A 540513-nucleotide genomic window follows, 5' to 3' on the forward strand; every position below is an offset into this window, starting at 1 on the left:
AATGGGCAGGAGCCAAGGCCAGAGAGGCCGGGAGGTCTTGTAGGTTCCCCATCAAGCTCCAGCTCGGAGGGCAGAAAGGCTGGAAAGGGGTGGGGCAGGGCAGGGACTTACATGCCATCCAGAGGCTGGAGAGGCCATTGGTCAGTCTAGGCCTTTCTCTTTCTGACTTACTTCAACTCTCTAGGTACTTAGAGTCTGGCTATCACCCTGGACCATTCCACAGCCAAGGCCCCTCTCTTCTGGAAGCTTTGGTTCTCTCTTTTCACCCATCCTTGCCTTGTGGGGCTGGCCCTCTTTACCACTCAATCCGGAGCTTACAGAATTCCCCAACACAAACAGTCATGGACGGTCCAGTGCCAGCCCACAAATAGCCACCAGAGCTTCAAGCATTGCCAAATGCTGTGTTTATTGGTCTGTTACATTGAAGAGTATAGTTTCTGAGCCAAAAAACATACACACTCTGCTCCTCAAAAAACCACTGAGTCACTAAGGCAGGCACACAACGGCCACTGTGCTTGGTGGAGGCCAAGGACTCACCTGGTGGGTGGGCAATGGGGCAGGCTGCCCTCCAAACTGGTGGTGCAGTGCCCGGGGCAGGGCTGGGCTGGGGAGACTGTGCTGGATGCAGAGGGGTGGCTGGGCCCTTTCTCATGTTTCTCAAATGCAGGAAGTCTCCAGACCTTAGTGATAGCTGGGCAGGCCCAACCCCAGGGCAGAATGGCCTCCTGGCCCCAGAACAAGGCCTATCCTGCACATATTGATGAGATGGGAAGTGGGGATGACAGAGCAAGCAGTGTGACTAGGCCTGGGGTCAGGAGCTGGGCCCTTCCTAGCACCTCCGTGAGTGAGGCTCCTCTAAGGGGGTTTGTGGGTCCCTAGCGTCCTCGGCATCCTGAGGAGCATGTGGAAGGAAGAGCTAGCCTTGCTTCTCACCAAGGACAAGCTGGGGAGGTCCAAGCACCCTCTCCTCCACCTCAGGGACTCAGCAGATGCCTGGGATAGGCAGTGGGCTGCCCCAAGCTCTGGAGCCCGTCCCTGAGAGGAGGCCTCCCTAAAGAATCAGCCTGGAGAGCAAGTGCTTCTGCCACATTCCAGGTCATTCTGCTGGCAGAAGCATCATTGATGCACAGTTTTCGGGGATGCATCTAATGCATAAAGCAAGAGCAGGGTGGTTAAGAGTGAGACTGTACAGATACACATGGGTGCACTGTATAGGCCGGGGGGGGGGGGAGGTGCATGGGGTCACCTCAGGTGGCCAAAGGCAGTGGCAGTGCTGCTGAGGTGGGTTGCTCCCACCCAGGGCCCATGTTGTTGGGCTGTCCCGCAGTCTCAGGGGAGGGCCTGGAATGCAGCCCAGGTCTCCTGCACCCAGGGCACACACCCAAACTGGCAGTCGTTCTGGCTGCTCTAACTGGGGCTGGTGTGTGCACATGCACGGGGCCTGCAGAGGGACGCTCAGAAGAGATACAGCACAGAGTCCCCTTGACCCACCCAGGTAGGGTCCAGGCAACTACAGCCCTCCTAACTCTCCAGGGCCCCAGGAGAGGCCATGGGGAAGCTGTCCAGGCTGGGGCTGCCAGTGGCAGTGGGCTTATCCCCAGGTGTTTGAGAGGGGAGCAGGGTAAGTGTCCCCCAAGGCAGCCATTCCCTGAGGCTGACCCCTCCCTTCCCGGTCCTGACCTGAGGGCATCTTGGCCCCTGACTCGCCCGGAAGGGCCAGCACTGCCCGGAGTCCGATCCCAGGCTCACAAGTGCTTTGTTAGGAATACAGTTGGGCGGGTGGGTCAGCTGGGGGCTGGGGCCGTCTTGGCTGTGCCGCCCCTGCACCTCCCTCTGTGGGACCAAAGGGGCCCGGAGCCCAGGCTCTGGCGGGCTGCTGCCCCCCAGCCACAGCCCTCACTTGTTCTCTATGAGCATCTGCACCTTGTGGACGAGGTCCCGGGCAATCCGCAGGATCTCCTGGGCGTCGTGATGCTCAGCCCGCTCTGGGGGAAACATGGATAACTGAGCGGGGGCAGCAGTCTGGGAGGAGCCCTGGGACTGCCCACCCTGCTCCGTTTCCACCTGGACTCCTGACATGTGCTTACGGGGCAGGGGCCAGTATTCCCGAGGGCCCCCCAGACCCTGTGCAGGCCAGGAGTGGAGGCCCCCACGCCCCTGCTGAGGCAGCCGGAATGGCCGAGTGGCTCCTACCGTTGAAGAACTTGATGATGTCAGTGAAGTCCATGTTGTTGTCACGGATGATCTCTCGGTAGGCCTCCACCAGGGCCAGGGCGATGAACAGGACGAAGTGCTCCGAGGAGATGTGCCGGGCTGCCCAGATCACCTCCCACACAGCAAACACATCCTCATACGGCAGCTCTGGGGGCAGTGAGGGGTAGAGGCTGGGCCTGGCTGTCCACAGGCCTCCCGACAGAGCCTCGTGCCGAGACAGAGCTCCAGGGGCCAGAGTCCTGGGACTCTCTCCACCAGGGGAGCCGCTCCAGGACAGCAGTTCTGTGCCCCAGGCCAGGGCCCCACCCTTCTCCCTTGTAGTTCCTGTACACTGGCCTCCTGCAGAGGCCACATCGCACTAGAGCATTCATTCATTCATTCATTCATTCATTCATTTATTTAGTGGTACGCGGGCCTCTCACTGTTGTGGCCTCTCCCATTGCGGAGCGCAGGCTCCGGACGCACAGGCTCAGCGGCCATGGCTCACGGGCCCAGCCGCTCCGCGGCACGTGGGATCTTCCCGGACCGGGGCACGAACCCGTGTCCCCTGCATCAGCAGGCGGATTCTCAACCACTGCACCACCAGGGAAGCCCTAGAGCAACCTTTTATAGGCCTTGGCGCTCGGAAGATTTGGTTCGAAAACAGTTCTGAAAACAGTTCTGAAAACCATCGCCTTTGGGTGATTTTCAACCCTAGCTGCACTGTGGACTCACCTAATGGCTTTTAAAATCACCACACTTAGGAAGTTTGGAGCTGGGTGGGGCCCAGGGCTCCTCAGGGGGTTCTAAAATACAGTGTGGGCTGAGAACCACTGACTTCGGGGAAGAGGGCTCTCCCGCCACCCCTGACCCCAGGCCCACTCTCCAGCCCGCCTCTTACCTCTCTTAAAGTCCAGCAGGAACCAGCGGTAACAGAAGTAGAAGTGGGTATAGTCTCCATTCTGATGCATCAGTTCAAACAGCTCTGAGTCCAGGATCTGGTTTGAGTGGAGAAGGGGAGCCAGACTGAACCGGTGCTGCCTCTCCCCAGCGCCCTGCCCCCCAGGCCCCTCTGCGGTGCCTCCCTGGCCGCCTGGCAGCTGCTCCTGCCCCTCCCGCCCAGGCTGCACTCTGCAGCCCCACCTGTCTCTCTGGGATGTACTCTTTGGAATGATGCCATATCCTGGATGATTTCATCATCAACCGCACTACTCGCCAGAACTGTTACGAGCAGAAGCGTTCGCACACTGACACTCCTCCTCAACTTGGAAGGTTGAAACTGGTGGGGCTTTTTCTTAATGAACTAAGCTCATACGTAAAAAAAACATTTGGGGAGCGTTCCCCGGCCTCCCCGTGGATGATGAACAAGCCCGGCGCTGCCCGGTCACTTGCCCCCGGGCTGCTGCCGGCCTCACCTGGATGAGGGAACGCATGTTGGCAAAGTGGGCGTCCATGGCCCCCCCGTTGGGGAAGTTCTGGCTCATCCTCTTCATGAGGTGGCTGAAACAGCTGTAGGCCAGCTGGTCTGTGGGGAGGTGGGAGTGAGGCCGGCCAGGCAGGAGACCCCAAAGCCTCAGTCCGCAGGGGGACAGGGCTGGCTCACGTGCCCACCCATGAAGACCATGCCGTCCCCCTTTCCTTTCTCCAGCCTGGGTCAGCCCAGGCCCAATCCCGACAGCCCCGCCTCACCATCGTCGAGGACAACCAGGAGAGGCGCCAGCAGGTCGCACATGCCCTGCACGTAGCCCACGTCCAAGTGCTCCCACACGTAGCTGAAATGCCAGGGAGAGTCACTGTGGGTGTGCGCCATCCTCCCCTCCCCTCAGGAACTCCTGGGGAGACGGCCCCTAGAGCCGCCTGCTCCCCAGAGGTCAGACTTGCGGCGACCCTAAAGCGCTGGAGCACGACGGCCAACAACCCACGGCCACCGTCCTCAAGGGCCCCAGGGGCTCAGGGAGAGAGGCTGGACAGGCCATCGCCACCTGACATGCTGGGTGGGGGTCCTCTAAGGCTTCCTGGAGAAGCATGGCCAAAGCTGAGATCTGAAAGACCTCGAGAATGACGAGGGGTTGGGGTGGCGGGCACAGCAGACGGAGGCGGGCGAGCGTGAGTCGGGGACAGGGCAGGGGGGCAGGGCGCTGCCGGGTCTAACCTCTCACAGAGCAGGGTCCCTGCCTCCCTCGGGGCCCAGCCCCACAGTGGCACCTGCACATGATGTCTCTGAGCCGCTCGAGGTTGGGGGGTGTGAAGTACCAGTAGTTGCGGTCACATCGCTGCACATCCTTGTCTATGCGGTGCAAATTTAAGGCCACGGTGTCCAGTAATTCTATCTGGAGGAGCGGAGGGCCCTCAGGGGTGAGCTGGGGGCTGGTGGTGATGCCCGAATAAAGGGAGGCAGCAAAGGCAGGGAACCAAGGGACTCAGAGAACGGAGTCCTGTGGGGTTGCTGAGAGATGGGCTCAGTGCCTCCCTCCAGGACAGTCAAGGCCACCCCAGCCTCCGCCCCGCCAGCCCCTATCCCCAGCCTCTGGGGCCGCTGAGAGCAGTGCCTGGGGAACGACCACATACAGTGTAGGCAGCAGCACACACGGCGGCGAGCTCCTCCCCGGCCTCCAGCTCGCCGGCCCGCGAGGCCTTCTCCTGGCTGGGGTCCTGAGGCTTGGAGACCTGGGCTGCAGGGACCAGCCCGTCACAGCCGTCCTCCTCCTCAAAGCCCATGCTCTGGCCCTCATCTATGCTTGACTGGATGCCCGAAGCCACGGAGTAATTGCGGGAGGAAGGCAGTCCTGAGTCTGGAGAGTCGAACTCCACCGACTGTTGCTCCACCATGGTGGTGCCAGTGGGCGCGGCCCCCGCCCCCTGCTCAGGCTCTGGTCTGGGATCTTCGGGGCCCAGGGGCCTTGGAGGCTCCAGGTCATCCACAGAAACAAACACCTGGTGGGGGCAAAGATGGCGGGGCTCACACCTGCACTCCGGCACCGTCCCTCAGCTCGGCATCTCCTTCCTGGGTCAGAACTGAGAAGGATGGAGACGTCTCCTCACACCCCCACTCCCACCCCACGGCCTCTAGCACTGCCTCCCCCGGGTGCCAAGTGCCCCCTTTGACCCAGCTGACCAGGCTCCAGGAAAACATGAAAACACCATCTCCAGGCCCATCTGGTCTCACACTGGTGAGAAAAAGTGTGAAGCGCTTCCTGCGGCTGCTGCAGGGAAGAAGGGGAACCGGAGGCCTGGACACTCGATGGCCAGCGTAAGTGTCACTCTACAAACAGAAGTCATGAGGCTGCCTCGGGTCAGGACAGCTTCCATGGTGTCTTCGGTGTGGCCTCTGGGGCAGCCTATGGATGCGGCAGACTGGAGGTGTTAGGAAAAATAAGTTCTTCCTTATTTTCAGTACTGAATGTTCTGTACAAGGCAGGAAACCTCTCTAGCAAGTACCTAATTGGTTATATTAGCTGCAGACAAACTGAGGAGAGGTAAGAAGTGAAAAAAAACATATTCTACTGATTGAAACAGTCCACACTCCCACAGATAAGTCACAGGGAAAAGAAGAGACATACATACAGTTTTGTTTCGTTCTGTTGTTCTGTTTGGACTATGTAGGGAAGGGAATGCTTAAAAAAGACTTTTCACTTTGGGCAAGAAGCATGAAGCACTGTTAGGTTAGTGTCAGGTACGGCCATGATTCTGAGGCAATTCAGAGCCTCAGAATAGTGCCAGTGAGAAAGGATACTTGAGTCCATAAGCTAAGCAGCTGGGGCATTGGTACAGACTCAGGATTTTACAAAACCCAAAGCAGAAAGAGTGTATGTTCACAAATAGGGGATTAAGAACAAAGCCCATGGAAAGGAGAGTGTACCTTGGTAGTTATATTTCTTTAAGTTTTGCTCCAATTTGAGTTCTCTGTTAGTATTAGTAAGGAGTTAAGTAACAAGAATATACACTATCTAAAGAGGCAATTTTAAAGAAAAAATGTGAGTTAATGAAACCATGTCCTGAAAACTGAAACTTATCAGTTCTGATTGGGCCCAGCAGCCATAGTTTGGGACTTGATGTTCACCTAAAAGTCAGGGATGAGGCCAGAAGAACCATGTGAACTGGCTTTGCATAGTCAACTCTATAAGGTGGGACTGCTGTTAAGTGCTCCCCTGGTCTCCGGCCAACAGCTCTTGAGGGAGCTTCTGCAATCAGAGGAGAGTAGAGCTGAGAGGGGGCACTGAGGCCCAGAGATGGGAAGAGAGGTCACTCATCTTGTCACTAGTGGACCTAGGACTAGAACCTAGGGAGGCCCATTCCTAGCCTTCAGGTCTCTCTACAAAGAGGGAGAGCCTCCCTAATTCCCCATAAATTTATCCTCCTCTGCTAGTCCATTAGAACAGAACACAGCACGTCATGTCATTTTATTCCTGCAACACCCAGAGAGGTGGGCAGCAGGGGACCGTCATCCCATTTTTCAGTGGAAGAAAATGCGACACAGACACACTAAGCCGTTCTCCAGGGCTCCACTGCCAGCGAACACTAGAGGTCAGGCCTACAGCGCTGGCGGCCCCGCCCCCGGCCCCCAGGTGCCCTCGGGCTCACGTCATTGCTGATGGTGGAGTCTCGGTGGATGAGGCGCTGCACGTGGCTGTCGATGCTGCTGCCTGAGGAGAACTTGGTGAGCGTAGCTGGGTGAGCCTCCCGCTCCCGCTGCCTCACCACCACCTCGCAGGCCTTCCACTCCGCCAACACCCGCTGGTACCTCGCTGCCACCACTGTGTCCACCTGTACTCAGACCACAGCGTGACCATGGCGGGAGGGGTGCACCAGGCCCTCCTCTGCAGCTGTCCTCCTGGGACGGCTGGAGACTAGGGTCAGGCCTTGGGGTGAAGACAGTGGGGCCACCACCCTTCTAACATCTTCCTCTGCCCTGTTTCTTTCTGGCTGGGAAGAGGCTGAGGTTTCTGAGGCCCCCCCCTCCCTGGTTCCCATGGCCTGGCTCCCCAGCTCCCTATCCCCACGGGGAACAGGCTCCCCTCACCTGCTCCATCTCCTTCGTGTTCATGCCAAACTTGTAGTGGCCAAGCAGAAACGGCCAGACGTCCTTGCGGATCTCGTGCTCCACGCCGCCATAGTAAACCTGCCGCAGCAGCTCCAGCTCCTTGTAGTTCTGAGGGGCCCAGGGAGGAAAGACTATGCAGCCCCTGCAGTCTCTGCAGCCCAGCTCGGCGACCCCACGCCCTGAGAGCTGGGGCTGGGGACAGTGATTCGTTTGGTCACTCTGCTGAAACCCAGGCAAACCCCGGCTTTGGGACCATCACATCCTCCCTGCCCCCAGACTAGAGCTGGATGCAGATCTGCTTCAACCCTGCTTCCTTCCAGGGCAGAAAAGGAGCCCAGAGGGACGAGGAGATGTCCTCAGAGTCGTGGAGTAATGCAGAAGCAGAACGGACTTCCTGTCCAGTCCCCTTCCTGTGGAAACCCACAGGTCTAGTTGTGAGACTCTACCTTGACCCAGGCACTCCAAGGCCATCAGTCCTGGCCTGTCACCTCTGACCCTGGACCACCTTTTACCTGAACACCCATGTGGTCTGTGAAAGCCACTCACAGAGCAGGCTGGTCTGCTCTCCCTGCTGGCCCCCATCCCCTCGAGCCGGCCTCGGCCCCTGGCACCCCAGAGCGTGCACCTTTTCGTCCTTTTGATACTTGCTCCACACGTCCTTGGTGAGGCCCCCCGAGGCCCCCGGTGGCCGGGCGGGTGGGATGATGTTGTGATGCACCAGCGCCGACAGGTGGGTCCGCACCGTGGACAGGTGGCGGCAGTATGCCAGCCCTGTGTGTGGCGGGGGAAGCCGGGAGGCCGTGACCCTCTGTCCCGGTGCCCCCCCCCGCCCCCGCTCCCACCCCCTGCGGCCCCACCTCACCCCACACTCACAGCCGTAGAAGGCCCGGGACACGATCTGTCTCTTCATGCTCTCACACAGCAGCCTCAGGGGCAACCTGCGGAATCAACCTGACTCAGGGCTGCTCCTCTGGAGGGAGGAGTGAGAAGGAAGGACCTTCTGGCTCAGAGGGCAGGTGGTGCAGGGAGCAGTATCTACAACCCAGAAGCACGTCAAGGGCTCCCTGGCCCTGCCAGCTACCTTGGGTAGAGCTGCTGGGGGCCCAGCCTGGCCCCCAACCACCCAGGGGATCTCGGGCAACTAACTTCATGTTAGTGAATCTTGGTTTCCTCATGTGAAGATGGAGAGGGCCATCGGAGGTCAACAGGTACAACAGGTAGAAAAATGAAGTTACTGGTGAAAAAGCCGTTGGCAAGCATCAAGCGCGGGCACATGACCCTCACACAAATGCCATTCACACACTGTTCCTGGCACGTGGCAGATGCCCAGATACCTGCTGAGGGTCCTGTCCTGACGGCAGCCTGACGGCAGGATCCAGGTCCGCCTTGGAAAGGGGAGCTCCGGGTACTGAGCACTTGCTCTGTGCCAGGCACAGCTCTGGGCACTCATGTGGGTTATGTACCTCATTCAGTCCTCACAAGTACCTTAGGGAGAAGGGGGTATTATCCCCATCTTACAGATGAGGAAACTGAGGCTCAGGAATGGAGAAGCTCAGAGAGATTCAGCAACTTGTCAAAGTCACATGGGGAGCAGAAGTGAAATTCAAGCCCAGGTGTGTCCAACTAGAGATCACTCTTCAGGCAAGTGACACAGCCCCGAAGGACAGACTGACACATACACACGGATGGACACACCCACTCACCGGTCGGGGACACAGCTGCAGTGGCTGGGGGGTACGTGTGGAGAGCTGCCGGTGGAGTAGGAGAGGCAGGGGGTGCCCTGGCTGCACGGGGGCTCCAGGTGCCAGGCTGGCAGGCTGGGTCCAAAGCCCTGCATCTCGATCATGTCGCTGGCATCTGAGGGCAGGAGGGGGTCCGCGGTCAGGGCCTGGCAGGTCTCCTCCCCCAAGTACCCTGCAGCATGCCCACCTCTGTGCCCAGAGCTGCAGCATGAAGTCACCCTTTGGTGGAAAACCACGCGGGTGGTGCCTGCCTGGCCCAGGGTCCAGAGCCCAGAGCTGGAAGCGGTGGAGAGAGAGGGCGCCTGACACTTCCTGGCCTCCACCTAGTCTTTCCGAACGTGGTAAGATACTTTCACTGAGTCACGGACGATTGTGTCTATTCTCTCCATCTTGCTATAAGCAATGGAATAGACACTTGTTTTTCTAGAGGGAGGAGAAAAAAGAAGGAACAAGAAAAGCCTGAGCTCTCTGAAATGCTGCCAGCTGGCTTGGCCTTCCAGAATTCAGGCTGGTCCTCTTGGGCAAACTCTGGGATGCACAGGAAGGTGCCTGGAACGTTGCAAACTTTGAACCTTCCCATGCGAGGAGCGCCCACTGATCAAAGCCCCTGAAGGACCCCTCAGCCACCAGTCCTGGTCCACAGACCTCATCCCCCTGAGGTTCTAGACCTGGCGGCCAGTGGCTGGGGAGGAGCAGTGCTCCCTGCCCAGGCCAGGTGCCCCCAAGTTCACCGCAGTGGGTGAGCTCTCCATCCTTGCCTAGCCTGACTGCACTGCATGATGGCCTCCTGCAAACACGCAGGTGAACTGGCAGGAAGGGCAAAGTTTCCGGGGCTGCCAGGCCACTGTGGGGATGACGGTGGCAGCTGGGCACGCATGTTCCACCATCCAGAAGAATGTGCCCGGTGCAGCCTCAGAAGACAGCTCCTTGGACAATTTTACACCACAGCAGACCAAGCCTCCTCAGCCGGCCCAGCTAGCCTGAATCAGAACTCAAGACCCTTGAGACATTCGAAGGCCCACGTGGGGCAGGCACTGCTTGTGGGGGACTCTGGCAGGTCCAAGTGAGCCACAAAGATGAAGCAAAGTGAGGGCAGAAAGTGAAAGGACCAGGAGATGACGCCAGGAAGGAGGGAGACAAAGAGAAGAGTGAAGAAGACAAGGAAAGATAGAGAGGGCGAGCTGTATGAATGATAGACTTCTTTCAAGCAGTAATTCTTTTCTGCGAATTATGGCCTGGGCCCTGGCCTGCTATGAGTCTGGAGCAGACGTAGGCCTGGTTTTTGTGGGAGCCAGACTCCAGCTCTGGGTGTGCCTTGGTGGGGAGGGCCGAGCTGACCCCCTCCAGTCCCCTCAGGGGCTGCCCTGTCTTGGCCCCAGGGCTCTCTTCCCAGACCCACAACTGGGATTTTTATAGATATCTGGCCCTTCAGCTCCACCAGGAGGCAAATTAAGGGAACACACTTGGTGTGGAGGGGCTGCGGCTCTGGGAGTGAGGGGTTGCAAGCCATGCCTGAGACTCTGGGAAGAAGAAGGAGGCGCAAATGCAGGTGGGATGGGGCAGGAGCCCAGCTCAGGCCCCTGCAGCAGGCAGGAGAGAGGCCAGTGGTGGGAGGAGCCGGGCTGGGGGTGGTGGCGGGCGGTGTGGGTGGCAGGAGCAGGCCCAGCCAGGTAGGCAGCAGGCAGCAGGCGGGCAGGCAGGGGGTTGCCAGGTGCAGGGGGTGGGCGCACAGGGAAATGAGCTCATGCCCAGAAAGCAGGGCCCAACCAAGGCAGACTCCTGGGTCAATGCTCTTCACCTTAATTCTCCAGGAAGGAGCTGAACCAGCCAGCATTGAACAACTGCATCTCTGAATGAACCCAGTGCAGACAGCTGGAGCTCTGGAGTGACTGGGCGAGGGGCAGCAGGCTGGACGGGGGTGTGCTGGGCCAGCTTTGACTCTGACTCTCTCCTCTGAGCGTGAGGAAAGTTTGAAGCGAGACAATGAGGGTGATTGAACCCCACAGCCCCTAAGACTCCGAGTGAAAGGTGCCTGGCCTGGAGCCGAATTAGAGTGAACAGCATCTCTGCTCTGTGGGGAGGCAGCGGGGAAAGGAGGGGTGGGGGGGGAGAGTCTGGACACCCGCCACTTGATTCACATGCACAAGTCAAGCATGTTGCGGGCCTGGGAAGCAACGGCTATAGCAGAACGGACTCAACAGTGTTGTCATTATGGGCTGGAGTGGAGACGGCGGCCCCCACACCATCTCCCCAGCCACCTGCTGATTCTGCTTCCACACCTCCTCCCCTCCCTCAAGTGCTGGGGTCCCAGGGGCTACACACTGGGTCGGTCTGACCCCTGAGTTCCCCCAAAAGGATGCCCAAACAAGCCCCAAGGCCTCTGGACTCTGTAAGTTTCTCTGACCCCGGAGGCCTCAGCTCTTAAGAGCAGCCAGGGATGGCCTCCTGTCTCCAGGTCCACTAATTAGGGGTTCTGCTGGGACTCCCACCCCCCACAGCCTCCAGCCTGACTCTAATTTGTGGGGTGAGAAGGGGCTCCCTGGCTCCCCTGACTTAGCTTCCCCACACGGCTCCAAGTCAGCTAACCCGGACATAAGCATCAGCCTCAAGTCCAGGTTTGCGGGGAACCAGGTGGCAGGCAAAAAAAACATGACAAGGGAGGAGTCTCCCCCGAGTTCCCACCAGCTGGCCTGCAGGTCCCACTGGAAGGGCTGGGAGGGAGGGCAGGCACAAGGACAGGAGTGTGATGGGTAAGGGGGCAGCTGGCAGTTGTGCTGAGGGTGTGCTAGGGGTGTTCTAGGCCGTGGACTTGGTCGCCCATTACAGGCTTGGTGGCTGAGCTAAGGAACTGGGTTCTTCGGCAGAATTCTGTGGAAGCATTAAGGAGAGTGTCACGTATTCCTAGACGCCCCCTGTAGGGGCAGGGAAAAGGGAGAAGGAATTAATCTGTGGCCAGGGGTAGAGGGGAGAGATAAGTTAGGAGTTTGGGATTAACATATATATATTACTATGTATAAAATAAACAAGGACCTACTGTATAGCACAGGGGACTATATGCAATATCGTGTCATAACCTATAATGGAAAAGAATCTGAAAAGAATCTATATCTGAACCACTTTGCTGTGTGCCTGGAACTCACACGACATTGTAAATTAGGGAACTCCCTGGTGGTGCAGTGGTTAGGGTCCTTCCTCTCACTGCCAAGGGCCTGGGTTCAATCTCTGGTTGGGGAACTAAAATCCCACAAGCCAAGTGGCCTCAAAAAAAAAAAAAAAATTGTAAATTAACTACACTTCAATTTAAAAAATGGTTTAAAAAATTAAAAATAAAAATAAATTAATTAGTTAGAAGAACGGCAGGGAATTATTCAAATGGATTCAGGGAGGCATAAACAAATTGGAAGATATTACTGTAATAATCTGCCTCACAAATTCAATGTTCCAATATTTAAAAGAAGCTGAAATTAGGGGTGGTGTGTGTGTGTGTGTGTATTTAATAGAACTCTATTGACTTCCGAGCGTTGGCTATAATGCCTGCAGTTGGATGTGGCTATGGATAGCAGTCGTGCCCCCTGCACCAAGGTGCTTTGGTAGGGCAACTGGATCAAAGGGTTCCATGTTTGCATTAAGGTCTGATGAAATAGAGATGGGTTGACACTTCATTCTGGACAATGGTGTCTTAACTTTCTTCTCCTACTTGTTGTATAAACCCTACCCTCATCTCCTAAGAGGTTGGGGATTATATATTTAATTGGTCATTCTTAGAGTACAGAAAAGAGAGATGAAGCTTTTCCCACTAGCTCCTATATGGACAATAAATATTTTTACTGAAAAAAAAAGAAATTAACCTGTGGTGTGGGAATGCTGGGGATGGGGAGCTTCCCCTGAGCTCGAAGACACGTGGCCTCAGCCCTTCCGAAGCAATCTTCCCTGAGCACCTGGGCCTGGCCCTCACCGGTCCCCTGACCAGTCCCTCTCTACAAGTCCAGCTCTGCGCGGAGTGGTGGACAGAGGAGCTGTGGGCACTGTCCTGTCATTTCCAATGAGGGGGCCTTGGTAACCCTGGAGTCAGGTCCACGAGGGCGGGAACACATCTGTCTTATATCCTTGGCACAGATATTTCTAGATTTCATGCTCAAGTGCCAGCTGGGTAAACTGAGCCCTGGGTCTCCTTCCATGGTGACCCTGACCCCTCACCTGACCACAGGTGACTCCTGTCCCCATGAGCTGTCCAGCCCCTACCCCTGCTAAAGAGGGGCCTGGTACTTCTGTCCTGTTTCCATTAAGTCAGGAGTCAGAGGCACAGGGCCCGTCTTCCCAGCCAGCAGGAGAGAAAGAAAGAGACGCTGTCCTCGGTTTGCCAGCATGACCCCTCCAGAGTGGGAACAGGGCTCTCAGAGAGCCATTCATTTCCAACAGGGAACCAGATAATCAGACCTTCCCACCAGTCAATCTCCTCCCTCTCGGGTGCAAAGCCCTCTCCTCACGTTCAACGGGGAGCCCAGAGTCAACTGCATTTTGTGCTGTCCCCTCCTGCCAGCACCTCCTTCCACCCTCCCTCATCTGCCTCCTGGGTGCAAGTCCCATAATGCCAACACTGCCATGTGAGCCCCTGCGGTGGGTGGCAGGTGGGCCCAGGGGGGTGGGGCGGGAGGATGGGGTGGGTCAGGGAGAGGGGGAGGGATAAAAACCTTTCATCGGATTGGGAGCTGTGAGGTTCCGCGAGCAGATCATTGACAGCATCGCGTGCAGTTTATCCTCCTCTTCCTCATCATCGTCCACCGAGGCCGCGCGGCTGGCCGCTAGGTGGTGGTAGTTAATAGTGACTGCTCAAAAAGAACAGCAGAGATGCAGAGGCGTGAGGACCCTAGTCCCAGGGCAGGAGGGTCCGCACTCCCTCCTTAGGGACAGCAGGATGGAGTCTGGGTCAACTTGAGCCTGCAGGGCAAGGAAGAGGGGAAGGGGGGACCCGAGAGTCTTTTGATGAGTTACTGGGGAAAGTATGCAAGAAGGTGAGGACATGGCGGCAGCTACAGAGCTCCACTCTTGGAGGATGCCCTCTCTAGGAAGAACAAAGAGAACTGATGGGGGCGCCAGGGTAGTGAAAGACAGGGACTCCCCAGCCCTGGCTGAGGCTGGGCATCACTGCTGACAGATGGATCCCAATCGCTCTTCGGCTCGTGGCATGGCCAAGCTGAACCACCTCTGAGGGTTACCCCAAATCCCCTGCTTCAGACTATAAACCCAACCTTCTAAGGGCTTCCCAGAGCTGCTCTCCAGGAGCCTGAGTCACCCCGCTGGGCTTCAGCTCCTTGAAGTGACCGGAGCTGGGAAGTACCAAGGCTTGAAGAGGGCAAGTGGAAGCTGCAAAATCTGAGCCAAGCAAGAGCCTGAGATTAAATGCCAGGTCTGCAAACACGTTCTGGCCAAAGCTGAGTCTCCTTCTCTTCATCAGGCACACCTGGGAGGGAAGGGGGCCCCAGGTCTCCTGCCCTCCAAGCCTGTTAACAGAACTCGCGCTGTGGCTGTGTGTTTGCAGTCTGGGCAATCTGTCCACTAATACGGAGACAACTTGTCGACAGCCTATTGGCACGAGTTAGCACATTTTGGGAGCAGGTGGTCTGGCTGGCAATAAGTGCTCTGGGCTGGCAAATTCCCTGACTTTATCCCCGAGATCAGCCATTCTGGCCTGGAGAAACCTATGGGCAACAGCAGTGCTCTGACCAGAGAGGGAGCTCGTGTGTTGGTAGATGCCTATGCACAAGACCCCTGGGGCCCAGAGGGGTTAGGTTATGTCCAGGCGGGGCAGGACCCACGAGGGCCAAGTCACCTTTCAACTCCTGGCCCCGTAGATTCCCCCTGCAGCTCCAAATCTCACCCCAGATGCCCCCCTACTCCTGCTAATGCTCCCCTCATCAGTAGCTGGTTGGGGGAGGGTTCTGGCTCTAGCAGAGTCAGTGAACAATTTGCACCATCTATAAAGATGCGCTGACCCTGCACCCAGGCCGCCTTGTGGGGGTCGGGTGGCAGGCTGAAAAGAAACCAAGAGTTCTCCACCTTCTGTGTAGTCTCACCACATTTCTTCCCTGGGGCAGGGCATGAAAGGATGACCAAGAGAATATTGCACAGTGACACCTGGATCGGCTGAGCCAAGAGCCTGGGGTCACGAGGTGGGGAGAAGACAGCTAGGTAGACAAGAGGCCACTTCTCCGAGGGATGATTTGCGGGCGCGGGGAAGGTCCGGTGGGAGACTGAGTAAAGACCTGCCTGGGTGAACCGGGCCTGGGCAGTGGACCCTGCCTGCGGCCCCCTGGGTGACACTACACCCCCACCTCTCTCTTCCTCCACGAATGACCTTTGGGACACTTACTGTGCTCGTGCCTGTGGCCAGGGTAAATGATCCGGAACACGTAGTCGGTGGCCCGCCCCGAGCCCACGTCCTCCACGTCCACGGACCGCATGCTGCTGCGCTTCCGTAGCCGGGGGAACACCTTCCCCTGCGGGGAGAGGGGCGGGTGGTCAGCCTGCCCAGGGCGGGGTCCAGTCCACGGCCCCCCCGACCCCCCACCCAGCTAGGCTGCTCCTAAGAGCTCCGTGTGGAGAAAGGACGCGAGGCCAGCAGGTGGGCGGAGAACCCACCCCACACATCCCCTCACCCAGAGCCTCCCAAGCCCTGAGGTACCTTCCCCTGCTGGGTCCAGAGTGGGGGCTCCAGCTGTCCTCGAGGCAGAAGCCCGTTCTCCAGGCAGGACAGGAAGGACAGCAGGTGGCCCCCCTGCGGGAAGTGCAGTGGTGGCCTCTGGATGCCATCCTGGCTCACCAGCACAAGCGTGCCGCCGTTCTCTGGGGGGGTGAATGCGGGCCAGTGAGGCTGGGAAGGAGGACAGCGGGGTGGGAGCGTGGGGACGGAAGGAGGGGGACAGGAAGTCCATGTACGGCGCAGGCTCTCTCCCCTCACCCCTGCGCCCAGGACAGGGGAGGCTCACTTTGCTGGTGGCAGTGGATGCAGACAATCTGACTGAAGGGCACAACAAGGGCGTAGTCCCAGTAAACGCTGTAAAGGAACCAGTCTGGTGTCGCCGTGTCCCAAGACCTGCCATCCCGCCTTCTTCATCTCCCGGCCCTGACACCCGTGAGACGGCCCTGAATAGTAGCATTCAGGGCACTACTCTTTGGTACCCTGACCGTAGCCGAGAATGTGACCTCGGCCAGCCGCCTGGCCCCTCTGGGCCCCACGCTGTCCTCATGGCACAGAGCCTGGCAGTCTCAGCTGCCCCGAGCTTGGCTCAGGCAGACCTCTCCGTGCCCAGGCCCGGCTCAGTCCTAGACAGCTTGGGAACTTGTCCAGGCGGCCTCTCCCTGCAATTCTTGGCATCGGATAAGGAGTGAGGCCTGCCCCCCCGGGGCAGACTGGGTCTCCCCAGCCCCCGCCCGGGAGCAAGCCCCCACTCCCTTCCCTGGCTCCTTGGAGCAAGTCCCAAAGCCCCCACCTCTTCTCCAGCTCGGAATCCCCCAGAGTGCCGTTCATGAGCTGGTTGGGGGTCCACTTCAGAGTCAGGCTCTCTGCAGACTGGTGCAGGGAGAGGTAGCCAGGGACAGCCTCCATGTCCTCCTTCTGCAGGGAGCAGACGCACCAGAAGACAGAGAAGGTGAGGGCCCGAGAGGCTCCTGGGGTGGCCTACGGAAAAGGAGCTCCAGGTGCGTGCAGGGAGGCCAGGCCAGGCCAATCACAGGATCCTGGACTGGGGGCCGGGAGGAAGTCGGGGGCATCACGTGCCACACGCAGATGTGGGTGCCTCCTTTCCCTGGCTGGCCTGGGGCCACTGGCTCTGTCCTGTCAGCCTCCTGGATGCCAGGCGTGTCCGGGCCGGCCATACCCAAGCCGGGCGTCCACCCTGCCTGCTGGCTGACACTCCTACTCCCGGATGGCCTGGTTCTCAGCTGGCCGCAGCAGATGCCATTCCTGGCTCCTGCCAGCTCAAGGCTGGGCATGAGGCTATGAAACGGTGAAGCAGGGGGTGGGGCCCTTCTCCCCCTTCTCTCTAGTCAAGCCCCTGGGAAAAGGGATGAATGCAGCTGCAGGTCTTGGTGCCTTTGGAAAAGGGAGAGGAGGGCCGGGCTTTAGGCTCTCCTACCGGCTGCACCAGCACGTTGTTTTTGCCGTAGAGCAGCCGTGTCCTCGAGTTCTGGTGCAGGGACTCCACGTACTCACGGGCGCAGGCGGCCAGCCTGTCCTCCGACCCGCTGCCACTTGAGTGCCGCTTCCGGATCTGCGCACAAAGTCACGGCTCTGCCCCCAGCCCCAGGAAGTCAGCCGTGGGGGTCAGCCCTAGGCGTCCATGCAGACCCTCTCTGGCCGACCCCAAGGGTCCTCCCTGTCCCCCAGTTTGCTCTCAGCCAGGGACCAGCTCTGTGCTCCTGGCATTTATGTGAGCGCCAGGGTGGGGAAAAGGCTCTCCTGGGGTGGCCACTACCCCGGGCATCTCCAAAGCCCAGCCTATACCTGCCATTAGCACACAGCCCAGCTGTTCCTCCCCAAAGGCCCAGGAGCATATCCCGGGTGAGCACAGGGTGGGGAGAGTGACACCTACTCCTAAGGCTGGGCGCTTCGCAGGGGAGTCCTGGCGATTTGGGGGACCCCGGATACGGTGCCTCTGGACCAGCTCATCAGCCGAGGGGTCGGTCCAGTAGTGATCAGCTGTCTTGAGCTTGGTGTACTCCAAGGCACAGGGTCCCACTGTGGAGACAGGGACAGCCAGCTCGGGGGTGCCCCCTCAGCACTTGCCCTGGAGCCCCCACTGGCCCAGCGCAGGCCTGTCTGCTACTAGGCTTACCTAGAAGAGAGGCCAAGATGGGGCCAAACACAGGGTCTGCCAGTAACGCCTCCTTCTCGTAGTACTTGCTGCCAGGGGAGAGACAGACAGGATGACCACTGGGGCTCCAGGACTCATTCCAGGGCCATCAAGCTCACCAAGGAGATACATCCCCACAAGGATCAAAGTCATGTCAGTTACCAAGAAGAAATGAGTCCACAAGGACTGAGCTTTGTGGGGTGTCTGGTGTGGTCTCTGCTTTCGGGATGCTACGGGGGGATGGCACGTGCCTACAGACTGTGGTGGGCACTCAAGCACAGGGACGGGTGGGCTCAGGGAGGGGCATCACCTGCAGTTCTCCACCAGGTACTGCAAGACCCTGTCCAGAACTTTCTCGATGAGCGCTGTGCGTACCCATATGTGTTTCAAGGCCTGCAGGCTGAGGGCTGGGGCCTTCCCACTGGCAGAGCCCTGTCTCTGCTGGGTCTCCTGGTTGCCCGCCAAGGGTTTCCTGCAAAGAGGGGGCGGGCTTCAGGAGTGTGGGGGCTCGGGGGTAAGCCTCATCGCAGACTGGTGGCACTGGGAATGGAGTTTGCAGCTGCAAGACAAGAACCCAGAGGACTGACTGGGATGGGGGGTTGGAGGTGGTGGACAGGACCTTGTGCCTGAAAGGGCCACCCCCCCCACCCACCCTTAGGCTGGTCCGTCATCCAAGAGGTGAGGCCCTGCAAGAAACAGCAAATGGAAAGCGCAGAAGGGAGGCATGGGAGGGGCTGGTTCAGGGCTTACCTGCCCTCTACTTGCTGCTGCAGCTCCTGCACCTTGTGGCAAACCTCCCCAGCCACTGGGCACGTCTTCCCCACCTTGGTGAACAGGGCTGCCATCTTGTCACTGCGCAGGAAGCCGGCGGCACGGCGCCTCAGCTGATGCAGGAGGCAAGCCTCCACCGCACCTGGGCCACAAAGGGAGCAGCGGCTGAGCCTGGGCGAGAGCGGGAGAGAGAGAAACACTCCCCTCTCCCACACCTATGGAGAGCAGAGAGGCGAGGGCAGGCCCTGGCTCTGCTAAGACTAGGGGGTGAGGTTCGGGCTTAAGACAGCCCACGGAGACATACCCTGACCTCTCTCCAAAATGCTCCCGCGGGCCCCTCCCGGCTCCTGCCCAGGGTGGACCTGCGGGGGCTTTGCTGTGCCACACCGTCCCTGTCCCTCTCTCTCATCTGGTATGTATGTGCCTCCTATATGCAGCATCGCCCTGAGGCTCTGAGGACAAAGCTGCCAGTGCCAGTTGGCATGGGTGGCTCCACCCCCTGCCCACGAGGGCAAGCACGGACAGCACCTACAGGACAGGGGATGTAGGGAGCACACAGCCTGGCAGCCCTCCTGTAGAGCAGAGATGATGCGGTTGCTAAGGAACGAGGCTCTGGAGAAGGAGCTGAAATATTGATGAAGCCACTGCAGAGATCGGACCTGACAGCAGCCCTGAATTATTGATGAGCCCTGAAGCCGACAGTGAGGGATTTCTACTTCCCATGCAGGGAGGGCTTCCCTTCGTTCATTCATGTTTTTAGGGGCTAGGCCTACTCTCTCTGTCTGGATTCTGCTTTCAGCAGACAGACCCCATAGGAAGGAAAGAAGGTCTTGGCGGGGAGCTGCCCTGGGCACATACAGATTCTAAAAAAATTAGTATGTAGGTGTGGGGGAAGGAGGAGCTTGGCCATTATTGAGGACAAACTGATTGCTTTACAGCCGGGGAAGGAAAGGCCCAGAAAGGGGAAGAGAGCTGATTCGAAGTCACATAGTGGCAGAGCTGGGCGTAGACACGGGGCCCCAAACACTGGCCCAGTGAAAGGGGCCCAGCCCCTTTCACCTCCTCCAGGTGTGTTGGGGGGTGGGGGCCCACAGGTGGGAGGTGGTCTCTCCTCACTTCGCAGGTACTCTCTTTACAGGGATTGTGCTGGAGGTGGAGAGTCAGAACAGGGTCTGAAGCATGGTGCCGCGCGCTACTTCTGGAAAACACAGGTAAGTGATTTAATGCTCTGAGCCTCAGTTTTATCATCTGTGAAATGGGGGAGACTTCTTAGGACTGAATTGTTACACGAGATGAAGTACGTAAACCCCTCATGCCGGAGGCCCTCGATGCAAGTCGGTTCCTGACTCCTAACCTCTTTTTGTCGAGATCCTGTCCTATGGCTAACCTGTAAGGGCTGGGTTTTTGCAAGTCCTCTCCCTGGCAGAGAGGCGAGGACACACTAGAGAGAATCACAGGCTGCCCCAGAGGTGGGTGGAGGTGTCATCCTCTTAGGAACAGGGGAACTGAGGCCCTATCAAGCTTACTGTGACTAGTGTTGTTAGAATATGAAACCTGGGGACTTCCCTGATGGTCCAGTGGTTAAGATTCTGTGCTTCCACTGCCGGGGGCATGGGTTCGATCGTTGATCGGGGAACTAAGATCCCACATGCCACACAGTGCAGCACCCCCCCCAAAAAAAGAATATGAAACCTGGACTTAGGAAATAATCACTGAAAGCAGAGGCTCTCGCCTGTTTTCTGCCTTCATTGTTACTGACAGACAGTCACTGATGTCCTATAAGAGAGTTTTGTTTGGCTCTCTCTTGTACTGAGGTCAAGAAGTTAGAGAGAGTCCCTGGGGCCAATGTGGAAGTTGGCTAGTTCATTGAGAGCATCCCAGGGAAGGGGAAACAAGACAGGACCCTCTCCCTGTCCTGGGAGCTCAGGCCTCGGAGGACTTTATTTCACAAGTTGCAGCCTTTCCTTCATGGCATGTTCATATATCGATGAGCACATGCATACACAAACAGATGTATCCACAGGTATCGTGTGTATGGGACATGTGGGGGGAATCTTTGCTTAAGTGTCCACATATTCCCCTCCATGGCTGTCCCCTTGGTTCCTGGAGGTCCTGTGTGGCCCTGGGGTACATAGGTGAGTGACCTTTTTGTCATAGTCTCTTGGTCCTGGGGCCGCTGCAGCTACAAGTCCGCAGCTGGAAGAAGGGGGTGACTGTTTCCTGGGGTGGCGCTCCCCGATCGGAGTGGGAGAAAAGCAGCACTGAACAAGGCCGGAGCGGCAGCAGGTGGCACCAGTCCTGCGGGGAATCATGTGCCTTGGTGACGTGACTAATTGCCGGGATAATGAGTCATTAGCTTTCCTACCTTCCCCAGGCAACTGCCCGCGTGTAGCCAGGCAGAGCGTGAGCACAGGCCTCAGGGTTCGCCGGGGTGGGCGGAGGCATTCCTCGGCAACTACTACAAGCAGGGAATACTGAGAGAAGCCCAAACACCACACCCAGTGCCCCCACTCACCCCATGGCCCCTAAGTTCCTTCTGTGAAACCCGGGCAAGGGGCCAGGCAACGTCTGCAGAGGGAAAAATCTCTCTCAACTCTCTATGTTCCGAGCAAAGTAAACGAACGACCCTCTATGCCAGGTATTCCTAAGCTGGTTCTACGGGCTCCTCGGCCGGTAGTTGTTCAAGCTATACTAGTCCTTCCCCACTCCCACAGGGCTGTCCCCCACAGGGAAGGAGCACGTTACTGTGTGCAGTGTGCAGGCAAAATAATAATATAACACTGATAATACAAAATTGAGAATTACTCTCCTAAGAGGGTTTGTTGATAGGCTTCTGGATCTTCGAGACCCCCTAAAACTGCACACAGAATCACTGGTCTGCTTCTGCACGCTTAGGTGAGTGTTTTTATTCTGGATAAAGGATCCTTGGCTTTTAGTTTCTGAAAGGGGTATCTGACCCCAGAAGGTTTTAAAACCCTGCTCTAAGACTTTTGGGTTGAGCGGAAGCACAGACACTTCCACCGACGGACACTTACAGACATGCAAGTACAAAGATGCCCCTGGCCTCTCCCCACATACAGAGAACACCACACTCAGAACTGCAGCTGTAGGGCGATCAGCAATAATGCCCAACTCTCCAGCTGTCTGTGCTCCCCAGGAGGCCCTCTCACAGACCAACAAGCACCCTTCTCCAGAGAGAAGGTCACACCGGGGCCCCTGGAGGAGACGCCCATCACAGCCAAAGCACCAAGGCGGCCGAAATCATCCCCCTTCTAACTGAGCTGTCTGGGTGGGCCCTGGTCCCCAGCCGTGACGGGAAGGTTTCGGGAGCCCCCCCAGAAGAGGGGAGAGACAGTCCTGACATCATTCAGATCACTTCACATAAGAAAAACATGTACTAATTGATAAAAACCAACACTGTTTTTGGTCACTGGTTGGGATGGGAAGGTTTGGGTGAATGAATTGAAACAGAGAAACAGACATGACTCAACAAGCATGATCCTCTCACTCCCCACTTTTCCAGTGGCCTTTGGAGCTGTGGTACCGGATGAGCCCAGGGTACCCCTTCTACTCTGTCATCCTATCCACCTGACAGCAAGGCTCAGGGAACTGCAACTCGGAGTCGGCAGGAGTGGAAATAGCTTTAACTTTAGCACCTTGCTGTGGACGTCCCACCCTGACAAGGTCTGGCACCATCTTCCCAAGGAAAAGCAGTGAACTACAGCCCAGACAAGCCCTGGGACTCTCCCTCACCAGTCTATGACATGCCCCTAAAGTCTATTAAGATATGGGGCTCAACAAATGCTACATGGATTGGAGACCACGAGTGCTAATGGAATCTTACAGGGCCCCTCCCACAAACTCCTTACTTACTGATTTAACCGTTCCAAGGAGTCCAATTTAGAACAGAGGAGACATCAGTAGATAGAGAGGGAAGGGACTTGGGAAGTTACTGAATGTTCTCAGACCTTGCTGGAGGGTGGGCTGATTGGTAAGACCCCCTACGGTGGCAATGTGGCACTATCTATTAACATTGCAAATAACCTCTGACCTAGTAACCCCTCTTGTGAGAATCTAGCTTACAGATAGAATCAAGTTTACTTAGTTATAACAGCAGAAGACTGGAAATTATCCCCTTGTCCATCAATAGAGGACAGATTAAGTAAATACAGCACATTCATACAGTATAATATTATGCCACTCTGAAAAAAGAATGAGAATGATCTCCAGGAACTAATAACAGAAAGGTCTCCAAAAGCAAGATGCAGAGCAGTTTGACTGCGTGATACCTTTTGATTACAAAAAGGGTGGGGGGTAAACAAAGAATAGAATTTTTTTAAAAATCAGGACAAAAAACTCTGGAAGGATGCATAAGAAGGAAGAGTGGTAGTATTCTGGTGTGGAAACTGGTAGGTGGAGGGGAAGTGGGTGAATGGGGGCAGGGAAAGGAGTGAGACTTTTTTTTTTTTTTTTAGGAGTGAGACTTTTCACTGTGTACCTTCTGTATAGTTTTGATATTGGAGCCAGGTTACCGATTCAAAATGATAACAATAATTCCATCACGAAAGGATGCTAGAGATTCTCTCCAACCTGGAGGTGAATTGAAAGTCATGCAACTCAGAAAGGCTGGGTCTGTCCATGGGCACCCACCCCATCCCCAGCTCCCTCAGCAAACAGGGTCTGTAGATGAGCTTGGTTCCCCCTCCCACGGGATGATCTGGGCTCTGCTTAGGGTAGCCACTGGTGATCTGAGCTGCGTAGGGACCTGAGAAACAATTCAGTGGGCTGGGACAAGCTTAGGTGTCTCAGGAGCCCATGAGAATGGACTAAAGCCATGGCTGCCAGGAAATGCGGCAGTGGTTGAGACGGGTCCTCAGTCAGCCCAGGGGGCCTCAGAAACCACCCCCGGCTCTCACACGCATATCCACATTTAAACTGTGTGCAGCAGCCGAGGGCCTGGACAAGCCCAGCCTGGTAACAGGGGGACCCACCGAATGGCCTTCAGAGAACTAGGTCAGTTGGCTGAGGTAGCGGGGACACAGCATCCGGAGTTAGCACAGCCTGACATGAAGGCTGGGCCCAAGGCTCTGAGCCAGGAGGGGTTGATAATGGGAGGAGCACGTATGTCCGGTGTCCCCTGCTCCCCACCTCTGCCAGCTGCCATCTTGTGCAACAGGTGAGTTCAGTTTCCAGGTGAGGAAAGTGCTGGGTGGAGCAGCTAGCCACAGGTGGCTTGTTTTGGTCCTGGAGTTTGGGGGGACATTACTCAGAGCAGAATTTTTAAAAGCCTTGGATGGTGAGACCAAGATTTCCAGGAGAGGAGCAGCCTCCCTGGAGATAAAGGAATGGGTAGGATGGGAGGCCTTTTTTTAAGTAGGAACTTCCTCAACTGCCCATGGAGGGAGTCAACATTTCACTTGTAGCGGATGAAGTGAGGGGAGCAAAGAGGCGAGGCCAGGCGTCCTACCTCTCTCCCCTCCCCACTTCCCCGGCCAGCTCTTTCCACCAGGGATTTATGACGGCTGCCTCCATGCCGAAGAAGCATTTCTATGGTAACAAGGGTACATTTTTCCTTCTGCCTGCACTGGTGATGCTGGCAGTTTGCTTCAGCTTTGAGGGGGGTGGCACTCAGCCTTGTGCAAAGCCCTAAAACAAGAAAGCAACTCTCCCACCCAGACTTTCACTGGGAGGAGAAAGCACTGCCCTGATATTCTGGAACCAAGCAAGTGAGAGAAATGAAGTTCATACCATACATACCCATCTTCCTTGCCCTGCTGGGGATGCAGGGCAGAGTCTGCACGTGCAGTGCTCACACTGACTTGCCAGGGAACCAGGCCAGTGCCAGCCTCACCCAGCTTGACAAGAGACCCGCTGTCTCCCAGAGTATCTCTGGACATCATGAGTCCACCGTTTGGTGACCCAAGCTATGCCTCCAACTCCTCCTCAGTGTCCTACACCTCCAGGTTCCACTCCTGGGTAGGCCTCACACGGGGACCCATCCCTGGGCAACACAGGCTCTAGAGTCAGACAGATGTGGGTTCAAACCCTGGTTCCTTTCCTTACTAGCTTTTTGACTTTGTGCAGACCTCTAAGTCTCTCTGAGCTTCAACTGCAGGGAGGGAAAGGAACAGGTCCCACCTCGAAGGGTGCTGAGAGACTGAAGGCAACAGCCCGTGCAGAGGTGCACAAGGCTATTCGTAGCGCCCAGAACACGGAAGGTGATGGGTGAGCATCAGTGCCTTTCCTTCCTGTGCTGTGCCCGCCCCCTGCCCTCCCTCTGGTACCTACAGATGCTCTGGCTATGCTCCCCTCGAAGGCCACGCCTCCCACCTGTGCACTGGATTTCAGCCCCTTTCACCTCTCAAGGATATCACTCCAGCCAATGTCCCTTCTCTCTCCTGTACCTTTAATTTTTTCCTATTAGATACTTTCCATTTGTACATAACTGTTCTGTAATTTCTCCAGTGGAAAAAAAAACACACACCACCACCTCCCTTGGCCCTACATCCCCGTTTAGGCGTTAAACCACTTAGCTGCTTCCCTGCACATAAACTTTCTCAAGAAAGTTGTGTATGTGCCACGCAGCGAGGTGTGGTAACTGTTGTGACAGGTCAGCTGGAGCTGCCTCCCTGAAGAAGGGCTAGGTCTTGATCTCAAGGGAAAGACTCTTGGTGTCCTTCCTCGGGCCTGTCTCCATAGAGGGCCCCCTTGGCAGCCCGAGAAGGCAGGACAGGGAGGGGAGGGAGGACGTGTGCTGTGGTCACCAGAGCTCTCCCCACCCCCCTCTAGACAGGCACGGCTGTGGCTCCATCAAGGTCAAGGATTTCCCATGGGCAGTGACTTATCGGGAGAGGGATCACATAGAGCTTTTCTGTTGGGAGAGGAGAGCTGCAAATGTGCTTTCTTCTTACAAAACCAGCCTTCACAGCTCGCCTCAGAGGTTATGGTCAGCACTGAGGACTCCGGACTTTGGCCTTCCTTGTAGAAGCTCCCTCATGGTGGGGGCCCAGTGTCCTGGGTTTCTACTCTTCCTCCTCTTTTTGGATTTCACCATGACTGGCCATCCTACCGTCTGGCAGCCAGGTGATGACTGGTCTGGTGTGGGCCGGTGAAGGGGCGGGTTTGCATCCATCTCTTCTGTGTTCGCTCCCTAGAACTACCCAGGTCCCCCACCCGGACCCTGTCGTTGGTTTAAAAGACCAAGGATGGGAAGGGAAGGCAGCAGCCTCAGCAACAGCAGGTCCTCCCTGACTTCAGCTGGGGGTCCAGGATCAGGGAGGACCCTTCGGCAACATCTGCTCCCCTTCCCTGTTCTCCCCACTGCCCCTGGGCACAGGTTCTAGGCTGTGATGCCTCCACCACTAACAGATGGCTGTACATGGACTTGGGGACAGAGGCTGGGCCAGCCCGGGGATGGGACTATCTCTATGTGTTGGCTTAAACACAACAGTCTACAAGACAAATTAAATTATGAAAATTCAGTGCCTAGCATTTAATGCTGATCTACTCCTATAAAGTATCCTAGGACTTCCCTGGCGTGGCGGTCCAGTGGTTAAGACTCCACGCTTCCACTGCAGGGGGCATGGGTTCGACCCCTAGTGGGGGAATAAGATCCCGCATGCCGCGTGGCACGGCCTTAAAAAAAAAAAAAAAAAAAAAAAAATTCTATATTTACGTGACTTCAGACCCCACCCTCCAGTATCCAACATCCAGTTCTAACACCCAGAAGGTGGGGCAGATTTCCATACTTATTTGTCTGTTCTGCAGGCTTACGTGTCCAGAATCCTGATTAAGGTTTAAGGATGCATTCAATACATACTTTTTGAAATAAAAATATATCCTATAAAAAAAGCTGCATATACTTGCTATCTCTATCTCTTCCTCCACCCATCCTCTCCTCCTCCTCTTCCTCCTTTTTAAAACAAACATTTCACTATGGAAAATTCCAATCATATACAAAAGTAAAGAGAATGATATAATGAACCCCCGAGTGCCCAGCATACAACATAAGCAATGATCAAGGACCAATCTTGTTTTAGTTATACCACCTCCAACCACTTTCCCCCTTATCCCTAGATTATTTTGAAGCAAATTTCATATATCATATATTTTTATCCATAAATATTTTAGTGTGTATATCTAAAATATATCAAATATTTTTGTCCATAAATATTTTAGTGTGTATATCTAAAAGATGACTCTTTTAAAAACATGTACCTAATACCTGTACTGCACATAAAAAAATCAATAGTACTTTCTTAATATTTTCAAATCCCTTGATTGTGTTCCCAGAGTTCAATTTTTTCTGATTGTCCAGATGCTCGAAACTCCCAGAAACATGGATTCCTAAATGGAATCCTGGAGAAGGTTCTAGGAGGCTTTGTGGGGAAGGTTAAAAGATCACTTTCTTTTTTTTTGGGGGGGGGGGGGGCGGGTACGCGGGCCTCTCACTGTTGCGGCCTCTCCCATTGCGGAGCACAGGCTCGGGACGCGCAGGCTCAGCGGCCACGGCTCACGGGCCCAGCCGCTCCGCGGCACGTGGGATCTTCCCGGACCGGGGCACGAACCCGTGTCCCCTGCATCGGCAGGCAGACTCTCAACCACTGCACCACCAGGGAAACCCAAAAGATCACTTTCAAGAACAAAGCAGAATGTCACTGGTGGTAGTAATGACGACATTTACTGAGCACCTACTGTATACCTGGCTCCATGCTGTGTGCTTTCCCCGCATCATTCTTTTAATCCTCACATCAACCTTATTCCATAGGTTCAGAGTTGCTGAATAAGTGGCCATGGTCACACTCTCGGTGACATGGTCAGTCTGTGAACCCAGGTCAGGTCCGCTGGACTCCAAAGTCTCAGCTACAGACCGTCACCACGTGCCCTCAGCCATGCCCCAAGACAGGGCGAGGGGAGCCAGTCTCCCAGAGGGCCTTTCTTCCTACTGGATCATTACCACATGGAAAGTGGAAGCCAGATATGCTGAGAATGAGCTGTTCATTCAGTGTGGGCAGGAAGAAGAGAGAAGGAATCCCTTTCACTGAAGAGAGACAGAGTAAAAACTGCCTGGTGCCTGAATCTCAGGATGTGCTGAAATACCTCCGGCTGCAGTATCCCCAGGTGGGACGCACCCTCCCGTCACACCTGCTTCCCTCCCAGCTCATTAGCATCTCCTTGCCATTCCCCGGAGGAGCTGGCTGCGGCTGAACTCCCCGGCTAATGAAAGCTGCTTAGCAACAGGGAGCGGGTTAATAAAGCCCTGGTGTTGTTCCCAGCGCCACAGACTCCACCCCCGTCTCCCATTACAGCTCATCCTCAGCCTGGAGCAACCCTCAGGTGGACGGATCAGCTCGGGGAGGGTGGGGTACCTAAGAACTCAGGGGCAGGGCTGGTTTGGGTCCTGCCCCCAGTGCCTGTGGCCAGAGGAAGGAGATGTTTACAAGTATCAGAACCTGTTCTGCCAGCCCAGGAACCTCTCTGTGGGCCTCCTAAAGCCCTTCTACCCACCTGTGGTTAAAATCCAACCTCAACGCTGGCGCAATTGGAATGGAGCAAACAGAGACACTGTGGAGGCAGATGCTCCCCGGGGAGGGCAGGGCAGTGCCCTTCGGTTAAGGCCTAAACTACCCCAGGCTCCTTGATGGGAAGAGTAACTGGGCACTCTATGAGCAGTCCTATTGCTATTACAAATGCAGAATTCAAAGGTGAAACTTAGTCCTATCTGCTGTTTAACCCTGACCTTGAGTTGCCCACAAGCAGAAGTTAAAAGCACCTTGCCCTCTGTGGGCTGGGGTGGCAGGAGATAATCAGCCTACTGGTGGCGGGGCGGGGGCATGTTTCAGGAAGCCACAGAAAAACAGGAAGCATTAATTTCATTCAGCAGCACAAAGTTTCAGAGACCATATTAAGGAGCAAAATGCAAACTTGACATGACTTTTTAAGATGAAGACGAGATATCCAAGAACCTTCTCCCAGCAGTGGGGTTTGGGCCTATTCTCCAGTGCACCGGTACAGTCACACAGGTCCTGGGGGCTGGCAGGGGGTGCCTCAGAGCAGCAATGCAGCCTTGCTCTGTGGTAGGAGAACAGCACACATAGAACCCCTCCCTGCCAACTGGGTTTGCCAGCAAGGCCTCCTCACAAGGTTCCTACCTGCTGGGGCCTGACAGGCTTTCTAGACAGACAGGTTTAGGAACAAGCACAGCAAACACAACAAACGCACGTTTCTCATCCGTCCTGGGAGTCTCACTCCTCCCCTTGAGGAACAGGAACTTTCCTGGCTTTGCCCAGGGCCAGGTCTCGACCCAGGGATTGTTCAGTTCCATTTCTAAGGCTCTCCAGGAAGGTTCTGTTTCCGGTTCAAATGTCTGTATTCTAAGGAAGCTCAGGGAAGCTCATCTTGCTCAGGCCCTGCCCTCTTCAGTTACCCCCTAGCCATCCTCTGCGATGCCCCCCCAAGGCAGGGCAGAGGGGCCCGGGAGCCCAGCCCTCCACAAAGCTCTCACGGTTAATCCGGCCGCCACAGCTTTCACTCTGCTCCCTTTCTCTCAGCACTTTCTCTGCACTCCCACTTCCCCGAGAGCAAAGCTGAATTCTGGATGTGGCTGGGACAACTGCAAGACCCACGGTAAGACCGGACCCACTTCAGACTAAAAATGCACTTCTGAACATTTTTCCAGGGGGTGAAGGAGCCTGGCATTTCAGAATCTCCCCAAAGCCAGAAGAGTGGAGTTTTCCATCAGAACGTGTCTATTCTCTCTGCCTCCCCCTAGGAATCCCTGATTATGATTCCACTGTGTGAGGCAGGCAGGAAAAACGGTTGATAATCACTGCTTTTTTTAAATTTATTTTTTCTTCTTTTTTTGGCCACACTGGGTGGCACGCGCGATCTTAGTTACCGTACCAGAGATCAAACCTGTGCCCCTCCCAGTGGAAGTGCGGAGCCCTAACCACTGGACTGCCAGGGAAGTCCCGATAATCACTGCTTTAAACCAACCTTATTTGGAGCCCAAACTGAGATCCCCCTCATCACCGAACACCATTTTCAACAAAGTATAAAGATTCCTTTTCCCGTGGGTCTCGGATGCCCCGGCTTAACGTCGCTTTATACTATTGGGAGCCCCTCCTGCTAGCATTCCCTTCCGTGACTGTGCACTAAGCCCAAGGCAGAGGCAGCAAACTGGCAGAGGCTTGCAGATGCCTTTTGTTTAGCCCACACAATTTTTTTTTAATGGAAATTAGTTATCAGCATTTAAAAATCGGGACATTTCATGTAAAAACCCAGACTTCTGTCTTCTCTTAAAATAAAACAAGGGCCATAGCAAGCCAGGGCCAGCATTCCTTCAGAAGCTGAGTGGTGGCTAACCCCTTCAAACACGGCAAGTGCTACCCAGTTCACCCCAGTCCCCACCACTGCCTGCCGTCCCACACCCGGACTTTTCTCGTTCGACCCTGTGGGCATTTAAGTTTGCACTCTGACCTAAGGCACCTCCCGAAATCCAGCAGAACAGGGCTCCTCTTGCTTTGGGGCTGATCTGAGAACGCCTGGAGACCTGGGTCTATTTCATAGACCCTTGTTCTACTTCCATGACTGAAACTGGCTGAAAGTAGAAGGATCATTCCTTTTGAAGGGGATACCCCTGCCTGCTGGAAAGAGCCATGGGCTTCAAGGCAAGAGGCAAAAATGAAAGCCCTACTGCTTCCTGGGGGCCCCTGGACTCATCAGAGGAGAGCTGACGGTTTCTTCTCACCCTAATGGACCTGACGGTGGGACGCCAACAGCTTTTTCCCCTGCCTCTCTTCCCCCATTTACCTACGGCCGCCCACATGTGGCGCCCACACACAAGCTGTTTGTGCTATTTTATTCTGTTTTCTGTGTTTGCTGTGCGTGCTCTGGACGAAGCCTAGCACCATGCCATGACTAATTGGGCCACCAGTAGAGCCCTTCTGGTGACAATGACAGACAGCGGCTGACGTCAGGGAAACGGCACAGGTGGAAGGGAGTAGGGTTCTAATACGCGTCAAAGTCACCTATTGCAAGACTAGCGTGCTTTTTCCCCAGCAGGGCTTCTGCCCGAGAAAACGTAGGATCAGATTGCTCCTGCAAACCTGAGAATCGTTATATCATCTCAAAGAACCAGGGAAACTTACCCGAAAGGGACATAGTAGGACCTCAAATCCTGCAAACCTAGTTTCAGGCTTAACATCCAAAAGAGGAGGAAACCCAGACATTTTTCTCATCTCTTACAATGCTAGGAACCTTCACATGTATCATCTCACTACCCACAAAAATTCCTTGAGTTGGGAATCACTACCTTGTTTTTAGCAAAGCAAACTGTGGGTGACAGAAGTTAAGAAACTTGTCCAGTACAACTTGAGAAGTAAGCAGAGCACCAGGATTTGTCTGAACCCTCAGTCTGTCACTCGGGCTCTGCTCACAGGCTGCCTCTCCCCAGTCGCCCTCCCACATTTCTCTGCTTTATTTTTTTTTTTCGTAGCCGTTGCCACACTTGTTACTGCTGGACATATTCACGTGTACGTTTGTTTTCTGTCTCTCCGCCCACAGAATGTAATCCTCTGGGGCAGAGACGCTGTCCATCTTGCCACTGCTGTTTCCTTACCTGGAGAAGAGTATCTGGAATCTGGAGGACCTTCAGTGTTTGCTGCTGGACGGATGGGAGGGGCAGCTCTATCGGCCTCACCATGCTACTGTCAAAAGTGTTCCTTCCCGTATCTCCTCCTTTCATTCCTTCACCTCAGAAATGCACAACGTCCCTTCAATGAACACCAATCTCAGAGGCCAAGGAAAACAACATAAAGGTGGCAAATGGGGGGCTTCCCTGGTGGTCCAGTGGTAAAGAATCCGCCTTCCAAAGCAGGGGGTGTGGGTTCGATCCCTGGTCGGGGAACTGAGATCCCGAATGCCGCGGAGCAACTAAGCCCGCGTGCCACAACTACTGAGCTCATGCGCCTCAACTAGAGCCTGCGTGCCACCACTACAGAGCCCACGCGTCCTGGAGCCTGCGCACCACACCTAGAGAAGAGAAAACCCGCACGCCACAAGTAGAGAGAAGCCCGCGCGCTGCAACGAAAGATACTGCATGCCGCAACTAAGACCTGGCACAGCCAAAAATAAATTAAAAAAAAAAAAGATGGCAAACGGAAGGTCAAATTCCTGGAAATCCAAGAAGATTCAGTTGTGTGTAGGGACAGGTTTGCTCCTACAAAAGCAAAAGTGTTCACGCTGAGGCAGAAGCGTTGGTTTATTACAGACTTTCTCCTTTTTAAGGTGGGAAGGCTTGGCTATCCCTCCTTTATACTCATGTTGTTTTGCATTCAGTCGAGTGCTTGGATAGGTGGGATGCTGGAGCAATGCAGGTGGGATTAATTAGAAAATAGATGTGGCACAGAAAGCATCCAAAAGCACAGACCCTTCCCCAAAGTTAATGTAAAGATAACCAGAGCAGCGGTTCCCAAACCCAACTCCCTAGGACAATGGCCCTTAAAGTGTGGTCTCTGCACCAGCAGTATCAGCAGCATCTGTGAACTTGTCAGAAATGCAAATTCCTGGGACGGCCCCTGACAGACTAGAATCAGAAACTCCAGGGTTGGGACCCAGGAATCTGTTTTAACAAGTCCTACAGGTGACTCTGATGCATGCTAAAATTTGAGCACTGCTGTCCTTGGGAACTAGACATATATAGTCGATTCTTGGGCCCTGGAGATCCTGATTCAGTAGGTCTGGGATGGGACCCAAGGAGATTTCATAAGCTTCTGAGTTGATTCTGACTTGCAGCCAGATTTGAGAACTACTAAACCTGAGGGCCCATCTCTCCCCGGCCCCGAGGTAGTGTCCTCAGTTTTTAAACCCCTCTCCCATTATCCCCCAGTCACTCACTCACCACATAGAGTAAGGATGTGGCTGCTATCTTCATGCACAAACTTCCGGGTGACAGCCTCCTCCATGATTTGCTTCACCTGTGAATAAATGGGCAGCATCGTTACTGATTGATTAATTGATTGACCAAAGGCTTGTGAGCAAGTAAATGGCTTGGCTCTGCCCCCCTGGTCTGGGTTCAGACACCTGCAGAGTAGAAGATAAGAAAGGGAGGGGTGGGGAAGTAAAGCTTCTTCAGTACAGATAGCACCAACATCTTGGAAAGGCAACCAGGAAAAAAGATGCTATAAACCCACCAATCAATCAGTGCAGATATTCCAACGCAGGAGGAAGTGCCCTGCTGATAGAGAACAGGGGTGGGATGCTATTTACTCATCTGTACTTAGCTGCAGAAGGGCCTGTGGGCAGACACACTGTCCTTTAGGGACAAACTGTTTCAGTACAGGCTCCAGATAAACAACCTGACCCTCCTTTCCTCCCTTCTCTGAGGGTAGGGGTACGTCCATCTAGGCCTCAGGGACCCTCCCCACATGCTCACAAGCCCAGTCTTCTTTCTGTCTAGGTAAAGCCCTATGTTTGGGTTCCTACCTGGATATAAAAGCTTCTGAATGGTAAGGTAAGCGGTCACAGCCTTCTTTAAAAGCACTTAAAAAAAAAAAAACCTTTAAAATTATGTACAAATAGAAAAGGGTATACATCATAATTACACAGCTTGGGGCTTCCCTGGTGGCGCAGTGGTTAAGAGTCCGCCTGCTGATGCAGGGGACACGGGTTCGTGCCCCGGTCCGGGAAGATCCCACGTGCCGCGGAGCGGCTGGGCCCGTGAGCCATGGCCGCTGAGCCTGCGCATCCGGAGCCTGTGCTCCGCAATGGGAGAGGCCACAACAGTGAGAGGCCCGCGTACCGCAAAAAAATATATATATAAATAATAATAATAATAATTACACAGCTTGAATTTTCACAAATTGAATGCACCTATGAAACCAGCATCAGATCAAGAAACAAAACGTGGGCTTCCCTGGTGGCGCAGTGGTTGAGAATCCGCCTGCCGATGCAGGGGACACGGGTTCGTGCCCTGGTCCGGGAAGATCCCACACGCCGCGGAGCAACTAAGCCCGTGAGCCATGGCCGCTGAGCCTGCGCGTCCGGAGCCTGTGCTCCGCAACGGGAGAGGCCACAACAGTGAGAGGCCCGCGTACCGCAAAAAAAAAAAAAAAAAAAAAAAAGAAACAAAACGTGACCAGCACCCTAAAGTACCCGCAGACTCTACCACGTTTCCTTCTAGTCACTATTTCCCTCAAAGATACCCACTATCCTGACTTCTAACATCATAGAGCGCTTTTGTGGGGTTTTGTACTTTTTATAGATGGAATGGCTCACTGTGTAGTTTTTGTGACTGGGTTTCTTTTGCTCCTTGGTGTGACGGTGAGATGTGTTCATGTTGTATATGGATGGATGTGCATTGTTCATTCTCCATTGTGTGAACAACTCACAATTGACTGGCATTCAGGTAGCTTCCAGTTTGGGGCTATTATGGGTAGGGCTGCTGTGAACATTCTAGACATGCCTTTGTGTGAACACAAAATGCCCAGGCTCATTTCTTTGGATTTATATTTTTAGGCAAGGAATTTCTGATGAGTATATTCTATATTATTAGATTTTGCCAAGTTGCTCTCCAAAGTGGTTGTACCAATTTACACTCCTGGCAGGAGTATATGAGGTTCTGGTTGCTCCCAACACTTAAACCATGCACTTTTGATGCCTTGGGGGAACCTGCCAGGAGACAAATACTAACACTGAAGATTAGAGGGATGGATTACCTCAATCCCAACATTAAATCTTACAGCTAAAGTAAGCTCTGGGAGAGCTAGTCTTTGCCATTCTTTGGACAGTGTCCTGTGTCCAGATGCTGCCCTTGCTCCCCAGGCCCTCACTTTGGTTTGGAGGGTGGCAGAGCTTCTAAAGTCTGGAGAGGAGGGAGGAAGGACCCGGAGTCTCCTCCCTGCAAAGTGCTCATGGTTAGCGCTTAGGTAAAGGCGGATCAGATCGATCCAGCACTCTATTTTTTTTTTTTTTTTTGGTACGCGGGCCTCTCACTGTTGTGGCCTCTCCCATTGCGGAGCACAGGCTCCGGACGCGCAGGCTCAGCGGCCATGGCTCACGGGCCCAGCCGCTCCGCGGCATGTGGGATCTTCCCGGACCGGGGCACGAACCCGTGTCTCCTGCATCGGCAGGCAGACTCCCAACCACTGCGCCACCAGGGAAGCCCCTGCACTCTTTTTTTTAACATCTTTATTGGAGTATAATTGCTTTACAGTGGTGTTAGTTTTTGCTTTATACCAAAGTGAATCAGCTATACATATAAATATATCCCCACATGTCCTCCCTCTTGCGTCTCCCTCCCACCCCTCTAGGTGGTCATAAAGCACCAAGCTGATCTCTTTGTGCTATGCAGCTGCTTCCCACCAGCTATCTATTTTACATTTGGTCGTGTATATATGTCCATGCCACTCTCTCACTTCGTCCCAGCTTGCCCTTCCCCCTCCCCGTGTCCTCAAGTCCATTCTCTACGTGTCCATCTTTATTCCTGTCCTGCCCCTAGGTTCTTCAGAACCATTTTTTTTTTAAGATTCCATATATATGTGTTAGCATACAGTATTTGTTTTTCTCTTTCTGACTTACTTCACTCTGTATGACAGACTCTAGATCCATCCATCTCACTACAAATAACTCAATTTCGTTTCTTTTTATGGCTGAGTAATATTCCATTGTATGTATGTGCCACATCTTCTTTATCCATTCATCTGTCAGTGGACACTTAGGTTGCTTCCATGTCCTGGCTATTGTATATAGAGTCTGCACTCTAAACTATTAAAAGCTTCCTAGATTACTTCCCAAGGTGTTTGCATTAAACAGAGCATAATGTCACAGCTCAAAGACCTGCAGGCATCTGAGACAGGCTGTTGGGGCAGATTTTTGGATTAGGAGGACCTATAGATACCCTGGGAATTCCCTGGTGGTCCAATGGTTAGGACTCGGCGCTTTCACTGCTGGGGCCCAGGTTCCATCCCTGACCGGGGAACTAAGATCCCACAAGCTGTGCAGCACAGCGCCCCCCCCCCCCAAAAAAAGAATTATACTACAAGTCCTTAATGAAAGGCCAGACTTGCCTACAATTACCCCCACTGTCCCTACTTGTAGGACAAGAAAGGATTATATTTCTCTTGAAATCAAGCGCTAAAGGGGGAAGGGAACTAAGAGTTCAGAGCGGGTCAACCTCTGGCAGGTAGTACACATAGCTGTGGCATATTCTGGACATTCCTCACATTTGTTTAAGAATCATTCTGGGAGTAGTACAGACAGCCTTCTAAATACTGCCTTCCCCCAAATCTTTCCCATCATCCCTGACTAACCCCAAATTTGGAACACACCAACAATCCTAGCACATCTGCTCATAGTTTGGGTATGGCTACATTTTTGTTCTTGTTTATACTGTTCATGTAAGTCTCTGTCACTAGACTATTTGTTTCCTGAGAATAATTACTGAGATTTGAGATTTCTTTTTTCCTTGGGGAGACCAGAGTTGGGGCTTAAATGCTAATTTGATGTACTCCTGGCCTAAAAAAACTCTCACTTGGCCACTTCACAGCAAAGGCACAACAGAGCTTCTCACACACAGTTGGAAAGGTGATGGCTTCAACTACTTCTTTGCCAACAGAAGGGAAGGAAACAAAAGTTAGGGCACAATAGCCAGGCCATAATTAATGCGGGAGAAGATCTAGAGGCTTCCAGAATTTTATAAGAACCCAGTCTTCTCCAGTCCTGAAACTCTAGAGAAGGATAAAGGAACCAATATGGTAAACTTTTATATATGAGGTGACTATCACTATCCTTATTTTAGAGATGAAGAAATTGAGACTCAGAGAGGTTAATTAACTTATTCAAGGTCACAAAGAGGGCTTCCCTGGTGGCGCAGTGGCTGACCTGCCGAGGCAGGGGACACGGGTTCGAGCCCTGGTCTGGGAAGATCCCACATGCCGCGGAGCAACTGGGCCCGTGAGCCACAACTGCTGAGCCTGCGTGTCTGGAGCCTGTGCTCCGCAACAAGAGAGGCCACAACAGTGAGAGGCCCATGCACCACGATGAAGAGTGGCGCCCACTTGCCACAACTGGAGAAAGCCCTCGCACAGAAATGAAGACCCAACACAGCCAAAAATAAATAAATAAATAATAATTAAAAAAAGAATATCTGCTCAAAAAAAAAATGAATATCTGCTTTTTTAAAAAAAAAAAAAACCTTTTAAAAAAAAAGGTCACAAAGAGCTGGTCCAGACTATCCCAAAGTTTATGCATTCCCATCAGACTTTGCAGTCACCAAGATCAGCAGATTTATTTACCAAATAGTCACTGAGCGCCTACGCGGATACAGAGTTCTGGACAAAACGGATGGGTGTCCTGCCCTCACTGAGTTTACACATCTGGCAGACACAAAGGTAGGTGGGAGGAGTTCGTGGCTCCATCCAGAGGCCTTATCCATTCTAATCCACTCTGTGGATTTGAACTCTCCAGCTCTTGATTGCTGGTGAGTCATATGGACACCCCCCCCACACCACCATGAAATTGAAATGGCTTTTAGGGCAGGGTCAAAGTAAAGGACATTAGTACAGAGAAGGACTTTTTCTCTTTCTGACGTGGGCGGGGGGACTCCTCAAAAGAGGAAAATAATCTTGAGTCTTAAAAACCCTTCTCAAAACACCCCCTGGCCTCTGGGTAGGGAGGTGGGCGTGGAGTGAGAAGCAGTGAGGTGTGCGGCGAACCCTCCTGCAGCCGAGACTCGGTTCCCAGAAAGATAACTGAATGGGGTGTAGGGCAAACCTGAGCTAAGCCCCCAAGTCACCCGTTTAGCGCTCTAGGAGGCCCGCGAGGGGCCCCGCCCCCTCCTCAGGCGGCGCGGGCAATGAATGGGCAGCTCGGGTTCTCCAGAAATTGCCGCCACCCCTCCCCCGACCTCGGTCTCCCAGAGCTGCCGCCTTCACAGGGCGGGGAGCTGGGGATCGCAGAGCAAACTAACCCTGAAGCGCCGGCCTAGCCCCTGGGGCCGAGGAGAGCTGCCCCCTGATCCGGGAGTGGGGCGGGAACCGCAAACCAGTCCAGGACCCCGCCCCCGCCCAAGGCCAGCAAGCGCCCGCGCCCCGGAATGGGCGCAGATCTTTCTGCCCCTTGGGCCTTGCAGACAGGGACGCGAGCGCCCGGGGGTCCGTACCCCGACTTTACCTCCTTTTTCACGTTCCACAGCAGTTTCTCTTTGACTGCGTCCTCCGCGCTGCCCATCGTGCGGCGGCTGACGGGGAGGTGGTGCCCAGCGGCCGCCTAAGCCCCCCACGCGCCTCGCTGCCTCCGCGCCTCTCGGCTCAGCGCCCCAAGCGCCAGGAGGAGCCCCCGCCCGCCGCGCTCCCCGCCCGCCGCCGCCGCCGCCGCCGCAGCCACTGCCCGGTGCTGGGCTCTGCAGCCATCTTCCGAGCCCCGCACCGACGTCAGGAGGCTGGCCCGGCCCCTTCCCACAGCCGGGGGCGGGGGCGGAGGTGCGCTCAGCCACGGGGTGGGGGGAGGTCGGGAAGGGGGAAGGCTGCGCGCGCCTGGGGGCACCAAGCCCGGGCGCGCGCCTCGGTGGCCGTTGTCATGGCAACGCGCCCTCTCCAGCCCCGAGGGCGCGAACCTGCATTGTGAGAGCTAGCAGCCCGCCGCGCCCGGTGCCGGGCGGGGAGGCGAGGCGCGCCCGGCACCCCGTGGCTGAGGGGTGAGTCTCTCGGGCCGAAGCTGGCCCCCATCCAGCTAGACGTCCCCTGATTCCTACCCGCTCGTCTTCCCGACGGAAAGGGCCGGGGCCCCCACGTCTCGAGTCTGGCCACGAGGAAGCCAGTGTTAGTCCCCCGACTGGGAGAAAGGCCGCGGAGCGCCATCGTTTCTCGAAACACCCCTGCCAGCCGGGCGCCCTCAGTTGCAAAGCTTTTGGGAAGAGGAGTGGGAGCGCAGCAGCCCCTGTCTGCAGAGGCTCGGCTATCCCTAAGGTCGCGAGAGTCACGGTCAGCCGTCCCTCCCCCGAGGGGTCGCCACGTCCCGTCTGGCCCTTCACGCACACACGTGGGAGGTGGGGGCGCAGACTGAAGTGACTGGGACCAGCAGGAGCTTGTACGGAACCTGTGGAAGTGAGACAAGCGCCTTCTGCACGATTTGCCTTGTAGACTTAAGCAGCCCCACCTGGGCACTGAGAGCGAGAAAAGGTTGCTCAAAGTGACAAAGAACACCTGCTGCTGCAAACTGAGGAGCGGCGTGCACAAAGCTAGGTGACAGGAGGGTCTTAGCCCTCTATCGCACAAATGGAGACTCTTCGTAAGTGATGCAACCTGATAGCGCAACAAATAAAAATACAAGGGAGCAAAACAGCTCTCCGAGACTGAAAGCCCAAACCTCGAGTCTACATCCGGCGTTTGAAAGCCCGCAACAGCGGACCACCGCCTGGGAAAAGTTTACGAGCAGGTTTTGTAGAGACGCGGGCACCGTGCTCTCAGAAGCTGGTGGAAATTACCCTCGCGGGAGGACAGAGAAGCCTTACTCCGCCGGGCGAGGACACGCCCCCAAGGCGGGGACCGGAAGCGCTTGGTTCGGCCCGGAAGTAGTGCCGAATCGGTGCACGTGAGCGGCAGCATGGCGGCTCATCGCTCTGGCCCGCTTAAGCAGCAGAATAAAGCTCATAAAGGCGGGCGGCATCGGGGTCGGGGATCCGCGCAGCGGGACGGCAAGGGTAAGAAGGTGGGGTTGGAGGAAGAAGGGATGTTTAATCGATATTAACTGCTTTTCTTCACGCCCAGAATGAGCTCCTACCTACTCCGGCCTGGACCCCGCGCAAAGGCTCTGAGGAGGGCAGAGAGGGATCTCCTTTCTTGACCTGCTAGTGCCTTGCGCAAGAGCCCTTTCTGGTCTCCCTCCAGGCCGTCTAGCACTGAAAACCCTGAGCAAGAAGGTGAGAAAAGATCTCAGCAAAGTGGACCAGAGGCATCGCGCCAGTCAGCTCCGAAAACAGAAGAAGGAGGCGGTGAGAGGACCGGGGATTGGGGAATGGTGTGGCTTCACAACCGTTCTAGGCGGTTAATGCCTCGAACTAGAAAATGTGATCCTGGGAAGGGGCCAGGGATACAGAGTAACCCTAGAGCACATGTCAGGCGTGCTGGCCCAGACTCACGCTAGAGCATTCTTTGTTCCTAGCTCCTGCCCGCTTCCTTGGCATACATGACACGTTTTACAAGAGAGATGCTGGTTGGAGGGTGGGGGTGGGCATCTGTACTGGTGGAAATGCAGTACCGAAACAAAGTACTGAAACACTGAGATGTTCTCTGATCCTTTCTTTCCTCAGGTTTTGGCAGAAAAGAGACAGCTCGGCAGCAAGGATGGCCCTCCTCATCAGGTACTGGTGGTTCCCCTGCACAACAGGATTTCCCTGCCAGAGGCCTTTCGACTGCTTCAGGATAGGGACACTGGAACAGTACACTTGAATGAATGGGGAAGCACCCATAGCTTTACGCTGTTATGCCCCCGCTTGAAACATCGGTGGTTTTTTACATCTGCAAGGCCAGGTTAGAGCATACAACAATATTTTCTATCACTGTGTTTTGCGTATTAGTGGTAATATTTTTTTAGTATAATGTACTAATGTCAACCACCTCTTCCTACTGACTTTGTCTTCTGTTTCCAGGGGATCTGCATGCTGTGTTAGACATGGCTAAAGTGGCTGATACCATCCTTTTCCTCCTTGATCCACTAGAAGGCTGGGATAGCACTGGGGATTACTGCCTTTCCTGCCTCTTTGCTCAGGGCCTTCCCACCTATAGTAAGTGAGTTGGGAGTATTGGAGGCCAAGGAAGGAAGTGAATTAGCATGTATGGTGCACTTACAATTTGCCAGACACTATGTCTGATGCTTGATACTACTGGAGGGTTGTACCTGTATGGCCTTAACTTGGTCCATTGTTTACAAGTTACCTATCAAGATGTCTTTTTATTTCTGGACTGCCCATTGCCCAGAGAAAGAAGAAGAATATGAAGTTTGGTTTTATTGTGAAATTTCTTTATGGTAGCGGAGTGTTGGGTTTCCCAGTGATCTCTGGGCTCACAACTGAACTGTTAGCTTGATTGTGGGCCACAGGGGGGATTTTCATATAGTGAGGCAACAAGTCATGATACCCTTTCTCTTTTGTTCACAGCATTAGCTGTCCAGGGGGTTTTGGGCCTCCCACTGAAGAAACAAACAGATGTCAGGAAGAAGCTAAGTAAAGCAGTGGAGAAGCGCTTTCCTGATAACAAACTCCTGCTGTTAGACACTCAACAGGAGGCAGGGATGCTGCTCAGGCAGTTGGCTAACCAAAAGCAACGGCATCTTGCCTTTCGAGATCGGCACGCCTACCTGTTTGCTCATGCTGCTGACTTTGTGCCTAGTGAAGAGAATAACTTGGTGGGCACCTTGAAGATCTCAGGCTATGTTCGTGGGCAGCCTCTGAACGTAAATAGCTTGCTGCATATCATTGGACATGGTGATTTCCAGATGAAACAGATAGATGCCCCTAGGGACCCTTTCCCTTTAAATCCTAGAGTGATCAAATCCCCAGAGGACCCAGGCATGGCAATGGAGGTAAGATTGGTGTTCTTAAAAAGTATGTATTGTAGATTCATGTGTAAGCTGGCAGAGGATGGCAACTACAGAGAGGGTAGTCTGTTTGCACACTTGGACAACTATCCTAGTCCCTGGAGGTAACGCCCAGTTCGAAATAAGGCCGTAGTCAACTACAAATAAGTTGCTATATCATATACTTATCCAGTACTTTGTAGATGCCTTGCATAGCAATTGGCTCTGAATTTATAGAAGGCACACAGGTTGGAGTCTCTTTCCTTAGGCAACTTAATTAGGTCAGAAAAAAAAGGCAAAGACCTGTGAAATAAAGATCGAGAAAGCGTGGTTGAGGTGCACACCTGCAGTGGAAGTTGAGAAAGAAGACTGGCAAGCTTCACAGAAGAGATCAGACTTGAGCTAGGTGTTGAGAAGGATGGACGTGATTTATGAGTTGAAAAGAGATGGAAGAATATCCTAGCAAATAAAGACAACATGAACCTAGGCAAAGTGATGGATCAAAGGGTTTCTTTGAACTCTGAAGATAACAAATTGATGGGAGTAAGGTAGTAATAAGAAGGTAGGCATGAGACCAGATTATGAAAGGTCTCAAGAGCCAAGCAGAGGTATAGACCTAGAATGGTAGGAAATAGAACCATTTGAAAAATTCTGGCAAGTTTTCACTTTCTATTCTTCTATTTGAGGACTATGTTATTTCTAGATCTTTCTGGTTATGATGTTCGACTTAGTAGATTTTTTGCTAATATTTAATTGACCATCAACTGTTTGGGTTTTCAGATTTGTGCTACAGATGCTGTAGCTGATATGGAGGAAGATCTGAAGGTCCTAATGAAGGCAGACCCTGACAGACAAGAATCTTTGCAAACAGAGGTTATCCCAGATCCAATGGAGGGGGAACAGACCTGGCCCACGGAGGAGGAGCTGAGTGCAGCAAATGGTTGGTATTGGCAAACTTGCAATTCTGGCCTAGAATTGTGGGTTTTGTCTAGCTGCTCACAGTGAGGACCTTGTAAGGTAGAGTAGGATGAGGAAGTATTTGGAAGTCTTCTCTCGCCTCCAAAGGCTGTATGTTTTCACTAAGCAAACACTGGACACAGCTTTACTTCGTTTCTCAAAGTTACTTACGTTATTGTTTCCTAATGAACAGATAAACAACTTCTGATTTATTATAGGACGTATTTAGCTGTGTAAGTATTGCTAGTTCTGAGGCAGCTGAATTAAATTGGAAAGTAGTCTGTTCTATTTTTAGTGCCTGCCAGAGTTCCTGGTATTGGTAGCGATATGTAATATCTTGCCCATGTGAGAATGCCCAAAGTAATAGGGGAGGGGAGGAGGTATATAATTTACTTAACTCATTTGGGCTTTTACAGACTTACTGAAGGAAACTTCCAAGGTAGTAAAGAAGGTTCCCAAAGGAACATCCAGTTATCAAGCCGAATGGATTTTGGATGAGGATGGCGAAAGTGGCGGGGAAGGAGATGAGTATGATGATATAGAACGTGAGGATTTTATGGAAGAGGAATCTCAGGTAAGGAAATGGGCCCTTGGGCAACTTCTGTGTACAGCCCCAAATGCAAGGCAAGGTGCGTTCCTGACCTTAAGGGGTATGTGTGGTCAGTTTCTTAGGAATGACTTTGTTGCCGGGAATGAGACTTTGTTTTATAACTTAGTCTCTATTAGAATTGATATTGGTTTGGACTAGGTATCTAGTAGAATTATTTTAGCTCGGTGGCCTTTAGGGTAGAGATGTGGGTTTCCTCTGTAATTGTAATCCTTCGTTCTACAGGATGAGGGTAGTGAAAAGGAAGAAGAGGAGGAATGTGAAACTGTGACTATAGGAGAGTCCGTGCCTGATGATCTGTATGATGAGAAGGTGGATGAAGAGGCTGAGGAAAAAATGCTGGAGAAATATAAACAAGAAAGACTGGAAGAGATGTTTCCAGATGAAGTAGATACCCCCCGTGACGTGGCTGCTAGAATTCGGTTAGTCAACAAGTCTAAGATCAATCAGTATGTTTTTATTTAAAACTTAACGTGGCTCAGAACTATGTCATTGTGATGTAAAAGAAGAAAAATACATTGTTCTTGCTCCTGAAGGGCTAATACTATATGGGAAGGTAAGACAGACATACGGGAAACAATGTTCATATTCTAGACTGTGTAGTACAGACTAATAACGTTACAGTACATTACTGAAGGAAATGCTGTGATTAATTAGCAAATGCTTCCTTTGGAGCTAAGACTCAAAGTATATCACATTTGGAGATTTGGGGAAGTTTGGGTAGAACAGTGAGAATAAAAGAATGAAGATGTAGATAATCCTGTTTGCTCTAAAGGTGAGTCCAGAGAGTTTATGCTGGATATTAGAGAGATAAGGCTTTTATTGAGGACGTTGCTAGTCAGGTTAAAGAGCCACTCCCTGATATGCACCAGGGAGCCACTGTAAATACTTTTAAGAAGCTGGGGTTTGGTGCTGAAATACTTGCTTCAGACTGTTTGGGAGTGTGGTTCTGATTTAAGCTGTTAGGTTATTTTGAGAGATAGTGAGTTCTTTTAAGCTAAAGCCTTAGACATTTTGTTTATTTACTTTATTTATTTTTCAAAAATTAAAAAAAAATTGTTTTTGTTTTTTTGGTTTATTTTTCTTCTTTTTAAGCCTTAGCCATTTTAGAAGTGAGTTGAGTGAAACGGTTAAGTAGCACCATATAAATTTCACTATTGATTTATTTAAAATATCCACTGTATTCTAGATTTCAGAAATACAGAGGCCTCAAGAGCTTCCGGACATCTCCATGGGATCCTAAGGAAAACCTCCCTCGAGATTATGCTCGGATCTTTCAGTTTCAGAACTTTATTAATACTAGGAGACGCATCTTTAAAGAGATTGAAGAAAAAGAGGCTGAAGGAGCTGAGGTATCTGCCTTTTTTTGTGCATCCCTATAATTTGTTTTCGTTTGCCAAGGTGCCCCCTCCACTCCTTCTGTTGGCGTGAGTACCTTAATTAGTTTTGTGCTGCCTACAGCTGAATTAGAGGAGCTACTGAGTCACCGGTAAGAGTGATATTGGGAACAAAGAGGTATCAGAGATGTTAACTGAAAAAGCTTAATCTAGGTAGTTGAGGCATCTGTGAAAGGCAGTCTTGAAGGGTGAGGATTGGCTTGATGGTAGTCTGAGAGACTTTTTAACATATTTGGAGAAATGCTTCATCATTAGTGAGACCTTAAGGGTAATTGCATGATTGTTTTCTGCTTTCTTCTGGCAGGTTGGCTGGTATGTCACACTTCATGTCTCTGAAGTCCCTGTCTCAGTGGTTGAGCACTTCAAGCGAGGTGCACCCTTGATTGCATTTTCTTTACTACCTCATGAACAGAAGGTGAGTTAGTGTCTTGTGGAAAATGGGAGTTCTGACACTTTCCAACCAGTTTTGTCTGGCAGTCTGAAGTTTTATGTGACTGACATTTTGCTCATTGGGATGCAAAATTCTGCCTTTATGACTAGAAGTCAGAGAGGATGACAGAGAAGTCGATGATGGTTTTACCCAACATGTCTGAACCTGTCTGATACATCTCAGTGACGTGATCTCTGTGTGGTTCTGAGACTTCTCTGAGATAAGTACGTTTGTCAGGTCACACTTTAACAAGGGGTTGGCATCCATGAAAATAAACAGGGTTAGTGCCAGGGTATAGATCTTTTTTCTCTTGATGGCCAGCAGTCATGTAGGTTGGGGTGTATGTGAGAGCTCTGGCCTTTTGGTCACTGTGAGTAAGGGCTGAGGCAAGAAGGGTCTTGAATGAGTGTGGTTTAGAGGTGTGTGATGAGTGAGTGACTTGTAGGCACTGATTTTGTGGCAGATGTTGAGCTTTTGCATGTTAGACATGGGAAGGTCACCTAGTGTAGCAGGGACATGAAAGCTCTGAAAACCAGCATATTTTCGATTTGAATGCCCGTTGTTGGTGAAGGTAAAAGGTGAATTTGTGTCTCTTCATCTACACTCCACCATAAATTAGTATTGTCAGTTCTTAGAGTGAATCTAATCTGCTGGTTTGGTTTGCCTTCTTGCAGGTTAGGCTATTCTATTCCTGATAGGAAGTTATGTTTTCCTATTTGGTCCCCAGATGTCAGTACTTAATATGGTGGTGAGCCGGCACCCTGGCAACACTGAACCTGTGAAAGCTAAAGAGGAGCTGATCTTCCACTGTGGATTCAGGCGCTTCCGAGCCTCACCTTTATTCTCTCAGCACACTGCAGGTAAGCAGCAGGGAAGCTTCTGGGTTCTTGTCCGTCTTACTGTCTTTTAGGGGACTGAGATTTGGGGAGAGGTGCAGAATATACCATTCCAAACTCTCAGTCTCTTAGAGGTATTTTCAGTACTCCGGTTTAGGAGCCAATGATGTTTCCATTCAAAGTGTCTGAACCTGTCTGAAGCATCCCAGTGATGCAACCTCTGTGTGGTGCTGAGGCTTCTCTGCCATGAGTATTTGCTGCAGAGGAGATTTTGGATAGGAGTTGGCTGCTTTCTAGAGATGATGTGTCATGGAACCCTTGGCATCCGTTGTGCCAGTGGCCGTGTGGGTGAAGGCTAGGGGTGGCCCTCATTTGGATAAAGCAGAGTGTGTGGCTTCTGAGATGTTGAGACTGCATGAGACTTTAAAGAGTGGTGACCCGGAATACTTCTATGACAAAAAATGATCGTGCTCTTACGTATTAGGAATGGGAAGATGTTTGCATTAGCTTGGGGGCTTCTGAACATTACCTGCACTCTCAACTCTCAGCAATGGCTGGAGGAAGGTGTTAAAGGCAGCATTAATGGATGCTCTGGATAATTTCTTTTCTCACCAGCCATGCTGTCTAAATGAAGAATTAATTTCTCTTTCCCTTAAAATATTTTGTTTCCCTATAACATTCAGTATTAAAAAGGGTTAATACTGTATTAAAAAAGGGTTTCGTTGAAAGTAAAGACAAGATCTAGATGGTCCCCAAGAAGAGATTAGTAAAGTTTGGCCCTTGGCCAAACCTGTCCCACTGCTTGTTTTGTTAAGTAAAGTTTTGTTGGAATACAGTTGTGCGTTCTTGTTTAATTTTTTAAAAATGTCTGTGGCTGTTTTTGTGCTACGGTGAGAGCTGAGTAGTTGGAACAGAGACTATATGGCCACAAAGCCTAAAATATTTACTATCTGCCCATTTACAGAAAATGTTTGCCAATCCTTGCTCAAGACTAAGAGCTGTTGAATTAGTGAAGTGTTTTTTTGTAAAGCACTGATTCTCAAATGAGGTAGGGGTGATGTGTATCAGAATCACCTGGAGAACTTTTTCCAACCCCAAAATATAGTTTAAGCTCCAAGATTCTGCCTCCAGTTGAAAAATCACTGATAGGATTGGGTTGTATCTTTCAGTTGTATTGAGGCCAGAAAATGTTTGGAGAATTAGTGGGATAAAGAAACACTAGTTGCCTTAGGTTTAAGAGTTGCAGTGATACCGGTTTTCACAGGCCTCTGGATTACCTATTGTTTCTCAAAATATTTTTTTGTTTTTATTTTTTTTAACCTTTATGGCAGCGGACAAACATAAATTTCAGAGATTCCTGACTGCTGACTTGGCTCTGGTGGTGACAGTATATGCCCCTATCACTTTTCCTCCTGCATCTGTGCTGCTTTTCAAACAGAACAGCAATGGTAGGTTGAGTTCACAGAGGTGAATAGGCTGATAGGCCTGTGGGTCCTCAATAAGATTAACTGCTTTCTGTATTTAAATTTGGGGGCCATATGGCACAAAAAAGGTAATGATGATTTTCAAAATATTCCAATCTCAGCCTCATATTGGGTCTGAGGCAAGGATGACAAATGGGGTTTTATCTTGCTTGCAAACCGTAGCTAAATTGGTAGAGGCTGTTCAGAGTGCTATATTTAGGGTGGGTTCTGAGGATAGGCTCAGCAGGAATATCACTTAGTGATCTTTGCCATGAACCCAAGAAGGGCAGCATAGTACACCCCTATTTTGTTTCCCTAAGATCTCACATAGGTCTTTAAATGGACTGGACAGTAAATGAAGGCTTTGACCTATGGACTCCTGCTGCTCTGCTTTTGCCCCTTAGGAATGCACAGCCTCATTGCCACAGGCCATCTATTGTCAGTGGATCCGGACAGAATGGTCATCAAGAGAGCTGTTCTGAGTGGTCATCCTTTCAAAGTTTTTACTAAGACGGCAGTGGTGCGTTACATGTTTTTCAACAGAGGTAGGCGTGACGGATGGGGTCCAATTGCCTTTGTGGGATGAAGGTTGGGTTTATATACTATGGATAAATGTTTCCTCTTGGTCTTCTGTGTGTTTGATTCTAAGAGGATGTGCTGTGGTTTAAACCGGTGGAACTGAGAACAAAGTGGGGCCGTAGGGGACACATCAAGGAGCCTTTAGGTAAGAGAACGTGGGATTTAGGATCTTGTCTGTAGATTTCCCCAGTGCTACTAAATGACTATTGGGTTAGACCACTGCTTTAAAATTTCCTATTAAGTTTGACCAACTCGTGCTGTTTTCTTTGTAGGTACTCACGGCCACATGAAGTGCAGTTTTGATGGGAAGCTAAAATCTCAGGACACAGTACTGATGAACCTCTATAAAAGGGTTTTCCCCAAATGGACTTATGATCCATATGTACCAGAACCAGTACGTTGGGTGAAAAGTGAGATTTCTTCAACAGTGCCTGAAATGGACGTGGAATAATGGATTCAGTGGGATTCTGTCTCATTGCTACTGGTTAGCACTCTAGGGTTGGGAGCCTGTAGGTTGTGATTGGGCAGTTTATGTTTTCTACTTAAGCCTAGTTAAGGTCTCCAAGGTCTCCTGCTCCTTTTAGCAGAAGACTTTTCTTGGCCTTGACAAGGTATCTCAGTTACGTATGGATGTTTTTCTGTTGCAACTTAGTCCAAAAAACTATTAAAACTTACTGAAATATACATTCTCCATTAGGATTTTGAAAGCTCTTTTAAGAGGGGAAGATAGGAAGTTGACAATGACCGGGAGACAAAATTTCCAAGTGTCTGGACAACTGAATCCCTTTTCTTCCTTTTGCACATATTAAACAGAAACAGATTGCTGAAGAGCTGGCTTTTCAGCCTGCTTCACCCAAGTTAGGGAAGTTAAGTCTACATTTCCACCACTGAGCACAATACAGATGTTCTTCACTTCTGCGGAAACCGTTTGAAAATGCTGAGACAGCACAGCGGCCACTCCAACACCAGCTGTAGGTTCAATAAGCAATTTCATCTTCTCCCACACCAGCTGGGTTGCATACTGTTGGTATAGAAGGGAGTAAGCATTAGTGAAATGGGAAAAGGGGAAAGAGCCTAGTTGGTTGGCCTTTATAATTAAAGGCCAGATGGGGATATAACATGCCCCGTCTGAATTTTCCTATTGCTATATGTTTGTGCTTGCCAATGAAGGGCAGGGCTTTTTTCATTCTAACTCTGCTTCTACGGTCTTAATACATCTAGGGCACCCTCCTACGTGTCATGAAATCACCTAGTTGAGTCCATAGTGGGTGAGTTGCTACTTACAACAGGAGGGTTTTTTGCCTAAGAAGTTGCTCCATTGTTCTGTTATTTCCTTTCCTCTTGGGGCCTCACCTTAATTTCATCCTCTGTGACAGTGAAGACGTCATCCACGAGGTCCCTTATAATAGGCCAGGTGTTTAAGCCAATGCTGGATCTGACACCATCTGCTATGGTTTCTGGAGGATAGGGATTGGGGGTCAGTTCCCCTTTCAGTTTGGACTGGTAGCAGTCATTTGCATTCAAGGGTTCAGCAGCATATACCTTGACACTAGGTCTCAGAGCCTAGGAAGAGGAATATTAGATAGCTTACAACTAGCCACAGCATTTTGCCTGCATGCTTGCAGTAAAATGATTAGTACAGTTAACATATTTCTGCCCAAGAGGCTTTCTTTTAATCGATGTAATAGCAATAAGGCCTTTAAGCACTTGAAATTGTTTTCCACTCTGGCCTCGGTCACCTAGATCACAGCTGGTTCTGCTGGTAACTTGGGAAAAGAGTAGCCAGCCACTGACTTGGATAGTAGATTGGTGAGACGGAACTCAGAGGACTGTGAGGGTGACACTCATTGTAATGGCTTTTGTGCTGTAAAGTTTTCATTAAGAAAAGGGTAGTGAGGGGCTTCCCTGGCGGTCCAGTGCTTAAGACTCCACGTTGCCACTGCAGGGGGCGCGGGTTCAGTCACTGGGAACTAGGATTCCGCATGCTGCGCGGCCAAAAAAATAAAAGGGTAGTGATGAAGAGAAGGGCCTTCTATCTCAAGTGCCAAGGGATGATGAGAAGGAATGGCAATCTGGGGGAATGTTGAGCAAGTATTCACAATGTACCATGATGTAAAATAAACTCTTCTGTGCCTGAAGTGGGGAGTCCTCCAGAAGCTGTTTTCTTACCTTAACTGTAATTGCTATTCCAGCAACCATTCCTCCTCCTCCAACAGGTACCACCAGTGCATCTACCAAGGGAACCTTTAATGAAAAGAATATAAAGTATAAATAGGTCTGTTAATGGCCAGTTTTATACGTACATATAAAATAATTGGTTCTACGGCCAAACAGCATTACCAGTAAGTAGCTAAACAAGAACTAACTAAGCTTTTACCTGGTTTAGGACTTCCATGGCGATTGTCCCTTGCCCAGCTATCACTGCAGGCTCCTGGTTGGGATGTACCATGATGCCTTCTGTTTCTTCCACAATTCTTTTTGTAACATTTTCTCTGGACTGAAAGAGTACCTTAATTTAGTTTACTTTATTTGTATTTAATAGAGTTCCCAACAAGTTAGATTCAATCATTTAACACTTTATTTGCCATCTACTTTTTTCAGAATTTGTTTTGGCACTGGGGATATAACTGAACAAAACAGTCTGCACTCAGTGGAGTTATGTTCTAATATGGTGAGGAGGGGTGGGATATAAGTAAATACATGGTATGTCTAAATGCTTTGGAGAAAAATGAATTTATTTTATATAGGGTGCTCGGGAAGGGCCACTGGTAAAGTGACATTTTAATAGATTTGAACAAGTCCTGTGTATCTCCAGAACATTCCAGGGAAAGAGTAACAGCAAGTACAAAGACGACAGAGAGGAGTGCTTGGCTTTCTGAGAAACTAAGTGTGGTTGGTGTGGAGTGTTTGGAGGAGAGTAATAGTGGGAGATGAAGTCAGAAAAACAGAAATGGGCCGGTTCATCTGGGCCATAGATGATTGCAAGAACTTTGGTTTCCACTGTGTATGAGATGGGGAACCACTGGAGGATTTGGGGCCGACAGACAAATTCTGACTTACTATATGGATAGCTCTGGTTGCTCTTTTGGAAACAAGACTCGTGGGGCAAGGGTGGAAGCAGAGACCAATTAGGAGGCTACTGAATCTAGGTGAGGACTGACATTGGTTTGAATCAGGGTGGTGAAGGTAGAGGCTGTTAGAAGTAGTTGGATTGGGCTTTTCTGGTGCAGTGGTTAAGAATCCACCTGCCAATGCAGGGGACACGGGTTCGAGCCCTGGTCTGGGAAGATCCCACATGCTGCAGAGCAACTAAGCCAGTGCACCACAACTACTGAGCCTGCTCTCTGGAGCCTGTGAGCCACAACTACTGAAGCCCACGCGCCTAGAGCCCGTGCTCCACAACAAGAGAAGCCACTGCAATGAGAAGCCTGCACACCTCAACAAAGAGTAGCCCCCACTCGCCGCAACTAGAGAAAGCCCGCGCACAGCAACAAAGACCCAACTCGGCCAAAAATAAATTAATTAATTTTAAAAAAGCTGGATTACGGAAATGTTTTGAAAGTAGGACGAAGATTTGGATGTGGGGTATCAGAGTTATCAAAGATGACTCCATGTTTTGAGGATAATGAAGGATAAAAGTTGCCATTTACTGAGATGGGGAAGACTGGAGGTGGAACAGTATTAAGATGAGGAGTTTGGTTTTAGACAGTAAGGCTGAGATGCCTTTCTTTTTTTTTTTTTTTTTTTTTTTTTTTTTTTGTGGTACGCGGGCCTCTCACTGCTGTGGCCTCTCCCGTTGCGGAGCACAGGCTCCGGACGCGCAGGCTCAGCGGCCATGGCTCATGGGCCCAGCCGCTTCGCGGCACGTGGGATCTTCCCGGACCGGGGCACGAACCCGCGTCCCCTGCATCGGCAGGCGGACTCTCAACCACTGCGCCACCAGGGAAGCCCTGAGATGCCTTTTAAGGCACCCAAGTGGGAATGTACAAGTCCTGGTTAAGAGCAAAGTTCAGGGCTGGAGTTAGAGTGTACGTGATATTTTAAACTATGAGACTAATGAGATCATCTGAGTGAGTAGGTAGAGAAAAGGTCGTGCGTGCCAACACTAAGAGAAACAACAAAGGAGACAAGCTGCAGCCAGTAAGGTAGGAAGAGAAGTTTCATTTTACTATGAAAGCTGTTAAGATGGTACTGAACATTGCTCTCTTCCTTACCTCGTCGCTTTGTTCACTGTATACTATAGAGGCTCCATAGCCTTGTATCGCCAATTTTTTACAGGTGGGAGCTGTTTCGGGCACTACAATATAAGCAGGAATCCCTGGGAGGGAGAAGCATGTTTAGTTAGTACAAATCAGAATTTAGGATAGAAATTTATGTTCAGTTTGCTTGTAATCAGGGACTTGGAAATTTATTCCCACAGCTATCACCAACCTCACTGAAAGTTAAGGCTACTTTTCCAGTCCTCTCTGATGAGCCTACCCAGTACCCTGTGAAATTAATCAAGTACCTTGCAATTTGGCAGCATAGGAGAGAGCCTGACCATGGTTTCCACTGCTGTGAGTAACAACAGCTTTGGGCTTCTCTTCTGAAGTGGCAGAAATCAAGCCTCTGATCGCGTTAAGGGCACCACGAATCTGGAAAAGAGGAACGGTGAATTCGGTTTTTTACATTTTTCTCTTCCAATACTGCACATCCACTCCATGACTAAGTCTTATTGAGTCTATCTCCTAAATCTCTCATGTTCATCTTGGCCACTACCTTGGTGAGGCCTCATTTCTCAACTTGGTATCACCAAATCTCAGCTCATCCTGCCTCAAGGATTATTCTCATCTAATAGTTCCACTAGATTAGGAAAGTTGAGCTTTTAAAAAACAAACGTTACCTTTTTCATTGATTGCCTATTTTTGTAAGAAAAGTACAAATCCCTTACAAGCTGCAGCCTTTCTAAACATATCTACCTCTACCGTTGTAGCCATCCTAAATTGCCTCTAGTTTCCATCCTACCAGGTTAGCTCACAGCTCTTGTACCTCTTGGCACGCTGATGCGTCTACCTGTAGTTCTTTTCCCCCACTCCCTGATCTGGCTAAAAGTACTCATCCTATAAAACTTGGATCAAACAACACCTGGTGCAACCTCCTTGTTCTCCCAGGCAAAATTAGGTACTTCATTCGTTTCCATTGCCCTTGTTTGTATCTCTTTTAAGACACTTGTCATCAACCTATTTTGTCTTCCCCTTCAAGTATGGATACAGGGCGAGGCCTAGTGTACATACGCCTAGTATGGTTAGTGAAAATAAGTGCTTGATGTGTGATGAATGAAAAATGAGCCGTGGCAGAAGCAAAGGGCAAAAGAGAATGGAGAAGTTTTTGTTTAAAATAAAAGTTCTCAGTTAATGGGTATGGAAAAAGGTAAATTCCTGAAATCCTAAAGCTACCACTCAGTGGGTACTAACAATACCTGTTAGGCACAGTGCAAAATGCAGCTTTTCAGATTTTTACCTGAATGGATCTTAAAGTTCAACTAACGGTCAGAAAATTCTGGTAACAAGTCAGCACAGAAATCTATATGCATAGGAGAGGCACTGACGTATTTTGTAGAAATCCTGTTATATGAGGGTTGAGCTAGGGTTAGATCGTTTACATTCCTAATAAGGTATAAACAAACAGTAAGTTGACTAAGTGAATGCCTAAGCTTGGCTACATACAGGGTGACCACACATGTCCAGGTTGATGTCCGTGGTCTCGGTTTAATCGTTAGAAGTTCCCCCTTTTCATTCTCGAACGTGCCCTAGTTTGGATAGTAAATTATACGTGATCACCTTAATTATACGGAATTTTGAGATTGTGTAAAAGTGGCTCCTGTCAATGCCATGCTACTAACTAGCCAGGACTTGAGCAAAGGAAAATTTCTACAACCCTCTCTTTAGCTGTAAAAAGATATTAACTGTACCTACCTCACTGGGTGGTCAAGAGAATCAAAGTGGCTTGAAAAGAAACATGATACACTATCAAAAGGGATTGTTACCTTAAAAGATCCAGTTTTCTGGAAGAGTTCACATTTGAAGAAAAGATTGCGCCCTGTTACTTGATTCAAAATGGAGCTTGTTAGCACTGGTGTGAGGTGGATAAAATCTCGAATGTTGACATGTGCTTTTTCAACATCAGCAAAGGAGATGCAGTACTGATCACACATGGTTCTGAAACCCAGGAATAAGAGAGGGGTCAAAGCAAACCTAGACAATGTGTTTAAAGAAGATTTTGAAAATGCATAACACAGACCCATGGAATGTACACCACCAAGAATGAACCATAATGTAAACTATGGACTTTGGTGCTAATGGCATGTCAATGTAGGTTCAGTTGTAACAAATATACCACTCTGGTGGGGTATGCTGATAATGGGGGAAGCTATACATGTGTGGGGGCCGGGAGTATATGGCAAATTTCTGTTCCCATCAATTTTGCTGTGAACCTTAAACTAAAACAAACAAACAAAAAACCCAAAAAACAACCAAACAAAAATCTTTAGGAAAAAAAAAAGAAACATGCATAACATAGGAAAATAGACTCAGGGCCTGTGGTGTTAATGTGGGGACTGTCTCCATTACTGGGGTCCAGAATCTCTGCATAAGGGAACTTCTCTTTTTTTTTTTTTTTTTTTGGTACGCGGGCCTCTCACTGTCGTGGCCTCTCCCGTTGCAGAGCACAGGCTCCGGACGCGCAGGCTCAGCGGCCATGGCTCACGGGCCCGGCCGCTCCGCGGCATGTGGGATCTTCCCGGACCCGGGCACGAACCCGTGTTCTCTGCATCGGCAGGCGGATTCTCAACCACTGCGCCACCAGGGAAGCCCGGGAACTTCTCTTGAAGCTAAGTTTCTTGGTGTATAAGTTTGCTCTGATGAAACCTCATAGGAGATAACTAGTGATGATTATTGAAGGCTTAAAGCTCAGCCCTCACCCCTACCATCCATCTCTTGGCACTGCCACTGGTCTCTACATTTTCATGATTGTGAAGCTTGAATAAACTGGGTTCAAAATCTGCTACAACTTTTTATTTTAAAAAAATATTTCACAATTTACCAAGGGGAAAAATTCCCTACAATCCTACCATCTTAATAAATTATGTTCACTATGTTTCCTTCTGTTTTTTTCAATATACATATATGACAGTTAAAATCAAACCATAAATAACATTTTTACTCCTTTTCCATTTGGCTCATTCTTCAAAGTTTTCATAATTATAATTTTCAGTAACTGTATTATGCTTACACTTTTTACTATTTTTACTGTAGTGTTTAAACATGAGTTTTCTCTTTATTTTTCCTTATTAACAAAGGTAATGTATGTTCAATAGAAAAACAATTTAATCTGCTTTCCTCTCCAAAGACAATTGCTACTGAACCTGTGTTGTCTCTCTTTCCAGGCCCACATACATATGCAGACAAAACTTTTTTGACAGGTTTGTTAACTTGCTTTTTTCAGACAATATATCTATGAATCTTTGCTTATCAATAGATATATTTATGTGACTTTTAATTTTTATTTTATTTGATGTGGAACATTTTTTAAAGTCTTTATTGAATTTGTTTATAATATTGCTTCTGTTTTTTATGTTTTGTTTTTTTTGGCCGCGAGGTATGTGGTATCTTAGCTCCCCAACCAGGGATTGAACCCGCATCCCCTGCATTGGAAGGCAAAGTCTTAACCATTGGACTGCCAGGGAAATCACTGTGATTTCTAGTGAAATGACTTACTAGTACTTCTTTTTACAAAAATACCATAGTTTTAGATAACTCTGTTGTTGAACATTTAGATTTCCTTTTTTTTTTTTGGCTATGATAAATAATGATGTAATGAACAGCCTTGTTGCAAGATCTCTGTTTATCTCTATACATGCTTTGAGTAGATTCCACCAGTGGTATTTTACATTAAAAGGCATACACACTTCTAAGGCTTTTGATACCACTGCCAAACTGATCTCCAGAAGAGTTATAGATTATATCAATTTATACTCCAACAGCACATTCTAAGGAATGACTATTTTCCTTCACCCTTACTGTATCATTTTTATCTGTCAATTTAATGAAGTATGTCTAGTAGTTTACATTTCTTTAACTACTAGTGACTGAACTTTTTGTTTTATTGAAGGTTGATTTACAATGTTAATTTCTGCTGTATAGCAAAGCGATTCAGCTATACATATACATACATTCTTTTTCATATTCTTTTCCATTATGGTTTATCACAGGATATTTAGCATACATAGTTCTCTGTGCTGTAGGACCTTGTTTATCCATTCTTATATATATATATATATAAATTTATTTATTTATGGCTGCGTTGGATCTTCGTTGCTGCACTTGGGCTTTCTCTCATTGCGGTGGCTTCTCTTGTTGCGGAGCACGGGCTCTAGGCATGTGGGCTTCAGTAGTTGTGGCTCATGGGTTTTGGAGCACAGGCTCAGTAGTTGCAACACATGGGCTTAGTTGCTCCGCGGCATGTGGGATCTTCCCGGACCAGGGATCAAACCCGCGTCCCCTGCATTGGCAGGCGGATTCTTAATCACTGCGCCACCAGGAAAGTCCCTGAACATTTTTTCTGTATACTTACTGGCCACTAATTTTTTTTTAAAAAAGCTAGATCCTTACTCTCTACAATTTCCCCTCTTCTTTGCCTTTAATATTTATTTATTTATTTATTTATTTATTTATTTTTGGCTGTGTTGGGTCTTCGTTTCTGTGCGAGGGCTTTTTTAGTTGCAGCAAGCGGGGGCCACCCTTCATCGCGGTGCGTGGGCCTCTCACCATCGCGGCCTCTCTCGTTGCGGACCACAGGCTCGAGACGCGCAGGCTCAGTAGTTGTGGCTCACGGGCCCAGTTGCTCCGTGGCATGTGGGATCCTCCCAGACCAGGCCTCGAACCTGTGTCCCCTGTGTTAGCAGGCAGATTCTCAACCACTGCGCCACCAGGGAGGCCCCTGGCCACCAATTCTTTTGTGAATCTTCAACATACCATTTACTGACTGAATCCTTTCCTTTGAAAAACATTTATAAAAAATTAAATATCTATTAATGCTTGGGGCTTTTGTGGATTTAGTATTTTGTTCCATTGATCAGACTGCCAATTCCTTTCCCATTTGTTCATTGTATTAATACGTTCTTCCCTGATTTCTCTTTCTAAAATTTATTGGCTTTTCTCACACACCAATTCTTCCAAATGAATTTCAGAAAGCCTTTACCAAGGTTGCCAGAAATTCCACTGTACAATCTACAAATGAATTGGGGGCATGACTGACATTTAAAAATATTGAGTCTCCCCATCCATTAACATGGGTGTCTTTTAATTTAGTAAAGTCTTTTCTTAAAAATGGATTCTTTTTTTAACAAATTTTTGTTTATTTATTTATTTTTGGCTGCATTGGGTTTTCGTTGCTGCACGTGGCTTTTCTCTAGTTGTGGCGAGCGGGGGCTACTCTTCGTTGCGGTGCATGGGCTTCTCATCGCAGTGGCTTCTGTTGTTGTGGAGCATGGGCTCTAGGCACACGGGCTTCAGTAGCTGTGGCGCGTGGGCTCAGTAGTTGTGGCTCGAGGGCTCTAGAGCGCAGGCTTAGTAGTTGTGGCACACAGGCTTAGTTGCTCCGCAGCATGTGGGATCTTCCCAGACCAGGGCTTGAACCCGTGTCCCCTGCATTGGCAGGCGGATTCTTAACCACTGTGCCACCAGGGAAGCCCTAGTAAAGTCTTTTTGTTTTAGGTTTCTCAGTAAAGTTATCATAATTTAGTTATGCCCTGTATAGATCTGATTAAATTTATGTATATTTTTGTTGCTTTTGAGATAAGGCATTTTTAAACTGCTTACTGATGATGTATATGAAAGCTAATAATTTTTGTATATTTATCATGTAATAGGATACTTTACCAGATTATCTTGTTAGATCTAATAGTTTTACAGTTTATTCTCTAAACAATCATGCTATCTGCAAATGAAGATAATTTGCCTTTACCTTAAAAATGTACCTCTCATAACTTTTTCAATGACTTCATAGTTACTGGTTTATATGGATTTGCCATCTCTTCCTGAATTAATTTCAGTAATTTTTTTTGTAAAATCACTTAATTTAAAATGTATTAGTATAAAGCTGTACATATTAATATTTCTAAGTATTTTTTCATATCTGTGGTAGTCATTCATTCAACAAATTTGAGCACCATCTGAGCACCTTCTGTGTCAAGATACTGTTTGATCTGAGGATATAGTATTAGAAAAGTAGACTTGTTCCTCCTCTCATAAAGATTACAATGTATTGGAGAGGTGTCTAACAAATAATCCAATTAAATATGTATTTACAAACACTGATGTGTTAACTTAGGGAAGTGTATTATGATAGGATACTATAGTGGGAGGCCTTATTTAGATCAGTGAAGGAGGTCAATGAAGACCCTTTATGTAGAAGTGAATTTTTATTATTTTGTGAATAGTTTTTTTTTTCTTGAGAAGTAAAATTAAATTATGACCTAAAAGATGAATGGACAGAGTAGTGGGGAAAGTGTTTCAGGTAGAGGGAATATTATGTGAAGGCTTTAAGGAGGGAAAGAGATTGGCATTTTCCAGGAATTAAAAGGTCAATGTATCTGAAAATGTGATCAATGGGAAATGTGATAAAAGATAAGGAGACTGAAGTTGGCAGAGTCTAGATCATAAGGGACCATGACTCATGGAAATTTTTTTTGGCCACACCTCATGGCATGGAGAACTTCCCAGACCAGGGATTGAACCCACACCCCTGGCAGTGGAAGTGTGGAATCTTAACCAATGGACCACCAGGGAAGTCCATGGATTTTTTTTTTAAAGAGCAATAATATGCCATTGGACTTGTGGTTACCAGGGGAGGGGGCAGGGAGGGATAAATCGGGAGATTGGGACTGACATATAACTAATAAGGACCTACTGTATAGTAAAGAATGCTACTCAATACTCTGTAATGACCTATATGGGAAAGAATCTAAAAAAGGATTCACTTTGCTGTACAGTGGAAACTAACACAACATTGTAAATCAACTATACTCCAATAAATTTTTTTTTTAAATGCCATTGGAGAATTCTGAGCAGGTAAGTGACATGTTAGAATCCATATTTACAGAAAATCACTTGCTACATTGCAATGAATGAAAAGGAAAGAGATAAGAGTGGAATCAGGGTATCCAGTTATGAAGTACAGTTGTCCACACGAAAAACAACAGGGGGGCTTGGATGGTGAACGTGGAGGTAGAAAAAAATAATCATTCAAGATACATTTTGGAAAAACAAACCCATTGAAAAATGGGTGAAGGACTTAAACAGATATTTCTCCAAAAAAGATATACAAAGGGCCAACAAGCACACAAAAAGATGCTCAACATCACTAATCATTAGAGAAATGCAAATCAAAACCACGAGATACCACCTTATGCCTATTAGGATGGCTACTATTAAAAAAAACCCCAAAATGGGAAAATAACAGGTGTTGGCAGGATGTAGAAAAACCGGAGTCCTTGTGCACTGTTGGTTAGAAATGTAAAATGGTGCAGTTGCTGTGGAAAACAGTGTGGTAGTTCCTCAAAAAATTAAACAGTATTACCATATGATCCAGCAATTCCACTTCTGGTTATATACCCAAAAGAATTCAATGAGGGTCTCAAAGACATATTTGTACACCTATGTTCACAGCAGCATTATTTGCAATAGCCAAAAGGTGGAAGCAACCCACGTATCCAGTGACAGATAAATGGATAAACAAAATGTGATATATACATACAATGAAATATTATTTAGCCTTAAAAAAGGAAATTCTGACATGTGCTATAACATGGATGAATCCTGGGGATATTATGCCAATTGAAAAAGCTAGTCACCAAAAGACAAATACCATATGGTTACACTTATGTGAGGTACCTAGAGTAGTCAAATCCATAGAAAGTAGAACAGTGACTGTAAGAGGCTGTGGGGATGAGGGGGCAATGGGAAGTTGCTGTTCAATGGGTATAGTTTCAGTTTTGCAAGATGAAAAGAGTTCTGGAGATTGGTTGTACAACAATGTGAATGTACTTAACACTACTCAACTGTACACTTAAAAATGGTCATGATGGTATATTTCACATTACATGTATTTTACCACAATTAAAAAACACACACGCACATACATTTTGGAGATTATAATTAGTTAGACCTCTTGGTTACGAGTGATAGAACCCCAATTTGAACTGGCTTAGTCACAAGAGGGAGGTGATGAGAATTTACTGGCTCACGGAATCCAAGGAAGAGTTGAACCATGGGAAGGGCAGGAACATGGCACATCAGGAACAACTGGAACTAGGGACTTTGAGATTTTCCAGGACTTTCTCATTGTTTCTCACCTCTGCTGCTTTCTGCATGTCGGCTTCATTCTTTTCACTGCAGACCAGCTGGTTCCGCATGGCAGGACACATGGCTGCTGACAGCTCCTGTGTTTTACATTTTACGGCTTCCAAACTGGAGAGGGATTTTCTTTTTTTTCTTAGTTTCAGTTAACAAAATTCTGGGTAGGGACTCTGATTGGCCCATCTAGGCCCAGGACCAGTGGCCAAGGGTGTGAGGTCATTTAAGACAATACTATGCAATAGAAGTATTTACAGAAACATGAAACAGAAACAATGATTTCTATAACACAATATCAAATATGTACATTTAAAACACATACATATACAAAACAATACTATATATTATTCAAAGATACATGTATATCCAAGGACATGTATCAAACACATTAGAGTGGCTACTGAAGGAAGAGGGAAGTAACATGACTGGGAATTGGAATGAAGGAAAAAAAGATAAAATGATAAAGGCCTTGTTGATGATAATGTGAACTGAACAGCAGGACTGCCTCAAATCTCTGCACCTGAGGGAAAAATAGGAGCAAATGAAGGGAGTAAAACAGGAAAGGAAAAAAGGAAATAGAAAAAGGAAAAGAGAAAGTACTTCTGAGTGAGTGTAAGGGACAGTTTTCAAGAGAAAAGGAAGGTGAAAATGTTGAGGTGATGAACTCCATACGTCACCACTACAGATATAGAAGAGACATATCCTGATATTGGATTGAATGTGGAGACTGAGGGAGAGGGAGGTGTCAAGGATAACTCTTGGGTTTCGACTTAGATGGTGGTATAATTTACTGAGATATAAGGCTGGCAAAGAAAAATATTTTAGGGGAAAATCAGAGATTTGATGAGCTAAGTTTGCATTACCTATGAAGCATTTGGTAGGATGTCTTTTGAATTTTCAAAATTTTTTGCCAGAAATGTGTCTATTTTAATGTCTATTTCTGAAGAATGAGTGCTTCAATTTATCAAGTGCTGTTCTTTTTCCTTTATTATTTCTGATTTTACCCTTATTTCTTCTTTCTATTTTTATTTTCTTTTTCTACCCTTATTGAATATGTAGCTTATTAATTTTCATTCTTTTTACTTATTTATTTATTTATTTGGGCACGCTGTGCAGCTTGTGGGATCTTAGTTCCCAACCAGGGATCGAACCCAGGCCCTTGGCAGTGAGAGCTTGGAGTCCTAACCACTGGACTGCCAGGGAATTCCCAGGATAACCATTAAAAAAAGTTTAGTATGGGGCTTCCCTGGTGGCGCAGTGGTTGCGAGTCCGCCTGCCGATACAGGGGACACGAGTTCGTGCCCCGGTCCGGGAGGATCCCACATGCCCCGGAGTGGCTGGGCTTGTGAGCCGTGCCCGCTGGGCTTGTGAGCCGTGCCCGCTGGGCTTGTGAGCCGTGCCCGCTGGGCCTGCGCTTCTGGAGCCTCCGTGTCTGGAGCCTGTGCTCCGCAACGGGAGAGGCCCGCGTACCGCAAAACAACGTTTGCTATGTATTCTTCTACATCTTTTTTGATGTATTTATATAGAAATTTACATATGCAATAAATGGTTTTGTTGCACTCAGAACCATACTCATATCTTGTTCTGCAATTGGCTTAAAAAATTAACAATGTATCTTTTTTAAACAATGTATCTTGAATAAATCAGCACATTAATTCTTTAAACTCAGCTTTCATTGTGATACAGGTCTAAATATGATTGTCTTTTCACTTATTTCTACATGGTATTTCATGAACCCTTTAAATCTGAGGGTTGAATTTAAGTCTTAAATCCAAATTTTCCATCAACTTAGTAAATTTTCTTCTATTATATATTTGATTATTGCTCCTCCTCAGTCAGTTCTGTTATCACCTTCTGGACTCATATTTGAATATTAGTTTTCTGGGTCCATTCTCCATATCTCATACCTTTACCTCTCAATAGTTTCTATCTATTATATTTTCCCTCTGAGTTCTCATAAAATTTTTTGAGCTGGTTTAACTTTTGGCATATCTCATCTGCAGCTCACTGATACTGCTGTATTAATTTGGCAATGGTGTTTTTCCTAAGAAAGTTTTCTTCAGATTATTTTTCCATTAAAAAAAACTGTTGCAACGTCCTCGTCAATTTCACTATGAAAACAAATTAATTTTAAACATTTTTTTCCTATTTCTTTCATATCTGTTTTAAAGATTGCCATTTGCTCTGACCACTCCAATCACTCCCCTTCTTTTGCTATCTACTGACTTTCTCCATCTGTTGAGAACTTCTTGGAGGCGAAGCGTCTGCCACCTAATAGGAATTGAATGAGTTGTCAGAGATTGTTTAAATCTTTTAAGCCCAGTCTAAGGAATAAATCGGTAACTATTCTTTGATGGTGTAGAGGTCTAACAGGTTGAGTGGGACTGGGAAGGAGCAAGATGTGGAGGGAAGCAGCCTTGCAAGAGGAGGGAGTTCCGCCACAGTTCTGAACACGGGGTTCATGAACAAACACGTAAAGTACCAGTCTTCAGATCCAGTTACATTTTAAAGATGAAAAAAAAAAAAAAAAAAATCAACCTGAGATCCAGGAAAGTCAAGTAATTTTTCCCAGAATCCACAGTGATACAGAAATTCCCCAATCGACTCATAACACCTCCTGACTTATTTCCACACAACCCCTTCCCTCAGCAAGAGCCATCTATACTGTATTAAAAAAAAAAAAAAGTCACGAAGTTTGGGATGTAGATTGCTATAAAGGAAAAGACTTTTGAGTCTGGTAATTATCGATTGTGTCATCCTGGGCAATTGGCTACGGTTCTCTGGGATTCAGTTTCCTCATCTTAAAAAAAAAAAGAAAGAAAGGAAGAAAGAAAAGAAAAGGGCATAATACTAACTACCCTACAAGATCTTGAAGGTCGCAAAGTAAAAGCCTGGGGCAGTAGTCCGGGCCTGTGGCGGGAGACCCTGGCCTAAGATGACTGGAAAGGGCCAGACGGTGGAGGCCCCCGTCAACCCGAGCCCCAGGCTGGTACCGGTGTCCTCGAAGGTCACCACGGCAGCAAGAGCAGCCACCGCAGCGAACGCCCGCCTTGCCTGGCCTGGCTCGGCCGGACCAGACCTCACCTCACCTCCCATGGGCCGCGCCTCCGACTCCAGCCTCAGCGCACCTTCCCGGCCACACCTCTGCGCACGCGCGGCGCCCGCCTGCCCCGCCCAGGCTTGCGGCCCGCCTCTTCCCGACCGAACGTGCGTTCGGCGTTTTTCCTCCCAGTGCGGCCACCGTCGTTTGGGGAGGGGAGCGGGAGGGGGCGGGGAAAAGGGTGGGAGGTGGGTGAGCGCGCGCGCCGCCTGTCCGTCGTGGTTTCCTGGCTGCGCGCGGCGCTGGCGGAGTAGCTGCAGCTGTAGCAGCAGCCGCGAAGATGGCGGAGGGGTTGGAGCGTGTCCGAATCTCCGCGTCGGAGCTGCGAGGGATCCTGGCCACTCTGGCTCCGCAGGCCGGGAGCAGAGGTGAGTCGCGCCGCCCAGCTCCTGGGCCGGGCCTGCCCGCCCCGCCTCCCTCTCCTCCTCTGCCTCCTCCCCGCTCAGTTCGCGGCGCTCCAGAGCCTCCGCCCCTTCCCCCAACAGTGGGGGCGGGGGCCGAGGGCGGTCCCTCCCCGCTCTACCAGCCAGAGAGCCGGTGTGGGGTCGGGCTCTGCCAGCTCCGGCCCCTCCGCGAGAGCGCAGCCAGGGTTCCTGCCTCCGCCCCCTTCCTCACAGCGAAGGTGACTGTTCCCCATTGCCCCAGCCCTCTCACAGGATTCCCAGCCGTCAGGGGACGCGGAAAGGAGTGGGCTCCGGGGTCTGGTGGAGGCCCCCCGTGTGCATGGTTCCCCGAGGAATCATCCGCAGGCCTGCCTCGTCGTTTCTTTAGCGTTGGAAGGAGCTGGGAACATCGAGGAGAAGGGTTCAACAGCTTGGGACTTCTTGCTGAACTTTTTCCCCCCAAGGCAGGCTTCTGAAGGCTGCGCCACTGGAGGGATCCACGACCTCAGAGAGCTGACTCTACTCTGGTTTGGTTTTGGCACGTGTGGGAGCAGTTTTTATCAGGGAGAATGTTCAACTTGCAAATTAAAGTTTCCAGCCACACCAGGAAAGCACCAAGGAAGATTCTAGTGTCTCACCTCTCTTTGGTTAGGCAGTGGAGTTGTGTAGAATGGTAGTTATACTCCTCCAGGCTTGTGGCAGAAGTCTGTGAAATTGGTTTTCATGGGTCATGTGCATTGGATTATTCAGGTTGTTTTCTCCCTCCTCTCTGGAAAGTGGTAGTGGCTCTTCCCACCCCACCCTCCAACTTACACAGGCTGCTGAGGGTGAGCTGTTCTGGAGTTAATTGCTTTACCTTTGTTCGTAGTGGATGAAGCAGTCTTTTAGACTTCAGAAAATACTGAAGCAGTATCTTAAACTTCAGGGTTTTGTGGTTTTGGTTTTTTTCCAATTTCGTTAGACCCATGGAGGTAAATGCTGGAGCGTGTGATCCCTGTTATGAGCTTGTTTGCTTTTGTGTTTATAGAACAGTAGTAGGATTTTCTTTAACATTCCATTTTGAGTGTACTCTGTAATCTCACTAATTCTTGTTTCTTCCCCACTGAACAGTTTAGTGGCTATTTACAGTAGACTCTCCCCTTAACAGATAAACGTAACAGGTAAAAAAAATTGATGCTGGCTTATCTGTCTTTCTGTAAGTTCCTGGAGCCTGGAGAGTGGTTTCTAAAGTCCTGTTCTCTTATTCTTGAGTGCCCCAGTCGTTGGTATTTTGAGAGCATGTCACAATACTTCCATCATCCTCCAGGGAAAGCTCCTTTATGGAACTTTTTCCTTCTCATGTAACATCATCATAGTAGCAGTTAGTCTTAGTATTCTAATGACGACAGTCTGAGCAGTATTTCCTTGGAAGGACCCTGCTGGCTGCTGTTAAGAGAGTTGGTGAGCATGAGTGGAGTTGAAGAATGTGAAAGGAACTGCTTCCTGTTTGCTTCAACAGGAGGTATGTGATTGGGTGGTTGAAATCCTAAAGAAGAGGATTGTCCTGGCCAATTTCAGTGACTGGAGTTGCAAATTTTTTTCTCCAGAGATGTCCAGAACTGTGGATTGTTATGCATACCCCTCTTTTTCTCTGCCCCCACTCCACCGACCCCTTAGTCTGTTAAAAGGACCTCAGCCACTCTGGAAAAATGTTAGAGGCAGAAGAAGAGACCAAGATGGAGCTGAGGGCTCTATAGCAGAGAATAGTCCAATGCAGAACTGGTTAGAGATCTTTTATTCTATCATTGATTAGGTAGTTTGGGGTCTTGTGGATCCAAATATGATTTGGGTAACAAGAGAATGTAGGTTTTTGTTTGTTTGTTTGTTTGTTTTTGCGGTACACGGGCCTCTCACTGTTGTGGCCTCTCCCGTTGCGGAGCACAGGTTCTGGACGCGCAGGCTCAGCGACCATAGCTCACGGGCCCAGCCGCTCCGCGGCATGTGGGATCTTCCTGGACTGGGGCACAAACCCGTGTACCCTGCATAGGCAGGCGGACTCTCAACTACTACGCCACCAGGGAAGCCCCGAGAATGTAGGTTTTATTCCTTGTTCCCCCAACTGAGGTGTAGGTAGCTCCAACACAGTTAAGTTCTTAGTTTTGCCAGTTGCTGAACAAATATTGTAAACCTAGTAGAATTTCTGTTTCTGCAGAAATTTCCTTCCTTGTCCACTAGTATTAACATACCAATGTGTAATTCTTGCTTGACTTTTTTTTTTTTAATGTTTATTTTTTGGCTGCATCGGGTCTTAGTTGTGGCATGTGGGGTCTTTTGTTGCAGTGCGTGCGGGCTTCTCTCTAGTTGTGGCATGCAGGCTCTTTAGTTGTGGCGCATGGGCCTAGTTGCCCCACGGCACGTGGAATCTTAGTTCCCTGACCAGGGAACGAACCCATGTCCCCTGCACTGGCAGGTGGATACCTAACCACAGAACTACCAGGGAAGTCCCTCTTGCTTGACTTTTAATGACAATTCCTTTTCCTTTCCTTCCCCTTTATTCTTCTACCTCTTCCTCCCCAACACTCTCTCCAACATGACAGAAAACATGAAGGAGCCCAGGCAGCGCAAAGATAACAGGCGCCCAGATCTGGAAATCTATAAGCCTGGTCTTTCCCGACTAAGGAACAGACCTAAAATCAAGGAACCCTCTGGGAGTCAAGAATTTAAGGATGAAATTGTTAATGACAGAGATTCTTCTGCTGTTGGAAGTGGTACACAGCTCATTAAAGATGTCTGCAAAGACAGCCCACAGCAAAATGGTCCTGTAGACCCAGAAAATACTCGGGCACAGGAGTCTTTAAATAGGACTGTTGGACAAGAGGATCGAAGTCTAAGAATTATCAAGAGAACAAAGAAACCTGACATGCTGATCTATCAGCCTGGAAGGCGTTTGCAGACTGTTACCAAAGAATCGACCAGCAGGGTGGATGAGGAAGAAATCCTCAACCAGGTAGAACAACTGAGAGTAGAGGAAGATGCATGTAGGGGAAATGTGAAAGAGGAGGTTGTGAACAAGCCAGACAAAGAGGAGGCAGAAAAGAGCCTAAGTGGTGACAGAATAAGGGCTGCAAAGGGGGAAAAAGGAAAGAGGGTTGAAAAAGGGGAGGGCGTGAAGAAGGTGAATGATGACCCAGCTCAGGGGAAGCCAGGTTCTGCGAAGCGCTACTCCCGCTCAGACAAACGAAGGAACCGCTACCGCACTTGCAGTACCAGCTCAGCGGGTAGCAACAACAGTGCCGAGGGGACTGGCCTGACTGATAACGGAAGTCGCCGCCGTCGCCAAGATCGGACCAAGGAGAGGCCACGACTGAAGAAACAAGTATCTATGTCTTCAACTGACTCCTTGGATGAGGACAGAATTGATGAGTCTGATGGGCCACGGAGGAGTTCAGAAAGGAAGAAACATTTAGAAAGAAGCTGGTCTGGCTGTGGGGAGGGAGAGCAGAAAAGCAATGGTAAAGAAAATCGAGGCACTCTTCGCGTTACTTTCGACGCAGAAACCATGAACAAAGATTCTCCCACGGTGAGGTCAGCCAGGGAGGATTCGGATAGGTTAAAGTCAGACAACGGCTCGAGCAGTGGGGGCAAAGCCTCTGAGAAGCAGGAGTCCAAAAACCTGAGACAAGAACTTCGGGGTCGTGGCCGTGGCATTCTGATTCTGCCTGCCCATACCACCCTGTCTGTTAATTCAGCTGGTTCTCCAGAGTCTACGCCTTTGGGACCTCGGCTTTTATTTGGATCTGGTAGTAAGGGATCTCGGAGTTGGGGCCGAGGAGGCACCACTCGACGATTGTGGGACCCAAACAATCCTGATCAGAAACCTGCTCTAAAGAGCCAGACACCGCAGCTACATTTCTTGGACACTGATGATGAAGTCAGCCCTACCTCTTGGGGTGACTCACGCCAGGCCCAAGCATCTTACTATAAGTTTCAAAACTCAGACAACCCTTATTATTACCCCCGGACACCAGGCCCCGCCTCCCAGTATCCTTACACAGGCTATAGCCCTCTGCAGTACCCGGTAGGCCCTACAAACGGCGTGTACCCAGCGCCTTACTACCCAGGCTACCCAACTCCATCAGGACAGTATGTCTGTAGCCCCGTCCCTGCCAGCACCATGAGTCCTGAGGAGATGGAGCAACACGTGAGGAACATGCAGCAACAGGAACTACATCGGCTTCTCCGGGTGGCTGACAACCAAGAACTGCAGCTCAGCAACCTGCTGTCCAGGGACCGCATCAGTCCTGAGGGCCTGGAGAAGATGGCTCAGCTCAGGTATGGTGGGTTCCATCCTGGCTAGAGGGGAATGGGGATAAGCTGGAGGTGTGCAGGCCCCCATGGCTGAGGAAGGAAGAAACCTTTTAGGTAAGCTGCCGGGTGTTACCTCCCTTTCATGTTGATTTTTGTAAGGGAAGGGGAGCTGGAAAAAGAACAGAACAGAAAGTTTTGTTTCTAGTCCTAGAAATGATTATGTTTCCCATTTTTTCTTTAAGAAGAAAAAAATCTTTCAGAGAACATGAAATCTGGATATGGAAAAGGAAAGACTTTCTAAAGTGCCAAGAAATGAACAACATGTAACTTGTGGTGAAGGTTTTACTTTGGCTGTTAAATTTAGGTAGAGGCATATGGGGAAGAACTACTTTCCTAGACATTACTGTCTTTAGAATGACATTCTGCTGTGCAGAAGGGAAACTAGAGTGAGTACTATACCTGGTGGCATTTTGGATTTCCTGCCAAGGAAGGTGTTTGATTTGTAGGAACCTCAGATCTTGGGTCTAGCCTTCCCTGTGGTGTATTTGGAGCTAGAAGTTGCATGTATTTTATTCCAGAGCTGAACTGCTGCAGCTATATGAGCGCTGTATTCTATTAGATATTGAGTTCTCTGATAATCAGAATGTGGATCAGATCCTGTGGAAGAATGCTTTCTATCAGGTGATTGAGAAGTTCAGGCAGCTTCTCAAGGATCCGAATGTTGAGAACCCAGAACAGATTCGGAACAGACTTTTGGAGCTCTTGGATGAGGTAAACCATCATCTTTATGTCCTCAGGATAAAGACTTCAACATCCTTTAGTTGTGATGGGTTTTTACCACCCAAAATACTATATTTTATAACAGAACATTGACAACAAACTGTATGCTCTTTTCTTGGGTTTAGGCCTACCCTACGTGTGTTACTTCCTTGACACCATAACTTACAATTGGAATTAGTTTTGAGTTTGGAAGCTTTCTGAATGTCTTAGCTGGAGTGTGTGTGTGTGTGTGTGTGTGTGTGTGTGTGTGTTTTCATATCTTTAAAACCACGGAAAAGCTTATGCTATCAATTTGTCTTGCGCTTAGTTGGTGGCCACTAAATACTGTATATGCCTCCTTTTACATCAGATAGCTGAGCATTAGGAAAACTGTGAAAGGGTCACTTGCCCCAGTTTCTGGGTAGATTGGATCGGAACAGGCTGATTCGGCTGATTCTTATTTTTTCTCTTTATAGGGTAGTGACTTCTTTGATAGTTTGCTTCAGAAGCTGCAGGTTACTTACAAGTTCAAACTGGAGGACTACATGGACGGTCTTGCCATCCGCAGCAAGCCGTTACGAAAGACGGTAAGCCAGCTTCCTTCTCTTAAATTTATTCACTCACTTAGTAAGCATTCATCTGGTGTTAGTTATGTGCTAGGCACTGTGCTAGGTGTTGAGTGTACAAGAATGAAGGATACAGCCCTGTGAGGGAACAGACCAATTAAACCAACAACTATAACGTAATGTCATGAATACTATGGCAGTGGCATATATAGAGTGTTGAAGGGGCATGGAAGGAATTGAATCTGCTTTAGACTGGTGGGGGTCAAGGAAGGTTTCTTAGAGACTGTCAAGTTGAATTTTGAAACATGACTAGGAGTGGAAGGGGCAGTTTTGATACAGGTCACAGTGAGAGACCTCATACCTTGTTGGGAAAGTATAAGAAGTCAGCATGCTGTTGTCTGTCATGTGGATTGGGCTGTTGGAGGAGGTAAAGCTAATGAAGTAGGAAGGGATGGATCATAATCTCTTACGTGCCACGCTGAAGAGTTTGGATTTTTTCCTGAAAGCAGTGAGGTGCTCTTGATCGATTTTCAACAAATGGTTAGCATAGATTTGTTCTTGGAACGAGTCACTCTGGCAAATGGATGAGTTTGGGCAAGAGTGGAAGTAGGAGGGTCAGGTGTGGGCCTGAACTGAGGTCGAGGCGGTGGAGGTGGAGAAGAGGAGACAGATTGGAAAGATACAAGGGAGTAGAATTGAATTGCTGGCTGGTTAGGTGTGAATGATGAGATTGGAGGCATGAGGAGACCAGATCATCTCCCGTTTTGTGCCCTAGGAGAGAGGCTCGGAAGGAAGAGATTAGTTTAGTTTTGCATCAGCTTAGGTGGAGGAGCTTGAAAATGAACAAATGAATGTTATGGTCTGTCTGGAGCTCAGGAGAAAGAGCTGGGCTGGTGATAGAGATTCAGAAGTCATCAATGTGTAGGTGATAGTTGAAGCAGAAGTTGGGAAACTAGGAAAGCTAGCCAGAGAGCAGGGTGTCAGATTTTAAAGATGGTGGTGGGTAAAGTTGTCAAGTGCTGTAAAATCCTCAAATGTTAAGATTACTAAAAACTGTCCATTGGATTGGATGACCTTATCACGAGTTATATTAGTTGGAGAGGATGGAAACCAGATTGTAGTGAGTGAGAAGTGGGGCAGCAGATATAATGAGAGCATAACTTAGACTGTTCTTTTAAGAAGGCTGTGAAGGCAAGAAGGGAAGATAGTAGTCAAAAGACATAGTGTCAAAAGAAGTTTGTTTCTAAGCTTAGAGAGACTTTAGCGTAATTATATGTTGAGAGGAAAGGGCCAGGGGAGAGGAAGAGGTTGATTCATTAGAGAAAGGAGTGTGATTTATGGAGCAGAGGCTTCCTCTTGCCTTTCTGCTCTTTCTGATAAATTGCCATGCACAGGTTCTATTACCAGTCAGCAAGTATCTGTTGAGTCCCTCCTCCATGCCAGGTGCCATTCTAGGCACACCTAATTCAGTGTGGAACGAGAAAGCCGTGTTCCCAGCTCTCAGAGTTTAGAGTTTGATTAGGAATGAGTACAGGTGTTGCATTGGTAATTGCAGATGCATTGACTTCTGCGATGTTGTGGGGTGTGGTGTGAAGGGGCTTGGAGGATCATAGAGGCCTGAGGAAGTCACAGTTAAGCTGAGGCTGAAGACCAGAGACCTTGGCCAGGTGAAAGGCGTATTCTCGGCAATAGGAACGGTACATGTGAAGGTTCTGCAGTGGGAAAAGCACCATATGATAGGGGAACTGAGAAAGGCCTAGTCTGAGGCACAGAGAGTGAGAGGGGAAGGTGGTGCTGGAGACGTGAGCAGAGGCTGGACCATCTAGTACTTTATTCTGAGGATAGTGGTGAGCCTTTGGCCGAATTTGTTTTTTTTACTTCCCCCATTGAGGCAGCAAGGTGGCTGTAGAGTGGAAACATAGCAGTTTCCTTGGTGCTTTACCGGTTAAATATCAAGGATTCTTGGTGTTCATTCATAGGGAGAAATTGTGGAGTAGTCAGAACTCTGAAGGTATATGACATGTAGTGATGTATAACTTTGCTGAGGCATACTTTTGAGTTACGTGTGAGGAGGCTGATGTGCAGTAGCTACTCACTTAGCTAGTAAATGAGCCTTACTGTGGGGTCAGTATATACTTCTTTATTCAGTGACATGGTAATTTTTTGTCTGCGGGTGGAGTGGTATTATATCTTATGAAGTGATGTTCCTTAGGAAGGTTTTTTTGGTTGGTTACATGTCTTGGGATTGTTAAGGGTTTACTCTTTTGTTTTCTCATTGAGTGAAAGATGCCAAGCCCATCAGTGAGGAAACATACATAGTATTACTCAGTCCTGGCACATTGTAGGAGTTTGCTAAAGGGTAACTTATTGTTTTAGGGAATTATTATTGTCTTGCAAAGGGGATGCAATGCAGTAACACAATACAGTGGTATTAACAGTTTGAGGAGAGAAAGATGATGGCAGGAAAAGAACAAGTAAACAATTATTTTAATATTTGTATATCACTTTTTTTTTGGCCGCACTGCGTGGCTTGTGGGATCTTAGTTCCCCAACCAGGGATCAAACCCAGGCCCACAGCAGTGAAAGCATCGAGTTCTAACCACTGGACCTCTAGGGAATTCCTTGTATGTCACTTTATACTTTGTATTTTTACACTTATTCCCTACAGTTTCCCTATGAAGTAGGTATTTTTATATTCCGATGAAGAAACCGAGTCCCAAAGACTTAGTTGAGATTACACAGCTACTACAAAGAGAGTCAGAATGTTTTCTTCCATTTGACTGGGACTCGAAATAAGTATAACCTCCTCTCCCTTTTGCACTCTTTCTCAGTAAATTTTGCATCACATTGTTGGCTTTTTTTTCTAGTCAAGATTAGGCTGAAAACTTTTTGCTTTGTTGAGGACTACTGGTGCCTTATTATTAATGCAGCTCTGTTATTTTGACCCCATCCCTGTCCTTTGGGGTTGAAGTTAGAGTTTCTTGGGTATATGCTACTAACTGATAGTTTTTCCTGAAGGTAAAATATGCCTTGATCAGTGCCCAGCGATGTATGATTTGCCAAGGAGATATTGCCAGGTATCGGGAGCAAGCCAATGACACGGCAAACTACGGGAAAGCGCGCAGGTACTGTTGCATCTTGTTCATTTCTCCTCTTCCCTGTGTGGCTTTAATCCAAGCCCTATTAAGAGCAATGGGCCACCTGAGCTGCCTCCTATATATATATATATATATATATATATATATATATATATATATATATATATATATATGTCCTACAGGTGACCCTATTTGCCTCATGCTTTACCACTCCAAGGTTACAGCTTAAGTAGTAAGGGCTATCAGGTGATGAATTGGGAAAGTGTTGATAGAGAACTTTTTTTTTTTTTTTTTTTTTTTTTTTTTTTACTGTTTTTCTATTACAGCTGGTACCTGAAAGCCCAGCACATTGCTCCCAAGAATGGGCGCCCCTATAACCAGTTGGCTCTGCTGGCAGTGTATACGGTAAGAAATCTTGGATGGGGAAGTATTTTGCAGGCAGTATGTTAGAAATATGGATTTTGATAGCATCAGCTCCTGGAGCTAGATTTCATCTGAACACTATAACCCGAAGCATAGCCCCTTCTTCCTCCCATCCTCAAACTCCTTTTGTTACTGTTACTTTCAGAGGTAAGTTGTCAGGGATCCCTCACTTCAGTTAAATCCACTTTTACTGCACTTAAGTTCCTAGGGGAATGCTTATTCTCCAGCCAAACATCGCTTTTTGTTTTTGACCAGGGTTTCTGCTCTGAATCTTGTATTGTTTCCCTTCCCTAGACTGAACTAGGTTACTCATTTCTAGAAGGAAAATAAGGCTCCCTTTATCTCTCCCCTTTAAAGTCCTCAACTAGCCCAAAGTACATCCTTCCTTCCTTTTCTCAGACCATCCCCTTATTCATCTTAGCTTTTCACCTAAGGAGTCTCCTTAGCAGAAGCATAGTAAGTGCCAAATTGTACCTCTTTAGATCTTACCAAACTCCTCTAAATGTGCCTCTAAAGGTGAGCCTTGGGAGCTGACAGAGCCCCTACTGAGGAAGCTGACTTCAAGGGGGAGGGGGAGGGGCCGCTGGTAAGTACCAAAGGTTTAAGAAGCAGCTGACGTGCTCATTAGCAGGGAGAGTTTTCTTAATGCTGTAAAATTCATTGCCCAAATAAACAGTGTTTGAATTGATATTTTTATTCTACAAAGATTCAAAAGTATTCCTAATACTTAATTATGGATTGAAATTATTGATTAAGTAATGTGGTTTACAGATACACTTCCTGCAGAATCTGTTAAATCTTTCTGTCTCTCTGCTTTTTATCTCTGTCCTATTCTCTTTGTGATATGCGTTGAGATTTTTTTTTCACCCCTCTTTGTGGCTTTATTTTTATCTCCCCTTTACTCTTATCCATCTTCTGTTTTCTCTTCTCTCTCATTTCTTGTCTCCTTTCCCAATTTTTCTTCTTTGTAATCATCTAATGAATTGTTTTTTGTTCTTGTTAACTAGAAAATATAATTAAAAAAAATTTTCCCCTCAATGGCTTTTAATAAAAATTGTGGCAAAATTCATGTAACAAAATTAACCATTAATTATGGTCTGTACCTAGGAATGGAATTGCTGGGTCATACGGTGATTCTATGTTTAACTTTTTGAGAAGCTGCCAAACTGTTTTTCATAGTGGCTGCACCATTTTACATTTCCACCAGCAGTGTAGGAGAGTTCTAGTTTCTTCATGTTCATGCTAACATTTGTTACTTTTCATTTTTTTTTTTATTATGACCAACCTAGTGGGTATGAAGTGATACCTCATTGTGGGTTTTTTCTTCTTTAATATTTTTTTTCTTTTTTTGGTCAGTTTTAGGTTTACAGAAAATCGAGCAGAAAGTGCAGAGAGTTCCCATATACTTCCTCAGCTCTCAGTTTTCCCTACTATGAACATCTTGCATTAGTGTAGTACATTTGTTACAGTTGATGAGCCAGTATAGATACATTATTATATTACTAAAGTCCATAGCTTACACTAAGGTTCACTTTTACTGTTGCACACTCTGAGTTTGAACAAATGTATAACATGTATCCAGCATTATATTATTATGCAGAATATTTTCACTGCTCTAAAAATATCCTGTGCTCTACCCTCCACCTCTTTATCCTTTTTCCCTCCCCCAAACCTTTGGCAATCACTGATGTTTTTACTGTCTCTGTAGTGTTGTCTTTTCCAGAATGTCATATGGTTGGAACCATACAGTATGTAGTCTTTTCATATTGGCTTCTTTCACTTAGCATTTAGGGTTATTTTTGTGACTTGATAGCTCTTTTCTTTTTATTGTTGAGTAATGTTCCATTGTGTGGATGTACCACAGTTTATCTATTCCCCTATTGAAGGCCATCTTGGTTGTTTCCAAGTTTTGACTGTTATTAATAAAAGTGCTATAAACGTTTGTGTGCATGTTTTTGTGTGGACGTAAGCTTTCATCTCATTTGGGTGCATGCTTAGGAGTGTGATTGCTGGGTTGTGTGGTTAGAGTATGTATAGTTTTGGAAGAAACTGTCAAACTGTCTTCCCTAGTGTCTGTACCATTTTGCATTCCTACCAGCAGTGGTTGAGAGTTCCTATTGCTGTGCATCCTCATCAGCATTTGGTGTTGTCAGTGTGCTGGGTTTTCCTCATTCTAATAGGTGTGCAAAATCCTATTTTGGGTTAAACTTGCAATTCCCTAATGACATACAATGTAGAGCGTCTTTTCATATGCTAATTTCCCATCTGTGTATTTTTGGTGATGTGTCTGTTTTTTTTTTTGCGGTACACGGGCGTCTCACTGTTGTGGCCTCTCCTGTTGCGGAGCACAGGCTCCGGACGCGCAGGCTCAGCAGCCATGGCTCACGGGCCTAGCCGCTCTGCGTCATGTGGGATCTTCCTGGACCGGGGCACGAACCCATATGCCCTGCATCAGCAGGCGGACTCGCAACCACTGCTCCACCAGGGAAGCCCTTGCCCATTTTTAAATTGGGTTGTTTGTTTTCTTATTGATTCTTAAGAGTTCATTTTATGTTTTGGATACCAGTCCTTTATCAGACATATGTTTTACAAATATTTTCTCTCAGTCTGTGGCTTTCTTTTCATTTTCTTCGTGTTTTTCACAGAGCAGAAGTTTTTAAGGTTAATGAAATCTAACTTAGCCAACTTTTTCTTTCATGGATTGTGCTTTTGGTGTCGAATTTAAGAAGGCATGACTAAACCCATGTTACCTAGATTTTCTCCTATGTTATCTTCTAAGAGTTGTAGAGTTTTGCATTTTACGTTTAAGTCTGCGGTACATTTTGAGTTAATTTTTGTGACAGGTGTAAGGTCTGTGTATAGATTCTTTGTTTTGCATGTGGATGTCCAGTTGTTTTCAACATCATTTGTTGAAAAGACAATCCTTTCTCCATTGAATTGTCTTTGCTCCTTTGTCAAAGATCGACTGACTATATTTGTGAGCGTCTATTTCTGGGCTCTCTATTCTGTTCCATTGATCTATTTGTCTGTTCTTTGGCCAGCACCACACTATCTTGATTACGGTAGCTTTATAGCAAATCTTGAAGTCAGGTAGTGTCAGTCTTCCAACTTTTTTCTTTTCCTTCAATATTGTGTAGGCTATCCTGGATGTTTTGCCTTTCCATATAAACTTTAGAATCAATTTGTTGACATCTACAGATCTAGTGTGAAGTGGTATGTCATTGTGGTTTTGATTTGCATTTCCCTAATGACTAATGATATTGAACATCTTTTCATATGCTTATTTGGATGTTTGGAAAAATGTCTATTCAAGTCCTTTACCCATTTTTTTAAAAATTAAAAAAATTTTCTTAATTGTAAAATACACATAAAACCAAATTTGCCATCTTACCCATATTTTAAAATTTAATTAAATAAAATAATTGATTGATTGATTGATTGATTGATTTTTGGCTGTGTTGGATCTTCGATGCTGCATGCAGGCTTTCTCTAGTTGTGGAGAGCGGGACTACTCTTCATTGCGGTGTGTAGGCTTCTCATTGTAGTGGCTTCTCTTGTTGCAGAGCATGGGCTCTAGGCATGTGGGCTTCAGTAGTTGTGGCACTTGGGCTCAGTAGTTGTGGCTTGCAGGCTCTAGAGCGCAAGCCCAGTAGTTGTGGCGCACGGGCTTAGTTGCTCCACAGCATGTGGGATCTTCCCAGACCAGGGCTCAAACCCGTGTCCCCTGCATTGGCAGGCGGATTCTCAACCACTGCACCACCAGGGAATTCCCATCTTACCCATTTTTAAGTGTACTGTTCAGTAGTGTTGAGTACATTCACATTGTTGTGCAATCAGTCTCCAGAACTCTATTCATCTTGCAAAACTGAAACTCTCTACCCATTAAAACAACAACTCCCAATTTTTCCCTCCCTCTAGCCATTGGCAACCACCCTTCTTCACCTTTCCACCTCTGTGAATTTGTCTGCTCTAGTTACCTAATATAAATGGAATCTAAAAGTATTTGTCTTTTTGTGACTGGCTTATTTCACTTAGTATTATATCCTTAAGGTTCATCCATGTTACAGCTCATGTCAATTTCCTCCTTATGGCTGAATTATCTGTTCATCTCTTGATGGACACGTCCACCTTTTGGCCATTGTGAATAATACTACTATGAATATGAGTGTGCAGATACCTCTTCATGACTCTTCTTTCAATTCTTTTGAATATATATTCAGAAGTGGAATTGCTGGGTCATATGGTAACTGTATTTTCAGTTTTTGGAAGAACCGCCATATTGGCAGCTGCACCATTTTACATTCCCACCAGTAGTGCACAAGGGTTCAGTTTCTCCACATCTTTCCTAACACACACTATTTTCTGTTGGTGTGTGTGTGTGTGTGTGTGTGTGTGTGTGTGTGTGTGTGTGTGTGTTTAAATAGTAGCCAGCCTAACTGCTTCAAAGTTGTATGGCATTGTGGTTTTGACTTGCATATCCCTACTGAGTACTGATTTTTTTATGTTCTTGTTGGCCATCTGCATATCTTCTTCGGAGAAACGTCTATTCAGATCCTTTCAATATTTTTAAATTGGGTTGTCTTTTTTGTTGTTGAGATGTAGGAGTTCTTTATATATTCTGACGTTTATCAGATATGTGATTTACAAATATTTTCACCCATTTTATGGGTTGTCTTTTCACTCTCTTGATAGTGCCCTTTGATGCACAAAGTTTTTTTTTTTTTTAAGATTTATGTATTTATTTGGTTGTGCTGGGTCTTAGTTGTGGCAGGTGGGCTCCTTAGTTGTGGCATGCAAACTCTTAGTTGCAGCATGTGGCATCTAGTTCTCTGACCAGGGATCAAACTGAGGTCCCCTGCATTAGGAGCTTGGGGTCTTAATCACTGCGCCACCAGGGAGGTCCCCGCAAAAGTTTTTAATTTTGATGAAGTCCAGTTCATCTGTTTTTTCTTTTGTTGCTTGTGCTTTGATGTCATAGCTAAGAAACTCTTAACCAAATTAAAAATTAAGATTTATTATTTACTTATTTAGAAGAAAATACACGGATACATTTTTTTTTATAGGTTTAGTTCTTATATCCATTTTTGGTTAATTTTTGTATATGGTGTGAAGTAAGGGTCAAATTCATTCTTTTTTTTTTTTTTTTTTTTTTTTTTTTTGCGGTATGCGGGCCTCTCACTGCCGTGGCCTCTCCCGTTGGAGAGCACAGGCTCCGGACACGCAGGCCCAGCGGCCACGGCCCACGGGCCCAGCCACTCTGCGGTATGTGGGATCTTCCTGGACTGGGGCACGAACTCGTGTCCCCTGCATCGGCAGGTGAACTCCCAACCACTGCGCCACCAGGGAAGCCCTTTTTTTTTTTTCTTTTCCAATTCATTCTTTTGCATGTGGACATCCAATTCTCCTAGCACCATTTGTTGAAGACACTGTTCTTTCCCCATTAAATAGTCTTGGCACCCTTGTCGAAAGTCAGTTAATGTATGATAGGTTTATTTCTGGACTCTCGATTCTCTCCCATTGATCCATATGTCCACCTTTGTGCCAGTACTACGTTGTTTTAATTACTGTAGCTTTGTGGTAAGTTTTGAGATTGGGTATGTGAGTCTTCCGACTTTGTTTTTCTTTTTTAAGATTGTTTTGGCTATCTGGGGTTCCTTGGAGTTCCATATGGATTTTAGGATCGGCTTTTTCATTTCTGCCAAAACAGTCATTGTGATTTTGATAAGGATTGCACTGAATCTGTGGATTGCTTTGGGGAGTATTTACATCTTTACAGTATTGTCTTCTGCACAAACACAGGATGTTTTCCATTTATTTAGGTCTTCTCTAATTTCTTTCAGAAATGTATGGTCGTTTTCAGTGTATAGGTTTTGCATTTCCTAGGTTAAATTTATTCCTAAGATATAAATATTCCTAACATATAAAGGTATGTTATTATTTTTGATGCTATTATGAATGGAATTATTTTCCTAATTTTTCAGATTGTTCACTGCTAATGTATAGAAATACAACTGATTTTTGAGTGTTAATCCTTTTTTTAAAAAAATATGTATTTATTTGGCTGTGCTGGGTCTTAGTTGCAGCATGTGGGATCTTAGTTGCAGCATGTGGGATCTAGTTCCCTGACCAGGGATCGAACCAGGCCCCCTGCATTGGGAGTGCGAGTCTTAACTGCTGGACCACCAGGGAAGTCCCTTGAGTGTTAATCTTGTGTCTTCCCTCAGTGTTCTGTTGCCACACTAATTAAATTGGTATCTGTTTCTTTCATGGACCTCTTACCTAAGTTAGTACTCTTTTCAAGTTCTTTTCCTCTGTCCCTCTTTTTCTGTCTCTGGGTTAATCCAGTTGTCTGTTTTTTTGGCCATGTCAAGCAGCATGTGGGATCTTAGTTCCCTGACCAGGGATTGAACCTGTGCCCCTTGCATTGGAAGCGCAGAGTCTTAGCCACTGGACCACCAGAAAAGTAACCCCAGTTGTCTTTTAAGATCACTTTCTCAGCTTTTCTGTAACCTTTCATTCAGTGGATCTCAAGTATTTACTGAGAACATGCTGTGCACAGTGCTTTGAGTGGTAAATATTTGATATTGTTTCTGTCCTGAAAGAAAACATTGTTGAGAAGACAAGTGAGGTGTATAGACAATGATACAAATTAGACTTGATGTAATTGATTGTTAGATACATCATTTCCTATACCACTAAGAAAGAAGAATGTGAATTAAAATAAGACATGATGGTAGATAGTGATTGAGTTAGTTGTATCTTGATTTCAGAGATGTTAAAATATGAAAAAAATCATTGTAGAACTGATAAAATACTGTAAAATCAAATGAGTGGCGTAATTGGAATAACATTAAAGATAGCTCCCACTTAACTGACTGAAACTGGGTACCAGATGTTCTGTTAAACTGTATATATTATATGAATTTTAATCTTTTCAGGAGCCATATATGTTGGTTAATATCTTCATTTTATAAATAAGGAAACCTTTCTAAGTTGACTTTCTTAGGGTTATACCTAATAAATGGCAGGACCAAATTTAGACTCAGTCAGTTGAGCTTAGAATGTACACCTTTAACCATGCTAGATGAATGCAACATGGGACTTTTAAAGAGTGAGTAGGTGCTGGGGAGAGAGGGAAGTAGTAGTCTAGGTGCATTTTGAGACAGAAAAGGTAACGATGTATATGATAGAAAGATAGAAAGGCTTTTTGATATTCTTTCCCCCTTTATTTCAGTGTTTTTCCTTCTTTCTGACCCTCTCCCTTTCTTTTACTTATTAATTGGTTTTAAAATGGACTTGAAGTATTTATTTGCTGCATGCATTGGATAATAGTTTGTTTCCTTTTCTTCGTGGGATCAGTATGTTGTAGTGAAAACATAAACTTAGGAGCCAGGCAGACCTAGGTTCAAATACTAGCTTATCTGGGATTTGACTTTGAGACCTTGTTGGGCAAGTTATGTAATAATCTTCCTGAGCCCCTATCTCTTCATCATTAAAACAGGAGTAGTAATCCCTGTGGGGCAGTTGCCTTAGGTTTGGAAATAATATCATAATATCTATGAAGTGCTGATCATTTACCTCACACTTAACTCTGCTTAATCAGTGATATTGCCATTATTATTTATAATGTTTAAAAAATAATAATTAGTACATGCTGAACATTTTCTTTCTCTAAAAAGAAAACATAATTGGTTTCATATTTTGTGAGGCTCTTTATTCGTTTCTCCTGCTTCTGAGCATGTGGCTTTAAGAGTACCTCTACGTGTAAGACAGTACTGGGCAAGAAGAGAGTTCTGATGTACTCGCCATGGCTTCTCCCGTGGATAGTTGTCTCATTTTCATGTTGGAACTCCTCACAGCTTGGAGCACAGATTGGGAGGGATGGTAGGGTTTCCTGGGTCTGCTGACTCAGGCTGGAGTCCAGAAGAGAACTGGTTGACTCAGTGTCTCTGACCTCTTTCTGCAGAGGAGGAAGCTTGATGCCGTCTATTACTATATGCGCAGTCTAGCTGCCAGCAACCCTATCCTGACTGCCAAAGAGAGTCTCATGAGCTTGTTTGAAGAGACCAAACGGAAGGTGAGTGGGGATGCAGGTAGAATCATTCCTTCCTAGAAGAATGTGTTTTTCTTAGTGTCTCTGTGTCCGTAAGGAAACGACTGATAATGTCCTGAAGGGGTCCCCTCGGGCTGTGCTGATGGGAGTCAGTCAGTCTCTATGCAGAACCAAACTCATCTTTAAGAGAGCTCTCCAGGGCCCACAGCATCTGGTTTACAGAATTAATAACTTTTATGAGACAAAACAGATGATACTCTGCTACTGTGGAACTATGGCTAAGTCTTTACTTTTTACAGTTCTTGGGCAACAAACTCAGGTGAGATGAGCACTTCTCTTGATTGGCTGAATCCCAGGACAGTCTGAGCTTATATGTTTGTATGTCGTACAGGCAGAACAGATGGAAAAGAAGCAACACGAGGAATTGGAACTGAGCCCTGACCAATGGCGGAAAGGAAAGAAATCCACTTTCCGGCATGTTGGAGATGACACCACTCGCCTGGAGATCTGGATTCATCCGTCCCATCCCCGGTCCCCCCAGGGCACTGAGTCTGGGAAGGATTCTGAGCAGGAGAATGGGCTGGGCAGCCTGAGCCCCAGTGATGTAAGTTCCTGAGGGTGATGTTATGAGCAAGACTAGCTGAGTAAGCGTGAGTGCTCTGGTACATGCAACCGTGGAGCACTGCACAGACATTTCCCATTCATCTCAGGGAAGGCAGATCACTTCAGGCTCCTTGATGTTCTCATCTTTGTCCTCCACCTATACTTCCTTTACCTTTGCTGTTTGCTTCCCTCTCTCACCACTATGTGGCACTGTAGAATTTAGTAAAAGTAATTTTTCTAAATGAAGATTAATTTAGGATTTGTATAGGATGACAGTTTTTTGCTGCTTTGGGTTTGTAGTCATCAGTATGATGCTCTAGGATTCTGTGTGGGATTTTTGAAGCTAGGGAGAGAACACAGTAGTTGGAAAACTGCAAATGGTGGGTTCATTGTGCCTTGAGAGTAAAATTTGTAGAGGAGTGGGTGGTGGGGTAATCTGGGACCAGGCCTTGAAGGGTCATGTAATAAGTAATTTGACCTTTATCCTGAAGGTAGTAGGGAGCTATTGAGTGCTTTATTTATTTATTTATTTTTTAACATCTTTATTGGAGTATAACTGCTTTATAATCGGGTGTTAGTTTCTGCTTTATAACACAGTGAATCAGTTATACATATACGTATGTTCCCATATCTCTTCCCTCTTGTGTCTCCCTCCCTCCCATCCTCCCTATCCCACCCCTTGAGTGCTTTAAATAGGGAAATGTCAGATGTGCACTTTAGAAATATGACTCTGGCTGGTTTGTGGAAAATTTGGAGAAGGGTAAGACAGAAAAACGAAGAGTAAGAGCGTGCTACAGTAATCCAAGTGAGATGTGAGAAGGACCTGAACCAGGAAATGGCTTTACAGATGGGGAGAAGTGAACAGAAGTATATTAATGAGGTAAAATCCAAAGGACTTGATTGGACATGGGGAGCTGAGGGAGAAGAGGGAATCAAAAGTATCACTTAGGTTTCTCACTTGGAAACTGGGTGAATAATGGTTTTAGGAGAAAGATGATGAGTTTAGTTTTGGACATGTTGGAATTTCTATAGGACATTGACGTGGAGATATTTAGAGGCTAGCAGATATCTGAAGCTGAGGAGAGAGATCTAGGCCAGAGATGAAGATACCTGAAGGCATCCTGTTATAGATGGTACTGAAGTCATGAGAGAGTTGCTTCAGCTACTCAAGGAAGGAACATAATGATAAATAGGTTCAAGGTCTACGAAAGAAAGGAGATAGATGGCAGGGAGAAGTCCTTGCAGTTGATGAGAAAGAAGTAGGATCCAGAGCACAAACGAGGGGATTAGCCTGAAAGAAGGTAAGAGAACCCCTCTTTCTTGTGCTTGAGGGCAGGGAGGAACAGATAATTGGGGATGCAGGTAAGTTTGTATTATAGGAGGAAGATGAGGGAGGGCCTTTTGATTATTTCTGTTTCCTTTTTGAAGTTGGAGGCATGGTTGTCTAAGAATGAGTCAGAGGTGGTGGGATAGGAGGACTTGTCCTTTGGGGTTTAATTTAAAATTTCCATTTATCTTCCTATATCTTTAGTCTTTAGCTGTTTTCTGGATGACTTGGAAAGCAGTCATTGCTTATAAATGAAACTACCAACTTCCTATATGTCATGGTGTGCATGGGGCCCCAGTACATCAAGGTGCTTCAGAGGGGTTGCTGCTGTGGTAGAATCCCTCACTACTGCCTCTTCTAGTTTGAATATTACCACCCCAAACTGGAAGCCTATTTGAATAAGAGATAAATTGTTCTATTGATTAGCTCCACTGTGTGTCTTTAAAATGAAAGCAACAATGACAATTTGAGAAAGCATTTTATGGCTTTCTTTGGCCTTGGCCCCAAGCTTAGGGAGTATCTCTCATAAAAGTTATAATTAATCTTTTATAGCTTTCTCTCTTCCATTAGGTGTTTTATTTATTTTTTTAAGCAATGTGTTTGTAAGTTTGTATTTTCTTTTTCATTAAAAAAATTTATTGAAGTATAGTTGATATACAATGTTATGTTAGTTTCTGGTATACAGCAAAGTGATTCATTTATACATGTATATACATATTCTTTTTCATATTCTTTTCCATTATGATTTCTTACACGATATTGAACATAGTTCCCTCTGCTATACAGTAGGACCTTGTTGTTTATCCATTCTATATCCATTCGCATCTTCTAATCCCAAACTCCCAATCCATCCCTCCCTCACCCCTCCTTCTCCCTTGGCAGCTGCAAGTCTGTTCTCTACGTCTGTGAGTCTGTTTCTGTTTCGTAGATAAGTTCATTTGTGTCATATTTTAGATTCCACATATGAGTGATATTATATGGTATTTGTCTTTCTCTTTTGGACTTGCTTCACTTAGTGTGATAATCTCTAGGTCTATCCATGTTGCTGCAAATGGCATTATTTCGTTCTTTTTTATGGCTGAGTACTATTCCATTTTATATATATATATATATATATATATATATATATATATATGTATGTATCCCATCTTTTTTTTTTGGAAAAGGAAGGTGATTTTTTAAAATAGGTCTTTACTGGAGTATAATTGCTTCACAGTAATGTGGTAGTTTCTGTTGTACACCAAAGTGAATCAGCCATATGCATACACATGTCCCCACATCCCCTCCCTCCACCCTCCCTATCCCACCCCCCTAGGTCATCGCAAAGCACCGAGCCAATCTCCCTGTACTATGCCGCTGCTTCTCACTTGCTAACTGTTTTACATTTGATAGTGTATATATGTTGATGCTACTCTCACCTCACTCCAGCTTCCCCCTCCCACCCCGTGTCCTCAAGTCCATTCTCTATGTCTGCATCTTTATTCCTGCCCTGCAACTAGGTTCTTCAGAACCATTTTTTTTTTTAGATTCCATATGTATGCCTTAGAATATGGTATTTGTTTTTCCCTTTCTGACTTACTTCACTCTGTATGGCAGACTCTAGGTCCATCCACTTCACTACAAATAACTCAATTTTGTTTCTTTTTATGGCTGAGTAATATTCCATGATATATATGTGCCACATCTTCTTTATCCATTCATCTGTCGATGGACATTTAAGTTGGTTCCATGTCCTTCCTGGCTGTTGTAAATAGTGCTGCAGTGAACATTGTGGTACATGTCTCTTTTTGAATTATGGTTTTCTCAGGGTATATGCCCAGGAGTGGGATTGCTGGGTCATATGGTAGTTCTATTTTTAATTTTTTTAAGGAACCTCCATACTGTTTTCCATAGTGGTTGTATCAATTTACATTCCCACCAGCAGTGCAGGAGGGTTCCCTTTTCACCACACCCTTTCCACATCTTCTTTATGCATTCATCTGTCGATGGACTTTTAGGTTGCTACAATGTCTTGGCTATTGTAAATAGTGCTGCTGTGAACATTGGGGTGCGTGTATCTTTTCAAATTAGAGTTTTGTCTGGATATATGCCCAGGAGTTGGATTGCTGGATCATATGGCATGTGTTTTTGTTTTTGTTTTGCGGTACACGGGCCTCTCACTGTTGTGGCCTCTCCCGTTGTGGAGCACAGGTTCTGGACCCTCAGGCTTAGCGGCCATGGCTCACGGGCCTAGCCGCTCCGCGGCATGTGGGATTTTGCCAGACTGGGGCACGAACCCATGTCCCCTGCATCGGCAGGCGGACTCTCAATCACTGCGCCACCAGGGAAGCCCGATTTATTTGTTTTTTAAAGGGAGTTTTTTAAATTGCAGAAGTAACACCAATTCACTGTATCTAAATCAAACAAAAATTTACATAAAGTTTAAAATGAGAGTCACTTGTGTTCTTTCCTTCAGAGACACCACTATTAACTGTTTGATGTAGGTTCTTCCAGACCGTTTTCTGAACATTTATAGGTGTGTATGTATACACACATACCTGCAGACACATGAAATATATTTTTTTAACAAAAATGAAATTATACTATATATACTGATACACAGTTTGCTTTTTTAAAAAAATTATTTATTTATTTGGTTGCACTGGGTCCTGGTTGCGGCAGGCAGGCTCCTTTAGTTGCGGCTTGTGGACTCCTTAGTTGCAGAACTCGGGCTCCTTAGTTGGGGCATGTGAAGTCTTAGTTGCGGCATGCATGTGGGATCTAGTTCCCTGACCAGGGATCGAACCCGGCCGCCCAGCATTGGGAGTGTGGAGTCTTAACTGCTGTGCCACCAGGGAAGTCCCACAGTTTGCTTTTTTGGATTATCCATTGGACACGAAGTCACTTCTCCTATAAGGTAACACATGCATTCCTAAAAATCACTGTGCTGTGCACAATTGCACAGTAATACAGAGTTTATGGGGAAAATGGGGTTAGGAGCACAACACTCAAAAACTTCCCCAGTGACATATTTTTTTTAAAAAAGATACAAACCTAATAAAGCAGTTGTACAGTTTTATACATGTTCATTGGTTAAGAAGTATGTAGATACTATCTTGAAAAAGACATGAGGTTTGCTTGTAGAAGTGGGCTTTGGAAGGATTGCTGCTTGTGAGTTATTGTGAAGTGATGGAAGGAGGGTTATTTGAAATTGGACCGGCAGGTATAACACCAGATGGGGATAGGCATGGCTCAGAATGTAAGTTCACATGGTGAACTGCAGTAGCTGTGGTGTGTGTGTGTGTGTGTGTGTGTGTTTTGTGTGTTCCTGTGCAGCTCGGTTCAGCTGGGTGGAGTTTTCTGTGTTTACCTGTTGTTTTTCCTGAACAAAAGAAAAATTGGTGTTAGGTTCAAATTGTTCCCTGATATGCTGATCATGATGGAACAGATAACACATTTTCAAAACAAGCTTGTAGCAGAACTGACTGTGTTTCCACTCGTCTCTGTCTTTTCTTAGTATGTTCTTAGTGTGGCTGCGTGATGTTTCATTATAAAGGTGTGTGCCATTTATTTATCTGTGTAATTAAATGTGTGTTGTGCTTTACTTGCGTGTTCATTTCAGTTGTCCTTTTTGAGTGATTAGCCTTGATAGGAGTTGCTCCTTTGACAACTCCTGGAGAGTTTCTAGCACAAACTGCTAAAATTCAGATCCATGAATAAGAAACAGAAAATTTAGCTTCAGGTGGTTGTTAGTAATGATAGTAATCTCCAAACTGGTTTGTCCTGCCTCTGCCAAGCGTGAGCTTTTGCTCTCTCTCTGAGTGGCTGCAGGAGGTTAGCTTGTGGGTTGCTGGTTTTCAGCCTTGAGATGTGGTTTGGGTTGAACATGCAACCTGGGGAGGGACTGCCAGCCTCAGCTGTAAGTGGCATCCTCTGAAACTATTGAGCCTCGCATTTAAACTCTCTCTCTGTCAGCTAGGCAACTCAAATTCAGTGTCGCCAGGGTTCCAAGCATTCTTTATTTAGTGGATGTGCCTTCCACTATGTCTCTGCTCCCTTTGGAAATCAGAAAAGGGTACTGCTTAGCAAATGAGTTGTTGCTGAGAGTGAGTTAATCCAAGGATATTAAATTAATGGCTTCAGAAATAATGTTCATACTGAAAGGTGAGAGTGTCTGATGGAACTGCTGAGGATTTTCTCAGACCTGATTGCTCTGTTATCAACATCTTGAGTGCAGTGTAACATGTGTCTGTCTGCTGGGGAAGAATGAGCTGTTGATAGATGTTTGTCTCTCAGACTTTAGTGAGTTCTATCGTGGCATGGTTTGGTTTACTATTCCCGGCATTTTCCTCAACCCATTGTGATTGTTATATGTACAACATGCGTGGTGCTATGTGTGGAGAATATGTCTTTAGACAAATGAAACGTCATTGTATATTTGGCCAAGCTCTTGCGAAACCTTCCTTCTCTTTGACTCTTCTGAATATGTTTTGGGGTTCAGACTAGACTGGACCTTAGTAGCTACTAATACCTGTTATTGGGTCTTTCCTTATTTGAATCTCTCATATTATTTCACCCACTAAATGATATTGTTTGCCTTGATCTTTTTCCTTTTGCTCCTCATCCTTCTGTCACATTCCATTATTTATTTTATTTCTTTGCATAGTATCTTTTTTTCAAGACTTAATCAGATCTGGAGTTTAATGCAGTTACCCCGGACTTCTTAGCGCAGGAGGCTGTATTCTGGGTCCAGTGCTTAATCAGACTGAAGTTTGGTTTACCTGTCCTAACGTGCCAGCTTTGTGCTAAGATTATAAAGATGAGTGCAACATTGTTGATTCCTCGAAGAGCTTAGAGTTGGGACTTCCCTGGTGGCACAGTGGTTAAGAATCCGCCTGCCAATGCAGGGGACATGGGTTCGAGCCCTGGTCCGGAAAGACCCCACGTGCCGCAGAGCAACTGAGCCTGTGTGCCACAACTACTGAGTCTGAGCTCTAGACCCCGTGAGCCACAACTACTGAGCCCACATTCCTAGAGCCCGTGCTCTGCAACAAGAGAAGCCACCACAATGAGAAGCCCGCACACCGCAATGAAGGGTAGCCCCTGCTCACCACAACTAGAGAAAAGCCCGCGCACAGCAACGAAGACCCAATGCAGCCAAGAATAAATAAAATAAATAAATTTTTAAAAAGGGGAAAAAAGAGTTTAGAGTCTCGTGCATGGGTCAGCAGCCTTTTTTTGTGAAAGGCCAAATAGTAAGTATTTTAGACTTTGCAAGCCCTATGGTCTCTGTTATTACTCACCTTTGCTGTTGTGGTGCTGAAGTAGCCAGAGACAAAATGTAAATGAGTGAGCATGGCCGTGTTCCAGTAAAACTTTGTTTACAAAGACAGGTGGCAGGCTCGCTTTGGCCTGTGGGCCTAGTTTACCAACCTCCAGGTGAATGGAAGGAATGGCTACATCAAGAGAATTTTTCAGTATACAGTTTATTGTTGTTTGCAGTATTTATGTTCTGTAAAGTCACCATAGACACTGAACTAGTAGGTTCTGAACCATTGCTCCTAAGGGAAATAGAAGGTTAGGTTCCTGTGAGTGCCTGGTTACAAGATTTTCATCAGCTGATCAGTACATAACCTTATTTTATGTATGCTTCTATTTAAAGACACCTTATTTAATATATTGTTGATTCATTAACATTGAACTCATGGCCAGCAGCACTATAACTCATGCCCAAGCAACTTATCTAACACACACATATTTTCTCCTTAAGGCACATCACAGCCTTCTCGTGTTTAGGAACACTAGATAGCATTTTAGCACCGCACTCGGGGACCATTTTAATCAGTGCACAAAAATGTGGAAAATGTGGCACTAAGTAGGCCACAAAAGGACACTAGTTTAAAGTATGAGAGAAATCACCTTGTTTGATCTCAGCTAGGAATGTGCTTATGTGGAGACTCAGATTTTTTGCCGCTCTGTACATGTTCACAAATGACTGTGAAAGCACCGTGAGTATTGATTTTGGGGTTGCTAATAAGTTTTAGTGAGTAGGTGAATTCATAAATACGAAATCCACAGATAATGAGGACCAACTGTATCGTGTAAGTGTCATGAGGGAGGTATGTCTGGGGTGCCTTGGAAGCACAGAGAAGGGCACCTTAGTCCAATCCTGGTGGAGGCGTGGGTTGTGGTGGCGAAAGGGAGGGCGAATTCAGAAGGCTTCCTGGAAACACTAATTAGGGAGAGTGAGAAGAGAGTGTTCCAAGTAGGAGGAACAGCCTGAGCAAAGACAGAGGTGGTTTGACACAGCAGAGGCTTTGCAGGGTATCTAAATCTGTGATAAGTTTGGAGGATAATGTGAGAAAGTTGGAGTGGTGGAAAGACTGAAGCTTCTGCAGGAACCACTTTCTTGTTTGGTGCTGTGGACGCGTGGGTGTGTGATGGTCCATAGGCTGGTCCTGTATAATATCCTTTTAGATTCTGGAAATAACATTTTGTTTCTGGAATTTCTCATTGTTTACTTGTCACATCTGCATTGTTAATACAACAAAAGCAATACTCTCCCATTCATTAAATTTGGTAGGGTGAAAGTGAACTGAATTTTTTGCCCCACAGTTTGCTGATTAAAATTTGAGGACTGCTCTCTTAGATGGTGCTTTAGGCATTCTGAGCTCGAACCTGGAGAAGGTACTAGTGTCTCTTTGTGTCTTGGTGGTTGGAGGAAATTGCTAATGGCTTCAATCAAGAAGGGCAAAGCTCTTTTCATTTTCATATTTTTATCGCTTTTAAAAATGCACAAAGCCAACACATGCTTATTGTAAAAAGCTTGAAGATGCAGATAAATATGTTTTATCACCTAGAGATAGCCACCTTTTATTTTTTTTTTTGAGATAGCCACTTTTAACATTTTAGGGGACTTCCCTGGTGGTGCAGTGGTGAAGACTGCACGCTCCCAATGCAGGGGGCCTGGGTTCGATCCCTGGTTGGGGAACTAAGATCCCAGTGAGATGCCACAACTAAGTCCATCCACCACAGCTATTGAGCCCGCGTGCTCTAGATCCCGTGCGCTTCAGCTAGAGAGCCCACATGCTGCAATGAAGACCCAGTGCAGCCAAAATAAATAAATAAATAAATAAATAAAACATTTTAGGGTATGCTCTTCCTGCATATTTTTATAGGGTACAGCGTTTAGATTGGAAATGTCGACTGCCCATTATCCTGGGATATCAGAAGAGAAAAATCCATGCCTAATTTTTTTTTTTTTTTTTTTTTTTTGCGGTACGCAGGCCTCTCACTGTTGTGGCCTTTCTCGTTGCGGAGCACAGGCTCTGGACGCGCAGGCTCAGCGGCCATGGCTCACGGGCCCAGCCGCTCCGCGGCATGTGGGATCTTCCCGGACCAGGGCACGAACCTGCGTCCTCTGCATCGGCAGGCAGATTGGATTCTCAACCACTGCGCCACCAGGGGAGCCCCATGCCTAACTTTTAACCTAGAATCTGGTTGGGAAAGTGATTTTCTAATATCTACGGTCAACACAGTTATCTGTATCTTGGTCTTTATCAAAATGGCACAGTTAGAGTAACCATAATGTCCTGTCTCTTGTGCATAAAGAGAAACTTCTTAAGCCACAACAATAAGGAAGAGTGAGTTCAAGAAAGGTTAGACATCTAACAGGACTGATTATTGTTGTTTTGTTTGTTTTGTTTTTTATAAATTTATTTTATTTTTGGCTGCGTTGGGTCTTCATTGCTGCGTTGGGCTTGCCCTAGTTGCAGCGAGCAGGGGCTACTCTTTGTGGCAGTGTGCGGGCTTCTCAGTGCAATGGCTTCTCTTGTTGTGGAGTTCGGGCTGTAGGCATGCAGGCTTCAGTAGTTGTGGCTCATGGGCTCCAGAGCGCAGGCTCAGTAGTTGTGGCACACGGGCTTAGTTGCTCCGTGGCATGTGAGATCTTCCCAGACCAGGGCTTGAACCCATGTCCCCTGCATTGGCAGACAGATTCTTAACCACTGCGCCACCAGGGAAGCCCTCTGATTATTTTTTTTTGAAAGATTGAGTCTGAAAGGATCCATTTCATGAGGCAGCATCTTGAGCTAGTAATAAATTGGGGGCATGAGGGGTTAATGTGAGGCCCCCTGGACATAGGAAGTTTGTGACCTTGTTTGGAAAGCTGGATTCTTGTTGGAGAAATTTCTAGGCAGTTATGTTAGGGTTGGTTCCTAGGAGGGTGGGAATAGAGATTGACAGATCTAGTAGAGGAATGATTGCCTTTTAAAATATTTTATTTAAAGAAAAGTATTTTTAAATGTTTTATTTATTTAATTTAATTTATTTATTGTTGGCTGCGTTGGGTCTCCGTTACCGCACGTGGGCCCGCTCTAGTTGCCACGAGCAGGGGCTACTCCTCGTTGCGGTGCACGAGCTTCTCACCATGATGGCTTCTTTGCTGCAGAGCACAGGCTCTAGGTGCATGGGCTTCAGTAGTTATGGCACACGGACTCAGTAGTTGTGGCTCACGGGCTTCAGAGCACAGGCTCAGCAATTGTGGTGCGTGGGCCTAGTTACTCTGTGGCATGCGGGGTCTTCCTGGACCAGGGCTTGAACCTGTGTCCCCTGCCTTGGCAGGCTCCCAACCACTGAGCCACCAGGGAAGCCCAAGAAATATTTTTGAATGGGGTGATATAGTATGTGTGTGTTTGTATGTAATATAAATTGTATATATAAGATAGATATATGATTGTCTGTTAGTGGCATATCATACACACTGTTTATTCACCTTTGCTTTTTTTAAAATTTTACTATTGGACTTGGGAGTTGGGAGACCCTTCCATGAGTGATTACCTGCAAGTCCATTATATCTCTTTAGGGTTTGGAAGCTTGTTAGCTTTTATTAATTTTGTCCAGCATTCTGTATGTCAGAGGCAGGATAGTGCAGGAGTTAACAGCTTGGGTTTTGGGAAGTCCTAAGTTCAAGTCCTGGTTTTATCAGTTATTAGCTGTGAGACTTTGGGCATGTTCCTTAATTTGCCTGCGCTTTGGTTTCCTCATTTGTAAGGTGGTGATAACGATAGACTAAATGAGATAATGCATGTAAAGAGCAATGAGTGGCATATCGTAACTTTTCATACAGTGGTGGTAGTTGTTACTGACATACTTATATTTTTGTTACGGTGTTCTTTTAAGCTATTAGGTTTGATTTTGCATTTTTCGCTTTCTAACTAAAGTGAACAATGAGGCTTGATGATTCACAAACTGACAGCCCACTGTCTAAATGCAGACTGTTAATTTGATTTGAAGAGTTTTATTTAATTATGAAAAATTTTAAACACACACAAGAAAATAGTGTAATGAACCCCCATACCTGTCACCCACATTTTCCACATTTGTTTCAGCTTCTCCCCCTCACCCCCTGCTGAAGTATTTTAAAGCAAACCCTAGATCACTGCATCCCTACATATTTCACTTCTCTACATGCCTTTTATTTTCTAATTTAAAAAATATATTTTTATATATGTATATTTATTTATTTATTTGGCTGCACTGGGTCTTAGTTGCGGTATGCAGGATCTGCGTTGCTGAGTGTGGGATCTTTTAGTTGCTGCATGCGGGATCCTTAGTTGCAGCATGCGGGATCTTTAGTTGCAGCACACAGGCTCTTAGTTGCGGCATACGGGATCTAGTTCCCTGACCAGGGATTGAACTTGGGCCCCCTGCTTTGGGAGCGTGGAGTCTTAACCACTGGACCACCAGGGAAGTCCCCGCTACATGCCTTTAAAAAAATAATGAACGTTTTCTTATGTACCATGGGGCCATTGCCATGCCTCTTTCCTTGGCATCATTCAGTATCTGATCTATAACTTCATTCCCCAGATTATCTAGCAAATATCTTCTTAGAGTTGGTTTGTTCAAATCAAGATCTATATATTATTGTTTGATTGTTTTTTCCTAAGTCTCTTTTAATCAAGACCGGTTCTGTCTTCCCTTTTAAAAATTTCTTCATGTCACTAGCTTGTTAAAGAAGCAGGTCAGGGCTTCCCTGGTGGCGCAGTGGTTGAGAATCCGCCTGCCGATGCAGGAGACACGGGTTCGTGCCCTGGTCCGGGAAGATCCCACATGCCGCGGAGCAACTAAGCCCGTGAGCCATGGCCGCTAGGCCTGCGTGTCCGGAGCCTGTGCTCTGCAACGGGAGAGGCCACAACAGTGAGAGGCCCGCGTACCGCAAAAAAAAAAAAAAAAAAAAAAAAAAAAAAAAAGAAGAAGAAGAAGAAGCAGGTCAATTGTCCTATGGAATTTCCGCATTCTGGATTTGCGTCTCTTTCCTTGTGGTATCATTTAACCTGTTCCTCTCTCCCCATATAACTGTAAATGAGAGTTAAACACATGGTTAGATACTTTCAGCATTTTTGGTAAGAGTACTTCATTGGTGGGGCTGTGTGCCTCATTTTTTATTGCGTTAGGAGGTGTCAGATTAGCTCACTAACCAGGGTTCAAGTGGTACAAATAGTGGATTTTTGTTTATTTTAAAATTACAGTCAGTTGCCAGCTAATTCTCAAAAGAAATCAAGATCTGGCAACAATTTGCCAGAGCTGAGTAGTACCTATCCCCTTTTAGTTTGCCGCTAGCCCCTTTACCTCTCCTATGCTTGCTTATATGTTGCTTACTTATATCACGCACCTTGCCTCTGTAGGCATTTGATTTTGTGATCCATGCTTTAAAAGTGCCACCAAAGTAAGTTACTACAATCCAGGTTTTTAAGAGGCATTTAAGTTGTTTCTCAGAGATTCAGTTTAAAATTGACAAGAGCACCCAAACGGGCCTGACTTTGGGAACGGGGAAACGTCTTAATCATTGGGCCATAGCTGTTTTGCTGGGATTCACATGACGTTGTCATTGGTGTTGACCCAGAAATCAGTTAGCAGTATGTCCTGCTACCTGGCTGGGTTACTCTGTCTGCTGTCCAATAGTGAGCCTAAGGAATCTGAAGGTATCACTTCTATATCTTAATGAAATTTGTACCTGTGGGAATTGAGGCCTACCTTCAGAGCTCTGGGACAGAGCTCTTTCCTCAGCATCCTGTTGCAGCCAAGCTTGGTGAAAAGTGAGAAGTTATACTGCCTAAGCGTGTGAACTGAAAAGCTTCAGGCTGTGTTTTAGTAAAGTCTGAATGCCACCCACCAAACCAGTTGGTTAGAATAAGCTTTTCTGGTCTCATGTAGTTTTCCTTGTCCCCAGGCTTTTTAATAGTTATGTGAAATCTCTGGCAGAGTGAGAACCTTATTTGCCACAGTTTGGGAATCATCTGCCTGGATTCTGTGTGCTGTCCCTGCCTGAATCTCTTGTGTCCATGTTTCTATGGTGGTTTTTCCTTCGAGGATGGTGATTTTCTTTCTGACTCTGATACATGGCTCTACAAGGCGGATAGTAAATGAGTACATTTTTTTCTTGCCGTTAACAAGAGTCCAGCAAGTAAACGTGGGCCAAAAAAGGAGCACAGCTTCACTGTGGGAAATCTAGGTCAGGTGGCCTGTAGCACAGAGCTTTCACATGCTCAACTTATCATATTTGCTTGAAGGCTTTTTTTAAAAGTGTGTGGTATGCAGGTGGCATTTTCTTCAGACCCATCCTTTGTCTTGCTTTTCAGTGCCCCTTGCATAGTTTGTGCACTCCAGCTGCTGCTACCACTGCTGCCACCACCATGCAGAAGAAAGCTGTGATGTGTGGGTGATACACATCTAATGCCTCCACCTTCCCCTCACCCCCCTGCCCCCACCCATGAACATAACTATAGATGAGAGCATGGTTTTAGAAGGCCTGCTTCCTTAGGCAGGATGCCTTGCCTTGTATTCGAGTGAGTTCCAATCCTAGAGTTGTATCATGATCCTTCAGGTTGGCACTTCCAGAGCTAGTGTCACTATGAAGCTCAAAATAGCTTTTGACCTGATTTCCTCTGGGTAGCCTAAGCATTGACTTAATTTACAATGATCGAGAAGAATTGAGTCTCTCTGCTAATAGGTAAATGTTTTGTCCATGATAACTCAGTTATTGCATTGCCCCATAATTATATCATCACAGCAGAGAAAGTTAGCTTAATTTTTTGGCCTCATGAATACAGAGATTTTATATCTGTAAGGTGGGTACCATGTATTTTTTCGGGGTTGCTGTGGGCATTTTATTAACTTCATGTCACTGATGTGGCCCTTTACTTTTGTAAAGTAGCTTACAATATGTACCCCGTGTCATTCCCCTCCACCCTGGCAACTCTTTGAAAGTATTCTTCTGTCAACTGAGATCTGGCAGCATGTGACGACAGGAGTTCCTGAGAGCCTCTTTCTACAGGAAGAGCCTACTGATTGGCTCTCTTTTTCCCAGGCCATAAGAAACAGCTTGGTGAAATTACTTTCAAAGAAAGTCAGAACTGGGACTGGGTTTTTTCTGATATTGATCCTATGAGTTTGCTGTGGGGAACAGCCTCTAACAGACAAGGTCTGGGGCCACCTGCCTGGATCACTGCTGGACTCTCGGGCTCATGTCTGTCTTTGTCTCTTTGTGGTTAGCAGTGAGTGGAAGTTTCTCAAAGTGCATTGGCCCTAACTACACACCCTTAACGCCCCATATGACCTCGGTCACCAAACCACTTGAGGGCTTTATTTTTATCCTAGCAGTTTTGTTTCAAGATGTGAGGTTGGTTTCTTTCCTCTAGCAGAGCAGAGTTCTCTGGGGGGAAGAAACAGAGTGCCAGGGTGCAGTTGAGGCTGGTTAGACACCAAAACCACACTCTTAGTCTTTCTGGGCTTGAGACGTGATACAAGCCATGCTGCAAACACCAGCTTCCACACGGTGGAGAAACCTCGTCAGATGCTCGCTTCATTTATTTTTTGTGTTTGTTTTATATATGTCTTTAGACAACAAATGTGGAGGAAGAGGAGGTGTACCTTCCCATTCTGCTTCAGCCAGAAATCTAATTCTGAGAATGAATGCTTTCTGAAAATCCAGTATTTCCCAGCTTAAGGTTTTTCATCTTCCCCAAGAGTGTTGATGAGAACTCTCACAGCTCACCAGGTCTCAGGAAACCGATCACCAACATATCCTGTTCGCGTGCATGTGTGTATTCTGTGCTACCCACAGGCCACTTTCCACCCCACGTGACCTTTAGTTACCATCCGGAAAGTCAGGACCCAGATACCAGTCAGATTTTCCAGGCTTTGGTTTGGTTTAGACATTTTAGAAAATGTTAAGAGTAGTAATTCTAAAGAGACTTTTTGAGTGGCACGCGTAGTGAATAGGAAGTTATATACCCTCAAGGGAGGGGGAAAGGCTGCCCCTGTGCTCTTTTCAGTAACATGTTTGAAAACGAACATTCACAAGAAAACTTGCTACTGAAATGCACAGGGGAGGAGAGGAGAGCACTGTTTAATTGATTAGAAGTCAAATACATGCCTCAGTTCTTAGGTTTTAAGACTAAATTCTGAAGCTCTTGTTGCATTCTTTAAAATTGTAGTGTTCATTGTTGGAGTTGTTTATAACGCGCGGCATCGAATTTTATTTTAGTCAGCATCTCAATATAAGTGGACTGTCGTGAGTCAGGGAGTGCTCTGAACAGGGGTGGATACGAGACAGCCAGTGGCCTGCAAGCTAAGAAGCGTTTATTACCTTCTCATGTAAGGAGTTGTTTAAAAAGAAGAAGAAGAACATGTGACAGAGAGACGTATGTGGTCTGTAAGGCCTAAACTATTTACTGCCGGACCCTTTACAGAAAAAGTTGACCCACCACTGCTCCAGAAGCTGGGTGGGTGAAGGCAGTTAACCCAGAGGTCCTTTAGGACCTTGATTGTTAATGAGGGTGTTATTGCCTTTGGGGGGCACAGTTCATTTTTCTGGCCTGTCACCATAGGATGTTTAGCATTCCTGGCCCCGTCCACTAGATGCCAGTAGTTGGGCCCCACGATTTTCCAAGGACTCCCTGGGAGGGGTGGAACTGTTTTGGTTGAGAACCAGTGATTTAGAGCCTACTGAGATTTAAAAAAACACCTTGTTAAGGTTTCTTCCTTCATTTCCTCTCAGTCAGAGAAACAGACCTAGAATTTGGCCCTTCATGGCATAGGGATCAACCACAGTGAGAGAGAATTCCGGTCACTGGGGGAATAGGGAGAATTTTCAGTGTAGAATAAAAAGGTTGTAAGGAGGCCATTTAATGAGTGTATCTGTTGCTTGTTCACCCTTCAAGACTTGTTCAGGTTGATGTATGATTTATGAAAGGTTTGTTTTGATGTTGGCCATGCTTTGGAAAGCATGTTCCTCTCTATGTGAGAGGAAGAGTGGCCATCTTTGGCCTTAATGTCCAGATGATTTTGAGATCTGTGGGAATCCGTATGGTGTACTTGAGAGACTTGTTCAAAGCCAATGTAAAGACGTAGTTTTGGCATCTCCTGAATAACCTGATATCCAGACTTAAGCCAGAACTCTGGGGTTAGAGAATTTTCCAGCCTGGGAGAGTCGACTGAGAAAAGTCCTCCTTTGGCTCCTTACCAAGTTAGACAAGGGAGCAATCAGCTGCTGAGTTCCAGCCAACTGGAATGTATGTGCGGGTGTACAATAAATCGTCCCTTAGGATCCAGCTCCTAGTCTGTGAAGAGCCTTCCAAATAAGAATGAGACCCTTACATGGGATCCATGTTCAATCTGCAGCAGCTATAGGAAGGGACAGAGTAGTGAGGGATGTTACTAGTAGTGAGTGGGGGCAGCTCACTTTATATATAACACTGTCTGTTGTGTGGGGTAAGAGTCTGTACTGTGACCTTTTTGTTTTTCCCATGTTACCTTTCTCACCAATTTCCTATGTTTTTTTAAGTTTCTGACCATACTCGTGGGGAGACGTATCTGTAGTTCTGTTATTTGCAATCCCTGTCTACTCTTCAAGGTCCCGGGATTTCATCTGTCTACTCTGTTTTCACTGTCTTGGGTGTGATGTTTGGGCTAAGGTAGAGAATATGAAATAGTTGTCTTCTTGGCTTGTGATCTTACCCCAGTCGGTAGACCCTTTGTTTGACTCCAGGGGGAAACTCAGGTTAACTCAGGTTAAAACTTAGGCTTCCTCCTGGAAGCCTTTCGCTTTACTCATAAATATTTAATATTGAAGTTACTGCTCAGTTTTTTTTTCTTTCTTTTTTTTTTTCTTTTTTTTTTTTTTTTTGGGGGTGCGCGGGCCTCTCACTGCTGCGGCCTCTCCCGTTGTGGAGCACAGGCTCCGGACGCGCAGGCTCAGCGGCCATGGGTCACAGGCCTAGCCGCTCCGCGGCATGTGGGATCTTCCCGGACCGGGGCACGAACCCGTGTCCCCTGCATCGGCAGGCGGACTCCCAACCACTGCGCCACCAGGGAAGCCCTACTGCTCAGTTTTATTTTCCCAAGTATTAGTATATAGACTCCCTAGACCAGAAGGAACTTAAAATACTATCGAGATGCTTTCTGATGCTCAATTCCCTGTAAAATGTATTTATCACACATTTTTATTATTAAGAGCTCCAGTGATTTTTCCAGTTGTCTATCTTCTGTCTACTGATTCAAAATTTATTGAGTGTGCTCTGGGAATCACTAGGCATCTCTCCTCCTTTTGCTCTTTCCATGTCATTCATTCCTAGAACATGTACCTAGGTGACATGTTGGTCCATGGTAGTATTGCTTTGACTGAATTGTACTTCAGTGTAAGGTCATCAGCTTATATTAAGACGAATAATAAAAGAGGCCTAGGGAATCATTGCTATTTGCATTACTTGGTATCTTCTTTGTGGAAACCCATGGGAGAAATTTTTGCTTTTAGTATCAGAGATAGCTGTACCGCGTGAGGTTTTTTGTTTTTTTTTTTTTTTAACCTCATGCACATTTACGAATTTGTTATTCAGAATAATTCTCTATTTTAATTGTTCCAGAGGTTAGAGCTGAACTTGTAACTGGCTTTAATAAGTGTCAGGGATTTCTGGCATGCATTTTGTGTCGTGTCCTTACTGCTCCTGACCTCTAATCTTTTTCTTGTTGGCTCCTCTTTCTTTTTTGTATTCTGTCTTGCAATACAGTATATACCTTTATATGTGGCCTTAAATAATTGGCTTCACAGTTTTATATGGACATTTTTCTCTTACTTATCCAGTTGTGAAACCTCTTTCTCAGGTCAGCTAGTCATCTCTGAGGGGATCAGGGTTTTTCCTGTCCCCATTCAGGTCATTTCCATAAATATTTAGTGAATAGCTTTGTATGCTGGTCATTATTCTAGGCACTGCACCTAGAAAGGTAAATGATATTGGTCCTTCCTTCAAAGATACAGTGTAGTAAGAAAAATGGATACGTAAGTAAATACTTGTAATGAAATGTTACATGTTATAATAGAAATATGTATACTGTATAGGGGTAATGTAGAGGAGAAGGAAATTAACTCATGATGAACAGGGAAAGCTACCTAGAAAGGTGATCTGTCCTTAATTTTGAAGGATGAAAGAAGTTCTTTAGGGAGATGTGGGTAGCAGACTTTTCTGGCAGAAGGAACAGAATGGATTAAAAACATGGTGTGGTTAGAAACTGAGTGGTTGCTTCTGAGATTCCTAGCCAGGAGTCTGTCATTAGAACATCTTAGGCCACGGTACAGATGTCCACACCAATGCTGTCTAATGAGTCAGCTGGAACTGAAGATTCATCACAAAGTGGATACTTCTGGGCTTTTGATTTGGCCCAAGCTTAGAAGTGAATCCTTCAAATAGTTCTTCTTTGCTTTATTTTATGCATTAGCAAAGGTTGAGTCATCCTACAGTCATGCCTTCCATCATTCTGGGAAGCTTTCTGAGCCAAGCCTAGCTTGGCTTGGGAATAAGTTATGCACTGTGTTGTAACTGTTGGCAATAAGTCCTGTTCTTGCTCTTCACACGCACAGTAGGACTGCAACTACTGAAGCATATGGAAAAGAGGAGTTGGAATAATACCTTTGTGGATTTGCATTTTCTGGAGTGTTTCTTGGTAAAGATATGAAAGTCTTATTCTGTCTAATGAGATTTTGAGCTGACTTGTGCCACAAATCTCTGAGATGCTAGGCCCTAATTTGTAAAGCAAACTATTTGTAAGCCAGTTGACATTCTCTTTGAGGAATTTCTTTGGCATATTTTCTTTTAGACTTCCGGACAGATCTGTAAAACAGTATGGCTTTTAAAATACTTTGAAGTGATACATATCAAAAGGTTGGATAAGACACTAGTAGATGCCCTTGGTGCCCCCTGAGAAGCTGTCCCTTGTGGCTGATGCAGACTTGGAGTCAGATCTTCTGGGTCATATTCCTAAATTTCTTTTTATTTCTGCCAACACATTTCTCAGTCTCTTTCCTTGTTTCTACATCTGTAAAATAGGATCTAATTTACACCATCAGTAGATCTGGTATTTAACACCAGCATAGCTTTCTGCACCTAGATGGAGCCACAGCCTTTTAGCACAAGTCACCTTCATTTTTTACCACCTCAGAGTTAGAATCTTGACAGGGGTTAGGACATATAGGACAGAGGATACTGGCATGAAATAAAGGCTTTTTGTGGAACAGCAGCAAAGGTTGTGGTAATTTGAAGAAAACTTTATTACAGTATAATATACATACAGGAAAGTGCATGTATCAAAGCCATACAGGTTGATCCATTGTCACAAACTAAGCAAACTGTGTAACCCAGTGTAATTGGTTTTTATTTATTTGTTTGTTTGCTTGTTTGTTTGTTTTTGGCTGCATTGGGTCTTCATTGCCTCACGCGGGCTTTCTCTAGTTGTGGCGAGCGGGGGCTACTCTTCGTTGCGGTGCATGGACTTCTCATCGCAGTGGCTTCTCTGGCTGCGGAGCACGGGCTCAAGGTGCGCGGGCTTCAGTAGTTGTGGCACATGGGCTCAGTAGTTGTGGCTTGGGGGCTCTAGAGCACAGGCTCAGTAGTTGTGGTTCACGGGCTTAGTTGCTCCACAGCATGTGGGATCTTCCCGGGCCAGGGATCAAACCTGTGTCCCCTGCATTGGCAGGTGGATTCTTAACCAGTGCGTCACCAGGGAAGTCCCGGCGTAATTGGTGTTTGACTCGTCATTTTTGTGCTTCTCTTTCAACTCTAAACTCACATTTTCCCTATACATTTCATAGTAACAGTGAGAGGGATAAAGCACTGTAAATAAGTTAGGAAGAAGTTAATGTTCATGATTTACCTGCTTTCTGGTGTGCCTAAGATTGATTTTCATTGTTGAGAGAGGATAAAGAAAATGAAGAGGAGAATTGGATCAAAGACAAGGAATTTGAAGGTGTTTGCTGTGCCTTTTGAACTAGATATTTTGAGTCTGGGAACCAGCACAAAAAGGATGTGACTGACAGAAAACTAGATGGAAGCGGGCCTTCCTCCAGTCACAGTGAAACTGAGTCTCTCACCAAAAGTGCTGTGGTTTTTGGCCTTAATGTTGAACTCTGGCTGTTGGGGGAAAAGTGACATCATGGCCAGCCTGCTTCTTGGCGATGCTTGGGTCCAGCTGGGATGTGGGATCCTACAAGTTCTGTGTTGTATGTTTATAGCCTTGTCTTAGGTGTCCAGGTAAATGCCAGGCTGCATCAGCTCATGTTGTCGTCTATGTGTAACCCATTTTTATTCCAACCATTTTCTTCCCTTTCTACTGCTAGCCGCCAGTGAGGTAGAGGTGCCTCTGTTGATAAAGAACAGATACAGAAGTTCACATCCAAACCTGAATAACCATTTTTAACTTGAAACACTTTTCCTAGGAGTTGATGCTCCAGAATCCTTCCCTTATTTGGTGCCTTGCTTAAATCTGAAGCTCACATGAGGCTGTCAAGAGCGCCCTGTAATGCTGGTTATTTGCTTTTTGGTGCCCACAGCAGAGTGGTTTGTGAAGCCTTCTTTGTGACCACATCTTTCTTAAACTGAAGCTTCGTTCTTCTCTGGGTTCTTAGATTAGTTCTTACTCCTCCCTTTTCTGAGATATTCAGGGGTTTTCCTGTATTGTGGTAGGTGGGTAGTCAGGAGGGTATGTTTTCTGGTATTTTTTCTGGACCATGCACAGTCCCTTGATGATAGTGTGTAAATACACATATATTCTTTGATTCTTGAAGAACTACTTCCTTATTAAACAGGTGGATTGTAGATTTATCTAGAAAAATATTAGGGTTTTTGTTTTACTAGTTTTATTACTGCTGTTTTACTGATATGGAGAACAAGCTTTTATTCACTTTTCCCACTTTTCTTTCTTCTCTCTTCTGGCTGGCATTATCCTAGGGTGCAGTTGTTAAGTGCTTCCACCAACTTTCATGGTATGATCCGGACTGGAAGTATCTACTTCCCTTAATCTGCAAGAGTTCTCGGTTGGTTTGGCCTAGTGGTCTTTCAGTGAATGATAACTGGAGCCATTGGTGGGTTTTTGCTTGGGGTTGCTTTAGCTTTTGGCCTTTATAAACATCCTCAGTGTGATTCTTGGTTCTGCCAAAAAAAGTTGCCCCTTTTAAAGGTGGAAGATTAAGAGCTCAGACTCTGGAACCAGACTTGGGCTGGTCACTTCACCTCTCTGTGTTCAGTTTTCTCATCTGTAACATAGAAATAATAGTAGCACTTACCTCACAGGATTGTTGTGAGGTTAAATGGGCTAATAGTCATAAAGTGCTTAGAAATGTGCCTTATACAGAGAAGGTGCTGGATAAGTTTTGACTGTTACCAAGGTGGTTGAATATGACACACTTGTTTTGCTCAGCTGGGAAACCTTGAGCTCTCGGTGTCTGAGGTGCGTTTTAGTAGGTTGGGGTACTTTTAACTCCTAAAGCACAGAGCCTGCTCTGTAAATTCAGCCTGTCCTTCTTAGTTGGGAGCTGCCCCCAAGCTTCTGAAAGGTGCAGTCCAATAGTTAAAATCAGGTGTGAGGCCATATTCACACTATGTGGATTATATATCTGGGCAGAAGAGTAGAATAGGTTCTTCCAATCCTTTGCTCCCATTGGCTGAGTCTTATTTGTGCTTCAGGATGTGTCTTTTGCTCCAATCATATGGCAAAGCCAGAAATTGTAAAAGTATGGGTATTATAATTTTGGAGCAAACTCATATGCATCCATCTCGTCAATCAGCTGTCCCTCACTATTGATAATTCCTGTGTCCTGGTATATAGAAACGAATCATTCACTAAAGGACATCAGCCTAGAGCTGTGCTGACCGGTGTGGTAGCCACTAGCTATATGGGGCTATTTAATTAAAATGAAATAAAATTAAAAGTTCAGTTCCTCAGTCACCGTAGCCACCTTTCAAACACTCATTACTCACCTGTGGCCAATGGCTACTGTATTGGTCAGTGAAGATAAGGAACATTTCCATCATCTTGGAAAAATTTTATGGACAGAGCTCATATAAAGACAGACGTGTGTATATAATGAAGATGTACCATGATACCCAGTATCACAGAGACATGTGAAATAGTCTCTGAGTCTGGAGGTAAGAGGGTTGGGAAGAGGGTCTTAAGCAAGGAAAAGAAGGACTTTATTAGATATAAAAAGGAGTGCATGAGAAGGCATTAGACGGAGATTGGCCATAGCAGCAGGAAGAACATGGTGAATTTAGGGCATCACAAATAATTGTTTGTTGCTGAAGGGTAGGCTGTATCAGCAAGAGTGCAGGCAGGAGGAGCAGCCAAAGACCAGACTAGAAAGGCTATTTGTTCGTCAAGTATTTATAGGTTACCCTCTATGAGTCTGCTGGCTGTGGTGAATGAAATCCACAAAGTCCTTGCTGTCATGGTGTGTGTGTGTAAAAATTGGTGATAAGTGCTATAAAAACAGTGTAAATTAGAGCAGTCGTTCTCAAACTTTGGTATAGTACTATCATCTGGGAAGCTTTTAAAAATCATTATGCCCAGGTTTCACCTCCACGCCAATTAAATCAGAATACCTGGAGATAGAAGTCAGGCGTCCGTATTTTTAAAAGATGCATAGGCAATTCCGACGAATCGTAAAGGTTGGGAACCACTGGGCTAGAGAGAAAATATCGCCCCCCACGCCCCCTGAGTGGGAATGTGCTTAGCATATTCAAGTATCAGGAAGCCGCAGGAGTGGAGAATGATTATTACACAGGACTCTTGTAGGGCATTGTAAGGACTTCGTCTTGTATTCTGATGTTAGCTGTGGTCTCTTCTTGTCCAGTCTCTTGAGCTGGAATGTAGCAGATGGAGCTGCTATTACTCAGGATCAAAATCCTTAAATCCCGATAGTACTCTGTTTTCTCTTCTTTTTTAAAAATGTTATTTATTTATTTTTGTCTGCTTCGGGTCTTCATTGCTGTGCGTGGGCTTTCTCTAGTTGCGGTGAGCGGGGGCTACTCTTCGTTGCTGTGCGCAGGCTTCTCATTGCAGTGGGTTCTCTTGTTGCGGAGCACAGGCTGTAGGCACACGGGCTTCAGTAGTTGCAGCACGTGGGTGGGCTCAGTAGTTGTGGCTCATGGAGCACAGGCTCAGTAGTTGTGGTGCAGGGCATGTGGGATCTTCCTGGACCAGGGCTTGAACCTGTGTCCTCTTCATTGGCAGGCAGATTCTTAACCACTGCGCCACCAGGGAAGCCCAGTACTCTCTTTTCCTTTGAATACTTTTGGGTTTTGCCAAATTATCCTCCAGAAAGAGAAATATTTAAATTCTCATAAATAGTGGTGAGTGTGCTGTTTCCCTTCAGCTTTAGTATTAGTACTGTACTGTTTTTCTTGTGAGTTTTTTCTGTGTATTACCTGGATAATCTATCTTACTACTATCAAATCTATATATTTAATTTATTTTTTAAAATATATTTTTGGCTACATTGGGTCTTTGTTGCTGCACGCGGGCTTTCTCTAGTTGCAGCGAGCGGAGGCTACTCTTTTTTGCAGTGCATGGGCTTCTCACTGCAGTGGCTTCTCTTGTTGCAGAGCACAGGCTCTAGGAGTGCGGGCTTCAGTAGTTGTGGCTCGTGGGCCCTAGAATGCAGGCCCAGTAGTTGTGGCACACGGGCTTAGTTGCTCCACAGCATGTAGGATCTAACCGGACCAGGGCTGGAACCTGTGCCCCCTGCATTGGCAGGCGGATTCTTAACCACTGTGCCACCAGGGAAGCCCCTCAAGTCTATATATTTTAATAGATTCTTCAACAGTCACTTACTGAATATGTATTAAGTACCAGACACTATGCTAGGCTGTTTAAAAATATTATTGAAAGGAAATAAGATAAGAATATCCAAATTATTTCTAAAAATGAAATCAGTATTTCATTCATAGTTTGAGTAAGACTTCTGTGTGATTCTAAAGACTTCTGCTTGGTTCTGGGCCACTGCTGGTCTCTGTAAATTGAGTTACTTAGAACTAGAACTATTGGGAGTTAGGGACAAGGGATCATGATTGATTGAGCGTGGAATGATGGTTTTCTTTGTCTTCCCTCTTTTCTCTGTCTCTGTTGCCAATGGATGATTGCAGCAGCTTCTTAACTGGTCTCCTGACCTGTAAACATTTTACTCTGCACTCCCCCACCCAAACAAAAAAACAAAAAACCCTAAAATTTCTAAACAGTTGTCAGAATGTCCTTTTAAAAATGGAGGTTTGCTCATGTCACTTCCCTGCTCAAAACCCTTCAGTGGCTTTGATTAAGATCAGACTCTAACAATGACGTCTACAACTTGGCCCAGCCTATTTCTTTAGCCTCCCTCTTGCAGAATCACTCACCTGGCCATGCCAGTCTACAACGTGCTCCTCTTGGGACCACCACACATGCTGTCCCCTATGCTTTTGAAACATAGGCATGACTCTTTACCTCTGAGATCTCTGATGCTCCTGCTGTGGAAATACACAGCATCCCATCCTTCGCCAATCTTGGTACTTTATAATTGTGTCAACCACAGAGGAGGCATTATCTCTGCCTTGTTCATAGTTCATGCACAGTGTCATGTCCCTAGAAGATGGCAAGTAAGTTTTTGTTGAATGAATACACGAATGGGTGGACACAGTTTGAAAAGGACCTCGCCATCATCAGCACTTTTGATCCATTCATTCAGAAGGCGGTTTGAGCTTGTGTATGTACCTTTGGAAAACTATTTTCTGGTGCCCAACTCTTCACCAAGTGGGAGCTTCAGCCCTGTCCTCTTCTCTCCCACTTTGTGCAGTTGCAAAGGTGTCCCAGCTCCTCCATTTTTGGGGGTGGATGGGCATGAGAGTTCCCAGACTCTGAGAGAGATGAGTCAGAAAGAAGAGTCATTCAGAAAGTAACGCAGTCAGAGCAACAGTGTCGCCCTTTGGCTGAACTTTCTCTCTTTCCCTGTATACCTTGAGATGCTAAGCTGGTGGCACTTCTGAGCTGTAGATTGTCAGACCACACAGCACAGGGATTCATAAGCCTTAGTCTGGCACTTTCCCTTGATTAGGGATGTTTTGGGAAAAGTCCTGGGGCCCTCTAGCCTATAAGTGAAATATTGATTGGGCTTGGGTGTGTTGTGTTTCCACCCCATGGTGGCTTCCAAGGTGGAAACCTTGAGAGCCCCATTTATATTTCTCTGTAGCCTTTGGGGCGTTTGAGTTCAAAAGCTTTGAGAGCAGCAGTCTTTTGGCATTTGGTGTATTTTGCGCTAACATAGAATAGGATGGTGTTTGCCCAGAAGCTGGTAAGAAAGATTAGATTTAGGGCTTCCCTGGTGGCACAGTGGTTGAGAGTCCACCTGCCGATGCAGGGGACACGGGTTCGTGCCCCGGTCCGGGAAGATCCCACGTGCTGCGGAGCGGCTGGGCCCGTGAGCCATGGCCGCGGAGCCTGTGCGTCCGGAACGGGAGAGGCCACAACAGTGAGAGGCCCGCGTACCGCCAAAAAAAAAAAAGATTAGATTTAGTTAGAACTGTTCATTTGTGGGCTTTTAGAATTGGAAGGAACACTGTGGATTGGTGATTCCCCTGAGGTGATAGGTGGGAGGGTAGGTGTCAGAACATCCAGAGAGGTGGGGCTTGCTATTAAACAGCCTATGAGAATCATTGCTGTTTCCAGTATGTGTGTGGTAGCCCTGAAGTGTTGCGCAGGTACAAACATTTTTTTGAGACCCCAGTGTTATAGATGAGATTAGGGATCAGCAAACTTTTTCTTTAAAGGACCAGATAGTATTTTAGGCTTTTGGGCACACTCTCAGCTACAGCTGCTCAGCTCTGCCTTTGTAGAGGGAAAGCAGCCACAGACAATATGAAACAAACAAGTGTGGCTGTGTTTCAATAGAACTCTATTTGTGGACCCTGACATTTAAATTTCATATAGTTTTCATGCATCATGAAAATTTTTTTCGATTTTTTTCAACTGTTAAAAAATATAAGAGCCATTCTTAGATCATGGGCCATACTAAAAAACTCTTTGGCCATGATTTGCTGACGCGTGATCTAGCCCGGGGATTCCCAAATCTAGCTGTCTTTTAGAATTACCTGGAGACCTTTTAAAGATGCTGATTCTCAGTCCCCTTCTCCTCTCCCTGAGGATTCTGATTCTGAAGGACTGGGTAATCTATATTTTTTATAGATGCTCTTCTTGTGATGCGTACACACTCAGGGTTATAGAATCACTGATACTGATCTCACCCTGCCTTCTTGTTTTATAGTTGAAGAAACAGCCTTAGAAAGTTGACATGATTTGTCGATAGTTATATAGCAAATAAATGGCATAACGAAAATTTGAACCCAGGTCTTGAACCCAGATCAGTGGTCTTTGTTCATACTATTCCGTACTACTCCCCCCCCACAGTAAACAAATGAGTGATAAATACAGAATAGTCACAAATTCGTGGTTCTTTCTTTTCTTTAGACCTAGTGCCAGTTTTCCTGCTGAGAGCCAGCCCGGTACTCTAAGCTCAGCTGTCCCTCTGCTTGCTTGGCTGGGTTTTCCGGAGCTCACTGCTGATATGACATTTAGCCCCATTTCCCTCCAGTTTGCTGGCTTTAGGTAGGAGAGATAATGAAGTAATAGCAAGTGAATTGCTTTAATGTAAGACTTTGTTGAGGCAGCACGAAGCTGCAGTGTGAGGGTGAGAGCTGTTGTCTCAAGGGGCGCGTTGGTTTTAAGAGGCGCGTTTTACATGTGAATTCACACGGCTCAGATCCAGCCATCTAAGTAGGACAGCTCTACATGGAACTTGGGCTTAATTAGAGGTAATTGAGCTGTCATCCTGCCCAGAACAGTTCAGGGGTGAAGAAGCTGAAGGTGAAGAGTAATCACCATACCTGCTCTACCTCAGCCTCAGTGTGGCTCTTTGGGATTCGAAGATGGATTTTTGTGATTTGCTTTGTCTCCCTACAAGGCATTTGAGTCTTGCTACTTGACTTGCCTATACATTTTTATTTATCTATATCCTGGAAAGAGGAATACTGAAAGTTCTAATGAGCGGTTTTTATTCCTGCTATGTGATTATTATACTGTTGACTTACTGGTAGGCTTCCACGTTTTTTGTGTGCCGTGCCCTCCTTCCTCACTTTCTCTATCATCTCCTTAGATCTCCCTGCCACAGACTTTTCCTGGCTGATGGGTAGTGACAGTAAGGGAAGCACAGTGCCTCCTGGCACCTTCATAGTCAGAAGGCCTTGTCTTAGGTTTTGGAACATAAACGGGGAGTTGGCAAGCTGGTTTGTTATTTATCTTTTATTCTTGGGCTACAAGTTCTTTGGCTTTGGGGACCCTGTCTTGTTGGTCTGCTCTTGATTGTGCCTGTCAGGGGAGCACAGGGGTGAAGGTGGGCAGCTTCACCTCTGTGCTCACATTCTTTTCCACCTGTGACCTCAGTGCTTTAGGGAGATGATAACTGGGCTTTGATGGCAGGCTCTGAAAGTCCTGGACATTTTCTAACAGGTACCGTTGAAATTTGGTCTTCACCTATGTTGTCTCATATCTAAGGGGATAGAGCCCCCCTTTTAAAACACAACAAAGTTTTTTTTTTTTAAGTACTTGGTATATAAAAGTAGAGACATCCCAGATGAAGAAATCAGAGAATGATAGTTTATGTTCCCCCAAACGCTTTAAAGACGCATTCTGGAATTCCTCTTAATAGTGAGGAATTCCTCTTAATTCCTCCTACTGTCCTTAAAATGATTCACTTTTCAGAAATTCAGTTTTCCACACAACTTTTTAGAAGCAGGAACAACTATTAAGAATTAAAATTAGGCATATTTCAGAATCCTCTCCTCTGGTGATGTGTTGCTGCCTCTGAGGAGCTTCTTTCTCCTTCCTTGCTACACAGTTCATAAAGCACTTAGGCAGTTCTGAGTAGTAATAACCGGGGCTTGCATAAGACATTTATTCCTCAAAATGCTTTAATTTGTATTACTTCGTTTTATCCTTTCGGCTCTGAGTTAGGTACTGTCAGTGGTAGAAATTCCATTTTACAGTTGAGGAACAACCCAAACCATTTTACTCATAACCCCGTAGTTAATGGAAGGACAGACTTTGTTGTGAGTGTCCAGAGACCTACCCATCCAGCTATTGCCATTAGTGTCTCTTTGGGTCCTTGCTTTTAGATGGTACAAAAGGCTCAAGAGTCCATTGTGAGTTGGTTATGGACTTAAACCAGAGAGCCAGGAGCCCTTTAATAATTCTAACACTGTCTCTCAGGGCTACATCCAAGAAGCATTTTTAGTTTCTGGTGAACAGTATGTAATTGCACGAGGAAGATCTGGAGACAGATAGTCTCACTATACGCGGAAAAACAGTTCTTTCTCTACCTGAGTGAGACCATCTGAGTGTATTGTTAAGAATCAAAAAGCTCCAAACATGAAGCCAATCCATGGTGATGTGTTGGAGAGGGAGGAAGCTCAGACTAAGACCTTCCTTTTGTGGACTTGGTATCAGTTATGTTTTCCAAAAGCTCTGCCTCAGCACTTGCTGACTTCATGTTATTAATTTACGATGGTGCTCAGTCCCATTTTGATCAGCGTGTAACAAATCTACTTCCTCAGTATAACATGCTTTTACCTCTCTAGAATGTATGTACATTTTAGCTCCTTTCCTATTCAAAATGTTGGTGACAGATAAAGAGAAACTATATTTAGAGTAACAGGTACTTTCAGACTAAAAATAAAGCAGTGGTTCTCATTAAGCAAAGTCAGAGAGAATGTGTGTTTAGTTTGACAAAGTTTGCCAAGATTCCCTTCACTATCACTAGTTGAAAAACAATGCATTGAAATCCACTTTCTACTAGATATAGTTAAAATATGATATAATGGCAGGTGTGAAGTCAGGTAATTAAGTAGGCTTCATCTACTACCCTAAGAGAAGGATCTTTGGGAAGTATAGCTAGAACTCCAGCGTTAAAAAACCTCATGGTGCACTCATTTTGTTCCAGGAGGCATTGTGGGTTACACACTATGTTTCCTACCTAATGGGTAAGGAAAACTTAAAGGTAAAACTGAACTGCTCTTTTTAGTTGCTCTTATTCCCTCATTGGCCCTTCATGAATAAGCGTACCTGTTCTCTTCCTGAGGTAGATGGCAGTTTCAGGGGAGGAGAACTGTTTTGGAATCGGAAGACCTGGGTTCAAGTTCTGTCATTCACTGGTTTAAGTTGCTTGAATTTCTGAGCTATCTTGCGGCTTGGGGGATACTAATTGGCTTGAACGAGATGGGTTAATATCGTTCTGTTTCTACCAAAGTATCCTGTATGTATAAATATAACTAGTTATGGATGAGTTAACCAGTTTATGATTGGCAGCTAGAAAAAGGGACAATTGAGTTAAAACAAGAATAGAGAGATAATATATATTTTTACCTTTTTATTTTGAAATAATTTTATACCCATAGAAAAGTTGCAAGAATAATACAGAGAACTCCTGTATATCCTTCACCTGGATTCTCCAGTTGTTAACATTTTACCACTCACTCTACCATTCATTGGGAGAGAATGTTCAGCTGACACTTGAGTGTTTACAAATGCCAAGCATGTGCTTTTAGTTGCTTTATCTCATGCACCGGTCCTGGTCCCTTAATGTATAGGTACTGTTATCTCCACTGCATAGAAAGAAAAACTTTGGGAGGTTAGATCAGTTGCCTGAGACCCCACAGCAGGTAAGTGGCAGAGGTTTGAGGGGTGAGTTTTTCACCACCTTCCTTTGCATTCTAGCCCAGGCCTTGCCACTAACAGTGGCAGAGCCCTCGGCCATTTATTTTGTGGCAGGTCCTCATCTTTCCCTTCTGTTCATGGAACCCAGTGTCCCCTGCCCTGACTCACCTCACTGTAGAGACAGGTTACGTTCCATGAAGTATCCTTTTTAACTACAGAAATCAGAGTTTGGTCTGGTGTTGCTGATTAAATGTAATTTGTTTAAGCAAATATAAAGACTGAAGATTGTTTGCAGTTTGTGGTTGAAGTCATTGGGGAGGCGAGAATGCCCTCCTTTCCTCACACCCAGCTTCCTTGTGAAATTGGTGGAACTGCCACAATTTGATTGGGTTTTGCAAGGGTATAAACCAGAAGAGTATTTTCCTCTTAGGCAGAGCATCCGGGGTGCTGGAACCACCACCTTGAGGTCAAAACTCTTGATCCCTCTTCCCTGTCTGGCTGCAGGGCCGTGAGCACATTGCTTCCAGGAGACCAAGATGACAGGGTTTGGTCTTTAGATTACTTCCACTTTCTTTGGAGTTGAATTTTTTTCCCTGCCTTGTTTTGCTTAGAGGAATATCTCCCCTAAATTTTGATAGAAGCGGATTTTCTAGAACCTTGAATTGAGATTGAAAATTTGGTAGCTCATGGCTGTGAGCCAGATGTGGCTGGCAAACGTGTGCTTTTGGCTTGCCTGATGTTTAAATTTTTTTTCGTTAGTAGCCAACATTTAAAAGCCAGAGGATTTCACATAACCCCAGCTTTCAGTTTTTCTTTCAAAGAAAAGAAAAAAAAGAAAAAAAAAGGAAAGGTTTGAACTTTTATTTTAAAAGCTGGAGAAGTACAATTTGATAAGCTAATTGGTGGATTACCTTACTCTTGGTTACCAAAGAAGAGTTCTGTTTTTTGGGTAGGTAGAGAAACAGCTCGCAAGAAAGAGAAGGGACTTATCCAAGATCATCATCATCCCTGTCCTGTACTTGTCAGTGTTTCAGTTCCGTCATTATGGGGACAGTGACTTCTAGATGGCAGAGGGTGACAGCCATCTACCCAGCTTAGTTGGGATTCAGTGCTTCGCTCCCTGCACTCAGACACTACTGCCAGCAGGGGGTGCTGTCCGTTCACCGAGCCTGCTGTCATCTTGGCTCAGCTGAGCAGCAGCTGTTGGGCATGGGCCCTGGGTCTGTGTGAGAGTTTGGGCATGTTCATTTGGTTCCCATCCCTAGTGCCCACCCCTTAGACCCTGGCCAGGTTATTGTGTCACTAGGGACTCTGTTCAGTAACAGGAAACTGGGGAAAGTTTAATTGTTTTCTCCTCTCTTTTTTTCCCATGCAGCTGAACAAAAGGTTCATCCTCAGTTTTCTCCATGCCCATGGGAAGCTGTTTACCCGGATTGGGTAAGTGTGCAGGATGTTTATTTTATTTTCCTACATTACAAGTCATTTTGGAATTTAATATTGTTAGCAACTAGACTGTGTTTGTAACTGAGGGCACAGGGTGTGAATTCTTAGGGGCCTCCACCTTCTCTCCTCTTCCTTTCACTCACTCTCCTACTGTGCTCATGAAGTTTGGGAAATATTACTCTCCATCCCTCTGGCTCCCCCTTCTCTACCTTTACTAAAGCCCCCTTTTAACCACAATCTTTTCCCAGCCCCCACCCCTAATCCCTCTGGGTTTCTCTTTCCTCTGCCTTCCGGCTCAGCCCCTAGTGAGCTCCGCAAGGAAGTCATGCTTAGTCCCTGGGTGCAGCTGCCAGGGGTCCTCCTTGGGGGAAAATACTATCCAGTAATTTCTTTCCTCCAACATTTTCTCTTCCTTCGAACCATACCCCTTCCTCCTGTGCTCAGTTTCCTGAACCATATTGCTGACCTCAGTAAATGCTAAGACTTCTCTATGGTTTCACCATTCACCACGGATTTCCATATAAATCTCAGGGAAGGTGGTGTGGGTGAGACCCTGTTACTTAATCCATTAAGTCTCTGGGAAGGGATCAGGTTTTGAGTATCCCTTTGGTGGATCCGAGTTTCTCCTCACTGTGTAAAGCTGGTGCCCCTGTGCTGAGTGCCTCATTATTCCAGGAGAGGAACGGGTGACAGTGCCCTCAGGTCGTCTCTGCATTTTAATATTTTCTGAGTTGGAGGTTTTATTGTGAACTACCCTTTGAGGTGATTTGCTTTGGATTATAGTTCCCCCAGTTGTTGTCAGTGTTTGCCTTTCACTTTCTTTTTTTAAAGATTTTAATTAATTAATTTTTTTGGCTGTGTTGGGTCTTTGTTGCTGCGTGTGGGCTTTCTCTAGTTGTGGTCAGCAGGAGCTACTCTTCGTTGCAGTGTGTGGGCTTCTCATTGCAGTGGCTTCTCTTGTTGCAGAGCACGGGCTCTGGGCATGCAGGTTTCAGTAGTTGTGGCGTGTGGGCTCAGTAGTCGTGGCTCGCAGGCTCTAGAGTGCAGGCTCAGTAGTTGTGGCGCATGGGCTTAGTTGCTCCGTGGCACGTGGGATCTTCCCGGACCAGGGCTCGAACCCGTGTACTCTGTATTGGCAGGCAGATTCTTAACCACTGCGCCACCAGGGAAGCCCCTCCCTTTCACTTTCTGTCATAACCTTGTAAGTGTATCTGTAATGCTCTAGAAGGTTTCCTTAGTGGGAGAAGCTGAAAAGCTTTGTCCTGCTTGAAGGAACACTGTTTGTGGATGGTGAGCTAGAAACTGTGCCTTTCACATATTCATTTGTCATCAGCATGGGCAAGAGTGACAGGGATGGCTATAGTCTTGATTTTGAAATGACTTGGGAAACTTGGAGTAGTGCCAATAGACGCATCTCTACTAGCAGAAATAAGTGTGAAGTGATTTACTCAGCAAAGTAAACTAGGTGCATCAGTAGCAACCCCTCACCCCACCCCCATGTCAGCTCTACTCTGGCAGGAGTTTTTGCTTAAGACTGTTGTATCCCTAGTGCCTGGCATGTAGTAGGTGCTCAGTAAATATTTGTTGTAGGAATAAGTGAATTATTAAAAGAAATGGGTAGATTGTGAAAGACTGGAGAGAAGGATCTAGTATTCTATGGGTCGTAGTAGGCCAGTCGGTAGTGAGTAATGTAAAGTTGCAGTTTCAGGGTGGGTGCAGTTTCAGGATTATTATCTTATAATAATAAGATATTATTTCATAAAATAGCACATCATATCAGAAATACCACTGTACTGCACTTAAAGTAGGTGCTATGGTTCCTTATCTCTTTATTTCTTTTAAAATTCTCATTTAAAAAATCTTTTTTTCCCTTACTACCTTTCTAGTCAGTATTTTCTCCTTTTTTCCTTTTCCTTTGTTTGTTCTTTAACTTTTTATGTACCCCATGTTTGCTCTAAGTCAGGATTCTTCGACCTCTGTACCGTTAATATTTTGAACCTTATAATTCTTTGTCGTAGGGGCTGTCCTTTGTAGGATGTTTAACAGCATCCCAGGCTTCTACCCACTACATGCCAGTAGCATTCCTTCTCCTCACCCCCAGTTATGACAATTAAAAATGTCTCTAGACATTGCCAAATGTTCCCCGCAGTACAGAATTGCTCCTGGTTGAGAACCACTGCCCTAGGTATTTCTTAGCTCTGTTAGAGACTCTTGGGACTAAAAAAGTTATAAATCTTGGTCCAGAGTATACGAAATGTTTAGGAGATATATATATGTATATACACACACACACACACACACATATATATACATATATATATATATATATACACACACATATATATATATATTTTAAATCAGGTTAAGCATTAGTTAGAACCTTATTTTTTCCCCTTTTTAAAACTGTCATATTTAGATATTTGGAAGGAAGTTTGAGAAAGGATCACAATAATGATTAAAAAGCTAGAAATTGATTTCTGAGAGGACAAATTAATCTTTAAAAAAATAAGGTAAAAAAAGTTTTATTTAGAGACAGCTGTTGGGGGTACCCTAACTGTGTTTAAATATTAGGGTCATAACCAAATTGTTTTGACTTCTTTTGGATGACAGCAAGAGAAAAATAGGCTTATGTTGCAGGTGGAGAAGTTTGGGTTAGGTGTAAGACGATTTCACAGAGGGAGGATGTTCAGGAATTTTCTTCTCTGGAAGCCTCTGCAAGCGAACAGATTATCTCATTTGTCAGAGGTGGTTTGCTGTGGTCCAGATTATTTTTCAAGATCTCTTCCATTCCTGCATATAACATATTCTGTTGGCAAAAAGAAAAGGCCAGTCTAGTTGCACCTTCCTGAACAGTGAGTCGCAGTAGTGTTCACATGAGGAAAGTGTATGTGAATTCTAGGCACCCCAGCCCCTCGGTGAGTATTCCTCTTGTGCTCTCCTAGAGGTGAAAAGAGAAATGAGCCCCATATTTATTCTGGAAGGCAGAAACAGCAATAATTTTTCTGTTGGAAAAAAAAAAAAGTATAGAAGTCTGTAAGACTAGAAAAGCAATGAGCCCGAGCCACACACAACAACGTGGACTGCTGCCTAATTACAAAGAAGATGTGAAATGTGGGAGGCGTTGAAAACGAATTAAGAGTGAGGAGATTGTAATGGGGAGCAGCTGAAGACACATCCACTGTCCCGCCTGCCTGCTGAGAAAAGCCCCCCGTGGCTCTCCCAGTCTTCGTCTTGTCCGTGCCCCGTGTTCTCCGTTGCATCCGTGTACGCTTGAGGGCCTAATGGGTGCAACGCTAGTCTCCTTCCTCTCAGCAACCAGCGAAAAAGCCGTGCAGAGTGTTAGATGGAACCAAGTGCCAAAAAGGGTTTGTTTTTCTCCGCTGACTACTTCTAAGACCTCGAGAGGGAACAAGTCAGAGCCTCTGCGGGCTCTGGTTTCCTTATCAGTAGTTTAAATAGATGATCTCCAAGGTCTGTTCCAGTCCTTATGTCCTGTAGCACTATGATTTTTTTTCCCCTCATTGTTACCCTGTCATACGGCTTAGTTGTTTTGTTTTGTTTTTTGCTACTGGTTTGCTCCTATCTTGTTCAGTTTTTTTAAATTAAGACATTAAGAAAAGTTAGGGAGCCTGATTCTTTTCTGCAGAGAATGTTGTCTGGCCCAGCTGTGTTCCCCAGCATTTAAGAGGTTGGGTCCTGCCCCGTTAGTCACTGTCTGAGTCACTCCCGGGTCTAGGTCCCAGTATTGTCTGAAAGACTGGTTTCTTGAAACTGCCATTCAAATGAGACAAGGTATCTCTAGAGATCACTTCAGAAAGCAGTCACTTTAGCCAGCGAGACTCGTATCCTGAAAGTGATCGTACCTTCTGCAGCTTTAAAGGATAGGGCCGGAATCCTCTCAGGCTCAGGAAGGGGAATAGGTCAGGGGTGCCGTGTGGCTCCTGACAGACACTGGCTTTCCCCGCGAGAGGCAGATCAGACCTGTGCTCAGACTCCTCTGAGAGAGGTCGGGAAGCCAGCAGCCTGTAGACTTTTGATTTGTGACAAACAGAATAATTTTGCTTCCCATTATAGCCTAGGTTGAAGTTACCACTTTAGTTTTTACTTGCTTGCCGAGTCATGCTATTTGCACAGCTTCAAGATCTCTTGGAATTCAAAGGCTCATGTTTATTTTGGACTCTGAATTGTTAAAAATATAATGTTTGTGTCTTGATTTTTTAAAAATTATAAATGTATTATATACAAAAGCCAGAAGTATTCATTGTAGTGGAAATCTTTTTACTATATACAGTGCTTATTGTAAAATATTTAGAAAACCCATCAAAAAGAAGAAATAAAAAATTATCCTTATTCTCACTATCCAGAGATAACTATCTACCACTGACACTTGGTGTATATTTTATCTTCTTTTCTATACATCACGCACACACATTTTCTTATTTATTTTTTACAAATATGTATAAAAAGGGATCGCGTTAAACTACTTTAAAACTGTCCTCATTTAATATATGTTGAACTTTCTCCCACGTGATTAAAACATCTAATACAGCTTTTAAAAAATAGAATTCGGTTGTATGGATGTGCCATTTTAATCATCGGCTGTTGTTGGGCGTTTCAGGATGCTTGCAATTTTTGGCTGTTATAAATTGCCCTTTTTTTGTGCTTTCTCTCCTCTTCCTCTGCTGCTACTACTGCTGCTGCTGCTTGCCTGACACTTTCACAATTATTACATAAGTAATATATAAAATCTCCTTATAAAAGTATAACATCCTTTTCTAAAATTTCTTTCAACTCTCCTCCAACCCCTGTGCCTTCCAAAGAGATAATGCCGGGCATCAGGTTATGTATTCTTCCAGACCTTTCTACTGTGTTTCCATACTTACATATGTAGCCATAAAAACCATAATTTTATTTTGTGGGTTTTTTCTAAACAAATTGTATACTGTCATTATCTCAGTTTTAGTATAATTTTCATTCTGCAGTATGGGGTGGAGCGAAGAGAAAGAAATAAAACTACTTACAGGTAACTCGAGGCCAAAAACAGACATCATTTTGGTTACGAAATCGGGCACCAGAAACGCTGTTATTGAGCTCTGAGGAAGAATCTTTTATCTGTGTGTCCTTCAGTTGTTGCCTAACAAAGCTGATTCTGTCTGAGAATGCCATCTTTCCTCATATCTCAGAATTGAAGTTACTCTAACTTATGCATTTGATTTTTTTTTTTCTTTTGTTTTAATCATGTTGAACTAGTTGAAAGGCGAGCAGGGGATTTTTTTTTTTTAAGCTTTCAAAAAAAAGAAGATGTGGACATTTGGCCTGGTGCTCGTTTGAGACTTCATTCTGACCTAGGGAGTGTTAATGGATCTGTTTCAATTCCCATCCAGGGAAGAGGCTTCCTCAGACACAACCTCGAAGCAAGACTGTCCCACGTGACACTTCTGTCATGTCGTTCTGTGCTGGCTCTCTACCGCCTTTCAACACGGAGACACATGGCTCTGAAACTTGCCCAGTGTGGCTGCTTTTCAAGCAGAGTGAACTCTGCTATTCTCGTAACGAGAAGTTCTAGCCCCCCTCCCCACCTCCACCAGAAGGAGTGCTGCACAGTGTCAGGATTTAAAATGAAACCTTTGTTATAGCCCATGGGGAAAAATAGATCCAATCCAGCCTCAAACATATCACTCTCTGCCATTCCAAACTGACCGAGAGTTTTAATGGTTCTGAAATTTTTTAGAGGTGGGTGGGGAGTGTGTTTCGGTTGTTTTGTTGTTGTTCGGTGGTGGCAGTGGCACTTGAAACGGCACGCGGGGCGAAGAAAGCAAATGCCTGGCATGTTTTGTGCCAATGAAAATGAGGACAGCTCAGCGGAGAAGGGCACTGGAGTATAAACTGTAATTGACCCATAACTGTGGCATGACTTCTGGGTACTAGGAGGTCAGTCATAGGAGTTGCCTCCAAGGGCAAGGAATGAAGATTGCCAGGAGGCCAGAAAGCTCTGGAGTTTTCTGACCTGAGGAAGGTACAACTCAGCGGGGAAAGAGCCAAGGTTCAGGTGAAAGTAGAAGCGCCTTTCCCTAGGACTTGAAACTGTTTTGTATCTTTTGAGGAGGATTCCCTTCCCTGTGGCTTTCCAGAAGCTATTTATTAATCCAGGCTGGAGCTCTCCCTCACCCCACCCCACAGTGTATCACAAGCAGTTTGTTTGTTTTTGGGGGGTGGGGGGTTTGAGGATGGATAAAAGATACTCTGCTGACCACGGATTGTTCGGCATGGCCCTAAGGCCCGGGTGCCTGGTTTCTCTCTCTAGCACCAAGTTCAAATTTGCTTTTTATTTCTGAGGACTTCAGCTGTGGTTTGTTCCTGTTGCCAGAGGAGCTCCAGGCATGCACCACTGTTTGTGGCCACTTTTGGCAGGCAGTGGTTTGAATGACCTCTCTTTAGGAGCCCTGGGTCACTGGCTAGATTTCTACCTCCCTACATTACAGGCTCTTCCTGTATTGGGAGTGGCAGTTGGCCAGGGCATTATATTTCCACTGGCCTGAAAACATACAGACCCTGATGAGCAGAGGCTTGTGAGAGGGAGGAGGACAGCAACACAGGAAAGACCGAAACAGATCATCAGGGCCCTAGGTCGAGGGACTCTTCCAGGGGCGATTTGGGATCCTTAGGTGGAGCGATTAGTGTGAGAGTCCCTAAGTAGATGGCAGCAGAACTGCATCTGGTTTTCTGAAGTAAAGCTTTGAGTGAAGAATCTTTAGATTCACGTACCTCTTCATAGAATATGGTCTTCATACCAGAGAGTTTGGGGAATATGCCGGTCTTAGAGCTTAAAGTAAATTTGTTCACTCTTTAGAAAAACTGATTGTTTCAGAGAGAAACTTTGATTTCAACTTGAATCCAGTTATTGCCAGAGGTTAGGAAATAGCATACCAAAGCATGAAAACTCATGGTGATTTATCCAAAAATTGAGTTATTTCCATCTCTGAGCTCTGAACTTCTTTCTCTTAAATTTGTTCACAACCTTAGGGTACTAGGAAGGTTTGTGAAAGTAGCAAAGAAATGTCCTAGGCGTTAGCTGTCTGCTTTTCCTGGGTGTGTGGGGGGTGCGGGGAGAGAGAGAGAGGGAGAGAGAGAATGAGTGTGTGTGTGTGTGTGTGTGTGTGTGTGTGTGTGTGTACACCGAGTGCTCTTGGGGATGTGCCTCACTGATGGGCTGGCTGTATTTGTAGGATGGAGACATTCCCTGCAGTGGCTGAGAAGGTCCTCAAGGAGTTCCAGGTGTTGCTGCAGCATAGCCCCTCTCCTATTGGAAGTACCCGCATGCTGCAGCTCATGACCATCAACATGTTTGCTGTACACAACTCCCAATTGAAAGGTAAGGAATGTCCAGTTTCTTTATCTAGACAGATAAAGATTAATCTAGCTTCTTTCCTATGCTACCACACCACTACACAGTCCCCTCAAAACACACACACACACACACACACACACACACACACACACACACACACACACACACACACACACACACACACACACACACACCCTTTTCCTCCATTGCCTTTCAGATCTTTAATTTACCCTCTGAAATCTGTATGACTCTCTAGTGCTTGGGTGGGATGGTTGGAGGGAATCATGGGTATAGAGCTTAATTTGCAAACCCAGAGATGCTGTTGCACATCTGGCCACGCTAAAGGCAGCAGCAAGGCCTCTTGGAGGCTGCAGACCCAGAGCGTCTCCCAGGGGGGGAGGCATTGCTGAAATGTTTCATTGCAGAGACCATACGCTTGGCAGGGATTGGGAATAGCTGTTTCTGGACTCATGTACCCTGTTTGTTCAATATGGAAAAGTCTAGTTCCCTATGGGATATCCCTTGTGGGAGTCTGCCAGGGAGTAAGAACAGAGAATCGATGAGCTTTGGTGACTCAAATCTGGAAGCACAAAAATCACCAGGCCCAGAATTTGGCAAATGTACTAGTGTGCATTCCGAAATGCTTTTCTGAACACTGGGGGTTTTTTAACATGAGGTGGGGGCTGGGGTAGGAGAAATGGGGGGTGGTGCTGATTGGCAGGAGTTTTAAATGTTCTGATGACCAGGTCACAGTTGAAGGATGCTACTGGGTCCCTCCCCTTCCCTTTCCTCCACCCCACTGAGGTAAGGATGGTGGGGTTTGACTTGATGGAAATCTGTAGCATGGAGGTGACATTATTTTGTGTGTTTGTTTGCAAAGGAGATTTGGTTCGTGCTGCCAAAGAATCATTTCAGAGCACTGGCAGAGAGTGTCTGGTCTCGGGGCTGGAAGCTTATCATCTGAAATGCCAAGAGGCGGGAATTGCCCTATGGAGAGTCCATTGTAAAACAGACCTGGTGTTTCTGGACAGAGGATCACTAGTTCTTTCATCACACCTTTTCTTAGTGATTTCTCTCACTCCGAAGTTGATTTGTTTCCCTTCGCATTTGTATTTAGGGTATGCTTCAGCCTGCTGCACGGGGGTGTTCTCCCCTGATGAGTGGGTACGCTGCCCTTTCCCTTGAAACTTGGCTCCTCCTGGGACTCTGCAAGGTCCTCTGCTAGTTTGCCTGGGTTTTCAATCACATCTGAATCCTAAAGGGTTTTCTGCTTTCACTCTGCCTGCTGCAGCATTTAGAATTCCCGGAAGAAGGTGAGATGCAGGGGCTTAGGTTCCCTTTTGAACTTGGCTAAATATTCCCAAGAACAGTTCTGAGGAAGCATGCAGTCCTGAGAGGCAGTGGAGGTTTTCAGAAAGGAGGAAATAAAGTTTGTAAAGTGTGGTGAGGCCGTCAGTTCAGAGGGGAGGGAGATTGATCCCTTCATCGTTACTCCGCTGGTTGGGCTACCAAGTGGGAAGCTCACCGGACTCAGGGAATGGGGCCTCCCGAGGTGCCTCACTCTTCACTTTCCTGCCTCCCTCTAGCAACAGCAAGCTGCCTGTCACAGGGCTGCAGCCTCTGCCAAGGCACTGTTCCTGCATCGAGTGACCTGGAGGTGGGGATGTAAAGACCCCGCAGCTCTTACCTGTGGAGCATCTGTTGTCAGCAACTTCTGCTCCATGGAAAGGAATACGTTGGCCCTTTTATAGGCCACCAGTGAGTCCTTTTCTTGGAGCTGTTGTAAAGTAAAAGTTAAGAAAATATGGGTGAAAGGAAGGTGAGATGGTGAGAACAGAGAAAGAAGGAAGTAGGTGTTCCCCTTTTGAGGCCAGGGTACTTTTTCTAGGACCCTTTTCCATGGTCGGTCATAATGAGGACCTGATAGCCAGGAAGGACGTGTCGCGGCCTGTGCGTGAGACCCTACCTCTGGTTCTGGCTTTGTCCTGACGCTCACCTCCCTGGGGCAGCTGGGGCCGAGAGGAGTATGAGCTGAGGTGGTCAGAAGCTCCCAGGGTGTTTCAGGGAAAACAGCCTGGGCCACAGGATATAACACTCAGCCAGGACAGAGCGCTCTGTGGACGTGCTGCCAAGTCCCCGGTGTGCAGCTGAGGCGGCCGTCCAGACCCCACTGTGTGGGCTGCCATTGGGAGAGGGGTGAGCGGAGCACTCAGCAGAGCTGGCTGGTGGGAAGATGCGCTTTTCCATTTCCCAGCACATGAGTCATCTTCTCTGGGCCCCTGTGCTGTGCTTGCACGGACAGTGGCAAGAAGGGGGTGTTGTGGCTGAGCAGCAGCATCTGTGCCGGGGGTGGAGAGGGAAGGGGGTTGGGGAGAGGGTAAAGATTTAAATCCTTCACTAATCAGCAGCAGTTTGAATCACATTTTTATGAGTAAGGAAGTGATAAATCAGCCCTGAGTGTTCAGCCCCCAAGTCCCGTCAGCCGGTGCCCTTCTGAAGGCTTCTCTCCAGGCCAGTCTGCTTGCTGTCAGAGTCGCCACCCAGCCGCGGGACCCTGGCTGTCTGAGACCAGGAAGCAAGGGCCTGCTGCTGCCTGGCCCTCCCAGGTGCTTGGGGTCTGTGGTGATTTGGCAGTCACTGCAAGTTACAGAACATCTGGGCCATCATTTTTCTTTCCGTTCCTTCTTGGACGTGTCCTTCTGGGTGGGTGTTTGCATATGTCAGTTCCTGGACTCTGTAGAGAAGGAACGTTCCAGCCCGAAACAGCGGTGATCTGTGTCCCCCAAGGCAGTCGGAATCCTCTCAATCTGTGCCTGACCCTTCCCTGTAGATGTGGTACTTAAGGAGGGCAACAGGGACGTCCTTACTAAAAAGTACGTCCTTTGCTGATGGCTCTAATTCTTTTTTGTGTGTGTTTGATGCTACCCTTGTATAAGCCCTCTTTTCAAAATACCAACAGTCCAGGGTGGAAATGATACTGTTACTAACACTTCAGTGTGATTACTTTTCAAATGTGCTTTCCTTGGGGTCGAGAGACTTAGAACTGTTTTAAAGCTGTGGACACCTCACAAGCCAAACGGAGGGAAAAACTTAGATGGTGGTGAGTGACAGGCATCTTTCCCCTTTCCGAGGTTATAGTTTTTCCTGGAGCTCAGGGAGGCAGAGATTTGCCCCCTTCCGATAAGGGAAAAATGAGTTTTGCCACATCATTTAACCAACTAAACTTTCAGGTCTCAGCAGTGATCTTAAAACTCACAAGTTCAGGGCTATTGGTGGGGATACCTTTATCTCCTCCCCTCACATGGGCCCTATGCAAAAAAGCCTACTTCAGTGGGACTACAGAGAGTCTAGAATCCTAATACCTACGCTGAAGTGGTTGGGGACAGATAAATTTGAGGGGTGTTTGGGGCCATTAGCATGGTGCCTGGTATTTCTTAGGCACTCAGTAAGTATTCATTGAATGCATGGATGAGGAAGGCCAGGTTCCGGGCAGGCCAGCCCTCATTGAACGGTATGTTTCCTTCCTGGCCTTTGTCCAAAATTACCCTTTGGCGAGTGATGGGTGGTGGTGAGATAGGTGGTTCCCAGAGTGATGTCACAGTTGGTAATCTCTCTACAGCATTCCTGAAGGGAGAAACGGGGCCTTCTCCACGTGCCTCAGCATTTAACACTTCAGTAGCCATCTGATTGGCTGATGTGGTGCTGGAGGGGGAATGGCTGATCTAAACCACAAGCACTCTAAGAATTTTAATTTTTAAAAAAATTCTGTAATTTAAGGAAATAAAACTCTAGTTTCTTGAAGAGTAATAATTGAAGCAACATTTGTGGTAGGGCATCACTGAAACCCCATTGCATCCCCCATCTGTGCCCAATTTGCTCCAATCTGGCCCCCTTTTTTCCCCCCTCTTTTTCTCTCCCCCTCTTGTGCTCTCTCTCTCTCTCTCTGTCTCTCTCTCTGTCTTTTTAAAGAATATGTTTTATAATTCCTGGAATCAAAACCATCTCAGGCACACACTGTTTTATTTTACTGTATTATTGGATTATACTTCCTGTAAATCACTGGATGTTATTCATTGGCCACCACTGGAATAACTTCCCTTTTCTGTGCCCTGGCCCCCTCTTTTTCCCCCTCTTTTTCCCCCTCTTTTTCCTCCTCTTTTTCCTCCCCTACCAGTTCATAGAGTCGGCCTCCACTGCAGCCTTGCAGAAAAGCCCTGGTGGCAGCAAGAGGGCACCCAAGAGACACCGCCTGTGTGAGCCGTTGGTGCTCCCTGTTCTTAGGGAACATTTAGGGCCTGGGATTGAGGCAGGGCTAGGCTGGCATTCCTTTCTTTATCATGTATGCTTGCTTTTATGGTTTGTTAGTAATCCTGAATTGCAGGAGGTGGTAGGAGGGAGTGCCACATGCATGCCTCCAGAGGGATAGAGAATCACAGCTGTTGATACGGGACCGACAGAGCTTAACCCCAGTGTGTGGGATGCTTGAGATAGGAACCACACACCTTCACGCTGTGGTTGTGTATGCAGGTTGACTCCGGTTGAGAAGTTCAATTCACAACCAAAATGTCTTTGTCTGTGGCATACAACCACCTTAGAGACCTTTAGGAAAGCAATTTGCTCCTCTGTGGCTATTCACTTCTGTCTGAGTCTCTTACCCAAGCAGAATATATGAAGTGCCTAATCCTCTGCTTGTCAGAACAGTTGTACAGGAAATCCACCTTTCATAAAGGGTTAGGCTTGAGTTTAGCTGTGTAAACCGCCCCTCTCCTTCCTCCTTGTCTATCTCTGGTGGTGGAAGCCCTTGGGCTCTTTCTCCTCAAGGATCTGTGTGGGGAGATTTCTACAGGTAATCAGCACTGCCTGACCTTCGTTTTCAGGACAGCTCAGTTTAGAGCAAATAAACGAAGAAACAGCCAGCTTGGCCAACAAATTATGTGAGAATTAGATTCAGAGGTCAGAAGAGGCTAGGCTTTAGGAGGCAGCATCCCTCAGCCATGCCCTCTATCCCTCTGGGGGAGATAGAACCATCAACAGGCTGCTTAGCACGGACTTCTTCCCTCCGCATTCCCTGGAAAAGAAGAAAAAATTAAGGAAGTGAGTTTGTCAAGGGATCTTCCTATCTTCCCTATTATGAATTCCAGGGTCCTTGTTGTTTTCAGAATGAATCCATTACTTTAGGCTGAGGGAGGAGAAGCAGTTGTGAAAAGCTAAAGAAATGAGAAAATTCACTCATATCAATGAAATTAAGCCTCTTACCGTGTCGGCTGATGAAATGATTTCTGGTTTTGCCCCAAGGTGACTGTGTGGTTTGGTGTCCATGGCTGCTTTGCCTTGCAGTGCAGAAGTGCAGTATCCGATCGTGGCCTGGTCATTCATGTGGGCTAGAAACCTCATCTCTGTTGCCATTTTATAGCTTCTCAATTTGATGTTTTTTTCTTCCTGGATGGACTTATTCTGAAAGGGAGACATTATTAGGGGTTAGGGTTGACGCTGGCAGCAGGACTTCCAGCTCCCTTTTCTGAACTCTCTTTAAGCTTTTCCTGAGGAGTAAAATTCTAAATTTTACGGAGGGCGCGGGCCAGATGTGTGCTAAATGTTGAATACACAGGGGAAATGTGTGTGTTCTGGGGATGGGGGTTAGGGGGAGTAAGTTGTACTTTGGACCCTAACAAACTATGATCTGGGGAAGAATTGTAGCTTTCAGAGGTAGTGGCCAGTAATGACAACAACAGAACAACACTGTGATAATACCTGATGACATTTTATAGTTGCTACATATGTATTCTCATTTGATTTCTCCCATCAGCCCTCTGAGACGGGTGGGACAGATATTTTGTGTCCTATTCCATAGGTGGTGAGAAATATATCAGAAAAGTTGAGTAACTTAAGCAAGGTTGCACAGCTAGTAAATTACACTTAGGTCTCAAGGGTCAAGCCATCTGTATGAGAAGGCACACGAAAATTTCTTTGGACCTAAATTGAGACAGCTAAACAAAGCAAGGAATCCCACCCTGCCTCCCCTCTTCCCCTGCAATCTGAGCAGCTGCTGTTCTTTGATGAAGAAAGTGATCCTTGAGTCTGATCTGAGAAGAGGAACAGAAGTAGAAGTGAGGGAGTTGAGGGAGTCAGAATTCTCCCAAGTTGCTTAAGGCCCAAGTGGAGCCACAGGTAATAAGCTGGCAGAAGGACATGGTTTGAGCAAATCAGGGTTGTCTGGGGTCTGTGTTTACCACTGTCATAGGTGAGGGCACTCTCCCCTCACAGTGGAAAGCATTTTTCATGACCAGTTGGTAAAAGAAGTGTTGAGTCTTTCTCTTGCTTGGGATATGTAGTGTCTCTTTAAAATAAAAAAGTACTTTTTAGGAACATTGTTTCTTATTTTCGCCATCTTTTCTAGTATCTGCCTTGCTTTTTGAACAGAGGTTTTTCACATGCCATTCTTAAATGAGACTGTGATTCTTTTTTTGCCCTGAAGGGAAGGTGGGTATGTCATTCATACTGAAAAGGGTGTGAAAGTATAAAATATTTGAAAGAATAATAAAGTGAATGCACATACAGCCAGCACCCAGGTTAAGAAATAAAATATTGTCAGTACCTCAGAGCTGTTCCCTGTGTTTTCATCTTCATGGTGGTTCCCTCTCACCCTTGCAGGAGCCATCATCCTGACTTGTGGAATTAATTCCTTAGCTTTCTTTTATAGTGTTATCATCTAAGTATTGTATATACCTCTAAAGAGAACATAGTTTGCTTTTGCTTGCATGTAAATGAAATCATGCTAATAATATTATTTATATTCGTTTCTCTCTGGCTTATTTTGTTCCAGGTAATGTTTGTGAATCTGTCCTTGTCGATATGTGTAGTTTGTAGTTCACTCATTTTGCATTGCTACAGTACTACATTTTCTTCATTTATTGCAGTTTATCCAGTTTTCTGTTTGTGGACATTTGAGTTGTTTTCTCTTTGAGGCTATTATGAGCATTGAGTCCATTGACAGTTATGTAATACCATCCTAGTTTTTAAAAATCAATTCTATTGAGGTCAAGTTTACATACACTAAAATGTACCCTTTTTTTTTTGTTAAATGTACCCATTTTGAGTGTGCATTTCAATGCGTTTGGCCAATTTATATACCCAGGTAACTAGTCATCATCACAGTCAAGATGCAGAACGTTTCTATCACCCCAAGAAGTTCTCCTTGTGCCCATCCCGGTTGATCTCCGTCCCTTCCCCTGGCCCCAGGAAACCACTGATCCACTCGCTTTTTGTCACCATACATTGGATGTGTCTTTTCTAGAGTTTCATCTAAATGGAATCATACGTTGTGTACTCTTCTGTGTCTGGCTTCTTTTGCTCAGTGTTATGTTTCTGAGATTTATTCATGTTGTTATATGTATCAGTATTTCATTACTCTGTATTACTGAATAGTATTCTGTCTTACAGCTGTACTGAAGTTTTGTTTATCTAGTTACCTGTTGATGAACATTTGGGTTGTTTATAGTTTGGGGCTACTATGAATAAAACTGCCATGAACATTTGTATGAATGTCTTTCTGTGAACATAGATTTTCATCCTTCTTGGGTAAATACCTAGGAGTGGATTTCCTGGGTCATAAATGTATGTTTAACTTTATAAGAAACTACTAAACTGTTTTCCAAAGTGGTTGAACCATTTTACGTTCCCTCCAGCAGTGTGTGAGAGAGTCCCAGTTTCTTTGCATCCTTGCCAACATTAGGTATTGTCTGTCTTTCTTACTTTGGCTATGTTAGTGGATGTGCAGAGCTATTTCATTTTGGTTTTAATTTGTGTTTCCCTAATGACCAAGGATAATGACTTTCCATGTGCTTACTTACCATTTGTATATCTTCTTTGTGCCTATTTAAATATTTTTGCCCTTTTAAAAGAATTTTTTTTTTCTAGTTTTATTTTATTTTATTTCAGACCACGCCATGCGGCTTGTGGGATCTTAGTTCCCTGAGCAGGGATCCAACCCCGGCCCCCTGCAGTGAAAGCACAGAGTCTTAACCACTGGACCGCCAGGGAAGCCCCTCGCCCATTTTAAAAACCAAGTCGTTGTTGTTGTTGTTGTTGTCGTTGTTGTTTTCGGTACGCGGGCCTCTCACTGTTGTGGCCTCTCCCGTTGTGGAGCACAGGCTCCGGATGCGCACGCTCCGGACGCGCACGCTCCGGATGCGCAGGCTCAGCGGCCATGGCTCACGGGCCCAGCGGTTCCCAGACCGGGGGCACGAACCCGCATCCCCCGCATCGGCAGGCGGACTCTCAACCACTGCGCCACCAGGGAAGCCCCCAGGGAAGCCCCCGAGTTGTTTTTATTATTGAAAAAGTTTTAAGAGTTCTTTATATAATCTGAATATAAGCCCCTTATCAGATATATATTTTGCAAATATTTTCTCCCAGTGCTTTTCCATTCTCCTACCTATTCTGTTTTTTTTCTCCTTTCTTACTTTTTTTCTGGATTTTCCCCCCATTCTTTCTCCTCGTCCCCCCACTTGTTTCCTTTTTTTTTTTTTTTTTTTTTTTTTTAGTGGTTACTCTTGGAATTAAAGCATGCATATTTACCTTGCCAAAAGTCAAAAGTTTTTCAACATTTTCACTCTCCTTCTAAATAATACAGATACCCTGGAACACTTAAATTCTATCTGTTCTCTTCCAACTTTATCTTCCCAGGTTATATTCTGCTGTTGTCAGCTGTTTTAATTATTTTTTTCCTTTTAAACCCTACAAGACAAGTGTTACTGTTTTCATTTCTGTTTTGTTTTCATTATTATTATTGTTGCTGTGGTTTTATGGTAAATATTTGTTTAGACTCACTTATATATTTACTACTTTCTTTTCATTCCTTTTTGCATTTCAGACCCTCTACCAGGGATCTTTTTTTTTTTTTTTTTTTTTTTTTTTTGGCCACACCACGTGGCTTGTGGGATCTTAGTTCTCTGACCAGGGAGGAGCCCAGGCTCTTGGCAGTGAAAGCGTAGTGTCCTAACCACTGAACCACCAGGGAATTCCCTGGGATCGTTTTCTTTCTGTCTGAAGTATATTCTTTAGAATTTATTGCGACATTCTTTTGATGACAAACTTTTTCAATTTTTGTCTGAAAAGCCTTTATTTTCTCTATTCCTAAAAGATCTATATTCACCGGTAATAGAACTCTAGGTTAACAGTTCCTTTTCTTCAGCCCATTGAAGATATTTTACTGTCTCTGGGCTGTCACTGTTGCTGATTAAAAGTCAGCCATCAGTCTTAATTGTCCTTTTAAAAGTCATCTATTCTCTCTGGGTGCTTTTTTTTTTTTTTTTTTTTTTTAACTCTTTGATGTTCTACAGTTTTAATGATTTGTCTAGGTTTGTACTTATTTTAAAATTTTTCCTGCTAAGGATTTGTTGGGCTTCATGTATCTGTGAGTTGATTTCAGCAGTTTTAGAAAATTCTTAGCATTCTTTTTTTAAATACTGCATCTGCCAGTGCTTTCTCTTCTCCTTCTGTCTTTCATGTCTCCTAAACCTCTCTTTCATTTTTGACTTTTTTTGTGTGTGCTACATTCCTCATAATTTCCTTAACTCTGTCACTGAATCTTTTCTTAGCTGTATCTAATCTGCTAAACATGCCTTGCTGAGATTTTATTTCAATTATACATTTTAATTTCCATTTTTGTTTTTTTTCCCCCTAAATCTGCTCTTTTTCTATAGTTTCTTGTTTCCTGAACATATTTGTGAGCTTGTCTTTTATTTTTTTTTTAATATTAACCCTGGTTATTTTATGGACTGATCAAGGGGTCCTTTTAGGTGAGTTTCTGCTCATCTCTTGTTTCTGCTGGTTGTTGCATATGTGCCTTGTTTCCTCTGTAGTTTAATTTTTTTCTGTTATCTGCTTATTTTCTGTAGGATTTCATAAGTGGGACTTCTTGGAGACCTGGGATGAAAATGCGGAAAAGATTTGAGTTTGCTTTTGTCTACAGCCTGGTGGAGGGAGTCTAGAATGATCATTCTAATTAAAATATCTGCTTGAGGGGTTTTGGACCACTCACATAATGTGAATTCAGGCTGCACACCCCCGTGAGGGCTAGTGTATAGTCTATACTTTCAGTATAATATTTTTTTCTCTTCTAGTCAGCCCCAGGGTTTGATATAGTCAGTTTTCTAGCTGTCTTATCAAGGGTCTGAGGGTTACTTCTTCCTTTTTTAAAAAAAAATTAATTTATTAATTTATTTGGCTGCGTTGGGTCTTTGTTGCTGCACGCAGGCTTTCTCTAGTTGCGGCGAGCGGGGGCCACCCTTCGTGGCAGTGTGTGGGCTTCTCATTGTGGTGGCTTCTCTTGTTGCAGAGCATGGGCTCTAGGCGTGCAGGCTTTAGTAGTTGTGGCACGCAGGCTCAGTAGTTGTGGCTCGCGGGCTCTGGAGTGCAGGCTCAGTAGTTGTGGCGCACGGGCTTAGTTGCTCCACGGCATGTGGGATCTTCCCAGACTAGGGCTTGAACCCATGTCCCCTGCATTGGCAGGAGGATTCTTAACCACTGCGCCACCAGGGAAGTCCCAAGGGGTTACTTCTGACTCACCCTTACACTTGGGTGTAGTTCTGTGGGATCTCATCTTTATGTCAGGGATCCTGGGCATCGTCTTATGTTGGCTGTACCCATGAAGCCTTGGAAACCAAAGCTCAAGTTCATCAGGTAGCAAATGTCCTTAGGGTGAAGTCTGGCCATATTTCACACTTACAGCTCTAGTTTCCTGTCTTTACTCAATTCCTGATCAGAGGATTCCTTTTTAATTTACTAACTCATCACTGCTTTCTAAAAAGATTTTAAAAATACTTTTCCAGGGTAATTAGTTGTTTCCTTGGGAGAGTAGACCTAGGTTCCTAGTCTGCCTGCTGTGTTACTAGAGGAAATGCTGTTATTCCTTTTTCCTTTGAAGCATCAGACTTGAGCATTTTTTTACCTCTGCCTGTGAGCAGTGTGATTGGGGCACCTGTATCTAGGGTGGCAAGGGCCTGGTAGGCTGCTTTTTCAAAGAGCATCTCCTTTTCAGCTCCTACAGCCTAGTTTTATGGCAGATAGTGTTATTGGGCTCAAATTTTTCAATTTTTCCAAGAGGTGTTCAAGGTATAGACTACTGGGAGGGAGGCCCACAGCTGAAATGATAGAAGCCGTTTATTGCCCAAAGGGTGTGAGCTAGAGATCTGGGAGAGAGTGCTCTCTAGTTTCAGCCACATTACACTACAGAGCTGGTAAACTGTGTTGGCCCATAAAATCCTTTCCATTAGTCAAGGTGCTCTGTGCTTTCGTCCTTGACTACCGCTGTTCTTAGAGCTGTTTGGTTGGCTTGTGTGTCTCAGTTTCCTTTTTACAAGGCAGATTGTCATATATTTAGGAATTTATTTACTGTAATTGGAGTTTTCTGGCTTCTCTAGTCCCCTCTTCAGATATAAGACTCCCATCTTGAAGCTTATTTCAGAAAATGCCCATGTGATCCCTTGCCCCAAGTGCCAGGAGCAGATGCAGCAATTGACACGCTGCAGGGAATTTCCAACTGCTGGGCAGGTTTCTGAAATCCAGACACGTGCTGTTCACACGTTGGCTACTGAAGCAAGGATCAGCAGTTGAAAGAGGGGAAGGGCTGGCAGGAGGCTGGAAGAAGAAAGATCTTATAATGCCTGCCCAGGGCTTAAGGCTGTGTCAGCTTTCTTCATTCCTCCTCCAGCTGGCGTTGGCAGGGTAGAGTAAATCACTGTGGAGTGGTTATGAGCCGAACTCACTGGGGGTTTCTCTGAGGCACACCTGTGACGTCATCCTGTTATCACTGCTTGTTCTGCATAACCTCTTTTCACCTCTCCCCTGAGAGAGGGTGATGCCCAGAACTCATGTCAGGGCAATGAGCAGAGATAAATGTTTGGTAATCATTATTTTGAGATGCCTGCTGAGGACACAATTGCAGACCATTGACACATTCTTCAAGATTCCACACTGGAAGCAAAAACCCTCTTTGCAAACATGGCCTGGATACCCCTTGTGAATAAAACTTCTTTTTAAACACGAAGAGAAAGACAATCCAGAAGATTTGAAACTCCTAAGTATGGTCTCTCTTGTTCTCCTGTCTCCCTCTACTCCAAACACACACACACACACACACACACACACACACACACACACGCACACACACTCTCTCTCCCTCTCTCCCTCCCTCCCTCTCCCTCCCTCCCTCTCCCTCTCTCTCTCTCTCTCTCTCTCTCCTCTCTCTCTCTCTCTCTCTCTCTCTCTCTCTCTCTCTCTCTCTCTCTCTCTCTCTCTCTCTCTCTCTCTCTCTCTCTCTCTCTCTCTCTCTCTCTCTCTCTCTCTCTCTCTCTCTCTCTCTCTCTCTCTCTCTCCCCCCCACCCCCACCCCACTCTATACAGCAGTGATTCTCTTAAAAACATCATGTCCCTCTGTTCAGAATCCCCTGCTAGCTTCCCATTTCTCTCAGATCAAAAGCCATGGTCTTTACAAGGCCTTCCTATATGGAACTCCCCCTCCTCCCCACTCCTCCTTGCTGTCTCTGGTCTCATTCAGACCAGACCCTGGCTTACTTACTTTGCTTTAGTTACTCTGGTCTTCTGGCAAGTCCTCTGATCAGCCAGGGCTTTTCCCACCTTTGGGCCTTTGCGTTAGCAGTTTTCTCTACTTGGAAATGCTCTTCCTCCAGCTGTCTGCGTGGCATATGTCTCATCTCCTGTAAGTCTTTGCTTAAGTGTTGCCTCCGTGTGGCATACTCTGACCATCCTGTTAACACGGCTGCACTCCCACCCTGTTCTCCCATGTCCCCTATCCTGTTTGACGTTCCTTTTTTGTAACACAAATTTTCTAAATACTAGACAACTTATTTTTTGTGTGTATCTTTGTTTTCCCTTACTACTGCTCTGCAAGATTGTAAGCTCCCTGCAGATAGGGATCCTTGACCTGTTTTATTCACTAATGTATTGCAAGCATCTAGAACACTTGCTAGTGTGCTGTAAGTTCTCAGTAAGTAGGTTTTGAATTGAGTTCAAATCAAGAATAAAGTTTGTCAATAAGTCAGTCTAGACACTGAAAGCTGAGTGGCAAGGCCAGGAGGCATCTGCTGTTTTGGGCCATTGCTTATAATCATGTTTTTTCATTAAGGTGACACTTCTGAATATGTAATTTCCAAGTGCATGTTTTAGATTCTGACATTAAATTAAAATGCATTAAATGTGCCTTGGTATTTACTGTTAATACTGGAGTCAGTGTCTTCAGGTCTCTGGAAAGCAAAATTTCTTTGAATACAGCGTGAGTTCTGTCCTTTTTCGTCTCCTGAATCGTTCATCATTAATTCTCTATCCTTCCTGCCCATAAATATTCTTTTATTTCTCTTTCTCTACTCATTTACCATATTTTTACTCTTACCTTACTGGAACAACTCTGTCCTGTTTTATGTAAGCTAAATAATAAGTAGCTTACATAAAATCTTTTAAAAGATTTAACCTTTTAGGTTTTGTTGAGTACTAGAAAAAATAATATTAAAAAAGGTGGAAACCACCTGTAAACCAGCTTTCCAGCAATGACATTCCTTCCTATGTGTATGTGTGAATATTCAAGGTTTTTTTTTTACACAGTTGAAAGTATACTGAATATAAAATGTTTGATTCTACTGTTTTCACTTATTATAAGTATTCAGTTATAAAATTCTTTGTAAACATGTTTAATGGCTGAATAATATTCTAATGTAAATATGTTAACATTAATTAATGTAATCATTACCCTGTTTTCACACATTTTTTCCACTTTTCTAGGATTATAAATAATGCTTTATTAACATCTTTGTAACATTAAACCATTTTCTGCTTTTCATATTGTTTTATTGGAATATATATATATATATATATATGTTTTAAAATTATTTATTTTTGGCTGCGTTGGGTCTTTGTTGATGCACGTGGGCTTTCTCTAGTTGCCATGAGCGGGGCCTACTCTTCGTTGCGGTGCACGGACATCTCATTGCAGTGGCTTCTCTTGCTGTGGAGCACGGGCTCTAGGTGTGCGGGCTCAGTAGTTGTGGCTTGTGGGCTCTGTAGCTCAGGCTCAGTAATTGTGGCACACGGGCTTAGTTGCTCCACAGAATGTGGGATCTTCCTGGACCAGGGCTCAAACCTGTGTCCCCTGCATTGGCAGGTGGATTCTTAACCACTGTGCCACCAGGGAAGCCCCCAGAATATATTTTTAGAAGCTAACTTTTGGGTTTAAAAGGTTTGAAGTCTTTGAGCACTGTTGATAGCTGGATTACTTACTTAAGAAGCTGTGCCAGCTTACAGTCTTAGCAGCAGTGTTTGAGAATGCCCAGTGACCACCTCTGGCTAGCATTGAGTATTGTTAATGTTTAATAGTCCTTAGCACAGTGTAGGCGTTCATATATTTGTAGAATAAATGATAGAATAAAACCTATCTTTATTTTTTTAAAAATAGACTTTATTTTTTAGAGAGGTTTTAGATTCATAGCAAAATTGAGTGGAAAGTACAGAGTTCCCATATTATCTCCTGCCCCCAAACATGCACAACCACCCTTACTATCAACATCCAGAACCAGAGTGGTTCATTTGTTACAATTGATGAACCTAATCATCATTATCGCCTAATGTCCATAGTTCACCTTAGAGTTCACTCTTGGTGGTGTTCTATGGATTTAGACAAATGTATAATTACATGTATCCACCATTATAGTATCATACAGTATAGTTTTATTGCCCTAAACCTTTGTGCTCTGCCTATTCCTCCCTCCTTCCCTCCCTCCTCTTAACCCCTGGCAACCTCTGGTATTTTTACTGTCTCCATAGTTTTTGTCTTTTCCAGAATGTCATAGTTAGCATCATACAGTAGGTAGCCCTTTCAGATTGGCTTCTTTCACTTGGTCATATGCATTTAAGGTTCCTCTATGTCTTTTCATGGCTTGATAGGTCATTTTTTTTAAGCACTGAGTAGTATTCCATTGTCTGAATGTACCACAGTTGACTTATCCATTAACCTATTGAAGGATATCTTGGTTGCTTCTAAATTTCGGCAGTTATGAATAAAACTGCTATAAACATTTGTGTGCAGATTTTTGTGTGGACTTAAGTTTTCAACTCATTTGAGTAAATACCAAGGGGTGTGATTGCTGGATCATATGGTAAGACTGTGTTTAGTTTTGTAGGAAACTGTCGAACTGTCTTCCAACCTATCCTGTTTGCAGTTGCATTTCTTTGATTATTGGTGAGAGTGGACATTTTTTCCTATTTTTTCCTATGTTTTATCACCCATGTATAGTTCTGTGTGGTCTTGTTCTCTGCTCATTTTTCTATTCCAGCCCAATATTTTTCATACCAATTTATTTGAGCTTTACAGATAGTAAATATAGCAAGTCCTTTTTATATTCATTGGAGATTTTCTTATTTGTATTTGGTTTTTAATTATATTTTTTTAATGTATAAAAGTTGTAAAATTTTATATAGTTAAAAATGCCATTCTTTATGATTTATTTCATTGCTCTTAAGCTTAAAAAGGTCTTTCCATTGGAGAAGTTTTTAGTCATCCCTGCAACCGTATTTTCATTTCCATCAGCTGAAGGGAATTCTAGCATCGTTTGTAATTACATTCAGTTGGAAAGAGATATGAGGAACCCTACGTGCTTAATTAAATAATGTGACATGTTGTGAGAGTAGATCTTTTGCACCCGATATAAGAGTTCCCAACCAGCGTTATCAGCCCACTTTTATCCATTACTTGAAGTGAGGTAAGGTTGGAGTCGTCAGGGGTTGCATTGTCAAGAGTCAGACCTTTCCCCTCACCTCACCTCAGGTGACTACTTTCCAGCTGGGAATAGCTCAGGCCTGGAAAATTAGCATAGGTATGTAGGTGAGTAGTTGTGTGGTCTTGCCATTTCAGGGAGGAAAGAATACTGTTGCCTTTTGTGGCTGTCCTGCTTTTCATTGATGAATGAATCCTAGGTGTGTAACAGAATGTTACTAAGGAAGTACCATCTTTTTGTTTTTTAATTGCATTTTTAAAAATTTATTTATTTATTTTTGGCTGTGTTGGGTCTTCGTTTCTACGCAAGAGCTTTCTCTGGTTGCGGTGAGTGGGGGCCACTCTTCATCGTGGTGCGCGGGCCTCTCACTGTCTCGGCCTCTCTTCTTGCAGAGCACAGGCTCCAGACGCGCAGGCTCAGTAGCTGTGGCTCACAGGCCTAGTTGCTCCACGGCATGTGGGATCTTCCCAGCCAGGGCTCGAACCCGCGTCCCCGGCATTGGCAGGCGGACTCTCAACCACTGTGCCACCAGGGAAGCCCAGGAAGTACTATCTTTATTTTGGAGTAAAAGCTCTTGGAGTAAACTGTCTATTGAGCTGAAAGCAAGGAGGTAAGGCTGTGCCAGTGGGGGCCCACAAGCCACCAGCACATGGGACTAGGCTCGGCCAGAGACATTTGGATACAGATGTTTCCCATAATCTCCGATGGCCCTTTTCATTGGTTAGACTTGGTTTTGGAAGCACTGTGGAAGGTGCACTGAGGGCAGCATTTCTGCTGAGTGAGTCAGTGCACCTGATTATTTTGTGCTCAGGGATGTGCAGAAGGAGGGTAGAGGAGAATGAAATATCTTTGAATTGTCTTTGCTTTAAGGAGCTCCGAGACTTATAGAGATGGAATAGATGTATGCTGCCAGGTATAGGGAGTCATATCATCACATTTCTGTTTTCTGGGTGATTGACTCTTAGGTGTGGGGTCAGCTACCAAAAATGTGATCTCTCCTTTCTCTGAAGGCCATGTGGTCTCATGACTATGAACTTTGCAACTGATCACATTTTCGTAAAATAATACATGTTATATACACATTCGGGGAAGAAGACTGAGGGATATACATCAGAACTTAATCATGATTCTCTAGGATGGTAGAATTAAAGGTGTTTTAAATTTTCTTCTTCTGTTCTCTGCATTTTTGTAGTTTTCTGTAGTGATCACAATATTTTTGTAATAAGAAACGTAATTTTAGAAATTGTAATGACAAAAAAGTTGAAGTTAGATAAAACTAGGTTCTAGTTCTGATTGTGTTATTTGCTGTATCATGCAAATTAGTTAACAGTTTCTAAATCTGTTTCTATATCTAGTACCTTGTGCATAGAAGACATTTATTAAATATTTGTTGAATTAAGCCTTCTAACCATAATATGGTTTGCCACTGATTGCCAGTATTTCTCTCCTTCCCTTAAGGGAAGATTCTGTTTCCTCTCTTGAACTTGAGGTTCAAACAAAGCAACTTTGGTTCTGGGGGTTGTTTTGTTTTCTTTTGACATTGCTGATTCTTCTCTCTCATTTCATTCCAGAAGAACTAGTAACCTAATAGACCAACTAGAGAATATTCAGCTATTCTAAAAAACAAAATTATTTTAGCTCCATGAAATACATAGATCCCTCAACTAGAGTATGTACTCCATGAGGACATGAGAAGACTGTATATTTTATGAAATCCCTAACAGTGTTCAAGGCTGACTTCAAAATCAGGTACTTAATCAACAGTGAGTGATGGACTGAGTAACTTATCAGGGTCTGGGGTTGTAGAAAATGAGTTTAGGCATGTAAGAAATTAGCAAACTGTTATTATTTTTTTAAAATAATGTCTTTTTTGCAGCCAAGTAACATGCCTGGTAAAATATTAATTTTTTTTTTTTTTCCCGGCCACCCCACACAGCTTGTGGGATGTTAGTTCCCAGACAGTGATCAAAGCTGGGCTCCCTGCAGTGGAAGTGTGGAGTCCTAACCACTGGACTGCCAGGGAATTCCCCAAAATGTTAATATGGTTTTGTTTAATTTAAATTTTTTGTTTTTATTTTTTTAAAGGAAAACTTTATTGAGATATAATTTACATGTGACAGTTACTCATTTTAAGTGGCTTAATTATAATTCAGTGATTTTTAATAAATTTACAGCATTGTACAGTCATCACCACAATCAAATTTGAGAACATTTCTGTTGCCTTGAAAAGAGCCCTGTGCCCATTTGCAGTCACTCACCTTTTGAGAACAGATTCAGTGAATGGTTTTCAGTCCACAACTTACCTAACTGCTCTGCATACACTTGGCCCTACTGACCATACCTTTCCTTTTGAAACTTTCTCTTCCCTTCTTTCTGGCCCAAAATGTTAATATGTTTTTAGAACATTCTTTTAAGATGGCCTTATGCAAGCTCCATGGTGATAAGGCTATCAGAACCCTCAGTTTGAGATGGTAATGCTACAGTGGACTGCTTTGAGAAACCAGGAGTAAGATCTTTGACATACTTCTCTCCCTTTTTTCTTAGCCCCAAACTCTGGGGGCCTCTCCCACTGAAGACAGTAGAAGCCAGATTTATAAAGACAGTCCTGTTAATTAAGTAATGCTCTTTAGCCCATGGGTGATGCTCCTTTCCAAGGGAGGGGGAGCAGCTCATTCAGCCATTGTGGTACCTGCTGTCAGTTTCGCCCTTGCTCAGAAGCCCTTAAAAGCCAGGAGAGTCCTGTTGGGAAGTGGTGGAAATGCCTCCACATATGTGTGCTATTTCTTTAAAAGAAAGTCGAGCGGAAGTGATGCTGTAGGGAACATCTGCACTTGGGGCTGAGTGGAGAGCGAGATGCGCTGCAGCTGGTGTAAGGCCCTGGCAGGCTGAGGCGCTGCTGTCTGTTGGGGTTTACTTCTGTCTACATTGAAACATGGCTCTGGGAGGGGGTTGGTGGCCTGCTGCCAGCCTCAGTTAGCCTGCCCTTCTCTTTCCTCTTTCCTCCTCACCGCCCCCCTCCCCCCCCCCAACTCCCCTCCCTCATGCTTTAAAGTCACATTTCCAGGCCAGACGTAGAATTAATCTCTGGGCACTTCACATTGCTGGCAGCTGAAAGCAGGATGTGGGATCTTTTTTTTCTCTCTTTCTCTCTCTCTGCGTCTTGGCTGACTTTTTTACCTCTCGAAGAATTTGGAAGGCCGTGAGATTCCCCCCCCCCCCCAAGTACTGTGGAGTTTTTCAGCACGCTGATCACCCTGCTGTGGCTTCACCCTAATAGACTTCATATGTTGACGCAGTTGACATCAGTATCAAACTATTTTACATGTGATCTGGTGTATTTCCTGAGGAAATCTGCAAGATATTTATTAAGAACTAATAAAATAAACCTCGCCATGAGTTTTTAGGTAGTTTTCAATTTTTCATGTCTCTCTCGTTTCCTCTTATCAATGAGTTGCTATTTTCTCTCTCTACTCTGACCATTGCAAAAAGGAAACAAAAATAAATGTTTTAAACTGTTCCTGAAGGGACAGAGAGAGAATAGTTCTGCCATGATGTATCAGCCGGGGCTGTATTTTTAGTGCAGCATTGTAGAAACTAAAAATATCCTGTTATAGTGGATCCTTTTTATAGGTCTCTCTCTGTGTGTGTGTGTGTGTGTGTGCGCGCGCGCGCGTGTATGTGTGTGTTTATAATGTTGTACGCACAAGTGCCTTTGTGCATCGGCAGCCGCTCTTCCCATTTACAGCTGGACTCCATTAGTCCTTGAAAATTAATGTAATCCCAGTTAAGAAAAAAATTAATTACTCCACCAGAGCTGCATTTTATCCAAAGCTAGTGTTAGCTCCCTAGCTGGCAGCTTAGTTTGAGAGGCTCTGGGGGCCCATGGAGCTGTGGCTTTGGTATCACAGCACTTGCTGCTGGGTTTTTCCCATTGAGATCATTCCATCCCTTCAGGGTCAGGCATGTGATGTGCAGAGAGTCAGTGTAGATCCTCCGTCTCAGTGAAATGCCAGGTTTCAGTCTGGTCATCCCCAAAAGGCGTGTCTGCCACAGGCTTAACTCGTCTGCCATGGCAGGTTTTCTTATCAGGATTCTTTAAAAACGAGGTTCTTTGGCAATGGTTGATTTTCAGTTTTCTCTGGAGGAGAAATACTGTTTATCAAAGTCCCATAGATGCATAGGATTTGCCTGGGAGAGCTCTTCGTGGATAATTAAGAATGCCAATCACATTTTGTTCTCACTTTTTGTCTAAGGTTGGACTAGTTTGTTTAATACACACCTTCTGTTGTAAATGAGTGTGTCAGAGTTGACTGCTAGTTTCTAGTCAGACTTCTCAGCACCAGCCCTGGATGAGGGGGGGCTGACTGGCTCAGTGTGTATGTAAGGAACGTTTCCAGCTCTGTAATCATGTTCTGGGATGAGGTACGGGGCACAGCCCAGAAGTGGTTGCAGTCCGCCTCGCCTTCATGGTACAGCTCTTGTGCAATTGCCTGAATTTGTTGTTGTTTTGTGTATTTTTCTTCTTTGGGGGCCTAGATTGGGGTAGAAGGATAGAGAGGGATAGGTGGGAAGGATGGTTGTTTGTTTCCTTACTGGTCCGACTCTCCAGGCTCTCTGCTGAGAGTCCGGCCAGGATTCATCTGTCTTGGACTGCAGTTCTCTTTTTCTGCTGAGCTGGGGCGTGGGCAGCACAGGCCTGTGTAACCCGTGACAGGCCTCCCCAAGTGCCATGATTGCATGGATCCTCACGGTGCTGTTCAGAACAAAAGCAGGGTTAGTGCCCTTTTGTTTCTTTTTGGGCATGGGCTCTGAGGCTCGTCTGTGGATGTCATATTCTCTCCCTCTGGTGACTCTCTCTAGGTCCTCCCCCGCCCCCCGCCCCCCCATCATCCCCTGGCTGACAACTGGTTGAGCCCTTGGCTTCCTGTACTTGATCCCCAGGCAGTGTACTTCAGTAAAAGTAGTAATTAGGCCTTTTGCAAATTTATTTTATTAGTGAAGAGAGTTAGTAGGTAATGGGCTGTAATTCTAACACAGCCAGTTTGGAGATTAATAAAAAAGTTAAAAAGAGCAGTTTTTACCAGAGGCAGTGGGCCTGTTATTTTGAGTTCTCAGCTGAGCCGAAATCAGAGCAGCGTGGGACCCATGGCGGGCTGTGCTGCTGGGAGGATGGAGGGCCACGTTCCTTGTTGTTACAGTCTGTGCAGTGCCCGTCCTTGAGGGTGTTTTACACTGGCATTGGAGAAAAGGAAACCTTGTTTTCCAAGAACTCTCCTCTCTCTCAGCTTGATAAGCATTTAAAAATAAAAGCTGCACAATTGAAATTGGCAGTGCATCCTCATTCTTTTGTCTCTCTGTTTATTTTTTTCCCTCATCCCTCAACATGTGTGCTACAGCCCATGGTTATTACACCCTCAAGAATGATGGCCTGGAACTCAGCAAACTTGCACCAAGGTCTGCCCGCCCTCCACTCGCTGTTTGAAGCTGGCTGAGGCATCAGGGCCTAGCACTGAGAGGCCTGGTGGATCAGCCTCAACAGCTCCATCTGTGGCACATTTCCCTTTTCCCCTGAAGCTGCTGCCTGGAATTTTTAGCTTCTCCAGAATCCTGATTGTCAGCCCAATCTTTCTTGTTAGTTTTTGCAGTTAACTTAATTGATTTGTTTACCTCTCCATTGGAGGAGCTCAAAAAGAAAGTGCTTTGGCACTAATCAGGAGCAGTCCTGGCTTTTTAAAAAGATTCTTCTGAGCTAAAATTGTATAACACTGACCCAGGGAGGAAAAAAAACTACTATCGCTTAGTCTAGGGTGACGGTAAGTCCTGGTTTGCCTAAGGATAGTCCCTGTTTATGCGTTATTAATAGCATACCCTTTCGCTCTCACAAATACCCCAGTTTAGGAGATAGATTTTAGCATCACCCTACCTTAGATGAATTTAGAAAAAGATTTAAAAAAAAAAAACAAATCCAAAATTGAAAAAACAACTCACTCACTACAAACTGTTAATTCTTTGTCTAGAAATGTAATGGATTGTAAGCGCCAAACCCTGCCCTAAGCATTGCAAGCAGATTCCACTGGAGTCATGCACATGTGACCTCAGAAAGAATTGCCATATCTCTGGCTCTGTGAGTGAGGACTGGCCTTCCTGCTTGAGTAGGTCCTGGTAAAGCCAACTTTGAAACACCATGTCACTTGTTTTAGCATTTCTGGTTATCATTGCCTAGTTGGTTGAGTCAGAACCTGGAGTTAGTTTTTGGTGGGGTGTGGTTTCAGGTTTGCAGACTTCCCAGTTGATGCCTGTGAAGGGTTGGTGCCTGATGTAACTGAATAGGGTGTTACTTCAGGTTAGTAGTCCTTGTTTTTTGCTTGGCTGGTTGGGCTGAACCTGGTATTACCATTTCCCAAAGAATATTTTTGGTTTGAAAACCGAAGGTCAGCAGTTCGCAAGTGCCGAACTTGAAGCCAACTCTGTGGTTTGTCTTGTGCCACTGGGCCAGCAGCACTGCAGCCCGGATCGATTGATCTGCAGCAGTATGAGACCACGAACAGCAACTGCCAGACAAAACTCCATCTCACCCCACTTCACCGTCCAACCTGTCTCTCTGCCCAGATCCCCTTTCTTTTTCCTTGTATGTCTGTCTCAGTCTTGGTTATGTATTTCACTTTTTTGGGTCTATCTTTTTCCATCTCCCTGTCTCCTTCCATAACAGTTTTTAATAATGTTTTAGTTAGTTCCAGCCTTTTCCCTGAATGGATCCCATTGGAAAATGCATTTGAAAGGAAACAGTTATACACTTCCCTTCCTTTGAAACTCTGTTGGCACCTTTTCCAGTGCAGTAAACCATACAACATGTATTTTCAAAGTTTCCAAACACAGACACGCTGGCGTTAAATTTATGAAAAAATATTTTATTCAGCTGTATGGTAACTGTGACTTTCAGAGATCCTGATCAGATTTGAAATTGATGCTGACTTTTGGAACTCCAACAGGTTTTCAGATCTCTGCAGGAAATACAGCCACATTGGCTCTTGGGCATCTGTGATGCCTTGTGCCTTGGCCTTTGATAGCAGGTTGGGCAGGAGGAGTTGGGGCAAGAGACATAGATGTGGGGATCCCCCAGCCATACCCAGAGGAAAACAGGGAAAGTCAGTGAGTCATTGAAGAATGTTGCATAGCTGTGTTGGGCACAGGAGCAGAAGGTAAATTCTGTTTACTCCGGTCTAGGACTGGAGGTCAGATAACACCTGTTTGTGTGGTATGTCATTTACTTTAGGCTGCCGTGGCTAAGAAGAATTGTTTTATTTGTATTCAAAGCAATGATGATGTCATTAATGTCTATAAGTGATTGCCTCACTCCTCCCTCCGTATACCTATGGTCTTATGCCCACCCCCCTCAAAAAAGTATGCTAGGATCAGTCTATTTAAATGTCTGTGGGTTTGAATTTGGTCCTTAGGGACAGTGATCCTCCTCAAGGATCCCAGCTGTTCAGAAGATCCCTGGGAATTCTATTTATGTATGTATGTATGTATGTATGTATGTATGGCTGCATTGGGTCTTTGCTGCTGCACGCAGGCTTTCTCTAGTTGTGGTGAGCAGGGGCTACTCTTCATTGCAGTGCGTGAGCTTCTCACTGCAGCGGCTTCTCTTGTTGCGGAGCACAGGCTCAAGGCACGCAGGCTTCAGTAGTTGCAGCATGCGGGTTCTCTAGAGCACAGGCTCAGTAGTTGTGGCGCGCAGGCTTACTTGCTTTGCAGCATGTGGGATCTTCCTGGACCAGGGCTTGAACCTGTGTCCCCTGCATTGGCAGGCAGATTCTTAACCACTGCACCACCAGGGAAGTGCCTGGGAACGCTCTTGAAAGAAGCCTTTCAGAAGGTTTCTTCCAAATTGCTTAAGCAGCTGAACTCTGTCTTGGCTCACTTACGTTCATGTACTAGGCCATTTCAACTTTTCTTTGCTTGCCAGTCTAACCGTGGATCTGCTTCAGGGCACGCAGGTAGATTCTGTGTCTACGGCCATAGGACAGAAGCTGCTGAAGAAAACCCAACAAAAGCTGATCATTCTGCAGGCCACTTGTCCCTCTCAGCTCAGTTAACAAGGGTTTGTTAAGCATTTGTTGTGTCTCGTTCTTCTTAGCTTTTCTGGTAGCATTTGCCTTTGTTGACAGGAGACTTTCCAAAAGTGCTTTCAGTGATAGTAACTCTGTATTCTCTCTGTTCTTCCCTTCCTCTTCCCCTATTTCTTTGGTCTTCCCTTTCTGATCCACACCCTAAATATCAGCGCTTACTAAAGATATTACCTTGGCCTTCCTCTCTTCAGCCTTTCCTCACTGATGTATCATAAAATCCCATGGTTTTAACTGTCACCTCTCTGTGGATAGCTTCCAAATCTCTTTCCTGCTCAAATCTTTTTCCTAAGCTCTAGCCCGCATTTCTAACTTCTTGTTGAATGTTTTCACCTGGAATCTCAAGCTTATTAAAAATTGATTCGTCCTATTTCTCAAGTGTTGTAAGTCAGGTTCCCCAGGAAGCAGACTCTTAAGATGGAGGTTTGCATCCCCAGGAAGTTGGTTGGGGAATGCTCTTAGGATCAATACCCAAAGGGGCATGATGGGTATGCAGGATGGGGCACAGGGAGAAGTTGAGCTGCACTGCAGATGTAACAAAGGCCTTAGCCAGTCTTGTAAGGAGCTCTGGAGCTGCTTAAAGGGGCTAACCCCTTCAGAGAGTCCCAGATTTGGCCAAAGGGGCTGAATCTTTACACCCCCTCCTGCCCTCCAACCACCAGTCAATGAATGTGAGTTACTCCTGGGAAGGGGCAGTGACATTGGGAAAACGCCTTTCTTCAGCTGAGGGCAAGTCTGGGAGAGAGATCAGCTGAGATCTACTGCTGCCAGCACTCTCGGCAGCTGGGAGAATGAGTGCATTGGTCCCGGAGGGGATCTGGGCAGTGCACCAGATCACCCCCTGCCCTGCTGGAACTCTTCCTCCTGTGTACAGTTTTTCTGTTATTGGTACCAGTGTCTTCCATATATTCAGGCTGTCTTGGCCTCACTGTTTCTGTTTTTAAATTGAGGTATAATTTACATAAAACAGTAATGCACAGATTTTAAGTGTTCAGTCTGATGAGTTTTAACAAATGCCAACCTCACGTTTTATTCTTTTTTACCGTGTATGTTAGGAGTGTTTGAAAATGACAAGAACCATCTTGAAATAGCTTACACAAGAAGGGAAATGTATCGCAAGGAACTTGGGGACAAGGATATTATCCTACGGAAGGGATTTGAACCAGGAAAGCCTTTTTCTGCACTTCTGCTTCCTTCTGCATATTGCTTGCCCCTCTGCCTCGCCCCCACCTTCCTGGCAAATAGTAAAGGTTCAGTAAATAGTAGTTTTAATTATTATATCATTTTTGTATACTTGTATTTCTTACAAACAGTTATCTCACCCTTTTAAATGGCTATTTTATTGTATGTATGTCCCATAATTTAATAAGCAGTCCTCTACTCGTGGACACTTAGGTTGTTTGCAGGCTTTTCCTTTCCAAACTATATAATAGTGAATTTCCTCATTCATGTCATTTCACACATTATTTTTATCTCTTAAGATGATTTTCACTTTCTTCTTTGATTTATAGTTAACTACATGCTGGAATCCTATTAGATTTCAACTCCTTGAGGGTCCAGTTCATGTCTGATTCATCTTTGAAAGCTAAATGCCTCATAGGGCCTTGCATGTAGTAGCTGCTTAGTAAATGCTGACTGTGTGAATAAGGAAAGGAATTGATCCAGCACTTAGTGAGTTACTACTCAGAACAGATAGTCTCCGATGACCAGGCACCGTAGTAAGTGCCTGGGATTTACTGGAGTCTGCACTACAGACCCTGCCCTCATGGGATTTCCAGCCTAGTGAGGAAGCTTGATAAATTGTAAATCCTGTGCTAGAGTGGCTTTGAGCCACCTGCCGGGTGCATGTTATGGGTGGAAACACTTTGAGTCCAGAGAAGGGAGGCTTATCAGGCAGCACAGTACAGGTTTAGTATATGTTGGGTCTTGAAGGAAGGACTTAGATAATGAAGAGGAGAGAGGTGGGCTTTGGAGAGCGGGGGCGGGAGAATGGCCATTCAGTGCTATGGAGATGGCAGGTTTGCTATTTTATTTCTTCTTGGCTGTTGTCATTCACTATCCTTTGGTGTGGGCCCTCTGTAAGGGGCAAGGCAGTGCTCTAAAAATAAATCTGTTAGGTCTTTTGAACCAGGCAGAAGCAGGTCAATTCTGTCTTCAAAATGGAGGAAATCTCACCAAGAAGATGAAGTTGAGCTGGTGCTTGAAGACTGCCTGTTTGGCAGGGGTGCTAATCCCAGAATTATGGAGCTTTGTTCTCTGTACCAATGTTCAAATATAAATTTAGCTTTTAAACCTCTTTGCTTTATAGCATGGCTGTTGTACTTTTTGTTTTGTAAAGATCCCCAAAATTCACATAAATCGAATTTTACAGTTTTGACCATTATCCTTTCATATCCATACATCTATGTTTATATATGTATATATTTGATAGCATATATATTTTAATATATCATTTGGTCTTTTTTTTTTTTTTTGCGGTATGCAGGCCTCTCACTGTTGTGGCCTCTCCCGCTGTGGAGCACAGGCTACGGATGCGCAGGCTCAGTGGCCATGGCTCACAGGCCCAGCCGCTCCGTGGCGTGTGGGATCTTTCCGGACCGGGGTATGAACCCGTGTCCCCTGCATTGGCAGGCGGACTCTCAACCACTGCGACCAGGGAAGCCCTTTTTTTTTTTAATTTTAAAGAAGATGTTGGGGGTAGAAGTTTATTAATTTTATTTATTTTTGGCTGTGTTGGGTCTTTGTTTCTGTGCGAGGGCTTTCTCTAGTTGTGGAAAACGGGGGCCACTCTTCATCGCGGTGCACAGGCCTCTCACTATCGCGGCCTCTCTTGTTGCAGAGCACAGACTCAGTAGTTGTGGCCCACGGGCCTAGTTGCTCCGCGGCATGTGGGATCCTCCCAGACCAGGGCTCGAACCTGTGTCCCCTGCATTAGCAGGCAGACTCTCAACCACTGTGCCACCAGGGAAGCCCTGGTCTTCTTAAAATAAGACTTTTATAGCATATTGTCACATTCTCATTTATCTAAAATTCTTTAAGATTTTAGGATACTTCAGCCTTTCATTATCAATTGCAAGTAGCTCTTGTACTTGGGTTTCTCTGGCCCTTGGTCTCTGTCACAGACTGAATGTTGGGCAAATATGTTAGACATCAAGGATTTCTCTGCTTAAAGAAACCCTTCATGAATCCTTTTTGAAATAAGAATTACAATCTCCTAATTTAGCATTATTTTAACTTAGCATTATATATCTATCTATCTATAAAATATTCCTATATCTATGTTTTTGGAAAAATATTCTTAGATTGTGATACACAATGTTTTTTTGTCTCACAATACAGGTAACTTTAGGGTAATATTTCTTGGATATCTTTTAATAGTATGTGGTAATAATGCCATACGTTGTAAAGGCCTTTTCAAGGTTATTGTTCATTTTTTCATACAGTATCCCTTGCATAGAGTCTGCGTTAAAAAAATTATTTTAGAACTCAGTGCTGAGAAAAGATTTGTTTTTCCTGAGGAACTGATATACTTATTCCTTTCCAATAATGACAGCTATACAGTTGTTGGTGTTTCCTTTTCTGCTTTGACCGCCAGGAAAATCAGAGGCAAATTTTAAGTTCATTCATCGAAGACTGTTAATCAACCCACATGATTGACATATTTGTATTTTCCTTCTTCTTGGTCCTGATTTTCTTCATTTACTTTAATGTTATCTCATGGTAGGTGATTTTGCCCTAAATTGTCACAAATCTTTCATGGAATTGAGGTATGAAAGAATAAAATATAAACAAAAAAATTTTAATCTAGTTTAAAACAATGTATATAGGTTTCAGTTAGTATTGTTGACAAACTATCAAGTCTGCCAACTGAATACAAATTCTAAAGGGGATCTCCTTTCTAGAGCTTCTAAGTCAGGGGACTAGCTGGTGCCTCTTGGGTTTCTAGGCACCTTCACTGAGTGCTAACTTTCTCACTTTCTTCCTTGGCATGATTGCTTTATTTACATATTATCCTATTGATCTCTTGTCTACTTTAAAAATACATGTTTCACAGTGGGTGGGGTTGGGTAAAGTCATTGCTTACTTGATCTAGTTTGAGCATTGATCTTGGATTGTAAAGCTTTGAGGAACTTTTTAGGGTGAGTTGCTGGAGCAGAGCAGGATGAATGTGCAGATCTGGATGTTCAAGAGAAATCCACCCAGGAATTATGTTTTATCATTGGCCTCATTTTTCAGTACTGACTCCTTAAGATTTGTTTGATGGCTGTAATCTTTGCATTCTGGAAGCTTCTCAAAAGGACTCTAAGAGAGCCTTCCTATCCTGGGTACCTCTCTGCCCTACTTGTCTCAGAGTTGTTTTATTTTTGGCCTTGTTTGCAAACTGTCAGACTCTTTTAAAAATCCTTCAGGAAGCCATAAAATGAAAAGAAATTGAGTTAATCTGTTAAAATGAAAGCTGAGCACTTCTCTGCCCCTCTGCCTGCCATATCAAAGGAGCTTCCTCTGAATGAGGATGTCTGCAGGCATTATCTCTCACTAACTTTTACTTTGAGCCCAAATTGCTCCTGAAGCATCATACTAGCAAAGGCAGTTTTCAGACTGTTTGGATCAGATGCCAAATCTCTGCCCACTCTATCAGAAGGGATGTAGCTGTATTAATTCCTTCTCACTGTTAAGCGAAAGCTTCCTTCTAGGTTGGCCAACGGGCATGCCTCTTAGGAAGCCTCCTTCGCTTCTCTTCTTCTCCACAGCCTTAAGTAACTTCTGACACAAGACACTCCAGATCTCCTGATGGAATTCCATAGGGATTTACCTGCCTGATATAAGTAAAAGCTGCCACTCTTTTCCTACTCCTCCTTTGCTTTCCTCAAATGTTGGGAGAGAAGCAAGCTTCCTAAAACCTCTGGCAAGAAATGTAGAAGCAGAAACTCTGTCCTGCAAGATCTGCTTGTAACTCCTCCAAATGCGATGCTGGAATGGCAGGCGCTCTTCTGCTGGGCCCCACTCCTGAGAGGCTTGGCTGGTGCGAGCATGCCGTCCTGCTGGCAGCAGGTCTGCTTGCCCAAGAGGGGACATGTATTTGAATAACCCTGGAATCAGGCAGGAAATTCTGAGTGACAAAAGTATCAATCCAGAGATACAACTAAGGTGGAAATGGCCAGAGTATGTTTTGATTAGTGATTGATTTAATTTTTCCAGGAAATTTATAGGAATACCATTTCTGAAATTGCATGGATATTCCCTGGAAAAAGCTAAGCATTGATTGAGAAGTGTTTTCATTTTTCCTTGTAGAGAGTAGAAATGGTTTGCCGGCTGTCTTGCCAAGATGTATCGATAGAGTTCTTAGGACATTTCTTTGCTCTAGAGCTCCATGTTGAGGAGGAGGGAAAGCCAAGCTGCCCTCTGGAGAGGGCCTAGCACCTCTGGAGGTCATTTTCATACCTTCAGAAGGTAGCAGTTGTGTTATAGTGCCATAAGGAGCTTTGCAATCAACCAGACCAAAGGTTTGAATTCTCCACTCAGCCATTTATCAGCTGTGTGACCTTGATGAACAAAGTTAACTTATCGTCTCTGAGGCTTAGTTTTCTTGTCTATGAAGTAGGGAATATCAATGCCAGTTTGTAGTGTTTTTCTGAGTATCAAATTAGATAGTGTATGCAAAACACCTTGCTCAGGGCCTTTGTATGTATTAGGCACTCAGTAGATGTCCAGCTTTCTTGATTAAGTCCATCTCTAACCATAAACTCTTAAAATCTGAGGAGTTGAGGCAGTCATTCCCCTATTTAAAAAATCTGTTTAACAGTTTTATTGAGATGTAATTTATGTATTTTATGTTTTTATTATTTATTTATTTGGTCGTGTCGGGTCTTAGTTGCGGCACGTGGGCTCTTTGTTGCGGTGCGTGGGCTTCTCTCTCTCTAGTTGTGGTGTGCGGGCTCCAGAGTGCCTGAGCTCTGTCGTTGCAGCACGTGGGCTCTCTTGTTGTGTTGCATGAGCTTAGTTCCCTGACCAGGGATCAAACCAGTGTACCCTGCATTGCAAGACAGATTCTTAACCACTGGACCACGTGGAGAGTCCCTTTGATTGATGTATTTTAGACTACACATATTTAAAGTGTACAGATTGGATGAATTTAGACATATGTATACATTTGTGAAACCATCACCACAATCAAGATACTGAACATATCCTTCACCCCTTAAAGTGAAAGTTCCTTGTGCTTCCTTGTAATCTATTCTTCCCTAACCTTCCCCTCCCAATCCCAGGCAACCACTGATCTGTTTTCTGTCACTGTAGATTAGTTTGCATTTTCTAGAATTTGACAGTAAGTTCGTTACCTCCCTCCCTCCCCACCCTGCCTTTGGCCTGCCTTCTTTACTCCACATTGATTTTGACATTCATCTGTGTTGTTGAGTGATACAGTAGTTCGTTCCTTTTGGTTGCTGACTGGTCTTCCATTGTGTGGATATACCACAATTTGTTTATCTGTCCCCCTTGTTGATGGACATCTGGTTTTGTTTTCCAGTTTTTGGCTGTTATGCATAAAACTGCTATAAACATTCAAGTGTAAGTCTCTGTGTGAACATATGCTTTCATTTCTCTTAGGTAAATACCTAGGAATGGTCTACCCAGGTCATTTGGTAAATGTGTATTTTAACTTTTTAAAAAACTTCCCAACTATTTTCCCAAGTGGTTGTGCCATTTTTCACTCCCGAAGCAGAGAGAGCGCGGGAGCTGCAGTTACTCTGCATCCTCACCAACACTTTGTTATGCTCTCTCTTTTTGATGACAGACATCCTAGCGGGTGTGGAGTTTTTCGAGGTTTAGATTTCCCTACTGATTAATAATGTTGAGCATCTTATCAGAAGTACATGTTCATTTGTTTCATTGGTGGTTTTTTATGTTTTTTGTTTGTTTGTTTGTTTTTGGCCGCACCGCGGGGCACATGGGATCTTAGTTCTCTGACCAGGGATTGAACCCGCGCCCCCTGCAGTGGAAGCTCAGGGTCTTAACCACTGGACCGCCAGGGAAGTCCCCAGCATGTACTTATTTGCCATCTACATAGCTTCTTTGCTCATTTTTTGGTTTATCTTATTAATTTGAGAGAGTTCTTCATATGTTCTAGATATGAGTCCTTTGTCAGATATATATTTTACAAATATTTTCTCCCAGTGAGACAGTTTTCTTTGTGGCTTCTCTTTTCATTTTTGTCTTTTAAAGAACAAGCTTTTTTTTTTTTTAAAATGAAGTCTTTTTAAGTTTGATCTTTACAGATTCGTTGGCAAAGGAGCAGTTTGAAATAGTATAGTAGCTGATGCTGCTAATTAAAAAAAAATCTTAATATCCATCTGATTAACAGTCTGAAGCAGGGCAGCACTGAAAATGCATAAGCAGCTTCATTTATGAAGAAAACAGTGCTGCTAGGGCTCATGTGTTAAACAACTTTTTTCCCCTGACTGCCCTTGTTTGAATAATGTACATACCATTGGTTTGAGATTTATACCTTTACTTATTTTTTGAGCAGCAAGAACATGTTTAAACAGCTCACTTAGCTTCTGCAGTGCGTTCTTCTTGTCATCTTTCGTCACTTTCTCATCACCTTCACTTTGTGCTGCTCGACGTGGATTTTACTGATCCGATGAGTCATAGCCTTGATGATGAAGTTCTCTTGCTTTACTCCTTATTCTTTAGACAGAAGTTCTGTCTTCAGTGAACTTTCCCTTCTTTTTTCTTATTTTCCTTTTGGTTGCCCCTGGCAGTTTCTTGCTCAGTCCAGATCAGGAGCCACACAGCTGGGCATCTCCAACAGCTCAGGCCAGTCAGCACACGATAAGAACAAGGGGCTGCAGCATCTGCACGGAGTATTCTCAACTAATTGAGGAACAGTCCTCAAAATGTCTTAAGAGCCCTTTTCTATGTAAAAGAGAAACGTTTCTGGAATCCTCTGTCAGATCTTTTGGGGTTTTGTTTGTTGGCTTACTTTTGTTTGTTTACTTGTTTTAAAATTTTCATTTTGAAATAATTATAGATTCACAGGAAATTGTAAAAAAGAAAAAAATGTACAGAAGGTCCTGTTCACCTTTCATCCCTCCTTTCCTAATGTTAGCATCTTGCATAACTTTAGTGCAGTATCAACACCATGAAATTGACATTGGTACAATCCACAGACCTTATTCAGATTTCACCAGTTATACATGCACTTGTTTGTGTTTGTGTATGTATGTATAGTTGTATGCAGTTTTATCACACAGGTAGTTTTATGTAACTATTTCACAATCAAGACGCAGAACTGGGGCTTCCCTGCTGGCGCAGTGGTTAAAAATCCATCTGCCAGTGCAGGGGACACGGGTTCGAGCCCTGGTCTGGGAAGATTCCACATGCCGCCGAGCAACTAAGCCCGTGCGCCACAACTACTGAGGCTGTGCTCTAGAGCCTGCACGCCTAGAGCCCGTGCTCCGCAACAAGAGAAGCCAGTGCAATGAGAAGCCCATGCACCGCAACGAAGAGTAGCCCCTGCTCACCACAACTAGAGAAAGCCCGCGCACAGCAACGAAGACCCAGTGCAGCCAAAAATAAGTAAATAAAATAAATTTATATTTTAAAAAAAAGCAGAACTGTTCCATCACTACAGAGCTCTTTCATGCTACCTTGTAAGAACCATCCCTGCCCCCTTCCATCCCCAAACCCTAAGCCCTGTTTTCCATCTCCATAATTACATTATTGCAAGAATATTAGGTAAATGAGATCATATAGCATATAACCTTTTGAAATCAGCTGTTTTCACTCAGCATAATTCCCTGACGGTCTGTCCAGGTTATTGCATGTACCAGTTCTTTTCTTTTTATGGCTGAGTAGTATTCCATAGTATGGATGTTCCACAGTTTGTTTAACCATTCATCCAGTGAAGAACATCTGGGTTGTTTCCAGTTTTAAGCTATTATCAATAAAGCTGCTATAAACATTAGCGTACAGGTTTTTGTGCAAACATAAGTTTTTATTTCTCTGGGATAAATGCCCAAGAGTATAATTGCTGAGTCATATCATAAGTGCATTATTAGTTTTAGAAGGAACTGCCAAACTGTTTTTCAGAATGGCTGTACCATTTTATTTTCCAATCAGCTAGGTATGTATGGTCCAATTTCTCTGCATCCTCATCAGCTTTTTGGTGTTGTTACTATTTTTTGTTTTAGCTATTCTGATAAGTAGTTTTTTGTTTTTAAAAAATAAATTTATTTTATTTATTTATTTTTGGCTGCATTGTGTCTTCATTGCTGCACGCGGGCTTTCTCTAGTTGCAGCGAGCGGGGGCTACTCTTCATTGTGGTGCGTGGGCTTCTCATTGCACTGGCTTCCCTTGTTGCAGAGCACAGGTCTAGGCGTGCAGGCTTCAGTAGTTGTGGCACACAGGCTCAGTAGTTGTGGCTTGCGGGCTCTAGAGCGCAGGCTCAGTAGTTGTGGCACACGGTCTTAGTTGCTTCGCGTCATGTGGGATCTTCCCGGACCAGGGCTCGAACCCGTGTCCCCTGCATTGGCAGGTGGATTCCTAACCACTGCGCCACCAGGAAGCCCCTGATATATAATTTTAACACTGTACTTTTAACTTTGATTTCCCTAATGGCTAATGATATTGAACATCTTTTCATGTGCTTATATTTCACGTGTATATCCTTTTTGGTAAAATGTCTGTTCATGTCTTTTGCCCATTTTCTAATTGGACTGTTTGTTTTCTTTACTGGTGAGTTTTGAGAGTTCTTAATGTAGTATAGATACTAGTCCTGTGTAAGATATGTAGTTTGCAAATACATTTTCCTAGTCTATAATTTGCTTTTTCATCCTCTTACAGAGCGAAAGATTTTAATTTTTATGAGGTCTAGCATACCAATTTTCCTTTTATAGATTGTGCTTTTTGCATCAAGTCCAAGAATTCTTCACTTAGTCCTAGATCCTGATGATTTTTTTCTATTTTTTGTCTAAAAGTTTTATAGTCTTATGTTTTACGTGTAAGTCTTTGATCCATTTTCAGTTAACTTTTGTATAACGCGTGAGATTTAGGTCAAGGTTCTTTGTTTGTTTGTGGATATCTAGTTGCTCGAGCAAATATTTGTTGAAAAGGCTATCCTCCTTTGTTTGACTTAACATCAGGAGCGATAATTCCTCCCACTTTGTTCTTTTGCACAATCGTTTTAGCTATTCTAGGTCCTTTGCCTTTCCACATAAACTTTAGAATAAGCTTGTTTTCGTCTACAAAATAATTTTGCTGAGATTCTGATAGTAATTGTGCTAAACCTTTAAATCTTTGTGGGAAGAATTGACATCTCTGTGATATTGATTCTTCCAATCCATGAACATGGTAAGTCTCTCCAATTATTTTGGGTCATCTTTTATTTCTTTCATCAACACTTGTAATTTTCAGCATAGGATCCCCTTCATATTTTGTTAGATTTACACCTAAGTATTTCTTTTTTGGGGGCAATACTGTGTTTTTAATTTCAGTTGCCATACAGTTATCTCAGAGCTTTTTGTGCAGAACTGTGGAGTGGTGTGAGGTTTTCATGTTCATGGAAAAGGAGAGAAGGAGGAGTTGGAGTTTGAAACTTGAATCACAGGCATTTGAAAACCAGGTATGGAGAATTCCCTGGTGGTCCAGTGCCGAGGGCCCAGGTTCACTCCCTGGTCGGGGAACCAAGATCCCGGAAGCTGTGCAGCACGGCCGAAACCCAAAACCAAAAACCAAAAACACCAGGTATGGAAACAGTGTAGGTGTAAGAGCAGACAGACTTGGATTCAAATCCCATCTCTGACACCTAACTGACTTTGTGACCTAGAGCAAGTCATTTAACTTCTCTGAGCCTAGTTTCTCAACTGTCAGAAAGGGAGAATAACACCTCCTGTGCAAATCTTTTGTAAAGCTCTGAGATTATATATATATATGAATGCTCTGAGTCTAACACAGCTCTCCCTATATCTTAGTTATTATTTCTGGCCACAGTGGAATCATCATTTATGATCCACAAATAGAGAGGCAAGTGTACCTGCTGTTAAGAGCAGCACATGTTTCTTGAACCCCTTCATGGTGCTAATTTTCAAGGATGTGAAGTCTTGACATAGCTCTTGTCCTCAAGGGGCTTATAATTTTGTTGAGGAAACATGCTATATGTATAAAATTTCCAGGACTAGGCATCACTGTTAAGTTCCAAATGTGTGGTGCAGACAGTGGGTGCATCAAAGAACTTTTTCTTCCTGGGTTTTGTTTGCCCTTTTGTACCCTGTTCATCAAGGTGGCTTCTGGGTGGTGTTGATGAGAGAATGTGTGGGGGTGGGAGGGGGTGTGTACAGGTTTAGGGGAAGGGAGTCATGTGGGAATATGTAATTAATTTTTATACTTTCCCCAGTAAACCATCGACCCTTTTTATGATGTCATGAGGGATTCCTTAATTTTGCAGCTGCTTCCTGGTTACGTCAGAGAGGAGCCTCTCAACCCCACAGCCTGGAGCTGCACTCTTACAAGAATTGGAAACAAATGAAGTGCTGAATATCTAATGGCTTCCACAGGGAGAACCAGTTCAGACTTCCCAGGCCTCTTTCTGCAAGGTCTTCCTCAAGTATTTTTGACCCCCTGAAGTGTCTTTGTTCTGGAAAGACAGGACTGGCCCAGAGCCAAGTGGGCGGGAGCCTGGGGACCCCTCCCTCTCTCCAGGTGTTCTGCATTCCCACATTTCTACCCCTTTCCTGGATCTGGTTTGGTGGGTGTTAACCTTTTTGAGGTCTCAGGATCCTCTGGAACTTGCTGAGATTATCAGTGAGAGTCCTTCCCTCCCCCACATCATCTCCACCTTCTCTTCTCTTGATTTTCCTTCTGCAGCATTTCTCACATCTGTGCACTCCTTTCCATTCCCTCTCCCACCTCTTATAAGAAAGATGTTACATTTATTTGGCATTATAAAGTTTACGAAGTGCTCTACATGTAATTCCTCTTAATTCAAACAAGTTCATGTCCTCTTAGCTTCCCAACCAGTTTGCCTCCCTGTTACTTTTTTCCAGCTATGCTAATCTGTCCTGAATGCTTTAACTGGATTAACCTTCATAAAATACTCACCTCTGCCTTCACTCAGGAAACTTGAGCAAGTGCCGTCCTCACCGCCTGTTGGGTCAAGCCTGTGCTCCTTGCTGTGGCATCGCAGGCCCTGTGCTTTGTGGTCTCTGTTTTATCACGTGCCGAGTACAGTGCTTGCTGTCTGGGTACATGTCTGGTGTGTCCCTACCTGCATGCCTCTTTAGCACGCTCAATCCCTCCTTCATCCTGCCCAGTTCATCTTTTGCAGCCCTGCTCAGAAGTGCTCTCTTCTATGAAACCTTGCCTGATATACACTAGCTGGAAATGATTTTCTTTCCTTCTGGTGAGAGACAGCATCTTATTTCCACCTTTCTATGGCATGTAATAATACATTGTCTTGAATTACAGCTCTTTGGGAGTTTGTGTATTCTTCCTGTCTTCCTCATTAGAATATCATCTTCTCATGGACAGTATCCTGTTTTCCTTTATATCCTCCACAATTGGGCTAAATAAACAACTTTGGAATTAGTCTGAGAGGTCACTTTGTTAGGAGGTTGGGATTTCCTTTGCCCCGACATCTACCCGCTAAAAGAAGTCAGAGTTTTATAATCCTAGAAAATCCAAAAGGAGTAGGGGCTCTTAGGGAAGAAACATTACCTTCCATGTTCCTTTGTCTTGTCTCAGACGTACCTTGTTCAGGGAAATGTCATGGATTGCCTTCCACCCAGTCAGCCTGTGTTCTGCCATTGTGCGTGAATAATTTGCTTGGGTGTATTGGTGCCTGATTTTTCTGACTCATTCATTCTCCTCCTTGGGGAATAAAATGATGGCCCGGACATCTCTCCTTTTGCTGTGAGATTTTTGTATGGTTCCTATGAAACGGCTGCTTCTGCCACCTCCCTTTCAGCCAGCAGCTGCCACAGGCAACTCTATGGCTCACACAGCAGCAGTCGAAAGATGCTCTCACTGCCCACTTCCTGTAGACAAGGAGGTTTTGGTGGGCTGCTCAGGAACTGTGCCAGCTCTGTGTCTGACTGGTGACTGACTCATGAGAAAAGCAGCCTCATGTCTGAAAGATAAGAGCCAACAAATCGCCTCCAGGTGGTGTTAGTTTGGAGGTGACTGACCATTCATTTCCTCTCTCTGGGAGGAGCCAGTGGGGACGGAATCAGTGAATAAGTGGTCTTGCCTGCATTTTTCTCCGGCTATTAGTGAAGCAGCTGAGCAAATGGTTGGTTCTCTCTGCTGGAGTGGCGAGTGGACCCCAGTGCCCTCTGAATGCCTTCTGCGGCTGTCAGGGTAGCAGACTTATGTGTCATCCATCCTGTGTCTTCCCTTCATTACTCTTCTCATTCTCTTGCTAGGAAGTTGGCTGTGTGCACCAGGCGAACTCTGCTTGTTCCGTCGCTGCCAGGTTTTTCTGTGACCCGGCAAACCTCTGGTTTCCTCCAGGTCTCTCCGCGACCCAGGAATTGATCAGAAGCAATGGTTCTGAACCACTGTCCCCTGGCTGGGCTCAGTGGGTCCGGGCAGGTGGGCCTGCCTCTCCTGCCTTCCTCTTCCCTCTCCCCCTCCTGCCTCGCTCCCATTTCCTGCAGGAGGACGCTCTGCCATCCTGGAGCCGTCAAGCACAGCTTTGCTTTGGCAGCACCGTCGCACACACACTGGTGGGAGAGGGGACGTGTTTATCACTTTTCCTGGAGATTATCTGTTTAAGCACTTCTCTGACAGTTACAATAACAAGGGCAGTGTGTTGTGTTTCCCAGCAGAAGGACACTTGCTGTTGAAAGATGTATAGCACTAATTAGAAATACATAACATCCGGCCACATGGCAGCCTTCTCCCGGCCGCTCCATTTCCTGATTTCATACAACTTTGACGACAGTTGGTTTATGTTTTCCATGAATATGTTCTCAGAAAAATGAGAAGGTCTCCCTGTTACATAGGATCGGGAAGAGTGTTTCTGCTTGAACAGGTATTTGGCCTGAGGAATAGTGGGAGATGTGGTCACCTGACCATCTGAGAGCATGTGGGAAGGGGCAGAACCAAGTTCAGACTTCAGGTGACTTTCTTGGTAAGAAATATTTCCATCTGACTTCCTTAGCCAGAACCATCCCCCTACACCCTTGAGCAAGCCTGCTTTTGGAAAGAAGGGAAAAGGCTGTTTCACAATGTTAATGAGTTCCTCAGTTCATGTCAGGCTCCAGCTACCTGACTCAAAGCCAGAGGAACCCAGGCAAATACCAAGGCGAACAATGCTTTTTCCTTCCCCACCCCACATCACATGTTGGCCTGGCCCAGCCCGCTCTAGGGATATATATGGGCATCTGTAAGACCGGGACCAGTTTCCTAGGCCTAACCCTAGAGTGGGCGGACCTGGGAATCTGGATGCTGTTTTCCTACCCACTTGCATAAGCGTGGGTACGTCTCAAGGACTGGCATCTTACAGCTTCTAGTCCACAGAAGCCTAAGTGAAGCACAGAGCATCTCCTGAAGATACCATAGCACTTAATACATTTCTTCCTGGAGGCACTGGGTCTGAGTTGCCATGGTTACTGGGGGGTAAATAAACCGTTTGCAAGGTCCTAAGATTGCAGGGATCCTGTTTTATTTGTAGCTTTTTCTTCAGCACAGGGTCAAGGACACTGTAGATGCTCAGTGCCTGTGGTACCACTGAGCCTTGGAGGAGGGCAGGCCTTCCAGAAAGTGCTCTGTATGAAGAGCTGACGGAGACCCAGGCATTCTGACCCCCAGATAGCTGTGATATCACCACCTGCTTCATCAGAGCAGAACAGCTTACTGATTTGTACCTCCCCATCGGTCAAACCAGAACACAGCAGGGAGTGCTGTCAGGCCCTTCCTGAGGAGATGGAGGGGTGGGGGGATGGGTGAAGGGTTGAGGTGACATAACCATGGCCAAGAGCAGAGCAGTCATGAAGCTACCTTTTAGTTGCTGCCCTGAGACGTAGTTGAGCCCTTCCAGACACAGCAGAGAGGCTCCAGTTGTCGCTTCCCCACCTGGTCCCCAGACCTTATTGCAAGAAGCTTTAAAAAGGAGCCAGCCTGGACTCCCCAGAGGCCTCAGTGTCATCGTTCGTAAGCAGTTAGCTCTCCCCCTTGAGCCCTAGCCCTGTGCACTCTGAGAAGGAGTCTAACCTGAGGTTGATGTTCATCATAAAAAAAGAAATGGTCTTGGTGAAAGTCATCTCCCTTTGCCCTATCTTATCCTTATTGAGGCTGAAGAGAGTGTCTTTTTGTAGTGTTGGACTTCTGCCAGTGCTTGGAGCGAAGATACCCCCCTCCATCCCTTCTGAGGGCCTCTTCTATGTGCAGGTAACTTCTGCCCAAGATGCCCAACTGATGAGGGGGCACTAATGCGTACTCAGTGTACCAACTACCAGGATGTGGTCTCTACTCCTCCTCTCCTAGTTCCCTCTGTTATAGACTTATTCTCCCATGCTGGGATTTGTTGCTAATTAGAGGCAGGCTGCTGGCAGTGCTTGGCAGGGGCCTGGGCTGAGCTGGGGTGGTACAGAAAGTCCTGTTGCCTATAGTTAGGGTGGAGGAGAGAAGTTGGCAACTTTTCCTTGGGATGGCTTACACATCTTCCCTTTCCCTACTTTCCATCCTCCATCCGCTTTGTTCTTAGATGCTTGTTTTTTTGTCTCTCTAGCACAGGTTTAGGGCCTTACCAGAAGAAGAATGAGGCTGATGATCTATTCTTTTTTTTTTTTTTTTTTTTTCCCGGTACGCGGGCCTCTCACTGCTGTGGCCTCTCCCGTTGCGGAGCACAGGCTCCGGACGCGCAGGCTCAGCGGCCATGGCTCACGGGCCCAGCCGCTCCGCGGCATGTGGGATCCTCCCAGACCGGGTCACGAACCCGTGTCCCCTGCATCGGCAGGCGTACTCCCAACCACTGCGCCACTAGGGAAGCCCCTGATGATCTATTCTAATCACATGGCTTGTTACCACTTCCTTACTGCCTGCCACAGTTGAACTGGAAAGTTAGAGGGTGACATTTGGGACCATTGGGCATCTGGAAGGATGGCAGGAAAGCCACTATAGAAGAATTGCTACGCTGATGCTATTCATATGTTGGGACCTTCTGAACAGCAGCCGGTTCCTTCTCACCCCCAGGGCTTTCTAAAGTGGTTTGGGGCTGGCTTTGCATACTCCAGTCATGTTTGCTCCTGTGGCCAAGACGGTTAGGAATGACTGTGGTTGTGTAGCATCTCCTGGAGTAAAGACTTCAATTAGGCCCCACTGGAAAGATGAGTATCAATGAGGGGAGAGGCAAGAGGGCTCCCCCTTGGCTACTGAGGTTAAAATGCAAGCAGGGACAGAGATCAAACATGTGGCTAATTATCCTTTTAACACCTGGAGATTCTGGGAGTTCTCCTGTATTCAGACAGAAGGAATTAACAGATCAGCTGCTGCCAAAGCAAGCGAGCCTGGCCCCTGATTCTGTCTCCTGTGAGTATAGGGTGTCTCCTGCTCCCTGCTCTGAGGCTGCAGGCTGGACTGCTGCCTTCTGTGTGTCGCCTGTTTCTCTCACGTCTGGATGACGTGCCTATCAGGGAGGGCCACGGACAAGGGGCAGGTACAGGCAGTGGTTTGAAGGTGTGTATGTAGTTCCCACTAAAGAATAGCCCTGGCCACCACCAAGGTGGCTCCTTTCCCTGACCTGCAGCCAGAGGGAAGTTGGGCAGGCTGAGAAAGTGAGGGGGATAGGGTGCTAGTATTGGAAACCAGATTTATTTCTTAGCCCTAGGGGAAAGAACTTGTGAAAATTAAAGCTAACACTGATTAAGTGCTTGTTATGTGCCATGCGCTGTCCTATATAAAGTTAACTCATGCGGTGAAAATAGGTTATTTGTTTCATGTGTGTTCTCTGAGGAGGAGGAACAGAGAGAAGGTAAGGATGGAACCAAAGGTTGGTGATTCAAGAAGATAACGTTTAAATGTGTATTTTTCTGATCTTAATTGGTGATTGTATTCCCGCTATCTACACATTAGAGAGACTAAGTTAATTAAATATGGTTTCTTGTTGCTATTGCTTCACGTCATCAGCAGGCAGCTAAAGGCAGAGAGCGTGTAGCTGTGGCTCAGACCTTGGGGTAACTGATCCTGGGGAAGTGAGGTGATACAGAACTCACACAGGTGAGCCTTATAATAACCTTACTGAGTGCTTACCCACAGGCCGGTCATCGTGGTAAGCGCTTCACGTGCATTACTTTATCTAGCCTTTCGACTACCCTTTGAGAGAGGGAATATTACACCACCAGTCTTAGATGAAGGGAAAGGAGCTCGGTGACACAAGCAAGGACTTGCACTTAGTAAGGTGGGGAAGAGGAGCCCTTGGCCCCCAGGATACTGATGGACTTTCCTTTGCTCCTGCTCAGACTGCTTCTCGGAGGAGTGTCGCTCCGTGATCCAGGAGCAAGCCGCAGCCCTGGGCCTGGCCATGTTTTCTCTCCTGGTGCAGCGCTGCACCTACTTACTGAAGGAATCAGCCAAAGGTAAGCAGATGAGGGGCCCTGACTGGTGGACTTCCCAGCTCCTGGGTCCGGCCCAGACAAGCTCAGAATGCCATGCTGCTTTCTTTGCGTCTTCTCCCTCTACTCCAGGCTTCCTTTTGCCCACCTAACTAGTCCCATTTCCTCTATGGCTCTCTTTCCTCCTTATAGAAAGGAGAGGAGGCCTCTTTCCTCCTCTCTCTCTTTTCACCTTTAATAGTTAGGATTTTCAATGTACTACTGCATGTTCCTGCAACTTAAAAAAAAAAAGAAAGAAAAATGAGTTTCCCTTGGTGTTCATAATCCATATTTTGGTTCCCCCTCTTATCTGTATGTCCCTGTTTGTCGGGTACCTGGTGGGGGCTATAACCACTGTGGACCAGCCATCTCAGTAGATTCACTGGACCAGAGCAGGGGTTCTTTTTAGCCCTTTGAGCAGTGTCCCCTTATCCGTTAAGGCTGCCCTTAGAATTCTAAGCCTGATTGCTGAGCCGTGTAAGGTAGGTCTGAAGGGTGTACCTTTCTTTCAGCTTCTGGATTAGTTTTGATGAGTGGTGAGGCCCCTCTGTTGTTCCCCTGCCACATCAGCTTTTTTTAAAAAAATTTTTTTAATTTAATTTATTTTTTTATACAGCAGGTTCTTATTAGTTATCCATTTTATACACATCAGTGTATACATGTCAATCCCAATCTCCCAATTCATCCCACCACCCCACTCCCACCTCCACTTTCCCCCCTTGGTGTCCATACCTTTGTTCTCTACATCTGTGTGTCTATTTCTGCCCTGCACACTGGTTCATCTGTACCATTTTTCCAGGTTCCACATATATGCGTTAATACACGATATTTGTTTTTCTCTTTCTGACTTACTTCACTCTGTATGACAGCCTCTACATCCATCCATATCTCTACAAATGACCCAATTTCGCTTCTTTTTATGGTCAGTAATATTCCATTGTATATATGTACCACAGCTTCTTTATCCATTCGTCTGTCGATGGGCATTTAGGTTGCTTCCATGTCCTGGCTGTTGTAAATAGTGCTGCAATGAACGTTGGGGTGCATGTGTCTTTTTAAAAAAATATGTATAAATTATTTATTTTATTTTTGGCTTTTGGCCGTGTTGGATCTTTGTTGCTGTGCGCGGGCTTTCTCTAGTTGCGGTGAGTGGGGGCTGCTCTTTGTTGCGGTGCGCCGACTCCTCGTTGTGGCTTCTCTTGTTGCGGAGCATGGGCTCTAGGTGTGCAGGCTTCAGTAATTGTGGCACGTGGGCTCAGTAGTTGTGGCTTGCGGGCTCTAGAGCTCAGGCTCAGTAGTTGTGGCGCACAGGCTTAGTTGCTCTGCAGCATGTGGGATCTTCCCGGGCCAGGGCTCGAACCCATGTCCCTTGCATTGACAGGCAGATTCTTAACCACTGTGTCACCAGGGAAACCCGCATGTGTCTTTTTGAATTATGGTTTTCTCTGGGTATATGCCCAGTAGTGGGATTGCTGGGTCGTATGGTAATTCTATTTTTAGTTTTTTAAGGAACCTCCATACTGTTCTCCATAGTGGCTGTATCAATTTACATTCCCACCAGCAGTGCAAGAGGGTTCCCTTTTCTCCATACCCTCTCCAGCATTTGTTGTTTGTAGATTTCCTGATGATGCCCATTCTAACTGGTGTGAGGTGATACCTCATTGTAGTTTTGATTTGCATTTCTGTAATAATTAGTGATGTTGAGCAGCTTTTCATGTGCTTCTTGGACATCTGTATATCTTCTTTGGAGAAATGTCTATTTAGGTCTTCTGCCCATTTTTTGATTGGGTTGTTTGCTTTTTAAATATTGAGCTGCATGAGCTGTTTATATATTTTGGAGATTAATCCTTTGTCCATTGATTTGTTTGCAAATATTTTCTCCCATTCTGAGGGTTGTCTTTTTGTCTTGTTTGTAGTTTCCTTTGCTTTGCAAAAGCTTTTAAGTTTCATTAGGTCCCATTTGTTTATTTTTGTTTTTATTTCCATTACTCTAGGAGGTGGATCAAAAAAGATCTTGCTGTGATTTATGTCAAAGAGGGTTCTTCCTGTGTTTTGCTCTAAGAGTTTTATAGTGTCCAGTCTTATATTTAGGTCTCTAATCCATTTTGAGTTTATTTTTGTGTATGGTGTTAGGGAATGTTCTAATTTCATTTACATGTAGCTGTCCAGTTTTCCCAGCACCATTTATTGAAGAGACTGTCTTTTCTCCATTGTATATCCTTGTCTCCTTTGTCATAGATTAGTTGACCATAGGTGCGTGGGTTTATCTCTGGACTTTCTAGCCTGTTCCATTGATCTATGTTTCTCTTTTTGTGTCAGTACCATATTGTCTTGATTACTGTAGCTTTGTAGTATAGTCTGGAGTCAGGCAGTCTGATTCCTCCAGTTCCGTTTTTTTCCCTCAAGACTGCTTTGGCTATTTGGGATCTTTTGTGTCTTCATACAAATTTTAAGATTTCTTGTTAGTTCTGTAAAAAATGCCACTGGTAGTTTGATAGGGATAGCATTGAATCTGTAGATTGCTTTGGGTAGTATAGTCGTTTTCACAGTATTGATTCTCTTAATCCAAGAACATGGTATATCTCTCCATCTGTTTGTGTCATCTTTGATTTGTTTCATCAGTGTTTTATAGTTTTCTGAGTACAGGTCTTTTACCTCCTCAGGTAGGTTTATTCCTAGGTATTTTATTCTTTTTCTTGCAGTGGTGAATGGGATTGTTTCCTTAATTACTCTTTCTGATCTTCCATTGTTGGTGTATAGGAATGCAAGAGATTTCTGTGCATTAATTTTGTGCCCTACAACTTTACCAAATTCATTGATTAGCTCTAGTAGTTTTCTGGTGGCCTCTTTAGGATTCTCTATGTATAGTATCATGTCATCTGAAAACAGTGACAGTTTCACTACTTCTTTTCCAATTTGTATTCCTTTTCTTTCTTTTTCCTCTCTGATTGCCGTGACTAGGACTTCCAAAACTATGTTGAATAAGAGTGGCGAGAGTGGACATCCTTGTCTTGTTCCTGATCTTAGAGGAAATGCTTTCAGTTTTTCACCATTGAGGATGATGTTTGCTGTGGGTTTGTTGTATGTGGCCTTTATTATGTTGAGGTAGGTTCCTTCTGTGCCCACTTTCTGGAGAGTTTTTATCATAAATGGGTATTAAATTTTGTCAAAAGCTTTTTCTGCATCTATTGAGATGATCATATGGTTTTTATTCTTCAATTTGTTAATATTGGTGTATCACACTGATTGATTTGCATATATTGAAGAATCTTTGCATCCCTGGGATAAATCCCACTTGATCGTGGTGTATGATCCTTTTAATGTGTTGTTGGATTCTGTTTGCTAGTATTTTGTTGAGGATTTTTGCATCTGTACTCATCAGTGATATTGGTCTGTAATTTTCTTTTTTTGTAGTATCTTTGTCTGGTTTTGGTATCAGGGTGATGATGACCTCATAGAATGAGTTTGGGAGTGTTCCTTGCTCTGCAGTTTTTTGGAAGAGTGTGAGAAAGATGGGTGTTAGCTCTTCTCTAAATGTTTGATGGAATTCACCTGTGAAGCCATCTAGTCCTGGACTTTTGTTTGTTGGAAGTTTTTTTTTTTTTTTTTTTTTTTGCGGTACGCGGGCCTCTCACTGTTGTGGTCTCTTCCGTTGCGGAGCACAGGCTCCGGACGCGCAGGCTCAGCAGCCATGGCTTGCAGGCCTAGCTGCTCCGCGGCATGTGGGATCTTCCCGGACCGGGGCACGAACCGTGTCCCCTGCATCGGCAGGCAGACCCTCAACCACTGCGCCACCAGGGAAGCCCTGTTGGAAGATTTTTTTTTTTTTTTTTGTGGTACGTGGGCCTCTCACTGTTGTGGCCTCTCCCGTTGCGGAGCACAGGCTCCGGACGCGCAGGCCCAGCGGCCATGGCTCACGGGCCCAGCCGCTCCGCGGCATGTGGGATCTTCCCAGACCGGGTCACGAACCCGTGTTTCCTGCATCGGCAGGCGGACTCTCAACCACTGCACCACCAGGGAAGCCCCCTGTTGGAAGATTTTTAATCACAGTTTCAATTTCATTACTTGTGACTGGTCTGTTCATATTTTCTATTTCTTCCTGGTTCCGTCTTGGAAGTTTATACCTTTCTAAGTATTTGTCCATTTCTTCCAGGTTGTCCATTTCACTGGCATAGCGTTACTTGTAGTAGTCTCTTATGATGCTTTGTATTTTTGTGGTGTCCATTGTAACTTCTCCTTTTTCATTTCTAATTTTATTGATTTGAGTCCTCTCCCTCTTTTCCTTGATGAGTCTGGCTGAAGGTTTATCACTTTTGTTTATCTTCTCAAAGAAACAGCTTTTAGTTTTATTGATCTTTGCTATTGTTTTCTTTGTTTCTATTTCATTTATTTCTGCTCTGATCTTTATGATTTCTTTCCTTCTACTAACTTTGGGTTTTGTTTTTTCTTCTTTCTCTAGTTCCTTTAGATGTAAGGTTAGATGGTTTATTTGAGATTTTTCTTGTTTCTTGAAGTAGGCTTGTATTGGTATAAACTTCCCTCTTAGAACTGCTTTTGCTACATCCCATAGGTTTTGGATTGTCGTGTTTTTGTTGTAATTTGTCTCTAGGTATTTTTTAATTTCCTCTTTGATTTCTTCAGTGATCTCTTGGTTATTTAGTAACATATTGTTTAGCCTCAGTGTGTTTGTGTTTTTTATGTTTTTTCCCCTGTAATTGATTTCTAACCTGATAGCATGTGGTCGGAAAAGTTGCTTGATATGATTTCAGTTTTCTTAAATTTATCGAGGCTTGATTTGTGACCCAAGAATGTTCTGTGTGCACTTGAGAAGAAAGTGTAATCTGCTGGTGTTGGATGGAATGTCCTATAAATATCATTAAATCGATCTAGTCTATTGTGTCATTGCTTGTGTTCCCTTACTAATTTTCTGTCTGGATGTTCTGTCCATTGGTGTAAGTGAGGTGTTAAAGTCCCCCACTATTATTGTGTTAGTGTCGATTTCCTCTTTTATAGCTGTTAGCAGCTGCCTTATGTATTGAGGTGCTCCTATGTTGGGTGCATATATCTTTATAATTGTTATATCTTCTTCTTGGATTGATCCCTTGATCATTATGTAGTGTCCTTCTTGTCTCTTGTAACATTCTTTATTTTAAAGTCTATTTTATCTGATACGAGTCTTGTTACATCAGCTTTCTTTTGATTTCCATTTGCATGGAATATCTTTTTCCATCCCCTCACTTTCAGTCTATATGTGTCCCTAGGTCTGAAGTGGGTCTCTTGTAGACAGCATATATATGGATCCTGTTTTTGTATCCTTTCAGCGAGCCTGTGTCTTTTGGTTGGAGCATTTAATCCATTCACGTTTGAGGTAATTATCGATATGTATGTTCCTATTACCATTTTCTTAATTGCTATGCATTTGTTTTTGTAGGTCCTTTCCTTCTCTTGTGTTTTCTGCTTAGAGAAGTTCCTTTAGCATTTGTTGTAGAACTGGTTTGGTGGTGCTGAATTCTCTTGGCTTTTGCTTGTCTGTAAAGCTTTTGATTTCTCCATCAAATCTGAATGAGATCCTTGCCAGGTAGAGTAATCTTGGTTGTAGGTACTTCCCTTTCATCACTTTAAGTATATCGTGCCACTCCCTTCTGGCTTGTAGAGTTTCTGCTGAGAAATCAGCTTGTTAACCTTATGGGAGTTCCCTTGTGTGTTACTTGTCGTTTTTCCCTTGTTGCTTTCAATAATTTTTCTTTGTCTTTAATTTTTGTCAATTTGATTACCATGTGTCTCGGCATGTTTCTCCTTGGGTTTATCCTGCCTGGTACTCTGCGCTTCCTGGACGGGGGTGGCTATTTCCTTTCCCATGTTAGGGAAGTTTTCGACTATAATCTCTTCAAATATTTTCTCTGGTCCTTTCCTCTCTCTCTTCTCCTTCTGGGACCCCTATAATGCGAATGTTGTTGCACTTAATGTTGTCCCAGAGGTCTCTTAGGCTGTCTTCATTTCTTTTCATTCTTTTTTCTTTATTCTGTTCCGCGGCAGTGAATTCCACCATTCTGTCTTCCAGGTCACTTATCCGTTCTTCTGCCTCAGTTATTCTGCTATTGATGCCTTCTGGTGTATTTTTCATTTCAGTTATTGTATTGTTCCTCTCTGTTTGTTTGTTCTTTAATTCTTCTAGGTGTTTGTTCTTTAATTCTTCTAGGTCTTCATTTCTCGCATCTTCTTGATCTTTGCCTCCATTCTTTTTCCAAGGTCCTGGATCATCTTCACTATCATTATTCTGAATTCTTTTTGTGGAAGGTTGCCTATCTCCACTTCATTTAGTTGTTTTTCTGGGGTTTTATCTTGTTCCTTCATCTGGTACATAGTCCTCTGCCTTTTCATTTTGTCTATTTTTCTGTGAATGTGGTTTTCCTTCCACAGGCTGCAGGATTGTAGTTCTTCTTGCTTCTGCTGTCTGCCATCTGGTACATGAGGCTATCTAAGAGGCTTGTGCAAGCTTCCTGATGGGAGGGACTGGTGGTGGGTAGAGCTGGGTGTTGCTCTGGGGGTCAGAGCTCAGTAAAACTGTAATCCACTTGTCTGCTGATGTGTGGGGCTGCGTTCCCTCCCTGTTGGTTCTTTGGCCTGAGGCTACCCAGCACTGGAGCCTATGGCTCTTTGGTGGGGCTAATGGCAGACTCTCGGAGGGCTCAGGCAAAGAGTACTTCCCGGAAGAACTCCTGCTGCCAGTGTCCTTGTCCTCACGGTGAGCCACCCCCCACCTGTGCAGGAGGTCCTCCAACACAGGCAGGTATGTCTGGTTCAGTCTTCTATGGGGTCACTGCCCCTTCCCCTGGGTCCTGATGCACACACTACTTTGTGTGTGCCCTCCAAGAGTGGAGTCTCTGTTTCCCCCAGTCCTGTCGAAGTCCTGCAGTCAAATCCCACTAGCCTTCAAAGTCTCATTCTCTAGGAATTCCTCCTCCTGTTGCCAGACCCCCAGGTTGGGAAGCCTGACATGGTACTCAGAACCTTCACTCCAGTGGGTGGACTTCTGTGGTATAAGTGTTCTCCAGTCTGTGAGTCACCCACCCAGCAGTTATGGGATTTGATTTTATTGTGATTGCGCCCCTCCTACCATCTCATTGCGGCTTCTCCTTTGTCTTTGGGTGTGGGGCATCTTTTTTGGTGGGTTCCAGTGTCTTCCTGTTGATGATTGTTCAGCAGCTAGTTGTGATTCCAGTGTTCTCGCAAGAGGGAGTGAGCGCACGTCCTTCTACTTCGCCATCTTGAACCCCGCATCAGCTTTTGTGAATGTCTCTAGCCTCTGGGACTGCCTGTTTCTTGGAGGGACGGTAGAGGTAACTATTTGGAAACAATTTCAAATTTACAGAAAAGTTGCAAGAATAATACTAACAGCTCTCATACATACCCTTCACCCAGATTCCCTAATTGATAACATTTTACCATATTTGCTTTTAAGTTCTCTCTCTTTCCACACACACACCTATACCTAATGGTTATTGTTATTTATTTATTTATTTATTTATTTATTTGCGATACGCGGGCCTCTCACTGTTGTGGCCTCTCCTGTTGCGGAGCACAGGCTCCAGACGCGCAGGTTCAGCGGCCATGGCTCACGGGCCTAGCCGCTCCGCAGCATGTGGGATCTTCCCAGACTGGGGCACGAACCCGTGTCCCCTGCATCGGCAGGTGGACTCTCAACCACTGCACCACCAGGGAAGGCCTATTATTTATTTTTAAAATTTATTTATTTTGTTTTATTTTTGGCTGTGTTGGATCTTTGTTGCTGTGCGTGGGCTTTCTCTAGTTGTGGCGAGCAGGGGCTACTCTTTGTTGTGGTGCACGGGCTTCTTGTTGCGGAGCACGGGCTCTAGGCATGTGGGCTTTAGTAGTTGCAGCACGCAGGCTCAGTAGTTGTGGTTCATGGGCTCTGGAGGGCTGGCTCAGTAGCTGTGGCACACAGGCTTAGTTGCTCCGCGGCATGTGGGATCTTCCTGGACCAGGGCTCGAACCCATGTCCCCTACATTGGCAGGTGGAATCTTAACCACTGCGCCACCAGGGAAGTCCCTGTTATTTTTTTTTCTTGAACCATTTGATTGTAAGTTCTGGACATGGTAGCCTTTTACCCCCAAATACTTGACTGTTATTTCCTAGTCATGGGGACATTCTCTTATATCACAGTAGTCATATCACAGTCAGGAAGCCAGCATTGATACAGTACTATTATTGAATCTACAGGCCTTATTGAGTTTGTACCAGTTGTCCCAAAAAGAATTTTAAGAAAAATGTTTCTTTCTGGTCTAGGATCCATTCCATGATCACACTTTGCTTTTAAATGTCATGTCTCCTTAGTCTCCTGCAATCTGGAATGGTTTTTCAGTCTTCCTTTGTCCTTCATGGTCTTAACATTTTTGAAGTGTACAGGAGATTTACTTTGTAGAACGCCCTAAAATTTGGGTTTCTCTGATACGTCCTCACCATCAAATTCAGGTCGTACAGTTTGGGCATGAACCCTGGTGCCATCTCAGCACTGTGCTGGAGGAAGGGTAAAAGTGGGTGGGGGCAGGGGCTGGAGGCCAGAGTAGCAGCTACAGCCAGGCCACAGGTGGAGCAGAGACAGCTGTCTGCAGGGCGGACCCAGTGCCCTGCTTCTCTCTTTGTCCTGCTTTTCAGAATCCTCTCAGTTGCTGGCACTTGTCCTTCGCTTCTGGGCCCAGCTCTCCTGTGGACTTGGTCTCCCTTCCCTAAGAGCTTGCTGCCATCCCGGTGCCCCAGGCTTCACGCGGGGGCCACAGCAGACCTAGGCCCAGTTCTCACCCTTTGCCTCTGCAGCTCAGCTGTCCTGTCCTGAGGAGGAGGAGGATCAAGATGACATCAAGGTGTCTTCCTTCGTCCCGGACCTGAAGGAACTGCTCCCCAGTGTGAAAGTCTGGTCAGACTGGATGCTCGGCTACCCAGATACCTGGAATCCTCCACCCACATCCCTGGATCTGCCCTCACAGTGAGTCAACCTTGCCCACCCGTGTTCCCACAGCCCCCGTCCCGCAGCCCGCTTGTGTCTGTCTTCCCTCTTCCTTTGAACTTGGGGTTTCCCCTTCCCTGAACACCTTCCTCGTCCTCTGACGTATTAGGTTGTTTTTGCCTGTTCTCCAGCCTGTTCCTCCTCCTCTCAGTCTCTCTCTCTCTCTCTCTCACACCATAGCTTGTTCTGTTTCGTTCCTTCCCCTTGATCTTGCTAATTTTTACTGCGTACCGTCCATACTCACTGTCTCGGCAGCTACCTGCTGAGTCTGGGTGGGTGTCAGTCAGTGTGTGTGAGAGACTTTGTTTCTTTCTCTCCCTTTTAGTTTATCTCTGTGCATCTCTTAGGCTCTTGCTGCTACTCGTGCTGTCCCGCACACTCTGTCTCCTTGCCTTCCTCTCACGACGTTGTAGTATGTGGAGAATGGTGAGAGCATGCACCCCTCTCTCCCACTCTCTGCATCCCTGTCCCCACAGCACATCCTGCCCCCTCTCCCTGTCTCTTTGTGTTGATGTGGGATGTGTTGGTCTGGGGAGTATGTGTGTCTGCCGGGCGTTTCTCTGTATATCTCTTTGTGTGTCCATATGACGTGTGGTAAAATATATATGTGGCAACGTTTGCCATCATAACCATTTTTAAGCATACAGTCAGTGGCATGGTACATTCACGTTGCTGTGCAACCAGGTAGGGCTATTTCTTATGTTTGTAGTGATGTGTGAGTTGTAGATCTGGGTGTGCCTGTTTGGGTCTGGTTGTCTGTGTGTGTGTGTGTGTGTGTGTGTGTGTGTGTGTGTGTGTGTGTCCGTCCGTCCGTCCGTCCATCCCCGGGGATTTGTCTATCGAAGGCTCTTTTGGTGTGCCTTTCCATGTCTGTCTGTGTTTGTGTGTCCATGTGCTGTGTCCATATCTGTGTCTGCGTCTCTGTCTATCCTTGTGTGTGGATCTCTTTACAGGGTTCCTGTGTTGCCATGAGGAATCTATTTCGGTGTGTGTCTGTCTCCATGTCTGTGTGTTCATATATATGTCTATGTCTGATTCTTGGGCCATGTCAGTCCATGTCTGCTTTGGTCCTGTCCATGTCTCTCTGCATGTGGCTGTGTCCTGTGGGAGTGTTTGTATATGTTCCTGAATGTCTGTGCCCGAGACTGCCTGTGTCCGTGTCCATAGTTGTCTGTGAGTATGTCTCTGTGTGTCAGTCTAGGTCTCTCTGTTGCGGGGCAGGGGATTTCTGTATATGTGGATACAGGGGCTGCCTGTATCCACCTGCCTCACCTGTGTCTCCCTGCCTGCCTCTGCCTGTCCCTCCTGCCTGTCTCAGCTTGTCTTGGCTTGTCCCTGCCTGCCTCTTTGCCTGACTCCATTTGTCTCTCTCTGCTGTTTGTGTATCTGTTTCAGGGGTCAGCAAGCTATGGCCCATGAGCTCAGAATGGCTTACATTTTTAAATGGTTGAAAAAATAAAATAAAAAGAGTAAGACTTCATGACTTATGAAAAGTATATGCAAGTCCCATTTCAGTGTCCATAAAGTTGTATTGGAACACAGCCATGCTTGTTTGTTTACACTTTGTCTATGGCTGCTTTCACACTGCAGCAGTGGAGTTGAGTAGTTGTGACAGAGACCGTATGGTCTGCAGAGCCAGAACTATTTACTCTCTATCCCATTACAGAAAAAGTTTGCCAGCTTCTCATCTATATCCATGTTCCCATGTGTCTTGTTCTTCTGTATGTTAGGGTCACTGTGTGTGTGTTTGTGTTTGCGTAAGAGTGTCCTAATGTGTGTGCATGTAGGTGCCTATTTCTGGTCAACTCTGTTGACTGTCCATCTCCCTCCCTCCCTCTCCCTTACTCTTTCTCTCTTCCTAGCTGTCTCTCCCTTGGTGTTTCTGTCTCTCTTTCTCTCTGTTTAACTTTTCCTTCTCCCTTTCTCCCCTCCCTCCATTCCTGCCTCCCCCATTTGCTGTATTGTGGTCTCTGGCAGGTGTAGTGCACTCAGAGTTCTTTCAGGCTCTGTGTTGGGTGTATGTATGTGTGTTTGGGAACAAGCATCCACACCCAGCATCTCATTGTTCTTCTCCAGTGCTTTTCCCTGGGATGGGGAAAATGCTGGAGGATGGAGGATGGATACCTAGGATGGTGCCAGTGGCATTTCTAGGGAGTGGGGAGGGGTGCTTCTCTGGGCTGGGGACCAGCCATGTGAGTCTCCCAGACTCATGGGTGACCCACAGAGAGAAGACTGCAGTAGAGATTTCTGGCCATCAGTTAGACCTTTCTGTGTGGACTATATAGTCTGACTCTTTCCCGCATTTCCTTCGTCCCATTTCTTCCTTGCTCCTCACCCCAGGAAGCACCCCTGGACCATTAAGCCTGCCCTCCCCAGGCCTCCCCAGCTCTAGCTCTGTAACCATGTGAGTGATGCTCACAGCATCAAACAAATCTTTGCATCTTTCCTGTGAACCCTTCTAGGTTTCAAAATGCAGTCCAGGCTGAGGCCTCGTGAGCCAGGGTTGAGCCTGAGCTGGGGAGCTGTGGACACACAAGGGAACAGACCAATCTGCTGGCTAGGGGGCAGCTGTTTCCCTGCAGTGTTCACTGAAGAGTTAACATGTACAGCCTCAAAGTTTTCAGGCCGTTAATCTAAGATGCCGACTAGGCAATTTGCAGTTTTGGAAAGAAACTGACAAGGAAGGGCTCTGCTCTCCAAGTATCTGAAGCCACTGCTTCTGAGCATGTGCAGGGGTCACAGAGTGTTCCTCCCTTCCTCTCGGGGGATGGGGAGGCAGACCATCTGTCCCTGGAGCTTGGGCCTTCCCTGGGTCACCCCACCTCACAACCTTAGATATGGTCCACTCAGCCCCTGTTTACCCATATCCTGGCCATCAGGCCTGCTAACTCTCTTCTGTGACCTGTCTCCCTTTATCCCTCCTCCCTCTCCTGCTCCCTTTGGCTTTTGTTTGGCTGAGGAAATGGAAACCTCACACAGGAAGTGCTGGGCTTCGTTTGCTTGAGGTGCTGAATCTGTTTTCTCTGTGGATGCTGGAGCAAATGGCCCATTGCCGGCTCATGCAAGCTGCTGCCCATCTTTGGGCAAGGGCTCAATCTGCAGCTGGGCATGTGGTCCAAGTTACGTCCATCCCCAGCTGGGCTTCGCCTCCAAGGCTACAGAAAGGCAGAGGGGGTCGGGATACTCGAATCAAATTTGCTTAGTCTTTTCAGACTTTTCTGCACAAGGATAGCAAATCTGACCAAATAATATGTTGAATCTGATTGCTTAGTAAACAAGTTCCTGTAGCTGTAACTTACTTTTTGATGAGTCCAGTTTAGGCTAGTGTGGTAGAAAATAGAGTCCCCTTCTGCACTGCCTCCCTTTGCATTCAGGATCAGTGGTTGGTTGTCTCTGGAATGCAAGTTTAAGCATAAAGGAGGGGCTCTGCCATCCTGGGGCCTGACCACAAGGCATGGTGGTTTGAGGGCTGGTGCCACTGTTGGACAGAGCAAACCTGGTCTGACCACCACTGAGGGTCATCCCACCTCATAGCCTTCAGATCCAAGCAGTGGAAAGTGGAATAAGAATTTACCTCCCTTCTTTCTAGTTTCTCATGTAACTGCCTGACACTCACCGAGTGAATACTGTGGTTGAGAGATTGGCAAGGTATGGTGGTTCTTCTGTAGGTTTCAAAGTGACATCTTGTACCCACTGATCTTCCATACTGTGGAGCTTTCTCTTTTAAGGCTGTAGGGAATAACATACTCCAGATTGTTCTGTAGGTGTCAGAACAGTCATCCCTCTCACACTCTTAAGGTTCTTGTGCTGCTCTTCATTTTGGAGGGTTTAGGAACGCTCTCAAGAGAGTAGGAAGGAAATGGCTTCCACTTAACGCCTCTCCTTTGCATGTTTTCATTGATCTTCGCCTGCATTTGTTCTCTGCAAAGACAGATTCCTCACTGATCCTATGATAAGGTGATCAGATAGCCTACATTGTAGTTTGCTTCTCCTCCAGGAATTCCCTACTCCCAAATTGTCTCCTTGACACATTTGGACCCTTGTTTAATCTTGCTCCCTTCATTCCCTTTCTGTCTTTCATTGTCTTACCATCTTTCCTTGCACAGTTAGTCATTTCGAAGCACCTCCACCTTTCCAGGGGAATTCTAAAGCGCATCAGTAGTCTCCTTGGTTCTCTCCCCTCTGCCCATATTCCTCTTCTTTCTGGTCAAGTTTACTTTTCCTAGGCAGTAGCCACTTAGGCACATATGGACCACTTAGCATGACGATGACAGAACTTCACTGACACTGCAGAGTGACAAGGGCAGGATTTCAGGGCTGATTGTGCCTTCCCACAACAGTGGCACTTAGTAGGTGTGTGTGCTGGAGTCAGCACGTAAGTACATTGACTTCCCATTTGTATCTGTTAGGAGTCGTAATAGGATGGCTTTATATCCCAGGAGATTTTGGTACAGAGGGTTGTAGCAGGGTGTGGAAAGTTGCCTTGAGCCACTGTAAAAGGCAGTGTAGAGTGCTTTGGTCTGGTTAGAACAGACCACAGTGTTTGGAGGGGCCGTCTACTTATGGGGGTGGGGGTGGAGTGGGGAGCACAGTTTCTGTGCCAGGCCTCTTGTTAGAGGGGAGGGGCAGCTACTCCCCGCTTTACCAAGGGAGCATGAGGCAAGTTGTGAATGTCAGGTGGTGGAGAGGAGCGGAGCAACAGGCTTCCACGAGCCTACGCATAGCCCCCTTGCCCCCCAGGACCTTTGGCAAGGCTGGGGCAGTGGGACAACCTACCTCATTTCATAGTCTCTGCTGAAGCCAAATCCTCCCTCATCCTGATCTCTAGTTCTCAGTAAGTGAAAGAGTCAGGGGACTTTGAGAACATCCAAACCTAGCCCAGCTGTGGCAGTTGGTTTATTGCTTTCAGCTGGTACTTGAACCCAGGTCCTGGTCTTGGAGGCTTTCCCAGGTTTAATCCCCAGAGCTTTCTCTGCAGCTGTATGACACTGCGCTGACCCCGAATGAGGATAGGAAAATAGAACCAGTGCCAAGCCAGAGTCTCTTTTTCATTTGGAGTCTGGCTGTCTGCCCATGACCAGGGTTACATAATGGGAAACATAGCTGGGGCTCTGGAGAGCCCGCGTTTCACCAGGCTGCCCAGACCTTCGCATTCTGATGCTATATATCTTCCTAATTGTAGCTCGGATGCATTTATCACACTGTTGGATTGGAGCACTGTTAGAAAAAAACAAAACAAAAAAAAAAACTCCAGAAATTCCTGGACTTGCTGCTTTTCCATGGCTTGTCTTGTATAGTCTACAGAGCATGCTGGAGAGGGCTTGTAGGGAGCCCTCTGAGGTGCCGTCACATAGGGAGACATGGGGATGTGGAGGGAGTATGCAGTAAGCTCATTTCCGCAGGGAGCCTACATGTGTTGACCCTGTAGACGAGATAGAAATTCTTGAGTTAAAAAGCAGCTCATTCACTCACCCTCATAGGGCAGTTCTGAAATAAGAACTAATCCCAAGTCTAATCGGCACCCCTTCAAGGACGCTTAATACGTCTTCCCAGAAGGGCATTTTGGGAGGTCACTAAGTAATAGTCCATCAGCACTTCCCTGAAGGAAGTGGTGGTGACTGTGGGAAGCCCCTTTGCTACCCTGGCTCCCCACCCAGTCTCCCTGGCTCCGGGTTGGGGCGTCAGCACTATAGCCTGGCACCAGGGGGTTCCTCTTCCTCCAAGTGCTGAGTGTGGGGCACACGTGATCTCTCCCACGGCAGGAGCCGCTGTCCCCTCCCCACTCCTCCCGCAGGACTTCTTGTGAGAGGAAGGGGTGTTGGCCCAAGGCTCCAGTCTGACCCCAACAGGGTACAGCCACTGACCCCAGGGAGAGTACTTTCCAGCTCTGGGCTGAGGTTATTTGGGTCCAGTGTGTGCTAAACTAAGAAGACGTGTTGGAGTGGTTACAGCTAAAAATTTAGAGAGGCAGGAACCGTGAGAATCCGCACCAGGGAGGCCGCCGAGGGCTCCACTCATGCCGTGGCGATGTCAAGGTCCCCTGGGGGCTGCTCTTTCCCAAACACACAGTGCTGATGGGTTTAACACACCACAGTGATGCGACAGAGGCTATACATCTGAGTGTAGCTTGGGAGAACTGAAGTCAAATAGGCACTGACCTAGAGAGAGGTTGAGGGAGGCACAGTTAGAGGTACTTGAGAAATCCTGGAATGAGGTTACCGTGACCTGTTGTTGGCCATAGGGCTCCAGCCGCACTGCTTAGAACATGAAGTCTGTGTTCCTCGAGTAGTGCAGGGTGACTGAGCTGCAGATTGATTTTGCCCTATTGGGCAGAATTAATTTAAGTTGGGCACTCTTCCAAGGGCCCAAGTTGACTTGTTTGTATAAATTAGGAAGGCAGAAAGGATCTTCTTTAACTGAGCCTTGTATATTTTAGTGGTCACCTAATAAGCAGCTATTATTTTTGGAGGATGGTATCTTGCTGCCCATGTCTTAACTCCTAGAATAGTGATCCCTGATAACTTTGTCTCCGGTTTATATCATGGTGGCATCTGGAAAATACACGGTAGTTCCTAAATCTCAGAGGGAGCTGCATAGTTCTCCTCCTACCCTCCCCCAGTCTCTACCCCATTCTGTTGAGCTGCCCTGATACCAGAACCAGATCCTCGGCCTACTGAGAACAGAGTTGGCGTGACATCCTGGCTTTCCAAGGAGCTCACTAAGCTATTTCAAACCCAGGTACTATTCTTTTGACTCTACCAGACTTGTTGGATTCAGGTCCATTTCTGTTATTATCTGCTTACTTCCTGCAGTTTTGTCCAGTTGGGTGGGAAGTCCTCCAGGGCTACAGTGGTCTTATGTTGGCCATTGAACCCCACGTGAAGAGTTGTGGGCTATAATATGATGGTCCATAGGCAAACAGGTTTTAAAAAGAGGATATTACATATCTTAAGAGCATTTCTCTTGCTGTGGCCTTTTGCCTTTCCCTTTTTGTGTTTATAGTCCATGGACTTTCTCTTTTTCAGTTTCTTTGTGCCTAGTTTCTATGCCATCTTAGCTCTATTTCCAGAGCGTCTCACCCCAGGAACCAGAAGACCCAACTCGTTTCCCATCTGTACTACTTCTCTGATCTTCCGTAGCTCCAAAACACAATGCAGGGCTTCTTCTCACTCACCTCTTTCCGGGTTTGTTCTGCAGCTGTGGAGTTTGAATGTTAGTGTTTAAACAAGCTGGTATTACACAGGAAATGGCCACCTCCACAAGCCCCTGCAGGCTTGTAACATGGGGTCATTGTACTTGATATTAATCACCAGTCAGCCTGTTCCCCCAGTAAAAATACGAAGGGGTGTGTGAGGGCTCAGTCCTCCTTAGACTTGCCAGAAGGATGGCCTGAGAGCCCTGGTGGGGCCTTAGTACTCCATTCTCCAAACTGTCTTCCTCCTTCAGTCCGGTCCTCGGATGGAGTTTGCAGAAGAGCTCATTCTTGACCTCTTCCCTATAAAGCTGGCAGATCTGCCTTTCTTTCTGAGTTCTAGGAAAGAGATAGGTTGTTGTGGTATAACTTGCCTCGCATATCTCACACCTTAATCTTTCCGAGCATGACGCAGTTGAGTAACAGATTGTATGAGAAAACTCCAAAATGGTGGAAACACAGAAGAAACCCACTGGTCCACCTGAGATCAGGACTTCTCAGTTCCTTGGACTGAAGCGGCTTTTCTAATGCTGTTTGCAGAACTAACCCCAGCCTGAAGGTTTAATCTGATTCCCCAAGTCAATATCCCCTCAAACAACCAGCCAACAGTGTGTGTATTGGTTCATTTCTGTGAAATGTGTTTCCCTAGTCACCTGGGCTGGCCTGGGCTGCATTGTATCGGCCGGCAGCTGCACTGCACTCAAACTGACAGCTACATTAAACCTTGGAATTCTGAGGCAATAAAAAGTAAATTAACTCTTATTTTTTTTCCTTTCCTGGTGGAGTAAGTGAATGCATGTCTGTGGGGAAGTGGGTGAGCTTTGGTCCTGAGTGCATACCTATAACTAGCCACTGCTGGTCTGTCCCAAGCTAGGATCTGGTGTTCAGACTCCAGCCAGAGGTCTGCTTTCCTGGTGTGTGGTGTGTTCTGTGGGGTTGGGCCACCTGGTCACCCTACAACTGCTGATCCCTGCTCACTAGTCACATCACACAGCTGCTTGAGAGGCTCCCGTGCCGCCATTCTGAGAGCCATGACCAGACTCATGGGATGCAGTTTCATGTTCTCTGGCTGCCTTGTGTCTGTTTGGTGGGATTTTTTTGGACTCTGGGAGCTTTCCCAAAGTGTGAGTTGGGACCACAACAAGCCAGAGGGACTTGCCCAAGCCTATAGCACTCTAGAGGGTCCATTTAGAACCAAAGGTGGCTTGAGAATGTCTGAAAACTCTTTTGGGGAGTCATTTACCAGGCATTTCTAGAAGATTGGGAGCTGTTTAAAGTTCCTCTCGGCCACCGGAATTTGACTTTGGGCTCCTTGGCCCAGGCCAACCTTGAATCCTTAGAATCCAAGGACTAGGTTGGGGTGAAGGTTGGAAGGCACTCCCAGCTGGGATAAGGACTAGAGCAGGAAAAGGCTAACTTTTCGCCTTCTGCTCAGACAGGAAACCCTGTGTTCACCCATGGAACTGACCTCAGCCCAGAGGCCTGATCGGGGTAAGCTGAGGTGATGTTGCCCAGGTTCCAGGAATCACCTCATACTTCTGCAAATATCTTAACTTCTGAGTTCAGACATCTCACCTGGTTTTTCAGAGTACCTCTTCCTTTTAGTATTAGTTTCCTGACACCCCCCTCCGCCCCACCCTCTGTGGGGGTCACTGTATGGCCCGTGGGCGCCCAGTCAGTTGTGTTCATGCCCGTGGTGCTCAGTGAGAGAGGAGAGCACTGATGCCACGTGAAGCGACCGGGGGCCGTCCCACTGCAATACCAGAAGAAAGTGGCCACTCAGAATCACACACCAGTCTGACGGGGTCAGGGCAGAAATGACCCTTCATCGGAGCCTTTTGTGTATTCCCTTGGTTCTGCTCAGTCTAGCTTGGCCCTAGGGCCACTTTACATTTCTGAGTTGGGAACTCAGGATACTTCCTACGTCTTTTGGCATCAGCTGCTATCTTACAAATCAATACTAGGGTAGGAACACTCACCCACTTCATTTTTGCAGTAAGTCTTAAGGTTTTGGCACAAGGTGGGTGGTAATGGGCAAAAGGCAGATGTGGGCAGGGGTCCCTAGTAGTGGCCAGCAGCCGCTGGGAGGAGTCAGTTTTGGTTTATCTGAGCCTTAGGGGACAGGGAGCATGGTAATGAGAACCACATGGTACCACATACTCGTCCGTCTTGGATCCAAGATGGTAGGGGTGGGAGGACGAGAGAGGGATGTGGGGCCTCCCACTGTGGCAGCCGCGGGTAATTTTCTGCCGCCTCTCCCTGGCTGGAGATGCTGCTGCCCTCACCCCCCACCCCCATCTACGTCCTGAAGCAGCCTTGACCTGCACAGCACCAACCAAGGCCCCCAAGCCAAGAATTCAGCTGGGAGACTTTTCACCTTCTTCCTTCTCACTGTCGTCTTTCCTGTTTATTTTCCAAATTGCTGCTCTGCAGCCGAGCAGTGCCTGTTGGCCAGAGCTCACCAGCGCTGTGGGATCGGACTCAGGCAGTGGGCTCAAGTGGCCAGCAGGGCACTGGGGGAGGAAGCGGGGAGCTGGAAGAGCCTCCCTGTGCGTCTCCCATGGGCAGCGCTAACCTCGGAGGCGGCCCTCAGCAGCCCTATCACATCCGGTGCTTGTCTCTGCAGCCGGGACCGGAGGATAAACTATCAGAGCTGTGGGGCAGTGCATCATTCCTCTTATTATTTTCTTCTCTGCAGATGGGGTCGTGGAAAGTTCAGTTCCTTTTAACCCTCGAAGTTCTGTTTATTCTACAGCTGGTAGCCTGAATGCTGCGTTTCCCATTACATCACAAAGGGGCTCAGGCAGATCTCTGCACTGAAACGTGTTGCAACTGTTTATTTTTTTCCATATTTAAACATTTCTGACAGCCAAACTCAGCCGAGCCAAAAGATGGAGCTTTGTGAATGAGCCTGGTTGTCGGTGTCTGTGCAGAGAGAGGCTTTAGAAAACTCTTGTCCCTCCGGTGATTCTTCCCAAACATGTTCTTGTTCCTGGGCAAAGCCTGTGAGGCGAGTTACTTGTGCAGTACATGTGTGTTGATTATGTGCCGTTGTATGATTAATGGAGCTGTGTTCCGCCTGGTTCCCAGGACACTCTTGAAAACAAGATGTTTCATTTCATTGCCTTTTCCTAGTGCAGTGATTACAGTAAATAAACCAGTGCAGCCCCCTTCCACCTGGAGCCAGTCAAGGAGTCCCCACACCTCGATCCCACTTTCTCCCCCAGCATCACCTTCAGTGCCATGTCCCTTGAATGCCCTCTTCTCTGCCATCTCCCAAAGGCTCCCAGTCTCCAGGAGAAACACATTGCTTAGGTCTGAGGCCCCTCCCTAGCAGATTTGGCTCATGCGCAGTAACTCCTCTGGGAAGATTCCAGGATGTAGCTCGCTCTTATAGCTCTCTTTGCTTGCCTCTTGCCGCTCCACCTCTTGAGCCTAATTGTAAAGCTTTTCTTTGTTCTTCTATGCAGCTCACTCCTTTTAGAGTACAGCTTAGCATCCACAGGACACTCCCTGTTCCAGAGTCCCTGGTTGAGGTAGTCTTCTGGAAAAGAAAGCCAAGTCTTGTACAGCCCAGGGCCTATAGATTTGGCAGGCCCTGGATCTGACTACAGTTTGGCCATTTGAGCTGCGTCCTGTGCAGACAAAAAAGAAAGCTCTGAAGGATCGTTAGCACCCATCAAAGCAGGGATATGAACCACAGTAGATTTTTGACAAATGATGGTGACAAGAGAAATGAACCTTCTTTTTCTAATTCTGCCCTGGAGTTTGAAATGGGGAGAGCTAGACTTTGCATTTTCAAGATTTCTTAGGTTCAACCAGGACTTGGTGATGTGCAATTAGGAATGAGCAGCCGTCCCAGCTTGCCCAGGACTGAGGGGTTTCTGGTGACGTGGGACTTCGGGTGCTAAAATTGGGACAAATCCCAGGCAAACCAGAACAGTTGGTCACCCTATGTCTAACCTTCCACAGGTGAGGGAGAGGAGAGGGAGAGGGATGGACAAGACAGCACTGATACTGGTTTGTCGGCTGAAATGCATGGGAAGCTTTACCTTCCTGGGAAGGTCTTGGCAGGCCAGGAATGTGGGTTTTGGTGGGTGTGTTTGATCGTTTCCCTACTTATACGTAGGAAGAGATTTCTAAAGCATTGTAGGGGACTGGGGTGGGAGGTAATAGCAACATGACTCTTTGCCTGCTGTGACCGGCCCCTCTGGCTGTGTGGGAGGAGGGGAGATTGGCACCGTGTTGCTGTCTGTGCGGCATATACTTGGCTGGACAGGAGCAGGGGAATTCTGGGAGCTGCCTCAGGCACTGCTTGTCTTGAGTGTTTGAATAAGTGTCTCAGGCACACTGTCTGGAAAGGTGACAGGACCTGCATTAGGCAACTGATTCTCAAGTTCTTTTTCCTGTCTGGTTAGGATTAAAACCTCCCCCTAATCAATTTCAACTTTGCATAGATGGACACACACCCACCAGATTACTGCCGCGGGCGCAATTTTGTATCCTAGCTTTTTGGGTTAGATTTCCTGGCAGATGCCAGCCGTAGACAGCAAGTGCCACGAGTACCTCCCTGCCCACAAGTGCTTAGAATACTTTAACTGGTCCCTCTTTAGAGCTGCTCTTCTTTTCTTACCTTCGTTCTCACAGGGTTGCTGTGGATGTCTGGTCGATGCTGGCTGATTTCTGTAACATACTGACTGCAGTGAATCAGTCTGAGGTGCCACTGTACAAGGACCCGGATGATGACCTCACCCTCCTTATCCTGGAAGAGGATCGGCTTCTCTCGGGCTTTGTACCCTTGCTGGCTGCCCCTCAGGACCCCTGCTACGTGGAGAAAACCTCGGATAAGGTCAGCCCCAGGCCAAACATCCCTCCCCATTCACCCCTCCTCTTAATTCTCCAGACCTTTTTATTCTTGGGAAGTTTTTTGTGCAAACGGAACATGATTAAGTCATTGAGAAGGGTGTTAAGGGAAAATATCGACCTTTTAGCCGCTGACATCCAGCTCTGCGTCCTGAAAAAAAAAAAAAAGCCCTCTCGACTTCCTTTGGTGTGTGTGTGCGCTCACTGGCATGTTGTATATACGATCATTTCCTCACTTGTTTAAATAGTGCAGCTTGTGTTGGCAGTGCTCTCACTCAGCTCCAAATGGTTTGCATCATGCTTAAAGCACCCTCCTTCCTCCCCCCTTTCATCCTTCCCCCCAGCCACAAAACTCTGCACTAGGAAAACAGCCAGGGCTTTTTCCCCTTCTCTAAGGAGGAGAGTGATAAATAGGTGACTAGAGAGAAGCAGACACCATGTGTTAACTTACAAAAAAAGCTTTTAGGAGTATGAAGCATTCCCCGCTGCCTGGTTTCTATTTTTCTTCCTCCGAGGACTGTCTTTTAACCTGAACTTATTCCTTGTCTGTCTGTTTATAGAAAACAAAGCCCATTGCCTGTTGCCCTGGTGGGGACTGTGGAACTCGTAGTCTCTGCTTAACAGTTGGGTCTGTGGCCAGGTGTGGAGAGGGGAGCAGTCCATTCTGCTTCACATTTCTGTGTAGCGGTTGCTCGGCTGGGGAAGTCGTGCCCACAGACCCTGGGAGCAGGGTCTCCTGTGCTGAGCAGGGGAACTCAGAGACTGACCCCTCTGCGGAGGTGTTAGCATCACATTCCCTAGGGGAGAGCCTCTGGGGAGAGTCCACAAGTGGCTTCTCAGAAGGAAGTCTTTTGACCTAGATGAAGTATGAGTAGGGGTGTAGGTAGTTGTTTTTTGTTTTTTGTTTTAATGTCAAATAGTAAGAACTAAATTCTAAGCATAAACTACAAATATGAGAGATTTTATGTTGAATATAAAAATTTTTTAACTCATTCTTAGTAAAAGAAGAATGTATGTTCCTTGTAGACAAGTAAAAAGAAGAAAAACGTATCCACAATCCCTCTACCAACTGGTAACACGACTGTTATTTTTGCCAGTTATATACAATCATATTTAACTTATGGTATAAACACACACTTTTTTTTTAACAAAAAAACTGGGGGTCATGTTATACATGTTATTTATAATTTACTTTTTTCATGTAGTATCTTTTAATGTATTCTTATTTGGAATCATTTTTGATGATCACTTAGTATTCTTTTCTATGCCAAGATTTCTTTAACCAGTCTTTGCTTTATTGAACCAGGGGACTGTCCTGAATTTTTGAACTACTGTAAACAGGTGATTCCTTATAGCAGAATTTTTTTCATATATTCCCTATGGTTACATTTCTATATGTAGATAAAGGTTCTAGACATTGACATATCAAAAACTCATACTCTTTGGGTACATTTGATGGCTAATATTGGGAATGTGGGAACCTTTGTCTCTCAAGAGGAGTACTCATTTTATGCTTTTCCAATGAAAAGTTGGAATTAAATCCTGCTCTTCTAGTCTCAGAGGGAATAATAATGGGGAGTTGTAGTGTGTGAGACAGAGGACAGCTAACAAAGTTCAGACTTTGTGGAAGATGTTCAGTTAGAAGAGTTGGAAGAGAAACTGGGTAGCCATGGCTTGGGCCAGGGGAATCCTAGTACGTACTGTTTTTCTGTGATCACAGGGTGGTCTTGACTCTGGAGGGTGCTTTTGGGAGTTGACAATTGGGTCAGCTGTCTTTCAGTGCAGAACAAGGAAGGAGTCCTGTCCAGCTTTAGACTTGCTAAGCCCTGTTTTCTCATCAGCTCTCCCAGCTTTAGTGTTAGCTTATTATACATGTGTATGGTACTGTATATGGTAAATACAATATATGACCTGGCAAGAAGAACACAGAGCCAGTGGTCCATGCCCTCAGCCTGTGGTCATGAATCACAGGCTGTCCAGGGCACTCACAGCTCATTGAGACTAAGGTGGGTGTCCACTTCAAGGACTGTGAAATAGGTGTGCCCAGCACAACATCTCCAGATCCAAACTCCTAAATTTCTCTCCCCCAAACCTCGTCTTTCTTCAGTCTTCCCATCTCGGTAAATGGCAGCTTTGACTTTGGGGGGGGTGCTCATGTCAAAATTCTCGGGGTTCTTCTTGGCTCCTCTCTTCTTCTCACACCTCCATAACTAATCCGTCAGCAATCCATGTCTTCCTTACCCTCAAAATAAACGCAAATGCAACTCTTTCTTACCACTGCACCCTAGTTCGATTCAACAAAATGCCTTCTGACTGGTTTCTCTTATTCCTCCCTCCTCCTACTCTCCAGTCTGTTTTCAACACAGCCACTGGAATGATCTTTTTAATACATCCATAAGACCATGTCACATCTTTGTTCACGCTCTGATCCAGCTCCTGCTGCTTTCCTGGTGCCCAGTATGCCCTAGTCACATAGGCGTCCTTGCTGTTCCTCAGACAAGCCACACACTCGTGCCTCAGGGTCTTTGTACTTGCTTTCCTCTTAACCTGGAACACCCCGTCCCCAGATACCTGTGTGGCACTCTCACTGCCTTCTCAGTGCCACCTTGTTGCAGAGGTCTTCCCTGGCTACCCTATATAAGATGTTACATGCCTTCCTTTTCCTTTTTCTCTGCTTTTTTCTCTATGGCAGAGAAAAATAACATCTCTTGAATATCTAGCATGTGTCAGTCCCAGGACGAGGTAATTCTGTCCAGTATTTCATTAAGTCCTCACAATATGCCTGCCAAGTAGGTATTCGTACCTTCATTTTATAAAAGAGACAACTGAGGCTCAAGAGAGGAGTGAAGAATGATGGAAACATAGGAAACATCTCTGTGGTTGACCTGGAGGATTAGTATGGATGTGTCCAGAGGGACTTTTTAGGAACTCTTGACCTTTTAGATACCTGAAGAAGATAGACATCTTCTCCAGCTTCTAGCGTTCACTACTAAGAAATGTAAAGTATCTCAAGGACTTGGTAGCAGCAACATGAGCAGTTTCACCGCTGCTGGAGATGAGTCACATGTTCGGCCCAGCCTGGGTGCTCACTCAACAGGCATTCACTGAGTGGCCTGTATTACACACCTGCACACACAAGAGAAACCCAGACGTACAAGGCAAACACCCTCCTAGTTTGGGAGACAGCTTACGCCATATACAAAGATGTGAGAAGCAACCTAAGTTAATTTGAACCTATAGGAGGAACTCTTGAAATTTTGTAGAGTTGGTAGTTTCCCCGTGAAGGCATTGCTCAAGGAGCACTGATTTGGCATTAACCTCTCACTGTCTTTCCCAAGCATGTTCCACGAAACTCTAGTTTTATAGGTTCTTAATAGTTAGGTGAAAAAAAAAGAGTTTCACAATCATGTAAGTTAGGGTAACACGATATTAGACAGAATCCATTACTGAAAGACTTGTTGGAGTTTTTTTTTTTTTTTTTTTTTTTTGTGGTATGCGGGCCTCTCACTGTTGTGGCCTCTCCCGTTGCGGGGCACAGGCTCCGGATGCGCAGGCTCAGCGGCCATGGCTCACCGGCCCAGCCGCTCCGCGGCACGTGGGATCTTCCCGCACCGGGGCACGAACCCGTATCCCCTGCATCGTCAGGCGGATTCTCAACCACTGCGCCACCAGGGAAGCCCCTTGTTGGAGTTTTAATGTGGTGTACATTGTGAGGGGGATACCCTCTGCTATCTTTCCCAAACTTGCTTCACCCTTGATCTTTCTGATTTACTGAACATCTTTACAGGATTAATATTCTGCCTGAAAGAAACAAACCATAGTAGAAAACCCAGGTATGGGATGAGTAAGAGGTGAGAAAACAGGTTGCTGTTGGGATTATCCAAAAGTAAGATAAAGAGTACAGATTAGGGTAAAAGCAATAGAGAGGAGCTGGTTACATTTAGAGAGAAACATCACAGATGTTGAAAATTAGAGCCAACTAGGAGAACGTGATCTTAGGTTCGTTAAGTGGCTGCTCGGCACCTAAATTCAGAGGTTAAGTAGCTTATCCAAGATAATGTAGCTAAGTGAGGAAGTACAGGATTAGAATCCTGTCTGTATGACTTCAGAACATCATGTTCTTATGAATGGTTTGACATCTAGGATTTGCTTCAAAATAACGTGCGGAGGGAGGTGGACAGGAGTGTAGATGGGGAAAAAAGGCCAAATATTGATCCTTATTAAATCTGAATAATGGGTACTTGGAGTTTATTATAGTATTCTACTTTTGTATATATATGAAATTTTCCATAAGAACAAGTTTTAAAGGAATACATAAATAAAACTCCATGTCCTTTCTGCTGCATTATACTGAATAAGCGTAAGCGATTGAAAAAGTAATCAAACCATAACAATAATAAATTTAAGATTTTGCAGTCAATAATCATGTTCCAGGCACTGTGCTAAGCTCTTTACATGTATTTCCTCATTGAAACCCCAGTAGCCCTATAGGCAGATAGGAGAAGTGATAAAAAGAAAACTGTTTTAGGAGAAGATGTTAAGTTCATGTTATATGTTAGTCAATATCCAAAAAGCTTAATTGTCATCTTCAAAATAAATGCATGTGATTGTATAGCTATAGGTGGTACTGAACAAGGATTTATTTAGTGACAGGCTGTGTCTTTCCTTAGGCTCTAAAGGTCTAGCCATTTAATGATAAGCAAAACATTGATGTCATAAATAGATGTAAGCAATCCTCATTCTAGCATCCCCAGGAAGATTAATCCATGTGATCTTCTTTGTTTTCCTTCCCATATTATCTGATCAAGAACTTTCCAACAAGCTAATGCCGGGGCCACCCTTTGGCTTGATTAGGGAATAAATTATAGGTCATATTATATGGTGATGTTATAAGTCTCACAATCACATCCCATTCATTCTTACAGTAATCTTTGCTTTCTATCTGGATGTAGGATCCCAGGAAGCTTTGACATTAATAAAATATGTAATCGAGTTTAAAGATGAGGTTTAAATTGTTCAACTTTTTTTTTTTTAATTTAATTTAATTTTTTTTTTTTTTTTTTGCGGTACGCGGGCCTCTCACTGCTGTGGCCTCTCCCGTTGCGGAGCACAGGCTCCGGACATGCAGGCTCAGCGGCCATGGCTCATGGGCCCAGCCGCTCCGCGGCATGTGGGATCTTCCCGGACCGGGGCACGAACCCGCGTCCCCTGCATCGGCAGGTGGACTCTCAACCACTGCGCCACCAGGGAAGCCCTTTAATTTTATTTTTGTCTGCATTGGGTCTTTGTTGCTGCACGCGGGCTTTCTCTAGTTGCGGCGAGTGGGGGCTACTCTTCGTTGCGGTGCGCGGGCTTCTCACTGCAGTGGCTTCTCTTGTTGTGGAGCAGGGGCTCCAGGCGCGCGGGCTTCAGTAGTTGTGGCTCACGGGCTCTAGAGCGCAGGCTCAGTAGTTGTGGTGCGTGGGCTTAGTTGCTCCGCGGCATGTGGGATCTTCCCAGACCAGGCCTCGAACCCACGTCCCCTTCCTTTGCAGGATTCTTAACCACTGCATCTAAATTGTCCAACTTTTGAAACTAGTGGCTTGTCTGTTTGTTAAATGATATTTTTGGCATGTTTGTTGTGCACATAATTACCCCCAAATATTTTAAATAGAAAATATAGAAAAGCACAAGAAAATAAAAATCACCTACAAACTACCACCTAAAATTAACTGGTGTTAAGGTTTCATATATGTACTTTCAGTCTTTCCCCTGCCCCCATGCTTATATGTGTGTACTTATTCTTTTCCTTTCATAAAATTGGGACCATACAGTATATGCTTTGTTCTTGTTTTAGGTTTTTTAAACACCGTTGTTTTTATACATACACACACACATACATATATACATACATACATTTATAGTTTTGGGGGAAATGCTGCCTTTGTTTTTTGGTGGTCTGGAAAATATTAATTTTAAGTGCTACCAGTGACTAATTTTTTGAAAAACATACATAATCTTCTATTCTCAAAGTATCAACATCAAGAGTGAAAGGGGGAGGGCTTCCCTGATGGTGCAGTGGATGAGAATCTGCCTGCCAGTGCAGGGGACACGGGTTCGAGCCCTGTTCTGGGAAGATCCTACATGCCACGGAGCAACTAAGCCTGTGCGCCACAACTGCTGAGCCTGCGCTCTAGAGCCCGCGAGCCACAACTACTGAGCCTGCGCGTCTGGAGCCTGTGCTTCGCAACAAGAGAGGCCACGACAGTGAAAGGCCCGCGCACCACGATGAAGAGTGGCCCCCACTTGCCGCAACTAGAGAAAGCCCTTGCACAGAAATGAGACCCAACACAGCCAATAATAAATAAATAAAATTTTTTTAAAAAAAAAAAAAGAGTGAAAGGGGGGAAAGAAACAATTGACTATCCCATATTTAAGATGTGAAAATTAGGACTGTTTACAATATGTATTTTCTTTTTCACACAGTTGCATTTTGTTTCTAAATTCACAATAGTTATTTAGAATTAATTTTATAGTAAGTGTTTTCAGTGTTCAGTTTTCACCATTTTTGTCTTTTTATTCTATGGCTTTTGCATTCTTATGTACTTTACTTTGATTCATCTGTTATTCAGATGCAACATTGTAGAATTTTTTTCAGCAAAGATAACATGGAGGCTTTTTAAAAATGAAGGTGATTTTTTGAAATACAGTAGTAATATACATACTCAAGCAAAAGGGTCAAACAATTCAAAATAATATATAGTCAAAGTCACCCTCTAGGGATAACCACTGTTAACAATTTGATATTTATCTTTTTAGACCACTTCTATGCCCAGTGAAACATATTTATAAACATATATACATATATGATCAAAATGATAGTGCGATATACATTCTCTTCCTTTGTTCTTTTCGTTAAACAGTATGTCGAGGACATTCTTCATGACTACTTTTTGAACACTTGTGATTTGAAAGTGTTCTTATTTTGCCCTTGCACATGAGTGGCAACTTAGCATAGGTCAGCTTCTTTCCCCTTTAAAACAATAGCTATTATTCCATCACATTAATGGTTAGGAAAAATTGGAGAAAAGTCTGGTTTTTCTTCCTTTGTAGGTAAACTTTTTTTTTTTCATACAGCACGGGTAACTTACAACTCTTTAAATCTTTTTTTTTTTTTTTTTCCGGTACGTGGGCCTCTCACCGTTGTGGCCTCTCTCCCGTTGCGGAGCACAGGCTCCGGACGCGCAGGCTCCGCGGCCATGGCTCATGGGCCTAGCAGCTCCACGGCATGTGGAATCTTCCTGGACCGGGGCACGAACCCGCGTCCCGTGCATCGGCAGGCGGACTCTCAACCACTGAGCCACCCGGGAAGCCCTACAACTCTTTAAATCTTGAATTTCAAATTGAGGATTTGTTTAGATGTTGGCCTCTGTACTTTAATTTTTCATGGCACATAATGAGCTCTTTAAATAAGCAGATGCAGTTCCAGCTTTAGATCAGAAAAGTTTTCATCTCCCATGTCTTTGATTACTAATGTCGTGTTTGTTCTTTTCTTCAGTAATTTCTTTTCTCCTAACATGTATATTAGATCTCTGTTCTTTGTCCTGTACATATTTTTCTGTCATCATTTTAATCCCTTTTTGCTTTGCCTCTGCAATCTCGGGAGGTTTCTCACGGTTTTTTTTTTTTTTTTTTTTTTTTTTGTGGTACGCGGGCCTCTCACTGTTGTGGCCTCTCCCATTGCGGAGCGCAGGCTCCGGATGCACAGGCTCAGCGGCCATGGCTCACGGGCCCAGCCGCTCCGCGGCATGTGGGATCTTCCCGGGCCGGGGCACGAACCCGTGTCCCCTGCATCGGCAGGCGGACTCTCAACCACTGCGCCACCAGGGAAGCCCCTCACGTTTTTCTTGCCTTTAATTGGTTCAGATTTTTATAGTGCTGATTCTACACTTTACTGCTTCTAATTCAGTTCTTAAGTCTGCTGTTGCATTATTCGTTGCCTTACGTTATTTCCCTATCTTATCCTGTAATGTTTATATTTTTGCCTGCCTTTTACCAAGGTCTCCTTTATCTGTTTTGTTTTGTCATTTATTTTTTAGCATACTTCACAGAATCTATGATTTTAAAAATCCAATTGTAAGAGTAAAGCAGATACTGTCTCCTTCAGCTAACATTTTCCCCCCAAGTATTCTCTATTTCTTTCTCTCTTTGCATGCTCTGTTCCCTTTTTTATCTTGCAGACTCTTTTCATAGGCCCCCACTTGTATTTCTACAATCTGATTCTGGCCTTTTATATTTCTTTGAACAAGGAAAGGTTTACTCAGTTCTGATATTTTCTCCACAACAGGTTAGGTAGATTCTCACTGGATGCCTTCTTTACCTACAAATATCATTTAGAATCCCCTTCTCAAGTCTAAAGCTGGTTGATACATAAGTGTGTATTACCAAGTCACCACCCTGGAGTGGCTGGGGAGGAGGCCAGGTGGTGTGCATTCTCAACATATGAATTTATTTTCTACATTTTCTTTCCTGTGTATAATGGAGCTACTGTACCAGAATGAGTATCCCATGTCCAGTTTCTGTTTCACATAAATGATATAGCAATTTCTGACCTCCTTCCTGGAGCTGTGGCCTACCATGTCAAGAACTTCCACCCTCTGGCCACTTCCCACCTACATTTACTTGGGCCTCTCTGAACTGCTGGTTGTGATTGGTGCTGATTTGTAGCAGTGCAGTCTTCCAAGCGGTGTTCTGCACCTGCCCGCGTACCCTCACATTTTGTGGTAGGCAGAATAATGCCCTCCCCTAAAGATGGTCCACGTCTTATTCCCCAAAATCTGTCAAATAAGTTATGTTACAAGGCCAAAGGGCCTTTGCAGATGTGTTTAAGTTAAGGATATTGAGATGGGAAGATGACCCCAGATTATCCAGGTGGTTTAACGTAATCACGAAGGTCCTTGCAAGGAGGCAGGAGTGTCAGGGTCAGAAGAGGGAAATGTGGTGATGGAACCAGAAGTCACAGAGAGAGAGAGATTTGGAAGTAGTATGCTGCTGGCCTTGAAGATGGAGGAAGGGACCATGAGCCAAGGAATGCCAGGTGGCCTCTAGACACTAGAAAAGGCAAGGAAACAGATTTTCCCATGGAGCCTCCAGAAAGAACACAGCCCTGCCAACATCTTGAGTTTAGGACTTCTGATCTCTCAGACTGTAGAATAATAAATTGTTTTGTTTTAAGTCATTAAATTTGTGGTATTTTGTTACAGCAGCAATAGGAAACTAATTGACCCTTCCAAACTGGAGAATTTTGCCAGGCTCTTCATGGTTTCTTCTCTTGCTGCTTTCTTTTTCTTTTTTAACCTTTTAAATTATGAAATATACGTATGGAAATATGTAAAACAAAAAGACTCATCACAAAGTGAGCAACTGGGCTTCCCTGGTGGCACAGTGGTTGAGTCTGCCTGCTGATGCAGGGGACCCGGGCTCGTGCCCCAGTCCGGGAGGATTGGATCCCACATGCCGTGGAGCAGCTGGGCCCGTGAGCCATGGCCGCTGAGCCTGTGCGTCCGGAGCCTGTGCTCCGCAACGGGAGAGGCCACAACAGTGAGAGGCCTGCGTAGGCCACAACAGTGAGAGGCCCGCGTACCGCAAAAAAAACAACAACAACAAAGTGAGCAACTGTATTACCACCAAGCATGTCAAGAAATAGAGATAAGGGTGATTAATTACCACTTTCATTCAGCTTATGTTGAAGGTTCTAACCAGTACGGTAAGATAAGGTAAAGTACTGAAAAGACGATTGGAAAGGGAAAAAAATAAAGCTATCTTTAATTGCAAATAATGTGATTCATATGTAGAAAATAAGGATAAATGATTCAGATTAATAAGTGAGTTTAGCAAAGTTGCTGGATATAAAGTCAGTATACAAAAATCAATTCCACATCTACATACTAACATCAAACAAAATGAAAATTTTTTTCTTTTAAGTTACTTTCTTAGGAAGCGAAGCTGTGAATTGGCTCTTAATGACCTGTTTCCAGCTATCCTCTATCCATCTGGCAGTAATTCTTTATGGTTTACGGCAGATGGATGGCATTTTCCCATTTAATAGCTATTGACTGCTATGGTCAGGAGCTATTCTAGATTCCGCGGCCCTTGCTGTGAACACAGGAGACAAAGGAGGCATCTTGGGGAGTGGGGGATATACTCTGTATTCAGTTTGGTCACTGATTTTGGAAGTAGAGTTATTTAACTCAGAAATGTATGCTTTTTAAGGTTTTTTTTACTATAAAAGTCTTTCTTTGTATTACAAAATAGATGTTCATTTAAAGAAATATTAGAAAAATCAATATTAGCAATAAAGAAAATGAAAGATTCCTTGATCTTTCTATCTTCTATCCTGGCTGGATAGAAGGATGGACAGATAAATATATGTGAAGTTTTTTGCTTTTTAACAGAAATAGAATAAAACTGTATATACTGTTTTGTAATCTACCTTGTTCACTTAGCAATAAATAATTCCTGAATATATTTCCATGTTCGCTCACAGTGTGAATTTTAATGGCTGCATTATATTAACATGTATGGGCATAGCATAATATTTTTAGTCCTTAATCATTAGGCATTTTAGAAAGTTACTGACTTTTCACTTTTATAAATGATGCCATCTCAGGCAATCTTTACATATCTATTTTATCAGTTCATAAGGCAGATTTTTGAGTGGAATTACTAGGTCAAAGAGGGTATGCAGATTTTTAAGCCTTTTGATAGATGCTGCCAAATTGCCCTCCCCAAAAAGCTATAACTGTTTAAACTGCAGAATATCATATCTGTTATCTAGCATCCTCACTAATCATGAATAGTTTGACTTTTTTGTAACTTTGCCAAGATGGGCAAAAAATGGCATCTCATTGTTTTGATTTTCATACTTTGATTACTAATAAGGTTGATTTTTTAAAGTATTATGCTTACTAATTATATGTATTGGTGTCACAATTTATAAATTACCTTATGTTCTTTGCCTATTTTACCATTAGAATGCTTATCCATTTTTTTTCTTAATGATTTGTAAAAGCTTTTTATGAATAACTTCTGAACTTTCTTTGGTTACCCTTGTACAAGAGGTGTTTTATTTTTATACTGAATGAGATAAGAACTTTTGGAAACTTGGAAGGGAGAGCACTCTAATTTTTAGGCAATAAGACATGTACCTTCCTTTGTCACATCATGCTGGATAAGATCTTTTGTTTTCAACCTCTGAATTAGTTTCTCCTTCTTGCACTTCCCCCTCTATCAGTCTGTAGATATCTAAGGAAAAATTATTTCCAGCCAGATATTTAGAAATGAACTATAAGCTGTATTTATTTCCTTCTCTATTTTGCCTGTTTAATCAAAGGAGCCTTTGATATTGGTATAAACTTAGTAAAAGTTATACAGTGTTTTGAAAAGTCCTCTGGTTTTATATCTCAAAAAATAGACTCTTTATTTTTTCTTTTGTATTTTGCCTCTTCTCACTTTAGATGCAAAAATACTTTGATGGGCCACTTTGTTTGATGACTCATTTCACCAGTGGCCCTTTAGCACTGATCATTTGTATTGTATATTTCTCTCTGTCTACTCCTTGTTGCCCTCCCTCACCTTTTTTGTGTGCTGTCTCTCACCTCTTTACTAATTGTGTATAAATTTTATAGAATTGCTAACTACCACTTCCATTTACTTCAGTCCCTTCAGATTATATCAGTTACTGCCTAATTTATAAATCTAATTCCCCAAATGGGCACTGTTGACTCAGTTATCTTTAAGCCCATGCTATGGATAGTTCAACGACTAGGTGTTCTTTTTATTCTAGGATATCGATTCTCACACTTAGCATTCATCAAAACCACCTGGAGGGCTTGTTAAACTTGCTTGGCCCCATCTCCAAGAGTTTCTGATTAGTTAGGAGAAGGAGAGACTGAAAAATTGGATTTCTAATAGGTTCCCAGGTGATGCCAATGGTCTGGGTTTCACACTCCAAGAACTACTGTGTTTTAGGAATTTGGTGGCTGTTGTGGCCATTAGGCAAAGATTTTGGTCGAGGTAAAAATAATATCTCTGGTATAAGTAGGCTTCCTAATTCTATCTTTAACTCTGGAATGTAGAAGCATATTACCTGACAGTTCATATACTTGGCCTCCATGTTGCCATATAGTTTTCTGAGGTCTTCAGAAGTTATATTGAGAATGCTAGAAGTACATTTATCCTGAATATATATGAAAAGTCACATGTCTGGCTGTCCTTTCCCAAGAGGACTCGGAGCAAAACAGCTGACTTTTAGTGAGTGCTTATCACGTGCTAGGCACTGGATTATTTTGGTTTGTCTTTTGTTTGTTTGTTAATTGAAGTATAGTTGATTTACAATGTAGTGTTAGATTCTGGTGGCTAGGCACTGTTTTAATGCTTTATGTTATTTCATTTAAATTTCACAAAAGCCCTATGGGACTTTGACTATTAGGAAGAACTTGCCCAGGCTGACACAACTAAGAATGAAGGAATCAAATCCAAGTCTAGGGCATACACTCTCTTTTAAAATATTTATTTATTTATTTATGCTTGCATTGGGTCTTTGTTGCTGCGTGCGAGCTTTTTTCTAGGCTTCGTGGCATGTGGGATCTTCCCGGATCAGGGATCGAACCCATGACCCCTGCATTAGCAGGTGGATTCTTAACCACTGCGCCACCAGGGAAGCCCCTAGGGCACACACTCTTAATTGAATATAAGTACAGTAGTAGAGTGGTTGAAAAAACACACTGCCCAGTACATACTTCCCATTCTCTTCTCAATTTTGACAGTTCTTTTTTTGTTTTGTTTTGTTTTGTTTTGTTTTTTTTCCCGGTATGCGGGCCTCACACTGTTGTGGCCTCTCCCATTGCAGAGCGCAGGCTCAGTGGCCATGGCTCACGGGCCCAGCCGCTGCGCGGCATGTGGGATCTTCCCGGACTGGGGCACGAACCCGTGTCCCCTGCATTGGCAGGCAGATTCTCAACCACTGCGCCACCAGGGAAGCCCTGACAGTTCTTTTATTTTCACTGGGAGCTTGATTTCTCACCAGGAGCTTGGGAACTATTGATCTGGTTTAGGGAGATCATCTGATCTCCCATAATAGTTCCTGAGGATGAACAAAGAAGTAAAAGTTCATATGAGGGGAATGGGTGCTCAGATTGAATTTTCCTGCTACTTTCTCTCTGGCTTGGATGGTCTTCAAATCTTTGAATGCCTTGGGTCCAAAGATACCTGAGTGTCTAGAATATGAGTCTTTGAAAAGACAACTTGATTTATTTTTTGGCAAACCCTTGAGACTACTCTGAGAGGCACTGAATATATGCACTGGATGAGCTACACTGTTTTGGAAGTGTATTCAAGGGCAAAAAAAATCTAAGCGTAGGGGCTTCCCTGGTGGTGCAGTGCTTGAGAATCCGCCTGCCAGTGCAGGGGACACGGGTTCGAGCCCTGGTCCGGGAAGATCCCCCATGCCGCAGAGCGACTAAGCCCGTGCGCCACAACGACTGAGCCCACGTGCTGCAACTACTGAAGCCCATGCGCCTAGAGCCCCTGCTCTGCAACAAGAGAAGCCACCTCAATGAGAAGCCCATGCACCACAACGAAGAGTAGCCCCCTCTCACCACAACTAGAGAAAGCCCGCTCACAACAACGAAGACCCAACACCCCGCCCCTGCAAAAAAAATCTAAGAGTAGTGGTAGTGCAACCTCTAAGGACCAGAAGATCAAGACAATGCCCTGGATTCCAAGCTTTGCAGGCAGGATTGCTTACAGATGAACAGTGACTCTTAGAGTTGGCTGATGGGGATAACTCACGCATAAAAACCTGAAAGTCAGCGATGTAAGTATGCCTGCTATCTACATACATCCATAGAAGTAATCTTTGGCTCAAGGCTTAATAAATGTGGGCCATAATGAAAAATTAAAATTGAAATTGATAAAGGGAAGATGTACGATACTTAGAGAAAATCCTTGATACTGACATAAACTTCTGCCTCAGAACTTCCTGTCCCACCCTTTTTAATTTTCTTTACTAATGTAGTCCCTCATATCTGTAAAATAATACGTATTTTTACTTCATAATTTTAGATATGTGAAAAAAATAATTTTATTTAAACTTCATACCTTCACTTTTATTAATCAATTTATTGATACGTAACCTACATACAACGAAATCATACATTTGAATGCACTGATGTATGTATGCACCTGTGTAAGGACCACCCCAATCAAGATACAAAATATTTCCATCTCCCCCAGATATTCCCAAATGCCTCTTTGCAGTTAATCTCCCTCATCCACTCCCCACCCCAGGCAACCAGGCATCTGTTTATTCTCATTATAGATTAGTTTTATATGTTCTAGAATTTCATGTAAGTAGAAACATACATTTATGTTTTGTTCTTCCACTCAGCATAATTTCTATGAGATTGATCCATGTTGTTATGTTTTTCTAGCAGTTCATTACCTTTTATTAATTAATAGTATTCCATTATATGGATATATCTCAGTCTGTTTATGCATCCACTTGATCATGGCCATTTGGGTTGTTTTTATCTTTTAGGTGTTATGAATAAAGATGCTGTAAACACTAATGTACAGTCTTTTGTGGAGAAATTTTTTCATTTCTTTGGGGTAAATTGCTAGAAATAGAATTTTCAGTCATATGATAATTATATGTCTGACTTTAAGGAAACTACCAAACTATTTTCCAAAGTGATTGCACCGTTAATACTCTCACTAGCAATGTATGAGAGTTCTGGTTGCTTCACATCTTTGCCAATATTTGATATTTCTAGTTTTTATTATTTTAGCCATTCTAGTGTATCTCATTTTAATTTTAATTGGCATTTTCCTAATTAATGATGAGCATCTTTTCATGTGTTTATCAGCAATTCATAGATCCTCATTTGGGAAGTGTCCAAATCTGTTGCCCATTTTTAATTTATTTATTTTTATTTTTAAAATTTTTTACTTTATTTTATTTATTTATTTTGGTTGCACCAGGCCTTAGTTGCGGCCAGCAGGCTCCTTAGTTGCAGCTCACTGGCTCCTTTAGTTGTGGCACGTGTGCTCCTTAGTTGAAGCTTGCAGTCTCCTTAGTTGTGGCATGCGAACTCTTAGTTGCGGCTTGCATGTGCGATCTAGTTCCCTGACCAGGGATCGAACCCGCATCTCCTGCATTGGAAGGCAGATTCTTAACCACTGTGCCACCAGGGAAGTCCTGCCTATTTTTAAAAATTGTTTTCTAATAGAGTTGTAAAACTTTATATATTCTGGACAAAAATCCTTGTGAGATTTTTGTCCTGTGAATATCTTCTCTCAGTGTAGCTGGCTTTTTTTTTTTTTTTTTAACAGAATCTGGATGAGCAAAAGTATTTAATTTTGATGAAGTTCAGTTTTTCAGAATTTCTCTTTATGGTTAGTGCCTTTTCTGTTTTAAGAAGTCTTTGCTTAGGGCTTCCCTGGTGGCGCAGTGGTTGAGAATCCGCCTGCCGATGCAGGGGATACGGGTTCGTGCCCCGGTCCGGGAAGATCCCACATGCTGCGGAGCGGCTGGGCCCGTGAGCCATGGCCGCTGAACCTGTGCGTCCGGAGCCTGCGCTCCGCAATGGGAGAGGCCACAACAGTGAGAGGCCCGCGTACCACAAAAAAAAAAAAAAAAAAAAAAAAAGAAGTCTTTGCTTTTGTCATCTTAATTATACCCCTTTTAATTTTTTCCCCCCAATGGTTGTTCTAGGGCTAACAATTTGCATCTTTAGCTTTTCAGAAAATATTTAAGGTCGGTATTGTACTTTTTTACACTTCACACCTTAAGCTTCCTGTTTCCTGCTTCACACTTCACAAATGTAATAACCTTAAAACAGCATAATTCCATTTACCGTTCCCTCTTGTTTTGCACACTTATCTTCTCTTTTACTTATCATGTTATAAATCCTATCATACCATGTTATTATTTGTACTTGAACAGTTAGTTGCCTTGAAGTAAATTACAAACAAAAAGAAAACATAGACTTTTATATTAATCTACTTATTTAATGGTGCTCTTCGTTCTTTTTAGTAGATCCAAGTTTCCATCTGGTATCATTTCTCTTGAGCCTACAGGACATAAGCAGGTTGGCTGGTAACAAATTCCCATAGCCTTTGTTTATCTTAAAATTTCTCTATTTCTTTGTTCTTTTTTTTTTTATCTTTGTTTTTGAAGGATTTTTTTTTTTTTTTTTAACTGAATAGAGTTCTAGATTGAAGCTTTTTCTTTCGGCATCTTCAAAATGTATTTATTTACCTGATACCCATTGTTTTCTCATGAGAAATCAACATTCTTTTGCTTCCCTATGTAATGCATCTTTTTGGAGAGCTGCTTTGAACATTTTCTTTTTATCTTCTGTTTCCAGAAGTTTAATTGGGATGTGCATAGGTGTAGTTCTTTTTACATTTATCCTACTTGATGTTCACTGATCCTCTCAGAGCTATAAGTTGCTATTTTTTAATCAAACTTGGAGTGTCTTTCAGACATTTTTTTCCTACCCCAAATACCCTCTCTTCTCTTCCCAGAATTCAAATTATGTGTATGTTAAACATTTTTATATAACCTCACACATGTGTGAAGCTCCATTTATCCTCAGTGATTTTTCTCTCTAGTCTTCAGATTACTTACTTTCTATGGTCTATCTTCAAGTTTACTGATTCTTTCTTCTGCCATTTTCAATACACTATTAAATTTATCCAGTGGGGCTTCCCTGGTGGCACAGTGAGTGGTTGAGAGTCCGCCTGCCGATGCAGGCGACACGGCGGTCTGGGAGGATCCCACATGCCGCGGAGTGGGTGGGCCCGTGATCCATGACCGCTGGGCCTGCGTGTCGGTTGTGCTCCACAATGGGAACAGGAGAGGCCACAACAGTGAGAGGCCCGCGTGCCGCAAAATAAATAAATAAATAAATAAATAAATTTATCCAGTGAACCTTTAAATTTAATTATTTCTTTTCAGTTCAGGAATTTCTACTTAGTTCATTTCCCTAATTTCCTTTTCTCTACTGACAGTTCCTATTTGTTTACTCATTAAGATCATATTTTCCTTTAATTCTTTGAACATCTATGCCATTAATATTTTGGACATATTTATTAAAATAGCTGTTTTAAAGTGTTTGCCTGCCAAATCCAACATCTGTGCCATCTCACATTTGATTTCTATTGAATATGGATTGCATTTTACTGTTTCTTTGTGTCTAGTGATTTTCGTTTAAAATCACTGCACCTTGTGGATAATTTGTTAAAGAGATTCTGGACCTTGTTACCTTCCTCTTTTTTTAAAAAAAAAATTTTAACAGGCAGTTATATTAGTGCTTGATCATCTTGGATTTGCGTAGGCTTGGCTTTTACACATTATTAGTGCAGCTATGTAGAAACCTAGGATGTTTCCCAAGCCCCAATAACTTGGTGATAGTCAATTTCCAAGCCCCGTCTCCCCTGCAGATTTGTCTTAGGCTGGGTTTTAGGAACAATTAATGCAGATTCAGATTAGGTCCAACTCTAGGGTGTGGCCTCTCTGGATTCTCAAATGGTTGTCAAAGGATGTTAACAAGGTATTAAAATCTCTTCACTCTGACAGTGTTGGAACTTCAACTCCCTCATCCCTAGGCAGTGTTCTTCCTCTAGCATTGCTGGACCTCTGATAATCTCTCTTTTCCACTCTTAACTTTGTAGCAGCTGCCGTCTGGTAAGTTCTGGTCATCTTGGCCTGTATATGTACAGTCTAGCCTTCACTTACTTGTGCACTGAGGATTCTCACATGTACTTCATGCCCTTTCTTTGCACAACTTCTTTCTGTTCATTTCCTTACTCGCAGATTCAGCCCCTTCAGCTGCCTCAGATTCTGTTCTCTGTCTCCTCAGCTCAACAGGATCACCATAATATCCTTGGGATTCAGCTTTCTGTGTCAAAGTTGCAAAATAATCCCTAAGCAGAGGACGGAGTGATTATAGGCTCATTTCATGAGTTTCTGTTCTCTCAGGGATCACTGTCCTGCACTGCCTGTTGGGCACTGCCTGTTGGGCACTGCCTAAAAACAGTTGCCTTATATATTTTATAGCTGTTTATGGGGTGAGGACTAGTCCATTACCATCGTAGTCAGAAAAAGAAGGTGGACTGTCTTTACTTTTTAATTACAAAAGTAATTCATGCTCTCTGCAATAATATTAAAATAATATAGAACTATAGGAAATAAGAATACAAGTCCCTCCTTCCAAAGATTGCTGTTAACAGTTTGGTAATCGAGTATTAATTTTTCTAATAAATTTCAAATACATGCCATGTATACATTGCCTTTCTTTCTTTCTTTCTTTCTTTTTGCTTAATATACCTTGGAACTGTTTCTAAATCATAACATGTAAATCTACACCGTTCTTCTTCAAGTTGCATCATGTTTCATTGTATAGGTATAATTTATCCATCTGTCTTTCAGATGATACTTATGTCCAATTTTTGTTATTACAAACAGTGCTGAAATGAACTTCCATGTGCTTAAATCTCTGTATACTTACAGGACTGTTTCTGTGCAATAGATTCCTACAAGTGGAATTGCTTTGTCAAAAATATACATGTGGGCTTCCCTGGTGGCGCAGTGGTTGAGGATCCGCCTGCCGATGCAGGGGTCACGGGTTCGTGCCCTGGTCCGGGAGGGTCCCACATGCCGCGGAGCGGCTGGGCCCGTGAGCCATGGCCGCTGAGCCTGCGCATCCGGAGCCTGTGCTCCGCAACGGGAGAGGCCACGGCAGTGAGAGGCCCGCATACAGAAAAAAAAAAAAAAAAAAAAAAAAAAATATATATATATATATATATATACATGTTTACTGCTTTGACAAATACTGCCAAATTGCCCTTCAAAATGATCATACCGGTTTACACTCCCATTTACAATATACAAGTTGTTTCTTCATATTCTCAGCAGTACTGTTTATTATTATATTTTCAATTTCTGCTAATCTTCTAGGTTTAAAAAAGTATCTCACTTTAACTTGTATTTGTTTGTTAGTGGAATAAAGAATCTTTCTGTATATGTATTGCATGTTTATATTTCTTCCTCTGTGACTTGCACATATATATATTTACGGCCTTGTCCATTTTTGTGCTTTTTTATTATACTTTTTGATATGTAGGAGTTCTTAATATACTATAGATAGTTTTATATGTTGCAATATTTTCTCCTGGTTTGTAGCTTGTTTTATAATCTTGTTTATAAGCTTGTTTATATTTTTTACAATGTATGACTTAAATTTTTTATAGAGTCAGATCTGTCTGTCTTTTCCTATGTGACCTCTGGGTTTTCTTGTTATGCTTTCTTCATCTTGGTTCACACCTATTATTGTTCTTGTTAACTGTTTAACATGACCTAAAAAGAAAGGTTTGTGATTAGCAAGATGCACTGTGATCTACCCAGGCCTCTATTGGAATTTTGGCTGTATAATAGGAACCCCCACTTTTAACTGCTCCAAATATTCCAGAATTGCAGTCATTTAGAACAAAGGCTTTTGAAGGTTTGATGTTTGTATGGACAATTTTTTTGTGTTATCATTATTGTCGGTGACAGGAAAAATGAATCTTTAGCTGCCTAAGAAAAAAATCCAAATGTTTCTTAACTACCAGTAAACTCAGAAATAACCAGATGAAATAATGTAAAACCTCATTTGTAGTGAATGCTTATCTAGCAATAGTTGGTTTTTTTTTTATTTGGGCGGGTTTTTTTTTTTTTGCTCAGGAACACAGCCCCCTCTAAAGTGAAGAAGAGAAAAATGAGAAACTGTTCTTAATTCTAGACTGCAGTGGAAAACGTGGTTTTCATATGTGCAGCAAAAAGCTTTGGAAGGTTGGAATTGCACAATGAGTGTAGGTTGAGCAATTGCTTAACAAGGCATCCACATTGGGGGGGGTTGTCCTTTGCTCTTGTGCAATTAGGGAACTCCAGAGCTGCCTGAATAGGGGATTTCCTTTTCTTTCTTACATGCCATTTAAAAATTTTACTTTTTCCCTCCTTTTTAGTGTTCTTTTTATTTTATTCTCTCAAATTCTTATTTGTGGGGTTTTTTTTCCTGTTTTTTTGATGTTGTTGCTGTTGTTTTTGGGTTTTTGTTTGTTTGTTTGTTTTGTTTTTTAGGGAAGAGATTAATTAGCCAGACATTCACATGTCCCTCCCTCTGTGGCTATGACTAGGAGTAAGCCTAGGCCTGATTCTGCAGATGGTTACTGGTGGGTTAAGGATTTCTAGTTCCGCTTCTCACAGTTGCCATACTTAGCTAGTTCTGAGTGTTTGAAATATGGATTACTGATCAGCCAGCATTCCTTGATTTCTTAGTACTAGAATTTTGCAGACTTTGTAATGAGTTTTCAGAGGTTTTTGCCTGCTTTGCTTTTAATGGTGACTGACACCTCCTGATGATGATCAGCTGCAGGCTTTACTAGAAAGTAAAGCCAAACTTTAAGCTTGAAAGCATAGGAGCCAACCAATAAGAGCCAGAGCTATATAAGACTTGTTTCTCTCTTGGCAAAAGTAAAGCCCTTGTTTTCTCCCTTCTTGCCTTTAGCCTACTCAGTCACACTCATGTTAGATGGTACTTAGTGAGCATGCTCCTTATTCTGATTTTCTTCCCCCCCTTACCTTTGTGCTGGGGGTATTGGAATCTCTTCACTCTCAACTTTGCTGTATTCCAGAGGACCAGGAGAGGTAGTTGGGTCAGAGTGCCAGAAAAGCAGAAGTTAAGTATGTGGATTTCATAGCCCGCATGTATGAGTGTTTGTGGGGCAGGGAACTTCTAATGGAAAACATTTGTGTTGCATCGAAAACAGAGCGAGGCCTGGTTAGAGTCTGTCTGCTCTGTCAGTCTGTTCCCTACCAGCACTAGTCATTGTTCTCCTGGGAGTCTCAGGCGTATTGTGGTTTCTTCTTTTCTTGCTAGTCCCTAATCTTGCCAGAGTTTTTGTGTCACGGGTGGCCCCATTCGCAGTTTGGAGTGAGACTGCAAGGGTGGTGACTAATGGCTTTGAAGGTACTCAAGTCCACATATTGGCTTGGAGACCCTTTTTAAGGTGACCCTGAGGAGAGGGAAGGGTCTCTAGCACAGACCGTGGGAGAAGCATGCTTAGACTCATACAGACACCTTTTTAGTCCCTGCTCTTTACTGCTAGCAAAGCACAAACCAGAAGAATGGAGACCGGAGGCGAAGGCTTGCTGTTTGGGCTTGCCATTTCATTTGTAAATACTCGTAAGGGACGCACCTGGGAGCCTCTGACAGGCTGATGTCAATCAGGTTGCGTGGCTGGATCCCCTTTGGGAAATACAGAAGAGAAAGTGCTAATTTCCCTGAGGATAGTGTCACTCCAAGATCAGGAGGGACCTGTAACTTGAGCTGTTTCTTTTTTTCCCCCTCCAGACCCTCTGAAATTCACATTTGTTCATCATTTTTTAAAAAAGAAAGAAAACAATAAAAAAGCAGCAGCTCAGAGTTTTCTGGGTCCCCAAGAAGGCACTTCACCAATGTGGTTTTCACATTTTCAGGTTTTTGGCTGGTGAATAAGATTGAGCAGAAATGCTCCTTCCCCTGATAACAATACATTCAGATGCAGGATCAGGAGCATGTGGATTAAAACCAGACGGTGGATGATTAATATTTTTGCTTATAGAGGTAGACATGGCAGCTTCCTCCATTTAAATGAAAAAGCCCTTTCTCTGCATTTGTATGTGTGCATATGCTTACATGCCTGTGCTCTTCGAAGGTGGGAGCTGAGAGAGTCTAGCTTAGTTATTGTTTCCAAGTACCATTTCCTTCCTCTCGCCTGAAGCACCCAAGAAGTACTAAGGATTAAGCTGTGAAGCAGAGGTGTGAAGGTAAGCCACTAAAATGAAAGTGGGAATATGTTCTCTTCTTCAGGCTAACTGCTTTCACAGCTCTCCAGGTACTGCTGTAACACACACCTTTATCCACTCGACCTTCTCACTCCCTGTGGTCCTATGACCACATTACAATAAGAGGTATAATCTTTTTTTTTTAACATCTTTATATTGGAGTATAATTGCTTTACAATGATGTGTTAGTTTCTGCTTTATAACAAAGTGAATCGGCTATACATATACATATACCCCCATATCTCTTCCCTCTTGCGTCTCCCTCCCACCCTCCCTATCCCACCCCTCTAGGTGGTCACAAAGCTGATCTCCCTGTGCTATGCGGCTGCTTCCCACTAGCTAGCTATTTTACATTTGATAGTATATGTAAGTCCATGCCACTCTCTCACTTCGTCCCAGCTTACCCTTAAGAGGTATAATCTTTCTTTCAAAATATTGCACCTTTGGAGATGCCCATAATTTCATTATTAGATCATAATGATATAAAAAGAAACTTTATTATTACAGGTATACTTTATGTTTTTTAACTTCATTCACTGACAAGAAGACAAAGATTTCTTGAGAATACTTGTAATTAGAACTTGGCAGGTGTTTGTTTAATATTTTAGAAAATATGGGGATTTATTTTTATGAGGTTCTGTGCTTGTTAACCCATTTAGGCCAAGAGACCTCCAGTTAGCTTAAACCTCTGATTTCCCCCATGATTTTTAAACTTGTATACACTTTGCCCTTTGTAGAAACAGAGACCTCTGCCCATATGAAACAGGAAATGAAAGGGGAGGAGGAAAACCAAGCTGGAACTTGGTTATCTTTTTATCTGCATATGGAAGATTGCATTATCTCCGTAACAGTGAAAAGTTTGGGGGACAAAGGGTATAAAGTTCCTTTTATTCCAACAGAAATACAGGTCTATTTTAATGTTGCCTCCAACTTAGGGTGAAAATGGGCTCTGTGTCAGCCCTGTCACACTCTAGTTATATTGCATCCCCCAGGTAACCCCACTCACAGAATGGAGTGGTATTCCTGAAGTTCATCCCCTTCCCCAGAGACCAAGATTTGTTTGTTTACCTACATTAAAACCCACTCTTTGTTATACAGTTTTGACAAACATACAGTCATGTAACCACCACTACGATTAAGATGTAGAGTGTTTTTATCACCCCCAAAATACTCCCTCGTGCAACCAACTTCTCCCTGACTCCCAGTGCCTGGCAGCGTCTGATCTGTTTTACTTTCCCTAAGACTGCCTTTTCCAGAATGTCGTATTTATTTATTTATTTAAATCTGTTTGTTTATTTTTAAATTAATTTATTTTAATTTATTTTTTTTTGGCTGCACTGGGTCTTCGTTGCTGCGCGCAAGCTTTCTCTAGTTGCGGCGAGCAGGGGCTACTCTTTGTTGTGGTGCACGGGCTTCTCATTGTGATGTCTTCTCGTTGTGGAGCACAGGCTCTAGGCACACGGGCTTCAGTAGTTGCAGCATGCAGGCTCAGTAGTTGTGGCTCACGGGCTGTAGAGTGTAGGCTCAGTAGTTGTGGTGCACGGGCTTAGTTGTTCCACGGCATGTGGGAATCTTCCCGGACCAGGGCTCGAACCCGTGTCCCCTGCATTGGCAGGTGGATTTTTAACCACTGTGCCACCAGGGAAGCCCCAGAATGTCATATTTAAAAACCATATAGTAATTAGCTTTTTGAGTTTGTCTTCAGTCACGTAGCATCATGCATTTGAGATTCATCCATATTATTGCCTGTATCAGTAATTCATTTTTGTTGTTGCAGAGTAGGATTCCATTGTATGGATATACCACAATTTGTTTATCAGTTTACCAGCTGATGAACATTTGGATTGTTTGCAGCTTTTGGTAATTATGGATAGAACTACTACAAACATTCCTGTATAGGTTTTTATGTGAACTTGAGTTTTCATTTTTCTTGGGTAAATACTTAGGAATGAATGGATGGGTCATTTGGTAAGCATAGGTTTAACTTTGTTAGAAATTGCCAAACTGTTTGCCAGAGTGGCTGTACCATTTTGTATTCCCACCAGCAACATATGAGAATTCTGGTTCCTCCACATCCTTGTCAGCAGCTGGTACTGCAGTTTTGTTTTTTTAAGTCATTCCGACAGGTATCCCATTGCTGTCTTTTTGTTTGTTTTTTGCGGTACACGGGCCTCTCACTGTTGTGGCCTCTCCCATTGCAGAGCACAGGCTCTGGGCGCGCAGGCTCAGCGGCCGTGGCTCGCGGGCCCAGCCGCTCCGCGGCACATGGGATCTTCCCGGACCAGGGCACGAACCGGTGTCCGCTGCATTGGCAGGCGGACTCTCAACCACTGCGCCACCAGGGAAGCCCCCATTGCAGTTTTAATTTGCATTTCTCTAATGGCTAATGATATTGAGCATCTTTTCATGTGCTTGGTAAAGTGTCTTCCAATCTTTTGTCTATTTTTAAATTGGAATGTTTGTTTTCTTACCGAATTGGTTTTTTAAAAAATTTATTTTTGGCTGCTTTGAGTTTTCTTTGCTGCGCGCGGGCTTTCTCTAGTTGTGGCGAGTGTGGGCTACTCTTCATTGCGGTGCGTGGGCTTCTCATTGCAGTGGCTTCTCTTGTTGCGGAGCACGGGCTCTAGGTTCACGGGCTTCAGTAGTTGCGGCACGCGGGCTGAGTTGCTCCGCGGCATGTGGGATCTTCCTGGACCAGGTCTTGAATCCATGTCCCCTGCATTGGCGGGCGGATTCTCAACCACTGCACCACCAGGGAAGTCCCTTCTTACTGAGTTTTGAGAGCTCTTTATGTATTCGCATTGCAAGTCCTTTGTCAGATATATGTGTGTTGCACATATTTTCTCTCAGCCTGTGGCTTGTCTTTTCACTTCAGAGACTAAGGTTTGACTGATTAAATGCTGAGCGCTAGAGGTTTCAGGCTCTCTTGGTAGAAGAAAGTAAGGAAATTGAGACCTTAGTCAGCAGAACGATGTGAGGACCACCCCTTTTGAAGCTGTTTATTTAAAATACCAGAGTGGGGAAAAGGGTGCACCAAGACTGAGTTGTACAGACAGATATCTGAAGCTTTCTTTGATTCCTTTTCTCTCTCCTGTCCCCACCTATGATGTGGATTCTGGGCTCTTACCTTTAGCGGGGTTCTTCAGTTCCTGCTATCACTCCAAACCCATTGAGGCCTCTCCAGCTCCACAAACACCAATGGAATACCCGAGAGGGCAGGCCAGCTTCTTGCCAGAGTATATTCCAGACTGAAATAGTTTTTGATAAGTAATCATTCCCAAGCCCTAAAGTGATAGCCTCCAAGGAGTCACCCACTTTGAAGAGCTTCTTTCATCTCCAGCTGGACTCTTTTCCAAACAAGCATCGGCAGCGCCTAAGCAGGGCTCTGCCACTCAGGGCTCTGCCATGAGAAGCAAATTGGCAGCAACAGACAGCCCCCTGAGGCACTGGAATTCAGTTCTCGGAACATACATTAAATGTGGAAGAGATATTTATTTATCATGAGACTCTTTCAAGTTGCATGGAATTCCTTCCACAGGGCAGCCCACTTAGGTACAGGGGAGGAAATATGTTCTGCCCCTTTGGACAAAAGTCAAGAAAAGGTACTATGTGGAATCCTGTCACTTTTTAATTGCTGACATTCTTAAGGTGTTTTTCTGGGAATTCCCTGGCGATCCAGTGATTAGGACTCTGTGTTTCCACGGGGGCTCGATCCCTGGTCGGGGAACTAAGATCCTGCGTGCCGCGTGGCACAGCCAAAAAGAAAAAAAAAAATAAGGTTTTTTTCTTAAACAGCATTGCCACTGGCTAGACACTAGCAGAGTTTCTTTTCTCTCTGCACATGACATGGATCACTAACACTGCATGTGATGGTAGGAGGAGGCGGCCTGCTTTAGTCTTAGAGGTCTGCCCATTTCTCCAGGATAATGCAGTCTGGTCAAGGCTCTCTGGCTTCTGACCCCAGTAGGAGTGATGTGTACAGAGAAGAATTTCTGACCCTTTACTAATCTCAGTTATTTGAATGCCTTTTTGTAAACAAAGCAAGCATCTTTTAGGCAAACTTAAAGCTTTTCCTGCTCATGTAGGTACAAATTTCCCACTTTCCTAAGAACAAATAAATTCAATTAAAGATAAAACTGTAATGTGGAATAATAGTTCAGGCTTTAAAAACAAAGGGAGGGGTTAAAAACAAGTTCTGCAATAAATCTGCAAGTATGGAATCTAAGGGAAATGATCCCATCTGGAAAGCTCTACCAGTGGTGCTGTGGCTGGTTTGTGGAGCAGTGTGTGGATCGTGGAGTGAAAAAAGACCCCGCAGTCTTGAAAGATGACAGGCTCCTTAATTGATGTCCATTTCAGCTGGTGCTGTGCCAGCTTATGTTGGCCCCAGTCCAGCGTGCCTGTAATTTGGGAGCCAGGTGTGAAGCATTTTTGTTCCATCTTGTTCCCCAGCATCCACAGAAGCCTCACGCATCTCACTTGAGGCAGCAGCACTCTGTAGGAAACAGATGTACAGGTAGAGGTGGAAGGAAGTGTCACAGCTGGGTTATGGATATTTTTTAAAAAACCCAAAAAACAAAAACAAAACCCACCTCCTCCACACTCAAGTGAGATCTGGGCTTGAGAGTTGGGGGAAAGAGTATTTCACAGCCTTAGTATAATGTGTGACTACCAAGTACCGTAATTGCGCTGATACTCATTAGTGATTTTTAAAAACACATCTTATTACTTTAGAGTTACATACACTTCATATGGACAGAGATCTGTAGTGATTTGCCTTCTGTCTAACTCTGGGAACAGCAAGTGCAAGATAAAAAAAAATCTCAAGATGGCCATCAGAGTTGGGTCTGATTACTTCCATAGCATCTGAGAATCAAGGAAACAGAACCCTCTGAGAGGTTAGCTACCCCTGACTAGGTGGGGACACAGCTGTGTTCTTTGGGGGATCTCGATGAACTCGGTGGAAGACATCTGTCCAATGCATTGATATTGGGACCTTGATGCTCAAGGGCATGGATGCGTTTGGCCCCAGAAGACATTTTTCCCAGAATCCAACCTGCATTCTTTCTAGCCCTCAGGCTAAACTGAACATTAAAGAGCAGGCAGTTCTGCCTTTCAGGATTACAAAACATAAGCTGGATCCTCCCTGTGGGAACATTAAAGTCCTGTGGGCCGTAGAATTTAAATGTTGGAATTGGTGCTCTGCCCCGGCTTACATTTTGGTATAAGGCAAGTCTTAGCCTTCTAGAACTAAGAGTCAGCTGTTTCCTGGGGGCCCAACCCATAAACAGATGACTGAAGGAACTGAAGGAATACTTTGTTGTTCCTTCTTTTAACTCAGAATCCCACACAGACAGAGCTGAGGATAGTTTTTGGCCTTGAGAATCAGACCATGCAGTCAAGGAGTAACTACAAGCCTGCCTAGGTTGCTTTTTGCTCTGAAGGTGCCAGGGTCACAGGGCAGCCTTTGGTTCACTGATAGCTTTAATCTGTTCTTCCTTACATTGTCAGTACCAGCAGCTGGAAAATCCCTATACCAGACCTTTCAAGAGGGTGAGGAGCTAGGAAGGGTGGTTTTCTTCTAATTAGGGCCTTACGCTTTAAAACAGGCTCATTCCATTTTTTTTAAAAAAAGTAATTGTTTGGGACTTCCCTGGCGGTCCAGTGGTTGAGACTCCACGCTTCCAATGCAGGGGGCATGGGTTCGATCCCTGGTCGGGGAACTAAGATCCCACATGCCGTGTGGCGCGGCCAAGAAAAAAATAACTTTAAAAAACCCACTAACACAACTGATAGAATAGGAAAATCACTTTACATTGCCTCAGACTTGGAGGTCAGAACATATTATGTGTGACACAACTACATTTAAAGGTAAAGTTGAAGACATTAATTCACCAGCTCCGATAGACGTGGTTTAAAACTATTTTTTTTTTAAGTAATTGTTAGGACTTCCCTGGTGGCACAGTGGTTAATCCGCCTGCCAATGCAGGGAACACGGGTTCAAGCCCTGGTCTGGGAAGATCCCACATGCTGCGGAGCAGCTAAGCCCGTGGGGCACAACTACTGAGCCTGCATTCTAGAGCCCACGAGCCACAACTACTGAGCCCATGTGCCGCAACTACTGAAGCCCAAGCGCCTAGAAGCCAAACTCTGAAATGAGAAGCCACCGCAATGAGAAGCCCGTGCGCCGCAACTAGAGAAAGCCCACACACAGCAACAAAGACCCCAACAACGAAGACCCAACGCAGCCAAAAAAAAAAAAAAAAAAAAAAAAGTAGTTGTTAAAATATACATAATATAAAATTTACTGTTTCTGTTTTTAAAGTTTACAGTTCTGTGGCATTAAATACATTCACAGTTGTTTTTGCAACCGTCATCATCCTCCATCTCCAGGACTTTTTCATCTTCCCCAGCTGACACTCTGTATATTAAACACTAACTCCCCATTTCCTCCCTCCCCCCAGCCTCTGGCAACCACCATTTTACTTTCTGTCTCTGAATTTGACTATTCTTTGAACCTCATATAAGTGGAATCATACAATATTTGTCCTTTTGTGACTGGTTTATTTTACTTAGCATAACATCTTCAAGGTTCATCTCATTGTAGTACGTGGCAAAATTTCCTTCTTTTGTAAGGCTGAATAATATTCCATTGTATATATACACTACATGTTGTTTATCCATTCATCCTTGGATGGACGCTTGAGTCACTTCCACCTTTTGGCTGTTGTGAATAAGTACTGAGAAATCCAAATATCTATTCAAGTCCATGCTTTCAGTTCTTTTGGGTATATACCCAGAAGTGGAATCACTGGATCATATGGTAATTCTGTTTAATTTTTTGAGGAATTGCCATACCACTTTCCACAATGACTATACCATTTTATATTCCCACCAGCTATGCACAAGGGTTCTAATTTTTCCACATCTTCAGCACTTGTTATTTTCTATATATTTGAAATTAGCCATCCTAATGGGTGTGAAATGATATCTCATTGTGGTTTTGACTTGCTTTTCCCTAATGACTAATGATGTTGAGCATCTTTTCACATGCTTGTTTATTGTGTGCATTTAAAAAATAGAATTGCTCCTTTCTCATTTGATTGGCCTTGGGATGCCTGAGCATAAACTTTTTCCCTTTGAGGCAAAAGAAGGCAGGATGGAATAAAAGAAAGTGTCAGAGGAGTTCCCTGGTGGTTCAGTGGTTAGGACTCAGCACTTTCACTGCCATGGCCTGGGTTCAGTCCCTGGTTGGGGAACTAAGATCCCACAAGCCATGCAGCAAAAAAAAAGAAAAAGAAAAAGAAAAGAAGAGAAATAAAGCATCCGATGTGGGCTCTGATCCTAACTGCCATAAGTTGGTTGTATTGCCTTGGACAATTTATATAGCCTCTCTGGGTGTCTGTCTCTTTTTCATTAAGACTAGGAAACCTACAACTGCCCCATCCAACTCAAAGAGCTATTGTGAGGATAAAAGATCAGGTCCGTGAAAGTACTTTGTAAAGATTTTCTAAAAGTGGAGAAATATGTATCCAAATAGTTTGCCTATTTTAAAAATCGGATTATTTGTCTTTTATTGAGTTGTAGGAGTTCTTCATATATTCTGGATAAAAGTCCATTATCAGATACATGATTTGCAAATATTTTCACCCATTCTGTGAGTTGATTGTCTTTTCACTTTCTTGAAATATTTAATTTTGATGAAATTCAGTTTATTTTTTCTTTTGTTACTTGTACTTTGGTGTTGTAAAAACTTTTTTTTTTTCTTTTGGCTGCGCCATGTGGTACGCGGGATCTTAGTTCCCCGACTAGGGATCAAACCCATGCCCCCCTGCATTGGAAGCATGGAGTCCTAACCACTGGACTGCCAGGGAATTCCCGTAAAAACATTTTTAAACAATACAAACTGGGAAATTTTATCACCAAAATATCCTAATAAAGGAAGTTCCTTCTACCTGACTTACATGCTTTAGAAAACTTATCCCAGATGCAAGAAGGGATGGTTTGCCATAATAATTATAAAATTAGATCAGGTTACAAAAGAACCATGGAATTGGGAGGCCCTTTAGAATAGACATCACAGTCAGTCTTTATGTAATTAAGAAATAGTGTCCCAGTGTCTTCAAAGCTTCTGCTTCAGATACTTCCCAGAGTTTACTGTGTCATGAGACAGTCACTATTGAAAAGCTGCTTCTCAAACTGAACACAATCTGCCTTTCTGTAATTCCCACTTACTTGTTTTAGAGAGACTCTCTGAGAGTCACAAAGCCTTTTTTTCTATATCTGACACATCTTAATATACTTAAAACTCTCCTTAAATTTTCTTTTCTCTAGGGTAAACATTTCACCAGTGCAATCAAATAGATTCTTGACCAGCGCTATCAGATAGAACTTCTTTTGATGATGGTGCAGAAAAATCTATTTCTTTACCATCCTGTATGGTAGCCACTAGCCACATGTGACTATTGAGTACTTGAAATGTGGGTGAGAAACAGAAATTTTAATTTCATTTTAATTAAACTGAACTATCCACATGTGGCCAGTGGCTACTGTATTAGACACTCCAAGTCCAAGTCATCCTCCTGAGCAGATTCCTCTATACCACTGGTTCTCAAATTGTGGTACTGGACCAGTAGTATGAGATTCACCTGGGAACATGTTAGGTCTATAACGTTTTAGGCCTTATTCCAGACCTGTGAATCAGAAACTTCGAGGGTGGAGACCAGCAATCCATTTTAAGAAGCTCTTCTGGTGATTCCAGTGCACTAACAAGTTCTAGTTCTTCAAGGTTCCTGTTAAAAGCAGTGCTTGGACATGGTCTGACCTGCAATGATTCTACCTGAAGAAAGTTTCAATGGCTTAAAAATAAAGTTTGAATACTATTACCTAGATAGCACATTGACTGTATATTATAAAATAAATAATACGTGGTTATGAAGAATTTTTTAAAAATAAAGTGCCAGTTGCAGTTCAGAAGAAAAAGAGTTAATGAGAACTTTCCCCTTAATCTCACATGTGGTCTTGTAGTGCTGGAATTAGAACCCTGGGCCGAATTTGATTCTAGGCCTGATATGCTTTCCATCTATCAGGCTGTTTCATGAAACAGGACCCACTACTTGTTTGGTTTGGTGTCTCCCAGAAGAGAAAAATCTGATTCCTTGGCATGTATTTCACTCTACCCCCTTTGGGGGGCGTTCCTGCCTGCTCTTCAACCACTTCCCCACTGTCAGGGTGCTTCTGTAGTCACACCCGGTGCCCTAGGAAGATCTCCCCTTTTTAGGGTTTAACAGACTTCACCTATAAAGTTATCTTGCTTTAATATTATTTTTGTCCTGTTAAGCTTGCAGTCTAGAAGAGGAGCTGGCTTGTTCTGTTGCTGGCCTTGAGCCAGATGTCATAACTTCAGGCAGTGCCACGCTACATATCTCCAGCAGTTTGAAATGGAGAACGGAGTTAGAGATAAGATCAGCAGCTTTAGGTGATGGCATTGTTTCAAATAAACCATGCATGACCCAAAGCTTCCACTTCAAATGGGGAATGAAATTGCTTCATCCTTTGACAGCTTGCTCCATGAAAGAAATTTATCTTCACTTAATTGCTTTAGATCCCAAGAGGCTACATACAGTAATTTCTAGGAGATAATTATATCAAAATTTTAAAATATGTGACTGTGAACGTGAATATGCAACTGCAGTGGACAGGGAGGGACCAAAGGTCCTGCTGAACTTGCTGCTAGGTTTCTGTTCTCATTCCTGGAGTCCCCTTGGGTCCTAGACCACTTACTGTCTGAATCTACTGATTGAGATGCCAGGCCCTCAGTGTAGCCCTGTGCTGCTAAGGTTAAACCTTCTTGTCTGCTACTCATGTAGCTGGGTAGCATTTTGCTCAAACTCCTCCCAAAGCTGGGAGGTGTCAGGCTGGCTGGCTGACTTCCGGCTGCATGTCTTCATCTAGTCCGGCTAGGCACAGTCTGTCTACACTGTGGGCCAGAGCCACTGGGGGTTCCAGTCAGTGGCAGCTGAAAACCAGAAAACTTGTTGACTTTAAAACATGACTATTTAGATGTTAGAGATAAACTTCCTGTAGATGGGGACAGGCTCCTTAATCTAGGCATGTTTGAATTTCCAGGCCTCCTTTTCCTGGCCTTTCTATTTGAGTCTAAAGCTTCCACTCTGTCATTTTCACTAATCCCAACTGCTACCTGCCTTTACCCCACATTTTTTCTCTCATTTCTGAAATTCCAGGGGTTTTTTCCCCCCACCTCCTGTGAAATAATTATGTTTCCATGTTGTGATATAACAGTCCCTAGAAAGACCGGAGGCATTTTCTGAGTACAGACATGGTTCTTCTGGGTCAGCTCTCACCCCTTTCTGCCTGCATCTGCCTTTAAGATTACACACTGAACATGAGATTGTGAGCTCCTTGAAACTACTCTCTTCTTGACGTCCTCAGGTGTCTAGTGTGGTGCTGCCGATCTCACAAGGGCTTGATAAATACTTCCTTAGTGAGTAAGAGCCAGTGGGGCATAGCTCGGTGACAAGGTTTACGGGCACGCCTGCCATAAAGACGAGGGAGAACTGACTTGGAGGTCTAGGGGACTTGCGGATTCTGTACTAAGATCAGTGAATACCTGAGGCGATGTAGGAGGAAGGGGCTGCGAAAATTAAGGTGGTTCAACTCAAGCAAGAATCTGCAGAGCCAGAGATTTCCACTTCCCATCGAGTTCTGCCCAGGCCAGTCCTGTGGAACCTTGTGCCCACTGGGGTCATTCTCCAGGTGGCCTTTGTCCCTCTTTCTCACTTACTCAGGGTCAGCCATACTCCTCAGGCCAGTCAGAGGGGAGTGTTGCCTTTTCTCTTAAACTCCTCCCCAAGAAACCTGACAGCTGTAAAGAGTAAGCCAATTTGCATTTGAAAACGGTCATACTGGTTTGCCTCTAAGGGAAATCTACAGCAAGTACTGTCACATCATTTCTTGGATTCACATCAAGGAGTTTTTGAAGAAATTACACTGTTGCTCACATCTCAAACACGAGCACCTGAGTAGCAGCCTGGAGGGGTCATCAGGGTCAGGGTGTTTGTTCTAACGTGTGTCTTTCAAGCTAGAAAAACATTTGTCTGATACCCTCTTCTTCTAGAGCTTTTTCTCTGTCCCGCCTATCAGCCTGATAGTAGAAACCTAAGTTGCCCAGTGCTCGCTCAGCTGAAATACACAGATCATAGTTAGAAATGTCTAGGGCTGTCCACACAGGTGGAGCAGGCAGTAAATTGTTGATCACTTGTCCTTTGTGGGGTTGGGTTAGCGTTGTTGAAAAGCATCAGCCCTTCACTAAGAGTTAAATCACCTGCGGTATTATTTTAACCAACCTCCCATCCCCATCATGAAGATGCTAATTCTTCAAGTTGACAGATTGCTTATTTTGACAGTTCTATTTGCTTTACCAAGCCTTCCATGGTCAGTAACCTTGCTTCAGGCCATTTCTTTTAGTTTGATCTTTTCTAGGAGCAGAATTTGCCTGTTTCTCCTCCTGTTTTATTTAATTAAAAGAACATACGAGACTCATATTGAGTACATAAGGACTTATCAAGAAGGATAATTGAACTTCAGATATCTTTGGGCCAAAAAGCCAAAATAGGGTCTGGCCTTTTTGAGGAGTTAATCATCTTTTGAGGGTTTTTTTTTTTTTTGGTGGATTCCATGAATCTAGTTATTCTGGTGTGTTCAGTAAAGCTTTGCCCTAAGGATGTCTGTCTCACTCAGGAGTGTGTGTGTGTGTGTGTGTGTGTGTGTGTGTGTGTGTGTGTGTGTGTGTGTTTTGAACAAATCTGTCTATTCTTCTGGAAAGAAGATAATTGACCCAAATCCCAAATAGGGAAATGGGTACACCCCCAAGGATTTAGAGGCTGTATCAGGAGTAGGCTAAGAGAAAACATTTTAGCATAGGTATTGAGAAGGAATGGGATATATCAAATAGAAATGAGGAAATGATGTATAATTCTCTTCTCTTTCCTAGAGCTCACTCCATAGGCTGCACTGTCCAATAACAGTAGCCACTAGCCATGTGTGTCTATTTTAATTAAAATTAAAATTAAATAAAGTTTAAAATTCAATTCTACAGTCATACTAGCCATATTTCAAGTGGTTAATACCCACATGTGACTAATGGCTACCATATTGTCAAGAGTAGGTATAGAAAATTTCCATCATTGCTGGAAGTTCTGTTGGACAGCTCTGCTTTGTGGTAAAGTCAAGAAGTATGACTTGATGATTAAGGTTGGGGGTAATGATAGGAAGGATGTAGTAGAGAGGGAGACATGGCGGAAGACATAAATAGACATTTCTCCAAAGAAGACATACAGATGGCCAAGAGGCACATGAAAAGATGCTCAACGTCACTAATTATTAGAGAAATGCAAATCAGAGCTACAATGAGGTATCACCACACAGGCATCAGAATGGCCATCATCAAAAAATCTACAAACAATAAATGCTGGAGAGGGTGTGGAGAAAAGGGAACCCTCTTGCACTGTTGGTGGGAATGTAAATTGATACAGCCACTGTGGAGAACAGTATGGAGGTTCCTTAAAAAACTAAAAATAGAACTACCATATGACCCAGCAGTCCCTCTACTGGGCATATACCCTGAGAAAACCATAATTCAAAAGGTCACATGTACCCCAATGTTCATTGCACCACTATTTACAATAGCCAGGACATGGAAACAACCAAAGTGTCCATCAACAGGTGAATGGATAAAGAAGATATGGTACATATATACAATGGAATATTACTCAGCCATAAAAAGGAACAAAATTGGGTCATTTGTTGGGATCTGGATTGACCTAGAGTCTGTCATACAGAGTGAAGTAAGAAAGAGAAAAACAAATATTGTATCTTAACGCATACATGTGGAATACAGAAAAAAGGTACAGATGAACCTACTTGCAGGGCAGGAACAGAGATGCAGATGTAGAGAACGGACGTTTGGACATGGTGGGGAAGGGGAGGGTGGGGTGAATTGGGAGATTAGGTTGACATAAATACACTACCATGTGTAAAATAGATAGCTAGTGGGAATGGGAACCTGCTGTGTATAGCACAGGGAGGTCAGCTAGGAGCTATGTGATGGCCTAGATGGGTGGGGTGGGGGTGGGGAGGGAGGTCCCAGAGGGAGGGAATATGTGTATACCTACAGCTGATTCACTTCATTGTACAGCAGAAACTAACACAACATTGTAAAACAATTATACTCCAATTTTTAAAAAAGTCATCTTATTAGGAATGAATCAGGATCAGAGATAGTGGACTCCAAAGAGTGGAAAATTACTAGATTCCTATCAAGATAATTTAGTAATGTGTTTAGCAGGATTCAAAATACGAAGTATGGGAATTCCCTGGCTGTCCAATGGTTAGGACTCCACGCTTCCACTGCGGGGGGCACAGGTTCAAACCCTGGTCTGGGAACTAGGATCCCGCATGCAGCACTGCACAGCCAAAAACAAACAAACAAAGAAATGGAGGAGGAGGAAACTGGGTATTGGGAGGTAAGTGGCAATCTCTGCTCCAACAGCAGTTTGATTTTTTGGTCTAGTGCTTTCCCACTGTTTCTTGTTGCCTCTGTTTCATTAGCTAATGATTTAGTCATCCAGGCCTCCAGGGCTAGCAGTTTTTCCAAAGAATTAAACATAAGCGCTCTCGCTCTCTCTCTCTCTCTCTCTCTCTCTCTCTCTCTCTGTCTCTCTCTCTCTCTGTCTCTCTCTCTCCCCCAGTTGAATAATTACAATAAAACCTACCATTAATTGAGGACTTGCTATGTCTTAGTTATTATTCTAAGAGCTTTACATGTATTAATACATTTAATCCTCAAAACAACCCTTCGTGGTAGGTACCATTATTAGCTTTCATTTTATATTTAGGGAAACTGAGGTAAAGAACCATTAAATTGCCCAAGGTTACACAGGTAGTAAATAAATAGCAGAGTCAGAATTCAAGCCCAAGAGAATTCAAGCTCCAGAGCCCATCCTCCAAACCACTGTTACTCTACACAGCCTCTTGGGGAAGTGCTCTAATTGCCTCAAAGTAGATGGTGGCTTTCATCACACTACAGACATGCCATTCTACTCCCCAGGATTATTCATAAACTGTGTTAAAAGCAGCATGTCTGTTGTGTTGTCTTACTTTTGCATTCCCTATCTTCTTCTGTTTTTCTCCCAAACCTGAGGCTGAGAAAAGAGATTGTGACATGCTTTCGGTTTTTAGAAAGTTCACATCCCTGAACTGTTGGAACTTGCAGGAGAAGATTTGCTAGGTAATTAATTAGGTGTCTGTAGAGAATCCAGAGGTTCAAAGTTTCTTTATCTTGTTAATAGAAATATTGTTTCCAAATATATTTTAAAATTTTCTTTTCACTCCCACTCCCCCAGCTTCAGTGTTCTAGTTCTAGTTGTGGCTAGTAAGGGTACCACCATTTATCACTCCATGTCTCTTCCCATGGATACCCCACAGAGATTGGTGCTTGAACATACAGTCAGTATATAGTCTGGGCTTCTCTGCAGGGTCAGACATCTCCCCTAACTTCCTCTGGTAGGCTTGACTTGTGGCATTCACTTAATATTAGGTATTTATTGAGCACTATTTGCCAGGTAGTACTTGCAGTTCTAGGATTTCTGTGGTGAGTGAGGCAGACACAGTCTCTTACTTCATGGACCTAATGTTCTAGTTGAAGGGAGACAGGCAGTTAAAAAAAAGTAAATAAGTGAAATAAATTCAACTTGTGTTAAATACCATGAAGGAAATAAAGCAGGGCAATCTAATAAGAGACTAATTGTGGGAGTTGATTTAGTCAGTCACATAACCACTTCGAGCTACAATTTCACCTCCCTAAAGTAGAAAGACCTAGGGCCACTGATGGCCATAGACAGAGGTTGAACTCTACCCTTGTGCAAATTAGAACTGTCTTGATACTTGATCCTAATCTCTACCCAGTTGTTTGTTTTTTGGTTTGAGGTTTTTAAAAAATCTTTATTGGAGTATAATTGCTTCACAATACTGTGTTAGTTTCTGTTGTACAACAAAGTGAATCGGCCATATGCATACATATATCCCCATATCTGCTCCCTCTTGAGCCTCCCTCCCACCCTCCCTATCCCACCCCTCTAGGTCATCACAGAGCACCAAGCTGATCTCCCTGTGCTATGCAGCTGCTTCCCACTAGCTAACTCTTTTACATTTGGTAGTGTGTATATGTCGGTGTTACTCTCACTTCGCCCCAGCTTCCCCCTCCCCATCCATGTTCTCAGATCAATTCTCTATGTCTACCTCTTTATTCCTGCCCTGCCACTAGGTTCATCAGTATCATTTTTTTAAAGATTCCAGATATATGCATTAGCATACGGTATTTGTTTTTCTGTCTCTGACTTACTTCACCCTGTATGACAGACTCTAGGTCCATCCACCTCACTACAAATGACTCAATTTCGTTTCTTTTTATGGCTGAGTAATATTCCATTGTATATATGTGCCACATCTTCTTTATCCATTCATCTGTCAATAGACCGTTAGGTTGCTTCCATGTCCTGGCTATTGTAAATAGTGCTGCAGTGAACATTGTGGTACATGTCCCTTTTTGAATTATGGTTTTCTCAGGGTATAAGCCCAGTAGTGGGATTGCTGGGTCATATGGTAGTTCTGTTTTTAGTTTTTTAAGGAACCTCCATACTGTTTTCCATAGTGGCTGTATGAATTTACATTCCCACCAACAATGCAAGAGGGTTCCCTTTTCTCCACACCCTTTCCAGCATTTATTGTTTCTAAATTTTTTGATAATGGCCATTCTGACCGGTGTGAGGTAATACCTCATTGTAGTTCTGATTTGCATTTCTCTCAAAATTAGTGATGTTGAGCATTTTTTCATTTGCCTCTTGGCCATCTCTATGTCTTCTTTGGTGAAGTGTCTATTTAGGTCTTCTGCCCATTTTTTAATTGGATCGTTTGTTTTTTTGATATTGAGCTCCATGAGCTGTTTGTGTATTTTGGAGATTAATCCTTTGTCTGTTGTTTCATTTGCAAATATTTTCTCCCATTCTGAGGGTTGTCTTTTTGTCTTGTTTATAGTTTCTTTTTCTGTGCAAAAGCTTTTAAGTTTAATTAGGTGTTGTTTGTTTATTTTTGTTTTTATTTTCATTACTCTAGGAGGTGGGTCAAAAAAGATCTTGCTGTGGTTTATGTCAAAGAGTGTTTTTCCTATGTTTTCCTCTAAGAGTTTTATAGTGTCTGGCCTTATATTTAGGTCTTTAATCCATTTGGAGTTTTTTTTTTTTTTTTTTTTTGTGGTACGCGGGCCTCTCACTGTTGTGGCCTCTCCCGTTGCAGAGCACAGGCTCCGGATGCACAGGCTCAGCGGCCATGGCTCACGGGCCCAGCTGCTCCACGGTATGTGGGATCTTCCCGGACCGGGGCACGAACCCGTGTCCCCTGCATCGGCAGGCGGATTCTCAACCACTGCGCCACCAGGGAAGCCCTGGAGTTTATTTTTGTGTGTGGTGTTAGGTAGTTTTCTAATTTCATTCTTTTACATGTAACTGTCCAGTTTTCCCAGCACCACTTATTGAAGAGGCTGTCTTTTCACCATTGTATCTTCTTGCCTCCTTTGTTGTAAATTAGGTGACCATGTGTGTGAGCTTATCTCTGGGCTTTCTATCCTGTACAATTGATCTATATTTCTGTTTTTGTGCCAGTACATACTATCTTGATTACTGTAGCTTTGTAGTATAGTTTGAAGATGGGGAGACTGATTCTTCCAGCTCCATTTTCCTTTCTCAAGATTGCTTTGGCTGTTCAGGGTCTTTGTGTTTCCATACTAATTGTAAAATTTTTTGTTCTTATTCTGTGAAGAATGCCATTAGTAGTTTGTTACAGATTGCATTGACTCTGTAGATTGCTTTGAGTAGTATAGTCATTTTCACAATATTGATTCTTCTAATCCGAGAACATGGTATATTTCTTCATCTGTTTATGTCATCTTTGATTTCTTTCGTCAGTGTTTTATAGTTTTCTGAGTACCAGTCTTTCACCTCCTTAGGTAGGTTTATTCCTAGGTATTTTATTCTTTTTGTTGTGATGGTAAATGGGATTGTTTCCTTAATTTCTCTTTCTGATTTTTCATTGTTAGTATGTAGGAATGCCAGAGATTTCTGTGCATTAGTTTTGTATCCTGCAACCTTACCAAATCCATTGATTAGTTCTAGTAGTTTTGTGGTGGCATCTTTAGGATTTTCTAAGTATAAGTATCATGTCATCTGCCAACAGGGACAGTTTTACTTCTTTTCCAGTTTATATTCCTTTTATTTCTTTTTCTTCCCTGATTGCCATGGCTAGGACTTCCAAAACTACGTTGAATAAGAGTGGACATCCTTGTCTTGTTCCTGATATTGGTGGAAATGCTTTCAGTTTTTCACCATTGAGTATGATGCTTGCTGTGGGTTTGTCATATATGGCCTTTATTATGTTGAGGTAGGTTCCCTCTATGCCCGTTTTCTGGAGAGTTTTTATCATAAATGGGTGTTGAATTTTGTCAAAAGCTTTTTCTGCATCTATTAAGATGATCATATGGTTTTTATTCCTTAATTTGTTAATGTGGTGTATCCCATTGATTGATTTGCATATACTAAAGAATCCTTGCATCCCTGGGATAAATCCCACTTGATCATGGTATATGATCTTTTTGATATGTTGTTGGATTCTGTTTGCTAGTATTTTGTTCAGTATTTTTGCCTCTATGTTCATCAGTGATATTGGTCTATAATTTTCTTTTTTTGTGATATCTTTTTCTGGTTTTGGTATCAAGGGTGATGGTGGCTTCATAGAATGAATTTGGAAGTGGTTCTCCCTCTGCAATTTTTGGGAAGAGTTTGAGAAGGATGGGTGTTAGCTCTTCTCTAAATGTTTGATAGAATCTGCCTGTGAAGCCACCTGGTCCTGGACTTTCGTTTGTTGGAAGATTTTAATTACAGTTTCAATTTCATTATTTGTGATAGGTCTGTTTATATTTTCTAATTCTTCCTGGTTCAGTCTTGGAAAATTGTACCTTTCCAAGAATTTGTCTGTTTCTTCACAGTTGTCCATTTCATTGGCATGTAGTTGTTTGTAGTAGTCTCTTATAATCCTTTGTAGTTCTGCAGTGTCAGTTGTGATTTCTCCTTTTTCATTTCTAATTTTACTGATTTGTGTCCTCTCCCTTTTTTTCTTGATGAGTCTGGCTAAGGGTTTATCAATTTTGTTTATCTTCTCAAAGAACCAGCTTTTAGTTTTATTGATCTTTGCTATTGTTTTCTTCGTTTCTATTTCTGCTCTGATCTTTATGATTTCTTTCCTTCTACTGACTTTGGGTTTTCCTTGTTCTTTCTCTAGTGGCTTTAGGTGTAGGGCTAGATTGTTTATTTGAGATTTTTCTTGTTTCTTGAGGTGAGACTGAATTGCTATAAACTTCCCTCTTAGAACTGCTTTTGCTGCATCCCATACGTTTTGGATTGTCATGTTTTCGTTGTCATTTGTTTCTGTGTATTTTTAAATTTCTTCAGTGATCTCTTGGTTATTTAGTAGTGCACTGTTTAGCTTCCACGTATTTGTGTTTTTTACATTTTTTTAAACTGTAATTGATTTCTAGTCTCATAACATCGTGGTCAGAAAAGATGCTTGATACAATTTCAGTTTTCTTAAATTTTCCTAGGCTTGATTTGTGACCCAAGATGTGATCTATCCTGGAGAATGTTCAGTGTGCACTTGAGAAGAAAGTGTATTCTGCCACTTTTGGGTGGAATGTTCTATAAATATCAATTAAATCTATCTGGTCTCCTGTGTCATTTAAAGCTTGTGTTCCCTTATTTATTTTCTGTTTGGATGATCTGTCCATTCGTGTAAGTGGGGTGTTAAAGTCCCCTACTATTATTGTATTACTTTCAATTTCCCCTTTCATGGTTGTTAGCATTTGCCTTATGTATTGAGGTGCTCCTGTGTTGGGTGCATAAACATTTATAATTGTTATATCTTCTTCTTGGATTGATCCCTTGATCTTTATGTAGTGTCCTTCCTTGTCTGTTATAACAGTCTTTATTTTAAAGTATTTTATCTGATATGAGTATTGCTACTCCAGGTTTCTTTGGACTTCCATTTGCATGGAATATCTTTTTACATCCCTTCACTTTCAGTCTGTATGTGTCCCTAGGTCTGACGTGGGTCTCTTGTAGACAGCATATATATGTGTCTTGTTTTTGTATCCATTCAGCCAGTCTGTGTCTTTTGGTTGGGGCATTTAATCCATTTACATTCAAGGTTATTATCAATATGTATGTTCCTATTACCATTTTCTTAACTGTTTTGGGTTTGTTTTTGTGGGCCTTTTTCTTCTCTTGTGTTTCTTGCCTAGAGAAGTTTCTTTAGCGTTTGTTGTAAAGCTGGTTTTGTGGTGCTGAATTCTCTTAGCTTTTGCCTGTCTGAAAAGCTTTTGCTTTCTCTGTTGAATCTGAATCAGATCCTTGCTGGGTAGAGTAATCTTGGTTGTAGGCTTTTCTCTTTCATCGCTTTAAGTATATCCTGCCACTCCCTTCTGGCCTGCAGAGTTTCTGCTGAAAAATCAGCTGGTAACCTATGGGGATTCCTTTGTATGTTATTTTTTGTTTTTCCCTTGCTGCTTTTAATATTTTTTCTTTGAATTTAATTTTTGTTAGTTTGATTAATAAGTGACTTGGTGTGTTTCTCCTAGGGTGTATCCTGTATGGGACTCTCTGTGCTTTGTGGACTTGGGTGACTATTTCCTTTCCCATGTTAGGGAAGTTTTCCACTATAATCTCTTCAAATATTTTCTCAGACCTTTCTTTTTCTCTTCTTCTTTTGGGACCCCTATAATTCAAATGTTAGTGAGTTTAGTGTTGTCCCAGAGGTCTCTGAGATTGTCTTCAGTTCTTTTCATCCTTTTTCTTTATTTTGCCCTTGGTAGTTATTTCCAGCATTTTGTCTTCCAGCTCACTTGTTCGTTCTTCTGCCTCAGTTATTCTGTTATTGATTCCTTCTAGTGTACTTTTCATTTCAGTTATTGTGTTGTTTATCAGTTTGTTTGTTCTTTAGTTCTTCTAGATCTTTGTTAAACATTTCTTATATTTTCTCAATCCATGCCTCCATTTTATTTCCAAAATTCTGGATCATCTTTACTATCATTACTATGAATTCTTTTTCAGGGAGATTATCTCTTTCCCCTTCATTTATTTGGTCTTGTAGTTTTTTACCTTACTCCTTCATCTGTGACATATTTTTTTGCTGTCTCTTTTTTTTTAATGAGTGGGATTGTGTTCCTGTCTTACTGGTTGTTTGGCCTGAGGCTTCCAACACTGGAGTTTGTAGGCTGTTGTGTAGAGCTGGGTGTTGGTGCTGAGATGAGGACCTCTGGGAGACCTCACTCCAATGAATATTCCCTGGGGTCTGAGGTTCTCTGTTAGTCCAGTGGTTCAGACTCAGAGCTCCCACTGCAGGAGCTTTGGCCTGACCCCCAGCTTGTGAACCAAGATCCCACAAGCCATGTGGGGTGGCAAAAAAAAGAGAGAACAAATAACAAAGTAAAAAATAAAATTAGATTAGGAAACTAACAAATATGTTAGAAAGAATATAAAAATAAAAATTTAGGTGAAACAACAACCGGAAGGTAAAACACAGAACCACAGTAGTAAAAAAGAGGAGAAAAAGGCCTTGGCTGTGGAGGATGGGGCCTAAGCAGGGGTGGGGTTTGGGTGGTGGGCGGGGCCTATGCCTAGGACCCACAGAGCTGGAAAAGGTCCTGGGAGGTGTGAGGGACAGGGCTTAGGCTTAACAGAAGGGGCCAGGAACAGAAGGGTCCCAGGCATTCCTCCCTCCTCTGGTATCAGAGGGCAGGGGACCCCACCTGGGAGCCCAGCAGGCTTTCCAGGCTCGAGTGGGTGGGGCACACCCCCTCTCCTGCTCCTCCTCCTGTCCTGGAGGGACCCTCCCACCTGCCCATCAGTTCTGAATATTAAATGAAATGGCACTTGTGAAATAGTACTGTAAACTTTCAAATTTACACTGCTAAGGGGGTTTACAGTGGTTAGAGAGGAAGTAGGCAGGCTAGTGGTACACTGGAATAAGGGATAAGGCAGCTAGAGGCAGCTTTTAGGATGGTTCGGCTGAAAACAGGATCAGGTGATCTTAATATAGCTCTAGAGCAGTGCTGTCCAATAGGACTTTCTGCAGTGATAAAAATGTACTATTCTGCACTGTCTAATATGGTAGCCAACTAGCCACATGTAGCTGTTGACACTTGTAATGTGGCTGGTGCCCCTGAGGAAATAATTTTTTTAATTTTTTAAAATTGTGGTAAAATATACATAACATAAAACTTACTGTTTTAACCATTTTTAAATCGTACAATTCAGTAACATTTAAGTACATTCACAGTGTTCTGCAGTCATCACTCATGCATTTCTAGAACTTTCTCATTGCAGACAGAAGCTGTATCCATTAAATAAGAAATTCTCAAACACCCTCCCCCAGCCCCTTGTGACCTCTAGTCTACCTTCTGTCTCTATGAATTTGCATATTCGAGGTACCTCATATAGGTTGAATCATACAATATTTGTCCTTTTGTGTCTGGCTTATTTCACTTAGCATAGTGTTTTCAAGGCTCATCCATGTTGTTGTCTGTGTCAGAATTTAGTTCCTTTCTATGGCTGAATAATTCTAATGTATATATATATATCACACTTTTTTCATCATTCATCTGTTGGTGGACACTAGGGTTGCTCCACCTTTTGGCTAGTGTGAGTAGTGCTACTATGAACCTTGTGGTATACTAGTGGTGTACAAGTATCTGTTTGAGTCCTTGCTTTCAATTCTTTGAGTATATACCTAAGAGTGTAATTGCTGAATTATATGGTAATTCTGTGTTTAACCTTTTGAGGAACCGCCAAACTGTTTTTCACAGCAGCTACACTATTTTATAGGCCCACCAGCAGTGCACAGTGGTTCCAGTTTCTCTACCTCCTCACCAAAGTTCTCTTTTTTTCTTTGTTTCTGGTTTTCTTGATAATAGCCAACCTAGTGGGTGTGAAGGGGTATATCATTGTGGTTTGGGTTGCATTTTCCTAGGGACTAATGATCTTGAGCATCTTTTTATGTGCTTATGCCATTTGACAATTTTCTTTGGAGAAATGTCTTTTCCAGTCATTTGCCCGTTTTTGAATCAGCTTGTTTTGTTGTTGTTGAGTTGTAGGGGTTCTTTATATATTCTGGATATCAATTCCTTAGCACATAAATGATTTACAAACATTTTCTCCCATTCAGTAGGTTGTCTTTTCACTCTCTTGATAGTGTCATTTAGTATATGAATGTTTTCAATTTTGATAAGTCCATTTTGTATTTAAAACATTTTTTTTGCCTATGCATTTGCTGTCAAATCCAAGAAATCATTGCCAAATCCAGTGTCATGAAGATTTCCCCCTGTGTTTTCCTGTCAGAGTTTTCTAGTTTTAGCTCTTACATTTAGGTCTTTGATCGATTTTGAGTTAATTTTTTAATATGGTGTAAGAGAATGCTCCATCTTCATTCTCTTGATGGGAATATCCAACCTTACCAACACCATTTGTTGAAGACTCTCCCCAATGAGTGGTCTTTGCACCCTTGTCAAAAATTGATTGACAGTATATATAAAGGTTTGTTTCTGGGCTCTGTGTTCTGTTCCACTAGTCCCTATGACCTTATGCCAGTACCACCCTGTTTTTTGTTTGTTTGTTTGTTTTGTTTTTTTGCGGTACACGGGCCTCTCACTGTTGTGGCCTCTCCCATTGCGGGCCACAGGCTCTGGATGCGCAGGCTCAGCGGCCATGGCTCATGGGCATAGCCGCTCTGTGGCATATGGGATCTTCCTGGACTGGGGCACGAACCTGTGTCCCCTGAATCGGCAGGCAGATTCTCAACCACTGCGCCACCAAGGAAGCCCACCACACTGTTTTGATTACTGTAGCTTTGTAGTAAGTTTTGAAATTGGAAAATGTGAGTCTTCCAATTTTTGTTCTTTTTCAAAATTGTTTTGGCTATTTGGCGTCTTTTGATAGTCCATGCGAATTTTAGGATCTGTTTTTCTGTTCCTGTAAACAATGCCATTGGGATTTTGATGGGGATTGCATTGAATCTGAAGATCACTTTGTGATGACAGTGTCTAAGTACTGTCATCTTAACAATATTAAGTTTTCCAACCCATGAACCTGGATGTCTTTCTATTTATTGGAACTAAATTTTTAATTATATTTAATTTTAAGTAATTTAAATTTAAGTTTAAATAGCCACATGTGGTTAATGGCTGTTGTATTAGACAGCAGAGCCCTAGAGAATCATCCTCAGATTTTCTTCTTTTTTTTAAATTAACTTTTATTGGATTATAGTTGATTTACAATGTTGTGTTAGCTTCTGCTGTACAGCAAAGTGAATCAGTTACACCTGCTGTACAGCAAAGTGAATCAGTTACACATATACACATATCCACTAGTTTTTAGATTCTTTTCCCAGATTTTCTTTCCTTTCTAAAACATTGGGCAATGGTGACACCTGCAGAGGCCTTGTAGTACCTGAATCATCTTTGGGCTCAGGATGACTGCACATATGGAAAGCATGCCTAGAGAGGCCTGCCTCCAGGAGCGGGTGGGTCCTTCCAGGCACATGCTCTCTCTCTCTCTCTCTCTCTCTCTCTCTCTCTCTCTCTCTCTCTCTGGGATATGAGACAGCCACAGGTCATGCAGCATTAGATCCTATCTCCTTCTCTGTTTTCCTTTTGGAAGTATCTAGTTTGCTCGAGAACTTAAAAAGAACCTATTGCTGGACTTCCCTGCTGTTGCAGTGGTTAAGAATCCGCCTGCCAATGCAGGGGACATGGGTTCGAGCCCTGGCCCGGGAAGATCCCACATGCCGCAGAGCAACTAAGCCCATGCGCCACAGCTACTGAGCCTGCGCTCTAGAGCCCGCACACCACAACTACTGAAGCCCGCATGCCCTAAAGGCCACTCACCACAACTGCTGAGCCTGCGTGCCACAACTACTGAAGCCCGCGCACCTAGAGCCCGTGCTCCACAGCAAGAGAAGCCACTGCAGTGAGAAGCCCGCGCACCACAGGAAGAGTAGCCCCCGCTTGCTGCAACTAGAGAAAGCCCACGCAACAACGAAGACCCAAGGCAGCCGTAAATAAATAAATACATACATACATACATAAATACATAGAGAGAGAGAGAGAGAGAGAGATCCTATTGCTTTCAAAAAATTAGCAAAAGACAGGCTGTCTCTGGCAGAAATGGAACTCCTTCTGCCTCTTCTTATTTTCATATAAACAGAGACTATCGTACCCAAAATGGGTCAACTGTTTTCAAAGAAATTTCCTTTCTAAATGAAAATATTGATTATTTTAAAGCATTTATACCTTGTTCATCACTCTGATGCTATTCTCATGGGAAAAACAACAAACAACAGAAAGTGCCTTCAGGTGCCAGTAACTGTCATACTTCCAATTCCATTTTCCATGAGGGTCAAGAGTCCAAGAGAATCCTGCACATCAGAAACAAAAAATAAAGGATGTATACTAGAATTAACTAATTAAATAGTTAATTAATTAAACAAACTAGGGAACTCCCTTTCCGTGTGCACTCTCTCTTTCCTGCCAGGTAAGAAGTAATGTTAGGGTGTAAAAGAGCTGTGTCCTTAGTACTGTTCACAGTGGTCTCCCTGCTCCCCTCCTTAGCATCTCTCTAAAGACTCCCTAGGGAGATCTGCAGATCTTCTCAGAGTAAACAGGAAAACTCAGTAAATAAAATTGGGTGTCTTAGAGCTTAGAGGCTATCACACAGCTCTTCTGGAAGAAGATGCCTTTGGCCTTGGATAGCCAGGAGCAGTAGGTTTGTGGTATCTGTGTATCAGCATTTTATTACGACTGTCTTGCAGAGGAGCCCTCCAGTCAACTTCTAGACCAGAAATGGAACCTGTTTGTCCTGGCCTGCGCATAACCACTCTTCATCAGCCTCTCCTGAAAAGAGGCTGGAACATCTCTTGTGTATTCAGAATTGGACTAGCTCAACAGCTACCCAGTTCTCTAAATATGCTTTCTCCACCTTTCTACCCTCTAGCCTACACCCCACCCTCATTCTCATCTCTCTCCTTGTATACAGATAACTTTTTTTATTATAGCATTTGGGCTTTCCCACACTAGAATTGATCTATCACCACTCTACCAAAATTCCTATGCTAACCACTTGGGTGTTCTGGTGTCAGAACTTAGAAGTGTCCCAACTGTCCCACCCAGCTTCCTCAGCTCTCCTCTTTCTCTCCTGGGTTGTTGTGCTGGAAATGATAGTCCTCTTGGATTTCAGTGTGTGCAGTCTTCTTTGGGTGGAGCCTTGAGCTGTTCACAGGAGTGCTGGTAATGTCTGGCCTTCAACGCTGCCAAAGGCAAAAAACTGGCCTCTTCTCAGTTTAAAGCACATAGTTGGATTGCTGGGGCAGTGTTAGATGGAGGGTGGGGTGAGCAAATACCACTCTCTTCCTACTGTGTTTTCAGGAAATGATTATAAAGCAGCTATAAGTGCGAATGAAGTCTAAAGAATGGATTGGCATCCTCCCCCAACCCCTGAAAAAAAAAACCCACATTATCACAACACACACACACACACACACACACACACACACACACACACACACACACACACACACACACACACACACACACACACACACACACACACTCCTACACTTCTGCATCAGGCTCCATCCCAGATCCACACCCTTATTGTTCTTCTGGGCTTAACATGGTACTCTTTCAGAGCAAAGAACCTTTGTTAAACTATCTCGTTCTCTTCCCTGGAAGAGAACTCAACCATAATCTGCTGAACAAGAGCTGACCTTTCCCTTTAGGCAAACTGTGAAGTTCTACTTCCCTGTCCTCTGCCGTCCCAAGAGCAGTGTGGGCAGAGGCATATAAATGGGAGGAATAACCAGTGCCAAGATTTAATCCCTCAGTTTGGGTGTGGGGTTTTCAGAACTGGTGGTAAAATTGTTTGCAGAGACAGTTGTCAGTGAAGGGCCTCTCTGTGCCATCATTATACCTCCATTCCTTTCTTGCAGCTGCCTCTTTCCCTGTACAACCCTTTCTCCGTGGTACTTCCGTGAGGTGTAAGCCATATGGTTCTTACGAGTCTTGTCTGGAGTCTCCTTAAGTGGCAGATGCTGCTGTGCAGAGCACAGCATCCCTGGGTCCTGCCCCTCCTCTCTCAGCAGCTGCCTGCCACTGACAGAGGTGGCGACTGAGCCTGCGTGTGGCCGGAGTCAGTGATGAGCCTCCCACCCGGGCCTGGGGAAGCCCTCAGCCAGTGTGGTTCCTGTGGCCGCAGCCAACATGCCAGAGCCCCTCATACCTTCAGGGCTGTGGTGTAACAGCCAACTTCGTGCGGTGGCACTGTTTAGTGTTGGCTCACTTGACTTCTCTATCCCCACCCTCTGTGTTTAAGGGAATCTGGCCATCGCCCAGGAGAGAAGCTGGCACTTGCAGAGTGGCTTCCTGCCGCTTCTCTTGTAGTAGGAGCCAGGTCCACCTTCCATCTCTGCCTTCCTATCCGTGTGGCAAAGGCAAAGGGCCCCTCTGTGCTCAGCCTCCCGTTGTGGGGTTTCAAGTTGCCTAAGATCAGGACGCGGCTATCTGCCAGGTTATCTGCCCAGATAAACATTTATTGTTTACAGGGACGTGTTTCAGCTGCTCTGGCTGATCCCACTGGTGAGATCTTCTAGTTTCTTGAGGTTTTAAGCCAGTATGTGGGGCCGACATCCAGACAGAGAACTGCTGGAGCTGGCGAGGGTCTCTGTGACTGGCCACTTCTGACCTAGCTCGGTCATTGCCCCCTCCCCACCAGGTGCCAGAGCCAAATTTATAAGTCTCAGTTCCCAGCCCTGCCTTCTGGGTATTGAAACTAACTGCCTCTACATTTTCAACATTGCTAGTCTTTCAAATTTGAGGAATTATATCAGAGCCAATGTTAAGACACAAGCAGCTGAAGGCTTCTTTTAGGTGGCGAAACCAGCATTCTGACACCCTGTTTTCCTTAATAGCTACGGAGACAGCCATTTAGTGAAGGCAACAAGGGTAAAGATAGATTCTCTTTTTTTAATCCAAACAGCCATGTCCACTGCATCCAAATATACATTGTCTTTTTATTTTCTAGTGATATAATTGATTTCCAACATTTTACTATGCTGCAAAGTTGAAAGAATTTTACAATGAGCTCACTTATCCTCAGCATCTGGATTCTGTCATTCTCATCTTACAATACTTGCTTTGTCATGTATCTATCTATCCATCCATCTCTCCATCCATCATGTTTCTTTTTGATCTATGTCGTCAATACATTTTCTCTAAATCCTTCAGCATGTTCAGTATTCGTTTATGGCTTTTTTCTTTTGAGGTAGAATTTACATACAGTGATATGGACAAACATTAAGTATACCTTTGCTAGGTTCTGGCAAATGCATATACATCTGTAACCCAAAACCTATCAAAATTTAGAGTCTTATTATTCTCCCTTATCTCCACCTTTACCCCCAGAGGCAGTCTCTGTCTTGATTTTTTTTTTTCCACTGTAGATGAGATTTGCCTTTTTCAGAACTTCATAAAAATGGAATCATACAGCGTATACTCTTTTGAGTAAGGCTTCTTTCATTCAGTATAAAGTTTTTGACATTCCTCCATGTTGTTACATTTATCAGCAGTTTATTCCTTTTTGTTGCTGAGTAGTTTTCCATTTTATGAATATATCACAGTTACCCAATCTCTGATTCATGGATTGATGACTATTTCCAGTTTGGTGCCATTATGATTACAAAGTTGCTATGAATAGTTATACACAAACCTTTTTGTGGACATGTGTTTTCTCTTGAGTAAATGCCTAGGATTGGAATTGCTGAGTCATAGGATATATGGATGCTTCTTATTGGAGATTGCTAGACCTTTTTCCAAAGGTGATTGCACCATATTACACTCCAACAATGTATAGGAGTTCCAGTTGCTCCACGTCCTCATTTGGGGGAGGGGGGCAGTATATCATTTGGGTTTTTAATTTGCATTTCCCTGATGACTAATATAGAATTTACATAGTTTTTCATGTCCTTACTGGCCATCTGTATATCTTCTTTGTGAAGGGTCTGTTTTAGATCTGTTGCCCATTTTCTTTGAGTTGTTTGTTTTCTTGTTATTGAGTTATAAGATTTCTTTATGTATTCTGGATACAAGTACTTTGTCAAATATATATGTTTTGTGAATGTTTTCACTCAGTACATGGCTTGCCTGTTTGTTTTCTTAACAGTGTCTTGCTGAACAGAAGTTTTTAATTTTGATGCAATCTAATTTATCATGTTTTTGTTTTATGGCTATTACTTTATGAGAGTTTAAAAACCCAAGCTCTCCCCCGCCACCCCTCCCCACAGCAATTTCTCCTATTATTAACATTGTGTATTAGTGTAGCCCATTTGTTACAACTGATGAGCAAATATTGATACATTTTTATTAACTACAGTCCATTAGGGTTTACATTATTTACATTACTTACATTAGGGTTTACTCTTTGTGTTGTACATTCTGTGGGTTTTGACAAATATATAATGACACGTATCTACCATTATAGTATCAGACAGAAGATACCCTGTCTGATACTAAAGATACTCTGTGCTCCACCTGTTCTTCCCTCCCTCGATCTTCTCTAGCCCCTGGCAACCACTGGTCTTATTTCTGTCTCTATAGTTTTGCCTTTTCTAGAGTGTCATATAGCTAGAATCATACAAGCTTTGGAATCACATTTAGCCTTTTCAGATTGTCTTCTTTCACTTAACTATACATTTAAGGTTGTTTTTATGGCTTGGTAGCTCATTTCTTTTTATTCCTGAATAATATTCCGTGGTATGAAATAATGATATTTATTTTTATTCCTGAATAACATTCATGGTATGGATGTACCACAGTTTGTTTATCCATTCACCTACTGAACATTTCGGTTACTTACAAGTTTTGGCAATTATGAATAAAGCCGCTATAAACATTTTTATAGGGAGGTAAGTTTTCAACTCATTTATGTAGATACGAAGAACTACAATTGCTAGATCATATGGTAAGACTATGTGTAGCTTTTTAAGAAACTGCCCAGCCGCCTTCAATATAGCTGTACCATTTTGCATCCTGCCAGCAATGGGTGAAATTTCCTGTTGCTTCACAACCTCACCAGCATTCGGTGTTGTCTGTATTTGGGATTTTAGCCGTTCTAATAGGTGTGTACTGGTAGCTCATTATTGTTTTAATTTGCAATTTTTTAATGATTTATGATGTTGAGCATCTTTTCATATGTTTGCCATCTGTATATTTAGTTCATTGAGCTGTCCAGATTTTTTGCCCATTTTTTAATTTGGTGGTTTGTTTTCTTATTGTTAAGTTTTATGAGTCACTGATTGATTTTTAAATGTTTAAACAACATTGCATTACTTGAATAAACCCTATTTGCTGTATTGGATTTGCCAATATTTTGGTAAGGATGTTTGTGTCTGTGTTCATGAGGAATATTTATGTTGTTATATCTTGTCAGGTTTTGGAATTAGAGTTATGCTGACCTCATTAAATGGCTTGGGAAGTTTAATCTCCTCTTCTTCCTCCATTTTCTGAGAGAGTTTGTGTAATATTGGTGTTTTTTTTTAAAATAAATTTATTTATCTTTGGCTGTGTTGGGTCTTCGTTGCTGCGTGCGGGCTTTCTCTAGTTGCAGCAAGCAGGGGCTACTCTTCGTTGTGGTACACGGGCTTCTCATTGCGGTGGCTTCTCTTATTGCGGAGCACGGGCTCTAGGCGCATGGGCTTCAGTAGTTGTGTTGCACAGGCTCAGTAGTTGTGGCTCGCGGACTCCAGAGTACAGGCTCAGTAGTTGCAGTGCACAGGCTTAGTTGCTCTGCGGCGTGTGGGATCTTTCCGGACCGGGGCACGAACCCGTATCCCCTGCATCGGCAGGCAGACTCTCAACCACTGCGCCACCATGGAAGCCCTGTTTCTATGTATTTTTTAATTTCTTCTTTGATTTCTAAAGTGATCTGTTAGTTATTTAGTAGTGCACTGTTTAGCTTCCATGTATTTGTGTTTCTTACAGTTTTTTTCACATCTTTATATGTGATGTGTTAAATTAATGTTTTCTAAACTTGACTTGTTATTTTCTTACTGGGATGAACACTTTTTGGGTTATATTTTAATGGTCTGCTATATTTGATTTGCTATGATTTTACCTAGGATATTTACATCCATTTCCAGAGTGGGCCTGGCCTCTCTTTTCTGTCTTTGCTGTTTTTTCTTTGGGTGTTGGAGTATTTGGCTGTACTGACTTCGTACAAAGAAATGGGAAGCAGCTTTTCTTTTTCTGTGACCTGGCAAGTGTATATAGTGTGTATTACTTAAAGAGTCGTTCTTGACTCTTTTCTCTCATGCTCTATCTTCAGCCTCTCAGCAGTCGTCCTTTCACTCTACCTTTGTAGTACGTACCAAAATCCAGCCATTTAACCATTTCTAGCAGTACCACCCTTGTCCAAAGTGTTACTTTCTCTTGCTTAAACTATTACTGTAGGCATGTTGTGATCTTTGCCCCCCTTCAGTGTAGTCTGAACACAGCAGCCAGTGTGATCTTTTAAGAGGTAAGTTGGATTAGTTAACACCACTGCCAAGCCACTCCAGAGGATTCCTATCTCACTCATAAAAGATATCAAGCCCTTACCGAGGCTTACATCCTTTCTGACCTCATCTCCTACCACTCTCCTATTCACTTATTCTTCACTGGTCAAACAGGCCCGCTCATTCTTTTTTTTTTTTTTTTTTTTTTTTTGCGGTACGCAGGCCTCTCACTGTTGTAGCCTCTCCCGTTGCGGAGCACAGGCTCCAGACGCGCAGGCTCAGCGGCCATGGCTCATGGGCCCAGCCGCTCTGCAGCATGTGGGATCTTCCCAGACTGGGGCATGAACCCGTGTCCTCTGCGTTGGCAGGCGGACTCTCAACCACTGCGCCACCAGGGAAGCCCGAATTGGATGAGTTTTGACAAAAGTATACAGTGGTGTAAATATCACCACAATGAGGATATGGAACATTTTTATCACTTCTTGTGTCAATTTTGTTGACTGACATTATCCAGAAAATCATCCATTTCTCTAAAATCTTCACATTTAAAAAAAAATATTTTATTTATTTATTTATTTTTGGCGCTGCATTAGCTGTCAGTTGCAGCATGCAGGATCTTTCATTTCAGTGTGTGGCCTCTTTGTTGCAGCGTGTGGGCTTAGTTGCCCCGCAGCATGTGGGATCTTAGTTCCCCCGCAGCATGTGGGATCTTAGTTCCCCGACCAGGGATCGAAACCATGTTCCCTGCGTTGGAAGGCGGATTCTTAACCACTGGACGACCAGGGAAGTCCCTTCACATTTTTGATATCTCTTCACTAATTAAAAATTAAGGATTTGTTTTAAATCCACTTTCCATTTCTAATTTAATTTCTGTGTTCTTTGATTTTTTTCTTAAATTTGTTAGCAGTACGTGTTTCTTAGTTTTCAAAAACTAGCTCTTATATTTATTGTCTTCTAATTCATTAATTTTTATTTGTATCTTTATTTTCTTCCTCTTATTTTTCTTAGACTCGTTCTCCTACTTGTGTTGGATCTTCTATGTTCATTTCTTATTAGTTTACTTAAAAGCTTTATGGCTTTGAATATGTGATTACTAATACTTTGGCCACATTCTAATTCATTGAGATGTGTACTGTTCTAATGACCATTTTCTGAGTAGTCTTTAATTGTCATTTTGATTTTTTCTCTTTGATTCTAAAGTTATTTGGGAGTTTTGTTTTGTTTTTATAGTTGGATTTCTTAAACTTTTCTTACTAATTTCTACTTTGGGGTATTTTTTAAAATTTAATTTATTGAGGTGAAATTATATGAATTTATATAACATAAAAATTAACCATTTAAAGTGAAGAATTCAGTGGCATCTAGAACATTCATAGTGTTGTGCAACCAACACCTCTATGCTCATGGCATTTTAATTCCACTTGTTTATCTCTGAGTTTTAAAATAAAATAAGTTCTTTTTCTCTACTTATCAAATAGAACAATTAAATAGGATAGAACTGTCTCTCATCTTAGTTAGGATTATGTTCAGCTGTAAGATACAGACAATCCCAAAATAACAGTAACTTAAATAAGATAGAAATAGATTTCCCTCTCAAAACCAGAGGTTTTCTGGTTTGGTACTCCATGGTGTCATGGACCAAGTTTCTTTCTATTTTGTTGCTCTGCTATACATGGTTTTCATTTCCAGGGACCCCTCATAGTCTAAGATGGCTATTGGAATGCCAGCCACCTCATCTGTATGCAAGCCTGTGCGAAGTAGAAACAGTTAAAGAAGGAATACAGTTAAAAAAAAAATTAATAGATGTCTTTTTCTTTAAGGGCCTTTCCTGGGAGTTCATGCACATTACTGCCTACATTCTGTTGGCCAGAACTGAGTCACGTGGCCAAACCTAGCTGCAGTGTAGACTGGGAAATACTTTTATTCTGGGTAGACCATATGCACAGCTAAAAATCAAGAGTTTTATTACAGAGGAAGAGAAGGAGAGCAGATAATGGGAAACAAGTAGCAGTTTCTGCCACGCACCCCCATGTGTAAATGTAGGACTTCCTGCTTCCTCCTTTTCTTACCACTTCTCCATTTCCTAGTTAGTATAGGTACCAGTGAGATTTTAGGTAATACTAGCTATTTATTGAAGGTTTACAATGTGCCAGGATTTAATCTTCCCAACAACTCTTACCTGTGTAAGTACTGTCATTATCCCCATTTTATAGATGAAGAAAAATGAGATACAAAAAGGTTCAGGTTTTTAACTAAGGTCATACATCCAGTAATTCAGGCACATGCTGTAGGTCCAGATTAACCACTATATACTGTCAACCCTATTATCATTAAATGTTTTTACAGTGTGTGTGCATTGTGTGTACATTGTGTATCTTTCCTCTGAAGAGTACTTTTTGACATTTGCACTATTTCAGAATCCTATTAACATCACTGTTATAGAATTAAGTATCTTTTACTCTTTTTGCTTTATGTCATTTGTTTTTTAATACAATTTATCTACTGTGTTCCTGGGTTTTGTTTGGTTAGTTTTTGTTGTTTTGGGTTTTTTTGTTTTTACCTTTTACTGTTGAAATTTTCAGACTACAAGCAAAGTAACGAGAATAGTGTAATGAATCACCATGTAAATTAAGCAGTTGTCAACATTTTGCCAATATTTTTTCAATCATTCTCTTTGTCCCCCTGCCAGATTTTTGTTCTTGGAGGTTTTAAATCAAATTCCATTCATTATAACTGAAAATACTCAGTAGATATGTCTAACTTGTAAGGCTTTCTTTCTAGCATAACATAACATTATTATACATAACAAAATTAATAATTTGTTAATATCATATAGTCTATTTTTAAATTCTTCAAATTATCTCCAAAATGTCATTTCACAATGGGTTTGTCAGAATTAAAATCTAAGCAAGCTTCATACTTTGGGTTGATATGTCTCTTAAGAGTCTTTTAATGTGTAACAGTTCTCCCACCTCCCTTTTTTAATTTTAATTTTTAACATCTTTATTGAGGTATAATTGCTTTACATTGTTGTGTTAGTTTCTGCTGTATAACAAAGTGAATCAGCTATATGTATACATATATCCCCATATCCCCTCCCTCTTGCATCTCCCTCCCAACCTCCCTATCCCACCCCTCTAGGTGGTCACAAAGCACCGAGCTGATCTTCCTGTGCTATGGGGCTGCTTCCCACTAGCTACCTATTTTACATTTGGTAGTGTATTTATGTCCATGCCACTCTCTCACTTCATCTCAGCTTACCCTTTCCCCTGCCCGCTGTGTCCTCAAGTCCATTCTCTACATCTGCATCTTTATTCCTGTCCTGACCCTAGGTTCTTTACAACCTTTTTAAAAATATATATATATGTGTGTTAACATACGGTATTTGTTTTTCTCTTTCTGACTTACTTCATTCTGTATGACAGACTCTAGGTCCATCCACCTCACTACAAATGGTTCAATTTCTTTTCTTTGTATGGCTGAGTAATATTCCATTGTATATATGTGCCACATCTTCTTTATCCATTCGTCTGTTGATGGACTCTTAGGTTGCTTCCTTGTCCTGGCTGTTGTAAATAGAGCTGCAGTGAACATTGGGGTACCTGACTCTTTTTGAATTATGGTTTTCTCAGGGTATATGCCCAGTAGTGGGATTGCTGGGTCGTATGGTAGTTCTATTTTTAGTTTTTTAAGGAACCTCCATACTGTGCTCCATAGTGACTGTATCAATTTACATTCCCACCAACAGTGCAAGAGGCTTCCCTTTTCTCTACACCATCTCCAGCATTTATTATTTGTAGATTTTTTGATGATGGCCATTCCATTCTGACTGGTGTGCAACTCCCTTTTTTTTAAATGCCTTTTATTTGTTGAAGATGGTCTTGATTTTTTTTTTAAACAGTGGTCTCAATTTTTTTTCTAATATCTTGTTATACTGGGATACATATTTAAGTAGTATTTTTTCTGAAAGAAAAATGTTTATTATGTTTCTAAGTCTTAGTTTATCTGAGAATGTCTGTCTTTTGCCCTTCTACGTGAATGGGGCAGTTTGGGGGCACAAAAGTCTGAGACCAGTCAGATTTGTGTGGGGTTCTTGTTATTTGTTTGTTTGTTTGTTTTAATGCTTACAGGATTATTTTTTCTCATTGTCCTTGGAAATTAAAGACTGAACCAGGGTATGTCTGGGTCAAGGATGGCAAATGTCTGATAAATATGCTTTCATTCTGTGCCAAAGACAGGCATTACTAATTGATCACAGCACTCTTTCCTGTTGAATACAAATGAAGTTTCAGATTCATTAAAAATAAATAAATAAAACAAAGCCCCCCAAACCCACTTTTTTTGCCAACTCTGATGAAGGTGTTGGTCTCCTGTTATTGTTTCTTAGCATGTCCTTTGAATATTCAGGCTTTATTCACTCAGGAAAGTTTACTTTTCCTTTTTTTTCCCCCCCTTTCCTTTCTCATTTTTTAAAATAATTGCTCTTCTCCTATCAGTCTTGATCTTTCTGGAATAGCTTTTAAAGATTAGGGTTCTATCTTCACGTGTTTACTCCCCCCACCATTATTTTCATCTCTATATTTTGTATTGTAGAAGAGACTCAACGAAGTCATTCATTTCACTAATTTGGTTTTCTATTACTATATTTAACTGCTGCTTATAGCCTTACCTGTATTTTTTCCTGATCATTTTCTAATATGACTGCCAAAATCTAGATTGAAATGCAGTTTACTCTGTGTATTTTTTGTGTGTGGTTTTTTTTTTTTTTTTTTTTTTTTTTTTTGTGATACGCGGGCCTCTCACTGTTGTGGCCTCTCCCGTTGCGGAGCACAGGCTCCGGATGCGCAGGCTCAGCGGCCATGGCTCACGGACCCAGCCGCTCGGCGGCATGTGGGATCTTCCCGGACCGGGGCACGAACCCGTGTCCCCTGCATCGGCAGGCGGATTCTCAACCACTGCGCCACCAGGGAAGCCCTGTGTGTGTTTTTGTTTTTTACTTTTTTATTGAGGTTTAACCTTCATTAAGTAATATGCACTATGTTTAAGTTTGAGCTCAGTATATTTTTACATATGGTTATATGTATACATATAGCTGATTCACTTTGTTATACAGCAGAAACTAACACAACATTGTAAAGCAATTATATTGCAATAAAGAGGTTTTTAAAAATGTCATCTGTATTATTAATAAAAGATATTGTTGAATATAACTTATACCTATTTCCAAAATTGCATGATCTGAATTAAAGAAATACCCTGCAAAGAAAAACAAACAAACAAACAAACAAAAATGCTAACTGCCACCCAGATCAAGATACAGACTATTTCTCAAATCCCAGCAGGCTCCATTATGCCCTCTCATTAATACTCTCCGTTACACAGGTAGCAGTTATTCTGATCTCATTCACTATCCATTAGTTTTGCCTGTTTTTGTTTGTTTGTTTGTTTGTTTGTTTCTTTTTACGCAGGCCTCTCACTGTTGTGGCCTCTCCTGTTGCGGAGCACAGGCTCCGGATGCGCAGGCTCAGTAGCCATGGCTCACGGGCCCAGTGCTCCACGGCATGTGGGATCCTCCCAGACCGGGCCATGAACCCGTGTCCCCTGCATCAGCAGGCGGACTCTCAACCACTGCACCACCAGGGAAGCCCAGTTTTGCTTGTTTTTGAACTGTACATAAATGGAATCATTTGTTTATGTTTCTTTTGTTTGTGTTTGTTTTTAAAATATTTATTTGGGTGCACCAGGTCTTTGTTGTGGCATGCGGGACCCTTAGTTGCAGCATGCAGAATCTTTAGTTGCAGCATGCAGGATCTAGTTCCCTGAGAGGGATCAAACCTGGGCCCCCTGCATTGGGAGCTTGGAGTCCTAGCCAGTGGACCACAAGGAAGTCCCCCACTGCTTTGTTTCTTTTGTTCAACACAATCTACGAGAGATTTATTCATGTTATTACATGTAAGAGTAGTTCATTCCTCATTATTGCTGTGTAGTATTTTGTTGTATAAGTACACCACAGTTTACTACTTCTACTATTGATGAAAGTTTGTTTCTGTTACCAGTCTTGGCTACTATGAATAAAGCGGCCATGGACATTTTTATGTATGTCTTTTGGTGGACATATGCTCTATTTCTCTTTGATATATACCTAGGAATGGAATTGTTAGGTCATAAGGTAGATGTATGTTTAACTTCAGTAGACAATGCCAAGCAGATTTCCAAGGTGGTTGTACCAATATACATGACCATCTGCAGTATATGAGAACTTCAGTTGTTCCACATCTTCCCTTTGCCAACTCTTGGTTTTGATTTTGGTTTTGATTTTCATTTTAGCCATTCTGGTGGGTGTGCAGAAGGATCTCATTGTGATTTTGATTTTCATTTCCCTGGAGAATAATGATGTTGAGTACCTTTTCTTCTGCTTTTGGTCACTTGGATATCCTCTTCTATGGAGTGCCTGTTCCTGACTTGTGCCCATTTTCCTTTCAATGGCTTGTCTTATTAATTTATAGAATAATTTTTAAAATATTCTGTATATATAAGTACTGTGTTGGATATACATTTATGTGTTAAAAATACCATCTCCGCCTTGGCTCATGTTTTCACTTTTTTTAAAAAAAATTATTTACTTATTTAGGTTGCACTGGGTCTTCATTGCTGTGCACGGGCTTTCACTAGTTGTGGCGAGAGGGGGCTACTCTTCGTTGCGGTGCGCGGGCTTCTCACTGCGGTGCCTTCTCCTGTTGCGGAGCAAGGCTCTGGGGGCACGGGCTTCAGTAGTTGTGGCACGTGGGCTCAGTAGTTGTGGCACACGGGCTTAGTTGCTCCGTGGCATGTGGGATCCTCCCGGACCAGGGCCCGAACCTGTGTCCCCTGCATTGGCAGGTGGATTCCTAACCACTGCACCACCAGGGAAGCCCCCATGTTTTCACTTTTAATGGTGTCTTTTGATAAACACAAGTTCTTAATTTTAATGAAGTCAACTTTATCAGTTTTTTCTTTAATGATTAGTGCTTTTTGTGTCCCATTTAAGAACTATTTGCCTACAAGATCATGACGATATCCTTCTATTTTTTTCTTCTAGAAGTTGTATTATTTTACCTTTCACATTTAGGTGTGTAGTCCATCTCAAATTAATTTTTGGTTTTGGCATGAGGTAGAGATAAGGTTAATTTTTTTCCATACAGACATCCCATAGATTGAGCGCCATTTATTGAAAGATCAGTTTTCCCCACTGACCTGCAGTGGTGGCTTGTCATAAGTCAAGCGATTATATATGTTTGGGTGTATTTGTAGACTTTCTGTTCTGTTCCAATGATCTTATTTATCTGTCCTTGTGCCATTACTGTTGCATATGAAATTGAAAGTTTTCACAATGACTGCTTTAGAGGGATACTTATTCCTTAGATTGGTATCCTTCTGTTCAATTTAATACCTTTTCACATGTTAGGTGATTTTTTTTTCCATCCTTTTTTAGACAGTCTGTGCTTGTTCATATTGAGATCTCAGATGGATGTCTGTTAAGATTTTTCAGGTGCAGATAAAAGGAAAAGAGGAACATTTAATTTACACTGCAGGCGTTAAACACTCCTAGAGGAGTGTAGAAAGGAAACTAGAGCTAGAGATAGTCATGGCAAGGAGCTAAACCCTCTGTTTGCTGTAATAGACCAACTTAGTGTTCTCATTCTGGGGTTCTTGCCTCTTTAAGAAGCCAGACTCAGCTTTGTCTTCCTCCTGCCTCATGCGGCCACCCACACCAGTTGTAAGCCAGCAGCTGCTATGTTTCTTCTGATAGCCTGGTGGGATTCAGTTGTGCCCTTCTAAGTGTGTCAGAACCCACCTTGGCTCTTGGCCTAGTTGCTCCAAGGAAAGGGCATCAGTGGGGTATGGCTGCTGAAGTCTCATCTATGAACCTATCAAGCAGGCAAAGGGTTGAAGTTCTTTTCTCTTTCTAGTCCCATCTGCAGTTTGTCTTACAGAAAATTCCTCATAGTTTCTGGTATGTGGTTGCCTAGTACTGATATATACTTTCTTTCTTTTTTTTTTTTTCTTTTTTCAGTCATTTCAGTGGAAAACTGGAAGGGTAGACAAAATAACTAGACGCATGTACTTAAAGCCATTCTTTTTTTTTTTTTTTTTAAAGCCATTCTAATTACAAGTAAGTGCTAGTACAGAGGTTCCTTAAAAAACTAAAAACAGAACTACTATATGACCCAGCATTCCCACTACTGGGCATATACCCTGAGAAAACCATACTTCAAAAAGAGACATGTACCCCAGTGTTCACTGTAGCACTATTTACAATAGCCAGGACATGGAAACAACCTAAATGTCCATTGACAGATGAATGGATAAAGAAGATGTGGTACATATATATAATGGAATATTACTCAGCCATAAAAAGACATGAAATTGGGTCATTTATAGAGATGTGGATGGACCTAGAGTCTGTCATACAGAGTGAAGTAAGTCAGAAAGAGAAAAACATATCATATATTAACGCATATATGTGGAAATCTAGAAGAATGGTACAGATGAACCTATTTGTGGGGCAGGAATAGAGAGGCAGACGTAGAGAACAGACGTGTGGACACAGGGCGGGAAGGGGAGGGTGGGACGAATTGGGAGATTAGGTTTGACATAAATACACTACCATGTGTAAAATAGATAGCTGTTGGGAACCTGCTGTATAGCACAGGGAGCGCAGCTCGGTGCTCCGTGATGGCCTGGTTGGCTGGGATGGGGAGTGGGAGGAGGTATAAGAGGGAGGGGCTGTGTCTATGCATATGGCTGATTCACTTCACTGTGTGGTAGAAACTAACAACATTGTAAAGCAGTTACACTCCAATTTTAAAAAAATAGTTGTTTTTAAATGAGTTTTTTTTGTTTTTTTTTGTTTTTTCCCGCACCGTGTGGCATGCGGGATCTTAGTTCCCTGACCAGGGATCAAACTCATACCCGCTTCTGTGGAAGCACGGAGTCCAAACCACTGGACCACCAGGGAATTCCCCCTTTAAATGAGTTTCTGGGCTTCCACGTTGAATACTTTGAAAGTCTATTCATTTTATGAAGGTGAGCGTTGGTCGTTCTGTGTTGGATCTCAGCTCTGCAGCTTGGTATCTCCCCACCCCCTGAAGCCTGAATATGAGTAGAACCATAGCCCAAAGGCCCAGTAAGTTGCACTGCAGAAAATGAAGACAGTGACAGATAACAAGAATGAGGTAGGAGAGATTGTTTTGAAACTCATGAGTTTCAGACGATCTGCTTGTATGCCTTTATTTAATAAAAATGCCTCATGGCTTTTCTTGCCAGTTGGACAAGAGAAACTGACCCTGGGATTCAGAATGACCCAGAATTTTGTGCTCTTGTGGAGCCAGAGCCCTTTCCCAAGCCAGCTTGTTGCAGACCCAGCTGGGGAGCAGGGACTGTTTCCTATATTCTTTGTAACTCTAGTGCTGCTTATAATTCTCAGAAATTGGTAAGTAAATAAGAGTACACATTTAGAAGTTTGGGGCTCTTTATGCATAGCTTTTTTTGTTTGTTTGTCCTTTTAATGTACGTAAAATATGTAGATTTTCTAAGTTTTATTTTATTTTTTATTCTCTTGTGGAAAAAACAGTAATTTAACATTTTTTACATTGTAATTCAAATACAAGAACCTGGAATAGACCCCCCAGTAATATTTTTTGAAGAAAGCAGTAATAGGAAATTTAACTAGGAAGACCCTAAGCTTCAATTGTAAAGATATCTCCTTTCTCCAAGAATTAGGCCTGATCAGGGTTTAGACCCACTTATATGGAATGGGAGGGGATAAATCACAACTAAAGACCTTGGCACTTCTATAAGAAATTTAAATAACAGACAGACATATAGAGATTCGTAAATATGTACTTGGTGCCAGCTAAACCACAGAGAAGATACTGCATTTGTGGTCCAGGGAAGTTAAATATTTGTGGTCAACTTAAAATTCAACATAAAACTCTCATCTGCGATGGAAACTATCCAGAAACTGCATGGAAGGCGTGCGAGCTGCATGCGCTCTCAAAGGCCTCTCCTCTCACTCGGCTGAGCTAGAAGAGCCTATTCCCCTTCCTTCACACTGCATAGCTGGGAACCCTTGTTAGGAGAGAAGGGGCTCCCTGGCGCTCTGGTTACCTGCCCGAGAAGGTACCCAGAAGGTAAGGCCCTCTCTGCTTTGTGGCTCACTCCTTCACGTCTGATCAAATGGCACTTTATCCAGGAGACTTTCTCTGTCCGTGTTAGATTAAATAGCAATACTGTCCCCTACCCTGTTACTCTCTGTCCCTCTTACCCTACTTTATTTTTTTCCTAGTACTTCCCACTACTTGTCCTGTATTTGTTCGCTTGTTTCTCAGTTTCACAAGAATGTTAAGCTGCATGACAACAGGAACATCATTTTACTGACTGCTGTATCCCTCGTGTCTTAAATAAGCCCTACTATGCATAGCAGATGCTTAATAAATATTTATTGAATGAATTCAGTAGAATACTTGAAAATGTTTTAGGAAGTACAGTTTAAGGAGCAAAGAGTTATTGTACCCTGACCCCTGGAATAGGGTACTGTCACACAGCAGAACCTCAGACTGTGAGATCAGCCTGGAACACCTCAAATATCCTGCCGTTCTGTGGTATCTGCATGTAACCCCTGATAGGGAGACTGGCACTGGCAGACAGTGCAAAGCCTTCAGATGTACCAGGCGCCTCTTGCCATAACACCTGGGTTATGTGTAGAGGTGTAATTAACACAATTTAATTTTCACATTAAAAAGTGTTACAGTGTTTGTTTCTGGCCTTCAGATTTGTTGAAGACCCCTCCTGATGTTGATTGCTCTGGTGTGGGAGCCCTTTCCGGGCAGCATGCAGACTGGAGCACATAATGTACTTTCACATTCTTTTTGGATATGTAAAGGCAGTCCCCGTTGCCCAGCCTATTGTCATTTGAGACCCTGCCTGCTTGAGGGGTCTGTTGTTGCTGACCACTCCCAGGCCTGTTGGACCTGATGGTGACTGAGACTTTACTGATGAACAGTTTTTCTTCTGTCTGCTTTTCTTTGCTGCCTTTGCTGGGTCTTTCAGTCATCCCAACACAGAGAAATTCTGTTGCAATAAACATGGTTGGTTTTCTGGATCTGTTCCAGAACCTTGCTGTTGATGATCTTTAGCATTTGGTGTGAAATGTGCTTCCCGAATGATGTTGATGGTCTCTAAGATATGCTGTTAAGTGGCAACGTGTATCACCATTTATATAAACGTATATGAAAGGTATTGGTCCGGGACTTCCCTGGTGGCAGAGTGGATAAAACTCCGCACTCCCAATGCAGGGGGCCCAGGTTCGATCCCTGGTCAGGGAACTAGATCACACATGTATGCCGCAACTAAGAGTTCACATGCCACAACTAAGGAGCTGGCGAGCTGCAACTAAGGAGCCCACCTGCTACAACTAAGACCTGGCACAACCAAATAAATAAATAAACAAATAAGTATTAAAAGGTATAGGTCCATAGTTAATCATATATGGCAGTATATGCATAAATATCTCTGCAGGCCACACCAGAAACTGGCAACAAGGCTGGGAAACAGAGGCTTTAGAAACCAGAGGTGGGAAGATTGTTTTTAAAATTCAGCCATATGTACCCTCTGGTTGGTTGGTTGGTTGGTTTTTACCATGTGCCTCGTGTTTAAACTATGTGTTTAAACTGTGAACAGCTTCAGTTTGTCCTGGTACTTGAAGCCCAGGTGCCACCACATCTTCAGTGCCTCCTAGAAGAGATGCTGTCATTGAGCTTCTTTTCTGCTTTGTCAGCAGCAAGATTGACTTTAGGCTAAGTCACAGAATTCAGTGACAGGATTCAGTTTTAGCTCTGTGTTGTCAATTTAGAAAAAGTTTAGGCTGTGTGTAGGCTTCCCTAGTACAGGCTGGTACAGAAATTTTGTCTCTCTGTCTTATCAGTACAAAGCACTGAAACTATACTAAGTAGTTTATAATTGTTTGTATGTCTTTCTGTGTGTGTGCTTCAGAAGTTAAGTAAACAGCATTCAGAGTTGCTGGCTTACTGTCTCTAAGCCTGTTCTTAGACTAATGACTTGGAAAGATTTAGTGAAGAATCAGAAATAGACTCTAGCAGCAGCTTTCTGATCTCTTTTTCAAATCCTGTGAGGATATGCCACATACGCTTGGCGATCAGGAATGGATCAGATGAGGTACCATCAATGTTAATGCCATTTTGCCAGAATGACCTGCAGAAAAATCTAGTTAAAAATCTAGTTGCGAATCATAGTCTTCATTCTGCTCCGTTCTGATCATAAGAAAACTCCATATAAGTTATTTATTCCGTCTGGGCTTGAATTTACTCTCTGTGAAATGGGGATGAGAATGATCCCCTCCTAAGATTTCGGTAAGGATTAAATGAGCTAACATAAGTGAAAATATCTATATTTTAAAAATAAAAGTCTCTCTCAGTGTATATATGTTCTTTATAGTGATTGGAGGGGGCGGTTAAGAAGACTCCAAAGAAACGACCGGGTTCAGTCCAGTTCTGCACCAGATTCCTATATATCTTCCCAGATCACCCTGCAGTTTCTGTTGCTGTTTCCTGTAATTCATAAGGATTCCCTCAGATCCTCCACCATCTCCCTTTTCCACCCTTGCAGCTCTTGCCATTATCTTGTGGCTTTGGATGTCAAAAAACTAGTTAGATTTGCCTTTTAGGCTAGGATACAGGCCCAGGAAGAAATTAGGCAGAATTCAGGTAGTTTTTCAGATGGCAAATCAGGTGTGCTTACAGTTACACTATCCCAGGATTCTCTTGTAATGGACACCCACAGGTGAGGGTTTGTGAGCCCTTGAAGGAGAACAGCAGAACACCACTTGGGAAATAAAATCACAGTGTCCTGGGTGTTCCAGCACTTCCCATGCTGGCCTCCTTTCGGCACCATTCCTTTCTTCAGTCCCACCCTCCTCTTCGCCCTGGCACATAGTCCCATGAACATGCCACCTGCCTTCTCTCGTCTCTCTGGCCCCATCCTTTGGCTGCTCAGTTTATTTTTTCCACATCCTAACCCTCTTCCAGTTCCAAACTAAATAACTCCCACAGATGGCTTGTTCCATCAAAGCTGTTTAAGAACACAGGACAGTGAACTGGGGTCCAGAGGAGCTGCCAAAGTCCAAGGCTGCCCTTCCTACGGAGGCCCAAGACAACTTTGTCATTAGCTCCCTAGCAGTCCATGGACAGTGGGCAGAAAGGCTGGCAGGTCGGGTGGTGGGATGTCTCTTTAACACTGTGATCCTCTAGCCGCTAGCAACCAGTTCTCACTTAGATTCACAAGTCAGAACTGGAGCTGGATCCATTGCACTCCGTTTTCCACAGGAGGCAGAGCACTTTGTAGTTGGCATTTCTCCCCCACCTTTTTACAGCATGGAAACCCAACAGGAAATGGCAGTCCCATTTGTGTTTTGGATCGTGGTTTGAATCCTTACTGAACCTCCTTGTGAACTCTTGGAGAGGTCTAGATCTCTGCTCTGCCTGACCTGAAGGGCAGTATTCCCAGCTGTCAGCACATCCTTGGGAAGAGGGTGAACTTCAGGCGCCTATTAGAAATCCTGCAGATGAGAGAAGACCCAGAATTTCACTCTTTCTTTCCTGTCAGCAAGGACATGTAAGTTTCCTGTCTGCCTTGTCATCAGCTTTGGAACACTTTTCTCCTACATTTCCCCGTGTACACAGTGGTCTGTGAGCTTCTTCCCCCAGTCATTATCCCAGCACTTGCCTTCCCTCTGTCATAATCAGATGGGTCTGGTTAATTTTGTCCTCGTGACAAGACGACCTTTTCCTTGTCCTCGCCGTTATTCCTGTGGGACTTACGACCTCTCTGGTCATGGTCTCCCTCTCTTTCCCTTCCTTCTCCCTCTTCCCTCTCTAACTGCAGCCTTTGTAAGTAGGTTCTCCGAGGTCACTGAGGGAGGGCAGTGTGTGCTGTTTGCTGCTGTGTGAGTCTCTTTTCCCTCAGTAAAGCCGAGTTCCCTTGAGGGAGCCCCTCCCTTCCTCCATTAGAAGCCATGTTGGCGGCTTATCTGCTTGAACTTGGGCATAACAGGGCAAGGAACGATGGCATTTGTAGAGTGGTCTGGCCAGACAAAGGGAAGTTAACTCTCAGCCGGAGAGAGCAGGCAGTTGAAGAAGCTTCCCCCGGAAAGAGCAGAAGAGAAGGAAAGAGAAAATTCTGTGGCAGGGAAGTACTCCCTAAGAACTCAGTCAGAAATCAGCATCACCTCCCTCACCTCATCCTGGTCTTGCTTTTTTTTATTTTTATATTTTTTTGCAGTACGCGGGCCTCTCACTGTTGTGGCCTCTCCTGCCGCGGAGCGCAGGCTCCGGACGCGCAGGCTCAGTGGCCATGGCTCACGGGCCCAGCCGCTCCGCGGCATGTGGGACCCTCCCGGACCGGGGCACGAACCCGTGTCCCCTGCATCGGCAGGCGGACTCTCAACCACTGCACCACCAGGGGAGCCCCTATCCTGGTCTTTCTACTGAGAAGGAAACTATTGTTCTTTCACTTCCCTGCCTTCATATATTGCTCCAGGATCAAGGATTGCCAGATGAACAATGTACCCTGTTGCTCTCACAGTAAAAGTTTCTCAGATTGATGGATTTGTGGAGCCTTTGGGTGCCAGGTGGAAGGAGCAAGCTTTGACTTCCTTTGTCTTGTCCCCATGCTCTCTGATGGACTTTTCTCTTTACAGTCCATCCAGAGCCCAAGACTGTGTAGTGCAGAGAACTTTCTGGGGACACTCATGCGTAGGTTTTAGCTTGGCATCCAATAGTGACGAGTTTCCCATATTCGTTCAGCTCATCAGCTGACCAGGTGAGGTCTTATCTGTGCCGTGTCCAGGGAAATGAAATGAACTGGATGATAGAACTCCTTTTAGGCCAGGTACCCTGAGAAACTTTTGATTTCAGTATCTCTGTTCTTGCCGGTAGCTCAGCCAAGCTCCCATTTGGTTCGTGTTCATCTAAATGTGAATTCATCAGAACTGTTTCTTTTGAATCCTGGGGGCTGGCCCTTGGGCTAGTGCTGAGCTGGTGGGGGGTGGGGCAGGTGGATATACCCTTTAGTAAAAAGGACTTGAAGTAGGTCCCTTTCTCCAAAAGTACCATTACTTCCAGAGAGGCTACAAAGTATAATGGACTGAGCACAGACTTTGGAGTAAGACACATGTGAGTTCAAATCTCCGTTTTACCACTGACTGGATGCTTGTTTCTTCCAAGCTCCAGTTTCTTCTTCCTCTTTCTATCTCCCAGGATTACTGTGATAATCAGACGGAATAGCATAATGCCTAGCAACCATCAGCCACCACTTCATCTCCACCACAGCTTTCCCAGAAAAATGGGATATTTCAGCCACCGAGAAGTTGTGACCCACAAAAACTGCAGAAGTAAAGTGCTGACTTGTTCTGCATGCCACTACCCTAAACCTCCTTAATGGGTTTCTTGCATGCTCATGAGTTCTTGTTTCTAGAATGTGCCCTGCCCTGAGTTTGTTCAGTTTTCTTTTTCACTTGTGAGAACTTCTTTCATGATCAGTACCCAAGGGCTTTAGAATGTCTGGACGGTAGTTCTCCTAGAAGGCAAGCCTGTTTCCTTTGTGCCATCCCAGAGGCCTTGCTGGCCAACTGATCTCCAGAAACCACTCCTTACCTCTTTGCACCTTGGCTTTTCTTAAGGGGCCCTTCCTGGCTTCGAATCTGGTGAAAAGGGATCCCGAAACCTTGTCCTCAGCCTCTTGTAGGGCACACTGGTTTGGCTTGTACCCTTCAAGTGGCCTGGAGGGAGCTGCAGGGTGTCACAGATGGCCATGGGAAAGAAACGGCTCACAGAAAGAGCACAGCGCGTGAGCAAGCGGTTCCCACTGCCTGCTGGAGCAGGCTCAGTGAGGCTGCCGACAAGAGTCTTCAGAACGCTAAACAGGTGATTAAAACATCAGTATAAGTCTTTCCAAATCTCACAGAAAGCCAAAAACTTAGTTTGGACACCAACAGAAATTTTCCGCTCTGGAGCTTTGTAAACTGGTCTGCTGTTTCTTCCTCTGCTCTGTGGCCAGAGGGGAGCTCTGTGCTAATGATTCCATAAAACCCTCCAAGTCTTCCTGAGTGGCTTATCGTATGAGAAGAACCTATACCACCTTTTTCCATCATGAATTATCTTCAGGCTCTCACTGTTAGTTCAGATTCTGAGTCTTCAGCCCTTCCTTCCAAAAGGGCCAAGCCCTGCTCTTGGCACTGTCCCCTGTGACAGAGCTGAGCTCCAGCATTGAGGTCAGAGGCAGAACCGTCTTTCCTCTCCTTTCCAAGATGACTGCCCAGAGTCATAGAAACCTTTAAAAATGGAAAGAGATCTCGAGAATCACCTGCATTTTGCAAACAGCGTTCGGTAACTTGCCGAAGATCACACAGGAGAGCGTGAAGTGAACGTTCCTCTAGACCCTGCTTTCCCTAGACCTGTGGCAGGTCAGCTGCCCAAGAGAAGGGCAGCAAGCCCAGAAGGAGTTCCATCTTCACAAGACCAGCAGCAGGAGGCTGCCCACTTTGAATTTATGAGCAGCTCTTTTCCCTCTTGGAGATTGTGAGAGCCTCTGCGTGAAGCACAGGCAGATGCTCTGCGCCCATCGAGAGCTGCGGGCAGCTGGGACGCTGGTCGGAGCAGAGGCACGTTCCAGCCCCTCCACTTACCGGCTGCCTAAAGTTGAGCGAGTTACTTAACTTCTCTGTGCCTTGATTTCCTCATCTGTAAAATCGAGGTATTGACAGCACCTACCTCACGGGGCTGTTGTGTGGATTAGATGAGGTGGTGCATGTCAGCTTTTGGCACCGTGCCTGGCACCGGCAGCCGTTCGCTTAGTGTTAGCCATGGCTGAGAAGGGTAGAGGAGCACGCGGCGGGTTTTGTTGTTGTGCCTTAGAAGCCCCAGTGGTGCTCTCGCAGGAAGTGGCTCTGGTGAGGTGGCAAGAACACAGGCCTACGAAGTCATTGCATCTGGCTTCAGATCTCATTTAACTTATTTTTTTCATCTCTTGTCATTATCTGAATGTAATAGTAACTGCTTTTGTAAGGTGCTCAGGATTCCTAGATTCCAAAATTGCCGTGAAAAATGTAGCGTGTTTTTTTGTACCTTAGCTAGAGTTGCACTTGAAGAGTGGACTAAACTTGTGACCACCTTCACTTAGTCTTCTAGCCTTTAAAGCAGTGATTCTACAACTTTAGTGTTCATAAGTACCTGGAACAACTTATTGAAAGTACACATGCTGGGGCCCTGTCCCCAGAAAAACTCATTTATTTAGTCCAAAGTGGTGTCCAGGAATCTGCATGTTTAACAAGCTCGCTGTGTGATTCAGATGCAGGTGGTTTTTTAAATGCTTTTTAGTGCTCATAGGTGAAGAAAGGGGAGCTAATATTTATTGAAGTTCTTCTATATGCCAGGCATTTGGCTTACTTATACCTTATCAATCTATAAATAGACTTTAGCTAACTTTAGTTAGCAAAGCTTGTCTTGTCTCCAGCCATGAGGCATGGGCTACTTGAGACTCAGGACTCTAGATGTAGGACCTGAAAATACAACTTAAAGTGGCCTCACACCTCAGCCCTAATCTCAGAATTTCTCTTCACCATATTTTTAATATGCTGTGGGGATTCTCGAGATACAGGTATAATTTTTTTCTCTGAGCGTGACATCAGTGCTTTGAAGAAGATAAGTCTCACCTCTTGCTGAGGTGTGTTGTACCTTGCCCTGGGGCAGCAGCCTGCAGTTAAGACAAGGCAGAACGTGCCCAGAGCTTGGCTTCTTGTGGTGTCTTATTTCCAGCTAGAAACTCTGAAGGCAGCCTGTCAAAAGAGAGCGCCATTCCTTATGGAGCCTAAATCTCCGTGGGGAGCGTCACTTGAAGCAGAAGGAAGCACCTCTGAGTAGCCTGTCCAGGGCGCTCGCGTTGCACAGCACAAGGAGCGCGATTCACGGCGTGCAGTGTGGCTGGCGCCCCCTCCGTGACCGTGATGGCCTCCGCAATTGTCGTGAGGTCCCAAAGCTGCCGTCAGCCTCCCATGATCAGCCATCCACGTTGTCCAGCTACCCATAGTGTACATTAGACGCTGCAGATAGATTTGTCTTTAAGTACACACACACACACCTAAAAATTACAGTGCCTGTCCTCAGGAGTCTTACTCAGGAGAGAAAACAGGACAGCTTAATAGGAGAAAGATATTGCGAAGCATGAACAGATCACGTTTATGGATGTCAGGAACTTCAGAAGGAATACATTCTCAGATGACAAATTGAGGATCCAAAGAGAACTTGATAGGCTACAATGAAAGAAGTAAATAATTACATGAACTCAAATATGAATAAATGTAAAATCCTACTTTATCCAGAAAGTCAGCTGCACACAGCAAGTAGCGTGCAACACAATACCAAATGATAGGGGTTTTTTTTATAGCATGGGGAGACCTCAGTGAAGGAATGTTATAAAAGGAAATAGTTACTGGAGGGCTTGCACACAGTTGGGGAAGATATTATTTAGCCACATATGTGAAGACACTTTGGGGATTTGTTGATTAAAAGCTCACACTGTGTCATTAGGGCAAAGTGGTGAACAACAAAATGTATGCTTTGGGGCCTATTCACAGAGGTGTCCAGAACAGAACGAGGAGAAGCTGTTTGCTCTGTTCTCTGCTGCTGAATCCCACGTGGGCACTCCCTCCAGGAGACGTTCGTCTCAGTGAAAGTCTTAGTGAAAGAATAAGCAGGATGTTAAGGAGACACTTGAAGTGAGGAACAGTGGAAGGAAGTGGGACTGTTTAGCCTAGAGAAGGTATAACATAGCAGACTTCAAAAAATTGGAGGCCAGTCAGGTAGAAACAGAATTAGAGTTGTTTGTGGCCCAGAGAGCAGGATTAGAAGCCCTGGAGGCAGATTTGGGCTTAAAAGGGATAGACATTTCCACTGATGAGAAAAGTCCAAATGTGGAATGGGTTCCCTATTAGGAAATGAACCCGTTGTAGACTCAAGATGGTAACAGACCTCTCATACAGCATGGCCAGGACTGGAACTTAACAGGGGAAAAAAACTGTTAAGTATGTAATAATAAAAATTACTTATATGTGTCTTAAACATGAAGGGATGATGGTTTTAAAAGCTTCCCCAGGGCCTTGAATCCCTTCCACCTGACATATTCAAGAAAGGGTTGGATCACTGGGAGATGTTGTAGCAAAGGTTCTAGGGCGGCTCTGAGTGACTGGTAACTCACTTTCTGGCATCTAAGTGATACAGGTGTTGAGGGCTGCTAATGAAGTCGGAGAAGAGGAGGACGTGTAGGCCTAGCCCGTAGGCGCTGGAGGGGCAACTGGGGATTTGGAAGAGGTTAGTGCCAGGTTACTGTGGAATCCCTCCATGGCCTGAAAGTTCTGTGAAGTGTCAAGGACCGCATCTGCCTTATTCTCTCTTGTGTGCCCTAAATGTCTAGCATGTCACATAGCAGGGCCTTAGGAAAAATTGGTGGACAGTGGGCTGGTGGGCTGGACAATGACTTCTTGAAACGAAAGACTTTTTTGGGCTTCCCTGGTGGCGCAGTGCTTAAGAATCCGCCTGCCAGTGCAGGGGACGCGGGTTCGAGCCCTGGTCCGGGAAGGTCCCACATGCCGTGGAGCAACTAAGCCCGTGCACCACAGCTACTGAGCCTGTGCTCTAGAGCCCACGAACCACAACTACTGAGCCCGCATGCCACAGCTACTGAAGCCCGTGCGCCTCGAGCCCGTGCTCCGCAACAAGAGAAGCCACCACAGTGAGAAGCCTGCACACCGCAACAAAGAGTAGCTCCCACTTGCCGCAAGTAGAGAAAGCCCGCACGCAGCAAGGGAGACCCAACACAGCCAATAAATTAATTTAAAAAAAGAAAAGAAAAGAAAGACTTTTATCAAACTTAAAGGAAGGTGAGGAGATGAATTGATTGCATAACGGTAGAGGCCTTGTAGGTTGGGTAGGTTCGGGGAATAATCTGTAAAGTCTCAGAGGTGCCAGGGGGGCAAATGGCCCACAGGGGAATGTTGATCAGGGTTGCCTGGGCCTGGAGTTGGGGATTAGGGAACAACAGCAAGAAGGGCTGTGGTGATGTACAGTGGGGAGGGCTTGCACAGATCGTGGAGAGCGTTGAGAGACATTGGGATTTCACCTGGTACTAAGGCTGAGCCCTAGGGACTTCTCCATCCTGACTTCCTCAGGACCTATCTGCCTAAAAGGGGTAAAGGAGCAGTGTGCCCAGTCTCTACAAAGAGCTTTTCTTCTCCCCGGGCTGCCTCTTCCTCCTCTCTTGAAGGAGAAGAGGAATGAGAACTCTGCCCTTTTGAGTGCTTGTAGGTAATGGGGGCGGCGGTGGGGGGGAGGGAGGGCGTATTTCTCTCTTGGGAGTCTTTGATGCACCTGCTCTGAATGTGCCCCACCCCCCTCCTGCTGAACCCTCGGGGTCTAGAACAGGCCCTAGTGCACACAGCAAACACCTAGTAAATATTTGTTGAATTGGATGTTGACTGGCTGTGTTGAATGCTGGAGGTCTCAGCATTCTTCCGCACACGTAAGATAATAGAACTAGGAACAGATCGGCTGAAGGAGTCTGCACACGAGCCTAAGGGGCGGCTCCTGATCCTGGCCGTCTGGAAGGCAAATAAGAAAGTGGCTCAGAGCGACCAGAGCACAAGAGACAGTGCTCCTGGCCCAGAACTAACCGGCAGTGTAGAAACAGACTGCATGTGGATATTTGCAGACTGAGACGGACTCAGGCCTTTCCTCCCCAGGGGCTGAGCTTGTAGCCTCCCCTGCTGGTTAGTGAGTGAGGGCCCCAGTGCCTGTGCTCCAGGTTTCAGAGCAGCTGAAGCCAGCCAGACCTGAAAGGCTTGTGTTGGCAGTGCCAGTATCCGCCCAGCCCCTGCCAGTGCGGGTGGCTGCTCTCAGAGCCTCTGCAGGGGAAGCAGATTGGACCACAGCCCGAGCTACTGCTGCCTATAGCTTGCTCTCTACGACGCCCTCACTGTTGAGAATGCACCTTGCTCGTGCAGCCGGAGCTTAGAGCTCCAGAAAAAAATAGTTTCTTTCCATGAGGGAACAGTTCAAGAAGAGCCAGCTGTCGTCTGCCCAGGAGAGCCAAGACTCCTCTCTGCCTTTGTTTAGAATGTCCAAGCTCAGGAAATTCAGATGGGTAGAAAATACCACCTGAGAGCATGAAGAGGATTTTCTCATCATTTCTCTTGTATTGAAAGACCTGGAGCAAGGATCCAGCTGGTCTCATTTAAGGAGGATACCATTAACAAAGGCAGAGTCTCCACCTACACCCCAGTGTGAAGAGGCCAGATGGGCAAGGTGGTTGTGACGTTCACCGCAGGACCTTATTTCTGATGTGTGCATGAGTGCCATGCTTGTCCTACAGCCCATGCCCTAGGGGCCCCTCTGGAGTCCTGGAGAATGCGCGCATGCCCATGGTTAGGTCCAGGAATCTTTGTAGAGAGTAGGAAGGGGGCAGCTGCAGAGAGGCCGGGGCTTCCCTCCACCAGCTGGCTTGTCCAGCAACCTGGATCCAACAACTTAGCTCAAGATAAACTATTTCAGCAGCTTCAACAGCCAGGTGAGCATTCCAGGGCCTTTCCCCTCAGCCCCAGGCTGTGTGCCTGCCCCATGCTTCCTTCCTTACCTCTGAGCCTGGCTTCCACACATCTCAGTGGTGTCAGGCAGAGTACCCCTCCTGTCTCTGAGCAGAGTGAGGCAGCGAAGAAGAAAAAACATAATAGCCACTCATTTACTTAGCACTTTCTGAGCCCAGACACCTTGCTAAATATATGATATGCATTATCTCTTTTAAGCAACTTGAGCCAAGGCTCAGAGATATTAAGTAACTTGCCTAAGGACACACAGCTAGGAGGTGGCAGTTAACACTTGAACTTAGATCTCTGACTAGGAAGCCCAGGCTGTTGACCGAGACCCCCTGTATTGCCTCAGCTTGCCTCTTCCCAGAATGGACCTGTTTTTCCTTCTGTACTTACCTGCTCACCACCAGTGTATGCTCCACATCTCCTCTGTTCTCCCAGCTCTCCTTCCAGTGTGAACATTATCTCCTTCTCAGTACCCCTACCCTTTGGAATCTTCAATAAAAATAATGGAGTCGGGCTTCCCTGGTGGCGCAGTGGTTGAGAGTCCGCCTGCCGATGCAGGGGATGCGGGTTCGTGCCCCGGTCCGGGAGGGTCCCACATGCCGCGGAGCGGCTGGGCCCGTGAGCCATGGCCGCTGAGCCTGTGCGTCCGGAGCCTGTGCTCCGCAACGGGAGAGGCCACAGTAGTGAGAAGCCCGTGTACCACAAAATAATAATAATAATAATAATAATGATGATGGAGTAGCCTCTCCCCCACCCCCACCAAATCTTCCCACCTAACCATTTGCCAGTTCCCACACCCCCCCCAGGACACTTAAGGCCAGTGCGTGTGCACGTGCGCACACACACACAGTGGGGGGAGGTATGAGTGGGGCTAGCAGGCTGCCATCCACTCTGAACAGGCATTTGTGCATTGCCAGCTGATTGGTAACAGCCCACATTGCCTCCGCTAAGAAGAAAACAGCTGTTGGGACCAGACACGTGGAATGGTATAGCTACTGCGGGGTGGGTTGGCGGACGATGTTAGCATTTCATCCTGTGCCCCACTGACCCCTCAACGGGCACTAGGACTAGGGATGGCTGAGTTTGGACTTTGGGATCAAAAGTGACTGAGGGCAAGGCTGTGCTTAGCTGCCTTGTGAAGAAATGCAGTCCTGCTGCTGCAGGGATGGGGGACAAGTGACCCGCTGGGTGGATGCCCTTGGACAGGATACCTGGGGCTTGTCAGGATGTGTCTGGCACAAGGATCCGTGCCTTTTCTCCTTGTCCACTTTGTCATTCAGTGCCTGCCAGGTTCTTCCTTTCTCTCCCCTCTGACCTGTGACCCTCTCAACAAATCAGTACCAGTCGTCCTGATTCATCTAGGCTGGGAGTGTCTGTCTCCCCATCATAAGCTACTGCCTCTGTCTTCAGAGTGAATGTGCATCCTCGTGGCCAGCTTCCCTCCTGCCTGGAAGCCCCTCCTCCAGGAATGTGAATAAAGTGTTTCCTCTGTCCTCCAGCTCCAGAGGATTCCCTGTGTCTGAACTTTCATTGGCAGACCTCTTCTCAGGCTGACCCACCCTTGGCCACTACAGAATCATCCTACCCACCCTTCAGTCTCCTGTGAAGGCGAGTCGTGTATAACTAGAGGTTCTCAGTTTGTGAAAACACTTTAGTCTGAGTTCAGTTTTCTTGTAGCCAATCCTGTAGGCTGGGCTCATTAGAGATGATAATTAACCCATTGCTAATTGACCTCAGAAGCCAGCCAAGCAGCCTGTATTTTACCAGGCTTGGTAATGGATTTGTAGGCTATTTTAAGATTTCTTCATAATTTCAGCAAGACTTCACTTTTCTGTCTGCATCTTATTTGCTCTAAGGACATTCTGTAAAATTAACAAGCTATAAAGTTTGATTGAAGGTTTCAACAAATGTGAGAATAATTGGCACCATTTAGAGAAACAAGAAAAACAACCTGTAAACTGGAGTTAGTAGGGGAAAAATCCGTGTGATTTTCTCTGTAACCAGAGGAGCAGTAGCAAGCAGGACTTTTTTTTTTTTTTTTAAATTTTTGGCTGTGTTGGGTCTTCGTTGCAGTGCGTGGGCTTCTCATCGTGGTGGCTTCTCTTGTTGCGGAGCACCGGCTCTAGGCACGTGGGCTTCAGTAGTTGTGGCTCGCTGGCTCTAGAGCGCAGGCTCAGTAGTTGTGGCGCACGGGCTTAGCTGCTCCGCGGCATGTGGGATCTTCCCGGACCAGGGCTCGAACCTGTGTCCCCCGTATTGGCAGGCAGATTCTTAACCACTGCACCACCAGGGAAGTCCCAGCAGGACTTTTTAAACCAGAAAATAATCGATCTGGCTGATAGTGCGAATTTAAGTTCTGACTCCCCCAAGCCAAAAGTTCAGAAAAGGAAATTTTGCAAAATCTAACCAGTCACCATAGTGTTTGTGCCTTCCAGGAGGCCTGTTTGAATCGGGACCCAATAAAGATGGAGTGAGTCCATCGTTCCCTGGGGCTTGCGTCCAGAGGCCTGCTTCATCTCCCTGACCCCTCCTCCTGTCCCCTGGCTGGATCAGGGCTCTTCTCCCTTCCCCGTGGCTGGTGTTAAGGCTTTTTGCCACTTAACATCCGTCGGTGGTACCTGGTGCTCAATTCCTTTTCTCTCTCTCTCCCTCCGCCACCTTCCAGAAGACTGCTTGGACCTCTTTTTCTGTTCTTTCCTAGGCATTTCTGCCCAGGCTGGGCTGGTCCTCTGCCGAGTGGAAAGTCACCCGTTTTCAGAAAACAACATTCTTTTCTCATCCACCGGCCCACTTAAGATACCCCAGACTGCCTTCCCTCTTCTCTCCTGCCCTAGAGGTTTCTTCCCGCTTTCCTCAGGACCTAACCTTCCTCTGAGTGCCAGCCTCCGCTTACCTTGGGCATGCTCACTTTCTGGAAGGAACTGAGCCTGCGACAGGCCAGGCTCCCACATCGCCTCGCCACATCTCACTTTCAGTTTTCCTTTCTGCTTGGTTCTTTGCGTGTGGACCTGACCTGGGTGGTAGCTGGAGCCCGGAAGCTAGAGGTTTCGGTTCCCGCCCATGGGGCACACTGCCTCAGATGGTCTTCAGGGGGGGAGGGAGAGGGGCTTTCTCTGGGTGCCTTTCTTTCAGCCCTTCCCTGACCCACAGCCCCAGTGTTCTTTCAGAGCTGACTGGACCATCAACTTTGCAGCTCCCAATGGTCTTCTACACAGTGAGTCTCTCCAGAAGGACCGTGACTGCCCCTGAGAAGGTGCCGGGTCTCAGGTTCCCCGGGCGTTCCCTGGCCAGCAGCCCTTTTACTCAGCTCTAGCCCCTGTCCAGCCCCACCTGTTAACAGCCCAGGAAGGAGGCCTCTGCAGCCCAGATCCTTCTCCTCTAGAGAATCTAGAATTTGCCCAGAGCTACAATGTACATACCACTTACATTCTCTGTTTTTCATTGATATAGAATGGAAAAATGTACTCATGAACAGAGCTATTGTGGGGATTATGTCATAGACTTCATCTGGACTCCTTCCTCTCCGAGCCGGGAGCCTAGCTTTAACCCCTCTCCTACCAGGAAGTCCTCCTTGGCCAGACAGAGATCATCTTGGAGTTGGCTCTCTGTGAATGGTTTAAAGGGCGTCTTCCTTCGTGATATCCCTTATTAACCATATTCAAACTGGTTTTTTTCCCCCAACTCAAGTGCTGGAGGCTTTGTCTAGGAGGAATCCACCCCGCTGGGCTGATTCCTCCCACCTGAGAGCAGAATGCTTCAGCAGACAGGCCAGCAGGCTGGAGACCGAGGCTTTCTCTGTGCCCTGGACAAGCCCTAGACTTTCTGCCCCTCAGTCCCTGCATCTCCTCAGTAGTAGCTCAAACCCCATTCCTCACTCCACCGTGCACTTTGAAACCTAAGGAGACCATACAACATCGGCTATCCTCCTTGCTAGTTGGATTGCAGAGGCGAGGACACTCTTCCAAAAGACTGGGTGACTTTTCTCTCCAAACATGTAGAATTCTTTTCTACACGCCACTCAGAGACCCTGCTGGATCAAAGCCCTTTTGAGAATCATCCAGGAGTTCCTTTGCCCTCAGGGAGGAACTGATGGCCATAGCAGACAAAATCCCCCGGAAATCAGGTTCCTTCCAAACAGAGTGAAAACTAAAATAGGGGGCAGGGGCCCGGGGAGGGAGGTGGCACTCCTTTATGTTTGGGTGTCCACGTGAATAACAGCTCCCGCTGATCCTCTAAGGATGTGCCGCAGGCAGGCTCAGGATGTCTGCATCCCTGGGTCCTGCTGTGCCCTGGAAATCCCCGTCTCCAGGAGACCCACGTCCACACATGTGGCCTTTCTCCCCCTTGGCCAGGAATCACACTTTCTTCCTGAGCCACTCAGCATGCCATCCAGCCCATGCCCTAACAGCAGGAATTCTGCCCGCCTGTCAGCACACACACCCATGGGCACACTCTCCTCTCCTGCAGCACACTCAGCAGGGGTGCCAGCATACCTCTCACCGTCCAGGTGATGCCAAGGACCACTGTCAGGTTTTCCTCGGTCCTCCTCTCACCCCTTAACCCCCACCTCCTCTCCATTCAGTGACAGCGGCCTCACACCGAAAAGGAAAGTCCTGGACCCATTACATAATTCTCCATAGTGCAAGCAGTCACTGGGGCATAAGGTCAGAGGTCATAGTGGGGTCAGGTGGCTGACACACACTGTAACGACAAGGTGGTTAAAATTAGACCACTGAGAGGAAACTGGCAGTCTTGTGGAAATGCAGAAGTTTCCTCTGCAAGTGAGAGGCTGGGGATGCAGGGAGGCCACTGTGCGTGCTGCCTGCCAGGCTATTACTCATTTCAGCTCCGTTCTTTAATGCCTTTTAGCCCCTGCTTCTGTATTTCTAGCCTTCCTCATCACATGTTTGATTACACGCGATGGAACCCATGGTTACCTGCCCTGGCCCGACAAGCGCTTCTTTCCTCCTTTTAAGCACAGGCCTGGGCACCCCAAGCTCAAGACAGCTGTCCTTTCCTAAGCCTTTTCTGGGTAGCTGAGCACCTTCTGGTTTAGCCTCTCAGGTGGTTGAGGTACTTAGCCTGCGACTCAGGGCCACTGGTGGGGCAAGGGGGGCGTCCCCTCCGAGGCTGGGAGAGGCGGCAGAGGACGGAGTCATGGAGCGCAGGGTTGACAGTTGTGTGCTGCACATTCCCTGGCCAGCCAGCTGCCAGAGGGGAGCTCGTTTCCACGTGTCCTGGAGGACTTGGGTCACACCTGCCTCATCTGCTCCCTCTGGTACCCAGCCAAGCTTCCCTGTGCCTGTCAGCCCTTACTGTAAACCTCCTGAGTGCCCTGCTTGTCCCTAGCACCCCTTGCCAGCGAAGTATGAGGTGTAGTCTCTGCCACCAGTGGAGTTATTATCCAGGCGAGGGCGATAACAGATGCACCTGTGAAACAGAGCAAGCAATCAAAGACAGTCTCCAAGTTAGTTACTTTACTGTGTGATACAGCCAGGGAAGTCCCTGTCGTGTGACAGGATGGGAAGCCTGGGGTTTGGGGGTCGGGGGGCAGGGGCTAGAGTCAGTGATGATGGAGGGGCTGCCACCCTGTGACATATCTGGCCACTGAAGTGTTTCCCTATGGGAACGGCCTTCACCACTTGTGAGCTCCAGATCAAATGGGCCCCTCTTCTCCCTTGGTGAGCTCCCTCCCAGCAGGGAGGAGAGGACCCCAGAGGCCAGGGATGAAGACTGGGGCATGGGAAGGTGCAAAGCAGGTGGGTTTGGAGGTCTCGCAGGAGAAGGACCCCAGACGGGGTGACTGTGGAAACTTTCTCTGAGCCATTTACAAATTTGATGATTGCTCAAGATACTGAATTTCATTTCATCTAAATCAGCCCCAGCTTCTCTGACAGCACTGGCTTATGTGCTGACGTGGCCACATGGGAGCAGGATGGCCTAAACCCCTGGAGAAGCAGAGCTTGGTGAAGCACCCCCCCCCCCCACACACACACACACACACACACACACCTGCTTTGCCTGTCTCCCTTCTCCTGACAACAATTTCCTGCCGGACCCCAGTCTCTTCAGCGTTAGAAACTCTTAGGTGGGGCAGGAACCTGTCAGGGGAAACCCAAAATGACCTGAGTGAAATGAAACAGCCAAGAAAGCCCTCATCATTCATTTCACACTCAGGCTGAAAGTTCTCCTCTTGGGAGTCTGGCGAGAGGGGAGCTGGGAGAAGAATGGAGAGCGGCAGTGAGGGTACCAGAGAGCTGTGTTCTGTGACAGCCAATATTTTACATGCCACCCTTCCTTCTATCAGCTAGATACCAAACTCGGACGACGTGTAATTTATTCTTTTTTCATATCAGGGCTTGAGCAGAAGAAAGGCGAAACCCCAGAGGACACCTGTCATTGGTCCTGGGGTTGTCTGCTCCCCCAGAGGTGACCCAAGGGGAGATGGTGCTGTCTTCCTTCGGAGGCTCTTGGCCCTCCTCCTCTCCCCACACGCACGCGCTCCTGCTCACTCTCTCCACCTTCCCTGCCCGGTGGACACATTTCTCGCGTGCCCCTCAGCCAACAAACAAAGTCTCTCATCTTCCCTTTCAGAAAACGCTGTTTTTCTTCTCCCTCTCGCCCTGTAGGTTATTGCAGCCGACTGCAAAAGGGTCACAGTGCTGAAGTATTTTCTGGAAGCCCTTTGTGGACAAGAAGAGCCTCTGCTGGCATTCAAGGGTGGAAAATATGTGTCAGTGGCACCCGTCCCAGACACCATGGGAAAGGAAATGGGAAGCCAAGAGGGAAAACAACTGGAAGATGAGGTACAATGCGGGAAGAGCCCGCTGTGGCCGAAGGAAGGCTCCCCCATCCCCCCAGCGCTGCTCTGCCCGGGCTTCAGCCTCTACCCCTGGTTATTTATAACCACTCAGAGCGGTGGCGATGTTGACGTGACCAGCCAGCTTCTCAAGAGTGCACTCTGCTGGTGCCCCTTCCTGCCAGTCCCACCCCGGTGCCCCCATCTCACGCTGCTACGAGTTCCAGATGCTTCTTTTTAATGTTGCAGTGGAGGAGAAGGGAGGGAAAGAGAGTTTAATAATGTGCAGCTCTGGAGGCTTAGGAAAGGGAGTTGGTGGGGGGGGGGGGGATGCTAGGGTTCAGGCCGAGGATCAAGTTTATGGATGTGTGGAGCTCAGTGCAGCACAGGCCTGAACTGCAGCCTCCAGCACACGTACAGGAAGAGCTGACATTGCTGGCCCCGTGTGGAAAATCACCCCCTCCCTGGCCTACCCTCCCTCCGTTGCTCCCTCCAACCCTCCCTCCTGCACATCCTGATGTGATTAAGGAATTCTCTTGTTTGTTTGCCCTTGGTTGTTCCTGTAGCCCTTGCTTCACTCCAGACTCTGTGTGTGTGTGTGTGTGCGTGTGCGCGTGTGCGTGCGTGTGCGTGCGTGTGCGTGTGTGTGCGCGTGCGCTCATGCCAGCCTGAGTGCCCACCCCGCCAAACCCCGCTGACATTCGCCTTGCCATACATGGATGTATCTTTCTGGGGGTGATTGTTACTGTGGTTCTGTGCACAGTGGGTTTGTGTGTCAGTTTAAGTTGAACGCTGCTGCCAGCTTCCCTGCTGTCTGTGGGTTCTTTGAGTAAATGTGAATGTGGACGGTGTCGGTGTCTGCGTGCGTTTACTGTGCTTACTGTTATTGCCAGCTGCCCTGCTATGTGTCTGGGTGTGGGTGTCTGGGTGCGTATGCACACATGGCTCCCTTTGCCTGATGGTTGACTCTTTCCTTCTTTTTGCCCCGCAGTATTATAGACAGAGGGGACTTAGGTGGGAAAGAACATGGGACTCAAGGAAGGGCCGCAAGCGACTGTAGCCAGAGGCCAGGTCATCCGTAGGCCAACACAGTCATTTGGCCTGCAGCAGTCTCAAGCGCCTGGTGGAGCAGGGTGGGGTGTGGGGATGAAATCAGCAGCAGGCCAGGGAAGCCAGATGTCAGCTGGAAGCTGTCGTTGGTGATCTGAAGCAGTGATAGAGTGGCCACCTTTGGTTCAGAGTCTTCAGAGCAGCAAAATCTTGGACGGGCTTCATTAGAATAGCTGGAGAACCCCACCCCAGCCCTGATGACACAGGATAGAGGTGGTTCCAGGGATAAAGCTGAGCCCATGATTCCAGACTCTCCAGATGAAACCTGGGCAGGGAGTAACGGGAAAGAATGAGCTGTCAGTATGGGAGGAGACAGTGGGGTTGCTAAAGCCATCGAGGTGTCCAGGCTTCAGGCAGGACAGCGCGGTGCCACCCAAGCCCTGGGCGCCGTGTAGGGAAGCGTGGGTTGGGTAGCGCCCTGGTCAGCCCTCTCACCCGCGCTTTAAGGCTGAGGCGGGCGGTAGAAGGTGAGCAAGGTGGCTCTCCAGGGTTGCTGCAAGAGATGTCCCCCGGCCCAAGGAGCCTGCAGGACCAAATCCAGGGAAGCAGGCGATGTCCAGAGGGAGGGGCTCCTCCACTCTCACAGGGAACAGACCAGCTCTCGGTCCCAGATCTTGGCTGCGCCATGCTCTCTCCCTCCTTCTTGGGCTTATTGACCAGACAAAGGTTGTGACCCATGCCATGCTGCCCACTTCTTCCTTTTCCCACGAGCCTCCTGGTTTCCGTTATGTTAGTGGCCCCTGGGAAACCCTACTTACCCTGCTCTGTGTAATTTCACAACCCTGCACTTCCTCGTTTGCTATGAGAGCTGAGCCAACCTCAGACAAGCCTCGCTGACCCTCTTTTGACCTCAGTCAGGCTCAGTCTAAGCCCCATCATAACCCCGTGTATCCCTGGTCAGAGCAGGCAGAGGCAGTGTCCCCCACAGACCAGCCAGGGACCCTACTCCACTCACTCTGGTCCAGGTTAACCCCATGAACAGGAAGTAAATGTGCAGAGAGAGTCTTTCTCCTTCCCACGGCCTGGGCCTCTCTGGAAGTGGGCCCTGTGACGCTAGAGCCCGCGCGTTGTCAGATGAGTGGTGACTGCAGACAGCGTCCCAGACCCCTGAGACCTCTTAGGATAGTGGCAGTTCTGGCGCCATCCCACGATCTCATCTCTCCTAACTGCAAGACTGAGTCCCTTAAGCTGATTGGGAGAGGAAAGGGAGCTGTTTCTTCAGACATCATTCTTCATGAGCAGAACAGAATCCATTTCCTTAAGGATGCTGCCAGAACACCTGTCTTCCCACCCCTAGATTCTACTCCTAAGACAAAGCATCAGCTTACCCACTCACACACTCTTGCTAGCCACTTTCTGCAGAGAGAGTCCTTCAGAATATCATTGAGACAGTTAGAGGAGAGAGAGTCTGTATGGTACAGGATCCCTGTGAATCTGTGGGAGGCCTGGCAAAGGGCTGGGTCTGAGCTTACCATCTAGATCCAGGACCGCACCTGTGCTGCTTGGTATAATCGGTAGGAGCACAGACTTTGGAATCAGACTCACGAAGGTTTGAACCCCTGCTCTGCCACTTACTAGCTTCGTGACCTTGAGCAACTTGTTTAACTCTCTAGACCTCAGTTTGTTCATTTATAGAATAGGGATGATGATAGCATCTATGTACAGGCTATTGTATTAAATGAGTTAATGCATGAAAAATGCTTAGCCTGGTACCTGGCCACGTAATAAGCACTCAGTGAATGGTAGCCGTTATTGTCATAATCCTTGTCATTACTATCATCCAGTTACCATTCAGACCCAGGAATCTTCTCCTACTAAGTCACCCCCTATTACCCGTGCTAACCTTGTCCCTCAAAGGAAGCTCTCTTGGGCAGCTGCATGTTCTCTACTGACCAAGGCCAAAAGTGAGAGAGTGAGAAATGGAGCCTGGGACCACCCGGGGAGTAGTGGCTTCTAAGAGCTGAGGCTGCAAGCAGGGAGGTGCCATCCCTGGGGAAGGCTCCACCAGCCTGGCAGGAGACTCCTTAAGCTAGCCAACCATCTCCCAGTCTGTGCAGGCCCCCAGAGGGCAGCTGAGCAAGGTCATGGCATGTGAATTCCTATCATGGGGCCCCCAGCCCCCACACCACCAGGCTGTGGTCTTAAAAAGAAACCAGGGCAAGGTCTGCTGAACTACAGCATCTGCTCCCTGACGCCGTCTGGGGCAAGGGAGCTTCCATGCCTAACTCCCAGCTGTTGGCCAGGATGATTCCTATCTGATCATTAGCATGAATTAGACTTAAATTGGGTGGTTTAACTTTCTCTGTTGTTTTCCCCTTTGGTGAATTTCAAAATGAAAATGGGCCCAAAGTTTGACATTTTGAGTGTGTGCAAAGAAGGAAGGACTGTGAGTAGTACAGGCATGGAAGTAGATAGGGTGTGGATCTGTGAGTCTGTAAGAGGAGGCCCCTGGAGCGCAAAGGGGAGCAGTTGCCCGGGGAGAAGGATGCCAGCTTCCTCGACCTGCCTCTGCCTGAGCTGGGGCAAGCACACACCGTGGGGCCCTGCACATGGAATGGTCCCAATAGGCCTGGATTGGGATGCAGGAGGGACGGAAGGGTGGGTCTGGTCTGTGCTGTGGGCTCACAGTCTCCTCTCTCCCCTGGCCGGCTCCACCGGCAAAGGAAGAGGACGTGGTGATTGAAGACTTTGAGGAAGACTCGGAGGCTGAAGGCAGCGGGGGCGAGGATGACATCCGGGAGCTTCGGGCCAAGAAGCTGGCTCTGGCCAGGAAGATAGCGGAGCAGCAACGTCGCCAAGAGAAGATCCAGGTGGGGCCTGCCTGGGGAGGGTGGTAGCTGTGTGGTTGGTGGTCTGCAGAGAGCGTGAGGAGGTGGAAGTAGGGACGAGCCCGACCCTCGCACTCAGGAAGCCTTGCAGTGTCCAGACCGGTTCCACCACCTGTGTTCCTCCTCTGCCACTAAATTCTGGTTTGGTGCTTGGAGGCTCCCTCCTCCTGGGCTGCAAGCAGGGCCAGGTTCTTCTCAATCTGCTGAAAACTTCTCCCCCAGTGATGATCTGTGAACGCACACCACACGTAGCCAACCATTCACACAATTTCAGGGGTTTCAAAGTTCTCCTGAACGTTGTCCAGACACTGTCGGAAAAGCCGTGGATTCTCTGTTGAGAACACCTATTCTCAGGGGGAGACGGTGTCATGGCCACAGTCTGCTTGTCTGGATTCCCACCGTAATGGCCAGGCCCCTCTGGACAGCACACTCTAAACCCTAGGGAGAAACTACTCGATCGCCACGTAAGGATTCCTGCACCACCAGCCCTCTCGTGGACCCATACCTTCACTTCCAACAAGCTTTTTCTTTAATGGCTCTCCCAGGTCTGACTCTTGCACTGTAAGCTCACTTCTTCTCATCTAGGACGTGGGGCAGATGGGGAAGAGCCGGCCACGCTCCCTGCTTTAAGACTAACTGCATATGTGGGGAAGCGTCGGTCGTCTTCAGGAATGTCTGTTTTCAGCCCTCTCTTCAGCCACCTCTGGCCTCTGGCATGGAGCGTAGTGCACGTGGTCAGGCTGGGCTCCGCCACTTACTAGCCTTGTGACTTTGGGCACATTGTTAAACCTCTCCCAACCTGTTTGCTCGTCTGCAGAGTGGAACTGGTGACAGCACCTACCACCTGGAATGGCTGTGAGGCCCACAGGAGCCAGTGCACATAAAGCAGCCAGCATAGTGCGTGGCACACTGTGATCTGACAGCAGTCCGACCGCTCATCAGACAGAGCCCTGCCCTGGGAAGGGGAACGGATACCAGTTGGGACCCAAGGTCCTTTAGGCGTGTTCATAGGAGTCTACCAGTTGGAATTAAGCCTCTGCCAGCATCACTGCCGTTGTGGTGTGGCTGCCTTCTCCACCCTTGCGCAGTCTGTGTGAGCCTCTGTCGTGGCCCTCGAAGCTTCGTCTGCAAGCTGTCTTTTTTCCTGTCTGGTAGCTGTTTTCTTCCTCACCATCAGTCTTCCCAAAAGTTCTGTCCATACTGCCACCTCCATTTCTTGACTCTCAGCCCAGCAGTTATAGAGGTGATTGCATCAGAGGTCACCAAGTACCTTTGTCGGGTCTTCATCACACTTGACTTCCCTGTAGCTTTGGACCCCAAAGCCACCTCCCTCCAGCCTCACTTCAGCACACGAGGACCTTCGTCTCCTCTCTGTCTGGTGACCACACCACCCTCCCGGTGGCTTCCTCACCACCATTCGTTACTTGGTCTCCTCCTCCCTTTCTCTTACTTCTTAGTCTCAGCACATGGAGTTGGCCCTCGGCAAATGTTTTCATTCAGTGAGTTCATAGATGGCAGCAACGAGAGCATCATCTTAAGTTCCTCACTGGCTTTTAACCCCTCGTGCCTGATTTCTTATCCGAGCCTATCTGTTCACTCATTCATTCCCCCCCTCTTCTCCATCCCCATTGCCACTACTGCTGTTCTAGTCCAGGTACTGACTGGATTATAGCCAGCAACCCTGCATTGCACAAGTCCAGGGGGGTCCCCTTTCCCTCGTAGTCTGTGAACGCAGCTCCTGGAGTTGTGTGGTACACGGTCTGCATGCCAGGCTCCCTGCCTGCAACGCATCTTATGTGGTTTCATCGTTCTCTTCCCAAAAGAGCCACTCCCCGGCTCAGGAATCATCAGTGCCTTTCCTTGGCTAATAAAGTCGGATTCCTTACTGTGGCATCTAGGGCTTTCTCATCTGTTCCCCGTCTATTTGCCCAACCTCTTCTCCCGTCCCCCATGAGCCCTCACGAGCTATATGACATTGGGCAAATCGTTTAACTTCCCCGAGCCTGTTTCCTCATCTGTCAGATGAAAGTGGTAACAGCAGCTCCCTCAGAAAGACAGTGCGTGCAAAGTGCCTGTCCAGACGCTCCAGCCCTCCTGCCTGGACTACACTAACCCTCCTTTCTACCCACTGTCCCCAGACAGCTCTGCCCTCTCCCACTCTCACGTCTTTGTTCCTGCTGTTCGCTCAAGCCCGAGTACCCTTTTTCTGCTCCACATTTCCTGTTACCTGTTGAAATTCTATTCTTCCTTCAATCCCCAGATGAAACCCCATCTCCCCAGTGAAGCCTTCCCGGATTCCCCCCAGGAGGAATTCATCTCTCTGCTCAGTGTTCCTGTGGCACTGATTTATACCTCATTTGTGAAACGTATATCACGTCTCAAATTACACTTATTTCTGGACTTGTTCCCCCTGCCGTACTGTGAACTCCTTGGAATCAGGGACCGTGTCTTCCGCTCAATTTAGTAAATGGTGGTGAGCAACTTCCAGGCTGGTGGTGAGGGGACACGGGAGCGAACATCCCAGAGTGTCCACTGGCGTGGAGAAGTCAGTGATTTGAAGTGTGAGCGAGCCTTGTGACCAAAGGGAAGTGCAGGATGCTGTGGGAGCATGCACCAAGGGGACATGGCCTTGTCTCAGGCAGCGTGTTCAGCCCGGCCTCTCCAGTAACAAGCGGTACCTGACAGAGGACTTGCCTGAGACTTGACTTCCGGTGCCCGCAGCTGCTCCTGCCCCGGAAGCCGCTTCTCCCTGTCAGCTCCCTTGGAGCAGGCTGCTCAGGCCAGGAGGCATCGATGGCCTGCTGCGGGCCGTCCGTGCTGGGGTTGCTGTGGCCCCTTTAAGAACAGGCCCCACGTGCACTGCTGCTAGCGGCCCTGCCTCCTGTCAGCCTTCTTCCTCCAGCCTCAGAGCCACAGGAGGATTTCTCAGCAGAGAAGAAATTCCCCCCTTCCCTTCTCCCCACCCCCTGTTTAATGCCCGGGGCCCTTCACTTCCATAATTCTTCATTTTCCAGCCTTGAACGTAAGCCAGACACATCTGTCTGGCCATATGCGTGAACCCTGGAGTCTGTGCCGAGGTGGCTGTAAAACAGGGCCGGTGAAGGCCCTTCTGGGAGAGCACACACATGTGTGTGCCCTCGGGCCACTGGCTCCCTGCCCAGAACCACGGGGCTACAGTGCTCCAAACCCATGTTAACCTCTTCTTATTTTCCCTCTTTTTGTTTAATTTAAGGGGGGAAAATCCCAAGGAAAAGGTATAAATTGTCCTGGGAGTGGGGGAGAGGCTCCTAGCTGGAGAGGCCATTATTGTTGGCAGGTACCTGGGTCACACTAATACAATAAGGAAGAGAGGAGCATCGGGTGAATTAAGATTGGAGAGATGGGCTGTAAATTACTCTGCTCCGAACTCCATCAGTCTCCAGGGGTGTTAACCGAGAGGTGTAAGGCAAGTCCCCAGCTCCCAGCGCCTCTTACAGATGCAGCAAAACAGGAACCACACATGTTTGGGGAAGGGGATGTGAAGGTGGGGTTGAAAAAAATCCTCCTGGCCCCCATGCTGGCTGTAAAGTCCAAATGAGATCTGGGGCCGTAGCCACACCCCCACTTCCCCGCTCCCACTGAGACCCCCGGGCCTAAGCTCATCTGTGGGATGGGGGAGGTGAGGCCTGGCCTCCCTCCGAAGCCTGTCCCTCCCTGCTTCCGGTGTTGCACAGAGGCTGGTGAGTGGGGCCGACTGGAGGTCAGAAAAGGGGTGTGGGCAGCTCTCAGGACCTGTGCAGCTGGAGCCTCGGCACCAAGGCAGGCCTCGGATGCTGGGGGCCAAGTCGGCCCACCCAGGGCTTCGAGGCTGCACTCTCCGGCTCAGCCCAGGCTTTGCGTGTTGCCTGAGACAGCTCTTCCTCTTGTGCTGGTTGAGCCCACCTTGCTGCTTTCCTCCCGAGTTCTTTCCATTCCCGTTGCCATTCTTGAGAGGCGTCCAGAGACCAGAGCAGGGTACATGGTTTGCCTGGGATACTGGTCAGGAGTGTTTCTTTCCTAACCAGGCCCTCAGGGCAAAGCAGTCACTGACTGTCCTCCTCCCGGCTTGAGGCGTGGCCTCTTGGCACCTCACCCTGGCCCTGGCCTGTGAATCCCCACCTCCTCTCTGCCTCCACGAGCCTTTGCTGTGATTTGTGCTGCTGTCGGGCGGGGTCAGGTTTCCTGAGCGGTTGCAAACATCCCACCTGAAACATAACAGGCTCTTCCTCTGGCCACAGCTATTGTTTCCCTCGGCATTATGGCCACAGTCTTGCTCTGTAGCCAGCAATGACATGTGTTCTGAAAATAGCTTCACTCCCCTATCCCCTTCCCGCCCACCCACCCTCCTGAAGATGCAGTCACTCCTTTGTGGTAGCCCCAGGAGTTTCACTCTAAATATAGCTGCAGCCCATTCACATTGCCACCCAGCTGGGGGGGGGGGCGCTGTGGAACAATGAGGCATGCACAGAGCCCCCCACACCTGTATGGAATCTAGCGGAAGGCAGACACTCAGCCCTGGCTCCTAGCTGTCGGAGACAGGGTGGGAGCCAGCGCACTACCAGGCCAGGGGCACGTTCACGCCAGGGCAGGAAAGCACATCAGCCTGTGGGGCCAGGCGGCCGCCCTCCCCACTCCAGCGCATTCCAGAGCTTGCTCCAGCCATTCTCACCTCCCTGGTTCCAGCAGCATCCACAGGGTCCTGTCCTCCTGCAGAAATGGTCGGGCTTTTTACTGGAACACCCTTAGGCTTCTGCTTTTAGCAAGCTCAGGGGTGTCATGCTTAGCCCTGCCATCCCCTGTCTATCTAGAAAGGGCAGTAAGACGTAGCAAGCAAATCATCATAATTATAACCTTGAAAAAGATAGCAAGTATGTGTTAAGCTTTGTGGTATTGACTTTGGATTTCCAGAGAAGGGATCCTAAGCAGAACCTTTCCCATGAGCAACCCACCCCAAATGAAGATGCTAACAGAAACCAGTGACTCTGCCTGCTTTCTATAGCAAATGCAGAATCTGCGCCCTTTGGTTTTTGCAGCTCAAGAAGGAATGCCTGGGACTTCCCCGGTGGTCCAGTGGTCCACGCTTCCACTGCAGGGGGCACGGGTTTGATCCCTGGTCAGGGAACTAAGATCCCGCAAGCCACGCAGTGCGGCCCCCCGCCCCGCAGAGAAAAGGAATGCCTGTCTGCACTGCTGGTGGTTATCTCACCAGCTATTCCTATTAATATTTCATTCCCATTTTTCCATTTTTTGTTTTTTAAAAATACCTCTACATAGTTAAAGAAAAAAGGAAAAAAAAACCCAAACACCAAGAGTACCACGAGTTTTCCAATAGAAATCAGCAGTGCACTGCCTCACCCCTCCCCAGCTCCAGCTCTGCTCCCTAGTGGTTTCCCCAGATATTTACCACCACCACCACCCCCGGGATATATGAAAGATGAAAAATGGAGTTGGGCAGAGAGAAAGGAAACTGAAATTTGTTAAGTTACTAATAACGTGTATCAGGCATTTAGCTAGATAACTTTCACGTACAAGATGAGGGTGGAAATTTGCTATGTTACCAGACTTCTCATTTCTGGTGAAGACATTGCTCTGGCCAGAGAGGCCCAGGTATAAATGATTCCGTCACTCTGTAGAGGGAAGGAAGCAGCTACGCTCCCTTTGGAGCCCTGCACAGAAGGAAGGCCTAAGAAGGCCTCTCTTGACCTGGCTCTGCTTTGTGATCTGAGTCCTTCAAGGTTCACAACTCCCGTGTGAGCTAACTGCATTCCCTTTATTTGTAATTCTCAGTGTCTCAATTTCCAAAAGGGTCAAGCATCCCCAAATCATTCCCACCATCTAGAAGAAGGAAATTAACCTGTGAAAGAGCCCTTCCTGGGGACCCAAGCCTGTTAGGTAGGTTCCTCGTCACATGTTACTGTGGGCTGTCTCTTTCCCCGTTCCCCACCACCTTGCTCAAGGATGCCTCGTACTTCGGAGGAAGTTGGTTACTTGGCGCCTTCCAGAAACAGAATTAAGTTCTGTTCTTCACACTTGCTGACTTTATGGCCCTTATTGCCACTGGTCTGATTCAACATGTCCTTGCTTTCCTAGAATTCCCAGCTCACTGTCCAAGGACCACTGTGGCCCAGCCTTAGCTGCAGTGAGAAGGGTTCCTATGGAACTCTCCTTCCGGGTCAGCACACTTGACTCCAGGCCAGGGCCAGTCCGTCTGAATCACAGCATTCCAGTTGCACCCCCCTCACCCCCACCAGAGGCTTCTGCAGCTTTTTGCTCATACAAACAAAAATAAATCTCACTACCGGCCTCTGAACTCCACAGCAGCAGGCTTCCCCCTTCTCCCCAAGCATCCCATGGCTGTGAGTGGGGACTTGGCGCTCTCCCCACCGACATCACTTTTTCACTCCCTGCGCATCCTGTGTCCTTCTCTCACCGTGCGACCCAGAGATCAGAATGGGACGTGACGGCCGGCACAGGCGCCGTGCACAGCTGCCAGGAATCTGACGGGTAAAATCTGGAAAAGTTGGGAGGGCAAATGCTAAACACACGCACACACACACACACACACACACACAGCGCCACTCAGAGAGGGCCGGAAACACCGACACCCACAGACGAGGGGCTGCGGATTCCCAATCCTTCCTTGTCTGCCATGCTTTTAAGGGGCTGGGCCGGTCTCCTGACCCAGGTATGACCCCCCCAGGGTCCCACTGGTCCCCCAAGAGAAGGGGGAGCAGCTTCAGTGAATCTCCCGAGACTCCAGGAGGGCATGTGGGGAACAGGAAGCAGTTGTGCAGTGACTCACTGGGCAGAGCCAGGTTAAGGGAAGTTGTCTGCGGGTGTCCCTGGGACCGGATGGTGGCAGCACAGCTCTGACCACCCTCATCAGCGTGATCCCGCCCACCCCTGGGGAACCAACAAGGCTGCCACCTCCCAAAGAGGCTGTGGCCTCCGTTCACCTTTCTGGCCCTGAGCCAGAGCTCAGAGAACTCAGACGGCTAGCGCTTCCCTGGACCTTTGCACCTAGATTTTTCTTCCATCCTGTCATCAAAACACCCAGGCAGGCTCAGCCCGCCCGCCTCCCTCGGCCATCTGGCCTAAAGGCCCTCCTGCCCATGGCCAGCATTTCAGGAAGGGTGGTCTGAGGTCTTAGGAGCTCACTGTGCCCACAGGGTAAAAGGGGCAGCCAGTGACACTTCCTTAGAGTCAGCCTGAGGGCCAGAGGATCGTTTATGGAGGCAGGAAAACTAAGATGTGAAAGGGGTCTGAGCGGAACGGTGGCAGAGATGCTGTGCTCGGGCCCAGCCGGCATCAGGGTTCGTCCTGCCCCTTCTCACTGAGAAAGAGGTTTAGGGGCCTATAATGCCAAGAGAAACGGTCCAGGCAGTGGAAAGGCTGGAGAGAGAACTCTGAGACCTGGGAAAAGAAGCAGCAGGAGTGCTGATGCTCCCTCTGTGAGGAGAGAGACGGGAGCGCTCACTACGCCTGAGCGGGGACCGTCTCCTGTCCTCACAAAGTGCCCGCGCCGTCACACGTGTTATATATCGATTTTATCTCAATAAAAAATGGGGGTTTTTTGAGTGCCCAAGCTGAGTTCGGTAGAGTGTGTGTCGCCCTCTAGTTGGCAGCCCCATGGGGAGGGCCAGTGACCCACACCCCCGGGGAGGGTGGCCTGCAGCAGAGGTGCCTTCCCTTCGTGAGGTGAGAGCGGCAGGAAGACGGCAGCGGGCGAGCCCTTCAGCTGCGTTTCTTATGCCTGCCAGCGTCCTGTGCCTCCCTCCGGCTGTGGTGGCAGTGGCAGCAGTGACTTACTCATAGGGAGAGGTCCCCAGCAGGTCACCGAGGAGCCACCCCCAGCGTTCAGAGGCATGCCCTTTCAGTTTTACTGTCACTGCCAGTGAAACCTGATCACCTTTCTCACTGACTGTTAGCGGCCAGGGCCCAGCCTGTGGGCCCCATCTCGGTTGGCACGCACATCCGTGCTTGTGTCTCTGTCCCTGCGAGTTGGTGTGTGGCAGGAGGCCATGCGAGGGCAGGGCAGGGCTGGGACCTGCTCGCCAGGCCCCTACTGGGTCTGTTTCAGTGCCCTCTGGCTCTGCACACAGGGAGCGCACTGTCTGGCAGAGCCCGCAAATCAGTTTGCTTCTTGGCCGTGGTCCCCGCAAGAGGAAGCAACACAATAGTGACCGTGTTCTGTAGTGACAGGTGTACCCAGAGCCAGTCTCAAAGGGCTGCTGCCACACAAGGCCCTGGCAGACTTGAGAAGATTGGGCTTTTACAGATGAGCATGGAACTTCCCTGAAAGATGTGAACATCTGTAAGACTAACAGGCGCTAGGCCGTGTGCCTTCCGAGATGTGGTGCCCAGACCACTGGTGCTACATAAGGGGCTTTTTCAGTGATGCATAGAAGACATTCTGACTCTTTATTGCAGAAATGCAGCCTGCGCTGGTAAACATATTCCTAGGCTCTCAGACTCCTGATACCACAGATACTACTTGCTGAGCCACAAAAACGAGTTGACGTAAAGTCAATTTAAAGAAAAACATCAAGTAAATAAGAGGAGTATAGGTTGTACAGAATCGTGGCAAAGGAGTGCAGGTAGAGCACAGAAGACTCCTGTTTAGGGGTCACCGTGCAGGTGGGGGAAGATGGTGACAATTCTCATCAGTCTGGATGGTGGTCTTTGCACAGCTGTGAGTTGGGTCCTAACCCACCCCACCATGTGGGCTCCTGCCGATGTGGCAGACTTCGGTGTTAATTATCAGTTGTCAGCATCACTCTTTTTGTATAGACTTTGAGTTTATTCTTTTTCTTTCCTTTTTTAAAGTACACAGTGAAGTAAATTGAAATAAATTCTGTTTGGGATATATGTATACGTAAAAGTGTCTGGATTGAGAAGTACCCCCTGTATATGCTGCCTAGATAACGAGTGTGAAACCACTTTCATATCCAAGGAACCTAACTCTCCCTTGCTGATTTTTAGCCCAAGGTCTTACTTTCAGAGACCCGTTATTTTTAATGACCATCAAGGTCCCTTCTCAGTCCTGTGCAAGGGTTTTAGTCATGCCTGCTTCCCCAAGCCGTTTGGTCTACACTGATTTTTATTGCAGTGCCTTGCCCAGCCCTCGGGCCTGTCCCGACAGGCACTGGCTGTTTTTCTGGAGGGGGAAGGGGCAGGACGCTGACACACCGTGGACTCAGGGCCCTGACTCGCCCACCCCTTGCCTGCTCACTCACTGGCTCACTTGCCATTCTGTGTCCCTGTAGGCTGTCCTGGAGGACCAGAGTCACATGAGGCAGATGGAGCTCGAGATCAGACCCTTGTTCCTCGTACCAGACACCAACGGCTTCATTGACCACCTGGCCAGTCTGGCACAGCTGCTGGAGAGCAGGAAGTTCATCCTGGTGGTGCCCCTCATCGGTGAGTCAGGCCAGAGCAGCCCTGCATGTGCACAGTAACCCCCTCTACACACGTGCCCCACAGCCTTCGGGGCCAGGCAGGCAGAACGCTGCTGTGTGTGTAAGACAGGATTTGCAGGGAAGTAGGGAATGTGTGGGGCAAGGAAAATTGTTTAATAATCAAAGCAGTTCAAATTATTATGGCTGATCCATGGCTTAAACTGCTTGAGCAAATGGACTCCTGTGTCCCAGCAACCAGAGGCTGCATGAGCCCAGCCCTTGTTTTTATCCTTATAAAGCTTGCAGTAAAACAGCAAAGCTGGTTCCCGTTATTGGTAAACACTCAGCCCTGGCAGATAGCGGCAGTGCTGCTGGGTGGTCTGGCAGGGAGGCTGGGAGGGTTTTGAAGTGCTCAGATGCCTTTGGTCTGATTGTCTTGTAGCTTTTCATGATCGTTCTGTTGGTTCGAGGTAACATTCTTCTGGCCAATGTCACCCTAAGGCCAGGCTGATGGAAACCCTCCAGAGCAAGCCCTTGGCTCACGCGTGTGGATTCCTGCCACTTGGGCTCTTACCACTGTCTGGTCATTGGTGCTGGTACAGGGTCAGCATCTCAGGACCCAGCTAGCTTGCTTCCACCCTCAGGCCCAAGGAGCCCAGCTGGGCTGTCTCCAGAGGGCTGTCTAAGGCACCTCTGGTTCTGGGAGCCCCGTGCTGGGTCAGCTTCAGGATGGGCTTGGTGCTCTGGGCTCCGGGCTGCTGTCTGCTGTAACTGATGCAGCTGATATCACTGGTAGCTATCCTGTGGGGGGAGAGTATCTGAGAGATGGCTGGCAAGCCCAGGCTCTTTAGTGTCCCCTTCTCACCAGCCACTGGGAGCAAGTTTAGGAGCCCTGCCCTCTGGAAAATCTGCCAGACTGGCAGTCTGCCTGCCAAGCCACCTCTGACACTCATGCCAAGCTGTTCCGCTGGGCCTTCCCTCCCGGTCCCTAGTGTCTTAGTGCCAGATGAGAGTGGAAACAAAGGGCAGGAAACATCCGCCCCTGCAGAGGCTATAGAACCCTGGGGGGTTGTGGGAAACACGTTAGCACCACCTGAGAATGTTGGCACTGAAGCAGCCCTCGTCCCGCCTCCACCCTCCCTGTCTTCCTTCCCCCTCCCCATGTGGCCTGGCCAGAGCCTCTTCAACCCAGGCCCTTAGACCCAAGGGGAAGTTTTCTGTTCTTCAGAAGTAGCGCAGCTTGTCTGCCCAAGGTAGAGCCAGACTATCGAGTTGTTGCAGCTTCCCCTCTACCCTCACCAGGTCCCGGCGTGGGGCAACTTTCAGGATAGATGTCTCTGTGCTCTCCTACCCAGGAGATTTTCAGGGATGAGAAAGTGAATTGGTCACTTTTTGCTAGATGGTCAGGAAACGGTGTAACTGAGAGGCTGCTGGCGTCTCAGGAGCCCCCTAAGTCTTGGTAGGAGCCTCAGACAGCATCCCAGGCTAGCAGAGCCCTCGGTCACCAGCGCCGATTGTGCCCCTACTGTGTGCTCAGTCTTCTTGTTCCCGAGGGAGCCAGTGAAAGGCAGAGCTGCAGCCCTTGGCCTTGAAGAGCTGATGGTTCAGTGGGGGAAGTCAGATCCAGTGGGGAGGGAGCAAATATATGAGAAAACTCAGGGGAGAAGGTAGATAGAGAGTAAATGGTCAACCCCCAGGGGCACTGGGAAATGCCAACTGTGTCACAGCATCCAGGCCAGCCTTTGGGAAGCGTCCTCAGCTGGTCAGGGCCTTGACTCTCAGGGGCTGTAGAGGGGACTCCTGTTCGCTGAGGCGCCGCAGGGGAGTCCTGCCCTGTGCGCAGAGCACGAAGGGTTAAGCCGGCAGCTTCTCCGCTTGTTTCTTGTGCTCTTTAACCTGCTCCCTGCTCCTGAGGTCTGACCCCAGCTTCGAGAAGCCCCGCCTGGCGCAGAAGCACAAACAAGCTTCCCCTTTGAAGCCTGTTTAGTTTGGAAGCAGGAAAGCAGATTTGGGGATAGAATACCAGTTTTTAATGTTTGATGTTCTGTTTGCTGTACTGTACACCCATCCACCACTGCTCCGCAACCTCAGCCATACATTGTGTGGACACTGCAGCCTCAGGTTGCTGAAGGCGTGGCGTGTGTGTGTGTGTCTCTGTGTGTGTGTTCCCACATGGGCCCTTTCCAGAAAGTGTCTCTGAATACCCAGACGGTGAGTGCCAGGCTCACCATGGAACAGCATGCTCACGCCGACTCCCCGAGCCATGAATCACTGCACTGAGGAGAGGCCTCAGACCCCAAACTCTCCCGGAGCCCCCAAGGAGTGCATATTTCCCACTTGACCTCAGGCTTTTGGCTGGAATTTTGGAAAGAATCTTCACCAGAAAATGAAGCTGTGTCCCAGACACATAGGCAGGCAGACACACACACACACACACACACACACACACACACACACGCACTATCAGAGGAGGTAGATGTGCCAGGGGTTTAGGGGAATAGCAGGGTCCTTGCGAGTGAGGCTGTGATCCCCACTTGCCACCTCGTGACCTCCCTGTGCTCTGGCAGGGGTGGGCGTGGAACTGGGCCCCTCTTGGGCTGCCGTGGTGGGGGCCCAGGCGGGTGAGGGAGAGTGCCTCTTTCCTCGAGCTGCTACGTACCCTCGCCTCTCCTGAGGGACCCTCTCGATTTGATTCTATAACTGAGGAATGCGATAGAGGGGCCAGGTTTCTTCCCCTGAATACAGCAGCTCCAGAAACTCCTTGTAAGTTCCTCCCAGGAGGAGGGTGGGGCCCAGGGGAAGAGGCAGAAAGAAGATAGAACACTGTGGAAGGTCTGGGGCATTTCTTGCCCCCCAAGATCCCCTAGTTTCACGGGAAGATTCCTGTGGGGCAGGATGGCTTCTGTGGTCTGGGGAGGGGCTGGCTGGGAAAGCGAGGCCTCGGGCAAAGACAGACGTGATTGCTGATTGCTGAGGCTGATTCCTTGCGGGACTGTGTCTTGTCAGTGATCAATGAGCTGGACGGCCTGGCCAAGGGGCAGGAGACAGACCACCGGGCTGGGGGCTATGCCCGTGTGGTGCAGGAAAAGGCCCGGAAGTCCATTGAGTTCCTCGAGCAGCGATTCGAGAGTCGGGACTCTTGCCTACGGGCCCTGACCAGCCGTGGTAATGAACTTGAATCCATCGCCTTCCGCAGTGAGGACATCACTGGCCAGCTCGTGAGTCCCAGGGCAAAAAGGGAGCACCCGTAGCCAGCCTTCAGTACGGGGTCTCCGGGAGGGAGGGGCTAGGGGAAGGCCAGTTGGCCTGAGCAGCCGAGGGGACGGCCACCATCGAGGCCCAGGAGGGGGAGTTCCTTGTCCCCTAGATCACTCTTGGCACAGTTGGACCTGGCCAAGCAGGGCCAGGGCATGTCCGGGAGGGACACTGGGAAGTGACCTTCCCCAGGACCCCAGAGGCAGAGCATACCTGTGCCTCCTCTGCATGGTGCCCCCTCCTGCCCGGTGGCACTTATCCTGTCTTCCTCCAGGGCAACAATGATGACCTGATCCTCTCCTGCTGCCTCCACTACTGCAAAGACAAAGCTAAGGACTTCATGCCCACCAACAAAGGTACAGCTTTGCCTCTGCCTCGGGACCATCCCTCCCCCTCCCTACCTTGTCCTACCCTCCTCAGCCCCAGGGAAGGGTCCCTCCACTGACTGTGGCCTGGGAAGTTTAAGGAATCAGGGTTCAGGCCTGATACAAGCCTGAGGCCAGCCCAGTTTCCTCCCCTCCTGGAAGTCAGACCTCCCTGTCACAACTCCCCCACCCTCAGGTGGACCCTCGGCCAACGAGGGATGGGCCTAGGCCAGGAAGCTGGGCTCTGGACTGTGAACTTTCCCACTGTGCATACGTCCATTTCCTTTCTTGGGTCCTCGGTGAGTTCCCTGACAGCAAGAATGTCTTTATGATTCAGTGTAGCTTATTCTGGGCATGGTCTCCTGAGCCCAGCCCTCTGCCTTTCTGAGGACAGTCCCTGGGGCCCACCTTCCTGTTCTTGGCCATGCTCATCCTCTCAACTCATCCGTGAATGTTTACCCTGTATGGGGGGCGGGGTGGGGGGTGGAAGTGCTTCCCCACCTAGTAGTGGGCCTTTCCTTCCTGTCTCTCTGGTTGTGTGACATAGCCCTTTGGAGGCAGGTGAGAGCTTATGGACGGACTGAGCCCTCAGCCCAGTTTTCAAAACCCTTTCGGTGAGCAGAATCCCATCTGGGAACCAGAGGTTCTCTCCAGGTGCTTGAGCACCTCGCCCTCAACCCAGGACCGCCTCTCCCCTGAGGCAGCCCTCAGCCCCTCAGAGTCCGCGAGGCTCAGGTGTTTTCTGCTCCGGCTCCCAGGACTCTGACATTTCTTCTTTTGGAAGGAATTCCTAGGATTTCCTATCTCGGTGTCATCAGCAGAGCTGATAATTCTCACCATTCAGTCTGTGTCTGTGTGTATGTAGCCTCTTGTCACGTTCTCTTAGTTGTCACCCATCTCTTGTCTCTGCTTGCTTTCCCAGCCTTGGCTTCTAGGCTGGCCTGGGGCTTGTCTTCTCCCCAGCCCTCCTCGCACCCACTTCAGCGCAGCCCCTCACTGCTGCCCAAGTCTCTGTACCTGAGGCTGGCAGTGAGCCCACAGCTGCTGTTTTTCAGAGGGGTCCTGCCACGTGGCTTGCATGTGCTGTCCCTTAGGGCCAGATTCGGAGCATTCAAGTGGTAAAAAGGAGGCCTGGCTGAGCCCAACAGAAGAGGTTGGGCTCTGCTCCCAGGCAGCTTCCTAGAGGGGCACCTTCTGAGGGAGAGGTAGGCAGGAGTGCAGAAGGCCTTGTTGGGAAGTACGGTTCAGATACTGCTGTGGCCCCACCCAGCCTCAGGGCTGTTTCTTTCTTAGCAGAGACACATTTTGGCTTTGGCCCTAGTCTCCCCCCCCACCCCGCCCGCCGCCCCCCCCTCCCCCACTTCACCCCAAACAGCCTACAGGAACCCATTGCCATCCTGGGGACCGCCCCTATCAGAATTACATCAGCAACGGCTGGTGTAATCAAACCCCATTTGTCAGTGTGAATTCTTAGCAGATTAACTTGTCAGATTCACAGAGAAACCATCACCAAATGTTTATGTGTAAACGATGTTGAATTTTAAAATCATGTGGATTATGGCGGATGGGGCCTGACAAGATGACAGTCTCTGGTTTCTAACAAAGTGAAGTTACCAGTGTCAAAAGAGAGGATGTTTATTGTTAAAAATGTCTCAAAGTATCCACAGAAACCCCTGCAGACCCCTGCCAGCAATGCCGGGCCTTGGTTGGCTGACCTAAGGCCTGGGACTCGCCTGGTCTGAGTCCCAGGGCTGGACCAGTTGGGCTGTGGACAGACTTGGGCAGCCCGCTGGGAGCCCCACATGGCACCGCACGTCACCCCGCCCCACCGCACACCCCCCGAGGGGCCAGGCCCAAGCAGCCGAGCAGTCTCAGAGCATCTCCTCTCCCCATGGCTGCCCTCCTCTCCCTCTCTGTCCGGCCACGGCCGCTCACCTCCCACCACACCCTCCTTCCGCCTCTCCCCTTCTCTCACCGCCATCAACCCCGCGAGCCTCTCCCTCCCTCTTCCCCCAGGCTCCTCCCAAGGCTGACAGCCAGTTCTCAGCCTCCCTGCCTGGAGCTGGCAAGCCTGAAACTGCTCAGGTCCGGCAGGGATGTTTGCAGTCCCCCAGCCCCGCCAGCCCTCACAGTCAGCAAGCCCCGCAGGACATTTCCTGTGCCTCACTGTCTGCCGGACCTCCGTCAGCAAACACCCAGCCTGGGACTGCGGAGTGGACCTGCCACCCAAGGGGCCTTAGCAGGGGTGGGGATGTCACTTGTGTGAGTGCTTGGCCCCAGTTTAAATTCTCCCCGGTAACATTATTAAAAGGTTAGGGAATTAGGGGGAAAGAAGTGGGGGAAGATATCCTGCTTAGAAAGTCATCTAAAAAGAACGAAGGCTATCCGTTTGTGTGTCCGTTTGTGCCTATATAGAAAGATCTTTAAAGTCTTTAAAATTTGAATGAGGTAGGTGCGGTGAGTATGATTGTAATGTTATAGAAAAAAAGCTTATATAACACGTATATACTCTTGTAAATGTGCATAAAGAAATCTGGAAACATACACAGCTCTACCCTGGGAAACAAGACAGAGAGACGTGAGGGAGAGAACGGGGAGAATGACGCGACTCGACCTTTCCTTTTTCTGTACCTAGAGGTTTTTACCGTACACACGGATCACGTGTATTTAATAGAGGGAATCTTTTGGCTCTAACCTCAGGGCCACCTTGGCTGGGCTCTGCCGGGACCCTTGCCCTCCTCTCCTCAGAGCTCCCTGAGCTAACCCCTCTCCTCACTCCCCGGGAGCCCTGGATACATTGTGTATTCCATCTTGAGTTCTCTACCTCTGAATCCCTAAAACGTGGATCTGCTGGCCTGGGGGGTGGGGGGTGGGGGGTGGAGAAGATGTGCAGCAGAGAGGAATAGTCTGCGTCCAGGACTAGCCGGGCGGTCAGAAGGAATAGGACGGCCGCTCCTGCCCCCTCCGCTCAGAGTCCTGACAAGAGGGCTTTGCGGAGGCGGGTGGGTCGGGCAGCTCTCAGGGCACGAGGCAGCACAGCCCTACGCTGGAGGCGGGGGTCCAGAGCAGAAAGCCAGCCCTGGCCCATCGTGGCCCTTCCTAAGCCGGTAGGGCAGGGGCGCCCTCGGCTGATAGTCCGCAGGAGGGAAAGGGACCTGTGGAAGGGCCAAGATGTGGCTGGCCTTGAGCCCCCAGGGCTGCTTTCCCCTCCGGAAGTGGGGAGGCAGCCAGTGCCTCTGCCTCCTGCCCTCAGTGAAGTCCCTCCGCTCTCTCGCGCCAGCAGAGGAGCCGATCCGGCTACTGCGGGAGGTGGTGCTGTTGACGGATGACCGGAACCTGCGCGTGAAGGCGCTGACCAGGAATGTGCCTGTGCGGGACATCCCGGCCTTCCTCACGTGGGCCCAGGTGGGCTGAGGGGGCCACAGCGGGGCCCAGCCCCACGGAACCATTCCCGAGAGGCCGCCAGGCGCCCAGAGTAGCACAGGAGATGCCCGCGTGCCTGAGCCACCAGTCCCCCCAGACAGTAAACCACCCTCACCCCACCCCCACCCCGCGCCGTGGCCGCCTGTGGGGGCAGCTGCTCCGCACAGAGCCCCTCCCAGAGGCCGGGCGGAAGCCGCTGGGACCCTCCCGGGCTGCCTGCCGGGATTTAGCAGGGAGGTGGCTGGCTGCAGTGACAGCAGGTGGGCGAGCCAGACCGACCAGACCAGGGTGCTCAGCCTTTCTCCCTCCCCGTGTCCGGTTCAAGGGCTGGGGGAAGGCCTCGTAGCCCGGGCACTCAGCCACTTTCTCAGCTGGAGATGGGGCAGGGGGTTAGAGTTTCCATCAGATGCAGGTGAGATCACGGGTCCCTTTAATCTTCAGAGCCCCTGTCCTGAAAGCGTCCAAGAGGCTTTGGTCACGCCATGAAGAGAGTGCTCAGGGCGGGCGTCTCTCTCCCCCTGAGGCCTGGATTCCCCCATGGACCGCCCTTGGGTTCTGAACAGCAGCCCTAGGCGCCCCCCCCACACACACACACACACGCACACATCCCGCTGGGTCCACTGTACTGGGCCACTTGTTTTCCCCTCGGTTGGTCATGGGTCTGCAGGGAAGGGACATCTGCTCTCAGGCCCATGCTTCCTGGGTGGCCTTTGCCCGCTCTGTCTCCCTCCACTGGCCTTCCTTTTGCTCTAGTTGCCACTTCACAAAATTTCCTCAGACTCTTCTCAACTCCCCCTCGCTCTCCCCCTCCGGAATCATCCCCCCACCCTCCTCCTCTTTCTAGTTGCTCCCTCTCACCTTCCCGGCCCCTCAGTTCCTTGCCATGGAAGTTCTCACTCTGAATCCTTCTCCTGCGGTACCCGTGGCAGGAACCTAAGAGAGCTTTCCTGCCGCTGACCACCTTTCCCAGGCCCCTGTGCGCTGGGATACTTCCAGGCTCCTCCAGCCCAGCCTGAGGGAGGGTAGGATGGGCCAGTGCCTGGGAGCAGCATTGCCTAGCCTGGAGTTTGCACCCTGTTTCTAGCTTTGCCCTAGAAGAACTTGACCCAGGGGCCCTTTGGCCTTGGGAGTTTTTTGTTGCCTCTTTAGCCGGCACCTGTGTACAAAGCTTCACTCAGGAGGTTTCCTGCTGGGAAAGCGTTCTCCCAACCCAGGGACAGGGATGGAGGGGGACTCAGGGGAAGACAGGGTTTGGAGGCGGAGCCAGGAGTAAGTTTTGGTGGGACCAGTGGGGGAATCCCCCGGAGCCCCCCATCTGACTATACAGCCTGCCCAGAGGATGGGAGCAAGGCAGTGCCCTCCCGGAGGCCCGAGATTATGCCAGGAGGAGGGGGAACTGTACAGGAGAGCCACGGCCGACGATTGGGGGCTGTGAGTCCCCCAGGGCCTCAGAAGACTGGGCTTTTTGGGGTATAGGGTCCCTGGCCTCACCTCTGAGATCCTTTCCCCTGGATGAAGGCTGACGGCTGGGTGGGTGGGAGACCTCCATCTCTCTGTCCCATTTGCAGCACTGGATTTGTTTCCTTAATAAATTTTTAGTTATGAAACATACCTGAGCTCTTGCTGATCTGTCTCTGGGACCGGGGAGGGAAGGGCCAAGCCACCGCACCTATACGAGGGCGCTGCTTCTGGCCCCTGCACGCACCCCGGTGCGGCCCACCCAGCTCCTTGTGCAGGGCGAAGAGAGCCGCTGGGTCCAGGGTCCTTGGTTACTGCTTTATTGCTGTTTGGTTCGAGTACAGAAAATGGAAGCGGCTCTGGAAGAGCCTGTGTACAAGGTAGGAAATATACAAACGAGGAGGAGGGAGCTAAAGAGACCACGTTCCAGCCCAGCCCAGCCTGGGCTCGGGGTTGGGGGGGCCGCCCAGGGCGCATGCAATAAATATGGTCCGGGGCCCCAGGGAAGGGAGGGGGGACCACCGCGGGAGTGGGAGACCGGGTAGGCCAGGGCTGTCTCAGCCCTCTGACTCCAGAGGGAGGGAAAGGTTAGCCCTGGGGCTAGTGCCACTTGTGCAAAATGAGGAACTTCACATTATCAGTCCCGGGGCGGGCGGGGGCGGGGGCGGGGGGCCCTCCGGCCGGCTCAGTCCCCTCCCCGCTCCCCAACTCTGCCCGACGCTCCGACCCCAGCGGGGAGATTCACAGTGAGAATGGGTGTGGTCGCAAGGGCCGGAGGTAGGGCTGGGAGCGCCCCAACAGTGACACCCCTTCCCCCAAGAGCAGCACGGAGCCGGGGGAGGGGGCCAACGAACCACAGGAAGAGGCGGAGAAGGGCCGGGGGTCTCCTTTGGTCAAAGCTGATATCAAAAATATAAATCTCCCTTCCCCCACCCCACCCCCGTCCCGGGGTTTTCTCCCCACCCCCACCCCCGGGCTAAGGCACAAAGCAGTGAGGCCAGGTGGGGCCGCCGCCCCTGCGGCGACGCTGCCGCAGCTACTACAGTCGTCGGGCGCGGTGTACCTGCCTGCTGGTGGCCGCCGCCGCCGCCGCAAGACCGCTCTAGGTGGGGGAGAAACGGTCGATGGTCCGGCCGTCGGGGCCGGCGGCCAGGTGCGCTCCCTGGCTCAGCACCTCGGCCGCCTTGTCGGGGCTGAGGCCTAGCTCCGCAGTGAACTTGGCCAACGGGTAGAGGCTCTCGAGCGCCACCTTGGGGTCGTGCAGGAAGTGCGTGGTCTGGGCCAGCAGTTCGGCCGCAGCCGCCTTGTCCTGCTGCTTCAGGCTCAGCTGTTCAGCCGTGAGGCGCGCCACAGCAAAGACGCCCTCGGGGAAGTCGAGCTTGCCCTTGCCATCGGGGCCGGGGACGCCGGGGAGCCCCCCCAGCCCCGCCAGCGCCCCAGCCGCGCCGGCCGCGCCACCCACGGCGTGCATCTTCATGTGGCTGATGAGGTTGCGTTGCTGGGCGAACTTGCCGCCGCACACCTGGCACTCGTAGGGCTTCTCGCCCGAGTGGATGCGCATGTGCTCGGTGAGGCGGTACTGGCGCGTGAAGCGCATGCCGCACGCGTCGCACGCGAAGGGCTTGAGGCCCAGGTGGCTGCGCATGTGGCGCGTCATGGTCCCGCGCTGCGTGAACTTCTTCCCGCAGATGGTGCACGGATAGGGCCGGGTCAGCCAGTGCGTCTTCTCGTGCTGCCGCAGCGTGGCCGGGTCCTTGTAGCTCTTGTCGCACGACGCGCAGCGGTACGGCCGCAGCAGCTCGCCCAGGCCCCCCGGAGCCCCAGCGACCTTGTCCCCACCGCCTCCAAAAGGGGGCCCGAGGCCGGCGGCCCCTGCAGCCACCTCAGCCGCCTCAGCCCTGCCGTACAGCGCCTCCTCCTCCTCCACGTGCGCCTCCACGTGCGCGTTCAGCTGCTCCGAGCTGGGGAAGCCCTTTCCGCATGGGATGCACACGTACAGGTTGTCGCCGAAGCTCTCGGGCTCGCCATAGGCCAGGTGCGGGCACGGGTAGCCCTCGAGGTGGCCGCCGGGCGGGCTGGGGTCCTCGCTGCTGCCCGTCTCCTCGCTGCTGCTCTTGTAGTCGTCGCCGTCGCCGCCCGCGCCAGGCCCGTCCAAGCTGCCCGGGTAGCGCGGCGGCGGCGCCAGGCCGAGCGGAGGACCCCCGGGCGAGGCGGCCGGGTCCCCGCCTCGCTCCTCGCATCGTTCGCTGGGGGAGCCGCGCTCGCGGCCCAGCTCGTCGCCGTAGCTGCCCAGGCCTGGCTCGTGCTTCATCCAGCGGTAGAGGAGGCTGGGCCCGTCGGGGCGGCCGGGGGGCTCGGGTCCCGGGCTGCCGCCGCCGCCGCCGCCGCCGCGGAACGGGTCCGGAGGCGGTCCGGCCTCCTCCAGCTTCTGGAAGGGCAGCGGCGGCAGGGGCGGCAGGGCGAGCGGTGGCTCCTTGTAGGCTGCGGGGCCGGCGCTGGGAGGGCTGTCTGGGCGCGGGGGCAGCTCGCGCTCGCCCGGCGGCCTATCGGGAGGCGCGGAGCCCGGAGGGCTTTTCTTGGACAGGTCCAGGCCGCAGAGCGGGGAGCAGCGGCGCTCCGGGGCGCAGAGCGCGGCGGCCGGGCCGGGGCCCGAGGCGTACAGCTCGGCGCAGTGCGTGTTCACGGCGGCCTCGGGGCCCGACGGCGCCTCGGCGGTGGGCGGCGGCGGAGGCCCGGCCGGGGACGAGTAGCAGGCCTGGATGACGGGCGTGGCAGCCCGCAGGCCCCGGCCCGGCCTCCCGTAGGGTGCGTAGCCGCCGCCGCCGCCGCCGCCGCCCCGCAGGTGGCAGTACTTGCCGTGGCGCTTGAGGCGTTTCTTGCACAGCGCCACGAGGTCGGGGATCTGCAGGTAGCTGGCGGCGGCCAGCACGGCACCCAGGCTCGGCTCGGCCCCCGGGGCCACGGCGGCCGCCGCCGCCGCCTCCGCGCCATCAGCCAGGCGGCCGGTGTAGATGAAGTCCAGCACCAGGCGGAACACGGCCGGGCTCACCATGTCATGGTCCAGGTTGAGCAGGTTGTCATGCACCACCAGGGACTTGAGGTAGGCGCTGCTGGCCGCCAGCACGTTCTTGTGTGCGCGGAAGAGGGCGTTCTGCACCACGATGATCACGTCGCACAAGAAGCCCTTGGTGCGCTGGTTGTTGAGCTGCAGCAGCAGCTGCCTCGAGTGGCCGGGCGCCTCCATCGTGTCCAGCATCGTCTGCCCAGCACAATCTCCTGCGGGGACACACAGCAGCCGGGTCAGAGCCGCACTGAGCCCTCGCTGCCTGCACCCAGTCCGGCGCTTCTCCCCTCCACTTCCCCTTCCCCTCAGCTGGGCAGGGGCATTGAGCACCGCGGCCTGGGCACTGGCGGAGGATCCGCGGCCTCCAAGAGTGGGAGCCTGGGCCGGCCGGCCTGGACCAAAAGAAGGAGCCGAGACTGGCTGGCGGAGAGGAGGCCAGGCTGGCCTGCACCCCCAGGCCCGATACCGCCGGGCTCACCGCCTAGGTTCTGGGGGCTTCCGAGGAGAAAAGTGTTCGGGCGAAGCGACCCTTTCGGAAAGTTACCCGATTTGAGGAAAATGTCCGCTGCGGGAAAAGTCATTCAGGGCTGAGAAGTTTGCCCAAGTGGGATACAAGGGAGCCGAGTAAAAAAGCGCCTCCCGCCTCGAGAGAAGTTGCCCCAGTTGGGGGAAGAGGTCCGGAGGAGGGGAGCTTGGTGCCCGCCGTGGCGCCGCCCTGGCCGGGGGCTGTCAGGCCCTCAGTTGAGGCCCGGGCGGCGGCCGTGGCGCGGGAAGCGGAGGCAGCGGCTGCCGTGGCGGGCAAAGCATGAAGGCCGGCCCGGCGCGGGGAGGGCGTTATATCGGGGCAGGAGGCTGAGGCAGGAAGCAGGTGGGGGGGAGGGGGGAGCCACGCAGCTCCCAAGGGAGGGAGGGGGCAGCGCCCCGGGCGGGCATAGCGCACAGCCGGCTTCGGCCCTGACCCCGGCCTGCGCCCCACCCGCGTCCCGGCCCCGGCCTCGGCCTCCGCTCTGCATTCGCGGGCCCGGCGCCTCCCTCCCTAGCTCCTCTCGGCCCCTTCTCCACGGGACCTCTGCCGCCCCAAACTTGGGGAAAAGTTTCCCAACTTCAGACAGGCCGGGAGGAGCGCACCAGCCTCAGTCCCTCGGCTCCCAGCTTTTCCTCTCGGCTCCCAATTTCGGCAGCCAGGCGGCCGCCGGGCCTGAACCGAGCCCTGAGTTCCCCGGCCGCCCGCTCGCCCGCCCGACCCTATTCCCCGCCTGGCCCCCAGGGCCTCGCGGCCCGTTACCTGCGGCCGCAGCCCGGCCGGGCTTCCCTCCCCGTGGCGGTGGCAGCTCCTAGTCGGCGCCCCACCCGCCCCGCTGCCAGGCGCCGCGCTGTGCCAGGGAGGGCAGCGCCCCTGCCAGCCCCGCCCGCCAGCTCCCCTTCCCTTCCCCTCGCTTCTCTAGCCCATGTGCGGGCAGAGCCGGCCCCAGGCCGCTGACCCTGCCGTGAACCCGGCGCAGAGCAGCGGCCCGGCAGTCCTGAGTCCTCTAGGGGCGACACCCGGAGCCCTGAACGCCAGCCGCGTTTGGGGCGCCCGCGCCAGAGGATGCGCCCGAGGCGGCCAGCGCGCGAGGACCGGGCTGTTCGGGTCCCCTGTCCCTCCCGGTCCCCACCCCTAGAACCTACCTGGGGGGCATGTCGGAAGCCCCGGGCCCGGCTGCCGGCGGATCCAGGGGGGACGTGGCTGCGCTGCCCTCCGCCCGCCGGGCCCCCGGTCGGTCTGTCCTGCTGGTCCGTCCTCCCCGCGTCCTGGTCGCGTCTCAGCCCCGCCGCGCTTTCCGCACACTCTTATCTGGAGCGGCCCGGGCCGGCGGGCGCTGCTGCAGCTATGGCGCCACCTCGCGGCCGTGGGGGACTTAGCGCAACACAGCCACAGCCTCCTTCCTGCGCACCTGGGCCGGAGGAGCCCAGATGCGGAGCTGGACTCAGGAGGGGGACCTATTGGCAGATTCAGCCTCCCAGATGTGCCCACCTGGAGGCCCCAGTCTCGGACTTGCGAGCCCCACAAACCCCGGAGTTTTGAGCTGAATGCTCTCCTGTACATACTTCTAAATTCTCACATTGCCCCAGTTCAGTTAAATCCTGCCCGCAAGGAGGGGACAGTAGATGATGGGAGAGGGGTTTTGGAAATCCTAAGGAAGAAGAAGATAGACAAGATCTTAGGGGACCCTCCTTAGATATTCCTGGTTGGGACTGTCCATTTGTAACCCCCCAACACACCCACCCTCACTTAGCCACATGGGATAGGTATGCACAGAATAAACCCGTTTGCACCCAGACCCTCTCCAGGCATTGACACCCTCGGGCGCTCATGTTTGCATAGACACACACCTGCCCCCTTCCGGAGTCCAAGATCTGGCTTTCTGGCATACTCAGGGAACTGTCATGTAGGGCCCTCCATGACCTGGGCAGAGGTGGTACCCAAACAGCCCACCCTGAACTTGCAGACCTCTGGAGGGACCCCAGGATATGCGACGGGGAATGGCTGGACAGCGCCTCTTGGCGGTCCCGCAGAAGCGAGCCAAGCCCCCAGATTCCCCGTGTGAGCCGTTTTGAGGGACGACCCGCTTGAACGACCTCGTCTCCAAACCCACGGACCCGAGAGAAAAGTCACAGGACGGCCTACAGCCCGGGATGCCCCGCAAGGTCCTGCACCCCACGTGAAGGCCGGGTTCTTGCAGGTGACGCCCCTTCTGGGAGGGAGGGCACCCCGCACTGGAGCGCGGGCGTTCGCACAGCTAACTCCGGAAGTGTCCCCGAGCCGCCCCGGCACATCAGGCCTGCAGCCAGCGCCTGTGCGGCTGAGTGGGCCTCCGCAGCCCATGCTCCGCCTCTTCCCCGCACCTTCTGACCCCCGCCCACATGGGGGGTGGGGGTGGGAGTGGGTCCCCAAGAACGCCTGCAGTTTCTGATTGGCTGCGCCTCCCTCAGCCACGGAGCGCGAGAGGCTGGGGCGCAGAGTTACCATAGTAACCGATGAGGTTCGCCCATATCGCGTCTCTCCGAGGCCTTGGAGAGCTTAGCAACCGCGCAGGGCCGCTGGGCGGCGGGGGCCGCGCTCGCCGCCCACCCACCCCCCACCCCTCCGCCCGCCCCGGGCTCCATCCTTCGCCCCCACGCTCGCGCCAGCAGTAGTGACTGAGTCACTTATTGAGGGGCCGCCGGCACGGCCACTCGCGGTCCCTGACAGACACCAAGGTCTCGGGCGCCCCCCAGAGGCTCCCTTTCCTCAGCAGGGGACTTCATGGCTCGGGGCCAGGAGGCGGCTCCCGGACCCCAGAGGTTCTTCTGACTCCCACTGCTTACCGAGTCCGCCCTCACCCTGTTTCCACTCCATGTTCTGGGTCCATCTTATCCCTGTCCTCTTCTCCGTCTCCCCCACCCCTGTGCCAGAGTCCTCGCTAAGGAAGTAGTGAGGTTCCAAGAATGAAAATGAGCTGACAGCCTCCAGGGAAGGTGGACCTCAACATCTTGGCGGAGAGATGTGCTGTGTGCTGAGGTGGAAAAGTGTATGGAGTTCTGCGGGGAGGCGGGAAGATTCCTGAGCAGTACTTTTAGATCTGGGCTTTGATGGATGAACAGGAGTTCTCCCCCCAGGCAGGAAGGCATTCCTGGAGAAGAGAACCAGTGGGACAAACGTTGGGGGCAAAAAAAAAAAAAAAAAAAAAGGCGGGGGGGTGACTCTAGGAGGCCAGATCCCAAAGGGTATGCAGGACCTCTTTGACCCCATTTCTGCTGTAATCTTTTATCCCCTGGATGGGGCCAGATCCTAGCCCCACAAGGATCCACTCAGCCCTGTCTCTGTGCAGTGGAGTCTGTCCACTGTGGACGCACCCTAGGGTCCCCTGTGCCCACTATTTTTGTTTTTCTTCAACAGTCTCCCCAGATTCCCACTTCCCAACCCCTATTCCCACACTGTCCTTACATCTGCATGGGAGGGTCTGACAGACCTGCCCCCGGCATAGCTGCCCTCCTGTGGACTTCACTCTTCCTCAATCTTTGACCTTTCCCTCCCTCCCTAGTTCCACCTGCTTTGGCCTGGCGTTGTCCCCTCCCCACCCTAATCCAACTCCTCTCTCTGGGCACACTCCCCTCCCCCACTGATGGAGCTAGGTTGGGCCAGGATCACTCATTTCCCTGATCCTGTCCAGGAGAACTTTGCCTCACATTGCATGGACTCTTCCTGCCAATTCTGACCTCCAGGAACTCTAACTCCTCCAGGAAGTGGTCTCTTCCCTCCTACCCCCAGAGACTCTTCTCTGCTAAGCCCCCAATGTCCCTCATCCCACAAATGGGTCCTAAACGCGGTTTGCTGAGTGTCACGTTCCAAAACTGGCATTGTGGACCAGTCCTCCTCCCCTCCAATTGCTGAGGCTTCCTCTCCCTCTCTCTCCCTTCTCCTGCCACCTTTCCCCCACCTCCCCCATAGAGGACCCTCTTGCTCATTTCTGGGGAGTCCAAGCCACCCTCCTCAACTTTTCTGCCTTCCCTTGCGTCGCCAGCTCCCGTCTGGTACCTGGACTACCACTGAGCCTTTCCTTCCAGGCCCAGCCTCCTGCTATAAAGCCTTCCAGACCCCTGGGCTCCCCCACTCCTCTTCCCTCATGTCCCTGAGATCACAGCTCTAGATGCTGCCAGAGGCCCCTCTGAGGGTCCAGCTTCCTCTCCTGCCCCCTACCCCCCAAGGGTGACGACACCGCAGTGGCCCTGTGGGGTATAACCCCGCCGCGGGGCATCTTGTGACGTCACAGAGCCGTCGGGTCCAGGAACTGAGGAGTGGGAGTGGGGGCTACTGGGTGAGGGCCTTGGAAGGCCGGGCGAGGGTGGGGTTGCGCCCCCAGGTGTCCCAGAGTGAATAAATCTGTAATGGACTCGTCCCCCTCCCCGCACTGTCCTCTCGCGGGCCCCCAGCCCGCAGTTCCGGAAAGTTAACCCCTTGTAGACCGGTACAGGGGGCGCGGGCTCCCCCTCCCCGTTCCTGCTTCCGTGCGCCCTCCTCCCCCTCCCATCTCCCCGTCGCCTCGGTCCCCACCACCCCACCCCACCCCACCCCGCCTCGCCACTATAAATAGCCCCTCTTCCCGTTTCCTAAATTCCCTGCTGACGTCGGCAGCGCGTCAGTGTGTAGGAGCCGCGGCCGCATGAATGAGCCGCCGCACGAGTACTACGCGCGCCTATAAAAGCCGCCGCGCCAGCCCGGCTGCGGGAGGCGAGCGGGCGCGGACGCAATACAGCCGACAGGTAAGCGAGACTGACCGACCAACGGGCGACAGATGGACTGATGCACGGACACGGACTGGAGGGCAAGGAGGAGACCGACAGGCTGCAGGTTAGAGGGGCCCCTAAGGGGTGGGGTTGGGGACAGGGTGGAGGGAACGAGGGTCCACTCGCAACTGCTGGAGCCGGAGCCAGAGGCGTACGCAGAACCCTGTGCAGCACCTGCCTGCGCCCGGAAGGAGACGCAGCCACTTCGGAGGAGCGTCAATCAGAGGACGGACCTCAGAGTCCCTGCGGCTCTTCCTGGAGCTCCTGCGCCATCCTCCCAAGAAAGTGGGACGAAGGTGCCGGCGCCCCAAGAGATGCGCCCCCTCCTCTCCTCCCCGCAGAGCGGTGACTCAGCCTCGCTGCCCCCGGTCGGCTGAGCTGGGGCGCCGGCGAGAGACAGACGCCCACCTACCCGCCGCCCTGGCCGCGGCTTTCTCGGGACCCCTCCCCTCATTCAGCCGGGGACGCCCCCTCCCCGTCCCGTCGAGCTGGTCCCTCAGCACCCCCAACTTCCCGCCTCTGCAGGAGGAGCTGTCCTCTCAGGACCAGGCGGGGGCGGGGCCTCGGCCGGACTGCCCCGCCCCCATCGCCCTCCCCCTCCCCGCAGCCGGAAGTGCCTCTCTGCAGGGACATCTTTGACGTCACAGGGTTTTGACGTCAAGGGCCACGTGCCTGTCCGCAAGCGCTGGGTCAGAGAAGGGCTGGAGATGTGGGGGAGGAAGAGCAGCAGCGCCCCCAGCTGCGGGCGACGGAGCCACCCTGCCCGGGCAGCGCGCCGGCACCTTGGCTCTAGACTGCTTACTGCCCGGGCCGCCCTCAGTAACAGTCTCCAGTCACGGCCACCGACGCCTGGCCCCGCCCCAGGACCGCGGACCCGGCCACCTGCCGCGCCCCCGGCCCCTCTGTCCCCGAGGGTCCCTCAGCCCCGAGCTCGCTGCCCGCGCCGCCGCTGTCCGCGGTGCTGATCCGGCGCCGGCACCGTCATCGAGCCGTCCCGTCCCCGGTCCCCAAGGGCTACTGAGGAGCTGCCGGCCTACACGCACATCTCATAGCCCCAGGAGTCCAGCGCCCGGCCCCTGCCGCGAGCGCCGTCCCCCGCCCGCGCCCGTGCCGCCGCCGTCCCCCCACTCCGCGGTCCTGACGTCAGCCTAACTGGAGCTGCCGTGGTGCCGTCAGCAGCGCGCGCCCCGCCCCCGCGTCTCCAGGGCAACCGTGGCTTTCGATTGTTACTGTGGGAACCGGAGGTAACAGTCTACAGCCATGGTCGCCCCGCAGCACGCCCACGCGCCGCGCAGCGCACCGCCGGGGCCGGGGTGGGGGAGGTTCGGAGCAGGAGGAAGCGGAGGCGGCAGGTCGAGAGCCCATGTGTCTGCGGGGGTGGCGGGAGGTGAGGCACAGGGAGGCGGGCTACTCCGGAGCCGGGCATCCACCGAGGCAGAGAAAGAAGCGCGGTCTGCGGAGTATGCCTGACCGTCCCCCTCAGTGACCGTCCTGTCCTCCTAGCCGAGGTACTGCACCCAGGGGATTGTGAGAGAAGGGGTAGTTCTGGGATTTGGGTTCTTTTTATCTCCTTGATGGGAGGGAGGCTGCTGGGACCTGGAAAAATGTTTGCATCCTGGGGACCGAAGTGGGTAGACAGAGGAAAGTTTTCCTGAATGCGCCACGACCTCATTTTTCCAGGAACCCCTAGCTGAGTAGGCAGAGGGCAAAGGGTAAACCTTGAACCCATGTCCTGATGGAGTCACAGGCTTCCCTCACTCCTCTTCCCTCTCTTTTTCCCTCTGGGTCTTGAAAGATAAGAAGGGTTCCCCAACCCTCAGGAAGCCATAAAACTTGTAAAGTTAACCAGTCCTTAAACCATTGTCTGAATATACCAGCATCCTCAACTCAGTCTATCTCTAGATGCTGTATTCCAGTTTTAGACAATGTCTCAAATTAACCTAAAAGAGGGGGAGTAAATATCAGAGGAGCTGAAGTCCTCTTGGGCCAGTGAAGCGTAAGCAATGACCTCTTCAAAAACGTTCTGCATGTCACCTGCCACCACCATCATCACCCACCGGCTGACTGTTGGATATTGGGTTCAGGACCCCCCAAGGGACAGTGTTGGGAATGGTTAATGCAACCCAGCCCTGCCACCCGTTAATCCAATTTTTCTCTACCTCTCCATACCCCCTCCTTTTCTAAACTACTTCTAAGGCAGCTGGTGCTCGTTTCACAGCTAATCAACACCCACACATTGTCTTCTTCCCACCCAAGGACACTGAGGTCTTGGATTAAAATGCACCTGATTCTGGCATCCGGTGGACATCTGTGGGCAGACTGTAGTGTGTGCACACGGGAGTAGTGCATTGGGAAGCAGGCGGTTCAACCTGGCATCACCATCAACTGGTTGTTAAGGGGCCATGTTGTTTCTGAGCCTTCCGTAAAATGAGGTAATAATCCCTCCTTTCTGGCAGGCCTGTTGTGAGGACCAAATAAGATCATATAAGTAAAAATCTTTGCAAACGGCAGAAAGCTATTTCGATCTAAGTATTCTCTTAGGCTACTATGTCCTTGTAAGGGGGTGGTGGTGGTGGGAGACCCCAGCTCTGGGAACTTAGAATGAACAGGGGAGGGGGACACATTTCTCTGAGCAGAAGCTCTAGGACTGGGGCTGTTGAGGGTTCTTTGCTTAGGGACTCTCTCCCAAGAGCTTTAGGAACTAAGGTGGAGTGAGAGGTAGAAAAGAGAAATGGTACGGATGTTTTGAAAAAAAGAGACAAAGTCTTTTGCAGTCTGAACCCATCTGAAGGTGGTCAGAGAGGGGAAAAAAACCAAAGGACTGACTGTACAATGTTAGAGTTTTTTAGTATCTTGAAAATCACTTAGGGCACCGCACCGCCAACCTATTTTATGGATTAGGAAGGTGAGGCCCACGCAGGACATAATGTCCAACAGTAGTGAGTGGTGGCCTCTCTGCTCATCTTCTGTGAAGCAGCAGAGAAAACAATGACTAGTAAAGGTCAAGAATAGGAGTTCTTGGATCTGAATCCAACTTTGGGAAGTTACTTAGCCTCTCTGTGCTTCTTTGCTCAGTTGCAAAATTAGGTTAATAACAGTATCTACCTTATGAAGTTGTGAGATTAAACTAGCTAACTAAAGCTTCTGCTTAGCACAATGTCTGGCATAGTTAGCACTTAATAAATTATATTCCTCTTGCTATCCTCTAGACCTCATTTTCTTTAGTTGAAAATGTTCGATCAATGATTCTTAACAGGAGAGCTTCTTCCCTCTCCCTAGTGGAGTGCATGAGAATCACATGGGGGGCTTTTTAAAATTACACATATTTACCAGAGACTTACACTCTACTCTCTAAGGCGGTGGCTTTCAAGTATTTCATTGCATGAGAATGACCAGGATGGTTTGTCAAAATGCAGATTCCTGGGTCCCAGTAGCTCTGGAGTTGGCCCCAGGAATCCAAGGTTTAACACGATCCTGATGCAAATGGTCCATGGAATCTGTGTGGAGGGTGGGAGGAATAACTCCTTACGATTCCCCATTGTTCCTGGAGGGCACGATGGGAGAGGACATATCTCACTTGTTGGGAACCAGTGGACCACATGATCTGTTTCCTTCTAGGTCAGACATTTTGATTCTCAGGGGAATTTTTACCTCCTCACTTCTGCTCCACCGGACACGGCTCTGGTCTTCAACTTCACCCTTCCAACTTTAAACCCTGCCTTAAAATTCATTCCCCAAATGTCTTTCCCTCTCCTTTACTCCTTCCAATAATCCCAAGTAGCAGCAACTGTGGTATGCAAGTTGGCATCATTTTCACCGCTTGGGGCCTTGCTGTGATTGCCATGAGAGCATGCGAGCCCTTAGCTGCAGATCTACTCACTGCTTTCCATCCTGAACTGCTTATTTCCAGAGAAACCAGGAATCTGAATTTGTGTGAAATTTCAAAATTTTTAAGTATCATAATCCCAACTTTTTCTAAAATTCTATGGGCCAAGGCCAACAGGTCTACAGGAGTAATCAGTCCATTTCAGAGTCTCTTCCTTTTGCCAAGGAAGGGATCCCTTTAAAATAACCAAAAACAAAACAAAAAAACCCCACCAAAAACAAGGCAGTAGCAGACTGTAGCAAGGGAGAACTTTCTCCTCAACCCCACTTTCTGCTGTAAAGGTTCCAGACTCAGTAAACTGGGTCTGTCTGGGCAGGTAACTCCTGCTTTTTTTTTTCTTTTTAAAAAATCTTGGACAGCTGCTGTCCGTTGTGAAGAACTCAGAATTTCAGGTGAATTCACTTGTTGTCTTGTTGTCTCAGGATGGGCTAGAGTATTTGTGCTACAATCTCCTAATCTCAATTTCTGCTCAATTACTAAACTACTTGGGGCAGCCATGCTTGAGGGCCAGATAGGGCCTGTTGCGATCTTCCAGAAAAGGAACAAGCTGGTGAGTCTACAGATGCAGGGCAGGCTGGGGATGAAGGCCCTGGAAGTGGGGGAAACGGCTGAAGTGAGCAGTCTTTTAGAGTGTCTAGGAATAACAGCACTTTCAAACCAGATGGGCTGCTTAGGCCTTGGCTGCAGTCTCTACAGAGTAGCATCAATCTCAAACGCTGCAAATAGGGTCAAGTTTGGAAGAAGGTTACCTCTGTGCTGTCTTTGGCTTCCATCAAGGTCTAGCACCATCCCACCCTTCAAGCTCATGGTTCGGAGGGGTAAGACTGTTAGGGTGGAGAAAGCAGAGAACATATCAAGCCAGGTTTTGACAGGCCGACACACAACTCTTAGGGATCAGGATGGAGGAAGCCAAAAAAACTCAGTATGGCCCAGGCAGAGCCCTGCCAATTGATCTCTTCCCCAAACTTCTGAGATGTAAATTCTTCCCTGCTTCAGGGAGGCCTCCTTTCTTTCAGATTGGGACTTAAGACTTCACCAGTAATGTGTAAGTGTCTGCGTGCACACATGCGTGAGCTTGTCCTGAGGGTTCATAACTGGAAACACCTCCCTGCTTGCTGCTGCCCTGGAGGCTGTGTGGATGGCCAGGAATCCACTTTTTTTTTTTTTTTTTTAAATAAAATGAGTTTTCCTGTGTATACCAGGGAAAAGATGCTCAAATTCCAAATCACCACTTTATTGTGTAGCAGTCACAGTGCTGCCAGTCTCTGCTTTCCGTGTTACCCTCCACTCATCCAGGGCTCCACTGACCTTTTTCGTATTTGACTATCAGATGCCATGGCCAAAGTCCATCAGGCTTCCTAATCCTCTTTTTCTTGAGTGCAGAGCTGGGGTTATATAATATGAGTCTTAAGTATTGATATTTGTCTCTTGAGATCACAGTAGGGGAAAGAAGGGGAGGACAGGGATTACAGAGGCTGCATCAAGGTCATGTGTCCCCATTAGGGGGTGGGGGGTGGAGAGGGAATGCAGAGGCAAAGGCATTTGTTGATCTTTCACTCTGCAAACTGGTCCAAGAACTGGAGGTAGGCCTGGCGCTGGGGCGCGGCTGCCGGAATGAAGTGGCCACCAGAGTGGGTGAGGGCGATGGCTCCAGCAAATCGGCTACACAGTTGCATACTCTCCTGACAGGGGATGACGCGGTCGGTGTCCCCAAAAACATGGAGGGAAGGCAGTGACAAGGGGCCCTGCAGGATGGCTTCCTTGAGGCCAAGGCCCCGGGGACAGAAACCAGATACCAGGATGATAAACCGGAGCAAAGGGAAGCGGGGATCGCCGGCTTGGCCAAGGGCACACACAAGGGCTGCTAGCGCGGCCCCCTGGCTGAAACCAAGGATCCCATCGAAAGGCCCCAGCTTGCTCAGTGCCTGTGCCACCGTTCCCAGGGCTTCTTCCAGACCTCTGCACACCGTGGGCTCTTCCAGTGCCGAGAAAACGTCTGCCTCCTGTTTGGAAAACCACCAGCCTCGAGGTTGCTCCTCCGGAGGGCAGGGCCCTACAGCGATGAGGGAGAGAGTTCGGAGTTAGGACAAGGGGAAATCCAGTGAGAGAGAAATGAGAAAGGGAGTGAGGGAAAGAAAGGAGACTGAGGAGAGAAGAAAATCTGGGGAAAATGAGACGCGGAACAGACTGACCTGGAGAGGAGACAAGGTGGAAGTCTGGGAGGGCCAGGCTGGAATTTGAGCGAGGCGCTGGGGTGGGAGGGCATAGGCAGAATGAGGTGTGAGGGTGGCAGGAATGAGGGGAGGGGCAGGGTAGCTGTGTGCAGGCAGGCGTTACAGGGACGAGGCAAGACAGAGAAGACTCTGAGGGCATTTCCGGGAAGGGCCCATCTCACCGGGGTCTGGCCCGGCGCCCTCAGGGCCCGCTGCGTCCGCGACCGGGTGCGGGCCGCTGAGGCACACGAGCTCTGCGCGGCCCCGCAGCGCCTTCCGCAGCGCTCCAGTCTTCTCGCGGAAGCCCCGCTCGCTCTGCCGAAAACCCGCCAGACACAAGACCCGCAGAGGCGGAGACGTAGCCATAATTCTGGGCGAGCGCCACAGGGACCGGAAGCGGTCTTTCCCCGAGCGGAAATTGAACGTAGCTGGGCGGGACCCAATGCCGGCACCACCCTGGAGGCGGGCCTCAGAGAGAGTGGGCGTTGCCACGACAACGGAGAGGGTGCGGCCCGGCCAGAGCTGGGGCTGATACCTGGGACCAAGGAGCGTTTCAGGGAGCTAGCGGCGCGACCTCCTCGTCTCTGCAGCTGCAAGCCTCGCAAGCCACGGCTGGAAAGGGGCGCGCGGGCCTCTCCTGAACCTGAGGGGGCCGACCTTGGTCACGGTCCCGCTTCCGCGACGTTCCCCACCCCGCTGACACGCATTTCCCGTAGCGGCCGCAGGGCGGCGGGCTCGGCTCGCGTCACCAAGGAGGCGGCCAATGTCTGGCCGCGCCCAAACCTCTCCGCCCTCCTTTGAGGTTCCTTCCTACCTTCCCCAGCGCCGGCCGGCCCGAGTGCTGGAGCAGCCGATCCCGCCCATGGTTCACCGTCCACGGCCCCAAGGAGCTGCTGGCGTAGAAGTCCATAGGGTAGGGCTGCTGCCAGGAAATGTCCCTCAGGGCCACTGCCGCCTAGACGAGAAACACCGGACAGTAACATCTGCCAACATTTTTCTACGCAGGATTATTTAATTCTGCCCTCACGACGGCCTACGAAGGTCCTACTATATCCCTATAGCACAGAAAGGAAATGTGAGGTTCAGAGAGGTGAAGGGACTTCCAAGGGTACACAGCTAGGAACTGGCTCAGCTGTAACTAAGTGCTGCCCACCCACCCCACTTCGGATCCCTTCCTATACAGAACTAGGAGCAAAGCCCACTCTCTCCCAGGGATTTTCAAAACGTGGTGTTACCTCATAGGGTGTGAGCAGCGGCTTGGGGAAGGCTGTGCCCCAGTCAATGGAGAGGCGTGGACATGCCACCTGCACCCACCTGGGAGGGGAAGTCACGTCAGATCCAAGGGGGGGTACCCCCTGTTCCTGGGCAGCATGCTGAAGAACATGGCTGTGTCCCCAACACAGCCAATGCATGCTTACTAAAGTAAAGACTGTCACCTACTGCTGTTTAGAATAACACTATAGGGACCTCCCTGGTGGCACAGTGGTTAAGAATCTGCCTGCCAATGCAGGGGACACGGGTTCGAGCCCTGGTCCGGGAAGATCCCACATGCTGCAGAGCATCTAAGGCTGTGTGCCACAATTACTAAGCCTGCACTCTAGAGCCCGCGAGCCACAACTACTGAAGCCAGCATACCCAGAGCCCGTGCTCCGCAATGAGAAGCCACTGCACCACAAAGAGTAGCCCCTGTTCGCCGAGACTAGAAAAAGCCCACACCCAGCAACGAAGACCCAACACAGCCAAAAATAAATAAACTTTTTTTTTTTAAAAAAAGAATAACACTATGGTGTTGCTTATTTTCTCCTGTTTCCTCCACTGACTATGAGCTTTCTGAAGGGAGGGCCTGGGCAGCTCATTTGCAATAGTATCCCCAGAATCAAATTTAGTGCCTGGTACAATGCAGGTGCCAACCACCCCTCCAATTCATCTCACGCAGAATGACTATGATGCTGCCGTTGCCTGTGAGCCCCCAAGCCAGACAAAGTAGGGAAGACCCACAGCCAAAGGTAGTCCCTGCTGGACTAGTGCTCTGTAAACACTAAAATTTCATGATCATGGAAGCACCGACTCCAGCCTTCATTAGGTGCTGGGCAGGACCCAGATTCTAAGCTTTTTTAGACAGAGTCCTAGCTAGACAGGAAAGGTGGGGAAACGTACACATCCACCTCAGGAAGAAGGCTAAGCTTGCTGGGGAAGATCTCAGAGAGCAGCAGCCTCACGAAGGGAAGTCCCAAGGCTCGGAGCCGAGATTCCAGGTGCTGTTGGGAGAGGGAGGCAGAGCTGGGGTCCCAACAATCAAGCAGCCAAAGCTAAATCCCTTAGGCTACTGATTTTCCCAGCTAGGTTCCCAATTAGTCCTCTTTTCCAGAGGCCATCCCGAGCCCTCTGACCTCCAGAATCTTGGGACTGCCCTGGCGGCCCAAAGTGCCCAGGATGAGACCCCAGCATTTAGCTGAGCGAGCAGTGGCTATGGCTTCTTGGCGGTTGGCCTGCATGCGCTGGTCGTCATAGTGCTCTCTGGACAGGACTTTGCTGTATGGGTCGTATCTGGAAAAGAAGCTGTCATGGTCACAGTGACAGCCACTTATAGGATCTGTGCTATAGATACAGCTCCCCGACCCGGCCCCTTGGTCTCCTGAACCCTCAGGTTCCATGCAGGCACTTAAGAACAGAGGCAAGAGCAGAGAGTGTCGTTGGGAAGCTCAGTTCCACAACTCGAGCAGGCAAGAGCGGGAGAGGGGTCTAGGATCCAGGTGTGATTCCAGGGGATGGGTAGGTGCTGGGCAGCAGCAACCCTTCTCCTGATACCCAGATTCAGAGCCCAAGTGCCTCAGATCCTTAGGGCCGGGGGCTGTTAAGTGGCCAAGGGATGAGGAAGTTTGGGCTGACTGAGGGTTTCAGTGGCAGGGAACCCCACCCCCTTCCCAGCTGGTCAGCCCAGCTCAGTCCATACCGATAAGCGGGGACCCTGGGGTTGGCAATCATGACAGACTCCAGATGGAAGCGGCCATCTCCAAGATATCTGCAGGGGCGGAGAAAGCGGTCAGTAAGTGTGGGGTGGGGCACCAGAAGAAGCAGGCACTGGCTCGGAGGTCCAGAGGACTGAGTCCTTGGCTATGCTGCTGTGTATGTGAACTGGGACAAAGCATCATTTCACACACACCGCCCCCCTCACCCCACCCCACCCCACCCCACCCCACCCGCCCTGTTTTGGTTTTGGTTTTTTTTTGGCTGCGTTGGGTCTTCGTTGCTGCGCGCCGGCTTTCTCTAGCTGCGGCGAGTGGGATCTACTCTTCGTTGTGGTGCACGGGCTTCTCATTGAGATGGCTTCTCTTGTTGCGGAGCACGGGCTCTAGGCACGTGGGCTTCAGTAGTTGTGGCTCACAGGCTTAGTTGCTCCACCCCACGTGGGATCTTCCCGGACCAGGGATGGAACCCGTGTCCCCTGTGCTGGCAGGTGGATTCTTAACCACTGCGCCACCAGGGAAGACCCCATCCTGTTTTTTTCACGTGTAAAATAAGTTTGAGTTGGATGACCATTAAGGCCCCTCTAGCTATGTAATGCAGAATCTAAGAACTGCACCTCTCCCCACCCTGACCTTCTTGGGGAAGAGTAAAGGGACAGCCAAGGCCATGGTAAGGCTCTAGATCTAGATCCTAACTTGGAGGTGGAGGGACAGATTCTCCCTCACCTAGCTCAATATAGATGTGGGAAGTAGTGTTCAGGGTGTCATCTATGCCATAAATGAGCTTTCAGGGTATATACTGGCTACTCTCTGCCCAAACTAGCTCTTGGGTCCAGTTACTGAGTTGTATTAACAGCCACTGTTTACTGGGTTTGTGCCTTCCATGTACCAGGCCTGGGCTAAACACCTGACATGTATGACTTCACTCAGTCCTATCAGGTAATCCTCCAAGCTGCTACCTATAGTATCCCCATTTCACAAAAGATACAGGTGAGGTTCAGGGATGTTAAGAAACTTGCCCAAAATCACACAGCTATTAAGCAGTATATCTGGGACTTGATCCTAGGCTTACCCATCAGGCTGTACCAAGCATGCCTAGGAGATGCTGTCCCTAACAGTACCTTCCCAAACCATGGAGAGGCCAGAGCATGGAAGACAATCTGCACGGCAGCTCCTTCTGTCTTGGAGATCACACCAAATTTTGATGAACGGCCAACACTCAGGGTGTCCCTCCTTCCAACACACACCATGGTGCCCCCAGGGGTAGGCATCTATGAGCTCAGAGTTATGCAGGCGCAGGCACAGGGCGAATGCCCCTCAGGGAGCAGGGCTACCAGGTCTGGGCTCGGGAAGGTCCTGATGTGGGCCTGAGTCAGGGGAGTGCCCCTCCCTCCTTCCCTGCCATTAGCTGCGAACGGGGCTCCCCTCCCCAGTCTTAGCCGGGGGGGGGGGGGGGGGGGCTGTCGGCTCTGGGGCTGGCTGCGTTCACACAACATTAAGCATTTCCATTACCTAAAATAATTAGGCAGCAGGAGACACGCTGCTCCTGCTTGTTAGCTGTCCGGATGCTAAATTAATGGGGCTGCAGCCTGGGCGTGCCCATCCATCTTCTCCAATTATATTCCCACCATTTCTAGCCCACCCTCACCCCCCCATCAGGCTCTGATTCCTGCTCCACCCTGAGCATAGCCTTCTGGATGTTGGACAGAGCACTGGAGAGGGAGACAGGAAACCTGAAACCCTATTTGGTCCCCATGTTGCAAGGTGACCTTGAGTGAATGGCTAAGGAGCTTTAGACTCAGTTTCCTTTCCAGGATGATGAACCTCAGCTCCCTCCTAAGCTACATTTCTTATGTCTCTATGACTGGCACCCCATTTTTCACTTACACAACAGCCTCCACCTCCTTGGGTAGACGGGGGGACGTGCAGCCCAGGATCTCCCCAGGGGACAGGGGCTTGCACTGTGGGACACTAACACGATACTCAGCTTTCAGCTCTTGGGCAGCTGCCTGTAGGGAAGGGAAGCAAGTGGATGGGGAAGGAGAGGCAGGGCCACAGGACCAGCCTGGAGGACCTGCCATGGGCATCCAGGAAGAGCCTGGAGACTGGCCACCGTCTGCCCACTTACCTGCAAAGTTGACACAAACTGAATGGTGCTGACCAGCGCAAGGGCACTGGCTGGGGGAAAGGTGAGGCGGATAGAGTCCAGTAGATGGGTAGTATCTATCCGGATGTCCACAAAGACATACAGCACCCGGAAGTCCTGGGCCGAGGTGTCCATGGGAACTGAGAGGAGGGAAGAGTTCAGGAGACTGTTTGGGAAGGCAGGAGGGGCAGAGGGCCTGGCCCAGGCCAAAGTTTCTGAGTAGCCCGGACCAGTGGCTTTAGCCTGAGGGTTAGAGGGAGGGGTTGGGGGAAGTAGGGAGGGTGTCGTCACAGGTCTTTTAGAAGCTCCATCTCTGTCACTCGGCTGGGGACCCAGCCTGCTCTACCACCAACAGCCTTTCAAACACCCGCATCTGGGACAGCAGCATGGTTTCCAAGGCAACCAAATCCAAAGGAAAGATCCACCTGCAGTGCAGGAAGGCCAAGGCCATACCAGAAACGGGAGAGACCTTGCGCATACAAGCAGGACAAGGCACTGTGATGGAGATGAGCGTGCAGTCCCACCTCCCTGCCAGGGTCTGGGTGTCCTGGTCTGCCGTACCCAGGCAGCTGTGGCCATAGTGCACCAGGAAGTCAGCTCCCAGGGCCCTTGCGGTAAAGTCATCCACACAGCAAGCCCCGTAGGTCACATCGCCCATCACCATCACTTCGGCCTCCGTGAACCTGTCGGGGTGGGGACAATGGGATGGTGCCACAGGAGGCAGCAGAGAGCCTAACTGTGGAGGTATCTCAGGGCCCAGCTCCGCTCTCCCTGCCTCTCCCGATCCCTTGGGTTGGCAGCTACTACTTCTGCCAACAGAGTAGGAGGGGCCCAGCTGCCACCTCCCCCAGGCCTGGCAGCAGCTCCTGGAACCGTAGCCGTATGAGGACAGACTGTAGCATCCTTATTCCTCTGCCCAGGCTCAGACTGCAAGAGGGACCCCCAACCCTCAGCCTGGCATACAGGGGGTCAAACACAGACCTCCGCCGCCCCAACTCCTCCCACCCAGAGCAATGAGCATGCACACAGGGGCGAAGACACCCACTCCCCCACCCTGGCACCATGACATGTGTGGGCACGCATGTGTGGATACACATAGCCTCCCCGTCGACCAGACCCCCTGCTACCTCCCCACCCTTAGTCAGGGTCCTCTGTGCCCGGGATTGGGGGACCCATGGACAGCTCCTCCGCAGCACATGGCACCACCCACACACCTCATGCATCAGGAAGAGTGGGCTCTGGCCAGCACATTGCCATGGGATCTGCTGCCAGGCCTGAATCACTGGGGGATGGGGTGGCTGGGGAAGACCCCACTCTCCTTCAACTCACCACAGGAATGGGGCCAAAGGACTAGCTTTTCCCTGAGACCCACCCCTGGGGCACGGAGTCTGGCTCAGTGTCAGGAGGTCTCCCCATTCCTCTCCTGGGGGTGTGGTGCGAAAAGCTGAGCTGCTGCCAGGCATCTCCCCCCACCCCCTCTCCCCAAATCAGGCTGTGCACAGAAGCAGATAATTCAGCTCCTTAGAATGCAGCCCAGGCTTCTGAGTCAGCCAGAGCACTTAATTTTTTATAGATTAAAATGTATGCAAATTGGCCCGAGCCCCAGAGAGCATCCCCAAGGGGCAAGAGGGTGGGAGCAGGGAAGTGAGTCTGTGGCTGCAGGGTGAGGAGCAGGGTGGGGGCAGGGCAGCAGCAGGGAAGTGGGAGGTTCCATCACGAGGTGACCTCCCCTTTCTTCTTTCGCCCTCCCTGTTCCTGTGCTGGTTCCAGATGGCTGAGCACTCACCCCGCTCCCAAGGATGGCTCATTGTATTGAAGAAACTTAGATGAGGGAGGTAGAGGAACTGAAAACCATCTCCTATGAGCTCCTCTCTCTGTCAAGCCCCTCTTGCCTCACTCCTCCAAATGTACCAGAGAAAAAGTTTCCCCCAAGCCAGACCCCACGCTGACCACCCAGCCCACTGCAGGGTCAAGTCTGAGGACTCTTAGCTTCTTCCTCAGGCTCCACCATCTGCTGTGGGCCCACCTTTGAAGATACTGGAATTGACTCATTTCTCCCTCCCAATTTGTTTTAGGGAAGGGGAGATGTATAGAGACAAGCAGGGATTGCAGCAGGCTAGGAGTTTGGTTTGGGGTTTTTCCCTTGGTGTGTGTATGGCTGTGGGAAGGAACACAGTAAGGCAAAGGTCCAGAAGGAAAAAAATGATGTCAACAGGCGGAGCTGTAATAGACCTGGGGAAGGTCTTGGTTCAGCTTCGTCAGTGGCCCAAGGCTCACCTTTCCAAGATATCCACAATGGTACAGGCGAAGAGGAGGAGGCCTTCAGGCATTTGTAAGGCCACTGCAAGACAGAGCAGAGACGTGAGCAGAGGGCTGGGAAGAGACTGGGACAGGGACACTGCCCCTGGCTCGGCCACGCAACCTCTCCTCCCCCACCCCCTCTCAAAGCTTATGGGCTCACCCTTCTTGGCCTGGGCCTGTTGGATCCTCCAGATGGTCTTGGGAATCTCAAAGTTATAGTTGGAAGGCAGGACTTGAATGGCTGACTGCAGCTGGGGATTGTTCAGGATCTCAGGGGGTACCTGATTGGCCAAGCGGCCCCGAGGGGCTCGACCTAGGATGAATGCAAGGCCTGAGTTGGTTGGTGCCTGGCCTAAACCACAGCCAGACCTGAGTGAGCTGTTACCACCACCCAAGTTTAAGGCCCAGATCCTAGATGCCAAGGGGATTGGCCCAGCCTTCTTCCCCACTGAGCTCATCCTGAAGCTGGAAAGACAACCCATTAAGCTAGGAGGAAATCTGTATAATTAATTTCCATGTTATGAGATAACTGGGAATCAAGGACTTGCGCGTGTGGCTCAGCTCTTACCTCAGGAGAGTAAGCTGACACCAGGGGACTCAACTGAGAGGCAAATGAAAAAAAAGTCCACACAACCGCTCCTTGATAGAGAACAATCCGGAGGAAACCCCAAAGCCCAGCCAGCCCAACCAGTCTGGGAAAATGTCCCTCTCCCCCCAGCCCCTGAGGACACCTTGAAGTTCTGAGATCCTAGATATGAGATCTATAAGCAAACTGTTGTAAGTACTAATTTAAAAGACTGCCTTCCTTGAGTCCCACTGACTATGTCTACACTGGTTAATTCCTGCACTCTTCCCTCTCCTCGTTCAAAAGGGAAATAAACACCATACATTTAACTGACTTGACAAATTCCCCAGTTCCATTATTCTACCCCACTTCCCACCCCAGGAAGGACGGAAAGAATACACTCTAGTCAGGACTGTGGGCAAACAGGTAAGGACAGAAATGTGACCTTGCCCTTTAAGGGCTAGTGGTCTAGCGGCGGCAAATGCAGGTACACAAATAATTTACAAACCCCTGATTAAAGGAAGAAACATTGTAGCCCTTTAGGAAGGCCGCAGCCCTTCATCTGCATCCTACTCCCCACAATTCAGTTTAGCCCAACCCTGGTACCCCTTTAGGCACCAGACAGTTTGGGAATGTGACAGGGAGCGAAATGAATTTATTCAGCCAGTATTTATGGAGCATGTACTATCTGCCAGAACTTCTGCCAGGGATCCTGTCAGACATGACACTTCAGCCTCTGTGGGGGGGGGGGGGGGGTCGGGGGGGCTGATGCATGGGTGGTGGTGGTGATGGTGCAGTGGAGAACTAGAATGGCAGGCTTGGGACCCTAAGTCCAGATTCGAATATTACCACTGCTATAGTACTTGTTCAGATGTTTCAAAGGCCGTGAAACACAAGCCTGCGTCTCTGGGCCCGCCCCTTTCAGAAGCTCCTCTGGCACAGGCCCAAGTCCCTTGTGGTTGTTGGGGTGTGGGAGCTACTAGTCGTAGCAGCTCGATTTGTCCCAAGGGCCGGCAGGCGCTTCCTTCTTTATCATTTGGCTGTAACTTTCTGTTTACGTCAGCATTCCTCCGTAGACTGTGAGATCCCTGCGGGTAGGGTTGCGGTCCAGTCCCTGCACCTAGCACAGGCCTGGCATTCAGCGGGCGCTCAATAAGTGCCAGGTGAATGAAACCTTGTGCATCTTTCCTGAAGCATTCCCCGAAGGCACACTTGTGGAATGCCCAGGGAAACGCGCGAGGCTCCTTCCCCCCCCGTCGGGTTTGTCTTATCCGTGAGTCTTCAGGCGTCTGTCTGCCCGCCAAGGCAGTAGGGGTAGAGTTTCCGGCTTGAGAACTACAAGCTCCTAGGAGGGGCTGCTCCTAGGAGAGGGGCTGCTCCCTCTCCACAAGGGCTGCAAAAGAAAGACCTGTCGTCCTGGGCTCCAGCGACAGCCGCCCAGAGCGAGCGACGGCAAGGCCTTCCGGGTGTGGAGGAGAAACGCGCCGCCGCCATTAAAGGGTCCTGTCCCTGACTTGGGGGCCCTACCCCGAGATGCGAGGTCCGGAGGCCGCAGCGTTATAGCACCCACCTCTGCCCGGGCTGTTTCGGCTGCCGGACTCTGTGGCCTCGGCCGCAAGCAGCGCCGCCATCACCAGGGCCTCACGTTGGGACCTAAAAGACAGCGCTAGAAGAACGAGGAGAGCGCAGACAGTGCGATCGATCGCCGATCGGTGAGCGAGGGGCGGAGACTTGCGGGGCGGGGACCGTGAAGGAGAAAGATAGGGGTGGGGCTAGAGTGGGCCCCCAGGTCAGCCGGGAAGGTCGAGAATCTCGGGAGCCCGTAGTGGTCCGCGGCCACAGCGGTTGCGTTCTCCCGGCGACTCTGTCCCCTCCTCCCCTTCCGGGCAGTTTGAACGTGGTTCTCCCCGACAAGTGCCCTCCTATTTGCCGACTCCCTACCCCAGTTCTGCGGGCGGAGTCTTGTAAATGGGGACACCACAGGGTCCTCCTTCAGCTCCCCTCACTCCCTCCCCTCCTGATAAGACCTGGATGCCTATGGGTGGGGCCGCATTCCCTGCCTCATGGGACCCCATTGCTCGGACAGGACAGAACTCGGCACCCACCGAGCCAGTTCCAAGTTGAGTCTTGGTGCCGGTTTCCAGAGCGCTGGGTTGCCCTTACACCTTTATAACCGACAGTGTGGAAGGTTCACCTGTGATAAACTGCTACCAGGGGAAGGCCCCAGCCTGAAGGTGCTTTCCTGGGAGAGAGAGTAGGGAAGTCTAAGGACTGGACTGCCTAAACCTTCGGGATTCTGGCCAACGTTTGCCCTGCCTAGGCTGCCCCTCAGGCCTAGGGAGCCTCTCTCCTGATCAGTGACATAAGCTTCTGGAATCCCAAAGAGAAGGCAGGGTAGCCAGTGAGACAACCTTGACGTTTGGAAGAGCAGGACTGCAGGACTGGCTTTCAGCAAGGTCTGCCCCATAGAGCAATCGTCCCCCAGGGCCGTTTGCCCACGCAGCCTTCTGGCACCATCTTCCTCTCTGCTCTCTATGTGAGCACAGCTGGCCCTTTAAGGCACTCTGTGGCCTCGGGCTCCCCTGGAGGCCCTCCCTGCTTGGAAACTCCTAATTAAGGTGCAGGGAGAAGTGAAAAACAAGCAGCTAGGGACAGGCTCTGCCTGGGAGACTGCCCAGAGAGGAGAGCTGGCTGGACAGGCTGGGAATGAGCAGCCAAGGGGAGGACCAGAAGGGGTCAGTGCACGGCCCCTCAGACCACCAACTGATGCTCTCAGGACAATCACAGCTTTGGACAGGAATGTGGCCAACATGGGTCCAAGAAACACCCCATCAGCTTGATAAGAGTCCAGCCTGCACTTTCCCATTCCCTCAGGTTCTCTGGACCCCCAGGGTGTAGGATCTCAATTCCAGGGACCCCGTGAGTCCAGCCCCTCCCCATTCAGGACACTAAGGCCCAGCCTGTGGGCAGCTTTAGCTCTGGCTGCAGCTGTGAGTTCCAAGGGGGAAAAATTGGCTCCAGCAGAGTAATGGCTTCTCCCTAGCAGGCCCCGTATCCCTTAGGGCCTTTCCTTAGGCAGAGGTGGGCCCACTGGTGATAGAAGTCCCCCATCCTTTTATAACATTGCCCCACAGCCCCTGTCCTAAATGAGTTGCCCTGGCCCCCATTAGGAAATGAGCATGTGCCCCAAGACCCTGCAGTGCAGGACATTGGGGGCTGTTATTCAGCTTAGGCGGAGAACACCTCCATCTGTCCATGGGGGTCTCCCTGCCAGAGTTACTCAGCAATCTGAGTAATTACTGCCTGACAAGAAGGCGGGCACAGTGCTCCCCCCACATTAAACTACAACACCCACCCACGGTCGCCCCCACTTCCTGGCTGGACTCCAAAACAGCACCCAGCCAGAGGACTGAAATAACTGCTTCTCACACTCTCGCCCAGCCCCAGCCAACTTTGCCTAAGATACTGGAGATTGTGGGGCAGGGGGTCATGGGGAGGCGGCTTGAGGAGGTGGAAGGAGGATCAGCACACCCTGATTCAGGCCCACACTTTGGCGCTGATCTGCTGTGAGATGCTGGTCAAGTGGTTCAACCTCGCTGACATTGGTTTACTGGTGGAGGGCCTCTGCGGCTCTCAGCATCGAGTTCAGCTAGTGTCTGCCTGGAGGGCTCAGATGGGGTGGCTCAGTCCAGCTCTGCAGCTGGTGGAGGCTAAGAGAATACCTCACCTTCTTTTCCCACAACAAGATGGACCAATTGTTTTTTTAAGTTTTTTTTTTGATGTGGAACATTTTTTAATAGAGATTTTATTTATTTATTTATTTATTTATGGCTGCGTTGGGTCTTCGTTGCTGCACTCGTGGTGTCCAAGCTTCTTATCGCAGTGGCTTCTCTTGTTGCAGAACATAGGCTCTAGGCGCGCGGGCTTCAGTAGTTGTGGCTCGTGGGCTCTGGCGTGCAGGCTTAGTAATTGTGGCGCACCGGCTTAGTTGCTCTGCGGCATGTGGGATCATCCTGGACCAGAGCTCAAACAACCCATGTCCCCTGCACTGGCAGGATTCTTTTTTTTTTTTTTTTTTTTTTTTTTTTTGCGTATGCGGGCCTCTCACCACTGCTGTGGCCTCTCCCGCTGCAGAGCACAGGCTCTGGACGCGCAGGCCCAGCAGCCATGGCTCACGGGCCCAGCCGCTCCATGGCATGTGGGATCCTCCCAGACCGGGGCACGAACCCACGTCCCCTGCATCGGCACGTGGACTCTCAACCACTGTGCCACCAGGGAAGCCCTGGCAGGAGGATTCTTAACCACTGTGTCACCAAGGAAGCCCTGATGTTGACCATTTTTAAAGCCTTTATTGAATTTGTTAAATATTGCCTCTGTTCCACATTTTGGCTTCCTGGCCAAGAGGCACATGGGATCCCAGCTCCCCAACCAGGGATCCACCCGCACCCCCTGCATTGGAAGGTGACCTCTTTCTTAACCACTGGACTGCCATGGTAGTTCCCGACCAATCTTTTTTTTTTTTTTTTTTTTCTTGCGGTACGCGGGCCTCTCACTGTTGTGGCCTCTCCCGTTGCGGAGCACAGGCTCCAGACGCGCAGGCTCAGCGGGCCATGGCTCATGGGCCCAGCTGCTCCGCGGCATGCGGGATCTTCCCGGACCGGGACACGAACCCATGACCCCTGCATCAGCAGGCGGACTCTCAACCACTGCGCCACCAGGGAAGCCCCCGACCAATCTTCTTAATCTTCAGAATAAGGTTACTCTCTCACTTCCAAGCATTTTCACATTCTTTCCTGCCTGGGATGGCCTTGCACTTTCTCAACCTGATGAATTCAGCCCTCAAGACCAATGGCATCTCTTCTGTGAAGCCTTTCTGGATGGTCTCCCCCCCCCACGCCCCTACAGAGCCAGCAGAGCCCCCTCCCACACTCTGTATCTCTTCCTGTCACATTCTAGGATAGCTTGTGGGTCTTCCCCAACGTGCCATAAACTTCTGGAAGTCCAAACCTAGGTAGTTAGCACAAATCCAGAGCCTCAGTGTGGTTGAATGCATGTATGGGTGAATGAATGATAATGGCCTTCTTTTTGACCTTCCGATCTGATCGTGACAAGTTTTTCTCCAAGGGATCACACTACTCACCCTCTCACTTCAATTAGATCTCTGCTTAGATGTCACCTGCTCGGAGCGGCTTTCCCGGATCTGCCCATATCAGCTCCAGAACAACACCTGGCTGTTTCTTCTTCCAAGCGGCATCTCCTCTGGACTTTCCTCAATTGGTCCCTATTAACTGTAAACTCCACAAGGGCAGGGACCTTGCCTTTTTCATTGGCTGAATCCCTGGCAAATAGTAGTACTCTACGATGATAGACCCTCAATAAATGTGCCTTTAAAGGGTGACCTAGCCCACTCTTTTCCCCCTCCAGGACCCCTCTTATCCCAGGCCAGTAGGGGGTGCCGGCCTCCACCCAGGACTCATCTGGCCTGAACCTTCTCTAAGCTCAGCCCAACTGGTCCCCTGTGGGACCTGCTTTTTAGGCGGTGCCTCTTCCATTTTCCACGAAGCCCCGGGCGGGGTCTGTGTAGGCTGAGGCAGAACAGGGCCCCCCACCCTCCCAGGCGGAGATAGCTTGCCTGAGCCCCACATCAGTCTTTCCCTCTCTAGAATATGCAACTCCCCAATGCCTGCTGAGATGTGTAGACCAGCCAGGGGGCACACCACACCACCCCTCAAAAAGGATAGTGTCCTGGGTCTCGGGATGCGATGCGGCTGGGTCTGCCGGAGCTATCCTGGGCAAGGAGGAGCCGTCGAGCCTCCGAGGAGGAAGAGGAGCCGGCCAGGGAGGAGATGGGCAGGGGTGCGGACTTGTAATCAGGGACTCTGGGCGGCGGTCCTTGCATCCCAGCCAGTGGGCAGAGCGCACGCTTCCAGCTGCCTCTCTCGGTGACCTCCATCCGCGAAGGGCGAGCGGGGGTGGGGGTGGGGGAGCGGGTGCGAGCCCCGGGAAGCCCACGGGGCCCGGGAGGGGCTCTCGAGTGGCCCGACGACTGGCCCGACGACTGGGGCAGGTACTTGGCCAGCCGCAGGCCGAGGATCGTCCCCGGGGTCGGGCGCAGCGAAAACACCTTGGGAGGCGGCGCCGCACGGCTGAGCGCCGCTGCCCTGGGAATAGGACGGCGCTCAGCACCGCGAGCTGAGAGCACTTTCATAAATTTTGTATGGGAGGCGCTCCGTGAGCGGGGGCGGGGAGCGGAGAGAGAGAGGGAGGGAGCTAGTGAGTGGGGGAGGGAAGGAGGGAGGAGAGGTGGGGGGAGCCGGGGGGGAGAAAGGGAGGCGCCCCGCTCCGCCGATCGCACGGTCCTGCAAACGCGCGCCGGGCGCTTTCCCCGGAGCTTGGCGGTGCGTGCGAGCGCCCTTTTGCAGCAACCGCGGCGGCGGCTGCGGCCCGAGGGGGCGGAAAAGAGGGGGCCGCGGCCGGGAGGCCGGGGGGCGGCGTCCCCCCTCAAAACCGCCTGCAAAGTGCTCTCGGCTGCAGAAGCAGGCCGCCAGCTCCGCGGAGCAAGCAGCTCGCCCCGGGGGTGACGGGCAGCGCCGCGGTTGCTGGTGGGCGCCGGTGCCCTCGGCGCGGGGCTCGGGTTCACCATGCCCCTGCGGGGCCGGGCCGCCGGGCACAAGCGGATCCCCGGCTTGCCCCCGCCTCGACGCGCTCGGATTAGCTGCAGCCAGCGCCCAAGGATTTGAATCCGGACCCTGGGAGGGAGCGCGCGTAGGCCGACCTCCGAGTGGCGGCCCCGCGGCCAACATGCTTCGCAAAGGTGAGTTGGAGCCGCAGGGGCAAGTTGGAGTTGGATACGCACGGGGCAGAGCCTCGAGCCTGGGAGCCGCCCGAGAGCTGCCAGGCGCCGGGGCTCTGGGCCCGGGAAGGAGCTCCAGGCAGTCTGGCGGGCTTTGCGGGGACGCACCCGCCGAGGAAGTGCTGCTGGAGGAGCTCAGCCCCCGACTGGGGCCAGTAGCGAGACACGGGATTTGCTCCCTGGATCAAGCGGCCAGGCCTAGGGAGCTGGCTCGGCGAGGTCATTTCGAGACCACAGTGAGCTGCCCCTGATGGAAGAGGAGCCGGCCTCCTGGAACCTTAGCGTTGCCAGTATAAAGTTTTGACTTGCAGGCTCCATCCCCTGCGCGGGCACACGCCGCCAGCTTCTGCCGCTTTGGCGGGGCCGGGGGTCCAACCTGTGCTCTGGTGCAGCCGGCGGTCAGTCACCGCGCGGCCCGGGCGCTCACTCGCTGCGCGTCCTGGTTCCCAGGTGGGGCCCGGACCCGGGCACCTTCCCTGCAGCCCCGCTTTGGTGGTCCTCAGCGGCGGGCTCTGGACACCCAGCGGCCGAGGGTTGGTGACTAGCCCAGCCCCAGCTGACCGGTTCCTCAAACTTTCCTTCTGCCTGAAGCGGAGGGATGCAAGGCGGCGAGGCCGTGCCGGGAGCGTGCGCGGCCGGAGCCAGGCTCAAGTTAAGAGCTGGCCCCGCGACCACCTCACGACGACCCTCGGGCTGTCGGGCTCATAGCTGAGCGCTGCAAAGTTGGCGCGGGCGCTGGGGAAGTCCCGCCGCGCCCCCACGTGGCTGCCGCGTCGGGAGCTGTCCCCAGGGCCCAGGGAGGGCAGGTGACCACGCCGTGAGCCCGCGGGCTCCGCCAACCGCTGCCCGGGCCTCTGCGTCTACCTCTCTCCCTTCCCAGGTCCGGGTGGGCTGCGGTGCCCCGTCGGGACCCCCTCGTCCCTGGCCCGGGCCGAGCGGCTGACGAGACGCGGGCGCCTGCGGCTGGCTACCCGGGCCCTGCGGGAGCCTGCTGAGGCGGGTGCTCAGGTAGCGGAGGGGCCTGATCCCTGCGCTCCGCGCTCCAGCCTTAATCCGCCCCTGTTTCCATGGCAACAGACCGAGGTGTCGTAAGCACAGGATTCTGACCTCACAGTAGGATCGGGAAGGAGAAAATGGGCAGGGGGGAGGTAGCGGAGGAGGGGGAAGCAAACCCCGGAGATGGGCGGGGAGGAGCAGATGTGGGGGTGATGGAAGAGACCCCATAAGCAGGTCGGACAAGTAGGTGAAGAAACCACGCCTGCGCTGGAAGCAGTAAAGGCGGTGTGGTGGTCCCGGCTGTCTCAGGCCAACCCAGGAAGGAGCCTCGGTTGCCCCACCGTGTCAATATCCACAAACTTGTGTGTGACTTGTGCCCTCCACGTGGGTCGGTGCAGTGCAGTGGGGAAACGCTGACTGCCTTTCACTGTGGGTTGGAAAAGTCTCTGCGGCTGGTTGGAGAAACCACTTCACGGATACACCCCAGTTCCTTTTCCCAGCAGAAAGGGACTAAAAGCCTTTTCAGCAACCGGCGGTGCTGGCCAGAGTGTGTCTGCACAGAGAGGATGCTTTTTTACACAGCTGAGCGCAGGCCCAGGTCTGGGCAGCCTGGGCCAGGAGCGTGCAAACTTGCCCCGGTGGGGAAGGCTTCCCAGGCAGTGGTGGGGAAGGCTTCCCAGGCAGTTTTAAAGGCCGCCATGTCTGGGCTGCAGGTCTGTGATGGAGATAATAGAGAGGAACTGACATCTCATCTCCCTTTTGGTCTTTTGTCTTTTGGCAGTTTACAGTTAAAAACGAGCCATGAAGCAGCCCACGCACTTTATTTATATGGTTTAAGTGCCCAGGGAGGCTTGAGCAGCCTCCAGGAGGCTTTTTCTCCCATCCTTGCTAGCCAGAGGCCCAGCTTGGGATGAGTCCAATGCATTCTGGGGGCCGCTTTCCAGGGGGAGGCTCTTTACCTTGCCCAAGAGGTGACCACTGGAGGCTTGGCAGTCACGTGTGTTTGCCACTTGGGCTATTTTTCCCTTCCTGCACAGCTTCATTGGCAGGAGAGGTTCTACCAACCAAAGAGGCTTCCACCTGGATTGGCCTAAGGGAAGCAGAGCAGAGAAGTCCTTTGCTGGGCTTGGCTGGGTTCCAGTGGCCTGGAGCCTGCTGGTGGGACACGGTGTGGGCAAAGGACTTTTATTTGGGTCGTTTCCTGGACAATTTTCTCCCTTGGCTCCTGGTCCTGGCCCCCAGGACTGGTCTCTTTTGCGCGTACAGGCACACACATGCACACAGGCCGCTCAGATTCTCTGTGTGCATTCTAGGTGTGTGCCCAGAGACAAAGATATGACTGGGGCTAGTGCCAAGAGAGGTGGCCCTTGACGTTTCTGCTTCTCAAATTGTTCCCAAAGGCTCCCGGCAAAAATGTCATAGCATGGATTCAGGTAGTTGTTGCAGTTTCCCTGCCTATCAGATGCAGAACCCTGTGTGGGGTCCTGGCTCTGAGGGAGTTTCATAGTTTAATTATGATTTGGAAAAGGGTTTGAAAGATGAAGAAAGAGTAGCCCTCCCTGGATCCTGGGAGAAGAGGGGACCACGAGCCCTATCCATCCTGCAAAGAAGCCTCGGAGGAGGAAGAAGGTGAGAATAGGAATTGGGCCACAAGGGTCATCCCTCTGATGGCTGGTTGTCCTATTGCCGTTAACTTGGTGCTGTCCCCAGGCAGGACATTTTAGGAACTGGGGGTGCTGCCTTGCATCTCTTAATGAACAGACTCTACTGGCCACAGCCCTACCTCTGTGAACCAGAACAGCCCTGCGTCCTCAGTGGATCTTGCTGCTGACAGCGTTGCTAGCTTTAGGCTTCAGCAGCTGCCCTGCTGGCTTTTCCATCTCCTGGCCTACCCCAGAAGAACCAGGGATATAAAAAGCAAATCTCTGGTCAGAGATGAGAGGCGGTCAGGGCAAGCGAGGCCCCAAGCCACCCAGCACCATCCAGGAAGGAGGGGCAGCCTGCTGGGGGTTTTGCTTTGCAAGAAGTGGCCTGCTTACGGTCAGGATCTATGGGTTTCATTTTTAGAGCTATAAAAACAGAATGCAAATCAACAGCCTCTGGGCACATACAGAACCTTAAAGTTTTTGTCTTGTTAAGCAAGGAAATAGAGTGCCAAATAGGCTTTGTTAAGTGGCAGTCTAATTAATAATTTAAAATCTTGTAGCTGTCTTTCATTAGAATTTATCTGTACATCAACCACAAAATCAGTCAAATACACTCATTTATATAAGTTAATGTCATCCCTGAATAATTCAGCAAGAGCTAGATTAAGGCCTGCAACCCAGTAAGATGCATTTTGTTCTTTTGGTTTCCTTAGCCTGATGGGCTGGCCTAGTGGCTAGACTGGGTCTTCTTTGTGGGAAGAAGGGAAGGTAGAGGGACCATGGGGTTGTCAGATGCTTGGTTGATGTGAATCCAGAGGTTCCCTAGGGAATCAGAGAGTCTCCGTGTGGCCAGGTGTAAGCAGGCTCCTCTTGGAGCTATTAGGACATGGCCCTCCTTAGCCCCAGTGGAGAAGGGAAGTGGAGAGTGTTCCACGGACAGCCAAGACACTCTCCTTTCTGCTAGAGAAAGTGTAGAGGGGAAATACAAGAGCCCTGTCTAGAAGGTTGAGATATGAGGCTTTTTAGCCCAAATCCAGGTACAGAAGTGGGATTTCAGTCTTCCCAGCCCAATTCTGTCCCGTTCAAGTAATGCAGCCTAGTGAAACCAATGACACCAAGACACTTTCCTTATTTAGGAGCTTCCGGACTTATTTCCTCAAAGCTCCTGGTCCTTATGCCAGCAAAGAGAAGCCAAGAGGAAGAATTTTAGGGGAGCACCAGGTCACCTCGACAGAGAGGAGAGGCAGAGTGAGTTGCTAAATAAAGTCCATGCGTGCATTTTCTCACCAGGATCCAGAATAAAAGCAAGGAAAGCAGTGCAATGCTCCCCTTTTGTGAGCTCACACAATGTGGAAAATGTGTTTTGTTTTGATTCGGTCTCTGTCCTGCCAACACAGGGCCAACTCCTCACTGCAATTTCCAGGTCCATTTTCTACAGAGGAACTGTTCAGGACCCAAACTCCCAACATGGACATACTGGCTCCTTTACTGCAGGAATGAACCTGAGTTTCTGGTCTCAGATTCAGGCTACCAACCCCGACCCCCCTGGAGGGTTACACAGCTCTGTTTTAGGAGACCAGGTGGATAATCAGAGCAAACAGTGGACTTGACGCCAGGAGAGGGTTCTCAGCCAAGTTTGAAAAGAGGAAGTCTCATTAGGAAAAGGAAAAGACAGGGGAAAAGGGTAGGTGTTTGCCCCCTGACCTGTGACAGAGTTGACAGCAGATGGACCGAGGAGGGTGAATAGGACCTTGTGGGGGGTGAATCCAACCCCGAAGCTTTGGAGTCAGGGCCTGAGAAAGGACAGAGCAGCAGTTCACTCTCTGGAGACGAGAAGGAGGGGGCAGGCATCATGAAAGATGTCAAGAACGGATCTGTTTGGTACCATCTGCAGTGAAGTAGTGGTTAAGGTTAAAGCAGAGAGGAGATGACAGGGAGGGAACAGATGGCCGAGGAAGCAAAATAACTGGCGAAATGGGAACAGAGCCTCCAGGGACAGCAGAAGGCAGGACCTCCGTGCAGAGTGCTGGAAGCAGCCCTTTCCTCAGGGTGCGCTGACCAGGCCACCCTGGGTAGAAGTGAGTCCGAGAGACAAGTGAGGCAGGCACCCAGGGCGAGGGCTTCCTCAAGGCTTTTGGGAGAAGACCTAGGGAGACATCAACTCCAAGGCAAGGGGGCCCAGGAGCAGGGACCTTTGGATGTCGTTGAAGTGGGGGGAAGAGGCACGGCTGACGTGCTGTCCATCACTAGAGCAAGGGGAGGCCATGTGGGTCTCAGAGCATACTTGGCCAAGCCTGCTGGGAGAAGGGATGGATGCGAGCTGGAAGTGAGCATCAGGGAATGGACTGTTCTTCCCAAGCTGCCTTGAGTCCGATTATGCCAATCCCTGTCCACATGCTGACAATAGCTGTTTACAACTAGTGATGGGCCAAGCTGAGTGGACTTCATGCCTTACCTCATGCAGTCTCCACAGTCACCCGTCAAGATCAGTCTGTACTTGTCCCTGCTATCAAGATAAGGAAACCGAGGCACAGACAAATGAACTCCCTTGCCCTGGGTCACCCAGCTGGCACACTGAGTCAGGGTGCGATCCCAGGTTTTTCTGCCACCACGCTCTTTTCCTTGCTCTCTTAACCTTCAAGCTCCACTGCCTCACACGCCCAACTGCCTTGATTTATATGACACTTGTTTTGCGAGATGCCAGCCACTGCTGAATCACTTGTGCCTCGTTACAGAGTTCCCTGGTAGTTCCCATGCGCTCCCCTTCTCGTGTTCCTCCAGGAACATCTCTGGCTGGGACTTGGGGCTCCTGATACCCTGAACCCCTCTCTCATGTGTCCTCTTCTACCCTGTCCACCTCCACACACACACTTTCTGTCTGGGGAGACCCACCCCTCCCCTACTGTCTCCTGCTCTGGATTCTTCATTGCAGACATGGATGAGACAGTAGGCCAGCACCAACCTGCCTGCTTTCATGCCCTTAAGAAAGGTGGAGTCATGGTTTATTTGGGGGCTGGGACCTCTCCATAGGTTGCTCTCTGTGGCTCCCCTTCCAGGCTGTCCTGGTGGACTGGCTAACAGAGCCACACCCCAAACTGGTCAACAGCCCCTGGTGGTGGCAGTTAGTAGGCTGGATGAGGGAGGTCCCTCCACCTGCACCTGCCCCTCCTCCTCTGGAATGTTCCTTCACTGCTGGGGGCGCTCTCCCACGGCCCAGCCCTAGCCCGTCAGCTGGGTGGTAATTGCAGAACTCAGAGCTGTCCTCCACAAGGGATTTCTCCTGCCCCCTTCTGGCCGCGGTTGCATACCTGAGAGGCCCATTCTTCCTGCAGTTTGGAAAAGAAAAAAAAAAAAGGCAGAGTCTAGCCGATGTCGCGGCGTAGAAGAGCAGATTCCCCTCTTGGAGCGAGGAGCGCCTCTCCTCCTCGGTGTGGGTGGGGCGGGGTGTCAGATCTAACAGATTCAGCGGGGTGCTTCCGAACCTGTGATTACTGTCTAATCAGTCAGTGAACTTGGGATCCGAAACTGCAAACAACCCCTGCTATGTGATTCAGAAGAGGTGCTGTGGAGGCCTCGGTGCCGGCATAGCCAGAGGGTTGGCACGATACTCTGTGTGTGTGTGTGTGTGTGTGTGTGTGTGTGTGCACGGAAACACACCTGGGGAGCATGCAGCAGGCTCCGGGAGCGCACGCCAGAGGTGCACCGTGGCAAAGCTGAGCATCCCGAATGCCCAGCTGTGGGCTCTGGCGCTTAGGTCGGCACTCCCACCCTGGGGCCACTAGCGTGACGTTGGCACCACGGGTGGCTGGTGAGCCACTCGGTGGGGGCTCCGGGAGTGGGCACGCCAGCGCTCTGCATGCCACGTGTCGGCAACAAAGCTCGAGCGGGTATATGGCTCACCCGCCCACGCAGGGGTGGGTGCGCACGACTCATCACATGTCTGCCAGGGGACAAACCACCGCAGCCCTCGGAGCCGAGGCCTCTTGGTAGCGTCCTGGGCTGATTCCAGAGGACAGTGGCACTGTGATTGGGGTGGATCTGCAGGAAATGGAGCAAAAAATTCTTCCCCAAGTCAGGAGAAGAGCTGAGTTACCAGCTCTCAGCCCACAGAGGTGGCGCGAGAGTTACTTCTGCCTCTAAAATTGTCCTAGCCGAGTTCGCCGTGCCTCTCTGGGCACCTGAGCCAACACGTCGTGAAAAGGGGGCTTTTATAGAGAGATTCATGAGGCCCTAGGGGGGAAATCGGCATTCTTCTTACAATGATTTATTTATAGGGCGATTGGATGATGGGGAATGGAGGCTAAGGTGCCTCCATTAGTGAGAAGCACACAAGGCAGGAAGCCTTGCTCTGCATTTGACATTTCACGGGGCAACTCCTACCAGGGAGCTGCTTTTTCTTTTAGAAGGTTTTACCTTTAATGTTCTATTCATGGGCTTGTCTGAGCAGACTGGGAGGACGAAGGAGCAGGCAGTGCGGTGGGCTTCGGGGGAGGCGGGCCCGGGGAGGTCACTCCGTGGCCAGCGTGGGGCGGGCTGGGCAGGCTGGGCGGAGGGCGAGGGCTGTAGCTCGCCGGCCACCTCCTCAGCCTGTGCCGCAGGCAGCTCGTCTCACGGTGTTTACCCTCCTGTCTGTCTCTGTCTTCACTGGCCGCCAGGCTCTGCCTGTAGCAGCAGCTCTGCTGCTGGCCTGGCTTTGGCCTGGCTAAGGCCCTTTTCTTCCTGGGGGCCCTGGGGCTCTGGAAGGGACCCCAAAATTGGATTCCCAGGGCTGGGTTTGGTTCTGTCTCTGTGGCTGACTCACTAGGACCCTGGACACTGGGCCTCAGTTTCCCCATCTGTAATATGATTGGATTGACGGTTTGACAGAGGTTTTTCGGCAGTAGAAGGGTTTCTTCAAATCATGTCCGGTGTTAGAGCCCAGGATACAGAGCAGATAGCGCAGGTGGCCCTGGTCAGAGCTGGCTCGAGGGACCTCCTCCTCTGGCCTTACTGCTACCCTAGCAGCTCCTCCAGTTTGGGGGCTGGGGAGTCCCCTGTGGTCCGCCGCCAGCAAGCAGTGCCGGCAGGAAGGCCCACTGGCTGTGTCGCGTGCTGACGAAGAGGACACCGCACTGCCCACAGGCCTGGGTTTGAGCTCTGTCTCGTGCAGCAGGGCTTGGACCCCTGGGGACCACTTAGCTGGAAGAAGCTGTCCACACTTGGAGTCTGCTTGCCCCCACCTCCCTCTCACCCCTCACGGAGGACACATCAGCCGTCACTCCACTGTCACCTCTCTGGCTTGACGCTGACCTTACCAGACATTTTCCTTGTCTCACCTGGCCTGGTGGCCTTTGACTCCGTCGGCCATAGTCTCCCTGGGCTTCCCCGATGGCAGCTCCCCTGGTCTTTCTCCTACCTCTGTGGCTGCGCCTTCATTGCCAGCTTCACTGCCTCCTGCCATCCTTCAATGTGGTGCCTCCCAGGCATTGCCTTGGGCCTGCTCTCGCTCTGGGGGTGTCAGCTCGTCCATGGCTGTAGCGCCCATCTACTGACACCCCCCCCAACATCCCATCTCGGCCACCATCCTCTCCCCCAATCACACCAGCAGCCTCCCTGCCTCTCTTGCCTTCACCCAATCCAGCCTTTACATGGTGGCCAGATTCTACAATGCCATGGGACCTTGTCCCTCCTTGTTTAAAAGACTTCAGTGATTCCTCTTCCTTCCGGGGATAGTCTAGACTTCCCAGCCTGGCTGTCAAGGCCTCCTCTCTTGCCCCACCCGCAGCCCCACCCTCTCCTCTCCCCACGCTCCACTTTGAACTCTGAGGTCCAGGTCTAATGAACTTCTTGCAATCCCTCGACTGAATTGTGCTCTCTCTCTGTCTCTAAGGGTTGGCAATAAGCAGCTCCTGCTGCCTAGAACGTTCTTCACTGCCCTCTTCCCCTGGAGCAGTCCTCGATGTCCCCCCACCATATCCTGTACGTCCGGTCACAGTACTTTTTTTTTTTTTCTTTTAAATTTATTTTTGGCCACACTGAGTCTTCATTGCTGCACGTGGGCTTTCTCTAGTTGTGGCGAGTGGGGGGCTATTCTTCGTTGCGGTGCGGGGCCTTCTCATTGCGGTGGCTTATCATTGTGGAGCACGGGCTCTGGGGTGTGCAGGCTCAGCAGTTGTGGCTCGTGGGCTCTAGAGCGCAAGCTCAGTAGTTGTGGCACACGGGCTTAGTTGCTCTGCGGCATGTGGGATCTTCCCAGACCAGGGCTCAAACCCGTGTCCCCTGCACTGGCAGGCGGATTCGTAACCACTGTACCACCAGGGAGGTCCCACTCAATCTATTTTATTGCAATTACCTTTATGTTATCTGCCTTCTCCACTGGATGGCAAGTTCCTTGAGGAGACAGCTTACTCTTTACCCCGCCGCCCCTTCAGATCTGCTCTCTACACTTTTCCAACCTGCTCTCTGTCCTGGGAGCTTGCTCTGTTGAACTTCAGCAATGAGCTCCCATGCCCTCTTGCTTCCAGCTGGGTTCAACCAATGGTGGGTCGCCATGGGCTCTCTGTGTCCCTCCACCATAGGTCACCCAAAGGTTTTCCCAGAAGTATAGCCTGAGACAAGGATTCAAATGCAAGTCTTTATTTGGGAGGGATCCTAGGAAACACTAGGAGACGAGTGGGGAAGTGAGACAGAGAAGGGAAGAAGCCAATAACAGGTGTGTTGCCATGGGCAACTGGAACTTAATCCCACTGGGGAACTTCAGATACAGTCTAGGACGTGCACCTCAAAGTTCTCTCACTCCAAGGGGAGGGAGCTGAGGTATTTATACACAGCTCCCATCCCTCACTGGCTAAGTGCTGTTCCCCTGGAGAAAGCAAAGACAGCTTCCCTGCTAGAGGAGGCCCTCAGGCAAAGGAATGCGGGTTCTGACAGTTGGAAGTCAGTCTGTTATATGCTGAAAGGGTCAAAGCCCTCACAGCAGCTCCTTCTCCAGGCTCAGTAAGAGCTCCCTCTCCTCACTCAGCTCTGGGGGGAGGGGGCCATAAAAGACATTATCTCTTAGGGTTTCCTTACCCACTCTTCTCATCTTTATCATGTACTCATCAAATTACTCAATCTGACAGTGCTCTGTTTTTCTTAACCAGGACCCGACTAATACAGCATCCTGCACAAAATAAAATATAGCACAAGTGTGACATTGGGTAAAGAGTACTGAATCAATAACTAATGTCGTGTCTTTATGAGCTGACTGGCAATGTTGATTACATGTTAGTTGGAACCCAAGGAACCTGGTACCAAAACCTAACTTTTAAATTGCTCTGCAACTGTAAGAAAAATTAAATCATGATAACCTAGGGCTTTTAAAAAAAAAAAGAAAAGAAAAAAAGAAACTTCGTATCAGGAACCAGGAGGAAACAGATTTTTTTTTTTTAAGTGAGGAGTATGGAGAAAGGTGTCTCATGGTTTTCCCTGTACAATGCCTCATTAAGAGCAGAAAAGGCAGGTTGTATTAGCCCCAAGGTACAGATGAGAACACGGAGGCACAGAGGGGCCACAGAGCTCAGCTAGGGCCCAGGGCTGCTGCTGCCTCACCCCAGCCCCGTCCCATTCCTCTGTAGGCAGAGAAAGCTAACAGGCATAGAAAGACTGGGCAACTGAGCCACAGAGGACGTCCAGCAGGGCAGGAGCTCTGTTGGGGAAAGAAACAGCACTCTCACTCAGAAAAGTTTAGGGCTGTACTTGGCAGATTTTTATGGAACAAAATTTGCACTATTGATTCCGTGGCGAATGAAACCCTCTCGTGGACATTCTGGGCTTCAGAGATCTGAAATGTTTAAATGAGGCTGGATGGAACATGAGGAGATAAAATTGCCAGGCAAAGCTGAGCTCAGGTGGTGCCTGGGGTGAGAAAACTCTGCCTCTTTTGCCTTCTCTCCCATCTGTGGAAATGACTTTTACTTTGAACTACTTCCTCTCCTTGCAGGGAGGATGTTGCCCAAGCCTGCGGTTGATACAGCATCTCTGAGCAGGGGAGAGAGGCCGGGACAGTTCACAGGGCCATGCTCAGGAGAACGCACCCACCAAAGGGGGAACTTTACCACCAAATCATGGGGCGGCGATTGGCCCTAAGGCTGCTTCGAGGTAGCAGGGGTCACCATCTTCCTGTGATTGGCTCACTGCCCCTGGTGGGCTGGTATTTCTGCCTTCAGTGAACAGATATGATGGCAGGGATTCAAGGTAGCTCATTGGAAATGGGGGATTATTGCAAAGAGAAGCATGACCTGGACTCCAGAAGCCTCCAGGAAAGGGGCTAGCTCTAGAAAGTAGCAACCTCTCTGTGGTCTCTCTTACGGCCTCTCCTTCCACCTAAGACAGCTACTCCTGCCCCTGCCCCACTGTCTGCACCCATGACTTTTCACCTCATGCAAGGGCCAATATGGCCACCCAGGACTGCTTACCCTTCAAGACCTTTCACTCCATCCTCACACCACTTAATTGCCCCACATTCTTGGTTTTCTTGGCTTTATTTATTTAGGCAGGGGCTTGCCGGGATCTTAGTTCCCCAAACAGGGATCGAACCTGTGCCCCTGCAGTGGAAGCGCAGAGTCCTAACCACTGGACTGCCAGGGAAGTCTCACTGGTATTCTCAGCTTTATTTCCCAGAAGGAAGACCCCAACTGAGCCAGCCATGTTTTTCCAAGCCAGACCATATTATAGATCATGGTCACCTATGGATTATCTATCCATGGATGAGATGGCCACGTTTTATCCTCTCAGCTAAGAGAGGTATGGGAGGGCTCTCTCTATTGGACAAACATTGAACAACCATTGAGTGCCTGCCTTCTGCTGGCTTGGCACTGAGGATGAAGCAATGAACAAAAACCAAGTCCTCTGTTCTCATAGAGCTTACATTCTAAGTGGGGAGAATAGACAATAAACGACCAACTATGGATGTATTCTGTCAAATGGGGGTAGGTGCTTCGAAGGAAATTAACAGTGTTCATTAAGGAACAGAGGGTGACCAGAGAGCTGTTATTTTAGAGAGTGGCTGGGAAGTCTTTCTGATAAGGTGACACTTGAACAGAGGCCTAAGGGAAGTGAGGGAGGGCTCTCTGCAGCTACCAAAGCTGTTTCTGCTTAGGAAGAGTTGTCCAGGTGGGGGAAACAGCAAATGCAAAGGCCCTGAGGCAGGAGTGTACTTGATACAATACCTGGCTGCCTTGGGGGCTGGAGCTGTGGGCAGGGCACACATTCTGAGGTAGAGCCCATGGAATAGTTTCAAGTTCCTTTGCAGAGTTTGAGGGTCAGCCCCAAGTCCCTCGGCCACTTGGCCAAGGGGGAGGGGCCAAAACACAGACCAAAGAAACAGCTATGGTGGTTGGGGAAGAGGAGCAGTGGATCTTGGGATCCCCATTCCCACTGAGGTCAGACACCTCTCCTCCTTGGCTCTTAATGTGGTCCAGGCTGTAGCCCTAGTACAAGATCAGAGATCAGTTCCATAAGCCCTTGCCTTTTACTCCTAAGCACAAAACATAGAACTTAGTTCTGTGTAAGGTCTTGCTTTTATTCACCGGCTGCCTCATATATACAGCAGCCTTCTCTCCCTACAGTAACATTTTTGAACTTCACAGATAATGCATACACGTGGCAGAAAGCACTGGAAAACCACAGGTTGGCAAAAAAGAAGAAAATCGCTATAATCCCACAACTCAAAGAGTGGGAACCCTCATCCCTCCCAGGGCATATGGTGCATCCTTCCTTCTAACCTTCTTTCCTACATTCATGCAAATGTGCCCTTGTTGAATTAACAGTAGATCTCAAACGCCTTTCCAGGGCGGTCATTCGAAAACTGTTTTAGTGACCGCAGAATGTCCCTCGTCTGACTGCCCATCCTCTGGGTTGTGCGTGGAGACTGTTTCCCTCTTTTTTATGCCACAGCCCACACCTGTGCACATGCCTCGGCCCATGTGCTGTGTGGGCTTCGGGGCAGGGGAAAGAGAGAAGGGTGAAAGGTCAAGGCCTTCATAAGGAAGCCAGTGTGGGAGGTCAGTGATGCCCCTTAGGTAGGTGGGCTTGACACTACCCCAAGCAAAGCCTTCTGGTTATTTGAGGAGGAAGAGGATGTTTGTGGGGGGGGGGCGGGCAGAGACGACATGGTCTAGGTCTCCAGAGAAGGGGCCTGTGAGCACGCCAGAGGGGGAAGATATACAGAGGCATTAGCTTTCCTTGGAATCGGAGTGGCTTGTGGCACCAAAAACTCCTGAGGATGGAGCCTGAGGAAGACCACGTCCCCGGCTTCTCTGAACTGGGCCAGGGGATTTGTGTGAATTTGACAGATTTGCAGGCTCTTTGGTGCTAGAAGAGACCTTATAACTCAGCTGAGAAAACCAGCGCTCAGAGAGCTGTGGTAGGTTGCCCGGCATCACACAGCATCGGGTTGGTGTGTTCCAGACAATGTCCAAAGCATCCTGGCTGACAAGATTGGTAACACGCCCCTTATCTGTCCAGGCCCCCCATCGCCAGCCCCTCCCTGTACCTCTACTCCGGTGGAGCCCTCGTTGGTGGCCTCTGCGGCTGTGCTAGTGGCTGTCCTTGCTCAGTGGAGGCTTTTTCCCACAAGAGGAGAGGGTCTGGTAGGGAGAGCTCATTCCAGGGGTCCGTGGCCGAGCCCTTCCCCTCCAAGTGGGGATCTGGCCAGACCCAGATTCAAGTCCTGGGAATGACCTTATTTCTCTGAACTTGACTTACTCCATCTGTAAAATGGGGCTATTAAGAGCACCTGTCTTGTAGGGTTGTGAAGCTTAAATGAGATGATGCTGATGAAGATCTTGGCACTCTACCGTGACCCAGAATAGGAGTTCAACCAATGCGGCCTCAGTATTAGTAGCACGAGTGGTCACTTCCTGTGCTGTCCTTCCTGTGGGCCTGACCTGACTGCCCTTTGAAGCTTTGCCTCTCTGTGTCCAGGGCTGAGTCTGTGCGAGTGGACAACATGACATAGGCCAGCCCTAGCCAGGGGGAGGATCTCGGGACCGACAGGGATGGGTCACCTTTTTGGGGAGGACTGGCTCTGTCCTGAACTCCCTGCCCCCTCCGTCTACAGTCAAGGAGAAGTTCCGTAAGGCAGTGCGGGGCTGGGGGGCGGGGGAGTTGGAAAGCCTTCCCGAATGGTTTTCACTGGTTCAGGAAAGTAAGAAGGGGTGGAAAGCCTCCCCAGAAAACTGGGACATCATCCACCCACCACCGGCCCACAGCCCTGTCTTCTCCTCAGCTGCCTCTTCCTTCCCTCCAAAACAGGGTCTCCCTGATCAGAAAGGAAAACCTGGCCCCAGCCCAGTAACTCTGTCTCTTGGGCTGTGAAACGGACACTGCTTCTTGCCTGGTTCTCAAACGTATTCCTGGTTTGCTCGGGTTTGCCTGCTGCCTCTGTATATAGAGATGAGTAGCTGAGAGCAAAGGCTGTGGAGCCAGATGGGCGGGAATCAGGGCCCTGCTCTGCCACTTACCAGCTGCCTGACCTTGGACAGATGCTTTTAATTCTTTGGGCCTCAGTTTCTTCATCTGAAAAGTGGGGCCAATGCCATCTGCCTCTTGGGGTTCTGAGAATTCATGACAAGGTGGGTGTAAAGCACCTTCCTGGCAGGTAGAAAGGCCTCAGTGAAATGCTGCTGCTGTTCTGTCTTCATCATCCTGATCTGTTATCCAACAGCCCTGTACCGAGGCCTACTGTGTGCCGGGCTCTGTGAGGTCTTCAAGTACCAAAAGGAATGCCATAGTCTGCTTCTCAGTGGCTTTACCTCTTGGTCTTTTTCCTCATTGGAGATCCCTCTCTTTGTTTTTGTTTAGGGCCCCACCTTGCCCTGTTGTAGGATCCACAAGAAAAGAGGCTGGGGGTGTATACCTGCCTGCTGGGGAATCAGGCCTCAATGGGCCTTGGGACCCTGCAGGAGGCCTTGGCATCTTTGCACCAAGCTGGTGATCTGCCCACTTTTCGACAGGCTGATACAGTCCTGGGGAGAGCAGGGTGCGTCTGGGGAGGTGGCAGTGCCCCTGGGCAAAGCCCTCAGAAGCCTGGGGCAAGAGCTTTCACCTCCCTCACAGAAGAAGCTGGAATCGATTTCGCTCTCTCTCCACTCCCTTGGAAAGAGCAGCAACCTGGGAAGGGGTGGGGGCCGGGTACATTATTGGTTATTGGTGGGTTTGCCCTGAGAGAGCAGGGAGCAGGGGAGAAACAGCTGGGGCTACATGCCTGCCGGGGCCCAGCCCGAGCAGCCCCAGATGGGGACACAGATCCTTCCCTCCCACACCCTCTCCTCCACTGAGAAGGGGTCCGGCTCCTCCTTGTACCTGGGGTACAGAGGCTCCCTGGTCGCAGGCTCTGCTCGCCTCTCGGCTGTCCAGCCGTCTGGGAACTGGCCAGGGCATTTTTTACTAACAGGCTAGCCACACTACAAACATCACAATCTCAACAGAATTAACAAAAAGAAAAAAAGGGCGACAGAGAGAGAAAAGGGAAAGAAAACAGTACTCGCACAAATGCCGCTGCAGTGTCTGCCAGGACCTAAGATCTGGTACTATCTATTTTTTAATAATTGAGGGTAATAAATATGTATTTCTTTCTCCTCACCACCCCCCATCCTCTGCAGCTTGTCAGCTCCCTGCGTCTCTCCTCTGATCAGACCAAGTCTTCCCCAAGCAAAAAAAAAAAAAAAAAAAAAAAAAAAATCCTTTAAGCGAAAAGGATTAAAGCCTTGAAAGTAGGTCTGCCTGAGCTCTCCCCTATCCCCTCCCTCCCCCTCCCCCAGGGTTGGTAGAGAAAGGCCCCTCAAGGGAGCTAGGGACAGGAGGGGTGGGTGGGAGGTGGGCTGATCCCACAAGTCCCTGGTGGGGGCCTCCGGAGCAGAGGGCCATGGCGGCTCACTCCCTGCAGCCCATTGAGTTCCAGTCCCAGGCAGCCCAGCCAGCCCAGCCCAGCCCTCCACTGGTCCCTGAGGAGGGGCTAACCTGAGAACCAGGGTCCCCCAGTCTCCCACAGTATAAGATGTAAGAAAGAGGGCTTTGGTTTCAGTTCCAGCTTGGCTTTGCAACCTGGCTTTGTGCTTTAGGGACCTGTGTGAACTTAGAGTGAGCCCCTGAACCTCAGTTTCTCCATCTGTAAAATGGGAATATAAATAGTACCTACCTCACAGAGGATGAAATAAACTAAAGATAGCCCAGTGCCTAGCACATGGTAAATACAAAATAAAGGTATTATTTTAATCCAATTCTTCTCAGACGCAGAGAGCAGTCTGTAATCTCCCCCATCCCATGGCCTTCCACAGTTCTCAAGGGCCTGCCAGGCACGCCGGTTTTTCATGCATCATTCCCAACACGCCATGAAGAGGGGGTTGAAACCGAGGCTGGGTGGTGTGATCAGGAGCCTGTCCTAAGGCTGGTGGATCCAATAGGTGATAGAACTGGAACTCAAAGTAGGTCTTGCATCCTTTCCCCCACTTCTGATCTTGCCACCCTTTCCTCCACCCCATGCGGCTTCCTGACAGGGCACCCAATATCCCCAACTCTGGGCGCAGGACCCAAACCAGGAATCAACACAGGGAAGGTCTAACCCAGCCGGGAAGGGAGGGGCCCAGGCAGGGGCAGCTGTGGCTGCTGCTTAGCAGACCCGCCTTCCTCCCCCTGCAGCTGCCAGCCTTTGCAGTTCTGCTGAGGCAGCAACCATGCCTGGCCCAAGTGGGCCTCCCTCCCTCCAAGCTGGGCACATGCACACAGGGCTGGCTGCAGGTGGCAGGCTGTGGGCCCTTGCACCTACCCAGGCCCAGAGCCCCTGGCAGGCCCCAGTGCTCAGTGCTTGGCCACAGGGCCTCTAGGGCCCCCCTGCCCATTCCCGGGGACAGCCCTGCCCTGGCTGCTCTGGGCCCGAGGCAGGAGAGGAGATGCAAGGCCTTGAGGCCGGAGGGCAGGAAAAGCAGGGAGGGAGGTGGCTATTTATAGCCAGCTTTGCTTTTGTTCCTTTTCCAGCAATGCTCCTCTTGAAATAGGAGCAGGGCTGGAGGCTGCAGCTCTTCCCCAGCCGCCTGTAGTCAGTGCGCATGCGTGTGTGCCTGTGTGCTTGCGTGCGTGTGTGTGTGTGTGTGTGTGTGTTTTGTGTGTAGGGGGGACACACATGTATAGGGATGGGGTGGCGGTGGACACTTCAGTGCAAGTGTGTGCAGGGATGGGATGAGGGGATGGTCAGCTCTGTGGATATGTACACCAACATGTATGGAGGTGGAAATGGGTGTTCTTTGTGAGTGAATATGTGTGTACTCGCATATACATATGCATGTATAGGGATGGGGCAGCTCTTTGTGTGTGTGTGTGTGTGTGTGTGTGCGTGCGTGCGTGTGTATGTGTTTCTATTAGTGGGCACACACATGACCCACTAATATAAGGGGTGGGGCAGCCACTCCTTAGCTGCTGTGTGCATGTATGTGGGCATGTGTACACATATATATGTAAAGATGGGGTCGGAGTGGGCTGGGCACGTGTGTGTGTACCTGCCCGTGTAGAATGTGACGTGAGCAGCCTTTTAGGGTGGGTCTATGTCCACGCAGCAGGATTGTTGGAGAGTAGTCACCCTGTGTGTGTTGTGTGTGTGTGTGTGTGTGTCATAGTGTACATTCGAGTAGAGGGGTGGAAAGGGGTGGCAGCTCTTATTGTGTGCATATCCGACTATGCACTCCATGAGGGCAGGGACCCTGGCTACCCAGCCCTCTGTGTCCCCAGCACACCTCTTCCGAGCAGGGGACAGTAGATGGGTAACTAGGAGTTGTGTGTGTGCCCGTGTAAAGGGGCTCCAGGGTCCTAGCTGGCTGCAAAGGAGTGTGGCAAACCTGCCCATCCGGCAGGCATTTGAGAGCACTCACGGAGTCCCCCTCGGTGCCCAAGACTACTCGCGGTTCTCTGCCCTTCTCCGAAGCCCATCAGGCCGGTGGGCAGAGCGCGCTAGGGCGTTGGCGCGGCACAGCCTTAAGTAGAAAAGTGCGACCAGATGTCTGGCGAGCCTGGTGAGGAAGCGCCCGGCCTCTGGGGGCGCTCCTGGGTGCCCAGTCTGGCCCCCGCGTCTCCTTCTCTGCCTCCGATTTCACATCTGTGCAATGGGAGAGTGGAGCCGGCTCAGGGCTGCTGCTGGGATCAGAGGCCGGAGGACTAGAGGACATGCGGTTTATAGCACAGCCCCGGCGCTCCGGCAGCGGCCGATCGGGCTCGGACTCGGGGGTCTGCCGGCAGGACGCACGCGGGCGACGGAGCGGGTTTCCGAGCGCGGGGCCCCTCCCGGCCCTCTGGCCTAGGCGCCCGCGGGGTGAGAAGCGTTTCCCGGCGGCCCACAGCTCCTGCGCCGCAGCAGCGCGATAACCCAGATCTGTCAGCGCGGCCCAGCGGCTCCGTGGCAGAATCCCCGTCCCGGGAGGGGTCGGGCCGGGGGTATTCGGCTCCCGGCCAGCCCGGGAGGCTCGGTGCGGGGCGCGGGGCCCGAACCCAGCCCCAACCTCCGGGCCCCTCCTCGCCGGCAGCTCCGGACGGATGCGACAGCCCTCCTGCCCCTCCCCCAAAGGCCAAACAAAACATAGTAAATATTTAATCCGGGCCAGGGAGCCGAGAGGCCTCCCCGCCCCCTCCGCAGCCGTCTGGCTCCTCTGCCAGCCCCGGCCGTTCTCCTCGGTAATGAGGCAGGAGCAGCAGGGATCGATCGCGGCCCGGGCGGGGTGTGGCTGGGGGCCTGAGCGCTGGGGTGGCATCGCTGTTCGCCCCCAGCCCCCTCCGCGGTCCCAGACCCGGGAGGCCCGAGCCGACCGGGCGCCTGAGCTTGTCCAGGAAGGCCAGCGAGGAGGGTGCCGTCGCGCCCTTGCCCCCCACTCTCACCCCCGCGTCTCAAGCCTGTGTGAGCTTGGGTCCCGGGGAGGAGGGGGTTCAGAGAGGAAGGAAACAGCCCGGGGGAAGGGGACGGTGAGAGTGGGGAGACAGTGCAGTCCCTGCGGGTGCCTGAGCTCCTGCCGGCTCCATCAAGGCCCGGTGGCCCAAAGCCTGAAGGGACCTTGGGTGAGGCCTGGGTGGGGCAAGGACAGCCAGGTGGCCAGTTAGGAGAGGCTGGTGAGATATTTCTATGGTGCTGTACTCCTGGGCATTGCCTGTGAGGATACCTAGAGGAGTGATGACATCCTTGCCGCTCATTCATTCACACAGCAGTTCATTATTGAGCACCTACTATATGCTAGTCATAGGCTGCCAGTGAGGGGACACCCAGGTTGGGAGCCTGCAGAGAGATTATGTTCCAAAGGAGGAAACAGTTAATGAGTAAACACGTAAGGTGACTTCAGATAGCGGTTGAGTTTAGTGTAGAGAATAAACTGTAATGTGATATCGTGCTTGGCTGGGAGAGGACCAACTTTAGCTGGTGTGGAGAGGGAGCTAATGACCAAGGGTTGGGGCAAAAGCATCTCAGGCAGTTTACAGCAAGCGCAAAGGCCCAGAGGCAGAGATTGGTGTTCTAGGACTGGAAAGAAGGCCGGGGAGGCTGCACTGTAGTGAGTGGGGGAGAAGCAGGCAGTGGCAGATCCCGTAGGAGTTTTTGTAGGCCATGGGAGGAGTTTGGGTTTTATTCTAAGTGCAGCGCGAAGGCATTAGAGGTATTAAGCAAAGGAACAGGGCATGATCTGATTTACATTTTTAAAAGCTTCCTCAGGCTGCAGTCTGGAGAAGAGAAGGTAGGGAGTTAAGGGTGGAGGCTGAGAGGCTAGACTGAGGGGGGGGCGTGCAGTGGCGTACAGGAGGGAGGCTGGTGTTCTGCCTGGTTTGGACAATGGCTGTGAAGTGGCCATTAAGGCTTGTACAGCTGGCAGGGCCCCCCAGCAGCTGGAACAGCCTGTTCCTGGGCTCTTGGCTGGCCGAGTCCTGGGGTTGCCCCCACCCTGTCTCTCCGACCCAGACTCCACAGAGGGCTGCCCAGGAAGTTTTTTTTAAGGAGCATTAGAAAATGTTGACATGTTTTTTGAGACAATTTCAGATCTGATATCTCTGCCAGATTGAGTTTGTAACAAGCTTTATTGTTTAAGCCTGCTGGGATTTCATCAAAGGTGTCTGCTGTTTACCCAGAACCATTGCATTGGAGAAAACAGCAAACAGACCTGCATTTTTATCTGATTTCACTTTTTCCCTTTTCTCCTGAATTTAAGTGCTTGTGAAAAGCAAGGCTGATAAGGTAAAGCAGCAAGGCTCAAACCCTGAGGAGGGGGCTTAGAAGGAACAGAGCAGAGGTTTATAAATAGAGCTGAGGAAAGTTAGGGATGGCTGGCCTCCACTCTGGCAGGCCAAGAGACACTCCCAGCCAGCAGCCAGCTCTCCGCAGGGGAGCACAGAGAGGGTAAGGGGAGGTGGGGAGAGCTGCTGTCCACCCCCAGCCTGGCCAAGATTTCTAGGCCATCTCCTGGTGTCTGGTGTCTTTACCGGTTTCCAGATCATTTCAGACTCTGGCAACAATAAAAGACTAAACATCAGCTCCCACTTGGAAAGCAGCGGTGACCTAACCTCGGAGATGGGTTCAGTGAGACAGACCCAAGCTTTCCTGGGAAAAGCCCAAGCGAGGAAACAGATCAAAAGGCAAACGGGAGCCAGCTCACAAAAGTGCCAGGAAAATCACCTTCTTCCTCTCCTCTGCCAGTGCACTTGGGACGAAGCCCCTTCTCCTACGAGGAGGTCTGAGCCGGGACTGGGCAGGGCCCAGGGGCTCTCCTCACAGACTCAGTGCTCCGTCTGCCTCCCCAAGGATTCTACGTTAGTGTTATCACCACCTGCCGAATAGGGTCCGCCTGTTGACCCAGCAGATGTTTCAGCCCGATGGGGGAAATGCTGGCCCTGCAGCCTAGGAGGAGAAGGTGTTCTGACAAATTTGGGTTAATGTGCCTTGTTCAGTTGCTTGAGCAACAGCTAGTTAAGTGCATGGGTTGCCTGGCCATACAGGCCATCTCTTAGCAGTTGTACATGAGACCCACTTGAAGGTCAGTCGATTTGAACCAATTAGCAAGAGGATAAGGACTTGTGTATCTTGAACTGACTGTAGATCTTGCAGCAAGCCATCTAAGAGGGCTGCTACAGATACAGAGTGCCAGGCAGAACCAATGTGCCCTCCTGCCTTCTGGCACATGATGCTTCCATCTATGGCAAGAGTCAGTCCCCTTGTCTCTGGGGTGAGCCTGCAAGGAGGAGAGCTACGGAAGGCCAAGGTCTTGTCCTTCCAGAGCCAATTCTAGGCCTTCCTGCTTGTGGAGGCTCCCCTCCCCCACTGTCCTTTCACAGACACACAGTGACAGCTCAGTGGGCTGAGTTCCATCCCTGTGGGATCAGGGCATCATCACAGGCTTCCTGTGAGCAGGGAACCCACACACTCCAGATACAGGACCTGCACCCAGGGCCTTAGGAATATTAGCTGCCATCTTCGCAGGGGCTACATCATCTCATCTTTATAAGACCCCTCTCCCCAACCCAAATAGGTATTATCCCCTCTCCTAGACAAGGATACTGAGGCTTGGAGGTGGGGAGCAGCTGGTCTGCTTGTGCTGCCCAAGTGATTTGAACCCAGGCCTGGCTGCCTCTGGAAGCTAAAGCCTTTCCACTTGACCACACTGCCTGCAGCCTTCTCATAGGTTAGGTAGGGGCAGGGGTTTCTTCGGAATTGTGGGTATAGGAGGAACAAGCTCACCAGCTGGCAGGAGAGGATGGAGTGGGCCCTTTGGTATTTTCTGGCCTGAGAACATCTGGGGAAATTGAGACTGTAGGAAGTGTTTGCCCTGCTTTTGTCCTAGGAGGGGTCAAGTGGGTCTCCCAATGGGAGAGTTGGTGGGTCCATTGTAACAAAGTAGGCGTGGGCACGGGGGGACCCTGCTCTCTGCCTCCTGAGTCATCCCGTCTCCAACCCAGAATCCCTTGGCTCCTTTCTAAATATCCTCATAAAAGATGGAAGGAAGGCCACTCCATCCTCTCAATCTCTCACCCACCACTTTCCCCTCAATACCTTATCCTGGCACTCAGTGTCCGTGAATTCCATCCAAGCATGCCCTTCTCAGAGGCAGTACAACCAGCTTTTACCCCAAAGATTGGGAAATGTGATCCACGAGTGGGACGAGGGAGAAGTAAGGTAGACTTTTGTGCAAAGAGTTTTTGATTCTGTGTCCCCAAGAATAGGCCAAGTCAAAGGAGTCATGGGGGTCGGGGGTGGGAGCTGGGCAGGCTTTGCCATTTTTCCAGTTCTGCTAGCTCACAACAGTTCATGGGAAATTGCCTCACCTCACAGCGTTTTCCTCTTGATAGCTTCGGTGATGGTGAATCCCTGGCCATTGAGGGTGGGAGTGACTTTTTTTTCCCCAAAAGTCCAAGAGTAATTTGAAGCTGTGTATTATGAATAAATGAATGAGAAATTTGCAGAATGTGATTTGTTTCGTTGTTGGAATTTTTTTTTTTTTTAGGTTGGAAACAAGCTGGGGCTCAAGAATTGAGCCACTTTTCATACAGAAAAGTTCCAGAAGTGTTTTGAGTGATGGCAGTACCTTGAAACGGGGGTGTTGGAGGCGGGGGCTGGGGTCCAGAGCTGATTACTTTGGCAGAAGGGCAGAGGAAGGGAATTGATGCTTTGTGGAGCCACTACATGTGCAGATACTTTATTTACATTATCTCAACTGCCTGAAATCATTTTTGGAATAAGGCCAGTCTATAAAAAAAGTTCATCAATAATCCATTATCTTGCTTACTCCTCACAGTAATCCTATTAGAACAAGTTCTTAGCCCATTTCGCAGGTGAGGAAACTAAGGCTCAAGGAAGTTAAATGACTTCCCAAGGCCACAGAGCTTGTAAGTGTCAGGGTCAGGATTCAAACCCGGGTCTGACTGACCCCAAACTCAAGGCTAATTCTTTTCTGGATGTGTGAGTTCTGGTGTACCCACCGCCCTCCTCCTCCCCACAATAACACACAGATTTAGTTTCATTATGTCAAGGTGACGTCATTTGGGCTACATTCACCACTTGAAAAAGAAAGCAGGTCATAAAGGAGTCATGTGCTAGGCCGAAATGCTGACTGTGTGCGGTGGCAGATGTCATCAGCAGGCGTCAGGGGACGCGTGGGTGACAATGGCAAGGCATGAAGTATGGTGTTTATTAGGTACTGGCAAAGGCTTGGGAGTTCCAGATGCCAAGCGGTGATAAGTGGACACTGCCTGTCTCAGCTCCAAACGCTGAGCAGGCTCCCAGGTCGGTGCCTCTGAGTCAACTGGACCCTTGAACAGACTGAGGCTGGGAGCTTTCCTGACCACTGGCAAGACAGGCTCCCTCTGTCTTGCCTTCTTCCTCCCCTTCTTCTTGCTCTTCTTCTTATCACTATACCAGTGATAACTCATGCTGATGGAGCATTCCTTGGGCGCCAGGCTTTGTGCTAAGCCTTACCATTAAACTTTGATCTTTCTGCATATTCTTTTTTTTGGCCACGCCATACGGCTTGTGGGATCTTGGTTCCCCCACCAGGGATCCAACCCATGTCCACAGCGGTGAAAGCACAGAGTCCTAACTACTGGACGACCCGGGAATTCCCTCTCTGCACATTCTTAACCTCCAACTGGAGGGGGTCTACAGACTCTTAGCTCCGAAGTGGGTCCTCAGCCACGCAAGTTGGCTCCTCTGAATCCAGAGAAGAACTCTTTCCCTACATGCAGTCCAAACCTTTCCTCTGACATGGCCACACGTCAGTCAGGCAACTGGGAGCTTGTGTGTGCAAGGAAGGAGGGCAGGTTGAGGCCCGGGACACGCCATCTCCTCTCCTGGAGACACAGCTCCAACTGGACTTCTCAGACACAGTCAGTCACATCTATCTAAATATAGCAATTCCATTTCCAGGAATTTATTTTGCATCGCCTTGCACCTGTGGGCAGAAATGCACATATAGGAGTGTGCATGTTATCACTGCTTGTAATAGCAGAAACGGGAAATAACCTAAATGTCCATCAGTAGGGGATAGACTAGGTAGATTACAATAGCCTCATACAGTGGGGTTCTGTGCTCCAAGGAATGGGTGACTCTGTAGCACTGATATGGGCTAGATGCCAAGATACATTGCTAAGTGAAAAAGCTGTGGTAATATACTGCACTACCACTTGGATTTTAACAAGAAAGATATGCTTGTATGTGATAGAAATTTTCTGGAAAGACACAAAAGGAACTGTTAACAGTGGGATGCCTCTGAAGAAAGATAGTAGGGACTGGAGGTCTGGGAGAGGAAAGGAGATTTATTTTTCATTGTATTTCCTTTTGTGCTTTTTGAAAAAAAAAATTTTTTTTTACTGTGTGCATGCATTATCTTTTCGATTAAAAAGAAAGTGGGGGGGGGGTTTAAAAACAAACAAATCCCCAGGCTTTATCTGGCATTTCTTCCCTGCCTGCAGCCAGGTCCTGCCGTCCTGACTCACAGGCCGCTTCTCAGCTCCATGCCCACCCCTCCCCAAGGCATCCATTACCACCTCTCACAGGTACTTAAAACCTATCTTTTTGCCTTGAAATACAAATACCTCTAATCTAGAGAGAAGGTTGAGCTTCATTGCAATTAGAGAACAGACAGAATTCAGCTGGCTTTGAGTTGCTCCATAAATGTTTGCTGAATTGAAACTGTGACTCGGTTGGTTACACCCAGCAAGGTACTAATTGGCTAAGGTCAGACATCTAAATCCCACACAGGTCAGCTCTCTGAATCCAGAGAGGGACTCTTTCCCTGCATTCATTCCAAACCCTTGCTCCGATGTGACCCAGTGAGGGCCATCTCTTCACCTGGAGACACAAGTCAGAGTGACTTGAGGAAACAGAACAATGGTGTGATCCATGGGAAGGTCCAGCTCTGGAAAGATTCTGAGTCAGAAGAGCATGTGTAGTGGGCTCCAAAAGCTCCATGGTGACTTTTATTTTTTTAAGTATTAGCCATTTGATTTTATCCCAAGAAGTTTGTTTGTTTGTTTGTTTTGGCTGTGCTGGGTCTTAGTTGCGGCACGCGGGATCTTCGTTGGGGCACGCAGACTCCTTAGTTGTGGCGTGGATGCAGGATCTAGTTCCCTGACCAGGAATCAAACCTGGGCCCCCTGCATTACGAGTGTGGAGTCTCACCTACTGGACCACCAGGGAAGTCCCCCAAGAAGTTAATAGAGACAGAAAAAATGGAGTCCTCTGCGACCATGGCAGTAACTCACCTGTTGTTGTATATGTTCAATCTGAGGCTGGAAGATAACCACATAGCAGGCGTTTGTAGGAGAAATTAAAGCTTCAGTGGTTGGTTGTTTCAGTGGACTACAAAGTTTCTTTTTATTGTTTATGTTATACATAACATAAGATGTATCATTTTAAGCATTTTTCAATGGTGCCGTTTTGTAACATTAAGTACCTTCACATTGGTTTGCAGCCCATAATGACCATCTTTAATGGGGCACAGTTGTTAAAAAGTAGAGAAAGCCCAAGAAACACTTCTTCATGGACACTTGCTTTCTGCTTAAGGAGCGCATCCTTGCTCAGACTTGGCCTGTGTTCTACGGAAGTCTTCCAGATACCAGCTTCTGGAAGCTCCATCAAGGTGGATTCCTTCTCTGGTCTCTGAAATCATCCACAGGCATTGGCAGTCCAGTAGAACATGGGGTGAGGGTGGGGGGGTTGTCATGGAAGTCTCTAGAAACAGAGATGTAAGTACTATAGCTTGGTGACATTTCTCCTACCATTTCTTTTTTTTCCTGTCTCAAAAATTCACTAGCCTAGAGGAAGGAGAGAGTATATATCCCTTGCCCATGATCACTGTCTCATTCTTGAAATGAAATCCGCCCCCAGCAGTTCTCTGGATCTGGCCAGTGTGTGATGCCCTGGCACCTCTCTCAAGGCTGTGATCCAGCAGCTTGCCGTGAGCTCCACCTCCTTAACAGTAGAGATCTTTTGTCCCCATAAGGGTTATTCTGATGAGGAAGTGTTTGCCTGTAGCACAGTGAGTCAGAGAGTTTGATGTGCCTTCCAAAAAAAAACAAGCATCTATAATCTTTGGCCACATTAATAGAAGTGTCCAAATCTAGGATGCTGAGGGGTCGACCTGCTTTGCTGTCTGCTGAACACCACATAAGTCACCCGCTCCCTCGTCATCTTTTACCAATCCAGCCCATTCCCGGCACATTGCTCAAATGTATCCCCTTCTCTCCATTTCCCCTGGTTCTACCATTTTAAACCAGGGCCCTGAATCTCTTGCTTGGACCATTGCAGTAGTCCCCTGATTGGTGTTCTAGCTTCTTCTCTTGTCTCCAGCTCCACACTGCAGACAGGTGATGTTGGGGAAAATGATCTGATCATATCACTTTGATTGTTTAAAATCCTTCAGTGGCTTCCCACAGCTCTGGAAATAGAGGCCTCAGGTTTTCTTTGTTTTTGTTTTTCTGTTTTGTTTTGCTTTTCAGCTGCACTGCGTGACATGCAGGATCTTAGTTGCTTGATCAGGGATCCAACCCGCACCCCCTGCAGTGGAAGCTCAGAGTCTTAACCATTGGACTGCCAGGAAGGCCTCCGTTTTTAATGGGCCTCTCAGGGCCTGGTGTAAGCCGGCCCCCCGCCTATGCCTCCGACCTCACCTCACACTACTTGCCTCTCTTACTGACTTGATTTTCTATTCCTCACACGTGCCAGTCTCCCTCCTGGTCAGGACCCTCCTACAAGCAGATTATGCTTGTGGGGCTCCACCCCACAGCCCTCACCTGGATAATTCCTTCTCTTCCTTTAGAGCTCAGCTCAGATGACACTTCCTCAAGAAGTGGTCCTGGGGCTTCCCTGGTGGCGCAGTGGATGAGAGTCCGCCTGCCGATGCAGGGGACACGGGTTCGTGCCCCGGTCCGGGAGGATCCCACATGCCGCGGAGCGGCTGGGCCCGTGAGCCATGGCCGCTGCGCCTGCGCGTCGGGAGCCTGAGCTCCGCAACGGGAGAGGCCACAGCTGTGGGAGGCCTGCATACCGCAAAAAAAACAAAAACAAAAACAGCAGAAATTTATTCTAATGGTTCTGGAGGTCAGAAATCTGAAATTAAGGTGTTGGCAGGACCGTGCTCCCTCCAAAGGCTCTGGGGGACAATCTGTTCCTTGCCAGCTTCCAGTGGTGGTTGGTATGGCTCGGGGCTACTCCAATCTCTGCCTCTGTCTTCTCGAGGCTTCTCTCTTCTCTGTCTTCTCTTCTATCTCTTATAACATTCGTCGTTAAATTTAGGCCCCATCTGGGTAATCCAGCATGATCTCATCTCAGGATCCTTAATTACATCTGCAAAGACTTTTTCCAAGTAAAGTCACATTTTCAAGTTCCAGGGATTTGGATGTAGACGTATATTTGGGGGGCCATTCATTTAATCCATGCCAGGGACCTTGGGCATGTCACTTAACCTCTTTGAACCTCAATTTGTCATCTGTAAAGTGGGGATAATAGTATCACTTCATAGGGTTGTCTTGAGGATCAATATGAGATAATCCTTGTTGGGTCCTTCACAGAGGACCGAGCATGTAGTACTCAGTATATGTTAGTTATTATTATTCTGACCCCAGGTCCAGCCCGGTCTTCTTGTGGCCTTCTCTGAAGTGGCTTTCTTCACAGGTAGGCTTGGCTCCCCTCCGCTAGTAGCAGTAGAGATAAGTCAAGTAGTTGGTGTCTTGGTGGAGACACTGTGGGCAAGTTTAAGCCAAGTGTCCCCCTGCTGGCCCCTCAGCTGGGGCCTGTTGTATTTTCCAGGTGTCCCCTTCCTGAGGCCTGCAGCTGAGAGGTGGGGTGGCCCGAGGAGGTCTCCTGTCAAGCTCTCACCCTGGCTCCAGGAGGCTGACACAGAACCCTATGATTTGGAGTGATGGAATGTAAATTGCAGAGATTCCATGCTTCCCATTTGGCTGAGATCCCATCAGCAACTCACCCCCCTTCCCTGGGGCTCCTCCAGGTCTCATTGGGTGGATTCTGTAGGCAGAGCACCTCCACGGAGACCACGGAGACTACACGATGGCTTGTTTCCTACATCCATCACACCTGCACTGTGACAATGTAATTTTTATCTCTGGTTGTTTATTTCTCAAATGGAATGACTTGTAAATTCCAAGAGGAAAATATATCCCTGTGTGTGACAGAACCAGCCGGGGGCGATTAATCTGGGCTTTTAAGCTGGAAAGGCAAACCTGCATGACGCTGTTCTGTGTGTAAGTGTCCAGTAATCAACCATGGCCATTAATTGCCTCCCCTACCCTGTCCCAGGAGGAATCAGGCTCAATAGGATTTGATCTAGCTGGATGGGAATGGGGTCCTCATTCTCCAACTGCTGGATGGCAAGCAGACCCCAGGGACAGAGAGTGGGAAGCAGGTTGCTTGAGGCCAAGAGGGGCAAGAGATGGAGGGAAGGACCCGTATTTCAAGGCAGAGTTGACAGTGGGTGTAAGAAGAAGGAGGGGACTAAGGGCATCGTTGCGGCCATGGCAAAGGCACAGGCTTATGTGGACCAACAGATCCAGGTTCAAATCTGAGCCTCAACACTTACCATCACCGTTGGGTAGTTCTTTTACCCCTCATCCTGACGGAGGGGTTTCTTAATCTGTAAAGTGGAGTAAAGAATATTTGCTCCAGGGCTTCCCTGGTGGCGCAGTGGTTAAGAATCCGCCTGCCGATGCAGGGGACACAGGTTCGAGCCCTGGTCCGGGAAGATCCCACAGGCCGCGGAGCAGCTAAGCCCGTGCACCACAACTACTGAGCCTGCACTCTAGAGCCCGCGAGCCACAACTACTGAAGCCCGCGCGCCGAGAGCCCGTGCTCTGCAACAAGAGTTCCCTCCGCAATGAGAAGTCCATGCACAGCAATGAAGTGTAGCCCCCGCGCCACAACTAGAGAAAGCCCACGCACAAAAACGAAGACCCAACGCAGCCAAAAATAAATAAATAAATACATAAAATTTTTTTAAAAAAGAATATTTGCTCCATAGGGTAACTGAGAAAATTAAACAAGCAACATATGAAAAACGCTTGTTTCATGGAACGGGTGTGTTGTTGTTTTTTTCCCCCGAAGGCCTTGGGGCAGTGCTCAGGCCTGCAGAAGATGAAAGTCACAGAAATAATCAGAATTCTGGAAGGAGTTGCAAGGAATTTAGAGAACACCTAATACAAAGTTCAGTAGAAGTTTGGGGTAGTGAAGAGACTTAGAAACTGGGATAGAACCCAGTTTCCCGACAGTCACAATTGTACATCGTTACATCATGCTGCCTCCATTGCAGGGGCCTCAACATGGTCCTCCCTGACTCCTACAGGGCCAACCAGTGGGTCTTAGGGCCCATAACCCCCTACAAGGATATACACTATTCTGTGTGGGGTGCATTTTAGTTCCTCGGGTGCTTCCATCAGATTCTCAAAAGGTTCCCGCATTCAAAAAGATTGAGGACTTTGTTGGACTCTGTGATATTGTGACTATTTGGGGGTGAAGGAGGGGTATTGCCCACCCCTCCCACTTGCACTTGATGTATACACAGCCTCGATCATGATCAAAATCTGACTGTGATCTGGGGTTTTCTTGGCCTCAGAGCCCTGCCTGCCCTTCTCATTCTACCCTGGTTCTTGCTGTTCTTTCCTCAGAAAGCCAGCTTACACGTGCCAGCTGGGAACAGGGTGTGGGTGGAGGGAGTTTGCAGGTTTTTGTTTTTTTTTTTTTTAGTTTGCAGGTTTTGACATTCTGTGCTTGTTCCAGATTTTATGGAGCTTACACAATTTGGGGTGCCCCTTTTTTGAAAAAGTATAACAAGTCATGAATACAGAATGAGGTGCAGGACCTTGGGACTGCTGTGGATGCTTTGTTAGTATCGCTGTAAATTGGCCTCTGCTGGTATTGTTACCGGACAAGGGTCCTCAGGAGAATGTGAGGTCTCAGCGTAGCTCAACCACTGAAAAGCCTCCCAGGGCCATTGCATCCCAGGGGCATTTGCCCAGTTTTCTGGATGCTGCTCCACTGGGTGCTTGATATGGATCTGTGAAAAGACCAGCCTGCCCTCAGGGAGCTCCCAGAAAAAGGAGACCCAGTTTACTGGTAAATAATGACCCATCTGCCATGGCCTCTCCCCTGCTTTCACTTTGCTGCCTACTGAGCAACCACCTTCCTCACTGCCCCAGCTCAGCAAGTGGTGGGGCCTCCCTCACTCCACTTTCAGGGTTACCCAGCAGGCTGGAGATATAAGGGGTCCTGGCCATCTACTTCTGTGCAGGAAGAGGAGAGGACTGCTGGTAGGGAATCCATGGAGGGGTCCCGGTGTTTGTTGCACTGCTTCTTCCCATAGTTTCTGTCGAGACAAGCAGAGTATGATGCTTTGTCCAGGCCCAGGTTTGGGGCAGGTGCATCGGAAGATGGAGGGTTGGGGGCATAGAAGCTACCTCCATCCTTGCCTTAGTCATTCGCCTAATATTTGCACTGTGCTGAGAATGTCCTGGTGAGAGAGATGCTGTCAGGAACAAGAGGCTGACCATAGAGGAACTGGATTTGGCTCTTGCTTTGCCACTTTGTACTTGTGGGTGGGTGTTGTGGAAGTCTCTGAACCTCTTTGAGCTTCCAGTTTGTCATCTAGAAGATGGATAATAACACCTGCCTCGCTGGAGTGTTGAGAACGCTAGGGATATCGTACGTGTAGGGCCAAGCACAGTGCTGACCCTGAGGTCAGTGGCTCTACATTCTCACTTACTCTTATTATTTTGGAAGGGCCATCCCTGCCCCTTGGAGTGTACACCCTTTTCTTTCTAGCATCCTGGCAAGTCTCCTTTTCTGCTGGGTCCTAGAGCTTCCCGGAAGAAGACTGGTCAAGGCCGAGGCAGGGATGGATCTCCCAGGGCAGTGCATCAAACTGGAGCAGGCCAAGCTGGAAGGGGGCAGTGGCTCATGTGGGGCTAGGTCAGGACGGGCAGAAGAGGTAGCTGCAGGGATGAGGGAGGAACAACCCTTCTCCCTACCCTACCCCTCCAGCCCATCTTCCTAATGTCTCTGGAAAGGCAGAGCTGAGCAAAGGGGAAACCAGGATTTTCATTTGTAGGTCTCCTAAGAGGGCAGTTTCTGGCTGGTACCTTGGGCAGGTGACTCCCGGGAAGCTGCTGGCCACTTGCTGCCCGCTATGACCACAGCCATTTCCTAGAGGGGTCACAAGAGGATCATTTGGAGCACTTTGTCCCACCAGCGCCTCCCTGCCCAATGTGGCTCCAGGAAGCAGCATAGATCAGGGACAGGGACCGGTTCTGGCCCTCTGGGACACTCTGCTACCCTTCCGATAAGGATTTAAATAGGTTGCTGAGCAGGCCCACTAATTAATCTTTTGTTTTTGTTTATTTTTATTGTTTTGCTATGAAAGTAATACATGCCATCTGTGGAGATTTTGAAAAGTATAGAAAACTCTCAAGAAGCAGGAGAAAAAGCCCAGACACCAAAGCAGAGTCAAGCACAACTGTTAACATGTTAATATGTTGGCTGAAAAGCAGAAGCTTTTAAAAACCCCATGTAAACATCAGTGTCAAAGTCTGCCTGGGATTGCATGGAATTAATCTTTTTAAGAAAACACATCTGAGCCAAGTGCATTTGGAGTGCAGGGATTTGGAGGCACCGTCCACGCTGGGGAGTGTGGACAAAGTCTGGGTCTTCAGCCCCTGGGATTCAGCAAGGCTTCCCGGGAGCCTCCCAGAAGGCTGGTTGTGGTTTGCCTCAGTCACAGAGATTTCCTTCTTCATATTCTTTCCGGGCAGGAGCACTTTTACACTCAGCCTGCCCACCTGCCGCCTGCGGTGTGTGGAAGGTAGTAGAGGGTAGAGGGTGGAAGAAAGGGGCCCGGGGGGAAGGGGGAGGGAAGGCGCTCTCCAAAGAGAAGGGTTACTCACCCTGCAAAAGGCTGGAGTCAGCTGGCCTGTTTCCTCCTTTTCCTTTCTGGTGGGGCTGGGGAGTGCCCAGCCCTGCTGAATTGCAAGTGAGCAACACCTGCCTTGGGAAGGTGAGTCCTTAGTGCAGGCTGCGGAGGACCCCATGGAGAATGCTACCTTAGAAGGGAGGGTGAAAAGGCAGAGCCAGGATGAAGTGGAGTGCGGCAGGCAGAAATCCTGATTGCTCCCACCACCTGCCTCCTGACTCAGCATTCCTTTCTTTCTGTTTTTTAAATTATTTTTAAAAAGTGAATGATGTTTTTTATTTATTTATTTGCTGAGTTGGGTCTTTGTTGCTGTGCGCGGGCTTTCTCTGGTTGTGGCGAGCGGGGGCTACTCTTCGTTGCGGAGCGCGGGCTTCTCATTGTAGTGGCTTCTCTTGCTGCAGACCATGGGCCCTAGAGCATGCGGGCTTCAGTAGTTGTGGCTCGCGGGCTCTAGAGAGCAGGCTCAGTAGTTGTGGCGCAGGGCTTAGTTGCTCCGCAGCCTGCGGGATCTTCCCAGACCAGGGCTCGAACCTGTGTCCCCTGCATTGGCAGGTGGATTCTTAACCACTAAACCATCAGGGAAGCATTGAGCATCCCATGACTCAGCACTTCTTTAGGGCAGTTGTAAATGGTTCCAGGAGGCAGCAAGTGCAGGGGTGCTGGCTGGGAGAGGCCACCACATGGGGAGCAAGGTAGCCCACCGGCCATCATGGGGACCCACCTCTTAGAGGCCACCTGCACAGGTTACTGAAGCGGGGGGGGGGTCGGGGGGGAGGATTGGAATGCCATGTGCTCTGAGTGGGAGGCTCCCCAGCAACTGTGACTTATGCCTGGTGGCAACAGCTTCCAGGCCCTAATGGAACTATTTATTTTTCTGAGATTGAGGCAAGAATTTGTCAAGCACCATGTTATATGTTCTATGTGTACTACTTAATCTTCACAGCAGCCCTATAAAGTGGGTCCTGTTTTTTCCCCATTTTACAGATCAGCAAATTGAGAGGTTACATGACTTGCTCAGGCCTACACAGCCAGTCAGTCACTGGCTGGAGTTCAAATGCAGGCCTGCTTTCAGCCAGCCCTGTTGCCACTATTCCTGCTGGCCGTTGGTGTTGGGAGGCCGGCTGCAGAGCCCACCTAGATAGCTGTTGCAGGAGTTCACAAAATCCCTCCTCTGAAGGATTCTGCTCCCTTAGCTCCTTCTCTGGGCACAGAAGAAAGTGTATTTATGTGCCAAAGGAGATACCAGAGAGGGAGGGAGGGAGGGAGGGAGGGAGGGCCCACAGGGAGGGCCCACCCACCCCACCCCACCCCACCCCACCCCACCCCACCCCGAGGGCCCACCCCACCCATTCTCATTCTCAGGTTTCTCTGAAATGCCGGGTGTGGGTAGGAGTCTGGTGCGAGGCCGGCCTGCAGGGGGTCAGGGCCCTTGGCTACTGATTCCGAAGCCAGTGACCCAACCTGGGCTAGAGACAGCAGTGGAGGCCGGGGCATGGGGGCCAGGATCTGGCAGCCGCCCAAACCGCGACCCCTAGAGGCCAGAGCGATTCTTCTCTCTCGGAGGGGCCAGGAGTGGGGCGGCAGGCGCGAGCGGAGGCGGGCTGCGGGCTGCGGGAGGCCGGATGCGGACGCGGCTGCTGGCCCTCTCCCCCACCGGCTCCCACCTGGGCGGGCCCGGCGGGCGCTGGTTGGCTCCCTGGGAGCGCCACTCGCCCAATCACACACCTGCACTGTTGCCAGGCAACTGGGACTGAGTTGTAACACCTCGGCGGCGAGAGCCTGGATGGTGTTTTTATTTTCCTGGCTCCTCCAAGTCTCTCCTTAGAAGTTGTAGAAAGATGGCATTCGGTTCACCTTCTCAAAGGGACCACACCCACCCTCCCAGTTCCCAGCCCTCAGCCCCCAGCCGGGCGGTCTTCCGCCAGACTGGCCCCAAGATTCCGGCGGCGCCGTGGTTGATTCCTGGGGCCCAGGCCCTGCAGGGGGGCAGGCAGGCAGGCACGGGGCCTCGGGAGCTCTTCACAGCGCCCTCATTTTGGGAAAGTCGTCCTCAGGGCAGCTGGGGACTTCTGCCTGAGACAAGATGGCGGATCCAGGGAGGACCCCGAAGGTGGGGAAGAGCAGGCTCCAAGGTCGCTGGCTTCTGAGCAACCTTGGGATGGCCTTGGGGTGGGTGTGGGGCACGGCTTGGGTCTGTTTATGGCTTTACACACAGGTTATTATCTGGGTATTTCCCAAACGTCAGTTTCTGCCTGACACCTTCCCAGCGTCTCACCCATCTGTGAGGCACCTGCACTTTTTCATTTCTTTTTTCTTCTGTATATTGACCCACTTTAGCTTAAATAAATGTATTTAAAAAGGAAACTTGAGGGCTTCCCTGGGGCTTCCCTGGTGGCGCAGTGGTTGAGAGTCCGCCTGCCGATGCACGGGACACGGGTTCGTGCCCCGGTCCGGGAAGATCCCACATGCCGCGGAGCGGCTGGGCCCGTGAGCCATAGCCTCTGAGCCTGCGCGTCCCGAGCCTGTGCTCCGCAACGGAAGAGGCCACAACGGTGAGAGGACTGCGTACCGCAAAAAAAAAAAAAAGGAAACTTGATAACACCTCTGTAAATGGAGACAGTATCACTTGCCATAAATAGAAAGTAACAGCAGAAATAAACACAAAGAAACTGTTATTAAATTTTAGCACATAGAGTCTGATCTGAGAAAGCCATAATGATAACAAAACAACTGCTTATTAAGTACTTACTCTGTGCCAGGCACTAGCTAAGAACTTTACATGGATTAGCTCTTTTGATCAGGTATTGCTAATGTCCCCATTTCACAGATGGGGAAACTGAGGTTCAGAGAAGCTTTGGCCAAGGGACACATAGACACTAAATTATGAACTAAGATTCAAAGCTGAGTCCCATCCAAAAGCTGGGCGTTCAACCATAGCCTGTGCTGTCTCTGCATGGTGACATCTCTGGTTCCCTGCCCAGGTAACTGGGTGGTGACCCTTTCCAGGACTGAGGCAATGCTTTGAGCCCCAGCTGCAGTATGTTTTTACCTGGTCCCAGGAAATATAACCTGCTAGGTGCTCTTATGGTTAAACCACACATTCACCCAACAGCCCTATGAAGTATCTCATTTGATAGCTCAGGGAACTAATGCTTGGGAGGCCAAGCCACCTGCCCTGAGTCACACTGCTGCTGAGTGGCAGGGCTGGGATGTGGGTCCTGTCTCCCTGTGTAGCACTGACTCTATTTTGTACCTATTTGCAGCTCACTCAACTTCATGTAGAAAAAGGAATCTAATTCTTAGCGAACCCCACAGCAGAACTGAGCCTTTTCCCTCTCACGAGGAATCAAATCCCTACGTGGGGAAAGTTGGCATTTGTTGAGCCCAGCCTAGGCTGTGGATAAACAGCTCCTCTGAGCTGAGTCTGGTCTCTGGAACCGTGGCCTTCTATTGATGGGTGAAGACCCCCTCAGGGCCAGCCCCTAGGCTTCGGGCCACCCCACACCTCAGCAAGACTCCTGCTCCATGGGCAGGGATACTTGTTTGGCTTTCTTATCTGAGTCCCTTGAAACTTAGTACATCATCCTCTATCGAAATGAGTGACTGCTTTTCTCACTTCAGAGCTGGCTCATTCTTACCTGGAAGAGAAAGAACAAGGGAGCCTTTGGAGAGAGAAGAAAATCATGTTATTTTTAAAAAGCATTCTGAGTGAGTGCTGAATAGAGTTCAAGAAAATTGCCTTAAAGACCTGCTCTCCATGGGGATGATGTTTCTCATGGCTCCCAAGTATTTGGCAACTTAATTGCACATTTGTATGGGCTACTGTTTTTTATTTCTTTCTGGTCTCAGAGGTGGGCTTTGAAGATTGTGCTCTCGCTGTAATGGTTTTCTTTATCTCAAATAAATTTTGCACACCTGCAAGGCAGAACGGCTTGAAAGAAACTGTGTCAGAATTGGCTCTCGATTGAATAAATCTGCAAATGAAGCAGGGTTCGGTGAGACGATGTGGTGTGTTAGCTCGCCCTGAGCCTCCTGTCACAGGGGTGCAGCCTAGTCTCACCCCACAAAGGGGCTGCGCTGTCTGCTGATGCTCTAGACTGCAGAGCTGCAGCTCACATCTTTGCTGAAACCCTTTCTCTACCCCAGGCTGAAAGGTGATGTGGGGGAGGACCCGTTTCTGTGTGGGTGTTTGGGGACTTTTAGGCCAGGATACTAATAAGAGGCTTTTAGGTTAATTGTAGAACCACAGCTCCCCTCTGCTGGGGACTCCTCAAACCTCCCGCACCATAGTTTCTCAAGGCACTAGAAGATTCATTTTGGGCTCAGAGCCATGTGGGGAGCAAATTAAGGGTTCGACCACAATGCTTGGAGCTGACAGGAGTGCCAACACCCAGGGCAGTGGGGGACCCCAGACTTGTGCACAAACCTCTCCGGGCCTCTTTGGCCTGCATCCCGTGGACGTGTGGTAGGTGAAGGGCTAAATGCTTGGCCTCTGGAGGCAGGCGAGCCTGGGTTTGAGTGAGGGCTCTGCCGCTTTCCAGCCAGTGAAGCTGCGAGCCCCCACCCCCACCCCCATGCCTGGAGTCCGACTATTTGTCGACAACTGTGGCCTCCTGCCCAGCTGACAGGAGGCACTGGCAGGCAATCAGAGGCAGGGAGGAGAGTGCTTGCTGGGTATTTACCGCCCCTCCCTACAAGCGGGCTCCATCCCCGACTGAATGTCTCAGCTCTTGTCAAGGGGCCCTCTTCATACAGCTTCTCTGTTCTAGGTTCTGATTTCCAGTCCCCTCCCTCCCCTCTTCAGGCCGAAGGGTGGTGACACTGGTGGCTCCTTGCCTGTTATTTGCCATCCCTGAGGATTCCCTAGGCCCTGTCCACACCTTTGTCACTTGTCCCTTTATTAAACTGTCCTCAGAATAACCTAATGACACCTGATGGACACAGTGGTCCTGGGCAAGTCATTTACCTCTTAGAGCTTTGGTTCCCTCACCTGTAAAATGAATTTTATTATTCAACAGTTTGCTTGTGTGGTTGTAGTGAGTGCAAAGTGCTTGACCCAGGGCCTGGAAGACAGTAACCTTAGCCCTCAGGGACAGAAATGGTGTTGGGGGGGACTGGTCAGTCATCTCTGTCCTTGGGCCTATGGCAACCTTACACCCTGCTCTCAGCTTTCCATCCATAAGCCACATTGAGAGAAGCCCCAGACCATATGGAGAGGAAGAGAGGGGCTCAGGTGTCCCAGAATCTCAGTTCTGGGCCCAGATGACCCAGTGCCCTCTACCATCAGCTTTCCATCCATGACCTGTGGCCTGGTTTGTGTGGAGGGCACTAGGAAAGCAGAATCTCATGGAACTCAAGAAACTGATATTTCTTTTGTCCTGTTTGCTCCCGTAGAAGCTGTCCATCCGACGAATACATGCACATTCTTTGTAGTCTTTATTTATTGTTATCGGGAAACAAAGCAGCCACAGATTTCATGCAACGTGGTGTCCCCTGAGAATGCAAAAGAAAGAAACAGATGATACCAGATATTCCTGCTGGAGATGCCAGGTGGGAGTAGGATCCTGGACTGGGTTCTAAAACTGTATTTCAGCAGCTGCTTCTCTGCATTAAAGGGAACACGTTGGGTCTAGGCAGCCAGCCCCTCTCTGGCCTGGGCCACTCTGGAGTCTGGTTCAGTCTTTGGGTTTGAGGATCCAGGACCCAAAAGCATAGCAGAAGAAATGGGCCTGGGGAGGAATCTGTGAACCGTTAGTGTTTATTCGAGTGTCTGTCTAGGAAGGAGAGAAAGACACAGAGGATGGGTCTCTGCTCTCAAGGGGATCACAGCTAAGTTGGGAAACTAGCACTGACTCAGGAAGTGGTGAGAGCCCCAAGTGGGAGAGGGACAAGCAGGCACTAGTCCACGGCAGACTGTCGGGGACAGCGCCGGGGAGAAGGAGCCTTGCCCTTTGGGTGAGAACAGAGCACAGAGAGGGCCTTTCAGGCGAGGTCAGGTCAGAGTCAGGGTAGCCAGGCTGAGGCAGCTGGCCTGGGATTAGCCAGAAATCTGGGAGTGGAGGGGGGTAGGGTAGGGAGCATAGGGTAGGTCTGGCTTATTCAGAGTCTTCAAAGCCAGGTAGGGTACTTAGATCAGGAAGTAGGACTTTGGGAGCCCTCAGAGAAGGAATTCTTAACCCGGGATTCACAGGCAGACTTCACAGCATCCTAGAACCTCCTGAAACCGTAGGGTGCGGTGGTTGGGAGGGTCTGGGCTTTGTCTTCAGACCTTCCTGCACTGAGTGCCACTTCCACTTCCTAATTCCTCCTTAACCTTTTTTTTTTTTTTTTTTGCGGTATGCGGGCCTCTCACTGCTGTGGCCTCTCCCGTTGCGGAGCACAGGCTCCGGACGCGCAGGCCTAGCGGCCATGGCTCACGGGCTTAGTTGCTCCGCGGCATGTGGGATCTTCCCGGACCAGGGCACGAACCCATGTCCCCTGCATCGGCAGGCGGACTCCCAACCACTGCGCCACCAGGGAAGCCCCTCCTTAACCTTTTTGAGCCTTGCCTTTCTCATCTATAAAACGGAGCTAGGGCTTCCCTGGTGGCGCAGTGGTTGAGAGTCCGCCTGCCGATGCAGGGGACACGGGTTCGTGCCCTGGTCCGGGAAGATCCCACATGCCGCAGAGCGGCTGGGCCCGTGAGCCATGGCCGCTGAGCCTGCGCATCTGGGGCCTGTGCTCCGCAACGGGAGAGGCCACAGCAGTGAGAGGCCCGCGTACCGCAAAAAAAAAAAAAAAGAAAAAAAAGAAAAGGAGCTAAATGGTGGTATTTAGCTTGCAGTATGTTTGGGGTAATAAATCCAGATAATGGACACATTGCACTGCACACAGTCACCGACACTCGGTAAAGACCTCAGTAAAGGGCAGCTGTCATTAATACGCTGCAGAATTGTGAGTGATTTTACAGAGGCGCACTTCTCTAGGGAGAGGGTCTCCTACGGCTTTCATGAGATTCCCTGAGGGGACCCTGATTCAAAAAATGTTAAGCACCACTCACTGCTTGAGAGGTTTAAAAATAGCAGCATGTCAAGCAGCAGAGAGCAGTGTTTATGTGAATGACACGTGGCAGTGTGGACCTGGGAGCAGGGCTGCCGGTGTGGAGGCTTTCTGCTCATCTGTTGGGCACACCATCCCTCCATCCGTTCGTACCTGATCATCAAGACTTGCTGAGCCCTGACTCAGTCAAGCCCCTGCTAGATGCTGAGGCCCAGACACCAAGAACCATGTCAGTGAGAAGGGAGATGTGTGGAAGCCAGGCTCCTAAGATGGCACCCATGCCTGTTGCTCTCATGGCTTGGGAGGTCCCTTCCCACATGGAATCAGGCTGCTGGGCAGCTTGATTTAACCAGCCGGATGCAGTGGGAGTGTGTACCAGACCTGTGCCAGTTCCCGTCCCAAGCTCTTAAAGAAGGCCGTCATCCTCCCTTTCCCAAGCCTGAGGAAGGTTTTGGGAGATCTGAGCCACAGTGTAAGAAGTCTGGATCCCCGGCTGGAGACGTCACAGGCAGTGACCACATTGAGAGGAGAAGCCCCAAGACCATATGGAGAGGAAGAGAGGGGCTCAGGTGTCCCAGAATCTCAGTTCTGGGCCCAGATGACCCAGTGCCCTCCACCATCTGTCTGCGAGCACACGAGAAACCCCGGGTGAGAACAACAGGAGAACCGTCCCACGGAGCCCATGCAGCCCACGGAGCCACGAGGCCATGAAAGAGATCGTTTTGTTTTCAGTGCTCACGTCTGGAATAGTTTATTACACACGAGGAAATAAATGGACCAATTGCATGAGGACATGTAAAGGCGGCTTATTCGGAGGTGGCTCCTCCATCACTTATATTTTGGCAGAGAGTCAAAGGCAGGCCAAGGAGTGGGAAAGTTGTAGAGTGGAAACAAGGGAAGGCTTCACCTGTGCCCTGATTGGCATGGGGAAGCTGGGGGCGGGCTCATTAGAAGCTGGGCATCCTCTGTGATTGGTTAGGGAGCATATTTGGTTTTCTCTGCTTGGCCCTAAGTTGTAAGTGGGGACAAGAATCGGGGAAGCTGATCAAGTTCTGCCCATTTGTGACATTGTCCCAGGGGTTACTGTTTGGCTTCCTGGACCATTCGCTAGAGACGCGGTCTGATTTCCTACAAGTCTGACTTGTCGCTAGCAGGCTGGCTTCTTGGGCTGGTTACTGTAGGTAATAGGAAGGTTTCCTGGGCTGGTTACGGCAGATGGAGGGTCAGAGTTCTGTTTTTCTCTGTGGCTTGGCATTGCCTATCTGTATCTTCAGTCGCTCATATGACAACAGATTCCTACATGCAAACTGACGATGGTGAAGCCATGCGGAATGAACAGAGCATTCTAGGTGAGCCCAAAGCAGGGAGAATCCCACTTAGCTTGTGCCGAGTCTGAAGAACAGGTAAGAATCGGCAGGCAGAAGAGGGAAGGAGGGGCTTTCCAGGTGGAGGGGACAGCACGACCCAAGGCCTGGAGATGGGAGAGACTGCGGCAGACACAAGGTTGGGCTGGTGACAGGAAGTGAATGTCGGCTTAGGACCCGGGGCGCTGGACAGAGAAGGGCCACAGCCATTTGGAGTGATAGAGTCAGTTGGAGAAGCTAGAGGGGAGAAAGGGTGAAGGCAGGAGATCAGCGACGGGCAGCTGCACCCTCGGGAGGGAGTTTCGAAGGTGGAAGCTGCGGGACTTGGTGAACGGGACTCAAGGGAAGAGGAAAAGGCAGGGTCCAGGTTTCTTGCAGACGGGGAGGAGTCGGGGGTCACTGAGAAGGTGACCCAGGGAGAGGGGAGGAGGTTTGGAGGGGGCGATGTTTGTTCGGGGAATGCTGACGATTTGGAAGAGTCTGAGCCACCCCAGGGCACATGCATGGAGCTCTTGGTGATTCGGTTTTGGAGCTAGGAGCGAGCTAAGGGGGGGATGAATTTGCATGGGTCATGGTGGCCCCCCAAGGACTGTGGGTAGTATGGGAAGAGGAAGAGGTGCCCGTGACAGGGGCTGAGAGGAATGTCCAGAGTAGACCTGAGTTGCAGGAGACCCGGGAGAGAGCTGTGTCAAGGAAATTGCAGGGCGGTAGGGAGGAGATTTCAAGGGGAACTTTGCCCCCAGGGGCAATTGAGTGAAGAGAGAGACTGGAAATGGTTGGGTTTGGGCAAAAGCAGGGAGTTTGTGCATGAGAAGTGGGTGGAATCCCAGGTGCAGGGGCCGGAAGGGAGAGGAAGTGGGCCAACTGCTGGGAGAGAGAGTTTTCAAGCCGTTTGCCTCTGACGTGCCTCTGACGGGAGAAGAGAGGAGGTCGCTGCAGGCGATTTGGGTTTGGCAGGTTTTGTTGTTCAGTGGGAGAGACTTGAGCGAGTCTATAGGCGGAGAGGGAGCAGTCGGTAGTGGGGGTTTAGGGGTGAGGAAGTGGAGATGCCGGCTAGGGGGCAACCCAGGCAGGGAGGCGGCTGTCAGAAACCACGGCCTCGGGCAGAATCAGGCTGCAGGTGGGGTTGCACCAGCCCACAGGGTGTTTTGTTTCTGGTTGAATTTGCTGCCAAACAATTGCATGTGAAAATCCTGATTCCCAGTCTCTGGGAAAATTGAATGACCTGATAACCCAAAGGCCCCCCCCTTTCCCGCAGGGCAGCAGTGGCAGGAGCCTGGGCCTCTCCAGATGGGCGTGGCTTCCAGGTGGCCACCTGTACATCCTACCTGTTCATCTCACCCTTTAGTGTTTCCTGTTTGGCCGCCCGCCCGTGTAGGCATTTGAATTGAAACCTTGGGGTGAGGAGAGGCGAGAAGGCAGGAGGCCTGATGTGGGAGGATGCTGATAAGGTGGGGGGGTCAGGCCCAGAGGCCAAGGGTAGCGATCTGGGGAGACAGCGGATGGTTTGGAATGGCCACTGAGGAGAAAGAGATGAAGCTGTGAAGGCCGCATGGTTTGATGCTGGCGCAGCTGCCGTTCTTGGGATCAGCTAAGATTGTGAACCAGGGACCTGCAGGTCCAACTTACATCCCTGGGTGATGGAATAGGTGCTGGAGGGAGGGGAGGGCATGAAGGAGGCTGCTCTGTCCTCCAGGAGCCTCCACAGCCATCTCAGTGTCCTTTGGCTCTGTTAGTGGGTCTGCGTCGTCCCCAAGACTCGGGGCCACACAGACAGGGCCCCAGAAGACAGCCTGCCCTCCTCTGTCCCAGGGATCCTTGCAGGCTGGGAGCATGCAGGGAAGCCCCACGTGGCACAGGAGGGACACAGGCCCAGGAGAGCCCTGCGTTGAGAAGTTGGAATGCTCCCGAGACTCCGGGTCAGAACCATCTCCCATCCTCTGCAGCAAGCCTTCAGGACACACATCCCCCGCCCCACAGCTCTCCTCCCTTTGAAGTCTCTTGTGGCTGCACCTCTGTGGCTGGTTCTCTCAGTCACCCAGGGTGGGGCTTGCTCTCGACAGGAGAGGGGTGTCTCATCCCGGAGCCTCCCCGGGGAACGGCTCTCAGCACGCACCTCAAGATTAAAACATCCCGTCCACGCCCTCTGCGGGAATGCTCTCATCTGCGTCTTATTGGGAATGGTGTGCGTTTGCACACATGTCACTGTATCACATAGAGCCGGAATGTAATTAGGCGATGTTGGGGAAAAATTCCATCTCTCTCCCGGGAATATTGGAATAATGAGCCATCACAGAGGACCGAGGAGGCTGGTGGGGGCCTGCTGACCTGAGCCAAAGGCTCAGATCGTTCATTAGCTCTGGAGGTGCTCCTGATTTGTTCCCCATCCCGGCTGCATAAACGAGCCGGCCGGATCCTGAGCAGGAAGCCGGAGCTTTCGTGAAGAGCCTGAAAGGGCGCTCTGAGCTTTGAAGCAAGAAAGCGAGCAAGTCTTCCCTCTCTGGGGTTGGGGGAAGATGCAAGCCACAGCCCTCCACGGTGGCATGTGGCCATTTGATAAACCGAGTCCAGGTGAGGGCGGAAAATCCTGGGGCAAAGGAGCCAGACTTCCTGGAGAGTGGGCTGCGCGAGAGTGGCTGGCGGAGCTGAGGGCAGGAAGGCCCACCGGGGCCCGGGGTTGGGCGGAGAGGGGCCCGGGGTCTAACCTGATCCTTGGTGCCCTATAGGATCAGCTCAAAACCTGATCCTATGGGGCACCAAGGGACAGAAAAGGTTGGGCACAGCTCAGGGGCAGCAGGGGGGCCTTCGGGGTGGTGGGAGGTTGGGATCCGGCAGGGGCAGCCCGGACAGGCCCATCTGGCAGAGGGAAGAGAGGGTGGGGGCACCGCCGTCCACAGACAGGATAATGGCTCCCGCCTTGCAAACAACTGAATTTGCCCTCCCGAGCCTCCTGGCTTTGGGGAAGGGCCTCTTCTCCTGGGAGCTCAGCTGGACTCCCAGAGTCACGGGGCCTGGGTCAGCTGGGCCTGATTCGATCAGGAGAAATGAAGGACATGAGGCCCACAGACAGCCCAGTGTCCAGAGGGGCCACTGGCTCAGCCCAGAAAGATAAGGCCGGGGAGGGCCCGTTGGGGGCGCCCAGGTCCATCCTAGCTCTGCCTCCATCCTGGGAGCCCCCCATCCTTGAAACACAGTTGAGAAGTGTCTGTAATACACATCACCATCTCCTCCCACCTTCCCATGTCTCTGAAAGGTGGCTGAGGATGACTCACAATCAGAAAACTTGGAACCAGTCTGTTTTCCTCTGCATCTGTGCGGGTGTCCAGCACATGCTAGGTGGGGGGAGAAGAAACAAATGAAAAAGACTCCATTCTTTCTTTACTCTCAGTACTTTGCATCTTGTATCAAACCCAACTCCCAGACATATATTGTGTCTCCTCTCTGTGGGAGGCTAGTGAAACAGTTAGGGGACAGGGACTTCCCTGGTGGTGCAATGGTTAAGACTCTGCGCTCCCAATGCAGGGGGCCTGGGTTTGATCCCTGGTCAGGGAACTAGATCCCACATGCATGCAACAACTAAGAGTCCGCATGCCACAACTAAGGAGCCCACGCGCCGCAGCTAAGACCCAGTGCAACCAACCAACCAACCAACCAACCAACCGAACAAACAAACAAACAAAAAAAGGGGGCAAATTGCAAACCAGAGGAGACATCATAGGACTGCAAGCGGGACATGCTGTCTCATGCCTCCAGGCCTTTGGTCATGCCGTTCCTTCCACGTGGATGCCCTCCCTCTTCCCCCTTGAAGGCCAGGGAAGATTCTACTCCCCCTTGGAGGCCACCTTCCCACTGTGACCCCTCCACTACCTGGCAGCACTGCTGGTTCCCACCCTCCTCCATGTCTCTATAAGCATCTTTGAGGCTTCATCACGGTGCTGATGATGCACTTGTTAACTCAATATGCAAATAATCATTGACCACCTCCCAGGTGCCTGGCGCTGTCCTGGGGGTTGGGACACCACAGGGAACAAGCAAACGAGGGGAAAGACAATGAACACGTAAACAAAAAATAAACAAGAGTGTTGAGTGCTAAGAAGGAAATAGAGTAGCGCACTTCTGCAATCAAGAGTGATTGGGGTGGGTAGCAGCGTCTGCTTTAGACAAGGAGGTGATGCTGGGGCTGAGGCCTGAATGCTAAGAGGGAGGTGGTCCTGCAAGGGCCTGGGGCAGAGCGGTTCATGCAGGAACAGTCAGCACTAAAACTCTAAGGCAAACATATTGTATCATTACATTTGCATGAAACATCGGGGATAGGTGAATCCAGAGAGACGGAAAGCAGATTACTGATTGCCAGGGGCTGGATGGGGGGGAGGCAGATGGGTGTGACTGCTAATGGGTATGGGGTTTCCCTTTGAGATGATGAAAATGTTCTAGAACTAGCTAGTAGTGATGGTTGCACAACATTGTGAAGGTACTAAATGCCACTGAATTGTACACGTTGAAATGGCTCAAATTGGGAATTCCCTGGTGGTCCTGGTGGTTAGGACTCCACGCTTCCACTGTAGGGCATGGGTTCGATCCCTGGAACTAAGATCCCGCATGCCACGCGGTGCGGCACCCCCCCAAAAAAAAAGCACACCACCACCACCAACAACAACAAAAATAAAATGGCTCAAATGGTACGTTTTATGTTCTGTGTATTTCCCCATAAAACCAAACAAAACAGCCAAGGCAAGAATGAGCTTGCTGTGGTTTAGGAACAGAAAGGCCAGTGTGGGGAAAATGGTAGAGGATGGGGGAGGTGATGGGAGGTGGTCATGAGGATGTTATGGGTTGGTAAAGAAGTTTGCATTTTATTCTAGTGCAATGGGGGAGCCAATGGAAGTTTTCAAGCAGGAAAGGAACAAGACAGCACTTACCATTTTTAAAGATCCTGTGGCTGTGTGGGCCGTGGGTGGTGATGGGACCGAAATAAAAGCAGGGAGATCAGATGAGGAAGCCACTGCTGTGGTCCAGAGGAGAGATGATGGTGGCCTGGGACAGGGTGCGGGCCACGGGGATGGAGTGATGAGAGAACAGATTGAGGATTTATTTTGAAGGTAGAACCAAGGGGACTTGACGGATTAAAGGGATCAGAGAATGAGGGAAAGGGAAGAATGGAGAATGCCATTTACATTTTCAACTTGAGCAACTAAAAGGATGGAGTTGGCGTTTTACTGAGATGAGGAAGCCTGTGTGGGGAACACCTTTAGGGCACACAGAGTTTGAGCAGCTTGTTAGATACCCACGAGGCAGTGTCAGGTGGGCCATTGGATGGGCTGGTCTGATCTTCACCCACCCCCACCCCGTGGAGATGGTATTTAAAACCTGGCCCTGGGTGACCCCGCCCTGGGGATTGGTATGGACTTGGAAGAGAGAAGATCCCAGGGCTGTGCCCGGGGAATCAGGCTGTGTAGAGATCAAGCGGAGGAAGAGCCCCCAGCACAGCAGACCAAGAAAAGCAGCCAGTAAGGCAGGAGACAAAAACAGCTGAGCCCTACCTCTGAAGTGAAGGAAGTGTTTCCAGGAGGGAGGGCCAACACTGTCCAGTGCTGCTAAGAGGATAAATAGATGAGGACAAAGGCGTTATCTTAGGATTTCACAGTGTGATTACAGGTCGGCCTCCCTGTGAGTCTGAGCGCCCGGCACATATTAGGTGCTTATTTAAAGGCTGGAGGACTTGAAATGAGCATGTTCTGCACTATGAGGCATAGATTGCCCAGAGCATAGGGGTTCGAGCTAGAAACCAGGTATTTATCAAGGGGAAGTGGCTGAGGGGCATGGGCCACCAGGGAGCCATTGTCACAAGGAGGCGGGGGGAGGCCGGGGAGCCCAAGGAGCACAGGATTCCAGTTCGCCCGCTGGCACATTTTGAGAAGGCCTTCCTTCCACTTCTTCTCCCCTTTTCCTCTCAGGAGGTGATTCATATTTCAATATATTCCAGCTGAAAAAGGATCAGATTTTGAGCAGGTGGTAAGTCAGTACACGGAAATTTGATATATTTTGACTAATGCAGTTTGAAATTTGAAAACTGCAGACAATTTTATTCAGGATCCATTTTTATACCAACTCATTATTGGGGGGGGGGAGGCAAGATTGCAGGTTTCCGGCTGGGGGGAATGTGTGAACCCAGGCCCGTCACCACTAAGCCCCACTATGTAGGTTTGACCTGGTCGGCCAGCCAGGCCCAGCCAGCGTGCTGCCTACTTGCTGCCTCAGCGGCCTCACTTCCGGAAATGCTTTCTTTAGCCGCCCCTTTCAAGCATCCCCCTGGGGTTACTAGTCCAATTGAATCTGACCTTCAGCCCCACCTCTGTTGCACCAGCTCCAGCAATTCCCCGGGGCTGGCACTTAAGACGAGTTTTGTGATACAGACGATGGTATTACACAGAATTTCCCCTTCCTTCCGCATCTGCCTTGTCCATTTCCCCAGCCTCATGAGTCTGAAGCTGGAGGAGACAGGGGCAGGTATGAAGTTATTGTCCAGGGAGCAAGGACACAAGTTTGTGGGAGGTGGGGTATCTGCCTTTTGCGGTGGGGGAGGGTCCCTGAGGGGGCAGTGGCCTCAAAGGAGAGAGAGCTCTCCCCCATCACTGGATGCCAGATCCATCTTGGTCTGGGTCCTGACTCCACCATCTTGGGTAAATCCACTACACTTTGTTGAGCCTTATGTTTCTCAACTGTAAAACAGGGATATGAATACCTTCATGATAATTTGGGGAGAACATCCGATGAGTGTATGTGGATGCCCCCAGGATGGTACGTCTGGCACACAGGAGGCATTCAACACACGTTCATCTCCTTTGCTTCCCCACCCCAGAGGTCTCCTCTTCGTATGAGACACACAGCTTTCGTCTCTTTAGTAGCTCACAGCCTAGTTGGGAAGACAAACAAAGCAGAGTGTCGAGTCTCTGAAAGCCCCCATGGGTGGTGACTTTCTGGGTGCAGAACTTAAGGCTCTTACGGGTTAACCTTTCTGGAAGGTGACTTATCGTCGTCTGTCAAGAGGACTTGGACCATGAACCTCTGATTAAGGGAAAGAGTGAAAAATTTGGATAAAGCTTTATGCATAAAGATGTTCATTCCAACATTATTTAGTTTTAATTTAACTGCTTCTTAAAAGAATCTATAGGTACATTCACATGGCAATAAATCGAAAGTTCCTGACAGGTATACAGGTGAAGTTCCCCTCACCCTAGTCCCTAAGCTTCCAGGAGAACCTCCCAGGAGGCAACTGATATTATCAGTTTTGCCATGATAATTTATAACAGTGAAAAATGAAAAACAATCTAAATGTTTCACAGATAAATAAATTATCTTCTCTCCATTCACTAGGATACTCGGCAGTCTCTAAAAACCGTACCTGTTACCACACCTTCTTTTGTCACTTAACTGTGTGTTGCCTCTGGCCCCAGGCCCTCAGCACATGCTGTTTCCTCTGTCTGGAATCCCCAGCCATCCCACTGGAGTCCTTCTCAATCTTCAAACTCCCAGCCCTCTCACCCCCACGAACTAGGGGAGCCTCCACAGCTCTCCCGGCTACCTGGATCTCTCTCCCTGTACTCCTCCTTACAGGCTGTGCTTATATATGGATGTGGCCGTTTGATGAGTGTCTGTTTCCCCATCAGACAGTATTCTCCTGGAGGATGGGGTCAGTCTGTCTGCTGGGCTCCCTGTGGCTGCCTTAGAGCAGAGCCTCACAGATGGAGGCACCTGGAGATCTGCTGAATGAATGAATAAGTTAAGCAGAAAAGGCAGGATACAGAGCTGCTTATATAGCATGATCCCAATTTTATTGCTTTAAATAAAATTTTTATTTAAATTTTATATATCCCTACGTAAATGAAGGAAGTCTCATAAGAAGGTACAGCAAGGCACTGTGGATGGTTGTCAAGGGTAATGGGATTGTGGTGATTTTTCCTTTTTAGTTCCATGCTTTTCACATTTTCCACAATTAGCAAGTATTACTTTAAAATTAAAACAAATGATCAAGAGTGACTTTAAAGAAAAAACTTGTGGTGGAAAATAGGGTTTGGGGGACACCGGGAAGCCCGTGCTACCTGGGCTAAAGCTCTCTGGGGAAGGGTCAGAGACTGGCATGTGCTGGTGGCTGGCCAGACTAGGGCCCCTGAAGAAAGTACGGGGCCCTACCAACAGAGAGGAGGAAGCAGTTCAAGGCCTGGGACCTGAGATTCTCAGCTAAACTTGGCGGGGTATATTTTTTTTTTTTGCATGATTTATTTTTTTTATTAAATAGCAAATGCAAGCATATATAAGGTACAGCGAATATGAAAGTAAACATCTCTGAGTCTGCTGCTCAGTTTCACACACAGAACACCACAGATCCATTTGAAGCATTCCCTGCCGAGTGTCTTAAGTAGCCAGTCAAGATAGATTCTGCAAAAGGGTCAAGAGAGCAAGGTTTGTGAGGTGAGACCTGAAATGCCTGGTAAACTCAGTTATCCTCTTCGGCATGAGGTCCCTACCCTGGGGTCCTCCAGCGGCTAAAACTTATTGGATGTTATATATTGTATATGTTTACCCACTATAAGCCATCTCAGCTAACTAAAGCACCTGGTTTCCTCGCTTTGGGCTAGAATTACATCAGCTAAATCATTCATTCATTCATTCACTCACCAGTTATGCACAGATAAGCTCCATGTACCAGGCACCAATTGGACACCCCAGTAGTTCCACACCTCTGGTGGTGAAGGCAGGTGACTTTGAGTGGGGAGTGCAGTGAGAGGCAAAGCGCTGAGGAAGGAGGACGGTCTAACCCAGAAGGTAGGGTCTGGCCAGTGTATTTCTACTCCCTGGGGGTGGGAAAAATAGAAGTTGGTCTGAAAGTACAAACTTTCAGCTATAAGATCAATAAAGTCTGAGGATCTAAAATGTAACATGACTAATAGAGTTGACATGCTATGTTGTGTAATTAAAATTTTTAAGAGAGTAAACTTAAATGTTCTCATGAAATTATATGTCTATGTTTTATATATAACTTATGTTTGTATAGAACACATATATAAACACACATAATTATCATGATGTACGCTTCAAATATATTACAATTTTATTGGGCAGTTATGTCTCAATAAAGTTGAAAAGAAAACACAGAAGGTAGGGTCTGTGGAGGCTTCCTGGAGCAGGTCCTGTGTGAGCCACCAAGGCATGCATGTACCTGGAACATAAGGTACACTTCTTTGGATGCAAGCTGGAGAAATCTAGTCTGGCTGACTAAAGCAGAAGAAGAACTCATCAAAAGGTATGTTAGTTAGGACACTTTGGCTGTGAGTAATTGAAAGCCCAACGAGAAGAGGATTTATTACGTCACATACCAAGAAGTTTGCAGATCCCAGGATTGGTGGACTCATATGTTCCACAAGGTCATGATGGATCCAGGTTCTCTCCATCTTGATGCTCTGTAGTCTTTGCCGAGGTGGCTTTGATCTTTAGGCTGGTCCCCTTAAGGTTGAAAGGTGGTGCCTCAGCACCATGCATTTCATCCTCAGCCAACCACACTCAGAGGCAGGAAAAGAGAACATCCCTTCCTTGTGCTTCTTTTGAAGAGGAGGACACATTTTCCCAGAAGTCTCTCAGCAGATTATCTTTGTGTCTTATTGGTCAGAATGGAGTCACATGCTCCTGTTTAAACCAATCACTGACAGTGGAGTAGAGGAATAAAGTCCCACTTCCTGGGCTGGGGAGGAGCCTGGCTCCTCTAGAGCGGGTGGCTGCCTGAGAGCTGAAGAGAATTTGGATCCTGATAGCCAAGAGGAAGGGTGTTGGATGGACCTCTGCAGAAAGAAAATGGGACCCAAAGGAGAAGCTGAACAGCCCAGCTCTGGGGAGGGCAGGGACCAAGGAGGCCCTGGGGGTCTTAGTGGAAAGAACTCCTGGGGCAGTGTCCTCAGGACAGCCCCACCAGGGTGAAGCAGCCGAATCACTCTGCTTCATGTTCAGGTTCAAATTCCTAATTGGCTGAGCCAGGTTGATTGCCCTGCCTCCTAAATCACCTGCAATGAGGGAGGGGTGGTCCCCCCACCCCACCCCCAGGGAACTTAGGGTGCTGCTGCCACAAGAAGGCAGGGAGAGGGGAGTGAGTCAGGGAGAGTGGGAATCAGGAGAGCAGGGCCAGACCATGGATGGGCTTAGGAGCCATGCTCAGCTGGAGGGACCTCACATTTGTGAGAATTCTTATTTGCAAGCAACGGACACCTGCCTTGACTAATGTAAATAAAAGGCAAATTTATTTAAAAGATACTGGGTCATTCACAGAATCTCCCAGAGGGTTGGGGACTCCCCAGGTAGGAACAACGCCCCAAGTGAAGCAAAGACACCTCCAGCGGGCACCTGCAGTGTTCCCGCCACAGTCCCTGCCCCCGTTGGCTCTGCCACCGCTGCCATCCCGGCAAGCGTGGATCCTGCTCGGGCCCCTGCTCATCTGCCTCACTAACTCCTAGCTCAGAAGTCTAGGGTAGCTGTGTCGAGGGGGCAGAGCCCAGGCCCTGGGCCCTGCCGGAGCTGCAAGGGAAGCTGGGAAAGTGAGGGATGGACCTTTTCAGCTTCCACAAGGAGGGAAGGCCTTATTCACATAAACTGGGAGATCTCCCAAGTACAGGAAGCGGGTTTAGCGGCTGGGTGACCGGAAGGAGTGACAGATGTCCACAACATACTATCCTGAAGGCATCTGGGGAGACTGTCAGCTCATGGAGGCCAGGAACTGGGTCTTTTGTCCCCAGAGCCCTCCTGACACGGTGCCTGGCCAGAGGAAAAGGGGTGGAGTAAATATTTACTGAGCTAATGTGCTGTCAGCAGGGGAGTGATGTGAGCAGGCTTCACTGGAGGGGCCAGACAGCCCCACCTGTCCAGCTAGAGGCAAGGAGAACTTGGGCAGGGGCTGGGGCAGTGGGTGTGCAAACACTTTCTGTTTCATTGTCTCCACAGACCTCTCCTGTGACCGGGGTGGTTTGATTTCCTACCACACAGAGAGCCTGTTTCATTCTGTCTTCTTCCTCCTAAAACTCCCACCCTCTTCCCTACCTTCGCTCTCAGCTGATGACCCCCACTTACCTCCTGGAAAGAATAGAAGCCCACGGAGGCTAACTCATCGTCTCCTCTGAATATATCGTATTCCGTCCTGTTACAGCGTGGGAGGTGTTCCCTTGGAGCTCTGGATCTTTGTCTCTTTGGCCCTCTCACTCCTAACGCATCAGTTTTTCTCTCTCTTTCCTCCTGGATCATCCCCAGGAACGTGCAAACAGATTCTAGTTTCTTCCATCTTAAAAAACAAACAACCTCCCTGGACCCCACGCCCCTCCAGGTCCTGCCCAGAACGGGGATGATCGATACCCCGGATGTGAGCTCTGAAGGCCTTTCACAGGCAACATGGAAGGGGCAGCTGTTCCGGGGACTCGGAACAAGGGCTCCTGGTGGAGAGTGCCTCACCTGCTTCTCAAAGGCTGGGTCCCGTCTTCTGTTTTGTGTCACCCAATGCCAGAGCCTTCAGGGATTGGTAGAGCACTGCCCACCGCTCCCTCTCCCTCACACCCCCCTCAGGGACTCCCTAAGCAGGCATCTCAATAGACACTTGCCCCTGAGGACTGCCCCACCCCCACAGAGGTTCCCAGCCCCACTGATTACACCGTAGATACCACGTGGGTGTCAGTGGGCGTGTCTGGTTGCAGGTGGGCCCACAGGTTTCTGGGGTTTGAGGGAAGGGAAAGTTGGTTCCACAGGGTGGAGGCAGAGCCCAGAACCTTCTCAAAAACTACGGGAAGGTCTGGCTCTCAGAGGCCCTCGCCCTCAGCCTTGGAGTCTGGGCTGCCACAGCCCAGGTTCTGGGGCTCCCAGAAGCAGATCTGAGTAACAGTGGACACATATTATGAGCCCCAGGGGAGCTTCACGAGGTGAAGGTAGAACTCACATGCCCTGGACTTTGTGCAGAGAGCTGGCAGGTCCAGGTGTGGGGGGATGGACTGGGAGAGAGGGCCAAGTACAGGGGTCAAGACCCCGTTCCCACCTGCTAAGCCCTGGGGCAGCCAAGGCCTGGCAGGGAACTTGAACTTGAGCTCTGACTCGGTATCTGATCTATCGGGTCTCTCTGCCAAGCCTCTGGGGTCTGGGAGCACCAGGGTGAGTGGGACGAAAGCCAGGGTCCACGGGGGAGGGGGTACAGCAGCTCCCTTTGATGCAGTAGCTGTAACGCAATCATCAGCCTTGGAAGCACCCCCCCTGCAGCTGAACCTGGTACTGGTTCAAGGCACAGCCTCACTGAGTGCTGCCGACACCCAAGAAGGCAGATGCTCTGACTCCCAGTTCCCGGACTAAGAAACTGAGGCTGTGGAGCTTTACTGACCTGCGTGAGCTTGTCCAGCTGATACGTGCTCCCACTGAGGCTGGTCCCAGGCCCAGGCAGTTCATGGATACAGAGCTGCCTGTGCCGGCCTCTGGTGTCCCCCCACCTCCCCTGCCCATGCAGGGACCCCCGAAGCGAGGAGGTGGTAGACACGGGTAGGCAAAGGATAGGGGAGCCCAAGTTTGCTCCAACAAGGCCCCCTGAGAGCTCAGCAGCCCCATTAGCACGGCGTTCCTGGCCAGGCCTGCTCGGACTAGCCGCAGCAGATGAAAGCCGGAAGGTTATTCCAACAAGGGGCCGCCCACTTCCCAGCTGAGGCTGATCCTGGTGTGCTGGAGGGGCTTGGAGTGGGTACGTAATTCAGCGTGTCAGGAGGAGAGCGTGAGCTATAGGCAAAGCCCAAGTGGGCGCTCAGATAAGACGGGGATGTCAAGGACGGGTGTGCCTCTCCCCGGAAGAGGGCCCTGATCCCTCTCCAGGGTGGAGTTCGGGATGCTCAGGATGAAAGCGTTGGGCGGCCAGCCCCTTTGATGGTCTCTAGACACAAGTGTGTGCTGACGTATGCACAGGCATGTATTCAGAGACGTGCACATGGCCATGTACACACACATAGATAAACACACACGTAGATAGATGTGCACAGATCCGCATACACACACACAGGCTCTGTCTAGGGCCCGGGCTGCAGGCACAGGGCCTGAGCTGTGGGTGTCTGGAGAACACTCACGCTTCATGCCTGCCTATTTATTCCCTCCCCATCCTGTGGCCAGAGGTTTTTGGGGGCTAGGGCACAGTCCTGGTCCCCAGGTAGGGTGACTAACATTTGTTTGGGACTTTCAGATATTAGCACTGAAAATCCTGTGTCCTGGGAACCCCCCGAGTCTCAGGCAAACCTGCTCTGGTCACCTGCCCCAGGCCCCAGGCAGGCCTGGTGTGTATCTTCCCTCCCAGAGCCCTCCTTACCACCTGTCACCTCTCTGCTGGCCAAGGATCCCTTGGGAGAGAGCCAAGGCTGAGTCTCTACTGTCACCCCGGAGGCCTCTGTGCTAATAAGAACCATTATGTTTATTGAGCACCTACTATGAGCCAGGCTCTGGGCCTAGGGTTTTCTTCTTGAGCACGTACTGTATGCCAGGCACTGTTCTAGGCCCTGGGGGTACAGCAGGGAATACACCAGACAAAACCATTGTCGTCATGGAGCTGCCCACTCAGTGAGGGGAGACAGAAAATAAACAAGATAAATAAATAAGTTATCTGGAGAGAATGAATATTATAGGGAAAAGTAAAACAAGGAAGGAGCCATTTAAAATAGGCTGCTGGGGAAGAATTCCCTAGCAGTCCAGTGGTTAGGACTCCGCGCTTCCACTGCTGAGGACTCGGGTTCAATCCCTGATCAGGGAACTAAGATCCCACAAGCCGAGCGGCATGGCCAAAATAACAATAACAATAACAATAAAATAAAATAGGCTGCTGGGGAAGGCCTCACTGAGAAGGTGACATGAGGAGGGACCTGAATGGTGAGGTGCCCTGCAGGTATCCTGGGAAGTGCTCCGGGCAGAGGGGACAGCACACACATATGCTGGAGCAGGACACGCCTAGCACTGAGAGGACCAGAGGGGGAGGAAAGCCCAGCTCTGTCCTGGATGGCTTCCTTGTCTCTGGGAAGTGGCCTGTACTTGGGTGTGGCACAAGGGACACCGTTGAGTGGCCCGAGGCGCCAGTCGCTATGTGAGCACAGCTGGCCTGGCCTGAGGCTGTTATCCAGCCAGCAGTGTCATCTCGTTAGCTTAGAGAGGAGCATCTGGCAAGACTGGGGCAGAAGGTGGGCAGGGAGCCGAGCCCAGGGCATGGGGAGGGCAGGCTGCAGAGGATTGACCACATGGCTGACCCGTCTCCAAGCCCCACGGAGCTGCCTGGGGGCTCCTGGGGATGCCAACCCATCGGGCTGTCCCTGCACAGGCGTAGGGAGGGGCAGGCACCAGACTCAGGTCAGGGTGAGGCCCAAGACCTTGAGGCCAGGGAGGACTGACCAGCCCTCGGATGAGGCTGCCCCACCTGCCCTGCTCACCAGCTGTGTGGCCTTGGTCGGCCACTCCCCTCTGTGGCTCATTTCCTCCTCTGTGAAATGGTGCGGCACCCGTGGGGTGTCATGAGGATCCCACGTAAAGAACCTGGTACTCAGGGCTGGGTCCTGTTTGGTTAGCTCCCTTCCTGCTTCCGGGTGCGGGGAAGCTACAGGACCCCTGCCATGCTGGCCATCTGGCCTGGGACAGGAGCAGGGGCCCTGTCAGTGCTGGTCCCAGTAGGGAGCTGTCTGGCCTCCCCAGCCCTGGGTGCCCCTCACCCAGCCGAGCTGTAGTTACAGCATCTTAGGGAGCTCTGGTTACTTAGAGGCTGAGAGAGGGCCTGCCACCTGCTTCCCCACCTCAGTACCTTTGCACATGCTGTGCCCTCTGCCTGGAATGCCCTTTCCACACATCCCACCGGGTCCAGCCCCTATCTTATGAATGGGCTGCTGAGTGGACTGGGTGAGGGGCCCACCCATGCACAGGCTACTCACCCCGGCCCCCACAGGTCCCTGCTCAGCAGAGGAGGGGTTTGGGGGTTTGTAGGAAGGAGGACATGAAAACAGTACCGGCTCTCTTTTCCTGCACATCCTTTGTGCTGGCAGGGGAGCAACGGGACTTTGTGGAGGAGATGGCACAAGGCAGCAGGCGCCTTCCCCATGCACACGCCTAGATGCCTGCTCTGGGCCTGGCACCTGCTGGACTGCCTGGTATTGAGACCCCCATCTGCTAGTCCATGAGGACCTGCCAAGTTCATCCCAGGCCCCTCCCCACCCCGGCACTCAGGATACTCCAGGACTCTGGCAGCAAGTGTTGAATGGAGGAGGGAATGAATGAGGCTGCAGAGATGTGTGTGAGCTCATGTGTGGGAGGCCAGGAGGTCTGGGAGCAGCTGAGCAGACAGTCAGGTGGATGCCCCTGGAGGAGTCGGAGGGAGCAGGGGGAGGAGGGGGTGGCAGAGGAGAACCTGAGGAAGTCCGGAGTCTGAGTCCCCGCCGCCTTGCTTTCTTCAGCCCCGTCAGGCAGAGCAACCCCCTTGCCCCCTCAAGAGGGGGCAAGGAGGCTGATGAGAGGAAGTGCAAGGCTTCTCCATGGAGACTTTTATTCCTGCTAACTTGCAATCTTAAAATGCACAGCAAAGGCACCGATGTCATTGTTAGTACATTAATCAGCAATCAACAGGTCGGGGCTCCCATTGACAACACAGAGGGGGCACAGGGGACACAGGAGGAGCCGTGGCGATGCAGTGCAGAGCCTGCCTGGGAAGAAACAGGCAGGGTGATGATCCATGGCCAGGGCACCCACTGGCTCAGGCAGGGGTGCCAGAGGCAGGTGGGATTGGCTGGGAGAGCTGGGCCAGGGCTGGCCTTGAAGATGGGACCAGCTTCCAGGGTGGAGAAGCAGACTCAGGTGAGACCCACCCCAGTGCCCAGTGGGAGGGGGCAGGGGTACCCTGCAAGGGCGGTTCCCCTGGCCCAGGTCCTGTGGCATCTGGACGGTACTGGAGGATGGAGAGCAGCTCTAGGCATCGGCTGGGGTCCCTGCCTTCTCCTGGGCCCCTCTCAGAGGAACAACAGCACAGTGGCTCCTGCCCTGGGTGCCACCTTTACACCACCCGCCCCCACCCCCGGTATCTGACCCCTCCCATCTGCTAAAGTGTGTTCATACGCCAGCTGCTAAGCCCACACCTAGATTTTTGTACAGTTGGCTCTTTTACCCAAACCATGGTCTTCACCTGTTTTCCCCTGGGCCCCAGCACCCCTGGGGGCACCTGCCTGAGGGAGGGGTGTGGCTCTTTGTGGAGCCGCCCCCCCCCCCAGCGCCCCGCCTCTCTGGGGACAACTTCAGAGACAAGCCACAGCAGCAGGCAGACGGGCTGTCTGCCCCACCCCAGGTCCGGGGACAGGAAAACTCCCCAAGGCCTCAGCAGGCAGGGCAGCTCTGAGGATCAGAGGAGTGTAAGCACTTTGTAAACACTATAAGCCGCACAGCGCGGGCGGTATTAGCACTGAGGCAGACACGGCTTCTCCTGCTCCCGCCGCCGTGAGCGGCTCTCCCTGCCTGACTTAAGGGAAGGAAACACCTTGTCTTTGCAGGACCCCAGGGCTTGGGGTCTGCCGTGGCCCTGTGGTTCCCACGAATGGCCCCAGCCCTGTCCCCTTCGGCACAGTGAGCACCCTCGAGCTCGGAGGGGCACCCTGGGCTCCGTCAGAGTGGCCGGGTGGGGGCACCGCCCTGGGGGCAGCCTGGGCGGGGCTGAGGAGCAGAGCAGAGCTGAGCGGGCGGACAGCGGGGGCAGCCTCTGAACCGGCAGCCGCTGTGGGCTGGGCCCTCCTGCCAGCCTGGGTGTTGGAGGCTCAAGGCAGTGGGCGGCCTCCCCGAGAGTCAGCTGGGGTTTGGGGCCCAGGCTCCTAGAGGGTCCTCACTGTCCTGTCTCCTCCTGCGGGCCCAGGGCCCCCCCTGGCCAGACCTAGGAGAGCAGTGGCGGACTGGAGGTCAGACTGCACACAGGCAGCGCCGGCATAGCCATCATCAACGACTCTTGTTACGCAGGGAGAAACTGAGGAGGCCCCCGCCCGGGGCCTGGCCTGCAGGCTGTCCGATGGTTTCAGTGACTGAAGCAGGGCAGGGGCCACACAGAGCGTGGCCCAGCCCAGAAAGGGACCTCACAGCTGCTCTGTCACCGCCACCACTGCCCAGATCATAACTGCTCTGAAATCGTGACCAAACACAATTATGCAAAAACCGCATCGTGTGCGATGATTTTTATGTGTTGGAAACGTTTGGTCAAAGCCGGGTGATTACAGGGGGACGGGAAGCAGCTGTTACTCTCTGGGAGCCCATCGCTCCCAACAGCTGGGAGTTGTCACTTTTTTATGACGCCGTTTCCGTGAGCAAAGAGGGAGTGGCAGTCGTGGTGAGGTCCACCTGAGCCCAGGCAGACGGCTGGGGTGGCGGCCGGCCTGAGGCTGGGAGCGGGGTTGGCCCGAGAGCGGCCAGGAGGGCTGGTTCTCTTGTTCAACACGCTCCTCAGCCAAACTGCCGCAGGTCCTCGGCTCTCCCCAGAGGCCTGGCTGGCCAAGCTAGAAGGGAAGGATCGGGAGGCCAACCTGGGCAGAGACGAGATGGCTGCCCGGCCCTGCAGGGTGGGGGTCGACAGGCCTGGAGCCCGTTCCCCCCAACACTGGCATACCTGCCAGGCTGCCTGGGGCAGCTGCGACCCTGGAAAAAGGCAGGTAATGAGGATCATCCATAATGAGGCTGCTCCGATAATGAGCGCGGGGCTGTTATCCGACCACGGGCTGGACACATCGAAAATAAATTATTTTAAGGATCCATTAACAAACGCCTAATTAACGCCCAATTAGAGGGAAGCTACAGGGGGAATGCTCGGACAATTGCTAGTCAGGGCCTAATTTGCAGCCACAGCCTGGGATCTCCAGCGAGGCAGGGAGAGGGGAGAGGCCGGAAGGCAGACCCCAGTGCGGGGCAGCCTCATTCTGGCTGCTCCTTGGATCCCAGAACCATCAGCCTTGGTGCTTCCCCCAGTCCATCTCACACACACACACACACACACACACACACACGTCCTTTGTGAGGGACAACTATTACTCTTTAGAAATGAAGAAACTGAGGCACAGGGGGTGGTGCATACATGAGGACATGGCAGGCACTGTAAATGAGAAATCTTTCAAGATAAACTTTGGTGTCATGTATGCATGCTTTGTCACTGGGAATAATTTAAATAAAAAGACTCTTCAGGAGTCCATATGAGATATTTACTTTGTTAGAACAGGACTTTGCACCACTATCTGTTCAGGCAGATCAAAGCAAGTAAGTGGCAGAGCTTGGACAGGAACCCAAAGCTAGCTGCTGTGTCCATGGGTTGGGACCCCAATCCTACCAGGGCTGACAGAGCCTAAGGGGGTGGGGCTCAGAAGCTATGGGCGGGGCTAGGGGTTGGCTGGGTGGGGCTAAGGAAGTATACCGGGTGCCGGGGGGATCAGAGCCTCTACCCCAACCCATCTCATAGCCCAGGCTGGGGTAGAACCCCCAGTAGAGGTGAGGCACCAGGGAGTGGGGAGCCATCAAGAGCCAGGACCTCGGGGGGCTATGACCCCAGACCGCTGAGCGCAGCAAAGACGAGGACGGAGCCCCAGCGGCCTAGGAGGGTCACGTGCCCATCGAGCCCAGCACCCAGAGTGTCTCCCACCTCCCGGGCAGCCCCTGACCTGGCTGTGCTCTCTCTCCCCGCCAGGGTGCTGTGTGGAACTGCTGCTGCTGCTGCTGGCCGGGGAGCTGCCCCTGGGCGGCGGCTGCCCGCGGGACTGCGTGTGCTACCCCGCCCCCATGACGGTCAGCTGCCAGGCGCACAACTTCGCGGCCGTACCCGAGGGCATCCCGGAGGACAGCGAGCGCATCTTCCTGCAGAACAACCGCATCACCCTCCTCCAGCAGGGCCACTTTAGCCCCTCCATGGTCACCCTGTGGATCTACTCCAACAACATCACCTTCATCGACCCCAACACCTTCCAGGGCTTCGTGCACCTGGAGGAGCTGGACCTCGGCGACAACCGGCAGCTGCGGACGCTGGCGCCCGAGACCTTCCAGGGCCTGGTGAAGCTCCACGCCCTCTACCTCTATAAGTGTGGGCTCAGTGCCCTGCCGGCCGGCGTCTTTGGCGGCCTGCACAGCCTGCAGTACCTCTACCTGCAGGACAACCACATCGAGTACCTCCAGGACGACATCTTCGTGGACCTGGTCAACCTCAGCCACCTGTTTCTCCACGGCAACAAGCTGTGGAGCCTAGGCCAGGACACCTTCCGGGGCCTGGTGAACCTGGACCGGCTGCTGCTGCACGAGAACCAGCTGCAGTGGGTCCATCACAAGGCTTTCCACGACCTCCGCAGGCTGACCACCCTCTTCCTCTTCAACAACAGTCTCTCCGAGCTGCCGGGCGACTGCCTGGCACCCCTGGGGGCCCTGGAGTTCCTCCGCCTCAACGGAAACGCCTGGGACTGTGGCTGCCGGGCGCGCTCCCTGTGGGAGTGGCTGCAAAGGTTCCGTGGCTCCAGCTCCGCTGTCCCTTGTGTGTCCCCCGAGCCTCTGCGTGGCCAGGACCTGAAGCTGCTGAGGGCCGAGGACTTCCGGAACTGCACGGGGCCGGCGTCCCCGCACCAGATCAAGTCGCACACGCTCAGCACCATCGACAGGGCCTCCCGCAAGGAACACCACCCACCCCGTGGCCCCGCCAGGGACAAGGACCACCCGCACGGCCATCTGCCCGGCTCTCGGTCGGGCCACAAGAAGCCGGGCAAGAACTGCACCAGCCACAGGAATCGCAACCAGGTCTCGAAGGCAGGCACCAGGAAGCAGGCCCACGAGCTGCAGGACTATGCCCCTGACTTCCAGCACAAGTTCAGCTTTGACATCACGCCCACGGCGCGGCCCAAGAGGAGGGGCAAGTGTGCCCGCAGGACCCCCATCCGTGCCCCCAGCGGGGTGCAGCAGGCCTCCTTGGGCAGTTCCCTGAGGGCCTCGCTCCTGGCCTGGATACTGGGGCTGGTGGTCACTCTTCGCTGAGGACGCAGGGCCCCAGCACCCAGCACTGCCACATGTCCACCAAGGAACAGGATTTCTTTTCTTTTTTTTTACAAGTGGAGGATCTGCTGGGTTTCAGGCAAAGGCTGGTAGAGGCTTCAGCTGCTGTCTGGGCCCTGCCCGGTGGATTATAAACCCAAAGTGTACAGCCCCGAGCGGGAAGGGGTTAGTCCATCCCACCCAGCTGTCCCAGCCAGCCCCCGGCCGAGCCCCTGTGGACGCATCCACCCAGCAAGGCAGGTAAAGCCTTGCTTTACCTAATGAATCCTTCATTAGCAACGATGGGACAGTGCCCCACGGGAGCTGGGAATCCTGGTCATTTGGAGAGGTCTGAAGGGCCCCCGCCACTTCCAGAGGAAGCAGGACTCAGAGGACAGACAAGGGTCACCAAAGAAGCTGGGTCCACCAGCTGTCTGGGAGCACATGAGCAGGTGGCATTTGGGTTCTTGCCTGAGGCCACCTAGTCACCCTGCCCTGAATCCAACCGTGTGCCACCTTCAGTCTCTCCCTCGGAGGTAACGCCTCTCATTCCTGATGTCTCAGGCAACCCTGGCAGACCCAGGCCCAGCTGCTGGGCTCCAAGAACCAATTACCAAAGGAAAGATCATCAGAGGCTGAAATATAGAACTTCATCGTGTGCAATGAGGTTCTCACAGGAGGTGCAGTTTTATAACTATGTCCACTTTATATATATATATATATATATATATATATATATAGACACACACACACACACACACACACCCTCTACGTATATATATACACACAAATGCACAGGCCCCCCCGCCCTACTCCTTTACCAAACTGTATGTCTTATGTTTATAAACTATACAGAAAACTATATCTGCTGAACTAAAGATTGTATGGGTGATTTCTAGCAAGAAAGGAGTTCTAGGATTTTTGTCTAGACTCCAACCTGGCAACGGTAGTCCCCATGTAACCTGGGCTTGCCAGGGCCTGGGGCAAAGGGGCAGTGGGGGGGGTGGTGGTCAGGGAGAAGGGGAGGCAGCAAGAATCACTTCAGGGGACCAATATTCTTAGATACTTGGAGCATCAGCATGTTTTTATATGCAGCACAAGCCTGTCTGCCACCCCGGAGCGCCCAATCACTCCCAACACAGCAGCTGTTGGCATCAGGGTGAGAAGCCAGAAGCAGCTTGTTGGACATCGGGGGGCTAGGCCCTGGGGATGGGCTGGAAGGAGAACGGGAAGGAAGGGGCTTTGGGTTTCTTAAGCCGGCGGGCGAGTCAGTGTCCACAGTGTTAGTCCAACAGTCTGGGCAGTGTTGCCAGCCTAGTGTTTTGCCAGCCACAGTCTGGACGGGCCAGGGATGCTCTGGGCATGAGCCCAGGCCTCCAGCGTGGCTCAGCTGCTGAATTTTTCCTTGAGGCTCTTTGATGGGCATCCCAGCAAGGGTCCCGTGTAGGGCGGCAGGAGGGAAAGCATCAGGTGGCCTTAGCAGAAGGGGAACAAAGAGGGCATTTCAAGAACCATCTCAGGCACTTCTGCATTACGGAGGCCCCGTCCCTCCTGGACCCTCTGAAGTTGCCCCGGGGACGGGCAGAGGTCAGGGGGTGGCCAGACTCAGGGGTCAGGAGTGGGGACGTGCAGGGAATGGAGCATGCAAGCTCAGACAGGGGAGAGGAGCTCAAGTCAAGGTCAGCCATGCTGCTGGCTGGTGTCCGTGCGGGCACAATCTTTTTTGGCTTTGCACAAACCCAAATTCCCCACCAGAGAGGATGTGTGTCAGGAGCAGGAAACACTGAATCCAATTAAGAGAGAAAAATAATAATAAAAAAAATTCTCTTGGACAAGAACCCTGTTTCTCATTTCCCAACCCCGAATTCCTGAAGGCGTTGCAGATCCTGGGCTTTTATGGGGTGGGCGAGCCTGCTGGGTGCAGCTCTGAGGACACAAGCACGTTTGTTGGTGGGAGGAGCTGTTTGGAACAGGGGTACACTGACTCACTGGGACACGTGTGTGCACGAACACACACACACACACACACACACACACACACACACACACATTCTCGGTTCCATGGTTCTTCCCTCACCAGCACAGGACACGCCTCACTTCCCACGCTCTGGCTGCCCTGGGTCGGCACCATCTCTGTGGCTGTCTCCGGAGCGGTCTGGCCCTGGATCATTCCCGGCCTGCTCCCAAGAGCTTCACAGCAGCAGCTGAGCTATTGATTCTTAAGGGGGCTCGGGGGTAGCCGGAAAGGACCTGCTGGTTCCTAGGGCCCAGAGGAGATTCCAGGAAGCTGGGGCCCGACCCATGTAGCAGTGGATGTGGATGGGGTCTGGAGGCTGCACCCGCCTCTCTGGCATTGGAGACAGGAGAGAGTTCCCCAGGTAGAGGAAAGAGGCTGTGTTTCCAGGCCTGGACAAAGCCTCCTCAGTACAAGGCTGGAAATGTACACTAAAGGGAGTCCGGTGACAGCAGAACAAATTGTCTTTGGCCTGCGTTTGCTCCCAGTGGTCTGCCTGCTCTTACCCAGGCCGGTGCCAGGGCCTAGCTGTCCCTGTAGAACCCGAGGATGTTGTTATGTTGTTGATTTCATTTCCAACTTTAGACAGCACAGCCCTCAGCAGGAAAATCAAGAGTCCAAGCACTTTATTAAATTAAAAAAAAAAAAAAAGACTTAGAAAGTCCTGTAGTATGGAAGTGAAATAGTACGAGAAATGCTAATGTTTGATAAATGATCCGCTTCTGTCAAGCGCAGCACAGTCTCTGATTGCTGACTGTTTAATTAGAGGCAAGGCAGAAGGGCCCAGACACCAGGTGTATTTTAGCAGCTTGCTCCTCTAAGAGGTAGAGGGAATAAAAGCAGCTCTATTGTGGATGACATCACTTGTCACTCAGCAGCTCATGTGCTACACAGGCACAATGACAGCATTGTCTGAAACATCAGAGCAAGTTCACAGGTCAGGAGTTAAGCTAAGGCCTTTCAACTCACCAGACCCAGCATCCCTCCTAGGTGGTTCAGGGCAGGGAGGTGTGGGTTCCTGCCTTGGAAGCCCTATCTTCCTCGCAGAGGCTGAGGCCATCCCCCACCCCTTTGTTTGTGGTGGGGCCGGCCCCTTTGCCGTCTTTGCTCAACACTTTCCCTAGGCCCCCCAAGAGGCAGCCACCTCCTCATCTTCCTCTCTCACCTCCAGCCACACAGCCCTCCTCTCTGGGGGAGTGGCCTTCAGGAGGGTCTGGGTTACCACCAGTGGTCTCAGCGTTTCTCTCCACAAGTTCCTCCCCAGGCCCCAGAGCTTGGCTGGCTCCCTACCCTTCATTCAACAAGCATTGAACAAGGGTCTACATGTGCCAGCCATTGGCCCAGGCTCTGGAGACCTAAAAGTGAGAAGACGTGGCTCTCCTGAAAGGAGCTCAGAGCCTAGATGTGGAAGCGAGTATGGGATTGGTGAAACCAGGGTGGGATTGGTGTCTCTGTTGGCGCACCCCCCACTACCATGAGAAACTCGGCCAGGGTGGGGGTAGTCAGGGAGGGCTTCCAGGAGGAGGTGACATGCTGAACGGTCTCAGAGGATGAGGAGGCAGCCAGAGAAGAGTGTGGGGAGTATTACAGGCAGAGGGCTGGAGGCATGCAATGGCACCATGTTTGGGGTATCTGCAAACAACTGTGAGCTGAGGACTGGGAATGCTGTCTGGGGATGTGTGGGAGGTGAGCCTGGCAAGCGGAAGGCCCAGGAATCCTGGGCCTTGGGGGCTTGGATCCTACTCCGAAAGTGGAGGTGTGAGTCCCCCACCTTGGGGTCCTCTTCCCTACCCCGAACCCCCAGTCCCTCTCCAAGCACGTGGCCCCCACCCGTGGCATGCTTGCCAGTGTCCCCCAACAGTGGATTTCGTCATCGAAACTTGCCTCTTCTGCTCAGCCAGATCCTTCCCTCATGCCGGCAAGCTGGAGTACTCCCTGGAAACCTGCCTGGGCCAGAGTCCCATTCGACACCTGCTGCTTCCAAGCACGGACAGTATCCCACAGCCGTTTTGTCTCCTACACTCCCTCCTTTCCCATCCACGCAGGGCTCAACCCGCAGCCCTTCTCCTTGCTTCCAAGGGGCTGCCCAGACACCCCCTAGGGCATCTCCACATGTGCCCGCCCTGGCAGACCATCAGAACTCCCCCAGACTGCATCTCCCTTTTTTCTCTCCTGCTGGGGCTGTTCATTACCAGGGAACCAAGAATCCCATTTAGCAAATGTTTACTTGTCACCTAACTAATCACTCAGCACTCTGCCACCATGGCAAATGGGGGCTCCAGAAGGCCTGTTGGCAAGTTTGTGGGGGCTGGGGGAGCCAGGAAGTCCTCCTGGAGGACAAGCTGCAGGGCAGGGGGTCAGAGAGAACAGATTTGCTGGGAGGGCTCCCTGGAGCCAGCTGGGAGCCTCAGGGTCTCAGCAGCTCCCAGCAAATCCTCCCTTGTCTTTTCACCGCCCAGAGTGTCCCCACCAGCCCCTGGCTGGACCCCACCTCTGGGACCCAGAGCCTCAGGGCCCTACTCAACACTGACCTGGAGGATGCCAGCCTTTCTTTGTGTACCTTCTTATATGGATCAGGGGTGAGTGTACCTTTTGATGTGGTCCTGGCCAACATCTACCGTTCAGCCTCTTGACCCAAATGTGGTTGCATTCTGGCTCACCTCCTCCCAGCCTGGCTTTCTGACCTAAGTAAGAGTTTAACCCATCAGCTATTATTCCATCCCATGTCACCAATTCCCCACTATCAGCTTGTAATTGGCCAATTTTCTTTCACCTTCTGTCTACCTGGAAAATTTATCAAGAACCTTTGCGCGTTAAAATATCCTTTACAGCTCTCCACTTGATATCTCTTTCTGCTCCTCTAATTGTCCCTTTTAACTCACTGTGCTTTCAGTATAAATCTCCCACTCTCCCCCTTTGCAGGCTGTTAATAAATATAAGCTCTAAAAAAGTATACGTAAATATCTATTGTTAGCTAAGTAACTCACAGCACAGCCAAAAAGCCAGGAAGAAAGGGAGGCTCAGAGGGAGGCATGCCCACCTGTGCTCACACGCAGGCTGTCCTTGCCTAGCTCTCTTTTTTTTTTTTTTTTTTTTTTTTTTTGCGGTACGCAGGCCTCTCTCTGTTGTGGTCTCTCCCGCCGCAGAGCGCAGGCCCCGGACGCGCAGGAGCAGCGGCCATGGCTCACGGGCCCAGCCGCTGCGCGGCATGTGGGATCTTCCCGGACTGGGACACGAACCCGTGTCGCCTGCATCGGCAGGCGGACTCTCAACCACTGCGCCACCAGGGAAGCACGCCTATCTCTTTTAAGAGGACTGCTGGAATCAGGGTGGATTATGGTCCTAAAAAGTCCACTGGGTGAAGGAACTGAGGATGCACCAAGGGAGAAAGAGAAGCAGAGAGTAGCCACGAGGCTGTGTTGACAGGCCGCGCTGCTCCAAGAGCAATGTGGGAGGGGTGAGGACAGAGGGGACACGCGCGGGCAGCAGTGGCTAATTTCAGTGGTATTTCAGTGAGCTGACCCACAAGGCCCCTTCCCTCCAAAAGAAGTGGGTCAGCCTCCTCCAAGGTATGCCACCAGCCTGCACGCATGTGGCCTGCCCTCCATCTCTCTGCTTTCAGCTCTTATTGCTCATTAGAGCTCTTCGTTTCTAAGCACCAGGAGGGTAGGGAAGGCTGTGCCTTTTGTGTCGCCGATTCCTATGTGGCAGCGTGCACACTAATGGCATGTCTGAATGGCAGAATTTGACACTGCTGCTGCAGAACGCGCTTGGGTCACAGTGCTTTCCAAACTGGCTGAGGCTCCACGCCACCTCCACCTCCTTCACCCGGGCATGTCTGGGAGCCCCCGCCAACCACAGCCTCTGCCGCTTCCTCTCAGAAGAGAGAGGAAGTGAGAGATGTATTAAACTCTTCAATCTCTGTAAGTACCATTTCCCAGGAGATAGACGCTAAGGAAGAATGAAACGCAAGTGCTCAGGACCTAAACAGGTGGGAGGCCTCCGAGGCAACCGGCTCCATGTCACCCAACCCCCCAGCTTCAGGGACGGTCACGGCCAAGATAATGATGCTCTCCGAGTGGCAGCTGCTGACCGGAGATTGAGATGTGGCAGCATCCAGGTGGCCACGCTCTGCTCCAGCCAGAGAGAGATGCAAGGGACGACCACCATATAAGACATTTTCAGGGACGAGGACCAGCAGGACAAACCCACAGAGGGAGGGGACGGGGTCAGGTGTGGACTGGTGCAGTCTCAGCAAGACCCCAAAGGGCGCACACATACGATGTCACCTGCAGAGAGAAAGCACAACCCTACGGGAGAGTCACGTAGCCAAAGAGTCAAGAGACAAGGAAAGATTCAGACGGACAGACAGACAGACGGGAGGGTGCGATAAGGAAAAAACCATTTTGCACTCACACATCACTCAGGGCACCATGCCCTGTCACTGTCCCTCACGCAACCGAGCGTGGGACATTCACGCCGTCCCCAGATTTGACACCCGCCACGTGCGTGGCCCTGGACAGGTGACAGCCCATCGACCAGGAACTTACCTTCCGGCCGAGAGCAGCCCCCTTTATTTCATTACAAGGGGCGTGGTCAAGAGCTGGGTGGAGGGGTCTGTCACGCAAACGCTCCCCGCCCCGCCAGGGAGAATAGAGGGTGGGAGGAGTCCCCCGCTCCCGGCACGCTGGTGACCACCCTTCAGGGGCCAGATGAGGAGCAGAATCTGGTCTGAGCCCTGTGGGCAGCGGTGTTTCCCACTGAGCCTTGACCCTGAAGGGGTTTTTCCGCCTACCAGCGCCGTGGAGGCTCCAGGGGCCCCGAGCCCTTAAACCCCTGGACTCTGTGCCCTTGGGCATGTGGCAGGTTCCTCTCCGCATTGGCATTCTCCCCACACGCTCGGGGTCACAGAGGTCTCCAGGTGTTTATATTCTTTTTCCCGGCGTCTAAGCCTCAGAGGCCCCGAGGTCCCTGACCCTTCGTCTCACCTGCCGCCCGGAAAGTCTCTCGCTGTTTTATCTGGTGGCATTTAAAGTGCCACTGAGTGTCTGGCGCTTTGCAAGTCTAAGGTACAGGCTCTTCTGAATTTCCACGCCAGCCTCCTTTCCGGAAGCTACCCCAGGCTCACCTCCTCGCCTATGTCTCTGCTGGCTGTGACACGTGATCATCAGGAAGGAGGCTCACACCACCCTAGGGGGCCGCACTTTGCTCTCAGCTCTGTGACCACAGAGGCAGGCAAGGCGGAGACTGGGTGTTCTGGGTGGAGGTTGCTGTAAGAGCAGCTGCGGTGAACTCCACACCTCCAAGCAGCTGGTCCTGCAGCGGCCCTTCCCCACCCCGCCTCCACCGTCCTGCAGACCAAACGAACGTCCGTCCCTCCCGGCCGCACAGGTGATGCACGCTGGGGAAGTTCTCCCTGCGATCGCTCGCGCTGCCTTACTAGCTCCTCTCTCCTCCCCCAGTGACCGCACACTGGGCCCAGAGCTGGCCTCAGGCTCCCCAGCGGCCCCTGGCCACCGTCAGAAGTGGCCCCCTCTGGCCCACGCCCCCTCGGCCTTCTTGCTGAGGGACAGCTTCATCTCTCAGAGCTGCTGACCCACTGCAGCCCCCGAGACCGGATCCAGCAAGGCCGTAGCCCTGTCTTCTTGGGAATCTTTCCTCCTCATCCATTTTCTCTCCTAAGACCAGGGATGAATGAAAATGAAAAAGCAACTTAAGAACTTCCCTGGTGGTCCAGTTAAGACTCTGTGTTTCCAATACAGTGGGCATGAGTTCGATCCCTGGTTGGAGAACTAAGATCCCACATGCCGTGTGGCCAAAAATTTTTTTAAATAATTTTTTTAAAAAAAGCAACTTAGAACTGGGTGGCATGAGGGTTTTTTAAGGCCCCTCATGGACACGACCTCATAGTTAACTGGGAAGTGTCACCTCCGAGATTTGATCACAATCCCCATTTTACAGATGAAAAAAAATGGGCCTCCTGGTAGTTCAAACCCAAGCTTTTGAGCCCAAGACTGGGGCTCTTCCCCATCACAGCCTTGACCCCCATCCCACATGACCCAAGTCTAAGAGTGGAACCACTCTGGGGGACTCAACGCTTCCCTCCCACCCCCAGGAATTTCATGCTCAGAAGAATTGATTTACAGAATCAATCAAAAGGCAGAAACATTTACTAGAGGTTCTCTCTGCATTCCTGACCCCTTGAACTTTCCCAAACTAGGTCACTGGGATGGCCAGTGACTGAAGGAGCCGGCAGACCCCTCCCAAGTACAGGGGTGCAGTAATAGAGAACACCCACGCTGGCAGGGGAGTTTCTCCAGTTTCTTGACAGCTGTAGCTGGGTCCCCATTTCTAGAAGGATCTCACACAGTGCAGTAGACTCCAGTAGTAAAGGCAGAGAAAGAAGACCCAGCCCCATGGTCCTTTCCCCTGCAGGGCACCTCTCACCTTGTGACAGGGAGACCGTGGGTAAGGGCCACTCAAAGTTGACAATCAGACCTGCAAGAACCATGTGGAGGTCCCTATGTACAAACATAAAACAGGTACCTTCCTAGCTGCCCCCCTTAAGTGGCTGCATTTTTTATAACGTTTTGAGCTTTCAGCATTAAAAAAAAATATTTATTTATTTATCTTGGCTGCGCCAGGTCTTAGTTGTGCTACGCAAGATCTTCGTTTCGGCATGAGGGATCTTTTAGTTGCAGCAGGTAGACTCTTAGTTGCGGCATGCAGGATCTAGTTCCCCAACCAGGGATCGAACCCAGGCCCCCTGCTTTTGGGAGCTCGGATTCTTACCCACTGGACCACCAGGGAAGTCCCTCAACATTTTTGATAATTGATTTTTGGTCTCACCTCAGAGCTTTTCGTGGACTTTGAGACTGTTCTGGAAATTTGTATTTTCTTTTCATTGTTTTTGTTCATTTGGGAAATTAACTTAAAATCATCATCATAATTTTCAATCAAATATGCCTGCTTTGCTTGTTTGGAATATTTTCATGAATTTTTAAATTTTGCTTCCATTTTTAAATGGCCTAATAGCAAATTGGCTAAAAAGTGAACAGGCCATCACTAGCTCATGTAATAATTTATCCTAGGTGATATTATAACTTTTTATCTTAGTGAAAAATTTTTCCATTTTTAGAAAACTTTTTATTTGGAAGTAATATAGATTCACAGGAAGTTTCCCACTCCCCACCTCTCCAAAAAAGGGTACAGGGAGGTCCCGTATGGACTTCATTCAGTTTTCCCCAGCGGTAACATCTTGCATAACTTCAGGTTATTTTGCCTTTTCAATTCTAAATTTATCTTCAGTTCATGCTACTTACTTTACCTATTTAGGTAGAGTTTTCTTATATTTAAACAACTTTGATAAGGAAAAAATAAAGTTAGCAACAGGGACGATGATATAAATGGTCACACTTTTGCTTGGATGTTTCTGGATGAAACATTAGGATTTTAAGTATAAATTTATCATTGAACTGAGAAAGATGAGAAGCGTTTGTCAAGATTCAGGGTTCTGAAGCAGGGTTGGGGGATGAGGGAGTGTGTCCACGAACTGTGCAGAATTCGATGCAAGGCATTCTGGGAATGTGCAGGTTTCCACAGAGAGGTTTTCATTAGATCCTCAAAAATGCTTAGAACTGCGGGTCTAGACGCTAGCTAATTAAACTTCAGGTGATCCTTGCTGCACTCCCCACCCTGGCCCACAGGTGGCGCTCTGCCCTAGAGATGACCATCCTGGCTGCCAGGGCAGCAAGGGGCAGGAGATGCGGCCATCGCCGTGGTGGAAATAGTCATTTTGACCAAACTGGCTTTAACTAAATCGTCTACTTTACACAAGGGAAATGGGGTGGGGTGGGGGAGGATTGAGAGACTACCGGAAGAAGACGGCAACAGCCTTTCAAACCCAGGTTCTCTGCTTCTTCTTCGTTCCAAAAGCTGCGGCAACTGCTCCCCGGAAAGAGCGGGCTGAAGACAAAGGAAGCCTGTGATTGTGATTTTACTGATTTGCGATGAAACATTAATGTAGCGAGCTTTTCATTAAGCCAAATTTATTCAGTCTAAAGATAATCCTTTCTTCTGAAATCGAGTCCCTGGTTTTGGTTGAGAGATGGCGAGGGGTGTCCTAAGAAGGCTCTCCTTTTATGAACTGATGGTATTAGTGCGTGGTAGCTGTTGTTTCTCAGTGTTGGCTACCCCAGGGAGGCCCTCCAAACTCCTCCTGGAATTCTGCTGCTCTGGGGAATGGCAAGACTCTGGGAATGGCGGTGGTGAAGGGGTCAGACAGTGAAGTCCTGGCCTTCCACTCTCCTGGCCTCAAGCCCATCCCATTCACGCCAAGAGCTCTGCTTACCTGCTAACCTGCAGCAGCCCCTCCATGCAGACTTCTTCCTCTTTACTACACGCCTCTCCGTTATTTGCAGACAATTATCTGCAATAATTAGTCAGTTACCCTTAAAGGCAATTATACTCTTCCATCAGCAGACATTGATGTTCTTTTCTTGGGTCTTTTAATGAAGCTGATATTAAGGAGACACTTTATTTACATAGAGTCAAACGGTTCCCTTTGAGGAGGGATTGGGTTCAACATTAAAATTTAAACATTGGGGCTTCCCTGGTGGCGCAGTGGTTGGGAGTCCGCCTGCCGATGCAGGGGACACAGGTTCGTGCCCCTGTCCGGGAAGATCCCACGTGCCGCGGAGCGGCTGGGCCCGTGAGCCATGGCCGCTGCGCCTGCGCATCTGGAGCCTGTGCTCCGCAACATGAGAGGCCTGCGTACCGCAAAAAAAAAAAAAAAAAAAAAAAAAAAAATTAAAAGTTGTAACTGGGCGATGGGAACTTGGGGCTGACGGTGGGGTAGAAAGGAGTGGGGAGGACTTTTTCTCTTGAAGGTAGAAGAGCTGCTTGAAAAGGTAAGGAGCCCAGGGGACCTGGTACAGCGTGCTCCTGCTCTCCCCAAGCTAATGAGATCCAAAAGTATCAATGTGATGAGCTCAGCCCTGCAAGTAAAATCATTCAGAAGCACTGCCGTCATCGCTGTGCCTGCAGGGGACTGACCGCAGCTTAAATCTCCCCCTAGCCACCCCTGGGGACCTCCAGAGCTAATCGCTTCAGGGAGCTTGACTGAAATGTGCGCCTCAGCCTCGGCTGCTCATAAAAGCTTTATCCTGGGCAAAGGCTGACCCACAATGGATGCGGGCATCTCCCAAGTCAGGACGCCCGAGGTGCCGGCGGAGGAAGGATCTGGGCTCACAGAGAGAACTCCATTACGGCTATTGTATTAAAAGGGGGACGGGGCTGGGGGGAAGCTGCAACTTTATCTCCTTGTAAGTGACCCTGTCTTTATGATTTGGGCCCTACCGGGTGGCTTTTTGTACTTGACTCATCGTGGGCAAAAAAAAACACCAGCAAGATGCAATTGTTTTCAAAGTTAGAAGAAAAAAAACAAAACAAAAAAACCCCTCAAGTCTGCTCCAGCTGCATTTTTAAAGAGCTGTTTTCTTCCCGAGCTCTATGGCATGGTGGCTCTAATCTGAAATTTCTTTTTAATCGTAGCAGGAGTCCCAATTAGCGTGCTGGGTAATCTTTCAAGTAGAACTGGGAGTTCCATGACCACAGAGAGCAGAGGAGATATTACGTGTGAAGCCCCCGAGGAACAGGGCAGAGGAAGTAGGCCTGTGTACACATGTGTGTGAATAAGTATGTGTATTCGCAGGCTGCCTTCCCACTCACAGGACCGGGTGCGTGCACCCCGGGTCCCTGCACCCCAGCACTGTAACAGGACCAGAGCGAGTGTACGGAGGGCTGCTCTCGGTGCAGGAACCCCACCTTTGCCTTGTCCAAAGCCAGCGCGCAAACACACGGTGTATGTGCCTGTACCTACTCTTCCCCCTAAGGATATGGGGCGGGGGTGGGAACCAAGCTCCACTTACAAGGCAGTGGGCACAGAGTTTGGGGCGTCCCTCCGCTCTCCGTGAGAGCGGCCGCACCCCCTGACTCAGCGGGCGCCAGGGCCCGCTCGCTCCGACCTGGAACTGCCAGTGACCTACTTTCCTTTGTTGTTGTTTTTGGAAATGCAGATATCAATGCAGAATTCAGCAGAGGCTGAGTGAGAAAAAAAGAGACAGAGAAGGGGGGGTGGGGAGGAGAAGAAGGGAGAGAACGAAGGGGAGGGATGGAAGAGAAGGAGGAGCAAGACTGCGTCCGACGGCTATAATGGTGGCGGGTCCCTGCAACAGTGCTAAACACATACTATTACGTCCCCGCAGGGCCTGCCCAATATAGCTGGGATCGATCTGGGCCCTGCAGGCTCAGGATAAGTGAACAGGGCCTAGGATTTCTACTGCTTCCTCTCCCCATTGTGGACATGCAAGGGGCGGCGAGTTGCCTGGGCAGGCATGGCCAGAAGTGCTTTCCCTCGGAGAAGGGGCCACATGCTCTCCCCAGGTGTGCAACCAACTGCTGAGCCATCGGTGAGACACCGCCGAGCCACGCCACCCTGACACGTGGCACTCGGTGGAGGCTCTGCGCACGGGCCTTCGGGGACCTGCTCCTTGGTAACACACACGGCAGAGCCTCCCCTCCCTCCCATTCTGAGGACACCCAGGAGAGCTGCGGGGCTTGGGGTGAGGAGAGCTCCGGGACCGTCCAGTGTGTGGCCGCAGAACTGCGGGAGAATTATTCCAGCGAACTCCCCATTCTGGCATCTGAATCGTCACTGCCTGGCTTTGCCATCCTACAGCCAGGGTTCAAGTCCAGGCCGGGATGACAAAAAGGCTTATGCACTCTCCCCACCCATCTGCAAACCCCAGGTGCAGCATGCTGCACGGCCTCAGCACCACGGCTGAGCGTCTGGCTACCTCTCCCAGGCTGAACCCTCCCTCATTGCACTTGGTCAACAGATTCTTAATGAGAAAGCCATTTCAGATCCATATTTTCAGGAAACCCAAGGCCACAGGCCTCGAGATTCCACCTATATACGCATCTTCCCTTCCACGTTTCGTCCATGTGCTAAAGGGACTCCGTTCAGGTGGGGCCGGGGCCTGGGGGGAGGGTCCCCCATCCTCTCCTCTCTCTTGCTTGGACCTTTGGGCCCCAGATGAGCTTGGGCTCGTGATTAAAATCCTTCTTTCCTGCTCCATAAGCTCATCCATTTTTCAGGTAAAGAAATATACAGAGCCCTCATATGCTGAAATTAGCCCCCGAAAAATAGGTTACCTGACAATTACTTGCTTCTAAGTGGAGCATATGATCTAGTGGAGGAAGCACTGGATGGGCTGCTGGGACGGCCGCCTTTGACTCCCAACTTACTGCCTCTTAACCTCTCTCAGTCTCTTGGTTTAGTGGAGGGATAATAATTGTCTCCACCTGCCGCCCTTGGTGGGCTGGTGAAGGCGTAGTGAATCAACATCAGGATGGCTCTGAAGAGGCCAGTTTCAGGGCGCCGTGTAAGTACACAGCATCACCAGCCACCTGTCGAGTCTACACCAAGCTGATTTATTTACTTCCCGCGAAAGAGACAACGATCATCATATTTACCCTTCCTGCTGCAGCTTCCTGCATCTCCCTCCAGTGACCCACCCTCTGCTCCCGCTAAGGACTCCATTAAAGACAAGCTGCCTTTCTGCCCAAGACATCTCCTCTCTCCCAGCCTCTCTCTCCGGCCTCACGGATCACGACCTTCTCCCCTAAATCGCAGTCCGTGGCCACAAAACATATCACCCCGCCGTACAAGTGAGGCCACCACGTGTCCACGTGAGGATGAGGAAATGGATTCCATGGGCACAAGAGGATTCCTCGGAAGTCAGGTGCTGCCGATAATTAAGAAGCCAAGCAGAGGTGCGTGGACAGTAGACGGACGTGGTTGAAACGTTCCGTCATTTCAAGCGTACCCTGGTGCTTGAGCTCCTCGTTACCACCCAGGGCTGCAGACGGGTGGCAATCTGGCTGTCACGGGCCCGCCGTGGGAGGCAGTCATCATGCACCTTCAGCTGTGGCTGTGGCTGGTAGCTGCCAGCAATCCTTTCCTCTTTCACTTTTGACAACTCCTGTCATTCTCAGCAGCACTCAGCACTTGCTGCTTTCGCATAGACAGAAAAGAATATTAAAAGAAAAAAAAAAAAAAGGAAGAAGAAAGAAAGAGAAAAAAAACAGTTTGAAAGGTTCTTATTAGTCCCAGGAATGAAAAAGTCCGCTTGCTCCCGAGACATCCAAGCCAGGCCAGGAGAATTCAAGACTGGCAGGGTGTTTGACATTCTGTGGCCACAGGGTCCAATGCAAGGGCTTCTTGGGTACCACCTGCTGGGAGACAGGATAAATGTATCCTCTCTGCTCAGAGCACAGCCCAGGGACTGATTCCCCAGCTCTGATGTCTGAGGAAGATGTCAACAGAGGTCCCCTCAAGAATGATGTCTCTATTTCCATGCTAATGCTGGGCTGCACTGGGAAGAAACGCATCTTTCTGAAAAGCAGGATGGGCCACCATAGCTCAAGGAAGTGTACCCAGGGGCTCTGGTGTTCTCCCAGGAGAAAGCAGGGGGCTCGGGTGGGCCCGCCGGTGAGCAGGATGAAATAACCCAGTATCCCCACCCCTCCAGACCCCTTACAGGCTGATCTGCAGCTCCTGGAAAAGAGCACTGGCTCATGCCTGTCTCCAAAGGAATGTCACTGCCAGGCCTCCTAGCTTATCTCCCTAGTGCTTTCGAGATCAAAACCCCAAACTCGTTAACTACAAACTTTGCTGAGGAGACAATACCCACCGAGGTGCAGAATGTGGTGCAACTGTCTCATTAAAGTGTCTTTCAATGTGAAAACTCACTGCCAGTGACAATGGGCATTTGGCCACTGCCAGTTCAGCATAAGATGCCGAAGAAAGGAGAGGAAAACAGCTGTGGCCAGGTCAAAACAGATTAAATTTATAGCTGGCAGACAGTGGTTGAATGCTGTTTATTGCATGCTTGGTGCTATCTTTATTTTTGTTTTTTTAAGGTGATTTTCAAAAATGTTATTCCTGTTGGTGATGTGCCTTTTTTTTTTTTTTTTTTTTGCACGGGGCATGGGCCTTGTGCCGATGGCCCCGTGTTCCTTCATGCTGTGGCTCAGACATCATTAAGCAATAAAAGCCCAGCCACTAAGAATACAGCAGCATTGTAGCTGGTGCAGAAGGAGGCAGACATCAGGGAGCATTTGGGGACAGAGAAGGGAGAGTCCTGAGCTGAGGAACCTAACAGAACAGCCCCAGCATCAAGGGGGGCAAGTTGTTCATGGAATATCATGGCCACTTGAGTAAGCCCATGGCTTCCCCCACTGCCCCAGCGTGAAGAGCATGAGAGAATTCAAGACGGCAGAACAACAGCTATATAGTTTCCTAGGGCTGCCAAAACAAAGAACCACAAGCTGGATGGCTCAAAACCACAGACATTTCTTCTCTCCAGTTCTGGAGGCCAGACGTCTGAAATCAAGGGGTCGATAGGGTTGTTTCCTTCTGATGGCTCTGAGGGACAAGCTCCTCCACGTCTCTCTCTTAGTCTCTGGTAGCTGCCAGCAATCCTTGATGTCCTTGGCTTGAAGAAGCATTACTCCAATCTCTGCTTCTGTCCTCACATCACCTCCTCTGTGTGTCCTCAATCCTTTTCTTCTAAGGACACTTGTCATTGGATTTAGGGTCCGCCCTAATTTAGGATGATCTCATCTCGAGATCCTTAACATAATTACATCTGCAAAGACCTTCTTTCCAAATAAGGTCACACTCACGGGTTCCCTTAGACATATCTTTTGGGGAAACTCCGTTCAACCCACAGTGACAGCCAAAGCCATCTGGGGAACTGCTCCCAGGCAAAGCTTTCATTCTAGTCCACCACTCAATGGACCCTCCTCCTGCCCTTGAGGCACCTGTAACAAAGCCACAGGGACACCGAGCCTTTCCTCAAAGCCAGGCAACACTTTTCAAAACCGTGTTTCTGTCTCAGTGTCACTCAGCCCTGAGAACCTTAGAAACCTTGCAGGCGGTTTCTAAGATGGCAGGCCACGACAGAGCATCTCCCCGCAAGAATCCCCGGGGAGGAAGGGAACCAGAGGGAGGTGTTAAGCCAAGCCCTGCAACCAGGATGCTCCTCCTCACGGTCTGTCCTCTGAGCTTCAAGGACCAAGCACAGGGCTCTTCTCTTCCAGGGGCTTTGCAAATGTTTACCAGCCTTTTCTTTCTTTCTTTCTTTATTATTAAATTTTATTGGAGTATGATTGCTTTACAATGTTGTGTTATACCAGCCTTTACTTTTAAAAAATATTTATTTATTTATTTTTGGCTGCGTCGGGTCTTCATTGCTGTGCACAGGCTTTCTCTAGTTGCGGTGAGCGGAGGCTACTCTTCGTTGCTGTGCGCAGGCTTCTCACGGCGGTGGCTTCTCCTGTTGCAGAGCACAGGCTCTAGGCGCGTGGGCTCAGTAGTTGTGGCACGTGGGCTCAGTAGCTGTGGCGCACGGGCTTAGTTGCTCCGCGGCACGTGGGATCTTCCCGGACCAGGGCTCGAACCCGTGTCCCCTGCACTGGCAGGCGGATTCTTAACTACTGCGCCACCAGGGAAGTCTCACCAGCCTTTTCGTAAGGGAAAACGTATGGAAGCTCATTATATTCTCAAGTGACCTCATGTCATTGGTCGGTTCTGATCATTATAAAACACTTTCTTCTGCTGAGTCAAAACCGCTTACCTGGAATGCTGTCCACACACTGTCCCAGATTTGCCTTCAGGAAATCTGAAAATGAAGGTCACCCCCGGGCTCAGAAGACGTCTCATTCTAATCAGTTAAGGGAATGAAAATATTGCCCCCTCCCCGAGGTCACAGGACACTGGCAGTGGGCCAGACTGACCGAAGGAATTTCGGCCCCTCCACGAGCACGGACTGCAATCGTCACTGCAGGGTTTGAATTTAGCCCATTATATGCGAGATGCTTTACAAGTATTATTTCGAATCTTCACAACAGCCTGAAAGGCATGGGTTGTTATCATGCATGCTTTTTACGTGAGGGAATGAATTCTGAGGTCAGATAAGGGCAGGAGGATATGGGATTTGAAGCCAGATCTGTCGGACTGCAGAGCCCTCATATTGTGCCCCCATCCCCACCCCATGCTGGCTCCCTCCCGTGTGAAGGAACAGTCTGCTTCCAATGCCGGGGGCCCAGAATGTGGGGAAAGGATGAAAGTCCTCAAAGGAGGATGAGGATGAAGCAGAAACTCCGGCTTCATATCGAAACCAAGCAATCATGTTTTATTTCCATTTCTCTGGACATATAGTTCAGTTACATTCGGTATGGGGAAAACAAAAGAAGCACAACCGGTGGTGGAGAAATGTCAAGTATTACATTTCAGCGGACATGTCCGGAACAATCAAAAGGTTGAGTGTCCGTTCACCAAAGTCTCCTTCAGAGACACACTGCTGAGCTCTGGAAAGAGCAGCTCCTTTTCCGGCCCAGCTGATTTTTCTAGAGTATAAGCTCCATACTTCCAAAGCCTGCTTCACCCGGAGGAGAAAATATAACACTTATTATCCCTGGCACATTTATAGAGGGGTTTATGCTTTCTCTTTGCCACAAATCATTGCAGTTGATCGTCACTTCCGCCCTGTGAAGCAGGGGTGGTGGAAAGCGTTACCCTCACTGCACAGGTAAAGACATCAGGAGGCGAAGAGGGCTGCCCACTACAGAGACCCCCCGGGGGAAGGAAGGAGAGCCATCAGGTCCCCTCTTTCCTTCACTATCCTCCTTTGCAAGTCTGAGAGTCCCAGGAAAGATGTGACAACTAGAGATCCCACCAAAGAGCTGGGGTGGGAGGAGGAAAGATGGGGGAGGGGGAGGCAGGACCACGGAAAGACCCAGGAAGAGGAGCTGTGGTCACTAAAGCCACAGTGGGGTCAATTCAGAGACTTGACTGCAGCTTCCGCCGGGAAGGGACACAGGAAGTGAGCAGGAACAGCTGAGTTCCTTCAAGGAGATGGGACCACAACCCTTTTGAAATTCCATGTTCTTCCCACTTGCAAAACCTTTTCCTTGGGCCCCCGAGCTTGCTCTTAGCAATGACAGTATCAGCCCCTGAGAGAGCTGGAAGGCTGGCAGCAACTAGTCCCCTCTGGTGTACCTGTGGCCGGAAGATCTTGGATGCAAGTGCTTCTCTGAGGTCATATCGTCTAACGAATGAAGGTTAACAGCTTAACAGCGCAAGAAAGGGCACTGAACTTTACTCTGCTACGACTCTGCTTCTAAGTAAATACTTTGGGAATTGCCTCACTTGGTCATCAAATGCCAGTAGGTCCTCTTAACGACAAGTTGACGGCAGCCGATAGGCCTCCAGAATACAGACGGGCCTTTGCCTTATGCAAAACCCCCAGGACACAGAAAAGCTGAACGGTCACACTTCAGAAAATTCTGTTGGCTTAATGATTCCCACCCTCAAGGACACTGGCTCCTGCAGCAATGGACCCCTAGAACATGGCCCTCTTCCCCCGTGGTCTGGGAGACCCCTCCCTGCAGAAGAATTCCCTGTAGCCCACACTTCCATTCTGGGGGGCTACTCTGCTTCTGTGGAAGAAGGAAGAGTTGAGCTATTTACACGGTCATTTTCGTTACAGTATTGAAAGCCTTGAAATGATCACAAAAGGAAAATAGGAAAATATGCCTCCTAAAAAGAGCTGAGGCATATTATTATAGCAACCGAATCCTAAAAGGAATTTTCAAGTAAAAATATGGCTCACGTGAAGTTGTTATGGCAACTGACTTTAAAAGTAACCGGATTTGGGCAAGTTGCTTCCTCCACCCTCTCTGCAAAGTCTTGCAGGAACTTCATGCTAAAATTATGCTTTAATTTTAATTAGCCAAATAGGTCATAAATATAGCTTATTCCCAAATCCTTACAACGCCTACCGTGCAAGCCACTGATCTACTAATGAGAAAATATTTCAACAAAACCCACTTACCATTAAAAATATCTGATCCAATATTTTTCTAATATAATTTATCAATTTAAACACATTGCATAATGTGATATTCTGTAGCACTCCATTAAGATGATAAATAGCGGGTGGGGGGGGTGGGAACCAAGAGATTAAACATATTGCAAGCAGTGTACGTGTATTTAAATAACTTGGGCCATTGCCAAGGAAAGCACACTGTTCCCATCCTCAAATACAGTCTAAACTCTGCTGCATATATCTCTGACTGTAAGGGTAATAATAGGACAGAAGAAGGGGGGCAATAAGAAATGACAGGCAACTTCAGAAGAAATAAAATTTCTATTAGGATTTGTTCTAAGATACATCAAAGCAATTCATATGTTTTAATCTGCAGAGAGAAAAAGCAACTACTTGGGGTTTGTGCCTGGGGGCTGCCTCTGTGTATCGAACCACACAGTTTGCATAATGAACAATTTTCATTCAATCAGGATCTCAGCATAGATAGCTCCCACTCAAAAGGTCCTAGACAAGGGCTCATAGTTTTTAATTCTCCCAGCTCCCCCTGCTGGAGGAACATCATTTAACAGGAGAAGGGGATGCCGGGCGGCTCTCTAAGCCTCTGCTCTAAATTCAGGTCCTTTATTAAGTTACAGACCTGACTTTATAAACACCACCCCCTCCCCAAACAGGAAGGGCCTAGAAAGGTCCTCTGTAAGATACCAGCGTGCACCTCCTTTAGTAATTCCTGTAAGGGGAGAGAGGCCGCAGGGTTGTGGCATGAAAGCCCTTGCCCTTTCTGCTGTTTACTGAGTTAGGGATATTAGAAACGTCTGTTTGCCTTCTGGCCCAAACAGGGAGGGACTGAAGTTGCTGGAAGTTGACTGTTGGACATGGTTGCCGGTGTGAAACCCCACATTTCATTCCTACCTGGCTAGTCATCTTCCAAGTTTCCCAGCTGTCCAAGGTCTTCAAAAAATAAAATGGAAAAAAAAAAAAAAAAGCTACCCAAAGGGAATTGCATTTTCATGCACAATGGAAAACGTAAAAGCTGAACACATCGTTTTGAAAAACTGGCATAGAAGACACTGGATTGGAGGAAGGAAAGTCCTGGGCGAGCAGGCTGCGCCAGGACCGGGGCTGCGGCCTAATCCCGCTTGATCCGAGGGCTTAGCGTGGCTCCAGCTCTCCTCTCTCTCTCCGCGGAAGCCGCAGAACCGCTCTGCTCCATCCACCTGGCTCCCTCCCGAGCCCAGCGCCGGCTGCTTTCCCGCGGGGCGGCTGCACCGGGAGGGTGAGCGACACGAAGCCCTGTGACCTGTTTTCGAAAACCTGGGACGATCATTTAAATGTTTAAAATATGCACATGGTAATTCAAAACTAATTACCCTGAGCACGTTTGAAACGTTTATGCCATCGTCTCTGGATCCCGCCTACTGATCGTGGGCTCACTCTGGTGTTTCTGTAAACTGCTCCAGCGATTTTAACTTCCAGGCTAAATCAGGCAGCGAAGGCCCTGCCTCAGCCCTGGCTGGTGGACGGACCCTTTCCCCCCACGTCCAGGAGAGGAGGCTGTGCCCCGTTCCCCCAGGAGAGCCATTTGTCGTGGTCAGGGAGCTCTGCCTGCCTTGCTCTCACTGCTGTTCATAATTGTCATTTCCATTATTTAATTTAGGTTAAAATGACCTCTGTCCTCACCTATACCTTTTCTCCTGCTCCCACGCCATCCCCCTCCTCTGCCCCAGGGGGCGGGGCGGGGGCGTATATCCTAGTTCACTCAAGTGCACCTGAAAGTTGCCTTGACCGTTCATATCCACTTGGCTACTCTTCCATTTGGGGGTGAGTGTGGGAGATTCTGCCAGGCCAAGGGGCTGTAAGGTGGCCTCATGCACCAGAGCTGTCTTGAGAACAGGACTGAGGTGGGCCCACCTGACGGAGCAGCAGCCATTGCTGAGCGCGGGTTACCGTAGCCGAGGGCACACGCGTGCACATGCCACACGCGTGCACGTGCACCTCACACGCGGGGCAAACCCTGCTTACAGGCTGGACTCATTAGACCTAGGCGGGTCCTGAAGCAGATTCAGTGCCCCGTTTTCCGGAATAAGATGAGTTCTCTTCCTTTGGGGGCAGTAAACCAGCAGGCCAGTAGCTAAGAGACTGAGAAGGGTGAGGCTGTGGCCGACATAACTTGGACTTGCCCCGTTTTTTCAAGGAGACTGACCTTGGCCGAGGAGCTGGAGCGGGAGGATGCACAATCCTAGAGTCAGCGAATGAGCGCCAGTTTGTAAATATGCTCCAGGAGACAGGGGAGTGATGGCCCGTGGTCTCAGCGCTCTGAGGATGCCAGTGGTGGGTACTAGACGCTGAGGAAAACAAAACTGGGTTAGAGTCCCACAGCCGGCTGAAGGTTGATAGAGTGATATTACTGGGTTTAACTAGAGCCATTAAGAGACTTCATTATCCCCACAGCACTGCCTCCAAAGCTATCACATGAGCCATAATGCAAGGGAGAATTTTCATTCCATCAACAAGAGAGGGAGCCAGTCTATCTTTGTCCAAAGAAAATGAGCTGCCCAGCATGCAGCTTGTGAGGAATGGAGTGTACAACATTCCAATAACATCCCCTGCAGGATTTCCTCGGCTGTTTAGTTGGCTAAGCAGAGAGGCTGCACTGGAGCAACCCTCCCGGGTACCTGGCTGGCCATCACACGAGCTCTAGGAGCAGCCGACAATTGGTCAATTAAAGACAAAGGACGCTCGCTGGGACCTGCGTTCCAAAGGGCTTAAGTATTAAGCTCCGAGAAAATCAAGGTCCGGGCCGCTCTCCTGATGTTCAGCAATCTCGCTTACTATTTCTCTACAAAGATCCATCGCTTGAACCACGCTGATTTACTTGGTATCACCCACACCCGCTTTTCTTTGTCCTGTTCCTGAGCCTACGCGTGTGCCGTTCCTTCAGCTGGAAATGGACCTCTCTTTTCTCCCTGCCAATCCATTTTCTCGCCCTTAGGAGGACAGCTCACACGTGTTGGGACTGCCTCCACCAGAGTCATTTCTCTCCTCTCCACCCGCTCCTTTCCCACACCACACGCTCAATCTGCTATTTCTTTGCTTGTTTATAAGAAGTGTTCTTCCATGTTGTGGGTCCTCCCCCGGAGGGATTAAAATTTGGAGACAAAGGACCGAGTCATATTTATTTCCTTTGCATTTCTTGTGGCATCTCAGATGAGGTTTTCACATCAGAAAACAGCCTCGCTAGATATACCGACTGACCCAGCAGTTTTATAGATGGAGTTAGAAGCTGGAAAAGATGACCCAGCTTACGCCCCCTCCCACGCCGAGCAAAAATCGTACCCCTCATTCAGATGTTCCTGGCGTCCTATAACTTGCCCAAAGCCGGATTTATTGCTCCCGCTGTAAAGTGTATCTTCTCTAAGCCTCACTTAAAAGCCACCACTTGGCAGAAGATCAAGTTAGAAGTGCAGGATAGCAGGTGATGGCAAGGCTAGGGGCGGGTGGGGAGGGCGGGGTGGAGCAAATAATTGAAGCTCCGAGAACTACCAGCTCAATATTTAACCTAACTGGTAATTTGCTGTGACAATTATGTCACGAACGGAACACCACTACGACGCAAGAATGTCGCTCTCTAATTAAGAGGGCTCTCCTTTTCTAGTCTCCCGCACTTGAATAACACACATGAAATGAGACTCGGCTCCAGGAGCTAAAGGTTCTATATAAGGAGTCATGTGCAGCTTGGCTGGGGTGTGCACATCCACCCGGGCGGGAGTGATGCTGCCCGGGGAAAGCCTGCTGACACCTCCAATTCTCCCCCGGAGGGAGAAGGCCAGAGAGCCGTGTGGGCCTCTCACAACACGAGAGCCCTTTGACTGACAGGCCTCTTCCCTGAAAGCCCTGTGCGTGCCTCCACTTTAAATGGAAACGCTTTCCCAAAGCCCTGCTCTCCAACCACGAAGGCTCGGCGTGGGTTTGATCCTTCAAGAGTAACTTTAATAAGGGTATTCATAAAAAGTCCACGGCAACGAATCTTCCTCTTCAAGATGGAGAGGAAGACGGAAACACGACACACACGTGCGTGCACGTACGCGCGCACACATACGCGCGCGCACACACACACAAACACCCTAACCCCTGGCGGGAAGGCAAAAGAATATTATCAGGGGCTTCCCTGGTGGCGCAGTGGTTAAGAATCCGCTTGCCAATGCAGGGAACACGGGTTCGAGCCCTGGTCTGGGAGGCTCCCCCAGGCCGCGGAGCAACTAAGCCCGTGCGCCACAACTACTGAAGCCCGCGCACCTAGAGCTCGTGCTCCGCAACAAGAGAAGCCACTGCAACGAGAGAAGCCTGCGCACCACGGCAAAGAGAAGCCCCCGCTCACCAGAACTAGAGAAAGCCAGCGCACTGCAACTTAGACCCAACATAGCCAAAAATAAATAGATAAATAAAATCTATAAGAAAGGAATATTATTAAAATCATAGCCATAAAGAAGGATGTTGCCATCTTCTAAATTGACTGCTAGATTCATGGAACGTGCCTAAGCAAGACAAACCGTTTTCTGTTTAATTAGTGGCTCCTTCATGGAAGGTTTGCTGCCTGGAGAGAGCCCATTAGGGGAGGAGAGCTTGTCTACAGGGATGCACCTTCGAAAGCTGTTCAGATTTTAAATAAATGGTGGAGGAAGAAACTGGTGGCGGTGGTGGTAGTGGTAGGGGGTGGTTTGCTGTGGAGGCAGAAGAGCTTCTACAGAGACCAGCTTTGCATTCCAAGCCTACGTGCTGGGGAGATCAGCTTTCCGAAGCAAACATAAGCCTCTAAAATTTTAGGCCAATAGAAATGACCTCTGTACCATGGCTGACTGAAGATATAAATAAACTTCAACATGAACAGCAGTGTCCACCGTGAGAGGAGAGATGAGAGTCCAATCGGGGCTTATTTTTAAAAGGTCCTGGTTGTTCTGACTCCGTTTCGGGGTATCGCATTCATTGGCACAAAGCTGCCGTTCCCTGCAGCGAGCTCCCCTGCTTTCCTGGGCACCAGCGCCTGGTTACCTAACCATGGAAAGGAAGCTGCACCACACAAGTTAAATATAGGCTGAGTTATCTGCATTTTACAAGCACCGAGAATGTTAGCTGAGGAAGCTGTCATTTTTAATGACAGCACAAACTTCCAATTACCAACTGGGTAATACACCAGGGAGCACGTACGATTTTGTAAGATTGGCTCACAATTATCAAGTTTACACGATTACTTTAGAATTGGATATAAATATTTCTCACGAGGCAGGTGGGATTGTTTTTCACGTGGTCTATATTCAAGGCCGAAAAAGAAACTGCTTTCTTGAAAAGTATACATCGGAGATGTATCAACGTCTAAGGAGTAAGGGGGTCCAAGGTGACAGCCATGAAGAAACTGACAAAGCTAGAAGACTGTAAAAAAAATGGCCAGGTGGTAGGTTCGGTCTCAAGAACAGCCATAAGTTCACTGGCGAGTCACAAACTCTTATGACAAGCCCAGTGCAAGGGTTGGGGTCTGGCCATAGGTAATACACAATAGGTAAGTCCTCCTACATCAGCCACGGTCAAACATTACTCATACAGGGGCCCAGTTTCCTTTGGTGCCATCTACCTAACTCTCATGGCATCTACATAGCTTCATCTGCCAGCGGTGAATATGGAATGAATGGTTGTTAGCCGGTGTTGCATGTGTTTTCCATATAGATCAGATGGCCCCTGACCTAAATGAAGGATACAATTTGTGAGTCTCAAATCAACCAATTCTTTGTGAAATCTTTTTTGATGACTCCAGTCTCCAGTGATCCCTCCATTTACTGAATTTTAATTTGAGTTGTGATATTGCTACTTAGCCCCAAGCCTTGCTCCAAATAGACTGCAGTTCTTGGGGACAAGGTTATCTTGATTTTTTTTTTTTTTTTTTTTTTGGCTGCACTGGGTCTTCGTTGCTACCTGCGGGTTTTCTCTAGTTGCGGGGAGCGGGGGCTACTCTTCATTGTGGTGCATGGGCTTCTCGTCTCTTGTTGCAGAGCACGGGCTGTCGGCACACGGGCTCAGTAGTTGTGGCTTGTGAGCTCTACAGCGCAGGCTCAGTAGTTGTGGCGCACGGGCTTAGTTGCTCTGCGGCACGTGGTATCTTCCCGGACCAGGGATTGAACCCGTGTCCCCTGCATTGGCAGGAGGATTCTTAACCACTGTGCCACCAGGGAAGTCCCGGTTATCTTGATTTAAAGTCATCTAGGGGAATTCCCAGGCGGTCCAGTGGTTAGGACTCCGTACTTTTCACTGCTGAGGGCATGAGTTCAATACCTGGTTGTGGAACTAGGATCCCGCAAGCTGTGCGGTGTGGCCCAAAAACAAACAAACCAACAAAATTAGTCACCTAGAAGGAGAGGGTGGCACAGGTGGTCAACGAAGACAGGTGTTACATACTTTTCTCAATGACTTGAAACCTCCATCGCAAATGTAATGAAAAGATTTTTAATAATCATTCATTAATAGCTTTAGATAAAGAATCAGGTTGATTTATAAAGCAAGTCAGATGTGTTCAAGAGGCCATTTCTAGCAGAGAACAAGAGGATCCAAGCCTCCTCTCGCAGCCACAACCCTGTCTATGTGGTAGGTAGGATGAAGCCACCGGTGGCTCTGGCCCTTCCTTGCACCTCTCCTTCCTGGTCTTCTACCTGCTGTTGCTCCAGGGGATTCTAGTGCCTGCTCAAATCACCTGCCAGCCCTGGAGGGTCAGAGGAGCTCTCGCTGGACTGAGGCAAAGAAAGCACCGAGAAACGTACAGAACAAGAAGAGAAGGCACACAGTTTCACAGTGCAACAAAGGATAATGCTTCTGCCTATCAAAATCTGAGTTTATGATAACAATTAGAAAGTATGTGTATGTCTAATACAATGTTATATGCCAATTATATCTCAATAAAAATAAAATTTAAAAAGCTAGAAAATATACATATCCAGTAGGTGAATTGGCTCAATAAATTTACACATTCATATAGGCAAATACTAATTAAAATTATGCAGATCTAAAAAAAAAAAAACACAGTTTTTTTTTTGAGGTACGCAGGCCTCTCACTGCTGTGGCCTCTCCCGCTGCGGAGCACAGGCTCCGGATGTGCAGGCTCAGCGGCCATGGCTCACGGGCCCAGCCGCTCCGTGGCATGTGGGATCTTCCCGCACCGGGGCACGAACCCACGTCCCCTGCATTGGCAGGCGGATTCTCAACCACTGCGCCACCAGGGAAGCCCCACAGATCTATTTTTATTGAAGTAGGAAAGAGGTCCATCCTTTAGTGCTAGGAACAAAGTGTTACAGAATAGTATGCATAATATCATCCTATTTTTAAGTTAAAACTATATACACGTACAAGTATAGAGAAAAGTAGTCAGCTATACAAGCAGTTATTGCTGATTGGGGGGACAATTTTCTTTTTTGTTTTTTCTTGTCTGCAGGTTACTTTTCTACAGTGAACATGGATTACTTGTGTTAAGAAATAATCAATGGTCCTAAAAGTACCCATTCTTCTCCTTTTTTTCCTTGACATTAACAATACTTATCAGCTTAATAATGAAACATACTCAGTTGAGGTTTCTTTTCAAAACAATGAAAATTAAACATCTAAAGTCTCTCTTTTTTGAGGAAAAAAATGATTATTCCCAAAAGTGTTTCTGAAAGCCAGAACTCTACCAGCAGAGTGGATTATAAAACTAAGAGCTAACAAAACCATAAAAAAGGGAGGGGGAATACGAGGGGGGAAATCCTCTCTTTGAGATAAGGAAACAATCAATTTACTGGGGGGAGAAGTGGCTTTCTAACAAGTGACAAGGAGAGGAGATGGAACAGTTTCATTTTCTGTAATAAAACCTTAGAAGGCATATGGCCAAAGAAACACATCAATATATAAACCTTTATATACTGGGCTACCAAACTTCACTTTTAGACAGTATATTAATTATATAGTCAATAACCATGGGTTTCATTAGTGTATTAAACACCACGATCGATGTTATTTATACTTTTCGAAGACAGGCCACTCAGGAAAAAAATGTCGGGGAGGGGAAGTTTTCGACCCTGCAGTTCAAAAAGTCAGAACAAGCACACTGGAGATAAGCAAGACTTTAATGGAAAGCATAAAACACTGAAAATATGGACAGAAATCAGATTATTACCCTTTTATTCCCCCTGCCTCCTTCACAATGAGACTGGAGGGAATCCAAGAGCCATTTAAAATAAAGGTGAAATGATTAGATTTTTTTCCTAATTGCCTAACGCTGATGTCATGGTGTATGCAAAATAAACATTGATCTCTAAGTGAAAGATGAGAAATAGAACACGAACAGCCTTTCAAGGTAAACTATCTCCAAGAGAATTCTAAGAACCGTGGGCCAGAATCTATTTAGGCAACCCTTAGGGACATGAGGCTCTTAAAAGCATAACAGTGGAGCCAATTTCTGACGCTCCGCTACTGGTGATTTGATTTTTAGTAGGGAAATCTGCTAAACATCCTCCCTTGAGGGAGCCGCCCTATCTCAGAACATCCCCTGTGGACTTCTAATCGCATCTGCGTAGACGTACTCGGGTCACCGCGTGGGCATCGAGAACGCGTGGCGGCTGGTACAATGTTCCAGAGACGCGTCAGGGTCGCAGTGTTGGTCAGTGCTCTTCACGGGATGGAAGCCGCGATAGGGAAAGAAGGGAATGCTCGGATATAAAAGACTCATTACCGGACTGAAAGCTAGATTGCTACTTCTAACCCACAATTTGTCAATCCACCAGAGTGCTGAAGAATATAATTTTCTAGTCAGTGCTTTACACGCAAGGTCAGACAGAAAGGAGCTTCCATAAAAATCGTTGAGGTCTCGGCCAAAGAATCAAGTGCAGCCCAGTGGCCATCTTCTGAGACTAGAACGTGCTCAATTAGCGGGCCTGAGAAAAGGCTGCTCTATGTTCTGGGAAATGGGAGTCACCCTGCCTAGCGCCGGCTGGTTCCTCCCAAAAGAGGACAGCTAAGGATGACACAGACAGGACGTGATCACTCCCCAGCTCCACCAAGGGCCTCCACTTGCCCCACTTGCCCCGGTTAAAAACCAGGGCCTGGTGCAGCAGGAAGACTGAGACGCTGCCTAGATGCTTGGAGAGAGGTGTGCAGCAAATGCCAAGCGGTGGGCTGCAGCAACCAGATAGGTAATTAATATGATTAGGAACACAGAGAGGAAGCATGCTCTTGCCCACTGAAAAGCCCAGTAGCATAATTACTGTTTTCTTACCAGCTCACTGTCTGTTCACATTTCAAAGCCTGGTTGGTGTTAAGACTGCTGTGTAAACATCAATAAAATCCCAAAGTGCCAGATCATCCGCATTCCAGGGCACAATGGCTTTTTGGTTTTGGTATTTTCATTCTTTTAATGATGCATTTCAGGGCTGCAAACATTAGGAAGAATCATCTCCATGCTTTGGACTAATCTTCGAGTTTGTAATGAGTTAACATCTCCCCCCAGTGAACATTTATTATGAAGGCTAATTAATTGCTTTCCAGTTACAAGAGCCCTTTGCATTCAAAGAAAGTAGGATTCACAAGCAGAGAATATACTGTTTATTAAACAAAGCAATGGAAACAAAGGGCTCCTCCTTTCAAAATCCCTTCTATTTAACATAGCTTTAATCAAGAAAAGGAACATACAAATGCAAGAAATATGTACAGGTAGAAAAGGCATACCAAGCGAAATGCAACGTTAACTGAAGGGAAAACTAAAGCAATGCTCTGTAGTTGCGTGGATGTCCCTAGGGGACGGCAAGTCAATGCTTATCAGCCTTCCTCAGAAGAGACAATTTTGATTAATATCAGACCCATCTGACTCAGTCTATTAGACCCTGAAGGAAGGATATTTTCAGATAGAAAAGACATGACTTTGATTAATAATTCTACCCTATTGCCATTCCGAGCACTAAGGACTCTGTGGCGCCTCGAGAAAGAGAGCCTTTGAATTCTGGGAAGACACGCCCACTAAAACACCCAGGTTCCTCGGCACCATCACTTCTCAGCTCTCCCTCTGGAGAAGGGACCCGAGTCGTGGAGGTGTCACCACTGGAGAAGTGGAAACCCTACTTACATACATTATTTCACTGCCTGCAGATTTAGGGCCAATTACTCGTGACATAATTCCTGGTTGAAGATAATGAAATCTTAGTAAAACTGACAAAAGCCTAAAGACAGAGGGAGTGACCGGTACTACCCTCCCCGCCAGCTGACCCCGAGGCCTGACACGGTTCCCACCACAGCCCCCCGAGCGTATTTCCCTCTGCTGCCGGTGGGTTCCAGGGGCGCACAAGACGCGATGGCTTAGTCCCCCCCAGAGAGGCACTGTGCACCGCGCAGCTGACGCGGAGTCGTCAGGCGGGGCGGGGGGTCACTTCGCTTTAGCCCTCCGTCTACAAACTCCTGCCCCGTGAGCAGGCTCGGCTCACATCGCCGCAGCGTTTCTCCGGATGCTCACCATCAACCTTCTGCCATATTCTCTGTAGTCCACGGGCTTCACGTCCATCACAGTGGCCTTAATTCGAGACTCATCCTTTAAAAAGAGAAAAGCGGTTTGGGAACGAAGGAAAGCCTGTGGCCGCGGGGCAACGGTTTCAATGATCCCAGCAGGAGAGAAATCACAAAGACACGCCGGGTGGGGAGCTCCGCCATTCCGATAAAGAAGCAATGACGGTGAGAGCCCAGGGCAGAGTTTCTGGGGCCGGGAGAGTGGACAAAGGCCTCCCTTAGACACAGACCCCTTTCACCTGGTCCTCGTGCTCCCAAACACTCAGGAACCTGGACTCCGAGTGCGACGGACCTTAGAGGGCTCACGAAGTTCAATGTATTCTCTTTACAGAGGGGGAAACGGGAGCCCAGGGAAGACGTGACTTCCTAAAGCCACACAGCTGGCTCCGGAGAGGAGGAGCACCGCGGCAGAGGAGGGAGGCCTGCCACGGGCCCACCTCGGCCCCGAGAGAGGCGGCCTCGCTGCCCTGCGCCTCCCCTGTCCACACCCCTCGGGGGCCGAGCAACCGTGCCATCCCTCCCTCCCGACACCACCCTGACATCCTATCACTGACATCTGGAGTGCCTGTCTCATTTAACGCTCACAAAACCAAGCCCAGCTATCAGCAGGCATCAGGGTTAAGGTCTGACAATAAAACAGAACGAGTAAACCCTGAGGCAAGCAGAGAAGTTTTCTGAATTCCCTCCCCTCGCCGGTTCACTAGGTTGGACGTTGCCTGCAGAGGCAGAACGGGGTGAGGCCGGCTCAGGGGCTCACACACTACAGTGTGCTCTGCACTGACTAAACCCAGTCGTATTTCTAAGCATGGCTGAGAGCAGAGCTCTGAGGTTGGACTGCCTGTGTGCCATTATTAGCTCTGCCACTTGCTAGCATATGAATTTAGGCAAGTTACTCACTCTCCGTATGTCTACATTTTTTTTGCCGGTAAAAACGGGGCTCATAATAGTTTCTACACATAGGGTTACTGCCAGGATGAAGCAAGACAATGTATGTAAAGGGTGTAGAACAGTATCTGGCAGGTAGTAAGTACTCAATAGAGGCTGTTTCATCGTGACTTTACGACCGTATGATGTTATGAGCAATTTAAGGAATTTTCAAGGCAATTTTAACTACATATGGTCTTTGTTTCACATACTGACTTTAGAACCCAAACCAAGTGCTGGGAAGATTCAATGAGTAATAAATGCAGGGTGCTTAGTGTTGGGTCTGGAACACAGTAAGCAAGGAGCTGACAGTTAACACTATAATGTCGCTGGGGGTGACAAACAGCAGTTCCCCACCGCTAACCCTCCTGCACCTCGGGTGATGTTACTTACATTGTAGGTCTCCAATTTGACCCTGATCCGGAATGTAAAAGACCTAAAGTTGGCATTCTGGAAAATTTCCTCAAATGCTTGCTCGTTCTGCAAAAACAGAAGTAAAACTGTAGGCATGGAAACTACGAGACCATCTGAAAATGTCCCTAAGATTTCTGAAAGGACTTCGAGGAAAATCCTTGAGAAAATGATCACCCCCAGTGGTTTAAAATTTCTTAGGAATGACTAAGGTGACATTTCGTCACATAAAACTGTTTAGGTAGAATTTTATTAAAAATTAAAATACTCTACCTAGAGTACTCAAATTCATAGGGACGGAACGTGGGATGACGGCTGCCAGGGGCAGTGGAGAGTTCATGTTTAATGGGTCCAGAGTTTCGGCTTAGGAGGATGAAAAAGTTCTCGAGCTTGATGACGGTGATGGTTGCACAACAATGTGAACGTATTTAATGCCACTGAACTTACACTTAAAAATGGTTAAAATGGTAAATTTTATGTATATTTTACCACGATAAAAAAAAAAACGGAAACACTCTTAGGAAACGCATTTCTCAACTTTAAAAGTCTGTGACGGGGCTTCCCTGGTGGCGCAGTGGTTGAGAGTCCGCCTGCCGATGCGGGGGACACGGGTTCGTGCCCCGGTCCGAGAGGATCCCACGTGCCGAGGAGCGGCTGGGCCCGTGAGCCGTGGCCGCTGGGCCTGCGCGCCACAACGGGAGAGGCCGCAACAGTGAGAGGCCAGCGTACCGTAAAAAAAAAAAAAAATTAAAAATTAAAAAATAAAAGTCTGTGATGGAATACATCTGAGGCTCAGCATCTTCATCACAAATTAAGAATGGGAGGACACACTCAAGAAAAAAGTTCAAGCAGGAAAAGTAGGCAAAAGTTAGGGAAAAAGTTTAAAAACGATACTCCTCTCTCCCTCTTTCTCTGGCCCCTCAAATACTATTTGATTAAGCTGCTGAATTGAAAAAAAAAGTCTGGTAAACAGGGATCAGAGAAAGCATTTACTATAAATATGCATAAAATAAATGTACAAGAACTTTTTAAAAAACAGTTCATATCAGTCAAGTATTATCTTTGCAAGCCACTTGAAACATGAAAATAACTTTATTATATATAGAACTGTTTTGTGTAAAGGTTACTACACACACACATAAAGTCCTCAGGCTTTCGGGTATGTAAATAAAACAGTGTGTTAAACCTTCAGAAAATCATACCAGCTGCCATCATTCTTTCAAGATCAGTGAAAGCATGGAGCGCATACTCCAAGAATATCATGGTTCCTGAGGGAAGAGTTTCTATAGGTCCTCATTCACTGGCAGTGAAACCAGCCAAATGTAATAAGCTCATAAAAAATCCTGAAAGGCTGCCTCGAGCCTTAAAATCTGATATGAAAATAGAGGACCAGGCAAAACAGATTAAAGATACCATCATACTTTTAAAGTCAATTCCAGTTATTTCTGTAAAAGAGCTTGTTGGGATTATTTTTAGAGAGCTCATGGACAATTTCAAAGAGACACAGGGGCAGAGCTAAACGGACAGAATAGAAGACAGAAGAGAAAAACACACACACACCAAAACAAAAGATAAATCCTTTTTTTTGTTAGTGGCTTTTATAAGTATCCTAACCGATTTGGAGGAAAACAGGGGAGAAAAATCTACAGATAGATGCTAATCTGTGTGGCCCAGAAAATATAGCTTTAATTGGTCTTTATATGTTTTATCTGAGCAAGTACCTTTCTTAAGTTTAGGATAATTAGTAATCTATTCCCTGAATTAAATTAAAAACTAGTGTGTTGGGCTTCCCTGGTGGCGCAGTGGTTGAGAGTCCGCCTGCCGATGCAGGGGACACGGGTTCGTGCCCTGGTCCGGGAAGATCCCACATGCCGCGGAGCGGCTGGGCCCGTGAGCCATGGCTGCTGAGCCTGCGCTCCGCAATGGGAGAGGCCACAGCAGTGAGAGGCCCGCCTAGCACAAAAAAAAAAAAAAAAAAAAAAAAAAAAAAAAAACTAATGTGTGAAAATACTAATTTATAAAAATGCAATGGAGAAAGTTATCTTATGAAAGAAAGTTACTTCATAAGAATTCCATCTGACAACATGAAATAAGCAAGTACCTTATACGTGAATTTAAACCAGGATTTGATTCAACTTTTCAGAAAACTGTTTATTACATTAAAAAGGCACATCTGGAATGGATAAAGATGTGGTACATATACACAATGGAATACTACTCAGCCATAAAAAAGAATGAAATAATGCCATTTGCAGCAACATGGATGCAACTAGAGATTATCATACTAAATAAGTCAGAAAAAGAAAGACAAATACCATACATGTGGAATCTAAAATATCACACAAATGAACCTATCTACAAAGCAGAAACAGACTCACAGACATAGAGAACAGACTTGTGGTTACCAAGGTGGGGAGAGGTGGGGGGAGAGGGATGGACTGGGAGTTTGGGGTTAGTAGATGTAAACTATTACATTCAGAATGGATAACAAGGTCTTACTGTAGCACAGGGAACTATTCAATGTCCCGGGATAAACCGTAATGGATAAACCACAGTGGACTTAAAGACCAACACAGACTCAAAAAAAGAGGGCACAACTGTACTTCAGCTTATTTCAGAAGACACCTTCCAGATCTCAAGTGATTGCAGGTACCCCAACTCTTGATGTGCTCTAACAGGAACCGGAGAAAAAAATGCTGGAAAGTGCTGTTTTTAAAGCATTTTCTGTACATTACTTCATGCCTCATTGTTAGCACATCCAAGGTGGACACAATTAGACAGAATCGGATGAGCTGTCAAATAATCATCAGTGAGAAACTATACAACACCCAAAAGTAACTAACCAAAAAATATTCAAGGGCAAAAAATGGGTGTTACAGCATGGGAACTATTACAGTAATAATACAAGACGCAGCTGACCTTCTCTTTTAACTCCCCAAGATAAGCAGTGCTTTGTCCAAGGATGGCCTCTGCAGACTCCTGGAAACATGTGACCCACTGATTCTCTTGAAAATCAGCAATATTTACCTAAAAAACACAACTCTACATTATTTCAGCAAAGAAATAATAAAAGGAAGACACATTAAGGAGACTGGGAGATTAACTTTTTCTACTCATTAAAATAATTTCTAGGGAAAAAACCATTTCCACTATATATGCCATACTCTTTCCAAAGAGTGTAAAAAGTATCCAAGAAAGAAGCTCAAAATGTAAGTTTGGATCACAGCAGGAACACGATGTGGTGTGGATGTGTGATTTCAGATCTCAGTGGAGATCCAGCCCAACTAAACTCTCCTTCAGACACAGAATCTGGGCACAATCGACTCAGTGGCCCTCCAGCCACGATGGCCTTTGGACTAAAGGTTTTGAACAAGCCACCAAGGTCCTCTGCATTTTAAACTGTACATCCTTCAGTCACCAGGAGGCACTCCATAAGACAGCTGTCAGTCACCGCTGGCATCCCAGACAATTTGGAAGCCTGACCTAAGAGACAATGCCAGGCACTTGGTAGGGACTCGGGAAACACCACAGTGGTCCTCACCCCCCCATTCTACTTACTGACAGGATCATGCGGTACTTGAAATTGGGAAATTCACTGTCACACTTCTCGCAGCGGTACAATCCATTCTGTTGATCAATCACTTTCTTATTGCAGTCCTGAGTTGGGCAGGCCTGGTACATACAGTTCTCTTTGCGAAGGTACACCACTGTCGCCACAGAGCTAAAATAGTCGGGCTTCCGGAGAAAAGAGTGACATGAGACACAGAGCACAGGCCTATGTTCAGGACTGGACTTGCCCTTCCACATGAGGGGTATGTGTTTACATATTCTAATTCTCATGATCACAATGTGATTACTGGGAATAATTCATTCTATAGTTTTAGAAGTCATTTGTGCTGATTATAAAACCCATGAAGGTAATAAACCAAGTTATAAAGCATATTATTCCTTAACAATAAAAGAATTCTAAATTAGACTAAATTAATTAAAACTGAAACAGATTATATGAAAGACAAAGACTTCAAGAGACAAAGACTTGTTCCTCCTGTTCCTCTGACCCTCCAAAGGTAACAGAACCAGGAAATACAGAGGAATGCAGTAAAATCTAGCACAGTTATGTTCAACCATTCCTCCCACGTTAAGAACAACAGCAGGGCTTCCCTGGTGGCGCAGTGGTTGAGAGTCCGCCTGCTGATGCAGGGGACACGGGTTTGTGCCCCGGTCCGGGAAGATCCCACGTGCCACGGAGCGGCTGGGCCCGTGAGCCACGGCCGCTGAGCCTGCGCGTCCGGAGCCTGTGCTCCGTGACGGGAGAGGCCACAACAGTGAGAGGCCCGCGTACCGGAAAAAAAAAACAAACAAAACAACAGCAATGATTTCTAGCGTCTAGATTCAACTTTATCTCTATTTGGCCAGGTGTCGGCAAGCTTTTTCTGCAAAAAGTTAGACAGTAACTAATTCAGGCTTTACAAGCGATTGGGTCACAGTCTTTGTTGCAGTCAGTCACCCTGCTGCTGTGGTGCAAGATCATCCACAGACAGTATGGCGATGAGAACGGGTGGCTGGTTTCAATGCACTTGTATTTATAGCAGGCAGCAGGCTGGATATGGCCCGTGGGCCTGTTTGTGAACCCCTGGTCTAAGTTATCAAATTCAGAACGCAAAAAGACTGAACAAGTGTCTTCAAAGTGGAGACGTCACTGATAAGTAAGTGTAGCAAGGGCCGAGTCACGTGCATGGGCTTTATGTTGCTATTTGCTTTGCCTTTTAACTCTCATGGAAAGCATACGGGATGAATAATTTTGGGGGGCAAGCAGTTCCCTCTGGGTGTACTCAATTCAGGGCCAGGTCAGCAGCCTCTGGGGCTTCCTGATGTTTCAGAACAGAAGAGGCAAAACAATACGGTGGATGTTTAAAGAGGCTGGGCAAATCCTCACCCTAAAAGGCCCTAGAGAAGGGGAGTCTCTGAGGAGAATGCCTGAAGGATGGTTCTGTATTTCCAGGTAAGGTCCAGATTCAAAGTGTGACTTGAAAGTCGGGGTGCGAACAGGTACTCTCTAGGCTGGATTTCTTGTTACATACTGTCTACCCCTAGATCTAAGAAAGAAACTGGTTGACAAGAGACACAGATCTGTCCAGCGTTTCCTTCTCAGGATGCTGTATAAGAGCATTGTGAAGTGCAGTCATTGACAATGATGAATAGGAGAGTATAGCGAAATGAGACAGTAAGGAATAAAAACTATATTGTATAATATGAAAATAATAAAGCAGGAATTACTGGTTTGGGGAGCATAATGGAGAAATAAATGATTTAAATATTGAACTGCTGACAGAATACAGGTTTAGATTACGATGGGAGGAGGGTCATTAAATACAAACATTGAAAGGGAAGTTGCAACTAGAGTCAAATACCAGAGCCATTCTTGTCAGAGAATACCAGCAGCGCTCAGCCCACGAGACGTTAATATTCTACAGCCAGTGAGGGCACATGTGAACCGCCCGATGTCTGATGCTGAGACGGACTAATGCTCGGTGTGAGCTATAATCTCAAAAGCCACCTTCTTGGAGGCTTGGTATACAGGCATTTCAGTTGGCAGGAACAATCAGAGAAAAGAAATATGGACCTGAAGGCAGTTCATAAAATACACAACCTGATTACTACCACTTCGCTAAGATCCCTCTGAGAACTACACAACCCTCTAAGTCAAAGCCTGAACATCTTTCTGCCTCAACCTACCTGAGGGATGTAACATACTCCTGTTAGAAAGCACAGCTCCTTCATTCTGGCTGGGATCCCCAACCATCACACCATGCTCTGGGCAGAGCCCCAGGTAAGACTCATAGCTCTGAATTAAGGTCTAACAGCTGGGACCAGAAATGGGATCTGAAAACTACTGTCTCGCACATTTTACATGCTTTTGTGAAGAAAGTTAGGAATGTGGATACCTTGTCACCTTGGCCCAAGTTCTCTGATTTAACCTCATATAAAGTTTTCCAGTTGGTGTTGCTCCCTCCTATTCCTCCACTCTTTAGATCAGAGATGGAAACGCCAGCTAAGGCTTGTCCTTCCGAGTCAAACCTGAAAAACAGAGTAACAGGCACCATATATGCTTATTGAATATGATACTTGTTCCTACCTATATATGGGCTATCCACTCCCCACCCAACTTCTTTTTTTTCTTTCTTTTGGCTGCGTTGGGTCTTCGTGGCGTGGGCTTTCTCTAGGTGCGGCGAGAGCAGGCTACTCTTCATTGCAGTACGTGGGCTTCTTATTGTGGTGGCTTCTCTTGTTGTGGAGCATGGGTTCTAGGTGTGCGCGGGCTTCAGCAGTTGTGGCACACGGGCTTCAGCAGTGGTGGCACGCAGGCTCAGTAGTTGTGGCTCGTGGTCTCTAGAGCAGTCTCAGTAGTTGTGGCGCATGGGCTTAGTTGCTCCACGGCATGTGGGATCTTCCCGGACCAGGGCTCGAACCCGCGTCCCCTGCATTGGCAGGCGGATTCTTAACCACTGCGCCACCAGGGAAGCACCCCCACCCAACTTTCATAGGTCATGGCCAAGTGAGCTGATGGTAGTATCTTCCTCATTGTACCTTAAGTCTACTGAAGAAAGGGAATGACCTCTTTATCTCAATTGCTTTGATGCCCCCCAGTGGTCAAGAAAGACAGTGCCCAACTACCACAGAACCTTTTATTAAATTAGCCTTGCATATCAACACTGGCCGGAGGGCCCAAGGCCTAAAAACAGTAACCGGGAAAGTAACAAAAAAAGCAACAATGGCGAGCTGTGGTATAGTTCTTTGGGCTACTGATGCTCATTCTTGCTCAGCAGCTGCATTTTTATCATCACTGAAATGTATCAGGATAGAAAGGGACAGCTGACATATTTTAACAGGGTAGCAAAAAGTGTTCCCATGGTGAAAGATCTTTTAAGCCTGGTATAATGTCAAAAGATTATATGATTCAAAGTAATTTATTAGAAGGTATTTATCTGTTTCCTTGTAGATTTACCTTCTTAGCGAGATTTTACTCATGCCAATATATATATATATTTTAAGTTATTTTCTTTTTTTAATTTTATTTTTGGCTGTGTTGGGTCATTGTTGCTGCACGGGGGCTTTCTCTAGTTGCAGCAAGCGGGGGCTACTCTTTGTTGTGGTGCGCGGGCTTCTCATTGCTGTGGCTTCTCTTTTTGTGGAGCACAGCCTTTAGGCACGCGGCCTTCAGTAGTTGTGGCACACGGGCTCAGTAGTTGTGGCTCACGGGCTCTAGGGCGCAGGCTCAGTAGTTGTGGCACACAGGCTTAGTTGCTCCGCGGCATGTGGGATCTTCCTGGACCAGGGATCGAACCCACGTCCCCTGCATTGGAAGGCGGATCCTTAATCACTGGGCGCGCCACCAGGGAAGCCCCATTTATGCCGTTATTGAAGTTGAAATTAATTTATGTTAAATTATAAAATTGATTACATTTCTTGATCACATATCAGCTAATATGAAGGAAAGGGGGCCCAAAAGGAAGTGTCTCAGAAACATACTTGTGGCAGGGAAGAGTCAGTCTGAGATTAAAAGCATGCCAATGTCACCCAAAAGAAGAATAACTAGAAGTAACCACATACAGAACAGGCTCCTTAAAAAGAGAGCATGGAACAGAATGGATGCTGCCCTAAGCTGCAGACAATTGCCTTTTTGTTCTGTCAGATCAGTGGCTAAATCTGTCACAGAGGCACAGCAAGGTCCATAAATCTGTTTCACCACAACTAGCTACATGAGTTTACGGTTTCAAAAACTCCAAGGAGGGCTTCCCTGGTGGCGCAGTGGTTGAGAGTCCACCTGCCGATGCAGGGGACACGGGTTCGTGCCCCGGTCCGGGAAGATCCCACATGCTGCGGAGTGGCTGGGCCCGTGAGCCACGGCCGCTGAGCCTGCGCGTCCGGAGCCTGTGCTACACAACAGGAGAGGCCACAACGGTGAGAGGCCCTCATACTGAAAAAAAAAAAAAAAAACCTCCAAGGAGACATTTTCCACCGAAGATAGCTATCCAGAGTCATCAGAGCAAGGAGAGAGACAGCCCTTCTTATAGTAAAAACTCCACATCACTGCAACCAAGATCTAAACAGCTCCAGTCCTTGCCTAGTGGGACGTGCACACTGAGCTTCTCTTTGATCAATGCCAAGTTCTTTTGTTCTAGAGGCAGCCATGTCTTTTTATGTTGACTGGGATCACAGTTATCGACAAGAAAAATATGAAGACCTTAATGTGGGTACGCAATTAAACTGGGGTCGAGCTCCAGAGCCTGAAAGAAAATCAAGCAATAAGAACAAACCAAAGCTGTGATTACGTCTGGTCAGGTTATTAACAAATGGGCCTTCCCTTATAATGCAATGCCAGCTACCAGAAGAGTTAAATACAGATCCACAGGGACCACATGCACAAGGCTGGCTTAAGTGACATGGTCATGCCAGTAGATATTTCATGAAACTATTCAAATACTAGTGCAACTGGTTCACATTAGGCTCAAACAAAAGTGGGGAGTATGTAATAGGAGCTAATTCCTTAGTCACTCAAACTCTAAGACATGGTTGGAAACCAACACACCCCTCCCTGTGACCGCAGCTACACAAATTATTTAAGCTCAAGCTAGTTTCAGGGCTTTCCCTGACCACATCAATGCTTGCATACCATGCTTCAGTTTGAAGTGCTCTTTTTTTTTAAAAAAAATAAATTTATTTATTTGTTTATTTATTTTTGGTTGCGTTGGGTCTTCATTGCTGCGTGCAGGCTTTCTCTGGTTGTGGCGAGTTGGGGGGCTACTTCATTGCAGTGCGCGGGCTTCTCACTGCGGTGGCTTCTCTTGTTGCGGAGCATGGGCTGTAGAGCACAGGCTCCGTAGTTGTGGTGCACGGACTTTGCTGCTCCACGGCATGTGGGATCTTCCCGGACCAGGGCTCGAACCTGTGTCTCCTGCATTGGTAGGCGGAGTCTTAGCTACTGCGCCACCAAGGAAGCCGTGAAGTGCTTTGTTTGTTTGTTCGTTTTGAGGTACGTGGGCCTCTCACTGTTATGGCCTCTCCCGTTGCAGAGCACAGGCTCCGGACGCGCAGGCTCAGCGGCCATGGCTCACGGGCCCAGCCGCTCCGCGGCATGTGGGATCTTCCCGGACCGGGGCGCGAACCCGCGTCCCCTGCATCGGCAGGCGGACTCTCAACCACTGCGCCACCAGGGAAGCCCCTGAAGTGCTCTTTTAAGGCAGAGTTTTAACACCCTAAACAGCTAGGCATAGCAAGGAGATTTTAGTAGGCTCTCCTCATCCCCCAAGTGCTTCATGAATAACAACACAATGCCCACAAAGGCCCATTTTGCCCACCGCACTGGATCAGAGTCCAGTGAATACATACCAGAAGATGCAATCGGCACCAGAGACTGGACAGAACAAGAAGCACTCTCTCCCCCGATGCCGCAGAAGCCCACAGCTTTGAGTCATGAAAAGAAAGACGCCTCCGCTCACGGAGCTTCACCATACAGCTGCTACCACCAGCCTCACCTGCTTCGCAGGATCAAGGTCGCCAGGCAGCATTCCCGTCCTAATCGCTCCCTGCGACTCTCCAGGTTCGTCATGGGATTACAGGTCTGTCAGTTGAAGGGCTTTAGAGCCATCCTTTCAGAAGGCACAATGTCTCCAAGAAATACAGGCACTGCTCCACCCAGAAACGAAGCTCTCTGCTTGGCAGACAGCTCATATACCGATCATGGGAACCAAAAGAACAAGCTCTTCTCCAAAGGCTCAAATAACCCTTGTGTTTAGCCCCATAAAACCTACCATCCACGAAGCTTGTAGGCCTCTGGGATGTCAGGGTTCACAATGACGGTACTTGAAGACAGTACAGAGAGGCTCCGTCCACCAAAATCAGAAACTCTGGCTCCTTTGATAGCCATCACGGGTTGTCTAGAACCATCAAATCTATCAGCCTGCATAACAACAAAGACACGAAACAAATACAAACAATGGTCACTAGCAGGAAGAACGCACAGAACATTTTTACAGAAAACAAGGGAAACAGCCAACAGTAGAGTGAATGCAATAAATGGCACATGGAATCTATACAAGAGAACCTCACACACAAGAATCTGCTCAGAGACACATCAAAACTAATCGAGAATTAAAGGAAAGAACGTTTCACTATGTAAAATCTAAATCATAGCAAATCTCACAGAAGTAAATCCAATAAAGGTTTTCAAATACTTCCCCCCCCCCAAAAAAAAAAAAAAATACTCCCCAGATAGTCGAACCCTTCATTAGGAAGGGTCTACACAGCCGACATGGCCAAAGCCCCACAGCTTCCAGGCCAAGACCACCACCCTAGAAGCTCTTTACGTCTTCGCCTCTCTGCACATGCTCTGACCACTCAACGCAGGTACTCACATCTTCTCCCCACAGAGTAGCATTCACCACTTTCCCTGACATGTCCATCAAACAGATATTCCTCTTAGAGACTTCTCTGTTGTTAGACTTCACTGTGATTTTAGTGACATCTTCATAGCTCTTGCAGATCCCGATTATGTCTAAAACACAGGCACAACGTTTTAGCAAGAGATGGTCAAGGCTCCCATTACAGCATGACCAGAGGTTGGACAGCAAGCACTGAAGTCTCATGCCTCCCCTATATGTTGCAAACAGAACTAATAATCACCACTCTCTTCATTCTCGCCCACATACTTACCTACAAGTGAGTCTTTAGACTTGTTCTCTAGGTCACCAATCCCTGTGAAATCAAACTGAACTGTGGGTAGATGATGACCATCTTCACAGGGCATGACAGAAGTCTCATTATTGAAGGTCATCTCATAGTCATTTTTGACGGCTGTGAACTGTTTGTTGGCGATCTTCAGGGTGCCTTTAGAGAAGTAATAGACCTGTAAAAGAGGCCAAGCTATGGGACGTGGGATAGGCCACCGAATCGGATATAAAAACCCTTTACAGACCACACAGCTCTCCAACAGACAGCATCCCCTCACTCCACCGCTCGGCTGTTCCCGTTCTAGACTCCATGCTACTGTACCTTGTTCACATCAATAAGAGGAAAGAACTTGTCCGCTTGCTCATTGAAAGCAGTCGCTCTGATTTCGCCCTGCAGAAGCGTGCGAGAACAGGTTAGAATTGGGGAGTTCAAGTTTTACCAGTGAAAAACAGTACATCTTAGTGTCAAAATGACACCTTTAAAGCGGTAGCACAGTCACCCCAGAAACACACAGTTCACAGTCCCATATTCAAGTTAGTAACCCTGATGAAACAACCCAAGTTTAACTGGTTGATCCAGTAACTGTGCTTCATTAACCTCAAGTTAGAAACCTAAATAAATAAATAAATAAAAATGTTCGAACACTGAGTGACACGACTGAAGCCCCCAGGGAAGTGCGCTGAGCCGCCGTGATTCACCAGCTTCCCTCACGTGTGCACCCAGCGAGGAATTACTTCATACTCAGGAGTCACTGCCAAAAATGTCAAAAACAAGTCATACTTTCAAGGTGCTTGTGATTGGATTTTCACTTTTACTTTTCCATCAGTCAAAATGCTACAAATGGAGAAGAAACTTAAATTAACAGCTGAATTTTTAGCCAAATGACAGATGAGACCAATAATCTGGTAAAAAAAAATTAGGTTCTGACACCAATTCTGCCCTCACAATCAATACATTTTAGGGTATTATCCCATCTTCGATAAACAAACAAACAAACAAAAATAAAAACAAACCAACTGTTTTTTTTTCGGCCCCGTTAGAGGTTTGAACAAATAGGAAATATGTAGCAGTTTGAAAAGAATGCTTGAAGTATACATTAGGAGTTATAAACAAAACTAATGGACAGAGAAATAGCATGACAAGACCTTGTGGAGACTCCACAACGTGGATTTTTCGTCTCTTCATCATGCTTTGGTCTTGTTTAAGAAAAGCATACAGAGGGACTTCCCTGGTGGCGCAGTGGTTGAGAATCCGCCTGCCGATGCAGGGGACAACGGTTCGATCCCTGGTCTGGGAAGATCCCACATACTGTGGAGCAACTAAGCCTGTGTGCCACGACTACGGAGCCTGCGCTCTAGAGCCCGTGCTCCGCAACAAGAGAAGCCATGGCAATGAGAAGCCTGTGCACCACAACGAAGAGTAGCCCCCGCTCTCCACAATTAGAGAAAGCCCGTGTGCAGCAGTGAAGACCCAACGCAGCCCAAAATAAATAAATAAATTTATTTTGTTAAAAAAAGAAAAGCGTACAGTGTCTGCACAGCCAGAATCCACCTCCCACAAAACTGATCACTTATCACATATCAAGGCTGCTGCATGCCTTCTGCTGTGGCCCAAAGCTCCACTTGGCTCCTAAGCAGACATAACCCCCTGGGGCTTCGACTAAGCCTGCCAGCAAGTCAGACAGTGTCTCTGGTTTCTCCTGCCTGTGAGGCTGCTTAACTTTAGAAAACTAATTTCCATTGCTACAAAGGCTTTCGTTTGAGATCAAGGATTTTATTTATGACTTTAACCCTTTGCCCCCAGACAGCATCAGAAGACTACAATAGAGGAAAAACAAGAAGAATCGTGTTTCTTCTTGGCTTACTACTGTTTTTCACCTCATAGGCCCGCACAGAGATGAGCCCTCTGTTTCTCAGAGTCAAAGACTCCTCTTTCCCCACTTGACAAATACTCACACTCTCATCAACTAGTTCTATAGAGAAAAGCTTCCCTTCCCCTCGGGAATTGCTCCAGGTACGGATCTGACTTTTGTTGGTAACACGAGCACAAATAGTCCACCTAAAAACCAAATAGATTATATTAGTGTTTGGAGTCTTACTTGGGAAAGATCTGAAAGGTTCCCTATCATCCTCTTATAGCCTTTCTTATCTTATGCATATTCCATTTTTCAGTGTAAGCTGTATTTTAATCCAGCTAATTAAAACCCCACGATGACATCCAGGTTTGACAGTCTGTAGAATAAGCAAATAGTAAAACACACAAGGTGATTTAACACTGACTCATTCTCCTGTCAAATGAGTAAATTTATGAACGCTCTCCCTCCTCCAAAAAGCATCACCAAGGCAACACTATCCCCTTAATGAAAGGTTCTAAGCTAGAAAATGCAGTAATACCAGCAATTATATTTTGCCACTATTTTCAATCATGGGAACTGATATAACTGATGTCAAACTTCTGTCTCGTTTCCAAGACACACTGAATATAAACACAGGGGGTATGGAACGCGGTGTTGGTTCAGGCACCAAAAGAAAACACCTTCAAGCACTATGACCTCAGACAGAGGCCACTAAAAAAGGAGGCACAAGGTCTGACATCCAGTCCTAGTGTCCTTCCTGAATGTAGGTGCTGTGGGTACATTAGCTACCTTACTCATTATTTCACAGGGGAACAGATCTTCCCTATATTGCAGAGAATTGAAGAACGAACAAAAACATAACTGAAAGAATTCTGAAACAAGTACTCACTAATTTTACACAGCTAAAATTAATTTTGAATGGAAAGAAGTCATATAAAAGAAATATCTGTTCAGGTTATATTACTATGGTTAATACAAAGAGCACAGATTCTTTTAGCCAACTAAATCAGAGTAATCATTTTTAGACTAAAAGTCACCTATTTATATGATAAGATGAAATACCTTCTGAATTAGAAAATTTATTCTTACTCATAAGGACTACCAACTGATTCCTGAAACATTAAATCTTTTAAATTTCAAGTTCTTTTAAAACGAATGAAATTCCATAGGCTATGGATGATTGCTCTCTTTGCCATTCTTTTATTGAGAGTTAAAGGTTGCCACAATTTGATCTCCTCCCCCTCTAGGAAAAAAAAAAAAAGGAGGAAACCTATTTTATGTGTGGTAATCCTGAAGTTCACAGATAAGTAACTCAAGAGCCTATAATAACCTCTTGTATTCTGTTCTAAGTCCCTTCTAAACTTATTCCATGAAATAACTCACTTGGACTGGTACGGGGTGAGGCTGGCAATGGGTACCACTTTCGCCTGTGTTCCCCCGGAGCTGTTCCCTAGGCTGGTACCTCCAGGTTTTCCAAATGTCTTTGAGGCACCAAAAGTCTTAGATACGGTGGAACCTTTCAAAACAAACACAAAGAAGGACAATCATTATTTTATTTAAATTTTATAGTAAGGTTTGCAAGAACTCTCAATTACTAGTGACATCATACAAGATGAGAGAGACAGTTCTTCCTTTTAAATAATCAAGAGATTTGGACACCAAACAGAGACTGAAACAGGAGGCTAGAGGCAGATCTAGGAGGAAGGCTGGGCACACAGATGTTCACGACGGTATCTGCTGACTTACGCCCTGAGGTCAAGATAATAATGGTAATGAATCCAGACACTGCTATTTCGGAGGTGAACCCTCTTAATCTTTTCCCGTGTATCAACAAGCAGGATAATGGCTCAGAAAAAGAAAATCAACCTTCTTGACTGGTAAAACTGATGACAAGTCACTAGTTGCTTAAGAGAAAAAGCAAAAGGAAACGCTAGGAATTAAGGGACACAGTGGGTGAACCATCTGAGGTGAAGGATACCTATCACAAATATATCGCCTCAAAACATCCCCAGAAAACTCCCAGTTCTCAACTGGTCTTACAGGCACGGAACGTCTAGAATGAAGTTTATGGGATTGGGTTTAGTCGGGAGCAAAGGGCAAGAATCAGTTTTCGGTTCAAGACGAGTAGGTGGCTGGCTTTCGTGACCCCTTCTTGACTCCTTTATCCAAGCCTAAGACGCTGGCTTGCACTTGGGAAGGATACGTAATTACATAAAGCCTATAAGCAGATGAAATCTTTTACATGCACACTCTTTCTATAAAGCTTCAACCTCCAAATTCAGAAAAGATAATTTAGTCCAATGATTTCATATATTCTATATCAAAACATTTCTTCAGAATGGCATCTGGCTAGAAATGTAAATCTTCCATTACTTGGCATTTATTTATTGAGTTTCCACAGCCCGTACTGCACTATTCTAGGCATTTGTAGCACTTAGTAAAAAAATATACATCCACGGTCCCAGAGCTTCAAATTTTCTCTTCTAACTGGGGAGTCAAGAAACGACGACACACACAACAGTAACAATTACCTCAAGGTGACACAAGGAAGCACACATACTCTGCAGAATATTTATGTGTGTGTGTATATAGGTACCTAGTATACAATACACAATTATATAAAACACACACACATCCAGTTATCATGCTGGCAGGCAGCCTCCCTTCCATACACTTTCAGTCCTTTTCCTTTCAGTACCCAGTTATGTGTTTAGGGAATGTTAACTGATTTTTAAAAATCAATCTCAATATAAGCCAAAGATAGACAACTGGAAAGATAAATCTGTAGGGGTGGGGGGGGTGCTGGGAAGAAGAATAACATACTATTTGTATTTTAGCCTAAGGAGGTGACTTTTAGGGTATTTACCGTTTTAGATAATCTATTCTACCACCCCCCTTCAACAGTACATAATTTGAGAGTTCTGTATAAATAGATCCACTCAGAAAGGGAGATAGATAGAAGACAGCTAGCTCCTGCAAGGCAGATAAAAACATCAAAGACTAATGGGGAAAAAGACCGATGTCCTGCAACTTCCACAGAAACATTAGTGACGTCTTAACCCTGCTTTTCTTAGAATCTTAGTATTGAGAAATAGAAACTAATAGTTGAGGGGAGGGGAATAGGTGGTGTATGTGAAGCTGGGACAGAAAAAAGAAACTCTAAAAATAAATTCCAGCCAAGCTCTACGCATCATAATTTTCAGCGGGACATCCCGCATGAGGAGGTTCCTAAAGAAAAGGCCAGAAAGTAAACAAGGTGACCCCGTTCCAGCCTCTCAGGACCTGCTGAAGAGAAAGTCAAGAAGAAGAAACTATTTCTCATCCGGGAGACAGAGAAGCAGGGCCTATGACCAACATAAATGATACTGTCTTCAAGCGAAGATGAATACCCACAAGAGCCCCAGATAGGAAACCTGGAGACAGACAAGCCAAATTTAATAAGTGGACCCTAAAGAGTTAAAAGGCGAGAATTTAAAAGGTACGTAATTCACAAAGTCAAGAGGGTGTTAAGTGAGAAACTACCAGATAAACTGTTAACAAAGAACAGTGTATCATTCCGATTTTTTTTTTTAAAAAAGCATATTATCTTTAAAAGACAGTCTTTAATCATTTTTTCAATCACACACTTTACAATAATGCCAAGAAGAACTGGAATTATTCTTTGCAAGAAGCAACTGTCATGAACAGCATTTTGAAAACTCCCTTTAGTCTCAGATTAAATTTCAAACCATCATTCGAAAGCCTGCCACCCACAATCAGCATGCATCCTCATGTGGCAGCCTTACCCACTCCTGAGCTCCCACTCTGTTGCTGGGGCCTGCTGGCTGGTGGACTCGCTGCTAAGACTGGAGGAGGAACTACTGGCTGTTGTCCATGTCCTAGTGATCAAAAGAGAAAGACCATTTTAGTGCAAGTAATTTGGGTTAAGAGACTTAAACTTAAGTAGAAGAAATACTCTGAGAAACTGTAAATTTGTGATTTTGTCAAAGACTCTTGTGGGTTGGAATTCATGCTGGGGCACTCAACTGCATGCAGCGAATGTGCTAGGGGTTCACACTTATGTTTTCATTGCCTAAAAGGTTGGCTCCATTTACCTTTCACCTGCTTATAATTGATAGCTTTTGGTTTTAATGAGGTTCTCCCCTAAAGCCTTGCCCATTTCTCCCTCGTGAACCTGAAGTAAAGTCACTGAAATGAATCTGTGACATTACCACTATTTCCATAGCAACAAATCGATGTTATCAACAGAACTGTGTTCACGGCAGGATCTATCAGAAGAAAAAGCTGGGTGGTAACAAAAACCTAAAAGCAGTTCAATTGTCTCTGAAGTGCTCCTGCTTCAAAGGGAAAGAAGACATTCAGAAGGGATTCTACCCTTTCCCTCCCAAACAAAGCAACCTTATTTTGCAACTGACAGTTGGTGGAAAATAAGAGTTGAAAGCGCCTTCGGTACTGTGAAGGCTAGTGAACTGTCACAGCAGGAGAGATGAGGATGGAGTTCAGAAGCAGCTGTGGCGGGGAGACAGTAAGATTAAAAGGAAAAGGAGGAGAAACGAACATGTCTCTCAAGCAGAAAATAAGAAATGCCACACCATCAAGAGTATTTGCCCCTCACCCCTTCTGCAAATGTTTATGAAACTGAAGAATGTTAAAATCGCAAAAATACACTTAATTTTAAAAAATAATAGATTTATGGAATTTGATGTTGCCTTTGTGATTGGCACTAAAGGTAGAAGTCAACCCAATCTGGGCTGCTCACTAAGAGTGCTTGCAGCACACAAGTGCAGCTCAAAACACATCCTAGAGGGCTTCCCTGGTGGCGCAGTGGTTGAGAGTCCACCTGCCGATGCAGGGGACACGGGTTCGCGCCCCGGTCCGGGAAGATCCCACGTGCCGCGGAGCGGCTGGGCCCGTGAGCCATGGCCGCTGCGCCTGCGCGTCCGGAGCCTGTGCTCCGCAACGGGAGGGAAGAGGCCACAACAATGAGAGGCCTGCGTACCGGAAAAAAAAAAAAAAAAAAAAAAAAAAAGAAAATCCTAGAGAGCTCTGAGAACCGACATGGTGAGCACTCCTGGAAAAGCTCCCTGCCTGCCGCCTTGCCTCTGCTTCTTCCACCACTGAGTTTATTCCTGCTGGGTTTTCCAAGGCCCTAACTCACATGGGCACACTGCACACTGATTTCCTTTCCTCCTGCCAAAGTTACTCTTAACTGGGACAACTAAATGAGAGTTAACAGTGCCATTAGAGTAAAATTAATCTAGCATCAAATTAAAAGGGTTAACAGAACTGTTTATTTATTCTTCCTATAGAGAGAAAAATTGAGAGGACTCATTTACAGGGAAAAAAGAGCCAAGATTATTGACAATGAATTTTTATGTTTACGTTTTAACTTTTCCATTACCTCTGAATTTACAGAGTGTCATATGAGATTGCTTGGGAGGACTGTTCTCGTTTGACAATGTGTCTTATGAAGGAACATTCTGAAATTCTACAGTGAACCTTTTTTTAAATCAGTAGGGAAAAGATGAGTTGCTCTGTAAACAGTATTGGGGCCAAGTGGTTGGAAAAAAAATCTGTAATTTTTTTTTTTTTTTTGACTGCATTGGGTCTTCATTGCTGCGTGCAGGCTTTCTCTAGTTGCGGCGAGCGGGGGCTACTCTTTGCAGCAGTGCACGGGCTCTCTAGGCGCATGGGCTTCAGTAGTTGCAGCACAGGGGCTCAGCAGTTGAGGCACACAGGCCCTAGAGGACGTGGGCTTCAGTAGTTGTGGCTCGCAGGCTCTAGAGCGCAGGCTCAGTAGCTGTGGCGCACAGGCTTAGGTGCTCCACGGCATGTGGGATGTTGCCAGACCAGGGATCGAAACCGTGTCCCCTGCATTGGCAGGCGGATTCTTAACTGCTGCACCACCAGGGAGGTCCCTGTTTTTATTATTTTTAATGGTTTCATTTTTTTAATTTTTGAAACAAATCTGGAATTTATCTTGGTGAACAATGAGGCTCTAATTTTTTTTTTTTTTGGCTGTGCTGCACGGCTTGTGGGATCCTAGTTCCCAGACCAGAGATTGAAATCGGGCCCTCAGCAGTGAGCGCACAGAGTCTTAACCACTGGACCACCAGGGAACTCCCTCTAAGTTTATGTTTATTTGACTTGATGGAGGGGCAGACAAGCCTTCTCGAGTCAGTGATTTGATGATTCTTTGACTTTTTTTCTCAACTATTATTGTCTCTCTTGTTTAAAGTAATTAAATTTTTCTGATTTCATTGGGTTTTCCTATATATTTTCACAAGAAGATAAAAGTTATTATCAAGAGATAATCACTGTTGAAAGGATTCTGGAAAGACAGCAGAGTAGGAAGCACCAGGAATCTCTCTCTCAACCTAGACTACAACTGCACCGGCAGAATTCGTCTGTTATAACTACTTTGAATTCAGAAGTCTATAGAAGGTTTGCAACTTCAGGGGAAGGCTTGGTTGGTGAATTTCCACCAATACCAGCCCTTAGCACAGGAACAGCTACCCACTCCCCACCCCTCAGCCATGTGGCACACAGCAGTGGACCTGTTCCTGGAGCAGCCTGCACAGTTTCTGGAACTGAGGTGGGCAGAAAGGACCCCGTCCTCCAGATACTGGGGATCTGTGCTGTGAATGCTGCTTCTGATCACAGAGGTGCAAAGAGACAGTGACCATTGCTGTTGCTTCCTCCAGTGTTGCAAGCCCTAAGCCCTCTGCTGAAGTGCTTTCCAGGGATTTAAAGGGCTGGCACCCTTTCTTCCCACTTCATTTTTCTCTTCTTCCCCTTTTGGGAGACTGACATTATTCAAAATAACTGCTAGCGGGGCTGGAGGTAGAACTAATCACCGATGATTCAATCAATCATGCCCAAGTAAGGAAGCCTCCATAAAAATCCCAAAGGGCAGGATTTGGGGAGCCTCTGTTGGTGAACACATGAAGGTCCGAGGCAGACGGCACACCCTGAGGGCATGGAAGCTCTGCACCCCTTTCCCCATACCTCGCCTTACGCCTGCCCTTCGACCTCACTGTTCCTGAGTTACAGCCTTTGTAATAAACCGGTAATCTAGTAAGTAAATTGTTTCTCTGAGTTCTGTGAGCCACTCTAGCAAATCACTCTAATTGAACCTGAGAAGGGAGTTGTAGGAAGCTACAATTTATAGCCAGTTGGTCAGAAGCACAGATAACAACCTGGACTTACTTTTTTAAAAAAATTTTATTTATTTAATTTTGGCTGCATTGGGTCTTCGTTGCTGCACGCGGGCTTTCTCTAGCTGCGGTGCGCGGGGGCTACTCTTCATTGCGGTGCGCGGGCTTCTCATTGCGGTGGCTTCTCTTGTTGTGGAGCACGGGCTCTAGAGATGCAAGCTTCAGTAGATGCGGAGCGTGGGCTCAGTAGTTGTGGTTTGCGGGCTCTAGAGCACAGGCTCAGCAGTTGTGGAGCACGGGCTTAGTTGCGCCTCGGCACGGGGGATCTTCCCGGACCAGGGCTCAAACCCATGTCCCCTGCATTGGCAGGCGGATTCTTAACTACTGCGCCACCAGGAAAGTCCCAGCCTGGACTCTGGACTGAAGGGGAGCGGGGGTGAGGGGTGGAGGCAGTCCAGTGGAACTGAGCCCTTACCCTGTGAAATCTGAGGCTAACTCCAGGTAGCTAGTGTCAGAACTAAATTGAATTGTAGGAGACCCAGCTGGTGCCCACAGAGAACTGGAGAATTGCTTACCGGGGGGAAGAAAAAAAACCCATACATCTGGTCACAGAAGAGCCAGAAGTATGTATGACTGTTGTGTGTAGAGAAAAACAGAGGAGAGGTTTTCCTTTACAGAGTCCTACCATCATTTCTTCAGTATTGAAAAAAAAAAAAAAAAAAAAAAAAAGAAAGAATAACCCGGTTGCTAGACTCCCAAATCACTAGTTTTAGTAAGAGTAACAAATTACACTATATCAAAAGGAAGAATTCCAAATCTACGAAGAGGTATTCCATTGAGTGCTACAACCTATAAAAATTTTACCTTCATTGTAGGGCACTGGATTGCCAATCTTTAATCCAACTTCTTCAGCTGATTTCAAAACTTCTAACTCCATCAAAATAACCACTCTCCTACAAAGGCAAAGAAATAGAAACATGTTAGAAAAAATAAATTCAGAAGCCCCTCAAACGACAAGCTACTTAAAAAGCTTCCCCCAATAATCACTGTGATAAAACTATTTCCCTTTGTCAATCGTTTTTCATTACTGAATAACTTGAGAAACATGCTAACAATTCCTACATAAAGACTTCCCTTAATCTTTCATTGTATCATTATCAAGGGCTTTTATGATTGCAGGGGTTTCATTTCCCAGCTAGTTCCTTAATTAAAATGCAGTGTCCTTACTACATACTGTATCTTCAAGGAGCAAATGACACGATAAGAATTCAGATTAGTAAACCCAAGAATATGTGGCACAAGAGATGATCTGTTTCCAGAAACATATACTTAGCTGAACAATTACCTTTTCCCAGTGAAAACCACGACTATAGATATTTTTAAATTGTGATGACTATTAACTAAGAACTTCCAATTCTTTGTCCATCTTTAATTCTGATTCAAACCTTTCAATAACTTCTCAAGGACCTTCAGCCAAAAGTTAAAAACCTTTTCACACAGCCTACAAGGCTCTGTAAGGTCTGGCCTCGCACTAACCTCTCCAGCTCATCTCGCGCCGTTTCCCCGTGGTGCTCTGCTCTCCACCATCTGTTTCCTTCCAGCTCTCGGTGTACATTCCGCTCTCTCCTGCCACAAGGCCTCTGTACACGCCGCTTTCTGATTGTGAGGGTCTCTCATTCTGCCTCATCTAATATTCAGACGCTTCCTTAATCTTTGGCTTAGATCAGTTTTCTGTTATACTCCTTTCTACAGCCATCATTTCTTTCCTTCAGGTCACTTCTCTCAGGTTTAATTAATATATATGGACATATAATTATTCATATTTGGGTTAATTATGTTCATTATTTGATTATTTACTCACATATGGTATATTGTAGTTGTATATTCATTATTTATTATCTGTTTCTCTTACTAAACTGCACTTTCGGTAACGGCAGGTATCCTCCAGTGTTTACTGTAGCAACTGGTCCACAGTCGTTGCTCAACACGTGCTTGAACAAGAATGTCACGATCACGTTCGTATTTTAAAGAGGACTGCAACGTGAAGGAATCTAAGGAGAACACAGCTGGAGGCAGGGGCAACAACAGAAGGAAGAGCTGACGGGGCCTGAATTAGCATAGTTGAGATGGACATGAAATATAGTAGATGGGAAACTCATTTCCCTGCTAGTCCAGTGGTTAGGACTCCGTGCTTCCACTGGAGGGAGGACAGGTGTGATTCCTGGTTGGGGAACTACGATCCTGCATGCCGCACAGTGCAGCCAAAAGGAAAAAAAAAAAAAAAAAAAAGAGTAGATGGTCTGGAGCGATTATTTAAGCAATAATAAGCCCAACCTCATTGTGATGGGATTCTTTAAATGGTCTGACTGCTGTATTTTGGATTTTCACAGGCAGTTGATCAGTCTGTGCTACCTTTATCAAGTTTTCATATCAATGTTATATTACTTCAATAAAATAAGCTTGAAACGATCTGTTTCTGAACATTACATACAGATTCACTATACAAACTCTCTGATGGATATTTCGTGGTATTTTAACTACCTTCCAAAAGTATCCAAATTTTGGTAACATAGAAAAATGGAAGGCTTATTACCATTTAGCATTACCCTAATACCAAAACCTAAGAAAAAACACACTAAGAAACCCCACTGGGCTTCCCTGGTGGCACAGTGGTTGAGAGTCCGCCTGCCGATGCAGGGGACACGGGTTCGTGCCCCGGTCCGGGAGGATCCCACGTGCCGCGGAGTGGCTGGGCCCGTGAGCCGTGGCCGCTGAGCCTGCGCGTCCGGAGCCTGTGCTCCTCAACGGGAGAGGCCACAGCAGTGAGAGGCCCGCGTACCGCAAAAAACAAAAACAAAAAAACCACTAATTTTATTTTGTAATATACATACATCGTAACTAAAATATCAGCAAGATGAATCCAGCAGCACATCAAAAGAATACACCAATATCAACTTACAGAAAACACAGATGACAAGGACACATTGCAACTTTATAAAGATAAAATCAGCAAAATCCAGACTGTGGGAAACGGTGCATGAGGATAAAGTACAAATGACCTGGTTTCTTCAACAAATAAACACTAAGGGAGGAAAAAAGATATGGAGGAGGAACCTAGATTCATAGAGACTGAAAAGAACTATCAACCTACTGCTGTGCGAACTTCACTTTGGATCCTGATACAGACAAATTGATTACACACACACACGAATAGTTGGAAACTGAACAGTGACAGAATATTTGATATTTTAGGTGTAAAAATGGAATTTTAAAAAAAGAATTACTACCTTTTAAAGATATATACTAAAATATTTGTGGAGGAAATAATATGTCCTAGATTTGCTTCAAAATTATAGAGGAGGGTAGATGTGGAAGGCATTTAGATAAAACAAGATTGGATAACAAGTGATAATATGAAGATGGATAACAGGATATATAGGGATTCACATACCATATTCTTGAATGGACTTAGTATCAAATACTATGTAAATTTACTGCAGTTCTTTGTATTCCAACAGGACTTTTGTGGGGTTTTTTGATACTTGAAAGAATAAACATGGAAGAAGAAGAATAAATATGGAAGAATAGATATAGAAAAACTACCAGGTGGGCTTCCCTGGTGGTACAGTGGTTAAGAATCTGCCTGCCAATGCAGGGGACACACATTCGAGCCCTGGTGTGGGAAGATCCCACATGCCGCGAAGCAACTAAGCCCATGCACTGTTGAGCCTGCGTTCTAGAACCCGCGAGCCACAACTACTGAGCCCGCATGCTGCAACTACCGTGTGCCTAGAGCCCGTGCTCCACAACAAGAGAAGCCACTGCAATGAGAAACCTAAGCACCACAACTAAGAGAAGCCTCCACTCGCCGCAACTCGAGAAAGCCTGCGCACAGCAACAAAGACCCAACACAGCCGAAAATAAATAAACTAAAAAAAGGGAAAAGAAAGAAAGAAAAACTACGGAGAAAATTTGGGGAGAGAAAAAAGTAAAGGAAGACATCATCTGTAAGTTACTAAAATATTCTACAGATGATACTTTACCTGGCAACACTATGGCAGATGTAATTATCTGTGTTTGATGAAGATGTGGAGAAAATGGAACCCTCATACGTTGCTAAAGGGAATGTAAATTACTGTAGCCACTCTGGAAAACAGTCTGGCAGTTCCTCAAAAATTTAATCATAAAGTTACCATTTGACACACAATTCTACTCCTAGATATATATTAAATAAATGGAAACATGTCCACACAAAAACTTGTATGCAAATGTCTACAGCATTATTCATAATAGCAAAAAGGTGGAAACAACCCTAACGTCCAAACGACTAGATTAACAACATGTGACATATCTGTACAATGGAATACTATTTGGCCATAAAAAGGAATGACGTACTGACACGTGGTGGTACAGCATGGATGAACCTTGAAAATATCATGCTTAGTAAAAGAGGCCAGCCACAAGGAACCACATATTATATGACTTCATTTATAAGAAACGCCCAGAATAAGCAAATCCTATAGAGACAGAAAGTAGATTAGTGGTTGTCTAGGGCTGGGGAGGATAGGGAGTTTGGGGGTGATATCTAAAGGGTACAGGGTTTATTTGGAGGGCAATAAAATAGTCTAAAATTAATTGTGGTAATGGTTGCACAACTCTGAATATAGTAAAAACTATTTTGCACTTTAAATGGATAAACTGTATGGTATATGAATTATATCTCAAGAAGATGTCACCAAAAAAAAAAAAAAAGAAAAAGAAAAAAACAAACTCTGGCACTGACATGAGACTAGACAAGCAGATCAAAGGAAAAGATGGCAAACAGAACAGAGGCAGATAAATGGAATACTAGTCTCTCTTTATCTGTTTTTGTCACCAACCATCAACTCTCCACACAGCTATCATAATAATCTCTTGGAAACTTTAAAAAAACGTAAATCAAATTGTACCAATACTCCCCTGCTCGAAAGCCTATAGCTTCCCATCATGCTTAGAATAAATAAACTCCTTACTGTAAGTCTTCCATGATATGGACTATCCATTTGGGGAAAATTAAGCTAAATTCCTCCTTCATACCCCATATAAAAGTAAACCTCATACCAAATCACTACATTGTACACCTGAAACTAATACAATACTGTAAATCAACTATACTTCAATAAAAAACAAAAATCAAAACCTTAAATAACTTAAAATAATCCCACTGCTTTTAAAACTAAAAAACAAAACAAAACCTCAGATGAATCAAAATCTACTTTAAAAAATCCACAGAATGTCTGAAGAACTAAGAAGTATTTTAAAATAACCCAGTCAGGAAGCTTCCTAAGCAAAATACAAAATTCAGAAGCCATAAAGAAAGAAATGGACAAAATTGACTAAATTTTTAAAAAATTATTTAATTCTACATCACAAGACATCATAAACAGTCTGTAAAGGTAGACTACAAGGTCTAATAAAGAATTAGCTAACAAAGAATTCATTGATATCCCTGATTTACAAAGTGCATCCTCTACATCTCCCTGAACACACACACGCAAAAGACAAAGTATATCATCAAAAGCTATTCAGAGATCTTCCCTGGTGGCACAGTGGTTGAGAGTCCGCCTGATGATGCAGGGGACACGGGTTCGTGCCCCGGTCCGGAAGGATCCCACGTGCCGCGGAGCGGCTGGGCCCATGAGCCATGGCCGCTGAGCCTGCGCGTCCGGAGCCTGTGCTCCGCAACGGGAGAGACCACAGCAGTGAGAGGCCCACGTACCGCAAAAAAAAAACACCCCAAAACAAAAAACAAAACAGGTTTATTGAACACATACCATAAAATTTATCTTTTAAAAGTATAATTCAGTGGTTTATAGTATATTTACAGAGTTGTGCAAGTGTCACCACTACCTAACTTGAGAACATTTCTACCACCCCAGAAAAGAAACCCCGTGCTCCATGGCAGTCACTCTCCATTCCCCCACCACTGGAAACCACGAATCTAATTTCTTTCTGTCTGTATTTGCCTATTCAGAAACAGGTACTCTTACACAAGGCTCATGAGTATGTTAATTGGTATACTTTCTACAACAGACATCCTTTGGTCCCCACAACTCCTAAGAAATAACAGCATGAGCATGTAAAGATAAATGTACAAGGATGACTGCTAAAGCGCTATTGGGAATAAACCTAAATGACCATCAAACCTAACTGACCATCAAGGTAAGGAATAAACCTGGTCATACACACACAGGTTCTCAGCAGAGGCAGGAAGGAACACATGGCATGCAGCCATGCTGAGGCAAAGCCCACGGGAGTGGAGCTCCACCCAAGACCGTAAGGTTTAGTACTCAACCACAGCAAAGCTCTCCACCCTCCCCTAAACCATGCCCTAGAGGAGAGGAAAGTGGCTAGAAAGCACCACTCAAGCACTCCAAGGTAGCCTGGAGTGGAAGATAACAGGTCCCAAGTGGGAAGGTTGGCAAGGGGACATACCTAGCCTTAGACTCTCTCAGAGCAAATGAAGTCTGGACAGAACTGTCCACATTAAGCATGAACAAGATAAAAAGAAATGACATAGCAACAATGTAACACACAACAGTGTATAAAAATAAAAGGAACAGAAGAGGCAGAGACAATTAACAATCCCATCTAGAGGAAAGCATAAGCCAAGAAAGGGAATATTTCCCAAGTGTGGTGTGCAAAATAAGACTAAGAATTCAATCAAAGTCAAAAGATGAGCTGAAACAAGAGATTGAGAAGAAAAGGGCACTTGAAAAGTTAAGGAAAAAACAGAACAAAAGCAGTATCATTATACATCTAATACTTAAACTATAAACATCAAGGAACAGAACAGAGAAAGCTAAAAACTGAACTATAATATACAATATGTTGGAAAATCTTAAATGAATCCAATGCATGCATTAGAAAAAAGACTAGAGCAAACTGAAGACATACATGGAGAACAAAGTTATCCTGGAACTCAAATGAAACAGTAACATAAGTAAAAACTGGAACTCAAATGAAACAGAAAAGATCATTAAGGAGTAACAGCACAATCTCATCAAAAAGACAGACCTAACTCCTAACTGCAGACTGAAAGGGCACCATGCACGGGGGGGGGGGGACCACTGACATTTGAGACATAGCCTGGTTAAGTTACTGAACTTGAAACGTAAAGAATTCTTCCATCTAAGACACAGAATCCATTCAAGTTTCATAAATTGTCTTAATGATATGCTTAATAACAATAGGATCCAGTTCAGGATCACTGGTTATATTTAATTATACCTCTTTAGACTCCCTGAATCTGGAAGGATTATTTTACTTTCATGCTTGAAATTTGAAAATCAGTTATTTTATAGAATGCCCCTCAATTTACCTGAGGCTTCCTCATGATTAGATACAGATTATGCATCTTTGGCAAGAATATAATAGTACTGATGCTATGTTCTTCTCACTGCATCCTACCAGGTAATACATGACTTCTGTTTGTCCCATTACTGGTAATGTTTAACGTCAATCATTGTAATAAGGTGCTGTCTGCCAGCTTTCTCCACTGTAAAGTTGCTTCTTTTCCTTTTACAATTAATAATTATGCTCTGGGGAGGTACTTTTACCCTATAAATAACTTGTTCCTCCATCAAATTTTTACCACTTGTTTCAGCATCTGTGGTAGGCTAAATGACCAGCCCCAACCAAAAGATATTCAAGTCCTAATCCCTGGAACCTATGAGTGCTACCTTATACGGCAAAAAGGGACTTTGCAGATGTGATTAAACTAAGGATTGAAGTGGCAATTATTATCCGATGGGCCTTAAAAGCAACCACATATCCTTTTAAGAAGGAGGCAGAGGCAGTGGCAGACATGGCATAGACAGAAGAAGAGGTAATGTGACCATGGAGGGAGAGATTGAAGTGATGCAGCCTTAAGCCGAGGAATGCTAGCAACCACCAGAAGCTGGAAAAGGCAAGGAATGGATTCTCCCCGAAGGAGCTGGGCCCTGCTGACACCATGATCTCAGCCCGGTGAAACTGACTTCAACTTCTAACTTCCAGGGAAAGTAATTTCTGTGGTTCTAAACCACCAAATTTGCAGCAATTTGTTACAGCAGCCACAGGAAACTTATATAGCACCTATTAATGTTTCCTGCCTGAATTAATACCATGACGTTGCCAAATGGTGATTTTCTAATTCCATCAATCCATTTACATTGTTAGATGGAATTCTATTGTAAGAAAAAGCTTTCTGTTCTCCCCCCGTATTCATTTATTCAGTATGGACTTATGAATTCTTATTTTTATTCAGTAGGTTGCAGTCTGTTACTATTTATTTATTACTTATTTACTTTTAATTAATTAATTAATTATTTGGCTGCGCAGGGTCTTTTTTTTTTGGTGGTACGCGGGCCTCTCACTGCTGTGGCCTCTCCCATTGCGGAGCACAGGCTCCGGACGCACAGGCTCAGCGGCCATGGCTCATGGGCCCAGCCGCTGTGCGGCATGTGGGATCTTCCCGGACAGGGGCACGAACCCGCGTCCCCTGCATCCGCAGGCGGACTCTCAACCACTGCGCCACCAGGGAAGCCCTGCGCAGGGTCTTCATTGTGGCAGGCGGGATCTTCGTTGCCGCGTGCAGGATCTTTGTTCCGGCATGAGGATCTTTTAGTTGCAGCATGCAGCATCTAGTTCCCTGACCAGGGATCGAACCCAGGCCCCTTGCACTGGGAGTGCAAAGTCTTAACCAGTGGACCACTGGGGGGGGGGGGGTGTCCCTATTTTTATTTTGACTTTTAAATTGCCCTAGATTTGGCAAATATGACTCTGCTATCCTACAAAAAATGTCATATTTCAGCAGTGGTTAATCAGGTGTGAATAACAGTTCTGTTCACCACTGTATCTCTGGCATGTAGCATCTTGTAGGTACTTAGCATATTCTGTTGGCTGAAGAAAGTGTTTACTATGAAAGATTCAAGACTGCAAAAAGGGCAGTGTTACATAATTAATTATATCTTCTTTTGCCCTAATAAGTGATCCCATTTCATTAAAAGATACTTAGAAATAGAATCCTAAAATCAGTGCTGCCGATGACATTAGAAATAAGAGTTCTGCATTCGGCTTTAATTTCTTGCTGTGAAATTTCCAGTTCGGCTCCATATTTTTCTCCTTTTGGTGCCACATTTTAGTTGCCTAAGTTCAGAACTCAATAGCTGTAAATTCTTAGCTGAAAGCTTTTCGACTTCTAATTGAATTTTGGCATCCAATGAACTTCTCTGTTCAAAAATTAGTCCCATTATACAACACAATAGAACAGAAAAAAAGATACCACATACCTTCCATCTTTCAGAGTGTTCACAATAAATCGGTTAATCTGGCAAATACAGTTGCTAGACAATCGTTCTTCCTCAACAAGACGGTTCAACTGTGTTGCCAACATGAAAGCTGAAAAGCACAGAGATTACTTCAGTCTCTAAAACATTTCAGTCATGACAATCTAAAAGCTGATCATACCTGTACCAGCAAAGAAAAACAATGCCTTAAATATTAAAACTACTCAGGCTCTGCATAGTGAAAAACAGTATTAATTTGCTGTGCACTAAACAGCTGCTGATACTCTGAAATTAAATATTTCTTAAAGTGCCCCAAATCATCTTTTCCATCATTCAGGTTTCATGACAAAGACTAAAAAAATCTTTTCTAGGTCCTTCACCTTGTGACTAGAGACAGTAAGTATATACTCTGCAAATTCTCTCCTTTCTCCCTGTAAAGCTTCCAACACAGAAATAAAACCCCAAAAAGACAAGTATAGGACAGCTAACCAATCATATTCACTAAATGTCAATATCATCCTAAGGGAAATTAATCAAAGAAAGCACAGAGCACCAGTGAGACAAAATTAATTAAGCCAAGTGGCAGCTTTCCACTCGACCCAGCCTATTGTTAGAACGCTCTCTGCCAGCTGCAATTTTGTCTTTAGGAAGGCAGAGCCAAGCCAATTGTAGACTTCTGGAATGCTCCAATTACTGCAATCAAAGTGTTGGTTGTGCTTTTATTATTTAAATACAAATTCCTAGATTTATACATCATACGTACAAGACAGAGTATTCAATCCATCACTCATAAGCAGTCGATAACGGGGTGGATTATTCCCTGTAGCAATGGGCCGGATGTTCTAGGAGAGAAAACATGACTCATTAGCCAGGTTGTCTGCTCAGTCCCCAGGGATCAGTAGACTTAAGCGGCAGGAAAGTGCGAGCCATTAGTTCAACACAATTGAACTGCTTGCCCATTCTCTTGACACCTAAATCCAAGTAAAAGAAAATTGGATTTGATGATTCTCCCACCAGCCTCTCTCTACTAACATTAAACACAACATAAACGAGAATAAAACAGGTTGCCAATACTCTTCTGTTCTCTCTCCCTTAACTCAAATTTGATTGAAAATTAATTTTTTAAAAAACATACAATAAGGCACCTAATATATGTATGGTACTATGTAGGGAACATGATAAAAATACAAAACGGAAGGAAAAATCCTTGCCCTGAAGAGGCTTACAACTGGGGTGGAGACGGAGGCAGAGAGACATAGCAGAGGTGTGCACAAAATGACAAGACATTTATTCCAGCTTGAAGGAAATCAGACGCAGCTTTCTGAAGAAAATGAAATATGAAAACAGCCTTAAGATGACTGGCAGGGAGGGACTTCCCTGGGGGAGCAGTGGTTAAGAATCCGCCTGCCAATGCAGAGGACGCGGGGTTCAAGCGCTGGTCCGGGAGGATCCCACACGCTGGGAAGCAATTAAGCCCGTGCGCCACAACTACTGAGCCTGTGCTCTAGAGCCCACGAGCCACAACTATTGAGCCTGTGTGCCACAACTACTGAAGCCCACATGCCTAGAGCCCATGCTCCACAACAAGAGAAGCCACCGCAATGAGAAGCCCATGCACTGCAACTAGAGAAAGCCCGCACGCAGCAACGAAGACCCATCGCCAAAAGTAAATAAAATTTTAAAAAGTAAAATAAAATAAAATAATAAAACTGGGATATTTGCCTTAAAAAAAAAAAGATGACTGGCAGGGAGTTTGGGAGTAACAGGGAGACAGACCATCAGGCTTACTGACTCACAGTCTGCAAGTATGATCCAGGAGTCTGCTCCTATTGATTTTTTAAATTCTCACTACAATTTGAGAACTGCTTAAATGAATGATAGGGTTAATGAAGAATTTTAAGCAGACAAGTTCCTTTCAGGCAGATCTCTCCAGAGGCCATATGTAAGGCAGATTTGAGCAAGACAAACCCCAGTGCAGAAAGACAACCAAGGAGGCAGAAGCAATGATGTGTAGTGCTATCGTATCCACCAACTGTGGAAAGAACAGAAAGGCAAAGCCTCAAATGTGAACCTCCAAAGTCAAACTCTTGCTAACACAACATTAAAAATAAAGCCTGGTTCCTCTCTCAGAGTTACAGTATGGACTGGACTATTTTTGTGATGATGAAGAGAATTTTGTAAAGTGGACACACTTCCTAAAGTGGACTGTATGTCCTCTATCAAATGTAATTTATAATTATATGTAAGCTTAAAAACCGTTTGACATAAAAATATGTAGGTACTCACAATGACTTGGAGAATGGGTTTTATGGATGTATCTCCATGTTGCATTATGGCCTGAAAAAGTAAAGACAGATGCTTATGAGATAGGCACTCAAATCATAATTAAAACTTGACATATTTTTAATTTGGTGTCTGGAATAAACCACAGATGACATTATTAAAAGACCCTTTTCAGAGCTTATCATTTGAAAATCTACTTTAAGTTTTATCACTCTGGACAAATCATAAAATCATAAAAGTGGGATTCATACGACAAGGATACTACATCTAAAAAGCTGGCATCGCATATGTACTCATTATTCACAATAGCACATTTATTTTCCTACACTGCCCATTAACAGGGAATCAAACAAATAAGTACAGCAAATCCTTAAAATAGAATATTATGCACCTTAAAAAGATGTTTCTAGGGACTTCGCTGGTGGCGCAGTGGTTAAGAATCCACCTGCCAATGCAGGGGACACGGGTTTGAGCCCTGGTCCAGGAAGATCCCACACGCTGCAGAGCAACTAAGGCTGTAAGCCACAACTATTGAGCCTGCACGCCACAACAACTGAAGCCTGCGTGCTACAACTACTGAAACCCGCGCGCCTAGAGCCCATGTTCCACAACAAGAGAAGAAGGGAAGCCACTGCAATGGGAAGCCCGTGCACCACAATGAAGAGTAGCCCCAGCTCGCCCCAACTAGAGAAAGCCTGCGCGCAGCAACAAAGACCCAATGCAGCCCAAAAAAGAAAAAAAAGATGTTTCTATACCACTGGTTGCCTCTTGTGAGAGGAACTGGGTGATGGAGGACATGTGTGGGAGACAGACCTGGCACTGCATCCTCTTCTATACTTTCTGAATGTTAAATCTCATGACTCAATTAGCAATTATAAAAATAATTTCTAACAAAAGCAAAATAACTATTAATCAGGCTTTTAGTGTGTTTTTAAAAAGGCATCATTTAAAGGTAACCATCAGAAGAACTAGCTAGCTAAAACTCGTTGTCTGATGTCTGCTTTTGCCCATGCTGAAATAAGTGATACCAGATTAGCTCTTCCAACCATAAACTAAAAACTGGACAAAAACATATAAACTGTTTTCAAATACCAGGCAACAGGTAGAACAAGGCTGTGATCCCTGAAAGGAAAACAAATGAGTTTCTGCACAGAGGCACTTCTGGACCATAGCATAGGGAAGGGAACCCAAGAAGAATATGGCAGTCCTGCTGAGCACAGATCAGTTTGGGGAGGTGAGTTATCTGTACTTCCTGGATGCAGAGTACCCGACAGGAGGGAGCTACACAGAGAAAGAGCTTCAATAACCTATGCAGGGGTTCCCTTGAGTTTTTGGCTGAATTCTAAGTTGTGCATACACAGAATGAGGTGCCACAGACCAGGTAAAGATTAGAGAGCTACAAGCTGAAAAATTGCTGGCGCTCACCCAGGCTAGAATACATTTGAGTTCCAATTAGCCATTTGAGTGGAGAGAACTCAATAAACACCTGGTGCATTCAGTAGAAACCCCAGAAAGGCCATGCTTTAGAAACAGACTAAACTATCTCCAAAGTAAAAGCTACTCTAGACCCACTACAGTCTCAAAGGGCTCAGCTGATCTGCAAGTAAGTTAACAGTCTGCCAGAACAACTCAATATTCTCTATCCACATAATCTAGTCACTGAACAACGTATTGTTCATAATGTCCATTGCCATCTGGGGTCCCAAGACCTTTTCAGAGGGTACATAAATTGAAAACTGTTTTCATCATAATAAACAAGCTTTCATCCTTCTCACTCTCGTTCATTCAATACAATGAAAAACTGGCTGAAGGACTAATAAAACTTTATACTATTACCACTTATGAATGAATGTCTACTGGATGCAAAATCAGTAATAGAAATCACAGCAGCTGCACTTTCTAATAATGAAGCAACTTGTTGAATTAAAGAACACGATACATCATGAAGACTGAGTTAATATCTCTTCCGCAGAATTCTACTTTTGCCTTATGAATGGATGAATAGATAGATGTGGCTGGACTGGCTCCTTTGCTTGTGTTCATCTCGTATCAGCACCAACTAATCATCTAGTAAGATCTTCTTTCATGTGAATGCTTGACAACAAACACAGACTATGCTGAAACATTCAAAGTGTTGAATCACTTTCAAAATTCATGGTTTATCCTGAAACAGGTGTGTTGACATTTGCACTGGTGGTGCAAAGCAGTGGTAGGTAAAACTACTGGTGCCTTAGCCGAGTTACTATAGTAGTAGTCACTGTATTCTTCACTGCCTTGAACACACTGGGGAGGGGAGTTTCACTAAAAAAAAAAGAAACTTGAAGAAATAAAATTATTACATTAAATCTTAACCTCGAGGACAAAAAAGTTTTAATATTCTATGCAACCATACAGAAAGTATGCCAAAGTACTTCTGCTGAAGTATGGCTGTGGCCTTGAGGAAAAGCACTGCTACAACTGTTTGAGCTGCAAGTTGAACCCGGCCGTTTTTTTTCTCATGGAACGTCATTTTAACTTGAAAGGGCAAACTGACAAACTGTGGTTATTCAGACTTGGGAATTTAGTGGATATCTTCTCAAAAATAAAGTAAGACAATTAACTGTATTTGTTGCCAATGATAAAAGAGTTTTCTAATGAAAATCAGGACTTTTGAAAACTTGTATTCACCAGCTTCCTAATACTTACTGACTTTTCTTAACTAAATCGGTAATGATGTTAATAAGCATGAATTTTTGTCATATAACAAAATATATCAACATTTGGAAGATCTGTAAAATGCAATGAACCAATATTTTCCAAATGACCGAAACATGGCGTTACAAATAATGCATAGGTAAAAGATCTATTCAAAACGGAAGACAGGCCAAATCTACATTCCAACTAACCTTTAAGGAACTACCATTTGTTGAGTTTTGACACAGTGTTGAAGGAAACATGATTTGCCATTCAAAACACTTCTGACACCAAATGTGTGGGTTTTCCACATGAAGCAATTCTCTGCAGACACCAACTGGGCATCTCACAAGTCAACTTAATTTTGACACTAACTACCCAGAATTAGTGTAGACCCCACAGGTTAAGGGCTCAGTCCCGCAAGACTGTCCAAGTGCCCACTTCTTACACTAATCTCAAGTAGTGGGTCCCCAGGTGACCCAGTTTACACTTCTGTTTGACTTGGCTACAAATTGTGGGGACTTCCTTGGAGTCCCTCACAGAACTCAGGGAAACACTTTACTTAGGATTACTGGTATATTATAAGAGATAGTTAAAAGGATACAAATGAAAATCAGACGGAGAGGCACATAAGACAAGCTCTGGATGGGTCCCAAGCACAGGAGATTCTGTTCCTGTGGAGTCTGGCGGTGTGGCCCCTCCCAGCATGTAGATGTGTTCGCCAAACTAGAAGCCCTCTGAATTTTGTTGTTTAGGGATTTTTCTGAAGGCCCCACTACATAGGCATGATTGATTAAATCGTTGGCTGTTGGTGATTAGCTCAATCTCCAGCCTTTATCCTGTGGGGTGAGGTGTAGAGCAGAAAGTTCCAACCCTTTCACATGATTGGTTCCTGGCAATCAACCCCTGTCCTGAAGCTACCCTGGAGCCCACCAAGAGTTACCGCATTAAACTTGACGTATGGTTGAAAGGGGCTCATCATAAGTAACAAAAAAAGCTCCTCCCACACTATCACTCAGGAAATTACAAGGGTTTCAGGAGTTCTGTGTACCAAAAACTGGACAAAGACCAAACATATATTTCTTATTATATTACAAGATCACAAGGATCAGAAAAGAAGCCTGAAAAAGGCTATTAAAATACTCCTCCTTTTTCCAACTACATATTTGAAGCCAGATTTCCTCCATATAGTTCAACAAAAAAACCCATATATCCATATACTGAACGCAGAAGCTGGTATGGAAATCTAGCCGTCACGTCTTCTAGTAAGCAGATATTAAAGCAATGTGCAAAAATGTAAAACAATGTCACTTTTCTATTTGTTTTGAACTATATAACTGTTTTTCCTAAAACGTTATTTATGTTAACAGATGAGTTTATTATTATTTTAAATGAATAAATATTTTTAAAATATCTGTTATAATTTCAAATATGGCAAGGGAGATATAACCCACAAAAACAGAAGCTTTTGGCTGGGGCACTCAGTGATTTTTTACAAATGAAAGGTATCCTAAAATCAAAACATTTGAGAACCACTGTGTTTTGGACTGAACATTTGTGTCCTGACCCCACCTCCCAATTCATATGTTGACACTCTAACCCTCAGTGTGAGAGTATCAAGAGATGGGGTCTTTGGAGGCAACTACTTTCAGATGAGGTCACGAGGGTGGAGCCCCCATAATGAAATTACTGTCCTTATAAAAAGAGGGACTTCCCTGGCAGTCCAGTGGTTGAGACTCTGAGCTTCCACTCCAGGGGGCACGGCTCGATCCCTGGTCATGCAACTAAGATCCTGAATGCCATGAGGTGCAGCCAGAAAAAAAAAAAAAAAAAGAGAGAAAGAGACACCAGAACTCACTCTCTCCCCACACAAAGAAGAGGTCATGTGAGCACAGAGAGATGGCAGCTGCAAGCCAGGAAGACAGCCCTCACCCAGAACTAAATCTGCTGGTGCCTTGATGGATTTCTCAGCCTCTAGAATTGTGAGAAATAAACCTGCTGTTTACATCACCTAGTCTACGGTATTTTGTTATAGTAGTCCAAGCTAGGATACGTTGCCCTAAAACAATCATTAAAAACATAAAGCATCGCTAATAAGCCAATAGTGGAAATAGATTTTAATCATAAAAAATACTCAAATAATCCAAAAGTCGGGAAAAGTTAAAAAACAGAAAAAGAACAGATGGGACAAATTAAAAAAACAAGCAGCAAAATGAAAAACTTAAACCCAAACTTGTAATTATATTAAGTAAATGGTTCAAGTACTCCAATTAAATGGAAGAAATTATTGTAATAAATAAGAAAGACCCAACTATTTGCTCTGTACAAGAAACGCACTTCAAATACAAAAAGGCAAATTAAAAATAAAATACTGAGGCTTCCCTGGTGGCGCAGTGGTTGAGAGGCCACGGCAGTGAGAGGCCCGCCTACCACAAAAAACCACACAAAAAAACAAAAAAACTAACCTATAGTGATAGAAACCAGAACCCAGAACAGTAGTTGCCTAGGGCAGGGGCAGGGGATGGGAAAGGAGCAGATTGGGGTGGTGTATACATTTGGCAAAACTCATCAAACTGCACACAGTTTGACGTATTACTGCATATAGTTTGATGTAGTACAGACTGATATAGTTTGTAAACAATATGTATTATAGTTTTTGTTATACGTAAATCAAATTGAACTTCATTCAGTAAAGGTGGTTTTTTCTTTTCTTTTTTTAAAGTAACAGAACTGGGGGAAGGGACAGGTCAGTAATTTCATCAAGCACCTTTCTCTTTTATTTGATTCTAAAACCAAATAAATACATGTAGTAGTTTATCATTCTTTTTAATTTATTTGTGTCATCATAAATAGTGAATATAAGACTTACTCTTCTGGGACATATAGCATGATATATACACTTAAGACAGAACTGACTTAAATTTTCCAAATTAACATTGCTAATAAAAATACAAAGCAACAGTGGTGATCATTTTGTAATGTACAGAAATATCAAATTACTATGTTGTGCACCAAGAATTTACACAGTATTGTAAGCCAATTATACTTCAAAAAAAAAACAAACAAATGAAGAAACTTATAGAAAAAAGAGATCAGATTTGTGGTTACCAGAGGCAGGAAGTAGAGGGAGAAGGAACCGGACAAACGTGGTCAAAAGGTACAAATTTCCAGTTATAAGTACCAGGGATGTAACATACAACATGATTAATATAATTAACAATACTATATATGAAATATAATTAACAATGTTATATATGCAAGTTATTAAGAGAGTAAATCCTGGGCTTCCCTGGTGGCGCAGTGGTTGGGAGTCCGCCTGACGATGCAGGGGACACGGGTTCGTGCCCCGGTCCGGGAAGATCCCACATGCCGCGGAGCGGCTGGGCCCGTGAGCCATGGCCGCTGAGCCTGCGCGTCCGGAGCCTGTGCTCCGCGACGGGAGAGGCCACAGCAGTGAGAGGCCCGCGTACCGCCAAAAAAAAAAAAAAAAAAAAAAAAAAGTAAATCCTAAGAGTTATCATCACAAGGAAAAAATACTTTTTTTTTCTTTTGTATCTATATTAGGTGATGGACATTCACTAAACTTACTGTGGTAATTGTTTCATCATGTATGTAAGTCAAATCACTATGCGTACACCTTAAACTTATACAGTGCTGTATGTCAATTATATCTCAATAAAACTGGAAGGAAAAAAATACAAAACAGCAGAATGAAATGGTTCAGAGCACATGTTCAAATCCTCACCTCATGCACAAATTACTTAACTTCTCTGAACTTCAATTACTTCATCTGTAAGATGGGGTTAATGATAAAACTCTACTTTACAGGGTTACTGTAACTACTGACTATAATAAAGTATCTGGCACATTGGAAATGATCAAAAGTATTCATTCCCTTCCCCTTTCTTTGTATTACCTAATTACTCAAGATACAAATGCTATTAGTTCTATTTACTACAATAGTTCCACACATAATCTCTTATTTTATGTTAGCTCTGGCCGAAAATGCACTATTTGTGTTAGTGCTTACCTTTTGGGGTCTATGTCTTTTGAACTAAAATGATATTACCTGCTTTAGCTGATAAACAAACTTGACAAAGGTACTCTAACTCCATCACCACAAATACATGCACACACAAATTTTCCTTATCATTTATGAACAAAACCTAAGTAATACTTCACCTAACACTGGAAATATGTTTCCTAAATTTTGAATATGGCAAAACCTAACTCATCAAATTATTTGAAAAATACCAGTCACTTTCCTTGAAAGTGAAGAACAATTCCTAATTTGTCTTAAAGATGCAAGGTAGCAGCTATAAAGTAAACAAGGACTACAATTTGCAATCACTTCTCGGGGTTATTTCTAATTTATTAAAATACTCACTCAACTCTGCCACTGTTCTTCCCCATCTATCTCTGTCCCTTTCTTTTCCCTGCCTCACGCGCAATTAGCAAACATTTATTGCGCACCTAAAACTTGCCAGCAGTCCTTCCGGACATAGTCCGGAGACTATGTTGAGCAAAAAAACAGACATAATTTCAGGCCTCAAAGAATTTACAATCCAGTGGAGGGAGACGGAAAGTAACTGATATGAATCAAATAAACAACATATAAATGTAAGATCACATCTGTGATTATTAATAATAGGTAACATATAATGAGCATTTATTATGTATCAGCCATGGACTAAGCACTTTAAATTAATAGCTCATTTAATCGTCCCACTAACCTTAGGCAACAGGTACTAGGTATGATTAACCTCATTTGACAGAAGAGGAAAGGCAGTTTAATATCGTGAACAAACAGGAATTAGGGGCTGAAAATAAAGGGATTTAGCCTAGCAAGGAGAGTCAAGGAAGGCTTCTCTGAGGAAGTAATTGAGCGGAGACTTGAAGGTTACGTTAGTCAGCAGGGGGAGAATGAAGAACCACCCAGGCAGTAGGCACAGGTTAAAGAATGTTCAAAGCCCCTGTGGAAGGCAGGAGTATGATATATACCCGGATTTAAATTTAAAAAAAAAAAAAAAAAAAAAAAAGGAAAGGCTGGAAAGGAGGAAAGAACTGGTGGGAATATGCTATGATGGGAATGGCAGGAGGAGGGTTATGCTGGGTAGAAGTGAGAAGGCCAGGCAGAAACAATGGTGCCAGTATGGATGGAGAGAAGTAGATGCATTTAAGAGATATATGTGGCGGTAAAACACACCAGACTTGGGGAGGGACTGGACATCCAGGGTGACGGAATGTGTAGCAAGAATGAGTCCACAATTTCTGGCTGTTATAACTTAATGAATAATGCTGCCATTCATCCAGACAGGGAACGGTAGAGGCCCAAATTTAGAAAGGTAATGGATTTGCTTTGGGACATGCTGAATTGAAAATGTTTTTGAGATATCAAGTACGCAGCTGATAGAGGTCTGTCTTTCAAAGTAAAGGTGGCTCCGGACACAGAAATTTGTGAGCAATTGACATACAGATGGTAATCTGTCTCGGGAGAAGAGTCAACAAAAATTTACAGAGAGATCTCCAAATAAGACGGGGAAAGACAAGCCAAGCTGAGCCACAGAAACCGAAAGAAGAGGGTGTTACCAAAAGAAAGCGATGCTCAATGGTCAAACGCTGCTGAGAACTCGGGTAAATTTAACTCTCAAAAGTGTCCGTTGGATTTAACGACCTGGAGGCACTGCTGACTTCAGCCAGGGTTACTTCTATAGTGATCAGGGGAGTGACTGACTGGAGTCTGTTGAAGGGTTAATGGGAGGAGAGAAAAAGGAAGAACTGAAAACTTACAACTCTAGGAAAGTTAGGCTGCGGATGGGGGAAGGGGAGGAGAAAGAGAGTGGCTGCGGGAGAGAGATGGGCGAAAATCAACAGTTTATTTTGTTTCATTTCCTTAAGCAGGAAAAACATGAGCGTGTTTAAAAGACGATGGGAAAAATGCTTTGAGGATGATTCTAGGGAGTCACCGGCGGTTCCTCCCCGGCCCCCGCTGTCTCCTCCTCCCGTGTTCTCTCCCCCTTCTCCACCTCGCACAGCCCCAAGGCCCACCGCCACCCCGGCCCGCGCCCGGCTCGCAGGCGTTTCCTCACCGCAATAGCCCCCTCGCTCAGGTGGCCCACCATGGTTCCGCCGCAACAACTCCCGCGATCCGACACCCCCGCAGCCCTGGCTTTACTCCAGGCAACCCGCGCGCTCCAAAGCGATTGGCCCGAGGACCTGCGTGCACCGCGAAGGCCTCCAGACGTGCGCACGGCACGGGGGCGGGTTTAGGAGCCGAGCAGCCACCTCATTGGCCGAGTCGCGGCGGGTGGCCCACGTGACTCACCGGAGCCCAGGTCCGGGGCCTAGTCGCTGGATTGCGGGCCTGGGGGCGGGGCGCGGAAACGCGGAGCGCGCGAAGCGTGCTGCGCGAAGCGTGACGCGGACGCAGCGAAGGGCGGGGAGTGGACGAGTTCCGGCAGCTTTCCGAGCTGACGGAAACGTACTCACCTCGGCCTTTGGTGGGCAGACACTGACTGGTAGCCCAGAGGAGTGGTAGAGCTGTTGCCCTAGTAACTCTGTTACTAGATGTAGTCAAAGCATTGACTTGCTTCCTTCAGCAACCCAGAGCTGAGCTCCCGCAGGTTCCAGACCCTGAGCTTGGCACAGTGGGGATCTCTCAAGGTAAATAAGACCTGGTCCCTACCCTCAGAGGAGAGCACAGTCTGTCGAGGGAATTTCTGCTGTTTGGAGCACTAACTCAAGGTAGACATGGTTTGGGCCCCAGGAGAGACACAAAGTGTGCTGCTTTCACAGGTGTAAAAATCAGGGAAGGCTTCCCTGAGGAGGTACCATTTGAACTGGGTCTTGAATGTTTGGAAATTTGCCAGGTGAACTCCAAGTGAGGGTAGGGCCAATGAATAGTCTTTGTAAAACCTAGGGAGATGAATAGCGTGGCAAGCTGGGGATAGCTTTGAGTAGCTAGGATAGTAGGGTACAGAGGAAGAAGTGAGACTTGAGCATCAGAAAGTAAGCCAAGAGTCAAATAATGAAGGGTTTGTATTGGGCTTCCCTAAATGCTAGGGGGAGCATTGATGAATTTAAGGCGGAGTACTGACATCTGTCTCAATGTGGAGGATGGACTGAATTTGGAATGGGGAAGTGGGGGGTCTGAGGGCGTGGAGACTAATTATGACACTCTAGAAAGAATGCCGGACAGGAAATGGTGCAGGCTTGAACTAAAGGAGTGACCTGGGGATTAAAAAGAAAAAACTGAACTGGGTAAGAGTTCTGATTCATCATTGTATAACCAGTACCTAGTATGATGCCTGGAACAAAGTAAGCTTTCAATAAATATTTCTGAATGAAGGGATGTTGAGTGAATTGGGGCGAGAAACTTGATGCTTCCTTAGCATGTAAACAACTATAGGAAGAGACCACAAGAATTGATTTTGTTTCTTCGTGCATGCTTGAATGAAATCTTGACTTTCTAGAATTGTGCATTTGTAGAAATTCGCATTCCTTATTTTCTTATTCATTTTTTAGATTTAAAGTAGCATGGATCTGCCCGTGGATGAGTGGAAATCATACGTACTTCAGAAGTGGTCTTTGCTCCCCAAGTCCATTCAGGTTACAATTTCTACAGCAGAGACTTTAAGCGATATCTTTCTTCACTCATCTTCGCTTCTTCAGTAAGTGAATGGAAGCTTTAACTAGGGAAATTTTGATGCGGAAAACTTGGTCTTTTGTGATTTGCTCTCAAATTATATCTCTTTTTTCTTTTATAAATTTATTTATTTATTTATTTGTGGGTCTTCGTGGCTGCGCCCAGGCTTTCTTTAGTTGTGTCGAGTGGGGGTTACTCTTCCTTGCAGTGCACGGGCTTCTTTCTTTTTTTTTTTTTTTCGGTATGCGGGCCTCGCACTGTTGTGGCCTCTCCCGTTGCGGAGCACAGGCTCCGGACGCGCAGGCGCAACGGCCATGGCTCACGGGCCCAGCTGCTCCGCGGCATGTGGGATCCTCCCAGACCGAGGCACGAACCCGCGTCCCCTGCATCGGCAGGCGGACTCTCAACCACTGCGCCACCAGGGAAGCCCTATATCTCTTTTTGATGGAAGAGTTACGTTAAGATTTTTATATTTGGGGGCATTCAGCAGTTCTTGCTGTTGAATTCCACAGTTCTTTCTAACCTACTATTATACAACAGGTAGGGATGCTATTTAGTTTTTTCAGTGTCAATATTATGTTTCAGTAATCAGTGCCTTGCTGTCGTCACTAGGCTGTGCACCTTGCCATATCCCAAAGGATATAGTGGGGATTTACTAGCTGCACATAGAAATTCATAAATGCTCCTATTTGGAAAGAACCATAGAGGTCATACAGTCTAACCCCAGTAGTTTTCAAACACTCTTGACTACACTCTTCAGTAAGAAATATATTTTACATCACAACATAGTACACACATACATATATAAAAAACTGAAACAGGGGACTTCCCTGGTGGTCCGGTGGTTAAGACTCTGCTTCCACCGCAGGGGGCACGGCATCCATCCCTGGTTGGGGAACCAAGATCCTGCATGCCACGGCGTGGCCAAAGAAATTAAAAATTAAAAAAATAAGTAAATAAAAAACTGAAGCAGGAGTTTCCCAAACTTCGTTCAGTGAATTTTTATTGAACATCTATTTTGTGCCAGCCACTGTGCTAAGTGATTAGTAAACAAAAAAATACATCATTTAAAAAAAATAGACAAAGCTCCTTACCTTTGAGGAGCTTAATTCTAGCAAGGAGGGACAGACAATAAACGTCATAAATAAGTTAAAATATATAGTCTGTTAAAGGTGATAAATACAGTAGAAAAAAAGGAAAAATTGAACAGGGTAGGGGAAATAGGCAGTGCCAGGAGCGAGAGTACAGATTGTAGTATTAAGTAGTATAATCAGATATGCTTCATTGAAAGAGTGAAAGTGGAGCAAAGTCTTGGAGATACAGGAGTTAACTAAGTAGGTATCTGAGAGAAGAGCATTCCAGGCAGAGATCCTAAGGTGGGAGCGTGTCTGGCATATGTTTAAGCAGCAGCAAGTTGGATGAACAGCTAGTGGTGGATGAACAGAGTAAGCCAGAGGGAGAGTGGTAGGAAATACCATCGGAGAGGTAATGGGACATGCATGGGAGTTGGGGAAGAGCAGGTGGCACAAATCGAGTTGACCCTTTCTTAGTGCTCTCTCTTTTTACCCTGAGTAGGAAGTTATTGCAGGGTATAGTAGGCAGAATTCTGAAGATGCTCCCCCTGCCCCCATGCCAGCATTCTGGTCCCCTGCTTACTCAATCTAACATTAACCTAAGCACTGCTGGGAAGGGATTTGGCTGATGTAATGAAAGTCCCAAGCCCCCTGACTTTGAGATATAATTACTGGGTGGGTGTAACCCAATCAGACCAGACCTTTAAAAGCTGAGAGTTCTTCGCAGCTGGCAGCACAAAGGAAAATCAGAGAGATTCAAAGCATGAGGTTTGAATGTGATTTGGCTGACTTTGAAGGTGGAGCTACATGACACATGACAGGGAATGCAGGCAGCTTTTAGAAGCTGAGAGTGCTTCCTGGCTAACAGCCAGCAAGGAAATGGCTTCTGTCAGTTCTAAACTCAACATCCTGAATGAGTTTAGATATAGATTCTTTCCCAGATCCTCTCTGTAAGAGGTCACCTTGATTTCAGCCTTGTGAGACCCTAAGCAGAGAGCCCAGGCAAGCCCACCTGGACTTCTGATCTACAGAACTGAGGATAATAAATGGGTATTGTGGGCTTCCCTGGTGGCGCAGTGGTTGAGAGTCCGCCTGCCGACGCAGGGGACGCGGGTTCGTGCCCCGGTCCGGGAACATCCCACATGCCGCGGAGCGGTTGGGCCCGTGAGCCATAGCCGCTGAGCCTGCGCGTCTGGAGCCTGTGCTCTGCAACAGGAGAGGCCACAACCGTGACAGGCCCGTGTACCGCAAAAAAATAATAATAATTTTAAAAAATAAATGGGTATTGCTTTAACCTGCTGAATGTGTGGCAGTTGTTACACAACAATAGAAAACTAATTCACAGGGTTTTGAGATAAGAGTGATACGATCTGATTATATTTTAAACAGATGTCAGCAAACAACAACCCTCAGGGTAAATCCATCCCACTGTTTGTTTTTATGTGGCCATCAGCTAAGAATGGTTTTTACAGATAAATATTTGTAGTCGATTTGATGATCGGGAACATTGGCTTTGAACTCCAGTTTAGCAAAATGGTATCCATTTAAAAAAATTTTTTTCATTCCTTTCATTAGTAGACCTGTGTTACAAAAAAATTGTACGCAATTATTATACCTTGAATTTTGTCAGTAAATGATTTTTACAAGCGTGTTTTTTCTTTTGTTACATAAGCACCTATGAAATAGCCTCGATTTTACCTCTTGGCCCAAGCAGGCTAAATATTTACTCTCTGGTTTTCTAGAGAAAGTTTGCTGATCCCTGTTTTAAAGGATTGCTCTGACCACTGTGTTGAGTATAGCAGGAGTAAGAGTGGAAATAAAGAGACTTGTTGGAAGGCTGTTGCTTTAATCCAGGTGAGAGAGGAGGTGATAGTAATTTGGGCCAGGGTGGTAGTAGTGGGGGTGATGAGAAGTGGTTGGATTCTGATGGTGTACTTAATAGCATTTCTTGACAGATGGGATATGGTATGTTTGAGAATGAGAGGAGTAAAAAGTGACTCCTGGGATGTAGACCTACAGGGCCAAAGGTAGAAGGATGAAATTACCATCACCTGGGAAAGCTGCAGGTGGAGGTGTCTTGGGAAGGAAGTTTAGGGGTTCGTATTTCAGTCAGAAATGTCTAGTAGACATTCAAGTTGAGATGTCTTAATGAGCATGGAGTTTATGAGGCTTGGGCTAGAGATACAAATTGGGGAATTACATGGCATTTTGAGCCATGAGACTGGAAAATTTCACCAAGGAAGAAAGTGTAGATGCTTACTGCATGTGATGTACTTCTTGATATTTTCCCGTCTATTGATCTCTTTTTTTTTTTTTTTTTTTTTTTTTTTTTTTTTTGCGGTACGCGGGCCTCTCACTGTTGTGGCCTCTCCCGTTGCGGAGCACAGGCTCCGGACGCGCAGGCTCAGCAGCCGTGGCTCACGGGCCCAGCCGCTCCACGGCATGTGGGATCCTCCCAGACCGGGGCACGAACCCCTGTTCCCTGCATCAGCAGGCGGACTCTCAACCACTGCGCCACCAGGGAAGCCTTGATCTCATTTTTAAAGTACTAATCAGGACCCTCTAAACTGATTTATGTGACCTACTGAGTCATGACCTGCAGTTTGAAAAATAATGTTGAAACTCTATGGGATTTGTGGATTCCCTTCAAAAATTTTCCAGAAATGTTGGAGAACTGCTGATGAAAACTCTGGATGATAGAATTTTCCCAAGATAAATTGATATAGCTTACTAACAGCAAAAAGGAGTATCAGTAAGAATCCAAATTTGAAGTTTTGGAGCACTGAAAGGAATATAAATCAAAGAAGAGGATTTGTCTGATTGTTTAATGTTGGAGTTCCTCAAGACTCCAGCCTAGGCTCTCTTTCCTAGTCACTCTCTGTTCTCAACCAGTTCAGCCTCATTCACACCCAAGACATCAATTACCTCCTATATGCCGATTACCCTTAAAATTATATCTCCAGCCCTCACTTCTTCTCTGAGACACAAATGTCTAAATCCAGATGGCTACTTAAAGCCTCAAAGATACTTAAAATTCAACATATCCAAAAGCAAACTCACAATCTTGTCTTCGAAATTAGATTACCTTCCAGTGGTGTCTATTTTAATGAACTGCACTGCCTTATTTCAGTTCCTAAAACTAGAAACCTGTGAACCATTTTATTTATATGTGTGTGTGTGTGTGTGTGTGTGTGTGTGTGTGTGTGTGTGTGTGTATGTATATTTATTTATTTTTGGCTGCGTTGGGTCTTCATTGCGTGCGGGCTTTCTCTAGTTACAGCAAGTGGGGGCTACTCCTCATTGCGGTGCATGGGTTTCTTATTGAGGTGGCTCCTCTTGCTGCAGAGCACGGGCTCTAGGTGCATGGGCTTCAGTAGTTGTGGCATGCAGGCTTAGTAATTGTGGCTTGCGGGCTCTAGAGCGCGGACTCAGTAGTTGTGGTGCACAAGCTTAGTCGCTCCGCGGCATGTGGGGTCTTCCTGGACCAGGGCTTGAACCCATGTCCCCTGCATTGGCAGGCGGATTCTTAACCACTGCACCACCAGGGAAGCCCAACAAATTAATTTTTTTTTAAATCCAATTTAAGACAGGGAAAGTAGCCTGGATCATCCAGGTGAGCCCAGTTTAATCACCAGTGTCCTTAAAAATAGAAAAAAGGAAGCAGAAAAGAGGAGTCAGAGGGAGATGTGACTGTGGAAGAATGGTCAGAGATGCACCGTTGCTGGCTTTGAAGACAGAGAAAGGGAGCCACAAGCCAAGGAATGTAGGCAGCCTCTAGAAACTGGAAAAGGCAAGGAAATAGATTCTCCCCAAGAGCTCCAGAAAACAATCCATCCCTACCAACACCTTGATTTTAGCCCGTTGAAACCTGTGCCAGACTTCTGCCCTTCAGAACTGTAAGATAATTTTTAGTTTCTTTTAAGCCACTAAATTTTTTTTTTTTTGGCCGTGCCACATGGCCTGTGGGATCTTAGTTCCCAACCAGGGATTGAACCCAGGCCCTTAAGCCACTAATTTTGTGGAAATTCGTTACAGCAGCAAAAAAATTAATATACTCCCTTTACTCCCCTAACCCAAATTACTATCGGTAGCTAGCCCATTACAATTGCTTCTTGACTGGTTTCCTATATTCATCCTTGCCTCCCTCCAGACTGTTTCCTACATCACAGCATGAATCATTTTTCAAAACACAAATCAGATTATATTGCTCTACTTAAAACCAGTTTCTTTTGCTCTTGCAGTAAAGACAAAAATTCTCAATGTAGCCGGTAAGACATTGCAGTCTGAGCACTGCCTATCTCTCTGGCTTCCTCTCTCACCACACTCCCCTTTCAGACATATGGGCCTTCTTTTAGTTCTTGATATGCACTATGCTGCTTCTTGTCACATGGTCTTTTCTTAGGGTATTTCTTTTGCCTGAAATGCTTTTCCTATGCACTCCACCATGCCCTTAGTACTAATTTCTCATCCTTCAGGATCAGCCAAATCTTCCTTAGGGAAGCCTTCCCTGAGTCCCTGCTGGGTCATCTTCATTTTTTATGCATTTACTACACTGCATACCTTTCCTTTTTATATTTGTGTAATCATTTGATTAATGTCTATCTTTACTACTAGAGTGTTAACTCCACGAAGGCAAGAACCATGTCTGTATTTGTTTGTCTTTCTGCAGACAAGAGTAGTGTAGTGTCAAAAAAAACAGGTACTCAATAAATATTGATTGAGTGATAGTTTGGTAAAGCTTTTAGTTCAGTGCCTGGCACATATTAATGCTCAGTGTGACACATGAATGAGAGCCTTATATATACACAGAAACACATAACCTTTCAAGTTCCAGGTTTTCATATTTATCTTTGTGCCAGCAGCTATTACTGTGTCTGGCACATAGAGGCACTCCGATTTTGGTTGAATGAAATAATTCAACCTTGAGCCTTGCCAGTTCAGGTACTAGGTACAATTAGGGTTATACTTCTTTTTTCTTTGGCTTGTTGTTTTTCTTTTTTATAAATGTTAGTAAGATACAAGTACATTCTCTTTGCAAAAGATTGATACAATATTTAATAAAGTAAAACATGAAATTTTCCCCCTTAGCCTTCTCATTCTCTTTCAGAGATTACTACAAGTTATTAGAACTTTCTATTTCTTTTTTATGTATTCTCGTTCATTTGTATATAAATGTGCACATATCTTTTTCTCCTCTAGTAGATTATATTATGTGCTTTGTTCTTCGAGGTTTTTTGCAACATCATACCTTAATCTTCTTAGCAACCAAATGAGATTGCTAGTATATTATTGCCACAACTTATTTGTTCCCCTATTGATGGGCAGTTATGTTCTTTCCAGGTGGTTGTTTTTGTTTTTTTGCTGTTACAAACAGTGCTGCAATGAACAACTTTTATATATGTTGTACATATGTTTAGAATTTAAGATAGATTCTTAGAAGAGGATTTGTTGCATCAGTGGTTATGAGCAATTTAAATTTAATAAATACTGCCAAATTGTCTTCCAAGAAGGCTTTACCCGCTTACCATGAACATATCCTCGCCAACATTAGAAAACAACAGTCATTTTTTTTTTTTTTAGCTGCTCCACACCACATGAGGGATCTTAGTTACCCCACCAGGGGTCGAACCTGTGCCCCCTATGGTAGAAGCACGGAGTCTTTTTTTTTTTTTTAAATAAATTTATATATTTATTTATTTATTTTTGGCTGCATTGGGTCTTCATTCCTGCACACGGGCTTTCTCTAGTTTCAGCGAGCCGGGGATACTCTTTGTTGTGGTGCACGGGCTTCTAATTGCTGTGACTTCTCTTGTTGCCGAGCATGGGCTCTAGGCGTACAGGCTTCAGTAGTTGTGGCACATGAACTCAGCAGTTGTGGCTCACGGGCTCTAGGGCACAGGCTCAGTAGTTGTGGCGCATGGGTTTAGTTGCTCCATGGCATGTGAGATCTTCCCAGGCCAGGGCTCGAACCCGTGTCTCCTGCATTGGCAGGAGGATTCTTAACCAGTGAGCCACCAGGGAAGTCCCATGAAGCACAGCGTCTTAACCACTGGACTGCCAGTGGGACAGGGAAGTCCCAGAAGGCAACGGTCTTTAATTTTGGCAACCTTAAGGACAAAATAATCTTGTTTTAATTTTCATTTTTCTGATTACTAGTGAAGTAATGCACCATTTCTAATGTTACTCATTAATAGTTGTTCTGTGAATTTTTGTTTGTGTTCTTTGCCCATTTCTCTAGTGGGTTGTCTATCTTTCTCTTAATAATTTTTAAGGGGTCTTCATGAATCTGACTATATATTTCTTTGCTATATATGTTACTAATTTTTCTCCTAGTCTATTATTTATCTGTTTTTATTTTACTTATTGTGTCTCATTATATATAAATTGCATGCATGTATTTTAACTTTTTTACAGGCGTTTCTGTCTTTTTCTTTTATGGTTTCTGGGTTATGTGTCTTAGGATAGTCTACTCTTCCCCAAGATTATAAAAATATTCTTTATTTTCTTCTAAGTTTTTTTGGTGGTTTTGTCTTTTAGTTTTAGCTCTCTAATCCATCTGGAATTTATTTTTGTGTGTGATGTGAGGGAATATTCTAAGTTTTATTCCAGGTAGTTTTCCCACGTCATTTATTGAATAGTCCATCCTTTCCCCAGTGCTTCAAAATGCCACATTTATTAAAATTAAATTCCCACTTATCTATAAATGAGTTTCTAGACTCTACATCTGTGCCAAAACCAAAGAGTTTTAATTACTGTGACTTTATAGTATCATTCTAGAATTTTTTCAGTTTCAAGTGACAGAAACCCAGCTCAAATTAGGAAATCTATAGGCTGTGGAAACTAGGATGTGCAAAGGCAGATCTATTTTTAGGCAGAGTTGTATCCAGGAGCTCAGAAGATGTCATCAGACTCTATCTCTTCATCTGTCACACAGACTCTCTCCACCTGGTGGGCAGTATAACCATTGGTAACCTTGAGCACATGCTGATAACAGCTTAATAACCACAAGAGAAGAGGTCATCTTTCCTAAGAGTTTGAGCAAAAAAGGTCTGGGTTGGACTCTGATCAACCTAACTTTGATGGCGTGCACCCCTCTTCGACCAAAGATGTGGGCTCCTCTGATTGGCCAGGCCTGTAACACATGCCCAACCCTCTTGCAAAATTGGGGTCAATCCTACTTCAACCACAAGGAATGGTTTCCCCCCTGAGATTTTGTTACCAGACGTGGTGAGAAGGAGCAGTTGAAAGCAGGGAAGTCTGGTACAAATGTGGCTTTGCTATCTGTTAAGCCAAGTTCCCACACACATATACACACTCATTATTCTTTTTCAAGAATATCTTGGCTATTTTGTGTACATTTCCCCCATGTGAACTTCAGAATTGACTGTCAAGTTCAATAAAAAGTGTCATTGAGGGCTTCCCTGGTGGCGCAGTGGTTGAGAATCCGCCTGCCGATGCAGGAGACACGGGTTCGTGCCCCGGTCCGGGAAGATCCCACATGCCGCGGAGCAACTAAGCCCGTGAGCCATGGCCGCTGGGCCTGTGCGTCCGGAGCCTGTGCTCCGCAACGGGAGAGACCACAACAGTGAGAGGCCCGCGTACCGGAAAAAAAAAAAAAACCTCAATGGAGGGTTAGAGCGCGGGCTCTACGCACGTGGGCTTCAGTAGTTGTGGCGCACGGGCTTAGTTGCTCTGCGGCACATGGGATCTTCCGGGACCAGGGCTCGAACGTGTGTCCCTGCATTGGCAGGCGGATTCTTAACCACTGCGCCACCAGGGAAGCCCATGAAAGGTATTTCTTATTGTGGGTCTTTGTAAACAAAGATTTGAAAAACACTTTTCTAAACATTCTGCAGTTTTGTCTTTTATTTCCCCTTTGACCCAGGAGTTACTTAAGAGAATTTTCAGTTCCCATGTTATTCGTGTTTTGCTTCACTGCATTGTATAGTCAAAGAGTCTAGTCTAGGTTATTCTATACTATTTCTTTTTATTGGAAAAAAGGTGTGTGTATGTGTAGTTATACATTAGATAATTCATATACTTGTTTTTAAAAACTTTGCAGGTTGAAATAATTTCAGATTTACTTGCAAAAATAGGATAAAGAATTGTTGTGCAATGCCCTTCTTTCAGATTCCCCAAATGTTAACATTTCGCTACATTTACTTTATGATTCATCCTATCTCTTCCTCTTCTTCCTTCTCCTCCTCCTCTTCCTCCTCCGCCTTCCCTCCCCCACTTCTTGTCTCTCCCTCCCCCTTTTCTCCCTCCCTCCCCTCTGTCAGCCGTTGACTCAGGTATTTTCAACAAAGTTTAGGTGAGGAGTATACCTTGGTACAAAGACTTGTGTATTATGTCCTTCTCCACACCCAAGCTTCTATATAATGCATCATCCAAGGAAAGGTTTATTGGCCAGTAACTGAATAAAAACTTACATTCTGTCCTAATAGAGATTCCAGTCCCTATGTCTCTGAGACCAAAGATTTTTCCCCCCAGTCACATTACATAACGCATCCAACCTCTTTTGTCCCAGTATTTTGTAGGCTGTCACTCCTGTTTCAGGTGCAATGGTTAGGAGTTTTCCTAGAAATAACAAATTTGTGCTTTTTTGTTGTGGTGGTGGTTCTTTCTTCATGAAGACCGGAGGATGAGATGTTTTTAAAAAGGCTTTCTAGAGGTTACCTTGTTGCAAAGGACCCCAACGCTCCCCTTTTCTACAGAGAAGAAGGAAACAAAAAATTTCAGAAGAAGGATTATATGGGAGCCACAGTGCTGTACTCTAAGGTAAGGTGACCGGGCCACTCCCCAACCCCCGGCCCAGCTCAGCAGGAGGGGCTGTCTCAACAATTTAACAATGCATATTTCTTCAAAAGATAGAACCGTTACTGCTGAATTGTGAATTGTGCAGCCACTAGTAGTTTTGCCTATTAATTTTGGATTGGATTTGAAAAAGAAAACTGGCACAACTCAGCTTTTGGTCATATTCTGAAACGAAGGATAGTTTGTATTATACATCCTGAATTCCATCAAGAAACTTCTAGTCTCATATTCCTTCAGACACAGTGTAGCAAGTCTTGTTGGATGCCTTGGCCTCCCTCCTCCATGTCTGTCAGCTCTTACTGAATTGTGTGCCTTTTTTGTCTGAATAACTGATGAGGCTGTTGGTATGATAGTCCCAATTTAGAGAACAGCTGGATTTTTGCTTGGCCACCGTGTTAGCTTATAGCCAGTATGACTTAGGTAAAGTTAGGAAGGAAAATAAGCTCAATTGCCACAGCCCAGTTGAGCTGCATTTTGAAGATCGTCAACAAATATTTAAAATTATTACACTAACCATCAGTGAACTAGGTTTCAAGGAGGAATAGTGGCTTTTAACGATCTGTTGCTCTTGTCCTGCTTCCAGAGTAGAAACTGGAACAAGATCCCTGAGAGATTTCCTTCCATAATTTTTTAGAGATAAATATGGGTTTAAAGCAAGAATATACCAACCTCTTAAACCAGGTCTGTGAACCCTGTATATTGAAAGAATGAGTGTGAATTTGAAGCGTGTACCCCCTACTCTGCATCTTTAACAGGCCTATGCTTAAAGTTTGGAATTAGTTTTTGGAATTAGTTTTCCAAAAACTATCAGACCTACAACAGCATCTTCTAAAATTGATAAAAGCCCTGCTTTGTAATGCTGAATAATGTAAGCGTCAGCGATTGCTGAAGAACTAAAATCCATTAGATGTAATGATCACTGATAAGTGGCTTAATAGTAGTTCTTTTTCAGAGCTAATCTTTCTTCAACTGTATGCATGTGTGTCATAAATGTGATCACAGGGGAAGCTGGTCAAGGAAAATAAGTAAACTAAAAAGTGAAATCAGACAAAAAAAATTGAACCTTCCTATTTCATGAAACTAGTATTTTGTTGATTGTGGTACTTTGCAGTTTTCCATAGAGCTGCTATTTTCTTTCTTTTTTAAAATAATATTTGTTGTTTTTGTCTGATTGTAAATGTAATATATGTTTACTTGGAAAATGTAGAGAAGCATAAAAAGTAAGAAAAAAATCCCATAGCCAATGATAAGCACTGTTAACATTTTTGCTTATATCCAGCCAGCCAATTTTTCCTCTGAAAATATGTTTTTCTTGTACAAAATAGCGACAGTACTGTACTTACTGTTTTGTAACCTGCTTTTTTTCCCCCCTCAACAATTTATTGTGACCGTTTTCTTACGTGATTAAATTTTCCACTAAAACATGATTTTTTACAGCTGGCTTAGTGTTCCATTACAGAGAACTATACTTGATTTCTAGTGTTGGCAGAGTGTTTGGTTATCATAAAGCTGCAAGGAGCATCTTTCTATGTAAATATTTGTACACACCTGACTATTTCCTAAGGATAAATTCCTAGAAGGGCAATTGCTGGGTCAACTGAATGTATTTTTTTTTAAGGCCTTTGGCACTTGTTGCTGAATCATTCTCCAGGAAAAAACTAGTTACATCCCTTCTAGCAGAGTATGGGAATGTTCATTTCTCTATATCCTAAGCAATATTGGTTATTTGGTATTATTGACATTATTTTATCTTTTTATTTTGGAATAGGAAATGTGTTTACATAGTTAGAATTTTTTAAAAATTATTTATTTATTTATTTTTGGCTGTGTTGGGTCTTCGTTTCTGTGCTAGGGCTTTCTCCAGTTGTGGCAAGCGAGGGCCACTCTTCATCACAGTGAGCGGGCCTCTCACTGTTGTGGCCTCTCCCGTTGCAGAGCACAGGCTCCAGACGCGCAGGCTCAGTAGTTGTGGCTCACGGGCCCAGTTGCTCCGCGGCATGTGGGATCTTCCCAGCCAGGGCTCGAACCCGCGTCCCCTGCATTGGCAGGCGGATTCTCAACCACTGCGCCACCAAGGAAAGCCCCATAGTTAGAATTTTTAAGATGCAAGAGTATAGAGTGTAGTCTACTTCCTCTGTCCCCCAGCCACTCGTTTCCCATCCCCAGAAGCTAGCACTGTTAAAGCTGTCTTTCCAGAGGTACTCCAGAGTATCTAAGTAAATACAACTAATCTCCCACTCCTGCACACACATACTCTTTTTATATAAATAACATTCTATACACGCAGTTCAGCACTGTGCTTTTTCCACTTATATTCTGTTATATGGATATACTAGTAATTTATTTAATTAGAGTCCTTTAGATCACTATTTACCTTTTTTCCTATCTTTTGTTACTTCAGACAATTCTGTGATGAGAAACTTTGCATGTATGTTATTCTGCACATATCTGTAGGATAAAGGATTATATCTGTAGGATAAATCCCTAGAAGAGGAATTGCTGGGTCAATGGAGGTATAGATATATGTATTAAGAGATATATATTGTGAAATTGCCTCCATAATTGTGAGACCAATTTACACTCCCACTAGCAATGTATGAGAATGACCATTATCCCACTCTATGCCAACTCAGTATGCTATCAATTTTACTTCTTTGCGAATCTGATAAGTAAAAAATGGCATCTCAGTAGAGTTTTAATTTGCATTTTGCTGATTATGAATGAGGTTGAGCATCTTTTCATTTGCTTAAGAGCCATTTATATTTCCCATTAGAATTGTTCATATAATTTGCTTATTTTCCTACTGAATTATTGGTTGCCATCATATTGATCTGTAGGAACTGTTCATAAAGTAAAGAAATGAGTCCTTTGCCTGTAATAGGAGTTGCAAATATTTTTTCCAGTTCAAAGTTTGTCTTTTGATAGTGCTTTTATTGGTTTTTTGCAACAAAGAAATTTTTTATTTTTATGTGGTCAAATTCATTAACCTTTTATGACTTCTGGGTTTTGTGTCATAATTAGAAAGGTATTTCTGACTCCAACATCACTTTAGATTATATAGTTTTTTCTGGTTCTCTTATAGTTTCAATTTTTATATTAAGATTTTGATCCATTTGTTATTTATCCTAATGAAAGTTTTATTATCACATATCAAGAACTAACTTTATTTTTCCTCAGTGGCTACTTGTCCCAATACTCTTATTGAATAATCCCTATCTTTTCTCCAGTGATTAGAGATGCCACCTTTATTTTCGTTAAAAACAATTTTTTTTGGCTGTGTTTGGGTCTTTGTTGCTACGCGCTGGCTTTCTCTAGCTGCAGCGAGCAGGGGCTACGACTGTTCGTTGCTGTGCACAGGCTTCTCACTGCGGTGGCTTCTCTTGTTGCGGAGCATGGGCTCTAGGCACACGGGCTCAGTAGTTGTGGCTCGTGGGCTCTAGAGCGCAGGTTCAGTAGTTGTGGCTCACGGGCTTAGTTGCTCCACAGCATGTGGGATCTTCCCGGACCAGGGCTCGAACCCGTTTCCCCTGCATTGGCAGGCAGATTCTTAACCACTAGGCCACCAGGGAGGTCCCACCTTTATGATTATTATTAATACTTGCCAATTTGGTGGTAGAAAAAAGTAGCCCTTTTCTGCTTTCATTTTCACGTATTTGACTATCTGTATATGAATTGTTTCCCACGTATCATTCGTGTTTCTTCATTTGTGAATTTCTATTTGTTCCACTCACACTTCGTTATGTGCCGGATTATGCTCCTCAGCTTTCATTTACCGTTAGTACTGTTTGTGTCTGAAGCCGCTGTCTTCAAAGTGCTTTACCTATTTATTTCCTCACTTGATCTTCACACCTCTGCTCTAAGGTAGTTAAACATGAAGCAGATGAAGCACGGAGAGATCCCGTAACTTACCCAATTTCATACAGTCTTCACTCGCAGAGCCCCTATTATCCGGGAAAAAAAAACCCAAAACTCTAAAGATGCTAGTTTCCATGTATACCTTTAACCGGTTCATTGTTCTGCAGGGAGTATCACACTCAAGGCCCAACTCTGAGGACATCTCACTGTGTTACGCCAATCGCTCTGCAGCCCTCTTCCACCTGGGTCAGTATGAGGTGAGTATCAGGATGCCTGGTGTGGTTGGAGAGGATCTGCAGGGGGGTTCCTTGGAGGACTAGACCCTCATCCCTGCTTCTACACTAGAAAGCTAAAATTGGAACTGGTTGAATTGGAAGCAAATTGATACCTCCCGAACTTGTTCTTTCTCCTGATTCACTTCACCTGTCTCAGGTGATTACATGGGGGTAGTAGTGTGGGTTGGCAGGAAAGAGACATGCACATTCCCCATGGCCATGGACTCTATCCAGTGGGTCAGCAGTGCTCAGTGTCAAGATCAGCTGTGAGATACGTTGCTAACAATACTTCAGGTTCCAAGTGTTTGCAAACTATTTACTTGTTCAGGGTGGGTTTTTTTAATAAGTAGATGAGTATTTTCAAGAATATCCCTGCAATAATAAGTCTCACCCTCAATATAAATTTTGAGTGGGAAAGTAAAAGTTGCACTGAAATGCCTGTTGGGTTGGGGGACTTCAGATGAGTGGCTTCCTCCTCATCCCCAAATTAAGGTCTAAGGACAAACTCTAAAATGCCACTTGGGCACATCCATTTTGGAATTCCACCGAAATTTAAAGTATACCCTAGAGTTAAGAAGTATTTGAGTCACTGCAAGTTCACACTTAAGCCCTTTGGACTAAGAGAGAAGAGCAAGAATCTAAGTCCAGGCCCTAAGCAAGAAAGGCCTGGGCTGCTATAGACAGCAGTGGGAAGACCTTGTGAAACATTTAGCCCTTTAGAACTTCTCTATATTGTTACTTCGTACAATAGTGATTCCCATGTATTGAGCACATATATGTTCCGGGCATCTTTTTAACACTTTAGATACATTACCTTATTTTCATTTTTACTTCTGTCCTGTGAGGTATTATTATCCCTGTTTTTCAGATGAGAAAACTAAGACACTGAAAATTAATTCATTTGCACAAGGTCATACAGCTAGCAAGAGGCAGAGTCCGTGCTGGGATGCCCTCTTAATCATCGTACTGTGCTTCTGTCTGTAAGACTTTTTTCCTTAGAATCAGAAATATTTAATGACGGTTAAACATAGTATCTTCAGCATCTGTTTCTAATCATTCAATTAAAAGATCACAGTAGAATATGATTTAAAGAAATCAGCACATGATAGTAGTTGCTCCATTTTTAATAATCCTTCTTAACTTGTCGATTTTTTGTTAAGACTTTCAAGTGGACATTTAAGAGTAGGGACCAAGGGTCATCTGGGGATTTTCCTTCTGTTTGCAGACATGCCTTAAAGACATCGTCAGAGCACAGACGCATGGATATCCAGAAAGATTGCAACCCAAGTTGCTGTTGCGTAAGGCGGAGTGTCTGGTGACCCTGGGGAGGCCACACGAGGCAAGCCAGACCATCAGTGATCTTGAAAGTCACTTTGCTGCCAAACCAACCCTAGCAGCTTCCCAATTTCAGATTCTTCAGAGAACCCTCTGTCGTCTGAAAGTAAAGGTACAAGAAAAGGAGAATCTCACAGAAACCTCCCCAGCAGCTCTAAGCAAAGCCTTTGAGGATATGGACCTAAGGGAAGAGAATGAACAAATTTCCAGCACATCATCATCTGTCAGCTTACGTATGGACCCTTTAAAAGGCCGCTATCTGGTTGCCACAAAAGATATTCTCCCAGGAGAGCTTCTGGTGAAAGAGGATGCTTTTGTGAGTGTCCTTAACCCAGGAGAAATGCCACCATGGCCTCATGGCCTTGAGAGCAAGTGGGATATGAGAGCTACCAATGGGGACCTCTACTGTCACCGATGTTTGAAGCACACTTTGGCCCCAGTTCCCTGTGATGGATGCAGCTATGCCAAATATTGCAGCCAAGAGTGTTTGCAGCAGGCCTGGGATCTCTACCATAGTATAGAGTGTTCTCTAGGGGGGCTGCTTCTCACACTGGGTGTTTTTTGCCACATTGCCCTGAGGTCGACTCTTTTAGCTAGATTTGAGGAGGCTGGCAAAGTCATAGATAAGCTTTGTGGTGAGATTACTGACAGGGATATCTGTTTACCTGAAAGCAAGAATCTGGCTCAAATACTCAGTTATGACCTGGGAGGGGAGAGTAAAAAAAAGGGCAAAACAGTTGAGACCCCGATTCCTGGGTGTGATACTAACGGGAAGTATGAAAATAATTATAATGCTGTCTTCAGCCTTTTACCCCATACTGGAAACCATAGCCCTGTGCACAAATTCCTCTGTGCTCTGAGTGTTTCTGCACTGTGCAGGCAGCTCGAAGCAGCCAGTTTACAGGCCTTCACAACAGGTCTGAAATCGTCTAAACTGAAAGCAGCAGCGGCTCCTGTGTTGTATCCAGAGTTGAATATTTGGGGAGTGGCCATGCTGAGACACATGTTACAGCTCCAGTGTAATGCTCAGGCAATAACAACCATACAGCAAACAGGTAAGAGGGAAACTCTTTTTTCTGCCTTAAAATATTCTTCTTGATGTAGCTAATGTTTGCAGAGAAAGAACTGTAAAGGAGAACAGTAGCATTCAAACAAATCAGTGGCCTAAGGGAAAACGCAGCTGTCTTATGATTATGCCATTGAGAAGCGATGCGACCTCAAATTATTTTGATCCTCCTCTGCCTCAGCTTTCGCATTTGTAAAATGGATAGTTTAATCGCATCTAACTTTACAGAGTTGTGAAGCTGATGTGTTTGTTTGTAAAAATACTTAAAAACCCTATTACCAAAAAAAAAAAAAAAAGTGGGTGGGGACTTCCCTGGCAGTCCAGTGGTTGAGACTTCGCCTTCCAATGCAGGGGTGCAAGTTCAGTCCTTGGTCAGGGAGCTAAGACCCCACGGGCCTCATGGCCAAGGAACCAAAACATAAAACAGAAGCAATATTGTAACAAATTCAATAAAGACTTAAAAAAAATGGTCCACATCAAAAAAAAAAATCTTATAAAAAACAAAAAACTACACTGTTTTAAAAAAAAAACCTATTACACTATTAATTTCTGATTGTGGAGGAAAGCTGAAACAATGGATAAACAAGACTGCAGAAGGAGCAGGGTCTGTAGTTAAGGTTATCAGAATCTTAACTCACTCCTTTGACTCAGCTACTCTCTTCTGTTTTCACTTGCCAGGTTTTCTCCCATTCTTCTGTTTTAAATTTCCGAGAGAGGAATCTGGCCCATCACAGCTTTTCACACAATGCTGCTGTAAGTTGTTGGCCAGTCTGTGTTTGGGCTGCCTTCTGGTCAGGGGGCCAACAATCCGGGGGCTACCTCTCGACACAGACCAGCAGCCTAGCCCTGCTTTCCTGAACCAGGCCCTATAGAAGAGGCTGTTAAGGTAGATGGGGAGGTTGCACGAGCCCAGCATCATGAGTGCCATCTCTAATAGGACTGTACTGACAATGGGCGCTATTATTAGAAAAGAAATGGTGTTGCCAGTATTTCTATTGTGTGATCTCCATTTTAGCAGATAATGTGTTTCAATTCAATCAGCTCATTGTACTTTTCTCAATTTCCTAATTAACCCTGTGGAGGGGAGGAATTAGGTCATATCTACACCTAGGATTTATAGGCAGATTAATATTAAATGTGGCTTCACTAAACTATATACATGCTTAACTCTTCTGATCGTGTCATATTAGGTAATCTAGAATTCTGTCAACCTTTTGTTTATATATTTTTATCTTTAATTTTAATTCAGCTGCCAAGTTATATAGTGTATAGTATTTCACTAGAGGTATTTTGGGGCAGGACTCAATTCCGCATCCTGAAGTGCATGGAACATCCAAAAATAGCCCTGGCCTCATCCCATGTTATGACAAAATCACACTGCAAGCTAGTCTCCGTTTTCTCCTCTGCTTTTGCTGCCTTGAGCCATTGCTACCTTCTAAAATATGTATCTGTTGAGTGTTTTTCCAGAATTATGTTTCCCCTAGGGCACATTCACTGGCATTTTTAAAACTACTGTTTTCATTTTTTGTTTTTCTGAATATAAAAAATAGTGTATGGAGCTTCCAGATAATACGGCAGAAAGCTGCCAACTCTTGATTCTGTTGTGTCTTGCCTCTAAAATACTTAGTAGAACATACAAAAAAGATGTAAATGTTAGTAGCTCTAAAAACTGTGGAAACTATTTTCTGGGTAAACAATAGCAGTGACCACTAACAGGCTGAATCCCTGAGGCAGGATGGCAGAGCGGTGGGGACAAACGAAAGTGTTTTCCATCTACCTTCCTTCACTGGCCTCCCTCTTACAGAGAATCTTAGCCTAAAATTTGTTGCTCCCTGTGCATGAGATTTCATTACAGTCAGTTTTTTATTTGCATAGCAGGTGTTGAGCAAGATTTTTCACAAGTTGTTAAAGAGTGAATTTTGGTAGGAAGACTGTGTATAGCCAGAAATACCTGTATTTTCTGTGGCTATAAAAGACTAGAAAAATAGATACGTAGCATAATACTGGAGACCTGGAGTGATGGAAAGAGGATTGGAGACTCTGTCTTCATCTATGAGGTTCTAATATTTTATGCATGATTTATTCTTATTTATATGATGTTTTAAATATATATACACACATAGAAAAAAATAACACTAGAAGTAAAAATACCAAAATCTTAACTAACAGTGATGAATTCTGAAAGTGGAAATATGGATGATTGCTACTTTTTTCTTTGAACTGTTCTATATTTTTAAAATTAAAAAGTTATTCACATGGTGGTAACTTTATTCTAGTAAATTTTAAATTGGTTGTAAACCTTTCCCTTCGTTTTAGGGAAAACGCAAAAAACATTAAAAAAAATAGTTCACAGAGCAAAAGATAGGGAGATGATAAAAATGAGTCTATAATAGTAAATAAAAATGGGCTAAACTCTTAAATTAATCTTTCAGAATGGGTCAAGAAGATTAAAATCCAAGTATGTTCTGTTTACAAAAGTGACACAACACAAAGTGGGCAAGAAATGTCAGGAATCACAAGTAAATCAGGGTATTAATATGAAACAGTAGGGCTCACGGTATGATATATAGTAAAACAAGGCATTTTATTTTTGTAAGGGAGACTCTTCTGCAATATATCATCAACCTTAGCTCTCAGGAACATAGAGATTGTGTCTATAAAACAAAAGTGACTGAATATACAAGGAGAAACTGGCAAAAACTCCGTAGTTAAAAGAAACTTTCATATACCACTCTGACTTTGATCAAATATATTAACAATAAGGATCTGGAAACCAAGATAACATAATAAAATAGGGGATTCAGAGATATATCCACCAAAGTTTGTGTCTTATAGATCAGGGTTTGGCCAACTTTTTCTGTAAAGTGCCACATAGTAAATATTCAGGGCTTTTCAGGCGGTATGGTCTCTTTTGCAACTACTCAACTGCCCTTGTAGCATGAAAGCAACCGTAGAAAGTATACATATGAATGAGCCTGGCTGGACTCCGATAAAAGTTTATTATTGACACTGAAAGTTGAATTTCCTAAAATTTTTCGTGTCGTGAGAATTATTCTTTTCACCTTTTGTCAACAACTTAAACATGTAAAAACAGGAGTTCCCTGGTGGTCCAGTGGTTAGGACTTCACTCTCTCACTGCCAAGGGCCCAGGTTCAGACCCTGATTGGGGAACTAAGATTCCACAAGCCTCATGGTGTGGCAAAAAAAACAGTAAAAACCATTCTTAGACCACATATGTACAAAAAGAGGCACCAGGCAGGATTTGGCACACAGGCTACAGTTTACAGACTCCTGATAGAGATTTGGCAAATCTAATTAAGAAATCTAGGGGGAAACGCCACAAAATTAGAAATGATGAAGGGGATATAGCCAATAATATAAATTCATTCTAAAATTTATAGCAAATACTTACTACAATTTTAGATTATTGAATTTGAAAATAGTAAATAAACAACTTTGTGGAAAAATATAAATTGCCTAAATTTTTCCAGAGGGAGGAAAATACTTTAAAAATCTAGTAATTGTGGAAGAAATTGAAAAAGTTATCAAAATAGTTCCATAAAAACAACCAGACCCACTCGTTTTCATGTGAGTTCTTTAAAACTTTTAAGGAACATTATTTAGCCACATTTTTTAAAGATAAAAGGAAAAAATATCAAGGAACAGATCGTTTTTATACAGTATAAAAAGGAAGTCCTTTTTAAAATTTTAATATACATTTCAGGTTAGGGTATAAAGAAATGGCCATGATATATTAAGTGAAAAAGAAACAGCTTATAGGGCTTCCCTGATGGCGCAGTGGTTACGAATCCACCTGGCAATGCAGGGGACATGGTTCGAGCCCTGGTCCAGGAAGATCCCACGTGCTGCGGAGCAGCTAAGCCTGTGCACCACAAATGCTGAGCCTGCACTCTAGAGCCTGTGAGCCACAGCTACTGAGCCCGCATGCCGCAACTACTGAAGCCCATGCACCTACAGCCTGTGCTCCACAACGAGATAAGCCACCGCAATGAGAAGCCTATACACCGCAATGAAGAGTAGCCCCCGCTCGCCACAACTAGAGAAAGCCCATGCACAGCAACCAAGACCCAACACAGACAAAAATAAATAAATGTATTTTTAAAATAAAATAAAAAATAATAATAATTTTAAAAAAATAATTTACAAATCACCATATGCGCCATGTTGCCAGTTATGTTAAAAATCCATATATAAGGCTAGAAAGAAGAGTAAGAAAATGCACCAAAATCATATAGCTGACTGAGGGGATTATAAATGACTGTTATTTTCTCTGTAATTTTCAGTTTTTAAATTTTTTTCTCACTGCCATGTATTTCTTTTTTAATTAGTTTCTTTAAACTATAAAATAGTTCAAATGATAAGAGATTTTTTTACGTGAATTTTTTTTTTTTTTTTTTTTTTTTTTTTGCGGTCTGTGGGCCTCTCACTGTTGTGGCCTCTCCCATCGCGGAGCACAGGCTCCGGACGCGTAGACTCAGCGGCCATGGCTCACGGGCCCAGCTGCTCCGCGGCATGTGGGATCTTCCCGGACCGGGGCACGAACCCGTGTCCCCTGCATCAGCAGGCGGACTCTCAACCACTGCGCCACCAGGGAAGCCCTACATGAACATTTTTAAGGCACTTGATACATATTGCAAAGTTGCCCTCCAGGAAAGTTGTACCAGTTACACGCCCACCAGCAATGTTCACTTTCATTTTTTAATTCAGTCTAATTTTGTCTCAGTCTGCTAATATTTCTAATCTTGTTTCATCCCTTTTTATTATTTCTTTGGGGTTCCAACACCTCCCAGTTTAGTGTTCTCATTGAATTTCATTAGCAGCTGTTTCATTAGTAGCACAGAATAAGGATTAAAGTGTTAACTTGGATAGACTTTGACAAAAACCTATAAAAGTGTATGTTATTATCTTTGTATAAATCCTATTTAATCGAAGTTCCTCAGAAATCTGTCTTTGGTACTTACTTTAAGCGATAGAACTGGCCATTGATGGTCTTCCAGACCTTGCTGTGTGTGTATCTCTCTCAGTGGGAATGGCATATTCGTTATGTATCTAGATTCACGTTGTAACGAGGCTTAATGAGGTTCTGTGGAGGTTCAGATAAGTTCACTGCCGTTTGCTTTCACTCTTCAGCAACCGAGGAATCTATCTTCACTGTGGGTCCTTGATTACTTGTTTTACACAAAAATTTGTTTTGTAAAATATCTACCAGAATAGGTATATTCTGAAAGTATTTTGAATGAATCTTTTTTTCTTTGCTAAATGTACTCAGGATATTAGTGAGGTACACTTTGCGTAATTCAGGCCCTCTTTTTTTGTTTTTTGTTTGTGTTGTGCACAAAATGTCACATATTAAATTTGGTAGTTAAGGTACATACACATTCTCACTTTCTACGATCTCTGCTAACAGATGACTACTGCAAAATATTGAATAATTTTTAAAATCAATACTTAATTTTGTAGAGATAATTAGAGAGAAATTCAACTCTGACATACTCACCCCACTCTGTTCCTGGGCCTACTTCTGTTAGAGGATAATCCATAAATAATTCACGAAGCTGACCTTACTCATGTGTATTGTGATAATTTTCTCTGGGAAAATTTTAGCAGCTGTTCTAATATAGATTGCCAGCTATCAGTAGTTGGGAATGCAAGTCAGCTTTTAATTATGCAGAGGCTGATTATTCAGACGACAAACTGTTTGTGCCCTGTGCTGCTCCTTTCTGCTGCCTCCTTACCTTATCGCATTTCTACTGCTCATTAGTACACGTACCAGAAGGTAGGCGTTGGACAAGGGTTGGGGGGGAGGGGACCCTAAAATCAGTTAAGCTTTTAGGAGAAGCTCTAATGAAAGATTTCAATACAATTTGTAGAATTGTTGACTAAAATTGAGTCATTTGGATTCCCTGCGAATTTTATTTACTTGTTCTAATTCTTGTCTTCCACAGCAGCAGGTAATAGAATTGTCTGCAGAGAGACAATATTATTCCTTATAGTTAATGTTTTCCTTTCTAGAACAGTTTCACCTGATGGTTTGTATTTTCTTTATTCATTTCCTATGTACCTCGGCCGCATTATTTGGTGACGGGTGCATTGAGATTCCTGTTATATATGGTGATACCACAATTATCTGATGGCTTATCAGTTTTCCAGAAAACTGAAAGTTCCCCTCTAAGTACCAATATCTTTCCTATTTCAACCAGCTTTGTCAGAAACACTATCTCCTCGTGCTGACATCAAGGCTGCTGAGCACAATTTAAGCCTTTCTGTATGTGCAAGGTTATCTGTACATGCATCCTCCTGAGACATAGATGGCTATGACAAGAACCCGTGCAAGTGTGGTGTCAGTCTGAGAACCTCTGGTTAAGCTCGGAGTGGTGCAAGTGTTTTTGTTTGCCTGAGGCTGTTATCCTTTATTCTTTTTTTTTTTTTTTTTTGCCGTACGTGGGCCTCTCACTGCTGTGGCCTCTCCCTTTGCGGAGCACAGGCTCCAGATGCGCAGGCTCAGCGGCCATGGCTCATGGGCCCAGAGGCTCCACGACACGTGGGATCCTCCGGGGACCGGGGCACGAATCCGTGTCCCCTGCATCGGCAGGCGGACTCTCAACCACTGCGCCACCAGGGAAGCCCTGAGGCTGTTATTCTTGCATAAGTTTTCTGCTTCCTCCTCCAGTCTGTCCCCGTCTCCTTTGCCATTGTCAGAAAACCTGCCTCTTAGTAGTTCTCTGTTTCTAAACTGTGGTGGGCTGAGAAACTGAATAACCGCGCCGGTTCGAACTGTGGCTCAAATAAGAGGAAGCGGGCCTGCAGCAGAATACAGAGAATTCACATATGAATGTAAGTGCATGAGCCTTGGTGCAGAAGTAGCCTCACTGCTTAGAGGTTTTTCTCTTCCTTCCTTTCTAATTTTCAATCACGTGATTAAATTGCTGGTTTAATTGTGCTTCAAAGAAGAGGTGGTTAGGGACATGAGACTGTCTGGAATAGAAGTGGTCCAAAGAGTTTTTTCAGTGAGAACTACTGCTTGACTGATTCCCCAGCAAGTTGGGACAAAGGGCAGAATGAAGAGGTGAGCATAAGAAATATTGATTTTTTAAAAATATATGATAGGCCTATTTCATTTAGGATAGTAATTAGGTTACTTGTTCTATTAACCAACCAAAGACCAGTTAAACAAAAGCACTTGGACTATAAAAGTCTTTAGGAAGTAACCTCATCTGGTACTCTGGTTTCCATGTTGTCATGAACATTATGAAACTGTCTATCTGGAAGGCTCCCTACTGATAATTCTTTTTTTATTACTCTCTATAAATTCTAATCTTTGGATTTTTTGTGGTATTGAGACACAGTGGTTAGGTTCCAAGATTCTGGTGGCCTTTTCATGTGCTCATTCGCTTTGCTTCCCGGGAACCAGAGTTTGCTCTGAGTCATGCGCGCGCCATCTGATTTATCTCGGATCCAGCTTGTGGAGCTCTGACTCAGCCGCGCTTCAGGCCTGATTGCCCAGCTCGTCTTCTGAGGAATGGCGGGCAAGGCCAGGACGAGTGTCCTGACACATTTTTCCCTTTTTTCTCTTGCACTCTCAGGATCTGAAGAGAACCTCATTACCGACAGCAGGCAGGTGCGTCTTGCCACGGGGCTGTTCCCCGTCATCAGCCTCCTGAACCATTCCTGCAGCCCCAACACCAGCGTGTCCTTCATTAGCACCGTCGCCACCGTTCGGGCATCTCAGCTGATTAGAAAAGGGCAAGAGATTCTCCACTGCTATGGTGAGCCATCCATCTTCCCTCCTGTCCACCTTTCTCCGGCAGAAAAGGACGGGGTGAATTCGCCTGAGCAAGCCACGGGGCAGGTGCCTCACCTGTGCAGAGTCTGCATCCTGGCAGAGGCAGTGCATACTTATGGGGAAGAAAAGCCTCCTCGCTAGGCCCTGTCGTATCTGCACTATCGTGTAGACACTCCCTGCTTGATCCCCGTAAATGTCCTATTCTGAAAATAGACCAGGAACAACTTCTTGGTTTCTTTTTCTTCCTGTCCCCACAACTTGGAAGCCTGTTTCTGTATCTAGTTCCACAAATGTTTGAGTAAAAGGTACCTGTCGCATGATGAGTGATTGACCAGACCCTCTGCTAAGCTGAAGTTTTTTAAGTAGTGCTTGATGCTCTCTTGCTTTAAATATTGGCCAAGCGTGGTGTCTCTGCAGGGCCCCACAAGAACAGGATGGGTGTTGCCGAGAGGCGCCAGAAGCTGAGGTCTCAGTATTTCTTTGACTGCAACTGTCCCCCTTGTGAACGTGAGAAGCAGAGACCCTCGCAGGGGCCCTGGCGGGAAGCCTTCTGTTGTCACCGTTGCAGAGCACTCCTGCAGGTGAATCTCTTTCTCCCCTCGCTTCTCTTTGCTTTTCCTGGTGGTCAGTTATCCAGCCTAAAGGCCTTAAATCATTAGGAGGAAGCCGTTGGGACTTAGAGGTGCTGATAGTAGTACTCTCTCTTCCCTTTTGCCCATCTTCCCCACACATTGATTACCCCCCTGCAGGAACCACAGGGAAAGGTTGGATTTAGTGATCTCTCTTGCAAAGAACAGAAAATCCCACCTAAACTGATTTGGGGTTCAGGGAGACCGGGAGTTTATTTGCTCAAGTAAATCACTAAGAAGTCCCAGGGTAGGGGTACTTCAAATACAGCGTGAGCCAGGGGCTCAGATAATGTCACCAAGACCTAATTTTTCCTTCTGCCTCCCTCAGCTCCATTTTCTGCTTTATTTAGCCCAACCTCAGACAGACTTCCCTCTTGTGGTGACCAGATGGCTGCTAACAGCTCCAGCATCAGATCCCCCCGGTCCAGAAGGATAAAAACATATGTACTCTAACAGAGATCTGGGCAAAAATCTTATTGTGTTTTATCAACCTGATACCTGCGCCTGGAGGGAAATCAGAGTCACAGTTTCCCCCCAGCCATTTGGTCCAGAGGAATGGGCCAGATTGGAGCCATATGCTCCCCACTCAGCCCCCAGGCCCTGACTTCAGGAGGGTGGGAAAGGCTCCTCTGGAGAAGTCAGGTTGCTACATTGCCAGATGGGGCCACACATTCTGGCATCTGAAAAACAGCAAATGTCTTAGAACTGTAAGTAGAACATGGAGCTGGTTGTGTTGGAAAGCTGAAGTCACAAGCCCAAGGACAAATGTGGGGAGGCCTCACCCAGCACCTTTTTTCTATTGGTTTCCTTATGGCTTTTTCATAACCACTAGAAATGTGTCTGTCATCCAAAGTCCCAGCCCCAAAGAGAAATAAGAGAGGGGCTATCAAGATGGAAAGAAATTGTGGTCTGTACCAGTTTAATTTGGTTGCACAAAGTAAATCTCAAGCAGGGATCGGCTCCTGCTTTCATTGCAGTTGCCTCCATCAAACCAAATTCAGTCTGCCCTTGGTCATGGTGTGTTACTGCAGGAGTCTTTCCCCCAGTAGGGTCAGAAGCTCTGGAACAATCCTATAATGTAAGCACATGCAGTGTCGCTAGCGGACTCTGGTACAGGAATAAAGACAAAACTGGCTTCCACAGGGAGACGATGTTCTGAGCTGTGGCAGCACATCTTGTACGGAATCAGTCGGCAGAGATCACCTAGTCTCTCAGCTACAGAACCTTCAGCGGCAGGTGGGGATAGCCCGGAAGCTTCTCAGAAATGGCGAACTAGGTGAGACTGGCTCCCTGCTTTGGTCCTCCAGCCCCTTCCCTTTTATTCATTCTGAGATCACCTTGAATTCAGGGATACTCGGTGAAGACTGAAGAATTGAGTTTAGTTATCCCCATGCCAGCCACAAGATGGCTTTGTAGGCCAATGAGACCAAACCCTTACCAGCTCAGTTTGCATGGTGTCCTTGAAAAGGGGCCAACTGATTTAAGCTGTTGTTCTCTTAGGCATCAGAGAGTTAGTTAAAGACTAACGGGTTATCTCTGACATCCGTGATCTTTGTGCATATCCAGAAGTTCAGTGTCATTTATTTTAATTCGAGGGCCTCATGACCTAATTTCCTAGAGAAATTGTTCTGCCCTCATCAGAGCATCATCTCTCTTCTAAAGAGCAGTGGGGGGACTTCCCTGGTGGTCCAGTGGTTAAGAATCCGCCTTCCAACGCAGGGGAGGCAGGTTTGATCCCTGGTCAGGGAACTAAGATCCCACATGCCACGGGGCAACTAAGCCTGTGCACCACAACTACTGAGCCCACCGACCACAACTAGAGAGCCCAACGTGCCACAGCTACAGAGCCCAAGCACTCTGGAGCCCGTGTGCCACAACTAGAGAGCCTGAGCGCCACAACTACTGAGCCCATGCTCCGGAGCCCGCACACCACAACAAAAGATCCCACATGTGGCAACTAAGACCTGAGGCAGCCAAAAATAAATTAAATAAATAAATATTTTTTAAAATAAAAATAAAAAAAAATAAAGGGCAGTGGGGCATGTGCCCAATGGGTGTAAGTATCCTGCTTTTTCCAGAAAGGGAGTGACGGAACCCCTCGTTACCTTGGAAAACTCTGCCTTAGAGCTTAACATCGTGGGAATTTATTTACCCTATTTTTATGAAAGTTGACCTTTAGCTTAGGTTTTTGAGTCAAGAGAAATAATGACCATAAATGGAATGTAGTCATTCCACTTCAAACTGAAGTTGGAAACCCACAGTAAATGTGGGGAGGCCTCCCCCAGCACCTTTTGCTATTGAAAGAGAAAACATAAGAGAACAGCTTTATTGGAACAAAAATTGTGGGTTGATCACAACCCAAGGAGACGAAGTGGGGTTTCCACATTCAGCCCAGCCCATAGAGGATTTAAGGGCTGGGTTCTTATTTCTAAGATGGGGTTTGTGTCTGTAATGAGGCCACTTTCCTTTGAGTTGATAGAGGGAGCCATTCAGCTGTTGTTGGGATGCCAGCGTGATGGTGAGAGCTTCCTGTTGGCGGAACACGGCATGGTGGGAGAAATCGAGGATGACCTGGCCCAGGCCTATGCTGCCTTAGGTAAGGTGTGTGCCTTCACCTTCCGCTCCAAGGAATGAGCTTGCCTTGTGTGTTTGGTCATGATCTTAGCCTCGTCTGGTTGGTTCTCTCTTAGTCTTTCAACTGAGGCTGCTCTCACTTCCATTTAGCTTTCCTTGCCCTGAAAATGTTCACCCACGGTTGACTGTGGTTCTTTTCTGGAACAAGATTTTCCTTTCTTTGCAGGGGACTGGGAGAAGTCAGCCACCCATCTACAGAAGAGTCTCCGAGTGGTTGAGGTTCGCCACGGGCCATCCAGTGTTGAGATGGGCCATGAACTCTTCAAACTGGCCCAGATCTTCTTCAATGGGTAAGTCTTTCTCTTGTTTCCGAGCACTTCACTGGGCCACATATTGTTCTCTTATTAGGCTCTTCTGTGTATCCCTTTTATTTTCTGCAGTGCTTTTACACATGTTGACTCGTCTTTATTTCCCGTTTAGGAGAGATTCTTCCTTCTGTTCCGCTGACAAACATGAAACTTTAGAATTTCCTCCTGGGGGACATAGGGAAGCTCTTAGCTCTGCAGGGAGTTTCCCAGGGAGAACTTGCCCGGGCCCCCGCCCCCCAACCCACCACCGTCATAGCGGTTCTTCTCAGTCCCCTCCCTGCCCCGCCCCCCTCTGCCCCCCCAAGGCCCGTTATTCACACCTCCCTCCCTCAGCACTCATTCTCAGAACCCTCAGCTCCAGGGCCTCTTCCTTCTCCCTGGTCCTATTCCTTTTAAAGCAGCCGTAATCAAGCACGAGTCATCTGGCTCCCCGGGGGACATCTGGCAATGTCTGGAGACAGTTTTGATTGTCATGACTCAGGGTGGAGGCCAGAGATGCTGTTAAACCCCCGACAGTGCACGAGACAGCCCCCCCGCCCCGTGCACACACAGCTAAGAATTATCTGGCCCCAAATGTCAATAGTGTCAAGGTTGAGAAACCCAGCTTTAAAGGTTAAAAGGAAAGAACAGTAGGGTTGATGAGTTGATGCCTCATCCGCTTTTGTAACTGGGATCTCACTAGGAGACCCTAATGTCAGTATTTCTAGATGGAATATGTCCAACCTTGGTAAAAGCTGCTGTGTGGTAAAGTGTTTGAGGCTCGGTCCTAGGATTATGAGGTGGGTGGACCTGATACCCAAGACATAGAGGCAGTCCACCCCATCAGAGAGAGGGAAAGGGCTGCAGAGTCAGGCCATAGGCAGACTCCGTGACTCCAAGGCAGAGACTCCTGAGTAAAACTTGGGGTAAATATCAGATTAGTGCTTTGAGATATGCCTGTTTCTTAGAATCCTGGAAACTTTATACCTTTTTCTCATAACTTTCATCTCAACCTCTGCCTTTCAGTGTGTTTCTGAGAGTCTTATCTGCCCTTCTAGATTATAAGATCCTTGAAGACAAAGATGATCTACTTTACATTCTCCACAGGGTATGAGTAGGCCCTCAGTTAATGTTTGCCTGATTGAATGGGTGGATTCACTCCTCTTAACCTCCTTTGGTTCAGGTTTGCAATACCTGAAGCTCTGAACACAATACAACAGGCAGAAAAGGTTCTGCTGGTGCACTATGGCCCTTGGAATGATGAGATCCAGGAGCTACAAAAGATGAAATCCTGTTTGTTGGACTTGCTGCCCATCCCTGTGGGACCCAACAAATAGGGTCCCAAGGGGACCTTGACCAACAGGAAAGGAGCCCGTATGGGAGGAGTTAAAGAGGGTCTGTTGCTGCTGAGCTGTCGCCAAACAATACAGGACTTGCCCGACAGTCACAAGCCCAGTGTATGAGGGGAGGGGAAGGCTTAGAAAGCTTTGCAGTTGGAGACGTGCTCACCTATTTTGATGAATGTTTCTTGAAGTAGTTAACTGCTGTGCAACAAAAACTCCCGGTTCCCAGAAAAAAACTTAAAACTGGTATCTGGAGAGCCTAAGCCCTTTAAAAGGATTTTAGCTGATCTGCAGGCATCTGGATGTTAGCCTGGGGTTTTGGCTAGACGCCACCTCACTAAATGATGATAGTCTGTTTCCCTGGGACATTCCTTTGATTTCTAGTAGTAATGAAATGTTGTGTACCACTCCAGTGGGAACTTAAACTCAATAGTTGTATTGTAATTGAAAAATAATTATAAGCAAGAAATTAGTGAGGCTCCTTACCTCTGGAGATAGTTTCATTTATGGTACCTAGCTTCCTTGAATCCTTTGTTAAAACTGGTGGAGTATAAATTGTGAATAGAGAAATAAATATGGGGCCATTTTATTGTTGGGCAGTTCCTTCCTAGGATGGCAGCTCTAAATTTGTTTTTGACCAGTTTTTGAGCCCTTATTCTCTGGTTTTCATTCTATACTCTGGGCAGACTCACTGACCAAACACTAATAAAATCAAGCTTGTAGCAATGACTTTACAACACATCGTTTCTGAGTTCTGTTTATTAGCAAGCCTGAAAAGAGACCACTTTTTTCTACCTCCCCAAGCAGGCAAATGAAATACAGACTGCATAATTACTGAGAAGGGAAAAAAAAAACAAACCAACTTCAGAAGATGCTGAGGGTGTGGGCATTGCTGCTAACGGTTTCAAGAGACAAAAAGTAGGAATGATAGCTGTTGTCTACCTGGTTGTATAGCAATAGTCTAAACCCCATCCCGGTCAGAAGGCCGGGAGACTCTGGGTCTGAACCCTGGGTCCTCTATCACCGCTGGGGTCAAGTGGTTCAGATGAGTTGGTGGAAAGGAATACACACTGCTTTGAGAGTTTGCCCACCCCGGCCATGCCCAAGAAGTGCCCAGTGGCTGCCCCGGCATTATAATCAGGAACTGAATAGCCCTGAAGCTGCCTGGCAGTAGCTTTTCAGGAAGCTGAGTGTTCAGAACATGCATGGTTCACACTCAACTGTTTGAATGAAGGGCAGGCAGAATCGCATTTATCTTCCTTTCTACTAACTCACTTTGGCAAGGGCTGTGGCCAATGAGATGTTTTGGTAGAACTAACTCTTTCAGGAAGAAAAATTTAGCCTTGTGACCAATTCTGTAGTTCTTTTCCAAACACTTGGCATGTTTCATGTTCCTGAAAAAGGAGGTTCTGTTGTACTTTGTAAAATAGGCCCCCTTCCTTAAAAAGAATATGTGTAGAATTTTACATAGCAGACCTCATTTTATGTGAACTTGAGAGCTTTCTTTAAATGCTCTATAAAATAAGGAATTATTTCCTGAAGTTACATACTTCCTCTCTTATCTGTCTGCATGTTATCCTGTATTGTCAGGTGACATTAGCTTGACTGGGGGATATCCGTGCTTGCATTCAAACCTAAAGTCCAGTGCATTTAAGAGCATGGTCCACTGATTGTGGAGACAGGAAATTCCTTCCCAGCGGGATTAGTGACCTAGAGTGTAAACCCCACAGAGCAGAGAATCAATCCCGACATCATACAATGCAAACAAACAACTACAGTTCTTATCTCACCTGGTGACTTTCTGCAGAGTTTAGTTAGACCCAGGCTATAAATACGGGACCAGCAAATTCCTAAAGGGTTATTTATCTTCATATTAAATTAAACGTACCTCGAAATAGGAGGAGGAACAGGGTAACAAAAGTTAAGGATAAAGCACTTTTATTGCAAAGAATACATTGAAACATAGGGGCAGCCTTCATGTAATATATAATCTGCCATCCCTCTAGCGTTTTCTTCTTCTGGGGTATTTGAACATTAAATTGGAGCATTAAGTGCCCCTGGGGTCCAGAATTTTGCCTATGAAGAGAAGGGTCCCTGTGTCTGTGTCCCTAAGTACAAAGATGAAAGGTTGGTTAAGGTGATAGTCCAGGGGGAAGGTGAGGTGGGCAGGCTGGAGCCCTGGGCTGGGGGTGGTACCCGCCCCGTCTTCGTTCCACTCAAAGCCAGTGCGATGTTCCACTTGAGTAAGTTTGATAGGTTTGCCCGTGATCTTGCTAAAGTCTGGTGAATCAAACAAGGACTGCAACTCTGCAGAGATTGAGAGAGATTTCCGTCAAAACCTTGCCTCCTCAACACCCCAAGGAAGAGTACAGTCCTGATTCTTAAATTCTGATTCTCAAGAAGGCAAGCGAGCTGGGAGCAAAACACCACTTTTGACCTTCTGTGAGGTATGTAGAGACTTCTGGGCTGGTTAAGGATTAAGTGACTTGCCCAGGAGCACACAGCAAGTGAGGGTAAGATTAGAAACCAGGTCAACAGACCCTGTCTTGAGAGGCAGTGTTCTGACGTATAAGACGTGTTCATATATATAAGACGTATGCTCTTGGGGCTGAGGAATGAGTCTGATAAGGAAGGCAGTTCAGTCTTCCCCTCCAGCACTATTAGAATTAAGGAAACATCCCTGGCCTCGGTACAATGCCATGGAGCCTTTGCGTTCCGCTTAGCGGGGTGGAAGGCTCAAAGACTCTACCCCACCCACCCCAGGAGCAAAGAGGTCTCGCAGAAACATACTCATCTCCTGCACGGACTTCGTGAGTTCGCCTTCGTAACTCAGCTTCAGCTTGGGGATGGTCAGGACCGCTTGAACAGTCTTCAGTTCTCGGTCTATGTCACGAACGAACTCAGAGGTGAGGCTCTCTTCTATGATGGTCAAGTTCTGGGTCACCTTCAGAGGCAGGAAGAAGGTGATACTCACGCTCCCGGTCAAGGGCAGCTGGGCAATCTGAAACAACAGGGAGGAAGCACACGCGTTAGTCCTTTGGAGCCCAGGAGCGTAGAGAGAGGCACACCCCCCCAAGCCGCCTTCTCCTCTCCTGTAACCAGGCCCTGCCTCGCTTTCCCAGCCCCTCATCTATGGAACAGTTGTCCCGCCAAGCTATTGCTTTCCGGCAGCAAGATGTCTACTGATGTTTCTTCAAAAAGTAGGCCGTTGTCTTTTCTTACCTGGGCCTGATACCAACTGAAGTTATCTGCTGAAAGAATTTTCTCCTGTGCTTCTAAAGAGCTAGAATTGAATTCCAGGTCTGTGTTTTCTCCCAGTGTTTGTCTGCTAGCAGTTACTGATCATCTGTCATGTACAGAGCCCTGGACTAGAAGTGGGGACTCCGGGCAGAGCACACAGAAGCAGTAATACAATGGTCCTTTGAGCAGCGGTCCTTAACCTCAGGTCCACAGGACAGATGGCATCAGAGGTCCCAAGAGCCCCTGAAACCATCTACAGAAATGCATACGTGGCATTTCTCTCCAGTGCTTCAGGTGTTTTGTCCGATTTCCAAAGAAAAAAGTTAAGAACTACTGACTTCGCATTTTCAAAAGTCAGGTATGAGAGACTTAGAATGCCAGCAGCTTGGAGTTTGTGACAGTGTTTGAAAGTTTAGTTTAACTTTGACTTCTAGAAATACAAGTTCTCCCCCCCAAAAAAAGAGAAAAAGAAGGAAAGAAAAGACAAGAATCAACACCAGCATTTGAGTGCCCAATCTTTTTTTTAAATTTTGTAATTTCATGCTTATTAACATTTTTTCAGATTTATTCAGACGTATACTATACGTTGATCATGACACTCCCCTGCATACTTTTTTTTGGGGGGAGGGGGCCGCACAGCATGTGGGATCTTAGTTCCCTAAACCCACATCCCCTGCATTGGAAGCGCAGAGTCTTAACCGCTGGACCACCAGGGAAGCCCCTTGAGTGCGCAGTCTTGCGGGCCCATTTCACATTACCTTCTCAACCCTTACAGGAGACCCTGAGTGAGAGGATGTTTAGAAAACTGTGCCCCTTTATTTTGAGGAAAAAAGGCTCAGAGAAACTATTAACTTACTGAAAGTCACACAGCGGGTAAAATTTAGACAGCTGTCAGATCTCAAAAGTCATTCTAGGGCTTCCGTGGTGGCGCAGTGGTTGGGAGTCCGCCTGCCGATGCGGGGGACGCGGGTTCGTGCCCCGGTCCGGGAGGATCCCACATGCCGCGGAGCGGCTGGGCCCGTGAGCCATGGCCGCTGAGCCTGCGCGTCCGGAGCCTGTGCTCCGCGACCAGAGAGGCCATGACAGTGAGAGGCCCGCGTACCGCAAAAAAAAAAAGAAAAAGTCATTCTATTCCCACTACACCATCCTTCTGTCCCCGCACCCACTACTCACTCTATCCCTTACAGACCTTGCAGTTGAGATCAGAATCCAAGCCGTAGCGTAAAATGGCCTTAGGGTCTGACATCATGGGGACTTTCACGGTCCTCTCCTCATCCAAGTGGAAATCATCTAGGGAAGTCTTCCTGGAGTCAAACTTTGTTACCCACTGCCCTGGAATGAAACAAATCGAGTGCCCTGAGCCCCAGGAGACCAGAAAGGCATTGGGGCTGCGCTGAGGCCAAAGCACACTGCTGAAAATTGCCTGGCTACAGGCATCTCAGTCGTCAGAGGCCCTGCTACATAGGGAAGAGCTCTATCTCAGAATGTGCAGTCTGGAGCACAAACTTTCTAGGGTCCTGAATACCTTCCATACATAACCTCAGGAGGAAGTAGGTTGATTGTCGGGTTTGTTCAGGTTCTGTGATAGCTTAGGAGAAAGGTAAACTGGTGTACACTTCTACAGTGTTGTGTCCGGAAGACAATCCAGGGAGGCCAGAGCTGGAAGGGACCTCGACATGTCATCAACCCTCTCATAGCTGAAAAAGCCCGGAACCCCAGAGAGGCGAAGTGATACCAGCGCTCACACAGCGAGCCGATAGTTTAATGTGGCCTTTAACATGCTGGTCTGTAACAGCTTCTTTCATGTGCTGGAGCTCAGTGCTTCCGGGAAGACTTTTCTCTAGGAGTTTAGGGGTCCACTCTGCCTGATAGACATGTTAAGGGGAGGCTGCCCAAAAGCCGACCCAAGGCTCAGATGAATAGGGCTGGCCTCACACTGGGCCTGTGGAAGAGACTTGGGTACATCAACACAGCCTAGAGGAATGTTGTTAGAAAACTAACAACAGTTTATCAATGACCTGCTGGGTGCCCCGGGCATGATGCTAGGGTCCATGTGAAGATGGGAGATGGGGGAAGGGGAAGGGGAACCTGGGACGAAGTGAGAGAGTGGCATGGACATATATACACTACCAAACGTAAAATAGCTGGCTAGTGGGAAGCAGCCGCATAGCACAGGGAGATCAGCTCGGAGCTTTGTGACCACCTAGAGGGGTGGGATAGGGAGGCGGGGAGGGAGATGCGAGAGGGAGGAGATATTGGGGATATATGTATATGTATGGCTGATTCATTTTGTTGTAAGGCAGAGACTAGCACACCATTGTGAAGCAATTATACTCCAGGAAAGATGTTTAAAAAAAAAAAAAAAAAAGATGGGAGGCGACACAGACAGAGTGTCCCTGAAGTCAGTGTATCATCCCTGAGTGAGAGACGAGAAAACAGGCCCCAAAAGGCTATGAAGCTTGTGCAGGGCTCTCCCGCCAGTACAGGCAGAGCTGGGCCTGGACCCTCACCTGGCTCCAGCCAGAAATCTACCGGTGCCTCTGCCCCAAACAGGTGCAAGAGTGGGCGTGCCCCCTTATCTCTGCTAGTCTTTCTCTACGGCCCCTCACACTTTGTAGGCACTTATCCACTGTTGGCCTTGGGTTTGATGACAAGCAGGCAGGTGCCTTTCCTGGGTCCTCCCCTGCCTTCTTTGCCTTCCCCTCTTTCCTGGTCCCATCTGACACTCACTGTCCACCCTTTGGCCAAAAGCCAAGTGGAGAAGCCCTCACCCTTGAAGTAAGCCACACCCAGGAGGAGAATGCTGATTCCACTGGGCATTTCCCGCGTGGACCTAGCGATTTTCCCTTTCATCCGGGCCTGCACCCAGTTGTTAATCTCCTGAAGGTCCAAGTGGGTGTTGCCGGTCAGGATTCTGGGCCTGGTCCCATACGACTTCTCCAGGGGTGCGACAAAGCTGGCTTTTATCCGCAGCTCTGCGAAGAGACGGGGCAGAGGTGAGTGTGCTCTGAGAGCTAACCCAGCATCCTCTCGGAGAGGTTCTGGTTGACCCTCAGCAGGCCCTGACTTCCTGCCTGGCACCTTCCCAGGACGCGCCAGCACTCTGTGCCAGCTTCCCCAGGCACTGAACGGGGAACAACACATCTCACTCATTGCTGTTTCCCTTCACGCTGCTGCCCTCGCCCGACCCTCCTACTGCCTCCCTCAGCCCATTTCCTCTTTCCGATCCTCTCTGGGCTCACAGGGCCCCTTCCTGCCCCCCAGGGCCAGGCCTGGCCGGGGCAGACGTGCTCTGGTGTTTAGAAGGAAACCCCCATGTGCAGCACAGAGCCCCACACGCCTCAGGCAGCCCGGACGACTCACTCCTCTCAAACACGATACGGGAAGCGCTCTTGAGGTTCTTCTCCGGGGCGGTGACGGAGGCGAGGAGTTCCTTATAGGTATCGTGAATATCTGGCTTGCTGATCAGGTCATAGTAGAGAGCCCGGTGAATGATGGATTCTGTCCGCTGCTCCGCTCCTGCCAAAGGGATGGGCGTGTGAACCTCTGTAACTGCCCACTGGGGCCTGAGTCAGGCCAGCTCATGGGACGGTGCAGGGACACCGCACCCTAAGTCTTCTTGTCTGCTGGTACTAGGGACGTTCTAGGTGGAAAGGAATTTGAGGGCAATGGAGGAAAAATAGATTTTCCTGAAGGTAGGCTAAAGGCATCAGGCCTAGAGAGAGATGAGGGTGGGAGCGAGGCTTCAAGTCCCTGTGTGCTTCTCCCATCACAACACTTACCAGACCGTTCTGCAGTTTCCTGTTCATTCGTTTCCCCCTTGAGCTCAGCTGTGTGACCCGAGCGAGGGCACAGACCGTGCCTGTTTGTGTGCAGTTATGTCCCCAGAGCCTAGCCACACCGACGAGGCTGGCACATAGGAGAAGCTCGCTTAAGGAATGTCCGTAAGTGGTCCCGAGGCCACACACCCGTGTCAGCAGTGCTCTGCGCCCCCGAGCTCCCACTCCGCAAACGCCAGGACCCCCAGGCCCAGCCTCTCGGCCCTCTTCACCGTCCCTGAGTGAAGCGTCTCCAGGACTTAGAGTCAGAGATGTGCAGAGGCCGGAGGGCAGCTCTAGGATGCAGGGCTTTCTACATCCAGGAACTCACCCAGCGAAAGGGCAGAGAGCGCCGTGGCCACGCTGAGCGGAGACAGGAGCACGTTAGCAGCGGGGCTCTCCCTGGACCTCACGCGGTACAAGTCGTAGCCAAAGTTGGAGACAGCGGCCGCCAGCTTGTTCACAGGGACCTTGAAGAAGGGATCCTCCTCCTCCACTGGCACCCCCGTGGTCTCGGGGGCCAAGGAGCCCTGCGTTTGAGGACAAGGACCAGTGCAGGTGAGCACGGGATGACTGGTCTCATCGCTTTGTGTGGCACTGTCCTTCTGGTCCCTGAGGCTGTCCTGCCTGAGGATGGTGCTTAGCCTAACGTTGGAATGAGTCTGTGCCCCCTGCTCCTGTAGGGGCGCTCTGCTGGGGAGAAGTTAGCTGGCCAGCTTTAGGCACCACTGACCTGTGAACCTCAGGCCTGTAACACATTAAAAATAAATAAAAGGAGAGGAGTCCCCCTTCCCAAGAAATTCTGTTCTCAGGCCAGACAGGCTCCCTGTCTGCTTACCCTTGCTCACTGCTCCCGGGTCTCCACCTGGACCCTCCTATCAAACCCTTCCTGTCTTTCATGGCCCTGATTAGATATCAACCCCTCCACCACAGACTTTCCCTGATGGCCCCAATGAGAAGGCACCTTTTGGTTTTCTGACCACTTTTTCAGAGTTAACTACCGCCTACCACGTGCCAGCCTCTGTGCTAGTTCTTTTTATTTGACTTACTTCATTTCATACCAGTCAATGTAGATGATACCACCAAAGACTACTATCTCAAAACACTGAGTTCCTTGAAAGCCAGAACTGGGTCTTTCATATTTCCACCCATCCCCAGCACCCTACAGAATAGGTGTTCAGTAGATAAAAAATAAGTGACTGTCCGTGATGGCCCTGTAAGGATTTTTTTTTTTTTTTTGCGGGCCTCTCACTGTTGTGGCCTCTCCCGTTGCGGAGCACAGGCTCCGGACGCGCAGGCTCAGCGGCCATGGCTCACGGGCCCAGCCGCTCCGCGGCACGTGGGATCCTCCCGGACCGGGGCACGAACCCGTGTCCCCTGCATCGGCAGGCGGACTCTCAACCACTGCGCCACCAGGGAAGCCCCTGTAAGGATATTTTTAATCCCATTTTATAGATAAGAAAACAGACTCAAGTAACAGTGACTTGTCTAAGATGATAAAGCTAGTGAGAGGTTGAACCAGGATTCAAACTTGGAACTCAAGACAAAGTCCAGGGACTTCCCTGGTGGCGCAGTGGTTGAGAATCCGCCTGCCAATGCAGGGGACACAGGTTCGAGCCCTGGTCCGGGAAGATCCCACATGCCGTGGAGCAACTAAGTGCGTGCACCACAACTACTGAGCCTGCTCTGTAGAGCCCACAAGCTACAACTACTGAGCCCACATGCCACAACTACTGAAGTCCACGTGCCTAGAGCCCGTGCTCCACAATAAGAGAAGCCACCAAATGAGAAACCCGCGCACCGCAGCAAAGAGTAGCCCCCTCTCGCCCCAACTAGAGAAAGCCTGCACACAGCAATGAAAACCCAGCACAACCAAAAATTAATTAATTAATTAATTTTTTTTAAAAAAAGACAAGGGACTGGTCCAGAAGTGCCCTGGTCCCTTGTGTGACAGTCACTCCCCCACCCCCACTGTCACATAGCATAGGCTTCTCAGCATCTGCCTTTGCAACCCGACTCTGCTCTCTCTGGACAGGAAAGAGGCCTTTCCACACTCTTACACCTCTGCTGCCCCCTGGTCAGGACTGGAACAAATATCCAAGGGCACCACCCACTCAGTGAGAACCACAAGTAATGCAAGGTAATGAGAAAAGGTCTTCACTGAGGGGACAGACCTGGACTTGTTAGAGCGCTTTTGCCTTTCACCTTGTTCGATCGTAGGTTTGTCCCCACTCGGTTCTATGAAAGGCAGGGTGAGACACTTTATGTTTTGCTGATGGAAAAACCAAGGCCCTGTCTAGACAGAAAGGCCAGAGTCTGGCCTGCAACCTGGGTGTTGTCCTGTCTCCCATGCTGCCTACTGAGGAGGGGCTGGAATTGCTGATGCCCCCCCAGGCCCCCACCACACACACCCCGCCTCTGACCTCCTCCAGGCCGGTGTTCTGGCAGCTGCCGTACCCGAGGAGGGCTCCAGTCCAGAGGAGTAGCACAAAGGCCTGCATCCTGGGGCCTGCAAGAAGGCAAAAGAGGTGGCAGGCTGCTTCCCTCACCCACCACCCTGTAACACCCAGCCACCCTGGGCAGGTAGCAGGGCCTTAGCAGGGCTCGGCACCTTCCCTCCAGCCTCCCCGGGCTGGAAGTGGACCCTCAGCTTGCTGATCCCTCCCTCTCAGCACCTCCCCAGCCCTCCCCCTGCCTCACAGCCCACGGTCCTATGGTGAGCTTGTGCTTTCATCCATTGTCTGTGCCAGGAGACCCACCTTTGAGCCTAAACCTCCAGGGTAGTGAAGACCCAGCAGTGGGCTCCTCTGTGGGACATAGACATTTGGGTCAATGTCTAGTAAAAGCACGGGGGCAGAACCTAGGTCTCAGATGTAGAATGACAGAATATAGAGAACGGGGGCATCCGGTCCAGCCCCTGCTACCTCCAAGTTCTCAAACACTCTCCTTAAATACCTCTGCCCTGGAACCTGTGGCCTCATAAGCAACTCGTTCCCTTCTTGGACAGTTCTGTGTCAAAAGCGCTTACTCTCACGGTTAGGAGTGCTGGGTCTAGCGTCAGACAGCCCGGTCCCCAGCAGTGAAAGTGCTGAGTCCTAACCACTGGACCGCCAGGGAATTCCCCTCAGTTCTGTGTCTTAATACCTCTCTAAATCCCAGTGTCTTCTCTTGTAAAGTGGAAATCAAATAGTACTTACCTATTGTGATGAGAATTAAATTAGATGATGCCTTCATAGCACTTAGCGAGCAACACCAGAGACAGGTGAGTTCTCCAATGATCTCTGAGTCAAAATGTGTCTCCCTACTCCTGGAACCCCAGGGCCCCCCTTCTCCCTGGGGGTAGCCATGTCCTCTTCCCCCCACTAGCTCGGATCTAGCTCTGAAACCGCCAAGAATTCTTTCCTTCAGGTTAAGTAACCCCACTTCTTAGTAAGACCACCCAAGTCCCTTTACCTCCTGAGCAGTAGCCTCTTTGGACAGGACTCTGGTCTGACCAGAGAAACCGCCAAGAATTCTTTCCTTCAGGTTAAGTAACCCCACTTCTTAGTAAGACCACCCAAGTCCCTTTACCTCCTGAGCAGTAGCCTCTTTGGACAGGACTCTGGTCTGACCCCTGGACCACAAGGGAAAAGAGAACTCTGGGTCTAGGGCTCCCCCATTCCTTGCCCTCCTACATTCATTGCCTCTATGAGCTCACCCCTGGAATCAGGATGTGGAGGTGGGAGGGGATGAAGGCAGCTGGGGGTGTTCATAAATAAGATCTTCTGAGAGGCCTTCTCATTAGAAAGTGGGACAAGGTCTCAGCAACCAGGACCTCTGCTCTCTCTCCATCCATACTGCCATGTCAAGAACTTATCATCTGGGCTTCCCTGGTGGCGCAGTGGTTGAGAATCCATCTGCCAATGCAGGGGACACAGGTTCGAGCCCTGGTCCGGGAAGATCCCACATGCTGTGGAGCAACTAAGCCCGTGTGCCACAACTACTGAAGCCCGTGTGCCTAGAGCCTGTGCTCCGCAACAAGAGAAGCCACCGCAATGAGAAGCCCGCGCACAGCAATGAAGAGTAGCCCCCGCTCGCCGCAACTAGAGAAAGCCCACGCGCAGCAACGAAGACCCAACACAGCCAAAAATAAATAAATAAATAAAATAAACAAATTTATTTATTTATTTTTTTGTGGTACGCGGGCCTCTCACTGCTGTGGCCTCTCCCGTTGCGCGGAGCACAGGCTCCGGACGCGCAGGCCCAGCGGCCATGGCTCATGGGCCCAGCATGGCTCACGGGCCCAGCCACCCCGCGGCACGCGGGATCCCCCCGGACCGGGGCACGAACCCGTGCCCCCCGCATAGGCAGGCGGACTCCCAACCACTGCGCCACCGGGGAAGCCCAACAAATTTATTTTAAAAAAAGAACTTATCATCTGTCTTCCCTGCCCCTCCCCTCCCCTGCAGCACAAATACACCCGTGTGTGCACAGACACACAGGCCAAGGGTCTCAAGCTCTTTCTTCCTTTCATATACCCATACACACACACACACACACACACACACACACACACACACACATGCGCGCGCGCTTTCCTGACTTCTCAGAACAAATAGGAAAATTAAGAGTGCAGTGTGCGGATTTTGGGTCAAAGTCCTTAAAATTAAGTCTAATAAGCCACTGGACAACATTGTAGAGCATGAAAGGCTGAAAAAGAAAAGATGGCCTCTGAGTTTGCTTGGCTTACGGCCGGACGGCCAGTGGGCCCCAGCCCGGCTTTCTGTCTAAACACTGATCTCAAGCACGTGTCTCGCAGTGAGTTCCACAGACCCTTGTGTTCTCAGCCAGCTGCTCTTCCCCCCGGCTGCCCCTGCCACTCAGAGAGAAATCTTCCATTGAGACAACGGGAAGAGCTTTCTGCAGTGCAAGATAGAGCCCTTAAGGCCATCCAGGCTCACAGCTGCTCTCTCCACCCGGCCAGCCCCACCCAGAGCTGGCAGGGGCCTTCCCTGCCTGAGCCTCAGCAGACTGGCTTAGCGGAGACTGGAAATTCAGTGAGATGCAGGGCTAGAGGGAAAGCTGTTAGCTCTAGTTCCTGGGCCAGGGTAGGGAACTGAGATAGGAGGGAGGAGGTGGGAGATGTCATCCTGGCATGGTGTTTAAGGAAACCAAGTTCAGATGCACCTGAAGATGGATCTTCTCTGTAGGAGTCCCTACAGAGTTTGAGCCCAAACCTCGGGTCATGTGATCACTGTCACCACGTGAGTGGACTGAGGACTAAAGATGAGGTGAGCCACCCTGGCAGGGAAAGGCACCTGGGTCCACAGCTGGCCCAGAGCCAGTCTCCAGGATGCATAGTATTTTTTTTTTTTTTTTTTTTTTTTTTTTTTTTTTTTTTGTGGTATGCGGGCCTCACTGTTGTGGCCTCTCCCGTTGTGGAGCACAGGCTCCGGACGCTCAGGCTCAGCGGCCATGGCTCACGGGCCCAGCCGCTCCGCGGCATGTGGGATCTTCCCAGACCGGGGCACGAACCCGTGTCCCCTGCATCGGCAGGCGGATTCTCAACCACTGCGCCACCAGGGAAGCCCCAGGATGCATAGTATTAATGGCCCCTCTTTGAATCCTCTACCTCAAGGCCTGGGGATGAGGGAAGTGGAGAGATGATGGAAACCCCTCCGCAAGGCCAGTGAGAGGGTAGAGAGTGAGGGTCTGCACGGGGGCCCCTCTGAGCACACTCGGTGCCGAGTCCAAGACGACTGTTCTGTGGGCTTGTCCAGGCCTCCATCGCCTGGCCAGGGACACAGGAACAATGGTGCCATCCTGTCCAAAGGGCAGTGTCCAAGCCAGATCCCTGTCCTACCCGGCGGGGGAGGACGTAGATATCCTCCCAGTTGAGCCAAACTCAGGCCCGCCTTCCTGCCACATTGCCCAAATCAAGAAACACAAGGAAATGATTTTGTGATTTTGCCTTCAAGCTGGGAGGATAAATTTGAGCCAGTACATGTGTTTCAGATTAAACCCAGTTGTGAGACGAACACCATCCCTCCTGCTCCTCCCAGGACCGCACAGCCTCCAAGCCACACGGCAGTGGACCTCATGGGCAGGCAAGGGCACCACCCTCTGCCCTGGCTCTGGGAGGGAGATTCTGAGAGGTCCCTCCAGGCCCACCCCACCGTGCTCCCCATCGGTGCACAGGCAACTGTTTTCTGAAGTTTTGGAACCTGAATGAGCGGGGCCAGGGCACCCATGAGTTTCACCTCCCCACACCCCAGAAGGACCAGCCTTAGGGACAGAATTGCCTGGCCCGCTTCCCCTCCCTCCCCTCAGCGTGAGGGCTGAACTCTTGGTGGACCCGCCTGGGCCAGACAATGATGGGGTTTCTGGGAAGCCTGAAGTTTTTCTTTGGCCCAGACCCGCTCCTTGCTGTGGCTTGTCCCAGGGAGCACGTAGGGTGCGGGCAGCCCTTCTCTCCAGCCCCGGCAGCTGAGCCCCCAAATCCCATACACCAGCTGGGCTAAATAGCGGTCATTGTTGGTGAGAGGCCAAACCCCTGCTGGTCGCCCAGCTTTTACTGGCGGCTGATTTGGCCAAAGAAAAAGGGTGGGCACTGGATAGAAGGACCCAGCTGTCCTGCATCCCAGGCCTGCCCGGAAGCCTCCCCACAGGCCAGCTGCTTGGCAGTGTCGGGAAGTTAGCACCAGTTTGAAATCAGCACCAGTTGATTTTGAAAAGGCAGCAGCGGGGAGCTGAGCTCAAGCCACGGCCGGGCTGCAGGATGGGCTGCTTCCCTGACTGCCCCAGTGGAGGTACAGCTCCCGGACAGCCTCCTTCCCCCAAGGCTGCAGAGCCCCCTGAAGTGATGCTCAGACCTGACCCAGCAGCCAAGCTCTCTGCTTCTTCCCGCCACGACCCCCCTCCTTTGTTTCCCACCCATTTCATTCAGGAGTCTTTCCAGCCTCTCCTCCTAGCAGTGCAGTAGGGTTGGGGGATGAGGGGGTTCTGACCCCCAACTCCCTCTACCCTCTCTAACCTACTCACCCTGGTGCCCAAGCTGTAGGAACTACTGTCTCCCCACCTCCTCTCCCTTACACCCCTCTTTTCTGCTCTCTGAAGTACCCCTGCTTCACCCTCAGCCCCCCAGCCCAGAGGAGCCTCCCGTCTTCCCCAGACACACATGCAGACCAGACAGGGAGCTCTTTACCTGTGAGTGCGCTGCAGCTCCACGCCCAGCCTAGTGCACACTGAGGGGGCTTCTGCAAGCACCAGAGCTTTTTCTGCTGCCTCCTAATCCAGCGTCCAGCAGGTTTCAGATTACAGCTACTCCTTTCTTAAAGCGACCTGCACTCAATTTGGAGTCCGTGATTGCATCATTGTCCGGTGTTAACTTTAACCCACTGCTGCCCTTCCACCACACACCCTCAAGACAGACACATTCACACACCCTACTGCTCCACCAGACCTTCTCTGGGGTCCTGGCCTTCCCACCAGACAGGGCAGCCTGGCCAGTCTGGGTGGGAGCCAGGACTGAGGAAGAGTCTGGCAGGAGGAGGCCCAGGAGGAGGCCGGAGTAGAGGAAACAGCGGCCCAGAACTGAGACTCTGCGTTTTTCCTGGTCCTTGGTTCTGGTACTCGGATTTGGGGCAAGACATCACTGATGGCTCCTACCTTTCCTCAGCTGGAAAACGAGGGGTTGGTACTGGGATGTCTGTGTGCTTTTTTAGCCCTGAAATGCTCTGATTTCTGAAGATCAGAAAAGGCAGTGGGGAAATATCTGACCAGAGGAAGAGTGAGATGAACTGTAAACATTAGTCTTGAGAGGAGGCTGAGCGTGTGTGCACCGCAGAGATCACCTGGGAGGAAACCACTGAGGCCTTGCTCACCTGCAATGCATTGTGAAACTAAAATACTGTCATGGGAAATAATTAGAGAATGTACCAAAACATTTTCTAGGCATGTGTGGATCCTGGTCAGAAGCCCAGTGGTCATTCAGAGAAGGAGGGATCAGAAAAGGAAGGGAGAGCCTCTGGGATATTTAGAGGAAGAGAAAATTTAGGGGAACTTCACCTCCTGTGAGGCTCCAGGGAGCAGAGCTAGGGCCCCTGGAAATTTTCGGTGAACCAGATTCAGCGTTATTATAAGGAAGAGTGTATCAACGGTCAAGAGTTTATCCCTGGCGGTCCAGTGATTAGAACTCTACGTTTCCACTGCACGGGGTCCGGGTTCAATCCCTGGTCAGGAAACTAGGATCCCACAGGCTGCGTGGCACAGCTAAAAAAAAAAAAAAAAAAGTTCAATCATTTTTTTTTAAAATTTAATCAGTTATTTATTTATTTATTTGGCTGTACTGGGTCCTAGTTGTGACATGAGGGATCTTAATTGCTGCCTGTGAGATCTTTACTTACAGCTTGCAGGCTCTTGGTTGAAGTATGTGGGATCTAGTTCCCTGACCAGGGATCGAACCCAGGCCCCCTACATTGGGAGCTCGGAGTCTTAGCCCCTGGACCACCAGGGAAGTCTGCAGAGTTCAATCCATTCAACCAAAAACTGAGGACCTCTACTCAAAGCACTCACTAGGTACACAGAGAAGGAGTACATAGATGACTAAGACTCAGTGCCCACCCTTCAGAAGCTCACTGGCTAATAGCAGAGGAGGATGTGAGGCTAGATCCTTCCAGTATAATTCGGCACATTCTGTGATAGCAGTCTCTACAGCCATGCCATCCAATATGATAGCCACTAACCACATGTGGCCATGGAACAATTGAAATGTGGCCAGTCTGAGTTGTGATCTGATATAAGTATAAAGTACACACTAGATTTTGAATATTTAGTATGAAAAAGAATGTGAACTCTCTCAATAATTTTGATCCTGATTACATATATTAGGTTAAATAAATATATTGTTAAAATTAATTTCATCTATTTCTTTTTTAATGTGGCTGCTAGGAAATCTTAAATTACTTATGCGGTTTGCATTGTATTTCTACTGGACAGCACTGCTCTATAGGGTATCATGGCAGCACAGCTATAATATATGAATCTAAGCTGAGTCTTGAATAAGAATGAGCTAAGTATAGGAAGGTGGAAAGACGTGACTACACTGTGGACAATTTTTTTTTTTTTTTTTTTTTTTTTTTGCGGTACGCGGGCCTCTCACTGTTGTGGCCTCTCCCGTTGTGGAGCACAGGCTCTGGACGTGCAGGCTCAGCGGCCGTGGCTCACGGGCCCAGCCGCTCCGCGGCACGTGGGATCTTCCCGGACCGGAGCGCGAACCCGTGTCCCCTGCATCGGCAGGCGGACTCTCAACCACTGTGCCACCAGGGAAGCCCTGCCTGTGGATAATTTAAAACTGGATCCCTGTCTCTCATCATGCACAAAGATTAACTGTAGGTGCATTAGAGGTTTAAATGTTTCTGAAAAACAATTTCTGTTTTTGCAGAACCTTTTTTTAAACATTTTTATTTTTTAATTTTTTTTATTGGAGTATAGTTGATTTATAAGGTTGTGTTAGTTTCTGCTGTACAGCAAAGTAAATCAGTTATACATATATATACATCCACTTTTTTAGATTATTTTCCCATATAGGTCATTACAGAGTACTGAATAGAGTTCCCTGTGCTATACGGTAGGTCCTTGTTTGTTATCTATTTTATATATGGTAGTGTGTATATGTCAATCCCAATCTCCCAATTTATCCCTCCCTCCTTAACCCCCTGGTAACCATAAGATTGTTTTCTACGTCTGTGACTCTATTTCTGTTTTGTAAATAAGTTCATTTGTACCACTTTTTTAGATTCCACATATAAGCGATATCATATGATATTTGTCTTTGTCTGACTTACTTCACTCAGTGTGACAATCTCTAGGTCCATCCATGTTGCTGCAAAAGGCATTATTTCATTCTTTTTTATGGCTGAGTAATATTCCATTGCATATATGTATCACATCTTCTTTATCCATTCCTCTGTCGATAGACATTTAGGTTACTTCCATGTCCTGGCTATTGTAAGTAGTGCTGCAATGAATATTGGGGTGTATGTATCTGTTCGAATTATGGTTTTCTCTGGATATATGCCCAGGAGTGGGGTTGCTGGATCATACAGTAGCTCTATTTTTAGTTTTTTAAGGAACCTCCATACTGTTCTCCATAGTAGCTGTACCAGTTTACATTCCCACCAACAGTGTAGGAGGGTTCCCTGCAGCACCTTTTTAATGACTGTTTATTTAAATTATTCACTTATTTTTGAATAGGTATTTTTAAAATATGGTTCAAAACTCAAAAGCAACTAAAGATATACAGTGAATGACTCCTTTTCACTCTGATCTCCAGTCACCTGATTCCACTCCCTGGAGACAGCTGATGTTAATCTCTTTCATATGTATCCTTTCAGAGATAATTTTAATGGCTTAAAAAAAATGAAAACACATACACAACAGGCAAAAATGTAAATATTTTAGAAAAATGTATAGATGGATTTCTCTGTGATCTCTCAGTAGGAAAGTTTTTTTAGACAAGACACCAAAAAAAGCACAAATTATAAAAGATTGATAAATTTGACACTAAAATCAAAAACTTGTTTTCAGGAACAGATACCATAAAACAAAATGAAAAGACAAGCCTCACACTAAGAGAAAATATTTGTAACACAGATAACTGACAAAAAAAGATTACTAACTGTAATAGAGAAAGAACTACAAATCAATTTTTAAAAAAAAAAGAAAGAAGAAAACAATGCAACAGGAAAATAGGCCCAGGTAATTCACAGATGAAGACTCCTGAGTGGCCAATAAATTTATGAAAAGATGTTTTTCACCTGTAATCAGGGGACTGCAGATTAAATACTTTGATAAGTGTATTTCACACTCATCAGATGGGCGAAATTGAAACATCTGACAATACCAAGTATTGGTGAGCATGTGGAGGGCCAGGATCTCTTAGGCCCTCCTTATGAGAACACAAATTGATACAACCCCTTTGAAGAACAATCTGGCAACAAATGGCAAGGTTGTGCATAACCTCATGTGGCAGCCCTGGCAGTGAAAGATGAAAAACCCAAACCCAGAACTCGGCAATTCCCCTCCTAAACACGTGAGCCGAAAAGACTCTGCATACGTGCACGAGGATGTAGCAAGAATGTTAGAGCAGCACTGTGTCGTGGCAAAAAAAAAAAAAGGAAGCTCCGTCAATGTCCAGCAACGGGAGATTCGATAAAGGGTAAAAAAAAAAAGCCTACAGCTATGAGAAATACTAAAGGGAAGCCACTTAACACAGATTCATCTCACAATATGGAGTGATGCCAAGTTGCAGGATGATACATTTGCGGAAGGTTTAAAAACACACAGAATGGGGCTTCCCTGGTGGCGCAGTGGTTGAGAATCCACCTGCCGATCCTGGGGACGCGGGTTCGTGCCCCGGTCCGGGAGGATCCCACATGCCGCGGAGCGGCTGGGCCCGTGAGCCATGGCCGCTGCGCCTGCGCGTCCGGAGCCTGTGCTCTGCAACGGGAGAGGTCCCAACAGTGAGAGGCCCGCGTACCGCAAAAAACAAACAAACAAAAACACACACAGAATGATACTATTAATACATACCACTCAGGGATTAAAACTCATGTGGTGGGGCTTCCCTGGTGGCTCAGTGGTTGAGAGTCCGCCTGCCGATGCAGGGGGCACGGGTTCGTGCCCCGGTCCGGGAGGATCCCACATGCCGCGGAGCGGCTGGGCCCGTGAGCCATGGCCGCTGCGCCTGCGCGTCCGGAGCCTGTGCTCCGCAACGGGAGAGACCACAACAGTGAGAGTCCCGCGTACCGCAAAAAAAAAAAAAAAAACTCATGTGGTGAAAGTAAAAGAAATGCGTGAAAATCATAAAAACCAAATTCAGGATGATGGTTTGGGGGGCAGGGGAAGGATTGAGGAAGGGAATGTAGGACTATCACTATATTGAGAATATTTTTTAAGCTGGACGGTGGCCTTATATGATTTATCATACCCCTTTGTATGTCCTAATTATTTACAATAACTTATAAAGAAAGAAGATTTCTCTCTCTTCCGAGTAGCATGAAAGCAGTGTGCCCCACGCCTGCCAAAGGAGAGGGCCTGCACTGGTGATCTTCAAGGGCTAGGCTCCGGCAGGTAGCCCCTCTCCTGCCCAATCAATGTAATCCTTCTCTGAAGGACCATTCCACAGCCTTTAAACTGCATCTGCTACTCCCTTCTTTAAGGACTCTTCTTTTATTGCCGCATCCCCTAAAGCTAACGTCCATTTCGCCTTCCTCCCTCCCGGACATGCGGGAAAGAGCTGTTTACTCTTAGCGCCTTTCCTTCCTCACTGTCCAGCTTGCTTCTGTGCCCAGTTCTCCTTTGAAACTGCTGTCGCCAAGTTCACGGGTGACGTCTGCGTTGACCACCAAATGGCCATCTCCGCCCTCGCCAGCAGACGGCAAACTGTCCTTCCTTGAAACCCTGACTCTTCATACCCTCTCATTTTTCTCACACCTCAAAAGCCCCATCTTTTCCATCTTCCTTGCTGGCTTGATTCTGGGACACCTTTCCTCCTCTCTCCATCTACATCTCCTCTTTGGTGATTTCTGCCAATTCTGTAACTTTCAATGCATCTGCGAGTTCCCAAATATACACTTGCAGCCCAATTTGACATAGCCACATGGATGCCCAGCCTGTGAGAGGAGCATAAAATTAATCATCCAAACACTTCTGAGCACAAAAGCGGGTGCTGTGAATTAAGCTGGAACCACAGACATAACTCGAACAGTCCCAGGGAAGACTGGGACATATGGTCACCCTATATTCGTGTGGCATTTCAGTCATGTTCAAAATGGAAATCTCCAACCAGTCCTAAAATCTGTCCGTCACTCTGATTCCCATCTCAGTAAAACCCACTTTTCTCAACACAAAAATCCGGGGGCTTGAATGATGAGCCCCACCATCCTTGCCTCTTTCCTCTCCCTCATCTGCCATACAGTCTAGGCACAAATTCTATAACGCTACCTGCAAAATATACCTGAAGTCTGACCACTTTCCTGCATTTCCAGAGTCAGCAGCCTCGGCCAAGCCACCCATGTCTCTTGCCTGCTAACCAGCCTCCCTCCTCCTGCATTTGCGCCTCTTAAGTCTGTTCTTCTCACAGAAGCCAAATGAGCCTTCCAGAGCTGACCTCAGACCACGGTGCCCCTCAGTTAATGCCTGCCACCAGGGACTTCCCTGGTGACACAGTGGTTAAGACTTCACGCTCCCAATGCAGGGGGGCAGGGTTCGATCCCTGGTCAGGGAACTAGATCCCACATGCATGCCACAACTAAGAGTTCACCTGCTGCAACTAAGGAGCCTGCCTGCCGCGACTAAGACCTCGTGCAACTAAATAAATTAATTTTTTTAAAAAAGCCTTCCACAGGGAATGAATAATTGCCATCCCCAACGATACGGATGAATCTCACCAACAGGAGGTTGAATGAAAGAAGCCAGGCACAAGGGAGAACAGGCTGCACGAGTCCTTTACATAAAGTTCAAAACCAGAAAAAACTAGTCTTTTATCAGAAGCCGGGAGAGTGAGTACTGTTTGTTGATCTGAGTACTGGTTTCACAGGGGTACTTGGTTCGTGAAACAAATTCATTACGCTTAGGTACATTATGACTTGTGTACTTGGCATACTATGCTTCAACCCCAAATTTTAACTTGTTTATTGTCTAGACCACTCTACCACTAGATTTAGGCTCTGCGGGGTAGAGGTCTTGTTGGCTTTTTCATTGCTGCAGCCCCAGAGCCCGGGGAGCTGCTAGGCACACAGAAAGCACTTGACTAGTATTTACAGGGCAGAGGATGCAGTTAAGGCAGCCAGGCCGGCAGCACAGAGAACCCGGGAGGCGACAGCAGTGACCCTTGGGAGTGATGACTAGATCCAAACCGCGGCTAGAGCCCAGATGGAGAGGAAGAGAGAGCTGAGAAAAACTCAAGAGGTAAAATTAAGCTGGTGGACTTGCTGATTTAACTTTCCAGTTATCTCTTACCTCTCCTAAGATAACAACAACAGTCTTTACAGCGGCCCTAAATCCCTCAGTGGTCTGTCCTCAGCTCCTCTCTGATTCCTTCCTACATCTCCCCCCTCACCCCCTCCACTCCAGCCCCACGGATCTCTTGCTCATCCTGAACCTTTTGAGCAGCTCCCACTCCTCTGCCCAGGACACTCTTGTCCCCATGGTACCAACCCTTGCCTCCTTCTAGTCTCTGCTCCAAAAGTCACCTCCTCAGGGAGGCCTTCCTTGCTTTATTTCTCACCAGAGCTCTCACCACCCTCTGACAAACCATGTATTTCACTGTTGATTTATTTCTCATCTCCATACACTGCTGGTTTGTAAGAAGCGAGATCCCATCCTAGGGTCTTGCTCTTCACCACCACACTACAGGGCCGCAGGTGGCTGTGGCCACATGGACACCCTGCACTCACAGACAAGGGCTGACCCCAGCCCTGTGCCAAGGTGCCGGCAATTGCTCCCCCACCAAATCCTCAGGAGCTGACAGCCTCCAGCTGGAGCTGGTGCTCGAGGCAGCCTGCCCGCCCCCGTCTGGCGGGCGCCAGCTCCAGGCAGAAGGGCTGGCGTGTAATTAGAAACCCCTCAGGCCCCCTAATTGCCAGTTCTTCTCCCAGACCAGGAGGCTGGTGCTATTCTGAGTCGCCTTTGTTGCCGGCTGCCTGAGGTCTGTAGAGAGGAACTGGCTGAGAGCAGAGCCAGGCTGGCAAGGGGGTGGCCCTGGGCAGGGCTGGTGAAGTCAGAGGGACGGCACCGTGGAGAAGGGCTGGCGAGTGGCCAGAAGCCAAACGTGGCACAGAGAGGGCTGCTGCTCCCGGGGGCCCAGCCTGTGGCCTCCTCCCGCCTTCCTCCAGCCCCCCTGCTCCCACCCACGGCCCAAACAGTGACATCAAAGCAGACAGGCTCATTCATTCTTTATTCAGGTGGCATAAAAATCACTACAAAAACTTTACAAAAGAGCCTTCGGGAGCTAATGCCCCCCCACCCCTCAGCCACTGAGACACCAGGCAGAGGGGACAGAGGGGAGAGGAAGAAAGGGGAGTCCTGGCACTGTTGGTACCTCCGAGGACCAGCGGGGAGACTGAGGCGACAGGCTGAGCTGGAGGCTGGTGGGCCCTGGGCAGCTCAGGGCAGAGGCAGTTGCACGGGGTGCTCGACCTCCACCCACACGTCTAACCCCACGACAGTGCTCGGCACCCCCGGGCCGCCCCGTCTCCCCAGCCAGGGTGTCCACTCCTCCCTGTCCCTCCCTCTCTGGTAAACAGGCGTGGAGGCGACCCAGCCAACTCAGGGAACAACCTACCTACCTTCCTGACAAAAATGAATCCACAGCTGCCCTTCCGCCCAAGCCCCAGACGAGGACACCCTCTGAGCCCCTTCGGAAGAAATGACGCGGGATCAAGGCCCGTGGTTGCCCGATGCCTGCCCTCCTCCAAGCGCCGCCCCTCCCCAGACTCCCCAAGAGGAGACGAGAGAGGGGCTCCCCTCCTCCCCTCTCCCAGGCTGCCCCCCAGGCCCCCGCCCACAATCCCACAAAGCTGTTTGGAAAGAGTCACGAGTTGAGAGGCTGGTCCAAGCAGGGACTCGGGATGCTGGCGGCCACAGCCCCTCACTTGGGGCTGCTAGGTTGGGGGTAATCCTCCTCCGAGGGGGGCGCAAGTTTTAAGTCAGGGCCGAAGGGCTTGTCTCCGCGGGGGAAGCCTTTGTGGTCCTGGACAAGGTCCCCACCGTCAGGGGAATCCCGCTGCTCCTTGCGTTCCGGCTGCGCCCCAGGGTTGGGGTTCCGCACGCTGCCCACAAAGAGGGGCAGGCTCGTGCTGCCCTCGAGGATGAAGAAGAGGAAGGGGCGGTTCACGCTGAAGGAGGAGAGGGACATGCGGGACATGGCCGTGCTGGTGGTCGCGGCCGCCTCCACGCCGGCCTCGCTGAGCTCCAGCGTGGACTGATGCTGCACGCTGGACACCACCAGGCTCTGGTCTGAGATCCCACGCAGGTCCGGGGCCTGGAACAGTTCCTGCAGGCCTGCCCAGGCCAGGAGATGGCTGGTCAGAGCTGCCTTCTGCCCCATACGCTGCACGGACCTGCCTGGGAGGGTGTCTGGCATCCCGGCCAGGGAACACCTTGAACCCACAGACTGCTGGTTAACTCCTCTTTAACCTCCATGTATCAGCTTAAAGGCTCCTTCCTCCGGGAAGCCTTCCCTGAGCCCCTGCCCCGAGGTTCCAGACAGATGACTTTTCAATATTTCTCTGGGTGGACTAGAGAGAAGCCCTCTGTCTTATCACTTAACGCTGAACGGTTAAGTACCTGATTCCTCCTCTGCCCACCCCGTGAGACTGAGCTCTCTGTACGTGCTGGGCTCCTCCTGCCTCTTGCAGAAGAGCCAGCGAGGCTCACGTGCCACCCCCGGCTCTCCACCCAGGATTCTTTGCGATGCTCAGTCTTGGGCAGAGCCGGTCCGCCTTCCCTTGCCCCACCCCCCTGCCCAGGACAGAGAGTCCGAGGGTGCCTGTCAAACCCTCTCACCTCCCTAAGCCCCAGAAAAGGCCAGGACACAAGTCTAGCTCTGACTCAGACCTGCCGGCTGGGGGCTTCCTCCTTACCCACCCCGTCCAGCTGAGCCGGGAGCTGCCCCATGCCCGGCCTCCTTACCCAGCTGGCTGAGAATGGCCACCAGGTCCATGTGGTACTTCAGATGCAGCTTAGGCAGCTGGACCTTGGTGGGCCTCTCCCGCAGCAAGGGCTGGTGCAGGATGCCCCAGCTCAGGTTAGCCAGCACCTGGGACACGTTCCACTCAAAACGGGTGGGCACGAGGACCACAAAGCTCATGTTGTTCTTAAAGGGGAAATGAGCCACCTACAGACAAGGCAAGGAGACAGCATGAGGACCAGAAAGCGCCCGGGCCGAGGCGGGGACTGGGCCAGCGTCGCTCCTGAGACAGTCCATCCTCCACAGGTGCATGTGGTATGGGGTCTCCCTGAGCCTCCACTTCCTCACCTGTGGAGTAACACTACCCGCACACGCCGCAGGCTGACATGTGACGGAAAGAGATAAGCTTTTAAAGCTTCTGGCCGAGTGTCTGCACGTAGGCGGCGCTCACTCAGTAACTGGTGGCTTTCTCTCTCCTCCTCTGCTACCAGCTGAACCGTGACTCAGGCTGAGGAACCCCCTGTGTCCGCCTCTCACTTCCATGCGTACAATGGACCAGGTTGCCCTCGCGGAGGAGCCGCTGCCGAGGCTGGTACCCTATCCACTCCTCTCTCCTCCAACGGTGACTTTGCCTGGCTGTGTATTTATCCTGTGATTTGCGGGACGATTTCACGTGAGCACAGTTTCCACAGCTAAAGAAGTGTGAAGACCACTGGGTTCCGTGGGCCCCGGTGGATGTCGCTCCTCGGGCTCCAGGCAGAGCACCAGGGGGCAGGACCCCTGCGGCGGGAGGGCGAGTGCCAGCATCTGGCTACACGGGTCAGCCCGCAGAGGGCGGGAGAGACAAGAGGAGGACCAAGGAGGGCCAAGGATGGAGACGGAAGGGTGAAGGAAGGGTGGGCAGGACACAGCCTGGCAGGAAGGAGCCGCAGGTGAACCAGATGGACCACGTGTCGGGGGGAACCGGAGAGAAGCTGGGACACCGCTCCAAGGGCCTGCCTGGCCCACAGCCCCTCTCAGAAGCGGCCTTGGGAAACTAACCAACACTGCCGTCTCAGCCACAGCCGACTGGCCCGGGGGTCAGCCGCTTAGGCCAAGAGGACCATGTTTAGGCTGGAGGCAAGGGAGGCTGCACCTGAGATAGCTTGACATAGCACTCCCTCTAATCAGAATGCTCCATCAGGATGCTGACAAATCCATCCCAATCAGATCCTCCCTTCCTAGGAGCACCGTGTGAGAGCTCAGGTCGCATCTCCCAGGCTTCAGGGTGCTGAGGCCCTGTGCTGCCCCACGACCCATGGGTCCTTGTAATAAACCCCCATACCCAAAGATCACCTGGGACTCAACCCAGTGTCCCTTCCTCAAAGAAGGTTCCCTGACCGCTCTAGCTACAATACCTTTCCCCCCACTATCTGAAATCATCCCGTTGATTCATGTTTGCTCGCGCACTCTGTGTCTTCCCTCCCCAGGGCAGCGATGTGGTTTCCTTGTGCTCCACTAAACCCGCCGTGCCTGGAGCCTCCGTTTCCCTGGACGGGGACACAGCGAGAGCTTTCAGAGCCACCTGCCCCGGCGACGTGACCCCTGACCCCTGTGTCTGCTCCACAGGTGCCCACTCCCTTCTCCACCTCCCAGCACCCGAGCCCAGGCTGGGGAGTCAAGGGTGACCTGGATCTCAGGCTGCTCCAGCAGAAACCAGCGCAGCGGGTACGTGTGGGCTTGCATCATGTCCACCGGCACCGTGAACTGCTCGTCCAGGTGGAAAGTGTCTCTCTGCGTGAGATTCGGGTCGAACTTCCTCCTCCAGAAGCCTGAATCCAGCAGAGGGCAGGGGCCATATAGACTGGGACCAAGGTAGATTCTACCCCGCCGGTCTCTTCCCCATCCCACCCAGAACCCATTTAAGGGATGAAAGGTGGAGGCTCAGGCGCCAGGGGCTGCTGTGCCAGGTGATACCCAGGTAATCTGAGGTCTGTTCCCTGGAGCGACTGCGGAACCTGGGCCTGCGTTCTCCCCTGCCCCGCCATGTTCCCAGGAACCTCCCCTGGGTCTTTGTAAGACTCGGTTTCCTCCTAGGGAACTCTCTCCACAACAGCCTCATCCAGTTCCTGGGCCTCCGCCCTGCCACACCATTACCTGTCTCCTACCCTCCCGGCCCAGGCCTGGGGAGGAAAAGGGACCCTCAGAAAAAAGCGTGCCTATGGGGCAGGGGTAGGGTCTGCGGGCGGGGACCCGAGAAGGGGAGGAGCGCACCCTGGAAGTGGATGGCATTGAGGAGAAGCAACACTGTGTCATCTGGCAGATCTGAGAGGAAATCTTCAATCTTCCCCTCTGTGGCCTCCTTCACCCACTGGTTGATGTTTGCCAGATCATCCCTCTTCCTTCCCGTCAGGCTCATGGGCTTTGCACCAAAGAGCTGTTCTGATTGTTCCAAGAAGTCCTCTTTGATGGGAAATCCTACACGGAAGGGCCCACAGGCTGTTGCCAGGACTTGGGCCCCACAACCACCTGTGCTCCGACTGGCTGCCTGAGCCCACACCCGTCTCCCTCACCCCTGTCCACCCCAGGGCACAGCCTAGGGAGTGTCCGCCACCAGCACCTACCTTTCTGCAGGTACATTCTGGCAGCCAATCGGAAAGCCCCGGGGCCCAGGTCCTGGCAGAGGCGGCTGAGCAGGTGGGGGAGGCAGGGCCCCGAGTCCACGTGCAGCACCTGCTGCAGCCTCTGCAGCGTTTGGTTCTGAGCACCTGGCGGGGGGGACGCAGCAGCTGTGGTCCTTCCCGCCCCCACTGCCCTCTCCCACCCCTCTTGGATACCTACGGCGAGCATGCCCACGAGACCGCACTTTCTCCTCCCATATCCTGAACTGGTCTGAGGGACAGGACTCCCAGGTTTACTTTCGTCTCTGTTGCTGCCAATCTGGGCAACCTCATCCGGTTGCCTTCTCTCTCTGGGGAAGGTCCCACAGTGAGACCCTCCAGTCCAACGGAGACATTGTTCCTATCATATTCTTGCACAAAAATCACCAGAGACACATCCTGGGCCCAGCCCCTGGGATTCTCATTCACAGAGACTGGAGTCTGCATTTTTACCAAACATCCAAGTGACCTGGATGGAGGAAGCACCTGCTCGTAAACTCTGGGGTAGGTAATGAGTTCCTACTGGCCTCCCAGCTCTGCTGGTCTGGACAGGTGCTCCCACAGTACCTAGTGCCAGGTGAGACAGCGCCAGGGCCACACTCAGAGGCGACAGGATCAGGTTGGGCCTGGTGGAGCTTTGGGCCACCAGGGAGAAGAGGTCTGTGGTGAAGGCCATCATGGCCTGGGCCAGCCTGCGGGTCTGCTCCGGGTCTGGGGACCCCTTGCAGTCTCCTGGGGCCTTCTTTGGGGCAGTCTGGCCACGAGGCTCCTGCAGGGACAGATCAGGGGTCAGTGGGGTCAAGGGGTCAGCTCCAGGTTCTGCGTTAAGGATCTCCTTCGAAGCCCCTGTGCTGGGGACAGCAGGGCCTTGTCCCAGTCCAGACGTGGGCGATGGCATTCGGGGGACTAGGTCCCTTCCCCCGGCCCCCCCCACCCTCTCCCTTCAGGCCTCAGCCTCACTGCCACCCTCCCCCCATTTCCTCTCTCCTGCTGATGGCCCTCCTCCCTCAGGCCCCGCCCACTCTTCCCCAGCCCCACCTGGTTGTACCTGGTTGTCCAACTTGAGGAGGGCAAGTGGGGGTAGCTTCTGCTGGGTCTGCCCGCTCACCAGCTGAAGAAAGGAGGAAGCAGATGGAGAGCAACCCTTCCCGCAGGTCTCCCCACCCTGCACCAGCGTGCCTCTCTCTCCCCAGTACCTGCAGGCCCAAGGGCTCCCTGGCGCTCACGGGAGAGAACTGTTGAGAAAGGAACGAGGAGAGGCAAGGGAACCCCTAAAGCCAAGACCTCCCTCGACCCTGCCCCCCTCCTCTTTCCCCGACACCCCTGGCCTCTCCCACAGCCGCCTCCCCTGCCCCACCCAGACCGCGGCCCAGGCTCACCGCTGAGCAGGGGCTTTGCAGGCAGGACGAGCTGAGCACCAGGAGCCCCCAGAGCAGCGCCATGTTCCTGTGCGGGACGGGAAGCCTCCGTTCCTTCCTCGCGCCCAGCCCGCCGTGGAATTCCCACCCTCACGCTCACCCTCGTGGCTCAGCCAAAGTCCTGAGCCATCACCAAGGAGGGGACAGCGACAGGGGCAGCACACACGCCCAAAGCACAGCGCCCTGAGCGGTGAATCGCTTGAACTCCCCCCTGGCTTGCTTTTTCCGCTCTGTGTTTTCTGGCTGTTCACTTTTCACGCACTGAAAATGTTTTTGTTCATAGGGGGAAAATATTACCCAAACAAAAAATTGTCCCCATTCTTCAAGGCCTGGTGTTGTGAGTCAGACCTGGGTTGGAATCCAGGCTGTGCCTCTTGGCAGAGGACGTAGGACGTCTCCCTTAACCCCTCTGGGCTTTGCCTCATCTTGTAAAACGGTGGCAAAAGTCCCTACCTCTACCCATGTGTATTGCGGGGACCAACCGAAGTCAGCCTTCGTGAGCCCTGACTACACGGCCTGGCGCTCAGCAATGGCTGTCTGTCAGTCTAGCCCAAGGGCCCTCTTCTGGGAGGCCTGCCCTGAAGCCTCCTCCGTACCGGGGCTCCCATCCCGGAGCTCCTATCCAACCGGCTGTCCATTGGCCCACCTTTTCTGGCTGGTCTGCTCTTGCCCACAAGGGTGGACGGGACCGTGGTCTCAGCAGGGGTGGTGGTGGGCTGGGCCAGAGACTGGCCTTGTTGACCCAACAGCAGAGCCCAATGAATGACTCTGGCCAGAGCCACCTTTGGACTTATGGAAAACACAAGACCTGTCCCCCTCTCTGCCCCAGGCTGGCTCCGGGAAGCCAGGCTGGCAGGTGGGGATGGGCAGGTCTTGGTCCGGCCTCGGAGCAGGTCTCACACACACCCACCCCGCCCCCATCTCAAGCATCCTTCTATCACCCCTGGCCCCGTCCCCATCCCACACAAGGACCCTTGGCCAGGGCCCTGATCTCCAACCTGGGCTTTTGAATCTTCCTGGCAAGAAAAGGTTTCCAGTCTTTCACTTCCCAGAGGGACCCCCGCCCCAGAACCTCCACCTTGGTTCGTCATCACCCCAGGAGGCGGAGAAGTGACAGGTCTCCTGAATAAACTCAGCCCAGACCCCCTCGGCGAGGTGGGCAGCTCCAGGCCAAGCCACCCGTCTTACCTCGGCAGGCTCCTTGCTGCTGCACACGATGTCCCTCTGGCCCCACTTGGGTGCTCCCCACGCTCTGCCCGGGTTCCAGCCAGCCCAGCGGAGCCCTCCCCTCCCACCAGGACCTTTGCTCTCAGCCAACCCCTGTTCCAATTGCTTTCTCTTCTGGTAAATATTGACCTGCACATCCGGTTAAACATTGATATTGGGACCGAAAACCCCTTTCCCACCAAGGCATCTAATACTGGGACAGCTACCTGGAACCCCCGTAGATGTGGGTCCCACTTGAGCCTGGAGAAAGGAGGTTCAAGAGACGGTCGATGAGGCTGTCCTCAGCCGGAGGGCAGATCCAGGAAGGACAGGGGCCTTCCAGTGACCCCGTGAAGTGAGAGGTTATCCCTGTCTTAGTCAGGCTCAGAGAAGCCGTGTGACCTGCCCGAGGACACAGAGCTGGGCTCAGAGTTACAGCCAGGTTCCTACTTCCAATGTCCTTTCCTCTCCCCCATAACTGCCTCCCCCTCCCAAGAGGAGGGAAGCGGAAGCTGCAAGAGACTACGCGGGGAACCCAGGATAGGATGCCAACCCTCAACCCTCACATGCCCAGGCTCCTGGTTGGATGCCTCCAGCCTGGTCCAGAAGGCAGGGGTGGGGAGAGAAAAGATGCGGAGGGACACAGCCTCTCCCAGCACCCTACTTCATCGGGAGCAATACCTCCTCACCCTCCTCAAGGGTGAGGGCTCTGGAAACTGGCCTGAGGCTGCACGAACCAGAAGCCCTGTACCCTGTACCGCCTGAAGAACAGTGATCAGGCTGCCTCCCCACCTCCTCACCCTCTCCTCGCTGTCCCGGAAAGCTGCAGGGTTTCAACTTTTCCCCACCCTGGCACCGTCGTCAGGAAAAGCCTCACTCAGGGACCTCCCTGGTGGTCCAGGGGTTGAGGCTCCGTGCTTCCACTGCATGGCTGAAAAAAGAGAAGCCTCACTCGGTCCGACGGCTCTTCCAAAGAATTTATTGATCATATTTACATCTATTGCAAATAGTGAGAAGGCAGCAAAGGCCCAGCCTCAGACCTCATCTCTGCTCCAGAATGTGAGGACCCGGGGATGCCTGGGTCTTCCTGTCCCCTGGGGGAGGGAGACCTGAGATGCAGAGATGATCCTTCTTGCCCCTTCTTTCAGGGTCTTGGACCTGCTCCCCCAGGGGCTCTGGACCCAGGGGCTCTCTCACCAGCTCAAGGCACAAACACTGTGTTGACAGGTGGGCAGGCAAGGCATGGGGTCGCTCCTGGCAGGCACCAGCGGGCCCAGTCCATCTTCTCTCCTTTGGTCCTGCCCTCTTTCTTCCCCTACTGGTCCCACACTGGGCAGGGCCTGACTGGGAGGACACTTAAACCCCCGCCCAAGGCCCCTAACTCCTGAACCATGGCCAGCCCTTAGAGGCTGGAGTCCAAGCACCATCAGTGTCCCGGGCTGGGGTGGCGTCCCGGTCCTTGCAGGACAGGGGCTGAGAGAGCCCAGCAAGGGGTGCTGTGGCTGGAGACTGGCTAGGCAGGGAGAGTCTCCCTTCCCCTTCCCAGAGCTTCCTGTCCCCATGTGGATGCGGAGGGTGGAGCTGGGGAGAAGAGAGGGCAGCGATGCTTTCCCCAGGCTCTCCCTCTTGCTTCCTACTGGCTCGGTGGAGCAGCATTCGCCCCAAGCCATGAACGAGATCCCTTCTGGCAGCCTCAGGGGCTCTGGGGGTTCAGGAGCCCAGACCTCCACGCCACCTTAGCCGGCAGGCCACGCGGGTACCCAGGGCATGGGTGGAGCCTGAGGCTTGCCAGGAGGGATGCTGCTGGGGAAACAAAGGTGAGGGATGGACTCCCGGAGGACGTGTGCCCACCTCCGCCTGGCCAGCTCTCGCCTCGGACTATGCCAGGAGGCGGATGACCCCGTTGTCTGAGCCCAGCAGGAGGTGGCGTTTGGTGGGCAGCAGGGCCAGGCTGGCGAGCGTGCCGCGGAAGTTCTCGGAGCTGAGCTTGGTGGTGGCCTGGGAAGGCGGCTCAAGCAGGGAGCAGACGCCGATCTTGTTGGCCACGGTGCCGGTTACCACCTCACTGCCGTACAAGTCGAAGGTGTGGATAGGGTCGGATGCTGACTTGTAGTGATGCGTGGGCTTCTGCTCCAGCTCCCTCCAGACAGTCAAGGAGTGGTCAGAGGAGGAGCTGACCAGGACACTGCCCTCCACCGCCTGCCCGGGGAGAGCAGAGCCTCAGCAGGACCCAGGGTCTTCCTGTTTCCTCCCACAGCATCTCCCAGGAAGACAGGGCGCCCTGAGCCGGGGACAGGCTGCCACCCTCCCACGTTATATTAACGTTGGTTAACAGGAATAGATTAAGTGTCACCAACCTAGTCGTCATTATAATTTGGGCACTTACTATGTCAAGCATTGTATGAGGTACGTTAAACGTCTTACCATGGTTAATCTTCATAACAACTCTATGAGGAAGGTGTTGTCATTGTTCCCATTTTACAGAGGGAAACACTGAGGCTCAGGAAAGTTAAGTAATCATACAAGGTCACAGAACCAATAAGTGGCAGAGCCAGGATTAACACCCGGGCTGACCCCAGAGACCTCCCGATGCTTTCTTGGAAAGTCAGAATTCAGAGGCACCCAGAACCTAGGATCCCCTGGGGGGCCCCGGAGGGAACCAGGGGCTGCCTGCCTCCAGCAGTGGCAGTGCATGTCCCCTGGCTGCAACTTAGCATGGGGAGGGAGTCCCAGCTGCCTGGAAAAATCCTCCCACAAAGACCCCTGTTCCTCCCCTCCTGCACCTCCCTGAGCTGTTCCCTGATGTCTGTGATTGAAAATGGGCTGGGGGTGGAGGTGGGCGCAGGATTCCCATGCCCGATCCGCCCCTGCCCACACCGGGACGGCCCAGCTGGGGGCATGGACTCTGCTCAGTGGTCTGGGGGCAGTAAACAGCCTCCCAGCTGAGCTTTATTTAACCTGACTGGGTCATGGACAGGGCCCGACCCCTGATCCTCCAAGCAAGGCAAATATGGACAAGGGTTACTCATTAGAACATCACCAGGAAGCAGCAGGCTCAGCTCGGCCCCCCGGTTCCAGCCAGCGGCCAGCCTCCTGCCGAGGCCCCCGTGGTGCAGCTGGCTCCTGACCCTCCCTGACCATCAGTCCTCGGGCAGGTATAAGGGAGGTCAGCTGGAGCCTGTCCTGGGTGGGCTCTAAGCAGAGGTGAGGGCTGGAGCAGTCAGCCTGGAGGGGAAGGGAACCTGGTCTGTCACCTTGATCTGCAGGATGTCCCCTTCATGGGCAGGCCAGCCACGCAGAACCAGGCCCGTACGGGTGTCCAGGAGCACCATGAAGCCCGAGGAGAAGCCGGCCACCACGCTCCGGCCGCTGGGGCTGACAGCCAGGGAGCGGACAAGCCCAGGGTTCAGCCCGCTGCTCAGGCGGAACTCATGCTGCGGGCAGAGGAAGACACGCTGAGGCGCCACCGCCTGCTCCAACCCGCATCTCCCCGAGGTCCAGTTCATCCCCCAACCCACACAGCTGGAAGGCCTGACCCTCGTCCCCCATCGAGGGGGGGCTCCCCAACTCCCAGAGCCCGAGTCCCACCCCCCAACCCCCAGGGTCTGCTGCTGCGGATGATCTGTCACCAAAGAGAAACTCTGCCCTGGCCTCCTCTCTTCAGGGGTCTCTCCTCCCTGCCAGGCACCCAGGCCGGGGCTCAGGGAACAGGATATGCCCCTGACCTGCAGGCCAGGCTTCCGGCAGTCCACAAAGCGCAGGGTGGAGTCAGAGCTGGCCATGGTGATGCTGGAGTGGGGGGCGGGCATGACAGCCACAGCAGTCAGGGGCACCCGGCTGTCCGACGGCTCCACCATGCGAAGGGTCTTCCCTGGGAAGGAACGGCACGGTGATCTGTGTCCCAGCCACTGATGGAAGAGCCCCGACTCCTCCTATCCCCCCAACCCACCCTGTACCTGCCTCCCACATCCCAGGAAACCTCAATAAATGCTGCTAAAGATGTTTCTTGACCCTCCCACCTTCCTACTTCCATGGCCAAGCCAGGCCCCTCTCTTCACACAGCATCCCCGCCGAAAGCCACCTCCCCACCACCTACCTCAATGCTACTCTACCTCCTCGCCCGTGCTTTTGAACCTTATTTCTGCCTACAACGGTGACAAAAAATAAGTGAGCAACCGTTTACCACCCAGGTACTATGTGCTCCATGTTAAGCCAAACCCCTATTGCATTATCTTCTAAAGCGGCTGTTCTGATTCCCATTTTGCAGATAGGAAAACGGATACTTCCAGCAGCAGAGCGACTTGCTCAAGGTCACTCGGCAGGTACGTTGGCAGAGCCGATTCAAACTTGGGTGTGACAGAGTCCGACTCTTAGATGCTCCTCTCCGTGGCCTCAGCGGGTCACCCTCAACCACATACCATTTTACCCCAACCCACCACCCTTGGTGCAATACAGGACAGCAGCAACAGAACAGGCCTCACCTGGGCCCGCTCACCTGTGAAGGGGTCCCAGACGTGCACAGCCCCGTCACAGCTCACCACACACTGCGGGGCCTCAAGCTGGCCCACGAAGAAGACACTCTTGCGGTGCTGGGCATAGACGAGGCGTGAGGCCGTCTCACTGGTGCCGTCCCCAGAGTTGTAGAGGGGCCAGAGGCGCACGGTGCGGTCCTTGCTGCCACTCAGGAAGAAGTCCTCGCTGCTCAGGGGCACCACACACTTGACGGCCCCGGAGTGGCCGGGGAAGCTCTGCAGGCGGATCTGGTGGAAGCGGAAGTGGGCATCCTGCTGGTTCACGCCGATCTCGTACTGCCAGTACGCCAGCCAGTTCCCACTCAGCCCGTGCGCGCTCCGCGGCAGCTCTCGCTTCAGCACGTTCTCCTCGCTCCGGTTGCCGAGGGCCCCGCCACCCAGCCCGGAGATGGGGCCCAGCGGGCCGGGGCTCTCAAGCTGGGAGTCATCGGGGATCTGGATGCGGTTCCCGACCAGGACGCTCCCAAAGGTCCCCGAGTGGCCATCGTCCTGGGGGCAGCCCCCACCCTGGGGGTCCCACTCAGGGCCGGTGCTGGGCGCGGTGGGCTCCACGCCGGCAGGGCTGCGATTGCTTGGGCTCATGCTCTCCAGATACAGCCCCGCCAGCTCCCCCACCAGCTCGTGGTTGGGGACGATTTTCCGGATGATGTCACCTGGACGGGAGCGGGAGAGGTCCTGAGATTAGGGGAGACGGCAAGAGATTGTCACCACCCACCCAAGGGCTTGGGAACCACAGAAGGCAGGGCAGGTACTGTCTGTGCAACTCTAAGCGAGTAACTCTTCATCTCTGAGCCTGCTTCCTCCCCAGGAAAACGTGGATTCATTCCTTCAGTGTGGACACGTGAGCCTCTTCCACACGTGCTGCGTGCCATGCTGGGCATCAGAAACAGGAGGGCGAACAAGACGGGTCATGCTCTCCCTCCCACAGCCTAGACTTCAGTGGTGGGATGACACCATATCTGACAGGGGCTGTTCATCCTATTCAGGGCGATGACACACGTAGACGCTTGGCACAGGGCCCGGCCTCTACGGGAAGCTGCGGGAACGGTGGGCTGCACGTTCCTCTCAGACAGCTGCTAAGACGTCAGTCCGGCAGCCTGACTCCCCTGCCTGCCCCACGGACAGGCCAGGCTGCTCCCGTGCCTCCTTGCTGGCCAAAGCTCAATCCCTGTTTATATGTCACTGGGACTCAGGGGCCTAAGGCCAAATCCCTTTGCTCTGACCCAGAGAACGGTGCTTAACACCCACTCCTGACTCTAGGGGCTGGCGGAGCATGGGGTCCTCCCAGGGGAAGAGCTGTAGCCACAGAGGCTGGGAGGGGACGTGATGGGCCAGTACCCAACAGGCAGGAGAAGGGCACGTAGATCGTATACGCCATCTCCGAGGTGAACACCTTCTGCAGCTCGTCCAGCAGGGTGGGGTCCACCAGCCGCAGCTGCCCATCGGAGAAGGCCACCTTTGGCAGCTGGCCCTCACCGCGGCCCACGGACTCCAGCTTCAGCTCCTGTGGGCAGGAAGCCCGGGGAGTCAGCGGAGGCCACGGCCCCCGGCCAGCCCACCCCAGCCAGGTAGGCCTGCCCACCTGGTGCCGAAGCTCATGCAGCTGAGAGAAGATTTGAAAGAAGGTGGCCACGGGCTCGCTCAGGTGCTGCTGGACCATCTCCTGTCCGATGCGCAGGCAGATGAGGGCGATGAGTCTAATGGTTTTCATACACAGGACAGTCCGGGCCTGGGCTCCACTTGGGAACCTGGAAATAGAGCTTATTCAAGCTCCAGCCCCCACTGACTCTGCAGGGCTTTCCCAGATCTACCCAAAGCTGTAAACGAAAGGAGCTGTAAGACCAGCTGGTCCAGACCAGACGAGGAAACGAAGGCACAGACACGTGTGACTTGCTCAGGGTCACCCAGCTGGGATGAGAACCCGGACTCCTGACGCCCCGCACCCCAGGTCGCCCCCTCAGCTGGGCTGCTCCCCTGTGGGGTGGCGCGGGGCCCTACCCCGTGACGAGGGAAGTGAGGAAGCTGAGCACAGGCAGCAGGACCTCGTGGCTGATACGGGGCAGGATGTCCATGAGGGTGGTGTCCGAGAGGTACACGATGATCTTCTGGGCCAGAGTCACCGCTGCCAGCAGCCCCGCCTCCTTGCGGCTGTTCAGTCGACTGGGGCCTGAGGTGCTACCCGGAGCCACCTAGGGCCACAGAGCAGATGAGGGCCAGGTTGCCTCACAGACCACCGGGAACCCAGAGAGGTCCTGGGTTGGCCCTCAGCCACCCAGACCCCGGCTGCCAAACGGTGACTGACCAGGTAGCTGATGTAGGGCAGGTACTGGTAGGTGAGGACGGGCTCCCCGTACAGGTGGGCCACGTGGAGGAGGCAGCTGAGCACGGGTCCCGATACCACATCGCCCAGTATTGGTCTCTTCTGGTAGACGTTGCCCACACACAGCGGGGGGCTCTCGCCGCTGCTCACGGTGAACTGCTGCCGCGTGGGCCCTGCCAAGGAAGGGCCAGCAGCCTTGAGTAGCTAGTGGAGGGCAGGAGGGAGGTGGGCCTTCAGGGACTGTGGTGACCACTCCTGCTCACTCTAGCTTGGGGTCTCCCCGTGCCTCACCCAAGGAAGGAAGGAGCTTACCGACCGGGACCCAGGACCGGGCCAGGAGGTGGTCCGAGGTGAAAGTGGGAAGGATCCGCTACAGGGGGCCGAAGATGGGCAAAGGGCTGGGGGAAGCCCCATCCCCGGCCTTACCAACATAACACGACGTCAGCAGGCGGAGCAGGTTCCGGGCCACGTGGCGAGAGGCCACGGTGGGGCCGAGCTTGGCGGACAGCCAGCGGACCATCTTGCAGGCCGTATCTGCAGGGCGGGAGCGGGCCCTGAGCTCATCAGATAACCCCCACCCCACCCCACCCCACCCCACCCCACCCCACGGACCCCGCCTAGCCGACGCGGACTCCAACTCTGCCCAGGAGCCCAGCCAGCGCCTGGCCACCCCACGCCACCACCCTCCCTTTAGCAGCGGCAGAGCTGGCCTGGGGGCGTCTGGCTTTGGGGCTGCTCCAGGCACCTCTACTAGGGAATACCGAGTAGAGGAAGGTGACCCTTTCAGTGAATCTCCCCCAGCTCTGAAATGAGGCCCTGGCTACCACCCCCTCTGGCCTCTTCCCCTTCCGCTTCTCTTCACTCTCTCGGTCTAACCACACCGGCCTTTCACAGATTCTTTAATGGAACCGTGACAGCCTCAGAGCCTCGCACATGCTGTTCCCTCTGCCTGGGACACTCTTTTCCCACCGCAGAGCCTACCATTTTTGCCCAGCTACCTCCTCCTCACTGAACCTCCGCAGGCCCTACTTCCACGGAAGCCTTCCCTGACCCCTGAAAATGAGATCTAAGCCCATGTTATATTCCCTCATGGTAGCCAGCCACGTTGTTCGTAGCACTAACAGAACTCGTGCTTACGGAAGACTGCCTACAGCATGGACGTGAGCTCCAGGAGGGCAGGCCCATGGCTCTGCTGCGCGTGGATCTGGTCGACCCACTGCTTGGCACAGGGCAGGGGCCCCGCACATGATGACTGTTAGACCAACACCTCCAGGCCTGAGAACTCACCAAGAAGGATCTTCTGCTCTTTGCCCTCCGACTGCTCGCTCAGTGGTTCCTCTTCTTCCTCCCCGTCAGCCCCACCGTCACCGGCCACAACCGTGTCCATGGACAGCACCGTGTTGGACAGCGTGAGCTCAGACGCCTCGGGGACCTCATCTTGCTCCCCCTCCCCCTCCTCCAACACCACACAGCCTTCCTCCTCCTCCTCTTCCTCCTCGGAGCCCTCGCTTTGCTTCAAGTCCTGGCTGCTGTCACCTGACCTGAGGCTGCTCTTGTCCACCGGGGCGCCCCCGTCGTCGGCCACCCGCTCCTCGCCCAGGGAGGTCTCGCTGGTGCTGCTCTTGTCGCTCAGCCGGCCCAGGCTCACAGCCTCAGCCTCCTGGGGCTGAGGGGACTCGGCCACGTAGAGCCCGGCCTGGAAGTCCTCTGTCTCAGGGAGGTCGGCCTGGTCGTGGAAGCTGACGCCAGACGTGTAGTCCAGCAGCCCCAGGCCCGAGGAGGCGGCAGGCTCCCCATCCATCTGGATCTCCTCCCCAAAGGCACAGGAGCTAGGCCTGGCCCCCGGGAGCCCACTTTCCTCATCCTCTGCAGCCCCCGCCAGGCCCTTGCTCTCCTCCTGGGAGGCCTCCACACCCGCCAGCACCTGCAGGACATGGGGCAGCAGGTGGACGAGAAAGGCCTGCAGGCCCAGCCGCACCATGAGCTGGGCCACAAAGCAGTCGGTGTACAGGTAGAAGCGCCCGTGTAGCCGGCAGGGGCTCTCGTAGGCACCAATGAGAGGCTTCAGTAGGTACTTGTTAGCGTTTTTGGGGCCCAGTGCCTTGGCGACAGGTTCAAATAGGTACCAGGCCGTATACACGGCCGTGTGCTCCTCAGACATGAGTGACAGCACAAAAGGCAGCAAGATCTCCAGGCCCTCGGGGGTGATGTCACCCAAAACTGCACCCAGTTGCTGCCACAGAGCAAAGACCAGCTCCCGCCCCTGGGCCTCGTCCTCCACGCGCCTTGCCTGGTACAAGAGGATGAACTTGTGCAGCGCAGGGAAGTAAGGAGGGAAGGGAACCACGGAGCTGAAGGGGCTGAGGAGCTGGGCCGGGCAGGGCGGGGGCAATCCCTGGGAGACGGGCCTGTACTCGAACAGCGGGCCCAGCTTGCCCCTCCCTGCAACCACGGGGCCTTGACGGCCACTGAGCTGCAGGAGCGTGTCCAGCACAGGCTGCAGAGACACAGGGACCTCCTTGGGATGGCGTGTGCAGAGCCCCCGAACAGACTCGAAGCGTACCCACAAAGGCGCATCAGGCTGCAGTGTCCGGACCCTGGTGGCAAACACCATCTCAGCCAACAGGACACCCAGCGCCTGCATGTCCCGATGGAAGAGGTCCCGTAGCTGCACAGCTCGCTGGACCTGGGGCTGCTGAGGCACCTCCAAGCGGCCCCCGAGGCCTTTGGTCAAGAAGTTGCCCAGTTTCTCCAACTCTTCCAGAGCCTGCAGAGGACCGAAGCCCTCCGGAAGAAGAATCTTGCCCTCCTCACCTTCCCCGGGGTCTACCCCAGCAGCTTTGTTCCGGCGGCCTGCTCGAGAGGCTGAGGCCCCTGAGAAAGGCAGGAGGCCTGGAGGGGCTTGACTAGAAGAGGAGGAGGAGGAGGAGGAGGAGGAGGAAGAGGGGCCCAGCTGGTCACCTGCCTTCCCGGTGAGGGAGATGGAATCCAGAGCTTCTGTGGCCTGCTCCAAGTCATCCTCCCCCACCACGGGCCTGTCCCTGGCCCAGGCAGCCTCACGGGGAGTGGCTTCCAAAACTGGCCTGCCCGTTCCATTCGTAAGCTGCGCTGGTAAGTCCTCCCGGCCTGTGCTCTCCTGGATGGGCTGGAACAACAGCCTGGGGAGGAGTGGAGGTTCAGGGGCAAGGGCAGGGGCCCCGGCCAGGCGCCGGGGGTGCGGCTGATCGAAGAGCTGCACCACGCCGTAGCTGGTCAGGTGAGTGTGGGCGTCCACCAGGTGCAGACAGACATTCTTCTCCTTCACGGCCTCCTTGCCCTGGAGTTTGTAGCCAAAGGTGAGGTCAATCCAGTGGTGTAGGTCCTGGGACACCTCTCGGCTCTCCAGCAGCGCCCGGTGGGCAGCCACGAACTCCTCGCTGGAGCTGCACCAGGCCGGCACGTCCAGGTCAGGCATGTCAGGGTGGATGGAGCAGAAGATGGAGGGATCGGTGTAGAACTCGGGGATGCACTCATCAGGTGTCCAGCTCTGCATACGCTCCATGCTTGCCGGATACTCATGGGGCTCCCACTGCGCCCGCACGTGTCCACAGAGCACCGACCGGGGTGTGCGCCGAGCCTTGTACACATAGTATGTGATGTCAGAAAGCACGTCAGAGATGTGGTGAGGAACGTGCGGTGGCTCCCCGCCCCCGGCGCCACCTGCCACAAACGCCTGCCGCGTCATCTCATACGTGAAGTCCAGCTGTTTATCCCCCTTGTTGAGGCGGAACTTGGACTTGCGCAGGTCTCGGAAGCGCCCCCGGGGCGTGGTGAAGTCCACCACCCAGGGCAGCACTGGGTGGTAGTTGGGGTCCCCCTGCCGCCGACCTGCCAAGCGATTCAGCTGCATGAGGTAGTGGAAGTTGCTGATGCGGCCATGGACCCAGTCTAGCACGAGGTCCCTAAGTTCCTCCTGGCAGGTGGGACACCCAGGTCCCCCTCCTCCCTCCTCTCCAGGCTCAATGCCTGCCCCATTTCTTGCTACAGAGATCTCCTCATCCTCATCCTCTCTGAGCTTCTCGTAAGCACTCAGGTCCAGCCGTAGCTCACTGCAAAGCTTCTCATCCACAGCGATGTGGTGCAAAGATAGGGCCCCACAGGCCAGTCCCTGGCGGTGACAGGCATCCATGGCCCTCAGCACGCGGAAGAGAATGAAGAGCACCTTGGCTTGGCTGTTGGTTAGCTTGGCGGGGCTGAAGGTGACCACATCATGCAGGGAGAACTGCACATAGGGGTGCACCACATACAACATCTCTGGTGACTCCAGCAGAGCCTCAGCTCTCAGAAGACTGGGAGAGGCAGGGTTGCCCCGAGGAGGACAGGGGCCATCTCTGGCATGTGATGGGCACTGGGTAGCTTCGCCCACTGGCAGGAAGGGGCAACCATAGACCCTCTGCAGAGCTTGTCGTACTGAGTCCAGGGCAGGGACACCTGCAGGGGCCGGGCTATGACTATAGGGCTGCCCGTAAGTGTGATATGCGTGGCGCCACAGGTTGCGATAATTCTGGGCAGCCACATCCTGCATGAAGCGAGTGAGGGTTTCCGGGCTGCCGGACCCCTCCTCAAAAGGCAGGGAGCCCAGCGGGTAAGAGAGCCTCCGTTTCCGCAGCCCGTGGACCTCCACTCGCGTCCAACCGGGCGGCAGCCTCTGCACGGAGCGCTGCAGGAGAGTTCTGACTTCCGCTTCGCCCAGGCCTTCCGCGCGGGGACACGGTCCCGGGGGCAGCCGGCGCTCGCGGAGGCTGGCCAGCCAGCGCGCAGGCACTAGGGCCACCACGTGGGTGCCCCCCGGGGCTGGAGCCAGCTGCCGGGCATCGATGTTCAGGTCTCTCTCCACGCTCCGGAGCAGCTCCTCCATGTCGGGGCTCGGGGGCGGTGACCAGCCCTCGGCCTCGGTGGTAAGAGCGACTTCCCGCCTCCTGCTCCCCAGGGCCATCCCCTCCTGGCCGCCTGGGGGTGGCGCGGGGCTGAGCCCGGCCACGGCCCTCCTCGCCACAGCTTCCGGAGTGCCAAGCCGGGTGGGTGGGGATGGGAGAGGGACAGGGGCTGGGGCGGAGGAGGCGGGGGTGGGCCGGAGACAGAGGGGGCGCGGGGGCGCACTTACCCCTCAGCAAGGTCCCGCACTCCGGGAGCGGCAGGGCGGGGGATGCGGGGCGCCACCGCCGGGCTCCACCGTGACGGGTCAGCTGACGCTGCTCACGTGATCGCCCCAGCACGGAAACAACCGCACGTGGCTCGACTGGTCCGGGGGACCCCGCCTCCCGCCCGCGCCACCGCCCGGCCGGCCTCGGCGCCCTCCTTGCCAGCGCTCTGCTGGGCCTGGTGGCGGCTTCGCTTCCTCGGGGTGAGAGGGGCAGGGGAGGGGGGATACTGAGCGACCCACGGGATTTCCCCTCCCCTCCCTACTTCCTCCTTCCTGTGCTGGGTCGCGGACCTAGGGAGGCTTTCCCTAGAGATGGCCGACTTTAAGTGGCCGACCGTCCCTTGCCACCACCCCACCTCCCTCTGGTTTTTACCGAGAAGAAACCCGAAGCCGAGATGGGACTTTTGACATAAGTCCCTTTACCACCTCCATGCTGCCTACCAAAAAAAAAGAGCTTTTAGTTTTCCAAAATATTTCATCAGTAACATTCCATTTGGCCCTCACAACACTCCGTGAGGTAGGAGGGACGGTTACTATTTATATTTTACAGGTGAAAACCAAGAGCCTCCAAAGACGCTTGTCCAAGGGGCAGAATGGAGACTTAGAAGGTGGTGCACAGATCCTTTTCCCCGGAGTCCTCCCCACTGACAGACCTCTTAACACCTCTTTTTATTTATTTATTTATTTTTAAATTCTGGGCAATCTGGGGGAGAGAAGAGGCCCAGGTCAAAGGCCTGGAGTTCGTGGGAGGAAACGTTCCCCCAAGACTTCCTGTTGAAGATCTGCCTCTGCTTTGCTGCAGAGCCTGCTTGCTGTGGTCAGAGCCTTGCAGATGCCACGGTGGCTGGGGGGAGGGTGCAGCACGGACAGGGAGCGGAAACCAGTGAGCTGGCACCAAAACTACAGGACTCCTTCAAGGGGTCCTCAGTTCTGACTCATTTGCAGGATTGATAGGCCGTTGTCTGCGGCAAACCCACTGTCTGTTTCTTGAGTCCCACTCCTGGAAGGAGAGTTTGCCTCATGTAGGAGTCTGGTGTGGAGATGTGGGAGCTCCATAAAGGCACTTAAGAAAAAAATAAAGTCCTAATTCGAGAGGAGACAGGAATGGCTCAGCCATGATCTAATTCCATCTATCTTTCTTGAAGGGGCAGCCGAAGCCCCTGATGTACTTGGTCACATGACCTTGGGCAGTAATAACTTACAACCACCGTTTTTTTAAAAAATTTATTTATTTTTCATTTTTGGCTGCATTGGGTCTTCCTTGCTGCACATGGGCTTTTTCTAGTTGTGGAGAGCGGGGGCTCCTCTTCGTTGCGGTGTGTGGGCTTCTCATTGCTGTGGCTTCTCTTGTTACAGAGCACGGGGCTCTAGGCGCACGGGCTTCAGTAGTTGTGGCACGCGGGCTCTAGAGCACAGGCTCAGTAGTTGTGGCGCACAGGCTCAGTAGTCGTGGCGCACGGGCTTAGTTGCTCTGCAGCACGTGGGATCTTCCCGGACCAGGGATCCAACCCGTGTCCCCTGCATTGGCAGGCAGATTCCCAACCACTGAGCCACCAGGGAAGTCCCACAACCACCACTTATGAGCGCTGATTAGGAGCCAGGCATCGTGCTAAGCACTTTGCTACTTTGATTTGTTTAGCTCTCACCACAACCCCTTTTAAGAAGATAGCTTTAGATCCCTTTTAGGATGAGGAAGCTGACTACCTTAGGTGACTTGCTTAGGTCACATAGCTAAGAAGTGGTAGACCAGGATTCAAACCCAGGCCTATGTCACTCTAAAACCAATGTTCTTTGCACTCCTTGGCCATGCAGTATTTGTTTTGTTTTTAAAATTTTATTGCAGTACAGTTGATTTACAATGTTGTTTTAGTTTCAGGTGTACAGCAAAGTGGTTCAGTTATACACATACATATATTCATTCTCTTTCGGATTCTTTTCCCATATCGGTAATTACAGAATACTGAGTAGAGTTCCATGTGCTATACAGTAGGTCTTTGTTGGTTATCTATTTTACGTATGTAAAATATAAATATAATCCCAAGTTCCTAATTTATCCCTCCCCTCCCCGACATTTCCCCTTTGGTAACCATCATGCACTATTGTTTTTTCACCAGGGAAATTAGGTGTTCCTTGACCATCTTGTATCCCCAACATTGGTCTGAGTACCTGAGACCAAAGGATGGTCTGGAGGTAGTGCCTGCTTCTTCTTTTTTATTTAATACTTATTTATTTATTTGGCTGTACTGGGTCTTAGTTGCAGCATGTAGGATCTTCGTTTTGGCATGTGGAATTTTTTTTTTTTTTTTTTTAGTTGTGGCATGCAGGATCTTTAGTTGCGGCATGCGGATGTATTTCCCTGAGCAGGGATCGAACCCGGGCCCCCTGAATTGGGAGCACGGAGTCTTAACCACTGGGCCACCAGGGAAGTTCCTTTGTGCATGCTTCTTAGTACCAATAAAATTTTGGTCCGCATGATCTTTGCTCTTCTCTCAGTTTACCTAGACTGAACAGGAGTTACTTTTTCTTTCTGCAAGTTTGTGTGTGCCCTGCCCTCTAGTGGTTTTGACTTGCAACGCAGCAATGACCTTGAGTGTAACTAACCTTACCTCTTACAGTTCTTTCCATCCCTTAAACAGGGATGTCCTTGCAATACTGGGCACTGGTGCCCTAAGATTTCTGGGGTACTGACACCTTCCCCAGTCTGAGCCCTAAAACCATGGTTTTTCAAACTTTATTATGTACTTCTGATTGAGACGCTGGACTCTGAGGTTTTGTTTTTTTTTTTTTTGAATCTGAATTTTTAACAAGCTCTAGATAATTCTGATGCAGGCAATCTGCAGTCCACATCTTGAGATATAATGTTCTGTAACAACTCTGTTCCCAAGTGCTCCCTGAATCCCAACCCAAGCACACTTGGGCTTTAGGGAATCTGGTACCAAATTAGTCACTCTCCTTCGCCAAACTCGGTATTGAGTTTCTGGGAAGTCATGGCTTGGAGGGTCAGGGAGGGAAGCTGCAGCAGCCCCAGCAGTCAGCCCATGCTGAGTGAGGTTAGCTCTTGCTGATCTGGCACGGAGAAAAGTGAAGGAAGGTAGTGTTTAGTGCACCAACCTTGGGCCAGGTACTGTGCTAGGTGTTTTCAAACATACTCCTTTCTAAAACCCTACAATAAGCCATGAGTTTATTATTCATTCAATTTTGTAGATGAGGAAATTGAGGCTCAGAGATGTTAAGTATCTTCATCAAGCTCGCAGCTGGTAAGAGTTGGAATTTGAATCCAAATTTGTCTAACTCAGTGGTGACATTTGGTCATGTCTGGTAACAATTTTGACTGTTGTGAGGGGGTGGTGCTAAAGGCATCTAGTGGCCCAGGGCTACCGCTAAACAAGCTACTATGTACAGGACAGCCGCCACAAGAAATTAGCCAGCCCCAAATGTCAATAGTACTGTGACTGAGAAACCCTGTGCTTTTGCCCTATAGGGTGGGAGGGTGGGGACATGGAAAGTTAGAACAAAATGGGAAAGGGCCTAACCCAAGGGCCTTGGGTGAGAAGGAAATGGGACTTTTATGCTAAGGATAATGGAGAATGGGGGCAGCTGGTGAGATTTCTCTTTCTTCCAAGCTTGGCCAAGACCCTGCTCAGTTTCTCCCAACCTTGCCAAGTCAGTCCTGGGACTTCACACTAAGCTTGTCCTGGAGTGACCCCGACTCCCAGCTCAGGGCTGGGGCAAAATATTTACCTGGGTCTTCTGGCACAGGACTTCCCCAGCCAAAGCCCCTGGTTCCTGAGGCCTTTGTGCTCCACCTGTAGCCCCTGGGAGGCTCAACATTAACACCTTTGCAGTGGGGGGTGAATGTGTAAAACATGGAGGCTGTGGAGGGCCAGGAGGTGTCTATGAACAGCTAGAAGTGGAGTAATGGGCAAAGCCAGGAGGATTCCCTTAGCAGGACCCTCTCTCTCTTGAGCAGGAAGTAGGGGGCAGCTGGCCTGAGGAGCAGGGTTCTGACCCCAAGGAGGCTTGTTTCCACAGCCATTCCTCTTCTCTAGGTTTGGTCCTCAGGTTCACTGGACCTTCCCCACTACCCATTCCTAGAGCACCCACACAGCCAGGCAGCCACCATTCTGGGCCTCCCCAGTACTGGCCTCCCAACTAGACCAGGGGAGGGCAGGTCTGAGCAGACAGTGCCGACAGGAAATACCTCTCGTTCCAGGCTCAGAGCCTCTGAAGAACTAACCAGCAGATTGGGGGAGGGAGAGGGGGGAGGGAGGGAGGAGAAGCGGGGGCAGGGGAGGGAGACAGTCTTGGAGTGAGAGGGAAGAGGAAAGAACACTCAAGCAGGTCCCCCGTATTTGGGGTTTCATCTCCTTCCTTCCCTCACCACCCATGGCGGGGTGGGGATAAAGGGATAGAGGGCAGAACTGGAGGAGGATGTGGTTACAGCTGATTCGTCCCCTGAGGTCACACTTCCCAACAATCAGCTGTTACTGGGGTGGAAGGCAGGAAGTTTTCTTAAAGGCACAATGTTCTGAACACAGGTTCGGCATTCTGGAGCTCCTAGGAGCCATAGCAATCACTTGGTGGAGCCCCTCTTTAATACGGAAGGAACTATCTCACACTCCAGGCTGTTATCTTCACCCCGCCAATTGGGATCTTATGGAAAAGTCATGGATCCCTCTCCACACCTTCCTCTTTGGTGATGGTGGAGAGATGCGAGTGATTGAGGTGGGGTGGGTCTCAGACTTGCCCCTTTAACTAAGCGTTCTGCAGCTTTTGCCAAGTCATTGGGTTCCTTTCCGTTTTGGGGTTTTTTTTTCCCCCCCTTTGGCCCATCCTCCCGCCCCTCTATGCTCTGATTGGCCTCTGGGGAAGGAGCAGCCTCCTCATTGGTCTCCACCTTTGAAATCTCTTCCCTAAGTAGGCCTGAGTCGGTTAAAAGCCTCTGGGAGGCGGGACAGAATGGGGGTATTGGGCAGAGGACGGGGCTGCTGGCCAGTTGCACTTTGGCCCGGCCCGTTCCCTAGTTGCTGACCACAAGTCTTCCTTCTACCCTCAGGTGAAGACTCTGCTATAAATCTTTCGGTAGGAAGCTGCTGCTTGAGAGGCTTTGTCTCTCTGTGACTGGGGCGAGACATCTTCTAGCAGAAGTCTCCTCTGATTAGGAAGGCTCTAGGAGAGGTGGAGTAGATCTCTCCATTGAAAGCTGGGGCCAGCTGAGGTGGGCAGTCCTCCCCCAAAAGTCCCCAGGAGTCCTCATTCCAAAGGAAGAGTCTGGCTGCCCTGGGGGCTGATTTCCACCTTCAGTTCTCCTCACTCCTGCTGCCTCTCCTCCTCCACCTTCCCTGAGAGATCTATCGCCTCCTGCAAGAGTTCAGTGAATCCGTTTGGGAGCTGTCTAAAAGAACCACTCACGGCTCCAAAAAGGAGGGGCTGTAGCCCTTTAAGGACTTCGCCGGGATGGATTCAGAGATGAGTTTAAAAATGCCAACTCACAGAGCGCGCTGGATTCTGGGAACAAGGTGTCAGACCGAGAACTACATTGACCAGTATGCACTGCAAACACACACGCCTTTACTTCCTTCTGCTTTTTAGGACTCGGGTTTGACGTAGCGCCCCTCTAAGCATGTTAGCCTAGGCGGAAGGCTGAGCCACACCTTTTCACCTATTGGCCAGCTCGCGACTTGGTGGGCGTGGCCTAGCGCTAGTCCACTAGGCAAAGGGGTGGCTTCCTTGCCAGTCAGAGCTAAGACGGTCGGGGAGGCGGGACCAGGGCTAAGCGCTGGCGCCCTCGAGTGGGTGTGGTCACGCTGCCCAGCAGTGGGCGGTGATTGGCCCTGGGCGGTGCAATCGCAGCTTGTGCGTCACGACGCCGCCAGCTGATCGCAGACTGTAGCCGGTGTGTGCTGGGCGCTGGGAAGAGACAGCGCCGCCGGCCGTGGGGATCGGACGTACTGATTTGCTCCCCTACCCTCAGCACCCCCCCCCACCCAGCACCAGGTGGGTGTGAGATGGGGTCCCAGCCGCACAGGAGGGAACCATGCTAACGGGGTAATGGGGGAAAGTAGGGTCCTGACGGCCACACCCTGCCCTTCCGGGGGAGGGGAGAGGGGGCGGCGGAGGCTCGGGCGCTCCGGGGTAGAGGGGCCTGGACTGGCTGGAGTAGTGTGTCAGGAGGTTTAAAGAAGGAGTCCGGGACAGTAGTCTTGCGGAGTAGTTGGGAGAAAGACGAGGGGCCGGAGGGCTGGGGGCGGCTAACCTCGGCGCCCTCTGGTCGAGGGTACGGGAGCCGGCCTCCCAGCTTGGGGAGGATTTGGACTGGGCGGGTAGCGGGGAGGTGGTTTGCCTCTACCGGCACTCATTGGGTCAGGGCCAGTTGAGCGCCCTGGCAGGGAAGGGGTCTCTGGGCGGGCCGGCCCCTCCTCTCGTTCCCTCCAGGGGATGTTATGTAAGGGGGGAGGGGAGAGGAGTAGGGGGCGGCGGTGCGGGGGGGGCCTTATGCAACCCAAAGGTTAGGGTTTCACCGCGGGTTGGTGAGGGGAGAAGGCAGGAGGAGAGCCTGGAAACTCTAACCCCCCCCCCCTCCCCAGCCTAACTGGCCGTCTTGAACCGAGAGAAGGTCACCTCTGCACCTCCCCCCAGCCTGTCCGGTTGTGGGGCCCCTAGCCCAGGCCTGGCCCTGACCGCCTGGGAAGCCGGCTGGCTGGGTGGGGCGCCTGGGTTAGTCATCACTGGGCTCCCTCTCTCCCCACCTCTCGGCCAACTCTTGGCCCCTCCCCGTGGCCTCTGGCTAGGCTATTGCCCCCACCTCTCTTCGGCTGTAGTTCCAGCCTCCAACTCATTTGGCCTGTCATCCTGGCTGTCAGACTGGGCTAGGAGCTGTCAGGGTGCCAAAGGGCTGATGGAGCAGCTGGTCAGAGGGTCAGTGCCCTGGGCCCACCCCGCCCTGCAGCCAAGGGCACCTGCTTGGCACAGACTCTCAGCAGCAGCTGAGTCCTATGGGCTGAACAGAGCCTGCTCAGACAGAGAGGAGTGGAAAGGAGTTGGACTGGTCACCTGGGAGAAGGAAGATACCACAAAGTTCATGCCTCCCAAGAGGGTTTTGTAATTTGAAAACCTCCCACCCTAATCTTTCTTACCCTCGGAGTATAGAAATCTCAAGGCAGGACCGCCTTGGCTCCTTAAACTGGCATGGGCCATGCCCTTGGACTATGTGTCAGCACAGACCCACCCTCCCCAGGTCACAGCCCTCAAGCCTGCCACACCCCCAGCCCCCTCCCTGGGCCATGCTGCAGGGCCCGGCTTTTCCTGCTGATTCATGCGTTGGAACTGTGGGGGCGGGGCTTGGAACTTGGAACAAAGTTCAGACATGGAGGGGACGGCAGACAGCCTGGAATTCATACCAGATGTACCCGGAATGTGCAAGCGGAATGCCTGGCATTTAAGAGTCCTGGGGAAGCTGCCCAACCACCCTGCCCTACCTCCCTCTCCTCCAGCCTCTGGTCCCCTGTCCTCTCCTCACAGTCCTAGGAGCCTCTGCTGACCTTCTTCCAAACTCTAGATCTCCTCCCTTCCTCACTCTTCCCCAGATGTAAGACCCCCAAAACTCTTCTTCCAGCTGAACTCCCTGGGACCAAGTCAGTTGGGCTGATCCCTGAACTCGCATTTCTGGATCTGAGGTACAACTTCTCACCTAATACCTGGGTGACTGGTGAGGTGTGCCCAGGCTCCCAAGTCCTGCCCTCTCAGTGCTGAGGAGGCTGGGAGCCCCTGTGGGTAGCTGGGGCAAGGTGAGGGGGTGGTGAGAGCAGATACGGGTTTCTACAGCCTTCAGTTCTGGAAAGAGGAGCAAGGAAATAGGTTTAGAGCTGCCTCTTGTCTTCCACTGAGGGGCTCAGGTCAGAGCCAAGAGCCCTTCATCAGAAGGTTGACCATCTTCTGGGGCTGCATTTTGATGGCCAGGGTGACAGTGTCCCTGTGACATGGCCCTGCTCAGCTCTTTCCCATTTTTCTTTCCTTTCCCTTTAGGAACCTGTACCTCCCACATCCTCACCTGGCTGAGCCGCAGTAGTTCTTCAGTGGCAAGCTTTATGTCCTGACCCAGCTAAAGCTGCCAGTTGAAGAACTGTTGCCCTCTGCCCCTGGCTTCGAGGAGGAGGAGGAAGAAGAGGAGAAGGAGCTGCCTTCCCCTCATCTGGAAGGTGACAGAACTGGGTCTGGGAAGGTCTGAACAGCGAGCGTGATGATACCTTTGGGAAAGGGAACCCTATTCAGCTGGAGAAGCTTCACCCAGATTGAGCCAGCAGGAGAGAAAATTTCAGATTAGAGACCTTGGCTGAATTGGGGAATAGATGGCTCTGACTACACCCAAGGTTAGTTGGTCTCTGTGTGACAATGGGAAGAAGTGGAGCAAAGAAAACCCTGCCTACCCCATTACCTAGATGTCTTTACTGACCCTCCTTCCTTCCTCGTCCCCCCTTCTTTCCTACTGGCCTTTCCAAGTTCAAAAGTAAGTTTCCTCTTCAGGGAAAAGGTCATACTGAGACTCCCATCTGAGTAGTCATCCCCCTGCTCTTAATTTTTCCCCGTGTTTCCTTAGTCTGGCTCAGACTCTAGATTCAGGGATACTTACCTCTATGTGAGACCCTTAGACCTCCTGTCTCATCTTCTCCACCTGTGAGGTGGGGAATTCGCACAGTTGAGCATGCGTGAGGGAATCAGAAGCCCACTTGTGTGGACTCAGAGCCTGGGCTCTCCTCCGCAGTGGGTGGGAACAAAACAGCTTTTCACATAAGCTATTGACCTTCCCCCATCCCTGACCAGAACCCCAGGAGCTGGGGGGTGGAGGTTGGAGGGAGGGACTAGGGTTAGACCAATGCAAAGGGCTGCTGGGAAATCAGTCTCTGCATTAACTTCCCACCAAGCAAAGGTGGCCCAGGCTTCCCCTGCCTCGCAAAGCAGGGCTGCAGCCCCTAATGGGGTTCCAGCTGCCACTGCTCTCTTCCCCCACTCACTTTTCCGGGATAGTGTGTGAGATTTAGCTCAGGCCTGTGCAGGCTGGAAATTCTCCCCTCCAGCAACCAGAAGAGATAGGTATGGGATGTAATCCCTTTAGGGGCATCAGGCAGAGTAAACCTGCCACCCTCAGCTCCTGATCTAATGTCACTCTCAGGCTCACGTGTGGTTCAGCCTTGGCCCAGTCTCCCTGTCTGACGGTGACCAAGTTCAGGGGTTACAGGAAGCTGTTTGTCCCGTTTGGGGGCAGAAGTTGTGCAGGGATCTGGGTCCTATTCTCCATTTATGAGAAACAGATTTAGGGCGGAGTAGATCACTGATCCCACCCTTCTGCAGCCTAAGCTGGATGTGTGCGGGACTGCGGTAGACGGGGGTGGGTAGACTGAGTCCACTCATAAGCTGCCACAAGGGTCGCTCTGTCCCTGGACATTGCTTTCGTCCTTTCTTCCCCTCCTCGCTTCACTGGCCACAGTGTCTCCCTCCAGCCTTGGGTATGTGGTTCTGCCATCCTCACCCATCATGGAGCAGAAATGAGAAAGAGCAGCCTGGGGACACAGAGGCAGGCAGAAGACTAGTGAAGGACCAGGCCTGGAGAGCACAGGGCCCTGTCTGGACATCTGCAGAGGGGGGCCCATAGAGGCCAGGAGAGCCCCAGGAGGAGGGAGGACGGCCAGCCTCCATCGAGGAAAAGCTTCCAGCCATCTACTTCATTCTCCGTTGCTCTCCAGCCGTTCTGCCTCCCTCAGAGATGTGGGACCATGTTAAAGCGTCCTTGGCTTCATCATGCTGCTTCCACCTCTCCCCACCATGTAATTTAGCTGTGAAAGGACATATGCAGAAAATTCTTAAAAGAAATTCAAATGGTTTTGAATGTGTGGGAAAAAATGTGTGCTTCATTAGTAATTAAAGAGAGGCAAATATAGCTGAAAGCATTTTTTCCGTAGCAAACTATAACAGAAAAAAATAAGACCCAGTTATTGGCAAAGGAGTACTAAAATAACACTCTCTACATTGCATATAGGCGTACAAATTGGTACAGCCTTACTGATGTCAGTTTGGTAATATGTATCAAACATCCTAAAAGTTTCCATGGCCTTTGACCTAGTAATTCTACATTTGGGAATTTATCCTAAGGAAATAATTAAAGATTAGTTAAAACAATGTTCATCCCAGCATTTCAGTAGAGAAGAATGAGAAGCAACTATCTGGTTGGGAATTGATTTCTTTTCTGCTATAATTGAAATTTGCAAGAGGGGCTTGCTTAAGTAAATTATTGTATATCCATCCGGATGGTGGGGTGGAGGGCTGCACAGCCATTAAAAGTCACGTAGAAGAACATTTGACTGGAAAGAAAAATGCTCCTTGAACATTAAAAAGGTTATAAAAATGGTGTATATTATGTGATCTCAATTTTGTTTTTATACGTAAAACAGTTTGAAAAAGACTGAAGACATACTCCAAATTGTCAATCATAGTAGCTATCTTTGAATGATGGAATAAAGTAGTTGTAATTTTCCTGTTTGGTTTTCTGTAGTTGCCAAATTTTCTACATTAATTGTGTATGACTTTCATATAATAAAATTTAAAAGAATCAGTGTAATTTTTAAAACTTTTGGAGAGGTGGGTGTGGAAGAAATGAAGGGATGCCCCCAGCCCCATTGGTTGAGTGGGGTTTTGGTGGAGGAGGAGGGTTGTGAGAACGTTTGGGGGAGCACCTATTCGTTTATGAATTTTATTCTTTGGGAGTGGCAGGAGTCCAGCCTCTCCTGTACAGGGAACAGCTCTCTGAATTGGTGACAGCCATCCAAATAGGTGTGGAGTGGAGTAAGACAGAAGGAAAACAAGTAAAAACCTGTCACTCTTCAGGAGAGGGAAATCTCCCCGCCCCCAAGGCCGAAAGGTTCTAGAATCCTAACAGTCCTGTCTCTAAAAGCAAGATGGGTCTTTGTTTTTCTCTTTGATTCTGCCCCGATCTTGAGGTGACCCTGTGTGACCTCTCCTTGCCTCCTCAGATTGGAAGAGATACTCACTTTCCCCCTCACAGGTACCAAGCCCTGTGGGAGGGGTGCTTTTCAAGGCTATAGGGCTGAGTGGTTCCCTTTTGCCACCCCTTCCTAATGATAAGGCTCCTGTGGAGGGCCCCCAAAAGAGCTTAGGGGAGGAGCCTCGGTGGGTCGCTTCTCCAAAATGGGAGCTGTTGTTCCCTATGAGAGGTACTATGTAAGGGGGCAGGACTCCTGGAGTTAACGGGGTTGCTGGGATGTGTTAAAGGTCTGGAAACCTCGGGAAGTGGTGGCTCTAAGGAAGTGAGCTGCCCGCTTCCCCACAACCGAGACCGGGGGGCGGCGCGGGGCAGATTGGCGGCGAGGTTTGAGCACGTGGGAGTGGGTTTGCTCTGGCCTCTAACTTCAGGGCTGCGTGGGGGAGGGGGCAGGAGGAGCAGTAGGTGAGAGGTCAGAGAGGGGAAAGGGGGTGAAAGTTAATGGGGCTGGGCCTCTGGGAGTGTCAGGTGAGATTAGTCACCCATTTCTGGATTTGCGAGGACTTCGAGACACATGGGGCTTGGGAAGACCCCTATCGACATCCCGGAAAGCCTCCCTGAGCTCCGTTTCAGGGTTTGGTCCCGGGAAGCCCCCTACCAGATATCCCCCGCTGGGGCGGGACCCGACCGGTTGCTGTGGCTCCAGGGGCGGTGGCCCCACGGCTGCTCCAATCACCACCCAGCCGGGGATTGGGGGCGTGGACGAGCCCTGGAAAAGTTAAGGCGGATTCCGTAGGCGGGGCGGGCGGGGGAGTCCAGGGGCGCAGCCTTGCCGGGAAGCTGGTTCGCAGTCCCCTCAGGAGGCGTTGGATGTGTCGGGGCTGAGAGCTCAGGAGCCCAAGGGACGGATCCGGACCTAGCCGGCCCGCCAGGCCATGGCGCCCTCCGGGCTCCTCGTGACCGGCGCCTCCTTCGCCGCCTTCCGGGGGCTGCACTGGGGGCTGCAGCTTCTGCCCACGCCGGGATCTGCTGCCCAGGACCGTTGGAAGTGGCGGAACATCTGTGTCTCCCTGGTTCACAGCCTGCTTACGGGGGCCGGGGCGCTGCTCGGGTGCGGGGCTTAGAGGTTTGGGAGGCACCGTGGTGAGGGTGAGAGAGAGGGGTGGAAGGCTGAGATTAGAAGACCCGGCGGCACCTTTAGAATCAATGTGAGGCCTCGAGAGTCTGAGACTGGGGTGGGGATGTGGATGGGCGGGCGGTGTGGATATGTCCACGGCGGGAGAATAAGATCTGGGTCTGCACAGACGCTGACCATGGCTCCCCCCGTCTCCTCCAGGCTGTCACTGTACCCTCAGATGGCCGCCGACCCGATTCATGGCCACCCACCCTGGGCCCTGGTGCTGGTGGCTATATCTGTGGGTGAGTCTGCAGGGAAGGCTGGACCAGTTTGGGGTGGGGGACAACCTTCCAACCGTAATTCCGGGTCTCCTTCCCCGGTCCAGCCCGCGATGGGGTTAAATGTTTCTGGCGGCTTTACTGAGAGAAACTCAAGAGCTGGGAAAAGGAGGGAGTGGATATTCCTCTCCAGACTTTACGACGGCTTGGGCTTGGGCGAAGCCTAACACCACCCTCCCCTCCTTGCCCCCAGGTTATTTCCTGGCCGATGGAGCTGACATGCTGTGGAACCAGACGTTGGGCCAGGCCTGGGAACTTCTTTGTCACCATTTGGTGGTGAGGCTTGGGGAGGGGCAAGACAGGAAAGGAGGGATGCCTAGCCTGGGGTCCACAATCTCTCACCAATTTTCTGTCCTATGACTTCCCAGAGAGTCTGAGCCCTGCTGGGGCTTGATCCTCCCAAGCTTAGGCTGAATCGGGGGGGTGGGGACTGACTGCTGGCTACTGCTGGGGGTCTGAGCACTGTCTATGGAGATTGTATTCCCACAGGTGTGGGGAACGTTGCCTGTGGAGCTTTTCTGAGAAGACGGAGCCCCAGTATAGGGCGTGGGGATAGGGTGTGAAAGCACAGGAATGCAAATGAAGGGGGGTGGGGTTCCGTGCAGATGCTGCAGCTCCGGGGCAGACAGCGTAGGCACCAAAGCTGCTTCAATTCTATGGAAGGGTTGTTTCAAGCCCATTCAGGCCCCTACCGTAAGGGTAAGCGTAAGGTTGGGTTTCGGGGAGGGGTGCCACAAAATGCTTGGGAGCCCCTCTCAAGAACTGGGATATTGGAACATGATGGGTGATAGGTCATGGAAGGTCCTCTGACCTCTGACCTTGGCTCCCCAGGTAGTGAGCTGCCTCAGCACTGCCATTCTCTCTGGCCACTATGTGGGCTTCTCTGTGGTGTCTCTGCTCCTGGAGCTGAACTCCACCTGCCTGCACCTACGAAAGCTGCTGCTGCTTTCTCGCCAGGCCCCATCCCTGGCCTTCAGTGTGACCAGCTGGGCCACCCTGGCTACCCTGGCCCTCTTCCGCCTGGTTCCACTGGGATGGATGAGTCTGTGGCTGATCCGGCAACACCACCAGGTACCTATTGCTCTGGTCATCCTTGGTGGAACTGGGCTGGTCACTGTGGGTGCTACGAGCATCACACTGGGTGTCCGCATTTTGGTCAGTGATGTCCTGCGGTCTCGGCCCCGCCCATCCATCCCTGAGCACAAGGAAACCATGGGCACCAGGACATGTTGCGATGGTGAGCCTGTCACCAGGGATGATTCTACTCTCAGCCTGAAAGACTAAAGAGAAGCCTCAGGCTCCTCCTCTGCCAGTCCTGGGAGAGGTAGGACCAGGACAAGGAGATGGTGGTCTTCAATGCACTGTCCCCCAGGGGCAAGGCCTGGACTGGGTTTTCAGTATCTCAGTTCCTCTTCCAGCTTACTCCTGCATTCCTAGGATCTAAGAAGAAATGCTAATATTCATGGGTGGGTGGGAACCTGGGCTATTGTTCACTGAATCCCATCATCAGATGACCGCCCTTCCCAGCAAACTAACTCCAGAGGTATAGCCTGTGTTACCAATAAAGGGTAGCAGGAGGCGTGAAGCTGGATGAAACTGCCAATGGGAACAGAGACACTTTGCTTTAGCACAGGAACGGATGAGGAAAGATGGAGTCCTACTAGGATCAGAGAGAGATCTATAGTACCAAAGGGGTGGGATCGGAGAGAAGAGAGACCTCACCTATGACCAAATTATGGCAGAGGGAGGACGGCACAACAGGTGAACAGATACTATGCGTAGCCAGTAGGGATGGACATGACGATTGCCAAGAGACAGAAGAAATTAGACCACAACAATGGCTGGTGATATTTCTGGTTCTCAAAGTCACACTATTCTATTTGTACTTCACCCTAGTCCTACTGTGTCCAGCATGTTCCTTTTGCTTTTTTTTTTAGTGTCTTCTGACCTTTTCAAAGGAAATGCAGATTCTTAAAGGAAAGAACACAGGGCTAGGTCTGTCTTCTCAGGACTGTACTGAAGTCCAGAGCCATAGCAGGAACTCAACCCCCCATTCTGGGTGCCCAGTGTAGGGTCTTCCCAGGGCCAGGCTTTCATGGAAGAACGAGGGCAGAGGCAGAAGCAGATGAGGTACGGCTTCCACTCGGCTGCAGAGGAATTAAGGAATATCTGACTCTCTTCTGGGATTCATTTGCAAGCTCCCCTTTCTCCCCTGCTGCTTTTTTCTGTTGCACAAGACCCCTCCCTTCTTCAGGCAGAACATCCAGGTTATGGGAAGTGTAAGCAGATTAAAGTTGCTATTCTACTAAACAATGGACAGTAATAGATAACCCTTAATTATCCACAGAAAAGATACATGAGCAAAAGCCAAGAGACAGGAAGATGAACGCCTAAAGCGGAGCTCCAGAGAGACAAAGGGAATGAAAGAAACACATATACAGATTGCAGGACAGATAGAAAGAAAAAGATTTGCTGCAGAGAAGACACAGAGACGAAGAGAGATGGAGGGCAAGACAGAATCCTTGGCAGAAATAGAGAAAGTCTGTTACAGATGCGGAGAAAATCATAGAGTTGGTTAAATGGTCATAAACAAAGAGGACAAGCAAAATGGAAATAAAGGCTGCCAGGAAGGGATCCCAAAGGTGGAAGGTACAGATAGTCTAGGCAGTGAAACAGGGAGAGTGAGTGACAAGGAGGAACCACCAGACTCCCGGGAGACAGAGGTAATAGTGGCTGATAGATTAACAGAGGGAGACGAGAGAGAGGTGGAAATAGAGATGAGGGGGATGAGTCGGGAGCTGAGAAGCAGAGGGACAGAAGGTGGAGGAGGCAGTCAATGGACAGATTCATTGACAGAAAAAGCAGGCAATATGTTGAGTTGGAGACGGGCAGGAAGACAAAGGACAAACAGCTACAGTGCGCAACACAGAGACAGGGGTTGACAGGAACTGAGAGGCAGAGGCTGGTAGGACGATGAGAAGTAAGAATCGGGGGTGTGAAATGACAGAAGCATAAGCAAAGGGACTGAAGAGGAGCACAGAAAACGGGGGTGGGGGAGGGCGCAATGATGAAATAAACATCCAGAGGAAGGAACAAGGAAAAGGAGGGAGCACAGAGATGGAGAGAGGAAAAACCATCGTAGAGACGGGATAAAAGAGAGAGAGGGATTGTGAGATAGCCCCATCAGAGAGTCCTTAAGACCAAAGCACGAAGGGGGAAAATGATGAACAGAGACTGAGGAGAAACTGCGACAGTTGGAAGTGAACGCAGGGAGAAAACAAGAGCAGAGGGTCTGAAAGTAATCAGACTAAAACCAGAGATGCAAAAGCGTGGAAGTTGAGGTAGAGAAACAAAGCAGAATTCTGTCAGAGTTTGTCCTTAACAGAAGTAGCTTCAAACCTCAATTTGCTATTTTAACCAAATGCCTTGATTAACGAAAACATTGTTTTCAGCTTTCGAAGAAAAAAGAAATGTGACAACCCCATGGGGGGAATCTGTTCCCTATGTGTTCATGTCAATATTGATCCATTCCCAGCCCTACACCTTTTCTTTTGCCACTGCCATGAATTCATGGTCCAAGTGAGTTCCCTTCTTGGGAAAACTTGGTGGTATCTAGGAAGGGTGCCCAAGAACTTGACCATTAGGGAAGTATGACTATTTCTATGGGTTAACTAGTAAAACCCATACAGGAAGGGATTAGCTACCTGTGCAGGTAGGACATAAGTGGACACTTGAAGAATTTGGGATCACACACAAATTTCCATCATGGAGACCCAGTGAAACTTCAGGAAGGCAGGACTGGGATCGTGATTATAATTAAGTGGACATCTCATCAACTGGACCAGTTATAGATGGTGGACCAGATCTCAGAGATGAGATGATGGGAATCAAAGAGCAATAGTCAACTGGGAGCCTGGAAAAGAGAAGCTCAAAGCTGCAGAGGTTGGCCAGATGCTGTATTTGGTACAATGAGTTGGGCCACCATGGTGGTGCTCTGTCAGACCTCACCATGGACCAGTGAAGTGGTCCTCAAGACTGATTCCATCCATGCCTACTGGGCTACTGGCTAATGAATTCTGTCTTCTGGCACAGGGGAGGGGCTTTCCTGGATGGGAAACGTTGGTATTTTATGGTCTCGGAACACTATCCTGATCAAAAATTAATAAATTGCTATACAAATAATAGCCTCAGTCTTTCGTGAGTATGGTTCTTTGAGTCACTTCTCTTGGCTCCAGTGGTATCCTAGTTTATAAAGCATGCTGGATCATGGAAGATCCAGCATTTGCTGTGAGAAGATCTCTTGGCACTAACTCTTTGACCTACAAAGCCCTAAAGTGGGGACTTCCCTCGTGGCACAGTGGTTAAGAATCTGCCTGCCAATGCAGGAGACAGGGGTTCAAGCCCTGGTCCGGGAAGATCACACGTGCCGCAGAGCAACTAAGCCCGTGCGCCATAACTACTGAGCCTGCACTCTAGAGCCCACGCGCCACAGCCACTGAAGCCTGTGCACCTAGAGCCCGAGCTCTGCAACAAAGAGAAGCCACCGCAATGAGAAGCCTGTGCACCACAACAGAGTGGCCCCTGCTCGCCGCAACTAGAGAGAAAGGCCACACGCAGCAACGAAGACCCAACGCAGCAATAAATAAATAAATAAATGTATTTTTTTAAAGCCCTAAAATGTTCTAAGATCCTCTACTATGAAAAAACAAATCAAATGTATTCAGTAGAATGGATTTAGAGCAAGAGAATGGATTCAGACAATTTAGAGTGATTCTCAAATGCCAAGAGTTGAACCCAAAAGAAGCTTTTAGCTAAATTTATCTTGAGCTAACAAGAAAATTAGGGAATTCCTTGGCGGTCCAGTGGTTAGGACTCCACGCTTTCAATGCCGAGGGCGAGGGCTGGATCCCTGGTCAGGGAACTAAGATTCCCGCAAGCCACGCGGTGTGGCCAGAAAAAAAAGAAAGTCTTTTTTCCGTTCTAAACAGAAATCTCCATAACTGAACTGTCAAAGCATTGTTGTATATCAAATCTGTGTTTGTTCGGCTGAAGATTAGGAGCCCTCACTCTACAGGAGATTATACAAGGAAAGTTATTCTTTAAAGAACTGTTCCTTTATTGAAGTAAAGTATTTGTTTAGTATCTTTAACTTAAAGTCATAGCATCCTAGGCTGAACATGTGTTGTGCTCCTACCTCATGAGGTACTTTTGGATACCTTCTCTCATTTAATCCCACACAATAGAGACACATCCTATTTTTCAGATGAGGAAACCAAGGTAATTTCCTCAGGATTACCTAGCTAGTTAGTGACAGGGCCTGGACTTAAGCCCATATGTAGGTTTATTTTCTGTGATAGCACCTGTGTCCAACATCTGCTATTTTTACCGGCCTAGCTCCTCTATCACTCCCCCTTCAAAGGGCATGTGACTCAGGCGTAGCCAATCAGAACACCATATCCTCTTTCCCCGAGATGAGCTCATGACTTAAGCAAAGCTATGAGTTTCAGCACCTTGCCTTCTGCTACAACTTTTGGCTGAGATGCACTGTGTGCTAACATCGCTAAGCCGGTAGGTTGATGTGAGACAGCTTCCCTGAGCACGAAGCCAAGACAGAAAAAGAGGATTCAAATATGGAGAGAGATTTCTAGCATCATTTAAATATCTGGATCAAACTCTGCCTGAAGCAAGAACTTCCCCTGGACCATTCAGTTACACAATTCAAACAACTCCCAGATTTGGACTTCCCTGGTGGCAGAGTGGTTAAGAATCCGCCTGCCAATGCAGAGGACATGCGTTCGAGCCCTGGTCCGGGAAGATCCCACATGCCGTGGAACAACTAAGCCCATGTGCCACAACTAAGCTCTAGCCTGTGCTCTGGAGCCCAAGAGCTACAACTACTGAAGCCCGTGCACCTAGAGCCCGTGCGCCACAACAAGAGAAGCCACCGCAGTGAGAAGCCCGCGCACCTGCAACAGAGAGTAGCCCCTGCTCGCCGCAACTAGAGAAAAGCCTGCGCGCAGCAACGAAGACCCAACGCAGCCAAAAATAACTAAATAAATAACTCCCAGATTTGCTTGAGTATGAGTTAATTTTTTTCGCTTGTAATAGTGAGTCTTTATTAATACATCACCTTCAAGATTATCTTACCATTTCATTTTTTTAAATCTTTTTTTTTTTTTTTTTTTTTTTTGGTGGCGGTTGTGCTGCTCGGCTTGAGGTATCTCAGTTCCCTGACCAGGAATCGAACCCAGGCCCCAGCAGTGAAGGCGCCGAGTCCTAACCAGTGGACCACCACGGAATTCCCTTACAGAAAATTAAAGCCTAGTTGAAAGTTAAGTGACTTATTCAAGTACACCCAAGGTAGTTTGTGGCACAGCCAGAAGTAGAATCCAGGGATCCTTCTTATACACTATTTTGCCCCTTTCTTTATAGGAAGGCTGAGGAATGGAGAAACTTCAAGGTAGAAAGTTGACAACTGAAGATCAATCAAATCAGATAAAATGTGTCTGAGGTGGTATTTATAATCAGGATGCTTCTTTGGTTGGAAAGCCAGACTTCTATTCACCAAGTATCGTCTCGATTTCTGCACTTTTCAGGAATGCGGTTAACTGTGCAGGGCAGAGGTCCGTTTCAGCATTCCCCTGCAGACGTGAACAGTGTCAACTCAGTGTTGAGAGCACATTCGTTCCCTGCCTCTAACCAGGTGGGGGACAAAACTTCCCTGGCCACACCTTCCACAGGAAGTAGACAAGGAAGTGATTCTCAGACTGAGTGAGCTCTTTCAACTGAGGTAAGAATGCAGGCCATGTGGGCTGCATTTAGAAGTAGAAGAAAGGGAGTTCATTCTTGTAGTGGAAATAATGGGCCCTGCAGGAGTTCTTCCCCACCTACCACCACCCAAACCCCCCCAAAACAGGCTCTGGGGTAGTAACTGACATTCCAGGGATGGTAAATGATTCCTTTGGGTTCAATTTTGCCCCCTCACTGGGGCCTGCCTGCCTGTGCCTTTGGAAGGATTCCTTCACCGCCTTGAACTTCACCGGTTGGCACTGCTAATCCCAGAGGCTGAGAGACTGGCACAGAGGCTCTCTCTGTCTCGGATCCCAGGTCAGGGCACTGCTAGAGGACAGAGAAGCCCAGGAACAGGGATGCCACAAATTACTGCTGCTGCACTGGCCCAGAGCAGCACTGCCAGTCAGCCCTTCTCTCCCTCTCCTCGGCAGCTTGTCCAACCATCATTTTCCTCAAGCTCCTGCCTTCCCTAACCCCCCCTCTTCCTAGAATCCAAATATTTCCACCCTGGCAGCAAGCAAGGGTGGGGGACCTGGGGGATGGAGGAAATGGGGGGGGGAGCCTAGTCTAGGGCAGCTGCAGCAGCATTTCCTTGACATATATTGAATTTTAAAAATTCATGTGAACTTTGCATTCTGCTTCAAAATCTTCTCCTATCTATCTCTTTTAATATAAAATAGCATTTGAAATAACTTAAAAGTATAATACTTGAATTTTTTTTTTTAATTTTACAAAATGTCAAGTGAAACTGTCAGTTTTACAATCCAGGAAGATGTGCCATTCTATTTTGTGGCTCTAACTATTACTGGCACGCTCCACTTTATTTCTCTCTTCAACAAGTATTTATGAACATCCTACTATGTGCTCGAACATAGGAGATATAATAGTGAGTAAACAAGTCAGAGACCAGGCTACAGGGAGCCTGCAATGAGGATTTTGTTAAAGTGGAAAACTGGAAAAATTGGAGTTATCCAAAGGAGGGAAACCAGAGGTAAGGGATGTAGAAATGGGTCAGCCAATGATCCACAGACTAAGAATGAACTGACAACCTGGAGAGGAGGGGATTGTTGCATCCTGACATCCAAGGGATGTCCAGCATATTTCCTCCCAGACCTGCACCCTTTCCTGTATGCTCCTGGTCTGTGCACAGCACTGCTCTAAACTCATTGTATAAAACAGGAACTTAAGAATCATCCTCAAGACATGCCACTCCACCTCCCCCACCCCCCAACAAGTCCAATTAATCACTGAGTTCAGAATGGCTTTCACATTCATTCATTCCTTTCCATTTCTTTTATCCCACCCTGGTTGGAGTCACCATCATCTCTACCCTGGGTGACATGATGATAGCCTTGTGACTATTTTCCACTTAGTGGTCAGTCTGCGATGTTTTTTAAAAAATTTTATTTATTTATTTATTTTTGGCTGCATTGGGTCTTCGTTGCTGCGCGCGGGCTTTCTCTAGTTGCGGCAAGCGGGGGCTACTCTTCGTTGTGGTGCGCAGGCTTCCCATTGTGGTGGCTTCTCTTGTTGCAGATCACTGGCTCTACACGTGTGGGCTTCAGTAGCTGTGGCACGTGGGCTCAGTAGTTGTGGCTCGCGGACTCTAGAGTGCAGGCTCAGTAGTTGTGGTGCACGGGCTTAGTTGCTCCACGACATGTGGGATCTTCCTGGACCAGGGCTCAAACCCATGTCCCCTGCACTGGCAGGTGGATTCTTAACCACTGCACCACGCAGGGAAGCCCCTGTGATTGTTAAAATACAAATTGGATTATGTCATTCCCCTGCTTATACCATCCAGTGGCTCCTCCTTTATTAGGTAGGGGCATAATTCATGATATGACCTGTAGGCTTCTTCATGGTCTCCCCTTGTCTACTCTCCAGATTAATTTCATGGTACTTTCCGTTTCATTACTTTTTTTTTCTCTTTTTTTTTGTGCTATGCCACGTGGCTTGCAGGATCTTAGTTCCCCGACCAGGGTTTGAACCCCGGCCACGGCAGTGAAAGCACTGAGTCCTAACCACAGGACTGCCAGGGGATTCCCTGTTTCACTCTTTGTGTGACTTTATTCAGTTTATAAAATATGCCATGGGGGCTTCCTGGTGGCGCAGTGGTTAAGAATCCGCCTGCCAATGCAGTGGACACGGGTTCGAGCCCTGGTCTGGGAAGATCCCACATGCCTTGGAGCAACTAAGCCCATGCACCACAACTACTGAGCCTGCGCTCTAGAGCCCGCGAGCCACAACTACTGAGCCCACATGCCACAGCTGCTGAAGCCTGCATACCTAGAGCCCGTGCTCTGCAACAACAGAAGCCACCACAGTGAGAAGCATGTGCACCGCAATGAAGAGTAGGCCCCACTCGCCACAACTAGAGAAAGCCCGCACACAGCAACGAAGACCCAACACAGCCAAAAAAAAAAAAAAAAAAAAATCCGCCTGCCAGTGCAGGGGACACACGTTCAATCCCTGGTCCGGGAAGATCCCACATGCTGCGGAGCAACTAAGCCCATGAACCACAACTACTGAGCCGGCGTGCCACAACTACCGAAGCCCGCATGCCTAGAGCCTGTGTTCCACAACAAGAGAAGCTACCGCAATGAGAAGCCCACGTACCGCAAGGAAGTGTAGCCCCTGCTTGCGGCAACTAGAGAAAGCCCACATGAAGCAACGAAGACCCAAGGCAGCCAAAAATAAATATATTAATTAATTAATTAATTAAAAAACACAACACTGTAAATCAACTATAATTCAGTAAAAAAAATAAACATAAAAAGCGTTTAAAAAATAGTGCCTAATACAGAGTAAATGCTATATAAGGGCTAGCTATTATTACTGCATGCACAATTATGTAAATATTGAGTATTAGTCTCAACAAAAGAATAATGTAATCATATTGAGAAGGTGGGGTAGTGGAAGGGTGTACGTGTGTATGAGAGGCCAAGGGGAAAGTTGGACTTCCACTTTTTTTTTTTTTTTTTTTGGTCTCGCCACGCCGCTTGCAGGACCTTAGTTCCCCAAACAAGGATCGAACCCGCTTGCCCTGCATTAGAAGGCGGATTCTTAACACTGGACCACCAGGGAAGTCCCTACTCAAACTTTCTGAGTCTGGGTTTCTCATAAGTAAAATGAGGATAATAATACCTATTTTGTAAGGTGGTTTTGAGGGTTAAATTAGCTGATTGATTTATTAACTTTTTATTTTGAAATACCTTTTAGGCTCACATGGAAGTTGCAAAAATAGCACAGAGCACTTAAAGATAAACATATAGATCGATGGGATAGAACTGAGAGTCCAGAAACAAACAAATGGTCAGTTGATTTTTGACAGAGAGGAAAGAGTGCCTTTTTAACAAATGGTGCTGGGACAACTGAATATCCACATGCAAAAGAATGAATTTGGACCCCTATCTCACACCACACACAAAAATGAACTCAAAGGGAATCATAGAACTACAGGTAAGAACTAAAACTGTAAAACTCTTAGAAGAGAACATAGGATTACATCTTTGTGACTTGGGTTAGGCAATGATTTCTAAGATTTGACACTGAAATCATAAGCAATAGAAGATTTGATGAGTTAGACTTTATGCAAATTTAAAACTTTTTTGCTTCAAAGAATACCATCCAGAAAGTGAAAAGATAATTCAAAAAACAGGAGAAAAATTTTGCATGTCATATATATGACAGGGAACTTGTATCTAAAATATGTAAAGACAACTCAATTTTTAAATGGGCAAACGATCTGAAAAGACATTTCTATAAAGAAAATATATGTGTTACAACAGGGATGAACCTCAAAAACATGCTAAGTAAAAGAAGCCAGTCACAAAGTGACAAGAGTCACTATTCTATGATACCTTTTATATGAAATATCCAGATCAAGCAAATCTGTAGAGACACAAAGTAGATTAGTAGTTGCCTAGGGCTGAGGAGTAGGAGATGGGAGGAAGTGGGGAGCGAGTGCTAAGGAGTACAAGGTTTCTTTGGGGAATGATGAGAATGTTCTGGAACTAGGTAGAGATAATTGCACAATTCTGTAAATATACTAAAAAACATTGGATTGTACACTTTAAACAGGTGAACTTTATGGAATGCAAATTATTTCTCAATAATGCTGTTTAGAAAATAGTACAGAGTTCCTGTGTACTCTTCACACACTTGAGAACTTCTTACATAACAATAGTAGGACAATCAAAACTAGGAAATTGACATTAGTACAATACTATTAATAAAAACAGACAATATTAGAATTTTACCAGGTTTTACAATAATGCCTGGCACATAGCGGACCTTATACAAGTGGTAAGGACTTCACTACAGTGACGATAATTAACATCATAAAGATGATGCTACACTTTCTACTGCAGCTAGGTTGATTGGCTGGCTGTTTTCCTAACATGCCATGCTTGTTTCTCTTTCTAAACTCTACCCCTAGTAGTTACCACCACCTGGGATTCCTTTTTCC

At 48.2% G+C, this 540513-nt stretch overlaps 14 protein-coding genes, 1 long non-coding RNA gene and 2 other non-coding genes across 48 annotated transcripts; 8 read left to right on the forward strand and 9 right to left on the reverse strand.

The window, feature by feature from the left end:
- Positions 1-381: 381 nt before the first annotated feature.
- SGSM2 (small G protein signaling modulator 2) lies at positions 382-37925 on the reverse strand. Of its 3 annotated transcripts, none has more exons than XM_059046846.2 (24): positions 37770-37922; positions 32500-32575; positions 18579-18741; positions 18139-18300; positions 17811-17878; positions 17568-17713; positions 17112-17246; positions 16467-16591; positions 15963-16030; positions 15659-15819; positions 15347-15473; positions 13668-13802; positions 8938-9091; positions 8108-8172; positions 7860-8005; positions 7214-7342; positions 6775-6957; positions 4762-5127; positions 4399-4523; positions 3883-3965; positions 3609-3718; positions 3095-3191; positions 2194-2361; positions 382-1985 (listed from the first exon to the last, which is right to left on the reverse strand). In XM_059046846.2, the coding sequence occupies exons 1-24, from the start codon at positions 37824-37826 to the stop codon at positions 1897-1899; spliced, it is 3138 nt and encodes a 1045-aa protein (XP_058902829.1). In that variant the 5' UTR covers positions 37827-37922; the 3' UTR covers positions 382-1896. The 3 variants fall into 3 exon arrangements, with proteins under 3 accessions (XP_058902829.1, XP_066877092.1, XP_058902830.1); XM_067020991.1 differs by having other exon boundaries at positions 4447-4523; positions 37770-37913; XM_059046847.2 differs by lacking the exon at positions 13668-13802 and having other exon boundaries at positions 37770-37925.
- TSR1 (TSR1 ribosome maturation factor) lies at positions 37877-49578 on the forward strand. Of its 2 annotated transcripts, none has more exons than XM_059046697.2 (15): positions 37877-39297; positions 39485-39588; positions 39907-40126; positions 40246-40380; positions 40753-41177; positions 41952-42111; positions 42545-42702; positions 42961-43157; positions 43925-44087; positions 44437-44547; positions 45290-45422; positions 46730-46846; positions 47266-47406; positions 47511-47585; positions 47713-49578. In XM_059046697.2, exons 1-15 carry the CDS (start codon positions 39201-39203, stop codon positions 47889-47891), a joined length of 2415 nt encoding a protein of 804 aa, XP_058902680.1. In that variant the 5' UTR covers positions 37877-39200; the 3' UTR covers positions 47892-49578. The 2 variants fall into 2 exon arrangements, with proteins under 2 accessions (XP_058902680.1, XP_066877096.1); XM_067020995.1 differs by having other exon boundaries at positions 39170-39297; positions 39907-39957.
- Positions 44689-44783, forward strand: LOC131747166 (small nucleolar RNA SNORD91 family). Its single transcript, XR_009332795.1, has one exon. It is a non-coding gene; the product is annotated as a small nucleolar RNA SNORD91 family (small nucleolar RNA).
- Positions 45551-45645, forward strand: LOC131747165 (small nucleolar RNA SNORD91 family). The gene has a single exon (XR_009332794.1). It is a non-coding gene; the product is annotated as a small nucleolar RNA SNORD91 family (small nucleolar RNA).
- Positions 48134-63076, reverse strand: SRR (serine racemase). Of its 10 annotated transcripts, none has more exons than XM_067020998.1 (9): positions 62922-62995; positions 59832-60066; positions 53466-53637; positions 51948-52074; positions 51655-51758; positions 49818-49937; positions 49610-49684; positions 48794-49003; positions 48134-48461 (listed from the first exon to the last, which is right to left on the reverse strand). In XM_067020998.1, the coding sequence occupies exons 2-9, from the start codon at positions 59858-59860 to the stop codon at positions 48246-48248; spliced, it is 1053 nt and encodes a 350-aa protein (XP_066877099.1). In that variant the 5' UTR covers positions 59861-60066; positions 62922-62995; the 3' UTR covers positions 48134-48245. The 10 variants fall into 10 exon arrangements, with proteins under 10 accessions (XP_066877099.1, XP_058902771.1, XP_058902770.1 ...); XM_059046788.2 differs by having other exon boundaries at positions 59832-59918; positions 62922-62994; XM_059046787.2 differs by having other exon boundaries at positions 59832-60352; positions 62917-62984.
- An 8-nt stretch (positions 63077-63084) lies between these two features.
- SMG6 (SMG6 nonsense mediated mRNA decay factor) lies at positions 63085-284972 on the forward strand. 2 transcript variants are annotated; one of them, XM_067020989.1, is made up of 19 exons: positions 63085-63300; positions 65892-67626; positions 68181-68373; positions 68838-68948; positions 71946-72052; positions 72352-72430; positions 80415-80525; positions 80893-81105; positions 111845-111906; positions 119139-119284; positions 160629-160745; positions 169597-169765; positions 181626-181827; positions 262795-262971; positions 266738-266884; positions 276187-276340; positions 279325-279536; positions 279848-279929; positions 283219-284972. In XM_067020989.1, exons 1-19 carry the CDS (start codon positions 63213-63215, stop codon positions 283350-283352), a joined length of 4239 nt encoding a protein of 1412 aa, XP_066877090.1. In that variant the 5' UTR covers positions 63085-63212; the 3' UTR covers positions 283353-284972. The 2 variants fall into 2 exon arrangements, with proteins under 2 accessions (XP_066877090.1, XP_058902634.1); XM_059046651.2 differs by having other exon boundaries at positions 283222-284972.
- An 853-nt stretch (positions 284973-285825) lies between these two features.
- On the reverse strand, positions 285826-295636 carry HIC1 (HIC ZBTB transcriptional repressor 1). 4 transcript variants are annotated; one of them, XM_067020993.1, is made up of 3 exons: positions 295475-295636; positions 289552-289817; positions 285826-288095 (listed from the first exon to the last, which is right to left on the reverse strand). In XM_067020993.1, exons 1-3 carry the CDS (start codon positions 295537-295539, stop codon positions 285922-285924), a joined length of 2505 nt encoding a protein of 834 aa, XP_066877094.1. In that variant the 5' UTR covers positions 295540-295636; the 3' UTR covers positions 285826-285921. The 4 variants fall into 4 exon arrangements, with proteins under 4 accessions (XP_066877094.1, XP_066877093.1, XP_058902676.1 ...); XM_067020992.1 differs by having other exon boundaries at positions 289552-289897; positions 295475-295596; XM_059046693.2 differs by lacking the exon at positions 295475-295636 and having other exon boundaries at positions 289552-290043.
- Positions 295637-298294: 2658 nt separating this feature from the next.
- Positions 298295-299816, reverse strand: OVCA2 (OVCA2 serine hydrolase domain containing). Its single transcript, XM_059046843.2, has 2 exons — positions 299472-299816; positions 298295-299129 (listed from the first exon to the last, which is right to left on the reverse strand). The coding sequence occupies exons 1-2, from the start codon at positions 299653-299655 to the stop codon at positions 298630-298632; spliced, it is 684 nt and encodes a 227-aa protein (XP_058902826.1). The 5' UTR covers positions 299656-299816; the 3' UTR covers positions 298295-298629.
- DPH1 (diphthamide biosynthesis 1) lies at positions 299041-308956 on the reverse strand. Of its 5 annotated transcripts, none has more exons than XM_059046761.2 (13): positions 308838-308956; positions 306863-307015; positions 306679-306742; positions 304963-305084; positions 304384-304541; positions 304143-304264; positions 302243-302311; positions 301680-301836; positions 301447-301547; positions 300525-300603; positions 300104-300244; positions 299825-299932; positions 299041-299129 (listed from the first exon to the last, which is right to left on the reverse strand). In XM_059046761.2, the coding sequence occupies exons 1-12, from the start codon at positions 308896-308898 to the stop codon at positions 299843-299845; spliced, it is 1317 nt and encodes a 438-aa protein (XP_058902744.1). In that variant the 5' UTR covers positions 308899-308956; the 3' UTR covers positions 299041-299129; positions 299825-299842. The 5 variants fall into 5 exon arrangements, 4 of the variants coding, with proteins under 4 accessions (XP_058902744.1, XP_066877098.1, XP_066877097.1 ...); XM_067020997.1 differs by having other exon boundaries at positions 304926-305084; positions 308838-308942; XM_067020996.1 differs by having other exon boundaries at positions 308795-308911.
- Positions 308957-311806: 2850 nt separating this feature from the next.
- RTN4RL1 (reticulon 4 receptor like 1) lies at positions 311807-375982 on the forward strand. 2 transcript variants are annotated; one of them, XM_059046765.2, is made up of 2 exons: positions 311807-314081; positions 372823-375982. In XM_059046765.2, the coding sequence occupies exons 1-2, from the start codon at positions 314069-314071 to the stop codon at positions 374145-374147; spliced, it is 1338 nt and encodes a 445-aa protein (XP_058902748.1). In that variant the 5' UTR covers positions 311807-314068; the 3' UTR covers positions 374148-375982. The 2 variants fall into 2 exon arrangements, with proteins under 2 accessions (XP_058902748.1, XP_066877188.1); XM_067021087.1 differs by having other exon boundaries at positions 312808-313123.
- Positions 375983-401229: 25247 nt separating this feature from the next.
- On the reverse strand, positions 401230-445290 carry RPA1 (replication protein A1). 3 transcript variants are annotated; one of them, XR_010838295.1, is made up of 19 exons: positions 445105-445290; positions 436346-436396; positions 434823-434901; positions 434063-434171; positions 425616-425704; positions 421380-421472; positions 418978-419110; positions 417695-417797; positions 416061-416129; positions 415722-415914; positions 415424-415563; positions 414821-414969; positions 410954-411086; positions 408567-408743; positions 407928-408035; positions 404991-405077; positions 403624-403698; positions 402397-402550; positions 401231-401790 (listed from the first exon to the last, which is right to left on the reverse strand). XR_010838295.1 is itself a non-coding variant. In XM_067021881.1 (18 exons), exons 1-18 carry the CDS (start codon positions 445135-445137, stop codon positions 401710-401712), a joined length of 1902 nt encoding a protein of 633 aa, XP_066877982.1. In that variant the 5' UTR covers positions 445138-445290; the 3' UTR covers positions 401230-401709. The 3 variants fall into 3 exon arrangements, 2 of the variants coding, with proteins under 2 accessions (XP_066877982.1, XP_058902700.1); XM_067021881.1 differs by lacking the exon at positions 402397-402550 and having other exon boundaries at positions 401230-401790; XM_059046717.2 differs by lacking the exons at positions 401231-401790; positions 402397-402550 and having other exon boundaries at positions 402708-403698.
- Positions 445291-445348: 58 nt separating this feature from the next.
- Positions 445349-476513, forward strand: SMYD4 (SET and MYND domain containing 4). Of its 3 annotated transcripts, none has more exons than XR_010838332.1 (11): positions 445349-445678; positions 446540-446685; positions 456370-456514; positions 460573-460662; positions 461906-463070; positions 470686-470868; positions 471303-471466; positions 472658-472790; positions 473987-474110; positions 474315-474438; positions 475619-476510. XR_010838332.1 is itself a non-coding variant. In XM_059046698.2 (11 exons), the coding sequence occupies exons 2-11, from the start codon at positions 446552-446554 to the stop codon at positions 475770-475772; spliced, it is 2409 nt and encodes an 802-aa protein (XP_058902681.1). In that variant the 5' UTR covers positions 445349-445678; positions 446540-446551; the 3' UTR covers positions 475773-476513. The 3 variants fall into 3 exon arrangements, 2 of the variants coding, with proteins under 2 accessions (XP_058902681.1, XP_058902683.1); XM_059046698.2 differs by having other exon boundaries at positions 473994-474110; positions 475619-476513; XM_059046700.2 differs by having other exon boundaries at positions 445463-445678; positions 473994-474115; positions 475619-476513.
- A 1186-nt stretch (positions 476514-477699) lies between these two features.
- Positions 477700-491086, reverse strand: SERPINF1 (serpin family F member 1). 3 transcript variants are annotated; one of them, XM_067022050.1, is made up of 9 exons: positions 490883-491086; positions 490020-490156; positions 485260-485345; positions 483168-483366; positions 482382-482537; positions 481790-481993; positions 480208-480350; positions 478569-478779; positions 477700-478085 (listed from the first exon to the last, which is right to left on the reverse strand). In XM_067022050.1, exons 3-9 carry the CDS (start codon positions 485335-485337, stop codon positions 477826-477828), a joined length of 1251 nt encoding a protein of 416 aa, XP_066878151.1. In that variant the 5' UTR covers positions 485338-485345; positions 490020-490156; positions 490883-491086; the 3' UTR covers positions 477700-477825. The 3 variants fall into 3 exon arrangements, with proteins under 3 accessions (XP_066878151.1, XP_058902758.1, XP_066878150.1); XM_059046775.2 differs by lacking the exon at positions 490883-491086 and having other exon boundaries at positions 490020-490460; XM_067022049.1 differs by lacking the exons at positions 490020-490156; positions 490883-491086 and adding an exon at positions 486534-486732.
- A 6669-nt stretch (positions 491087-497755) lies between these two features.
- Positions 497756-505655, reverse strand: SERPINF2 (serpin family F member 2). Of its 3 annotated transcripts, none has more exons than XM_067022052.1 (10): positions 505572-505655; positions 503527-503593; positions 503344-503382; positions 503196-503258; positions 502715-502916; positions 502112-502255; positions 501762-501965; positions 501177-501319; positions 499511-499715; positions 497756-498880 (listed from the first exon to the last, which is right to left on the reverse strand). In XM_067022052.1, exons 2-10 carry the CDS (start codon positions 503587-503589, stop codon positions 498468-498470), a joined length of 1476 nt encoding a protein of 491 aa, XP_066878153.1. In that variant the 5' UTR covers positions 503590-503593; positions 505572-505655; the 3' UTR covers positions 497756-498467. The 3 variants fall into 3 exon arrangements, with proteins under 3 accessions (XP_066878153.1, XP_058902738.1, XP_066878152.1); XM_059046755.2 differs by lacking the exon at positions 505572-505655 and adding an exon at positions 504999-505071; XM_067022051.1 differs by lacking the exon at positions 505572-505655 and adding an exon at positions 504754-504789.
- Positions 505656-505730: 75 nt separating this feature from the next.
- Positions 505731-516838, reverse strand: WDR81 (WD repeat domain 81). Of its 2 annotated transcripts, none has more exons than XR_010838110.1 (10): positions 512911-516698; positions 512050-512157; positions 511606-511796; positions 511302-511492; positions 510886-511051; positions 510642-510807; positions 509253-509956; positions 508497-508642; positions 508026-508205; positions 505731-506970 (listed from the first exon to the last, which is right to left on the reverse strand). XR_010838110.1 is itself a non-coding variant. In XM_059046630.2 (10 exons), exons 1-10 carry the CDS (start codon positions 516596-516598, stop codon positions 506650-506652), a joined length of 5847 nt encoding a protein of 1948 aa, XP_058902613.1. In that variant the 5' UTR covers positions 516599-516838; the 3' UTR covers positions 505731-506649. The 2 variants fall into 2 exon arrangements, 1 of the variants encoding a protein (XP_058902613.1); XM_059046630.2 differs by having other exon boundaries at positions 509267-509956; positions 512911-516838.
- A 5832-nt stretch (positions 516839-522670) lies between these two features.
- LOC131745995 (uncharacterized) lies at positions 522671-527332 on the forward strand. Of its 2 annotated transcripts, XR_010838143.1 has the most exons (4): positions 522671-522802; positions 524421-524481; positions 524831-525174; positions 526290-527332. It is a non-coding gene; the product is annotated as an uncharacterized lncRNA (long non-coding RNA). The 2 variants fall into 2 exon arrangements; XR_010838142.1 differs by lacking the exon at positions 524421-524481 and having other exon boundaries at positions 522690-522802.
- Positions 527333-528551: 1219 nt separating this feature from the next.
- Positions 528552-533442, forward strand: TLCD2 (TLC domain containing 2). The gene is made up of 4 exons (XM_059046812.2): positions 528552-528909; positions 529135-529217; positions 529447-529529; positions 530085-533442. Exons 1-4 carry the CDS (start codon positions 528734-528736, stop codon positions 530535-530537), a joined length of 795 nt encoding a protein of 264 aa, XP_058902795.1. The 5' UTR covers positions 528552-528733; the 3' UTR covers positions 530538-533442.
- The last annotated feature ends 7071 nt before the right edge of the window (positions 533443-540513 follow it).

Source organism: Kogia breviceps, chromosome 19, assembly GCF_026419965.1.
Source record: "Kogia breviceps isolate mKogBre1 chromosome 19, mKogBre1 haplotype 1, whole genome shotgun sequence".
NCBI lineage: Eukaryota > Metazoa > Chordata > Mammalia > Artiodactyla > Physeteridae > Kogia > Kogia breviceps.

Coding starts and splice junctions, on each gene's coding strand:
- WDR81 (XM_059046630.2), bottom strand. CDS start 516,598: ATGGCCCTGGGGAGCAGGAGGCGGGAAGTCGCTCTTACCACCGAGGCC. Junction 511,052..511,301: donor CTCACTTCCCTCGTCACGGG/GTAGGGCCCCGC, acceptor CTCTATTTCCAG/GTTCCCAAGTGGAGCCCAGG. Junction 508,643..509,266: donor CGTCTGGGACCCCTTCACAG/GTGAGCGGGCCC, acceptor GTTCCTTCCCAG/GGAAGACCCTTCGCATGGTG.
- SGSM2 (XM_059046846.2), bottom strand. CDS start 37,826: ATGGGCAGCGCGGAGGACGCAGTCAAAGAGAAACTGCTGTGGAACGTG. Junction 15,474..15,658: donor TCTGGACCCAGCAGGGGAAG/GTACCTCAGGGC, acceptor CTCTCCCCGCAG/GGGAAGGTGTTCCCCCGGCT. Junction 8,173..8,937: donor TGCAGCTGTGTCCCCGACCG/GTGAGTGGGTGT, acceptor TTGATTCCGCAG/GTTGCCCCTGAGGCTGCTGT.
- SERPINF2 (XM_067022052.1), bottom strand. CDS start 503,589: ATGGCGCTGCTCTGGGGGCTCCTGGTGCTCAGCTCGTCCTGCCTGCAA. Junction 503,259..503,343: donor GGGAGCCCTTGGGCCTGCAG/GTACTGGGGAGA, acceptor TCCTTTCTTCAG/CTGGTGAGCGGGCAGACCCA. Junction 499,716..501,176: donor TGGAGCAGCCTGAGATCCAG/GTCACCCTTGAC, acceptor CCTTGTCTGTAG/GTGGCTCATTTCCCCTTTAA.
- TLCD2 (XM_059046812.2), top strand. CDS start 528,734: ATGGCGCCCTCCGGGCTCCTCGTGACCGGCGCCTCCTTCGCCGCCTTC. Junction 528,910..529,134: donor GGGGCCGGGGCGCTGCTCGG/GTGCGGGGCTTA, acceptor CGTCTCCTCCAG/GCTGTCACTGTACCCTCAGA. Junction 529,530..530,084: donor TTCTTTGTCACCATTTGGTG/GTGAGGCTTGGG, acceptor TTGGCTCCCCAG/GTAGTGAGCTGCCTCAGCAC.
- OVCA2 (XM_059046843.2), bottom strand. CDS start 299,655: ATGGCTACGTCTCCGCCTCTGCGGGTCTTGTGTCTGGCGGGTTTTCGG. Junction 299,130..299,471: donor GGGCGCCGGGCCAGACCCCG/GTGAGATGGGCC, acceptor TCATCGCTGTAG/GGCCCTGCCCTCCGGAGGAG.
- DPH1 (XM_059046760.2), bottom strand. CDS start 307,184: ATGGGTTGTCTTTCCAGCTTCAGGATGAGCTCAGTGGGGAAGAAGGCT. Junction 306,743..306,862: donor ACAGGCCCAGGCCAAGAAGG/GTGAGCCCATAA, acceptor TCTGTCTTGCAG/TGGCCTTACAAATGCCTGAA. Junction 300,245..300,524: donor CGCTGCTCACACCCTATGAG/GTAACACCACGT, acceptor TTTCTCGTCTAG/GCGGCAGTGGCCCTGAGGGA.
- RPA1 (XM_067021881.1), bottom strand. CDS start 445,137: ATGGTGGGCCACCTGAGCGAGGGGGCTATTGCG. Junction 436,397..445,104: donor TGAGCGAGGGGGCTATTGCG/GTGAGGAAACGC, acceptor TTACTTTTTCAG/GCCATAATGCAACATGGAGA. Junction 425,705..434,062: donor AACACTCTGAAAGATGGAAG/GTATGTGGTATC, acceptor TTGCCTTTGTAG/GAGAGTGGTTATTTTGATGG.
- TSR1 (XM_059046697.2), top strand. CDS start 39,201: ATGGCGGCTCATCGCTCTGGCCCGCTTAAGCAGCAGAATAAAGCTCAT. Junction 39,589..39,906: donor GAAAACAGAAGAAGGAGGCG/GTGAGAGGACCG, acceptor TTCTTTCCTCAG/GTTTTGGCAGAAAAGAGACA. Junction 42,112..42,544: donor GGAGCTGAGTGCAGCAAATG/GTTGGTATTGGC, acceptor GGGCTTTTACAG/ACTTACTGAAGGAAACTTCC.
- SERPINF1 (XM_067022049.1), bottom strand. CDS start 486,588: ATGAACACCCCCAGCTGCCTTCATCCCCTCCCACCTCCACATCCTGAT. Junction 483,367..485,259: donor AGAACACCGGCCTGGAGGAG/GTCAGAGGCGGG, acceptor CCTCAAACGCAG/GGCTCCTTGGCCCCCGAGAC. Junction 478,086..478,568: donor GAAGTCCGTGCAGGAGATGA/GTATGTTTCTGC, acceptor CAATCTCTGCAG/AGTTGCAGTCCTTGTTTGAT.
- SMG6 (XM_067020989.1), top strand. CDS start 63,213: ATGGCGGAGGGGTTGGAGCGTGTCCGAATCTCCGCGTCGGAGCTGCGA. Junction 72,053..72,351: donor AACTACGGGAAAGCGCGCAG/GTACTGTTGCAT, acceptor TTTCTATTACAG/CTGGTACCTGAAAGCCCAGC. Junction 80,526..80,892: donor TTGAAGAGACCAAACGGAAG/GTGAGTGGGGAT, acceptor TATGTCGTACAG/GCAGAACAGATGGAAAAGAA.
- RTN4RL1 (XM_067021087.1), top strand. CDS start 313,030: ATGCGGCTGGGTCTGCCGGAGCTATCCTGGGCAAGGAGGAGCCGTCGA. Junction 313,124..372,822: donor CAGGGAGGAGATGGGCAGGG/GTGCGGACTTGT, acceptor TCTCCCCGCCAG/GGTGCTGTGTGGAACTGCTG.
- HIC1 (XM_059046693.2), bottom strand. CDS start 289,969: ATGTACAGGAGAGCATTCAGCTCAAAACTCCGGGGTTTGTGGGGCTCG. Junction 288,096..289,551: donor GCTTCCGACATGCCCCCCAG/GTAGGTTCTAGG, acceptor GTGTCCCCGCAG/GAGATTGTGCTGGGCAGACG.
- SRR (XM_067020998.1), bottom strand. CDS start 59,860: ATGAAGCCGACATGCAGAAAGCAGCAGAG. Junction 53,638..59,831: donor ACATGCAGAAAGCAGCAGAG/GTGAGAAACAAT, acceptor CCTGGGTTTCAG/AACCATGTGTGATCAGTACT. Junction 49,004..49,609: donor GAATAGCAATTACAGTTAAG/GTAAGAAAACAG, acceptor TCCTCTTCCTAG/GCTCTGAGACCTAGTGTCAA.
- SMYD4 (XM_059046698.2), top strand. CDS start 446,552: ATGGATCTGCCCGTGGATGAGTGGAAATCATACGTACTTCAGAAGTGG. Junction 472,791..473,993: donor TCTCAGAAATGGCGAACTAG/GTGAGACTGGCT, acceptor TTGAGTTGATAG/AGGGAGCCATTCAGCTGTTG. Junction 474,439..475,618: donor GCCCAGATCTTCTTCAATGG/GTAAGTCTTTCT, acceptor CCTTTGGTTCAG/GTTTGCAATACCTGAAGCTC.